At 44.2% G+C, this 514,403-nt stretch overlaps 6 protein-coding genes, 3 long non-coding RNA genes and 1 pseudogene across 24 annotated transcripts; 5 read left to right on the top strand and 5 right to left on the bottom strand.

Annotated features, from left to right (window-relative positions):
- Window positions 1-27,397: 27,397 nt before the first annotated feature.
- Window positions 27,398-54,645, top strand: RBSN (rabenosyn, RAB effector). Of its 4 annotated transcripts, none has more exons than XM_027042715.2 (12): window positions 27,398-27,520; window positions 30,398-30,703; window positions 34,659-34,799; window positions 37,379-37,479; window positions 38,646-38,691; window positions 38,804-38,965; window positions 41,066-41,307; window positions 43,389-43,459; window positions 47,457-47,543; window positions 48,415-48,517; window positions 49,804-49,908; window positions 50,583-54,645. In XM_027042715.2, the coding sequence occupies exons 2-12, from the start codon at window positions 30,556-30,558 to the stop codon at window positions 51,726-51,728; spliced, it is 2,352 nt and encodes a 783-aa protein (XP_026898516.1). In that variant the 5' UTR covers window positions 27,398-27,520; window positions 30,398-30,555; the 3' UTR covers window positions 51,729-54,645. The 4 variants fall into 4 exon arrangements, with proteins under 4 accessions (XP_026898516.1, XP_026898515.1, XP_014931989.2 ...); XM_027042714.2 differs by having other exon boundaries at window positions 27,464-27,594; XM_015076503.3 differs by having other exon boundaries at window positions 27,475-27,678.
- A 4,143-nt stretch (window positions 54,646-58,788) lies between these two features.
- On the top strand, window positions 58,789-71,373 carry MRPS25 (mitochondrial ribosomal protein S25). Its single transcript, XM_015076492.3, has 4 exons — window positions 58,789-59,063; window positions 64,355-64,461; window positions 70,240-70,327; window positions 70,994-71,373. The coding sequence occupies exons 1-4, from the start codon at window positions 58,930-58,932 to the stop codon at window positions 71,184-71,186; spliced, it is 522 nt and encodes a 173-aa protein (XP_014931978.1). The 5' UTR covers window positions 58,789-58,929; the 3' UTR covers window positions 71,187-71,373.
- Window positions 71,374-73,061: 1,688 nt separating this feature from the next.
- On the top strand, window positions 73,062-90,049 carry LOC128314860 (uncharacterized). Its single transcript, XR_008297002.1, has 2 exons — window positions 73,062-73,623; window positions 82,055-90,049. It is a non-coding gene; the product is annotated as an uncharacterized LOC128314860 (long non-coding RNA).
- Window positions 79,387-172,537, bottom strand: NR2C2 (nuclear receptor subfamily 2 group C member 2). 5 transcript variants are annotated; one of them, XR_008296998.1, is made up of 15 exons: window positions 172,201-172,537; window positions 158,645-158,728; window positions 121,050-121,160; window positions 100,336-100,536; window positions 98,082-98,184; window positions 95,304-95,483; window positions 94,031-94,178; window positions 93,167-93,260; window positions 89,519-89,652; window positions 88,400-88,577; window positions 87,157-87,278; window positions 86,210-86,349; window positions 83,580-83,717; window positions 80,348-82,600; window positions 79,387-80,303 (listed from the first exon to the last, which is right to left on the bottom strand). XR_008296998.1 is itself a non-coding variant. In XM_053218905.1 (15 exons), the coding sequence occupies exons 2-15, from the start codon at window positions 158,702-158,704 to the stop codon at window positions 79,450-79,452; spliced, it is 1,890 nt and encodes a 629-aa protein (XP_053074880.1). In that variant the 5' UTR covers window positions 158,705-158,728; window positions 171,025-172,536; the 3' UTR covers window positions 79,387-79,449. The 5 variants fall into 5 exon arrangements, 4 of the variants coding, with proteins under 4 accessions (XP_053074880.1, XP_026898520.1, XP_053074881.1 ...); XM_053218905.1 differs by having other exon boundaries at window positions 79,387-79,624; window positions 82,495-82,600; window positions 171,025-172,536; XM_027042719.2 differs by having other exon boundaries at window positions 79,387-79,624; window positions 82,495-82,600; window positions 172,201-172,536.
- On the top strand, window positions 171,736-202,456 carry LOC113594652 (uncharacterized). Of its 3 annotated transcripts, none has more exons than XR_008296999.1 (5): window positions 171,736-172,368; window positions 194,864-195,048; window positions 196,686-196,808; window positions 197,491-197,686; window positions 201,957-202,456. It is a non-coding gene; the product is annotated as an uncharacterized LOC113594652 (long non-coding RNA). The 3 variants fall into 3 exon arrangements; XR_003415077.2 differs by having other exon boundaries at window positions 171,738-172,093; XR_008297000.1 differs by lacking the exons at window positions 171,736-172,368; window positions 194,864-195,048 and adding an exon at window positions 195,296-196,341.
- On the bottom strand, window positions 185,775-306,751 carry FGD5 (FYVE, RhoGEF and PH domain containing 5). 2 transcript variants are annotated; one of them, XM_027042718.2, is made up of 21 exons: window positions 306,371-306,751; window positions 294,786-297,426; window positions 254,368-254,500; window positions 237,118-237,176; window positions 236,975-237,005; window positions 218,204-218,364; window positions 217,786-217,942; window positions 217,056-217,140; window positions 215,249-215,299; window positions 214,582-214,640; window positions 206,668-206,739; window positions 205,585-205,653; window positions 201,576-201,659; window positions 200,403-200,482; window positions 198,683-198,782; window positions 198,205-198,342; window positions 197,602-197,731; window positions 196,646-196,776; window positions 191,378-191,506; window positions 186,353-186,507; window positions 185,775-185,997 (listed from the first exon to the last, which is right to left on the bottom strand). In XM_027042718.2, the coding sequence occupies exons 1-21, from the start codon at window positions 306,381-306,383 to the stop codon at window positions 185,961-185,963; spliced, it is 4,515 nt and encodes a 1,504-aa protein (XP_026898519.1). In that variant the 5' UTR covers window positions 306,384-306,751; the 3' UTR covers window positions 185,775-185,960. The 2 variants fall into 2 exon arrangements, with proteins under 2 accessions (XP_026898519.1, XP_026898518.1); XM_027042717.2 differs by having other exon boundaries at window positions 217,056-217,143; window positions 306,371-306,749.
- Window positions 306,752-357,426: 50,675 nt separating this feature from the next.
- On the bottom strand, window positions 357,427-455,126 carry CA2H3orf20 (chromosome A2 C3orf20 homolog). Of its 5 annotated transcripts, XM_015076444.3 has the most exons (18): window positions 453,740-453,928; window positions 448,703-448,773; window positions 445,810-445,866; window positions 444,896-445,553; window positions 444,010-444,150; window positions 438,862-438,981; window positions 431,599-431,740; window positions 430,278-430,550; window positions 416,141-416,293; window positions 415,247-415,367; window positions 409,163-409,294; window positions 404,177-404,291; window positions 402,572-402,824; window positions 368,802-369,105; window positions 366,150-366,257; window positions 364,682-364,824; window positions 358,337-358,468; window positions 357,427-357,713 (listed from the first exon to the last, which is right to left on the bottom strand). In XM_015076444.3, exons 4-18 carry the CDS (start codon window positions 445,365-445,367, stop codon window positions 357,617-357,619), a joined length of 2,706 nt encoding a protein of 901 aa, XP_014931930.1. In that variant the 5' UTR covers window positions 445,368-445,553; window positions 445,810-445,866; window positions 448,703-448,773; window positions 453,740-453,928; the 3' UTR covers window positions 357,427-357,616. The 5 variants fall into 5 exon arrangements, with proteins under 5 accessions (XP_014931930.1, XP_053074876.1, XP_053074875.1 ...); XM_053218901.1 differs by lacking the exon at window positions 453,740-453,928 and adding an exon at window positions 455,062-455,126 and having other exon boundaries at window positions 444,896-445,866; XM_053218900.1 differs by having other exon boundaries at window positions 444,896-445,866.
- Window positions 419,444-420,571, top strand: LOC106978786 (pyridoxal phosphate phosphatase PHOSPHO2-like; annotated as a pseudogene).
- CCDC174 (coiled-coil domain containing 174) lies at window positions 447,756-479,907 on the bottom strand. Of its 2 annotated transcripts, XR_008296997.1 has the most exons (13): window positions 479,770-479,907; window positions 476,335-476,439; window positions 475,545-475,645; window positions 471,111-471,169; window positions 468,849-469,026; window positions 465,469-465,564; window positions 464,358-464,500; window positions 463,907-464,001; window positions 460,710-460,842; window positions 458,822-458,968; window positions 455,062-457,735; window positions 448,703-448,773; window positions 447,756-448,584 (listed from the first exon to the last, which is right to left on the bottom strand). XR_008296997.1 is itself a non-coding variant. In XM_015076433.3 (11 exons), the coding sequence occupies exons 1-11, from the start codon at window positions 479,881-479,883 to the stop codon at window positions 457,437-457,439; spliced, it is 1,470 nt and encodes a 489-aa protein (XP_014931919.2). In that variant the 5' UTR covers window positions 479,884-479,907; the 3' UTR covers window positions 454,058-457,436. The 2 variants fall into 2 exon arrangements, 1 of the variants encoding a protein (XP_014931919.2); XM_015076433.3 differs by lacking the exons at window positions 447,756-448,584; window positions 448,703-448,773 and having other exon boundaries at window positions 454,058-457,735.
- A 4,782-nt stretch (window positions 479,908-484,689) lies between these two features.
- Window positions 484,690-488,976, bottom strand: LOC113594664 (uncharacterized). The gene is made up of 3 exons (XR_003415087.2): window positions 488,847-488,976; window positions 488,081-488,214; window positions 484,690-487,590 (listed from the first exon to the last, which is right to left on the bottom strand). It is a non-coding gene; the product is annotated as an uncharacterized LOC113594664 (long non-coding RNA).
- Between the last annotated feature and the right edge of the window lie 25,427 nt (window positions 488,977-514,403).

The raw sequence follows: 514,403 nt of genomic DNA, 5'->3' as shown, positions 1-514,403 counted from the left end.
TACCTCCTGCCAACTACTCCCTGGGGTCACTGCCCAGGTTAGAGAGGAATGTTGGGGACAGCTCCTGTCCTCATCTGGTATAGTTTCCCTACCACTCCTTCCTCCAAAATCATAACCACTCTTGTCAACATTTCCAACCAACATTTCTCCTACCCCTGGCTGTCGCTTGGTGAGCTCCAGGTAGTGACTTCCTTGGCCTTTGCATTATCACCTGTCTGCCCTCCCTACCCCTTCTCTGCCCCTTCTGTGTCTGCGTCCAGCAAGCCAGTCTCTGCAGACTGCCCCACCTGGCTCCCCTCTCCCTCAAGGCTGAGGGAAGGCTGGGGTACTTCTGCTCCCCGCCTTCCTGCTGTTTTGGCCTCGTTCCTACTACAGCCACGCCTCCTGTGGGGCAGCCCTCCCCGACTGCTCCAGCTCTCCGTGGGTTCCGGCGATACCGTCCTCTGCCTTACCCCTGCGGGCCACACCTGGTGGGCGCCGTTTCCCACCTCGGGGTGCTGCACTATCTTCTGTGTTTCTCTTCACCCTGCCTTCCCCGTGATAAGAAATCCCTTCATTTCTCTCTCTCTTTTGCAGTGGGTGGCCATTTCCTGCCAGGGCCTTGATGGACACAGCCTTACTAGCAGTCACAATAATAGTACCATAGTGGAGATAGAAGCCGTTTGGTTTACAGAATCATGGGAGAGTTTAATAACCCCCTTAGGCCCATTGATACCAAATGACAATTATTATTATCATCATTATTTATTTATTTATTTTATTGCAGCAGCTGCATTTACTGAGCACTTACTAAGGGCTGCTCACTGAACTCAGAACTTCGTGTATGTTATCCCATGGAATCCCCACAATGATTTTATCAGGTATATGTTTGCTATTATTCCCATTCTACACATGAGGATACCGAGGTTCGGAGAAGGGTCGACACTTATCTAGGATCACACAGCTAGTGAGTTGCTAAGCCAAGATTACAAATTCTGTATGGCCTCAAAACTCAGGCTTTTAACCACTACACTATAGATTGTGTTGACAGGGTCCAGAATCAAATTTCTGTCTGAGATTTAAATTCTGCCTCCATCTTGCCTTCTCTAATCTCGCTTGGCATTGCTTCTCAGGACAGCCTTCCTCCCCTATAGCATCAGCTTCTGCTCCTATGCGAGCCTCTCAAACCCAAGCCCAGAGCAATCTCTGGGAGGAGACGGGTGTCCTCATCATGGCCCTTCCCCTCCTCTTGTGGCCATAGTTGGAAGAGCCAGATGGAGGGCCTGACTTGCCTTCTCAATGAGGGGTGCATTAATTAACCACAATAATAGTAATAGCTTACATTTATCAATCACTTGCAACACCTAGTGCTTAACACATTGCATCTATTATCTCATTTCATTCTCAGGAACAGCTTCACAATATAGATACTACAACCCTTGAATGACCTATGACTCATGTCTTCCTGATACCATGTGCTTAACTTCTATTCATTTTTTATTTTTCAGAGAGGGAGAAAGAGAGAGAGAAAGAGAGAGAAAGCATGTACACGAATGGGGGAGGGGCAGAAGAGAGAGCGAGAGAGAGAGAGAGAAGAGAGAGAGAATCTTAAGCAGGGTGCTTAACTTCTAAAAGATTCTACCATTGTGGAGACACCGTTTCTTAATGAGTCACAAACGAGGGAGAAGTTCCTAGAGGTACAGTCAGTGAGAATGGGCTGTCTTTCTTTATGTGGGTCATGAGGTCTTGTGGTGTTTGAGGTCCTGTCTATAGGGCTTTGTGGAGAGGGGTCACCAGGCTAATACCAGTATTAATAACTCTCAAGCTCATTGTGAACTATAGTCCGGATGCTTCTCTATACAGAGCTTAGGTATCTGCTTTCCCATGACACGGTAACTCCTGTGGATTCTATATTTTAAATATCTGAGGAGATTTTTGTTTGAAGATAGCTTATTGGTCACACATGGTTAGCTCTTCCATTATTGAATGATCAAGGATGATCTAAATATTTCAAGAAAACTTGCAACCTGAACAAGAGGCTAAGACAAACAAAACAAAACAGAAAAAAATGACCCCAGAGAAAACGGAGATAATTCCGAAAACAGAAAAGGATGTTGAAAAAAAAAAAGAAGAAAAGAAAACCCTCTAATTGGTATCCTCAGAGAGAGATAAGATAAAATACAGCATCCATAAAACTGGTATAAGATGATATAGAAATGGGGGCGCCTGGGTGGCTCAGTTGGTTAAGCGGCCGACTTCGGCTCAGGTCACGATCTTGCACTCTGTGAGTTCGAGCCCCGCGTCGGGCTCTGTGCTGACAGCTCAGAGCCCGGAGCCTGCTTCAGATTCTGTGTCTCCCTCTCTCTGACCCTCCCCCGTTCATGCTCTGTCTCTCCCTGTCTCAAAAATAAATAAACATTAAAAAAAAAATTAAAAAAAAAAAGATGATATAGAAATGGAATAGGTAGGGAACAAGAAAACACTTGGAAATTCTAAGATTGCCAAGCATCTTAGAATTGCATCTTTTCCTAAATCTAGGGCAGCCTTTCTCTTTTCCTTGGTCTATTGCTATTGCTATTTCTTCATTGCTTCTTCTGACTTCTGAATATCTGTCTTTTTGGCCACCAGGGTAAGCTTTTCAAATGTAAACTTCATTACATCTTCTTGCTTAAAAACCCTGATGACTCTTCATTTCCTTCACAAATAAAAGCTTTTTGTGTTCAGAATCTGTCAGACATTGTTAGTTGCCTTTTCAACAGGCATTTCTCCTATTTCTTCCTGGTTTTGTTCTGGTATCATGCAGCCATGCATCTCCTAAGAGTTGAATCTTGATGGATCTAAGCCAATCTTGGAAATTATGTTCTTTTGCCAGTGATCTGTTTAGGGGTGTCTGTGTCACCCAGTGAAATAAGGAATGTCAATGGGGGGAAGATGGGGGCCTTGAGGAAAGTTTCTTTGCTGATAAAACAGAGGCACCATATATTCCCTCTTTTTCTACTTTGTGTCATAATGTTCTCATGTGATATCTGGAACTCTGGCAGCCATTTTGTGACCATGAGGGCATGAGCTCCAGGGCATGAGCTGGAGATGGAAGTCAACCCACTGGAGATGGAAGAGCAGAAAGAGATCTGAGTCATTGACAATGTCATTGATCCATGCAGAATTAACCAACCCTGGAGCCACTCCAACTCTGGACATCTTGCTACGCAGGATAATAAAACCGAATCATTGTTTAAACCACTTCTGGTTGGGGTTTCTGTTACTGGTGGCCAAAGCATTCTAACTGCTATAGAACCTGATGTTACAGCCTCATCATCTGCCACCTCCCAGCTCTCATGCTCCCCACCCTTTGCGGTCACCTCTCTTAGTTGTTCACAGTCCCCAAATATAACACATTACTTCCTGCTTCAACATCTTTGCATCTACCATTCTGTCTGCTAAGAATGTCCTTGCCCACTTATCTTTTAATATCCTGTGACTTGATGACATTACTGCCTTTAGGATGTCCTTCCTAATATCCTTTCATACCACTGATCACCAGGGAGCATGTCTGTCCCCTACTGAACTGTGAGATCACTGGGGTGAATAGAATTATGTCCCTATCACAAAGAGTGTATCTCAGGTCCTTTGTGGGCTTATCATTCCTGAAATTGCCTTCAAAGTTATGCTCACATATATAGGTGGTAGAGTGAGCTTGTTAAAAGCCAGGCTATGGAGTCAAACAGACCTGGGTTTGAGTCTGAGTTCAACCACTAACTTAGCTGTGCAGCCTGCAACAGCTAACAACCTCTCTGTATCTTAATTCCCCCACCTACTAAGTGGAGATGGTGAAACTTAGAGTATCACGAAGGTTAAATGAGATAAAGCATGTAAACCATTTAACTCAGTGCCTGGCACACAGTGAATTATTCATAAATGCCAGCTCTTGGGATTATTACTTCATTAGTTTGCATTTAAGTTTTGTTACGGGAAGAGTTTCAAGCTTCCATCAAATTCTCAAAGGGGTCTGTGATCCAGAAGGGTCAAGAACCAGTGTTTGGGAGTAAAAGGAGCTGGGGTGGGGGAATCATAATAAACGCACACATCTTGCCTTCATAAAGTCTGCCGGCGGAGTACCTTGTAGTTGCTTCTACAAGGTACCCCGTGTGGGGTCGGGGTGGCTGCTGCCTGATCTGGCCAGGTTGAGTTCCCCCTTTGTCATCGCTCCCCCCAAGGCCCTGGGTCCCTGTGACCTCTGGGTTCTCCAAATGCCTCATTAACACCTTCTGAGAGCAGAGCCAGCAAGTGGGGCTGGTGTTGCCAGGGCAGAGAATACTTTTCATTAAAGCAGAGGGTAGTGGCAGCTTGAGGGGGGTGAGGGAAGGAGGAGGCGTGGTGCAGGGGCTACTGCCCCTTTGTGTCTGAGACTGATGACTCAGGGAACAAGACACTTCTGAGGACATCATCGTCAGCACAAAGCAGTGGCTTTGGCCCTGTGGTCTGGCACCGTCCCTCCCACCCACCCTCATGACTCCCTAGCCCCAGACCTTCGCCCTTTTCCTTAGCTGCCATCGTACCACCATTAAACCCATTTTTCACTCATTGTTCCTCCTAGTGGCCAAGAGAGGGTCGATCAGGACATGAGGCGTCCGTGAGCTGCGGGCAGAGCCAGGATTACTGTTCTGCTCTCCCTGCTCCAGACCCCTGCTGGGTGGTGGACAGAAGCACACATTTGGTGCCAGGCAAACCACGGTGAGTCCTGGCTCCACCCCCAGCTTTTGAGCCAGATGTCAGGCAAATCATTTCTACTCTCTGCACCCCCAGCTTCCTCCTCTGGAAGGAGGAGGTAAAGAATTATAGCTGAATCACCACTCCCCTAGTTTGCAGAGACATCAGTTCAAAACTCAGCTCTGGTCTTGTCATTATCTTGCTCACATCCCTTAGCAATGTTCCCTGGCCCTTTGTGATCTGGAAGTGGCCCATTGCTCCTGTCTTGGCTCCCTTCTCCTGCCCCCATCCAGTCACACTTGTACAGATTTTCTTTTCTTAGTCCACACAATACTACTTTGCCTGGAATTCTTCCTGCCTCTCCTTTTGACTTGGAAAATCCCAGTCTCCAACTCAAGTACTTGCTCCTCCAGGAAGCCTTCTGTGACTTCTTTCCACACTGCATCAGGCAACTCCTCTGGGCTCACACCTGCCAGAGCTGCATGGGCCTGGCCCTGGGACCTGGCCCCTGCTCATCTAGAGTGGTCCAGCATCATCTGGAAACTCGTGAGAAATGTAAATTGTCAGGCCCCACCTCCAGAACTACAAAGTCAAAATCTCTGGGAGTGGGGCCCAGCAGTTTCTGTGGTAGAAATCCCTCCGGGGAATGCTGGTGCTCAAGTCTGAAAAACACTCATCTAATCCAGTCTCCTGACACCATGCTAGATTTCTGCATTTTTAAATATATAATGTTTATTTAGTGTTGAGAGAGAGGGAGAGCACAAGCAAGGGAAGGGCAGAGAGAGAGGGAGATGGAAGGATCTGAAGGGGGCTCCATACTGACAGCAGAGAGCCCGATGTGGGGCTTGATCCCACAAATCATGAGACCGTGACCAGCCGATGTCAGACACTTAACTGACTGAGCCACTCCAGGTGTCCCTAGATTTCTGCATTTGAAGCACCTTGCTGCATCAACCACCAGCCACATGGCCCCAGTTCCAGCCCCTGCTGCAGAAGGGGAGAGGCCTGGGCTCAGTGGCCGGCTCCCCTGGGAGCTACCAGCTAATGGAGTTGTTACAGATGAGAATTTTCCCCATCACATCCCCTGCTCTCACTTCCTGGAGACACTTGCCCAATTTCAAATTGTAACTTTCTTTTATTGGCAAAGAAGAAATTTCAGCGCCTGTCTCATTTATTTCTCATCAGCCTCTCTTCCATCCCAATCCTGCCAGGCCGGGGGGCCCGCTGAGCTTGAGGAACAAACCACCGGTCATCTGCCTCTTCACGAATATATTGTAAATTTCATGTGGCTCCTTGCAGATGCACCAAATGTTGCCTGGAAAAATACTTCTTTTTTCTCTTCTCTTGCCCGGCACCCCACTAGGATGTTTCGGAAAGCTTGTGAGGAGGGAGGATCTTAGGAGCCCAAATATTTTCTGGATTAGCGTTTCCTCCCATTAGAAAACTTGTTTCCTTCAATCCTCCTCCCTCTACTTCTAGAATCCGGTAATCTTTCACTCTAGGAAGTTCTTCTTGGTGTGTAACCCAACTCTTTCTTGCTGGCACTGGCCCCAAAGCAGCCTGTGACGTAAAAAGAACAAGTATTTTTACCTCTATTTTACATCTCTGGAAACTAGCTCAGGGCCAGGCACACAGTAGGCACTCAATGAATGGTAGTTTAGAAAATGAGTGAATGGAGAGATTAGTAATGACAAAATTTGGTGACTTTGAGGATTATGTTAAGTGTTTCAAGTATATTCAAACACCTGACAACTTTATGAGCTAGGTAAAGTTTTATTTTATTCCTGTTTTAATTTTTTTTTTCAACGTTTTATGTTTATTTTTGGGACAGAGAGAGACAGAGCATGAACAGGGGAGGGGCAGAGAGAAGAGGGAGACACAGAATCGGAAATAGGCTCCAGGCTCTGAGCCATCAGCCCAGAGCCTGATGCGGGGCTCGAACTCAGGGACCACGAGATCGTGACCTGGCTGAAGTCGGACGCTTAACCGACTGCGCCACCCAGGCGCCCCATATTCCTGTTTTAAACATGAGGAAACTGAGGCTGAAAGAGAGTAAGCAGTTTGCCTAAGATCACACAGCAATTATGTAGCAGAAACAGCGTGTGAACCCAGTGTCTGAACTAATTGTACGACTGGGGGCTCACTTCTTGGATAGTCCCTTGAGTGTTGCTTTTCTGAGTGGGCAGCCGTCATAGAAGCATCCAGCGCCATGAGATTCAGACTGAGTGGGGGCAAGGCACAGGCAGAGACAAATGAGCCCCATAATTGTCCTTTGATGAAAGGCTCCTGAAGACGTCTGGGGAGGGGGAGGAGGAAGCCGGCAGGAGATGAGCGTGGCAGGAGGCACCGGCATCAAAGATGAGTGCCAACACGTCTGTGAGGGAGGGGGCCCCTTCCCCACCACCAGCACCAGGCTGAGGCTTCTCTGCGAAGCTTCAAAACTAATGACAAGGCAGCAAAAGACAGCCTCCCCCAGCTGCCAACACACACAATTGCTGACTGAACGTACCTCCTTTTTCTCCCCTAAGCCTATCATCATTTTTAATATTGTGGATTTACTAAAGTAATAAATGAACACATCATTTAAAGAATCATGTAATATACAAAGATGTTGGCGAGGGTGCGGAGAAAGAGGATCTCTTTTGCACTGCTGGTGGGAATGCAAACTGGGGCCGCCACTCTGGAAGACAGTATGGAGGTTCCTCAAAAAATTAAAAATAGAACTACCCTAGGACCTAGGAATTGCACTACTAGGTATTTATCCAAGGGATATAGGTGTGCTGTTTCGAAGGGGCACATGCACCACCGTGTTTATAGCAGCACTATCAACGATAGCCAAAGTATGGAAAGAGCCCAAATGTCCATCGATGAAAGAAGGGATAAAGAAGATGTGGTATATATATACAATGCAGTATTACTCAGCAATCAAAAAGAATGAAATCTTGCCATCTGCAACTACGTGGATGGAACTAGAGGGTATTATGCTCAGCAAAATTAGTCAGAGAAAGACAAATATTATAATGCTTTACTCATATGATGACTTTAAGATACAAAGCAGATGAACATAAGGAAAGGGAAGCAAAAATAATACAAAAACAGGGATGGGGACAAAACATAAGAGACTCATAAATATGGAGAACAAACAGAGCGTTACTGGAGGGGTTGTGGGAGGGGGGATGGGCTAAATGGGTAAGAGGCATTAAGGAATCTACTCCTGAAATCATTGTTGCGCTATATGCTAACTAACTAAGATGTAAATTAAAAAATAAATACATTTTAAAAAATCATGTAATATACAGATCTGTAGAGAAAAAATCAGAGTCTCCTTTTATAACTCTGCACCTCTCAGCACCCCTCGGAGGGACCATAGCTCACAGTTTGGAGGTGGTTGGCCCAGGGCGTTGCCAGTGATGATGAGGAAGGCAGTACAGGAGGTAATGAGAAGGTGTGATAAGGGCTGCTCGTGGGGTGTGTCCGTTCCACACAGAACCTTCCAGGATGGACTGCACGCCCGGGAGGAGGAATCTGGACATCCAGTGTCCCCCATCCCAGACCTCAAGGGTTGGTGTTTCATGTCTGGAAGTGGGGGAGTGCTTTCAAATGTAGGTTGTGTTATGATTCAGGTATGGTGAGGCTAACAGGTGGAGGGGGGCCGCCCTTGAGAAGCTAGTTTGTCACTCACAGCTCCCAAGAGGAAGTGGCTCGCCAAGCCACATAGGACTGTGTGTAAGGCACCAGAGTCTGTCAGGAGGGAGAAGGAGCAGGGGGAAAATGTGGGCAGGAAACTTTCTGCAGGAAGGAGAGGGGAAGGCAGGGTGAGTGGGTTTGGGACTGGCTGGTTTGAATAATTCCAGCAAACTCTGGTTGTAGGGGCTGTCTTGAGTTGTCTGGTACCCAGGCCTGGGTTGATTAGGGCAGGGGGCTAGTGGCCCAGGGTATAAGAGCCTACAGACAAAGGAGATGGTGGGAGCTGGGCTCTGGATTGGTTAGTCTGCATATGAAAGGTGCCCCCAAGCCAGTCCTTTACTGCCTCTAGGAATTGGCCAATTTGCTGTCAACTAAGCCACAGAGTATGAGAATTACAGAAGAGAAAAGGCATGATTAGCACAGGGAGGAACCAGAAGCTCTGGGTATGAGGCTTGTAGGCAGGCTCAGCCCCACTGATGTGACCACCACCAGGGCTTGTGACATCTGAACCCCTGCAGGGATGCCCACTGCCTGCTGGGAGCCCTCAGACTGAAGCCCCTCCTTTCTCCCTCCCTCACCTCACACGTGCCTCTTTGCTCTTTCTGGGATACACCAGGCACCAGGTACCAGGACTGTAATCTTCTAGATCTTTCTCTCTGCATTTGCACACATTCACATGAGCATACAACTCTCATACCTTGTTTCTTACTGTTTTACATAAACGTCTTGTCCCTCTACTCCTTGTCCCAAGACTCTTTTTATTTTAAACCTAAGGTTTTTAAAAATTGTTTATTTATTTTTGAGAGACAGGGAGAGAGAGAGAGAGAGTGTGAGCAGTGCAGTGGCAGACAGAGAGGGAGACAGAGAATCCCAAGCAGGCTTCGTGCTGTCAGCACAGAGCCTGACCCAGGGCTCGAACTCACAAATCTCGAGATCATGACCTCTGACCTGGGGCTTGAACACACGAACTGTGAGATCATGACCTGAGCTGAAATCTAGAATCAGATGCTTAACCGACTGAGCCACCCAGGCAACCCCCAAGACACTTTTAATACTGCAACATGACAGGATACTCTCCTGGTGGTCATTAGATATTTCCTATTCTTGGGGCAGCTAGGTGGCTCAGTTAAGCATCCGACTTCGGTTCAGGTTATAGGGCTCTGGGCTGACTCTCTCCGCTGCTCACCCCTCCTCCCCCCCCCCCCCCCGCACACGTGCTCTCTCAAAAATAAATAAATATCTTAAAGAGAGATCTTGCTCTTTTTCACTCACTGCAATGGTTGATGTTTATTTTTTTTTTTAACGTTTTTTTAATTTATTTTTGAGACAGGGAGAGACAGAGCATGAACAGGGGAGGGTCAGAGAGAGGGAGACACAGAATCTGAAACAGGCTCCAGGCTCTGAGCTGTCAGCACAGAGCCCAACACGGGGCTCGAACTCACGGGCCGCGAGATCATGACCTGAGCAGAAGTCGGCTGCTTAACTGACTGAGCCACCCAGGTGCCCCTGCAATGGTTGATGTTTAGATGCACCATGATTTATTTTCACATTCCTCTACCAATGGGCACTTAGGTTATTTTCAGTGCTTCCCAACTGTAATCAATGTCATCATGAAGAGTCTTATTCCTGTCTTTGTACAGACATGAGAGTGCCTGTGGGATAGAAGACTGGAGAAATGAATACAGTTTTACACCGTAAGATGGCCAAGGGGACTAAAACAAGCTCTGGTCTCTAGCTTGGAGACCCCTCTTCGGGTTCTTCTTTCCCCGTTTGCCACATGCGTGACAACCCGCCATATGGAAGCTGACAACTATAAATTACCCTTCCCCCCTTCATTCGGGGCTCAGATCTTTGGAGAAATGGTCTCCTCTGAGCCCGCCGGTGTTAAATAAATCTCTGATCCACCAAGATCTCCCAGTGCCGCTTGGTTTTTCCGCCAGTGTTCCAGCCTGGTTCTGTAACAGACTAAAGTCAAGTTGTTAGGACAGAGGGGGTGGCAGTGAAAACCTTTGTAAATACTGCCCATCACTCCACAAAAAGCTGTGCTCAATTTATACTTCTCTCTTACTGCATGAACGTTGAGGGTACTCATTTCCTTATGCCATTTCCACCACTAGATACTATTGATGATGTTTTGGGGAGAAGGTGCGGTGGTCCGCACCAAGAAAGAATTCTTGAAGGTGTCTTTGGTGCAAAAAGGTGATTTTATTAAAGCATGGGGACAGGACCCATGGCCAGGAAGAGCTGCACCGGGGTCCTGATGGCTAACTCATTATATACCCTCAGGTTGGGAGGAGGTCAGGGATAGAGTAAGTGTCTAAGGAATTAAAAAAATTTTTTTACATTTATTTATTTTTGAGAGACAGAGAGAGACAGAGCACAAGTGGAGGAGGGGCAGAGAGAGGAGACAGAATCCAAAGCAGGCTCCAGGCTCCGAGCTGACAGCACAGAGCCCCACATGAGGCTCGAACTCACTCACAGACCGTGAGATCATGACCTGAGCCGAAGTCAGATGCTCAACCGACTGAGCCACCCAGTCGCCCCTCTGAGGAATTTTAGAAGCAAGGTTTCCAGGACCTTGAGGGGCTAGCTGTTTCTAGGAAAACACCATTTATTACCGTTTAATAAAACCTCAGTCATGAGACCCTTCAGATACACATCAGGGACCATAAGCTTGGAGTGTGATTGTCAGCATGTATGTTGGGGCAGTTGAAACACAAGAAGTCGACTTACAGGGTCCTCGAGGTTGGGATCATGTTAAGCTAAGTTTCTCTTTTGCCTCAACAACGTGTCATCCTTGAGGCAACTGAGCTCCTAGAGGGAGGACACCCTGCTGGTCTCAAGGACTTGTCAATGGACTATAGGCAGTAAGGGAATTTAATTTCTCATTTGACTTAATTTCCCACATCACCACGGCAAGCACTTACACCCCTTTCCTTTGTTCTTGGGTAGCTGGGAGTTTCCAGGGAATATCACACAGATCCCACCTGGGGTGGGAGGGGGTGGTGGTGCTAGCTCATGCTCAGCCTGCCTCATGCTCCCTCATCACTATCAGCCTGTAATATTTTTGAAATTGACCTATTTTCAAGATACCTTCTACTTGCATCCAAAGGCAGTTTTTACTCAGAGACATGTGAAGGAAGCATTCTAGAATCATGGTTCAGTTGTGTGTACTCCCGAGTCAGACTACTTAGGTTCAAACCACACCAACAACACTGAAAAGCTTTGAGAACTTGGCAAGTTTCTTAACCTCTCTGTACACTGTTTTCTTTGTAGTAGAATGAGAACAATAAAGTTATGGCATATGGCAGCCATAAAAATGTGCCTCTGAGGTTTCCAAGGATGGAGAGTGTCACTGACTGGCTCAGTGCTATGCTCTAAAGGAAACAGAACCTTGGCACAGAGACCAGATCCCATGGGCAGGCCCTTTCCTATATGACAGGCCTCCTTGTGAGCCTTGTCACGTGTTTCACTTCCTCCTTTGACTTTCTTGCCTCCCTTTCATTGAGGGCCCTTTGATTACACTTAGGGTCCACCCAGCTATCCAGGGTAATCTTCCCATCTCAAGATCCTTAACAGAATCACATCCGCAAAGTTCCCTTTGCCATGTAAGGTAACATTCACAGGTCCTGGGGATTAGGATGTGGGCATTTTGGGGGCCATGATCAGCCTAACACACTATAGACCTGCATCATGGTCTGGTGACTTGATTGCCTCCAGAGGAAATACTGGATGCCCAGTTACATTTACACCTTCTGGCAAACAGTGAATAGTCTTTTATTATTTATTTTCATTTTTATTTTTTTTTAAATTTTTTTCATTGATTTATTTTTGAGAAACAGAGTGAGACAAAGCGTGAGCGGGGGAGGGGCAGAGAGAGAAGGAGACACAGAATCTGAAGCAGGCTCCAGGCTCTGAGCAAGCGGTCAGCACAGAGCCTGATGCGGGGCTCGAACTCACAAACTGTGAGATCATGACCTGAGCCGAAGTCGGATGTTCAAACGACTGAGCCACCCAGGCGCCCCCAGTGAATACTCTTTTAAGTATGCATCAGAAAAATTGCATATGAAATACTTATACTAAAAAAGTATTCATTGTTTATCTGACATTCACATTTAACTAGATGTTCTATATTTTTGTCTACTAAATCTCGTGACCTTATTCTAGCTCCTCCCCCATTTTCCTTCACAGGTATTTCCCCCCCAGAATCTCTTTCATGCCTAATGTCATATGGGTACCTGTTTCTCAAAGAACCCCAACTAATACATGGTGGGAATTACATGAGAGAAAAAAACCAGAAAGATCACAGGAAGTAAACATTTGCTCTTATTACCAGCTGACTCGTGGTCCCAGGCCTAACTCTCTGGTCTGTGCTCCCTCACCCTGCAGCCCCCCTCCCTACACTTAGTACGTGCTCAAAACACATTTCATGAGAGATGTATGCATTTGTCTGCGTGTTTATAGACTAGTTCTGGAGGACACCAAGGATTGGTGGTTGTTCCAGATAGAAGTATGAAAAGGAGATTCACTTTTCACTACATGACCTTGCTGATTATTTTAATTTATACTGATCAAAAAACTAGAACATTTTAAAATTATTTTGACTTGAACTAAATTCGTCGCAGTTTTTATATCTTAGAGGCCCAAACTGGGCAGGAGGCCTGAGTCGCAGGCCACTGTACTGCCTGAGGTCCCACATTGCTCTGAGAGGCACTTGCCAGGGATTCCATCACCTCCTATGTTCCTGAAGGTACTTTTCCAAGGCCGAAGTTCATATCTCAAGGCCAAACGATGACCTTTGATACTGGAAGTCCATGAGGATCTCCCCAGTCATCCTATCACAGTGCTCCTGACCCACCTAGATTCTTCTCTGGGAGGCAAGGAGATTGTCATGGAGGCAGGAGAGTACCTCTTCCCTTCTCTCACATTTTGCCTGCCAACAAAAGAGGAGGCAGGCCTCATATCAGGGAGTTGGAATCCTAGAAGTTCAACATTCAAAGAGATTTAAAAGTCAGAGAATATAGGAAAATACTCCCCAGCCTCCCTGACACATGTTTCTTTAGTCCATGCTTGCATACCTCTAGTGATGGGAACCTCACTTCCTCAAGAACAACTTTCCTAACCAGCACAACTTTGCTGGGAAGAAAGAGTTTGCTCTCTTAACAGACCTGGTAATATGTGACTGCCCCATAATGCACTTGTGGCTCCTTGCCCTGTCCTCTGGGCCCCCAGGCCCTGTGAGCTTGCTGCAGGAGACCCCTCAGGATGCTTCCTCCAGCTCACTGAAACTGGTGCCTTCTTGGCCTCCTACTTGCCCTGGGTACACTCAGCCTAGCTCTCGTGTAGGGCACCTAAGAATAGGATGGAGAGCCTACATGTCTTCAGAGAGCACCTGCTGAGCCAGAACTCAGAGAAAAGGTTGTTTTTTGGGCCTGCCCTGGATGAAGCCTGAGGAAACCCAGGTGTCCTACACAAGGGTAGTGGGTCTCCGGTGACTGGAACGCCAGGTGCCCCCAACCCAACTCTATGCTGCTCCTGCCTGGACAGCACTGGACATTCTCAGCCAAAGTTGGAGTCTGGCACTGGCATCTCTATCTGAGACACTTCCTTCTGTTAACCTTTTCTTTCTCTTAAAAAAAAAAAAAAGATTTAGAGGTGCCTAGGTGGCTCAGTTGGTTGAGCGTCCGACTTCAGGTCATGATCTCGTGGTCTGTGAGTTTCAGCCTGGCCCTGTGCTGATGGCTCGGAGCCTGGAGCCTGTTTCGGATTCTGTGTGTGTGTCTCTCTCTCTGCCTCTCCCCTGCGCTCTCTCTGTCTCTCTCTCTCTCAAGTAAATAAACAAACAAGCAAAAAAAGGATTTATTTTTAAAAGTAAAAAAAAAAAAGAGGTCTAGAAGATACAGAGATAGCTACTTTTACTAGTTTCTTATAGATTCCCCTAGAGATATTCTAAGCATTCTCAGCATACTTGTGCTGTCCTTGACTTGGGAGTTATCCCCTGGCCTTCCTTGATGTGCAACCCTGGAAGGCAGCCTCTGTTCCCTGATCCCACATATCCTTGGGTGGCCCCTCTCTGCTCCCTCTAAGGTGTGGTGAGTGTATCCCTCCCTCTGCACAAAATGATTTTGTGTGGCATATGGGTTTAAGTATTAATAGTTTAGCTCTTATTTAAATGTATATTAAAGAAAACAGACTAGTACATCCAACCCATCATGTCACATCTTCTTAGAATGGGGTTGAAATTAAATTTTTTTAAATGTTTATTTATATTTGAGAGAGGGAGACACAGCATGAGCAGGGGAGAGACAGAGAGAGAGGGAGACACAGAGTCTGAAACCATCAGCACAGAGCCGAAGGTGGGCCTTGAACTAATGAACGGTGAAATCATGACCTGAGCTGAAGCTGGAAGCTTAACTGACTGAGCCACTCAGGTGCCCCAGAATTTATTAAAATTAAAAAATTTATTAAAAAATTTTTTTTATGTTTTATTTTTTGAGAGAGAGAGAGAGAGAGACAGAGTACAAGTGGGGGAGGAGCAGAGAACAAGGGAGACACCTAAACTGAAGCAGGCTCCAGGCTCTGAGCTGTCAGCACAGAGCCTGGAGCAGGGTTCGAACGTGTGATCATGACAGGAGCTGAAGTCAGATGCTTAACCGACTGAGCCACCCAGACAGCCCAAGAATGGCGTTAAAATTTAAAAGTGAGTAGAATTCAAAGTAAATAATAGGCATTTTGTAGATAGTGCACCAGAGGCACATGGACTACTCAGAAGCCTGGAAATGCAGCTGTCATTTATAAAAGGGGCGGGGGTGGGGGTGGGGTGTGGGGAGCCAGGAAAGTGAGACCCCTGCCTAATGCCTGGAAAGAGCGCACCCAGAGGTTGGTAGAGGAAGGAAGAGGCTCTCGCACTATGGTTCTCAATCTTGCTGAACATCAGAATCACGTAGAGAGTGTTAAAAATCCCGGTGCTCAGGCTGCGTTCCAGATCAACGGGAGGATGCTAGACAAGCGTCAGAATTCTTTAAGCACCACCAGGGACAGGTGAGTGATTCCCAAAGCTCCCCAGAGTCTCTCCAGGGCAGAACAATATTGCAGGGCCCCTGCCGGCGGGAGGAGCCAAATGCTCCCATTCTGGTGGGATTTATGGGCCTCAGGGTCTCAGCCAAATGGGGGGAGAGGCTGGTCAGTTTACATAAACTCCGCTCCAGGCTTCAGATTAACAGTTAGCAAGAGGAGACTATTTAAAGCAGGAGGCTGGGAGCACGTGGGAGGCCACGCGTTCTGGCACATGGGCTCAGGACGCAGGCAGAAGGCGATGCCCCAAATTCTGATCCTCAAAGTGCCACCCAGGCTAAACAAAAATAGGAGCGGAAGGCAGCGGCCAGACAGCATGGGGGCGTGGAGGAGGCTCTAATTAAAATGCTTAAGGCGCTTGGTGATATTCTTATTTCTCTCCCATCCCTCTGCACTGGTCTTCTGCTCACAAAATTGAAGGTCATTCATAATTTATTAATTCAGCAAATAATTCCTGGGCCGGGTCCTATTCAGGGTGCTGGGGGACAATAACACAAATAATAGCTCACAGTTATTGAACACTGACTTTGTGCCGGATACTGTTCTATCTACGCACTTTGCATCTAGTAACTCACTGGGTCTCACAGAATTACTGTGAAGGAACTGATGCACAGAGAGGTTAAATAACTTGTTCTCACAAGTATGGTGTGGCTGCTGTGTGATTAAGACAGCTCTCCTTCCTTTGAGAAGCTCACAGTCTAGTGGAGTGACAGACCTGAGAAACATACGTAACTGGGGACTCACAAGAGATGAAGCGCACCTCTGTCTGGGAGGGGTAAGGGAGGACAGCCCCTTGAAATGGGTTCTAAAGGCTGACTAAGAGTTAGCCAGGCTTAGGGGCACCTGGGTGGCTCAGTTGGTTGAGCTTCTGTCTTCGGCTCAGGTCATGATCTTGCGGTTCATGAGTTCGAGTCCCGCATCAGGCTCGCTGATGTCAGCCTGTCAGTGCAGAGTCTGCTTCGGATCCTCTGTCCCCCTCTCTCTGCCCCTCCCCCACTTGCACTCTCCCCCAAATAAATATTAAAAAAAAAAAAAAGGAGCTAGCCAGGCTTAGAAGGGGTAGAAGAGGGAAGGGTACTTCAGGCAGAGGGAATGGTATGTGCAAAGATGAGGAGGCAAGAAAACAGCACAATTTACGCCATAAGTAAAAAGCAGTCTGATACGAGTGTGGGATAGATACTACTCACCGCTTTAAGACTGTGCCTGGAACAGGCCAGGAATGGCATCCTGCAGGAGACTGGGAAGTGTGCCTGAGGTCCTGAATTCAAGGTTCTCAGCTTCATAAAATAGCCAGTGTGCTTTCAGGGCGAGGGAAGGGAGACCTGGGTGTTCTCTGTGTTAGCTCTGTCGGGAGACATAGCCCAGGGAGGAGGGGGCCCCTGGAGGCACCAAACGGTTGGTCTGCCTTGTTTCTCATGTCAGCTTATTCAAGAGGAACCGCTGGTTTTCCAGATGACCTGTGCCCAGCTTGGGCCCTGCCCAGGTACATACTCGGAGTGGGGAAAAGACGATGTGAGTGAGCTTTTTAGCTGGGAGGACCCAGCCTTTTGTGCTGGCTCTATGAGCCACTTACCATCTGGGACCCTCTGCTTCCTGGGGAGCAAAATGGTGACTAACATCCACCTCGCAGGGTCATCATCATACTCAGGATAAAGCTAGGGGTCTGTGCTAGACTGAGTACAAAGATATCCATAATGCACTGCGTTATGGAGCCTCAAAATTCCTATGCTGTAGTTCTAAGTCCCAGGACCTCAGAATGTGACTGTATTTGGAGATAGGGTTTTTAAAGAGGTGATTAAGTTAAAATGAGGTCATCAGAGTGAATCTAATCCAATATAGTGTCTTTATGAGAAAAGGAAATTAGGACACAAATATGCACAGAGGGAAGACCATGTGAAGACACAGAGAAAAGGCGGCCACCTACAAGCCAAGGAGAGGGGTCTCAGAAGAAACCAATCCTGCCAGCACCTGGATCTTGAATCCCAGCCCCCAGAACTGTGAGGAAACAAATTTCTGTTGTTTCAGTCATCCAGTCTGCAGTACTTTGTTATGGCGGCCTACAAACTGACACCTACCTCTTGGTGCTTCCTCCCAGAAAGAGATGGGTCCATTTCTTCATCCTTGGATCTAGGCTGCTCTTGTGACCTGCTTTGGCCAATAGAAGGCTTAAAAGGCAGCGGAAGTGACCATGTTATGGTTCTGAACTTAGGTCTCAAGAGACCTTGCATGCTTCTAATGGCTGTCTTTTTGTGAACAAGCCTAGACTGGTCTGCTAGAAGCTGGCAGACCACGTGGAGCAGAATTCATCGATCCCAGTCAAAGTTGTGCTAAACCATTCAATCCCCAAACATGTGAGAGAGCCCTGCTAAGATCAGCAGGGCTGCCCACCTGGTCCCTGGCTGATTTTGAATGTAAGAGAGGGCCCAACCAAGACCAGAAGAATTGCCCAGCTGGCATGTGGACTGCGGAGCAAAAATAAATGCTCATGTCACTGAGTTTAATGGTTTGTTTGAAGCCACTGAGTTTAGGAGTGTTTGTTACACAGCAATAGCTAACTGGCAGAGCTTCTGTAATGAGGGGAGCTCCCTCTCCAAACCAGCCTCCCAGCACTCAGTCCGTGTGGCCCAGTGCCTGTCCAGAGATGCTTTGCACCACTGATTTTGAGGGGCTTTCCAGGACTGGACACAGCACCTTTAGAGAAGGAAGACTCTAAGGAGGTGAGAGGCCAGTGGGAGTGTGACGGGTTGCTCAGGGGTGGGGCCCAGCTGGCTTTTAAATCTCGCATGAAAATCCTGGACTCAGCACCAAATTCTGTAGCGTGAGATCAAGGAAATTACCTGAACCAGAGACTGAGGCAGGGGAGGGCGATTCTGCCAAGGAATGGAGATGTTACTAGTAGGAAGAGGGTGTATGCCAGCCAAGGAAAGAGCCAGAGATGTCTGCTCAACAGTGATAATGATGATGATGTAGAGAGGGGACAAAGGTGAGGAGCGGGGGAGATTTGGCTATGCAGAGTCAGGTGGAAAGGAGCCTTAAACACGTAGGGGAAGCCCTGGCCTCTCCTAGATTCTTCTCTCTCTCTTTTTTTTCCAACACTTTTGGGGTCTTCTGCTCCTCACAAGTTCACTGTGATTAACCATGCGATTAACCATTAACAACCAGGGTTGTCTGATCTGCGGGGCAGATCAGAGAACTGGCGAGAAGCTCAGACTTAAAGACGGTTGGGACAAGTTGTGTCCTCCTGATTCAGAGAGAGAGAGAGATGTTGAGGCTGAGAGATTTCCACCGCTATCTTTTCCAATCCCCTGGGCTGAGGTACACACGGTTGATACCTGGGGTGGTGTCTCACCAGCCTGGCAAAGTTGGTGACTTGACAGGCTGGCAGAGGTTCAGCCTAAGACTTTCAGGGAGTAGAGACTTTGGGAAACTCTCTGAGGCAGAAACAGCCAGCTGTCCACTAGGGACGTGCACTTCTCTACTGTGGCGTGTAGCTGCTGGGAAGTAGCCGCCCAGCTGGGCCGACAGTCTCCAGCCCTCCTTGCAGCTGGGAGGGACCATGTGACTGGTTCTTGCCAGTGAAGGTACGAGAGAGTCATGTGAGCTGCTTCTGGCTCAGGTGGTTTAGAAGTGGGTGTACTTTCTCCATTCTCTGTTCTGTCATCTCCTGGCTGGACATGAACTCCAAGGTGACCTTGGAAGCCAGACACTGAAGCCAGCATGGCTTTATTGTCTACAGTCTCCAAGGGAATGGATGACTGCCTGGAGAGAGTTCTCCTCTACGTCCTTCTTCCCCCACTGGCCCTACTGACCAGGAAAACCCGCCTTGGCCATTATGTGTTATTATGGCACCAAATTCTGGGGGTGGTTTGTTCCAGCAACTAGTATTACCTTCCCTAGGGGAGGATCCATGGCTTCATGAGAATAACGACAACAGCTGGCCTTTATTGACTGCCTGTTGTACATCAGAAACCACAGGACTTGTGTCAGATGCACAGTCTCTGTCCTCACCACAGCTTGGAGAAGTGTGGGCTCCTGTCATCTCCACTTTACAGACATGGAAATGGTGGCTGAGAGAGATTCACCAACCTGCCCAAGATACACATTGGTTCACTGAGTCCTTCAACACACATTTACCGTGGGCCTGTTATGGGCCAGCACAGTTTGAGGCTGGGGATACCAGTAGTAAATGAGACAAAATTCCTACCCTCCTCCCAGCTGGCATCCCAGGAGCAGGAAGGCAGTCAGTCAACTCCGGCACATGTTTCTAAGAGAGAGAGAAAACAAACACAGGGTAGGGGCACAGAGTAAAGGGGCAATGATGCTGGTGAACAGCCAGGAACAGGGGGAGGCGAGTGAGGCTCCCAGAGTGCAAAAAAGGTGGCCAGTGCTTGCACGGGCCTGGGAGTGAGTGCCCCTTAAATCCTGCAACCTGGATACCTCACTTGCCTCTCCTGGTCCCAGCTTTGGCCTGGGGTGTGCTATTTTGATAGTGCAGTCAGGGAAGAGGTGACATGTGCACAGATGTGAAGGAGAAAGGCAGTTAGGAACCTGGGAGAAGAGTGTTCTGGGCACAGGACCAGCAAGTGCAGATGCCCGGAGGTGGAACATCCTCCGTCTGGGAACAGCAGCCAAGGAGGCCACCTTGCCTGCATACCCGGGGTGGGGGAGGGTGGCAACAGATGAGTCTGAGGGGCACTGGGGTCAGGTCATGCAGGGCCCTGTGGACCATTGTGAGGACTTCGGCGGGAGCCATCGGAGGGTGCTAAGCAGAGGAAGGACATAATCTGACTTTGGTCCAGTAGGAGCCCCCTGTCTGCCTGGGGAGCAGAGGCTGCAGGGATGGATGGGGTAAGAGCAGAGGCAGGGGCTTCAGGGAGGAGGCGAGTCACCCAGGTGAGAGATGCCTGGGTAGTGGCAAGACGGCTGAAAATGGGCCTATTGAAGATCCATTTCAAAGTAAAAGCCAAAAGGATCTGCTGATGAATTAGAACCGAAGTGTGAGAGAGAGGGGTCAAAGATGACCTCAATCAAGGTCTTTGTGGGGAGCACGTGGCTGAACAGAGGCTCTGCTTACTGTAATTAAAGGGCTGTGGAAGGAGCTGGTTTGGGCTGGGGTCCAGGAGAGAAAAGAACCCACGAGCTCTATTGAAGGCCGAAGGCCAGTCCAGAATATGGCTGTGTGTGGTGCCATCTGAGTTCCACACTATCATCAGCTGCTCTGTCGAGCCCCTGCAAGAGGAAGGGGCCTCAAATTCAGCAGTGCAGGAGCTTGGTGGGGGAACTGACACTCCCACCCCACAGGGCTGAGGTCCTCACCCTCCTGTGCGGGACAGCAGGAGGGAGACTCAGAAAACATCCAGCAGGAACTAGCAGAACTAAGTTGACTTTGAAAACCTGGGAAGTCTGCAGTGCTCTCACGTGCTCCTGTGGTGCCCCCTGGTGGCTGGCTCGGCTCATCACAACCCTCGGCTCACCCTACTGCAGAGCCCTCCACCTCCAGCTCCCCATCCCAGGGGCGACAGCTGTTAGAATTTGTGCTTCCTTTCAGAGACACAGCAGGAATCCTTCCAGCCCATACTTGTCGACTCATTGAAGGTTCAGTATGTGCCAAGCACACTAGACATTTTTACCGTCTGAATCTCTTCTCAGTACAGAAGCCAGAGGTCAGATCCTGTCCCTCTCCTACTCCAAACCTTTCCCTGGCACCCATCTCACTCAGAGTAAAGGCCTAAGGTCCCTATGATAGCCATGACCTGCCCTCTCCCCTTGAGTTCTCAGACCAATTCCTTTCTCTCCCTCACCCCCTCTGTTCCAGCCACATTGGCCTCATTACTTTTTTTTTTTATTATTGTGGTAAAATATACATATTTATCATTTTAACCATTCATAAACGTACAATGCAGTGGCATTAAATACATTCACGGTGCAGTGTAGCTAGCACCATTCTCTCTGCCCAAAGCCTTTCATCATCCCCAGTAAAAACTCTGTACCAGAGAAACAGCAACTCCCCTTCTTCCCCTCCCCCCAGTCCCTGGTAACCTCTGTTCAACTTTTTGTCTCTATGAACTTGCTTATTCTAGGGATCTTGTGTAAATGGAACAATATAGTATTTGTCCTTCTGCATCTGCCTTATTTCACTAAGCATAAAGGAAAAGGTCCATCCATGTTGTAGCATATACCAAAATTTCATTCCTTTTTATGGCTACATAATATTCCACTGTATGGGCAGAACATACATTTTGTCTATCCATTCATCTGTTGATGGACACTTGGGTTGTTCCTACCTTTGGGCTCTTGTGAATAGTGCTGCTATGACATGGGTGTTGGCCTCATTACTTTTTCCTCAATCCGCCAGGCATACCCCTGCCTTGAGGACTTTGCACTGGCTGTTCCCTCTGCATGGAATGTTCTTCCCCAAGAGATCCACATGGCTCATTCCTCACAGCCCTCAGGTCTTTGTTCAAATGGTGCCTTCTTCGTGAGACCTGCTCTGTTCACCCTACTAAATACTACAAGCCAGCACTCCCCCTCCTATGTTTTCTTTTCTCTATAGCACTCACTTTCTAACATACTATATAATGTAATTTTTTAGTATATCCATCACGTAGTGTCTAAGTCTCTCCACTAGAATGTCAACTCCCTAACGGCAAGAATTGTTGCCTGTTTGGTTTATCTTAGGCTCCCATGTAGGCAGGTGCTTAATACAGAGTTGGTTGAGCAAACTTAAAATCGCAAGTGTAAGTCAACTGCTAGTTACACATTTTAAACTGGAGTCACGAGCCTAATGTGTTAGACGCTTCACGTGCCAGATTCTCTTAAATGCCCTAAATACTTAACATACCACATATACATGGATTCTTTCAAATCTGGGTTGGAATTGGGATAACCTCTCAACTAGCCAAGCACACATATATCCGGAGATTTAGGTCAGAAGAATGAGATTTGAAGCTGCAGATAAGCAGCCTGATTTTTCTCTTGAAAAATCTGAGACTTCACTCTTGTCCCCGGCCCCGGGACTCCTGTACAGGCTGTGGATAGCACAGTTGAGGGGGGTTGAGAGGGAGCAGAAATCCAGTCCCTGCCCCACTCACCAAGTGCAGGGCTTGAGTCCTGGCACAGGACTCATCTGTTGGGGGGGGGGGGCTCTTTCCCATCCACCAAAGGCCCCTATGGCTGGTGGTGGCTCTGCTTTATCAAAGGAGATGCCAGCCTACAACCTGTAGATGGGTGGCTGTGAAGCTCACGAGCCCCCCAGCCAAGACGTCCATGTGCGTCCCACTTTTCAGGTCTGTGAGGCTGCCACTGCCCACCTCCAGCCTCCCTGGATCAGTGAATGTAGCTACTTGATTCTCTTCTGAGTTCCCACCTGGCAGGGCCGTGACTCTCATGGATGTTTCCATGACACCAGATTGGATCCGCACACTTCCTATGGCACTGACCCAGCTTGACATAATTGCCAAGGCATTGGAACCACACCTCTCCTCCTTTATCTTTAACATTGACAGAGTCCTTCCTATGTGCCCAGCACTTACTGAGCACTTTCCAAATAGTATTTTATTTAATCCTCCGGCCTAGGAGGGAGGTATTATTATCCTAGTTTACTGATGAAGAAACTAAAGCTCAGAGAATTTAAGTCACCTGCCTGGGATCACACCGCTATGGGGCTGGGAAGCCCAGAGTCTGTGCTTATAACCACAATGCTTTGCCATCTCTTAATTTTTTGCTTATCCTTCTTGTCTCTCATTCCCTACTGGTTTCCATCTCTTTCTTCCCCTTTCTTCCCTCTTCCCCTCTCTTCTTTCCTCCATTCTCTGCTTCCTCCCTTACCAAGCCTGAACGGGTGCCACCTGCCCAGCTTGGCTCACCCTCTGCCAATTCTGCAGACCAGGCTCTGTCTCCCACGGCCTAGCCAGTCCTTTCCTCATTACTCTCATCTCCCTGTGCCAGCAGATGGGGTGTGCCAACCTGTACCCCTTCAACCTGCCTGCTCATCACCACAGCAGCAGCTGGCAGAGGCCGGCGGAACTGGGGTCTGGGCCAGCCTGAAGGGAAGCCAGATCTTTGGGGAGTTACATGACATGCTGCACACTTTCTTCTGATGTATGCTTACCACATCATGATTTCCCTTTCATGCTCAGGTTTTTTTTTTTTAAAGTTTATTTTTATTTATTTTGAGAGCAAGAGAGCAACAGGGGAGGGGCAGAGAGAGAGGGAGACAGAACCCCACGAACTGTGAGATCATGACCTGAGCTGAAGTCGAGTCAGATGCTTAACCGACTGAGCCACCCAGGTGCCCTCTGCTCTGGGGTTTTTAATATGATGCCAAGACACCTTGTGCTGCTTGGGATAGACTTAGACAATAAGGGGCCGGAAAGAGAGAGACAGAGCTAGAGAGCGGGAGAACCATAAGGTGGCAAAGAGATCCAGCTTCCACCCTTAGAAGCAGCTCCCTACAGTGTTGGGAACAATGTTCAAAGCATGAATGAACTTTTTTAAGTTTCTCAAAGGACACATGTTCTTACCCATGATTATGTCTTTGCATCTGCTGTTCCCTGGCCTGGAAGGCCTTTCATGATCATTTTTACCAGAGGGCTCTGCTTATGTGTTGCTGCCTTTGGGAAACTTCCCTGAACTCCCATGGGGCATTTCAGCAGCCCCCACTTTGATGCTACAGCATCTGCATACGTGTGCACACTTCCCTCTCTCCCTCTCTCTCTATTTTTAACTAACTGGCTGGTGTATGTATCCTCGGCCAGCTATGGCCTCCTCCAAGACTGAGAGACCATCCTGCCTTATTCTCCTCACATCTTCCATCTCCATGCCCGGTACATGGTTGGTGCCTGAAAAATGCTGAGAGATGCAGTATAGCTCAGAAACCAGGACTTCACAGAGGAAGAAAAAGTGGGGGTTGTGAAAGGCAATAGGACTCTGGGTTTAGTTAGCACTTACCGACTGTGTGACCTTGGGCAAATCGCTGAATCTTCCTGGGCCTCAGATTCCTGACTTGTAAAATGGGGACAGTATTAGTTGGTAGCACATAGTGTTGTATGACAATTAAACAAGTCACAATGTGTAAAGCACATAGAACAGTGACTGGCACGTGTGAATCACTCAGTAAATATTAGTCATTATTATTACTGATGTGGAAATAGTAATAGAGTTACCCAAGGGATTTGAATAATGAAAAATTTTTTTAAATGTTTATTTATTTTTGAGAGAGAGAGAGAGTGAGTGGGGGAGGAGCAGAGAGAGAGAGAGGGAGACACAGAATCCGAAGCAGGCTCCAGGCTTTGAGCTCTCAGCACAGGGTCTGATGCGGGGCTCAAATTTATGGACCATGAGATCATGACCTGAGCTGAATTCGGACGCTTAACCAACTGAGACACCCAGGCACCCCTGAAAATGTTCTTGATAAACTGTAAAGTATACAATAAGTTATTTGCCATCATCACTCTTAAAAACACCAATAGAACAGCAGTGGCCCATCCATCATGATTTCCAGAATTAATTCACAACCTGAAGGCCACATTGCCACTGTGTTTTTTTAGCAAATAAAATGGTGAATGTGACACCTGGCTTTTGTAAATGGTAGAATGACAGGCAAAATCATAATGGTTTAACAAAAGATCCATCGCCTGACTCCAAATATAGTCTTGCCCACAAGAGTGTCCTGTTCTGGGATTTATATGGTCCCAGACACTTAATATGGTGTTTTCATTTCCCAAGTCCTGGCTACCAGGATCCAAGGCAGAGGCCGGCAACAGAGAGGCAAAGCTTGGTCTCTTGTTTTACTTCTGAGAGGTTGGCAAGGTCTCTTTCTCATCTGTGTCACTGTGCAAAGAGAAGTCACTGTCCATTCCAGCTAACCTGTAAAGTTAAAAAAAAAAAATTGGTCATCAGGTTGAAACAAGTAGAAGAGCTTGCAAGTCTTTGGAACTCATTTTATCTGTACAGATGAGAAACCTGAGGCCAAGAGAGGGAAGGGAACTATTCAAAATCACAAAGTAAAGCGTGGCCAGGGTTAGAACCTAGGCCTCTGCATGGCTAGCTCACTGCCCTTTCACTGGCCATTGCCTTTCACTCAGTGATCTCTGTGCTGGGAGCCCTGTGTCCTTAAATGGAAGGTGCTGGAGGCCCAGTGCTAATCACAGAAGCAGTGCTCCTGTCCAAAGCCAGGTGTTAAAGACTTCCACACACACACATACACACACACACACACACACACACACACACACTCACTCCCACATATACATCATCTCACTCAATATTCATAACTTTATAAAGTGGAAACTATTATTTTCATTCCATTTTATAGATGGTGATACCAGGAGGCAAAGGAGTCAAGTACCACTCCTGGAACATGAACTCAAGCCGCCTTCTGACCCCAAAGCCCAGGATCTTCCCATAATGCTCTGCAGCTCTTCTTCTGGAGCCCAGGACATTGCTGAAGGCCAGCCCTTGTGCAGGACACAAAGCAAACAGCTTCCCAGGACTGGGATGAAGTTCTGTCTCTATATACCCTGTATTACCTAGTACAATGCAGGGCACAGAGTAGGTGCTGAGTGATCATCCTTTTTTTTTTTTAAATTCAGGTATAATTGACATATAGATGTCCCTATATATATATTATATACTATTATGTACATTTCACATACAACAAAATGATTTGACTTTGTATATTATGTAAAATGATCATCACAATAAGTGGCACAAACGTTACCATATATAGTTACAAAATAATTTTCTTGTGATGAGAACTTTTAAGATCTACCTGTTTTAGCAACTTTCAAGTACACAATACAAAATTATTAGCTATAGTCACCATGCTGTATATCACATCCCCATCATTTATTTTATAACTGGTGGTTTGTACCTTTTGACTTTCTTCACCCATTTCACCACCATCCCCACCCACCCACCCAAACCTCTGGCAACCACCAATCTGTTCTCTGTATCTATCAGCTTGATTTTTTTTTTTTTAGATTCCATATATAAGTAAGATCATATGGTATTTGTCTTTTTCTGACTTATTTCACTTAGCATAATGCCTTCAAGGTCTAGCCGTGTTGTTGCAAATGGCAAGCTTTTATTCCTTTTTTTTTTTTCATGGCCGAATGATATTCTATATATCCTCTATGTATCCATCAGTTGACACTTAAATTGTTTCCGTATCTTGGCTATTGGAAATAATGCTGCAAAGAACGTAGTGGGAATGGTGATGGTGGTACATATATCTTTTCAAGTTGGTGTTTTCACTTTCTTTGGCTAAACACCCAGAAGTGGAATTGCTGGATGGCAGGGTAGTTGTGTTTTTAATTTGTCAAGGACCCTCCATACTGTTTTCCATTGTGGCTGCATCAATTTCTTACCCACAGTGCACAAGTGTTCACTTCTCTCCGTAACCTCATCAACACTTGTTATTATCTTTAGGATAATAGCTATTCTAACATGTGTCAGGTGATATTCATCAAGGTTTTCATTTGCATGCGAAAACACCACAGGTTTCCCACAGATTTGACTATGCTGTATGCCCTCCAGATAAGATACTCCACCTCATTCCAAATCCCCACTCTCACGTGGTTCTATTCTGGCTTTTTCCGCATTCTCCAGGTCTCCTGAACATTCCTTCTCTCTCTAGCTCTCAGGAATTTTAATTGACTCAGATCAATTCAGAGCCACAGTTGGGAGTGGGGTAGAAAGTGTTAAGCACCCCACCGCCCACCGCCACTTCTTCACTCATCGCACACGTTGGCTAAGAGCTAAAGAATCACGGGCTTTGTTTTTCCACCTCTACAACTGGTGGAGAACCACCGGCTGGCTTCAACGCTTCGCACGTTAAGTGCCTGGGACAGCAAAACCTTGCAAAATTACCAGTCCCCCCCCTGTTGGTTCTTACAGCGCCTGCGCAGAAGCCAGTGCACAAGCTTGGCGCTGTTGAAGCCCACCTCCGCCCTTCTCGCCCTCAGAGATTCGGCGCTCGACAGGCGTCTGTCAGGCTGCCTTCCGGTTTCGGTGCCGCGCAGGCGCGCCTGCCGAGCGTCGAGCAACCGATGGAGATGGCGGCGGCGGCTGGGTGAGGGACCGCAGAGGCCCAGAACCCCGGCGGGAAGAGCCGACGGGCCTGCGTGCCACGGGGAGCGCGGCCGGGTACAGAGGGCCGGGAAGGGTCTGAGTGGCGGAAGCTCGGCTCACCTCAGGAACAGAGACGGGCGGGCCGTGCGGGTGTGGGAGGTATGCGGTTGTGGTGGGTGTGACGTGCTTGGTGGGAGATGTGGCTTTCGGGCCGTGAGTTTCGCCTGCATTGTGCTTGCGACGATTGGGCTCTGTGTGATTGTGTGGTTACGTGGGGGCGTGCACAGTTGTGTTTGGTTATACGGCTGAGGGTGCGTGAGCGGTGGTCTCCCGATTGCTTGCGTTTGGTTCCCTGGTTGTGTGAGGTTGAGGCGTTTGGGTTCTGAGTTCGTGTAGAGTCGTTTGTAGCGTTTGGTGTGGCGTCTGTGCGCCGTGTCAAGTTGTCATGTCCGCTCTGTGGGGTCGAGTCTTTCATGTCGTGTGTGGTTATGCGACCTGTGCATAATCGTGTTGAATTGTGTGGAGGGTGTTGTGCGCGGTCGAGGCCGTGATGAGTGCGACTGTGGGATGTGTAGTCTCTGCGGCATGTAGCCGTGTAGCATTCATGCTGGGCGTATAATTTCAGGATATGTAGGTATAATTTTTATTTTTTACGTGGTGTGGGTTGAGAGGGGCTTGCACATGTTATGGTTGTGGGGTCTGGCTTCGTGGTTTGTAGATTTATTTGGTTGTGGTGTGTGTTTGGTTATGCGATTTTAGAGTTCGGTCAGGCATTTATTCATTCATTCACAAATGAAGCTTTCGTGCGTTTCTTCGTGGTAGGTGCCAGGGAATGTGCTAGACCCTGGGGTAAGGTGGTGGGAAAGGCGCATAGTCTCTGCCCTTACAGAGCTTAGAGCCTTCTGTACTTAGTTATTTTATGTACTCGTGATTATAAGTTGATACGAGCGCTGTCCCACGGGAGAATGCCTCAAGTGAGAGGCATTTCCTTGAGGAAGCAAGGTTGGGTTGAGATGTGAAGGGTGTGTGTGTTTGATTTGTGGTTCTTAGGGTGAGTGCCTGGGAAGGAAAGGAGCTTTTAGAGTCCCCGCATCCGATAACCACTTGCTGGGGAGGAAACTGGAACTGCTATTTCAGTGACCGTCTGGAAAAGGGGCTGAGATCTGGGTGTATATGGTCATGGGGTTTCTTAGAGGGAAAAAACCAGGGGCCCGGTGTTTCATTTGCTTATTTTCTGGGTCATGGCTACCCTTCGGCTTTGAGGACCAGGCATTCCGTCCTCACAGGCCCTCTGAGCAGGCCTATCCGAAGCTGAGAGTCATACATTTCCTCTTACTCTCTACTGCGGTTTGTGACCACAGGTTCTTGGGGAGAAATTTCTCTGCTTTTGTGGAATGGTTTTATCTGGATTCTCCCAAGGCGGGGTGTTTTTCTGAGGTGACATTGGAAGTGACTTTGGCATGGCCCAGTAAAAGTGAAAATGTAACCTGTTAAGCCCTGGATGTCTTAAGCACTAAATCCTTTTATTTTTGAAGCAGTGAGAACATTAGGCTGGCTTTTCAGCTGTCATTTATTGACTTATAAAACCCACTATGTTCACTGTCGAAAAAGTACAAATATAAAACACAAAATAGATTTTTCTTTTTACCACTGGATTAAAAAAAAATTTTTTTTAACATTTATTTATTTTTGAGAGACAGAGAGAGAGAGAGAGAGAGATAGCACAAACAGGGAAGGAGCAGAGAGAGGAGACACAGAATCCGAAGCAGGCTCCAGGCTCCAGGTTGTCAGCACAGAGCCCGACACGGGGCTCGAACTCACAGATCGCGAGATCGTGACCCGAGCTGAAGTCCGCTGCCTAACCAACTGAGCCACCCAGGCACCCCTTACCACTGGATTTTTAATGCTCCTCCTTAGACTAAGGTTGGGATTTTTGTTTGGTGTGGTTTTAGCTTTGCTTTTGTTTTTTAGGGCAAACACTATCTCCTTTTCTCCTTGCATTTTAAAACATTTTTATTTATTAAAAAATTTTTTTAAATGTTTATTTTTGAGAGAGAGACAGAGTGTGAGTGGGGGAGGGGCAGAGAGAGAGGAGGGCAAAGAATCCAAAGCAGGCTCCAGGCTCTGAGCTGTCAGCACAGAGCCCTGTTCGGGGCTCGAACCCACAAACCGTGAGATCACGACCTGAGCCGAAGTCAGATGCTTAAATGACTGAACCACCCAGGCGCCCCACTCTTTGCATTTGTGATGTAAGTGTGAGAGCTTAGTATATGTGGTTGAGTAAATGACCAAGGTAAAGAGTCAAAAATTTCTGTGTGTGGGGGCGCCTGGGTGGGGTAGTCAGTAAAGCCACCGACTCTTGATCTCGGCACAGGTCATGATCTCACTGTTGGTGAGTTTCAGCCGTGTCGGGCTCTGTGCTGATGGCACAGAGCCTGCTTGGGATCCTGTCTCTCCTCTGCCCTTCCCCCAGTTGTGCTCTCTCTTTCTCAAAATAAATAGACTTAAAAACAAATTTCTGTGTGTTGGTAAGTACTTCAGACATTTCCTCAGTGGCTGAAGTGGCATACAAATTATGGAGTTGGACCAATTGAAGTGCATGTTAGAGAACTGCCTGGGTTTTGTGTTTGCTTTTGAAGTTGAATTTTCTTATCTTCAGGAATCTGTGCTTCCTACTTCAGCGAGTTGCCATTGTCCAGTGATGTTCTCAAATCTTTGAAGGTTTTGTATTTCAGTGTAAGGGTTTGAGAAGGCAGTTTGTGTTCTGAAACTTGCAGTGAGCAAACATTAAATAATCTTGTTGAGCGTTGAAAAGAACAAAGAAAATTTTCAGTTGCTGCTAATTTGCCTCTTTTCTGTCCCTTCTTTCCTGTTTCAGAGCTTCTCCTACTCCAGAGAGGAAACCTCATCCAGAGCCATGATACCACTTTCCCGTCACCTGTGTGCCGCTTGGTTAAGCTAATGCTGTGAGAGCACTGGTCCCTTGTGGAGGAATCAGGCTGACTCTTGGCATGAGGGGTTGAGAGGGACACTGCTATGGCTTCTCTGGATGACCCTGGGGAAGTCAGGGAGGGCTTCCTTTGCCCTTTGTGCCTGAAGGACCTGCAGTCTTTCTGTCAGCTTCAGTCACATTATGAGGAAGAGCACTCTGGGGAAGATCGTGATGTCAAAGGGCAAATTAAAAGTAAGAGGCGTGAGTTTTTTGCCTATCCTGTTCTGTCCTTGGGAGCTTTAACTCATGGGATGGTTTTCATTAGCTTCCATGATCCCACCAGAAGGTGATAAACAATAGTAAATTAATAATAATAGTAGTGAACATATATCTAATGCTTACCATGTGCCAGGCATTGTTCAGAGTCTTCCCCATGAATTCACCTCATTTAATCCTCATGATACCTATCGGACTGTGAGACCCCATTTTACTGTCGAGGGTGCTAAGTCACAGAGAAATTAGGTGACTTGCCTGAAGTCACACCGTGAGGCAGGGCGTGGCTTTGAACCTAATAAATGTAATCACTGTGCTCTCTGCTGTCTCGCTAGACTGTTTGAATTATCTAATTGCCAGCCTGTGAGGTATATGGAGTGGAATTTCTTTCCTTAGCTCTGAAAGTGGAGGCCCATTATATATCCATTACCCTGTTACAAATTCAAGCCTTCCTGCCATCCTTCCTCCTTCAACTATACCTTGTCCTCTGCAGCCCAGGAAAAGGACGGTCAGAGTTGAAAAGCAAGGAGAAACAACTTAAAAAGTTAAACTTGGTTTTTGAGCTTCTCAGGCCTCAGGTTGTAGAGAGTCACAGAAAGGATTTTTTCAAAGCAATTTTAACCATACATAGTGTTCATTTCTGGAATTGAGATTCTAACTCCTAAATATGATGCCAGTATTCTGGAACTTACTTTCCTAGTGATTCAGCTAATCTGCTTCTCCTAGCTGGCAGCATTTCTGAAGGCAGTGAGATTACAAAGGCCTGGATGTGTATTCACAATTCTGTGTTGGGTGGGAGAGAAGGGGATGATCATATATTTCTAAATGGACTTTGGCCTCCACATACGCAAGTCACATGCACCCTGTAATGAAATAGTCCCTCTCCATGTCTCACTTTTCAGAAAAAATTGTTGAAAGCTTTATCATTTATTACCTCTTTCTAACCACATGACAAAGTCAAACATTTTCATAATCCTGAGGGCTGTGATAAATGAGGTGTCTGTAGAGGCTGGAGCAGAGCCATAACTGTTAGCAAAAAAAAAAAAAAAGTTTTGTATTTTGTCATTTTCAGAGTTCCTTTATAAACATCGTTATTTCATTTGATTCTTCCAGCAACTCTGCAAGATGGTGGTTGGTTTCATTCTACAGAGAAAAAGTGAGGCTCAGAGATGTTGAGCAACTTATCCAAGGTCACACAGGAATTTATAGAGGTAGACTTTGACCCCAGGTCTTCTGTCACCTCTGAGTCTAGTGCTGCTCTTTCCATTTGGCATCACAGATGATACCAGACCCTGTGTTCCAATCACAGCTTGCCCTGCAGCTAGAATGCAAACAAAAACTGCTCATCTAAGTTTCCTTGGACAGCTGGAGCACCTCTGTGACCTTTAATGAGCATCCAGTCTGAGTGTCAGCTGTCATATACCGTGATGTCACTAAGACTTTGATGCTGGTGGGTTCAGAAGTTAGACAATGTCTTCATTTTCCTGTGGTAACCCATTTATTAGAGGAAAAACATTTAAGGTTATGTAGGGAATAATAGGTGTGAGAATCCACTTAAAGAGTAATAGAGATTTTATGAGTTGTGAAAGAAACTTGAAAGAATTCTCTTGTGTTTTTCTTTGTTTTCCCCCTATCTCTGCCTCAGAAGAGCTAAGAAATTGAGTTAAGCATTTCTTTAGTACTAATGAGCATTTCTTCAGTCAGGAAGGATATCTTGCTTCTGTGGGAGTTTTCTGTGTTTTGGAACCAGGAAAGTAAAGTTTTAAAGATTGACATCAAAGATTTTTGAGAAGTCCTTTGAAAAGCATTTGGTCTTTTGGTTCTTAGACATTTTATGACATTGCTGGTTTTGTCAAGTGAAATATTAAAGCCAAAAGAGCAAACTTTGATACCAGGTTTTGGAGGTGGTTTAAGAAAGAAAATATAAACTTGTCATTAAGTGGTCATTGGATTTGGGCCCCAGCCCTGCTTCAGCTTCAGTTTAGCACATGTACAGTAAGTATAAGAAAAGGTAATTGAAAATTACCTGTGGCTTTTGCTTTGTGTTTTTTTTTTTTTAGTAGTTTTTTTCCCTCTGCTTTGTGCTTTTAAAGATATATGGGATTGTTCTTAATTGGCCTCCTCTTGAAGGGCTATACCTGGGAAGGTGGCCAGTGCGTTCTTCTATCCTCTTCTATCCTAAAGTGGTTAAATTACATGGACTTGCCTGTTTAACTGGACACAGCTTAGTTTTGTTTGCAGAAGTGAATTTGTGTCTGCTAACTCCAATTTCCTGTCTGCTAACCCTTTGTTTACCGTTTTCTGTTTTCTCTCCCCTATTGTTAAGAATATCATCTGGTGGACCTTATTTTTCCAGGTGGAGAAAGCCATCTCAGAGTGACCGATAATCAGGGAATTTGCTTATTATTAGCTTGACTGCCTAACAAAGACATATATATATAAACTTAACACTTTCTCGCTCTGCCTGCCAGCCCCTCCATATCTGCATTTCCCTAGAGTTTTGAAAAGCTTTGGTAGTTTTTTTTTTTTTTTTTAACGTTTATTTATTTTTGAGACAGGGAGAGACAGAGCATGAACGGGGGAGGGTCAGAGAGAGGGAGACACAGAATCTGAAACAGGCTCCCGGCTCTGAGCTGTCAGCACAGAGCCCAACACGGGGCTTGAACTCACGGACCACGAGATCATGACCTGAGCCGAAGTCGGCCGCCTAACCGACTGAGCCACCCAGGCACCCCAAGCTTTGGTAGTTTTTAATGTTCAGGTAACAGCAGTTCAGAAGTCAGGGAATTCCATGAAGTAGTGATCTATTAAATGTAAAAGAAATTACATTTTGTGTTAAACCTGGTATTTTCTACTAGATTCTAGTGGCAGTAAGGGATAGTCATCCAAGACTTAAGAACATTAATGAGAGCAACTTAGGATCAAGAATTCTTTTTTCCCACCAGTTGACTGTTCTCCTTCAACAGCAGGTCCTCTTAGCACAGGGGGCAGAACCCCTGTTCTGTGGAGGCATAGTTTTTGAGTTGTGCTGACTGGGGAGAGCTGGGGTTCTCATTTCAAACAGATGGGGTTTCCACTTCCAGCACTGCTGCCTTATAAGCTCTGTGATCTTGGGTGCAGCAAGTTTCCCCCTCTTTGATGTCACGTCCTCATTTATAAGTAGGGATACCACCTGCCTCATAATGTTGTGAGCATGAATTGGCCTAATGTATTTGAAAGCACTTTTTGCCTGGTACATGCAAGGAATCAATCCAGGAAACATTCATTTTCTCTTGTTACCAAGTCTGGTTCCCTTTGCTTATGTTGTAGGTGTTATATCTGTTTCTTGAAGCTTTTTGTCAGTGTCAGCACACATGCATTCATTAAGTGAGTGGGGGAAGAAGAACTCTATGTACAGATAAGCATTATGGGGAGCACCAGCCCAGGTGTTGGTTTACTTCCATCCTGGAAGTAAATAAGAAGTGTTTCCTTATGAGTCCATAGAGTAAATAAATTAATACTGTAGAATTTAACTTTAAAAACTTTGTTTTAATTGAAATATACTTTACAAATAAGTTTTTAAGTGTGCAATGCAGTAAGATTTGAAAAATGTATATACCCATGTAACCACCTCCCCAATTAAGATCTAGAAAAAAAAATTTCCATTGCCTTGGTCCCCTCATCGAATTTGACTTTAATACTTGTATTTAATTGGACTCTTAAATTTGGCAACAACTAGTAATGTAGCTACATACTGGCTACATAAACCAACTTACTGCTAATACTGACTAGTGAATGGATGCCTCTGGGGGTTTATCATTGCAGTTTATTTGGGATCCAAAAATTTTCAAATGAAGTAAAGTCATTTCATCACTTTTTGTGTTTGAGATTTCCCTTGACTTTGTGCTAGATGTTCTTTGTGGACTCATTTATGGTGTTTGTTTGATTTTTCCAGGTCTTGTCCAGAAGGCTAAGAAAGCCAAGAACAGGCTGTTGAAACGAGAAGGAGATGACCGAGCAGAATCGGGGACACAGGGCTATGAGTCTTTCAGCTATGGAGGGGTTGACCCTTACATGTGGGAACCCCAGGAACTTGGTAAGAAATTCTGTTCCTTCATTCAGCAAATGTTTGAGCATCTTTATGTCCTAGGTGATGTTTTAAGAGTTGAGGAGGCATCAGTAAACGAGAGGCATCAGTAAACCAGAATTGTCTAAACTTCTCACGGTCCTTATGTCCCAGTGGGGGGCGAAAATGGACCAGAATGAGCCCAGCACCTGCTTTGTGTTAGGCACTGCATTAAATGCTTTACACGTGGACTCATTTAATCCCCACTGCACTTGATGGGGACCTTCCCAGAGTCAAACAGCTAAGCAGCTACAGAAATGAGATAGGAATCCAGGTGTTTGACATCAGCTCCGGCATTGACTTAGCTGTCTCCTCTCACGTAGTAGATTACCTGTCTAGCAAGAGGCACTCACTGATTTGTGCAACTTAATTTTCGAAACACATAATTATCATACCATCTACTGACTTTTAAAATAATCATCTTTTGAGGTGATGAAAATGTTCTACACTTTATTTCGGTGATGGTTGGTTGTACAACTCTGAATATACTAAAAACCATGGAATTTGTGTGCTTTAAATGGTGAATTGTATGTCCATGAATAATAACAGAGCTGTTACCAAAACTGCCACGTGATGTTGAACTAGCTAATCTTACATGTCCTTTAACTGTTGAATGATAACAAATTTAATATAACATTTTATGTCCATGCAATAGATACATAATGATTTACTCATGAGGCTCTATTAACTTTCATATTTATTATCTTCAGCACCTTTCACAAAAGCTTTGTGAGCTGTAAAGGGTAGTGATGCTCATTCCCATTTACAGATGAGGAAATAGGCTGTATGAAGGGAACTGATATTTATCCAGGGTCATCTACGGTTTTCTTCTTATAGGGCCACTATGGAATGCTTCTTTTTGGATGAGAAAAATCTTAGAACTGCACTGTCCAATAGGATAGCCACTAATTACATGTGGCTATTTAGATTTAAATAAATTAAAATCAAGTAAAATTTAAAATCACTTCCTTAGGGACGGCTGGGTGGCTCAGTTGGTTAAGTGTCCAACTCTTGATTTCAGTTCAGGTCATGATCTCACGGTTATAGAACTGAGCTCTGAGTTGGGCTCTGTGACAGTGCGGAACCTGCTTGGGATTCTCTCTTCCCTCTCTCTGCCTTTCCCTCAATCGTTGCCTCTCTTTCTTTCTTGCTCTCAAAATAAATAAACTTAAAAAAAAAAGTCATTTCCTCAATCATACATTAGCCACTTTTCAAGTGTCCAATCTGCACCTGTGGCTAGTGGCTGCCAAAGTGGAGAATGGAAACATTTTCATCATGGCAGGAGAAAATGGCTTTAAAAATAATAGTATACAACGTAACACTGTTAATTATACTTACATAAAAAAATAAAATTAAAAATTTCAAATCAATGTGTTGTACACCTAAAACTAATATAGCAGATGTTAATTATACTTCATTTTTAAAAAATAGTAATTATACATATGAGTTAACATGAAAGTATGTAGGAAAATTTGTGGATTCTTATTAGCTTTTCAATAGCCTGTTTTATGATTACCAGTGTTAAATTATCAGAGCAATTTTCTGATTGATTTGCCTGTTTTCAACAACCAACGAAGTCAAAATTGTGGAAGGTCAAGAGAATGGCAGATTTTAGAAGTTCATATTTAGGTCATCCCTAGGAATTTGAAATTAAATTTAACTAGATGTTAGAGAGTATGGTAGGGGAGAAAAGAACGAAGATGATGCAGAGGGTAGCATGTGAGAAGCTCCAGGTAGGGTCCAAGGTATAAATGAACCGGCCATGGTTGAGAAGAGGAGGGGGACTGCGTGCTGGGGGGGTGGGGCCAGGTGCAAGGGGAAGGGTTGGTGTTTTGGAAGAGGGAATATTTCAGATCTGCTGAGACAAGAAGCTACTTGATTCCATTTGTGTGAGAATGTTCATCCTGGGTCTTTGCTGCTGGACTGAGCAAGGTATCAGTTTAACTGGCTCCTCCTGTGGCATCTGTTAGCATTTACATTTTGGGGACTATTTTGAGAAGGACTGTTTTGATTCTGATGAAAAACCATAGTGTACCAACTTTGGAAAGTACAGAAAAGTATGAGAGATTTTTAAAAATTGCCCATAATGTTAGTGTCCTTTTTACTGAACAAAAATTCATGTGCCAGACAGCGCTCTAAGGGCTTTATAAATTTTAACTTTTTAATCCTCCTAATAACTGTGGAGCGAGTACTATTCTTATCCCCATTTTATAGATGAATGCTCCCAAGTTACAGAGATGTTAAGGAACTTGTCTAAGGTCGCACAATGTGTGGCAGAATTGAAACTTGAGCACAGGCTGGCTCCGGTCCAGGCTCTTATCCACTGTACTCCGAGGTCTCTGGTATTGTACTCTGTGGCCTCCAAGGTAACCATGGTTAATTAACATTTTAGCAAATTTGTTTCCATTTGTTTGTCTTTGAATTTTTAGTAAGACTCTAAACTAGAATTTCTACTTGCGTGTAAAAGTCATTGAGGATAAGCAGCAAGGGAGAGGGGCTCTTTCATAGGAATGACAGGTCATTTGTCTCCCCATCTCCTCTCCTTCTAGGTGCTGTGAGAAGCCATCTTTCCGACTTCAAAAAACACCGAGCTGCCAGAATTGACCACTATGTTGTTGAAGTCAATAAATTAATAATCAGGTTAGAGAAGGTAAATTTTGTTGTTTCCAAACCTTTTTTTTCTGCAAGTGTAACTTTTCTGGGAGAAAAGAATTCTATTTCTACAGTGTGTACCATGTATGTTGTATCTATCTGATGCTGGCAGAGAAACGCCCCATCTAGAGCTCACCTAGAGAGGTGCAGAGGACCTGCTTGGGCAGGTCTAGCTTGGGCTGGTTTTATTGAAGGAGACGGCCCCGGTTGACAGACTTGCCACATAGCCAGGCTTTCCTTTTCCTTTCTCTGAAGCCTACTTGGCTGCTGGAAAACCTTTCTGTCTTCAAATTATTTCCTCTTTTGGGTGTCCCAAGTACAAACACGCAATGGGGCATGGTGTGTGATACTTGATAGCAAACTGAGAAACTGGTGACAACGTTTGTGAGGACTACTCAGCCAGGGCCAGTGTTAGTGTGGGAACTTCTTAACTGAGCCTTCTTGTCCTGTAGTACCAGAGTACATCTTCAATACCGCATTTTTTTTTTTTTTAATGTTTATCTATTTATTTTGAGAGAGAAAGAGAGTGCGTGATCAGGGAGGAGCAGAGAGATTGGGAGAGAGAGAGAATCCCAAGCAGGCTCAACACTTTCAGCATGGAGCCCCGATGTGGGGCTCGAACTTAGGAACTGTGAGATCAGGTCCTGAGCCAAGATCAAGAGTCAGACACTTAACCAACTGAGCCATCGAGACACCCTAATACCACAGTCATTCTGTTCTACTCTGACCCTAGAAATGCTTGCTGTGTATGACCTGGATTGTGTCATGGGCATGGTAGCACCTGCAGGTATAGTTCTTGATGTGTACTCTGTAGGACAGAAATATGTGGCCAGTTTCATTGTCCAGGAGGACCGTGGAGAATCAGGAATTCTCCATTGCTTTCAATAGCCACACCCACCACATCTTGGCCTACCCCTGCTTATTGCTTAAATGGGGAGCTGACAATAAAGAGATTGGAATCAGGTCACGGAAAGGGAGCTGCCTTCCAGATGCAAAGCTAATACTCTGTCTCATGCAAAATTGCTTTTGTGGCTTTGTGGGGTTGGTGATGACAAATGAGACTTGAGAAGTGAAGATGTGCAAATTCCTGCTTGATGCCTTTTGCCTGTGGAAAGTGTGTACATCACCTGTTTAACTCTATTTGCACTGTTTTCTCTTTGTCAGCTCACTGCATTCGACAGAACGAATACCGAGTCTGCTAAGATACGAGGTAACTCCAGAATTTTGCTCACATTCATTCTGTTTATCTTTCTTCCTGATCACACCTCTTTTTTAGAAATGGCTTGTCTTTCTGTTTGATTTTTGTTTTGTTCTTCCCAAAGCAATAGAAAAGTCAGTGGTGCCTTGGGTCAACGACCAGGATGTTCCTTTCTGTCCAGACTGTGGGAATAAGTTCAGCATCCGTAACCGCCGCCACCACTGCCGGCTTTGCGGGTCTATTATGTGCAAGAAGTGTATGGAACTCATCAGTCTCCCTTTTGCAAGTAGGTAACGTGGAGGCGGTGCCCTGGACCCTGATCTCCTCTTGTGACTACCTTGTTTGCTGATCACCACTTAGTGATTTTGTGAACATTTTTGTCTGAGTTAATGTTCTATGGGATCTTCATCCATTCACTTACTGATTCCATGAAGCCTGCTATAGGCTAGGCACTGCCAGGGCCGAGGGATACAATGGTGGATAACAAGGGCTGGCAGACTTTTTCTGTAAAAAATCAGATGGTAAATGTTTTAAGCTTTGTGTGCTACAAGCGGTCTCTGTGACATTTCTTTTTCTTTTTTTAAAAAATTTTAATGTTTTTATTTATTTTTGAAGGAGAAAGAGAGAGAGAGCATGAGTGGGGGAGGAGCAGAGAGAGAGGGAGACACAGAATCTGAAGCAGGCTCCAGGCTCTGAGCTGCCAGCGCAGAGCCCGATGTGGGGTTGGAACTCACAAACTGTGAGATCATGACCTGAGCCGAAGTTGGAGGTTTAACCGACTGAGCCACCCAGGTGCCCCTCTTTGTCTTTTTTTAAACAGCCTTTTAAAAACCATACTTAGCTCAAGGGCCATACAAAAGCAGGCTGGTCTTGGTTTGCAGGTCATGTTTGCCTACCTCTGGTCTTTAAGACATCATCCATTCTCCCAAAGGGTCTAGCATCTAGCAGAGGATACAGACTTACAAACAAATAATTGCTTTATAAAGAGGTAAGTACTATGAGAGACATTGTGTCAGACACTCAAGAGAGTTGACTCAATTGTGGTCAGCCCTGCTTGGAAGTGGAGCTTGTAAGAGAAGGTCTTAAAATATGAGTACCAGGCTGTCCTTCCCTTTGAGGTTAAAGTCACAAACCGTTCACTGTCATATAGAACAGACTGTAATGTCATAATATGAGAGGCACTGAGTGCTGGGGAGATCAAGAGCATGGATGTTCAGGTTTGGGAGGTGATGTTCGAGAAGAGCCTTTAAGATAATCAGGATTGCAAAGAGAGCAGGAGGGAACCTGGGTAGAGTGAAGAGCAGGAGCAAAGCTGTGGAAAGGTCCTGGGGAAGGTTAGTAGATGAGCAAGTAGAATAGTTGGGGGAGTGTAGAAGACACATTTGAGAATTATGGGGACGGTGGCTACAAGGTTTGCTTGAACCAGAGGATCAGAACTCTGAGTCTCAGCTAGTTAAAAGTTGTTAAAGATGATCTCCTGGGCTTTGGGCCAGTTCTGGGACATTTAGTGTGGTTTTGCAACCCTGGAGAGTTCTGCTAACTCTGCATGTGCTGTTGGCTACAGAGCATCTGGGCAACATGGGGCAGAAGCAGATGTTTCCTCTGTCCAGTTCTCACAGTCAGCAGGCACACATTACCTTGATACCTTCCCTTTCTCCCTGAGACTGACTTTGTGTCTCACCTGAGACTTCATAAGCTATGTTTTTGGGACACTATTCACCTTTCTTGTCTTGAGCTAATTAATCAACATTTACTGGGCAGCTGCTATGGGGTATCCCTGTTGTATATATCGGGTTACAAGTATGAAAGGGCAGTTCCTACCATCATAGAGTCACAGATTCATAGAACAGCCCTGGGTATACATAGCACTGTCATACTGGGACAAAAGTGGAGAGTGCTCTAAGAGGGATGATATGGTAGGAACTGATAGGAAGGGCAGATTTTTTTTTTTTTTTTTTTTTTTTTTGTCTCAAGGAATATAGGGCTTCCTTTGTCTCAAGGAATATAGGGCTTCCTGAAGGATGTGCCATTCGAGCTGAGCTTTGGAAAGGGTAGGAGTCAGATGTTTGGAGGCGGGGAAGTCTGTCAGGACAGTCTAGGGATTGGACTGGTTGGAGGCAGAGCAAATGGAGGAGGGCAGTTAGGGTCAGGTTAGGAATGGGCCTCAGAGCCTCAAAGAGACCTTCCTAGACTGTGTGGCGCTTTCCTGGCTGGCAGTGAGAGTCTCTGCCACCGCAGAGCCTGACCCCAGGACGGCAGAGGTCTGGTGCTTCTTGCCAATAGACACAGCCTGTATCAGCACCTGTGGCACTCCCCTCTGTTGTGAGCACTAGGGTGATTGGAGTCTGCGGGCTCACTGCTGCCTGTCCTGTGTTGTGCTTTACAGATAAGCTTACCAGTGCCAGCAAGGATTCCCTGAGCACCCACACCAGCCCCAGCCAGTCACCCAACAGTGTCCATGGCTCCCGCCGGGGCAGTATCAGCAGCATGAGCAGTGTAAGCTCTGTCCTGGATGAAAAGGATGACGACCGGATCCGCTGCTGTACACACTGCAAGGACACGCTACTGAAGAGAGAGCAGCAGATTGATGAGAAGGAGCACACCCCTGACATTGTAAAGCTGTATGAGGTGACTCACTGTGTGCAGTCCTGGTCTGATGCAAGATGCAGATTTGGCTGTTAATTATGTACACGCCTGCACATTTTGGAGATGCTTTGGGAAGTTGTTCCTCTGAATCACTTTTAGTCTCTGCCAAAGGGCTATAGTGTGATTTCCTAGCTAGGGCCCTGGGTAATTCACAGAGTCATTGGGGGTGTATTGCAACAACCTCGTTCCCTCTCCCTTCCTTGCCTACTTGAAAGCAGGAAGTTGGAGACTTTGGTGGCCCAGGGGCAAAAGGAAGAAGGATGGTTGCCGTGGGGTGTGGGCAGGATTTGGGGGTGAGGGCAGAAGCTGGAGCAGGTGGTAAACAGTGGGCCAGAGGAGTCCTGGGAAACTCACTTGGAAGCTTCAGGCTTTATGAGTTTGAGTGACTGCCCATGAGCATAGAGCTTCCCCTTTAAAAAAATTTTTTTTATGTTTATTTTTGAGAGAGAGACAGAGTGTGAGTGGGAGAGGGACAAAGAGAGGGAGAGACACAGAATCCGAAGCAGGCTTCAGGCTCTGAGCTGTCAGCACAGAGCCCAATGTGGGGCTCAAACCCATGAACTGCGAGATAGAGCTTCCCCTATTAAGTCCATTCAGTTGCCTCAGCTGTCGTTACCACCAGCAGTCCCAAAACACCATTGGTAGATGCTCACTTTGAGAGGAACGTAGTGTAATGAAAAATGGGATTTAGTGTCAGCCTGGGGGTGAGACTGCCTCAGCCTCCCAGTGGCCAGGGGGACCTGCAGGCCAAGGAGAAATTGCCAAGTGAAGGTTTCGCAGGGAGGTGATAGGAGATGGGGAGGAGATCAGCCTGGGCAGCAGAAGCAGCTCATGCACAACCCTGAGCAGAGGAAGAGTGTATAGGTCTTCTCGACTTACAATGGGGTTACATCCTGATAAACCCAACCAAAGTTGAAAATATCCTAAGTCAAAAATGCATTTAATACATCTCACCTACTGAACATCATAGTTTGGCCTGGCCTTAACCGTGCTGGGAACACTTATATTAGCCTCCGGTTGGGCAAAATCCTCTAACAGAGACCTATCTGATAATGAAATGTTGAGTGTGTCCTATAACTGTTGAATACTGTACCTAGAAGTGAATAACAATGCTTGTAAGGGTATTGGGTGTTGACCCGCGAGATCGCATGGCTGACCTGTAGCTGCTGCCTGCTGCCCAGCTTCGTGGAGGGAGCGTCAGACTGCATGCCACTAGCCCGGGAAGTGATCTAAATTCAAAGTCCCAAGTACAGTTTCTGCTGAATGCCTATCAATGCCTCACACCATTGTAGAGTTGAGAAATCATAAAGTCCAATAACCGTTGTAAGTCGGGGACTGTCTATATATTGTCTGATGATCACTGAATGGTCACTATTAGCAGTTCTGCAGGTTATAATGGCTGTGCTTCTGGAGTCACCATGAAAATACTTAGACTTCTACTAGAAATGGTGTTAATGAAACCCTGTGCTGAGCTGCAGATGTAGCCATTATCCATTCTGTGTATGGAGTTCGTGACCTGATAACTCATTTTTGTAAATAGCCACTGTGCTTTTCCTTCCTTCATCTTTGAAGTGAGCCCTGGCAATGCCTTTTGCTGGTATCTTTCATCACCTGGCAGAGGAAGAATGTAGCAACCAGTTCCTTTCGTCTGCCTTGGTAAACTCATTGGCTTGTGTCCTGGAAGGCCTTGCTCCCTGCAAAAACATCCGGTAAAAAGTTTTGTTGTCACTTTCCTTCCTGCAAGATTTACTGCTTCTAAAGGAGGTCTGTAAATCAGGAAATTGATAACAGTAAAAACAAACAAAAAGCACTCTCTGCATATTTCTATATTATAAAACTGTACGTATTATTTTTTTTTAATTAAAAAAATTTTTTAAAGTAGGCGCCATAGCCAGTATGGGGCTTGAACTCACAACCCTGAGAATAGGAGTTGCATGCTCTTACTCTTACTGACTGAGCCAGCCAGGTGCCCTGAAAACTATAGATTTTAAATGCCTCTCTATTGATAACAGTGTAACTTTTCTGTACCTTGAAAGCACCACTCACTTCTTTTTTGTTCTTAGAAATTACGACTTTGCATGGAGAAAGTTGACCAAAAAGCTCCTGAATACATCAGGATGGCAGCATCATTAAAGTAAGCTATTCCTCTGTTTTTCTAATTCAGTGATGACTGTTTTCTTGCCTTTAGGGCAGCCCCTCGGTAGCTGAAAATGAAAATCTTAACTCTGGCTGTGCTTTTCTTCTGTGAGCAACTGTGGAGAATCTTTGTCATATCTGTATAGTCCCATGTAGCCATGTTCAAGTGACTCCAGTCATTTTTCTTTTTAATTTTTTTTTTAATGTTTGTTTATTTTTGACAGAGACAGAGACAGAATGCGAGTGGGTTGGGGGCAGAGAGAGAGGTCGACACAGAATCCAAAGCAGGCTCCAGGCTCTGAGCTGTCAGCACAGAGCCTGATGCGGGGCTCGAACTCACAAGCTGTGAGATCATGACCTGAGCTGAAGTCGGACACTCAACCGACTGAGCCACCCAGGCGCCCCGTGACCCCAGTCATTCTGATTGATCAGGTTCATAGGCCCCACTGCCGAGTATGGCATCTGGAGGTGAGCAAGGACAGTATTCCTCATGCACCTGCCTAGCTAGATGCTACTTCAGGGTGGCATTGAGGTGTCAGGACTTAGAGCAAGCATTTCCTTTAGAGCAGGGATTGGCACATTTTAGCTAATGGGCCAAATCCAACCTGTCATCTCTTTCTTTTTTTTTAAATTAAGATATAATTCAGACACCAAAAAATGCACCCTTTTAATGTGTACAATTCAGTGGTCTTTAATATATTTACCAAGTTGTACAACCATCATCACTGTCTTAATTCTAAATCATTTTCATCAGTCCAAGAAACCCCATACCCATTAGTAGTCACTGCTCATTTCTCCTCTCCCTGGCAGGCACTAGTCTGCTTTCTGTCTATGGATTTGCCTATTTTGGACATTTCATATAAACGGAATCATAAATATATATGATCTTTCATGTCTGGCTTCTTTCACATAGTGTAATGTTTGCAAGGTTCACTCCTGTGGTAGCACATGTTAGTGTTCCATCCCTTTTGTGTGAATGCATTTGTATGGATAGACCGCATTTTGTTTATCCATTAGTCCGTTGATGAGCATTTGGGTTTTTCCACTTCTGGCTGTGATGAGTAATGCTTCAGTGAATATTCATGTATAAGTATAAGTCTTTTTGTGGACATACAATTTTATTTCTTTTGGGTATATACGTAGGTGTGGGGTTGCTGGGTCATATGGTAACTCTAGGTTTTAAACTTTTTGAGGAACTGCCAGACTGTTTTCTTAAAATGATTGCGCCACTTTATATTTCTACCAGCAGTGTATGAGGTTTCAGTTTCTCCATATTCTTGCCAACGCTTGTTATTGCCACTTGTTTTTATAAGTAAAATTTTATTGCCATGTAGCCATGCCCATTTGTTTGATTATAACTACAAACTACAGCAGCAGAGTTGAACAGTTGTGACAGAGACTATCTGGCAAAGCTAAAAATGTTTATTATCTGGCCCTTTACAGAAGAAATATGCTGACATTTTCTTAGGAGCATTGCCTCTTCTGTAGGTTAGTGATATATGAGCTGGAGTTTGAAGTGCTACCATTAGAATCGGATCCCCACAGTCTTTCCCCAATCTGCAGGGAAGATAATTATGGCATCCAGTGCTTTCGATTTGAGAATTATCTGCCTTTGTTTTTATTTACCCACTTACTGTGGCAATATGTTATAGTGTCCCCACAAGCAAAGCTTGGCTTTTCCTTCATGACGTCAGTGACTACGTTCTAAGTCTATCGTGTGGGTCTCACATGAAAAGAAAGTTAACCTTTTCATTTACAAGGTCCTTAAGGAATTTCTTGACTTATGAGTCTGTAAATGTCTGACTTACAGAATACGAATGGCTAAACCCAGTTGGTTTGTGGCAAAAAATATCCTTTCCCTTGCATGTCTCCCTGCCTCTGCTGTTGCTTCAGGGCTCTTTTTCCAGTCCCTGTTCCCTCCCCCAGTGTTTGCCAGCCCACAGGGAAGGAAAAGAGAGGTGGGAGGGAAACACAAAAGAAAGAAACCATTGCAGACCACCTCCATTTCCCCCAGTCCTAGCACCTGGATGTCTGTAGCCTCTGGCAGAAGACAGTGTCAGGGGAGGAAACCCTTGTTTCTCCAGCCCTCTCAGCCTCCACTGCGCCTTCTCTTCTATTTGCACCTTCTGTACCCCATTCTTCCTCTTTTCATTCCAAGAATGAAGAACGGCAGGAAAGGACATTTTCGTTTCTACCTGCAGTTCACTGAGCAATTTCGATCAGTGGAGCATATATCCTTCCTGTGAGTAGGTTGGGAGAAGCAGCTCAAGTCATTCTGGTATATAGCTCCCCTAAATGGAGACTCGTTGGCTTGGAGCACCTGTCTCATGCTCTCTTCCTCCCTGGAACTTACTGGAATGAACACCTTCCTCCCACCTGTGCCCATTGGTTTGAAATCATGACAGGATTATCTTCTTCCTGGATCCCAGCAGGGAGAGCTGTGTTCCTGGCGGTCTGAGCTGGCACTAAACTTTGTCTCATGATGTTGTTACCCATGGGGCTCCTGTCCCTGAGTCTGTTGTTTTTCTTGCTTTGTGCCTCAGACACGCTTGTGGGTTAATGGGCCTCCCCATCCAGCTGGGGAACTGCCATTGCTCAACGTGTTTCCAGATGTCTAACTCTTACTCCTTCTCCAAAGATTGGTTCTAAAGGGCTTTAGGTGAATTTTACTCCCTCATTCATTCGATGGATATTTATTGAACACTACCTACGTGCCAAGTGCTATTTTGGGTGTTGGGACTGTAGCAATGAACAGCGAAGACCGTGTCCACTGTTATAGAGCTTCATTATCATGGGAGCACAGGCCATAACCAAGTGAAAAAGTCATGAACAAGATAACTCCAGACGTGATAGGTGCTCTGTGGGAAACATGTTGGTTGATGTGACTGAAACCTTGGGAGTGCTTTCAGATTTGGGCCAACCTTGTTATTTTCCACATGACTTGGAGATACCAAGACGAAGTGGATGCATCCTCAATTCTGGTCTGATGTTCTTTTTGCAAACTATGCAGTTTGAGATGATGAAACCACCTTATTGGATCCTCTAGTTACAGCACACACCAAGATTTTTCCAGCTCACACTTTCTCGTAGATGATAAACTAGGTCAGCGCCTCAGTCCTTTCTGTTTATTTCACTTAAATTGCTGCTGCCTCAGAAAGGGGGTTGAATGGCCATTGCTGAGGCTGCATTAATAGCTGCAAGGTCTTCTGAAGTGTTTCTGTTTTCAGTGGACATGGATGAAGCTTGGCCATGTCCTAGTTCCTGAGGATATAAAAATGAAAAGCCATCATTATTGCACTTGGATTTTGGGCCTGATGGGGGTGACAGACTTGTAAATGAACAGTTCTAAGATCACATGATGACTGCTATTGTTCCTTGGAGTTAAGTGGAATTAAGCCACCTCTGGCCTTCTCTGAAGTCGCCTGCTCCACCCTGGGTACTCCTCCCTTCTTAATTTGGAGTCAAAGTGCTTTTCTCATGTAGGGAACAATTGTTCATGAGACCCAGGGGCATGGGGCAATTGATCTAATGCTGTGCTGGGTATCACTAGGTGTTGAACGGTCTCCCTGCGTAGTCTGAGTGAGAAAAGCCAGGTGCTTTTTCCTCTGATGTGGTGTAGCCAACTTATTTAGTAAACTACTTCATATATCTTACTAGGTATAATGAAATTGTTTTGGGAAAGTAGGCTGAAGTAGATTCATTTGCATTTATTTTGGTGACGAGTGTAAGAGCTAGTCCTTAGAGGCCTAGGCACAAATCTGTTCCTGTGGTATCTGCAGACTAAAAGAACAGAAAGCAGCTTCCACGTGATTAGCACTTATATTTAGAAGAGGAATGAGCCCTGCATTATATACAGAAGTCTGAGATAATACCGCTTGGAGAGAATTAGCTGTGTCTACCTTTGTAAGGCCTTAAACCTTTAGAGCCCTTTTACACAATGCTCTCCAGTAAGCGTGATGAAACTTGGATTAAACATTTCTGTGATTTCTTCTTAGTGCTGGGGAGACCACCTACAGTCTGGAACATGCCAGTGACCTTCGAATAGAAGTGCAGAAAGTGTATGAGCTCATAGATGCTTTAAGGTAAGGTGATGTTTGACTCCTGTCTTGAGTGGAGGAGATACGGTTTCAATGAGGGGGGTGGGTGGCTGGCAGGCCTGAGCTCATCCGGAGTCCTGGGGAGTATGTGTGAGGAGCCAGCTGAGGGTAGGCACCAGCTGTGGCTCTCAACACGTCTCAGTAACTTGGTTAAGGCTTCTAATGTTCCTTATTATTAAAGAAATAGGAACTGATTATTGACACCATCTTTGTGCCAACCATTGGTTGTATCCACATCTCATTTATTGGACCAAAGTTACCCGGTGTGGTAAGGATTAATACGCTCATTTTGTAGGTGAGAAAATGCACCACAGCTGGCAAAGTGATGGAGCCAGGATAGGAAGCCAGATTCTTTCTGCTGGTCAACAGCTGCTTTTTAACCATGGACTTGCTGTTGGGGTTAAATCAGCCCTTTGAAGTGTAGAAAGTATAATGATTTAGAGGGAGAACTGAGATGGGGCAGCCTTGTCCATCTGTCTGTGCAGGACTGGCTATGTAATTTGCGCACCTAGTGCAAAATGACAATGCAAGTCCACAGTAGGGATTATTAGGAAGTTTAAGACTGTGACAGCAGAATATTAAACCAGGCCCTGGCTACTCCCTCATGAAGTTGGCCCTACATGTGTGGCCAATCCCTTAATGGGTGAGTGTTGGTTGTTTACCCTGTGCTGTGTTGGGGACCTTGGGTACAACCACAGGGTAAGAAACGGGCTTTGCCTTAAAGGACACTTCGTGAAGTCTTTAACCTGTTTCCTCCACGGATGGTTCTGGCATGAAAGCCTGGCAACTCAGAGATTGCTCCCTTGTTTCTGGGGCTAGCAATGCTTGTTACATTGATATGTTTGTTCCATTTCAGTAAGAAGATCTTAACCTTGGGCCTGAACCAGGACCCTCCACCACATCCAAACACTTTGCGGCTGCAGAGGATGATCAGATACTCAGCTACGCTTTTTGTGCAGGTAAAGCCATCTTGGGGTGATAGGAACGTCTCACTTGCCTTCCCTGCTTTTCTGCCTCTCAGAAGGCAGACCGTGCCAAAGGCTTATTTCCTATTTGTACACTTATTTTTTAAAATTATAAATACAGTCATGTCACACTTAGAGAAAAATCTGGACTACAAAGAAGGACTACAAAGTTTCTACAAAGAAACTTCTTAATTCTATGTCCCCAGGATCATGACACATCATTCTGGCATATTTTCCTTTTTTTTCATTTGTATTTGTTACATAAACACTTACGATTAGTACATATTTGCAAATTTATGTTTTCTCTTTTTAACACTGAATTTTGTATCATAAACACTTTTTATAGTCTTTGTTTAAACAGCTGTCGCTTGAATGGCTACAGAATATGACTTTGCATGCACCATCCTTTACTCACTCTCCTTTTACCGGGTATCTGATAGATTCCCGTGTTTTGCTTGTATGAATACTGCCTGACAGACATACTTATACATGCCATTTCTTCCTCAGGATGAGCTCCTAAGGGACTCTTCCTGGGCCACTGCTTGGGAGGAGACAGCTGATTGTTCACAGACTGACTCACCCTGGGAGGTTAGAGCAGAGTTGTTTCTGCCTCAGCACACCTCTTGGGAGAGCCACAGTGAACCACCTCTGGGGCTGCATGATAGGGTGATCTACTAGAGCCCAGTTGGCTTAGTTTTCCAACACCGTATTGCAGAGAAGTGGGCCCTTTGTCCTTTTTTTTTTTTTTTTTTTAACGTTTATTTATTTTTGAAAGACAGAGACAGAGCGTGAGGAGGGGAGGGGCAGAGAGAGAGAGAGGGAGACACAGAATCCAAAGCAGGCTCCAGGCTCGGAGCTGTCAGCGCAGAGCCCGACAGAGGGCTGAAACTCACAAACCACAAGATCCTGATCTGAGCCGAAGTTGGACATCTAACTGAGCCACCCAGGCGCTCAGGCCCCTTGTCCTTTTGATTAGTGGTGTATTCAGCAGTCATGCGGTGAGTGCCTACTATGTACCAGGCAGTGTTCTAGGTGCTGGGTGTCCTGCCATGAAAAAAGACACTCCTGTTCTTGTAAAATTTACTTTCTAGATGGGGATAGACCAGAAGTAACTAAAATATATAGCTTAGAAGATAGTGAAAAGTGCTGTGGAGAAACATAGAGCAGGGAAGGGGTAGCGGGCGTGCATGGGCTCAGATGGAGGCTTACAAACAGACTTCATTAGGCTGATGTTCTTCCTAAAAGGATTAAAACATAAAATTGTCTGTGGCTTCCTACAGGAAAAGTTGCTTGGTTTGATGTCACTGCCAACCAGAGAACAGTTTGAGGAACTGAAAAAGAAAAGGAAGCAGGAAATGGAGAGGAAGAGGATCCTGGAGAGACAGGCAAGTGAAATGCTGCTGGCAGCCTCTTGGGCACAGAGGCTGCCCCAGGCTCCCAAGGGGTCCTCTGTGAGGTCGTGGTAAACCGCAACTTCTCGTGCTCTCCCGTTTGCATCTCTCTTCTGTTCTTTTCTGGCCTCTCCTCTGTAGATACCAGAATAGTTGTTTTTCTCCCCAGGTCAGTCCTATATTTCTTCAGAGATTCTGCTGATTTTCTCCCATCCAGAATACCATGGAGGCTGCCAGTTCTCCCTGTAGCACAGATCTCAGAGGACCCAGACCTCAGGGAGCTCCTTGTAGAACGCTTTGGAAGATGCAACATTAAACAGAATAATGTGTGCATTTAATATTGGGTGAGATTCTAGTGTAGACGAGTGATACTAGACCTCACAGGTTTAAGACCAGCATGTGGCCAGTGAATAATCTAAGATAGAGAAAATCTTATCCCTTAACTTACTATTATTTATGAATTTATTTTTGAAAGCCAGGCCATGTGCCTCCTCTCCCCTAAAGCGCACAAAGCATGATCTGACTTAGCATTTGGATCCCTGAGTCCTGAGGTGGGCAGTTGGAGTCTCATCAGCACAGGGGCGGTGGGACCGTAGGGGCAGCTGATGGTATGGCTGCTGTCAGCCTGGTGACTGTGTTTCTTCCCTTCGGCTTTGGTGTCTCCCCAGGCTGCCCTGGAATCCCAGCGAAGGCTTAAGGAACGGTGGAGTGACCTGGCGCCTCGTACGGCTAATGGGGAGGTGGCGTCCCTTCGAGGGGGGCCTGCCCCCCTGAGAAAGGCTGAGGGCTGGCTCCCGCTGTCTGGAGGTCAGGGGCAGAGCGAAGACTCAGACCCCCTCCTCCAGCAGATCCACAACATCACATCATTCATCAGGCAGGCCAGGGCCGCTGGGCGGGCGGACGAGGTGCGCACGCTGCAGGAGAATCTGCGGCAGCTGCAGGACGAGTACGACCAGCAGCAGACAGAGAAGGCCATCGAGCTGTCCCGGAGGCAGGCCGAGGAGGAGGACCTGCAGCGCGAACAGCTGCAGATGCTGCGTGAGCGGGAGTGGGAACGAGAGCGGGAGCAGTTCCAGGCCGCATCCCTACACACACGGACTCGGTCCCTGGACTTCCGAGAAATCCGGCCTTTCCAGCTGGAGCCTGGCAGGGAGCCTCGCACCCACCTTGCTTATGCTTTGGATCTAGGCTCTTCCCCAGTTCAGAGCAGTGCAGCTCAGAAGACTCCTTCGCCCGTCTCAGCTCTCGAGCCGGTCAGGGTGTGGTCTGGGCCCCCAGCCGTTGGCCAGGAACCCCTCCCCCAGAGCACCGTGTCACAGCAGAGTGAGCTGGCCTCTCTAAACCCCTTCGAGGAGGAAGACCCCTCCAGCCCCACAGCAGACGGCACTACCAGCCCTCCGGCTGCAGAGCCTGCCTCTGGCCCTTCAGCCTGTGTCCTCAAAGAATACAATCCTTTTGAGGAAGAAGAGGAGGAGGCCGTAGCAGGGAATCCCTTCACTAACCCAGACAGTCCAGCGCCCAACCCCTTCGATGAGGAAGATGAGTATCCCTGCCCGAGGCCCTCAAGCCCTCCTGTTCCTGGCAACCCGTTTGAGGAAGCCACCTGTACCAACCCCTTTGAGATGGACAGTGACAGTGGGCCAGAGGGCGAGGAGCCCATAGAGGAGGAGCTCCTTCTCCAGCAGATTGATAACATCAAGGCGTACATTTTTGATGCCAAGCAGTGTGGCCGCCTGGATGAGGTGGAGTTGCTGACAGAGAACCTGAGGGAGCTGAAGCGCACCCTGGCTAAACAGAAGGGGGGCACTGACTGACCCCACTGACCGTGGGCAGGGCATCTTTGGGCCCAGGGCCTGGCAGGAGCCTGTGGAGCAGAGCAGGGCAGGGCTGGTGGGCTCGGCGGGCGAGAGGGAAGGGGGAAGGGTAACATCTAAGGTGTGCACACAGGTTAGGGCAGGGAATCTGCTGTTTCGTGCTGTGCACTTGGAGGTTTTTCCACTACAGTTGAATATTAGTAAAGTGGGAACCAGAACAGGAAGAATAAGAATTCATATGCTGTATTTCCTGGGTTGGTTTTTTGTTACTTGTTTTTTGAATTGGGTTTTCCCTTTAGAAGGGATTTTAAATTTTCATTACCGACTATAACTAAATGCAGTTCTGCTGGGCAGTCTTCGTGAGTCCATGTGCTCCTGCCTAGTCTTTGGTCCTTATGCAGTATTATAGGGAAGCCTTAAATAGGGCACTTTGCTCAGCCAGGACAGACAAGGTGGATTCATTTAAACCTTTCTTTGGTCAGACAGAAGTCTGTCCCTATTAGGCTTCTTTCACCTGGGGCTTCCTCTGCCCTGCTGGGCACATCCCAACCCATGCAGTAGAAGGGGAGACGTGCTGCATGAAGGCAATAGTTTAGACCCAGGAGAGCCCAGCACCTCTTTTTAAGAGGAGGTGGCAGGGGGTGATGTTTCACCAGGGTGTTTCCATTCAATTTAAGTCCTTGGTTGTCTGTTTCAGGAAGTTAAACCTCCAGTCCTGGCTATCACTGGGTCTGACCGTGGGCTGTTCAGAAGATGGGAGTGGTTAACTTTTTGGTTGATGGAGGCAGTAGTCTTTGGGAGAAGAGTGTCTACCCAAATGTTACTCTGTTGGAACTGAATAACTGATGGTATAATTGTCCCAGAGAAACCTCCCTCTAGAGCTTTGGTGAAATTATTCTGGCCTGGGCTTTTTCAGAGGGCCCAGTCTGTAATTTAGGATTGTAATCAGGAAGCTTTTGTGGGACATTGCCAGGACAGTGGAAACTTCCTTGAGTCAGAAGATAAAATAATTTTCAGGGCAAGTTGATCAGCCTTCTTCCTTTTTGGGTCATCCTGTCCTGATCTGGGCACCAGGGAGGTATTTTCCTACCAATGTTTAGTATTAAGAAGTGGAAATGTTTGAAGAGGCACAGGCCAGGATCATTCTGGTAGCACCACACTACTTGAATTCTTCATCAAGTAAGGGCAAAAAGGGAAATTGTTACTTTAGCTCTGGTGCTTTGGTTTACAGGAATGTAATCCTTACCTGACGTCTGACATCATGATACCCAAGTGTGCTCAGCTATAGGTAGAGTTCCTGCAATTAGGCTTGTTGATTAATGAACAATAACTGACCACTAGTCACTTTATATCCCTTAACTAACTCTGGGTCATACTCTCACTGGTTACAGGTGTGAGAGCTGAGATTCCTTTTGTTACCTTCTGGGAAGACCCCTGCTGGTCTTGAGAATGTTTGAAAAACATTGTGGTTTAAAGCTGATCTGTATTTGTGTTGACACTAGTCGCATTTCTTTAGCATCTGATGGATTTTTGGGCTGAGTGAAAAGATCCTGTATAGGGGTGTGGGAATGGGAAGTGGGTGGAGGGTGTGTGGAGGACACTGTTCTGTTTGCAAACAAAGGAATATGAGTCGATTGCTAATATCAACCAGTTACCAGCCTTGCTGATTGTGGTGGGGGTTGGGAAGTTGGCAACCAGGTCTGTAAGATGTTGCCTGGTACAGGCACCTTTCTTCCTTCTCATGCCCTTCCCGCTGTTATTATGGAGGGTTTCACAGATGGTTGGCATGCTCCCTGCTGCTCAGTCTGTCATTGCTCTCTGATTGAAGAGGAGGATACTCTCTGCACCAAAAAGCAGGTAGTTCCAGAAGCTAAATGCTGCTTTCCGTCATAATTACTTTTCTTATGAAAATATATCTCATAATTAGCTGGTGATTTCAATTCAGACTAGTTTACTGAACATATCCTTTTCCTGAAGTCAACCCAGGTAGCAATCTGTAAGTAACTAAGAGCATTAAGAACCACACACTTAAAAAGTTAAACTTAAAAACAAAACAAAACACTGAATATACTAAACCAAACTAAAACCTTCTGATGTGATTGAATTCTTCCATGGGTATATTCTTCCATTTAATTCTTCTATGGCTATATTCTATATAATCATAGACCTGACAGGAATTAGAATTCTCTATCCCTAACGTTTCCCAGAATTCACACAGCACAAAGTTGGCTTTATAGAGATGAGTTATCATCAGGGTAAAGATGGCCTATGGGTTGCAACCACAGCTTCAAGTTCTTACCTCATGTGAATATTTTACTCTTCCCGCAGTCTTTCAAGGCAAACCACTCCATCTCATGAGAAGATGAGCAAGTTCTTTTTTTTTTTTTTCTTAATTATTCTTTTTAGTAATCTCTACATCCAACGTGGGGCTTGAACTCATGACCCCGAGATCAAGAGTCCCAAGCTCCTCCGACTAAGCCAGCCAGGCACCCCAAAAGTGAGCAAGTTCTTGATGCGGTGTTGGCAGATCTCCTTAGACAAAGATCATGTATGGAAGAGACTTTGGGGATTCAGATATCACATGAAGTTGGCCTTTGTTTTCACACCTTGTTTGTATTTTTCCATGTCTAATACACTAAGGACATTTACTAATACTACTTGCAGCTCAATGTGTCTTTGCTGTTCAGATACTAAAGTGTACTTCTGAGTCATCATGAGCCAGGTGGTAGGTTGGACATTGGCATAATTAGATGATGGTACTCAAAGGGAGAAGCTGGTCTCTTTACCAGGTCACAGAATGTGGTAGCAGATTGTACAGGTCATTTGATGGTGACAGCTTGAGGGTCATTGGTTTGCATGCACTACTCTGGGGCCTTGTATTGGAATCTTTTTTTAAAAAATAAAATAACAGATGTTAGTGGTTGGGTGTATGTGTGTGTATGTCCACATGTGTTGCAAGTAAGAATTACCAGATCTCTGCCCTCACCCCTTTCTAGATGACCATCTGAGTATCAAAAGATACTGGACAGAAGGTCACTGGGCTCTTAACGGGATAAATGTGGGTTCCACTTCTGTCCTTAATCCTGGTTATTCCTGCAGTGTTGATTAAATGAGCTGTTTCATGCAAGAATAGTGCCAGACCCTTTACAATCCATCAACCTCATTTCATGCTAGAAGAAACTGAGGCTCAGAGAGGTTGAGGAGCTTAATGGCTGCCATTCGTGCCATGCAGTTTGCTACCTTTTCACATACCCCTTATTTAGCTCTACCAGCAGCAGGCCTGTGAGGTAGTTCCTCAGATATTCATCTGGCAGAGGAACAGATGAATTAAGAGAGGTTAGCCTGGCAGGGGACCACACAGCCAGTCAGTGGTAGAATGAGGATTTAAAGCTTGGGCTGCCTGACTCACTTTGCCCTAAGTAGCAAGAACAGTTCCATCTGGGTCAGGCACAGTGGGAGTGCCCAAGCAGTGTGGCCTATGTATATGGACACTCCCGTTTCTAGTGTGGGATGGGATACTGCATCCTTGGGGAGTGCCTTCTGTGGACTTTAAGGTCAAGAGCTCTTCTGCCTAAAACTCTTCAGTTTAGCACGGTTTTTAAAATACTTCAGGAAGGGGAAAAAAATACCTTCAGAAAGACTTCTGGTTTCAGCTCAGGCATGCAAGGATTTTGAAAGTTGTCACTCCTGTCCTTACCACAAGAGAAAGCTGGACAAACTGAAAATCAGCGACTCTTTGGACCCACCAGAGAACCGAGTGTGGGGTAAACTGCTGCTTCAAAACCTGGAGAGTCATAGCAGACACCTGCTCACCTGGAGCAGAAGCCACTGGAACCTGGTAGGAACACTGGTGGAATGTGGGAGGCTGAGCACAGACTAGCATGGGAGTGAGGAACTCCTAGGGGCCACAGCTGAAGGGACACCACACACCTTTATGGTTTTATCTCCGGGAATGCCACCTGTGGCCTTAATTGCTGAGAGAGATCCCCTGGTGGCTCTGACGGGAAGGGGATGAGTAATCTTTGTAAAATAAACTCTGAGCATTCCCCAGGGGAAAATACTGTACCAGAGTCTGATCCTACTCTGGGAAGGGCAGGTTTCTCCCACTCCCACGCCCTCTGGCCTTTCCATCTCATCTAAGTGGGGGGGAGGGTAAAAGAAAACTTGTTTATACATTCTGCTACGCACACATGCTAAATGTGTGTTTTTCCCCACACTAACCAGTTCTTGATACCGGCTAGATGTCCTCCAAATTCAATTTTGTTCTGACATAATTCATCTGGAGTTAGCTAAGGGCTTAGCCCCACAAGACTGCCCCCCCCCACTTTATTTTTTTTATTATTATTTTTTTAACATTTATTTTTGAGACAGAGACAGAGCATGAATGGGGGAGGGGCAGAGAGAGAGGGAGACACAGAATCGGAAGCAGGCTCCAGGCTCTGAGCCATCAGCCCAGAGCCCGACGCGGGGCTTGAACTCACGGACCGCGAGATCATGACCTGAGCCGAAGTCAGACGCTCAACCGACTGAGCCACCCAGGCGCCCCATCCCCCCACTTTAGATGCCAATCACAAGTGTAAGCATCTGGTGCTTCTGACTGATGGCCTATAAGTTAGGGTTCCCACAAGCCTCTCGTTGAGTCTGATAATTTGCTATAACGGCTCACTGGATTATTGGCTAATTATAAGAGAATACAATTTAGGAACAACCAGAGAGAAGAGATGCATAGGGCAGGATATGGAATAAGGGGCAGAGAGCTTCCATGACCTCTTTAGGCACACCACTCTCCCTGCACCATCACTGATGCGTTCACCCTCCCAAAAGCTCTCCCAACTCCTTTGGTTAGGGTATGTTTTAATGGAGGCTTCATTACATAGGCATGATTGATTAAAGTTATTGTCATTAGTGATTAACTCAACCTCCAGCCCCTCTCCCAGAGGTTAGAGGTTAGGGGTCTGGGGCTGAAAGTTCCAACTAATTATCTGTGGCAACCAGCCCTCTATCCTTAGGGGCTTTCCAAAAGCTCATGTCATCTGCATAAACTGGTGCAGTTAAAAGGAGCTTGTTACGATAACAAAAGATGCTCCTTTCACCTTTATCTCTCCAGAGCTATTTCAGGAACAGGGACAAAACCCAGATATGACAGAAGATGCACCTATATTATCACTAAGGAAATTACAAGAGTTTCAGGAACTCTAGCCAGGAGTCAGGAACAAAGACCAAGTTTATATATTTCTTATTGTATTATAACATCACAGAGTGGGATTAAGAAACACTTATGAAGGTCACAGCCCGAGGACACAGGCCCACTAAAATACTGAGATTTCATCAAATGATTAATAGAATGCTTCCCTTCTCTCACACCTTACCAACAGGGCTCCAGTGTAACTGTGGACTACAGCTGGAAGAGCTTCAAGACACACACTCTGAGGAGTAACATCTAGGGAATAGCTAAGTCAAGAGGTGGGACAAAAAGACACTAAAGGGTTTTCAAGCCTCTGGACCTACAGGAAACATTAAACACAACTAGCTAGATTAACATAAACCCTCATTCCAGAGGCTCATTTACCTCAGTTCCTACTAGCCAATACAGCCAATGTCATCTGGCCTTCAACAAAAAATTAGAAGCGTGCTAAAGAGTAAGGAAAAAAACACAGTCTGATGAGACACAGTAAGCATCAGAACCAGACAGACTTCTGTGACACAGATGTTGGAGTTATCAGACAGGAAACTTAAAATAACTTAATATGTTAAGTCTAATGGTAAAAATACATAGTATGCAAGACTATATGGGTAATGTAAGCAGAGATAAAACTCTAAGAAATAGTCAATAGCAAATGTTAGAAATCAAAAATGCTAACAAATGAAGAATGCCTTTAATGGGCTCATCAGTGGACTGGACACAATTGTGCAAAGAATCAATGAGCTTGAAGATATGTCAGTAGAAACCACACTAACTGCAATGACAAGAGAAAAAGAAAGAATGAAAAACAAACCCAGAAAAAAATATCCAAAAACAATGTGTCAATTTCAAAAGATATAATATATGTAATTGGAACATCAGAAGAAAAAAAAGAGTGAAGAAGACATATTTGAGGTAATGGCTGAGAACTTCCCCAAATTCATGGCAGATCCAAGAAGTTCAGAGTAGGATAAATATCAAGTAGGATAAATATAAAGTATCTTATGTCTAGGTATATTTTATTCGACTGCATAAACCAAAGAGAAAATCTTGAAAGAAGTAAGAAGAAAAAATTATTTTAAAGAGAAAACAAAGAATTATAGCTGATTACTCCTCAGAAACATGCAAGAAGAGAGTGGAGTGAAATATTTAAAGTCTTGAAAGAAAACCCCACAAACCTAGAATTCTATATCTGACAAAATTATCCTTCTAATGTGAAGGAGAAGTAAAAACTTTATAAGATCAGGAAGTGTACTTGAGAGATGCATCTTGGGGCACCAGGGTGGCTCATTCTGTTAGCATCAGACTCTTGATTTCAGCTCAGGTGGTGATCTCACGGTTGGGAGATTGAGCCTGGAGCTGGGCTCTGTGCTGACAGCATAGAGCCTGCTTGAGATTCTCTCCCTCCCTCCCTCTCTGCCCCTCCCCCACTCGCTGTCTGAAAATAAATAATCTTAAAAAAAAAAAAAGAAAAAAAAAAGAGAAAGAAAATCTGCACTTGGAACACTTCACTTTGAATCCAGAGAAGTTGAGAGAGAAAAACTGACTTATTTGCGGTTGAAGATCAAGGTAGCCCACTGGGCCTCTGAACTCAGCTCTCCTGATATATCACTGTTGTAATTTTGTTGTCTTAAGTTTGAGCCTATTTATTATTTATTTATTTATTTATTTATTTAAAAATATTTTTTAACTGAGTTTGAGCCTTCTTAAAAATATTTTTACTTGCGTGGTGGGGTGGGGAAAGGCTAATATACTGAGTGTGAAAACCAAACTTTGAGCGAGGGTGTTCTTACCGAAAAGGTGCCCCGCCTCTAAGCCTTATTGCCGCCAGAGGGAACTACAAGTTCCGAGCTGCTCTGCGGTGAGCGCGCAGCCTGCCGGGAGGTGTCTCCCGTGCGTCTGCGCGGGAAGTGGAAACCAGCGGTGAGGGGGCAACGCGGTGAGAGGTCCGCCGGGCCGGCGGCGTCTGCAGCAGCGGGACCCTTGCTGCTAGGCCAGCGGCCCGACCTCTCCGCCGCCATGCCCATGAAGGGCCGCTTCCCGATCCGCCGCACCCTGCAGTACCTGGGCCAGGGGGACGTGGTGTTCAAGGACTCAGTGAAGGTCATGACGGTGAACTACAACACGCACGGGGAGCTGGGCGAGGGCGCCAGGTCAGTCGGAACTCTTCGAGGCCGTCCTCAGGCCGCGCGGACCGTACCGTGCTCACCGTAATGACGGGCTAGTAACGCTGAGACCTGGAGCTGCTCTAAGTGCCACTTAATCCTGAGGCTGGCCTCCTGAGCTGGGTGCCATCGGCCCCATTTTACAGACGAGGAGACTGAGGAGCAGCTTGCTCCAGGTTCCACAGCGAGAAGAGGACAGCCGGGCCACGCCGTGCAGGCTGCGGTCGTGACGGAGGTGGGGGAGCGGAGGACAAGGGCCCCCTCCTCCCTCCTGCCTCCCCGGTGGAGGACTAGGCTAACCGGGGAGGCCACAGCCTCCTTTAACTACCTGTGCCTGGCAGGCGAGCCGTGGGGAGCGGCGGCACACGTTCTGCTCTGGATGGAGCTTGGTCCGGCGGCGACAGACCCTGTTTAAGTCGCAGCTTTAACAACTGCTGGCTTGGGGCGAGTTGCTCCTTCTCACTGTCCCAAACCGGGCTGATACCTGTGCCCAGGGTCGCTGTGGGGATGCACTGGAAGAAGTAATAGCTGCTAGCACTTCCTGAGCCCTTCTTATGCATGCACGTGCAGCATATAAGAAGGATGTTTGTCATGCATTATCTTATTTGATGTTTACGGAAGCCCCATGGTTATCCCCATTTTAGGGATGAAGAAACGCCACAGAGATGTTAGTAAGTCAGTTGTTCAAGGTACCAGGCTGGCTGTGCACATGCTTCTCATATGCAGGACTCATCACCCTTGTAATTGATTATGTCAGCTGTGTAGCCTCAGGCTCCATACCCCGACCCCCACCATAGACTCCTTAAGGTGGTTTTTTAATCCTGGAGCAGAGTAGGAACTCCTTAAACGGAAGTTTACAAATGGAGGGTTTGAAGTGAACCTCGAGGCAGTATTGGTGCTTTGGGCTTTTCAGGTATTAAGTATAAATGTACTGATTGCTGAATGCTTGGCTCTGAGCTGGGAGTTCAACAGTTCCTAAGAAAAAAGTTCTGTCTTCCAGAAGCTTTGGGACTGGCTATATGGGGTGGATCAAAATGGGACAGGGGGAGTGCTCCCAGTATGGAATGGTCTCCCATGGTGAGGTGCCTTTGCTGCACAGCTGTTTGGGACAGCCAGAGGCTACCTCCTAGCTGTTTGCTGTCCATAGGTGAAGCAAATAACTTGGACTTGCTTGCATGGGATCAGCTGTGCTGAGGGCTTCTGGAATGGGTATCCAGATACTTCTTTATAACCCACTGTGCATCCCATCCAATGTGTCCATGCTGGCAGTCAGGGCAGAGGCCAGGCAGTACCAGTAAGGAGGGAGGCAGTCTGGATGGGCCCACTAGAACTGGGAACTATGCCCCGTCACAAGAGACCATTTACTACTTGGCTACAGCTTAACTTTGTGGGCCCCGTGGAGAATTTCTGACTTGTCAAGAAGCCAGAAATTTAGATTTGTATATGAATCTGGTTTTTAAATCATCAGCCAATAAAAAATAGGCCTGTAGGCCTTGTACTTGCATGTTCAAGTAGTTTAATACCCTCTAGGTCAACAGAAACCAAACAGCCATTCTGTGCCTCATTATTCCTCATGGCAAAGGCTTGCCTGTCTCACCTGTGTGTGCCCTTGGGGATTTTGTGCCCTTGGGTTTGAGTCTACTTGACTTGGCTCTTTCTCGCACCACAGGCCTTTGAGTGTTCATGTACCCGTAGCATTTCGCTGCTCCTCCCTGGATCGCCTCCATTCCAAGTGCCACAGTGTACACACAGCCCTGGGAGAGCCATAGTCTTGGGTGTCTGCTGGGTGTGTGGGGAGCTGCCTTAGTGTCTGAGGGCTAAATCCCTGCTCACCTCTGCCAGATGTTCTTGCCATTCAGATGCAGTAAGAAAAGTAACAGCTGCTAGCATTTATTGAGTTTTCTTTCCAGGCTGAACCTCAGGATCTAGGTGAATTTGGTAATTTGATAGTGACAGAAGAGTGTGGCTGAAGCCCAGCTGCTCGTAGTCCTAGTTCTTGGACCCCTGGCTGTGTGACCTAGGGCAGTTTACTTGACTTTTCTGACCTGATTTCCTTAGTTATAAAACCCTACCTTGTGGGGTCATTGTGAGGATTCAAGTGTATTAAATTACCTAACAGGTGAGTGCCTGGGTGGCTCGGTCTGTAGGGCATCCGACTCTTGATCTTACAGTTGTGAGTTAGAGCCCCACATTTGGGTGTGGAGCCTACTTAAAAAAAAAAAAAAAGTAAAATAAATAAAATACCCAACAAAGTGTCTGACATATACAGCAGGTGCTCAACTAAAGGTTTCCTACCATTGTCAACTTTCTTCCCAGGCTTCAAGAACCATTTAAACATTCCTGTCGAGATTTTGTCCCAGCAGTTCTAGGTGTCAGCAATTCCTGTATGAATATGCCCTGGTTTCTTGGTATGATGTTGGGATCCTCTGCTGTGGGGTGGGAATTGAGCAGAGGCATCATAAGCCTAGGAAGGTAAATTTAGCTTTGTCATGATCTGCAAGGCCTACAGTAGGACCTTATCTCTGTTGCCTCCCCTAGAGTCAGCAACTTTTTAGTTTTAACCATTTAATTAGTTTCCCCTTCATAGTTGAACACCGTACTTAGAAAGCTAGTTCTTACTTTTCTAGCTTTAGGCATTATCTACTGACTTGCCACTATGGAAGATGAGGATTTAGCTCTCTTTCCCCAACATTGCCATTCCCCAACCGAACCCAACACATTACTCAGCTCTTCATCCTCCCAGTGTAGTCATTTCAGAATTTTGGATAGAATAGTATTCATTGTTTAAATTAATGTGGCTTTGTGAACACTCCACACAGTTGAACCAGAGTGCTATGGTTATTTTTCCTTTTTGTTTTTGCAAAGCTTTTTGTTTTCCCTGGAGTTAATAATTGTCCTTGCTTTTGTTTTAATTGTAGACTGCTCTGGTTATGGAAGTCTCCCCAAGTAAATGGTCACATAGTCACCTTCTGTTGATTCTGTCAATTCCATCTTCTTAAAAATAAATTACAAGCTCTACTATGGACTGGTTGTCCTGCATTGTCATCGTCTTGTAAATATTGAGGCACACAGCCATATGTTGCCCTGGTTCAGACAGCTGAGAAGTGGTAAAGCTGGGAAACTGTTTCTTTCCTGTGTACTACTTGTACCTGTCATCTGATGTATGGGGCAGGGTGGCAGCAGGAAGCAGAGGGCACATTTATTTTATTATTTTTTTAATATATATATTAAGTTTATTTATTTATTTTGAGAGAGAGAGAGAGACAGTGCAAATGGGGGAGGGGCAGAGAGAGAGGGAGAGAGAGAGAATCCCAGGCAGGCTCCACACTATCAGTGCACAGCCCAATATGGGACTCAAACCCACAACCGTGAGATCATGACCTGAGCCAAAATCAAGAGTCAAATGCTTAACGGACTGAGCCACCCAGGCGCCCCAGAGGGCACATTTAAATTAGGATCATTTGGGGAGCCTTTAATTAAGGAACTGTTTACAGAGGTATGGGCAAGGATGGGGAAAAGAAACCACAAGGAACAGTGCAGGACCCCGGGTCTAGGTTGGCAGAAGTGCGAGGGAGAGAACTGCCTAATGAGCCTGGGACTCAGCCAGGAGACAAGTCAGGGAAAGAATACTTTGACTCTGCCCCCTACTTCCGGTCTTGCCGAAGGTCACTGTTGGCCAAACCCAACATGAAGTCAGAGGTCAAGGAAGCCCACCTCCTAGTCCAAGTAGGTTAGCCGTCAAGGATGGAGAGTAGGAGGAGAGGGATTCAGACATGTAGCAGCGTCTTAATTAGTCCTCTCTCAAGGAACATTTGTTGTTTCTGTTCCTTTGCTGTAACAAATAATGTCTTTGCATTCAAGTGTGAACATAAAAAGCAGTGAAATCACTGAGTCAGGATCTAAGCTTTTAAAATTTTGCTAGTTCCAAGGTGACCTCCAAAGAGGTTAAACCAGTTCTTAAGGAGGTATTTGCTGATTTCTATAACTTCTTTTTTTAATCTGTAGCAATCTAACAGGTGTCAATCCTATTTTAATTTACAGGACTCTTGGGAAGGTATTGAGACTCTCAAGATGATAGGCTATTTGGGTTTCTGCCTATTTGTGGCCATTGTTGTTGAACTGTAAATCTTATGGTGTGTAAAACTTTATCAAAGGAATTAGCTTTTTGTTTTATGTCTTACAAACATTTTTCTTTTGGCAAATGTTGATTATGTTTTTGATAAATTTTGCCAAAGTTTAAAGGTGGTCATATTTATCTGTGTTTTTTCTATTTTATTATTTTTTTAATGTTTATTTATTTTGAGAGAGAGCCTGTGAGTGGAGGGACAGAGAAAAACACACACACAGAATCCAAAGCAGGCTCCAGGCTCTGAGCTGTCAGTACAGAGCTCAGTGCAGGGATTGAACCCATGAATAGCCACAGTCGGATGCTTAATCAACTGAGCCACCCAGGTGCCTCTATCTGTGTTTTAAACTTAAGTTTAAAGGTCTCTCCACTCTTAGGTTGTAAAACTATTTTCCATGTTTGCTTTTATTTATTTTTATTTTCTTTTTTTAAAGTTTATTTTAAGAGAGCGTGTATGGGTGTGCAAGTGGGAGAGGGGCAGAGAGAGAGGGACAAAGAATCCCAAGCAGCTCCACTCAGCATGGAGCTTGACATGGGGGTTGATCCCACGACCACAAGATCACTACCTGAGTCGATACTAACAGTTGGATGCTCGGGGCACCTGGGTAGCTCAGTCGGTTAAGTGTCCAACTTTGGCTCAGGTCATAATCTCATGGTTCTTAAGTTCAAATCCCTGTGTTGGGCTCTGTGCTAACAGCTCAGAGCCTGGAGCCGGCTTCAGATTCTGTGTCTCCCTCTCTTTCTGCCCCTGCCCCACTCACACTCTGTCTCTCTCTCTTCCTTGAAAGTAAATAAACATTAAAAAATTAAAAAAAAAAAAAGACCTGGACGCACAACTGACTGAGCCACTGAGGCGACCCAATGCTTTTATTTATTTTTATATTATGGGTTAATTTACATGAAGTGCACACCTGTTAGTATACAGTTTGATGAACTTCTACCTATGAATGAGTACACCTGTCTAACCAGCACCCACTGTTGAGAGAATATACTAATAAATTCCCGACTGCTGCTTTTCTCAGCCTTTTTGTGGGGCAGGGTCCCCTGTGAATCAGATGAAAATTCTGGACTTTCCCTCAAAATATGGAAGTGTACAGCATTTCAAGTTGAAAACTCTGTTTCACATGTTTAATTAATGTCTTTCCTTTTGCAGGAAATTTGTGTTTTTCAACATACCTCAGATCCAGTACAAAAACCCTTGGGTACAGATCATAATGTTTAAGAATATGACGCCGTCCCCCTTCCTGAGGTTTTATCTGGGTGAGTGTGGTCTCTGCTGAGGCCAGGACAGTCTTTCCTCCCGTCCTTTCCTCCTACCTTAGCACTCAGGGGAGATCTGAGGCAAGGGCTCTTGTAAACATCCCTTACTTTCTGTTACTGGCATTGGACCGTGGCACACAGTGGCCACTGAGGTTTGGATCTTCCCCCATCTCTCCAGCCTTGTCTCCTGTTGCCCCCGTGTCTCCTACCTGCCTCACACCATGCAGCAGATTCTTCCAAATTCCCTTGCCACACCCCACCTCGATGCTTTGCTCATGCTGGACCCTCTGCTGGAAATCCCCTTTCTACTTTGCTTATTGATTTATTTTTAAAATCCTTCAGAGACTCCACTTGGGCACCACTTCTTCCAGGAAGCTCTGCCTGCACCCTTACATTGGTCCTCCCCTGTCTCCTAGCTGCCCTCTCAGTGCTGGCCACGTGCTTTTGAGCAGTGTGTGTATCTGTGTGTGTCCTCTTCTGGAGCTCACACTTTCATGAAGCTCTCCTATTCGCATGAGGCACTGAGTGAATATTTGTTTGGTTCTATTGGGTTCAGTGCTTTGAAGTCAGACCTAGATGTTTTGATCCAGCTCTCTACTCAGTCATTCTGACCACGAGAGAGTAATATTCCCATTGATTAATTTCTCAGGTGAAGGTCCAACAACTGGCTTACATGGTTACAAGAACCAACTGAGGTGCAGTTTGGGAAATGCTTCAGGAAGCAATATGATCCTGTTCTTAAATTCATTTAGCAAATATGTATGGAGTGTCCGCTGGGCCCAGGCACACACAGTGCTTGAGGTATTAGGGAGCCATAGAGACAAAAGTCTCTGCCTTTGTAGGGATGGCATCCTAGCAGGAAGAGACAGAATGGACAAGAAACTTCAGATAGTATGTCAGAGGATAAGTGCTATGAAAGAAAAACTAGAGCAAGGTCAAGGGGGTGAAGAGAATGCTGGTGCTAGAGCAGTTTTGTGTATATATTTTGTGTTTGCATTTTAAAAAATAATTTCATTGAGTTATAATTTACCCAGAGTAAAACACACAGATTTTCTGTGTATAAATATTCTTTTGTGTCTGGCTTTTACTTATGTGTTTGAGACTCCTCAGTTACGTGTATCAGTAGTTTATTCGTTTTTAGTGCTGAGTAGGGTTCCACTGAAGGAACATACCACAGTTTATCTATCCGTTCACCTGTTGATCATCATTTGGGTTTTTGTTAGATGCCGAGACAGAGTTAGAAGTAGGTTTATTGGAGATAAAGGGAGGGGGAAGGCAGGGAAAGTCTTCAGGTGGCAGAGCAGGTTGGACATCTCTGGAAGGAAAGGGAGAAGGAAGGAGTCTGGATGTGCCTCAGAAGGTGGCTCGGGCCTGAGCAAGTCTGGGCCAGCCCAGCAGGAAGTTCCAGCTCTGCGCTGGGCAGAACTGGCCAGGTCCTGGACACCTGCGCTGTCACAGGAGGGCCTCTGTGGCTGTTGAGGGCCGTGTCTAGTTTCTGGCTACTAAGAGAAGGTGCGCCTCAGCACCTTCCCGCACGAGTGGATTTTGTGGACACAGGCGCCCTGTTCTCCTGGGCATGTGCCTCAGGATGGGGTTGCTGGACGATGGGATAGGCCATGCCAGATACTGCTGTGAACTGCTTTCTCCAACTAGTGCATTTCACCCTTCAGTCAGCAGGGCGTGGCAGTCGTGGTGGCTCTCCATCCTTACTTGCTGTCATTTGCATTAGGTTTTTTTTTTCCCTGTTAATTACATTGGTTTCCTGTGGTTGCTGTAACAAGTGACTGCAGGCTGGGTGGCTTAACACAAATTTCTTCCATTTCTGTAGAAGTCCAACATGGACAAAAATCAAGGTGTCCTCAGAGCCTTCCTGTCTGGAGGTTTAAGGGCAAATTCATTTATGTGGCTTTTCCAGCTCCTAGAGGCCACCCCCATTCTCTGGCTTGTGGCCCTACCCTCCATCTTCAAGTACAGCAGCATGGCATATATAGCCATTCTTCCACAGTCACATGCCCCTTGGAACACAGTCCAGACAGGTTCTCTGATTTTAAGATCCGCGTGATTAACTTAGGTCGCCCACATTATCCAGAATGGTTTCATCCCCAGGTCCTCGACTCACGTTCTGAGGCACAGCCCCTTTTGTCGCGAAAGGTGACCTACTCACATGTTATGGAGGAGTAGGACAGGGATAGGTTTTGAGGCCATTCTACTTACCACAGTAAATATTTTAAATTTTAGCCTTTCCAGCTTCATTGAAATTTTAATTTACATTTCCCTGTATCTTTTCATGTGCTTATTGGCCACTCATAAGATTTCTTTGTAAAGAGTGTCTCTGAGTCTTTGTCCATTAAAAAAAATCAGGCTCTTTGCTTTCTTATTGAATTCTTTATATATTCTGGATGCAGTTGTTCCCTCAGGTATGTGTATTGTGAGTATTGTCTCTCAGTCTTTGGCTTGCTTTTCATAATGGTGTCTTTGGAAGAGCACACGTTTTAATTTGGATGAACTCTAGCTTGTCGGTTGTTCTTTTTTATGGCTAGTGCTTTTTGTGTCCTGTCCCAGAAATCTGTCTATTGTAAGTTCACAAAGGTTTTCTCTTATATTTCTGTTCAAAGTTTTATAGTTGTAGATTGCATATTTGTTTCTCTGATATATAATCTGAGTTATTTGTGTATTAAGTGGAATAGGGATTGAGGTTCTTTTTTTTTTTTTTTTTTGACATTTATTTATTTTTGAGAGAGAAAGAGACAAAGCATGAGCAGGGGTAGGGGCAGAGAGAGAGAGAGGGAGACACAGAATCCAAAGCAGGCTCCAGGCTCTGAGCTGTCAGCACCGAGCCCAATGCAGGGCTTGAACTCCCGAACCGTGAGATCATGACCTGAGCTGAAGTCAGACGCTTAACCAACTGAGCCACCCAGGCGCTCCTGTTTTTCAGAGTTGGGATACTCAGGTGTTAGAGCACCAAGCGATGAACGACCATCCTTTGCCTTATTTAGTTTCCTTGGCATTTCTGTCAAAACACAGTCAACCGTAGATGGATAAACAAAACTTGGTACATCCATTCAGTGAAATATTACTCAGCCACAAAGAGGTACAAAGTACTGACAGATGCTACAACACAGGCAAAGCTTGAAAACATAAGCCAAATGAGAGAAGGCAGACGCAGAAGGCGACAGATTATATAATTCCGTTTATATAAAATGTACGAACGAATGGGCCAGTTCATAGGGACAGAAAATGGTTGTGCAGGGCTGAGGCTGGTGTCGTGTGAATAGGAAGTGACTGCTTAATAGGTACAGGGTTTCTCTTTGGGGTGATGAGAAAAGTTCTAAAACAAGATAGTGGTGATAGTCACAGTTGTACACCATTGTGAATGGAATAAAAACCATGGAATTACAGGCTTTAAATGGTAATTTTTGTTATGTGTATTTTACCACACACAAAAATCATTTCACCATATATTTCTGACCTCTTCATTCTTTCACTGATCATATGTCTGTTCTTAGTCTCATACCACACTGTCTTGGTTTGTGGCTTTCTAGTAAGTCTTTTAATATCAGGTAGTTAAAAAAAATTTTTTTAACGTTTTTATTTGTTTTTAAGAGAGAGAAAACGAGCAGGGGAGGGGCAGGGGCAGAGAGGGAGACACAGAATCTGAAGCAGGCTCCAGGCTCTGAGCTGTCAACACAGAGCCCATCGTGGGGCTCAAACTTGTGAACTGTGAGATCATGACTTGAGCCAAAGTCAGACACTTAACCAACTGAGCCACCTAGGGGCCCCTAAGATCACGTAGTTTTAAATTCAGACTTGTTCTACCCCCCAACCCCACCAAATCACCTTATATGTATGTTCTTTGCATTTATATATTAACTTTAAAATCTGCTTGTCTGTTTCTTGAAAAGAGCTTGCTGGGATTTTGATTGAAATCATATTACATACCATTTTGAGAATGGACATTTTAACAATGTTGAATATGTTTTGTGACTGTTGTGAAAAGTGTTATTTTTTAATTCATTTCCAGTTGTTTAGTTACACCTTTATAGAAGTCCAATTGATTTTTGTGTGTGGGTCTTGTGTCTTGCATCCTTGCTAATAAATTGACCTCGTATTTCTAGTAGGTTTTATTTTCTAAATTCCTAAGTTCATCTGTAAATAACGACAGTTTTACTTCCTTTCCGATCTTTTTTCCTTTTCTTTTTCTGTGTATTCACTGGCTAAAGTGGCTGTGATATTTTGCATTTTTATGAGCTGTGTAGGAAAGTTCCAGTTACCGGGGTGCCTGAGTGGCTCAGTCAGTTAAGTGTCTGACTTTGGCTCAGGTCATGATCTCATGGTTTGTGAGTTCGAGCCCCGTGTCGGGCTCTGGGGTGAATAGCTCAGAGCCTGGAGCCAGCTTCAGATTCTGTGTCTCCCTCTGTCTGCCCCTCTGCTGCTTGCACTTTATCTCTCACATTGTCTCAAAAATAAATAAACATTAAAAAAAAAAAAAAAAAAGGAAAGTTCCAGTTACTCTGCATCCTCCTTGGTGCTTTTATTACCCATTTAAAAAAAATTTGAGCCACTCCAATCTTGTCCTATGGTCCTTTTAATTTGCATTTTGTTAATAACTGATGATGAAGAGTATCTTTTCATGTGCTTATTGACCGTTGTATTTTTGTTGTTAAATGTTTTACATATTTCGTATTTTTAGTTGGATTGTTTTAAGGAGTTGTGAGAGTTCTTTATAAAGTTGGGATATGAGTGCTTTATCAGATGTATACATTATGAGTATTTTGTCCTAGTCTGTGGCTTTTGGTATCTTTTGAAACGCAAGTTTTAAACTGTCATGAATTTCAGTTTATCAGATTTTTTCTTTAATGGACCATGTTTTTGATGTCATATCTAAAAATCTTTGTGTAGGTAAGGTTATGAAGATTTTCTTTGTTCTCTTCTAAAAGTTTAATAGTGGTTTTAGTTCATACATTTAGGCCTCTGATCCATTTTCAGGTTTTTCTTTTTTTTTTCAATGCTGTGAGGAATTATGTTGGCATTGGCATCTTTGCTGAAAATAGGAGTTGATTTCTGGACCTAGTTCTTTTCCATCAGTCTGTAGTGTGTTCTTATGCTAATACCACACTGTCTTGGTTACTGTAGCTTATAGTAAATTTGAAATTGGAACACGAACATCCTCCCATTGTCTTGTTTGTCTTGGATTTTTTTAACTTTTTTTTAGAGAGCGCAAGTCACGGAGAGGGGCCGAGGGAGAGAAATCTTAAGCAGGCTCCATACTGAGCATGGAGCCTGACGTGGGACTCTATCCCACGACCCTGGGATCATGACCTGAGCTGACCTGAGTTGGACCCTTAATCAACTGAACCACCCAAGCGCCTCCATTTTCTTGTTTTTCAAAATTGTTTTGGCTATTTTGGGTCCTTTGCATGAATTTGAGGCTTGATTTGTCTGTTTCTATGAAAACACCTGCTAGGATTTTGATGGAGGTTGCACTGAATCCATGGTCCAGTGTGGGGAGAATTTCCATCTTAATGATACTGAATATTCTATCCATGAACGTGGAAAGTCGCTTTCCGTTAAAATAGTATGCTTTTGCACGTACCTCAAATTTGTTTCCTCATGTTTAAAGAAATATGGAAAAAGGGTAGCATTATGGGTTATGTAGACACACGTTTATCTTATCGTTAAAATGCTCTGCTAAAAGCAAATCCATCACCACCACTTGAGGCTGCAAAGTGTGCCGCTGAGTCCTCAGTGCTTCTTGTCCCCTTTGCTTCCCATTTCCAGATTCCGGGGAGCAGGTCCTCGTGGATGTGGAGACCAAGAGCAATAAGGAGATCATGGAGCACGTCAAAAAAATCCTGGGGAAGAGCGAGTGAGTTGATGGGGCTGACCTGGAGGGGAACAGGAGCCTCAATGCAGAGCGAGGGAGGAAAGGGGTATCAGGAGGGCACACACCAACCCAAGCGCAGGCTGCAGAGTTCGCTCGGTCTGGCTTTGCTGCTCCCCACGTGTGTGCCTCTGCTGTGAGGTGGGGACAGAGACCTCCCTGTCTCCTGGGCTCGACGGGAAGCTGAGGTGCCGGGGGAGCACTGGCCCTGGGCAGTTGTGGCCAGTTCTCTCCTTGGGAATCTCCCTTTGGAGCTGGTGGGTATATAGCCTCGGCACGTGTTGGGATCCATCTTTTGTACACGGATGGATGGAGCAGAGGGAGGGAAGCCAAGAAAAGTACGTCTTGGAAGAAGCACGCTGAGGCCTTCACAGGCCCCTTCATCCTGACTACGTGCTGAGTCATAGCTGGGGCCGCCTCTAGGCCGCAGGAAAGCTGACCGTTGCTGTGTGGTCAGTGCTGTGTGTGGCCAGTGTGGGACTGGGAGGCCTGTGGGGGAGGACGTTAGGCTTTGGGGGTGAGGAGCAGGTCGAGAGGCACAGGAGAGCCAGGTTTCCCCGGCTGAGGGTGGGATGCACTTGGCCAAGAAGTCCTACAATGCCTAGAGGCTCAGCAGCGCTCCCACACGTCGCCGTCTGTGCTGTTTGGCAGGGAAACCCTGGAGAGAGAGGAGCAGGAGAAAAAGCAGCTTTCTCACCCGGCTCACTTTGGCCCCCGAAAGTACTGCCTACGGGAGTGCATCTGCGAGGTGGAAGGGCAGGTCCCCTGCCCGGGCCTGGTGCCATTACCAAAGGAGATGACGGGGAAGTACAGAGCGATGCTGAAAGCCAGCGCCCAGGACTAGGGCCCCAGGCCACACCCAGGGAAACCCCTGGCTGTCCTCGAAGGGACTTTGACGGTCTCTTTGCCATGAGGGTCCCCTTCACACACCTGTGTGGAAGGACACGGGAGGGTCGGGGGAGTATCTGCCGTCGAACTGCCAGACGAAGATCTTCACTCCATCAGGTCAATAAAATGCTTCCAGATCTCCAGAGGCGTGGTGCGTATCTGTCTGATAGGCACAGGAAGGCCTGCGTAGGGATGGAGAAGGTCTAAGGCCTACCTGCTGACACCCCTGTGTCAGTCCTGCTGGCTTTTCCTAGTCTCTCTTGGCTTCGATTTTTCTTCCAGACCCTGAGATGCTGTGGTTGGATCTGGCTGGAGCCGTCTGGCTGGCAGCGTGAAGCCCCCTTTCAAACTAAAGCCAACCGACCTTCCTCCCAAGAGGCTTGGCTGCAGGCGAGCAGGTGGTGTAGGAGGCGCCCGTGGCGGGCACAGAGCAGCCTCCCTCAGGTGTGTGCCCTGGTGAGGCAGCCACTGCCACTCCCTGGCCCCGTTCACAGGTAGGTTTGCGGACCAGGAGGGCGGACGGGTGAGGTGCTGGCTGGTCGAGACTCCGAGGCCCTGCTCTGGGTGCCTCTCAGCCTGCCTCTTTCTCAGGTTTGCAAGAGGGGGTGAAGGTCCACCTAGTTCTTGCCTCACAGGACATGGATACTGCTGTCACTGAGGGATGCCGGTTTCAACCCTCAGGTGACACCTGAGCCCTCCCGGATTACTTCAAGGCTTACCTGGCTGAGACGCTGCCCTGTGGGAAATGCCTGGGCGGTGGGGCTGAGAGGAAAGGGGAGGCCAGGAACTAATTTGCTGGGGAAATCGTGTGGAACCAGAATGTTTTATAGAAATGCTGGGGGATCAGCCCATTAAATTGGGAGGGATTTGGCTCCTTTTACATTTACACCACCTGATGTTCAGGTGGTGATTTTGTACCAGACTTGTGTTCGGGGAGACGGCTGGTGGGGCTGGGCACGGAGGAGGCATTCTGGGATGGCTGCAGGCTCACCAGGGTTGTGTTGAACTACAGGTCCACAACGCAGTGTGCCTTCTCCCTTTACCATTTGAGGGTGGGCAGAGAATTCTATCCTCCATTCTAACCCTTTCTGTCATGTTTTTTAATAACCCCGCCCAGCTGACTTAGCCTTGGCCTTCACGCCAGCTGCTGAGGCTGTGATTGGGCTGCTGGGGCCGCTGGAGCTTTTCGGAAAGTGAGCCAGGGCTGGGGAAGTAAGCACCTCTTCCCTCCATGGCCCACAGGGGGCCCAGAAAGGTTGCTGACCGGGAGGCAAGGCAAGCCAGTGCCGCCCTTATTACTCTTTACAGAGACTTGGAATAAGCACCACTAGGGGGCATTATCTCTTTGACCCTTTTGTCTCCTGTTTCCTACTTTGTTTAGTAGTGATAAAAGATGGGTTTAAAATGTACAGAAATAGGAAAAAAAGACTGCTGTGATAGTGTCTATTTGCATAGATTTTAGACCTTGTTCTTCTGAAGTGACTGGTTTTCATTTTGAATACTTACCTGGCACAGCCATTTAAAGCTATTTGGCTGCCAGTGGGTTCTGCCAAGAATCTGACTCTGGACCTCCGAATCCTCACCAGTAAAATGAGAGGTCACATGATCCCCCCACGGAGCAAGTTCTTTCCAACTTCTACAACTTTAAGAACACATTTTTGTTCTGGATAGTGAATACCCTTACAGGATGAGCCGGCTGGTTGGAGGCCTGGCTTTTGCGTATCATCTGTGACTGCAGCTTGTGTAGCCTGGCACCTCAGCTGTGCTCCCCTCCAGAACCACCGACCTGGCTTTTGGACTTCCACACCTTCTTTCCCACTAAAGGTATTTGCAAGTCAGGTGGACCATCAAGTAGACTGACGGCTAGGGAAGTACCTGCGGGTACTTCCTGCGGGTGCTCCTGGGGGTCAGGCATTACTGGTGTTACTATTAGAAGAAATGAGCAGATGCACATTAGTCTTTAATTCACTTTTTTAATAGTATAAACCTCATTTAGGTAGTAGTATTAAGCCACAACAATAATGCCACATTGAGACAGCATTTAATAAAATGCATAAAAGCTAATTCATGCACTGCAATACTCTATATACAAACACAACAATGCAAATTCTTCTTCAAGACTGAAGACACTGATTAGATATAAAATTCAGTTTAAAAAGAACATGCTATTTTTTAAATGCCATCACATAAAGCTGATTTCAAGCTCCAGCTTTCAACAGGTTTTAAACCTGGAATTAAAATGTAATGGCATGAACAGTATTTTCTACATTGTGAAGGGCAGAAGTTACAGAAACGGTCCCAAGAAAATCTAACACCCGAATTTTCCTTTAACAGATGTCTTTTAAAAGGGCCGGTAATGCAGCTACATTTTAACGGAGAGGTCCAAACTACAGGTAAAAACTAGGGTTTGTACTATGAAAAATGTGCAGCTTTTCAGTTATAAAACTAGTTGAACACTGGTTTATTATAAGGTAGTTGGGAGAACGGAGGCTGTAGAAAAATATCCCAGCACTTGAGTTGTGTGGCGGCATCGTCTGAGCCCGTGGCCGCTCTGGTCGTTAAAATGGTAATTGAGTACACGTTCCTAAAGAGAAGTCGTTTTTAACATAAAGTTTACTACTTCCAAATGTTATCCAAATATTAAGCTTTCTCACAGTCTGTCAGTTGATAAATGTTGCTGAACATTGATTTTTATAGCATTTTTTCTATGCTGTGTGTATAAATATTGAGACACCAGAATTACTGGCTTCTGAACTGGAAGTATAGCTGGGCCTTAAAAGTATCTCCGACATTCCCCACCCCTAAGATACTCTTTTTAAGCTCAAACTTTAATTACTCTTAGATTGCTGTTAAGATAGCCCCAAATGAAAACTTTTACTTTGAAGATTGAGAGACTGTCAAGCTTCCTCTTGTATTTTAACTGGAAAGCCACCTTCAAGAGTGTGATTGTCATGACAGGCAAGGACAGGGGAAGGTCAGGAAGTACTGTTGGATGAGGCCAGCGAAGTAGGAGCTTCTTTTACATCAAATATAGGGGAAGCTGAAGGCTAAATGACCCACCGTCTCACAAAAGGCACTGAGTACTATAGTCTCAATGAAGTGTTTTCAAACATTTCGGTAGCTTATTTTAAAAAACAACAGAAAACCTATGGGCTATGTGAGTTTTGCCGTTCTCCAGTTCCCTTCAGCGGGCCAGCTTTCGGCCCTCCCGCCAGGCAGGCCCCATTCACCAGCTCTGCAAGCAACTACGCTGGGCTGGGCCCTGGCTCCCGCGTGCCGTGTCTCAGTTTAAAGCCCGATTAAGGGGGAAAATTCATCAGAATAGACCTGGGCGAGGAAAATTAGGTATCTGTAGCTTAAAGGGCACATGTAGCCATATTAAAATCCAATTTTTATCTGACATGTTTAAATCAATTTATAGGAAGGATTTACGTCAGTGGATTTTATTCACATGCTAGAGAAGTAATTTAAGATTTGTAACTTAATATTCCATAATTTAGTCATCATATTCATGTTTATCTTGAAAGACTTCTTGGTAGGTTTTTTTCAACTGGCACTAGAGACATGGGAATCTGTTTACTCACCGGGCAGTGCCCACCGTTTGCTAAATCCGGGTGAGCATAGGAAATCACTACCACACGAGGAGTCAGGCCCCAGAACAAGGACCACTCTGAATCTCTGACTATGATGCCTGTCTCTGGACCACATGACAGAGCGAGTGTCTGGGAAGGCCGACAGCTCCTACTATCAAGTTCCTTCTAGTCAGGCCATAAACAGGTGTGTGGCAGCCAAGTTAAAGGTCCCCACCTAGTTTTGGACATAAGCATGAACGGTCTTCTACCTTTCTGGCCCTTGCCTGAACCTAGAGAATATACGGCGGTGTCCTCCTGTCAGGACCTTTTCTGTCTGGAATCTTCCCTGATACAGAGTGGAGATTCTGTCTTCATGGCCTTTTCCAGCCAGGCTCACCCAAAGGAAAATGGAGTTAAAATATCAGCAAATCCATCCTGCTGAGGGACCTTGGAACACCCACATCCATTTACTTTAGCAACTCTATCATAGACTCTCTTTAAAACATAAGGAAATTTTGGATACATGGCTACATGTCTGTATACATAATATACATCTATGTACACATACACACACTATATACACTGTACATATATAGATATAAACACATGTACATTCATTCAGTCATACAAGCCTATAAATCTGTACACGCACAATGCCGCTGAAGGGACCCCAGGGCTGGACATGCACAAGTGTGCGCTGGCAAGAGGCACACGTGGGGATGTCCAGAACCCTGTGTACAAAAGACCCAAACCCGCTACCTCGATTAGGGCTTGGCTTTACAAATTTACATCAAAGTTAAGACATTTTCAAAGAGCCGTACAATCTAGAGACTGGAAGTGGGATAAAGGAAGCATGTGGGCATCTGCCTGGCCTGCTCCAACCTTCCAGGGTCTAAAGGGCACTGCCTCCCTACCTCCCCCACCCCCCCACCCCCGGGGATAAAAGCGAATGTCAGAAGATGACACTTCATGGCCTACACTTAGAGATGAAATGTCATCTAGCTAGCCCCACTGCACATGAGGCCCTTTCCACCAGCAAGTGGGCAACAAACTTCTGATCAGGTCCTAGAACTTGGATTCATAGCCAAGGGCTGCTTGTCAGGCAGAGAGCAGGCTGGGGGCAAGACTACTGGAAATCACCCCAAAGGATTAGGATGCATTTTCCCCCAGAATAAAAGCACTAGATATAGCCCTTCTAAATCTTAGCCTTCCTGCCACGGCCATCCCCCAAACAAGCAAAACAGCTAAGTAAATATGTACTATGGCTGCAACCATGCGCTCTAGCGATATGTGGCTGCCACGTCAGGGAGCCCAAGAGTAGGTGCATCCATTGCGATCACCATGGATGGTGGCAACTGCCTCAGAACAGAGTTCACATTTAATACTGAGAAGCTAGGAAACCATCCCTCTTGAGGGCATTTACATAACATCTTACAAGTGACTATACCTGCAATGAAATATAAAAACCCAAACAACAAAAGAACCCCAAGAACAGCCTCATGGCAGAAGCTAGACAATAAATAATGGTAACCCCCCAATAGACACACATACAAATTTCAAATCAGAAGGGTGGAATAGCTTGGAAAGTATCATTTGCTTGAGTAATTTTTCTAAGTCTCTGCCTGTCCTGTTTTAGGATTATACGTAATGACCTCCAGAATTTCAACATATAACTGTCTAGCATTATCTGAGATACTGCCGGAAAAGAGCCCATTTCATCAAGAAACAATGGTGTATATCACCACCTCCTTTAGCTGATAGACCTCTCCTCACAAGGGAAGAAGGGCCAGGTTAACAGAAGGGACATGTGCACAGGCTGTGTGACTAAGAACCTGCTCTTGGGCAGAGAGCTGGCATCACTTAACCAAATCTAGAGTTTCACCAACTACCAACGAGGGGTAAAAGCCTTGTGAAAGTTGAGCCTCAGTATTTGCTTGGGATCCCTTTAAAAAAGTCTGGACTTTGGGCTTCTCTTAAGCAATCTGACAAGATGGGATGGACCTGCTGTCCAAGGTGTGAAATGATTTGGGGCAGCAAGAAATCAGCTTGTGTGAACATGATCCTTAGGGAAAAGGCTACTTCAAAGTAAAGCCAAGAGGATCTGGGAAACTAATGAGTGTTCAAAGCCCAAAATGGTCCACTGCCATCAGCCATCACCAGTGAAGGGACTCAAGGGGCAAGACTAGGTCAAAATCAACAACCCTCCAAGCTGAACCGCTTTTTGTCCAGGGCTACCTGGCCAGAGTGCAGCACTCACCCAAATGTTCCCTGTCTTCCTGCTGGTTTATCATCTTCTCTGCCCCAAAACTTTCAAAAGTGCATCGCTGGGACCTCGGTCGAGGTCTTGGCTAAGCCATGCCGTTGTCTAAAGGCAAAGGTATCTACAAGCCGAATGGACACAGGACTTCCAGGGCCCACCCCTGGGAATGAGGGGTGGGCCTTTCCCCTAACATGGAGAACTCAGATCTGGGAGATGTGACACCGGTATTGCCACCGAATGGCTATGTGATCAACAGACGTGCTTATATTAAAAAATCGAACAGAAAACAGGCAACTTGCTGTGAAAGATGCATAAACGTGCTTGAAAATACCCTCTGCTAAAATCCTTCATGAGTAGAAATGAAACAGACCTGCCCTAACTCTACTGTCTTGGCTGTTTTTTTCTTAATTTTGAAATTTAAATCTCTTCAAAGTTACAAACCAAAAATTTAAGCTGGCAAAATTAAATTCTTTCCATCATTTTATAACAGGCACCCCTATTATCTCCAAAATGTGTTTCCAAGTCATGAACTATAAATAATATAATTAAATCCAAACAGGAATTTAGAAGTTGGAGATACCATCCCCACTTAATTCCTACTAATGACTTTCACCAAGTGCTCCTAACACTTCAGAACAGAGAATCCTATTTTGTCAAGAGCCAGTGGCTAGCTGGCTGGGCACCTACATAGCACATGAGGCCCCACCCTGACTAGGGCCCAAGCCAGACCAGAGAGTGCCTGTGAGGCAGGGGAAGTGCACTGGGATCTTTCTGGATACCATCTGGTCAAAAGGTCCTGGGAGATGCAGATTTAACCTAATGCTGTATTTTCTTAATCTGGGCTGTACAAAAAGGAAACGGAGAGTACCTGATCTGGTCTTGGACATGCCACTTTCCCAAGCAGGAAATGCCCACCGTTTACTCACATCCATGGGAATTTATGCTCTTCTCTAGACAGAACTTCCTTATACTGCATTCTGCTCTTGTAAATGATGGTGGCTGTAACTTAGGACAAAGAAGATAACTTTGGGAGTTACGGGTTTTTTATAAGGAGCAGGTAGGCTGCTTCTGCATACATCACCCCAAATGCTCCAGGGTTCTTTGCTGGTACACACCTGGAGGGATCAAAGTGCATGGTGTGCCAGTAGCATTCAAAGATCTGCCAACAGAAATGCAGAGTCTGGAAACACTTTGAAAAACCCTGATATTCAAGGTCAACAGAGAAACCCTTCCATTCAGCCATACCATCACCACTACCCTGGGACAGGGAGCAAAATCCTGCACCCCTCCCCGCTGAATCACCTCACAGTTCTGAGTGAACTGCAGGAATACAGACCCTTCTCAAGGGGGCGTTTGGAATGGAAACCCCTGAGAAGGGGACCTTCCTCCATCTGAACAATGAGCAACCGCCCCAGATTGCATTTAGGAATTACTGTCAGGTTCAAAATGCCCACCTTGCACTTTTTGGTCAGAAGGCTCTGTCTGCCGTGAGTGGTGGAGGTGATTTGGGGATGTTTTCACTTGCTGCAGGAATTGGCAGTTTATGTCTGACTGGTTGCAATCCAATTCTGAGAACCAGTCATCAAGAGAGCCCTAGGTTTGGAGGAGCCTGTAGATGCCAGTCACAGACCAGAACCAGAGGTCAGGGAACCTGACAAGCATCATCAACTCACCAGCTGAGGAAGCTTCCGGTTGGGGTCCCCACCGACTACACTACCACACGCCCACTTACTGCATGATACACATGAGCCACATTCTCAATCGTTCATAGGAATTTAGTTCAACACCACTAATGTGTGCATACAATTAGGAATGATGCCATCTTTTCTTAAACATAAATGATTGTCTCCTGTACCCTATTGCGTTTTCACAGAAATCATTAGCATTTCGGCAAAAGACATACACAGTTTTCCATTTGTCCTGCCCACAGGCAAGATGTTGCTAACATACGCATTGATAAGAAGTGCTTAGAAAGTGCTAATATTATTTACCCTGGTAATTAGTAGCTATTAATTCCAAGGAAAATTTTAATATATATACACACATACTGTTTTCTTAGGTTCGTTTAGTTTTGTTTAATACTAGTCTCTGACATTATAAAACTCTTTGTTTTTTGCCCTTTGAGAATTGCTAAATACAAATTAGGTTAAAAGATTGTTCCAAAATCTGCTTCATCAAAAGGCATTAAAACATTTCTTATGGCAGGAAAGGATCCTACTAGTCTTTTAGTTGCTATTGTTTGGGATTAACAGGTAAGAAGAAACCAGGTAGGAAATGGCTAACATACTGGAAATATTTGCACATACCAAAATACCACTACTTTATTTTCTGTTATCTGAGCGGTCCTGGGAGGATCCTTCTGCTTCTCGGCAGGCGTGCGGTGCACACTATAGACTGGCTCCGGTGATCTGGCCGTTATACTCTGCTGTCTCCATCTTGAGGATGTAGGGGATTATGCTGTCTATTGAAACATTGCCAATGAGACCAGTAAAAAAAAGTTCTTCTGTTATGTTTGAGCTCATCAGCCTGAGTGCTGGCAGGCGAACGAGAATCCGGGCCAATCTGTAAAAGGGAGGCTCATTAGAGAAAGGGAGTTCACTGCCCTTCAGACTTCTCCCTGGACAGGCTCCCAGGGACCCTCTCCGCACTGCTTGGAATTGAAACAAACAAACAGACCCATGACCTACCCCCTGTATTTCAAATTTCAACAGTTCCTCTTGTAGGGATTTATCATGAGAGAAAATCAAAACCAAGTACAAAGATGTATGTACAAATGTTTCCTTCATCTATAACAATTCTCCCCACCTCCACCAAAAGAGAAAAATTTGGAAATCAATAAAGGATGGGTTAAATTATGGTATCTCCATATAAAAGAGCACACTGTATATTCAGCAAAAAGTATAAAAAAGATACATATTCACTGATGTTACGTCTGTGATGTACAGCCAAGTAAAAACCTAAAAGGAGACTGGGAAGCAGCAAGTGTAACACAATCTCATTTGTGTAAATTTATTTGTGTGGCATGTATAAGAAAGTATTTGGAAGGATGTTCACCAAAATGTTCACCAAAACCCTGATCTCTGGGTTTGGGGATCTGGAATGCTTTTACTTATTAAACCTTTGTCTGTATTACTCTAGTGTTCACATAGCATCCTAATTAAAAAATGAAGCAATAAAATTGTTTTCATTTTGAAAACACCCTGGGTGGGAGGACACATCATGACCCCGTTCTGATGGCTCTCTGGACACTGTATCTGAAGCATCCCACATGATTGGCCATTCCACAGACACTGTACAAAGCTACGTGTGCAAGGATGCTCACTGCGTGCCAGCCTAGTCTGGAAACAACCTATATTTTCATTAGCAGGAAAGTTCTAAAGAAATGACAGCATCTCCTCAACCACAGAAAATGCAGAAGTATGCTTGTTGAACATTACATGAAGAAAGGGTTACAAAACCTTACTTTGGATTTTATGATTCCAGTTACACAGACATAAAAAATTTCTGGAAGGAAATGCATAAAACGTTAACTATGGATAGTGCTATTTACAGGAACTGAAAAGCTTCCATTTTACTTTCCAGAATGTTCTCATTTCTTTCCTACAGTGAACACTGTTATTTTTAAAAAGAGAAAATACAGATTATGCAAGCGGCATTCCAACATCATCGTCCATTCGCCCAGCCACCATGAGTCTTGCAGGGCACACAAAGATGTAAGGGGACACCACCACAGACCAGAAGGGGCAGACAGGATGAAGGATCTTGGAAACTCAGCAAGGGTCAATCAAGGAGGACTTCTTGGGGTGTGCGGGGGGACAGGTCAGCTGGGCCTTAGAGGCTGGCTGAGGTTTCTCTCAGCAGAGATATAAACAATGGGGAGGGATAGAAGGGTTATTTCAGGAGGAACAGACAGTATGAGAAAAGGCATAAAATGGGAAAGACTAAAACAATGCAGAAACGGGTGTCAACCGTCCTAGGGCTTTTGGGGGAACTGTCTCTGAGTGAGTTTCTGAGTCCTATCCTATGAGAAAGCCTCCCTTATCTCATTTTTGGTTCCAAATCACTTTTCTTACCATGCCCTTTATCTATCCCTAGGTCCCTCACTAGATTTTTGTAGAAACACCTACTTTCAAAGGCCAGAGAGCTGCTGTTGTCAAGACGGCTCTAGTGTGCTGTGTGGTTCTGTTAGCAGTCCCTACAGGGGCATTTCCAGTCTCTTCTGACCACGGACACTGTGTGGGAGTAGGCCCATGGCTACCTCTGGGGACAGCTTGCCTGCGTACCCGGCTGGGTTGGATGAGCTCTGGGTATGGGTGGCAGAGCTCCCATTGGCAGTCCCATTCTATATGTATTGAGGCTGTAATCACTTGAGACTCATGGTGAGGTTTTCTTAGATTCCAGTCAAAATGGATCCTGCTCTGGCAAAAGCTATGCGTGGGCCATGGAGGTGTGCCTAAAGCAGAGGAGGTTCTCTCCCAGCAGGGCCAGCTACAGGTCTGCCAATCACACCACAGAAATGGGTCCCTGGGGCCTGGCATCCTCATTCTGTGGGGCATCTTTGGATTGAGGTCTGTGAAGGGGACACACATGGAGAGAAGTGGGGCCGTGTATCTTATGGGTCAATTTTGCTCCAGTGTTTATTTTGAGAGGACAGGGCGGGGAAGGGAATATTAAATAGTTTGCCTGACATGACCTCAGTAATTCATGGAGTTTCCAGTGGGTTGGAAGTGGTCATGGGGAAAGAGCTCCTCCACTCCTTGGCTGGAAAGCCTGCCAGGCATCCTGCCCTATTTCAGAACTTTCCTGTTCAGTTTTGCATGACAAAGGCTCACATGTATATCTATGAGTATATGTGTATATACATGTATTTGCTGCCCAATCATTACAAATAATACAAACTAACTTTTTTACCTAAAAAATGGGAGTTCAAAAAAAATCAGTTTATCTGACGGCAAAATTACTATTTTCTATAACCCACTCACTCCTTTGTAGAGGTCGGGGTCGGTTTCTGTCAACAAAAACTTTGCTACCACGTACGCTAGCTTGGCCTCTTCAGTGGACGCAGACCACGGGGGCACAGCTGCTCTTCTGGACAAAGGGAATCTCTGTGAGAACTACCGTCTGTGCACGACGTGAGCCTCGGAGGGAATTACACAGCAACGATTCCAAACCCTCATGTTACAGAAGAACCACCCAAGGTTCCACCTGCAGTTTACCCAGCAAACACTGGAATGGTCCAGTATTCCTGCCCCTCCCACCTAGCACTTTCCACACACTGTTACCATCCATGAAATGCAAGAACTAAAGTGTGATCAAAAGGAGGCTTCACCGGGCTGCCAGACGTGGAAAGGCTGACAATTTATATTTGTGACTACAGATCCAGCTGCACCCCCTCCTGCCCCACAGCAAGAGTGTGTATCTTTGCGCCTCACCGGTACGTGTCTTCCGAATAGGTTTTCTGAACGTAGTCCTGCAATTCCATCTGTGCCTTTTCTTGGAATTTTTCAATCTGGCTTGTGCTGGTCAAACCTGGATGGTCTAAAAAGAGAAAAGTACCCCTGAGTTGCCTTGTGTATTGTGAAAGCCTCGCTTGCAGACTTCTTAGTATTTTTAATTAAGCCTCTGGCAAATTTCTCAAGTACAATGTAGATTGAACTCTGAAGGTGGATCTGGTTTGGATATTACTGTTAAAACATTAGTTTTTGCTCTATGCTCTGCCAAGGCCTGAGGGTTCCCGGGAGAGGGCTGGGCTCCTGAGTGGTCACACCAGCCTCACCAGCCCCACCTGGCTTGGTTTGGACATCTGGCTTGGAACCATCACATGAGATTAGAAATTATCATTTACTTTCTATGTATTTAATACATAATTTCTCCCATTTTTATTAGCTACTTTGTTGTTCATGAGTGGATGGCTGGGGAAGAAGGGAGGGAGTTAGCGGTGTCCAACCCTGCTATCGAGTTCAGCAGTCAGCCTGAGTGACCTCTCTGGAGGCTCCGAGACAACAGCCGAGAGGGGGGCAGCGAGGCCAGCCGGACAGTCCTGCTGCCTCTTCTTTAGCTGCTGCTACTGTCCTCCAGGAACAGGTAAACTTGTGCAGTTTCAGTCTGTACTGGAGGACATATGCTAATATAAACTAAAAATTGGCAAAAAGGAAAGCAAAACAAATCAAAACGAACAAAAAAGGACATTGGACAGTAGTGTACTACTCTGTTTTGTATGCTGAAGTCTTGTTTGGCCAATGGTTTAAATTAGGATACAGAATAGATCTATTCAACATATGAAGTCAAAACATCTGGAAGGCACTATGGCATATGTCTTTGGGACTGTAAAAACAATTTAAAAGAACGTTATGTGTTTATGTTAGCTAGCAAAGCACACCTTTTAGGAGAACATTCTGTCACATACAATCTGGCAGGGCTCTCTGTACATGGCTGACAGCGTGACAACACGTTCATGTTCAGAAATATCAGTAGACATAGGCGGAAAACTGTTGTGAGTCACCACCACATATCTTACCGGGGCTAAAGAGAACTATAGCTTTAAGGTATGCATACTCATAGCCGTCTATATCCAGCTTCGCCATACTGTTACAGAATTCCTGAAGCTTCCAGATGTGCTCCATGACTTGCTTTATCCGGTCTCCAGAAAGTTTATCTACAAATCAACATCACAGATCCTCTGAGAAAGGCTGGTGAGAATAACAACACAAGCTTCTTTGAGGAGCCACAAAGAGAAGAGAAAATGATTTCACTTTTTAATGGAAAACCATTTACCTTCAGATGGTTAACAGCCTCAGTTTCCAGGTGAAGGAGAAGTGACAATAGGTACCCAAATTCCACTCTGCTATGTATGCTGTCTCAGTAATAATCCCCCAGACCAGCGATTCTCCCTGGCCCCACGGTGGGCAGCAACTTTGGCCTATAGGCACAAACTGGTAACTCCTTTTATTCTGTGCTTAAGACCTATAAGTCAATTCTTAACAGTGGTCAGATTTTCTAAGTCTCTGCAGGCATTTAATAAATGTTTACGGATATGACCATTAAATGTCGACATTTTTTAGTTGTGAAACAATTTTGTGTGTTTTCCGATTTAATCTTCATGGTAGTATTTGCTGAAGGTATTAGTATTATTACACTCAGTTAAAAATAAAGGAAACCAATCCTCATTTGTGAACAAATCTAACTTAAAATCAACAAAATGTTACAGGGTTAAAAAAAAAAAAAATCAGCTTTACGTTACTAGTCCAAAGGAGTAACTAGAAAAACAAAGGTGTGACTAGGTAACTCGAATCCCTAGATAATCAAACATCTGGAATGCCTAATGAAAAGTGCAGCTCAACTGCAATTCAGTATCAGCTGTAGATTTTTAGTGTCAGTGCTGAATCCTAGGCGTGCTCCCTCAAGACTATGTCTTTGATACTATGGACTTCCGGCAGGCAGAGGGCTATCTGCACTGGCTATCTCCTGTCCTGACATGGCTGGGATCTGACCACCAAATGTTAGGTAGTTGCCACAAATCTTTCTGGAAGAGAGTCACCTTCGCTCGTGAGCAGCAGCTGGGTATGCAACTGTGTCCTGGACTAGGGGGTCTGCACGACCCTTGTCTGTGCCTGGCTCTTCTGCTTGCCGTTTCACTTGGGGCAATCCAGGGACCTTACTGCGATAATAGTCTCTCTAGGATTGTGAGAATTTGTTATATGGGAAAGGGTAACCTGTTACGAGATAATAAAAAAATCTGTCTGTTGGTCTCTGCCCCCAGTTTCTGGCACAGAGCTCCTGAAACCCTTGTTAATTTCTAAGTGATAAGAGCACTACCACGACATCTTATTCTAATATTTGTCTTTGACCCTGTTCCTGACAAAGAGCTCCTAAAACCCTTGTAAGCTCCTATGTGTTAAGAGCACTAGGATTCATCTTTTGAGGTGAATCTATGGGGCCTGGCCCCTGGAAAGACTAAGGCATGCCAAGAAACTTGGAATTTCCAGCCCCGTCCCTCATCCTCCAGAGTGGGGAGAGGAGCTAGACACGGAGTTAATAATTGATCATGCCCACATGAGGAAGGAAGTCTCCATCATAAAATCCCAATAGTATGGGGTTCAGAGAGCTTCCAAGTTGGTGAACACATGCACACCAGAGGGTGAAGTACCCCAAGTCCACGGGGACAGAAACTCCTGTACTTGAGATTCTCTCAGACCTCACCCTATGTATCTCTTCATCTGGCTGTTCATCTGTATCCTTTATCATATCCTTTTAAAAAGTGGTAAACTTAAGTGTCTCCTCAAGTTCTGTGAGTGACGCTAGTGAATGAATCCAACTTAAGGGCTGCTGCAACCTCTGATCTACAGCAGGTTGGTCAGAAGCACAGGTGATAGCCTGGACTTGTGTGTGTGTTTTGGGGACAGGGTCTTATGGGACTGAGCCCTTAACACCCGTGGGATCTGACGCTATCTCTGGGTAGACAGTGTCAGAATTGGTGTCACAGGGAATTGCCTGTTGTGGGGAAACACCTCCACACATTGGTGACTACAAGTTCCAGAACTGAAGTGCTTGGGGAGTCTGGGTGGATCAGTTGGTAAAGTGTCCAATTTCTGATTTTGGCGCAGGTCATGATCTCATGGTCGTGAGATTGAGCCCTGCATCGGGCTTCTCACTAAGCATGGAGCCTGTTTGAGATTTACTCTTTCCCCCTCTGCCCCTCTCCCCCGTGTTCTCGTGCTCTTTCTCTCTCTCAAAAAAAAAAAAAAAAAAAAAAAAAGTGTTCTGTGTGAGTAGTAAAGGAGACATGCAGGGAAGAGAAGCACAGTAGGGAAAAACTGGGTTTTTCTTTCACCCCACAGGTGAAAAACTAGTTTTTTTCCATGTATGCCTGCCAATCAAGATGGAAATGTAAGATTATGCTGGAAACATCACCAAATGCCTACGTATCAGGAAGTTGGCAATTTCTTCAATTATCTTTTTTTCGCCTTTCATATGCCTTATAAGATGACAGACGGGTGGAAATTTAAATGTTCTCACTGGTAAAGGTCCTAGGACTTAAATGTTAAACTACCTTCAGCCTGAGGATGCTGTGGGACACTGAGGCTGGCCAGTTTGCAAGGAGTCAGCCTGAACCGAGATGCAATCCCCCACAGCCCAGCCCAGCCCTACCTTCCTGGATGCTGTTCTGCAGGTGGTTGACAATGGCCGCCAGGATAGTGGAGAGACTCATGACCTGGGCACACTGGGCGAGGCCGAGGGTGAAGAGCTCGTTCCAGCAGGCCCGCACCAGGCTGGTGTTGCAGTCCTGCCTGGGGACAGAGGTCAGAGTGGGTGTGGGTACATGCTGGCATTCTCCAGGGCCCAGTTTGCCCCAAACAGGTCGATTCAGCAAGTGTTTCTTGAAGGTCTATGGTATGTTCAGGACCATTCTCTGAAAACACCACTGTCTGTGTGAATCTCTTAACTAAAGTCCCTCTGAGGATAAACTATTCTCTTAACAAAGACTCTTTAGACTTCAGTAATGAGAAATCTGAATGGGTATGACTAAACTGGCATCTCCTACAGCCTTCTAAACTCACAGTGGCCCTGACATGGCTGTCAGAAGAGGCTGCAGTGATCCAAGGGCTAAGAGCTAAGGGGGTGGGAGACACACCCTGCAGACAGAGAACAGAGGGTCTGCAAACCCTGCAGGGGAGAAGCCGGCACTGGAGACAGGAAGAGGCCAGCCACGCCAGCCTTCAGCCCTGTCTTGGGTGATTTATACTCAGGACAGCATGGCTACCATGCTGCAAACAGTATGACCCTATCTGAGGAGCTCCTGCTACTTGTCTCAACATTTCAGGATGACTCCTGCCTTTTGCTCCACTCCATCCCTGGCTCCCAGCACCAAGTCCTTGGCATATGGAGAAGACTGATAAAAGTTTGAGTAACACCGAAATAGTGGCAACCATGGACCTCGGCTACCAGTCCACTTAGTATGTTTAATAAGAAAATCAGGGTCACTTGAATGAGATCACAGGAACAAACTAGAATGGCCCTCAGATATCTTCTGGGCCACTCCTAATGAGGGGAGGGCTCTTGCTGAAAGATATGCACAGAGAGAAAAGGCCACTTACCCAAGTGCCTGAAAAGCTGGGATTGACCTGGCCCAGTGCATGGAGAGGAAAAGCAGGCGGGACGCTGACTCGCAGATGTAGTGCACGTTGAGGTACTCTGGCATTGGGCTGGGCATGGTGAGCTGGAGAAGAAGAGGCACACAGCACAGGAGGTGACACAGAGACAGGTCAACATGAATCCCTGTCACGTTTCAACAACTGTGACACTTGAGTTGTGATAATCTCTAATGCTGAAGCTCCTGTGCAGACCCATCCTTATGAAACCTGTGTCCTCTGCAGTGGGGGGCTGGCACCAACACCCTGTGGTCTCTTGCCCAATGAACTCGGGTCTGATGGCCCTCAGAATGTGGTCAATGATGGTGACCTCCCAGCTCAATCACACAAAGACATACTTTTCAACTTTTGCCTCAATTAAATTGCTATTTGTTCTAAAGCAATTCCATTTTGAGCTGGAGGTTAAAATCTAAATTGAATCTGGGAACAGGGATCAACTTCATAGCTAGTGGGCATTTGGTAGGTGGCCTCAGGGTGACAGTGAGTGAGAGCTGAAAAGAAACCCATATGGTGGGAGGACGAGATCCCATCATCAGAATGCTCAGGCCTGGGCTCCAGAGCTCCACTGTCCAGAAGGGGCATTAATGCCTTTGATGCTGGAATCCCACTGGTGACCTATATTCTTGGCACCAGTGGGCAACTATGAGCAGGGACCCAGTCTTCCTAAGTGACTGGTCAGGCCTCTCTAGTCAAGAGCACTCGGGGATAGGAAGACACGGTCTGTAGCCCTAGAAACTGAGGAGTGTCTTTTGGAAGCAAGGCCATGGAGGAGCCTGTGGGGAAGACTAATAGCTCTTCAAAGTTCTGTGGCTAGCGATGGCAAGCGGTCAGGACCAGCGGCTAGGAATGAAGGCTGGCTGCCTGCACGCTGAAGCAGACAAAGGTGCCTGACTGAGCCTGTGCTGGAGCTAGGCCATCCTAGAAAAGGCAGAGCAGTCCATTAAAAACCCTCGAGGGTCAGCACCTGGTCAACCCCTCTTGGCAAGGACAGGCCACACCTGCTTCAGGGCAAGTTACCTTGAAAGCCAAATGAGCAAAACGGAGTGAAAATGCTTTTTAATGAGAATACTGTTCTGGAACACCAGGTCTGGATCAAAAGCCACAACATGAAAATGAGCTTGCTACAAGATTTTGGTTTTACACTGCAGGCTGGGAGGCTGGGGCATGTGGGTAGGCTGAATGCACTCACCTTAAATGTGACATGAGTATCTGAAAGGAGGGGCCCTTCGACCTCGATGATGGGTGTGGACTGGTCTCTGCTGATGACGTGGATGCCGCCTCCTCCACTGGCATCTATGCCGTCTGCTAGGCTCGGAGGTGAGGAGCTGTCTGTGGTATTAAGTGCTTTAGCTAAGGTATCAAATGCCCTGTGAGCAAAAATGAAGCAGTCAGTGGTGTGAATCCACAGCTTTTAGGAGGAACAGAACTCTAGCTGAGACATAATCTAGAAAAACCATGCAATGGGGAAAAGATCATTAAATTCTACCTGCTGGGGGAAGGGATGACAATGAAAGTTTCTGTGTACAGTCCATACATCATCATGGGCACTAAGCTATATATTATTTATTTTAACACATAATTTCTATTTTTCACACTACTCTCTAAGGTAGAACCCTCCCCATTTTATAGATGTGAAAGCTGAGGCCTGGAGATGTTACATAACTCTTCTAAGACCAACCACCCAGTAAATGGTGGAAACAGAATTCTATCCAACTCGAATCCCATCCTCTTTGCTATCAGACTGCAAGAGATCATGAGGCCTGGGGCACTTGTGTGGCCTCCAGCTGTACATCTGCCCAGCCTGGCAAGACAGGCAGGGGTGACCAGTCCCACAGGAAAGGAGCAAACACGAGAGCCTATGGAGAAGAAACTCTCTGCAGCCGGTTACGGATGTCCAGGGCCAGCTAATGCTAGTAGCTAACACTCTGATGGACTTAAGCTTTAGACTACTTGGAAAAATAGGCTAAAACAGAAGTGGGAAAGGGGATGAACTATTAATATTTACTCAAAATAACTAATGCAAGGAACACCTGTCTATTGAAGGGTTTTCCCTGCTTCCACTCAGTCACTCCATTTCCTTTTTCATTGTTTGGAATGAAAAGCAACTTTGATTGTTTTATATCATGTAATATAAACGAATCCTGGTTCCCATAGTTAAAATGTGAAGGAAGACAGATGTGCAGGGACACTGTGACTTTACCATCCTTGATTAAATACAGGGTGGGTGTCAAAATGCTGCCGCCAGCCCTCACAAAACAGCAGTTAAGTGTGCACACTGGGCAGAGCCTCCACCCTCATGGGATCATACCGAGTAATCTCACTTGCGGACTGGTCCTCCGGCTGCATTTCTGAAGCGTCACCATTGTTAAGGGACTCACTCAAGTTGGCAAGGGAGGTTACTACATTTGCCAGTGTGCCCAGAGCTCCCTGGCTTGTTTCTGCCTATTAAACAAAAAACAAGAACATTAAAGATGAACACAAACACACACATAAAAGACTCTCAGGCCAATGAAGGTATAATGGTAGTTTAAAAACAGCATCTATGGGGTGTGAGCTCAGCATGGCAGCAGGAGGGAAAACTTTTTGGTGAGGGGAGAGTCCGGCGTTTTGACTGCGATGGTGGTTACACAAATATACATATAATAAGGTAACAGAAAACAGACAAATTAGACACTGCCAAAATTTAAACTTCTGTGCTTCAAAAGATATTAAGAAAGTAAATGGGGTGCCTAGCTGGCTCAGTTGGTGAAGCATTGGCTCCTGACCTTGGAGTTGTGAGTTCGAGCCCAACGGTGGGTGTACAGATTACTTAAAAATAAAAGCTTAAAAAAAGAAAAAAGTTATTAGGAAAGTAAAAAGAAACCCTGCCCTTCCACACACAAAAGACAACCCAGAGAATGGGAGGAAATATTTGCAAAACACACATCTTACAACGGTTTAGTAACCAGAATATCTAAAGAACTCTTTCAAGTCAAAAATAAAAAGATAAAGCAGTCAGTTAAAAAAAAAAAATGAGCCAAGGATTTAGATATTTCTTAGAAGAGGACACACATGGCCAATAAGCACATGAAAAGATGCTCAACATCACTGGAAATGCAAATCAAAACCACAATGAGATACCACCTCACACCCAACAGGATGTTTATAATAAAAAAGACAGGTAATAACAGGTGCTGGGGAGGATGTGGAGAAACTGGACCCTCATACATTGCTGGTGGGAATGTAAAATGGTGCAGCCACTGTAGAAAAGTCTGGCACTTCCTCACCAAGTTTAAATACAGAGTTACCATATGACCAGCAATTCCACTCCCTAGTTATATACATGAGAAATTAAAACATACGTCCACACACACAAAATTACCCAAACGTTCGTAGCATATTTGTCTATTCATAATAGACAAAAAGTAGGAACAACTCAAATGTTCGTCAGCTGAATGTAATGGATATGTAAAATGTGGTTTAGTCATTCAAGGGCTTATTAATTGGCAATAAAAAGGAACGAAGTGCTTGCTGACACACGCCACAACATGGATGAACCTTGAAAACGTTACGCCAAGAGAAAGAAGCCAGTCTCAGAAGGCAAAATATTGTATGTTTCCATTTATATCAGAAAAGTAGAGTATAGTCAAAGTAGAGTAGCAGTTGGTAGGGTAGGAGGAAGTGACTGCTTAATGGGTGCAGGGTTTCTTTTAGGGTGATGAAAATATTCTGGAATTGGGTAGTGGTGATGGCTATACAACCTTGTGAAAGTACTAGAACCACTGCACTGTAACACTAAAAGGATAAATCTTCAGGTGTGTGAATTTTATCTCGAATAAACAAAAAAAGAAAACCAGACATATCTGAACAAATAAATCAAGGTATGTATAAACAGGGGTGCCTGGGTGCCTCAGTCGGTAAAGCATCCGACTTCCGCTCAGGTCATGATCTCGCGGTTTGAGAGTTCAAGCCCCGCGTCGGGCTCTGTGCTGACAACTCAGAGCCTGGAGCCTGCTTCAGATTCTGTGTCTCCCCCTCTCTCTGCCCCTCCCATGCTCATGTTCTGTCTGTCTCTGTCTCTCAATAATAAATAAATGTTAAAAAAAAAAAAAAAAAGATGTATAAACAAATGTTTGTTGTATCTGGTTAGAAAAGTGAAAAACCAGAACAGCAGAAAAGATCATAAGCAGAGAACTAACAAATCACCGAACAACCATATAACAGAAGGTTGTGCAGCTGTTAAATGATGCAGGTTGTCATGACAGAAAGATGTGTTGAAGAGAAAGAAAGCTTAAGTGAAAAAAGAAAAAGATCACTCCCCACACACTGTACCGGTGCTGCGTCCTGGTTCTGATACCATCTTGCAGTCTTGCCAGATAAACTGCTGGGAGCAACTGAGTAAAGGGTACAGGGGAGCTCTGCAGCATCTTTGTGCTTGCTCAAGGTACGTTATTTTGAATTTTAATCTTTCAAAGTGGAAGGTTTAGAAAACAGATTCTGAAAATAGCTCCCTTTAGGTGCTTTGTATATATTCCGTTATTCATGAAAAACTTCCACACCACAGAGGAAGGAATAGGTAGGAGCACACGTCTGACTCTGCAGCTCTTTCTCTTAACTGCTACTTAAATACCACAGTTTGTGTCCTTTCTCTTCCATCCAATGACCATAACTAGCTCCTCATTTACTGAGTGTCACTGCATGCTGTGTGCTTTATAAAACTAACTCAAGTTTCCCAGCACCCCTGTGTCGGGGGTACTGAAGGAAGCAGAGATGTAGGAAAGAGGGCACATGGCTCCCAAGAGCGGTGCTGGGCTCCCAAGATAGCAGACTCTGGAGTCTCTTGGTTCTTATTCTCAGTCTCTGCATGGATGGCACCATGGAACAGCTGCTGTGAAATCCCTTGGTAATCAGGTTTTAAGGTTATTTGGGCCTTACTTTCCCCCACTATGCATCAATCACTGTCCTGAATGGCTACTGGGTGACAGCAGCAAACTGGGTGTGATTCCCATGTCACATACATCACCAGTGCCCAAAGACAGGAAGCTCAAAGCCTGGCATAAGGGCCAGAGGATGGAAAGCTGCTGTTGGTGCCAGTCAGCAGCTCTCACTGTTGCCTTTTCTTTCTCAAAAAAGGATGTTCCTAACGTGCTGAGTGGGCCCAGCGATGTGCACGTGAATAGATGAGAAGGAAGCCTTGCAGGTAGCGTGGCTCTGGCTCTCAGGGCAGTAGCCATGTCAGCACTGTTACGAAGTCGCTCCTTTTAAAGAAGAAAAACCGGACTTCAGCCATGGCGCGCTGCTACTTCATCATCACTGGGTTATATTTCTCATCTCATAGTTTCTGATGTAATCAGTTTCCTTGCCTGGATAAAACCTTTTTCCTAAGTTATCTTCACAGGGGTTAGCCAGCTCTCTCTCTCCTGGAATGACAAACACCTCTGTTCACAACAAGTTAAATTCCATATGGCTGATTTGCTCTTAGTTTTACAATTGTCAGAATCCTGCCTGAACTTCCTCCTGCAGGTCATCTAATAAAAAGGAAGGGGGTGGGTGTGAATAATTTAACAGTGTGTCAACTTCAACCAAAAAAAAAAAAAAAAGGAACTAGCAGCTTCTGCCAAAGGCCATCTTAGAATAAGCAGCCATTTCCCTAGCATACCAGTAGTTTGCCAATGTGTGTACTGAGGTGGGGGGTGGTGGGGTGGTTAACTCATTTGAGAGCCACTGAATTCTCACCAAACTGAACTCTAGATCCTGACATGTTACAATGACTATAACCAGCCAGTCCTGAGTTTCCAAAAAGTCCTCAACATCCCTAAAATAAATCACAGATGGCTGTATAAGAAGTGAGGTGAGATGCAGAAGGCCATGCTTTCGAGGTTGTCTCGGAAGGCCAAGAAGGTGGGTGCACAATTCCGAGAAGCAGTCTGCACGGCAACAGAAAGATGGAGAGTAAGGCATAAGTAGAGAACATCACCTTGGAATCCGTGGCCAGGAGAACCGTACCATCCTCGCGTATCAAAGGCTGTTGGATGTTCACAAGCATCCCTGGATCAAGAAGACCTGTTTGTCTATTTAAGACATAAAGAAACCCAGAGTAGCTTCCAACATTTAATGCACAGTATGATCATGCTGCATTACTCTGTCCCTTCCACATCTGCAAAGCTGTCTGAAGAGCACAAAAGCTCTAACTGGACTCAGCCACTGAGTGACTAACAACCCCCCTTCTCTCTGCAACGAGATACACACAGAGCTGGGCCTACAGCCTGAAACAGGATGCCACACAGACACATGTCTCCCCGCTCCCACCCCTGCTCCCCCAAGCTTCCATGCTGACCACAGACGGTGACTGCTCTTTTAAATAAAGTTAACTTGATCTTCAGAATATCACCAAGGAATTCTCAACTCTAGTTCTTGCTAGGATAGAGTTTGGATTTCTTATTTTTCTTTTCTGTTCTTTTTCAATTAAGTTCAACAGATTACATGAAAGCAAAAAGACATATAAGTTAACTTGTGGCACTATTTGAGACTACCTGAGAACTTAGGCCTTTTGTCTATACTGCAGAAAAACTCCATCTTGAATTGAAGAGCAACTGTTTTCCTGTATGAATAACTACAGGACATAACCTGAGCCCCTGATGCAGGAGAAATTCTGACCCCATCTTAAATTAGCCATCCTCAGGCCTATCCACAGGTATGACTGGAACAGCTCCAAAAAGGGTAGGGTGGGGCAAGACAAGGCTGAAGGCTGTGGCAGCATGCAGGGAGCCAAGTAAGCACCCTCCAAGGGACAGCTCAAAGGCTGATAGCAGTGTGACCCTTTACCAAAACAGGGACTGACCTTGCTCCATCTTTATCTGCCACAAACGTGGGAGTGGCTATCAGAGGACTTCTCAGGTCCTTCCGGATATAGATTTTCTCAGTTGAAGCAGCACAATTGCTTGGTTTCTCCCGTTGTACATCAAAGGGCTTCCGTTCACTCTGTACAGCTTAAATCACAACATAAATATTCACATTTAGAGGAAAGAGTCAAGTTATTAAAAACTACATCTTTCCAGGCAGCCGGGTGGCTCAGTCGGTTGAGTGTCTGACTTTGACTCAGGTCATGATCTCATGGTTTTTGAGTTCAAGCCCCGTATTAGGCTCTGTGCTGACACAGCTCAGAGCCTGGAGCCTGCTTCGGATTCTGTCTCCCTCTCTCTTTGCCTCTCCCCCACTTTGAACTACATCTTTCAAAGTAAATTTAGGGGTTTTCCTTAGTAAGTTTGTTACTACAGGGATGATAGGTTCTGGTGCTAGACACATCTAACTCCATTTTCACAGTGGACTTTTCAGCCAAAGAGATGAAAAACTCAAAGCCAAACGATACGATGTTAAATCCAAAGGGCTAAAGAGGGTAAGCACTGCCTGCTAAGACAGTTGAGCACGGCATTTGTATGGCCTTGTGGGGGGCCCACCCTGAAGACTCTGGCTTTTCTCTGCCTGCTGCTAACAAAAGGCACTCTCTGGAAGAGAAACACCCATCTTCAAGTTGGTCCTTAACAGAAATCTTGTCTAACGCACGTGTCAGAGAGGAAGCATTCCAATGTCCAACTCAAGCCTGCACAGCTTCTGCAAACTGTTTAATGGGGTGTTAGTTTTCTACAACACTAGCAGTCTCTCCCTTTAGCAATCTGGCCTAAAAGGAGTATACAGGCCAGAAAGAAATGAAGAAAATAAAAACCTTTTTAACAGAAAGAAAGGATGAACCCCAGATCCAATATGTAAGCAAGAGGGTCCCGTTTCACAGATGAGGATCCTGAGGCTGAAAGCAGTGACATGTCTTCCCCAGTCCCCACAGCTCCTAAGTGACAGAGCTGGGGTTTGATACTCCACAGCCTGTGTTTACCCCACTGCCCTGTGCTGCATCCCGATTTATCTGGAGGTTTCCAAATACTCCACGGGAAATGACCAATCCCAGCAGCATCAGTGCTGGAACACCTAGCTGACCCAGAAGGGAAATAAAGTGAAGCCTCGGTGGATATTTTTCTCTTAGAGTATTTTAAAGCCAGGTAGAGAAACTTCACTTTCTCTCAACTTGCTAACTCAGGCGGCTTCTTATTATTGTTACTCACATTCCATTTTCATGCCCATCTCTAAGCATTTTTTCAGCCGGCAAAACTGACAGCGGTTCCGGTGATGTTTATTGATGATGCAGTCTTGGTTGCTCCGGCAGCTGTAGGTCAGGTTTTTCCTTACGCTCCTTTTGAAGAAACCTTTGCAACCTTCACAACTGACAGCCCCATAGTGACGGCCTGAAAGGAGAAAGAGTGTGTGAAGCAATTCACCAAGAGAAGAGGTGATCCGCCACAGGCCCTGTTTCTAAGGTCACCTTCTATCAAGGTGACTGGCACAGTGTCAGATACCGGCAGCCACAGGACAGCCACAGGCCCGAGCATTAAGCATGGCACTTAGGTTCTTCCCATAATTTTCCTATAATCTTTAAAGTAGCCCTGTGAGGTCATGATGGAAAAAGAGGAGCTCAGATAGGTTAAGTGACAGCTGGTAAACGGCATGACCTTAATGCTTTTAGTACACAGAGGACCTAACATGCAGGAGGAGCCCATGGATAACGGCTGAACCACAGTGTCCACTTGGGTGCATGCACCTGGTCCTGGCTCTGCAGACCTGGGCTTGTGACACTACCCAGTGCTCCTATCCTGCTGACAGTGACACACAGCAAACACCTGCATGACTTTTCTAGCACATAGGGTCCTACTCCTCCTCCATTTACTCCCTCTATGTGAGTCTTGTCCTGGGTCCTGGGGAAGCACAGGGGCCGTGACTGCGTAAGCCCAAGGTGAGGGAAGGGTGCATGTCATGTGGCTCACTTGGGTTAGGTATTCAGACCCTTTTGGAAACACAGTTCTAGAAATGCGTTTATTACACATGGTTCTTTTTTTCTAATCTTGTTTACTTTGGGGTTTCTAACTTCTAATGACGAACTTTTTAATGACATTAAGAAGAGCCCCCCATCTCAGTTACCCTTCCAAATTCTCCACGTTTTTCCACACACATCACACCTCATTTGTTCCTAGCTGGGACTGACCATGAAACTCCCCTGGTTTGGTCTTCTGTAACCCAGTATCATAGCTACATTGCTGGAAAGGATCATCACTGATGGCAGCTACTGAGTGAGTGTCCCACAGTCCTAAGCTCTCACATGCAGAGCCATTCCAAGTGTGTCTTTGGAGGGTCTCAATTTTGTGTCTTTAAGAATAGTGCTAGGGGCACCTGGGTGGCTCAGTTGGTTAAGCATCTGACTCTTGGTTTCGGCTCAGGTCATGATCTCACAGTTTTGTGGGTTCAAGCCCTGCATCAGACTCTGTGCTGGCAGGACAGAGCCTACTTGGGATTCTCTCTCCCCGCCCCTCACCCACGCTCTCTGTCTCTCTCAAATAAACAATAACAAAAAAAGAACAGTGCTAAAATTCCTGTGTAGACATCACTTTTCCTTCTTTGCAGTGTATTTCCTTAGCCTCTCTAGACTTTAGAGTGACCTCTAGTATCTGGAGACTGTGGCACTGGAAGCCTGTGACTAGGCCATTCCTTTAAGCCCAGAAAGAGACTGACAAATGGGGAAGCCAAGCAGATTCTGTGGGCCTCTTCATTATGTTCATGCTTCATTCATTTGTTCAAAAGTTTGCAGAATGCCTCTTCCTGCTGAGCAAGGAGACAGGATATAGTGGTCTATACAAAAGGATGATGAAGACAGAAGCAGCACTGGCTTCAGAGAAAGGGAGGGATGGGCTGGGCTTTGCCCTGTTCAAGACAAGGGGTGGAAACAGAGGCAAGGCACCCTGGCAGAGCAAATGATGCCATGAGCTAGGAGTGGAACTGCAGCTTCTGACCTCTGTGGATGCTTGCCTGGGCTGTCTTCCTAAGATGTTTGGTCCATCCTTTTTTAGTTTTAAACAGGATCACAAAGTGCCCAAAGTTCCTAGGAATTCTGTTACCATAGACTAAAGTGGAGCCAATCATAAAACTGAGGCCTATGGCCCTAACACAGCTGAAAGAGTATCTTATTAAATACTTGTCCATCCTTTGATCGTTTTGTCAGCACATTCACTAAATACTTCTCCATCCTTCCTGCTCACCTCACCTTCTACAGCTCACTGGTGTTAGCAGGCTGAATTTTGAACTTTAGGGCCAGACATCTTCTCTAGTCTCCTTGCACTCACATCCTAACCACAGAAGCCCGAGTTCTTCCCCAAAGACACCATGGGTATGGACAGTTAACTCGCTGGGCCCTGGCTCAGGAGTTTACTCCCTGGAATGGAGTAAATTACATCCATTGGTGGGGATGTAAATTCCCAATGGTGGGGAATTACATCCCCACCAGCTGGAATGCTTCTCTTTTACCCAATGCATACACACTCAACCTCCAAGTCTCACAGAATGTGACTGCCGCTGGGGGACCTTGCCTGACCCTGGGGCTCCAGCCAGAATTGCATGCTCCCTCCTCCATTACAGCAGTTACCACACTGGGTTATAGTGAGGGGATGACAGAAGATGATGAAGAAGAAATAGACAAGTAACACATCTTGTGAAAGAGCAAAGCACTGTGCTGATATTACCTAGATTAAAGAAACTGCTTTCTTAGTAGTATATAAATATATAACTAAGATTTACAACTCACAGAAACAGCACCTTGACTTTTTCTTTTGATTCTAATAATCTGACAAGTTGGTTTGCTTATTTATATTACTACCCCACTAAGAAAAGTGGAGTTCATGTTTTGAAACTTACAAACCCTACAGAAAATGTTCTCTCTCTGGTAATTCCCCACCCCCACCCCCAAATGGTTCATGACTTTGGACCATGAAGTGCACCTATAATCTACGATTACTTACCAGAGGCTTTGTCGCCACAGACTACACAGTACTCTACCACCTGGGGCCGCTGGACGTCAGCCTTCCCCAGCAAACGTTCCACACAAGCAGAGTCCGTGACGATCTAAGAAGAATTGGGAAACAAGCAAAGTGCTGATTAAAAATCAGATCGTTAAAGCAAAGTAATGTTTAACTAGAAATTCCTAATCTTGGGTTTCTAAGCAGGAGAACCTTGGGTAGAACTGGGAAAATCCCACTTGACACTTAGCCGGATATCCAGAATGGCTCTGTTGCTCACCTAGACTATGCCCCTTCAGCTGTGGTGGTGGTGGCAGGGGGTGGGGGTGTGTGTGGTTTGTCCAAGGTCAGACATTGATTTTCACTGGTCTATTCTCCTATCTGGCTAGCACAACCACCCAGGATGGGGAGCCCCACGTGGGAAATCACATGCAGATGCCTCAACATGAAGATACTGCAGGTCTTTCTGGCTGCTTCTCCATTCCCATGAAACAGCTTAGAAGTATGCAGAGAGGTATACTGGGCAGTGAAATAATCAAGCTTTATTAATTAAATAAGTAGGTCTCTTCTTGAGGCAGCTGGTGACCTCTGAACATTGTTATTTCTTCTTCACTTGTACATGACTTTCTAGGTGACAGTGTTACTCATCTGGAAGAATACTGTAACTGACATCAATATGAGAAAGTGAAAAATACCTGTTATTAAATAACGTACCAACCGTAACCCTTAACATGATTTCTGTATGGTGGGAATATATACAGCAATTATATAGAATGACTTCTTAAAAAACATGCAACAAAATCAACAGCCACCTTCCCATGAACAAGGAGTAGTCTAAATAAGCAGCGAAGAATTTTGATTTCAGATGATCAGCATGTAGTCTGGGAAAGGAAGAGGTAGTATTTACTAACTGCATTAGGAGGTGTCTCAAAAGCACAGTTCTGAAAGCTGAACATAATTTGTGTCCTGAACCCAGCTCTATCAGAAGAAAAAAAAAATCATTCCCTTTCCTTATTTTTCTCTACAGCAGAAAGTCCCCCTGACCCCCCCCCCCCACTCAAAACATGGATTCTTAGCAGTATTATTCACAAGGGCCAAAAGGTAGAAGCTCCCCAAACATCCAACAACAGATGACTATATAAAAAGTGGTCTATACATACAGTGGAATATTATTTAGCCTTAAAAAGAAAGGCAATTCTGACACAGGCTACAACATGGATGAACCTTGAAGACATTATACTCAGTGAAATAAAATAAGCCACTGCAGAAGAAAAAGTACTGTAGGAATACCACCACTTACATGAGGTCCCCAGAATACCAAAGTCATAAAGACAGAAAGTAGGATAGTGGTTGTCAGGGCTGGGGGAGGAGGAATGGGCAGTTAGTGTTTAATGGGGACAGAGTTTCAATTGGGGAAGATAAAAAGAGTTCTGGAGATGGGTGGTGGGGATGGCTACACAATGTGAATGTACTTAATGCCACTGAACCGGGCACCTAAAAGTCATTAAGATGATAATTTTTGGTTATATTTTACCATAATTTTTAAAAAATTAAAAACAAACAAAAACATAGATCCCATCTTGACTTTCACTAAATCTGCTCCACGCTTGGCCACCATGAGACAGTGGCCTTGAGTTTGCTTCTTTAAGTGTCAGGCTTGGACATTCAGCGCTTCTCAATAACTCTGCTTTCCGTCAAACCCTTGCTCTTTTTGTTTCTCTATCTGCCCCCCTCCCCATCTCACCCTGCCAGCAAAGGGAGAACCATGGCAGAGATGGAGATGGTGACTGAGGGACCCAGAGGCAGCAGTTCACAGGAGCAAGTTAGGACAGAATGAAGAGCTGGGACCAGTCCTGACGACCTGGATGAGGCTGAAGTGAGAGTTAGGAACAAGTCAGTCCTCTCCAGACTGCGGTCAGCCCTAGATGGTGCCCCTAAAATGTCAGGGGCCAAGAACTACTACCGTGCAGTCTTACTTTAGTTAGAACGATTCTTTAGTGGCCTCAGTGTCAGCTTGCCCATGCCAGTCTCCTGTGGGCCACTGACTTTTTCTCGCTCAACTTCCATTCCATCTAAGCACTGCAGCTGGCTGCCTTCTGGGCCTTGCCCCTCACTTGCGGGTTTTTTACTTTAGCCAAAGCATAACTCTGCCATGCCTGCAGGTCCTCAAAGGAACTTCTGGAGATGGATTTGGCTTCCAAGACAGAGGAAGGGTCAGAAATAAGTGCAGAAACAAATGCCTATCAACAGGCCTCACCTGGATCCTGCCAGGGACGAGGTTGTCTGAGGTGGTGAATATGAGCTGCTTGGCACTGGAGGTCTCCGGGGAAGCCAGGATCACCTTCCCAGTTCCAGCTCCATCTGGGCTGGTCAGGATGAACTGCTGCTTGGGGGATCCGGAGGCGTCCACTGCGGTGACTATCTGGATCTTCTGTCCTGTCTGCTGGTCTGTCACAATCTACAAGACACAACATGGAGGCTGCTCTCACGGAGCATCATGCGACTTGTGTACTTGCAGGTGGTGCTCAAAGCGGTGACTGCCCAATGCCGTCCTGGAGTCAATGCTGGTCCAAGATGCAGTTTCACCAGTGCATGGTGAAATGAGAAAAACAAAACACAACCATGAGTTTTTTCAGAAACGAATGATCATAGAGCTAATTTTATTTTGGGATGATATCCTTCCTGTTTTTCATTAAAATGCCCTTTAGGGTGTGTGTGGGGTGGGGACTGGATGAAGAGTGTCAAAAGATACAAACTTCCAGTTGTAAGATAACTAAGTAGTGGGGATGTGATGTACAGCATGGTGACTGTAGCTAACTCTGCCATATGATGTATTTGAAAGTTAAGAAGGTGGATCCTATGAGTTCCCATTACAAGGAATAAACCATATTTTCTTTCTTTTTCTGTATCTGTATGAGACGATGGATGCTAACTAAACTTACAGGGGTCATCAGTTCATAATACATGTAAGGCAAAGCATTATGATGTATACTGTAAACTTACACAGCGCTGTGTGTCCATTATAATCTCAATAAAACTGGAAAAAGAAAAGCCCTTTCTTTTATGAAATGGAGATAATAATAGTAGATTATAGGTTTAACTAAAAAAAAGAAAAAAAAATCCTTGGGGCGTCTGGGTGGCTCAGTCGGTTAAGCATCCGACTTCAGTTCAGGTCATGATCTCATGATTCCTGAGTTCGAGCCCTAAGTCAGGCTCTGTGCTGACAGCTCAGAGCCTGGAGACTGCTTCAGATTCTGTGTTTCCCTCTTTCTCTGCCCCTTCCCTGCTCGCATTCTGTCTCTCTCTTGCTCTCTCAAAAATAAATAAACATTAAAAAAAAAATCCTTGTCCTGGACATAATAAACTCCAGAGAAATCCTGATCCTGATTTCTCCAGAGGCTACTACCATTCAGGGGGCCAGCTGTCAGAGCCTGCCTCTTCCCAGAGCCCCTGCCTTAACTGCATCAGTTACGATAAAAATAGTTGCTACAGCAAGAGTGACTTCTCATTCCTGCTCATGAAATTTTCTGAAGCTGTTCTACTCCCTGTCCTGCCTTCTTCTAGGCCGAGTGCCCAGCTTGGAGCACTGCCCACCTTCTCCTTGGGGACAGCAGGAGGGCCTCACAGCAAACAGGATTCTTGGGGCTGTTGCTGGGCCTTGGACAAGCGGAGATGTACTACATCTCTGACTAGAACTCAGTTCCCTATACCGTATTTATTGCCAGGTCTGGTATCCACATCTTGATAGATGTTGCCTTGTGACACATCATTCCAAGGTTCAGACAGCAAACTTCTACAGAATCTAGCACAACACCTTTATGAAAAATTAGATAAGGTTGGTTGGTTCAAAAGCAAATGACATAGGTAAGAAAAGATCCAATTACCTAATATATGTTTACTAGGTGTTCACTATGTGGCAAGCACTATTCTCGGTACTAGGGATAGGGACACGAATGCTACAGAGCTCCTATCTCGTGGGGTTAACCTTCTAGAAGGGAAACAGACTATGAACACTGATATTGTGGAGCATCAGTCTTGGTAGGTGCCTTGAAGAAAACTAAAAAGCAGAGTAAGTGGACAAATCATGTCAAGGGAAAGGAGGCGGGGGAGCCATGTTAGAAGGAAAGATCTCTCTGATGGAGTGATGTTGAGCAAACACCTGATGAAGCAAGAGAGGAAGCCATACATAAATGTGGCAAAGTATGTTACAGGCTGAGGGCACACAGCAAGTTCAAGACCAGAAAGAAGAGCAGACTGGGAACAGGATACAAGAACAAATCCTTAGCTGATGGCTGGGCATGAATCCTGGCATATCATCATTTCCAACTAACGTGTCAAAAGATCTTTAAGGATAAAGAAGGAAGATTTCAAAGAATGAAAGGAAGTACCTTTCACTGTTACACAGGCAGATTCCTGTGGCATACATACCGAGACTCCCCTGGAAAAGTAAAACATGAGATAGAAAACTTTGTAAGAAGAATTCTTTAAAAAAACAAAACAAAAACCTTTCCTACCCAATGAGGAACTGAAAGACCACAGACAGACTGGTTGACACATACTTCTCTCAGCTGCCACAAAAGGGACTCCTACCTTAGTTAAAAGGTAACAAGCTGGCCTTTGGAAGTCCCTTACAACTTTGAGATCTAGGAGTTAAGTGTTTGACTTCCTTTTCATGTCTATCAAAACTTATCTCCTTCCTAAACTACTTTCCCTGTTACAAAGTCAGATAGTCACGAGGGCGCCTGGGTGGATGTCGGCCGGTTAAGCGTCATGAGCTTAAGATTTGTGGGTTCGAGCCCTGCGTCGGGCTCTGTGCTGATGGCTCAGAACCCGCTTCAAATTCTGTGTCTCCCTCTCTCTCTGCCCCTCCCCCACTCGCACTCTGTCTCTCAAATATAAAAACATTAAAAAAAATTAGAATAAAATAAAAAGAAATGAGAGAGTCATGTGATTGAAAGGATCTTCAATCACCAGCTATAACCAAGGCATGGCTAGTAGAAGTCCTTCACATGTTCAGAGGTGATGCACTCTACATCTGAGTAGACACAGTAATGGGCATGTCACTACCTTTGCTGCTATTCCCAGGCCTCTTGGTTGAGGCATGGCAGGTATGGAGCTAGGGCAGGGGTGGGGCGTAGGAGTGATGGGGTCTAGACAGGGACAGGTGCTCTTGGTGGCTGTATGTAACATATCCTAAAGCTCAAACTATTCTATTTCCCCCCCAAAGGTTCAGGGTCACAGAAGAACCCCAGGGTGACCCTTACACAAATTTTGCTGACAAACACAAGCAGGCAGACTCCTATTTAATGAAACCAAGGAAACACCGAATTGGGAGGATGTAGGGGCACCCATGTGGCTCAGTCGGTTAAGCATCTGATTCTTGATCTTGGTTCAGGTCATGATCTCCTGGTTTGTGAGTTCAAGCCCTGCATCAGGCTCACGGCGCAGAGCCTGTTTGGGATTCTGTCTCTCCTTCTCTCTGCCCTTCCCCACTTGCACTCTCCCTCTCAAAATAAATACATAAACTTAAAAAAATTGAGAGGATGTATGCAGACTTATTAAATCTCCTGTGGAGGGGCGGAGAAGAAGCGTTGTTGGTAGAACCAGTGTCCTCAAAAAGAGATGGTTACGTCCTAACCCCCAGGACCTATGAATGTGATCTTATTTAGAAATAGGACCTTTGCAAGTGTGATCAAGTGAAGATGAGTCCAGACTGGATTAGGGTGGGCCCCAAATCCAATGACTGGTGTCTTTACTACAAAACCATGTGCCCATGGAGGAAGAGACTGGAGTGGTACAGCTGTGAGCAAGGAACTCCAAGGACTGCAGGGAAGGACCAGAAGCTAGGTAGGAAGGCATGGAGGGAAGCTTTTCTAGAATCTTAAAGAGAGCATGGCCCTGGCAAACACCTTGATTTTGGGCTTCTGTGCTCCAGAACTGTGAGAAAATGAATTTCTGTTGTTTTAAGGCACCAAGTTTGTGGTAATTTGTTATGGCAGCCCTAGGAAATGAATATGAGAAGCAAACTTTATTTAATCTCTTCACTTGGAACAAATGTTCCTACTCTCTGCTTGTAAACAATAACGAATGGAGGGTAGGGAGGACTGTAATGAGGGAGGTCTTGTTTCCTGTGTGACTCTTAGGCCCTCCACAACTTGGCTATGCAGTACTGCTACGATGCTTGTTTTGAAAAGCTGTACTTGTTTCAATGTGACAGATGTACTAGGGAATAATCTAGGCACAATGTAAATCTTTTGTCTGTTTATGCATGATTTCTCTGAGAAACAGTGTACACCCAGAAAATGACACCCAAGTGAAGTGAGCTAAGTGGGGAACAGCCAGCTCTGTGCATGTGGTATTGCTGCTTTCCCTAGTTTCAGATCACCCCACTCACAATCATTCAAGAGCTATAATCCTCTCACACCCCCTCCACAAGTAAGCTTCAATATCTTTCAAGGCAAAGTGCCATATTGTATTGTGGTCATTATGTGTTTCTTAACTATTTAACATATATAAAACTACTGTTTACATTAAATTAAGTTCATACCTATTTTTTAGTGTGTCACCAACAGTTTTTAAATGTTATGCCACTAAGCCCATTTCCCCCCACAAGCCCTATGGTTTCTACTGCAAAATTTGGCAGTGTGGGAATCTTTAGGAATGCATATGTCACATTATTAGAGCAGACTACATACTCTACAGGCCCAAGGCCCTCTCTACTTCTACCCTAAAAGGACCTCAATGTGACCTGACTTACTGCCATTCTCCTCCATGTTACCCACTCTCTGTTCCAGCCGAGCTGGGCTCATGATTTATGTTGTAAAGAAAAACCTGCAAATGGGATAGCCTAAAGGTAAAACCAGCCAATGGATAACTTTTGCTTGATCTCCCAGAGTTTAAAATTATTTATTTTTTTAAATTTTTTACTGTTTTTTTAAATTTATTTTTGAGAAAGACAGAGATAGAATACGTGTGGGTTAGGGGCAGAGAGAGGAGGAGACACAGAATCCGAAGCAGGCTCCAGGCTCTGAGCTGTCAGCACAGAGCCTGACGTGGGGCTCAAACTCACGAGCTGTGAGATCATGACCTGTGGCAAAGTCGGCTGCTCAACTGACTGAGCCACCCAGGCGTTCCCCAGAGTTTAAAAATTTTAAAAAACTGGTTGCCAACACCTGAAGATAGAGTATTTACCATAAAAACTGGATTTATAGTTCTTGTGACAAGCTGGAAGCTGAGGCCATCCTGGACCTAAGTTCCCTGTGGTTATCAGCTGGCTGTGTGTGGCTGCCCCTTCAGATGGGTCATGGGCTCTCTGACTGGCCTTAATCTCCAACTTGACCACCTTTTCCACTGCCACCTGGTCCTGTAAACACCAGTTTGTGATCCTGAAATAGGGCTTTGCAGATAGAGCTGTGAATGGAATGCTCACTCTACTGCTTCCCAACTGGGTCACTGTGGAGCAGTTATATGATTCCCAGGAAAGTGAAGCAATACGTGTGTGAAAGCACTTGGTACACGGCCCAGAACATAAGAGGACCCTGATAAAAGTATTTCCTGCTCTAAGCTCTCACGTACTTCTCTCCTCATTGGGAAGCCTTGTCTTATCCCTTTCATTTCATCCAATCTCTCCCACTGACTACAGTCTTTCATTCATTCCTCAAATGCTTACAAAGAGGGTCTACTCTATGCCATGGGCTTTGCTATAGATTATAGGCATTACAGAGATGGCTCTTGCTCTCGCTGAGCTTTTAGTTTAGTGGGAAAGTGGCAAAAAACAAGTAAACAGACCAACCAGTGAACAGTTTAAGTTTATGATAAATGTTATGAGGTTAAAGATCTGGCTGGATGGAGTAGGAGAAAACACAGGCACTTAGCCTTTCAGAAAGAGAGGTCAAGGAAGGTTCCTGTGTTAAGGCGGCATTTAAAACAAGATTCAAGGCTAAGAAGGGAGTCGGATTAAGGTTCAGGGAAAAGTGTGTTCCAAGAACTGGGAAATGTTCTGGCACGTGGAAAGCCCTAAGAGGAAGGAGCTCTTAGAAGTGACATCAGGTCCATGGACAATGAAGGCTCCCCTACAGGGGGAGGTGGGCTGGCCCTGCGTGGAGTCAGGATTTCATTCCACATACAATGGGAGCCACTCAAGGGTTCTGTCCTCCCAAACCAAGTCTTTAGGTTTCTTATTTTATATCTATCTTACATTACACTATTTTTTACACACACATACATTTAAAAATATATAAACTATGTAAAATTTGTTAGACTGTTACAAGTCAGGGTATATTAAACATAGCAGGACAATAGTAAAGATAATTAAATTAAAAGTAAAGGCAAAAACCTGTTAAAAATTTTTTGACCTATGCAAAAAGGTAAATCAATCTTTCACTTAAAAATAAATTTTAAGGGGCGTTCTGGGTGGCTCAGTCGGTTAAGCATCTGACTTCGGCTCAGGTCATGATCTCACAGCTCATGAGTTCAAGCCCCGTGTCAGGGTCTCTGCTGACAGCTTGGAGCCTCCAGGCCTGCTTCGGATTCTGTGTCTCCCTCTCTCTCTGCCTCTCCCCCACATGCATGCTTTCTCTTTCAAAAATAAAAATTTAAAAAAATTAAATAAATTTTAACACATATGAGAAGTTAGTACCGCTCACAGACAAAGATCAAACAACTATATTCTCCATTCAGCCTAATTCAATCTCTAGAAAGTTTAGGCAGGTAAAGTATTTCACAAAGCTTTCCTCCCTGAGTAACACAAAACAGTGTTTTCTAAACACATTCAGGATTTTAAGTGAGGGAATGATGGGCTTTGCATTTTAAACAGATCTTCCTAGATATTGGATGGAAAAAAATATAGGAGAAAAGTAGAAGCTGAGGAACTATTAGGATGTCCCTGGAGAAGCCCAGGTGAGAGCAGAAGGTAGTGGCTGTGGGACTGTGGAGAGCAGAGGACCACTGCGGGATGCAGGCTGGAGGGAGATGCAACAGCATGTGTAGGTGGGAGGAGATATAAGGACTGGAGAATGAACAGCCAGGAATGACTCTTAGGTTTCTAGCCTGAACAATGGCATGATGGAAGGGCAAGGGCTGGTAGGAATTCAGAAGTCTGTTTTTAGCCTGCCAATTAGGAGACGGCGGAGTAGATGTGTCAAGTAAACTACCAGATAGATGAGTTTGGAGCTCACAGTGTATTTCTGGTTTCAACTTCAATATAAACAGCTTAGAAGTCATCATTCCACCTTAACAACAAGACAAAGCAAGACAAAATGAAAATCAATGACTTCCCTTGGGCTTATCAGAAAAGTTGAGGATGCAGGGCAAACTCTATTCCAAAATCTGGAGAGAGGTGGATTCACAAAGTGTGAGATCTGCTTAGCTGGAGCAGATGCCAACCTGGAGGAACACTCAAAACGTAACTGCAATGAGTTGCTGAAGACTCAGCGCAGACTAGCATGCGAGTAAGAAACTCCTGAGTACCACAGGCTTAGGAGGGTCCCTCATACTTTCATGGGTTTTAGCTCCAGAAATCCCACTTGGTTCCCAAGGTGAAAAGATGAGAAAGATTCCCTGGTGGCTCTGGAAGGGAAGGGGAAGAATTTTTATAAAATGAACTCAAGGGTTTCTTCTGTAAAGTAAACAAATGGACTATTCCGCAGGGGAAAAAGGCTTTACACCTGAGTCTATCCCACCTGGGGAGAGGGCATTTCTTCAACTCCAGGCCCCTCAGGCTCCCTTATCTCATCTAAGGAGGTAGGCAGTAGAGGAAATTAGTACACACTTGTCAAGGTCACAGCCTGCAATATGATTTATAAGAAGTATATATTTCGTCATTCAGATGACAAAAGTATATTTTTCAGATATATGTGATCTTCATCCACAGTTCCTGAAAATACTTTAGAGCCATAAAAGTGAAATGAGTGTCTTGTTATTAATGAAGATGACTTTTGGAACCCCTCCCCAGGGCAAGGACTGGTTGCCAGAAGGATCAACCATGGGATGAAAGGGTTAGAACTTTCACTTCCCCCTCCCCTGGAAGTTCTGGGTTGGGGGAGGGGCTGGAGGTTCAATCAGTCAATAGTCAGTGACTTAATCAATCATGTCTCTGTAATGAAGCCTCCATAAAAACCCAAGAAAACAGCTTTTTGGCCCATTTGGGAGCTTCCATGCTTGGGGAACCAGAAGACTTTTGTGTGTCACTAAGCTGTCTGTCCCCAAGTTTCACAAGGACAAAAACTCCTTTGTTTGGCACCTTGCTCTAGGTATCTCTTCATCTGGCTGGTGATTTGTATCCTTTAATAAACTGCACATGAATAAGTGCTTCCCTCCATTCTGTGAAATGCTCTAGCAAATTAATTGAACCTAAGAAGGTCACTGGAACTCTAATCTGTAGCTGGTTAGTCAGAGGTATAGGTAACAACCTGGGACTTGAGAGTGATGTCTGAGGTGGGACTAGGGGGCAGTTCTATCAGGTTGAATTGTTAGTCTGTGGAATCTATGCTATCTTTACATTGATAGTGTCAGAATTGCTTGGTGTTGTATATGTGGGACTCCTCCAAACCTGCCCCCAAGTTAGAACTAGGTCCAGGAACTCTTACAGGTAGTCCAAGGACAAAGGCCCACTAAAATACTGAGATTTCATCATAAGATTGTAGAATGCTTCTGCTCTCCCACCTTACCACCACACCAACAGGGCTCCAGTGTAACAGGATATTACAGCTGGAAGAGCTTTAAGATATAGACACTCTAAAGAAGAGTATCCAAGGAAGCCCAAAGTCAAGAGGAGAGACCAAGACAAAGGCACTAGAGGAATCTGAAGCCTTTGGACCTATAGCCACAGAGAACATCATACATAGCTCAACACGTAGCCAGATCAACATAAATCCCCATACTATAGGCTCATTTATCTCAGCTCCTATTATCTAACATAGACATTACCTGATTTTAAAAAGAAAATGTACAAGACATGCCAAAAGGCAAGAAAAACAATCCAGAGATAAAGCAAGCATCAGAATCAGATTCAGGGCACAAACGTTGGAATGACCAAACAGGAACTTAAAATACAAAGATTAATGTTAAGGTCTCTAGACGAAAAGGACAACATGCAAGAACAGAGGAGAGAAGATGGAAATTCTCAGAAAGGAGGAAATGCTAGAATTCAAAAACACTGTAAAAGTGAAGAATGCCTTGATGGGATCATCTGCAGACTGGACACAACCAAGGAAAGAATCAGTGAGCTTAAAGATAGTGATACGGGAAACAAAGGCAGAAGGAAATGTAGATAAAATTAAATTTCCTTATAACTTGCAGTTCGTTGACAAATACTTGAGTCAGGCAGAGTAAAACATTCCTCCAATAAACTCCCTCTGTCCAGTCTTACTAGAGGGAAAACAACCTTAACTTGACAATAGCAAGGCCTCCCTTTTGCCTTTACCTCCCCCAACTCCATAGCACTGTATATAATCAGTCATTCCTCACAATCGCAGGGCAGCTCTTTCTGCCCATGGGTCCCGCCTCCATGCTTTAATAATATCACCTTTTTTGGGGCACCTGGATGGCTCAGTCGGTTGAGCATCTGACTTCGGATCAGGTCATGAGCTCGAGAGTTAGAGCCCCGCGTCAGGCTCTGTGCTGACAGCTCAGAGCCTGGAGCCTGCTTCTCATTCTGTGTCTCCCTCTCTCTCTGCCCCTCCCCCACTCATGCTCTGTCTCTCTCTGGGAAATAAACATTAAAAAAAATAAAAAATAATATCACTTTTTTTGCATCAAAGACATCTCAAGAATTCTTTCTTGGCCGTCAATTTGGACACCCCCTGCCTCACCCCCCTCCAAAACTGCATCACATAGGTCAACAGAAACATCCCTAACTGAAATGCAAAGGCAAAAAGCAATGAAGGAAAACAAAACAAAACGTACAAACAAAAAACAGAACAGAGTATCCAAGAACTGTGGGACAATGTCAAGATACAGCATATACATAACTGGAATACCAGAAGGAGAATGAAGAAATACTGGAAGTAATAGTGGCTGCTGAGAACTTTCTAAAATTAATGACAAGCAGAATAAATACTAAAATACTATATCTAGACAAATCCTACTTGTAAGGCCAAATACAGATTAAAGACAAGAGGCTTAATTCTGTGAAAAATAAAGGAAGAAATTTCTTTCCCCTTCCTTTTACAACTCATTCTCTGTCCTTTTCATATGTATGTAAATCTTTATAATGGTTAGAGGAGCCTCTTGCCAGTCTCACAACTCAGGAATGTGTTCTCAAGGATCTGGGAGCCACCATTTCGAAATGCAAACTTGAAGATAACTCCCTTACCTCCTAGGCCTCTGGGAGAGTAAGGACCTAGCTTGGTGGGCACCTTGCTATTTGCAAACTACCTCCCATCATAAAGATTTAACAACCTTTCCCCCTTCTTCCTCAATAAAGTGGTTTCCACAATTTCCATGATAAAGTTAGGATCTTAAAAACATGTATGTAATGGGTTGTACACGCTTGGCTTACAAATGAGTAAAATTCGTTTCCATCTTTGCAATTTCTTAGAAGATTGCCTATAACGCACATTACATTCTGATTTAATGTTTACTGAGGAAGAGGAAGAAGAGGAAGAAGAGGAAGAGGAGGAGGAAGAGAAGCAGGAGGAGGAAGAGGAAGAGGAGGAGGAGGAGAAAGGGGCACCTAGCTGGCTCAGTCAGCGGAGCACACAACTCTTGATCTTGGGGTTGGGGGTTCAGGTCTCACACTGGGTACAGAGATTACTTAAAAATAACATCTTTTAAAAAAAAAAAAGAAGGAAAAAAACTCCTGTTTCTCTCTTCTACCTTTATGGAGAGTTTTCTGGATTGGGAGAAGATTTTGTTTCTTTTCACTATATTTCCTCAACATATTCAAACCACAGAAAACCAAAGACAAAGAGAAAATACTGAGAGAAGTCTGGAGTGGTGGGGTAGGGTGGGGAGGTGAAACACCTCACCTATAGAGAAACAATGGATAAACAAATTGTGGTCTATCCATAAATTGGGATGTTATTCAGCCTTAAAAAGTAATGAAGTATAGATTCATGCTACATCATAGATAAATGAACATCATGCTAAGTGAAAGACACTATACACAAAAGGTCACATACTGTGTGATTCCATTTATAGGAAATATCCAAAATTGGTAAGTCCATAGAGATAGAATGTAGACTGGTGGTTGCAAGGGCCTATAAGGGAAAGAGGAACAGGGAGAAACTGCTCAATGGGTAAGGGGTTTTACTCTGGACTGATGAAAATGTTTGGAAACTAGATAGAGGTGGTGGTTGTACAACACTGAGAATGTTTGGAAACTAGATAGAGGTGGTGGTTGTACAACACTGAGAATGTATTAAATGCCACTGACCTGTTCACATTAAAATGATTAAATTTTACGTCCTATGAATTTCACTAAAAATAATTTTTAAAAAACAACAACCAACAAGTCAAGGAGAAATACTTTCTCAAACACAAACTAAGAAAATTCACCACCAGCAAACCTGCCCAATAAATATTAAAAGCTTTTCTTTAGTTAGTAAATGATATAGGTTAGAACTTGGATCTACTTAGAGAATGGAAGAGCACTGTTGTAGGAATGAGTGAAGGTAAAATAAAATCTTATTATTCCTAATTGATCTAAAAAATAATTGTCTAAATTAATAATAATAACAATGTCCTATGTGATTACAGCATGTGGATAAATGAAATGAATGACAGCAATGCCACAAGGGACAGGAAAGAGGAATTGGGAACATGGTTATAAGAAACCTATATTACATGTGAAACAGAATAATGTCATTTGAAGGTAGGCTTATATCAGCTTAAAATAATTACTGTAAACTTCTAGGGCAACAACTAAAAACATCTGTAGAGATGTACATTTGATATATTAAGAGAAGAGATAAAAGGGATCAGCTAAATTGCCCAATCAAGACCAAATAAGGCAGGGGCACCAGGATGGCTCAGTCCCTTAAGCCTCTGACTCTTGGTTTTAGCTCAGGTCATGATCTCAAGGGTTGTTGAGCTCAAGCCCTGCATTGGGCTCTGAGCTGACAGTGCGAAGCCTGCTTGGGATTCTGTCTCCCTCTCTTTCTCTGCCCCTCCCTTGCTCTCTCTCTCTCTCTCTCTTTCAAAAATGAATAAATAGGGGCACCTGAGTTGGTGCCCCTTAACAGTTGGTTAAGTGTCCGACTTCGGCTCAAGTCATGATCTCACAGTTCGAATCCCGCATAAGGATCTGTGCTGACAGCTCAGAGCCTGGAGCCTGCTTCAGATGCTGTGTTTCCCTCTCTCTCTCTCTCTCTCTCTCTGCCCCTCCCCTGCTTGTGCTCTGTCTTTCAAAAATAAACGTTAAAAAAAAAAGTTAAAAAAAATAAACAAACATGATAAAAACCCAGATGAGGCAGAAAAAGATGGCTCTGGCAACAAATAGAAAATAGTTAAACATGGTTGACATTAATGTAAATACAGTATATCCAGAACCACTTTAAATGTGAATGGTCTACACAGACCACTAAAAGACAAAGACTCATTTCGATAGAAAAAGAAGACCCAACTATACATTGTCAACAGGAAACCCTCGACACAGATAGATCAAAAGTAAAGGGATGGAGAAAAGACATCATGCTATCATTAATCAAAAGACAGCTAGAGTAAGTGAATTTAAGTTAAAGACAAAGTAGACCTCAGAACAAGGAAAAAAATCACGCATAAAGAGGGGTATTACATGTTGACAAATGGGTCAGTTCCCCACAAATACATAACAATGTTAAATGTGTATGCACCTAACAAGAGAGCATCAAAAGACAGGAGACAAAAACTTGTAAAACTGCCAAGGAGAAAGAGAGAAATCAACTATTATAGCTGTAGAGATGTCACTGCTTCCCTGTCAGCACCTGGTAGATTAAGCAGGCAGAAAAATCAATAAGGATATAGTTGACTTGGACAGCACTATCAATCAACCTGATATAACTGACATTTATAAAATAATCCATCTAACAACAGCAGGATACACATTCTTCTCAAGCTTGCAAGGAACATCCAATAATATACATCACATTCTGGGCCATAAAATATACCTTAAGAAAAAATAGGAATCATAAAGTATGTTCTAGGTCACTACTAGACTGATTAAACTAGAAATTAATAAAAAGGTTTTGAAATTCCCAAATATTTAGAAATTAACACACTTCTGGATAACACATGGGCCAAAGTAGCAGCAATAAAAATTTAAAATATTTTGAACTAAATGGAGGTTATAGCAGAGGTCTAGGCCATAGACATCCATTTGGGAGTCACTAGCATAAAATGATATTTAAGCCATGGGTTCAGAGAAAATACAGAGGGGGGAAAGTGGGACCAGAATGCAATCCTGACGAACTCCAACATTTAGCAGTCTGGCTACATATTATATTCGGTTTTTATAAATTACTTCCTCTAAGTTTTCTGAATATTAATCCTATTAAACAGATACTTAGCTGATTGATCTTAGATATTTCAGAAAAGTGGTTCTAGAAAAGCCTAATATCTTAATATATGTATCTTTATACTTTATACTTTTATGTATATGTAAAATACTTTAATGTAAAAGATAATGATAATAAAATTAGACATAATTTTCAAGAAACCTATTGGTTGAAAAGTAAATGGAGTAGAGATATGGAGAAAGACGGGTAAAAAAGTAATTTCTTATTTACGATCATATAAAATTTGAGTATCACAACAGTGATAAAAATACAACAGTTTTTATTACATATTTTTAGATGAATAAGTAATAGAAACACAAAACTTATATAGTAGTGATATTTCACCTAGCAAACTAAAAAAGATTAAACAGTATATATAGCATAATATACACTTGAGTGTGTGGGGAAATGGGCACTCTGATATTGGGCTGGTGGGAGTATAAGTTGGCACAACCTCTTTCGAAGGCAGTTTGGCAACAACTGTCAAAATTAGCTGGATACTCAGCTAACATCATACTCAAAGGCAAAAAGCTGAAAGCTTTTCCAATATCAGGAATAAGACTAGGATGCCTACTCTCGCTGCTTTTATTCAACACAGTACTGGAAGTCCTAGCCAGTGCAATTAGCCAAGAAAAATTAGTAAAAGGCATTCAAACTGAAAAGGAAGAGATAAAACCGTCATCACTACTTGCAGATGCCATGACATTATGCACAGAAAATCCTAAAGACTCCACCAAAAAACTGTTAGAACTAATAAACAAATTTGGTAGAGTCGCAAGATACAAAATCAACATATAAAAATCTGTTTTTTTAAAAACTTTTAAATGTTTATTTATATTTGAGAGAGAGAGAGAGAGAGAGAGAGAGAGAGAGAGAGAGAGAGAGAGACGAAGAGACAGAGCATGTGTGTGAGTGGTGGACTGGCAGAGAGAGACAGACACAGAACCTGAAGCAGACTCCAGGCTCCAAGCTGTCAGCACAGAGCCCTACTCGGGGCTCAGACCCACAAACTGTGAGATCATGACCTGAGCTGAAGTGGGATGCTTAACCGACTGAGCCACCCAGGTACCCCTGTCGTGTTTTTTTTTTTAAGTTTATTTTGAGAGAGACAGAGTGCATGTGCAAGTGGGGGAGGGGCAGAGAGAGAGTGGGAGAAAGAGGAATCCCAAGCAGGCTCTGCACGGTCAGCTCAGAGCCCGATGTGGGGCTTGAGCCCACAAACTGTGAGATCATGACCTGAGCTGAACTTGAATGCTTAACCAACTGACTCACCTAGGCGCCCCTGTTGTGTTTCTATACACTGATAACAAGCAATCTAAAAGAGAAATTAAGAAAACAATCATTTACATCAAAAAGAATAAAATAACCTAGAAATAAATTCAACCAAGAAGGTAAAAGATCTGCACACTGAAAACTGTTACAACATTAATGAAAGAAACTAAAGAAAACACAAATAAATAGAAAGATACTTGGCACTCATAAATTGGAAGAGTTAATATTGTTAAAATGTCTACACTACCCAAAGCAATCTATGGATTCAATACAATTCTTTTCAAAATTCCAATGACATTTTTCACAGAAACAGTACAAAGCAATCCTGAAATTTTTACACAATAACAGAAGACCAATAGCCAAAGCAATCTTGAGAAAAGATTGGAGACATCACGTTCTCTGATTTCAAACTATATTATAAAGCTATAATAATCAAAACAGTATGGTACTGGCATAAAAACAGAAATGCAGATGCATGGAATAGAAGACAGCCCAGAAATAAACCCACACATATATGGTCAATTAATTTATGACAAAGGAGCCAAGAATATACCATGGGGAAAGAAAGGACAGCCTCTTCAATAAATGATATTGAGAAAGCTGGATAGGCACATGCAGAAGAATGAAATGGGACCATTATTTTACAATACACAAAGGTCAACTCAAAATCAACTGAAGGCTTGAATGTAAGACCTGTAACCATAAAATTCCTAGAAGAACACATTAAAAAAATAGTAAACTCAACATCAGTTCTGGTGATCATTTTTTGGATTTGACACCAAAAGCAAAAATAAACAAATCAAACCACATGGAACTGAAAAGCTTCTGCACAGCAAAAGAAACCGTCAACAAAATGAAAAGACAAACTACTGAATGGGAGAAAATATCTGTAAATTATGTATCTGTTAAGGGGTTAATATTCAAAATACATAAAGAACTAGGGGGCGCTTAGGTGGCTCAGTCGATTAGGTATCTGACTCTTGATCTTGGCTCGGGTCATGATCTAGCAGTTCGTGGGTTAAAGCCCTGTGTTGGGCTCTGTGCTATCAGTGTGGAACCTCCTTGGGATTCTGTCTCTCTCCCTCTCTCCATGCCTCTTCCCCACATTCTCTTTCTCAAAATAAATAAACTTAAAAAAAAAAAAGAACTCAAATACCTCAACAGCAAAAGCAAACTTTAAAAAATGGGCAGAGGATCTGAATAGTTACTTATTTTCCCAAAGACGACAGAAAGTTGGCCAATAGGTATTGAAACAATGCTCAACATCACTCATCATCAAGAAAATGAAAATCAAACCACAATGAGATAACCCCTCACACCAGTCAGAATAGCCAGTATCAAAAAAAAAAAAAAAAAAAGCAGTAACAATTGTTGGCAAGAATGTGGAGTAAAGGAACCCTCATGCACTGTTGGTGAGAATATAAACTAGTGCAGCCACTGTGGAAAACTGTAAGGAGGTTCCTCAAAAAAATAAAAATGGAAGTATCATATAATCCAGCAATTCCACTTCTGGGTATTTATCCAAGGAAAACAAAAATACTCACTCAAAAAAAGATATATGCACCCCAGGGGCACCTTGGTGGCTCCGTCGGTTAAGTGACTGATTTCGGCTCAGGTCATGATCTTGCAGTTCATGAGTTTGAGCCCCGTGTTGGGCTCTGTGCTGACAGCTCAGAGCCTGGAGCCTGTTTCAGATTCTGTGTCTCCCTCTCTCTCTGCCCCTCCCCTGCTCACACTCTGTCTCTCTCTCTCTCTCTCAAAAAAAGAAGAAACAACATTAAAAAATGCACCCCAAAGTTCACTGCAGCATTATTTACAATAGCCAACATATGGAAACAACCTAAGCATCTGCTGATGGATGAATGGGTAAAGAAAATGTGGTAAATATGTGTGCATGTATGTATGTGTATTTATTTATATACAAATGAATACCTATTCAGCCATAAAAAAGGATGTAATTTTGCCATTTGTGACAACATAGACCCTGAAAGTAGTATGCTAAGTGAAATAACTCAGGCAAAGAAAGACAAATACTGTATGATCTCACTTATGGAATCTTAAAAAACAAAGCAAAACAAAACACACACACACACACACACACACACACACACACACACACACACACGCTCAATGGATACAAAGCACAGACTGGTAGTTGCCCAAAGGGGGCAGGGGTGGGCAACAGAGGTCAAAAGGTACAGATTTCCAGTTACAAAGTAAATCATGAAGATGTAATACACATAATGGTGACTATAGTTTACTGAATTGCACACTAGAAAGTTGCTAAGAAACTAAATCTTAAAAGTTTTCAACACAAGAAAAAAATTTCTAACCATGTATGGTGATCATTTCACAATCTACACAAATATCAAATCATTATGTTGTATACCTGAAGCTAATATGATACTATAGGCCAAAAAAAAAATTACACACGGACATATCCTTTGTCCCAACAATCCTACACTGAGAAACTGATCTGACGGAAATATTCTCGCAAGTGTTAAACTGAACAGGTAAAAAGTTATTCATTGCAGCATCCATAGACATCAAGAGAAAGAAGGAGCGGTTTCTACATGGAACTACCTCCAAAAGATGTTAAGAAAAAAGAATATAGGACAGTCTGGACAGAATGTCTACATGAATGAAAAATATGCTGTACATTATTTACACATGTGCTTTTGGTACAGTGTGTCTGTGAAAGAACAAATAGCAATATGTAACAGTGGTTACCTCATGGGAGAGACCTGGGTGACTTGTGGAAGAGGAAGAAGGAAGGTGTATGGTTTACTCTATACCACACTCTATACTGGTGTGATTTTGTTACAGCAATGAGTACCTGAGAGGGGCCAGGAGAACATCACAGTGAGAAAGGAGATGTCTGATGGCTGTGGACAAAGAAAGGGCAGAGAACAAGTACTGGCGTTCCAGAAGGGATGTGTAGGAATAAAGAGGTGGTAGAAGAGAGAAGTAGGGAAGCGGGTGCTATAAGGGCCCAAGTAAAGATTTCACACTCTAAAAAATATACATGAACAGGCGCACCTGTTTATAAGGAAATTTGCAGAGGCGCCTGGGTGGCTCAGTCAGTTAAGCATCTGACTTTGGCTCAGGTCATGATCTTGAGGTCCGGGAGTTCTAGCCTCGTGTCGGGCTCTGTGCTGACAGCTCAGAACCTAGAGCCTGCTTCAGATACTCTGTCTCCCTCTCTCTCTGTCCCTCACCTGCTCGTGCTCTGTCTCTCTCTCTCTCAAAAATTAACTAAACATTAAAAAAAATCATAAGGAAATTTGCAAACCACTGGCCTGGAAAGACTGCATCATGATGAAAACCTGTGAGATTTACTGAGAAGTCACCTTGCAATTGGATGGGTTCGATTATGCCTCATTCTCAGACAAGTGGGTGCCCTCCTATGGCTTACCTCCTTCTCTCCTTCCACAGTCCCCACCCTAGACCTCTGTATCCTCAAAACAATAGCTTTTAACTCTAGCCACAAGGCTACTGCCCCCACTCTGAGGACTGCCACTCTTCCCACTTGGCCCCAAAGCCCCGTTGCAGCCATTAGGATGACAGGATACTGACAGACACAAGTCTATGTTCCAGATCACCTTCTGCTGGCCTGCATAACTAGGTATGTTGGCCACATTATCATTATTAAAAACAGTAACATAAATCCTGGAATGGGAGAAAACAGTTATAAAGGACTTAACTAAGACAACTGAATGACATTTTAGAATATAAACAATGGATTAGATAATGGTATGTTTCAATAATTAATTCCCTGATTTCGATAGCTGTATTGTGATTATGTAAGAAAATGTCATTGTTCTTAGGAAATACATATTCAGGGCAAAGAGGTGTGTTATTTCTATTCTCGAATGATTCAAAAAAATATACATACATTTACTCAGAATGTTATAGCAAACAATTGGTTAAATTGGGGATATATATACAGGATTTCCATGTACTATTTTCTGTGTTTGGAATTATATAAAAATAAACCTTAAGAAAAATTATAAGTCATTTGCTAACATTGATATTTGCTTCCTATAAGTTTACAAGCATTATCTCACCTAATCCTTTTAAAATCCCATTAAACAGGCACTATTATTGTTGTCATTTTCTAGCTATAGAGGTTACAGAAACTTTCTTCGGAGTCACACAGCTGAGAGGAGATAAAATTTGATCCTAAGTCTGTTCCATTCAGAGCCAAAGATCCTAAATGTGACCTAGGTCTATCACCCTTACTGTATAATTTTTTCCTCTTAACCTTATCACAGAAGCCACCATTTGGGTTCCAAGCATTGTTATTCATGAAAACATCATAGCACTTATTCTCTTCCCAGGCCTCAGGGCACTGGAAATTCATGACTGAAGTCAGGGCTAGAAATGAAAACTTTATCGAAACCATTACCACCAACATCAAGAACCCAGAAATCATTCTATAACCTTAGATTTCCTTAAAACACAAAACAAACAAAAAACAACAACAACAAAACCCTAAACCTTGAAATAGTTCAGTTGCACTTGTCCATTTTATTGACAGTTCATGATGAAAAGATTTTCAAGTATATTTACCATACGTAGAACTCATGCCTAAGAGTTATCCTCCCCAGAGAGACTAAAAGCTCAACACTAAGCATCTATTCTATAGGCCTTCTGTTCAAGGGACCTTGCTACAATCCAGCCAGGACAGCAGTGTCACCACAGGCCAAGGACCAGGGCATGGGCTTAGCCCCTCTGTATGGAATGGGATGGTAGGATAGCCCTTGGGAAGAGATTCTTCTCATACCAATATGGGCGGAAATGTGCACTCTCTCAGTATATACACTAGCTACTGACAGTCTCTTGGGGAACTTTCTGTGTTCTCATCTGCCCTAAGGTGGTTGTGAGCCCATTATGTACAGGCCATGGTTGAATGCAATTAGCTCCTTTCCCAGTTGGGGCAGTTACATAGGCAGAATCCTAATATCTACTGCATAAAACTATACAAGACCCATTTTCAAGTCATAATGAGCAAAACAAAAGAGAAAAAATAATTTGGCTATGAAGTTCCTAATTCTGAGGAACAGTAAAACCTCTAATGTTGGGCCCATTACTTCTGAATTTCCAAACACTCAGATATGTGTTCCTTACTGGTGTGAGGTTAAAATGACTTATATGAGCTTCAGTGTTTATGATAAAATATTATACAATACAGACATAATGGGAATATAATCTTTAACTTCTTTCATTTACTTATTAGAACTCTTCTATGCTTACTTTATAATAGGTAGTCCATAAAATCACTTTTTAGAATGGGTAAACATTATAGAAATTATGTAGTTATGGTATCATATTGTTCACTTATACCAACTTTGGAATAAACTGTAAATTGAAAGCAATCCTTTTACTCATTCACTCAAATTACCTGTATGCCCTGATAGTCTTTCAAATTTGTGTTATGTAACTAATGTTTTTTCTGCCATTCATCTTTGTTCATGTTTTTTGGTTTGGCCTTGTGATTCAGCTTGCTGAGGTAACTATGAGTCTTTAATCTGTGTCATCAATATATTATCTCTTCTTCTTGGCTTGTTGATTAAGATTTCAATACACATATCTTCCCTTTGTTCAATGGGCCAGAGGCAGCTTCAGAGCCCTGGGGAAGACTAAACTTCCCATAAGTGAATATCAATTAGTAACAATAACACTAGTAATAATGGCTATTGTAATAGATAATTAGTACATACTGAACATCAGTATGTGCTAATCACTGTTCTAAGCACTTTACAAGCAATATCCCATTGATTGATTCCTCACAATAACCTTATGAGGTAAGTACTACTATCACATACATTTTCTAAACGAAAAAAGCAAGGCACTGAAAAGTTAACTTTCAAGGTGAAAATAGCTAGAAAGTGGGGCACTGAACTTGACTCCAAGTGGGGGCCCATACACTTAACTACTAGGATATACTGCCTCTCAATGTGGATGCACATAAGTAATAAAATGGTACTACATCCCAAGAATTTGAGACAGTTTAGACTTTTGCATTAAAAGTAGTAAGTTAGTTCAATCAATGTAAACTTTTCTTTTTTTCTTTTATAAGAATAAATGAGGTTGTACTATACTTGAGGCCCAAGAAGCACAACTCCTTAGTGAAATTCAAAGGCAGGTTTGTTCTAGAAAAGATTCAGAAGGCAGGTCTGCCTTTGGGCAGGTGGCTGGAACCAAGTGGGACTGGTGCAAGTACCTGAATGCGCTGAGGTGAGGCTACCGCAGAGTCGGTGGAGATTATCTGGATGCGCGGGGAGGGGCTGGTCATCCCTGGAGATTCCGGCCGAGAGGTCTGTGTCCGTGGTACCTGTGGGCAAGAAATGGGCTGGATCACAAGGGGGCTTACAAAAATGTCCGGTGGTAGCTGAGGACCATGCCTCTTGCTTTCACTGTGGCTTTGAGTAATACACTTGAGTAGTTTTGGTATTTGGACCCAGAATGACAAAGAAGCCAATAAGATACTGCCACAGGATGGCCATAAGAAAATACAATCTTAAAAGAGTTATTTCTAATGTTGAAAATGCAAAAACCAACCAACCAACCCCTCCCCAAATAACCCCCCACAAAAACAAAGGAATTTTCAAATCTGCTCATATAACTTTCATAAAAGAAAGTACCAAAGTAACTTTTTAGAAATGGTATTTGAATGTTTTCACTGTCCCCAAAACCAGCTGTAAAACACTCCTTTAAGATGACAGTTTCCAGAAGAAAGGCTCTCACAAACACCATAGAGGATGGCAAAAAAAACCCCAGCAGTACGCTGAAAACTTCTGGGATCAGTACTTGTGAAAGAGTCCTGGCAATATCCAGCCCCGCTGGGATGGGGCTGGGAAAAGCCCATCAGTTATACAAAGGTCTGGAATTTCGTCAATACCTACCAAAAGGCAAGGTTCAAGGTTCTGAGTGGTCACCTGGGCACCTGAAGTGGGCAGATACTTTTCCTTGAATAAAAGCACATCCTGAACCAATGCTTTACAAACTCTTCCAAAAAACAGAAGAGGGAACACTCCTCAAATTCATTCTATGACCAAAACTAGGCAAAGACATCACAAGAAAAGAGAACTACAGGCCAATATTCCTTATGAGTATAGATGTAACAATCCTGAACAAAACACTAGCAAACTGAATCCAGAGGCATATAAAAAAATCATATACCATCACTAAGTGGGATTTACCCCAAAAATGCATGATCGGTTCACCATATTAATTAAACAATGTAATACACTATATTAACAGAGAACAAAAGCCTCATCATCTCACACAGAAAAACCATCCAACAAAATCCAAAACCAATGCCATTTCATGATAAAAACATTCAACAAACTAGAAACTAGTAAGTTCTCAATCTGATAGAGTATCTATAAAATACTCACAGCTTAACAGAACACTTAATGGTGAAAGACTGACAGCTTTCTTCCTAAGATCAGGAACTAGACAAAGATGTCTGCTTTTGCCACGTGAACTCAACACTGTACTGCAGGTTCTAGCCAGAGCAATTAGGGAAGATAAAGAAAGAAAAGCATCCAGACTTGGAAACAAAGAAGGAATACTATTTCTATTTACAGAGAATATGATCATGACATGACATGATCATAGAGAAAGTCCTAAAAAAAAAACAAAAAACAAAAAACTATTAGAACTAGTAAATGAGTCCCAAGGTTGGAAGATACAAGATCAATATATAAAAATCAACTGTATTTCTATACAAGAGCAAGGAACAACCAGAAAATGAAATTAAGGAAGTATTCCCACCTCCAGAGCATTAAAAACAGGAATAAATACATCAAAAGAAGGGTAACACTTATACATTGAAAACTGTACACATCATTGAAAGAAATTTAAGAAGGCCTAAATAAATGTAAAGACATCTGTGTTCATGGGTCAGAAGATTAATACTGTTAAGCTCTTAATACTACTCAAACCGATCTACAGGTTCAGTATAATTGCTATCAAAACTCTAGCTGCCTTTATTGCATAAATTGACAACCTGATCCTAAAATTTTTATGAAAATCCAAGGCAATCAGAATAGCTCAAACAATCTTGAATGTTTTGGGGTGCCTGGCTGGCTCAATCAGTAGAGCATGCAACTTTCGGTCTTGGGGTTGTAAATCTGAACCCCATGTGGGGTGTAGAGATTAAAGATAAAATCTGTTGGAAAAAAAAAACCCAACAAAACAATCATTAATTGTTCTGAGTTGGAGGACTCACACTTCTTGATATCAAAACTTATCACAAAGCTACAATAACCAAAACAGTATGGCACTGGTATAAGAACAGATATTTAGACCAATAAAAATGAATAAAAAGCTCATAAATAAACCCTCACATATATGGTCAGATGATTTTTCACAAAAGTGCCATGACAACTCAATGGGGAAAAGAGAGTCTTTTCAACAAAAGGTGATGAAGCAACTGGACACAACATACCATATGAATGAAACTGGACCCCTCCCTCATACCATCCAAGCAAATATTAACTCGAGAGAGGAAGGACTCTGGAAAAAGATGGCAGAGTGGGAAGCACCAGGAATTTGTCTCCCCACCAAACCTTAACTGCACAGGTAGAATCTGACTCATGGAACTATTTTGGAACTCTGGAGTCTATTGGATATTGAAGGCTTGCAACTTCCAGGGGAAGGCTTGGACAATAAGTTGTAGTTAGTTTCTCAATTTTGGCTTCTCTTAGCAGCTGGTAGCAGCTGCCCATCTTCCATGTCTACTCTGAAGCCATGGGCACATGTTCCAGAAACAGCTTGCATACAGTTTGTGGGAGCCCAGGTGGACAAAAGGATCTTTGTCCTCCACAAATACGGGGGATGTGTGCTCCAGTCGCTGATTGCTACTTCTAATCACAGAAGTGCAGAAAAAGAAGGGACAGCCATTGTTGCTGTACTTCCCCCTATTGTTGCAAGCCCCTCTGTTTCTAGCTTGAGTGACTTCCAGGGGCCTTAAAGTCTTGGATTATTTCTCCCCACTCCTCTATTTTTCTGTTTTTCCTCTTTTGGGATCCAAACATTAAAGACAAGGACATTCAAGAGCAAATGCATATACAGGAAAAAAATAGACAGTGACTGTACACGCCTAGGGGAAGGCACAGGTCTGAGAAAAGACCTCAGAAGTCCTTAAGTTTATACGTCAGGATGATCCTTAGCACAGAGACAGCCTAAATATTAAAAAACAAAAATAAAAACAGTAACAAAAAACAGCAAATTCTAGGAAGGGGGTAGAATCAGATTCCCAGAGTTACCACATTAATAGATTCAAATATCAAGTTTTCAACAACAAAAAAATCACAAGGCATAAAAAGAAACTGGAAAGTATGGGCTATCTAAAAGAAAAAAATAAATCAACAGAAATGATTGCTGAAAAATCTCTGATGTCAGGTCTACTAGACAAAGACTTTAAAAACAACTATCTGAAAGTTACTCAAAAAAACTAAAGGAAGATGGGCAGTAGCCAGAACCCAAAAGGGATTAAAAAAACAAAAACAAAAACAAAAATCCTAAAGAGAAACCAAAAATAAACTCTGGAGCTGAAAAGTAAAAGAACTGAAGTGAAAAACTCACTAGTGGGATTCAAAATCAGATTTGATCAAGCAGAATAATTAAAAACCTTGAAGACAGAACAATGGAAATTAGAGTCTGAAAAGCAAAACAAAACAACAAAAACATTGAAGACAGCTGACCAGTGTTATGGAGCCTACAGGCCATCAAGTAGACCAACATATGCACTGTGGGAGTCCATGAGGAGGAGAGAGAGAGAAAGGGGCAGAGAGAATATTTGAAGAAATAATGCCAGAAAACTCCCCAAATCTGAAGAAAGACATGAATATAAATACCTAAGCAGTTCAACGAATTCTATATAAGAGGACCTCAAAGACACATTATAATCAAACTTTCAAAAGACAAAGACAAAGAATGCTAAAAGCAGTGAGAGAGAAGTAACTCACATACAAGGGAACAATTATGTTACTTGCGGATTTCTCACTGAAAACTGTGGAGGTTGGGGCACCTAGGTGGCTCAATCGGTTGAGCGTCCGACTTTGGCTCAGGTCATGATCTCACGGTTTGTGAGTTCGAGCCCCGTGTTGGGCTCTGTGCTGACAGCTCTGAGCCTGGAGCCTGCTTTGGATTCTGTGTCTCCCTCTCTCTCTGCCCCTCCCCCACTCATACTCACTCTCACTCTCTCTCTCTCAGAAATAAACATTAAAAAAAAAAAAAACTGTAGAGGTCAGAAGATAGTGGGCTGATATATTCCAAGTGTTCAAAGAAAAAAACTATCAACCAAGAATCTTATACCTGGAAAAACTGTCCTTCAAAAGTGAGGGAGAAATTAAGACATTTCCAGATAAACAAAAGCTGAGAGAGTTCATGATCAGTAGACCCACCCTGCAAGAAATGCTCAAGGGAGTCCTGCACAGTGAAATGAAAGGTCATTAGACACTAATCTGAAGCTACCTGGAGAAATAAAGATCTCAAGAAAGGTAAATACATGGGTAATTATAAAAGCTAGTATTATTGTAACAGTGGCTTATAATGTATTTTTTGTTTCCTACATGATTTAAAAGACTAACATGTTTAAAGAAAAAAAACTGGGGCGCCTGGGTGGCTCAGTCGGTTAAGTGTCCGACTTCGGCTCAGGTCATGATCTCACGGTCCGTGAGTTTGAGCGCCGCGTCGGGCTCTGTGCTGACCGCTCAGAGCCTGGAGCCTGTTTCAGATTCTGTGTCTCCCTCTCTCTCTGATCCTCCCCTGTTCATGCTCTGTCTCTCTCTGTCTCAAAAATAAATAAATGTTAAAAAAATTTAAAAAAAAATAAAGAAAAAAAACTATTAGTGTAAAAGCTTGTATTATTGTAAGTTTGGTTAGGAACTCCAAATCTTGTTTTCTACATAATGCATTTAAAATAATTATTAGTTTATGTTTTGGAACACATAATATACAAAGATGTAATTTTGTGACATGAACCAAAAGGGATAAGAACAGAGCTCAAAGGAGGAAAGTTTTTGTATATCACTGAAGTTAAGCTGGTATAAATTCAAACTAGAGTGAATGGATGTTAAATATAATTACCATGGTAACCACAAAGAAAATAGCTATAAAATATACAAAAGGAAATGAAAAAGGATTTTAAACATCTTACTACACACAAAAAAAATCAACTGAATACAAAAGATAGGAATGTAAGAAACGGGGAACAAAAAAAGCTTTATAAGGCATACAAAAAAACAAATAACAAAATGACATATAAGTCCCTCCTTATCGTAATTCTCTAAATGCAAATACATTAAACTTTCCATTCGAAAGAGAGATTGGCAGAATGTATAGAAACTCATGTTCCAACTATATGCTATCTACAAGAAACTCAAGACAGAAATAGAACCAAATGACACAAATACCTAGAAAATGAAAGGAAGGAGAAAGATATTCCATACAAATAGTAACCAAAAGAACCACAGGTGGCTGTACTAATATCAAACAAAATAAACTAAATTTTAAAAGGTTACAAGAGACAAAGAAGGACACTATACATTAACAAAAGGTTTCAATGTAGCAAGAAGATGTAACAATTACATTTACACATCTAATAACAGACCACAAAAATATGTGAAGAAAAAACTGACAGAATTTAAGGGAGAAATAGTTCTGCAATAATGGCTGGAGACTTTGAGGTACCTTGGGCTTGGTCAGTCAAGTATCTGACTTCAGCTCAGGTCATGGCCAGTTAAGCATCTGACTTCGGCTCAGGTCACAATCTCGTGGTTTGTGAGTTTGAGTCCAGCATTAGGCTTCATGTTGACAGTGCAGAGTCGGCTTAGGATTCTCTCTCTCTCTCTCTCTCTCCTCCTCTCCTTGCCCCTGCCCCACTTGTACTCTTTCTCTCTTAAAATAATAAATAAACTTTATAAAAAAAAAATAGTTGGAGACTTCAATACCCCAATCTGAATAATGCATAGAACAGACAGACATAGTATATGCAAAGAAATAGAGAACTTAATAAAACAAACCAACCACACACTATACAGAACACTTTACCCAGAAACAACAAATACTCAGAAAAATTTCTCAGGTACACACGGGACATTCTCTAGGACAGACCAGGTGAGGTCACAAGTTAAGCTTCAACAGATTTTAAAAGACAGGTAACATACAAGGTATCTTCTCTGACCATAAGGGAATAAAGTTAGAAATCATCAACAGAGTGAACCAAGAAATGTCCCAAACATGAGGAAATTAAACAATACATTCTTGGTGTTGGATCAAAGAGGAAATTATAACGGAAATTAGAAAAAGCTTACAGATGGATGAAAACAAACAAAACATTTATAGGACAATGTGAAAGCAGTGTTAAGGGGTAAATTTATGAACTATAAATGTTTTGATTAAAAAACCAGAAAGATTTCAAGTGAACAATGTAACCTTATAACTTATAGAACTAGAAAAAGAATAAACTGAACCAAAGCTAGCCGGAGACAGGAAATAATAAAGATTATCACAGAGATAAAAGAAATACGGAAAAATAGAGAAAAATCAATTAAAACAAAAGTTGGTTCTTTGAAAAGATCAACAAAATTGACTAATCTGTAGCTAGATGGACTAAAGGAAAAAAAAAGAGAAAAGACTGCGATTACTAAAATCAGAAATGAAAGTGAAGACATTACTATCAATTCTATAGAACCATAAGGATTATAAGAGAATATTAAGAACAGCTCTATGCCAACAAAATTGTTGGCATCAGATGGACAAAGGCCTAGAAACACAAAACCTACCATGACTAAATCATGAAGAAATATAAAATATGAATAGATCTATAACTATGAAGGAGACTGAACCAATTATCAAAAATTTCCCCACAAAGAAAATCCCTGGACCTGATGGCTCACTGGTGATTTCTACCAAACCTTTAAAGAAAAACTAGTATTAAGCCTTCTCAAACTTTCCCCAAACACTGAACAGGAACACTTCCTAACTCCTTCTATGAGGCTAGCATTACCCTGATACCAAAGCCAGACAAAGACACTACAAGAAAACTACAGACCAGTATCTCTTATGAACTGATACAAAAATCCTCAACAAAATACTAGCAAACAGAACTCAGCAGCATACTAAAATGATTAAACACCTTGACATGAAATGGGATTTATTCCTGTAACACAAGGTTCAAAATACAAAATCAATGTGACATACCATGTTAGCAGAATTAAAGCGGGGGTGGGGGAGAATCACACAATCACCTCAATAGCTGGAGAAAAAGCATTTCATGATAAAAACACTCAACAAACTAGGAACACAAGAAAACTATCTCCACATAATAAAACTATATGAAAAACTCACAGTGAATATCATACTCAATGGTGAAAGATATGAAAGTTTTTCCTTAAGATAAGGAACAAAGCAAGGATGCCTGCTTTTACCACTTCCACTCAATCTAGTACTAGAAGTTCTAGCCAGAGCAATTAGGCAAGAAAAGGAAAGAAAAGGCATCCAAATCGTAAATAAGAAGTAAAAAATAATCTGTTTGCAAATGATATGATCAAGCATTCCCCATCAAGAAAAAGTCTGTTAGAAAAAGTCTGTTAGAGTTTTGGTTGAATCTATTGTTACCCTGTGAGTTAATTCTACCAATTTCAGATATATGGAATTCTTAACTGATTGAATAATATGCTAATTTTCTGGTTTAGATACTCACTTTACCTGTAAAACATTGTAAAGCAATCAACATAATATGAGTACCACAGACTATGGAATCAGACAGAGCTGGGCTCTGAAACATGTACTATCACCCTAAGCAAGCCACCTAAACCCTCTAAACTTCAGTTTCCTGAAATTTAACATGGATATATTGTTACTACTTTATGAGACTGATGGGAGGGACAATGAATGTTAAGTATTAATTCCATTCAACACTTAGTAGCTATTAACACTATCACAAACTTCCTGAAAACTTCTCTAAAATCTGAGTTATAGTGTATAAATATTAATGTCACATGTGATAAAGTGTACTAGTAAGCCTCTCCTTGACCAGAAAATTATTTTTGTTCTTCTTATTAAAAAGTATTAAATTCTACCTCATATCATCTACAGAAAAAAATTTTTTTTAATGTTTATTCATTTTTGAGAGACAGAGAGAGACACAGCATGAGTGGGGGAGGGGCAGAGAAAGAGGGAGACACAGAATCCGAAGCAGGCCCCAGGCTCTGAGCTGTCAGCACAGAGCCTGATGTGGGGCTTGAACTCACAGACCACGAGATCATGACCTGAGCTGAAGTTAGACACTTAACTGAGCCACCCAGGTACCCCTACAAAAAAAAATTTTTTTTATAAATTTATTTTAAACATTTATTTATTTTTGAGAGAGAGAGAGAGAGAGAGAGAGAGAGAGAGAGGGAGAGGGAGAGAGAGACCGAGCATGAGTGGGGGAGGGGCAGAGAGAGAGAGGGGGAGACAGAATCTGAAACCGAACCCCAGGCTCTGAGCTGTCGGCACAGAGCCCGATGCGGGGCTTGAACCCATGGACAGCGAGATCACGACCTGAGCCAAATTCGGATGCTCAACCTACTGAGCCACCCAAGCACCCCCCCCCCCCAATTTAATGGGCAAAAGAGTTGAACAGACATTTCTCCAAAGAAAATATTCAAATGGCCAATAAGCCGAAGAAAATTGCTCAACATCATTAACCATTAGGGAAATGTAAATCAAAACCACATTAAGGTATCATTTCCCATGCATTAGGATGGTTATAATCAAAAAGAGGGATGCCTGGGTGGCTCAGTTGGTTAAACATTCAACTCTTGGTTTTGGCTCAGGTCATTCACGATTTGTGGGTTCGAATCCCGCATCAGGTTCTGCGCTGGTAGTGCAGAGCCTGCTTGGGATTCTCTCTCTCCCTCTCTCTCTGCCCCTCCCCTCCTTGCATCCTCTCTCTCTCTCAAAATAAATAAACTCAAAAAAAAAAAAAAAAGGGTAACAGCATTCAAAAAGTATTTCATCGGGTCTCAAAGAAGGTTTCTATGTTAGTAAGCCAAAGAAGCTCTTGTCTGTGCTTCACTTGAACCTGCTATGTGTTAACCCTGTGCCACACGAGAGCTTGCTGCATGCTGTTGTACAATCAAAAGCAGTTCTCCCCTCTAGCATCTGTTGGGCAAGATGGACAGCTACAGTGGAAGAAGCACAAGTTGGGTGCTAAGTCTGCTTTTTGCCAACTTTGGTATGAGCTGCAGTCGATTCCAGTGAGTTTACCTCACCTGTTGAAGGACATGCTTGCAAATTTATGATTCCTTTTGTATGAGAGGCCCAAAGGCCTCTACAAATTTGTCTGAGATGCGGTACAGATCATGTTGGCAATGGTGCCTGGTAGTTCAGTAATAAATTCAGACTGGATGAACAACCAAAATATCCCTCATTTATTAGAGGGATGATTAACTCTGAAAGTGACAGGTTAATGGGAAAGTACTTGGGGTCCCCCACGCCCGAGGCCTTTAGAGAGAAGGTGTGTTCTAGTGGCAGCAGGGGCAGTTTAGATATGATCTGGCTTGAAGGCAAAGTCCTGCCATGATGGGACTGCTCAGAAATTCTTGCAGCTGTGTGAATTTAGAGCCTGACATTATAAACACACATCAAGGTGGGGAATATACTTTTTTTTTCCAGAAGCATATTGTTGAGTATCATTTAGCACAGTTGTAGGAAGTCAATTTGGTAACAGGACATAAAAATATTAGATGTATTTCTGACGAGTGGAAGCATCTCCTTTCCATCCTTTCCTGCTTATCTTTTCAGTGCCCGATGTCAGTCTTGGCCCTCTACCTTAGCCTACTTTCAACTCCCTCGATCTGCTCAAGTTGCAAAGGACAGGATCATTAGTTCATACTGAATGAAAAATATAAATGCCTGGCAATACCCAGGTGTGTGTACCCTGGCCAGAGCACCTGCATTTTGACAGGAAAAATTGGCAGTCCAAAGGACTCAATTAAACCACAAGCAAGCAGGGTGTGAAAGTATGTTTGGACATAGGTGTTCCAGGGCATGGTCTCTTGACTCACATTTAAAAGGGTAAAAACCAGCTCTTCTATTTTGCATCCTTTGTAAAGTGAATTGTGCTTCCCCAGCATACAAATATTTACAGTCTAATGAGTTTAATAAAAGCCCTGCTCCTCAGGCCAGCCTTTTCTGATCCCTCAGGTTGGTATACATGTTCTGTTCTAGGTGCCGAGAGTTCCTGCATCTCAGCACTCTCCACAAGGCACCTACTGTAACTGCTTAAGTCTACCTCAGAGGGCAGTAGGAAACACTCCCTACTTTTCCTTTTTTCCCAAGGCTAGGTTCATTTTAGGGCCACAATGCTTGCTTAATGAATGAACACTTACTAACTTTAGGAATGAGTAAGAAATCTGTTTTATAGTCCTTGGTCCTAAACTGTGCCAAGACCTTTTTCTCTTACTCCACTCTTATGCCTGTCTGCTAATTAGACATCCTGCAGGTACTGCACAACACCTGCCCTGGCAGTTTATTACATAAAGCAAGGCGTACAGGCTTTCACTGACACACCTGGGTTTATGAGGCTGATGGGAAAGTTCATACATTTTCACCCTGGAGTGAGAACCTTCTCTATTCCATTGTAAGAAGGCATTGCTGTAGCAGCACTTTTTAAAGGAATAAATTCTTAGGAAAAATTTCTATGGTGATTACATGCTAAAAGATAGACATTTAGGTTGAAAAGAATGCCCACAGCATTGAGCTAAGGAGCAAATATTAAGAGTTTCTAAATCTATAATTTATTCTGAGTTTTGGCTGCAACATTCCCATGGGTTATTAATAGGGCAACCAAGTTCACACCCTGTGAAAAAAACAGATCATGCAGACCCAATATGTTACGAATCTCAACCACAAACTTCTGACTTCTCAACATTCCCAGTGAAACTATGAACAAAGTAAATGCCTAAGTAGGGTAAAGGGTTTCAGGCACTGACACCTCCAGCCTGAATTGAAATGTATACCACACCCTCCTTTTATTTCAAGGGACCATTAAATAGTAAGTGTAGTGAAGGGTCAATGGGCAAAGAGTTAAGTCCTCTTTGTGCTGCAACTTGCACCAGAGTGCACAGGAGTGTTGATCTTCAAAGTGCTCATTGCTCACCTCATACAAAGGATTAGGACCTTACAATGCCAGTGTGCTGTGTTCCTAAAAAATAAATTATCTTGATGACTGGTAAGTCCCAGGCTCTTCTTTAAACTAAAGTCAATTAAGGATTCAAAACTGAACATTACAAATCAGCCTCACTGATTCATATCAGAGTTGACTGACCAGTTTTTAAATTTTCCAGTTGATAATGTTTAAAAAGATAGAACTATAACCCTAAATTTCTTGGCACAAAAACAAAGATCCACACAGTCAACAACCACTACCCACCCACATTATATAAAAACAATGAGGTGTTAAGAGCAACTCTCTGTTCATAAGCAGGTCAATCTGTTGAAAACAAACAAGGAAGCAGCTTTTGCCCTATTTAATTTAACCAGCATAATCAAATACAAGTTCCTACGAAGACATAACTTGCTGGGTGCTAATAAGCACAGCAACAGACACTAAATGGAATTCCTTCATATACATACCAGGCATTTAAATCCACTGTTCTTTTGCCAACTGCTCTAAAAACAAGTACCTATGAAACATACTGCTTTTCAAGGAGGCTTCCCCCCGAAACACAGAGAATGAGAACAGGCTTCAAAATTGCAGTCTTGTTGTTCTTAGGACCCTTAAAACTTACCATGCCAATGGCTCCCTCCAGCTTTATTTACATTTTTCCTCAGCAACCTCCCAGGCCAGAGAGCCCCACCAAAAGGGTTGGTTGGGGAAGCACAGGCATTTGCTTTCAAACCACCAGTGCAGATTCCATTCACCAAAACCAGACAGAGCTGTTTAAAGATGCCCTCTCTACGACCCTGCTTGCTGAAGGTCAAGTACACTATCACTCCCTGTAACCAAGGAAGCAAAATTGACATGTTCCTGCCGTTTCACCAGCTGCTAAAGCAGTTTGTCTAATAATATGATTAATTGCTTCTAGGGAAGATGTACTTTGCTTTACAAAGTTCTCCCTTCACCTAGGTTGCTGCTTTTGCTAAATGTGCCTGCCCCCCCCCCCTCCACCAGCTTCCCCTTAAAGACCATTTTTCCTGAACTGAGAGCTCCTGAGAGCATGTTACCATGGAATCTAACCCACTCAAAACAGTCCTAAAACTATAAAGAGTGGAGGTAAGATTTGGAGAACTCAGAAATACCACATTCTGCATATAGCATTTTCAACTTCACAGTACATCAAGCCAACATTTTTAAAGACATGGGGTCTTTGCAAATTACTACACCATTCAAAGGGAAGGCAACATAACAATCACAAGAATAATAGCACTGGGCACATTTAACAAATATTTTACTACACCCACCCAATATGTGCCAGGCTTATGAGTACACGTCAGAGTTCTAGCCCCTGTAGCCTCCCATACTCGCAGGAAGGCGAGCACATGTAGTCAGTGCAAATGAGGATGCTGTATGTAGTAACTGGCCACAGAATGGCTCAAGTCTCCGTGTCAGCCCTCCCCCGCAGGCCACAGAGGAAAGAGCTTCTGAGGTCACTGTTAGAGGTGGGGCTGTAACTAATACTCAGATCCTCTGGCTGCTAGACAAGAGCACCTGTCTCTAAGCCAAGCTGTAGCCTTCTGTTTGACATGTAACTTAACTACCTGTTTCAATACCTGGGCAAAGAACTAATATAAAGTGAATGCTGGCCAATCACCAAAAACAGACAAAATAAATGAAAGCCGGGGCGGGGGGGGGGGGGAGTAGGAAGAAAGAAGTTTTAGGGATATTTACTTTTATATAGGATAAGAGGAGGGAACTGATAGAGTAAGGAAATTTTTAATAGTAAGTTCACTGTGTTATAAACAATGAATTTCTACTCCACAGAAGCTTGTATACGTACTAACTTAATACAATCTAAGTTAAAGGAATATGCCACCTATTTTTTAGGTTCTGGCACAAACCTAGGCATCCCAACCTAAAAGGGAAAAATTAATTCAGGAGTAAATAAAGAGAGAGGATTCTCCTTTTTACCTATTTTTTTTACATTAGAGAGACAGCGTGTGTGCTCAAGTGGGGGACAGTGAGAGAGAATCTAAAGCAGAGAGCATGGAGCCTGAGATGCAGGGCTTGATCCCACGACCCTGGGGTCATGACCTGAGCTGAAATCTAGAGTCGGACGTTCAACCAACTGAGCTACCCCGGTGCCCTAAGGATTCTCCTTTTTTAAAAAGGAAACTAAAAGTCCCCCTACCTCAACAACTATTTAAAGTTCTAAGAAACGTAACATTCAGTAAAGCTAGTAAGTGATGTGTAAAATGAAAGATTAATACAAAGAAGCAAAAAGCTCCAAGGCCCAACTGTTCAGGTCAATAGGTCTGTTCTTCTCATCATAAAAATCTGTTCACGCCCTCTGATCTGGTGATTCTACTTCTGGGAATCCACCTTACATAAACTATCCTAAATACAGAAATGGCTTTATCAGTGTGTGCTCCTAAATTATTTTTCTAGGGAATACAGGAATTCCCTCTCTCAGGGGTCTGGATAAAGTAGAGCCCACCTTCAACTGTAGAAGCAGAAAGTGACAGATACTTGCAGGTCTAGCTTACCTTAGTGGGCAGCGGGTTGATCAGATGTTTGTGCTGAGACTACTGGCAGCAGGAACCCCGTGGCCAGCCTAGGCAGTGTTGTGGTGTATAGCCATAGCTTCACCAAACTGGCTCTTTGGTGAGATTTGTTTTCATAGCTGCAAAGCTACATTTCTAGTCCTCCTGTAACTCTGTCAAGTTAATCCAATCCTTCCCCACACATAGTTTAACTCCGTGTTTTTTAAGAATCCTATTTTTTTTTAAATCAGCAACAGCTGGTTTTTCTTCTTTGTTTTGGGCACCCTCAACTGGTAAAGAATGGATGTATTTAACCTAAAGGTCAGAATCAACTTAAATGTCCCAAACTAGGAGATAGGTTAGTAAATTATTCTACGCTCCCTTGATACAATATTATGTAGCTATGAAAAATGTTGGTTATGCAGGCTATGTAGCAACCTGTGGAAAGGATATTTACATTTATTCTGTCAAACAACAATCTATGTGTGCACACTGATTACAGCTGGATGACGTGCATGTGAAAAGAAGACCAAAAAAGAATATGCTTATTCATTCAATAAAGAAATCTTAATATTGAGTGCTTACTATGTTCCAGGCACTCGAAAGTGTTTTAGACACTGGGAAGACAAACAGCAAGTGAAACAAAGTTCCTGCCTTTCTGCAACTTACATTCTATTGTGATAAATAAAAAAGTATATATGTTTTTTATTTTATTATTTTTATTATTTTTTTAATGTTTATTTATTTTTGAGAGAGACATAGTGGGAGCGGGGAAGAGGCAGAGAGAGGGAGACACAGACTCTGAAGCAAGCTCCAGGCTCTGAGAGCTGTAAGCACAGAGCCTGATGCAGGGCTTGAACTCACGAACTGTGAGATCATGACCTGGGCTGAAGTCGGAAGCTTAACCAACTGATCCACCCAGGTGCCCCTATGTTTTTTAGATAATGATAAGCATTTTGGAGAAAAGTAAGATGTAAGAGGGATAAAGGGTGATCGAGGTGGAAATGGTTGTTATTTTATACAAGAAGTGATAAAGTAATAAAATGATAGTGTTAAGATGTGTTCAAATATAGAAATATGGCTTTCTTTTCTCCTCTGCAAATTTTCCAGCATGTTCTACCACTTTCATAATCAATTAAAAAAAATAATTTCCAAAAAAGTTACCTTTTAAAACCAGCAAATATTGCTAGAATTTGGTATTATGAATGATCTTATTTTCTACCCCAAGTCTGATATAATGAGTGTTCTTCATACTTTTCTTCATTTTAAAAAGAAAAACTTTTCTACGCATTCAGGAAAATATATATATATTTTTGTAAGATGAGATTCTACTGTGAAAAAGAATTCTCGGTCTCCTTGTCCTTTGAAGGACTGCTACTGAAGATATTTTAAAACCATGCTATATTTCTGCAACTACAAATCTAAACTGAATCATCCTGGTAGGCAGCTAGTTACAGGGAAACTCATTACACTTAGAACACCAGCTCCTGTCTGGGTGGCTTTGGACAAGTCCCTTAATTGTTCTAAGCCTCTGTTTACTCATTTGTAAAACTGAGGTGGATACCTCTTACTTCACAGAATAATGGGAGGATTAAAATGAGGCAATGAAGTACAATGCATTATATAAATACAGAGCATTCCTACTAAAATTTCCCTGACGAAATCCAATGCACAATGCTAAACCTATCACCCTGAATAAGATGTTATCTCCTATGCAAATGTTCATTTGTTTGTTTATAGACAAGATGGTTTCATTTCTAATCCTCCATTTTCTGTGACCAATAAAAGGCTACAGTCTCCAAAATCTTTTTAAAAGTATGAGGCACTAAAGGTATACATATACCTCAAATGCAGTGAGATTTCAAGAAAGGAGATATTTTCTACGATAGAACGTTACTATTCTCCCCAAGACATACTTATCATAGGAAATTATTTTGGCACAATCCTTCTACATAAGGTATGTCATATCTACAAGGGCATCATGCTTCAACATTTTCTCCTTTTTGACAATTCCACTTATCAACTCTTTTTCCCTCTCCATACTACCAGTAAGTTGTCTTACTTATAACACTAGTTTTATTCTAAGTCCACTGTGTATATTTCATTTACAAAACAGCTTCACCTTACTACTCTTAACTCACAGCTTATGTGTGTGCAACTATCTGAATTTTCCATTACATCTTCTATGATAGCTATGCCCAAGTATTTACATGAAATACATACTACTTTTTAATAACTTGCTTCTTTTACTTCTCTTGAATTTAGTTATTGTACTATACTGATTTTTGGAAATTATTTCTGTATTAATGGATATATTTACTATGAGTATCACTTTGGTATAGTAAAAGAGTCATTAAGAAACACTGCAATAAAAAGGGGGTGCTGGGTCTGAAAGAACAGACAACTCCTTGAAGGAAGGGTCACATGGTATGTACTCAATGAATACTTGCTGAATTAACAACAGAGTTTATCAGTGGCCCAGCTACTTCTTGTATATAAAGCTATATGATTGTTAACTGTCAAAAAAAAAAAAAAAAAAAAAAAAAACACAAAAAAACACAAAAAAACCAAAACCCCACAAAAACTTGGAAGATAACATTCTGCCCAGATAGCTTTTGAATCAGTGATTCTACTTCTGGTCTAGCGAAATACACCCAACATGTGAGCCCAACAAGGCATCATATACAAAGATGTTCGTTGTAGCACTATTCATGTTTGAGAAAATCTGGAAACAACTCAAAAATGTGCTTCTATAGTGGAGTGGCTACATAAATAGAGCTCTAATTTATGTAATACTACATGATAGTAAAAAGAATTATATAGATTTGAGTAATTGGAACTCTTGTACACTACTGGTAGGAATATAAAATGCTACTATTTTGAAAATCAATCATTATATTTGAGACAAAGTAAAAAAGGCAACTTATAGAACATCTTATCTAGTGTGATTCCATTTATGCTAAATTTAAAAATCTATAAACACTAAACCCTTGAAAAACATGGGTTTGAAGTGCATGAGTACCCTTACATGAGGATATTTTACAATAAATGCAGTGTGATACTGTGTATGTGTTTTCCCTTCCTTATGACTTTCTTAATAGCATTCTCTTTCTCTAGTTTACTTTGTTGTAAGACTACAATACATACAACATACAAAACATGTGTTAATCAATTGTTTTATGTTACTGATAAGGCTTCCAGTCAATAGGAGGCTATTAGAAGTTAAGTTTTGGGGGAGTCAAAAATTATACATGGATATTCAACTATGCGGGGTTTGGCATACCATCCTAGCCCCCATGTTCTTTAAGGATCAAATGTACTTCTATAGTTACATATACATGAATATAAATACTTAGGAAAAAACCCTGGAAGGTAACACACCAAAGTAAAACAAATTTCAAGAACTGTTATTATACAGACCAGATTTTCTGATTATATTGAGATTAAGTTTAAAAAGTTACAAAAAAGATAATTATAAATGTAAAACTTAGAACTATAAAACTGCTAGAGAAAACAAGGGGGAAAATCTTTGTGATCTTGTGTTAAATAAAGATTTTTAGTAGGACATCCAAAGTATGATTCATAAAAAAAAAAAAATGATAAATTAGACTTCATCAAAGTAAAAAATTTGTGTTCTTCAAAAGACATGGTTAAGAGAATGAAAGATAAATCACAGACTAGGAGAAAGTATTTGGAAACCATGTACGTGTTAAGGACATGTAATCCAGAATACACAAAGAACTCTCAAATTGAATAATAAGAAAGCAAACAATTTTAAAAAATGGGCATAAGATTTCAACAGATGAAAGATGATATATGCATGGCAAATAAACACATAAAGGATACTCAACATTAGTCATTAGAGAAATGGAAATTAAAACTACCATGAGGAACCAGTACACATCTACGAGAATGCCTGACATTAAACAGACTGACCACACCAAGTATTGGCAGGGTTGTAGAGCAACTAGCACTTTTGTATACTGCTGGAAGGAATACAAAATGGTACAACTACTTTGGAAATCAACTGGGCAGTTTTTACACGAGAAATGAAAGCCTATGTTCTCATGAACACTTGTACAGAAATGTTCATAACAGGGGCACCTGGGTAGCTCAGTCGGTTAAGCGTCTGACTTCGGCTCAGGTCATGATCTCGTTGTTTGTGAGTTCAAGCCCCACATCAGGTTCTGTGCTGGCTGTGTGGAGCCTGGAACCTGCTTCAGATTCTGTCTCCCTCTCTCTCTGCCCCTCCCCTGCTTGAGCTCTGTCTCTCTTGCTTTCAAAAATAAACATTTAAAAAAAAGTTCGTAACATCTTTAGTTGTAATAGGCAAAAAAAAAAAAAAAAAAAAAAAGGGAAACAGCTTAAATGTCTATTCATTTAGGATAAAAGTATTTATCCATTCAGGCTAAAAAAAATTTGCAATACAATGGATACACTTTTATAAAAAATGAACGAAGTACTGATACATATAAAACATGGATGAGTCTGAAAATAATGATGCTGAATGAAAGAAGCCAGATAAGAAAGGGTATATAGTGTATGATTTCTTTCATAGAAAATTCTACAAACTGCAAATCAATCTAAATGATAGGAAGATAACCATTGGCTGCGTGGAAGTGATATGGCTAGAGCTCTACCTAGAAGATAATAGATAGCTGAATTGTTGTATTAGAAAAGAAGAAAGGCTAAGAAATCAATAAGCTAAGATCCATCCTAAGAACTTACAAAAAGAATACCAAAATAAGGGCCAAAAAGCAGAAGAAAATAATAAAAACAGAAACTTATCAGAGATAAAATAACTCTCTGGTGAAACCAATCAAAGGGAAAATAAGAGATACACAAATAATGTAATACTAGGAATAAAAGAGGGCTGTAACTAGAGTTGCCTCAAATGTTAAAATATAAAACAAATATATTCTGAACAGAATGCCAATAAACTTGAAAATTTGACAAAACAAATTCTTAGAAAAAGGTATAACTTATTAAAACTGAGTGAAGTACAAATAAAAAATTTGAATAGTCCTTTAACCATTAAAGAAACTGAATCAGGGGCGCCTGGGTGGCGTAGTCGGTTAAGCGTCCGACTTCAGCCAGATCACGATCTCGCGGTCCGTGAGTTCGAGCCCCGCGTCGGGCTCTGGGCCGATGGCTCAGAGCCTGGAGCCTGCTTCCGATTCTGTGTCTCCCTCTCTCTCTGCCCCTCCTCCGTTCATGCTCTGTCTCTCTCTGTCCCCAAAATAAATAAAAACGTTGAAAACAAAAAAAAAAGAAACTGAATCAATAGTTAAAAATCTTTCCATGCCCTAGTAGTTTTACCGGTGCATTCTGTAAGCATTCAAGAACCAAAAAATTTCCAATTTTACATAAATTATTACAAAAAGTAGAAAAGGAAGAGACTTACTCCCAATTCTCTTTATGAGGCTATGCTAACCTTGATACCGAAACATAAAAAAAAATTTTTTAACATTTATTTATTGTTGAGAGAGTGTGAGCAGGGGAGGGGCAGAGAGAGGGAGACACAGAATCCAAAGCAGGCTCCAGGCTCTGAACTATCAGCACAGCACCTGATGTGGGGCTCGAACCCGCGAACCGCAAGATCATGACCTGAGCCAAAGTCGGACACTTAACCAAATGAGCCACCCAGGTGCCCCCCAAAACATAAGAAAAATTAAAAGTCAATCCTACTCATGAACATGATAGACAATTCCTAAACAGAGTGTTAGCAAACTGAATCCAAAATGTGTGTGTGTGTGTGTGTGTGTGTGTGTGTGTGTGTGTAAATCATGTTTGAGATTAACCCCAGAATCAAGATGGGCTTAAAATTACAAATCAATCTAATTCACTACAGTAGCCAGTCAAGAGAGAAATCATATGATAATTAAGGTGCCAGAGGGGGAAAAAAAAGGTGATAAAATCCAACATTTGCTGAGTATAACAACTTTTCCTCCAACTGGGAACAGAAGAGAATGCCCTGGACTGATAAAGAGAAAAGGTTCATACAAACATCATATCTAATTAATTGTTGAAAGCATTCCTTTCAAGATGAGGAACAAGGCAATGCCACCTGTTCCTTCTATTCAACATTGTACTGGAGATCTAGCTAAGATTGTAAGGCAAGACAAAAACATAAGGATTAGAAAGAAAAAAAAAATCCAAATGAACATATAGCGAAATTATGAGAATAAGAGAAAGGCTGCTCAATTAAAAAAATTATAAACTTGCATTTCTATATACCAGCAAAGTTGGAAAATAAAAAGTTTAATATACTTGTAAACAGCATCACAGAACATAAAGTATGTATTAGGAAGCAAATAAAAAAATGTTATATCTTTATGAAAAAAATAAAACAAGTAAATGGAAAGATCTGCCATGTTTATAGAAGTAAGAGAGTGATATGAAGTAAAGTTATAAGATCATATAGGGTAACAGCTTGATTTGATGCCACATATAAGCCCAAATTGTTGGAGAACACAGAAGCAGAAAATGCTAGTCCTTGGAGAGAGGATATAAATTTGACTCTCAGAACAAAGCAAAGAGGAGTGATCATGTGTCCCCAGAAGGAGTTTGAAAGAGATGTTACTAGACAGCTTTCCGGTTCCATACAGACTGATCGTACGTTCTGTGAATATCCTTCCAACAAATTTTTTTTCACTTAAGCAAGTTTGAGTGTCACTTGTACAAAGCATGCTCCCCCTCTTCCCCGCCTGGAATATACCCCACACCCTGATACTCACCAGGATCACTCTTACTTCATTCAGGTCTCCATTTAAATGTCACCTTCTAACCTTCTAAGAGTCTTCCCTGAATATGCTTAGATATTGTCACTTTCTATCTCTTCCCTTTTCTTTATAGCACTTATCGCTCTTGACATTTTACTTTAGATGTTTGTTTCCTTCCCAACAGAATAGAAACTTCACATGAGCAGAATGTTCATCTTGAAAATCAGAACAATGCCTAGTACACAGCACACTGTAAGCACCCCTTAACTACTTGTTGAATGGATAAATGAACGAGTATTTTTGGAGCACCTATAAGTCCATCAATGAAGAATTTCAATTCCAAGTACTTTTCTTGACTTCCAATTAAATACAGCAAATACATTTCACATGCATTTATCATCTCTATTCCTTTACCAAATTTAAGTATGAATAAAGGATAAAAAAAATGTACAGACCCACAAGGACAAAAAGGATAGTCAAGAAGAAGGCAGTGGATCACAAATACTAACAAACTTCAGGAAGACAGAAAACAGAAGATAGAACGGAAACCAACTCAGTGAGAAGAGAACTTGGTGTGGTGCTGCCATTTCTTCTTTCTGTGCCTTTCACAGAACTTCCAACAGCGCTATGTAGAGACAGAGCATTCAGAGGTTCATGACCTCTGTGGTCCATAGGAACCACTATGAGGGGGACTCAGGAAAAGAACTTGCTATTTTTGGTGGAAAACCAGTGGCAGTTGCTAACTATGATGATTTTGTACTTTGGATCTGGATTTGCTGCACCTTTTTATTATTTTTTTTTAACGTTTATTTATTCTTGAGAGAGAGAGAGAGAGAGAGAGACAGAGAGAGACAGAGAGACAGAGCATGAGCCAGGGAGGGGCAGAGTGAGAGAGGGACACAGAATCGGAAGCAGACTCCAAGTTCTGAGCTGTCAGCATAGAGCCTGACACAGGGCTCGAACTTATGAGCTGTGAGATCGTGACCTGAACCGAAGTCAGATGCTTAACTGACTGAGCCACCCAGGTGCCCCATTGCTGCACCTTTAAAAAAATTTTTTTTTAAGTTTATTTATTTTGAAAGAGACAGAGACAGTGTGAACAGAAGGGCAGAAATAGAGGGGGAGAGAGAGAGAATCCCAAGCAGACTCTGCACCATCAGCACAGAACCTGACATGGGGCTCGAATTCAGGAAAACATTGAGATCATGACCTGAGCTGAAACCGAGAATCAAACGCTTAACTGACTGAACCACCCAGGTGACCCTGTACCTTTTTTTTTTTTTTTTAATAGTAAGACACCAACTGCTTAAGAAATAGATATGCTTTAATTAATCCATTACATAGATGTGAAAAGAAGCGTTTTAATTAAGAGGTGCAATCTCTTTGAAAAACAGATTGAACTCCTGAATTCAACATACTTGTTCTATTTGTAAATAAACCTAGGATATGGATCCTTAATACCTCTTTTCTGAAACATGGGATGTAATAATTGTGCTTTTTTATTTGGGAAATATTCCAGTATTAGTTTGTTTGGTCGAAATAGGTGTGTGGATTTAGCTTCTTTCCTGGTTTTATTTTTTAACTTTTTTAAATGTTTATTTATTTCTGAAAGAGAAAGAGTGCACGAGCAGGGGAGGGCAGAGAGAGAAAGAGAGAGAGAATCTCAAGCAGGCTGCCCACTGTCAGCGCAGAACCCAATGCAGGGCTCAAATTCATGAACCGCGCGACATCATGACCTGAGCCAAAATCAAGAGTCTGATACTTAACTGACTGAGCCACCCAAGCACTCCTGTTTCTTGGTTTTAAACTTTGAGATTTTAATTTTTGATTAATTTGATTTCGAAAATGTGATTAATTTCAAGGCCAACAGAAGGGCTAGAAACAAACTAATTCCCACCTCAGAACCTTGTTAGTAATTTATGTTTATTTAAAAAAATGCAAACTTGACTTCGTTGTTCCACATGAAAAAGAGGAAGAAGTATACTTTTAGTCTTCTTCACTTGGAAGCAGTAAAATTGTTTTTCTTCATGAGTGATAGGTAATCATGAGGAAAACCAATACGGAGTGAAGTCCGAGAGCTTTTCTTTCCCTTCCAGACCTGTGATCTAAAACTAAAATATCTGCCTCGATAGATTTGCTATTGCCCAATACCAGTCTTGTTTAGACTGAATATGGAATATTTGGGATGAAATGCAACAGCACGTAAAACAGAATATAGAAATATTCCAAGTTCATTCTGGAACTTTAGTAGAAATGGACTAAAAGATGGTTCTGATTAGTAACTGTATCAGCGAAACAAATTTATATTATGGACAGTGAAATGCTACTAGCTACTTAAAAGGTAATGACTTAGTTCCTAGGGCTTTGTATCGGGGCAGGAAAAAGGTAGTTGCTGAATGTTTTAATCCTAGTTTGATCACTTTTGGAATTCCACTGGTGTTAGAAGAACGCTGCAGGGCAGAGGCTATAAACTGGTGGTCTGTCTGAGCTCTAGACTTTTGGGTGATTGGGGTGCTATAGTTTTTAAACCAATATTTAAAAACTAGAATAGCCACAAGGAAGTCTCTATTTATGGATTCTTAAAAAATTGCTCTGGGTGGTTCTACATCCCTTCATGGAACAAAACAGCTGCCTAAATTAGTCCTCACCATAACATTAGATTTCCTATGTATCCCTAATGTTAAACTACTGATTTGCTAGAACCTTAAAAAACTTTTTTTCCTCTCAGTTTATGTGATAGGGTGTATCTTTACAGTCTTCACCATGTAACGACTACTTAAATATGGATACAATTAAATCTTTATAACCTTGCCCAGCTTTAAAAAAAAGAAAAAAAGGAAAGGAAAGAAAAGAAACCAACACAGAATGAACAAAGCTGAATTTCAGGGCCTACAAAAGGGCTAGAAACAAACTAATTCCCACCCCAGAACCCTGGAAAGGCTCAGTACTAGAAGCCTAGGTCCCACAAAAAGCTGGGCTGAGAAACAGGCTGAAAACCAGGGGACTAGCTGACTATCTGTGGTGCAGCCAGGAACTCACCACCATAACAAACCACCTCCTCACTCACTACAAAAAAAAAAAAAAAAAAAAAAAAAAGGAAGTGTAGTTTGTGGATAAGTTGAAACAAAGAGGTCCCAGCCCCAGAGACATCAAAAATATCTTCACGGGGCACCTGGGTGGCTCAGTCGGTTGTGAGTCCGACTTCAGCTCAGGTGGTGATCTCACACTCCATGAGTTCAAACCCCGCGTCGGGCTCTGCACTGACAGCTCGGAGCCTGGAGCCTGCTTCAGATTCTGTGTCTCCCTCTATCTCTGCCCCTCCCCTGCTCATGCTCTGTCTCTCTCTGTCTCAAAGATAAATAAAAACATTAAAAATTTAAAAAAATTAAAAAAGAAGAAAAAAATATCTTCATGGCAAAGGAAGGAGTCCTGTCTTCCATTTTCAAAGAGGTAGATTAATAAGTGAAAGTATTGAAAGGTAAACTTCCAACTCCCTTTTCTTGTGCGATAGCTTTAAAACAACAAAAACAAAAGTATTGGCAACAAGGCATATACCCCTCAGACAGAAAACTGAAGAATTCTTGACAAGAAAAGTGAATGGCTTCAGAAAAGAAACCTACCAATAGTGACATCTGGGGTCCCCTCCAAACAAAATGTGTGGGTGTCTATCTAATCACTCCAAAGTAAAGTCAAACCAAACTAGTTGACAAGCCTTACTCATACACACTTTTGTTTTTGCTTTTAGTTGTAAGTGATTCATTCTTAAATGTGAACCAAAAATAAGGTTCACTAACCATTTGAAGAAAGCTTCCATATGAAAGGAACTAAAAGAAAAAGGAACTTGAATAAAACAGCAAATGTAAGAAGCAAAGGAAAATAAAAAGAGCAAAAAACCCTCCAAAAACAAAACCAAACAAAAAACCCTGCAATTAACGCCCTCACAGAAATAGGACAAGCTATTGCATCCATGAGACAATATAAAGTTGCCATACAGTTCCATCCAGTTCTCCCACTGCCGCTCTGGCGGTGCAGCATTGCAAAGGCTCTGTCTGGCTCACCCAGGCCCTGGCACCAATCCCAAAAGAAGGCCAGCTCTGTTGAAGGGCTGGAGTCAGGGGAGCCCAGGAGATCCAGGAGACTGTCAGCTAAACCTGCAGTGGAAATGAAGCTGAAAGGGCAGGAATGCATAAATCTTCACACAACAAAGTGCACAAAGGGAAAGGGTGAGGAAAAGGGAAAATGGTTAACCAAGAAACTAAAGACAGTTTTCTACTAAACAGAGAAACTAAGAATGAAGAAAGTCTGGCCTCTGATGAAGCAGGAGAGAAAGAGGCCAAGTCTGATTAATATCAGATAACCAGTCTTATCAGGGGTCCCTGTCTCCCTTCTTATACAATCCAGAGGAATATTTTTATCAACTATTTTGTAAATGTAAGTGTTTTTAATAGCTCTGGAAATGTCTTTAGGAAAGGAATCCCCCACCTCATCCCATTTTTAAAGCGTAAATGACTTTAAGGTAAAATCATTTGCTTGCTTATTTCTTGGTACAACCAGAAAACAGTGAGATATTAAATGTACAATGCTTTGATTATTTTAAGTGTCTGCTTAACATTCCACAGATGGTAGTTTTTATATCCTTTATACAAAGCACATTAGATGGCAATTTGGAGTCACACTTGTACATTTACTATGCCTTGATCATTAAAAAAAATTTTTTTTTTAATGTTTATTTATTTTTGAGAGAGAGACAGAGTGCAAATGGGGGAGAGGCAGAGAGAGGGAAAACAGAATCTGAAGCAGGCTCCAGGCTCTGAGCTGTCAGCACAGAGTCCCAACCTGGGACTCGAACTCAGACTGTGAGATCATGACCTGAGCTGAAGTTGGACGTTTAACCGACTAAGCCACCTAGCTGCCCCTACTATGCCTTGGCCATTTTAACTCTCTTCCCATGTTGTTTTTAGTAGAATTGTTTTCTATAGAATACTCCTTGATCTTGGCTCTCTTCCTGTCAGAACTGCTTGCACTCTGAAACATCTTTGAGTAGTGCTGGTCCAGTTTTCCTAGTAACTTTATTATGGTGCTGTGAAAGACTGAAAATGTATGGAGTGGGTCTTATGATGTAATAACATCAACATTTGAAGATACTGGCAATCGATATTCTTTTAAGGAAAATTTACCTTCAAATTTTAAGCTTAGAAAATAATCACAACTACCTGGCTCTTTAGATATTCAGTACCAAGATTCAGATCTTAAGAACTGTGTACAAATTGAAATGTCTGAGTACTGATCCTCAAAACAAACACCATAATTTCAATTATGAAAGAACAAGTTGCTATAAAAGAGGGGAGAAGTTCCTAAAAGTAAAAATAAGACAGCAAAAATGAAAAAAAGAGTTGAAGAAACAACACAACAGCAGCAGGAGCCGGGGTATTTACTATTTGCCACAACTGTACTACTTGCTCTGGGCCATGCTTTATATGCATTAACACATTTAATTCTCCCAGTAATCCTCTAAAGTATAAACATTAACCCCATCTGACAAGTGGAAAAACTGGCATAGCAAGATTAAATGATATGCTCAAGCAACTGGTAAGGGCTGAAGACAGATCTAAAAAATTTTTTTTATCATTTATCCATTTCGGAGAGACAGAGCATGAGTGGGGGAACAGCAGAGAGAGAGGGAGACACAGAATCCGAAGCAGGCTCCAGGTTCTGAGCTGTCAGCATAGACCCCGACATGGGACTCAAACCCACAAACTGTGAGATCATGACCTGAGCTGAAGTCGGACACTTAACCGACTGAGCCACCCAGGTGCCCCTGTGAAGACAGATCTAAATCAGGAAATATCCCTGAAAACAGACAAAGTAGACAGAGTTGGAAATAGGAGAAAAGATGAGTAAATGAAAAGGTTAGTTTAAGAGATCCAAATTCCAATTAATTAGTTCTGGAAAGAGACTAGAAAAATAACAAAGGATGGGGCGCCTGGGTGGCTCAGTTGGTTAAGCACCTGACTTCATTCAGCTCAGGTTACGATCTCATGGTTCACGAGTTCAAGCCCCGTGTTGGGCTCTATGCTGACAGCTCAGAGCCTGAAGCCTGCTTCGGATTCTGTGTCTCCCTCTCTCTCAGCCCCTCCCCTGCTCATTCTCTCTCTCACTCTCTCTCTCTCAAAAATAAATAAACATTAAAAAAAAAATAACAAAGAACAAAAGAGAACTGGTATAAAATAATTTCCTAGACTGAAAGGACTTTCTGAGTACCAGTATAACATATGAAAGAATAAGTACATTAAGAGGTAATGTGAAATTTCAGAATGACAGGGATGAAAAAAATCTTAACAGGGGTGGAGGGGAGTGTAAAATCAAGAGAGAATGAAAACGAAAGAAATAATGAGAGAGAAAAGGAGGGGGAAATAGACAGAAGGTCACCAGTAAGGATCAAAAATACATATAGCCTTCTTAAAACCAACACTGAAAGCTGGAAGACAATAAAGTGATGCCTCAAAATCTGAGGTAAAATTATTTTCTAAAAACTCTGATTTCTATTCCTAGTCAAACTATCCATCAAGCATGTGGGGGTAAATAAAGACATGTTTAGATATACAGTTGGCCCTTGAACAATGTAGGAGTTAGGGGTGTCAACTCCCCACGCAGTTGGAAATCCACATATAATTTTGACTTCCCTGAAACTTAACTACTAAAAGCCTACAGCTGACCCAAAACCACCCTGATAACATAAACAGTTGATTAGTACATACTTTGTATGCTATATGTACAACAACAACAACAAAATCATAAGGCAGGGGGCACCCGGCTGGCTCAGTTCAAAGAGCATGTTACTTTTAATCTCAGGGTTATGAGTTTGATCCCCACACTGGGTGTAGAGATTACTTAAAATCTTAAAATAAAATAAAATAAAAATTTTTAAAGTAAAAAAAAAAATCACAAGGAAGAGAAAATACATTTACAGTACTGTGTTTACTAAAAAAAAAAAAAAAATGCACAGATAAGTAGAACTGAGCAGTTCAAATCCATGTTATTCAAGAGTCAATTGTGTAAGATGTAAAAAGAATTCATCTCTGATGCACCCTAGGAAGCTATTGGAGAATTTTTCCTTCCCCCCCCCCTTTTTTTAAAGGAAAAAACATGAATTAAAGGAGACAATCCAAAATAAGAGAGAAGTCAAGGACAACAGCTGTGTAGCAGGTTCAAAAAGCAATCAGTAAGGACTACAGCAAGAGGTCAGAGGGCTTTACAAGGAATGTTTTCATGAAAAAAAAAAAGGAAACTGAAAATTCCTCTGATGTAACTGTACAGAAAACAGGGTTTTAGAATTTATTGGAGATACTAAGAAAAGTATGTGTACCAGTGTCCTAATTGGGTAATAGAACATTAATTAATGCAAAGAGAATACAATTTAATGAGAAGATTAAGGGGGGAAGAAAGATGGGAATGTGAGGTGCCAAATGAAAACTAAAATTTCTTCATCCATAATGGTAAGTCAAAAATATCTAATACCAGAAATGAAAGCTGGAAACATTACTACTGATTTTGCAGAAATAAAATGGATTCTAAGTGAGTACTATGAATAAGTGCATGCCAACAAACTGGGCAACCCGAATGAAATGGGCAAATTTCTAGAGCCATACAACCCTATCAACAATGACTCATGAAGAAGAGAAAATCTGAATAGATCTATAATAAGAATGAAACATTAATCAACACCTCTCTCAAAAAAAAATTTAAAAAAAAAAGGCCCTGGACCAGTCCAGGTGAATTCTAGCAAACATTTAAAGGAGAATTAATGACAATTCTTCTCAAATTCTTCCAAAAAAAATGAAGAGGAAGGAACACTCCCCAATTTATTCTATGAGGTTAGCATTGCCTGACATCTGAGTCAGACACACATTACTACAGCCCAGTATCCCTTATGAATATCAGTGCAAAATTCCTCAACAAAATACTAGCAAATTGATATCAGCAGCTTGTTAAAAATATTATATACCATGACCAAATGGGATTTATTCCTGGAATGCAAGGATAGTTTGACACATAAAAATTAATCAGTTAAATACACCACATTAACAGAATGAAAGGGGGAAAAAAAACCCCAAGATCATTTCAATTAATAGAGAAAAATTATTTCCCAAAACTCAACACTCCATGATAAAAACATTTAGCAAAGCAGGAATAGAAAGAAACTAACTTGGGGCACCTGGGTTGCTCAGTTGGTTAAACATCCCCAACTCTTAATTCTGGCTCAGGTCATGATCTCATGGTTCTTGAGATCGAGCTCTGCACCAGGCTCTGCACTGACAATGAGGAGCCTGCTTGGGATTCTCTTTCCTTCTCTCTGCCCCTTCCCTGCTCATCCGCTCTCACTCTCTCTCTCTCTCTCTCTCAAAATGAAGGAATAAACATTAAAAAAAAAAAAACCAACTATCTTAACATAATAAAGGTCATATATGAAAAAACCCACAACTAGTATCCTATTCTATGACGAAACACTGAAAACTTTTCCTCTAAGATCAGGAAGATAAGGATGCCCTCTTTTACCACTTCTACTAAACACTGTATCAGAAATTCTGGCCAGAGCAGTTAGGCTAGAAAGATAAATACAAGATTACACACACACACACACACACACACACACACACACACACACACAGAAAACTGAATATCCCTTTCTCTCTCACAAACTCTCATAACTAATGAACAATTCATCAAAGTTGCAGGATAAAAAAGAACACATAATAATCAGTTGCATTTCTATACACTAAGAACAATGATAAAAGGAAATTCAGAAAACAATTCCAAAAATAACAAAATGCTTAAAAATAAACTTACCCAAAGGAAGTAAAAGACTTCCTGAAAACTACAGAACAGAGCTGAAAGAAATTAAATACATAAATAAATGGGAGACATACTATGTTTATGTATTGGAAGATTTCAAATTTTTAAGATGCCAATATTACCCAAAGCCATCTAGATTCAATGTAATCCCTAGGGATTCAAATCCCAACAGTGTTTGGGCGCCTGGGTGGCGCAGTCGGTTAAGCGTCCGACTTCAGCCAGGTCACGATCTCGTGGTCCGTGAGTTCGAGCCCCGCGTCGGGCTCTGGGCTGATGGCTCAGAGCCTGGAGCCTGCTTCCGATTCTGTGTCTCCCTCTCTCTCTGCGCCTCCCCCGTTCATGCTCTGTCTCTCTCTGTCCCAAAAATAAATAAACGTTGAAAAAAAAAAATCCCAACAATGTTTTTTATAGAAATGGAAAAATACACCGTAACTTTTATATGGAATGTCAAGGGACCCAAATAGCTAAACCAATCTTGAAAAATTAGAGCAGTGTTCAATGTTTCACACTCCCTAATTTCAAAAGTTACTACAAAGCTACAGTAATCAAATCTGTGTGGTAGTGGGATAAAAACAAACATACAGACCAGTGGAACAGAACAGAGAGCTCAGAACCTTGAAGATATTATGCTAAAACTAAGCCAGACACAAAAAGACAAGTTCTATAAAATTCCATTTACACAAAATAGAAAAAGTAGTCAAATTCATAGAATGGTGGCTGCCAGGGGCTGGGAAGAGGGGGAAGAAGGGGAGTTGCTGCTTCGTGGATACACAGCTTTAGTTTTACAAAAAAAAAAAAAGCTGTGGAGATCCACTGCACAACAATGTGAATAAACTTAACATTACTGTGTATATTTAAAAATGGTTAAGATGGTAAAGAAAAAAGCCCAGAAATAAATCCATGCATATATGTCAAATGATTTTCAAAAAGGATGCCGGATGCTAAGACCACTCAATGGGGCAAGGACAGTTTTTTCAACAAACGGTGCCAAGAAAACTGAATATCCACATGCAAAAGAATGAAGTTGGCCCCTTTTGTTATTCCATAGACAAATGGGTTACAAACCTAAACATAAAAGCCAAAACTATAAAACTCTTAGAAGAAAATATAGGAGAAAAGCATGACATTGGATTTGGCAATTATTTCATGGATATGACACTAAAAGCACAGGTAACAAAAGAAAAAAATGGATAAACTGAACTTTGTCAAAACTAAAAACATTTTTGCATCAAAGGACACTATCAAGAGAGTGAAAACAGGGACGTTGGGGTGGCTCAGTTGGTTAAATGTCTGACCCTTGATTTCAGCTCAGGTCATGATCTAATGGCTGTGAGATTGAGCCCCGTGATGAGATCTGCCCTGTGTATGGAGCCTGCTTAAGATTCTCTCTCTGCCCCTCCCCTGGTAGGGTGCATGTCAAGCTCTCAAAAAATCAAACAAACAACAAAAAAAGGAAGGTAATTCTTTTTTTTTTTTTTTTAAAGTAAGCTCCACACCCAAGGTAGGGCTTGAACTCACGACCCTAAGATTAAGAGTTGCATGCTCTACTGACTCAGTCAGGCACCCCACCCCCCAAAAGGAAGAAAATTCTGATACATACCACAACATGGATGAGCCTTGAGGAGATTATGCTAAATGAAATAAGCCTATTAAAACTTACAGATATTATATGATTCCACTTTATGAGGTACCTAGAGTAGTCAAATTCATAGAGAATATGGTGGTTGCTGGGGGAGAGGGGAGGAGGGAATGGCAGTTAGTGTTTAAGGGGTATAGCTTCAGTTTGGGAAGACGAAAAAGTTCTGGAGATGGATGATGGTGATAGCTGCAGAATAATGTGAATGTGAATTTAGTGTCACAGAACTGGACACTTAAAAATGGTTATAATGGTAAATTTCATATTTTACTACAAAAAAACCCAAAAAACAAAAAACCCTCCTTCCCCAAAAAAGGACGATGTCTAACACTGAGTTAAAAAACAAAAAAACAAAAAACAAACAAAAAAAAAACAGGGTAAGGATATTTTTAGAAATAAGGAGTTAAATAACAGAAAAAAATGAATTTAGAGAGGGAGACTTGGGGATAAGGAGGGGGTAGGGGTGGTTCAGGAGCTTGCGGTTTCCTATTTCAAACCAAACACAGTACTGGTCAACTTTTAAATCTATGTATATGTACTACACTTTGACAAGAAAATTAAAACTGTCCAGTTTTTAAGAGGGCAGAATAACAGAATTTAATGTAATGAGTTGGTCTTTTCAGGACACTGGAAACCTGAAACCTGAGCAATGACTTTGCTTTTTCCCACTTGAGTATGTAGCTCTGCCAATACAGAGAGCTTTGTTCAAGAACTGGGAGAGCCCTATGTTTTTAAACATCCCCTTGCACGGATGTGCTGTTTTCTCCAATGGTGATGCAAGCCCTGATGATAAAAAGAGTAATGGGATCATAAGATTTTAGCTATTTTCTCAGTGGTGACAGGACCTTCCTATACGAAGAGCATCTGATGATTGAGAGGCCCTTAGACAGCCCAGGGCCCAGGAAAAGGCCTTGCCAAGATCTGTGAAGCCACCTCACTTCCGCTGTGTAAACATACACTCAACTTACAGTTTGGGTGCATGAATGGTCTCTTTCTACCAGTAAGTAACTCAAAGTGCTTCAACAAGTTAACTCCTAAATTTCTCTGACTCAAAACATAGAGTTTAAAACTGTCTTTCTTTCATTTAGGCAATATGAAGAAACACTGAGTCTGTGTGTTTTATATTTCCAGCTATAGAGGGAAATCTTTAAAAAAAATTCATTTATTTCATATATGAAAAGCAAAACTAATGCTACTATTAGATATGATTCAATCTTCCACTGCTACAGTTACAATTTTCAACTGTTAACTATCCCTTTTTAAAAAAATTAACCACACTGTTCTTTATCAAGTTTCATAGTCAACTCCACAGCACACAGATTTTGCAGGAGGTTGAATTTTGCCATGCTTCTGACACTGACCATGGGAAAAAAAAATCATAAATTTTGTTGAATTGTTTAAATAAGAGCATTACAATTAAAACTTGGAAAATGGGGGTATAAAGACAATTTTCCATAACCTAGAAAACTAAAAATACTATTAACATTTAAGGTATTTAAAAAAAAATTTTTTTTTTAACATTTATTCGTTTTTGAGAGACAGAGAGAGACAGAGCATGAGCGGGGAAGGGGCAGAGAGAGGGAGACACAAAATCCAAGGCAGGCTCCAGGCTCTGAGCCATCAGCACAGAGACCAACGTGGGGCTCGAACTCACAAACTGCAAGATCATGACCTGAGCTGAAGTCAGTCACTCAACTGACTGAGCCACCCAGGTGCCCCAACATTTAAGGTATTTTAAAAAATGAACTTAATGGATAGTGATTAAAGGCCCGGATTCTGATGTCACTCACATATGAGTTTGAAACCTGACAAAGAAATCCGTCTATTTCTCAGTTTCCTCTTATTTAAATTGGGGAAAATAATACTTTCCTGGTAGTGTTAATGGAAATATTAAATGAAATGATAAACTGAGCATAATACCTGGCACATGGTATTACATAGTACATGCTATATAGCTATAAACATTTAGTATAAATACTTTACAAACTGGAATCAAACTATATATACAATTTTTTTTAAAACATAGTTTACTATACATGTAAATCATGCTTTAGTATTTTGGAAAGTATGTAATTCTAATTAATAAGTGAAAACGATCACAAATTCCTTTAGTTTTTTTTTTTTTTTTTTTTTTTTTTTTTAGCATTTATTTATTTTTGAGAGGAAGAGAGAGAGAGAGAGACAGAGCATGAGAAGGGGAGGGGCAGAAAGAGAGGGGGACACAGAATCTGAAGCAGGTTCCAGGCTCTGGGCTGTCAGCACAGAGGCCGATGTGGAGCTCGAAGTCTTGAGTCCTGAGATCATGACCTGAGCCAATGTCAGATGCTTAACTGACTGAGCCACCCAGGTAGGTGCCCTTTGGTTTTATCTTGCAAAATACTTCCTAATTTTGGCAGTGGCATCTGGTTGCTTATGTACTATTTTTTAAAACAGTTTTACTGAGATATAATTCACCTACCAAATAATCTACACAGGTGAAGTATACAATTAAGCGGTTTTTAGTATATTCGCAGATATATGCAACTATCACCACAATTTTAGAACATTTTATTACCTCAGAAAGAAACCTCTTTAGGTATCACCCCCATAACGCAGCCCTAACCAACCACAAGTCTACTTTCCATCTCTGTAGACTTCCCGTTTCTGGACATATTAATGGAATAATGCAATATGTGGTCTTTTGTGACTGGCTTCTTCACTTAGTATAATGTTGTCAAGGGTCACTCATGTTGTTAGCATATGTCAGTATCTCATTCCTTTTTATGGTTGACTAATATTCTACTATATGTATATACCACATTTTGTTAACCATTTGTCAGTTGATGGACATTGGCTGTTTCTACCTTTTGGCTATTTTAAATAATGCTGCTATAGATGCTTGTGTACAAGTTTTTGTGTGGACATACGTTTTTGTTTCTTTTGGGTATATACTTGACCCTTGAACAACACAGGTTTGAACTACATGGTTCACTGATCACAGATTTTTTTTCCCATAAATTCTTTGGGAAATTTTTTATAAGATTTGTGACAATTTTAAAAAACTCATACATGAGGCACCTGGGTGGCTCACTCAGTTGGTTAAGCATCTGACTCTTGATCTTGGCTCAGGTCATGACCTCACAGTTCAGGAGTTCGAGCCCTGCATCAGGCTTTGCACTGACAGTGCATAACCTGCCTGGGATTCTCTCTCTCTCCTCCCTCTCTGCCCCTTCCCTGCTCACACCCTCTCTCTCTTAAAAAATAAACTTGAAAAAAAACCACAAAAACTTGCACATGAAATGCATAGCCTAGAAATACTGAGAAAAAGAAAAAGCTAGCTACTACTGTAAGAATATAGTATATAACGAATACAACATAAAAAATATATTAATCAATTTTTCATGTTGTTGGTAAGGCTTCTGGCCAACAGTAGGCTGTAGTTTAAATTCTGGGGAGTCAAAGTTATAAACAGATTTTTAGTTGTATGGTGGTTGGCACCCCAACCCCTGTTCAAGGGGTTCAACTATATACCTAGGAATGGAATTTCTGAGTTATATGGTAAGTGTGTTTAACTTTTTGAGGAACTGCCAGACTGTTTTCCAAAATGGCTACACCATTTTACATTCCCACCAGCAATATAGGAGGTTTCCAATTATTCCATATCCTCACCAACACTTGTTATCTGACTTATCCATTCTAGTGGATGCAAAATGTTATCTCTTTAGGGTTTTACTTAGAGTGGAAATTAGTGAAACAGAGAATACACAAACAATTGAGAAAAATCAATAAAACCAAAAGGTGATTCTTTGAAAAGATCAACAAATGAATATTTAGCTAGACTGACCAAGAAAAAGATTAAAATTACTACAATCAGAAATGAAGAGGAATTGCTACTGAACTTACAGAAATAAAAATGATTATAAAGGAATACTGTAAACAATTGTATGCCAACATATTAGATAACTTAGATGAAATGAACAAATTCTCAAAAAGACAAACTATTGAAATGGACTTGAGTAGAAATAGACAGTATGAATAGACCTATAATAAGTGAAAAAGACTGAACTAGTAACCAAAAAACTATCTGCAAAGAAAAGCCCAAGTCCAGATGGCTTCATTGCTGAGTTCTACCAGACATTTAAAAAAGAATTAAAACTAATTCTTCATAGACAATTCCAAAAGACAGAGAAGTCACACAGTCTGCACGTGACAGGGTCAGGATTCAAATCTAGCCATCTGACTCTAGAGTCTACAGTCTTGACAACTATATTACACTGTCTCTCTGAATAACTGAGTAAATTTGAGAACATTATAAGCCATCAAGCTGTTACTTTGTATTCTCCAACTTTCGTAGTTAACCTTGGTATTTGTGACTTATCTGGTCTATAGAGAAAAAGGTGATCTACGGACTTGACATAATCATTTACATGACTGACAATGTTGCTGTATTGCATTTACGGAGCAAAAGCATGGCACCTACTAAAGCTCTTTATACGTTTTTATTTCAATGACTTCTCACAACAATCCCATGAGATAGACAGGTTATTATTATTCCCATTTTCTATTTGAGGAAACTGAGGAACAAGGCAGTCACCCAGAGAGCAAATGGAAAGGCCTGAATTTAAATCCCAGTCTGTCTGGTCCCTGTAGGTCCTCTTTTCTACTATGGAAAGCCTGTCCTTTCCTATGCACTCCTCTAGCATGGTCTGTCTCATGCCTGACCCCCATGACACAGGGCCCTTGTAAGTAGACAACCCCCACTTATTTACTCACCTGTGTGCCCTCTCTGGCCCACAGGCAGAGAAGGGGTGTGCTCCCTCATTGTCTACTGATCGTATAAACAACTATCCAAAAGTGACTGTTAATAACTCAATTTAGATACTTCACTCCCACTCAATTACTACTTAGTACTGAAATGATGGAACTGTAGGCTCTCTTACTGTTTTAGAACATCTAATATTATAGATAGTTATTATATCTAGTTTAAAGTTATTAAGCTCAAAATTTCAAAGAACACAATACACATACTTATCCACTAAACTAACTGCAAAGAAATCTAGGGAATATTTTAAATAAGATTGCTTTTGTGCTCCAAAGGAAGAATGCCTTCTATTATTTTGGAAGTGTCCTAAAAATGCACATTTTTTGCCATGGGAAATAATAGTTGCACTAATATATGAAATTCCATTTCCTTAAGGAAATAAGGTATCTGACAGAAAATTTTAGCTAGCAAAGTTTCTGATCACGTACACTATTGGTTACTATAGATTACTACTGTAAATTCCTATACTAATCTCTTCCCCTAAAGAATTAACGATTCTCCTAGTAATCCATACATCAGTCTCCAAAACAGCTGGAACCTGTATCAAATGCAAAATAACCCTATTTGAAAAACCAACATAATGATTTCCAGGCTAATTATTCCTACTATAAACTAAAGCAACAAATAAACACAGGCATTTTAAACCTAATACTTCCACAGCTCTAATAACCCTTTCAAAAATATAATATTAAAAAATTCATGAAATCTATCTGCTTTCATCTTCAGTGAATATTAATCATTATTTACTGGGGGAATATGGCCCTTAAAGTTAATGGTTGATCCAAAATTTAGAAAATCTGCTCACCATTTTTATTGGTTTAAACTGGAATGTGTGTACTTACTTTTTATCTTTTTAAATTCTTTCTTTAAGTGCTCATTTTTTGGTAAATTTGTATTTTTGCCTTAGAGATATGAATATTGGTTCAAAAGTACAAATCTGAATCCTTCTAATAGTTCCTGGTTACAGTATGATGCATGATTTACTGAAGGAACTCTGGAAGAAGTGAAATAGAACTAGATCAGTGTAGCCTTGGCCAATCGCTTCTGTCGTTGAGCCTTGGTTTCCTCACCTATGAAATGGGAATAATGATCATACCAACTTTAAACGGTTGTTGCATGGACTAAAGCCCTTGCATAGGCCTGGTCCAGAGTGAAAAGATTTGGCCCAACTTTTCTCCTTTACACCTCAAGTTGCCCGAACATACCAGCTATTTCATGTCACTGTCCTGACGTGATACAGGTTTCTGACTTAGGATGCCCTCCCCAGTATCAGCTGCAGAGTTCTTCATCCCACTTCTTTGGGTCTGATAAATGTTTACATGTTATTCAACACCCCCTCCAGGATCACCTTCCTCACATGGAGTTATACTTCTCACCCTGATTTTCAATTACTCCTTCACTAGGCTCTGAGACCGCTATAGGAGGACCAATGGCTCATTTACCTCCAGATTTCTCAGCACTTCCCCAAATCCCTAGCACATGGTAGTTGGTCAATAATGACTGCAAATTGCACTGAACTGGGTTTTCTACCATATCACAGTATTAACAAAGTATCAAGTATGCAAGAAACTAAGACAGAGGCTTGGAGTTAAAACTATAATCACAAGTTTGATTAACTACTGGATTCTTTTTGTTTCTAGTTTAAGGTAAGCTTTTTTTTTTTTTTTTTTAAGTGTATTCATTTATTTTGAGAGAGAAAGAGAGAGACAGCACAAGCAGGGGAAGGGCAGAGAGAAAGAATCCCAAGCAGCTCTGCACTGACAGTGCAGAGCCTGACACAGGGCTTGAATTCACAAACCGCGAGATCATGATCTAAGCCAAAATCAAGAGATGGACACTTAACTGAGTCACCCAGGTGCCTCTTAAGGTAAACTTTTTAAAAGTCACCTTATTGTATGCAGCTAGGCCACCCTCCTCATGTAAAGAAATGTTAGGAGTAAATGTTCTTGTCGTCTTTTTTTTTCTTCCATGGCAGCATCCTGCTTTGGATTTGGACTTCATGCTGACTTCATTGGGACTGTTTTCAAATAACAGAGGACACGGATGTACTTTTCCTTTCAAAAGCAAGGGTGCCAGCTATTGTGCTAGCCCCTGTCACTCACCTCAGCCACCTGCTGGGTCCCCACTCTGTGCTGAACCAGCCCCTCCATATTTGTAGCCATGGTGAAGCAAGATCATTAGAGAACCTGTTTGGAAAGATGCAGCAACTTCTATCAGGTGGGGAGAAACCAGGCTACTTGAAAAATATCAGAAATCAAAACTCATCTTTGGTAGTGTCTTGTGCAGATTCTACCCTCTATAGAAGACACAGTTACTGGCTAAGCATATCTGGATATGCTGCACCAGCTTCTTCAATTACAGGTACCAAAATCAATTAGCAGAAACATTTCAATTTGGAAACAAGACTTCCCCTGGAATTATCAAGACCCTTGGGTTGTAACAGCTTGGTTCACCTCTCAGGGAGGTGGGAATCACACCTTTCTGGATAGCTCCCAGTCACATTATGCTGAAAAAGAAGGTGGCTATCTGAGAAAGGTGTGAGATCAACCTTAGATACAGAGCACTAGATTGCTATCCTCAACTATACTTCTGTTACCAGCGGCAATGTGAGGAGCAAAACCCTGTCCAGGTGCTAACACACCTCACAGGTTGAAAGGCAAACACCAGCACTAGCAAAGAAGTAAGGAGACTACATTACTAAAGTGGGCTAAGAACATGGTACCCATAAATACATCAATTTATGTTTCAAAGTCCTCATTAATTTAGAAAACGAGATATTTCAGCTTTTTATTAATAGAAAAAATAGTGCCCTCATTTGTAAAAATTGAGGAAAAGCATCTATAGACCAAAAAGTGTTCTGGTCTCCTGGGTCAGGATCAATTGAATGCAAAGCACTATTAATGAAACAGCCCCCACCCCCTCCCCCCGCCTGGTGTCTTTAGGTCTAAAGACACAGCTCCCCTAAATAGTCCCTAAACCCCATTCCAATAAGTCTTCCACAAGAATTCAGGATAAAGAGATCCACTTTGGATCTAATTCCTGGACAAATCAGAAAGACTTTATTATTGAATGCACAGGTCTCATGGTGAATAGGAGAAAAAAAGCTCTTGTGTAATTTTTATATAATTTATTTCCAGCAATACATATAAAAACTATATAGAACCACATGAAGTGTGTTATATACACAAATGCATACACAGTCCATTTGCTTGGCCCTCCCTCAATCATAAACTGGACAATGCAATTTTATAAAACACTTTCCAGTAGTTCTTAACTAAAGTATTTCAAGCACTGATCTCTTTGAAACTTTTTTACTCTCTGGTAACTTTCCATATTATTCTATCTACTATTAAATACCCACATCTATTATCATTAATTCTCTTTCAGATTATTTTATTGCCAAAATGGCAATGAGAAAGAAATGGAGGCATGAAACTGTGACTGACAAACATAAAAGAACTGGCCCCTGCCTCCAAAGAGTCAAAATCCTGTGAGAGCACATACTGTACCACCTGCTACAATGATACCAGGTCACCAGTGTCAGTGATTCAGAAGAACGCTCTGGTCTTTTTCCCAGTTATTGTTTGGTTCCAACTAACAGGAAAGGAAGAAAAATGCATCACTTCACGGGTACCAGAAAATCTACTGACTATTATTAAAAACACAATTATTGGGGCACCTGGGTGGCTCAAGAGGTTTAAGCTTTTGACTTCTGCTCAGGTCATGATCTCAGGTTCCTAAGTTGAGCCCTTCATCGGGCTGTTTCCTGTCAGTGTAGATCCTAGAGCCTGCTTTAGATCCTCTGTCCCCCTCCTCTCTCTTTGCCCCTGCCCTGCTTGCGGGCTCTCTCTCCTTCTCAAAAACAAAAACAAACAAAACCCCACAATTATTGCATGTGAAAAGTCTAGAGTTCTAATCTTTCTTCTCAAAACAGTAAATAAGAACTCTCTAAGGAATCAAATGGATAAATAACCAATAGGTATTTTATATTAAGAAATAAAATCCAAACATGCAGATGTAACTATTAATTTAATCACTTTTAGGATTGTTAGAATTTCTGTTGCTGTTATTGATGCAGTTTGATACAAGAAATATATGAATTTGAATATTACAGAACTATTGTTAGGGAAATATTATTGAGTAGTATAGAAATAAAAAATACTAGAAAGGTGTAACTTTCTATTGGGTTTCCCTAAAAGAGGTAGCTTGATCCTTTAAGTTTTGAGCTGAAGTGGATTTTATAGATGACTGCCTGATGGAGACTTTGTAACTCAGAAAACTTTCTGTAATGACTCAACTTTAACATTAAATTTGCAGGACCAATTAGTCTCAGATAAGGCTGGGGGAGAGGGAGCTGTCCCAAGATACTGCTAATGACCAGTGATTATAGATATTAGGTCATAGAGAAGTAGTAGTTAACCTGTTTAGCTTAGAAAAAGTAAATATTCTGGATATTCTAAATATTAAACTAAACATCTACCCTGTGGCACGTTTGTTTACTTTCTTTATGCTGTCTTTTGATGAATGGAAGTTCCTAAATTTAATAAGGTTGAATTTATCAATATTTATTTTACAGGTTGTACTTTTATGTTTTATTTATGAAAATCCTGTCCTACCCTAGGGTCATAAGTATAAGTTTCTGTATTTCTTATAAATGTTTAGGAGTTTTGTCTCTGTCCCTCACATATAAGTCCTCAATCTACGTGAAATGGATTCTTGAGCTTGGTGAGAAGGATCCAATTAATTTTCTTCCTGTGCGGATAGTCAATTTTCCAGCACCATTTTTGAACAATCTTTTTCCCTACTAATCTCTAATGCCACCTCTGCCAGATCTCAGGCTACCCTATACATGTGGCTATAATTCTAAGTTCTCCATTCTGTTCCACTACTGTTCTACTATCTTTCTCCACATGCCACTACCATTATCTTATTACTGCAGCTTTCTGAGAAGTCTTGCTCTCTGTTAGGGCGAGTGTCCCCGACCTTGCCGTCTTCTCCCACACATCAACTTCCTAGATCATCTCAAGCACTCAAAACCAGAGCAGCAACCTTTCTTTACACATTTGGAATTCTTACAATTCTTGATCTCACTGTTGGTTTTCTTCCTCCAAAACAATGTCAGGCATCATCAAATAGCAGCTTTCCAAGCTGCTTAAAAATGAACAAGGACGAAAGTGCACCTTCTGGAAAAACAAGCAGAAACAAAGAGTAGGAGAGAGAAAATGAAAGAGAAACTATGAAAAGCAAGGGCTTTCTTTAAAAAAAAAAATTTTTTTTTAACGTTTATTTATTTTTGAGACAGAGAGAGACAGAGCATGAACGGGAGAGGGTCAGAGAGAGGGAGACACAGAATCTGAAACAGGCTCCAGGCTCTGAGCTGTCAGCACAGAGCCGACGCGGGGCTCGAACTCACGGACTGCAAGATCATGACCTGAGCCGAAGTCGGCCGCTTAACCGACTGAGCCACCCAGGCGCCCCGCAAGGGCTTTCAAAAAAGATTTAAATTCACTAAGAACAGGTAAGTGGAAAGGTTATTTCAGAAAAATATTTTCCATTTCATCATTTTTGAAAATATGTTGTAGCAAACCATAGCCTATCCTCACATATAAGTAAGAAAGATACAGAGGCTTCTTTCTCCAGGATATCACAATGTTAAGAAGTAAAACAAAATCCTCAGGCAATGTCAAGCAGTGAGAGAAAACATTAAATCAGGTGTACCCCAGATAATATCAGGGTAAGACTCTCACCTGAGAGCTTTTCTCACTGCTACCTCAGCCATAGGCAATCCTAGAGACAGAAAGATCACAGTGAGAAGGAAGGGTAGAGAGTTTTGGAAAGGGTACTGGGCAAGGGTCATCAATTAGGGTGTCTCCCTAGAATGAGAAGCTCCAGGAAAACAGTCAGTTGTGTCTACATGTAGTTTGAAAAACCATACTCACTAGCACAATATAAATTTGCATTTGATCTGGAAAAAAAAAAAGAACAATTTATCGTTTTGATACCACAAATCAGACAAAGTATCAACAACCTTCTTGGCTGGTGGAGTGCACAGTAAACATGGTAATACTCATAGTAAGTAACACTTATTGAGTGGTTACTATACTCCAGGCACTGCAATAACCACTGCAGACAAAACACTAAAGTAGCTCTTTGTACAGGAACCTGAGGTCTAAAAAGGGTGGAGCCCAACCCGCTCAAGTCCCTAACCCTTGAAGATTGCCCACATGCACAATAATGCTTCTGAAAAAAGAATCTGATTAGTTGCCAAAAGAGCTATAAGAGCAAGTATCTCTAGTAAAAAAAAAAAAAAAGCTGCTGCAGTAAATTTTTCTATGTTGGTTTTAAATTAATCAAATGCAAGACCATCAACCTTTGAAAGCAACTGCTCTGAAGTGGCAATGGACTAATTGCTGAAGATTAATAATAAGAACAATAAGAAGAATAAGAAGAAAAAGAGGAAGAGGAGGAGGAGGAGCAGTCCTTGCCCCTGAAGAACTTAAGCAGGAAACTGTAATAGCTCTGCAATTTAAATGCTACAATGAATGTCCAAAGGAAAAAGCATCTCCCTCTGCCTATGGGAGCCAATGACAGTTTTAAAGGAGAAGAAGCTAGTTAAACTGGGTCTTGAGTGAAGAATGGAAATTTAGTAAGAAAAGAATGGGGTGACAGGGGGAGAGTTCTAAGCAGAAGGGACGGCTCATACAAACTGGCAGGTATGAAGGAGAATGGCATATTCAAGGAACAGCAGGCAATCTGGTGGGAAACTGCTGGAGAGATCAGGGGAGGCGAAAGGCTGACACTGCAGACAACAGATAACAACCAGAGGTTTGTCAGAGAAATGAAGTGATCACATCTGGATTTTCGAAAGAACAAAAACAAACAAAAAAACCCGAAAAACCTTTGAGCAACAGTGTGGAGAGATGATGGAAAAGGAGAGGCTGTACATGGAAGGGAAGTTAGAAAGTGGTGGCAGCAAGGCCAGGGATGAAGGTAGAGCCTCTTAAACTTAACTTGAACTACAGAGTTTTTCTTGTATAGCACATAAATGACAACAGGGCACAATATATAAAAATTGATACAGACCCCAGAATGATGAAGTAAAACTATTATTGGTTGGTCTTACGTGATGTTAGGTTTTACAACATAAATCGTTTCAAATGCAAGTAGATCAATATAACTTTTAACAATAAAAAAGCAAAGAACACAACAGTGACTTTGAATCAACTATTCTGGCTCACAAAAAGTGTACAGCTGACCAAATTTTGCAACCAGGATTTCTTTAGTCAAGCAGGGCTACAGACCCCAGAGTAGCGAAAGCTGGTCTCTGACTGGGAACACCTGAATCCCCAAGTCAGCCAGTCACCAGGATAGACCAGCTATGCTCCCCACAGGGGAAGCCTTAGGAGTGTCTCAAATAACAATAAACAAGTCCTGGGACAAGGAAATTGTCCTCACTGACAGGAATGAGTGAGTTGCCTTCCCCATTACAATCAACTGATTTATATCATCCATATTTATGTACTGCATGGCCCATAATTATATAACATTCAAAATATCTAGTCTTGGTATCTTCCCACTGAAGCAAATATATCAGGTTTTTGAGGCTCTGACACTAAGCTGATCTCTCTGATACCATACTGCATGAGGTTATTGGGAAGATTGAAGATTAGATCTTACACATGTATGTCAAGAGCCTAACACTGAGGCTGGCATACAGTAAACATGCAATACATGGTGGCTACCATTGCCATAAGGAGATGGTGACGCTTTTACTTTCTCAAAGAAATTTGAAAGCAAAAATTCAAATTGTATAATGCAATATATAACTAGGAACAGGTCTTTCATTTTGACATAAGATCCACATGAAATGTGTATAAATATGTAATGTATACACACACAAATAAAATATGCTCACATAGCATTTGTAATTTATTCTGTTAAATTATACAACTGGGCAAAATGAAAGGCTTGAATTAGGATAAATCTCACAAATATTTAAAAACAAGCTAATAACTATTTGCAAAATACTTCTGGGTATGGAACTTTTTTTTTTAAGTTTATTTATTTTGAGAAAGAGAGAGAGCAAGAGTGTGCACACACACGTGGAGGAGGAACAGAAAGAGAGAGAATCCCAAGCAGGCTCCATGCTGTCAGCGCAGAGTCTGATATGGGCCTAGAACTCATGAACCATGAGATCATGACCTGAGCAGAAATCAAGAGTCAGACGCTTAACCAACTGAGCAACCCAGGTGCCCCTAGAACTTCTTGATAGGTACAAGGTACTCAGTTTAAGTTTATTATGCTGTGATTGTCAGAAGTCTTTTTATACTCATGGGAAAATAAAAATTGAAGAATCTGGATTGCCTGAGAACTAAAAAATAAGAAATACATATCTGAAGACCTGAAATCCTAGATCAAGCCTTACAATCAGGAAATAGAAATCAAGTGGCAAATTGAGCATAATATAAATGTTCATCAACAGAAAAGATGCTCACAGAGATGTCTCGGGTTCAGATATACATCTTTTTATCAGAAACCCTGACATTATTTAGACTCAAAGATTATTTAGCTTTGGGGTCAGATGATTTCCCACCCTCCACAGGAAACCTATTTCTTCCATATTACAGGTCTGGACAATAACAAAGGGGCAGCAATAGTGTGTGTGTGATGGGCCTGGGGAGATGAGGAGAGGAGTGAATGAATAGTGGGGAAGAGTAGTGACTCTAACCTACATGCAGTTCCTATTCTATGGGAGCAGCACTACAATCTTCTATATGGAGACTTGCCCTAAAAAACATGTACCCTAATGGGTGATTGCTTCCCTTACCAAGGGCCCAAGTGTAAGAGTGACACAGACTCTCTTCATTTCTATTAGCATGAAATATGGATGGATGGATGAATGGAAGGAAAGCAGGATAGATTTCCTGAGCATCCACTGTGTCTTACATCAAAGTAGGCATCATTTAATCTTTAACACACCTTCTAGTATGAGTTCCACCAATACTGACAAAAAAAGACTCAGAATTTTAATCAACTTGTTTCAAGTCATCTGGTTAGTGAGAGACAGACCTAGGATTCTAACTCAGGCCTGTCTGTCTCTAAAATCACAACATTCTCTCTATACCACAGTGCCCTTCAAAATAGTTTCCCAGAAAACAGAAGTCGAGAGAAAGGAGTTTTAAAAAGTGACAGAAGACTAGTTTATTATCTAAGGGAACATAAGCTAGACCACTTAATAACTCATTTACACAACCACTAATTCCAAAATATGTAATTTATGTTCAGTATTGCTCACAGAAATTTCTGATCTAGTCCCACCCAATTAGTAACCTGATACTTATTTTTAAAAATTGACTCTTTTCCCTCCTCAGAAAAGAAACATGTATTATAAATTTAAAGTTTTAAAAATCTGTATTGTATCGAATAAGTCAACAAATATATTCTAATTGCCAGTCTTCTCAGCCAGGGGCTGACATACTTTAGAATATGTGCTTTTTTTTTTTTTTAATTTTTTTTTTCAATGTTTATTTATTTTTTGGGACAGAGAGAGACAGAGCATGAACGGGGGAGGGGCAGAGAGAGAGGGAGACACAGAATCGGAAACAGGCTCCAGGCTCTGAGCCATCAGCCCAGAGCCTGACACGGGGCTCGAACTCACGGACCGCGAGATCGTGACCTGGCTGAAGTCGGACGCTTAACCGACTGCGCCACCCAGGCGCCCCTAGAATATGTGCTTTTAACCATGGTGAAAGGTGATTTTTTAAATAATTCCAGGCTATTGGGGTGCCTGGGTGGCTCAGTTGGTTAAGCGTCTGGCTTCAGCTCAGGTCATGGTCTCACAGTCTGTGAGTTCAAGCCCCGCGTCGGGCCCTGGGCTGACAGCTCAGAGTCTGGAGCCTGCTTCAGATTCTGTGTCTCCCTCTCCCCCACTCATGCTCTGTCTCTCTCACTCTCAAAAAATGAATAAATGTTAAAAAAAAAAAAAGTAAAAAAAAAGTAATTCCAGGCCATTCACTTAACCAACCTAGTAAAAAGATGCATTACTGCAGAAGCAATGGAGAAGGGGGAGAGAAAAAGAACGAAGATAGTACAAATGGCATTTCTGAAATGTTTTGCAAATAATAATCAGATTCACTGTTCAATAAATACTACTGGGCAAATGTACCATGAAGCCTGCTGGCATTGTGTAACTTCCCAAAAGCCATCCGATCTCTGTTGTGTATCTTTCTCAGCCACCTAGAGGCAGGCACTTATTGGAGTTTCTTGAGGCTGCAAGTGTGGGCAGCCAGGTAAGATATAAATAAGGTGGTTCCCAGTAAAACCATGAAGGCTTCAAGTTTGAGGCTATTTTTCATTTTCAACCCTCTCATACCTCTGACTACTAGTCCAAACAGGAGAGAAAGCTATCTTTTTTAACACTTGGAATGAAATCTCTCTACAACAATATTAACATTTCCAGGAATTAGAATCTTTGGTTACTATTGATAATTAAGAAATGAAAGGTTTTACCTATAAAGACTTCTCATGAAGGCTTCTTATTATAGTGGAGGAAGTAATTTTTATTGTCCCTAAAAATCACACTTTGTCCCTGAGGTTTGCTTTCATCATTATCGACTAACTACCTGGAGTGTAGCAGTTAAAATCAGAAAGGGCAGTTGAGTGTCTGAGCTAGTCTATTCCTTTCACATCTTAAACAACTCCCCTCCCACCCTTCTACTCTAAGACTCCCAGATGCCAGGGACATGAATCTGTTCATATTGTCCCCCTAACAATGCCCCCATGCCAGTGCCTTGATCTGGGCTTTCACCCTCTGTATGCATACACTCTCCCTCATCATTGTAGCTATACTAGCTGAGCTGGTCCCAGGCAGGCCTGCCTTTTGGCAACAGAGCTCCTGCTGCTTAAAAATCTCTAGCACTCAGGGCACTGAAGAGAGCATGGGAAGCAGGTGGCAGCACTGTGACAAGGGACGTGGAGAAGGAATGGCAGGATGGGAGGGAATTACAAAATGAATCTTGGCCTCTAGGCATGTTATGTTGAAGGCAGGTCAAACTATAACAAATAAAGAACACATTTTTTACAATGAGTGATAGCATGAATGTGTCTATCGGGTTAGAGATGGTATTCATACAGGGAGGGGAAAAGTCAACATTATTTAAGCTCCTCATAACCAGCAACGAAGTAAAAAGGGATGAACTAACTCTGGCTGGGGAGTTTTGCATCAAGGTGTGAGATTGGGCTTGATAAACTCTAATATGGATTCCTTCACCGATTTCCCTAAGTGGCATTGATTAAAGGGGACTGACCAATATCTGCTTTGTGAGGTGCTTTGGGACGAAAGAAGAATTTGACACATAGGTAAGAGAACTCAAAGATAAAATCCCAAAAGAAAACCCTCAATATGTCACACTCAGGCAGCTAGATACATGAGGCCAGTGGTTCAATGCTATGGTTTGAAAGAGGGCTGCTCTACAAAGGCCCACCTGCCTCGTTCTATAAGTCATTTAGATAGTAACTGGCCCCTCCCTACTCCTGACCCCAATCTCAGTGTTGGCTCCTCCCTCCCCATATTTCAAGCGAGGAATGTATAAGCCTCTAAGAGGCTACCCACTCAAGGTTCCAGAGACAGGTGCTACACTGTCACTTGACTCCTTGGAGACAATTCTCAAACCTAATAAGTTATTAACACAGGGTTTTTTCTTTTTTCTATAAAGGCATGTTCAAACAAAATTTCAAGATCACCATCAATACAACTATTGAGGAAATAAATAATTTAATGATTTAAAATAATAAGGAAACTATCAGTTTTTTGCTCACCCTGAGTAATTAGTTCAAGGAATCAAGAGTGCTGAACTGAACAAGTGATACCAAAAAAATCCTTGAACAGGTTAGAAAAGAAACATCCAAAAATAAACAAAGTATTAAATAAAAATGTTACTGTTTTCAAACTACTGTAACATTTTATTTTAAAAATCTGTATTATATAAACAAAATGTTCTATTAACCAGACCTTTCAGTAGAAGCTTGACACATACTGCATAAAAATCTGCTTTTAACCTTGGTAAAGCAATGAAAGGGTGATTTTCAGTAATTCCATTGCATGAATCAATTTCTCTTTGGAAAGATAAATATTTAAAATTAATGGCCACAGAGACTTCAACTCTCAACTCCCTGCAAACCCACTAAAGTCTTCTTTTCTGTTCTCTGATCCCCTGTGATAGAGAAATGACATTATATTTGGGCTATTTACTTATTAATGAGTTTCATATGAGCTCATTAATGTTCATGAGATTTAACTTGTAACTAGTAAATTATCTACTTCTTGTTTTAAAAAGATAAACACAAATCAACACCTAAGTGGGTAAAAAGGGATTAATCTGGGTTATTTTACCCATATTTACATCTCTAGGCAGTGCCGTATCTGTGAGGGACCAATTCCTAAATTCATCCAAATACCACAACAGACATTTTATTGCTGGCACTGCTATCTGAATTGCCAAGCAAGCCCATATAAAAAGGCACCATTTAAGAGCAGCAACTTACTTATCTGTGATATCAAAAGTTATCAACAATTCATTCACTCAACAAATAGTACCAGATACTCTGCTAAGTGCTGGGAATATAAAGGTGAGTAAAATGATTCCTGTTGTCACAAAGTTTACAGTATGGTAAGGGGAACAGACATCAATCAATCATAACAGTGTGTAATTAAAAAGTGAGATACAAGGAAAAAGAACACAGTGTAAAGTAATAGAATCTGATCTAGACAAATAGTGGGCAACAGAGAGGGCTTCCCTGAGGAAGTGATGCTTGAGCTGAGATCTGCAGGGGACTGGAGGATGGGGGATATGTGGAGGAAAGGGCAGGCATGTGAAAGTCTGAAGTGAAGGGAAGAGCACGTGAAATGACCTGGGGTAAAGGTAAGCCACACCGTTAAGGAAGTTGAAAGCAGGCCACCGCGTTTAGTGCACAGGGAGCTAGGGATACAGAGGTAAGAAATAAGTCTTAGAAAGTTCTTAAAATAGGAAGCAGGAAAATGGTGTACCATAACATGGGTTCTAGTGGGGCTTGAACAATGTAAAGCCTGTAAAAGAGATCTGTAAATTGTAAAGCACCCCATACTTTCATTAGTACTATTTAGTTCCTCTACTTTGTTTTCTAAATACACTTTTGGTCTGGATGTCAGGTGACCGCCAAAAGGAAAAGAGCCGAAACTAATTCTAACCCAGTGTTTTGCCCCTATACCACACTGCATAAAAATTTCACTGTTTATATCACTTAACTAGCCTAAGGTCTTTACCCAACAGCTAGTGCTTCATAATGAGAACTCCAATTATCAGTATTTACTATGTGCTAGGCAATTTTCTAAGTTCTTTATTTAGATGGAACTCATTTAATCCTCAATTCTAAAAAGAAGGCTCTATTGCGGTCCAGATGAAAACACTGAGGCTCAAAAAGTTAAGGAAGTTATCCAAAGTCAGACAGCTGGTAAATGTTGACAGTTAACTACAACAGTATTTAGCTCCCGTTTAAAACATTTTATGTGTGTGTGTGTATGTGTGTGCATATATACACGCAGAGGAGAGAACAGAACTCACATGTATAGAAACACATTCACAGAATTGACCCAGATCAGCGTCTTAGTCACCTAGTGCCTGAGGTATTAGTGGCACGTGGCAAATACTTTATGAACTGAAGATGGGTATGAGACACTAACAAAAGATTTGAATCTAGAAGTGATTTTGAAGCCTTCCCCCCACACCCCAGTCACGTATTCATTAGTAATTCATTTGATGGCTGTATTTTGTCTCTTTAAAAAAAAAATTTTTTTTTTTTTTTTTTTTTTTGAGAGAGACAGAGTGAGCAGGGGGAGGGGCGAGAGGTAGAGAATCCGAAGCAGGCTCCACACTGTCAGCCGGGAGCCCAATGCGGGGCTAGAACCCACAAACCGCGGGATCATGACCCCAGCCGAAACCAACAGTCGGACGCTTAACCGAGCCACCCAGGCCCCGTTAAATTGAAGATTTATCTACATTACCTTTGTTATAGTTCACAGACTTTAGCCTGGAGGTCAGTGGGATAATGGGAAGGACAATGAACTAGTTCGAACCACTCTCCAGCCACAACTGGCCTCTTCAATCACACCAGGGACACTTGCCCTCCCGGGCCTTTACGCTTGCTGTTCACTCTCTCTAGAACACTATTTCTCCCTTGGGTTCCTCTGCTCAAACATCACCACCTCATAAAAGACCTTCCCTAATCTAATCTAACTTAAACTAGTCTCATCAGACCTTTAATACATCACTCAGTTTAATTTCATTTCTTTCATGAAATTGACCACTCTTTAATCATCTCTTTAATGTCCACTCACCCCACTCCCCAATTCTAGCAAGGCAAGAGCTTTGTCTAGCTGGTTCTCTGGATGTATCCTCCAGTGAACCAAACTAGGCAAGTAAGTATTTAATTCACGAATTAGAATTACCTCAGATTTACCTCTGTTCTGTCAAGCCCTCAATGCCCTTAAGCTTTTCATTTCCCAATGGCTCTACATCCTACTTTCAACAGGAACACCATTTTTACATTACTTTGCCGTTCACAAAATAGTCTGGACTCCATTTTCTGAGCAGAGACCCTCAACCGATCTTGAGAAGGGAGGTATAGCCTGGCAAAAACCACCATTCTCCCCATTTTACAGTCCTGGAAATTGAGCCTCAAAAGGGATTCAACCGCAGCCATGCCGAAAACACGGGAAGGAGCCCTGAAGGATGTACAGGTTCCGAAAAGCCTTTCCCGCAAGCCAGCGCCGTGGATTCTAGATACTTCATCACCTTTATTACTATTGTTCTACGGTACTCATTCTGGACGCATTCCACGGCTAGGGAACCTGCGCCAAACCCTTCGCCGCGTCCCCGCGCGCCCCAGACTCTTAACCTAGGCCGCGCCCCCGCGCGCCCCGCCCCCGGCCCCGCCCCCACCGCCCCAGCCTCACGCCGCGTCGCGGCCTCTGCTCCCGCCCCGCCAGGGCTCCCGCGCCCCACGGGGACCGCCCCTCCCGTCCTAGCCAATCAGCAGAGCTCGGGGGGCGGGGCCACAGGACCCATCCCTCCTATCTGGGCACCAGTTGGTCGGGCCAGCCATCGCTCATGAAGTCGCGCCCCGCACCCGCCTCCCTCCTTTTCCTCCACCCTCCCTTCAGAAAAAACGGCGGTTGGGCCGCGGCGGTCTCCAACGGCGGGCGGGAAGCGGAGGGGCGAGGAGCCGGGGAACTAGGGAAGGAGGGACTGCAGGGAGGAGGAGGATGAAAGGGAGGAGGAGGGGAGCCCGGCCCAGCCGGAGCCATCTCCATCGAGAACAAAATGGCGGCGCTGGCGGAGGGCCAGCTGTGAGGCGGGGCCGCGGCCATTCCCCCTCCGCCCCCACCCTCGCGCCGGCCGGGCCGGTCAGGGGGAGCCCGCTCGCTTCGCCCGGCCGCGGGCGGGGAGGGGAGGGGAGCGGCCCGGCCCACTATGCAAAGCGTCCGGCGCCGCCGCCGCCGCCGCCCCGTGGCAAAGGTAAAAGGGTCGGGTTCAGCCGCCGTCGCGGCGGCTCCATGTCCGCGCGCCAGGCCCGCCCCCTCTGCCGCTGGCCCGAGCCCGCCCCGGCCCCTTTTCAATTTTACCTCAGGATTTGGCGCCAAAGCGGCCTCGAAGCAGGTCCCGTGTCTGCGGCGGACGGCCCCCGACGCGGAGGGCAGGGCGCGGGGAGGCCGGGCTCCCGGCGTTGGCGGATGGCGGGAGCCCGGGGGCCGCGGGCTCGCGGGGCAGCAGGCGAGAGAAGAGACGCCGAGGTGGGGGCGGGGGCGGGCCCGGGGGCGCCGCCGGGGTCGCGGGGAAGGGGGGGTTTGTTATTGTTTTTGTCAGTGAAAGGTCAGAGTTCGTGACCCCGGTGCCGCCGCCGCCGCCGCCCGCGCGCTGGTAGGAGGAGGGCGAATGTTCTTCTTCCTCTTCCCAGCGCCAGCCTCGCCGCGGCCGCGGGGGGCGGGCGAGCACGCGATTGGCTGAGACGCGCGCGCGCACCGGAACGCCGCGGCCGGCGCTGGTCCATCCGGCCCCTCGGTGGCCCGCGGGCCCGGCGGCGGGCGGGCGCTGGGGTCAGGGCGGTCGGCCTGGGGCCGCCGCCCCGGACTCGGCCGGCGTAGCCGCCAGACGAAATTTAAATGGCGCGGCCGCTTCTGTTTCCAGGGCAAAGGGCCGGTTGGGCTTGTTAAAACCTAGGAGTGCCGGGCACCGTTATTCGGGTGCAGGCCCTCCCCTCCTGGGGGACCGAGAGCTTCGCGAGGCTAGGTGGGGACAGTTTTCTCCCTGTGACATTCTCCATCCTGGCCTCCCGCCGAGCTGAAGTTTCTGTGTTTGTTGATTGAAGAAGCAGTCACAGCAGAGAGCCTATAGGTTAAAAGTGGCTGGTTTATTGGTGGGTATTGGATTGTTTGTGCCCTACACGTTACTGATGGTTTTTACTTAGGTTTTAAAGGTCGCCAGCTTCTGGCAGTATTAGGTATTGAAATCGTCCAAAACCTGTTATTAATGGTCTTTTAGCGAACATGTGACCCAAAGCTTGTTAAGTCTTTTCCTGTCTTCCCGTGATTTGGAACTAGTAAACAGTGATACGTAAGTGTATATAAAACAACGCTTTGCGAAATTGCTTAAATATATAAAGAAAAGTGCTTCTCTTGACCTTGGGAACTTAGGGTTGTGGGTTTTCTTTAGATGTTTCTCTCTTTTTAAGTTGTGGTTTTTGACTTGCTTGAGAAGGTATCCTAGATGCCCTGAACTTTTTTGGCTAGACTCTCCTTGGTTATCATGCTTTGTAGGAGGAAGATCCTCTGGTAATTGATTTTTCTTTTTTTCACTTTTCTTGTTTGTTCCGAATAGGTACTGATCCCAAGATGGAAGGATTAACCTTTTTTCTTAAACATTTGCGCTTTGATCAGGCTGACCCCAACTTTTGAGTATTTTGTCCGTAATTTCTGTTTTATAAGAAATGCTTTAAATGTACTTATTTTTTTCTTCTCCCATGTTCTCAACTCAAAAAGAAGTAAGTGGGGAAGGGAGTTAAGTTTGTAATGTCCTGATGAATCACACAGACCCTGAAACTGGAAGGGGCCTCAGGAACTCAGGAACTGCCAGTCCTCTGGCAGGAAGATTTTACAGGAGAGGCGGGTCAAGTGATGTGGGTATGGTAACATGCTATTTTGATGGTAAATCCTTATAAACATGAACTGCTCTTATAATTGTGTACTTGCAAAAATTGATTTTTTAATGTTGAATAATGCTTTTAGATACTGTGTAAAAATTCACACATCAGTGAGTTTTGGGGTTTTTTGTTTGTTTTTGCAAGCATATTACAGTTGCACTAGTTTTGAGGTAAATACTAAACAATCATTACTGTTTCTATAATGGCCTATAATTTTCTAATTTTCTTCACTTAATACCCAGCAGTACTGTGAACAAGCACAGTTATTTTACTGAGGTGAAGGAACTGAGGCCCAGGTAAGGTAAGCAACCTGCCAGATGTTACCGGTGCAATAAGGGAAGCTAGGACTCTCACCTAGTCCTTTGACCTTAAGGCTTATGCTATAAAACCATGCTGCATCAGTTTGGCCTGTTGGTAATAGCATTCAGTAAATGTTCACTTAAAAGCTAGTTGTTTAGGGGCGCCTGGGTGGCTCAGTCGGTTAAGCACCCGACTTCAGCTCAGGTCATGATCTCACAGCCTGTGTCTCCCTCTTTCTCTGCCCCTCCCCTTGTTCATGCTCTGTCTCTCTCTCTCTCTCTCTCTCAAAAATAAACATTAAAAAAAATTAAAAGCTAGTTGTTTAATATTAAAAGTGTATAGAAAGGGTTCATAATCTCGAGCACCTTTTCTTCCCCTTAAAACAGATGTACACGTGCACAGATTGCAAACAATATATGCAGGTAACAGGCCTCTGCAAGCTGAGGTCAGTGCTACCATAGTGCCATTTTTTTTGCTCCATTGTGTTTTCACTAGAACGCCTTTTAGTGTTTTAAGTGGCTTTAATCACAAAAAATATTCAAGTTGTACTATATTACTTATATGTTATACTATATGTTTTTTTGACTGTCTATTAATAAGTATCCACATTTGCATTAACAGTGATTTTATATTGTTTTATATGCCTTTCAAGGGTTCTTGGCTGGGGGTGTACTTCAGAACTGCCAAGCCCTCAGTGATTGTGAAGCAGTAAGCTTTGGGTGGCACCTGGCATCAGCACTTCTGAGCATCACATAGAATTTTTTTTTTTTTTTTTTTTTTGCATCACATAGAATTCTGTACCTACCGGCCTGAACCACTGATCTAATTCCAAAAATGTGTGGCAAAAATAACAAGACAAAACTTTTTGTTTCACTTTTTGACATGCAGCTTTTTTAAAAATCGATTGATCACGACTGAAGGGGTCTTGACAGGAGTGATGGTCTGTCTGGCAGTACCTAGCTGTTGTGTGTGTAGCATCTTGGCAACTACCCAGACTGTAAGCCCTGTATCAAAATGTGTCTTATCCCTCTTATCTCAGCCCTTAACACAGTACCTAGTAAAGAGTTTGTATGAAGTTGGCATTTACTAAATCAGTGCTTTTCCCAGCAACAGTATATAGTGAACAGTATTCATATTGTCATCTTGCTTTTTGTTTGTTTAAAATTTTTTTAATGCTTATTTATTTTTGAGAGGCAGAGCACGAGCAGGGGAGGGGCAGAGAGAGACGGAGACAGAATCTGAAGCAGGCTCCAGGCTCTGAGCTGTCAGCACAGAGCCCCACGCCTGAACCCATGAACCATGAGATCGTTGCCTGTGGCAAAGTCAGATGCTTAACTGACTGAGCTACCCAGGTGTCCCTGTTATCATCTTGCTTTTAAGATGAACTCAGTGAAAACAAAGTTTGGTGACTTACCTGAGCTGGGATGTGGGCCTGGGACTGTTGGCTCCTTACACAGTGCTGTAAGACCCAGGTATTCCTTCCACTGCCCTCTCTGTACCTCTGAGCAGGTCGTTTTTTCACACCACTTAACTAACTAGTATGTTCTTTAGTCAATCATTACATAACTTGTCCGTGAGCTTCTTGAGAGCAGGAACTATACTATGCAGTTTCGTTTTGTATGTAGCCCAGAGTAAACATTTTTTTGCTAAGCAGGGTTATTTGAGATTTGCATTTAAATGGTAAATGTCAAAGAAAACGAAATTTTGGTTAAACAATCGTAGATGTGCTTAATTTTTCAAGTTACTATTTTTTTTTAAATATATGAAGTTTATTGTCAAATTGGTTTCCATACAATACCCAGTGCTCATCCCTTCAAGTTACTATTAAGCAAAGATTTTTTTTTAACTTGTAAGGATACTGCTATTGTGGTCGTGTAAATGATGATTTTCCTTTTTATTTTAGACTGAGAAGGCTTAATAATCACCTTCATAAGTACTTACATCTTTGTGCCAACTTTTCTGTTAAAGCTTATTCTCTGTTACTGTGTGTACTAATTTATGAAACTTCTGTTTGTTATTTATATAATTATGACATGTTTATAAAATAAACTTTTAAACCTCATAATTCTCATTGGTCTTTTTTAAGAATGTGGAATCTAAACAGATGTAATCAATGAATACCAGATTGCATGTTCCTTATACTCACACATTATCCTGTTTAATCTTCAGAATAACTTTGTGAAGTGAATGGTATTGTCTTGTTTTTATAGCTGAAGAGGCTGAGCCCTTAAAGGGGAGCATGACTTCCCCAAAGTCACATGATGAGCAAGTGGTGGAACATTTATTCATAAGTTATTTCTGCTTATTTCTTCTCTTCTGTCCTTGAGGACTTTGAGAAGAAAACCGTCTTCACCCCACCACCATGATCTGTCAAAGTCAAGCTCTGTCACAATAGAAGGCTACTTGGAGAGGTCTCAGATTCTGTATACAGGGCTCTTGTTTTTTCCCAGAAAGAGAAAAGTGAGTGATCCTGTGGTGGACTGGGGAGACTGGAAAACAGGGACACTGCAAGTGAGTTCCTGAGCCTCTCCAGAACAGCTTTCACTGGGAGTTTTGCCCCTTTACTTTCTATCCTGAGGCTTCCTGGACGTTGAAGAGGTGTTATTTCAAAGTTGTGTTTGGCTCAAATATCTTGGAGCATGACAGAAAATTAGATTATCTTAGGAAAGTGCACTTGCCCTTGGTCCCCTGTTTTAGAATGTGGATTGCTTGGAAGAATGTTTTTTAAGTTTGCCTGATTAGAAACTCTCAATCTTGAGGCTTGGGAGTTCTTTACAAGCCCAGCACCACCACAAGAATTAATCACTTGGGTCTAAGTCTAAACAGTGGCATTCCTTGAGTTTCTTAAAGAAGAGATTATTTTAGGGGCACCTAGGTGGCTCAGTCAGTTAAGCAGCTGAGTTGATTTTGGCTCAGGTCACGGTCTCAACAATTCATGGGTGCGAGTCATGTATCGTGCTCCACCATGACAGTGCAGAGCCTGCTTGGGATTCTCTCCGTCACCCCCCCCCCCCCCCCCCCGCTGAAATAAATAAACTTAGAAAAAGGAGAGAGATTATTTCACCCCTACAGCCTCTTCACTACAGGCCAGAAAATGCAACTCAAAACCAAAAGTCTTGGAAAAGCCGCTCCCTTCTGTGCTTTGCTTTGGATCCTGCCCTTCACCTTGGGGAGAGATAGGATGCTGCTATGAGGTTTCTGGCCTTGGGGAGGCTCTGGGTACATTGTCAAGACGGTATGCATAAATCCTTTTGGTTCTGTCCTCACATTTGGCCCCTCCTCCACTGTTCTCTAGTTTAGGTATTATTTCTGTCCCAGTGTCAGGGTTTCTTAACCTTCCAAACCAGTCTCCAGCTGCCCCCTCCCACCCAGCCTCCCTCTCTTAACTCCCTCCTTTTCTTCCACTGCCTGTTCTGTAACAGCCATTTCTAGTGCTCTTCTATTAATAAAGTTCTTTAATGGCTCTGCATTGCTTAGGGCTGAAGTGAAAACTTCGATGCCTAAAGTGGGGACAGTGGGGGTTGGGTCTGGCAGGTATTCTAAGGGAAGTCAGTAAGCTGAGGTAAACCTCCATTAGTACAGTAAATGGTCATAGTGACACCCGGAGAGCTCACTGGACTTGAAGGGGTGGCCCCTTATCAGCACCTGCAATGCAGCCGAAGATGGGTTTTTTGAGAGAAGCCAGAAATCCAGATTTGTAAATGAAATCTCTTGACTTTCCAATACTGGCAATTTGCAAATTGTTTTTAAACTATGCAAGCCAAGCATCCTCTTTTAAACATGGTTCTGGGTCTCAGAACTAGTTTGGGACCTTTGACCAATCAGATAAAAATCTAAGCTGAGCCAGGGCCACTGAAAGTCCTTCACAGTGAGTCTTTTCAGCCCCTTACAGATTAGAGCATCATTCAAGGGTAGTCTTCCAATAAAAACACCTGAACTCAGAATTTTGATTCCTTCTATTTGTTCAATAGAAGGAATACATTTTAATCTGTCATGGAAAGGGAATTTGGCAGGCAGGAGACAGAAGCCCCTGTCTACAGATCGAATGCAGTGTGGTGTGTGTGTGTGTGTGTGTGTGTGTGTGTGTGTGTGTTGCAGGTGGAGGCATGTTCCTTTTGTAGTTCTCATTTTTCCAGAGCATAAATTTACTGTCTCCTGCCAGGGTGGGGAAGCAGAGTCATTTGTCTCTATTCAGTGGTATTAGGGTATTTGAGGGTCTCATGACTGCTTACAGAGACTTTCAGCTGATGCTCTTGTTACTCCCACTCTAGCCTTCCCAGACACCTGTGCCTTCAAATTCCCAAGCCTCTCCAGAGGGCCAGCCCTTATGTCTCATTGGGGTCCCTTCCTGCAGGCACTTTGGTATTTGTTTTCTCCTCTGCTAAGTCAGCTGCCACTATCCATGCATGTGACTTCCAAAAATGAGTTGACTATTTTGATACTCTCTGCCTTTTCTTGCATTTTCTTTGTCCTTTAGGTTACATCTTTTTACTCATTTACTGTCCTAATAGGTTTTAGAAAGGAGCCAAGAAATGCATGTTTCCTGGTTATCACTGCATAACTAGTCACATCCAAACTCAAGGGCTTAAAAACCACTTTCTTAAATTACTATCTTGCAGTTCTGGGGGGCTCAGATAGGAGGTTCTCTCCTGAGGCCTCTTATAGTTGCAGTCAGAAAGTGGCTGGAGCTAAAGTCATCTGAAAGGCTTCCTAGTCTGTCTAGAGATTGATGCTGGTTGGCAGTGTGAACCCTGACATGTGACCTCTCTATGTGTCCTGGGCTTCCTCATAGCATGGTGGATGCATTCCAGGAGTGCACAAGAGAACAAAGTAGCTTTTTATAGAAGTCACTTCCTCTGCTACTCCTTGAGCCATCACACGGGTCTGCCCAGGTTCAAGGAGAAGGGATGTGCACTCCACTCCTTGATGGGAGGAGTATCAAATCCCATTGTGAGAACATGCAGGAGGGCATCTATTACGGCAGCCATCTTTGACAGAATAGACTCCATCTAACGTGGGAAGACCAGAGTGGTCTTTCTAACACAGCTGTTTCATCCTCCATTTTAAAGCATCTGAAAGACCCCTCTACCCCATCTAGAAACTATAGGATAGGTGCAATGGCTCTGAATGAACTGGTCACAAACAGCCCTTCTTGTTTCATCTGTTTTTGTGATTTCCTCCCGGTATAATTCACTGTATAGTTCTGCACTCTCCCATTTCCTGAATATACCACATGGTATCCTATTCATTCTCACACACGTTACTCATTCTGCTCCCTGCCTCCAGGGGCCTCTCTGACGCCCATCTCTGTGAGGCAAGTCCTCCTTCGTCCATTCACCTCCCCCCTACCTCCCAACTATTTCCTAATCTGCCTCAGGCACAATCCATTCTCTGTTATCCATTCCACCACAGTGTTATCCTTCTCATGCTTCCAGGACAGAGAATTAGAGTTTTTGTAACTGACTTCTCAGGTGGTTAGCTCCTGAAAGTAAATAACCATGTCTCTAGTGCTTAATACTGTGCCCAGTCTGGTGTCACTGTTAAAATAGCACCTGAATATTACAGGGTTCCAAAGTCCCTTAGCATTCTCCTATATGCACAACATTCAGCCCTTGCTCTTCCTCTTCCAGCAGTCAACCAAAAATATCTAGTACCAGGAAACACAACCCCGATTATACTAACCTTTCTTTCCAGCTAATTAATCCTGGAAGTAAATATCATAATGTATTCTTGAGGCTCCAGGTTTGTTGAACAAATTTGATTTGTTCATAGATGTTTTGGTTATGACAGGTAATCAGCATTTCTCTGTATTAGGAAAGTCAATATTTATCAGTCAACTGCGTATCAGAGTTTCAATCAGCGGAGTCAGTTTCCAGGATAACTGACCATCAATCATCTTTCAGCTGAGGAGGAGAGGTGCTGGCAGAGTACGGAGTACCCTGGATGTCTTGGCATGTTCCAGACTTGCCATTAACTGATTGTGGCACTTTAGATGAGATCCAGTTCATGAGTCTGTTGGCTCCTAGGTCAGTTGAGGCCACCCTATCTGCCAGGGTGGGTAAGTGTGGAAGGAAGAATATGGAAGTGCTGTTACAAGTGGTAAACTGAGGCATTCACGAAGACTGCTGAACCTCAAAGCTCAAAACTCTTGTGTGAAGCCCTGAACTAAACACAAGAAACTCGAGATGTTTAATGCAGTATGTTAAATGTATTTAAAATTTTGAGATATGGTATTTAGCAAATGTTCTATCGTGATTTTTCCCCCCAAAGAGAGAACTTGTCAAGAAACACTATGTTGTATTCTCTATTAGAAGTTTTATCCCCATAGCTTCCCTAAATAGGAAAAAGATTATTCTCTTAAAGATTTTTCACAAAGAAAGCTTAATAATGTCAAGGGACGTATCTGGAAAAAGGAAAGCTTTTTAAGAAATGTTGTTTAAAAGGCCATCTTCTTCACGTATTTTTGTCCGGAGGGGATGTTTCTGGTCCTAGGTAGCAAGGGATGGACTCACAGGATGACAGTGATATCTTGATAATTGTAAAAATGAAAGATGTTTATTGAGTAGGTGAAAGGTTGAGATTTAAGAGAAATTAGTCAGATTGCTACTGTGAAAACTAATGGTCATTTTCCACCTTGTCCCATAAAAAAAGATTCAGGGTCACACTGAGTGGTATTATAGCTGTATTTTAAAAAGAGCTGTCTAATTTTATGCCTGTAATAACTTCCATAATTATACATGTTGGAATAATCAAGTCTCATGCTTTGGGGTATAGCCAATTACTGTAGCTATCAAGAGGCAATTTATTTTTTCATGTATGTTCCTCACAGCTGGATGAGTTCCATTACACATTCATGAATTCTAGTGTGGTATTGTTAGGGGTTGTCAAGTACAGGCCACTGGATTTGAAGGGCCACAGATTTACTGGAGATGGCAATTCTTTTAAATTCTCATCTCCTTCTCATATCTGTTACTTAAAAGGAGTTCTTAGGAACATATAGGCTTATTGTGTTATGCTTTACCACAAGACCAGTTTTTGGATACAGCTGTTGGATACAGCTGTTGGTGAACACATTAGAAATATAGCCAAATCCTTCCTTACTTTCCCTGAGTCCACCTTTGGAGAGAATGTGAATTGCACTTTTGAAGGTGAGGTCCTAATTTTGAAAAGAACTTGAGGTCATTTAGGGCAGTTCTCACTTGAGTGGGTAATCTTTACATAATAAACCAAAGTAGTCACTGTTGAAAATAAGCTTTGGGAGCCCCTGACATAAAACATATTGCTATTCTAAAGTTCTATAATATTTGCAACTCTTAGCTGCTGGATAATTATTATAATTTACATATACCAATAACAGGCATGTTACTTTACTTACAGGTATATGGTACCTTAATTGCTACCATATCCATTTCCTGATCAAAACTATTTCTGTAGGTTTACCATGAATTTTATACCTTCCCCCTTCTTGTAATATTTTTGAAGCATTCAAAAACTAAAACTGGCAACGACCTTACATTTGAATATGTGTCTTTTGGTTCATTATATGTCTAACTGCAACTTTGTGCTCCTGACACTTTTAGGCTAGTGGTTTAAAAAAATTGTTGACTGTAATCTGTAAGTATAAATACATTTTACATCAGCAATCAGTAATATGATGTGTATGCACATACATGACTGAAACCACAATGTCATAAAATAGTCTTTAAGGATGATTGGTATGCCCTGTTGTGTTCTCCTGTGCTGTCTTCAGTGTGCCTAGTGGGGGGGGGGGGGCTGGGAGAAGGGAGCTGGGTGTGACCCAATGCCATCGATTTCATAACCCACTCCTACAGTTAAAAAAAACAAGGCCAAAAAACTTGTTCATGGTACTTTTTTTTTTTTTCTCATTCTTTCTTAACACGGATTTTATTTTCTATGAGCCTCTCTTTCACTTTAGTGGAAATGCTGCATTTCTACTCCTGCTCTATTGTAATGGTACCCATGAAAGACCATCAAGAGAATGAGGCCTGTTGTCATTCTGTTGTGTCAACACAGGATGCCCTTTCCTATACAACCACCACCAGATTCTCTGTGTAAGGAAGAGAACTTGCTCCATGGCCCTGCACAGCCTTTGCATTATACTAATCCAAACTACACTCTTCTTTCCAAAAGATGTCATCCAAAGGGTGGACTTTATGGGTGGATCCTCAGCAGCCATCCTCCCCTCAGCCCCCAGCTGACAGGTCTGTCCCTGTAAGTAGCTCAGGAAAGGGCAGGCATAAGTGTGGACCTTGAAAGGCATGGGAGGCCTGCTGGGTTCTTCTAAGAAAAAGCTAGTGCAGGAAGATGAGCCCCGCCTCCCTGGTGCCCATGAACAGGGAAACCTGTAACCCAGCCATCAGTGGCAGTCACTGATCAGTCTCTGGAGAACCAGCCCTGGAATCGGGCTGATACTGGACAACAGATTAGAGAAACCCAAAGAGCTTGGTTCTTAGGGACACTGTCTAATCCTCAAAGTGCCCTGCTTTTGGACTTCCTCTTGTAGAGTTAATTTCCTAGATGTTTAAACCAATTTGATGTTGGTTTCTTCTCACCTGCTGTTGAAAACAGACTTCTTCTTAGTGTGGATACCTCTGTCCTCTCAACTGACAATGTGTGCAAGCACAAAAACTGCCACAATTGTAGAAGTCACAAAGCACAGGCTGAATGAACTAACAGAATGTACAAGCATGTTGTTGACTGTCTTGTAGCCGAACAAACTTGGGCTCCAGCTTGGTCCTACCACTCCTAGCCCAGGTGGCCTCAGTCCCCATTTAGGGCTTCAGTGTTTAGTGATGACATTTACACAGTTGAACAGAAGGCTGAGCTGGATGAGGAAAAAACTCTGACCTTGTTACCCTGCAGTGGTGGTAGCAGGGCTGTCGGTGTCCTTGGCACTGGCCCCGTGGCATACACCCAAAGGCTGCCCTCGGTCCACACCCACACATGGGTCCAGGCTGCATCCAAGGGAGAATGAGTGGTCAGCTGATCTGTCAGCCTGACCACAATTCAAAGCCTACTTCTGATATGTGAAAGAATTATTACCAGGAGCCAGGAACTCAACCAATGTCCCTGGACACTTTGTTTCTAGTGGGCTTTGTATTAGTAATCATGAACAAGAATTCTACCTACTTACTAAGACAAATCCAGGCTGGAAAAACATTGCAGGGAAGGTGGGAAGCTGCTAGAAAGTAAGTGCCTGCTTTCAGTGCAACTCCAGTTTCATAAAATTTGATTCCCAGAAGCAGGCAGAGGCCAACCGTGTAAAGGTCTGTGTGTTTTTTTGACCCATGTATGAAGAATTCAGGGAGAGGTCATTCAAAACAAATGGGGGGGGGTGGTGACCAAAGGGGCCCAGCCTGCCTGTGTCAGGCCCTCCTCAGTCCTGGTTTCTCTTTCTTGCCATTTTCATGGATAAGAAGGAAGGTCATTTTTTGCATATTGCCTTCATCTTGTAGTGTCACAGAGCAGGGCCCATGACTTATTTCACTTTGTACAATGCATGCCCTTTCCCACGGGTTTATGGTTTCCAGTCCGCTTTCTTGAGCGTTTGGTTTGTGCTTTGTCCCTGAACTCTTTGGAAAACTGTAATAGTGTCCGTGTGACTGGTGAAGACACTGAGGCTCGGAGCTACTGAAGCGAGTGAGTTGCCCAAGGCCTGCACGCTCTTATTTCTGGCCCATAGCCTGGCGCAGAACGGCTTCCTCCCTAGAAACACAGCCTTTGCAGGAGGCACACAGCAGAGGGGCTGTTCTGGGAGCAGGGGGCAAAGCACATACCATGGGGGCCTCAGGCAGTGTGGCCATGGCATCAAAGCTGGCCATTTCTCCAGCCTCTGGGCCCAGTGGAAAGGAGGAGGCCCCATGAACCTGTAAAATGGGCTGGACAAAGAAAAAGTCAGGGAAGGAACGACAAGCAAAATAGGCCAGTAGAAATCAGCTGAAATCAAAGAACCATGGGAAAGACAGGTAAAAGCAAGTGGCAGGCAAACCAAGTGGGTCCTTGCCCAGTCACACTGAGCTGTAGAGGAGCTTGGTGGCCCCTGACACTTTCTTTCATAAAACCAATTCAGTAGGTTTTCTGTATAACCCAGATGGTTTTTATTAGGGTAACTACTCACTGAGAAATAAAAGCCCTATTACGTCTTGTTTATAGAGCATCAGAAATAGGATGTCATATGGTACAAGAGGCCTTCGGATGACTTCCAGATGCATAACTCTGCCCGGAGCTCAGACACTGACAATGGCCAGTGACACACAGCAGACTGCGGAAGCTCCCAATACCTGGTGCCGAAGTCTTGCTGTACTTTTCAAAGGCTCAGAGGCTCTAGAAGGCCCACTGAAATATGACGATGAAAATGGTTGCATTGGAATTGATCCCTCAAAAATTAATAAAAAGATCTGTCTAATCACTTAGTTTGAATCATTAATTGGATGTTTAATGCAAACATTTTAAAAGAGAAGTTGCAAACTAGGAAAAAAAATTCCCCTGAAAATATTTAATGTAAATAACTCCGTGAGATGGTACTTTTTACAAAAGGTTTGTCAGCAAATGCCTTTTTGTTTAGGGAACAGGGCAGCAGGAGGATGGGGACAGGACATCAGAAAATGATATGATTGTTTTCTATTTCGATGAGAGTAACAAGGAATCCCACCTGCCCTGCCCCCATTCTGCTTTATGTAGAAATTTGTCCAGCAAAATGAGCAGCGGTCATCAGCAGGAGGTGGCTGAACCCCAGGTGCCCAGAGAGTCTCTTCAAGCCACTACTTCTGTGCTCCCTCACTGTGTCCAGAGCCACCGGTCAAGTCCACTAATTCACCTTGTGACTGTATCTTTTTTCTCTTCCTATCTCTTTCTCTTCGGTAGTACAGTCGAAGGATAGCTGGAGGATAGCCGTGGTGAAAACAAGCACAGGTTCTTATAGACACAACGCTGTCAGCTCATGTTGGGTAGACACAGGAAGGCACACAATAAATTAAAGCAGACCCTATCTCTTCAGAGGCTTGCAGCGACCTACAGGGTGGGGGCTGGTCTGCCAGCAGCCGAGCTTCCAGCACTGGTGTAGTGTGAGGACCACCCCGGGAAGGAGGGGGTCCTTCCTTTATTAAGTCATATCGGTATACAGGTTCATGATCAAATGGAGGAGAAAATCCTTGCCATCTTATTCAGTCCAGTGTGGCCTCCGCAGTGAGGAGGACCCCCTGCCCGGCCACCCGCCCCCACCCAGGCCAAGTGTCGCTCACCAGCCCACTTGGCAAGGTCCAGCCAGGTTTGCACAAATCACTTGTACATACTCTTGTTGAGAACTGGTGGCAAATTAGTCCACAGGGCTCCATCTGCTACTTACTTAAGTAAATCACTTGGAAAACATAAAACTGAAGGTTGTAGCTCAATAAAACAATAAAGTGCTTTCGACGAGGGTAGCTGTTATTCACCAGTTGTTTCTTGTTTCACCTGAGGCACTGATGTCAATGCTATGACAAGTGATCATGTTTACCACCAGTAAAAATTGTAAAAGCTTGTTTCCACTAAAAAGCCTGCATTTCTAAGTACTGCATCGTACTTTTTCTATTGTTTCCATGTCTTCATGTTACTAAACTTGAACTCACTACTGGGTAGGGAAATAGTTTCTGCTGGGTTGGGGTGGAGTCGGGTGGGTGGAAGACACGAGAACAGAAAAGGAGCGGTTCATAAATATTCCTTAAGGGTTCCACTTGTGAAGGTGAGAGAGGGGGTTACAGCAAAAAAGGATTAGGCTCCATGCTGAATCCAGATGTGAGCCCCAATGAGTGGAGACACAGATCGACTTCTAGAAGGGTCCACATATCAACCTAAGAGTTTATTCTGAGTCCACATGCTTGATAACTGCTATAACACACTTGCATCTTCCATGGCCTTGATCCACCTGTAAAACAGAGGAGAGGGAACATTTAGGTGTCATGGCTCTGCGACTCTGGTCACAGAACCTTTATGTGACTAGGTGGACTAGGTGACTATTACCTGAGGTCATATTCATATTTGTTGCCTAGCATTTAGCAAAAGGTCTGGAACACAGTGTACAGGCTTGCTGAATCAATGCACGCTTGTATGAACGAATCATGATAATCTTAAAAAAATCTCATGATCAGGAACAGATAGTTCCACTGCTGTGGCCCAAAGGGATTTGATGGAACAGGATGGCTGGAGCAGAGAGCATCCAAAGCCCTGGGTAGCAACTTGTTTCCTTCCAGAGGGAGAGGCAAGGATAGTTATTTGGGTACCTCTGAGCTGAATTGGTATCCTCTGCTTTGAAGCTATAAAATAGGGTTTTCTTGTGGTAAAGGTGAAAAATAGGTCCTACTTCACTGCTGCCCTCTTCCTTTTCTGGGGCAATGGTGAAACCGAGCAGGGGCATACTCTCCATGGCCACTGTGTCCTGCAGACGGCAAAAGGGAAAACTGATAGTAAACACCACACAACACACAGTCAATTGCTTAGCATTTACCGTTACCTCTGATTTAAGATGCACGATGCGCTCTTCTGTGTAGGGCATGCTTTGGCAACTCTAGACCAGCCACACACATACTCTTTACCCCTGATCCCGCCAGGACCAATTACGAGGAGGGAAAGAAACTTAACATTCTGTGACAGCCTATTAGGGCCCAGGCATTTTTATCTTTACATTATCATGCCGAATCTTTCACAACAATCATAGAAGGTGTCACTCCTGTTCTAAGAGGAAACTGAGGCTCAGAGAAGGTAAATAACTCCCCAAGATTAATTACACAGTTTAGTAAGGGGCTGAGCCAGAACTTGGACTCATGACCACCTTCTAACACTGCGTTCTTCAGGCTGACTCGAATAGTCAGTGACTCTGTTTTCCGTTAGTACTTTCGATAACATACCCTGTACTCATTCCCCCATGCCCTCATTCACAATGCCTCAATATGGAGCACTCAGGGTGTCTGTCCTATCAACTTGCTAAAAATTTCATGACATGTACACAGAGAACATAAATGGATCTTAAAATCACAGTGCTCAGAGGAAAAAGATGTATATATATATAGATATGTTCATACATACATATTTATATAAAAATACGTTCTCATAAAATACTTTATTAAACCATACAAAAACAGATATAATTAGCTAAGCAATTAGTTAAAATATAATTAGCTAAGAAGGCTGTGGGAAGAGAAGGAGGGGGAGCTGAGGTTGTATATAAAAGGGAATCAATTTTCAAAGACTGCTGGACCAGAAAAAGAATCTGACAAAATTCAATATCGATTCATGATTAAAAAAAAAAAAAACCTCCACAAACTAGGATTAGAAGGGGACTTCCTTAATCTGAGGGCATCCATAAAATAACTACAGCTAACATCTTACTTAAGAGTGAAATACTGAATGCTTTTCCTCTAAGATTGGGAATAAGGCAAGAGGGTACTCGCTCCCACCAATTAAATTCAAAATTATAATGGAGTTCCTAGCCATTGCAGTACAGCAAGAAGAAGAAAGACATAAAGATAAGAAAAAGAAGTTAAACGATCTATGCTTGCAAAGGGCTTGTTTGATTATAAAACAACTACTAGAACCAATAATTTAGCAAGGTCACAGCATAATCATTTTTTTTTATATCTGTGTACTAGCAGCAAGTAACTAGCAAATAAATGCCATTCAATATAGCATCCAAAAAGAAAAACAACAAAGTAGCATCTAAAAAATAAAATAGGAATAAAGTTAACAAAAATGCAAGAACAGAAGTATAACATCTCTATACTAAAACTCCAAAACATAAAAGGAAAAATTAAAGAACTACATACATGAAGATTTATACCATGTTCATAGATTTGAAGATTTAATATTGTTAAGATGCCAATTCTCCCCAAGTTGCTTCAACAATCCCCGTCATAATCTTAGGCTTTTTGGTAGAATTGACAAGTTTACATGGAAACACAAAATACCTAGAATACTCCAAACAATCTTTAAAAAGAAAAATGTTGGAGGCTTATGCAACCTGACTTCAAGACTTACTATAAAGTTCTAGTGATTAAGGTAGTAAGGCAGTGGCATAAGAATTCGTAAATATTATCAGTGAAACAGAATAGAAAACCCAGAGATAGGTCCAAATGTATTTAGCCATTTGATATTTAACAAAGGGACCAAATAATCCTATAAGGAAAGGAAAATCTTTTTTAATGAGTTGTGCTCAAATAACTGGATATCCATTTGGGAAAAAAATGAACCTCAACTCCTATCTCACACCACACTCAATAATTAATTTCAGATAGACCTCAGTGTAAAAACTGAAACATTAAAGTTGTCAGAAGCAAATATGGGGTAACAACTTGTGACCTGCAGACAAAAGTTTCTTATGATATGAAAAGCAATGGCCATAAAGGAAAATACTGATAAATTTGGTTAAGTTTAAAACTTCTGTTCATCAAAACAACAGAACAAATTCATTCATTAAGAAAATGCACAGGCAAGCCAAAAACAGGGAGAGAATGTTCACAAAACATTTATCTGACAAAAGACTGGTATCCAAGATATGTAAAGAACTCCTATAACTCAATAAGAAGAAGACAACCTACTTAAAAACTTGTCTAAGAGATCTGAACAGACACTTCTCAAAGGGAAATCCATAAATAGCCAATAAGCACATTAACAATATCATTAGTCATTATGGAAATTTAAACTAAAACCACACTGAGATACTAGTAAATTAAAGACTGACAATACCAAGTGTTGACAAAGATGTGGAACAACCATAAATCTCACATGTAAATGTGAGGGGGATGTAAAATGGTAGATAATTTTGCAAAGGTCTGTAATTTCTGATAAACCAAACATATACCTTCCTATGATCCAGAAATTCCAATTGTAGGTGTCTACCCAAGTGAAATAAAAAAAACCTATTTTCACATAAAAACCTGTATATAAAAGTTTAAAGTGGCTTCATTCATTACAACCCAAAACTGGAAACAACCCAAATGTCCTTCAACTGATGAGTGGGAAAACAAATGGTGATGTGTTCACAACATGGAATACTACTCAGTATAAAATGTAATGACCTATTGCTGTATTCAAAAACACAGGTGAATCTCAAACACATCATGCTGAATGGAAGAAATCACATTTGTATGAGATTCCATTTATATGAAGATCTGAAAGAGATAAAACTAATCTCTGGTGGAAGGGAATGAGGTGGGGATACACAGGTACATGACAGGGGTTCACGGTAGTATAGACAGTGAAAACTGGCTATCCGTTTTATCAAACCTTTTTTCTTTGATGGAATTTGAGAGCTTAGTGCTATCAGTGATATGACCTTACTAAGAAATTGTACAAGTTCCTCTCTACAGAAAAAACTACTTTGGAAGCATACTTAAAATCCATCTATCAACTTAGCAGGGGGAGGGGGGGCGCCTGGGTGGCTCAGTTGGTTAAGCATCTGACTCTTGATTTCAGCTCATGTCATGATCTCGAGGTTTGTGAGATCAAGCCCTGCATCAGGCTCTGTGCTGTCAGTGCAGAGCCTGCTTGGGGTTCTCTCTCTCCCTCTCTTGCTGCCCCTCTCCTACTCCCCCCGCTCTCAAAATCAATAAAGATGAAAAAAATTAAAAAAAACAAACTTAGGGTGTCACTTCCATGACAACTGTTGCTCATGACCTAGAGACTCTGGCTTTTCCATTCTCACACAGGACTCACCTCTATTTGGTGGTTATTTAATCATCACTGGCCTTTGTTCACCTGTCTAAGCCTGCATTTCTTCGCAAAGAGTGTTCCACGGGATGGAATGGTTCCACAAGACGCTCCATGAGGAAGGGCCCATGGTCAGGCCAGCTTGGGAAATCTCCTTATTTCAGAGACCCACAGCTCTCCTTGGTACATTAGAGATTCTGAGAAGTACTCCTGTGAGGCAGTCCCACGAACTGCCTACTCAAGGTTCCCTCAGAACCCACTTTTTAGAGAACTCCTGTGAGCGTCCTGCGCAACACCTACTTTGGAAGATGCTCTGGGCTGCAGGTGGACATCGTATCACATTTCAGTTTGTTCTGGAAAGATCAAAATTCTCCCTAGCTCAAAAATCCTCTGCTCCTCTATGGACATGTCAGTGAGGGCTTGGCTCACACAGCACCTGAGTCACTCAGGCTACAGTGGGTACCCCCTCCGAGCCTGTCTGTGTCCCTCCTAGCCTCTGGGATTCCCTGAGGAAGGAGCAGGCTGCAACCATCACAGTTGCAGGTCTTTTGTGAGAGAAACTTTATGCCCTGAAAAAGGAAGTGCCCTCTGCACACTGGCCAGCATCGGGGAGGGGGGGGGGCAGGGGCAGGGTAGAAAGGCCAGCTTTGTGCTGATGTGAACATCCTCCTGGGGTAAAGCACACACCCTCTGCAGCAAATCACATTCAAGTCCCATTTTCTTTCTTGCTTTTTTTTTTTTTTTAATTATTATTAATTTATTTTTGAGAGAAAGAGAAAGAGAGCAGGGGAGGAGCAGAGAGAAAGGGGGAGAGAGAGAATCCCAAGCAGGCTCTGTGCTGTCAGTGCAGAAATCAAGAGCCGGATGCTTAACAGACTGAGTCACCCAGGTGCCCCTAAGACCAATTTTCAGAGTGGGTTTAGCCCATGGAAGCCACCAGATGGTGAGGCCTGGACATGGAAATCTTCCAAACTATCCTACAGAATCAGCCTGGGTCAAGACCAGACAGCTCCCTGCTGTATAACCATAGCCCACACCTGTCTACTCTGGAAGCAAGCTTCACTCCCAAGGCCCTCTCTCCTACATTTTATAAGACATAAAGGTAAGATGATCTATAAAAACAGAAACTTAAGTTTTATTTGGTACAAGTGTTACCATGAAGCAGTGTAGCTCCCTGATAAAAGAAATGCATGGAGCAAAAGTGTGGTAGCTTTCTCTAAGCTGTTGAGTTCTGTCCCAAACAACCAGGTGGAGAGCAGAAAGCAGCCTGCTCTTATAGAGTGCTTGGCTTGTGCTGGATGCTGGGCCTGTGACATTCAAACCACCTGGGTGCACACACAGGTCTGCACACTGTACTGCCTTATCTCCATGGAGGAACGGTCAATTCTTTAGATCTGGAACCAACACGTGGTTGGGTATCCACAGCAGCACTCAGCACATGGTATTGCTCGATACAGACTTGAATGACATGGGAACAGCATCCCGGCCTCACATGGCCCTGCAGGTGATGGGGTGTTGTGCATGCCCAGATGGACATTCTGAGGCGTGAGCTTAACCTGAGGGCCGTCACAGATGAGAAGAGAGAAAGCAAGAATTGCCACTACCTCACTGGCCATATAGGTGTAGAGCACTTTGCCTTTGATGACGAACCAGAGCTTCTTCCAGTGCCTCTTGCCTTTCTTGCACCGGCTGAGATAGCCACTGATGGCAGAGCCCTCTCCGGAGGCGGCCACCTGACAGAAGGGAAGCAGAGTGGTCAGGACAGCAGGTGGTAGGCATAGTTCAGACAGAGCTAAAGTGACACTGCAAACCAGTTGGCAGAGAGTGTTTATACTGCTTTGAAATCTGAGACTTGGATGAGGTCTCAGGATACATCCAGTACCTCAAAAGCAGCAAAACAGTACCAGGGATTAAGACAGGATTTACTGAATGCACCCAGGAAACACAAGAGTCAAAAACAGCCTTCGGGAGTGCTGTCCCGAGTGGTGTTGCAGATTCTTGGCTCCCTCTCCCCAGTTCCCAAGCCCCCAAAACATGAAACTGCAGATATTTGAGGGAAAGGTTCTTCCCTCTAAAACTGATTCTTATAAAAGTTAATACCTATTCTTGTCAAACTAGTCCAAAAAACAGAAAAGGAAGGAAAATTCCCAAATTCATTTTATGAGGCCAGCATTACCCTGACATCAAAACCAGATAAAGACACCACCAAAAGAGAGAACTACAGGCCAAATATCTCTGGTGAATATAGATGCAAAAATCCTCAACAAAATACTAGCAAACCGAATCCAACAATATATTAAAAAAATCATTCACCACAATCAAGTGGGATTTATTCCTATGTTTTAAGGGTAGTTCAACATTTGCAAATCAATCAACACAATACATCACATTAACAAAATAAAAGAACAAGAACCATATGATTAGTTCAATAGATGTGGAAAAAGCATTTGACAAAGTACATCTTTTCATGATAAAAACCCTCAACACAGTAGGTTTAGAGGAAACATGCCTTGACAAAGGCCACATGAAAAACACACATCTAGTGTCATCCTAAATAGGGTAAATTGAGAGCTTTTCCTTTGTGGTCAGGAACAAGACACGGATGTCCACTCTCACTACTTCTATGCAACATAGTACTAGAAGTCCTAGCCATAGCAATCAGATAACAAAAAGAAATAAAAGGGATCCCAACTGGGGTGCCTGGCTGGTTCAGTCAGTGGACCATGTGACTCAATCTCAGGGTCATGAGTTCAAGATCCATGTTGGGTGTAGAGATTACTTACAAAAAAAAAAAGGTATCCAAATTGGCAAGGAAGAAAAAAAACTTACACTATTTGCAGATGACATGATACTATACATAGAAAACCCAAAAGACTCCACCAAATACCTGCTAGAAATGATAAAATAAATTCAGTAAAATTGCAGGACACAAAATCATTGTATAGAAATCTGTTGCATGAGAAATTAAAGAATCTCATTTACAATTTACTATTGCATCAAAAATAATAAGATACCTAGGAATAAACCTAACAAAAGAGATTAAAGACCTGTACTCTGAAAACTATAGAATAATGATAAAAAAATTGAAGAAGACACAAAGAAATGGAAAGACATTCCATGCTCATGGATTGGAAGAATAAATATTGCTAAAATGTCTATACTACCCAAAGCAATCTACACATTTCATGCAATCCCTATCAAAATATCACAGACTTAGAACAAACAATCCTAAAATTTGTATGGAACCACAAAAGTCCCCAAATAGCCAAAGCAATCTTGAAAAGGAAAAGCAAAGCTGGAGGCATTGCAATTCCAGACTTTGAGTTATATTACAAAGCTGTAGTCATCAAAAAAGTATGGTACCGGCACAAAAACAGACAACATAGATCAATGTAACAGAATAGAAACCCCAGAAATGAGCCCACAACTATATGGTCAATTAATCTTTGACAAAGCAGGAAAGAATATCAAACAGGACAAAGACTGTTTCTGTCAGCAAATAGTGTTGGGAAAACTGGATGGCAACATGCAAAAGACTGAAACTGGATCACTTTCTTACACCACACACAAAAATAAATTCAAAATGGATAAAAGACCTAAATGTGAGACAGGAAACCATCAAAATCCTAGAGGAGAACATAGGCAGTAATTTCTTTGACATTGGCCATAGCAACTTCTTTCTAGGTATGTCTCCTGAGGCAAGGGAAACAACAGCAAAAATAAACTATTGGAGTTATTTCAAAATAAGAAGCTTCTGCACAGCAAAGGAAACAATCAATAAAACTAAAATACAACCTATTGAATGGGAGAAGATATTGTAAATGACACATCCAATAAAGGGTTAGTATTCAAAATATATAAAGAATGTATACAAATCAACACCCAGAAAACAAATAACCCAATTAAAAAATGGGCAGAAAACTTGAACAGACATTTCTCCAAAGAAGACATACAGTGGCCAACAAACATGTGAAAAGATGTTCATTATCACTTACCATCAGGGAAATTCAAAACAAAACCACAATGAGATAACATCACACACCTGTCAGAATGGCTAAAATCAACAACACAAGAAACAACAGGTGTTGGCAAGGATGTGAAGAAAGGGGGACCCTTGTGTACTGTTGGTGGGAATGAAAACTGGTACAGCCACTCTGGAAAACAGAATGGAGGTTCCTCAAAAAGTTAAAAATAGAACTATCCTACCATCTATCAATCACACTAGAGGAATGGATAAAGAAGTGGTATACACATACAATGGAATATTAGCCATGAAAAAGAACGAAATCTTGCCATTTGCAACAACATAGATGGAGCTAGAGAGTATCATCCTAAGTGAAATAAGTCAGAGAAAGACAAATACCGTACGATTTCATTCATATGTGGAATTTAAGAAACAAAACAAATGAGCAAAGTGGGAAACAAGAGACAAACCAAGAAACAGACTCTTAACTACATAGAACAGACTGATGGTTACCGGAGGGGAGATGGGTAGAGGAATAGGGGAGATAGGTGATGGAGATTAGGAGGGCACTGGTCATGAGGAGCCCCAGGTGTTGTATGTAAGTACTGAATCACTATATTGTATACCTGAAACTAATATTACGCTGTAAACTGGAATTTAAAGAAAAACTTTAAAAAACTCCACACATACATGTTCAAAACATTGATTCTTATACTTTTAAGCTTATCTCTTATACTAATAGGATAAGAGGATGGATCTTAAAGATGGATCCTCTTTTTAATGTTTACTTAAAAGGTCTGCCTAATGGGGAATGTTAACTCCTGTTGTTATTAGCAGTACTTGTCTGTTGCACAGTCTTTATGTGGAGGTTCAGAACACAGGTGTAGAGTAATACCAGGCTGGGGCTCCAGTCCAGGTTCTCCCAGTTATTTGATGGGCAATGTGGGCAATTACTTCTTTGAAGTCTCAGTTTCGCTGTTATTAAAACTGGGATTAAATGACACAAGACAGGTGCCTGACAGGTATAGTGCCTGGCCTACAGGAACTGCTCATAAATACCAATCTTACTATTGGAGAAAGAAGGTCAGGTTTGGAAATAATTTAATCTGACTTTCCCATTTTACAGATGGGCCTGGAGGCATGGAGGTATCTACCAAAGGTCAAATCCCTACCTAGCTGAAGAGAAGATAAGAACTTGGATCTCTTGGCAAGTACTCTGAAGGTCGATGAACTTTACTGAAGGGAAAGGAGGCCACCACCAGCCTGGGCTGTTTTGAGAAGTACCAGGAAAGGAGTCTGTCTCCGCCACAGGTTCCAAGACTCCTAGAACCAGACACGAGCTTTCTCTCCTGGCACTTGCCCTGTTGGGGCAGCTCATAGAGTGAGGAAAGGCAGAGGGGACAGAACACATTGGAAGAAACTGATTCTGCAACCTCCCTTTCTGGCAGATGCTCAGGAGGCAGCATTTCTGCAGACTTTCTCATGGGGAGTAGGGCTTGCTGCAGAGATGGTGCTCCTGGGGGAAGGGGACAGGGCAGTGGGGGGTAGGGTGGGGCACATTTCTCCTGGGGCTGCTGCAAATCCCACTAAGTGTAATCTTTGCTGGATAATAAAAAGGTTGTCACTTTAAGCAAAAATTACTAAAGGGCTGGCTGGGGCACCAGCATCAGAGCTGCTCGACTCTGGAAGGCTAAGAGCAGTGGTTCTCAAACTCTGTGCCTGTGGAACACTCGGGTTCTGTGAGCCACCACAGAAGGAGTGAGAGGTGATCTTTCCTAATTACTGGAAAGGGATGACTTACAACCACACGATGTAAAACGTGTGAGATCTGCATGTGTCAGCAAATGTGGAATGATAGTTAAGAGAAATGAAGTGTGAAAATGTACAGAAGATTTAGTACAATTTGTTGTATTTCGGGTAAAAAAAAGAGAGGATCTATGAATGTGCATCTTTATTATGTATATGCATTAAAATTTCTGGAAGGATCCATAAGAAACTTCATGGTTACTTCTGGGGGTGCTGGGACTGGAGGAGTTCAGGGAGGGAGAGAAAAACGTACGTCTCATCAGGTATTCCTTTGTGTTCCGAAAAAAATTTTTTTACCACGTGTTATTCCCAAGATTTTTAATATGCAAAGGTATTAAGTTAATGAATAGAACAGTACCTCTTTAAATATTTCATACCCTAACACTTCTTAAAACCCTTGCCACCAGCTACTCAATAATGAATATTAATGCAAAAACTTGGAAACAGCTGATCATGCTCTTTTGACAGCTTGTATATTCACGGGCACACATTTGTTTGTGGTTGTGATCAGAATATAAACATAGAATCTGGCCCTCCTTACAGAACGGACTTGAGTTTAACCAATGCTGAGGTTTCCTGCACAGAGTCCCACACTCTCCAGGAGGCTCAGCACCTGAGGCCATTTGGGACCCACAGGCTGAGTGGATGGCACAGTTCCAAGGGCCTGCCGGGGAGGGCGAAGTCAGGACTGTAGCTGTTTTAGCCAGAAGAGTACCAGTGATCTGTGCAAGAGCCCCAGTGATCTGTGCACCACTGCTGGGGACCTGACCTGGTCCAGGCTATGTGACAGGAAAGAAAGTAAGGAGAAAAAAAGAAACACTTGGAGGGGAGAAGGGGAGAGAGGAATGGGAAAGGCTTCTAGCACCATCCACAACCATTTGGGGTCCTGCCTTCTGTCACCAATCAGACATGTTCTCAGTCATGCCCAGAAGACAGGCCCTGTTACTGGTGAATTACTCCTTGTAGCTAGAATGTCTCATGTTAGGAATTCTCTTTGTCCTGTAAAGTTCAGTCCGCCTGGGGCAGGTTCTGACCCTGTCCGAGGAAGGCCATGAACCTTCTAAATCCCTTGCCTCCCACACAGGCAGTCTACCTGCCTTACCTCAGTCAGGGCTGAAGGAACTTTCTTCTGCTTCTTGAAGGTTGAGGGGTTGATGCTGTGGAAGACGGACGAGAAGGCACTGCTCGAGAAACGTGGGGAGGACAGGGGAAAGCTCATGCTCACGGGCCGCTCTGTAACCAAGACAAGCCATGGAGGAATGGAGGTGAGTGTCCATGCAGACAGGCATGCATCTTGCTTTGGAATGCCAATTCCTGTAAAATTAGAGCTCCTGGTCCCTCCTGCGATGGAAATCAGCTTCATGATGGGGGTTAGGTGTGACCAGAAGAACAGGCACACTCTATCTACTGACACAAAGGCCACGGGAGCCAAGAAGGAAGGCTTTTTCTGGGTGCTGGCTATCCCTTCTTCATCTGGGCTGTCCTCTGTGATGGCCTCAGGGGGCTCCAGAGAGGAGAAATCTTTGGTTTTAGGTCCAGGATACACTTGCTGTCCCTCTGGCCTGACCCTGCTTGGACAAAGCCTGGACCCTGAGCACAGTCTCTCAAGGGCTAGCACAGCTTCCCCAGGTTCCTTTCTCAATCAAAGAGCCCTCAGCCCTTCCCTGATCCACAACTCCTCTGCTATCCGTCTTACAATCCTTATCCTGAAAAAGTCCCATAGAACACAGGCCTATAGAACATTTTCAAAAAGAGGGCCGCTATGGCAAAGTAACCATGAGTCACCATGCCTACCGTCCCCTTCACAGAGATGCACTGACCCAGCGTTTCCCAAGCTTAGCTGTCTGCAGAACGCTTCCTCTGGCAGTGCCTATTGATTTATTGTGGAACCACTATTTGGGGAAATGGTCCCCCAGGTATGGTTTAAATCCCTCTTTCTTCCTTCAGGACTGCTTTTGTTCTGAGCCTCCCCAGAAAAGTGGTTTCAGGCACCAACCACGGGCCGGCGAGAAGCCACGTGGGCCACCTGGAAGAACGGAGATGGTGTCCCCAGGTTACCTCTCATCATGCCTGGGACATCCCCGCCCCTCTTCTTCAGCTCCCCATAGCAGCCATCACAGACCTTGGCCATCCGGTCCTTGAGGTACTTCAGGGGGTACTTGTTTCTCGAACAATTCCGGCACACGATCTGCAGGCCCAGTTGGGGACACACATTGGAATGGTTCTCACCCTCTGCATGTGCAGAGGGCCAGCATCCCCTCCCCTCTGCCAACCCCCCCCCCCACCTCTCCAGGGACCCCGTGTTCTGAGCACAGAACTGTGTCGGATCGCCCTGCTTTTCCATTGTGAAGGTACAGAGTTTCTGTGCAAGTGTTTTTATCAGTTTTTCTGATGAGTCCTTAACTAGGACGTGATACGTTTTCTCCTGGGACAATAACCATGTGTGCTATGGTTGTCTTTTGGGAGTACGGTGGTATAGTGAAATGGGATTTGGAGCCCTGGTTTGAGACTATCAGTAAAATGGGTATTAACAATCTCTACCTCGCAGGGTTGGTGTGAAAACACCCTTCCCTGGGCCTGACACTCAGTAGCTGCTGGATATCCCTGACAGCCAACCCCACACGACTCTATGTACACACTCACCCAGGTGAGGTGACTCACCTTGCCACAGGCGTGGCAGTGATGACGCCTCAGGGTGAGGGAGAAGTCACAGCCACAGTTCATGCACATCATAACATGTGTGACAGGCACCAGGGTGGGGGGCCTCTCCCCCAAGCTGACCCCCAGCCTCTCCCGTATCTGGAACAAAGGAATCGGGTGAGCAATGTGGTCAGGAGATAGCTAGATGGGTGCCCTCTTTCCTGTGCAGGATGTGTACGTGTAGGGTAGATCCTAATTCTACAACCCCCTCCACCGCACGGTGGCTTCCAGGATCCTAACCTTGGGTCAGAAACAGAGCCAATGGGAAGTGCTGTATTTGGGCTGCACAGTGACTGCCTAGCTATGGGGGAGTGTGGTGGGAAGGGAAGGAGAAGGGGTGTGATGGAAGGAGCTGAGAGCCCTCTTGGGTGTATGGGTGCCCAGGGAAACCCAGGGCTGGGAGACTGGCATCAGGTGGGTCTCAGGGCCCTCCACTCACCTCCACGCTGTGGTGAAAGGCAGCCAGAGCCTGGGCCTTGTAATCCTCAGGGAGGGCTCTACTCAGACAGCTGTGCCATTCATCTCGCTCAGCACAGGAGCTGTGGACACAAGCTGGCGTGAACAAGGCATGCAGGTGTGCACGGCGGCTCTGCCTCTGCTTCTCAGTGTAGATCAAGTCCCCCCACGTTTCCCCTGGCTGTGCCTGTCAGTGTCTGAAATCCCACCGAGCACTGGCCACCTGCCAGATCAGCCTAGGATCATAACTCAGCACCTCCATCTACTAGAAGGGTGGCCAGGGCATGCTAGCTGTCCTCTGGGCCTGCTTCTTTACCTGTAAATGGCACTGTCAACACTATCCCTCTAACTCCCAGTACTGTTGTGGGAAGAAATGACATGTGGGACATGGGTGGACTTTGTTAATGGCAAAGCACCATGCAAAGGCAAGGGGCATTAGGAAGATGTAGAGAGTCCCACACTTGAGGAGGGACAGGGGACAGGGTGCAGAGGGCTGTGTACATGGGGAGGGGATGGCTAGGTGAAGTTGGAAAATATCAACATCCTCGTCTCTCCATCTTCCTCCTCATTTTCCCACATAGCTTCCCAGACACCCCCTCCCCAACAAGATGACTTCCCAAATTCCCACTCCACACCCTGCCCTTCAGGGTTGCCTGAGCTTTGAGCTCTGCCCCAAGAGGCAGAGTGGTGGAAATTCTCCCAGGACCCACTAGGTGTCGCTCCCACCTTGCGTAAGTGTGTGGTCTGCCCCAGGAAAGCCAGGATAAGGCATCCCTTTGGCCTGGGAAGGAGGGACGGGGGTAGGGGGTGGGTAGGGTGGCGATGGGGTCAGAGGAGGTGCCTGAGACAGGGCAGGTGCCCAGTGCATGCTACTCGTGTCATCAACACTTAACTATTACTGCAGTTATGCTCTACGTTGTAATTGGTACACAACTCTCCCGCCCTTAATGTGAGCTTCTCCCTGAGCACATCAAGGTTTAAATCTGTGTCCTCAGCACAGGGCCTGGCACTGAGGAGTGGCTAATAAATGCTAAATGAGCAAATGCATCTGCATGAGAACGTGATGTGCACTACGCCACACAGAGGGCATTGCTGCCTCCTGCCAGGGTCACATTATCAGCTGTGAGGGGAGACACCCATGCCTTGGTGACCCTGTCTCAGCCCCCACAGTGGCCCCAGCAGAAGCCACACCTCCCTGGTTTCTGAGCCTAGAGAGCTGGAGCTTGCCTTGCCCTGAAAGAGGGAGGGGGAAGCTCTTTTGCTGCCCATAGTGAGTGAGGCAGGGTCCCTGGGCAGCCTGAAGGCCTGGAGAAAACACAGACCCTTCTGAGAAAAAGGCCACACCCCCAAACCAGGGAAAGGCAAATGATGAATGCTCACTCATTATGTTTTTCTCTCAATCTCCGGGCATGAAAGCCTAAAAGCTGACCACTTTATGAACAAAGGTGCACAATGCGTTTTTTGCTCACCTTAACTTCTTTACTTGCATTACTGTAAAGACCCAATCAATAATCCATAGACATTTACAAACATGAGATATTGTTATTATTGTATTTAAAAGAAGAGGCTCTAAAAAATAAGTCCTTAGACCCAAAATAATACCAAATAGAAATGACTCATTCAACTTGTTATTCCAAACTTTAACACCTATAAAATCCTGTGTCCCTATCCCCCAGATCCTCCCTCTACCCACTTCCCCATACCTGGCAGATAGAGTCAGGCAGGACTGGGAAGTCTCAATCTTTAGGGCATAGGGCACTTTCTCCATCACAGGGCGGCTGACCTGGAAAATCAAAGCAGCCCCTCAGGGCAGGGGCAGGGAGGGGCAACCATAGACTGGATTCTTCTCTTGGTCCTACCACTGTCCCTCTCTGAGCCTGAGTTTCCTCATCTGCAAAGGGTAAACTTTTGTTTGATGGTACAGGGTGTGTGTGTGTGTGTGTGTGTGTGTGTGTGTGCGCGCGTCTGTGGAGAGGGGAGTGCCGGCTCCAACCGTGTGGTCTGTAGGCACCCATCCACCCCTAAGAAAGTGGGTATGCACCTAAAAGGATTGAAAGCGGGGTCTCAAAGTGATCCCCGTATACCATGTTCATAGCAGCATTATTCACAATAGCCAAAAGGTGGAAGCAACTCAAGTGTCCATCTACGGATGAATGGAAAAACAAAAATGGTCTATATGTACAACGGAATATCATTAAACCATAAAAAAGTAAGGAAATTCTGACACAGGCTGCAACATGAACTCACCTTGAGGACACTGTGCTGAAATGGGCCAGTCACAAAAAGACAAATACTGTTTGATTCTACTCATGTGAATTATCTAGAGCAAATTCCTAGAGACAGAAAGTAGGATGGTGGGTGCCAGGGGTAGGGGGCTGGAGGAATAGGGAGTTAGTGTTCAATGGGGAGAGTTTCATCTAGGGATGATAAAAAAGTTCTAGAAATGAATGGTAGTGACGGTTGCACAACAGTGTGAATGTGCGTAATGCCGCTAAACTGTATGCTTAAAAATGGTTAACAGGTACATTTTATGTTACGTATATTTTATCACAATTTAAAAAACTTTGCCATACCCCCACTTTGTTTCCTCCCTCCAAGGGTTTCCTTATGAATTGCCCTTTTTTTAGGATGCCTTTTCCTCTTCCCCATCTGTCCAAATATTATCTACCATAAGGGACTCAGTGCCCCTCCTCCAGGTAGTCCTCCTACCCTCTCCCCTCTCCTGCTGTAACCCACAATATAACGCTGTTTCCTTGGGGCTGCCTCTTCCCACTGGTCCCACTGGTATGTGGGCTCCTAGAAGCGGGGATGCTATCTCTCCTCCCCTGGGGTCTCCCTCCACCCACCCAACAGGGTGCTTAACACCAAGCATTTACCTTCATGCTGGCCATTGACAATGTGTTCTTCAGCCGGTACTTCCCATCTTTCTGGGGATACGTGTATAGGAGCACATCACTCATCTGGGGAGAAGGAAATCCCATCAGACGTGTCTTGACCCCAGAAGGCAACGTAGGCTGTGTCCTGGAGGATCACTGACCTCTGGGGAGCAGAGGCATCCTGCATTCCCCAGTGACCCCCCACAGGAGAGCATAACCACTCTGAGCTAAAATGTGAGTCCTTTCCCTGAATTCCACTCCTAGGTAGAAACTTAAAGAGGAAATAAATGCAGATGTCCACAAAAAGTCAAGTGCAGGAATGTTCACAGAGGCTTTATTCATAAGAGCCAAATAGTGGAAACGACCCAAATGTCTCAACAGGCGACTGCATCAAAGAACCAGGTAGCACTGTGGAGTACTACGTAGCAACCAAAAGGAACTGATGGTACACACGACAGCATGGGTGAATTTCGAAGACATGCCAAGTGAAAGAAGCCAGACACAGAGGAGGATACACTGCTTCATAACATTTATATGAAGTACCAGATGAGGCAAAGCTAACCTGTAGTGATGGAAATTAGGCCAGTGGTTGCCCGAACAGGGGGTGGAGGAAGTGAGTGCTAAGAGGCACAGGTGAACATTCAAGAAATATTCTGTATCTTGGGGTGCCTGGATGGCTCAGTCGGTTAAGCGCCGACTTTGGCTCGGGTCGTGATCTCACGGTTCGTGGGTTCAAGCCCCACATTGGGCTCTGTGCTGTCAGCTCAGAGCCTGGAGCCTGCTTGGGATTCTGTGTCTCCCTCTCTCTCTGCCCCTCCCCAGCTCACACTCTGTTTCTCTCTCCTTCAAAAATAAATAAACATTAAAAAAAAAAAAAGAAATATTCTGTATCTTGATCCAGAGGGTGGTTACACAATGATACACATTAGTCAACAGGCAGATATATACACTTAAGATTGATGCATTTTACTCTGTAAATGAAGACTCCATAAAGTATAGTCAAAGAAGGAAGAGAGAGAGGGAGGGAGGAAGCTCCTTGAGCATAGAAAGCTGGTGGGTCCTGGTCACTGGTGTACCTCCAGTGACCACAGTAGGAACTCAATTAATATTTGCTAACTGAACAATTGAAGCTCCTTGCCCCCATGCAAGGCAGACCAGAAGGAACATAGTGCAAGTCCCCTCACCTCCTTAGGGGAGAGCGTTTCTGTTTAGCTAAAAGGTTTACAGTTTGAAAAGACACGTCAATCTTCACTCTGCTCTGTAGCAGCTGTGTGACTGTGGACAGGCCATTTCTCTCTCTCTGAGCCCCAGCTTCCTCCCTGCAAAGAAGGGGTCATTGCTGCCCCTACCATATTACAGATGCCGAGACAGAGAATGGCCCCAGTGAGCCCACTGTATGTAGGAGCCAGTGTAAACTAGGGGTGTTGCAAGGACTGAACAGGACAAGGCATCTAAGGGGCTGAAACAGAGCAAGAACTCAGGATTAGCACTTCCTCTCCCTGTAGAGAGTCTGCTGAGGGAGGGAAAAGAATAGATGAGGTTTCCTGCCTCCAGCTCTTAGGATCCCAACATCCCAATATGCCAACAAGAGCAGTGTGGGACACCTGGCTTGGACACAGAGCCGCTGGGTGGACTCAGGCAAACCCTTCCTCTCTCTGGACCTCACTGTCTCTAACCAGAGTTGGGAGTAGACCAGGAGCCAGAAAACTTTTAATAAAGGGCTAGATAGTAAATATTTAAGTCTTTGCAGGTCATACAGTTTCTGTCACAACTATTCAACTCAGTCATTGTAGCCCAAAAGCATTCACAGACAATCCACTAACAGATGCATGAGACTGTGTTCCCATAGACCTTTATTAACAAAAACAGGTGTCAGGCTGACCCCCAGATCAGAGGAACCTTCAAAGACCCTTTCAGCTCTGCCCTTCTAATAATGACAAGAGCTACTGTCCTACTGGACGCTCACTCTGTGCCAGCTCCTGGGCTAAGCACCCTGATCTCAATTCATGCCTCCAACAATCCCATCAGGCAGGCACCATTATTATCATCCTCATTTCACAGACAGCTTAGACTGCTGTCTGTGCCTGCTCACAGGCACAAAGCTTGTAAGTGGCAGAGTCAGGGTCATCAGCAAATGAATGTGCCTCCAGTGTGTTCAGGTGTGGTGTGTGGGGGGTGGCCACGCAGTTGAGTTCTTGCCCCATCTGGGGACAGTGACCAAACCTGGGCACAGAGCCTTGCTCACAAGCCTGCCCACCCTGGGGAACTGGCTTGTGTCACTCATCAGAACAGTCCCTGCCTTTTTGCGGCTGCCCCTCAGGCACCTGCTGCCATGGCAACTGCCATTAGCACCCTGGGGTTTTATGTGTGGTCAGAACCAGGCTGCCTCCTGATTGCCCACAGTTCTCTTCTTCAAAGCAGGTATTTTATAGCTCGATTTGGAGAAAGGGAGAGGAATCCTTCATGGAGGAGTAAAGGGGAATCTCTCACAATAATGAGCCACCAGTGGGGAACCCCACCTATCGCTTCAGGTCATGGTGGGAACCACTCTGTAGCATTACTGAAACCCCTGTGCATTGCATTGGTGGGCAGAGGCCCTGACTTTGTTCTACAGTTACAATTATTTTATGAAACTGGTACCTATGAGAAAGAAAAATTCTTAAGTGTGTTTATCACGGCTCTTCCTGGTTTAGGAACCTGTGTATCCTCCTCCCATCTCTCTCTCTAGGTGATATTTATGAAGGTCCTATGCTAAGACAGAACAAAGAAGGGGACCCAGATTCAGCAGGAGCTATGGCCTAATTATAATGAGGGGATATGAGAGACCCAGGCCCAGCATGGAGATGAGTGAGGGAAAGGCCACGATGAAGCCAACTAGATGCTGGAGGGAACATGAGGGAGGGAAGAGAGACAGAAAAATGGGGAGAAAGGGAGAGGGGAAGGACAGACTTCTTACCCTTCCTTCTGGGCTTAACTAGGTACCATTTCTCCAGGAAACATATACTTAGCACAGTGTGTAGCACCAGTGAACATATAACAAACATCAGTGCTGCTGATGCTATTGTCCATCTTTTTATTCCCTGACTCTCGCTGACCTCCCTCTTTGCTCCCATAGACCTGAGGTTCTGTCCACGTCATGCTCTTAACTCGGTAGTTACATTAGACACCGAAGGTTGACGGCACAGCATGAGACTTTATCTCTTTGTTTCCAGTGCCCAGCACATAGGGCAGTAAATATCTGAAACAGAGTTCTTAGACACTTACAGCCTGTTTATTATTACTTCTCACACAATCCTAACAAAGTATAAGAGGCTCTTAAGGGCAGCCTTGACTGACAGTAACAAAAAATGAAAGTTAAAATCATGAAGAACAGAGAAAATTACACCCAGCAGGTAGAAGAACTTAAAAAGCAAAACAATTTTGGGCCATAGGATTGGGGAAAATTATTGCTTGTAGCTCAACAGCCACAGAGGTTGATGTTACCATGCAACAGGCCTGGACATTCCCTGGTATTCCAGACTGTGGCTGCAAATCATCAGAAATGTTACACTGTACTCTGTCTTGTGCACAGTGGAGAAAGTGCTAGACTGGGGTCACAACCCTGGTTCCCTTCTGGGCCTCTGCCACCAACCTGCTGGGAGATCTGGCCCAGGAAACTCCCCCTTCTAGATCTCAGCTTTCGTGCGTGTTAGATAAGGCAGTTGAACAGCTATCTCCAGTGTAAGAATTTCCCAGTGTTAGGATGTTTGAAATGGGGACACAGGCAATTAAATTTTGGCAACATTCCATTTAAAATCGCTCAAATAATCAATGAGGGAAAGACTGTGGTTGGCAATGGTTAAGCCCTCAGACCTCTGGAAAGCTCAGCTCTGTAGAATGATCTTCAGCCTAAATATTCGGCTCTGTTCTAGGCCCCCCACCCCCAACTCCAGTTGCCTTTGAATAATGACCCAAGAAAATTTCACAAAATTTGACAGTCCTGGGGCTTGGCTGGGCACCAGGTACTTACCAGGAACAGGTGCCGGGGCCGTCTGCTTTTCCCTGTTACTTTCATCAGTGTCCCTTCCTTCAGAAACTCCTGTGGGGACAGAAGCAGACCTGAGAAGTCAGGCTGATGCCCAAGAAGAGTGGGGGGAGGCCCCGAGCAGGAAACTTAAATCTTGGTGCCTCCCAAAGTACCACAGAACAACTAATGGGTGAATTCCCGGCTTTAGCGAGATGCCCATGTTTGCTTCTTAGGAGCAGTCAGTCCGCCTTGACTTCTAGCAAGCCCCAGACACTGTTCTGGTCTCTGAGGGGTCGAGACAGTGACTCTTTCCCTCATTTGCTGCCATGGGGAGCCCTTCAGAACAAAGCCTATGAAGGTTTGCTAAACAGCTGAAGACCCGTGAACGGTTGCTACAGGCTCATTAATTCCGGAGGATGATTAAAATAGATACCTAAAGTTACTTAACATAAAGAAAATATTTAATAAATATTTACCGAACTGGTGAGCCAAGGCCAAACCATTAGGTGTGATTTTATAGACTCTCAGACCAATGAGATCCCTGTTAATTTTGAATAAAATATCCTGAACATAACACCTCTCATGTCTATGTCTCTTGTCCTTCATTGACCATAACAGGTAACAAACATATCTTTGACTATTTTTGAGCTGAGTTTTGTGTTTTCCATTTGGAAGCTTAAAGGTGGGTAAATTTGTCTCTGGAAAAATGTTATTTTTAAGCTGCTTTGTAGGAGCATGGTTTTTGGGAGATGGTTTTCCTGATTTTCTAGCAATGCTGGGCTAAACTAAAAATACTTGGTGTCTCTTCTTCTTAGAGGTGAAAAGAACCACAGGGACATGAACCCAAATGGCACTGTTTCTTTAAAGGTCCGGAAAGTGGAAAACACCAGGGGAAGCAGCCCCTGGGCCTTGTGAGCCCAGCAGAACCCTCCCCCTGCCCTTCCTCCTCCCCCTCCTCGGGTAAACAGCACCTGCAGCCAGGCCTGTCTGGGACCAGCCCAGCTGAACAATGGGTCTTATCAGAGCCTCACCCGCCTGCCTACCAGGCCGCCCTCTGTCCCTGCCCATGGCGGCAGTGGCACTCACCCTTCCTGGCTGGAGGAGATCCCCTTGGCCTCGAACACTGTGCTCAATGTGGACCAGCTTCTGCAGGTTTTCCTGTGGGAGGAAGCAGGGCAATGGGGAGATGGTCAGGACCCCTTTAAGGAGTCTTATCCCTTCTATTAGAAGTGGCATTGCTTCTACCTCAAAGGAGGAAAACAGAGTTCAGGAGGGCCTTGCCCTAAATCTGACCTCCTGTCAGTGGCAGGACTGGGATCTGAGCCTGGCCTTGCAGGGTACCAGACATGTGGACTGCCCATACTCAGGCTAGTCCCTCTGGGCCTGCGATCTGACACCACCATCTTCTGTGTGCCATGGGGACAGTCACTTGCCCTTGTTGTGCTGATACCCATATTTATCGCTAGGCCATGGCTCCTCCTCTCAATCTGTGTCCCCTGAAAGGCCTGGAGCATCTAGCCATCACTAATCCAGAGGGGTCAGATGCCCAAGGCCAGACTCTCTCTGGAATTGCAGCCCGGGGGGGCCTCTGAGGGAAAGTAATCAAGAAAATTTTCCACCTGGGGAAGAAACAGATCTGTGTTCTTTGAAGAAAAATATGTGTGCCTGGGAACTCCTTGTTGGTCCCTCACTGGGCCATCCACAGTATGCAGTGACATACCTACCCTCCCTCTGCACAGTACCCCATTATGCTAGAAATAACAAGCACTTAACCCATGAGGTAGGTGTCCTCTGAACCTTATGCGGGGTCAGGGTCTTAAGTCAACTAATAAGGTGACAACTGTGTGTAGGGAAATTGCAAGGCAACAGTGCCCCCACCTTTTCTCTAATAGTGAGAAAAAGATAACGTACAGAATCACAACTCTTCTCACACCTATTGGAGGCTGAAAAGGCAACCAACTGAACCGAATCCCAAAGACTGACAAGCCCCTTCAGAGACATGAGACACATGAATTGCTGCAACACACAGGAGGAGGAGGTGGCCAGCATAAAGGAGGATGAGAAGAAAGCAGCTAAAATGTTAATGGATTCTGAAAGGTTGGGTGGGGGCTGATGGGATAGTTTAGAATAACAGAGCCCCAGACACAGGAAAAATGCAGTCACTTGCAAGCTCTTCTCTCAAAGCTCCCACCAGGTGCTCACAAGGAACACTAGGGGCAGGGCAGGGAGCCTTGGTGGTGAAGGCATGCAGGTTGCCACTGTGGGGGGGGGGGGGGGGCGGCATAAAACCCTGCCAACTTCCCCAGGCCCCTCTCTGGTGCAAAACCCTCAGTCCCCGGGAGAGGCCGAGTAACCCACTCCCAGAGGACAAGCAAAATGTCACTCACCACTTCTGGGGAAAGGGCAGAAGCAAGAGCTGTCTTTCCCAAGAAGAGGGAAAGTACCCACTGGGCCCAGGATTGTGCAGTAATACTAAGCAGAAACCTGCCCAAGACCTGACATGGCTACAAGGCAGCGTGTGTGGCTACCGTGCAGAGGAGGTGCTGGAAAGCAGAGAAGGCCTGGCTTGCAGGCCCTGCTTGGGACTGAGGTTTGTCCAGGAGAGCAGACACTTATAAGCCAAGCACTGGGTAACAGGAAACAGTGGTCTACCTCTGAGAAGGGACAAGACAATGGAGAGAGGCCTCTTCTGTGGTGCAGGGATTGCTAAAAGCTGAGGGTGGAGACAAGGGCAATGAGAAAAACTCTCCAGTATCTCAGGCCCCACAAACAGTATCAGGTAATAGCAGCCCTCTTCTGGAGGAGTGTGAAGTCTGTGGGGCTCTGAAGGTGACAAAAGCAACAACAAAACCCAAACCCAACTTACCTAGTTGACTGGACTGACTCAGCTCCCACCCCCTACATGAATGGCAAGATCAGAAAAGAGGCACTCCCACTTCTGGGGTAGATACTATTTCCCTCAGTCTCTACAATTCTTCCAACACATAATACCTGGCATCCAATCGAACATTATAAGAAACACAAAACGCAAGGAAGTACCCCAACTCATTTTCAGGAAATAAAGCATTCAACAAAACCACCTCTTATTAGAGGTGACACAAATGTTAGAACCATCAGACAGGGACTTCAGAGTAATTACGATCAATATGTTAAAGGAGCTAGTGGGAAAGGTAGGCAGCATGCATGAACAGATGGAGAATTTCAGCAGGGATGGAGACTATACAAGAGAATCAAATGGAAATGTTAAAAACAAAAAACGTGATTTCAGAAATGAAGAATTCCCTTGACAGGCTTTGCAGCAAACTGATCACAGCTGAGGAAAGACTGAACTTGGAGGTATGAAAGCTGAGATTAACCAAACTGAAACACAAAGAGAAAAAAGAATGCAGGGGGTGGAGGGAAAGAACAGAGCATCTAACACAATTTTCCAAAATTAATGAATGACAACAGATCCAGGAAGCCTGAGAATCACAAGACAAATACCATCCACAGCCCCTTAAAAACACACATACTAAGACATCATAGTCAAACTTCTAAAAGTCAGTTGTAAAGAGAAGATCTTGAAGGCAGCCAGAAAAAAGGGACACACTATGTAAAAGGGATAAATATAAACATTACAGTGGATTCCTTATCAGAAATTATATAGGCTATAAGAGTGGTATCTTTAAAATAGTAAAAAGGAAAAAAAAAAAACTGGTCAATCCAGATATTTTTCCCAGGAAAATAACTTTCAAGAATGAAGGTAAACTGACCAATTAAGTAAATGGGTGATGGATGGTGGGACCCAGGTATCTCACTGCTAGAGTGGAAATTTATAGATAAGCCAAGGGAGGAGACTGGAATGATCCACATAGAAGTGATCAGAATTGGAGCTATCAGGGGCACTTGGGTGGCTCAGTCGGTTGACTGTCTGACTTCAGCTCAGGTCATGATCTTTGCAGTTAGTGAGTTTGAGCTCCAACATCAGGCTTGCTGCTGTCAGCCTATCAGTAAAGAGCCCACTTTGGATCTTCTGTCCCCTTCTTTCTTCCCCTCCCCCACTTGCACTCTCTCAAAAATAAATAAACATTAAAAAAAAAGAATTGGAGCTATCAGTAGGGATACATATTTACCTTAATATAGATACAGATGGTCATGTACAGAAATATCTATAGACATGAGTATACACACAGGTTACTATATACACATATAATTCTTTGCTCTGTAAGTTAAGAGGACCTGAAAGAAATGATAGCCTACTTGGTGACCAGACCTTGGTTTCTAATACCATTAATCCAACTGAAGGAACCAGGACTCCTTGCAGAAATGGCTGATTCTAAGGCTAAGGCAGGAAATACACAAGATGAGTCTGGAGATTTTTATAGTGACAGAAAGTAGGAAAGTGCTAAAAAAAAAAAATAAATAAATAATGAAAGTGCTAAAAAAAAAAATAGGCAAACCAAAATATCCCACCCAAATCCATATTGATGGGGATATGTGGAGAGTATGGAGAAACCAACTGACAGGGCTCCCAATGGCCAAAACTGGAACAATTTGAGAAATAAAAGAAATAAAACGGTATGAGATTATAACCTTAACATAAAATAAATATCTGTGAGCCCTTAATAACATAAATTATTTATTTATAATAAGTAAATACATTAATAAATAAGGGAGAAGAGACAAATCTCCCATGCAGAATTCCACATAATTTAGGTAGGTGCTCTGCCCTCAATGAGAGGAAGCATAACTCCTCATTCCTTAAATGTGGGCCGTGCATAGTGACATTCTTCTAAAGAGCATGGACTAGGAGGGGAGAAGAGGATAACTTTATGGAGTTTAAATAAGGAAATGGAGAAACCTGATAAATGCACCTGCAGCCAGGTGGGCAAGGTCTACAACAACACTCATAAACCATGGTGCTAGTATGCACCTTCGGTATGATGTCATGAAAGTGGTACTTTGCTTCCATGATCTTTCTCCCCAAAATCTATGAACCCAGTCTGTTTATGAGAAAAGTATCAGACAAATTCCAATAGGGGGCATTCTACAATATACCTGGACCAGTATTCTTCAAATTAGTCAAGGTCATCAAAAACAAGGGAAATCTGAGCAACCATCACAGTCAAGAGGAGCCTAAGGGAACACGAAGACTAAAGGTGATATGATATCCTGGATGGGAACTTGGAACAAACATTAGGCAAAGATGAAGGAAACCTGAATGAACTTTAGTTAATAATACTGTATCAATACTGGGTCTTTAATGTACTTGACTAACATAAAGATGCTAGTAATAGGAGAAACTGTGTGTGGGATACATGGGAGCTCTTCGTATTATCTTTCTTAATTTTTTTTCTGTAAGTTTAAAATGTTCTCAACGATAAACTCTGTCCAGAAAGTAGGAAGGTTGGTCACCAGGGGCTGGGAGGAGGGGAAATGAGGGCTTAGCGTTTAATGGGAACAGTTTCAACTGGAGAGAGAGAAAGAGTTCTGAAGGTGGATGGTGGTGATGGTCACAAAACAACGTCAATGTACTTAATGCCGAGGGACTGTGTTAATAATGGTTAAGATGGGGGGCGCCTGGGTGGTGCAGTCGGTTAAGTGTTTGACTTTGGCTCAGGTCATGATCTCACGGTTTGTGGGTTCAAACCCCACGTTGGGCTCTGTGCTGACAGCTCAGAGCCTGGAGTTTGCTTCAGATTCTGTGTCTCCCTTTCTCTGTGTCCCTCCCCCGTTCACACTCTCTCTGTCTCTCTCTCAAAATAAATAAACATTTAAAAAATAAAAAATTAAATAATAATAGTAATGGTTATACTGTACCTCAGTAAGAAATTTTTTTAAGTTCATTAAAAAAAAAACTAGATGGAGCAAATCGGAGACCCCAGACTCGCACATGTCCCCTCACTCTCTTCTGGGGGGAGACAGTTTACTTTCGTGCTGTGGGGAAGAGGACTCTCAACGGCGAATCTGATCAAAAGCCTCGAAAGATGGACCCTGCAAGCAGATGTGAGATTTTCTTCTAGGGAATCCCCTGAGACTTGGTCTGAGTAACTGAAATTAGAACCAAGGTGCATGCACTCTCTGAGGTAACCTGTGACCAATCCTTGAAGGAGTTCCCTGTGCTCACAAACCTGGGAGCCAACTCCAAACCTCCACCCCTACATTTCATGACATTACCATGGCTGAGTTGATACAAACAAAAAAAGAAAAATCCAAATGTGGGAAAGAGAGAAAAACGGTCCATGTGTACATTTATGTGTGTCACGAGAGAGGAGCAGGTGCTGTGTGCATGGGCACCTGGATGCATTTTCATGCACAGATGTGTGTGAAGTTGCAAGTCTGAACCTGTGAGTGATGTGTGCAGGCATGTCCGGCCTGGTAGCCAAGAAAGGCTCGAGTTCAAACCCGGCTCCCGTGCTGAGAGCTGAGTGAAGCCACTTGTCTCTCCAGGCCTCAGCTTCCTTGCTTGTGACACTGGGCTGGTAATAGCTCTCCTGAGGATTAGAGGAGAATGTCGGGCACAATCTTGGGCTAATAGAGGCAGTTGTGATCACTGTGAGTAGGACACTATGTGGGAATCTGCCACAGCCTTTCCTGAAAAGCTGGTGAGGACGACCTTTCCTACTTCCAAGACTTTCCCATCCTTTCACATTTATTCCTTGTCCTCCATCGAAAAGTGATCACAGCAGGGGACGGACTACCTGGGGCTCAGCTCTTAGAGTCATGTTTCCTGATGCTTCTCCCATCACCTGATAGTTTTCTGTAAACAGGCTGCTCAATGGATTTACAGTTACACTTGGCTGTCAGTACAGTATCCTAGTGAGCTTATTGGTGGCATTTCAGACCAGGTGTCAGGTAGATAGATGGGCCCCATTTTGGGGTGGTGGGATCTGGTTCTTTCAAGAAATCATACCTCTAGCTTAGCTACCTTTGTGGGGAGTTGGGGCAATGGTTTGATGGGAGCATAAACCCATGTGAATGTTGCTGCCTGCCTCCAGGAAGCCTTCCCTGGTTCTCATAACCAGTAAGTACTTCCCAGATTCGACCAGAGGCAATGTGAAAACATAGAAGGCTTTGTAAAATGGGGGAATGGCACCATCAGATATATTTTAATAGGATTACTCTGGCTTCCAGATGAAGAATGGAATGGCAGGGTTGGGAGGTGTTGAGGCCTGAGCTGGGGAGTGACCATGGGGAAAGAGAGGCAGAGCCCCAGCCCACCCTTTAGCCACTCAAGCCACTGAGCTCTGCCTTGGGATAGGGTTCATCTAGACCTGCTTGTCCACCACCCAGGCAGGGTCCTAGCCCGATCCCAGCAAGTGTGCAGTAGGGGCTGGTAGTCCAGAGCAGGCCCAGTGTGGTGTCCACAGGCAGCTGGAGAGACAAGGGCCAGCCAGTGCCGGGCACAGCACCCAACCCCAGTCTTAGAGAAAGCCAGGAGGGCATCTGGCTGCTGCTACCGCTAGTTCCCCCTCCTACAGGAGGGTGCCGCAGTGAGCTTGCCCGCAGGAGGGAAGACACAGCCAGCCCTTCCTGACCTAGTTTTTCCTTTTTGGAAGCAGAGGCATCCCTGGCTAAAGTGAAGCGCGGAGAAGCCAGCCCATCTGCTGCTATATCATGACAGGCATGGGACCCCAAAGCACCTCTGTCTTTGGCTACACTGAAGGAGATCTCACTGTACATACAGCATGCCAAAACACACATGAGCAAGTTGCTCACGGACCCTGGAGCGGGAAGGCAGAGGACCCGATGATAACAACATGTCTGACGTACCAATTTTCACAGCCAGCTGGCTTCAGCCTCCACACTCAGCGCACTCTTTGCCCAGACCCTCATCCAATCTCACCTACCCTGTTCCCATCTTCCAGCCATGCTGGGTGGATCTCTGAACTCTACTGTGACCTACACTTCTCCATCTCCATGCCCCTTCCTGGCACATCTTTCCTCCCTCTGCCTTCGAGGTGTGTGTGTCCTCCCCATGGGGGCACCTCCTGTATCATCTTTTGTCACAGCCCTGGCTGGGAGGGATGGCTCCCTTCTCTAAACCATGTGGCATTTTCTCTTTCCCTCACGATGCTTATCATGTCCACATATTTACTGCTCCACTAGCTGTGATTTCCTCCTGGGATTCACGTCTCACCTCTGTATCTCCAACCCCCAACGCAAGTCTGGCACAGAGTAGGTGTCCAATAGCTGCGACTCCCCTCCCCTTCTTCTCCCTGTGGAATCACTATGCGGACGCTCCGTGTACCTGTCCCAGCAGAGCTGGGCAACTGCTCGGTGCACATACCACCATCACTCCCACCTCTGCCCATGGAACCCAGCACTTGATCACCAAACTCTTTTCCCCCCGAGCTAGGACTCAGCCTCAGAATCCTTCTCAACACAAAGCTCAGGCCTACTTAAAGCTTAGTGGAACAGAAAATATGTGGACACAAGTGACCAAGGTAGCCACTTGAACAGAGTTGGGATGTAGGATAAAGTTGGCCTTCCTTGGCAGAAAACTAGTAAATACAGGATCAGTGTCCAACAAATAGTCACTTGCTGGCAGAAACAAGCATGCACTTAGAGCTCACGTATTCTTGTGGGCGAGTGGTTTTCAAACTTTTGTGAGCAAAACGTTTACCTAGAATGCTTGTTAAAAATGCACATCCCTGGACATTACCCCCAGATGTTCTGACTGAGAAGAGCTAAGGTCTATCAGGAATCTGTAGCTTACCAGGCACTCCAGGTGCTGATGCAGGTGGTCTCAGACCACAGTCTGGACATTACTTATCACATTCAGACAAGTCTGTAGCTTCCCCTCACTACCCTAATGGTGAACCACGGACCTGGACAGGAACACACAGTACTTGAGGTCACATAGTAAGTGTCAGGGCCAGAACTCAGGGGCCAAGAACTCTTTGCAAGGTCCCACGACACAGATGGTTGCCTGCAGCACCTCCAAAAGTGGAGTATCATAAGGCAGACCGGGGCAGGTTGGAGGAGGTCCTAGACCTGAACCCCAGGAAACAGACTTACCCCTTGCTCCATGCTGTCATTGGCGCGGTCTGTGACTTTGGAGATGAGGGTCAGTGCACCTGTGGAGGGAAGCAGAGAAGGTAGCCGGGCCATCTGGGGAGGGCCAGTCCAGTAGCACTATCCTCACCTCCTTTCTTCCCCTCTCTCCCCACTGCCCCCCAAGATCACTACAGTTGCAGGGCCTTGTATGTGGGTGGCACCAATTTTTCTCACACCCGGGTCAGGTCATAGGTCCAACCTTAGCTTTGCTACCACTGCCTAAGTGACCTTTACAGTGATTTGACCACTTTGTGCCTTAGTTCCCTTGGCTATAAATTGAATATGTTAAAATAGGGACTGTCCTGGCAGGTCATATGCAGGGACAGTCACATAGAATTGGGAGGAAACAGGGACACTGTGGTGACTTTTTTATACCTGGCACTACCCCCTATCACCAATGCTGATTACCCTCTTCTCCTTTGACTCGATGACAGCCCATCCCAGGGAGCCCTGTGGTTGAGGTGAGCAGGGAATAACCTCAGAATCCCCAGAGGTCTCATGTCCACTGCACATCTAGCTACCAGGGAAGAGAATATGTCCTGGGCCTGAACTGGTGGAGAGTCCAGAGCTAGGGGACAGGGGCCAAAGAGAAATGTGTCCCCATCCTCCAGGTTCATGCTGCACTTACCCTGTGTGTTATCGTACTCAGCTGAGTCCGGACAAAGGTTGTTTAAATAGTCTGCAGGTAGAACAAGAGCCAGGGGTCAGTCTGCCCTAGGGAGACCAGGCCCTCTGTCTGCAGCAGGAGCACCCCCCCCCCCCCCGCCACCGCCGCTTTCCAGACTTGGAAGAAAAGGGCCGGAAGAATGGGGTACGCATCCCCTCACCCTTGCTAGCCTACTACAACACCACACTAGGACAAAATCAGGCCCCTGGGCCATCACCAGCATCACTGCCACCACCGCTAGCCATTCACTCATTCAACAACTATTGAGCACTTGCTGTGTGCCTGGTACTGTGCTATGCCCTCAGCATATAGACACAGACAAGGTGAAACCCTGCCTCTGAGAAGCACACTGTCTATTGGGGGAACATATGTGACCATCAACACAGGGGTGTGTGACGTGTTAAACCTTTAACACATTTATACCCACAGGCTCTATGTGGGCTGGCGTCTCTACAGCTACCTACCAATGTCACTCACTTATTCTGGCAATGCTGGCATTCTTACTCTTTTCTGGAACATGTTAAACCTGTTAATAGCATCAGGGCCTTTGCACTCACTATTCCCTCTACTTGGTAGTCTCTTTTTCCAGATCTTCAGAGGGTTCATGTCCTCACTTTGCTGAGATCTCTGTGCAGTGTTACCTCCTCAGACAGGTCCTTCCTGAGTGCTGTACCTAATTCAGAGCACTTTTACCTCCATCCCCTTAAACCCCTTTATCTTCTTCAGAGCTCTTATCACTGACATATCATATTTTTATTTCCTTGTTAGAGTAAAAACTCCACAGTGTCACAGAGTTTTGGCTGTCTAATGCACTACTATACCTCCACCATCTAGCACGGGGCCTGGGACACAGTAGATGCTTAATAAACATTTGTTGAATCAGATGAACAAATTCTCTGCCCCTTGGCCCTAATGTACTTTCCTTACAGCCCTGGTCCCTACCTGGAATTACATGCATATCTCTACATGTGGGTATCTGTCTCCCCCACTGGAATAGCAGTCCTCCAGGCCCAGGAACTTTGTCCATTTGGGAGGCAGCTGGGCAAGTGAGTCTGGACAGAGGTGTGGTGCTTCCTGGCAGGTAGAGGTAGGGGAGGGGATGATATTCCCCGAGGAGAGTTTGTAATTGTAAAGAGGGAAGGAAGGGAACAGGACCTAGGACTGAGCCCTGAGAAACACTGACATTTATTATGAAACAGTAGAGGAAGGGAGATTGTCAACACAGATGGAGAAGGGTAAGCAGAGAGGTCTGAGGGAGGCACAGAGAGAGTATATCACAGAAGCCTCAGGATGGGAGGGTTTTCGAGAAGCAGGAAGTGACCAGTGGCAAAGCCACAGAGATGGCCACAGTAGGTCCAAGGTGGAAAATGTCCACTGATTTGGCCCCAAGAAGGGCTTTGGTGGTAAGAACAGATTTAGGGAAATGAGACACCCACTGAGGAAATGCAGAACAGGGGAAGGTATGACTTCATGTGTTTTAGGATGGGAGAGGCTGAAGGAAGACACAGAAGGTGGCCACTGAAGCAGGGTTTCCAAGGTGGCAGCAGAGGGTCCAAAGCTTCACTGAAGGGAAGATGGTGGCAGAGTCTAGCTGGTCTGGAGGGTCAGGAGCCAGGAACTGAGAACAATCCCCCCCCCCCCTGCCCATTCCCGGCACAGTGGGAGGGGAGGTTGTGATCACATAGCTTGCCACCATTACCTGCACCCCTCCTCAGGTGCCTTCCCTCCCGCATCACCTCAGTGCACCCTGACCTCCTGTGGGGCCCACCTGTGAGGAGCACTTGGTACTGGAAGAGGCGCTGAACCACCCGCAGCAGCCGGTGCTTCACGTTCTGGCCACCTCCTTGCTGACTCTGCTGCTCCCAAGAGACAGAGAGGACAAAACTCCGTCAGAGACCCCTGCCTCAGGGCACCAAGCTCACGGCATCCCTCATACACTGTCCCATCCACACCTCTTCCTGGCCACACTGAACTTCTCCCCCAGCTCTAAAACCAGGTTCGCTTCCTCCAGGAAGGCCTCCCAGATTAGCACCAGTTCATTCCTTCTGTGACAGTTCATTCCTTCAGGCTCACAGTCAGTGCTATATTCAGTAACATGCAACTCCTAGTCCCTGCTTTGCATCTAGTATTAGTAAAAGAAAAAAACCTCATTTTTCCTGTTCAGTAACTGTATCCCCAGTTAGTGACCATCTGTTGGTCATTCCAATGGGTGTGGCCCCAGCTTGCATTGTGCTTTTCTACTGGGACAGGAGAATGGCCACTAAAACTCCCACCAAGGTGGGGGCTCATGGAGTTGTCATCAATTGCCCAACAGGGTATGTCCTAGGCTCTAAGTGTTCCCTTCTTCTGGGTCACCCTCTCCTCTCCCAGCCAGGGCTTCCCCTCTGACCCTCAGCCTCAGGCCTACCAAGAAGCCTCACTGATTTTCAGTAAGCCCTTCCATGTCCACCCCACCCCTGGATCCTTAGAGCAGGTTCTCAGAGGACCAAGGGACCCACCTCAAACTCACGGACAGCAGCTGCCAGCCGGGGGGAATGCAGGCAGTTCTCACTGAGTAGACTCAGACACCTGTCGAACTGCAGGATGTGAGCAGCATGGTGATCAAACTCCTGCTCCCGGGCCAGGAAGACATCGGCCACCTTCTGCTGGTCCTCCCTGCAGCCGGGTAGGGAGATGGGACAGTGAGAACTCAGCCTCGTGACCAGCACGGTGTTAGTTGGTGAGCGTTGATCATGTCACTGGGTAGTGGTCCCAACTTGACCCTCCCACACTCATTTTACTTTGGGCAAAGGACCCAACATCTGCACCTCGGCTTCTGCATTGGTCGAACAGAGACACAGTTTCACTTGGTGTGGTGTTAACCACCCCATCCCCCAGTGCAACGGAAGTACGGGCAGCAGACCATGGACAGCTCACCAGTGCAATAGCCTCTCCCTCAGCTCCTCCAGGATCCCCTGGTGAAGGTCTCGGATGGCTGGGAGTTCACTCAGGCTGCGCCTCAGCTCCTCCCTGGCCAATGTGTCCTTGCTCTCGTGGTCTATTTCATCCAAGGCCCTCATGACAGCTCCGTGGAAATCCTGAAACCCCAAAGGCCCGTCATCCCACAGTTGATAGGCCTGAGCACAAGTCCCCTGCAGCTTTGAAGCCCTGGCCTACATACAGATAGCACAAGACCTTAGGCCAGCATCTCAGACCCCAGCGTTCTCACCTGTAAAACAGGGGTGGTAACACACACCTGCTGTTCACAGGTAACTGATGCCCAAAGAACACCCACCACAACTCCTGGTGCAGCGGGAGGCTTTCAAGCATGTTCACTCCAGAACTTAGGTTTTGCTCTTCTTCTGAAAAGTTGGGTAATTCCCTCTCTGAAGAAGTACAAAGCTCTGCTCTACCGTTATCTGTCTTTGAAAAGGTTCATGCACTGTGTTGTTTTAAAGCAAAGTCTAAAGAAGTCATAGGCAACCACTCCATGGGGTGTTAAGCAGTCACTGAAAACGATGCAGATGGTGTCTATGTAAACATATTCGTGTCCTAGAGTTAGGACATCAAGAAGGGATACACAGTTGTCTTTCCACCCTGACATGGCTGTCTAAAACAGGAACAAAGGAAAAAGCTGAAAAGAAATGGAGTGAAATGTAAACAGTGGCTGTGTCAGAGGTATAAGATCAGGAATGGTTTTTTTCTTCTCTGTTTTCTTTTCTTTTACAAAAAAATTTTTTTACATTTATTTATTTTTAAGAGAGAGAGACAGAGTACAAGTGGGGAGGGGCAGAGAGGGAGACCCAGAATCAGACGCAGGCTCCAGGCTCTGAGCTGTCAGCACAGAGCCTGACGTGGGGCTGGAACCCACGAACTGTGAGATCATGACCTGAGCTGAAGTCGGACGCTTAACCGACTGAGCCACCCAGGTGCCCCATCTTCTCTGTTTTCTAAAATTTCTGTATTGTGATTCATTACTTTAAAAATTCAACTAAATTTAATGAACATTAAAATTGTAAAGAATGCAAGACATCTTTCTCACAACAAAAAACTATCTTCAAATCTACCTGCTCTTGCATGAGCCCCAGGCCTGAAGTTTTAATTATATGGAATATACTGAAACCACCTTGAATTGTGGAATAATAAACACCAGGAAAACCTCAGTATCAGAGGACATATGGTCCAGCCCCAATCAAGGTCAAATCACCTTTATAACATTCAGGAAGGATGCCCACACTGCCTTGTTTGATTGCCTCTCTGACAGAGAACTCATTACTGAGCTAGACAGTTAATTCCACTGCTGAACAGTTTTTATTGCTAGAATTGTCTCTTTACATTGAGATCTGAAAGGGGAAAATGCCTGAGAGGATGGGCAGTCCCTCCTCCAGGAAGTCCTTCTGGTCTTCTCCAGAAAAGGAGTGCAGGAGAAGGGGAGGACTGGGAAAAAAAGGCAGGGAAGTGGGACAGGGCTAGAGAGAAAGACAAAGGGAGAGATAAAAATGAGAAAACAGAGAGAAGGAGAGGGAGAAAGAGGAGAAAAGATGGAGGGTAGGAAGGAGGGACTGATGGAGAGCAGGACACAGAACCCTCCAATATCTGTAAAGAGGCTGCTGTGCTGTCAGACAGAGGACAGCAGGTGTGGAGGTGACAAAGGTCCCTGCTTCCTGAGCACCTCCTCCAGTCCGGAGCTGACTTCCTGCTGCTGTAACCTGCCCTTCCGGGAATCTGGGCAGAGATGGCGGGGAGGACAAGGAGAGGGCACCCACCCTGGCTTGTGGTCCCACGGAGGGAGAATGAGCTGGTTCCTCCTGAGGCCAGCCCTCATCAGTCCCAGTCTGGTGCAGTTTGAAGGTTTCAGGACACCTCTAGCCCCATCACCAAGGTCAGAAACTCGGGGCTGAGTCTTCAACTAATGAATGGATTCTCTGGCTGAAGGCGTGTGTGTCCTTAAGTGGAGACCACATGCTTGAGCTATAATTAGAAATCAAGAGTGGCTGGGTGGTTCAGGCGGTTGGGTGTCTGACTTCGGCTCAGGTCATGATCTCACAGCTCATGAGTTGGAACCCCGCGTTGGGCTCTGTGCTGACAGCTCAGAGCCTGGAGCTTGCTTTGGATTCTGTGTCTCCCCATCTCTCTGCCCCTCCCCCACTCATGCTCTGTCTCTGTCTCTCAAAAATAAATAAATGTTAAAAAAAAAAAATCAAATCCCATTGTACCTAAGCTATCAGAACCTTTCCTGAAAGCATGTTTCAGAGGGTGAAGAAAGTATGAACTACAAGTGAGAGGGAAAGGAAGGTAATGTTTAATTCTTATTTCTGCCCACAGCTGGCTCTGGGATACTGGGGTCATTCTGAACCTGGAGTGGGGGTTTCTCTGCTGACCCAAGGGCAGGAGGACCCTCCCATTCTTCCTTATGGGTCTCCATGTTTAGGACCCAGGCTCCAGCCCTACAGGGTCTTCTCAGCCCTGGAATCCCAGAGAAAGAAAGAAAACGTCCTGATGAAGAAGGATAATTCCTTTTGCTTGGGCTTGGGCAGCTGATTGACAGACTTTCAACACATTGTTATCGGCTCTGTGCCAGGGTCAAGCCCAGCTACACCAGAAGAAGCTGATGACTGTGGGCAAGCTGTCACTTATCTGAGCCTCATTTTCCTCATCTGTAAAATGGAAATAATGGCACCACTAAGTACAGCATGAGGCTGTTGAGAGGCTCATCCTGATGCTTAAAACTGCTTTATAAACTGTAAAGTGCTATCCCCATTACAGTTGTGATTATATTTTAGCTATGACATCTTCAGAGTAGGGTTACATCTGTTTTGTTTCCTGCTGTGTTTCTAAAGCCCAACAGAGCATGTGACACAGAGGAGTTTTATTATACTTGCTGACTGACAGAAAGACCTTATTTATTTAACAGGAGAGTGAGCCACAGGGGAGCCAAGACTGCAATCTGGTCACCCTGCAGCCCGGACCACCACAGAAAGAGGAAGAGGGACAGAAGGAAGGACAAGCAAAAACAAGACTGATGGTTGCATGTGCATTGTACCCCAGGGAGCTAAAATATTAACTGCTCTGCAAGCTAGTTTCTCATCTGTAATTAATTCTCACTAAATTGACTAAGTCCCAATGGGCAGGATGGCCATCATCGACACGACTCATTTCAAAAACCAGAGCATAATTGGACTCGCCACAAACATCCGTTCTTAAAACTCATGCATCGGCTGGAAGCACTGAGTGCCTGTCGCACCATCCATCACTCCCTGAAAGGTTTCTGCTGTCTTAATAGTTCTGGCCATCACTGCACCTGGGGGCTCTCAGACGGAGGAAGCAGGTAGGAGATACCCAGCTCTCATCCCCTTATTCGTTCAAAGTGAGTGCCTGCTCTGCACCAAGTCCCAAGGAGGGAGTAGGAGCAGGAAATGCTGTTCTGCCCTCAAAGAGTTTGCAATCTTGAGGAAAAGAAAGGAGTAAAAACACAATTTCAACACAGAAGTAGAAGTACTGTGAGTGGGCAAGGCACAGGGGCTGTGGCAGGCCATAAGAGGGAGACCTGACTTAGCTCTGGGAAAGCATCCTATCTCCTCTGAGATAGGAAGGGAGTGTTTCAGGCAGAGGAGGCAACATGTGCAAAGGCCCTGAGGTGGAGGAGGCACTAAGTTAAATGTGTCTTGGGTGCAGTATGCATGTACATGTGAGTGTGCGCACTGTGCAAGTGCACAGGACTGGAATATGATGGCAATGGACGGTCAGACAGACGACCCATCCCACAGGGCCCTGCACGGTTTTAAAGGCAATTGGGTTTCATCCTGGGGTGACAGGGAACCACTGGACCAAATATCTATCTTACAAAATTCACGTTGTTGGGAGAACAAACTGGAGGTGGCCAGAACGAGAGCAAGACCAGTGAGAAGGCCGTCGCAGTCATCCAGGAGAAAGGCCCAGACCCAATGGTGGCCATGGGGACCGAGAGAGGGAATGGACTGGAGATAATAAGGAAGAAGAACTGAGTGGCCACAATGCCTACAGGATCCAATCCAAACGCATTTGGGCACCAGAGGTCTTCTTGATCTGGTTCCCCTTCTCACCATGCCCACTTACCAGCTCTCTGTGGAGCCTCTGCTCCAGCCTTAGAGCCTCTAGACCCCAAGCCAAGGCCTAGAGAACACAAATGAGTCCTTGTCAACCTGGAGAGTTGCAAATGTGTGACCTTGAGCAAGTCACTTCATCTGTATGGACCTCAATTTCCCCCTCTGCTAAATGGGAATACAAATACCTTCTTCACAGTGTTTGTGCATATTGCCTTCTGCTCTGTTTAAGGATTCTTTGTTTCCTGTGCTTCCCTTCTCCCCTAGACTCTGTTTCACTTATCTCTGTCTCCCTAGCACCCTGCACAGGGAAGGTGATCAACACATGACAACTATAGTTTGGCACTATTATTATTTCCATTTTATTTCCAATAAAATAATCAGGTCCAGAAGGATTAAGTAAATTGCCCAACGTCATCAAGATGGCAAGATCTGGGCTCACGTCAGCCTGACTTCAAAGTTGTAGCTCTCTTTCAGATGGCCCAGACGGGGGAGTGACAGATGCAGGTCAAGGAGGGGGACTAGAACGCGGTTCCTGAGTGCTAGCCAGAGCTTCTGGCCCAATCTCAGAGACCCTGGGGCAGCTTGGTGGAGAGGCCCGAGTGTGAGGACTGCCTCTCTGCCTCTGGGGCTCAGACAAGTTTCCTGGAGCTCACAGCATTCTCAGGACCCTGTCCTGGGCTTGTTAAAGTGGAAGCTGGGACTTCACATGCAGAGGCCTGGGCCCTTGGCCCCTTTTTCTCTTCTCCAAACCTGCTACTGAGTTTTCCAGGCAACACAGCACCTCTATTCTCTGAGCTAAACAGTTGGTGGGTGGCCAAGGTCCTCTTTGCAAGTAGTCAAACCACTGATGTTGTCGCCGAAAGTCAAGTGGACTCACTGGGATCCCATCTGGCCAAACGCACACCAACCTCAACCACGACCCACCTGTGTCACAAACATGCATTGGCAGGCCATGAGCTGTCCAGCAGACATGACTTCACCTGGCATGGTCAGCCACTGGAGGGTACTGTGGAACCCTGAAAACAATTCTGTTTTCAGAGGGGCAAAGACTCCTTCAGCTGTATACAAAATGTATGAACCACACAGAAAAATAAATACATTGGACTTCATGTTAACAGATGACTATGGAAAAGGGAATCTGGTTGTGCTATGTACTACTCCTATCCTTGTTACTTTTCTGTAAAACTGAATTTTTTTAAATAGAAGTTTAAAAAATCATTGAAAAAGTAAGATGAAAAGGGGAAAAAATGGTTGGAAATAAATTTAACAAAAGAAGCATAGAACCTACACTCTGAAAACAACAAAACTTCATCGAAAGAAATTAAAGAAGACCTAGGTAAATGGAAAGAGGTCTCGTATACACAACTTAATATTGTTAAGAGGGTAACATTCCCCAAGTTGATATAGAGATTCGTCTTAACCCTCATCAAAATCCCAGTCACCTGTTTGTAGAGAAACTTGACAAGCTGATTCTAAAATTCACATGAAGATACAAGGACCCAGAATAGTCAAAACTATCTTGAGGGGCACCTGGGTGGCTCAGTCAGGGTCTGACTGGCTCAGGTCATGATCTCACAGTTTGTGAGTTCAAGTCCTGCATCGGGCTCTGTGCTGACAGCTCAGAGCCTGGAGCCTGCTTCAGATTCTGTGTCTCCCTCTCTTTCTGCCCCTCCCCTGCTCATGCTCTTTCAAAAATAAATACACATTATATAAAAATTTGAAAAAAGAAAAAACAAAAAACAATCTTGAAAAAGAAGAACAAAGGTGAAAGACTCACGGTTCCTGGTTTCAAAACTTACTATAGGCCTAAAGGAATCAAGATTGTGTGGTATTGGTATAGGACAGACATAAAGATCAATGAAATAGAATTCAGAGTCCAGAGATAAACTCAGAAATAAATGTTTATGGTTAAGTGATTTTTAGCAAGGGTGCCAAGAAAATTCAGTGGGGAAAAAAAGCCTTTTCAACAAATGGTGCTGAGATATTTGGATATCCACATTCAAAAAATGAATTTGGACTCCTTCTTTATATCCTATACAAAAATTAACCCAGAATCAAATACTTAAATGTGAAAGCTAAAACTATAAAACTCTTTAAAGAAAATATGGGAGGGCCGCCTGGGTGGCTCAGTCAGTTAAGCATCCAACTTCAGCTCAGGTCATGATCTCGCGGTTTATGGGTTAGAGCCCCACATTGGGCTCTGTGCTCACGGCTCAGAGCCTGGAGCCTGCCTCAGATTCTGAGCCTCCCCCTCTCTCTCTGCGCCTCCCTGCTCACGCTCTGTCTCTCTCTCTCAAAAATAAATAAACATTAAAAAAATAATAAAGAAAGAAAATACGGGAGTAAATCTTTGTGATCTGGAGCTAGACAAAGCTTTCTTAGATATAACATCAAAAATGCAACCAACAAAAGAAAAAATTAGATTACATTAAAATTAAAAACTTATATGCTTCAAAGGACACCATGGAGACAATGAAAAGACAAGCCACAGAACAGGAGGGATTATTTGCAAATCACATATCTGATAAGGGACTTGCATGTATATAGAACCACAATGAAAAGATAGCCCTTTAAAAAATGGGTAAAGGATTTGAAAAGATAGTTCTCCAAAGAAAATATACAAATGACCAAGAAGTACATGAAAAGATAGATGCCTGACATCGTTAGTCATTAGGGAGATGCAAAATCAAAACCACAGTGAGATCCCACTTTATATCCACCAGGATGGCTATAATAAAAAAGACAGATAATAACAAGTTCTGCAAGGAGAATCTAAAATGGTGCAGCCACTTTGGAAAACAGCTGGTAGTTCCTCAAAAGGTTAAAAAGTTACCATATGGTCCAGAAATTGCACTCTTAGGTATATTCCCAAGAGAATGGAAAATGTATGTTCATACAAGAATTTGCCCATGAATGTTCATGGCAGCATTTTCAAAATAATCAAAAAGTGGAAAGAACTCAAATGTCCACCAACTGATGAATGGATAACAAAACGTGGTCTATCCACACAACGGAATATTAGCCATGAAAGGGGTGAAGTACTGACACATGCTACAATGTGGATGAACCTTGCTGCAATTTACGTGAAATTTCAAAAACAGGAAAACCTATAAGAGACAGAACTAGACAGTGGGTGCCTAGGGCTGAGGCAGGGTGATGGCGAGTGACAGCTTTGGGGTTTGGGGTTTCTTTTTGGGATCATGAGAATGTGCCAAAATGGATTGTCGTGATGATTACACAACTCTGAATGTGCTAAAAACTATCGTATTTTACACTTTAAATGGCTGAATTGTATGGTATAAGATTTATATCTCAATTAAGCTATTAAAAATTGAATACGGAAGCCACAGATTGGGAGAATATTTACAATACATATATCTGAAAATAGACTTGTGTCCAGGATATTTAAAGAATTCCTATAGATCCATAAGGAAAAGAAGACAACCTAATTAAAAAGTAGGCAAAAGAACTTCAAATGAGGATTTTCAAACGGCTAATAAACAGAAAGATACTCAATTTCATCAACCATCAGTTGGTGGTTGCTGCTAAAACAACAATGAGAAACCACTACACAATCACCAGAATGGCCATGAGTAGAAAGATGGGCAATACCAAAACGCTGGGCAGCATGAGGAACGTTATTCCCAAATGTTGGGGGTGGGAGTATATATACTCAACCACTCTGAAAACCTATTCGGCAGTTCCTAATAAAGCTGAATCTATGCTTACTCTATGACCAACAATTCCACTCTAGGTAGATACTGAGGAGAAATGAGTGTTTATGTTCCCTAATGATACGTATATGAACATTCATAGCAGCTTTATAATAGCCCAAGCTGGAAACAGCCCAAATCATCATTAACAGGATAGATACACCAACTGTGGTATATCCACACAAAAGAATAGTAATAGGCATGAAAACTTGGATGAATCTCACATATTATGTTGAGCTAAAGAAGCCAGACACAAAAGAATACATAATTCATGACTCCATTCATATGAAATCCAACAACAGGCTAAACCAATCCAATGTGATGGAAAGCAAAACAGCGGCAACCTCTGGAGGGTGATACGGACTGGGAAGGGGCACAGGACACCTCCTGGGATGATGAAAATGCTCTATGAGTGGCAGTTACAAGCATACGCACACACATATATTAAATATTTAGGCTCTACCTTTGTGCACCTATCTGTAAGTTACAAAACATTTTTTTAAAAAGGAAAGCGGTTCTCTGAGGTCCCTGGGTGAGGAAAGACAAGCAAGCACTGCTTTTCTCCACTGCTTTCATGTCTCCTCCAAGCCCTTTAATTAAAGCTAAACTCCAGGGCCTGGAGTTCATGGTCCTTCATGATCCAGAGCTGATCCAGCCTACCTTTGCAGCAGACTGCTCATTTCTGTATACCCCTGCTTCTCCAAGATAAGCCTGCTTCACAATCGTCTGTGGGACTTATTGAAAACCCAGATCGCTGGGCTCACCTCCAGAGTTTCCATCCAGTAGGCTGTGAATGGGGCTGGGTAATTTTCATTTCTCCCATGTTCCCAGGTGCTGCTGGGCCTTGGGACCACACTTGGAGCACTACTGCTTTATAGGAGTCCTCTTTCCAGCTGCTGTGTCTTTGTTCTGTGCTCCTGACATCTGGTCCATGTCTTGCTCATCTTTTAAAGCTGCTTCAAACCCTACCTCCATCAGGAAGGCCTCCTGGGTCAGTCTAGTGGCCTTTCAAGTATCCTACAGCCTCTGGAACTCTGGGGTTACAACCTGAAGGGAGCCACCTTGGTCTCAGAACGTCTCTGAAGTCTCATGTTTTAGCTTAAGAATTAAGGTGTATTTAACATTATTCTCCAAAATATATCCATGTGTGATTTAATTTACTTAATACATATCTAGGGGCAGCTAGGTGGCTCAGTCAGTTAAGCTCCAACTTCAGCTCAGGTCATGATCTCACAGTTCACGGGTTTGAGTCCCCATCGGGCTCTCTGCTGTCGGCACAGCGCCTGCTTCAGATTCTCTGACCCCCTCTGTCTCTGCCTCTCCCCTGCTTGTGTTCTTTAAATAGACATTAAAAATTTTTTTTAATTAAAAAAATATATGTATCTAAAGCAAAGCAGGAGTGCTTAGAAAATGTGCTCTCTTTATGCTGTGGCCTCAAGTGCTCCTGGACACCTACTGCATACCTCAGAGAGGAATGTATGCATCCCAGCCTGAAAAACAATGGCTTTACAGAATTTTGCATTGTCAGGCTATTTACTTACTCTGTATGTTTCTGTCATCTTCCCTCCAATTATGCAGGGAGCAGACTGTGTCTCATTCACTTTCACCCTTAGATTGACCCAGCTTTGTTCATAACTGTGCTGAGTGGATGTTTTTAAACCATATTTTCTAAAGCTCCTGGGGATCTGTGCACAGCCAGGATTGGGGAACAGTGTTCCAGAGGATGCTTCTCTCGAGGGGGCAGGGAATCACAGAGAACTCATGCCGAGTGGATTTTACAGGATCATGTACCTGTGGGTCTCAAATGTTACTGTCCATCAGCATCACCTGGAAGTTTTGTTAAAATGCAGATGCCCAGACCCTACCCCTAGAGTTTCTGATTTAGCAGTTGTGGGCTGGGGCCCAAGAATATGCATTTCCTATAAGTTCTCAGGTGCCGCTGGTTCAGGGACCACATTCTGAGAACCACTGAAATAGATGACTATTTCTCACACTGTGCTCCATGGAGACCCAGGGATTAGAGAGGTGGAGGCAGAGCCCAAACTTTGGCCCCTCCCACCTTTGAAACAAAGCACCTCTGCTTTTAGCTACTCTTCATACTGAGGGTCTGAGTGAAATTCCACTTGAAGAGAGTTTTCGTGGCTAAAAATGTCTGAGTCCCACCAGCCATCTCAGGGTGAGGGATTAAGGAGGAAGGGACTTTCCAGGGTCACACAGCAAGTTTCTTCCTGAACTGAATGAAAATATACAGGGAAGAGCCACGCACCTGGGATAGGAACCACTTTACTGAGAACTCTCCAACAGCTACTACATTCATACTTCCCAATAAGGACAGCTTACCCCTTCTCCAACAGTTCAGGTAGAAAGAAAAGTACATTTTCTCACATTGAACCAAAATTTGTCTCTCTCTGAGTCCACCAAAGATCAATAAGTTCACTTTGTCCTGGAAGAGAGCCCAGCAAAGACTTAGAAACAGGGCCCTCCCCACTGAATTAAAACTTACTTTTTACTGTCATCTACGGACTGGAGCTACAAAAGTTAAAGTAAGACACTGTATGTTAACTAAAATTTAAATATAAAAAAAAAAATGAATGCAAAATGCTATGGTGGGTGGGATCCAGAACACAAAAAAGACTTCAGTAAAAATGAAGGGTATCTGAATAAATTATGGAATTTAGTTAATACAAATAAATAAATAAAAGTAAGAGACAGACACAAAATCTTCCTATCTCCACACAACTTCCCCAGCATGAGGCTACCTGGGAGCTTGGTCTGGGTTAACCTGTGGGTGCCCTAGCATCATGCCCTCCCACCCAACCCACCAGACCACCCTTCCCCTCCTCCCCCTCCTTCAGGGCATCTGCTCTACTCAGGGCTCCCAAGTTCCTATGCCTCCCTTTTGAAAGGCCTTGGGGCATGGCATTCAGGCTCTCCCTCAAGACCAGCTCTTCAAGCCCCTTCCTGTACACCACACACCCCCAAGCCCTCCACCCTGTGGACTCATTCCTGCTGCTCCTATCCCCTGGAAAGCCTGTCCGTCAATGCCAGCTCAACATCCTCTCTTCTAGGAAGCCTTCCCTTATTTCATTCCTCCTGTGTACACTCATTCTCCCCTCCTTAGGTTCCCTGCCACCTAAATGCACTGTTCCACTTCTGTTTGTTTCCTCCCCTTCTCAGGGCTCTGGGGTCAGATGGTCCTGGTCCTACTTCTTACTGGCTGTGTGACCTTGGGTAATTGGACTCATTCAACCATGTGAGAAATATTTACTGAGCACAGACTATGTGCAATTAAATGACATAATGTATGTAAATTGTCAACCACACAATAGGAGGTCAACAAATGCTCACTGCCACTCCTGCCACCCCCCCTCAGCATCAGCTACACTGGACATTGGCTGTAATGAGAAGCCAGAGCTGGTTGGGTGAGGAAAGAGGGGACCTGGGTGGGGAGTAAACTGATAGCACCCAGCTTACATAAACTCATAAATTTGCTAGTGAGTCCCTCTAGATTCTGTACTTGCCCCAGTCATGTCAGCACCATGGCCACAGTTGAGTTAAACATGTATGCTGTGATAAGGGAGGGCTTCTGAGTAAGTGGCCTTTTCCTCCGAGAAGTCTGAGAAATCTGGCTTGTCCCGGACACTCCTGATGCGCTTCCAGGTGGCTACCACCATTGAGCAAGGCGGGTGTGGGAGGTGATGAGTGGGCTGGATGCAGGGAGGATCTGAGAAGCCTTTCTGCCCTATGGCCCCCTAATACTCCTCCCTAAGTCCCCTGACCCTTTCACAAAAGCCCGCTAGGCCCCTGAGAGCCCTCTCCCCACTCTACACACTCACTTCCTTGGGGAAATCCGGGTCACTGCTGGGGCTTCGGTTGACATCTCCACACTTGATCACTTCTGGTAGACATCCTGTGCCCAGCCCATCACTGGGATGTCCTTCACCCGCCCCTCATGGTTCACAAAACTCACACTAAACTCCTCATCACCCCCATGCCTAGCCTGACCCCCTCCAGCACTTGCTGCTATGGTGAGTCAGCAAGCCAGAAATCTGCTACCTCTCCTGTACCCCACAGCCACTCACCAAGCATGCTGTCCTCCAATCTGCCTGCAGCTCTCCAGTCCAGTGTCACCTCCTGCTGGAATCACTCAATGGCCTCCCCACAGAACTCTAGGGGATCGAACCCAAAGCCCCACTTCTGTGTTGCTCTGCCCCTCACCTATCACCACTCTCTCACACACATGCTCCAGCCACCTGGAATTTCTTTAAGTTTCCAAACACTCCAATCTCTAACTGGCCTCTGGATCTTTGTACATGTGGATCCCCTTGCCGGGTACAAGCCTTCCTCACCTGGCTAACTGATCCCCATCCTGTAGGTCTCAGCTTAGACACACTTCCTCTGGGAGTTCTTCTCCCACACCTAGAAGCCTGGGACATATTCCTTGTCTGAACCTCTCAGGCTCAGTATGCCCCTACCATTGTACTAATATTGCCCCTTTCTGCGCCTGTCTCCTTCCTAGACTGTCGTGTCAGTCCCTGAAGCGCAGGGACCCCGTACCCAGCACATAAGAGGTGCTCAGGAAATATTTCCGATGGAAGAAGTGGTAGGACTGCTATAAGGGCTGACCCCGCCATCACTCATTCATCAGATATTTACTGAGCCCTGATGGTGTACTGGGTCTCACAAGCCATTGGGAATGGGACCGGTCAAGCTCTCTGCCCTCCCGGAGCTCTGAGTTTAGTGAGGGAGAGACACAGTAAACAAGCCTCTAAAACAGCCCCAAAATAAATGAAGCAAAGTGGATGGAATGAAAAGGGAGGGAAAGATAAGTCAACAGTCAGTAACCCCACTCTCAGTAAGGGACAGAAGGATGAGACAGAAAGCCAGCAAGGATGGAGGAGATTCAAAGCACTGTCGATCAGCCTGACCTAAGTGACATCTATAGGATACCCACCAGCTAGAGCAGAAAACACATTCTTTTCAAGCACACACGGAACATTCTCCAGGATATACTATACACCAGGCCACAAAACAAATCTCCATAAATTTAAAACCACACAATGTACATTCTCCAACCACGACAGCATTAAAAGCGAGCAGCGGGAGGAAATTTGGGAAATTCACAAATAGTTGGAAATAGAACAACTTAATTTTAAATAACTCATGGGTCAAAGAAGAAATCACAAAGGGAATTAGAAAGTATTTGGAACTGCATGAAAATGAAAATACAACATAAGTAAACAAATACATGAATTAGATGATTTTTAGATATGAAACATTCTGTAAAGAAAATAAAATGAAGTATGAGCTAGCTGATAAAAAAGAGGAGCTACAGCTGTGGTTCCTGAACTTCCCTTGGCATCCACACCCTTGCCATGGCCTCATCATGGGGAGAGAAGATCCCTGCCCCTTGTCTTTAGTCCAGGCCACGCACTTGCTCTGGCCAATGGGTCATGGGCAGAAGTGATCATGCACCAGTTGTAAGGCTGAATCTCAGAAGCCCTCTGGTGTTTCTTTCTTTTTTTCCTTAAAGTTTACTTATTTATTTTGAGAGAGAGGGTGGGGCAGGGAGAAGGGGAGAAAGAGAGAAGCCCAAGCAGGCCGCATGATGTCAGTACAGAAGCCAGGCGGGGCTCAGTCCCACAAATTGTAAGATCATGACCTGAGCTGACATCAAGAGTTGGATGCTTAACTGACTGAGCCACCCAGGCGCCCCTCCTCTGGTATTTCTGCTTGCTCCCTGCAATCACCACAGGGAGAGCCTTCCCTGGGTGCCTGCTGTCTCTTCAGCCTGGGTCCCAGAATGAATACACAAGAAGCACAGCCACTGAAGTGAACCCAGCTTTGACCGATTCAGGTGACCCAACTTCCCTTGCAACTAATAGTGCCCAGTGAGACAGAGGCAAAAGTGGACAAGTAAACTTTTCAGAAAAAAAAATTTTTTTCAAGGGGCTGGGAACATGACCTTTTAATTTTCCCCTTTTGTCCTTCTTGCCTGGGACATGGATGTGATGGTGAGAACTGCATCAACCATCCTCTGTTCATGAAGAACCTTGGAAATGGATGCGGCAGAAAGATAAATGAAACCTTGGTCCCTGGTACTTTGTGGAGCTGCCAAACTTAACCTCAATCTCTTACTTCTGAACTTATTTCACATGAGAGAATCACCTTTACATTAATTAAGCTATCATAACTGGGTTTTCATTACTAGCAGCTGAAGACAATTTTTAACCAAAAGAGAATTATTAGGAAAGGCTTCTGTAGTAGATTGTATTTTTCCCAAGTGGCCCATAACAATATCTCCTATCTCACAGGATCATTGCACAATGTGAGCTGGATATTTCTCCCATTGATGGTGGAAACCGTACCTCCTCCCCTTGAACTTGGGTAGACCTTTGTGACTGTCTCCACTAACAGTATGGTGGAAGTGGTGCTACGTGACTTAAGGCTAGATCATAAAAATGCCAGGCACTTCCTCCTGGCTCTCTCTTGGGACACTCACTCTTGGAATGCAGCCACCATGCTGTGAGGAAGCCCAAAACTTGCCCAGGCAGACGGATCACATGGAGAGGCCACAAGTAAGTGTTCTGGCCAACAGCCCAAATGAGGTCCCGGATAAGAGCCAGCACTAACCACCAGTTGTGAATGATGACTCTTAGGGTGATTCTAACCCCTGGCCATCAAGTTGCCCTTTGTCTTGAAGTTCTCTCCAGATATCGGGGAGTAGAGACACACTCTCCCCACTTTGCCCTGTCCAAACTGCTGGCCCAGGGAATCTGCAAGCATAATAACATGGTTGTTCTATGCCACTAAGTTTTGGGCACCACTTCTTTGAGTATTGATACTTGAGCTGACACCAGAATGAGAAGGAGAAACTGACATGAGAAGATCGGGGGTAGGACATTGTGGTGGTGGGAAAAGCAAGAGGAAAAGTGATGCAAAGGAAATGCATCTGTAGTATCTGAAGAGCAGCAAGAAGGCCACAGCGTCTGGAGTGAACAACAACGTCTGGAGTGAACAACAACGTAAGTGGTAGGAGGCAGTGCCACAGAGGTGGGCGGGGATCAGAGACCCCTAAGGGTCTCTTAGGGGATGGAGCTTCTCCAAGGGAATCAGTCATAGGGAGCATCTCCTAGGCATGGTGATAACTTCCAGGGTTACCTCTCCCAGTAGGAAGAATGGCTTCTGAAAAGGCCTTCAATGCCTTAACCCAAAGGAAGAACCCATGGTAGGAATCTTCAGCTTTTGGTGGGGAGGGGTTTTTTTTTTTTTTTTAGAGGAGGAAATAGAGGATTGAAGGTGTTAGGGGATATAACTGTTCAACGTCTAAAGCGAATCACTATGTATAAGAAAAAGCATAAACCCCATAGCCTGGCATTTTAGGTACCTGGTTTCCAGACCAATCACTTGACCCCCAATCCCACCTCCAACCTGCCTTTAGAAATTTATCCATGTTCTAACCATGTGTGATGATGCACCATTCTCCAGATATATCATGCACCTTTAGGCCTAGGAGCATTTCCGTGCTGACCACTTGCCTTATGTACCCTCCTCCATCAACATCCTGGCCTGGTGGGCTCCTTCAAATTCCATCTTAGGGGCACCTCTTCTGACAATCTTCTTAGATATCCCAAGGGGGAATAAGTCTCTCCCCCATCCCCCTGCAGATTTTGCACAAAACTGTAATTGTGCAAATTATACTTAGCAGAGTAGCATAACTGACTGTTTACCTGTTACTCTTCCCCATTCCACCCTTTCCCCGCCCCCCCACAAAAAAGGGATACCTATTCAAGGGCAGGTTCTGGGCCTTATTTATCTTTGGGGCTCCAAGGCCCATCCTAGTGCCTATAGCACTGTAAAAATCCTGTGATGTCCCATCCAAAAGGAATAAGCTGGATGGATGGATGGTTAGATGGTTGGATGGAAGGGTGGATGGCAGGATAGGTGGGTGGGTGGATGGATGGATGGTTAGATGAATGGGTTAATGGGTTGATGGGTGGATGGATGGATGAGGAGTTTGACAAATGATTGGATGGGAGGATGGGTGGATGGTTGGAAGGATAGGTGGACCTCTGAACAGTGGATAAACTGAGGGGGGATATCAATGAGTGCATAAATGTGCCATAAGGGGCATACATAGATTAAAGGACAGATGAGTGGGTGAAAAGCTGGCTACATGAGCGGGTGAGAGTTTGATTATACAGATAGATGGGCAGGGGGATGAATGTATTTATGACTGGGTTCCTGGAGGGATGGAAGGGAGTATTTAAACCAGAAGTCAGCAAGCCTTTTCTGTAAAGGGCCACATAATAAATATTTTAGGCTTTGTGGGGCACATACAGTCCTGGCCATGTATTTTTCTTTACCTTTTTTGCCCCCAAACTGTACATTTGACAAGAGTCTAGTATCAAGAATATATGGAAAACTCTTACATCTTTTTTTTGAAGTACAGTTGATGCATCTTCATTGCCTTTTTTCACAAACATTTATTTTTTTAAGTTTATTTATTTATTTTAAGAGAGAGAGGGAGGGAGGGAGAGAGAGAGAGAGAGAGAGAGAGAGAGAGAGAGAGAGAGAGAGAGAATCTTAAGCAGGCTCTTGACATAGGGCTCGAACTCACAAATTGGGAGATTGTGACCTGAACTGAAACCAAGAGTCAGACACTTAACCAACTGAGCCACCCAGGCACCCTTTTTGCAAACATTTAAAACCTATAAAATCCATTCTTAGTTAATAGGCTACAAAAAAACAGGATCTTGGTCATTACGACTCAGGTTTGGGTGACGAGAATTTTTAGTTAGCTCTATCTACCATTTGACAAGCTCAGGGTTGAATCCCAAACACAGAAGGCCAGAGGACACCCCCTCCACCCCCCACTGCCCCAAAAGAGCATAATGGAGCCAGAGACTTTTCTAGCTGGGGAGGTTCAGAATGCACGCTCAGCCCTTCCCCTCACTGCACAGCCTTGGGATTTCAATAGCATCGAACTGTAAGGAGGAATTCTGAGAGAGAACCTGCCAATCTTAGCAATTAGAGATGGATCCAGAGTGGGGAGTGGTGGACAATGTCTCGAAGTTTACGGGCCTCCCTGAGGCTCATGTACCCGGCTAGGACTTGTAGTCACATTGGGGCTTTTCTGCCACTGCCATCCCCACAAGCACTGACATCATCAGTATAGCTCCGGATCACAATTTCCCGCAACTAGCTTTTGAGTTGTGACTTTTATGGGCTCATTTTTTTTTCTTTCTCTCTCCTCAGGATATTATTATGGATTACCAGAGGTTTCAGCATCTTTCCAACTGGCAGGAAGCAGTGCAAACACAGATGGAAGTTTCCCAGTTAAAACCCTCTTAACAAAGTCATAAAACAAAAAGCCCAGCCTTTCTGTCATGCTGCCAGCTCAGAAGCAAGTGAGAGAGAAGAAAACAGGAGAGTGAGTCTTCCTGCCCTTCCTAAGGAGATCTTTTAGGTATAAGAGGGTGGTACATTATGTACCTGAGGACTTTTGGGTTTTATAATGCACACAAAGCTCTCATCCTGAAGAGCAAAAATGAGGGGCTGGGTGCACAGACCAGAGTAGTGCTCTGTCCTGCTTCCAGGAACCTGGGTGCCCTGCTCACATGGCAATAGGACACTAGGGTGATGCCACTGACAGGGGCCTCAGCTGGCTTCAGCAGGAGGCCTGGCTTGGTGCTGGGTGCTCTGCTACAACCAGAGTGGTCTTTGCCACAAAGAACTCCAAAGGCAGTCAGAAATGTGGGATTAACACATGATAGTGCACTAGAAATACAGGGACCTGGGTGTTTATCCTGGCTCAGTCACTCTCTCTGGGCTTCCATATCACCAGGAACAAAATATCAAGTGGACATTCCCAGTTCTGATGTTCTTGGATAGACATGGTGAACAATACAAAACAGCGTGGAATCAGATGCTGAACTACTAGGGGACTGGATATGGCTTAGAGACCTCAGGGAGCAGGTGCCCCGATGTTCACTCACTTCCCATGTCTCTGCTGTACCTTCTTCCCTCAACCCTCCTTATGACTCAGCCCAGAAGTCACATCCTCAGGGAAGCCTGCCTAGATTCCCCCAGGTTGTCAGTTCTTCCCCCATGCTCCAGATGATTATTCATTTACTAATCTGTCTCCTTCACTGGCCAGAGAGCTCCTGGGGAAAGGCCTGAAGGATCTTTCTATTCACCAGCTCTTGTCACACAGCAAGTGTTCAAAAAATATTTGTTGAACTGAAATGAACTGACTGCACAGGGAGACCTTCCAGGCAGTCTTGTGGGTTGTAAAGGGTGGCAGTGCCTGATACCCAGGCAGTCCCCAAGTCTGGCCTCCTTTCTTCTGAAAGTCCAGATGATTTCCTCACCACTGGCTCAAGGGTTATTGCCCCAGGGCTGGGATGACTGAGAAAGCCTCTCTACACCCCAGCTGCTCTGTCATTGTGCAAGCAATCACCTTCTCCATATGGACCTAAACATATGCATGCACCCACACACGCACACGTAGGCACACACATGCATACATGCACACACATACATGCACACGTGTACACACACACCCACACATGCATACTCACATGCACACACAGCAATGATCCAGAACTACATCTGTCCTCCTTCTGCCGTCCTCAATAAGAGGGCTGAGGAAACTGCAAACACCCTTCCAGAACTCTCAGCACATCCCCCATACACCCCCTTCTGGTCAGAGAGGCATACTCATGGAAAGCATGCTGCTATTCACCCCCCGAAGCACAGATGTCCACAAAAAGCCTTGGTGAACATTTGTCTGCTGCCAAGCCTCTGTTCATCGAAATCACCTCTGTCTCCTCACTGCTTTTCTGCCTCTTATATCATAGCCTTGTAAAAGAGCAATTAGTTTTGGACAATTAAAATGATTAACTCACCAGATGTAAGTGCTGAAGCATCTCCACGTATCTGCAGAGGGAAAGAGGGTTGAGTTTGCATTAATTCCCATCCTGTTTAAGCCAGGGAGGGGTGATGTTCTGTTAACAAGCTCAAGGCCACAGGCAGCTGCTTGGGGACTCACGCTTTCTCTGAAGACAGCAGTTCCTGTGCGATGACATGGGCTCTGGACTGTCCTTCTACCTGCAAGAGAGAACAGAGTGATCAGGAGGGACAGCACCAATTCAGATGGGGGAAGGGAGACCCCAAGCACTGGGTTTACAGAAGGACCTCCAAGCTGCCGGAGACAAATTCCACATACTTCTCAGCCCATTCCTGCCACTTACTCTCTGTGAGATCTTACTGTACCTCAGTTTCCTCATCTGTAAATGTGGATATTGGTAGCATCTAACTCAGGAGGCTGTTGAGCTAATAATGCCCAGCACACTGTCCAACACACAGAAAGTGCTCAGCAAGTGGCCACTATCATGACTGCATGACCTGGGCCTCTACCCATAGGCCCAGTAACCTTGAACAACCTGTGGTTCTCTGCGCATAGGGAGCTCTCTTACGTCTTGCTTTTGCACATGCTGTCCCCTTCCCCTTCTCTGCCTGGCTAATTCCCAGTTATACTTTAAGACTCAGCCATGGTATCTATCACCTCCTCCAAGGAGTCTTTTTTGAACCCCTTCGTGAACCAGCTGGGTTTGGTATCCTTTCTGAACATCCTCCTCTCAGGACACCAATTATGTCTCTCCTAGAGGGAAGGAACCATAATGGTTCACTATCACCCCTGCATGACCGGTACCTCACATACAGCAGACTAGCTTTTGTTGACTGAAAGACAAATGAGTAAATGAATGGATGAATGAATGTCCATTCCGCTTTGGAAGCACCAACTCTCCCAGCTGACCTCAGGAGATGAGCCATTTAAACCATCTGAGGCCCAACTTCTGCACCTGTAAGATTTCGGAATAAGTGAGATTATGTCTATGAACAGGAAGGATGGGCGGGGACTGAGGCAGATGCCTGGGCCTTCTGCCACAAGCAGGCCCCTCCTCTGTGGCCCCAAACCTGCCAGATATCAGACACAGCTGCTGGCTGGGATCCAGAAGAGCAAAGACTCTGTGGCTCAGCCTGACAGAACAGATGGCAGACGCCAGGAATGTGCAGGCAAGGCTGAGGTCAGAGTGGCCCACAGTGGAGCAGAGGGCACTTGGATGGGACACCTGGCTTTTGGTTCCAGGTCTATCACTGCCTCCTGGGGCCGCTAAATGTGTGAATGTGTGATAAAGTGACCTCTAAATTCCCTTTTGTGCTGAACCTGTGTGTTACTAAACTCAAGGAGCCACTGGTCAAGCCAGTGGTCTACTCTAATGACTAGAAACTCACTACCTATTAAGAGAGCAACTACAGTGTTATGGTTAAGAACACAGACTCTGGAACTAGGCAATCTGAGTTCAAATCTTTCTGCCTTTTGCTGGTCATGCAGCCTCTCTATACCTCAATTTTCCTATCTGCAAAATGGGCACAACAGGATAAGGATGCCTAACACCTGCATACTGTGAAGATTAAATGAGTGAGTGTATATACAGAAAGATATCTGTCTATCTCTATCTATGTATCTATACACACATCTCTCATTTGGAACAGTGACTGGTGCACGGTAAAAACCACAGAAATAATGGTTATCGTCATCTTTGCGGTTTTTGTTGTTGAGGCAGAAACCAGGGACAGAACCAAGTGCTCAGGGATGGAATAAGAAAAAACAATTTACAGGGTCATGTAGGGGAGAGGTCTCAACTGCAGAATGAAGACTGAACCACTCCTCTGAGAGCGGCAGTTGAAACAGTGAAAGCAAAGGGACGCTGGGATGAACAAGCATCAAGTTCAAATCCTGGTTCCAGCATATTGTGTAATCGTATGACGGCTGGCAAACCATTTCCTCTGAGCCTCAGTTTCTTCATCTGAAATATGGTGGAGAATAATCAACCCGATCTCGTGCACTGGCCTTTTTGATGAGGCATTCCTGACTCAAGGCCGTTGTACTTGCTGCTCCTTCTGCATGCAATGCTCTTCTCCAGATCTTTTCATTCTTACTTTCCGACTTTTTCAGGTCAAAAATCACATCCTCACTGTGGCCAACCATGACCACCCGACCTAAAGATCACCCAAAGTGATTCTCTACCCCAGGGTTCCTCAGCCTTGGCACTACTGACATTTTAGGCCGGGAAGCTTTGGTTGCAAAGGCTGTCCTATGTACTGTAGGCTCATTAACAGCATCCATGGCTTCTACCCACTGGCCGACAGTAGCAGCTCCCACCCCAAGTTGTGACAACCAAAAATGTCTCTAGACATTGTCAAATGTCCTCTGGGGGGAAAATCTCACCCCTGGGTAAGAGCCACTTGTTATAACTTTTTATCTGGGTGTGTTCTTCTTTACAGCAGCCACATTACCTGATGTAACCCTTGCACAGAGGATATGTTCAATCAACATCTGAATAAATACATGAAATGAGATACAGTGCTTAGCACACAGTAGGCATTCGATAAATGAGTTCCCTTCTCCAGCTACTCCATCCCTGACAGTTTCTTGGCTAAGAAGCATAGTGTTTTTAGAGATTTCCTTCTCTCCAAGGCCACCTAAACAGGGCAGAACTTGGGCCCACAGTCAGTCTCCCTCCTGCATCTCACTGCTGTCTCTTGGCGGGCTGTCACAGCATCCATGGAGCAGGAGGGGAAACAGCGAGGCCTCCAGAGGCCTCCAGCCTCACCTGGCCTCCCGCCCTTCCCACAGGCGCCGAATTGTGACTCACTGTCTGCCTTTTGCATCTGAAGGGCTAGTGTGGGGTTCTGTGGACAAAAGCAGCTCACCCCTCCCAAGCAGGGGCTCCTGCAGAGTCCCACATGTGAAAAGTCTTTGCAAACAAAACCCTCGTAATGGAAAATATACCCTGCCAGGACAAGCCTTAATACTAAGAAACTCTGTGGTCAAGCTTCCATCAAGAGAATTAGTTTATAGACAAAGGACAGGGGTCAGAAGTCAAGCTCAGGTTCTTCCCCTATAAAATGAAGACAAGATGACCTCTAATCTTCTAGGGGCCTGTGATTCAATTTTCACTTGTTATCCAGCATGATGCTGAGAGCCCATGGTGCTGTGTCAGAAGGCCTTGGTTCAAATCCCAGGCTCCATCCCTTCCTATGCATATATCCCTGGACAACTGATTCCTCTTCTATGAGCCCCAACTGTAAAACAGTGATGATAATAATACACACTTAATAACAGAACTGCTAGCATTTATTGAACACTTAGCATGTGCTAAGTATGGCTCTAAGCTTTTTACATGTATTCTCACTGCATCCTCTCAACAACCTAGGGGGCAAGGTACAATTATTAGCACCTCCATTTTACAGATGAGGAAACTGAGGCACAAGTAAGTTCTAAGATTTGCCCTAAGTCACTGCTAGTAAGTGGCAGAGCCAAGATTCAAGATCAGGTAGTCTGGCTTCAACAACCAAGCACTTAGCAGTGTGTCTGGCACATAGTAAGCACTCTGTAAATGACATCTCTGCTCATTATAGATGGCAGGTTTTCCAAACTGGGAAACACCTATCCTTTACCTGTCCTCTAAAGGTAGTAGCAGGAGTCTAGCACTCCTGGGGGAGCCCAGGCTAGTCCTCTGAACTCAGTTCTCTCTGATTTCCAACCCTAGGAGCAGTGCCTGCCATGGTACATAGGAAAGAGAACTATGCTGGAAGTCAGGATGCCCGGACCCACATCCCAGGCAGGCTGTGTGACTCAGGACAAGACCCTCTCGGATGCCTCAGTGTCCTCATCTGGAAGATTGGGTCAGCATTCTCACCTGCAAGGGTGAGATGATGAGATGATGGATAGGAGTCATCAGGCCCACCCCAACATCTGGAGTTGTTGTCATTACCATTGTTACATTCTCGAAGCTGTCATTCCCCCAGACTTCTGGTAGGGCTGGGGTACGGGCCATTCTGCACGTCCTTCCCAACCCCTCCTGCCAGACGGGCAGACTCTGGGTGGGACGTATGGGGCCGTCCAGCTTTAGTGCCTCTGCGGATGATGGATGTGTCTTCACCAGCCCGACAAGAAGGGGGCCTGGCAGGCCATGTGCCCGAAGCTCTCCTCAGAAGCTGCTACTGGGCGTTGCCCAACCGGGCCATTTAATATAGATGTTTGTTTAACCAGGAAATGAACTCTGAGGTTGACGGCAGTGTCCAGGGACAGACTTCTGGGAACAGGGTTCCTCCCAGGAACGTGGGGGCTGGGGGCGCCAGGGCCCGCGCTATCGCGTTTCTCAGGCTGTGGGTGTTAATATCAGGCGGCCACTGGCCCCTCTGCCCAAGGCCGAAGCAGCTTATCTTCCCTGTTCCCCAGGGCCGCCCAGTCCTGCACTTCCTCCCCAGGCCCTAGGTGAACCAGCCGGTCAGTGTTGGCTATTCTGAGACCAGGTTGGGAGCGCTAGTCCTCCGTTAGGGACCCTCCTGTTTGCAGTCCCAGAAAGAGCTGGGAGTCCTAGTCCTCTGTCTCCATGCCTCAGTTTCTCCAGCTATGAAATGGTGTGGGGGGGGGGAGGGCTTAGCCTCCTTCTAGAAGAGCAGTTCCCCAAGTGTGGTCTGAGAACCTCTGGGGTTCTGTCTCCCTTTTCCGACTACTTATCTGTGAAGCTGGCCCAAACAACAGTTCTGACAGACTGAACACAGAGGCAGCAGGGCCCAGCTGTCTTCTAGGAAGCCAGACATTATGAGTATTTTCAAAAATGGAAAACTCATGTCACACTCCTCATTAAGTCTTCCTGAAAAGTTACTCTTCATAAAAAAAGCCATTTATGTTAACATGCAGTGGACTTATTATTGTCATCTAAAACAATTTTTTTTAATGTTTATTTTTGAGAGAGAGAGAGAGAGAGAGAGAGAGAGAGCAAGAGAGAGCAGGGGAGGGGCAGAGAGAGAAGGAGACACAGAATCCGAAGCAGGGTCCAGGCTCTGAGCTGTCAGCACAGAGCCTGATGTGGGGCTCAGGGCTTGGACTCACAAACTGTGAGATCATGACCTGAGCCAAAGTCAGATGCTTAACCGACTGAGCCACCCAGGCACCACTTATTATTGTCATTTTTTAAGTGAATTAAAAGATGTTTAGGGGCGCCTGGGTGGCTCAGTCGGTTGAGCATCCGACTTCGGCTCAGGTCACGATCTTGCGGTCCGTGAGTTTGAGCCCCGCGTCGGGCTCTGGGCTGATGGCTCAGAGCCTGGAGCCTACTTCCGATTCTGTGTCTCCCTTTCTCTCTGCCCCTCCCCCCGTTCATGCTCTGTCTCTGTCTCAAAAATAAATAAATGTTAAAAAAAAAAATTAAAAAAAAAAGATGTTTAAAAATTTTTCTCAGTGTTACCTTTTCATGTGGTAAATACTGACTGATAAAACCCATAGAAACAAAAACTCTTTGGGGTCCTCAATCATTTTTAAGAGGAAAGAGAGGTGGGAGACCAAAAGGTTTTGAGAACTACTGTCCTAGAGGTTGTTACAAAGCTCATATAGGATTGTAGATGGAAAAGCTCCTCATTCTCAGCGAAAAATTACGGAGGAGGGAGGCATCGTTATTACTGTGTAATAGTGATAGTAACAATTATTATTATTGTGAGAAGCAGGCCAGTGAACCTCCAGCTTTATGGCCTGGCCCTCAGGATGGCCCCAAGTAGGCCCAGAGGCCACATAGTCCTTCTCCACAATGTTCTACTTTGCAGAAGAGGAAGAAACCACCCCCAAAACTCCTGGTTTCTAACTACCTTCCCTGCTTGCAGGCCTCCTGGGCTCATACATGCTCTGCCTTTTAAAAAAATTATTTATTTATTTAAAAAAATTTAAAATGTTTATTAATTTTTGAGAGAGTGTGAGCAGGGGAGGGGCAAGAAGTGAGGGGGACAGAAGATCCAAAGCAGGCTCTGCACTGACAATAACGAGCCTGATATGGGGCTCGAACTCACAAACTGTGAGATCATGACCTGAGGTGAAGCTGGAGGCTCAACCGACTGAGCCACCCAGGTGCCCCCATACCTGTTCTGCCTTTAAACAGCTGCCTCCTTCTTTCCAAGTTTGTTTTTGCCAGTCCCTGGCCAAGCCCCATGTCCTGGGTCTTAACGCCTGACTCAGTCCTCCCCATCTGTGGGACGGCATTCCATTCTCTCTGCACCACAGCCTCTCAGCTCCTTGACTTTCTTCTCAGATAACTTTTGACCATATTTACATCCGCTTCACCTAGCCTGGGCCTTCTCCACACTCAAAACTGTCCCACCTCTGAAGTGAACTTTCTGGTCCCCATCTTGGACCGGAGTTTCTAGTGTCCCTCCACCCTCAACTGAAATTGTCTCTTAGCTGATTGGGATCTCTAGCCTTTCACCTACTCCCATCCATTCCGGGTCACGGTGGCCACCTTCTGCTGTCACGTGAAGCCTCGAGTGGCTCTCGTGGTTCCCTAGCACTTGCAGGAAAACTTGTCATCCAGAATGATGCTGAAAGCACGGGCTCTGGGGTCACAAGACCTGGGTTCACATGCCAGGCTCTGTCCCTTCATACACCTATGCCCGTGGACAAGTGATTTCTCTTCATCGTGTGAAACAGCAAAGATAATAATAATACCTACTTATTAACAGACAGCTACCGCTACTGAACATTTAGTATGTGCTAAGTATGGCTGTAAACTTTTTATGTGTATTCTCACTGAATCCTCCCAACAACCTATGAGCAAGGTACTATTATTATCACCTCCATTGTACAGAGAAGGAAACTGAGGCACAAATAAGTCCTACCCTTTGCCTGTGACTCAGCCTAGAGACCCTTTTCAGAAACCTCTCCTCTGTTCCTCCATGCCCCCAGGGAACTCAGTTTCACACCTTGTTTTTCCCTACCTCTGGGCCTTTTGGGCTCATGCAGGTCCCTGTGCCGGAACTTCTCTATAATCTCAGCAATGTCTCTAAGTCACACACTAAACCTGAGGTGGGGCCGGGCACCACGGCAGGCATCCCGCTGCTCCATATTTGCCAGCCTCCTTGGCCACACAGCCTGCTGAACGAAAAATCCACGCAGAAGGGAGCAGAGGCTGCCTTCTATGGCTGTTTCAAGCCCTGGGGAAATACTGTTGAGGGTCCCAGTGAAAGGACTTGCTGGCGTGTTCTGAGGCCACATGTGGAGAAAGGAGAGTGCTCAGAACTCGCAGGTGGCACCAGATTCCTGGAGAGTGCTGTCTCCGGAAGTTCCTCCAGGCACTACTATCTCAGACATTGTCCTTCTCCTTGGAATTCAGGTCGGAGTTTCCAGCACAGCCTTCGACGGCCACTGGGAAATTCAGACAGGAGCTTGGGGAGACATGGCTCATTTTTATCCCAGCTGTCACCTGTGCTCCCACAGGAGGCAGAGGAGGGATAAAGATGGTGAAAGAGAGGCAATACCTGCCAGGAGGAGGGCGGGGAAAAGGTGGGACCAGAGGTCTTCTGGCTCCCCCAGCACTGAGTGGCTGCCTCCAGTTCATGATGACGACTGCCTTATTCTAGTTCTTGAAGTCAGGCTGGTGTGAGTCTGGGTCTGGCCTACATGCTTTAAAAAACTTTTAATTTTGGAAGGACTCTGGTTCTGGATGCAGTCTGTAATACATTCATACAAGCAGCATGTTATCTTGGAAGGTGTTGAATGAGAGATCAGGAAACCTGATTTTTATTCCTAACTTTGCCTCTAATCTGCGGAATAACCTCCAGCAAGTGAGGGCCTCTCTAGGAGCTTTAGTTTTCCCTCCTGTAAGACAAAGCAATCTCTTGCATAACTGAGCTGCTATACCCACTGAGTTAGAACTCTCGATTCCCTCGCCCCCAGCCTCTGGCAAGCATCATTCTACTCTCTGCTTTGACTGTATCATAAATGGAACCACACAGCATTTGTCCTTCTGTGACTGGCTCACTTCACTTGGCACGATGTCCTCCAGGGTCATCTGTGCTGTATCATGTGACGGGATTTCCTTCCTTTTTAAGGCCAAATAATATTCCATTGTATGAACAGGCCTCACTTTGTTTATCCATTCATTCATCAATGGACATTAAGAGGGTTGATTTCATGTTGAGTGTTCTTACCACAATAAAAAACAAAACAAAACAAAACAAAAGTGCTATCTAAATGTCCCTGTCAGCTCTCTTACCTTCTAGACTCTAAAGAGAGTGGCCATAACTATGATTGGCAAGTTCTCATTGTCTGAAGAGGCCAGTACATGGCTCATATGAGATTTGGTCCTGTCCTAACCACCTCACTTCAGTTCAAGAAAGGACCTGCCATGACCTCAAGAAGCCAGTCAATGGCTGGATCCCATACTGTTTGTGCCTCCTATGCACCCTCCTTCTCCTTTCTACTTAATTATGTCCTACTCTCCTTTGTGAAGCACTAAGGCCTCACCTCTTCTTGGAAACCTCTTTGATTGCCCTGACTCTTAAGACCTGGGACACTTATGCTGGTTAGAGTTTAGTGCACACAGCTGAGGACACTGGGGCTGCCCCACAACTGTGCTATCTCACAGCCAGCCATTGTTTTTATATCACGAGATATAACATTCACAAAAGAGCATAAAACATAAATGTAAGGTTTCTTATGTCAATAGCTTTCTCATTCCCCAACTTGGCTGTGTGTGCCCCATGGTCAGACACCCCGCTGTCTTCTTTCCTGGCACCTCGAGGGCTGAGGGCCCTGCAGGGGCTCCATACAGAATGGGTGGCTGATGTACACAGGCCAGAGCTCAAACTTCAGTGAGCAGACATACTGCTGGGGATCTGGTAAACATGCAGATCCAGATGTGGTCAGTCCGGCGGGTGTGGGGGGTGGTGCCTGGGTGCTGCAGGTCTGTATGTCCACCTCTGGGCAGCAGGGCTGCATACTAGGTATATGGAGTAGCTGCCATGAAGCCAGGAAGGAGAAAGCGAGGGTGAGTGTGATGGTGGCCCCAATCCCACGCTGGGGCCAGGGGTGTATCTAGGACATGGCAGAGAGGAAAATCAGCCACAGAACAAGCTCTCTTAGGGCCGGGGCACCCTAATGCCTCATACCCAGCCTGCTGGCTCCTCACAGCCCTCAAGGCCTCCAGGACTCTCTGAACAAGGAGCGTGGGACACAGGGCTGCCCTGGCCACCTCCAGACCTCTTAGCCCCTATTCTGAGAGTCTGTCCTTCATCCTCCTCTGCTCACACTGCCTCCAGATGTCTCTTGTGTTACTCTGCTGAACCGCTGCACCCTCTGCATGGTTACCAGGGAGCTGGTGAGAAGCCAGGTTGGCTCCCAGCTTTGCCCCTCACTGTGCGAAGCAAATTATACAGGACCAAACAAGTGTTTTCATTTTTTTAAAGTTCTTAAAAGCTTGTTTATTTTAAGACAGAGAGTGAGAGCGCACATTTTGAGAGTGACAGTGATAAGCGGGAGGAAGGGCAGAGGAGGAGAGAGAATTCCAAGCACGCTCCACACTCTCAGAGCCCAGTGAGGGGCTTGAACTCACAGACCATGAGATCATGACCTCAGCCAAAACCAACCAAGAGTTGGACACTCAACCGACTGAGCCACCCAGGCGCCCCAAGTGTCTTCATTTTACTGTCATGCATCTAAGTTTGTTTTCCTTACTTGACTGCAGAAACTGAGTCAAATCTATTATTTATTTATTAGTTTCACTTGAGAATATTTACTGAGTACTATTTTACATCCCAGGCAGTAAGGACACAAATGTGAATAGGAGAAGTGTGGTCCTGCACTTCTGGAGCTATTCTTACAGGGAAAGGCATATGGCATGCATGTAAACAGAAAAAGAAAGACAATCACAGCTTGAAATAAGTATAAGGAAGGAAGTAGATAGGAATGCTGCAATGGAGCGCTTAAGGATGAGCAGAGGAGGCCTCTTTGAGGAGGTGACATTTAATCTGAAACCCTGAGCCAACTGTGCAAAGGGCAGGAAGAGTGCTTCAGGAGGAGGCAACTGCAAGCACAAAGGCCCTGAGGTGGGTGAAGAACGGACAGAACCTGTTTTGGAATCCTTTATGATGCCCGTCCAAAGACCTTGGAGTTTGTTGAATTTCATCTGATCTGTGATTAACACATGACAATAGAAGATGAAACGCCAGAGATTTCCAAATTTTCAAATCTGGTGCCAACAACCAGAATGGCAAACACAAGAGGAGAAGCTGGCTGAGGGGATGGAAGATGCCGGGTTCAGTTTGGGATGTGCTGAGTTCGAGGTATGGTAGACCCTCCTTATCTTTGGGGGATATGTCTCAAGATTCCTAGTGGATGCCTGACACCACAGATAGTGCTGAACCCCGCACAGGCACATCTTGGAGACACTGTGGGTTTTTCCAGACCATTATAATAAAGCACATACCGCAGTAAAACGAGTCAAATAAATTATTTGCTTTCCCAGTGCATAAAAGTTACATTTCCATTACACTGTATTCTATTAAGTGTGCAACAGCATTACACCTAGAAAACAATGTACATACCTTAATTAAACATACTTTATTGTTGGGGCACCTGGGTGGCTCAGTCAGTTGAGCCTCCGACTTTGGCTCAGGTCATGATCTCACAGTTGGAGAGGTAGAGCCCCACATCTGGCTCTGTGCTGACAACACGGAGCCTGGAGCCTGCTTCCGATTCTGTCACTCCCTCTCTCTCTCTGCCCCTCCCCCACTCATGCTCTCTCTTTGTCTCTCAAAAAAATAAATAAATGTTTAAAAAAAATACTTTATCGCTACAAAATGCTGAGCCATAACCACTGATCATGGATCACCATAATATAATAATGATGAAAAGTTCGACATCGAAACATTGTGAGAATGACCAAAATGTGACACAGAGACACTGAAGGGAGTAAATGCTGTTGGAAACATGGTGTTGAGAGACTTGATCCAGGCAGCGTTGCCACAAACCTTCAATTTGTAAAGAATGTAGTATCTGCAAAGTGCAACCAAGTGCACAATAAAACAAGGTATGCCTGTATATACTGTTTTCTCCTAGACATACATACCTATGATAAAGTTTAATTTATAAATTGGGCACAGTAAGGGATCAACAATAACTAGTAATAAAATAGGACAATTACAACAATACATTGCAAGAAAAATTCTGTGAGGGGCTCCTCGGTGGCTCAGTCGGTTGGGTGTCCGACTTCGGCTCAGGTCATGATCTCACCGCTTGTGAGTTCGAGCCCCAGGTCGGGCTCTGTGCTGACAGCTCAGAGCCTGGAGCCTGCTTCTGATTCTATGTCTCCCTCTCTCTCTCTGCCCCTCTCCTGCTCACACTCTCTTTCTCTCAAAAATAAACAAATGTTAAAAAAAATTTTTAAAAAAAGAAAGAAAAGTTATGTGAATGTGGTCTTCTCTCAAAATACCTTAGAGTACTCTACTCAGCCTGGCTCCTGTGATGATGCGAGATGATAAAATGCACATGTGGTGACATGAAGTGACATACATGATGTCGACACTGTGACGTGTTAGGCTACTAGTGGCCTTCTGCATATGTGTCAGGAGGAGGACCCCTTGCTTCCAGATCACAGTTGATCACGGGTAACTGGAACTATAGGGAGCAAAACCCCAAATAAGGGAGGACGACAGTATCTGTGGGGCTTTCAGAGGCTGGAGTGTGGGCCACGGAGAGAGGTCAGACCAGCAGCTCAGCTCTGGGAATGCCAGCTGAGGAGGGCTGGCCGCTGGCCTGGAATGGGCTGCCTGGGCAGAACACAGATGAGAGACAGGGGTGGAGGAGCTCGGGCCTTGGGAAAGAAAGGTCTCGTGTGGAGGCAGAGACAGAGTTGGACAGTGGAAAGCAAGGGAAGAGGGAGCTCCCAAGGTGAGAGACCACCAGAGCTGAGGCTCAGGGTCTGGGTGGACAGCGTGGAGGCCTGGCTCATGGAGGCGGGGAGGGCAGTGCAGGGCGGATGACAGCAGTAAAGGAGGTAGGGGAGTGGGGAAGACTGAATACGTCTGTGGGCTGAGGGAAATCCTTAAGAATGTCTGCAGCCCATCTCCCTCTCCTATGCTCCTGTCTACTGACCTAGTCTTCTAGCCCTCGAGGCTCAGTCCCGCTTTTCTGCCTCTGCACTGCTGTCTTCCACTCAGAACGCTCTGTCCCTGGACCCTCCCATTTCTTGCTGGCTCACTCTATTCAGCTCCCTGGTTTCTTCCTCATCCTAAAGACCTCTAAGAAACCAGAACTCTCCTGCACTGCTGGTGGGAATGTAAAATGGGACAGCCATGGTGGAAAATGGGATGGCAATTCCTCAAAAAATTAGAGACATGATTCTCGTATGATCTAACAACTCTCCTTCTGGGGACACGCGGGAAAGAACTGGAAGCAACGTCTCAAAGAGACATCTGTACATCATGTTCATAGTAGTATTATTCACAATAGTCAAAAAGTGGAAGCAGCCCAAACACCCACTGATGGATGAACTGACAAGCTGTGATATGTACATACAAGTGGAATGTTATTCGGCCTTAAAAAAGGAAGGAGAAGGGGGAGGAAAAAAGAAAAAAAAAAAAAAAAAAGAGGTTAGAGTGGGAGAGAGCCAAAGCATAAGAGACTGTTAAAAACTGAGAACAAACTGAGGGTTGATGGGGGGTGGGAGGGAGGAGAGGGTGGGTGATGGGTATTGAGGAGGGCACCTTTTGGGATGAGCACTGGGTGTTGTATGGAAACCAATTTGACAATAAATTTCATATATTAAAAAAATAATAATAATAAAAAAAATTAAAAAAATAAAAAAAAATAAAAAAATAAATAAAAAAATTAAAAAAAAGGAAGGAGACTGGAACACAGGCTACAACATGGATGTACCTTGAGGACATGGTGCTCAGTGAAATTAGTCACAAAAGGACAAATACTGTATGATCCCACTTACATGAGGTCCCCGGAATAGTCAAAATCAGAGAAGCAGAGAGCAGCATGGTAGGTGCCAGGGGTTGAGGAAGGGGCTGGGGAGTTAGCATTTAATGGGGACAAAGTTCCAGTTTGGGGAGATGAAGAGCTCTGTGGATTGATGGTGGGGATGGTTGTACAATAGTGTGAACGTACTTAATGCCACCAGACTGTACATGTAAAATGGTTAAGATGGTGAATTTTATGTTATGCCTATTTTAACACAATTTTTTTAATTGGAAAAAAAAAGCTTTCTCTGGCCTCACTGCCTCAATTTCCCCCCTCACCCCGCCCTTGGCACCCAGCTCCCACCTGCCAGGTTTGTTGTGTTTCTTTGATGGCACAGCGCTTTCACTGCCTAAACCCACCGCAGGGGCCTTCTGATTGTTCATCTCCTTCTCTAGGGGAGCTTCTATTCTAGAAGCCAGGCAGGGAGGCACCCAGTCTGTCTTGTGGCTGCTGTATCTTCAGCCGTTGGAAGGATGCCTGGCACATAGCAGGTGCTCAGTAAGTACTCAGTAAATACATTTCTGCTGAAGAGGAGGGACAAGGAGAAATGGAGTGAGGATACAGAGACAAGAGATGGAGACGGGAGGTAGTTCATGCTTGCGATGAGATGAGGATGTTTTCTGGGAAGGAGAGCAGGCTGCAGCCTGAGGAAGCTGCTGCAGGATTAGGAGGGCTTCCTGGGGACTAGAAGGAGTGAGAACAGACCATGGAGCCAAGGTGCGGGGCTGCACAATGAGTTGACAAGACTCTGGCACGGAGAAAGCACATGGCAGAATTTAACCCAGGTGGGGACTGGCCCAGTGGAAATAACCAAAGTTCGAGGAGATGATCAGATAGAGGTGACAGGTGAGAGGCCTGGGGGCACGAGGCCAGCAAGGAGGCCCAGGCCAGGCCACATGGACCGTGGGCACAGCCAGGGAGGGTGTCACAGCAGGGCAGGCCTGTTCCAGAGGACAGGGCAAACTTCTGCCTGGGCTCGGGGGTGGACCTGTCAGGGAAACACAGGGACAACAGGACTCAGGCGAGGGAGGAGGAGGTGGAGGGAGGAGGTGGCTCAGAGAGGCCACCAACTCCTGGGCTCACCTCTGGGGAGCTGGTATTTCGCTTGAAAAGTCTCGGTTAGTCTGAAAATCAGGCTTGCTGTCAGGGAGGAGTGATATGCCAGGTTGCCTTTGTCTCCTTTCACATTAGATCTATTTTTATGTCCTTCTTGCTTTCCCTTTTCTGCCCCCTCTTCCCTTCAACCCATACCCCTTGAATGTCCGTGAGTGGGAGAGAGGGCAAAGTCAGACAGGGGGGTGGACGGCTGGGCTCGGCCTCCTTTCCTGCTCCAGAAGGCTCTCCACTCCTGATGTGGCCACCTCAAAGCATCTGGAAGAGTGGAGCTCACCCCCTTTTGTTTATTTTTACATAACCCATATCAAACTCTAGGAAGGGTGGGGCTCACCCCAAACATACCTCCTGTGGCCCCAGGGAAGCAATTCCCGGGGCGGGGGTGGGGTTCACTCACACCTTCCCTAGGTCTGCTCCTCTGAGGTGGCTGGAGATGGTAAATCTGTCTCTTTTTCCCCCCTTGATGTGATGGAGGCCTTTGCCTTTTGGGGAAGTAGAACTTTCAGTGGAAGACAAAAAGATGACAGCAAATGCTGCCTCTCTCCACCCCTCCCTCCCCCCACCAAAACCAGGAAAGATTGCACCCTCCAGAAATGTCCCTTCACATCCACTGAGGGCTGCCGGGAGGGTGAGCACTGCAACAGCCTCCTAGGGGTCACTATGGCTGCAGGTACAAAGATTGAAAATGTCCCCCTGTGACCTACCAATCTCTTTCTGGGATCTATGCTAGAGAAAAGCACGTACACAAGGAGGTGTGTGAACAAGTGCACTGCAAAGCTGTCAGTAGAGCATAAAAATTAGAAACACTATAAACGTCCCTCAGCAGCGGGATGGCCAAATAAAGGATAGCATATCCATAAATGGGAATACCATGCAGCAGTAAAATAAATAAATAAATAAATAAATAAATAAATAAATAAATAAATAAATAAATAAAATGCTGTAGCAATGTGTGAAAATCTTATAAGATAGGTGTGTGTGAATGCAACCAAGTTAGGCCAGGTTTCTTACAGTTTGACATGACTCAACCTATCAGAACAACTCCACAAACAATACCATCCACTTTCCACTCATAACAAACAACGTATGTAAGGGAATACAAGGGAGAGGTTCTGGAAAGACACACACCAAAGTGTGCACCACAACTGGAGGAGGAGATGCAGGTAGTCCCAGAGGAACATTTAACAGAGAATTGGGGGACTGTGGGGGGAACCATCACTAGGTGGGGGGGCCCCCTGAGGTACAGAAAGTTGCACAGGGGGTGCCCTACTGCTTTGTCAGCCCTTCAACTCTTCCTGGCCTGGTACCCAGACCCAAATCCCAGTGTCAGAGTGGGGACCAAATCCCAAAGAACAACCATTTTTCTGCTTCCAGGTTCCACAACCCCTGATCCGGATGCTCAGAAAAGCGCAGAAAAGCCATAATCATCTCTAAATAGCACTACTGGGGCACCTGGCTGGCTTAGTCATTAGGCATCTGACTTTGGCTCAGGTCATGATCTCACTGTTCATGAGTTCCAGTCAAGTCCTGCTTCAGGTGAGCCCTGCTTCTCTCTTTCTCTTTCTCTCTGCACCCCCTTGCTCCCCACCCCTCCTGGGATTCTCTCTCTCTGCCCTTCACTCACTCTCTCGCATAAATAGATAGATAGATATCTAGATATTTAGATAGATAGATGATAGATAGATAGATAGATAGATAGATAGGTAGGTAGATAGCTCCACTAACTTAAAGCTCCCTCCCTTGCCCTCAAGGAGCCAACAGTTCCTTCTGGGGAGAAGGGAAGAAGTGGAGAGGTAAGAGAAGGCTTTCAGGGCTGTAGGGGAAACAAACAAACAAACAAACACTGGGCTTGTAACTTTTAAATCCAACCCCTTCAATCGCTGGCAGAGTAGCCTTGGGCAAGTTACTTAATCTTTGTGTCCTCTGTTACACAGGGGGGGTGATGGCACTGACAGTGAATTTGTAGAAAGGAGTGAAAGAAGCCTGGAGTGCAGCAGACAGTGTACTCTACCCAGAGAGGGGGAGGAAGGGTCAGAAGCCAAAGCAGGAAGGACTGAGGAAGAGCCAGGTGGGAAAACCCCCTTCAACACTCCCACAGCCCTGGGAAGGTAACTTGATGAAAACCCTGCGCAGAGAGATAAATGAGGTGTTAGAAGAAATCAACGAGATGAAAACAAAATGAAGTCATGACCATTTATACACAAGGCTTGGTAAGTGCCAGGCACTCTGGGGGGCACTTCCACGGGAGCAGTCTTTAGTCAACGTGATACACCTACCCTGGCTGTGGGAGGAGAGGTTGACAAAGACAGGGACACAGGCACGGGGCAAGGTGTCTGAAGGAGGCTTGTGAGGCAGGACGTGGTGCTCCTCAGCCTCCCCAGCTACGCCTCTGCAGACAAGCGGGGCCCGGGGGATGCAGTGGGGGAAATGTCAAGCTGGCCTCAACCTTCCTCGCCTGTCTCCCTGCAGCTGGGTGGGTGTCTCTCTTGGTCTGAATTCCCAGCCCCCAGCACCGTGTGGTACTTCCTGGATGGCATGGAATAACAGCCGTGTGACCCTGGACAAGTTCTTCCCGTCTCTGTTTCTGCAAATAAAAAACACGGGAAGCAAACCCTAGCTCCCAGAAGCGCTGTGTGGAAGGACTGACATCATGCCAGCGAATGGAAGTGAAGCACAGGACCCGAGCACCCTGTGGCGAGCACATATAATTACCACCAGCCACCAATGCCCAATGCCCACTAAGAGGTCTGGACCTCCACTCTGACTTGGTTCTTGTCCCAGGCAGGGCCTCAACTCACCGTCTGTGTCCAGACAAGCAAGAGCCCTTCTCTCAGGCCCATCCCCTCAAAGCACCACTGCAGAGTACGGGAAACCAGCTTTCAGTCCAAAACTGTCTTCAGTTAAGGAAACTCACACACTTCCCTTAACTCATCCTCAAGATTCCCACTTCACAGCGAGGAAACTGAGGCCCAGAGGCCTGAGGTCATTAGAATCCAGGTCTGTCTTGATTCCAATCATGCAGCTCTATTTCACTTCATTCACAAGGGCTCTTGGAACCCCAAAATTCCTCAGACCCAAGAAGCCCATAGGAGCTGTCACCCTGGCATCACCAATGCAGAACCCCATGTCTGCCACGTGTCTTAAAGCTGCAGCCCCAGCTGCGCAGTGACTCTTCCTCTGTATCCAACTTGGGGCCAGCGACTTGCAAACAGCTCCCTTCTCACCAAGAGGGGCTGCAGTGTATGCTTCACCGTACTTTCTCAGCCTTCACATCTCTGATCCCCCAAAACCCATCTGCCCCTCATCCAGGGCAGGGCGCCCTACCTTGTGGGTGAGGCTGGGGTCTCTTGGAGCACTGTCCTCCTCCTCTGAGCTTCCCTGCTCTTCATCCGATGAGAGGTCCTCTTTGGGGGCCGCTGCCGAGATGGGACAGACCTTATAGGGCTCTGTGTAGGCGCTGGGGTCAGAGCACAGAAGAGAGAGGGTTAGAGCTCCCTGTCCAGCACAGGCAAAGTGAACACACCCGAGGCCCTATTAATGTCACAAGCCATTAACAAGTGCTCTGGGTGCAAAGCTCCATGCCTGCCCTCCATGGGGACCCAGAACTGAATAAGACACAGGCACAAACCTCTCTACCTGCTCCCACTCCAGCCATCCTGGCTGGATTGGGACTGTATTGTGGACTCTGGTCCCTGTGTTGCCATCAGCTAGATCATGAACAGCACACAAGTCAGTTTCCACCTAGGGGGATAATGATTCCTATTTCATTTTCTTGGCTGATGCTATGAGGATCAATGCTTAGAAAACTTACACTGGTGAGATTAACAATCTCATATATACGTAACTATGACTATTACATAAGCATTGCCATTGATTAAATACATTTATTCAATAAATGTTTTTGATTGCCTGCTTTATGCCAGGCACAGAGCTAGGCAGTGAGTAAAACAGTGGTAAATAAAGCAGATATGGTCTCTGTCTCAAAAAAGGAACAATGAATATATGATCATAAATTATAAGTGAAGGGAGAAGAAGGAGGTGCTTTCATAGGGAGTAACAAGGGGGAACTGTTTAGATATGTCAGGGAGGGCTGCTCTGAGTCTGTAAGAGAAAAAGGAGCTCTGTGAGAGCACAGGGAAGTTTCCAGGAGAAGCAGCATGTGTAAAGGCACTGAGGCATCAAAGAGCTTGGCCTGTCACAAACCAACCTGGAGTAGAAGAACCCTCCTTTCTCTGACTTTGAAACTATCTCCACAGAGGAGGCTCTAACTCCATTACAACCACCTCCTTGCTCTGCTCCCTGCTCTGGGCCTCCCTCTCCACCCAGCAGAGTGAATGCTGTACAACATTGGGCCATGTCCATCTCCTACTTGAAAACTTTCAATGGCTCTTTCCTGCCACTGGCAATGAGGTCCCAGAAAACTTCTCAAGAATTTTCTCCTCATACTCAAAATCCAGGTATTTGGTCTTGTTAAATTCTTATCAAATCTTTATTTCCGCTCTCTGGGAATGCCACAATGAGGTGCTAGAATGATCAATGGATGGATGGATGAATGAATTGGGAGAGAAGAGGAAGCATCCACTTGCTGGAGTGGCTGGGCCAAGGCTAGCCCATGCTTCATGTGGTCAGGGACACTGTTCCTACCTCTCGTCCAGGCAGGGAGAAGCATGGCCAGGGTAGGGGACACCAGGACAAGAGAAACTGAGCCTTAGGCTACGGTACAACTAGGGGCCATCTTTGGAGCTCTTTCTCCACTACTGCAGGAACCAGAACCAGGTATACCTGGAGCCTAAGCAACAAGGGGCTCTGTCAAGAGCAAGATAGGCATCCCTTGGTCCACACTGGAGCCATGAAGCCAGATAGATCAGAGACAAGGTGGCCTGTTCCTGCCTGGGCTTTTGCTGACATAATGTGTGTGTGGCACCATCTGTAGCTGTGTCCTTGTGTACAGATGCACAAACTAAGTCCTGACTGGGGCTGAGTCATAACTTACTCTACTGTCCCCCTGGCTACCCTTATGGTCAGACCTCTTTCTTCTTTTTTCAGAATTGACTTTGTTGTCCTCTTCTTTCAAACTAATGGAGCAAACAATGGATTTTGCAACAAGTCCTAGTCCGCCAAGGTGTAAAAAGGCACGTGAGCACCTCCCTTCCTAAGACCACCCTACACCTTCTTCACTGCCCCTTCCCACACCACCAGAGGCCACCGGGAGTCAGAGGAACACCACACTTGCTTTAGAGACCACAGAACCTCCTTCAGGAAAGTGACTGCATGGGCCAGTCTCCTAGAGCCCTGGCTCCCTTTCCCTGACCCCAGAGCCTCCTGTGTCAATTTGCACCCTCAGACAAGGAATGGAGCCTTGCACCCCTATAAGAGGATAGCCACATTAGGCCCCAGCAGGAGCCCATTATGCTCTGTGGAGGATAACCAGTAGTGATGAGGGATGGAGCAGTTACCCAGTTAAATGTGTCCCTGAACCGTACTTCCTCATGCACTGTGAAGGAGGAAAGGATTCTCAGCCACGCCTCCCACAGATGAAGGGTGCCATCATGGTCCCAGGCAGCAAGCTGGAAATCTCAGCATCTCCTCACATAGCCAGCCACTAGTTGAACACGACACCTCTCCTGGAATTTACCTTTAGTCTTCCCCTACTCCACATAGCTCTGTGGACCAAGCATCTCCTGCCTGGACGCCAGTGACCACTGCTTTCCTACCCTCTCCCATTCCACCCTGGCTGGCTTCAATCTTCCCTACCCAGCAGCCAGAGGGACCTCCTCAAAACCCAATCTGATCATGTTACCCTCTCGCTCGAATTGTTCAGGCTGTCGGGCAAGGCTCTGCTCAATTTGGGATGTAAAAAAAGTGGGTGTCCTTGGGGCTTAATGCTGCCATGAAGTCTTCCCAACACTGGATACTACCTCAGGCCAAGCAGAGGGTTGGATTCCACAGGACAGAGCCATGAGTGACGCTGGGGAGACAGCCATGCAAGTCAAACCCCCAGAGAGAGGGAGAGACTGACTCAAGGTCACATGGCAAATCTAGGCCAATACACATTGCCTCCGAGGATGCCTGTCCCTACGCTTGATCCCATTTTAGAGATGTGACAACAGAGGCCTAGTTGGGTTTCCATAGTGCACTGATGTACGGAGCTGGGCCTCAGATTATCAGGGTGAAAGGGGGCTTTGTTTTTGTTGTCTGTGCTATTCTTTTATTTTCTGTTTGAGAGGTGGTAGCATGCAGAGATTAGAACTCATACTCTTGAGTCAGACTGCCTGTGTTCAAATTCCATCTTGGCCCCGTAGTGGCTGTTGTATAACTTCACCAAGCCTCAGGGTTGCCTAATTCACTGAGCTGCCTGGAGGATTCAATGAGTTACATAATGTAAAACAATTAGAACCATGCCCAACACATAATAACTTACTAAACGGGAGCTCTCTCCATTACCAGCTCAGCTCTAGCTGCATACAGTTATTCTATGATTTACCTACTGTTGTCTTTAAGTCAACTCATTTTTAACATTTGCTAACACTCTGACCTCATCTCAAGTGATAACACCCATGAAATGACAGTGTGCATTCCTCTAATCTTTTCTTTTCTTCTTTTTTTTTAATGTTGATTTACTTTTGAGAGAAAGAGAGACAGAGTGTAAGCGGGAGAGGGACAGAGAGAGAGACACAGAATCCGAAGCAGACTCCAGGCTCTGAGGTGTCAGCACAAAGCCTGATGCAGGGCTCGAACCCACGAACTGTGAGATCATGACCTGAGCTGAAGCTGAATGCTTAACTTAACTGACTGAGCCACCCATGCACCCCTCCTCTTTTTCCTAAAAAAAAAAAAAAAATTTTTTTAAAGAGAGAGAGCATGCACATGGGTAGGGGCAGAGGGAGAGAAAATCCCAGCAGGCTCCAAGCCCAGGGCGGAGCCTGACACAGGGGGCTCCATCCCATGATCCCGGGATCATGACCTGAGCTGAAATGAACTGAAATCAAGAGTAGGACACTCAGCTGACTGAGCCACCTCTAACTTTAAAATAAACCATACAATTATTAATCTATAACAGTTTGATTAACATTATGTTGCTCACCATCAGAGACCCACAGGCCTCACATTGATAAACACAGTTACCTTTGACCCATCAACCATCCAACTGCAACCAACCTCAAGCTTTGGATGGAAATGTGGCCCATGATCTTTTATTCTACTTCTTCTTCTGACTTCTGTTTTCAAGAAAGATCTAGAACAGAAGTCAGGAGACAAAGGTTTGGGTTCTATAATGGTATTTCTGGCTTGTTTATTTCGCTGTCTCATTTAGGGATTATGAGCGCAATGAATGGAGATGAACTGCCATTAAAAATATACTTTCACAACATAAAAGAACAAGTATAATCCAATGCCTTTGCAGATTTAATGAAAGTTGTAGTGACAGACCTGATCTTGGACAGAAGTCATTCATTTAATAAGCAAATAAAAATATTCTAAGACCACAAGTGTCAACACAGCTGCCCCTACGGACCCTTCATATTTGCTACCAGGCTGATCTTCAAATACAGGGAAGAAAACAGCTCTGAGAAATGTTTCGACAACTTACACTCAAATGCTCCACCAGGCTCTAGCAGAACTTGTGTCCTGTGTGAGTAACCACTTCTTTCCTTGGGGAAACAGATTGGGAACCCTGACACATCTCATTCATTTCCCCGGTCTGTCAACATAAACTTCTGAGATGGGTCCTTTGCATAGAAGGGAACACTGCAAGGCTCTGTATTTTTAGTTGCATGGTTCCTGTCTGTTTGGTTTTTCAGTCATTCAAAAAAAATCTATTAAGAATCCTCTGTGTTTCAGACTCTGAACTGTAGGTACTGGTAGGATAGTGGTGAACAGACATTGCCTTTGTTCTATGGAAAATGTCCATTATAACTAGATGTTGTCTCCAAATAGCTTATTTGACCATAACAATATATTACATAGGAGAAAGCCTTCTAACCCACCACCCACTCATCTATATACTTTTTCATCTACTCACCCATTCACCTATCCATCCCTCCACCCACCCATCCATCTATCCAACTACCTACCCACTTTAGCCATCCATCCATGTGTCCATTTGTCCACCCGCCCATCTGGCCATCCTTCTATCCAGCTATCCAATCATCCCTTACTCACTTACTCAACATACAGGGATTAGCATGTACTTCAAGGAGCTAACACAGGGAGGACTCAAGATGACTAAAGTACTATCTCTGGCCTATATCTAGTTAAGAGGGTGAGCTCAGAAGTCAGGCTGCTTGGTTTAAATCCCAGCTCTATCACTTCAAACAAGCTACTTAACCTTTCCATGCCTCAGCTTTTTGCGTGTTTGTTTTTAAATCTGTAAATCAAGGGAGATGACACATGCCCGGAAAAATCAGCAAAAGGGCCAGGCAGTCAGGACTGTAAGTTTAGAGACCAAGTGGCCTGGAACTTTGGCATCAGATAAGAGGAGAGTCACTGTGTGACTTTAGGCAAGTCACCCAATCTCTCTGTTTCCCATCTGTGATGTGGGGATGAGTATGTAGGTTCATGTGGAATGAAATGAGAACATAATGGAGAAAGTGGTCACTGCCTGGCACGCAGTAGGTCCTTTCTGGCCAGCCTGCAAAAGGGCCAAGTTCTAAACCCCCAGACTAGTCTCCACAGAGCTGTGTCCTCCCTCTGAGTCGACTTGTGTTTTAAAGGGAACATAAATTAAAGCTGCCCAGAGCTCATTACCTTAAATGACCCTCCAAATGAGCACAGTCCTTTCCAGCAGCCTAGAGTCGTAAAAGGACATGTGCATCCACGTGGGGGGACGAACAGTTTGTAACCCAGCCCAGGGCTGCCCATTAAATCCCATTCTATGTGACAGTCGCCGGGAACCATAACCCTAAGCACAGCCAAAATGGCCTAATAACTCATAAAAAAGGAACGCTGGCCTCACTGGGAATCGGTCAGTGGGCACTCTGGCCCCAAACTCCATCTTTGTTGGTGCAATGATATGTGTGAAGGAGGCCAGACTGCAGACGTAACAGCCTTTGGCTCCTGTGACATAGGCTGGGACCTTTCTGAAGTTCGCCAGCTCAGCCAGGAGGGGCAGGGGGCTTCAGGGTTGCTCTCTGGGAGCTGGAAAGCTGGAGACGGAGGAGACAGGATGACTACCCTAATTAGCGGAGCAGCTGGAATAGCTTCGAAGTGGAGGGAGAGGAGGGCTGGCTGCACAACCAGGGATTTCCAAACCCTCAGACATTCAATCCTGCCCCCTGCCTACTCTCTACACCCTCTCACCCCCAGGCACCTTCACAGTTCATTCAAACAATCCCTCTAGACCTTCCCCAGGTGCTACTTTCTGCTCTGAGACTTCCTTGTCACTCAGAACTGACCCCTCCCATGTCCCCCTTCCTCAAAGGAACACTGAGACTTCCACAGACACAGGCATCATCTGCGCTATAACTGGGAACCTTCGACTGAATATGGTGGAAATGGCTTAAGATGGGGGTCAGAGCCCCAGGGGTCCTGGATTCACCACTAACCCAATGCATGATCTGGGCTACACGACTGTCAAGGTGGGCCTCAGTTTTCACACCTGTAAAATGGAGGTGGAGAACAAAACACCCAGGCATGTGAAGTGTGCTGAGACCAGACCGTGTGCACCCCACAGCCTGAAAGCAGCTGCCTGCCTGTCTCCTCACCCCTGGAGTGAATCTCTGCTTTGTTCCCTCTTGGAGGGAATGCATCTTACACCCAGGGTCAGCCAAGGGATAGCGCTTGTAATGGTTCCCAGAAACATGATTGAAGGAGAGGCTTTTTAAAAAATTCAATTTCCATTTTTCACTAAGTAAAAACAGAAGTACATCCTTGCTCTCTGTCCTATGACATCCCCACCCCTCTTCTTGAAACACAGCATCAATGGTTTTATAGGAATTTGTTTTCTTGTTGTAATAACTTTATTGAGATATAATTCACATATCATAAAATTTACCCTTTTGAGTAAGTGTATAATTCAGTGCTTTTTAGTGTATCCACAGAGTCTTGCAACCATCATCACTACTTAATTTTAGAACATTTTCATCAACCTCAAAAGAAACCTTGTACCACTAGGACTGCCCCCTAATTCTAGGCAACCACTAAATTTACTTTTTGTTTCTATGGATTTACCTTTTTCTGGACATTTCATATAAATGGAATCCTACAATATTTGTCCTTTTGTTTATGGCTCCTTTAGTACAATGTTTTCGAGGTTCATCCGTGCTTTAGCATGTATCAGTATTTCATTCCTTTTTATGGCCAAGTAATATTCCACTGTAAGTCTATACCATGTTCTGTTTATCCCCTCACCTGTGGATACACATTTAGATTGCTTCCACTTTTGGGCTATTATGAATAGTGCCTCTGTGAACACTCTGGTAAAAGTTTTTTGTGTGGAAGTATGTTTTCATTTCTCTTGAAAAAAGAAAAAAAAAATATATATATTTATATGAGTAGAACGGCTAGGTCATATGGTAACTCTGTGTTTAAGATTTTGAGGGACCGCTGGACTGTTTTTGGCCACACCATTTCACATTTCCACTGCAATGATGAGGGTTCCAATTTCTCAACATCCTCATCAATATTTGTTATTGTCTGTCTTTTTAATTGGGTTTGAAGCAGTTTTATAGGGATTTTCAAAAAATTTTGTTCTTGATTCTAGTTCACCTCCTCCTGCTCCAAACAAACATCTCTTTTTCCCCCTAGGCAAAGGGGAACATAGCCATACCTATGAAGGCGCTCTTTTTAGATAACCCACGGGGTTCAGAAGTCCAGGGGAGCAACATTAATACTTGTGGAAGACACGCAGAAGCCTCATAAAATGATAGACTAATATAAAGAGGTAACATATGAGAGAAAAATCATAAGCCAGAGCCCCAAACTCACCAGAGCAATTGTCTCTCAGGTTCTCGTTTTGGGAAACAATCACTAACCCTCCTTCAACTTGGGGTGCCAGTCAAGACAGCAGAGGAAGAGTCCTGGCCCATAGCAGCAGCCACACGGCTGGGCCACAGGCTGGGCCTCGCTCTGACCACTGACCCTCGCATGTCAGCCACCTTTGGGGCCCCAGCAAAGGACAATGTTAAAGGACACATTTCACCTCCTGAGGGCAGTTCTGCTACTTGTCAGCCCAATGACCCCAGGCCAGTCACTTAACCTGGCCAGCTCCCTCCTTTGTAAAATGAAGATGGTAACAGCCCTCACCTTCCCAGAGTCTAGAAGATGATGTCTGTGAATGAGGTGGGTGAACTGCTCAGAGCAGTGCCTTTGCTACAATCAGTCTGAGCTAAAGGCCAGGGTTGAATTAATCAGGCAGAGCTCTTCAATGTGGTACAGACCTGAGTTCCAGCCCCACCTCTGCCACCAGCTTGCTGTGTGACCCTGGGTGGGCCCTTTCCTCTCTGGGCCTCAGCTTCCTCATCTGTAGAATAAGGGAGTCAGAGAACCTCTGAAGGCCCTTCCCAACTTGGAGCTCTGTGACTCTACGTCCAAAGGGGCCCCCCTACGAAGCCAAGGAACTCTGTCCTCGTGATTCCTGCACATCTCGGCCCTCATCAGCCTTCGCATGCAGCCAAAGCACTGACTCACTGGCCCACGCACACTTCTGCACTTTCCCATCACTGTGCCTCCTCCAAGGCTATTCCAGAATTCCTGCCCACCCCCTTCCTCCACTTGCCCCCCAAGGGCTACACACGTGCCAGCTCTTGTAGGAAGCCTTCTGCATCTCTCCTGCTGGAAGGGGCTCCCATCACAGTTTACATTTTGTGACTGCAGTTATTTATGTTCCTGTATTAGGTCCCCTATTAGACACAAGTTCTTTGAGGGAGGGGATCATTTGCTTGCTATGCACTTCTGTGTGTTTCATGAATGGTGCACAGTAGGTGCACAACAAACATGCACTGAACGACTGTCCTACCCCAGCTAATTTATCTGACTTCCCCTTAGCCTATCAGTGAAGGCCTCCCTATTCCTGTATGTACTTGGCCCACAGCAGGTGCTCAACACCTTTGGTAAAAATGGTACCAGCAGGTGCTGCCATGAGAATGCTGTGGCTAGCTGAGTCTTAATGGATAAATGGGCTTTCCTTCCTTCCTTCCTTCCTTCCTTCCTTCCTTCTTTCCTTCCTTCCTTCCTTCCTTCCTCCCTCCCTCCCTCCTTCCTTCCTTTTTACTAATTAGACCATTATTTGATATTACTTCGAAAATGGCTGTGGGTGGGGGTTGGGAGAGTCACCCTGTGGGGTGCATCTGGTTCAGCCATAGGCTCAGTGGATGCTGAAAGACTGGTGACTGGGATTGCCTCAGCTTCCTCATCTGTGAGATAAGCTCCACAGCTGTCAGTCCTAAGTACCCAGCCCAGAGCAGGAGGAAACTTGGACCCATCTTTCTCCTGTCCTGACTGCTCTGAGATTCAGAGTAAGCAAGACCACAGGGGAGGTGGAAGGGAGGGGGGCCGTTGATGCCACCTCAGGCAGCGGGAGAGGATGTGGTGGCTGGAGATTCATGAAGAACACTGTAATTTTGTAACTGTACACCACATCTGAAGCTGCCAGGAGCTGGGAGAAGGGTCATTTGTGGTTTCTTTGTGTGGTGGTCTGAAAAGCAGTCCCCTTTTCCCACCCCTCCCTTCCACAAGGACACAGCTAGCCAATAACAACAGGAGCAGCCGCAATAGTAGAAGTAGAGCCAGTGATCTGGGGTGCTTACTACATGCCAGGTACTTTACGAATGTTTCCCAGCCACTGTATCCTGTAGGTGTTACCATGCCCATTTCACAGATGGGGAAACAAGTGCTGACAGGGTAAGTACAGAGCTGGGAACGGAACACAGGGAATCTGGCTTCAGAGTCTGTTCTTTGGGCGACTAATCTATGCTGCTTCTATACAGCAGCGGCAGTAGCAGCTAACTGCTGTGAGTGGTGAGCTGAACACGTCTCATCCGTTACCCCACTAGATCCTTTCAACTACTTGGTGAGGCAAGCACTGTTATCATCCTCGCTTTTCACCTGGGGAAACTGAGGCTCTGTGGGGCTAAACGACTTTCCCAAGGCCTACTGTGCTATTCCTCTTCCACCAACTTCTCCTGGACAGAACCACAAACAGACGACCCTCAGCTGGGCCCACTCATGAGACACATTCATTCCTCTGGTTCACTGCTGCCTCGTCTGTGCTGGGAGACAGGCATGAGAATGTACAAGAGGTGCCAGGACACAGGGCAGGGTCTACAGTGCAACCACACGAGAAGGGCAGAGGGCAAGGGCCTTCCAGACCCACATCAACACACGAGTCGCGTGTGGCCAGAGTGGGACATCTGGATGGGGGACACAGAGGGAATCAATCATACAGAGGCAGACAGAAATAAACACACTAAGGCTCAGACCCAGCAGGGAAGGTGACAAAGGCAAGGGAAACACCCCTGGACCCAGACACACACACACACACACACACACACACACACACACATTCTTGTCACATGACCCATCTTGTGGTCTTGCTGAACTACATCTGCCTCTTTTGTTCCCAATAGGGACGAAGCATTTTCAGAGAAATGCTACCCTTTGCCAAAAGCCTTTAAGATCCCATAAATCCACCTTGTTTCTCGAGGGCAGGGACTGCCTGCCAAGAACAGATGCCTGGGAAGCATCTGCTGACCTGACTCCCTCATACTGGTCAGGACCTAGGGTACATGGCTGATAGATTCTCCTCTCTGGACCCAGGTCCAACGTCACCTCCTACTCCAGGAAGCCTTCCCCAAGGAGGCAGGGCTACAGAGAAGCTAATGAGGCTTATGCTTTGGGCCCCACACCTGCATGGGTTCCTTTCAAGTCTCTGTAAGTTATTTAGTATTCTTCATTGTATATTCTTTTTTCTTAAAGAGACACCACAGATTGCATAAGCTTAACAACCTGCCCCTGTGTGGCCACACCTACTTACAGAAGAGGCCCTGATCCCCTCTATGTGCCCTTGTACCCACAGAGGGTACCCTGTACCCTCACCTGGCTATGGTCTTGCTTTTTACATGTTTTCTCTCCCTCACCAAACTGTGAGCTCCTTCTTGCCAGCCAAGAGTATTCAATGCTGCATATAACAGGTGCTCAACTAACACCTGCTGTCTTTAATTGGTTCATGGGGATGGGAGAGAGCACCTCCAGCCAGGTCCCTCCTGGCATCCCTGAACTGGTGTGGACTTGGAACACTTCAAGATCAGAGCTGCCCTACCCAGCACAGGCACAGCCATGCATATGGATGGAGCACCCATTCAATCTGCATATATTGACGGTCTAACCCATGCCTGGCACTGGGGACACAGAGGTGAAAGGGATCCCCCTTATATGCCCTTGGCACACTCATAGCCTAGTGGGAAAACCAACAGACCGACAGGAGAGGAGGTAGTGTGTGCTATGAGGAAGCAGCACAGTAAAGTACCCCTAAACCTGTGTGGGTGTGTGTGGTGAGGAGGGAATCACAGAAGGGTTCCAGCCCAGGGTAAGGCCTGACTGAGCTGAGTCTGAAGGTTGAGCAGGAGACAAAGAAAAGACAATGGTAGGGGAGAACATTCCAGGGAAGTTCATGCAAAGGCACTGCGGAGAGAAATGTTGGGGCCCATGTGCAGGGAACCAGAAACATATACTGCTCCACAAGGAGGGCTGGGAGAAGAGGTTGGCAAGGCACCTGGCATCTCAAATGCAGGGCTAAGGCACCTGAACTGTATATCCCAGGGGTAATGGGTAGCCAGAGGAAGGCTTTTAGCCAGGGGAAGAACCTGCCTAGTTGTGCTCCCTGGAGAGTTTTTCCCTCCGGCCACTTGTGAACAGCAGTGGGAGACATGCTAAAGGCTGGGAACCCAGAGAAGGCTGGGAAGGGCCTGGGAGGGGGCTGGTGAGGCACGGGCTCAAGGAAGCCTATGGGACACAACACACAAGTATCCTCATTTCACAGATGAGAAAATGGAGGCTCCAAGGTATTGGGAGATTTGCTCAGGGAGACCCAGCCAGAAAGTGGCAGTTCCAAGATTAAATTCAGGTCTCCTATTCCCAAATATAACCTTTGTTTCTTAAAGTGTGAAATCAGGTGCATAAAAGCAGTAAAGACAGTGCCTGGACACCTGTATGGACTCAATGAACATTAGTTCCCTTTCCTATTCTTTCCCCTCCTTTCCAGTTCTTATCCAGGCCTTAAAAATTAGCCTGCATCCCAGAATAATCAGTACAGGGCCTGTTTTTACAAAATTTCAATTTACACACACTTCTCAAGGAACACTTCTGTGGCATAAGTGAAACTGTGGCATAAGGAATCTATGTTCCCTGTGTGACACGGCCGAAGGCAGTTGGCATGTTCTGTCCCCGTCGTGCTGCTCACAGCTGGGCTGTGGGCTACATGGGGGCAGTGAGCTTGCTGTATGTATGTTAGGGCTGCAGCAAGTGCCCATCTAACAGGTGGAGAAATCGAGTTTCAGGGTGGGAAGGAGTAAAGGCAGATCTCCTGTTACCCAGCTCCATGCTCTTTCCACTGCTCCCAGGAGCCTCCCTCAGGAGCAGGGGTCAGCTGCCTTGGCGTTTTGGAGGCAGGCTGGGTGTGGTAGTCTTGGAGGGAAGAGGCAAGGGGAGGGGAAGCGCTGCCTGGGAAGCGGGACCTTTCCCTTGACAACAACAAAAAGTCTGTCCTTGGGGTGGGAAGAGGGGCACCCGCCCTTAGCCCTCCCACCAGCGCCCAGACACATCTTCTGGGCTCCCAAAGGCTGTGCCCCTCCTCCACCCACCTCCCAGGCCTTGTCCTGCATTTCCTGTAAATACCGACACTTCCTCCCCCGGGAGGGCCTGGCAGTGCTGGGGCCACACCCGGCTGGCCTGCTAGCCCAGCACACAATGGCTGGGCCACTCTGCACCCCAGGCCATCCCCAGGACCCAGAGAAATGCCACCCTTTGCTTGAGCTGCCCCAATCCAATGCTCCCATGGCAAAAGTGGGCAAAGTAAGGCCTGGGTGGGGTGGGGAGAAGTTTGACCCAGGCTGCACAGCAAGTCTGCCGCACAATGTGAGGTCACACCTCACTCATCTCTATACCCCTGCCACATGTAGAGTCTAGGAAGTGAAGATGCTACTTAGGAGCAGACTCTGGAGCCAGCCACCTGGCTTTCCAAAACCTGGTTCTCTGCTGCTCACCAGCTATGCAACCTTAGGCAAGTTTTCTGTGCCTCGTTTTCCTCATCTGTAAAATGGGGAAAATAATATACCAATCTCACTGGGTTTTTGTGTCAGTTGCCATACATAGAAAGTATCTAGGGTAATGGCTGTAACACTGTTACCATGTTACTGTTGCAGTTTTTAATCTTTAATATTTATTTATTTATTTATTTATTTATTTATTTATTTATTTAATTTTTTTAGAGAGATTGAGAAAGCACAAGCAGGGGGAGAGGGGCAGAGAGAGAGGGAGAGAGAGAGACAGACAGACAGAGAATCTCAAGCAGGTCCACATTGAACACAGAGCACAATGTGGGGCTCAATCCCATGACCCCTGGATCATGCCCTAAGCCAAAATTAAGAGTCAGATGCTCTACTGAATGAGCCACCCAGGCGCCCCATCGCACTTTTTTTTTTTAATTTTTTTTTTCAACGTTTATTTATTTTTGGGACAGAGAGAGACAGAGCATGAATGGGGGAGGGGCAGAGAGAGAGGGAGACACAGAATCGGAAACAGGCTCCAGGCTCTGAGCCATCAGCCCAGAGCCTGACGCAGGGCTCGAACTCACGGACCGCGAGATTGTGACCTGGCTGAAGTCAGACGCTTAACCGACTGCGCCACCCAGGCGCCCCCCTATCGCACTTTTTAAATGTCCACTGAAAACTCTATCCAGTACAGACCGAGGTCTCCAGGCTACAGCCCACCAGGGATGCATCTGGGGGTTGGATTTCCAACCTCAAAATAGTTCAGAGTTAGAAGGGCTGTACTGGGAGTCAGGAGACTTTTGTTCTGCCAGTGACTCACCCTGTGACCTTGAGCAAAATCACTTCCCTCCTCTGTCTGTGCCTCAGTGTCCTCAGCTATTAAACAGGGTTCAAAATCCCTGCTCTGCCTACCTCATGAGTTGTTGGGAGATCATATGAGTATTTAAGGTTGGAGCCAACATTCCCAAATAAATCATCACAAACCTAAGTCTCTAACAATAAACTCTGAAAGTCTTTCTTGGTATAGTGTTAATTTCATGGCTACACTGAGTGCTTCCTGTGTACTTGCCCCTAGGTAAGCACCTATCTGCAATGTCTCATTTACTCCTTGAGACAGGTACACAGTGGCATATTATCGTCCCATGTCACAGATGATGAAACAGGCCGCAGTATGAATTGGAACAGATCTCTCTGCCTCCAAAGAGACTACGTATGCTGCCTCTAGGGGAGTGGTTCCTTCAGTGCAATACCCTAGGCTCTAAGAGTGGGCTGTACAGGCTTTTCTTACCCACTCCCCCATCCCCTCACCCCTTGGCTAAGATCTGCACCACACTCTACAGTCTACAAATATACCTGCATATTCCATCTCAGTTGATTTTGCCCACAAACCTGTAAGGCAGGCACTAGTACCTGGAGAGGCAGAGCAGCCTGCCCAGGGGCCCACAGTGAGAGAGCAGAAATAGAGGGCCAGAACCTGGGTGTGCAGCCCCATGCTTAGAACTCTCCCCTTTGCAGGAAAACACCTCTTTGTTTCCTGCACGGACCTCAGAGCATGCTGGATGGTGGTTCCCTGACTCCAGAGCTGGCATGGGGGCATGTCAGGACCTGGGAGCTATGAGCATTTGGAGGGGTCGGGTATCTGGAAGTGTTTAGGAGCTGTGCAGGAAAGCCTGGATTTTTTTTTTTTTTTTTTTTTTGGCCAGTAATTGCTTTGAAATATGGGTTCAGAGGGCTGGGCTGCAGCGCCAGCTGGCACAGCCTTCTTTCCACACGCCCAGGACAGAGACTACAACAATGGAAGCCTGGAAAACTGCACACCATTCTGTAAGCATTTCCAATTCCATTTCTGAAAGAAAGTGCTGGAAAAGAGGCAGTGAACTGGAAACAGAACCCTTGAGGACAGTGTGGCAGCCTCCTCAACTCCGCCCTCACAAATCCCATCCTTCAACTCCCCGACCCTGTGCCTTCAGGAAGGAGCCCCTGAGCCCTTAAACTGGCCGGGGCATTTTCCTCCACCTGAAGATCAGACTGTATACCCAGGTTCAATTTAAATGAGTCTGTCCCCAGTTAGTGATTCAGGAGAAGAGTCTTATGGGAAGCAAGCTGGAAGGAAGGATATCAACTAGGTAAGCATTTCCTAAGAGCACATCATCTTTACAGAAATAAACCACAGGGCCAGCTGGGTCAAGCTCTTGCCTCTGTACTGACACCCAGCTCCAAATCCAGCCTCCGAGCCGCCCAGCTCCTCATCCCTTCAGCCTTCCCCTCTTACCCCTGGACCACCAGGACCCCAACTTCAGTCTTAGCCCCTCTCCACATTCTGGGAATGCCACTAGTTGGAGGGTGGGGGAACCTTGCTCAGTTCTGCAGGATCAGAGCACAAAGTGTATTAAGGCAGTTCTCCAACTGTGAAGTCTAACAAGACAAAGCATGCTGGGTGCTCACAGCTCCAGAGCTCACCTGGACTATGCTGTTTCTGATATAAAGCCACCTTGTAACCCTGCTCCAGGGCTGGGTTCCTATCCTGATAAACTCTCTCACATCCAGCTACATTTATCCTACCTGTATCACCTGCTCATCCAGAGAAACTTCCCAAACCTCCCAGAGCAGAAAGAAAACTAACAGATAAGACTGAAATAATGTCATAGCTTTCCCGAGGGAGATGAGACCCTCATCCCTAGAGGTGCTCAGGCTCCGGCTTGTTGAGAACGGAAGTGTCCAGTGGGGAACTGGGTGTCCCCATCTCAAAAGTCCTTTCCAAACCCAAACTGACTACCCTCATTAGCTGTAATTCAAACTTCCCAGAGTAAAATAAGTTATGAGTTGATGAGGCCAGCAAGTTGAGGATGACTTCAGAGTGCAGCTAGGGGAAACCTTTCCTGCAGTTCACCTCAACCCACAAGATACAGGAAGAGAGTCCCCACCTGCCTTTAGAAACCCTGCAGAGGAGATCACCTGGGGTGGGGTGGCACAAAGGATTTTTCGACAGGGCTTACAGAAAAGAGAAAAACCAAGACCAACCAACTAACCAAACAACAAAATCTAGAAGCTCTCCCTAGAGTAAGCTAGGCAGAATTTCTGAGTAAGCTAAGGCAGAACTTCTCAAAACTCTCAAATTCCAGGAGGCACAGAAGTTGGCACCTGAGATGCCAGGAGGCACCTGAGATGCTCAGGAGGCACCTGAGATGACGTAGACACCTGTCCGAAACCCAGGGTAGCGACTTCCTTGAGCACCTTAGAAGGTAATGAGACACCAGTCATGGGCTATTGCTATAACTAAATACCAGAAGTATTTAGTTAAGAGGGGAGATAAGGGAAAGACTTTCCAGGAAGGAAGAACAGTATGAACAAAGCCATGAAGACAGGTATGTGTGTGGCCTATTTCAGAGAAACTGGGGTTTCTTTTTTATTCAAGCATGACACTATGTCAGCTCTTTATATGCACTAGGATAGGATTCACTAGCTGCATTTCACAGATGACAAAATCGAGGCACAGAGATATGACACAACTAAGCCCAAACCACACAGCTGTTAAACCAGGGTTTAAAAATGAGCCTGTCTGACTGAAAAGCAAAATGCTTTTATATCTACCTGTCTAAAGGGACCCTTTCCACATCTCTTCCTCTACACAAATACAGGAGCATCTGCAAGGTCCCAAGACTGCCTCCCCTCTGCAATGGACGGGATCCAGAGGGAGGTGGTTCCCCATGCAGCTAGTTACGAAGAAGCCACATGGTTAGGGGATTGTTCCTCTAAGGGTTGACTGGGGATTCCTGGGGAAGTCTGTTACAAATGCACATTTCTGGGCCATATCCCAGACCCTGTGGATCAGAATCTCTGGGTGCAGGGCCTGGAAACCTGCATCTTTAACAGTTTTTTTTTTTAAGGCATATTAAGATTTGAGAAACACAGTAGCTGAGAGTCAGAAGATCTGGATCCAAATCCCAGCTCCCCTAGCTGTGCAACTCTGAGCAAGCTACTTCTTTTTCCCAAACCTCAGTTTCTCCATCTGTCAGGTGAGAATTCTTTCCCTCCAACTGTCAGAGTTGCTATGAGGATCAAATGAAGTTAGAAAATATCTTTTCAAATTAATGTTTTTATTTTCTTTGGGTAAATACCCAGTAGTGGAATTACTGAACCACATGGTATTTCTAGTTTTAATTTTTTGAGGAGTCTCCATGTTGTTTTCCACAGTGACCATACCTATTTAGTCAAGATACGGAAGCAACGTAAGTGTCCATTAACAGATGAATAGATAAAGCAAATGTGGTGTATACACACACAATGGAATATTACACAGGCATAAAAAGGATGAGATGCTGTTATTCGTGGCAACATAGATGAACCTTATTTCACGCTAAGTGAAATAAGTCAGACTGAGAAAGATAAATGCCATATGATTTCACTCACATGTGGAATATAAAAAATAAAACAAATGAATAAACAAACAAAAAGCAGAATCAGACCTATTGATACAGAGAACAAACGGATGGCTACCATAGGGAAAGGGATAGGGGATGGGCAAACTGGGTGAAGGGGAGTGGGAAGTACAAGCTTCCAGTTATGGAATGAATAAGTCACAGCAATAAAAGGCACAGCACAGAAAATATAGTCAACAATATTGTGATAATGTTGCGTGGTGACAGATGGCAGCTACGTTTGTGGTGAGCATAGCATAATACAGAAACACTGAATCACTATGCTGTATACCTGAAACTAAGGTAACATTGTGTGTCAACTATACTTAAAACATTTTTTTTAAGGAAGTTAGAAAATCTCCCTGGGCATGCACAGGTGTAGACCCCAGACTCCAAATGTTCTAAGTTCCTTCCAGCCATGAGACTGGTACTTTGTCCATGGAAACAGCTCCCTGATAGGGAGTGGCTGGCTATGACTTCTTCAACAACAGGGAGTGGGATGGGGAGGGGGGCAGGGGGGACTCCCCACAGTCCTCCTCAAGACAGGGTGAGCTGCATGGCATCCAGATGGCGCTCTGCACGAGACTTAGTACAGAGCCCTGGGGCGGAGGACTGTCTGCAACCAGGTCTGACTCAGTGTCGGCCCCCAAGAGAGTGTCTACAGAGGGAAGGGGGAGTCCCATCCCAGATTTCAAGGCTAGAAGGAAAAGACCACAGCAGGGAGGACATCTGGCACAGCGCATCAGCCCCAGTCTGCATCCAAGCTAAAGACTCATTTTTAGCACACAGAGCGAACAGTCCCCAAGCATACAGAGACCCCAAGGGTTCCCAGGCTGTTGAGCACAGTGCAGTTCAGCTCAGCATTTACAGAGACCCTGTGGTGTGCCAGGTACTATGCTAAGTTCAGGATAAGGACCCTTCCTTTCATGGAGAGCCAGAGTCTAAAAAGGAAAAAAATAAATCAAGCAAAATGTCACACACAAAGAGAAGGAACTCAATTTAGATTCTCTTTCTCTTGAAGAAATATCAAGTATTCAACTCTCAGGATTTTTAACGTAAGAACAAGAAACGTATGACTTCACTCGAGAAATGTAACAAACACTTAAACATACAATTCTGTTTTCTATTTTAATATCGGGGAAGAGGACAGTAGGGAGGAAGCGCAGCACCGAGGTGTCACTGGGGCAGTCTGTCTTGGGCAAGATGACACCACAGAAAATGGGACCAGCGTCTGACACCCACCCTCCTGTCCGACTACCTACCCATCTGTCTGCCCACCCACCAGCCATCCATCTTCAAATCCACACACAGTACTGAAAATGCAAGACTCCGGCTAGACACTGAAGGAGAAGGGTTCAGAAGTGTCTGCTCACTTGGGGTTTGTGGTCTTGTGAGTAATAACAACACAGTGACACACACACAGCCACAAAACAGGGAAGGCAGAAGACCCAGGAGCCGTAGGGATCAACTGTGAGGGAAGTTCAGATGACAACAGAGATACCATTAATTACCGAAAGATACAACAGAGGCTTCACGGAGAAGGTGGTACTTAAAAGGGGCCAACCTGTACCTCTGGAAGGATCTGAACCTGCAGAGAGTGAGAGAGCAGCTGGGCAGAAAGCACCACATGGGCAAAGGCTCGGAAGTCAGACCACTCAGGATGTGTAAGAGGACAAGACAGAATTCCACTCGAGGGATGGAGAGGGGGGCAAGAGAGATGCTAGGGTCCCGACAAGTGTGTGAGGCTAGAAGGGGGCTCTGGGGCCCTGTGAGGGAGAGCCAGGGTGCAGGAAAGGGAAGGAGGGCTTCACAAGCCTCCCAGCCACGTGGGCGTGCTGTGGGCTGGCCTCTGTGACCTGCGTACCTGCTCTGGTAATCAGGGAGGAGTCCACTCCTAGAGGTGCTATTTCCAGCCCCCAGGCAGCAGCCGGTCCCAAGCGCTGACTGACTGGGAAAGGGATGGCTGTGGTCCTGAGGTCTGAGGTTGATGGAGAAGCTCCCCTCACACTCCTTGTAGGGAAATGGTGGAGGGGCCTGGCTGGGAACACCGCTAGTTGGTTTGAGGACAACTTGGCATTTTCAACATGGGGACGTGTAGTTCTATTTCTCCGAGTCCCAGAAAACTGCAGTTGCCCAAGCCGGGATGCCTTTCCAGGAAAAAAGCACACCCAACTTAACTGTCAGGCTGAGCACTGTGCCAGGCAGAAATGAAAGCCAAACGCCTGATTTTAGCAACTGCCTGAGTCCTCTTTGGGGGAAAATCACTGCAGAAAGCCAGGGTCTGGAACGCTGACACACTGTAGGGGTATGTGCGTGGGGGGAGTGCCTCTAAAGCCCCAGAACAGGCACTCTCAAGTGACTGGGAACTGTGGGGGGCAGGCAGGTTTGGGGGGCAGCTACCCTTCAACCATACCAGTAAGGTCAGCACTGCCTGGTGACTGTGCCTTCTTCTGTCCCCAGATCCATGGGAGATGGCTTGGGACCCCCCCCCCCACCTGTGTCCCCTCTAGATAAGGAAGAAAGGACAATTGTCAGTTATACCCATGCCCTCTGGTGTCTGACTTTTCCTGTATCTTTTCTGAAATCTTATCCTTAAAAAAAACTCTTCTCCTTAACTAAGCCTATTCATCTCCTTCCTGCCTCCAGTAATCCTTTTTGTGCCTGAGATTCCTGAATTATTCACACCGACCCATCTCCGCTAGTCAGTCCTCCATAATTTGATACCAACCAGGACAGAGCAGTGTTTAACCCAGGGGGCTCCGGGGCTCTGCAAGTGTATGCACACCCTCGCCCGAAGAGAGGCAGCGTGCACCCTGCATATGGCGGTGCTTTGCCACGGTGACTCCCACTGTCTGTGCTTTTACCAGCAACCTCCGCAATTATTCCTCACTGTCCCTTCGCCATACCACAGCTCCCATCTTAATGGGACCCACCGAGCAGGCACAACCCTCTGGAGAGCCCGTTGGCAACACAGCACCCCCTTTTCCCATGCCACTCTCTTATGGAAGTAAACCCAAATGCTGCAAATGCTTTAATTGCAAGTACGTTCACCTGAGCATTCTTTACAATGCAGCACAATGTTAGAAACACCCTTAGTACATAAGGCAAGGGAATGGGTACATTAATTTGGGGCACAATCACTCAAATGGAATATGCAATCACTTGGTACTGCTGTATCTGTAGAGTCTGGCAGACTGTCTCATAGTAATTTTTATTACTTTAGTAAATTATTTAATAATATAGACAAATGCAACATGCCGTTAAATAAAATAAGCAAAATAAGAGATGTTATGCACAATATGATTATATCCACGTTTAACACACCCTAGGTACATTCACACAAGACAAGAACAAATATAACTAATACTAACAGTGATTATGTTAACATGGCGGGATTGTCTTTTTTTCACCTTCGGATACGTTCATAAATGTCTGCAAATGTGTACACAAGTTGTTCACTGTAGCATTTTCAGAGGAGCGTAACACTGGAAACAACCTAGATACCATCAATAGGTGACTAGATATTGGAGTTCCTTGCAGTCATTAAAGAGAGTGGTGCAGATCTATATGCCTTGATAGGGAACAATGTCTGAAGTGACAAGAGCAAGGTCCAGAAGAGTGTATTCAATATGCTTCCATTTCTGTTTAGAAAAAGTCAAGGGTCAGGGGACGAGTGTGTGTGTGTGTGTGTGTGTGTGTGCATGTCCTTGCACGTTCGCACACATATAAAACATCTGGTGGGGGGCTGGAGAAGAGAAATTCAGGGCGTAAGATTTGATTTTTCACTGCAGATATGAATTTCTGGAGTGCATGTTATGTTTTACAAAACATTTAAAAAAGGGGTTTTGAACCAAAATGGACTGGTTAATTCTTACCTACTAGACATCATTTCCTCCCAACAGCATGATTTCCTCCTCTGTGGCCAGAATTCTGGCCACTGTAGTGACCTCTGTGATCCTGCGTCTCTTGTCCTCTAAACACTTGTCAGCTAATCAGATTAGCATGCGGGGGGAGGGGGGTTATCCCAAAGGAGGAGGCGAAGGTACCATGGCAGTCAAACCTCCTGGGACCTCCCCAGGTGGGCACAGCAGAGCTCAGATCACAGACACAGTCAGTCACTGCCTGCAAAGGTGAGGAGGGGACTGAGGGGCTGGGTTTGGTCTGTTTTTCCCCACGGTTTTGGGAGACGGGTATGAGGGCGCCCAAATGTCATCTGGTTCTGTTTTCCTTTTTCTCCCTGTTTGAACCCGAACACCTGTAACCAGTTCCATCATTGTATTTTGGGGGCAGATAACTTGTTTCTTTAGCTTCGCAGGTTCACAGATGGAGACGAACTATACCCTAGGATGGAGCTGCTTAGATAATTCAGATGCTGGGACCTGGGACTCCTGAGCTGATGAGATCCCCATGAAACTTGTTGAGCTGATGCTATCACAAGATGAGATCTTTGGGGACCTTGGGATGCAGTGAATTCTCATTTGGGATGAACATGAATCTTTGGGTGTCAAAGAGGGGGCAGAATAATGGCCCTCAAAAATGTCCATACCCTGGGTTGCCTAGGTGGCTCAGTCGGTTAGGCGTCTGACTTCGTCTCAGGTCATGATCTCACTGTTCGTGGGTTCAAGCCCCGCGTCGGGCTCTGGGCTGACAGCTCAGAGCCTGGAGCCTGCTTCAGATTCTGTGTCTCCTTCTCTCTCTGCTCCTCCCCCGCTCACACTCCGTGTCTCTCTCAAAAATAAATAAAAATATTAAAACAAAAAAAAATTTTTTTTAAAGAAATACTTCAGAGGTGCCTAGGTGGCTCAGTCGGTTAAGCATCTGACTTCAGGTCATGATCTTGAGGTTTGTGAGATCAAGCCCCGTGTCAGGCTCTGTGCTGATAGCTCAGAGCCTGGAGCCTGCTTCGGATTCTGTGTCTCCCTCTCTCTCTGTCCTTCCTCTGCTCATACTGTCTCTGTCTCTCAAAAAATGAATATATGTTAAAAGAAAATTTAAAAAATGTCCATACCCTAATCCTGAGACCTATGGATATTTTGCATTATATGGCAAAAGAGACTGCAGATGTATTTAAAATTAACAGATGTTATAATCCAGAGATTATCAGGATTATCTGGGTGAGTCAATCTAATCACAGTGGTCCTTAAAAAAGAAAGCTTTCTCTGCCTGGAGTCAGAAATGCAAAGTGTGAGAAAGATTCTTTCTTTTTCTTTATTGCTGCAGGGGGGTCCATGGAAAGCATGAGAAAGAATGCAGGCAGCCTCTAGATGCAAAAACCAGTCCCCCAGCAGGGAAACAGAGATACATCCCCTATCCTATTATATGAGTCCTACACGGAACTGAACTCAGCCAACAACCTGAATGCATTTGGAAGTGTATCCTCCCCCTCAGCCTCCAAATAAAAGCCCAGGCCAGAGGATACCGTGGCTCTGGCCTTGTGTGACCCTAAGCAGAGTACAGCCCACTGGACTTGTGACCTACGGAACTGTCAGATAGGAAAAAAAGGATGTTGTTTTATTAAGTGCGTGGTATACTGCTATGGCAGCAATAGAAAACTAATATGTCATCTCAGAAATCACTTCCCTGGACCCTGCATTTTGCAAATGGGGAAAGCAAGGCTCAGAAAGTAGAACACCACAAAAAGATCACAAATCAAGAGACACAGAGCCAAAGAGCCCAGATGTTCTGGGCCAGACCTTGCTCTCAGAGGGAGACTCAGAGCTCTAAGCCCAAAACCAAACTGTGGAACACAATGAACACCTTTGTGAATGACCACAACCAATCACTTTAGACACGGTGAGTTATAGAATGCTCCTCAGTAGTTTTCAGCCTGCTTCCGCCTCTGTGGGTGGACAGTCTACCCAGCGTGGACTTTATTTATATAAAACCCAGCTACTCCTTGGGCCAAAGAGACAGGGATGGGATGGGGCGGATGACAACTCAGAGACCAGGATTCTGAAAAGCCACATCTAGAGAAGCCTAGGCCTAGAGCTAAGGCCACCTAAATACATTTCCCCCAGTGATTAGCTCTAATTGGCCTATTCAAAGGAAATTAATTTATGCCTGTCACCAGGGCACCATCGATTAGAAGCAACTTGAGAATGAAGCCCCTGTGAGCTGAGTAGTTGCCTCTCCAGGGATAATTGGGACTCAGACCAGTCCCTGGCCTCAAAGACATTGTTACATTCACACTTCCCCCTTCTCCAGCTGGGGGAGGGGAGTCTCATATAATCCCAGACAATTTTGATGGAGGCTGAAAAAGACAGGGAGAAGGGTCCACTGAAGGCAGCAAGGACAGGCAGAGCCCCAGCCTGGGAGTCTCCATCCGACCGCAGACCTGCACTCTTAGCCACTATATTTCAGAATCTCAAGCTGGTGGCTCAAAACTCTCACCTTTGGTCACTCCCTGCCACATATAGTCTGGCCACCATGCACCTGTCCACAGTCTTTGTACACTGTGTGGCTTTGTGTATGCCATCCCTTCTGTTTGGATGCCCTCCTCACACGTGTTCACTTTGCAAACTTCTACCCACCCTTCAGTTCAAATGTCCAATATGAGCCCTGCAAACTTCTCAGGAAAGCCTTCTCTTCAATGGATTTGGCCACTCCTTCTCTGCTACCAGAATATTGTTAATTTTCCTATTGTACTTGTAATTGTACCCATTCAGCTGCTTATGGATCTGCCTTCCCCCAAAACCTGAAGTCTGAGCTGCATTTGTGGTCCCTGGCTCCTGATCTATAGGGGCTGGCATTGGGAGATGCCCACTGAACGATCCTTAAATTGATTAGCATATTTCCTTCTTGATGTGAGGCTCATAAATGTTTCCCAAGGTCAGAACTGAATGTAGTAAAATTCCAGACTGTCAGGAGCCTGAGAAAGTCTGTTGCCTGACCCCCTCATTGTAGAGCCAAGGACAGAGAGGCCTGGGTAACATGTGATACCAAAACAGATGAAATGCAGAGTGAGTGAGGGAAGGAAGGAACTGGGAATGGGGGAGCCCCCAGGTATGGGGAGGGAGTCAAACAGTGAGTGTGTGGAGTCCAGCCTTCCCAGTGGGAAGTAAGGGCTTTGGCCCAATACACTGTGAGGTCACCATGGCCAGCTTGGGCTTCCTGCCTCATCCAGGGCAGGGCCAGTAGAAGAGGTATGGGCTCTGGAGACTTGAATGCAAATCCCAGCTTCTCCTCTTGATACTTGTGTGGCCTCAGACAAGTCACATACCTGCTCTGAGCCCTGGTTTCCTCATCTGGAAAGATGACTGTGCTTTTCCCACAGGGTCCTTCCTGACCCTCCCCATCTATCCAGTTGACTCCTCGTCGTATTTCAGGACTGAGTGGGAGTCCCATTTTCTTAGAGGTCTTTTCCAGCCACAGATAGGTCAGAGCACCTGTTAGAAGCTCTGCACTTCTTTAGAGCACTCACACAGTTGGATTTAAATAACTGACCATGCAATTAGGCATTTCATGTCAACCTGCCTTGTCTGTCCTGTTGTCCCAGGACCCAGAGCACTGATGGGGCTTGGGGAGAATCTGTGCAAAGTCCTATTTGGTTGGGGTGTGCCCCTGAGATAACACATTGTCTTTCAGCCTCCAGAATACATCCACTTGTTTAACAAACTTTTGTTAAGGGGCACCTGGGTGGCTCAGTCGGTTAAACGTCTGACTTTGGCTCAGGTCAAGATCTCACAGTTCCTGAGTCCCCATGAGTCCCCAGAGTCTGCAAGTTGGGCTCTGTGCTGTCAGCTCAGAGCTGGAGCCTGCTTCGGATTCTGTGTCTCCCTCTCTCTGACCCTCCCCCCATTCGCACTCTGTTTCTCTCTCTCTCTCTCTCATTCTCAAAAATAAATAAACATAAATTTTTTAAAAAAAACCAAACAAACTTCTGTTTGGCATCACCTGGGAATCAGGCCCTGTGCCAAGTGCCAGGGACACATGGATGAGCTGTAGGTGTGCAGCCCTGGAGGGGTTCACAGTGGGGTAAGGGAGACAGTTACACAAATAACACAGGTGAGCAGATTCTACACAGAGGTACAAAGGAGAAAGTGGTCAATTGTGGGGTGAGGAGGTCAGCAAGGTAATGCTTACCTGCTGGGGTCTGAAGAACACAAAGGAAACTTTCTCTTCCAGAATACTTTTCCAAACATTTAACACAGTATCTAAACTTCCATCAATGGCATTCCCTTCCTCCTTTGCCCTCAATGTCCTCCCTATTCACCATTTCCCTATGCATTTATGAGGGTGGCAGCTTAGGTAGTGGAAAGAGGAAATGAGGAACCAAGTCCCCTGTCTGGGTCCAGTTTTCTCCTCTGAAAGGTGATAGGCTCAGGGGTGTCTTGAACCTCCCTCCTCAACACTGGTACAGGGCGGGGTCAAAGAAAGACCAGAAGTTGGGACAAAGGCTATAGCACACAAACATGCCTTCACTACAGTGCTGCTAGCTGGCCTTGGATGGAGACCTCAGGGCCTCCCAGAGTTTGAGGCTGGGTTTGGGAAGAGGGAAGGTGGGAAGGGAGTAGGAAGGTGAAAGGGGAAGGGCCTCCTCATCCCAGAGGTTGAGCAGCACCCTAAACCGTGGACCCTTCTAAGCCACAGACTCACTCCATGGCTCTGAACCTCGCCTTGACCTCTGACCTCAGGCCAGCAAGGCAACTTGGGTTTGAACCAGGGACCTCCCTGAAAACCAGATGCAGCATCTACAAGGGGCGTCCTGGAAGGGGAGGAAGGGCACAGAACAATCCCTAGCTGCATGACATCACCCCAAGAGCAGCTCCAGGTGTGGACTGGAACCTGCCACATCCTGACTCCAGGTCACTCCTGGGACCCAGGTTTGCTCACCTCAATTCCTCACGGAACACATACCTCTGTAGCGGATACCCCGCTAGCTGGCTATGTGAGCTTGGACAAAACCTGGAGCCTCCAGTTCCTGTTTTGCTCTTTATCACCCCTTCCTTGGTATTTTCCAAACCCTCAGTCTTAGAGGGAGCCTGTCCTCCTGTCCTTCCTCAGATCCCCTCTTCATAGCAGGTACAATCATAATAATATCTACAATTACATCCATTAAGAACCTCCTTCATGCCAAGCCCCGCACCAAGCACTTGGCATGGGTTACTCTTACCCATTAGACACCCGTCACAATCTTATGCCCATTTTACAGTTGAGGACACTGAGACACACCCAAGGAGAACAGCTTACCCAGGGCATCACAAAGAAAGTAACTCTGCCTGGCTACCTATAGGTCTTTGCTTGCCTACTCCACACGGTGGTTGTTGGGAGAATCAATGGAGCTAACAGGCATGGAAAAGCTTTGTAAACTGTAAAGTGCAGTGAACAGTTACGCGGTGGCCACATCAAGGTTTCATAACTTTCTGGGTTTTCTATCCCAGCTTCTGGCCCACAAAAGGAATCTCCAGGACAGCTTCTCTGACGGGGGCTCGGCCAGCCCCTTTGCACCTTCGCATGGCAGGGTGACTCCCTGCCTCCAAAGGTGGGGCAACTCCTGCCAGGACCAGGCACTGCTCAGTGGGGCTGGGACCTGCCTCCTTGTGCCCCACCGTGGGTCCTGACTCTGTACTCTAGGTTCTCGGACCCTGTCTGTGTCCTCTGCCACATGATGTCTTGGAGCCTCAGTTTTCTCACCTGTAAAATAGGGCTGATAATAAACGAGCTAACACATATAAAGTAGTGGGGTGCACATATGCATATGAAATATTTGTAGACCGTGGAATCTGCAGTGTTGCTTCTTTTCCCCATTCATATCTTTAATTTCACTTCCATTCTTATACACAGAATGTGAGGTTACTATAATCCAAGAATTTAAGATACACTAGTTATGTATCTCTAAACTACTGCTTTTTTAAAAATATTTATTTTATGTATTTTGAGAGAGTGCAAGAGAGAACACGTGTGTGTGCAGGGGAGGGGGAGAGAGAGAGAGAGAGAGAGAGAGAGAGAGAGGCAGAGAAAGTGAGAGATCCCAAGCAGGCTCCACACTGTCAGCACAGAGCCAGATGTGGGGCTCAGGGCTCACATCTCAAGAACCAGGAGATCATGACCTGAACCGAAATCAAGAGTTGGATGCTTAACACTGACTGAGCCACCCAGGTGCCCTACCCTAAACTACTTCTTAACCTGCCACACCTTCTCCCCCTCAACCGAACAAAAGGCCTGTTTTTGAAAGATGGGCAGAAACCATTTTTCCACCTCCCCTAATATGTCTGGCACAGGGTTCTGTAAACCACCGACTACATTATTGGTGAAAAAGACTTATAAATATGTATACCCAACAGATCACACTTATTAAAAGAAGACTGCTCAGATCATATGAGATGAGGTGGGGTTTCAAAGCGTTCCTTAGAAATCCTGGACTCCTGTGGGCAAGGATTCACAAAAGTTTGCTTCCCATTTCATGGATACAGATATTGCTACAGTGTTAACAACAACAGCTAAAAGTGTTTTGAGCACCTAAAAGACACCCAGGCCCCGGCTACATTCCTTGCAAGTATTAACTCATTCAAACCTCACAACAATTTCTTATAGTAGGTAGTGTCATCTTCCCTGTTTTCACAGATAAGGTGGGTAAAGCACAGAATGATTAAGTAATCAGTCTAAGGACACACAGCTAGAAACTGGCAGAGCTGAGATCTGAACCCAACCATCTGCTCTAGAACACAGGCTCTCAACCCCTATGATACACGCCTTTGTATAATCATCACCCCTCATTAGTCTGTAAGAGCAACACTGCAATCCATAACTCCCAACTTCCAAGTTGGAAGATGTCCCTTCCATCATGATGTCCATGAAGACGTTTCTTTATCATGATGATCTCGTTAACTAGCTTCATATGAAGTATTGAAAATTTGAACTTATGAAAGAGAATTATAATAACAAACTCTTGCCTTCTTTGTTGGAGTTCCAACTAAGATTTCATCTGAAAAAGGATACTGCTACAACACAGAGTTTGAAAACCACTGAGATTAAATGTGTCAGGGAACCCCCAAGAAGCACCGAATAACCAACCTTCCCATCCGCTTCACTACAGCTGGGCCCTTGGCTCCAGGGAGAAGGACTTCTGCCCTCTCCCGAGGCAGGCCAGAGCCCAGGAGCTACTGCATCTCCCCGTGCCACCTTTCGGCAGGTGAGCCCTTCAGTACCTCAGAGGATTCAGATGTGGTGGGAAAGGGGCATGAAAAGCATGTTTCCTTGTACCAGGAGACCGCTTCTGGAATTGGTTCCAGAGCTGATATTGAGTCTTCTATAGTATTCTGGGGCCTCTCCAAACTGGGGACCTGGATACTTTTCAGAGGCTACTTAGACAGTCCCTATAGCAGCCCACCTGCTTCCTTAGAACTCTAATCTGCCCAACCAAAAACAATCCCAAGAGTTCAGATTTCCCGGCCTGTACGAATTACAACAACCTCATGACAGATTCTGTTATCCTTTCCACTTGTGCTAATTACAGATGATGATGGAGAGCTCACTACCTCACAGGAACCCCCACTGCACATATCTCTCAGTGTAAGAAAGTGTCATCATAACAAGAGAACAGAATTTAAGATCTCCGTAAGGCAGGATTTGTATCTGTGTGTGTGTGTGTGTGTGTGTGTGTGTGTGTGTGTGTGTGTCTTATTTTCTTAATTAAAATCATGCAAGCGAGCCTGAAATTTCAAGTTCTTGGGTCATGCCTTGACCTGGAGAAACTTCTCTTGGACTCCAGACCAAACTCAAGCACAAAGAGAATGGGTCTGTTTACATAGAGACCAGCCACATCATCCCCAAAAACAATCTCAACACTGAGACATTCATCTTGCAGGAAAACAGCCAAAGACACAGGCTTCTCCAAGACAGGGAAACACTACAATTCTCAGGGGCAAGTTCAGAATTCTCCAGCACACAGCTCAGCGGCTGCCTTCACCTCTTGGAGGCTGGACAATCCTGGGGCAGTCTCAAGGAGCCAGATGAAATGCATTAATTCATCACTCAGAAATTATTATGAGATTTTTGTCCTGTTGACCTGGAGTACCGTGAACACAGATGATAAATGCCCCAAGGGCCCTCCTGAGCTCTGCCAGGCGATCTAAGGAAGCGTTAACCTCCTGCATAATATCATCCCTTTGATTATTACTATAATAGTGTGTGCTGTTCTCTCTCTATATAGTTTTTACATCATCCCCTGGCCATGTGTCTCTAAGCAAGTGGACAGTCATCATAAGCTGCCCAGTTTGAATGCCTATAATAAGGACATTTCCGTTCTGAAGATTCATATTCCATTGTGTGTCCTTACCTTTGACAGATGGAGGGCCAACTCCAGTTGGGAAATTCTCAATGGGGGTGAACCAGAAAGAGGGAAGAAGCATACCTAGAGCTACCTTCCTTCCCGTCCTAGCTCTGTCACTTAATTGGCTTACTCATCATGTCACCACCCTGAACCTCAGTTTCCTTTTCTACTAAAAAAAGTAAACCTGGGTAACTCCTGACAAAGGGACATTCAGCAAATTAAATGAAGTGATGCACATAAAGTGAGAAAGCACCTCACAGAAGACGTGACAGTGTGGGGGTTGCAAACTGCCTAGGTTAAAATTCTGGCTCTGCTGTGACCTTGGGCACTTGACTTACTATACATTAGATGTCTCATCTGCTGAGTATATATTTTTTAAAGTACCTGTGTGGCAGGGTGGTGTTTGGGATTAACTGAGTTGATGTACATAAGGGTCTAAGACAGTGCCTGGCATAGAGTGAACATGCAGAAAAGTCCCATGTGCTGTGGGCACAGCAGCGTATGTCCACTCCAGCTCCCAGCAGCAAAGCACAAGACTGACAGCGTCCTTTTTTAGTACCTGACAACGCCCTTGTACATGCACCAGCCCTAACGCCACAGGATAACTCAGAGAGGAAGGGACCATCATACCACATGAACAGGTGAAGAAACTGAGGCTCAGATCAGATGACAAGGTAAGGGACAGAGGCAGACCGGAACTCATTCTGTCTTCCTGACAAGCCACGCTGCCTTTGTGGTTCTGTCATCTGTGCTGCCTGACTGCCATCAACCACCCTGAGAAACCCTGTGCTGGGGAGTTCCAGAGCAGTGGAAGCGCTGGTTTATCTTTCGCTCAGTGACTGCAGTAGCTGTACTTAGAGGCCTTCACACTACAGAGGCTGAAGAAGCTAGGTCCCTCTGCCATGCCTCAATCTCTTGACCCTGAGATACTTTACTGTGGTGGCTTCTTTTCCTCTGTTCTACCCCACACATCTGACAATCACTGTGCTAGAGCAACAGTTAATCAAGTCACTCTCTTGCTCTAAAACCTTCAATAGCTCTGTATGGCTCACACATTATATATTCACTTAGGAAGGACAAGTCCAAATGCAGCACATTCATTTTTAAGAACCGCCTCCCCCAGCCTTATCACCTGTACCCTTCCTCTAGTGTGGCTGGGCCAGTCCCCTCTCAGCTCCCTGGGCCACCACAGTCTTCTGTAAAGAACACTCAGATGGGGAACTCAGAACTGCTAGTTCCAAGCAGTTTCAGAGCAGTCACAGGTGGGAGAGACATCTGAGACACAGATGCTCAAAATTCACATAGCCAGGGGCAGAGCCGGGACCTAAATTCAAACCTGTGTTATACTTTCAGAACCATCCTGAACAGCAAATACTCTTTGCTATAATTTTCAAATTATTTAGTGATCTGACCCTAAATGTCCAAATCCTATGAAATGGTCTGAAGAGTTCAGATAATTCAAACATTTTTAGATCTTAACATTTCTCTCCACTGGTGTCTCATTAAAGTAAAATCTAAGTCTTTTACAAAGGCCCCTGCCTACCCCACCCCCAACACTCCCCCTGTTTTGTTATGCAATCCAGACATGCTGGCCTCCCCACAAACCCTACAAGGGTCTTCCAGCCTCAAGGCCATTGTCCCTTCTGTTTCCTCTGCCTGGAATGCCCTTCCCCCATGGTGGTTTGACCATCATTCAGGTTTCACTCAAATATCACCTCCTCAGAGAGGCCTTCTTTGACCATCCTAAAACATCCCTTCCACCAGTCACTTTCTGTCACATTGCTGTTCCCCCCCGCCCCCCCCCAACACACACAAAATCTCATCAGGAAAGAATGATGTAGTTATCTATGATTATCTTGTTTACTTCTCAGTCTGTTCACTGTCTGCCTCTCCCTAATAGAAGACCAAGTCTGCCAGAGCAGGGACCTTATCTGTCTGCTCCCTACTCTATCTAAATAGAGCACAGCCTAGCACGTAGTAGGCACTTGATTTCTTCACTTACTGAGGAGCTGCATGAAACACAGAAATAATTTTCTTCTTCCGCTGCATCCAATGCGTGATAAGCTCATCCCCCAACCACGGTGGGGGTGGGGTGGGGTGGGGAGAATAAGGTCTAACATCTCAAGCACCACCCAAACTCAGGCTGGAACAAAGACTCCCCTCCTCTTCTGGGGCTCAGCTGGTCAAGAAGACCGGCTGCTGACATGTCACCAAAGAACTTGTGCCACGAGACTGTCTTCTATTAGTGAGAATTATTTTCACGCCTCCCACAGGGGGAAACCCTGATTTTATGAAGGTAAAACCACATTGTGATTAACACTTAATCAAGATTTCCTCTGTATTATAGCTCTGCAAGGGAAAAAAAAAATGGTTGGGGGCCTTAATATCATGCTAGCAAATGTTACAATAAGTGTGTTTCTGACACGATTTTCTTATTAGGGTCCTTACCCGTAAATTTTATTGCATTTAATTAAAAATTATTGCTAAAAGAAACAGCTGCAGATGGTCTCATTTTAAGTCAGAAAATTAAAAACTGAATATTCTCATCATTCAATTTCAACAAGAAGCACAGCCGCATGCATTCGGAATGTGATGGTTTTGAGATTATAATAATTTTTATGGCATTTCCAGGTCCTTTCAATGAAACTTAATGAAAGCTCTGCATGAGTTCATTTGTCAAAAACATAATAATAATAGGAAGGCTCCCAGCTTACAGGCAGATATAAAGATACCCACGAACCATGGCTGGGATGTGCCAAAAACCCAGGCATGCAGCCCTCAGCACCAATGGAATTAGTCAGCGGGAGGTTTAGATGCAGTTCTGCAGTGCACCCACCCGAGGATTTACAGTTGAGTCTGTAAATCACCTTTGTATCACAATGACGCGTGTATTTGCTGCTGCAGCACTGTCTATGGTTGTGAAAAATAAAAAGTCAGGTTTCACTCTCTCAGGGAATCACTTCTGCAAAATATTTACTGCATTCTAAGGATGGTGAACAGGCACTGGGAGCCGGGGAGGAGAGAGGGAGGGCTCTCATGCTAGATTTTGTGCTGGGTTTCAGCGTTCTGGCTGCAGTCGCTGTCCTTGGTCTGGACTGCCTGTACCATTACCTCTCCCGGCTTTATTACTCCGCTTGTATCCTTTAACTTTTAAGGACTGAATTCTTACTGCTTCTTGCTTGCCTTTTGCAGGAAATATTTAATTTATTTGGGCCCAGACAGGCTGTAACAACCAAATAAAAGGATGAGGAAAGCCAAGGCAGCCCCAAGCTAGCCCTGGAGTTGGTCAGCACCGGACAAGCGGGTGGCTGTGTTCACTGTGGAACCCCACTCCCTGCTTTTCTGATGCTACGGCTCTGGCCTGGTCTTCATGTTCTCTGGAGGGCACCGCTGCAATGGCCTCTTGACTAGTCTCCCTGCTTCCGTTTTCTTCATCTCCTCTACTTCACCGTGCCAACAGAGCGTCTGTGCCAATGCGGCATCTCCACTGTGGCCCTGCCCTGCCGAAAACCTGCCACGGTTGCCCTACTGCCCATGGGTAATGCGCTCACTCATCAAGTTGATATTCAAAGGACTTTTTCACTAGGTCACAACTGCCTCCCCAACTGTATCACAAAGCTGTGTACACTGAGGTCCATCTGAGCACTTCATGGTCCTTTCTAACCCCCAGGCTCATGCACATGCTTGTGTTCCTCCTGGACTATTTGTCTCCATCACAAACTCCTATTCCTCTGCCAATACCCACTTCAAGTTTGTCCCAAATGGTACAGGCTTCCTACATCCCTCCTCCAGAACAGGATGGGCTTCCAGCAAAACCTTTATCACATGGTTTCTAATGGCCTCTATCAGTCTCTCTCCAGGTGGTGGTGGGAACCTCTAGTACCTAAAACAGTAGCGGACATTTAGTAGATGCTGAACGAATGTTAGCAGAGGGACTGATCAACAGGCCAAGCTGGGGGCAACATTCTACTACAAGAACCAGAAATCAGAAAAACACAGTGTTCGAGCTTCATCCTTAGTCTTTCAACCCAATCTCCTCCATATATTATTCCCCATGCCTACAGATGATGTGAGCTGTTTTCCAGAATAAAGAGATCAAAGCACTCCTAAACCAAGATTAAACCATGTTCATTGCAGCTTTACCTGCTAAAACCACAGGCCTGTGTTTCTCCACATGTCCTCACATCTCTCTCCTATCTCCATGTGTCAAGACCCTACCTTTCCATCAGTGTCCATGAAGCCATCCTGCCCTCCCCTGGACTTCTACCCTTTGGATCCTGAGCATTTTCTACCTTGCACTCCAGGGACTTGGGTGTAAGTCCTCTTGCTACCCTTCACTGTAAGTCCACTGAGGCCAGTGATGGTACCTGGTCCATCTCTGTCCATATTTCACTTGGCACAGTTCCTCAAGAATCACTCATTTCTCAAATGGTCACCATCAGCCAAAATACTGAATTACCTGGATGCTCCCACTCCTTATCCCCACACAAATGTTGTATAATATGGCTGACCCACAAACCCTTGAACATGCAATTCAAGCTACATTCCAACAATGAACAGCTCTGTAAGGACCCCCAGGCTGGGAGAAGAGAGCCCTGAAAGTCTGGACCTTAGACCTTCCAGAACTCTCCCTAGAAGGCATGAGCACTCATGAGCTGCTGCTCCCAGGTGGGCCGAATCATCTGAAGCCCCCCTAACAACCCGTACAACCCAAACAGATGGCCTGCTCCACACCCAGAGTTCCTGGTTGCTCTAGGGGCACAGTGAGCTACACAAGGGCAAGCGTCTCCCACTATGGCCCTGAGGGAGGGCAAGATGTCTGAATAGCTCATTAGCAAGTTCCAGGAAAGCTTGTAAGCCTTCTTGATGAGCTCCCAACAGAGCAGCAAACTCACCACCCATCAGAAAATAAAGGAACGTGTCATTCCACTTTTCCTCGAGCCCTCTAGACCAATAAACAAAGCCAACATTTTGGTGGTGGCTGTGCTAGCTTGTCTTCTGCAAAGGAGACACTACAGCTGTCAGATAAAGACAACTAGAAAACGTGGCATTTTTTCACTACAGGAAACAAGAGGTAGTGGAAAGAGTACTGGATTCAGAAAGATATGGGCGCCTGGGTGGCTCAGTTGGTTAAACGTCCGACTTAGGCTCAGGTCATGATCTCGCAGTTTGTGGGTTTGAGCCCTGTGTCATGCTCTGTGCTGACAGCTCAGAGCCTGGAATCTGCTTGGGATTCTGTGTCTCCCTCTCTCTCTGCCCCTCTGTCTCTCAAAAATAAATATACATCAAAAAAATTAAAAAAAGAGACTTGGGGGGCACCTGGGTGGCTCAGTCGGTTGAGCGTCCGACTTCGGCTCAGGTCATGATCTCACGGTTTGTGAGTTCAAGCCCCGCGTCGGGCTCTGTGCTGACAGCTCAGAGCCTGGAGCCTGCTTCGGATTCTGTGTCTCCCTGTCTCTCTGCCCCTCCCATGCTCATGCTCTGTCTCTCTCTGTCTCTCAATAATAAATAAACATTAAATTAAAAAAAAAAAAAAGAGAGAGACTTGGGTTCAGATTTTAGTTTGGCCACTTACTACCTGTGCAACAGGGGATAGTTTATAGCACTTCAGTGGGCCTCAGTTTTCTCACCTGGAGATGAATGTACCTAACTAATTGTGAATTACAAGTGAAATAACAGCTACGTCAGAGTCACAGAGATAGGCATTTCTACTATGAGCACGGAATTATAAAAATTCTGGTCCTGCCGTCCTTGGTGTAAGAGGCTGCTAATGACTCCAAACCATTATCGCTTGGGCTGTTGTCTGTAGCCCTGACCCCAGCCCAAGAGGAAGTCAGAGGTAATGCTGACACCATACCCCACAGCTGAAGCTCACAAGTGGTGTCCTGAACACTGAGTCAAACTCATGCAGAAAAACCTCCATATGGGAGACAGGGACAGAGACATCCCCACAGTGAAAGGGACCGGATTCGCTACCCACACCTCTAGAATCAAATTCAAATCCTGCATCCACCACTATGTGACCCTGACCATGTCACTGAGTAACAGCTAATATTTACTTATCATTTCACTATGTACAACATTAACTCATTCAGGTTTAACAATGATATAAGGCAGGGACTATTCTCATTGCCTATTACAGACAAACCAAGGTGCAGAGAGGTGAGTACCTTGTCCCAGGTCACACAGACAGTAAGGGGTGGAGTACTGACTGAAACTCCAGGCAGCCTGCCTAAAGTCCACATGCTTAGCCACTGTGCTCTCCCTGGGGTCCAGGGTCGTCATCTGTAAACATAAAAAGCCACCATAAATGCATCAAGAACAATATGTGGACTGATCACAACAGCTAGAGAGAACAGAGAAAGAAAAAGATGAGAAAAAGCCAGTGTGGCAACACATTAATGGTAAATCTAGGTGGTGGGAAAACAAACATTCACTGTAAAAACTCTTTCAATTCTTCTGTAAGTTTGAAAATGTTAATAATGAAATGGGAAAAAGGAGCATCAGGGATCCATGTTGATGTATAGTGCTGAATGATTAAAATAGATTCATCATCATGCAAAAAACAAATATACAATTATGGGAATTTAAATGAGACACTAAGGGGGCGCCTGGGTGGCTCAGTTGGCTGAGCATCCGACTTCGGCTCAGGTCATGATCTCACGGTCTGTGAGTTCGAGCCCCGCTTCGGGCTCTGTGCTGACAGCTCAGAGCCTGGAGCCTGCTTCAGATTCTGTGTCTCCCTCTCTCTCTGCCCCTCCCCCACTCATGTTTCTCTCTCTCTCTCTCTCTCTCTCTCTCTCTCTCTGTCTCAAAAATAAGTAAACATTAAAAAATAAAAAAAAAAAACAAATGAGACACTTAGGGGGTGCCTGAGTGGCTCAGAGGTGACACGTCCGACTCCTGATTTCAGCTCAGGTCATGATTCCAGAGCTGTGGGATTGAGCCCTGCGTCAAGCTCTGCCTTGGGCATGGAGCCTGCTCAAGATTCTATCTCTCTCTCCCTCTGCCCCTCTCCCTCAGCTCACACTTGCACTCTCTCTAAAATAAAATAAAATAAAATAAAATAAAATAAAATAAAATAAAATAAAATAAAAGTGAGGCACTTAGGACAAACCAGTCTATGTAGTATTTTGCACCAAATGGGTATTTATTAAGTGTATACAAAGCACTTAGCACTGTGTTGCTGAAGATAGGTGCTTAATAAATGATAATTCTTTGATCCTTGTGAAGCTCAAAATCACCAACTCGCATGGAATTATAAAACCCCTCATCATCAACATACATTTACTTATTTTGTTTGTTTGGTTTTTTTAAACATGCATTTATTAAGCTCCTAGCATAGAACCAACGTACTGAGGGACCATGGAATACTCAGAAGTAAAGACGAGGCTCCCCCATCAAAGAGCACTGACTGAAGACATAGAACAGCCTATTTGGAAAGTAGGACTTTTCTGGACTAGATCTCTGGTCCATTTTTTCTTTTTCACAAGGGTCAATTTGGGTGGGGGGGGGACAAAAAAAAGAATGTTCTGGGGATACACTTTAAACTAAAAGATGATGGAAATGTTGTATACCATGGGGAAAATGTACATAAGTAACAATGTATACAGTTTTATTTTACAAGACAGAAAACTGCTAATAAGATTATTGTGGCTCCTAAAACCTTATTATCTGGGTATATAAATCTCAGTGGAAGTTACCACATAGAAGAAACTTTACAATCATCCATTAGACCCTGAGCTGCTACTCTGGTTTAGGGTTCTCTAAGGGCCTTCTGAATTCTATTATATACTCTACATGTTTCTTGAAGGGAGGTACTTTTAGCGGAAAAAGGACTTGGATTTAAATAACAGTGAATCACACCATGAGAGAGACAGAGTTATTCCCTTTTCAGTCCTTCTGAATCCTTCTGACTATGCCAAGGAGAAAGTCTCTGTGTGGTGCCAGGATGTCTTTAACACCTCTCCCTGTTTAACAAAGGGACCAGGCTTCCAGCTCCAGCCTTGGCAAGTAACAACCTCAAGCTACAATTTACCCGTTAATTTCCTTTCCTTAGTATCTTATTTGTACAATTGCCTTCTATTTATGGCAGCCAATAGTGTTTTTCCATTTCCCAACCGTGACATAAAATTTCCTTTCTAAATATTTTAAAGTAAAAAAGACTGATTGGAAGAAAAACAGTAAGTGATAGCATAGGTGGTGTAACAGAAATAGAAGTGGCACAGGAAAGGCAAACACTTGAGAAACACAGACCTGCTCCAGTCTTACCATTTTACAGATGAGCAAACTGTGGCCCAGCCTTCTCCAAGACCCCACAGCAAGTCAGTGACCGAGCAGGCTTTGAACTCACATCTCCCAACGGACTGCCCTGCACCCTTTCAGGGCTGTTGATATTTATTTTGGCTTCTCCCCCTGATCCTTGCACTGGAAGCAAGGTGTGGGGCAAGACAAGGAGCGGAAGGAGGAGGAACTGCCTCCCCACCTTCTCACCCTTCCTGTCCTGCTCCACCTGAAGCACACCCCTGGGCACGCTTCTCAGATAGCAACACTCCAGCCACTCAATTCTCAAAGCCCCTATTCAGGCAAAGACGCACTAGGACCCCACCCCCATGGCAGTCCCCCGTGCCTCTCGACTTGAGGTGTCTGAAACATCCCTTGCCCAGACCTGTTCCAGCTCAAAGCGAGGATTTTTCTCCCCCTTGCTTCTATATGTTTCGTGAAGGAAAACAGAAGAAAGCTTTGCTCACTGACTGATGTCCAAGAGGATGTGGTTCCTGCATGGGAGATTTATCCTGGTCAGTTTGGCCTTCAGTGAAATAGCATCAGAAGATAAGGTAGCACTGACATTTTCTTGGGTATTTTTCCCTTATTGTCGTGTAAACTTGGGTGAAGGGACCTTTTTTGGTTTCTGGACAAAGTACAGATCAAGGCAACAGGGACTCTGCATATGGCCAAGCAAACTGTGCACTGGGCAACCCTGGGGGAGTAGGATGTGAATGTGGCCCTGGAGCTGTGCAGTGCACAGCCTGCACAATCACATCTGGCATCCCTTAGTTGTAATTCACTAAGAATGCCCGAACCAGGTGTCAGGACATCTGAGTCCTAGCACTGATTTTTCCACTAAATTGCTGAGCTATCTTATCTTAGGTAAATCCCTTTCCCTCTCTGTGCCTCAGTTTCTTCCTCTGTTAACAGGACCAAATGTTGTCTGAAGTTCCCTCCCAGCTGTAAAATTCAGTGATTCTACAGAAGCAGATTTCGATTTCTGAAGGGATGTCATACAAAAGAGGAAATGAACTCACTTGCCTAGCTTGAGAGGGGAGAGCCAGCATGAGTGGGGTAGGGATATTAGGAGACAGCTTTTGCCTCAGTCAGAAAGGAAAATTTAATCAGGATACCTAGCAACAGATGAGGCAACCCTGGGTGGTGAGTTTCCTGTGGCTTGAGGAATTCAAGTACAGACTGGGTCAGAGCAAGGCCTGCTAGAGTGGGAGCCTTGACCATCTGCCCTTTGAGGTCCTTTCTAGCAGGGAGATTTTGGTTTCAGAGCTTGGTTCTATTTTCATTAACGCTAGGAGGCACTCAGCTAGGTCTGGATCTTCTCAAACCCTGCTGATAACTATTAATGCAATGAACTGGTCGGCTGTGTAGCTCTCACCCTCTTAGAGTTTGCACACGTCCACACTCTCCAAATTAAACTCAGTCCCTCCAGCAGTGTTAGTGTTTACCCTTACCCCAGCAAACAAACCTTTTCATTCTGGAAAGAACTAATTAACAGCCTCACCCAGACTTGGGGGAGAGAGAAGATGGAGCCAGGGTGGGGGAACCATGTAAAAAACTCAGGAGAATAAACCATACAAACACTGCTAGCATCTACACTCCAGCGACAGCTCAGGCTAATTGCAAATCATCTTATCTATTCATTACTGCAGGCGCCCTGGGAACTCCTAGCAGCAGCAGCAGCAGCTGTGTGGGACTGGGTGAAGTCACTGCACACGAGGGGTCAGAATCAGGATGTCCTTTAAAATCACCGCCATTTTCGCTTTTATTAATTCCGATCAGGCACTCCCAAAGAGAGTAAATGGTTGAAGCTGAATTGCATTGCCTTTAAGTTGCGTCCACAAGGTACATGGAACAGCAAGATTTGGCAGTTATCCACGTGGGATGTTCAATAAGGGCATTCAGTCAGTCTTGGAAAGGTGGGGTCAGAAAATCCCCACTGTTGTCAATAATTTCAGTGTTTCACTTTTACTTCCAAGGTGAATGAGTCCAAAAAAAAAAAAAAAATCAGCTTGGATATACCTCTTAAAAGGCTTCTATTCAGAAATTTAGCTCAGGGCGCCCTTAGCTCTTTAAACAATTTAAATAGATTATCTTTTCTAGTTCCCTTGAATAGAGTGTATATTTACACAGTAAAAGGGTATCAATCTCAATTCAGGGTATTTTCCTGATGGTGAAAGATATTTAGTTTGGCAAGATTCCAGAACCTTCTCTCTTGGTGACTTTCCTGGAGGGGACCAGCAAACCCATCATTCCCATCTACATGAGAAATGTCTCTCAAATAATGTTAACACAAATGCTGACATTTACACTGTATTTGGCATTTTAGACAATACTTTCACACAGATGATCAACTCTGAGCCTCTCAAACACTCTGCCGCAAGGTAGCATGAACCCCATTTCTCAGCCAGTTAACTGAGGCTCAGAGAGGTAAAGCCACTCACCCCAATTCACACGGCTAGAAATAAATAGAGCCTGAGGCTAAAAAGCAAGTCCATCCCGTCCCCTAAACCTAAGCGCCTGCCTCCTGGCTCACCCAACAACAAAGAAAATGTAACTTCACAGTACCTTTCGGCATCTTGGTCTGCACTCTGCTGTTTGCTCTCAAAGGCGTTGAAGCTGCTCATGTCCACGTAGCCGTCGTTTTCATTTGCTGTGGACAGGGCTCTGCTCTGATCTTCAAACAGCTTCGTAAATGTCCCAGCCCTCGCAGGCCTCCGGGGCGGAATCTGGATATTTTCATAGTCCGAGTTCATGGCTGGAATGTTCTCATAGTCTGAAGTGTCGGCGTTAGGGAACGAGATGGACCGCGGCTTGGTCAGGGGCAAGGGCAGAAAGGGGGGCCGAGAGCGGTCTTCGAAGGACTCCACTCTCGACACGGTCCTGCTGAAGGGGACACCTTTCCTCTTGCCATCCCTGTAGAAGATGAGGGAGGAGGGCGATTCGGAAGCCCGGAGCTTGCCAGTCCGAGCCTTAAGCTGCGGGGAGTTGCTGAGGCTCCTGCGGTCGATTTCCAGAAGCCTGGCAGGCCCATGGTAGCTGGATTCTGAAGAGGACCTGGAAGACGACACATTGACATCCACGTGCACTTTGTTCTCGGACTTCTTTTTAAACGTAAGCGCCAGGAACCGCTTGAAGGATGACTTCTTCTTCTTGGTATACTTGTCTGGGGGCTCACTCTCGATCAGCAGGGAGGGAGAGCTCTTTGTGATGGGCTTTTTGGTGATGCAGGCCAGGTCGAAAGGGGGCGGGATGTCAACCACAGAAGAGGGTGTTGAGGTGCCACTGGATGGGAGATGGTTCCTCTGGGAGAAGCTCCCAGAGGAGCCGATCACACAGGGCAGAGAAAGGTTGTCATCTTTCCTTTTGATCCTATGGTCGTCCAAGCCAGATGCCTCCGACTCCCGGTACAAGGAGACCGGAATCTCTCGGCCTTCCACGGAGAACGATCGGGGGTACAAAGTGAAGGCTCTGGGCTTTGCTGGCAAGGCCCTGCTGGCTTCCAGCGGTTTCCCCTCCAATGACAGAACTGTCTTTCTCGCCTCCTTGGTGGCACCTCTAATGCCAATGGCTGATGAGCCAGCTTCTGGTCCGGTTTCTTCTGGGACGGTTTCTGGGACATAGCCGGCCACCTTCCCAGAGTGGGGCCTGGCCCTCGTGATGATGTTCTTCCTGTCGAGGGGGACCAGGCCTCCCTCAGCATCGGAGTTCATTTCTTCTTTCATGCCATAACCACTCAGCGTGTCACATGCAGCCTGTGTCTCCGGCTTCTCTCCTTCCCCAGGGTCAGCCTCATGCTCCAGGTCAACTCCCATCTCATAGGGGTTGGTGAGTGCATCGTCCCCGGCGTCCTCATCCTCTGGCATAACCACTACCTCAGGGACAGAGGGGCCCTCCCCAGAGACACAGGAAGCTCCAACAACAGGGCCCTGCTCTGCACATTCTCCTGACTGTGGTTCCTGCTTGGACTCTAAGCCTTTTGCTGACTTGGAAAAAGAAGAGCAGCTCTCACTACAGAAAGAGGTGCTCTCGGTCGGAAAGAACTCGTAGGGACTTCCCGAGAGTGACGTGACAAAGTCATCCACACTGTCACTCTCGAAAGGAATGATCTGGCAGCTCTCCTCGGCAGGTTCGTCCTGCACCAGGTCCCTGCCTTCTCGGGGGTCTTCTCCCACCTCCTGGGTGACGGCTGCCATTTCTTCTTGGCCAGTTTTCTCATTTTGGTCCTGTGGTTCATCCTGGTCATCATGGTCATCTTCACACTCACACTCCTCAGAGATTTCAGGGCTATCAGTGGTTGTCTCCGCCTCCTGGACACCCACGGCCAAGTCCTCATTCTCTGTGGGTTCCTTGCTGGCATCGTCAGCATCCCCGTCAGAGGGCCTGTCGGAATCCACACATTCTTCTGGAGCCCCAGGTTCTGTGTTGGTGGAGCCTTCCCCACCACCCTCCTCTGCCTCCCTGGGTGTCCCAGGGGGCCCAGGCTCCTCGCTGGGAGTTTCCGGACCCTCTAAATCAACGTGAGTGAGAATGACGTCATCGCTTGGGAGGACTGCCTCTCCATCCCAAGGTCCCCTGTCCTCCAGGTTGTATACGTTGTGCTCTTCCACTCGCTTCTCTTCCTCCTCACTTGTCAATGTCTGCTCCTCTGCCCCAGGGTCACAGGCACCATCCTCTGCCTCCACGTTCTCAGGAGTGGGGGCCCCGCCTCCGTCAGCCTCTCTACTCAGCACCACTTCAGCTGGAGCAGCTCCCAGCCCCTCTGGGTCACTCTCCTCACCTTCCTCCCTGCACTCCTCTTCCCCCGTGGCATCTGGAGGCGCCATGGCAGCACTCTCTGCAGAGCAGCTGCTGTCCCTGGGTTCGTCCTCTTTCGGCGGAGCCCTGGGGACCACAATGTAATCCTCGTCAGCCTCAGACTCCGAGCACTCCAAGTTGGACTGGCGCTCTTCGTAAGGTCCCCTGTCAACACAGAGCACCTTCCCGTTGCTGCATTTGTTCAAGCTGTTGATCACGTACACGCTGGCTCTCCACTCACTGGGGGTCGCCAGCCTGGGCTTAGGGGCAATGGGGGGTTTCGGCCCCCTAGACATGGAGTTGGGACTGGGAAGGCTATCGGGCCGGGGTGATGAAGGGAATTTGGGTGCTGTCACTGGTGTGAGGGGACTGGCAGTCTTTGGCTTGGGAGCAACTGGTGGTTTTGGTGAATCTAAAGGATAAAAATAGAGAAAAGAAGGAGAAAAAGTACAGTTAACCCTTATTTCCATTCAGAGTCTCCAACTTACCATTTTGAAGAGAACACTGAAGATAGTTTCCCAACCTATGTGAACCCAATCTGCTATATTCTGTGTTAGGTTTATGCCCTCCACCATCATCTTTAAGACCCCTTGACCTCCACTGATAATTCATTCTGTAAACAAAGTAAATAGATCTTTCTTCTATATATAGTCCAGCTACTCAATGAACTCAATGAAATACTCCTCAAATACAGGTATCCAGATCATTGTAATCATTCATCCAACAACTACATATTACAAGCTTTCTAGGGGCGTCTGGGTGGCTCAGTCATTTGAGCATCCAACTTCAGCTCAGGTCAGGATCTCAGAGTTTGTGACTGTGAGCCCTGCATTGGGCTCTCTGCTGTCAGCACGGAGCCCACTTTGGATCCTCTGTCCCTGTCTCTGCCCCTCCCTTACTCGCACTCTCTCTCTCTCTCTCAAAAATAAACAAACATTAAAAAAAATTCTTTCTAGGTGCCAGGCACTCATGAGACAATGCTGAACTTGACGGTCATCATCTCTGCCACCCACATGGAGCCTACATTCACCCTACACTTAATTCATTGGATACCTACTATCTATACGCATAGCACCATACATAGGAAGGTCTTCTAGAATCAAGACGAAAAGAATTCCTCTGCTGAGTACTTGCCATTGAGTCAGGGAGACAAAACGAACAGAACAACTGGAGGACAGAGCTGCAGACCTTTGGAATATTATGACTGAATAGCCATTATCTCATTCCTTCAAGAATGATACACCAAAGGTCTGTGACAGTGATGCATGATTCCTCCTCTAAGGGTCACCTCTGAATTCTACATGCTTCAAGACTGGTGTCTAGCTAACTGCCCTGTGTCTAAATTTCATGGGCATCCAAACTTCACGGGAGAAGCTACATGATATTTTCCAACATGTATGTCTGCAAAAACTCTCTTCCCTTGTGGATTTGGGGGATCTATCTGACCATGTCAGAATAAAGGATGTGGGTACAAACTGTACATCCAACAGGAGTCAGAGAAGCAAGAGTTACCATGATGAAGGAAGACCCTCCCGCGGTAGGTGAAATTTAAGTTGTATTTTGCAGAATGAGAGAGGCCTGGACAAATGCAAAGGTCAAGGGTGTAGCTGCCCACTTCCAAGTTCATCCGTCCTGCCACAAGACTGCTTCAATGCCTCCAAGCCCCTGGCCGCACTGTGGGCAGAGTGAGGAATGAAGATTTCCAGGAAGGCAACTCCATCCTGACATCTCAGCTTCAAACACACTGCCTGGCTCCCCACTGCCCATAGATGAAGACACACAAGTCTCCCTTCAAGCCTCGCCCCGCCGCCCAGTGCCATCCCCACTAAGGCCTGGGTTTGATGCAGAGCAACTTCAGAATGCCAGCCTGGCTCATGACAGAAGGGAGATGAAGCAGAGCTCCTAAAGGTCTGTCAGCAAACTCTTCTCCCCATGCATTTGACTTCCAGTTAAACCCTTGCAGCACCGTTACCCTGTCATCTGTAGTCCAGGGGTAGCTGGCAGAGATGCAACATGAGCCACGTTTATCATCACATATGTAATTTTTATTTTTCTCACAGCCACATTAAAAAGTAAAAATGAGGGGGCACCTGGGTGGCTCAGTTAAGCATCCAACTCTTTTTTTTTAAGTTTATTTTATTTTATTTTTTTGAGAAAGAGATAGAAAGCAAGCAGGAAAGGGGAAGAAGGAGGGAGGGAGAGAGAGAGAGGGAGAGGGAGAGAGAGAGAGAGAGAGAGAGAGAGAGAGAGAAAGGAATACAGAGAATCCCATGCAGGCTCCACACTGTCAGCACAGAGCCCCATGTGGGGCTCATACTCATGAACCATGAGATCATGACCTGAACTGAGACCAAGAGTTGGATGCTTAACAGACTGAGCCATCCAGTCGCCCCAACTTCCAAGTCTTGATTTCAGCTCAGGTCTTGATCTCAGGGTAGTGAGAGCACAGTGGGCTCTGTGCTGGACATGAAGCCTACTTAAAAAAAAAAAAAGAGAGAGAGAGAGAGATCTGGGACACCTGGGTGGCTCAGTAAGTTTTGTGTCCTACTCAATTTGGGGTCAGGTTACAATCTCACGGTTGTGGGATGGAGCCCCACGTTAGCTCTGCATTGGGTGTGGAGCCTGGTTAAGATTTTCTCTCTCCCTCTCCCTCTGTCTTGCATGCATGCACACTTTGATATCCTTAAAAAAAGTAAAAAAGAAATGGTGAAATTAATTTTAACAATACTTTTTCAACTCAATATATTTGATGTATTATCATTTTGGATATCATCAATAAGTCATATTTGGATCATGTCATCAATATACAAAATTTATTAAGGAAATATTTGACATTCTTTTTTGTACTAAGTCCTTGAAATCAAATGTGTATTTTACACTTTTCAGCACATCACAATTCACATTAGCTACATTTCAACTGCTCAGTAGCAACATGTGGGTGGTGGCTATGGTGCTGGCCAGCACAGCACTAGCTCGTTGTAACCCATCTCCATGGGACTGTTCCATTGGCACCTCAAGCCAAAGTCAGTATCTCCCCTAAACTCACAGAACCATGTAAAATTTAACTGAGGAGGCCCCAAAGGAAATTAAAAAGGCCTGGGGCAGCAAGAATATAGGTGCCCAGGAACCGTGCTCCTGAAAGGGCCTGATTTCAGTCTCTTTAGTTGTACTTTGCACATAAATCTAAGGAACTCAGTGGTCTGGTCTCCCAGTGTACAGCTAATTAGGAGGGGAAGGGACTGGCAGTTAGAACAGGAACCCTGCCAGGTGTAAGATGTGGCAGCTGCCAGCAAGAAAGGGAGAGAAGAGACTCAGCTGTCGAGACCCTAAAGGCTAAAGCACCCACTACACCAACGCCCTAACCCACACCTATATTCATCCACATCAACACCGAGGCTAGACACAGGCATCCAGATAATAACCCAGAGTGTTCAAGACATAAGTGGCCCTCCAACTCCTTGTTGCCATAAGCAAATACGTCCTAATTTAGAAAATTATCTGTCCAAATTAGTTAAAACACACACACACACACACACACACACACACACCACCGCTGCCACCACCACCACCACCACAACCACCAACAAAACCCACCCAACTATGTGGATTTTAAACAGCTAAGCTTTAGCTAACCTGTAACTGTGAAGTAATAGCCTTTGGAGCCTGGCTCATCTGGATTCAAATCCTGGCTTTGCCACTTACAACCTATAAAAGTGAGCTTCAGTTTCCTCATCTGTAAAATGGGTTCAACAGTAACACCTACTCTCAAGAGGTTATGAATATTAAAATATATATAATTTATTAAAAGTGCCCAGCAGTAGGCCTTCAAGTAGGACTAGCCAATAAATAGTAGCAATTGTTATTCTAACAATGTCAGTCTTTGTCTACCACACATCTTCCCCTGGTATAAGCCTTGCTCTACACTGATGTATAATACTAGCTTCAAGTTCCCAACATCAGGTGTCAGGCATTGGCATGAAATTACTCTTTGGGGGTGGGGACTCTCATTTCTCATCCTTAACAGGTGGTATTTCACATGAGCACCGTGAGACTTGACAGAGGGACAAATGGGCCATGAAAAACGACCATCACCTTGGTTGCATCGCCCCCACCCCCACGCCATCCTTCATCCAATCAAGCTATTGATCTGTGGGCGCCGTCTCCTCGAGAAAGGTCACAGTGGGTGTCTGAGGCGTGATCCTGCAAGAAAATGCCTTCCCCACAGGATCCCCTAGGAATGACAAGTATCTAGTGTTCATGTTCTGCTTCCAGTTCTGAGGTTCAAGGTGTTTCACCTGAACCCCCTCTGAAATCAAAGGATGCCAGAATCAGAAAGGCTTTGTCTGACCCCTCAGTAAAAGATAGGGTAACTGAGGCACACAGAGGTGACGCATACTGTTCTCAGCAAGCCCGGAGCAGGGCCCAGGGAGAATGTGGGTTTCCTGCCTCCTGGTCCAGTCGCTAGAACCTCTGCCTTCACCCTTTTGCTACTGAGCTTTCTTCTACAGTGGAGACTCAGGGCTCCCAGCTTCTAGTGAGGCAGAGAAAGGTAAAATTCAGAAAACCTGAGGCCAGAGAGACCAGAGACAACTAACCAGGTATGAACTTTACAAAAGGCTGAGTTCAGAACTCAGAAGTACTGACTGGTCACAAGGTTTGTTCTCATCCAATTTCCATTAATCCAATTCCATTGAACAGATATTTATTGACCACCTACTATGTGCTGGGCACCCATCTAGAATCTTTGGACACATCAATAAACAAAACAAAGACCCTGTCCTTCATGAACCTTTATATTCTAGTGGAGGAGATAAGGAATAAAAAGGAGATGTATATGGCCTTATTGTATATTAGATGATCATAAACTCTATAGACAAAGATTAGGAGTTAGGTGGGGTTCTGTTTGTTTGTTTTTTCAATTTTAAAGAGTTACTGGGGTAGGCCTTATGGAAAGGACGCTAGAGCAAAGATTAGAGAGATGTGAGGGAAGCCAGGACTCGGTTGGTATGTTCAAGGAGGGCCAGAGTGGCCAGAAGGGAGGGATGAGCGAGCAAGCAACGGGGAGAAGCAGGAGATGAGGTCAGAGGGGTCACAGGAAGGGTACAGATTATGCAGGCCCCCCAAGCAGAAGAGGGACGTGCATACTCTGGTTAATGTGCTCAAATAAGCAGAAGTGGTGATGACGGATCCAGGGACATCCAGGCAGGAGATGAGACGGTGGAGGCTTGGACCAGGTTGGCAGCAGTGGGAGTAGTAAAGAGTCAGATTCCAAATATGAAGGTAGAGCTGGCAGGATTTGCTGACAGGTTGGATACGGGGTGTAAGGGAAGGAGCAAGGTCAAGGACAACACCGAGGTTTTGAGTCGGAGGAACTGGAAAAACGAAGTTGCCACCAACTGAATTGGGGGAGGCTGTACGTGCTAGGGAGGGAAAGCCAGAATGTTAGTTTGCATGTGTTAAATCTGAGTTACCTAGCACACACACCTAGGTGGAGACAGACATCAAGTGGACTCCTAGATAGACTAGTCTGGGTTCCAGGGAGAGGTCTGGCTGGAGGTATCCATCACAGGGATGGGATTTAAGGCATGGGCCTGGTGAGATCACCAAGAGAATGAGTGTGAACAAAGAAAAGAGCAGGGCCAAGGAGGGAGCCCTGGCATGAGGAGGAGCCTGGGAAAGACACTGGGGAAGAAGGAAAGAAAATGAAGGCTGTGTGAGAGCTTTAGCTCGGCTCCCTTCCCTCCTTCCTCACACAAAGGAACCTGATAGAGTGCCTACCCTCTGTACAAGGTTATCTGGGTCCTAGACCAATCCTGCCTAGAGAAGACCCGCAGAAGAGGCAGCATTGGGCCGCATGTGGAAGGACAGGCAGGATTTTCTTAATCAAAGGAGACGCTGGGTATGCCAGGCAGAGGGAACAGAATATGCAGAGGCCCAGAGGTGGTTAGACGCAAGCCCTCTGGGAGTATGGTCAAGAGTCCAGTCTGGCAGGGATGCAGAATTACAGGATAAATCAGACCTGGGGGTTCCTCCTCCAGGTTAAGTTTCTCTTTCTAACCAGAACCCAGCATGGGTGCGGCTGGTGTGGACCCTCTGCTGCCTCATGAGGCCCTGTGGCTGCTGTGTGAACCTTCCCTTTCTCAGTATCACAAAGCCCAGGGTAATACCCTCTCTGCCCAGGACCTCTTGGCAATTTGCTATGCATGAGCATAACTCAAATGCAGAACAGCCTTTGAGCCAAGATGCCAAGAGTTAAACTGACGGTGGGGAACCACAGTGACAGGAAGAGGAGATTTTTAACAGTTTCTGGTGATAGAAATCATCCCTAGCCAGCCCCCATTACTAGTTTGTATTTTCTCTCTCTATTTTAATTAAATATCTGTCACTCACACATTCATGCTGCTGCTCCCATGTCAGCTATATAGAGGTTAAATGAGAGGGGGTATTGGGAGGAGCACTGGACTAGGAGTCAGGAGCTCTAATCTCCACTCCTGGCTCTGCCATTAACTGGAGGTGTGACCTTGGGTAAGTCCCTTCCCCTCGCTGGGCCTCAGTTTCTCCATCTGTAGAGTAAGAGTACTGCACCAGTTAGGAAAGTGCCTTCTGCTCTGTCCAACTACAGAGTATTAAATGCGTGGCTCTTCTTCTGATGTCTCCTGATATCCCCTTCTTCAATCCCTGAGTCTGTTTCAACAGCAGTTCACTACATTCCCCCTGGAACTCTCATAGCCATATGTTCCAAGAGTAATTATCTTCCAATTTCACCTCCCAATCGCATCTTAATTTAACTTTCATTCCTGGGTGCCTGCTGGAATGTCCAAGCCAAGCTTGACGATTTCTAATTAGGCTGCTGTTATGCTAGTCCAGTGATCCACAACAGGGCACATACTGGGCAGACTGCATGGGACGAAGTTGGAAAAGCATGGGCCCCAGGCTCAGACAGACCTGGGCTCCAATCCCAGCACTGGTACATATCAACTGTGCCATCTTGGGCATGTCACTTTGCCTCCCTGAACCTGAGTTTCTTTCTTGGCAAAATGAAATAAATACCTCCTTTTTCTCTAAGGCTGTTGAGAAGTTCGAAAGAAATAATAGAAGACACCTCAATTAGAGGCCAACAGAAACTCAATTGGCCATCATTTCTTGTGCATCTACTATGTGTTCAGCACTGCATAAAAAAGTAGGCTCTCAAGCTGGACAGTCTGTATTTCAATCCTATCTTGGCTCAGTGACCATAAAATCCCTGCAGCTCAGTTTTCCAACCTATAAAATGGGGATAGCAAGAGTACTCACCTCATAAGTTACTGTGAAAACTGAACTGATACAAGTAAAACACTTAAAAGCCAACCTAGTTCATAATAAGTGACCAATAAATGTTAACCAGTATTCATTAGTGGCTTATGACAGACACTGTTCCAGATACCTTATGAGCTTTATTTAATCGAACTCGATGACAAAGATCATACCATCTCCATTTTTCAGATGAGGAAACTGAGGCACCGAGGTTAAGTAACCTCCTCAAGGTCACCTAAGTATATGGTGGTTCTGAAATTCATTCCCACGGAGTCTGTGGACCACTATGTTACATGATCAGGAAATTCCGAGCATGGCACACAGAAATCATTATGTGAGGTTTCCATCATTGCTATTACACTGAAAAAGTAACCAGGTTTATGCTGGAGGCAAGTTCTAGGACCGCTAAACCCAAGAGCAGCAACTGCTAAGATTTCCTGGGTCCAAGCCTGCCTCCAAGTTTATTCCTGCTCACTTCATCCCCCATATTCTCAGGGAGGGGAGGGCTTGCCCAAGCCTCAAGCAGGGAAACGTGGGAAAACTGGAACTGCTCTCACCATTGTTTTAAAGTGGGTTTTATTAGGAGTGTAGGAAAAAGCTAGCCTGCCCGGCTCTGTTCAGGCTGTGCCAGAAACAGGCTGGAGGCCACCTTCTTCCTCCAAGGAGTGGCTAACTGAACACTGGGACCCCGCTCCAGCCTCTTCCACTCCCAAAGTGGCACCCCTACTCCCACCCCACCCCCATTCTGACCCACTCCCTCACTGTCCAGGCATCCACATGCCCAGCAACAACAGTGCCTGGCTACATGAAGGCAGCTACCACACTCCCAAGTCCCCGAGTGTCTCCTTTGTCAAATCAGTCCAGCCAAATGTCTCCCTTCTGTACCTCCTAAGACAATGACTTTTTTCATTAAAAAGTCTTTAAAAAGAAAAAGCCACAACACACACATACAAGGCAGCAGGATATGGTTCTAAGACAGCCAAAATGGTGGCTTCCTGTTTCTTTAGGGATGTGTGTTTTGGAGTATGGCTTCGGACAAGGGTGTTGGTCAAAGAGAGGGCTGCCTTCTGCTAAATTTTAAGAGAAAAAGAAAAAAAAGAGTGACTATCCCTCCTTGGCAGGGAAATGAAGTTAGCTGAGATTGCTGGCTTGCAAGCTCGCCTCTTCAGGGAACTTTCTGCCCTCCGGGTGGATGGAGTCAGGAATCCTGAGACCGGTTCCAGGCATCGCCCATGGGAGTCTCAGTTACTAAATCTGTTAAATGGCACTCCTCGGAAGGGATTGCTAATATTTACTATCAAACGCATTCTGGATTTCCCGGAATCCCTGAACTGGCAGAGTCGGACTCGAGGGACGGAGGGAAACGTCTGGAGTGCGGCTCAGCCTCAGCGGCGTCCCCTTGGCATGTGGTCCCCTGGGGGAGGCACAAAGAAGGCCCCGGGCCAGGGCGCGGCGAGGGAAGGGTACGCTGTGGGGGACAATAATTTAGAGCTTTCTAGTCTGATCCCCAGAGTGAGCTCTAAGTCTCGGGGTCTAAGAGAGGGGAGAAAACAGGAATCGTCTTAAGAGTGCGCCGCCAGGTACTGACGGACCAGGAATAGACCCCGGGGTGGCGAAGAGCTGCGGGAGGATCCCGGGCCCTGGAGGGACCTCCGAGGGGCCAGCGAGGATCTGGCAGGGACCCAGAGGGGCCGGAGCGAGGATTCAGGGGCGCGATCAAGTCGCCTTCGCGAAGGGAGCCTTCCTCGCTTGCCAAGCGGTCCCCCACGCCGGGGTGGCCGTGGGAGCGGGATGACGGAGTACACCGCCAGGGTGCGGCCTCGCGGAGACGGAGGGAGCGTCCCTGAGGCGGGGCGTCTCGGACGGGGGCCCCCGATGATCCTCAGCCTCCTCGGCGAGGGGACTCCGGACCCGCCCATATCTCAGCGGCGGCCGAGCAGGGCGGGAAGGTCGGGGGATTTTCGGCGGCTCGCTCCCGGCGCCCCGTGGGCTCCAACTTGGAGCGCCTGGCGCGGTCCCCTCGCGCGCGTCCCTCGGCGCCCGAGGTCGAGCGGGCCTCCTACCTGCTCTGTTCATCTTCCAGCACGCGCAGCCCGGGGCCGCCCGTCGGTCAGTCAGTCGGTCAGTCCCAGCGCGAGTCCGCGCGCCGCCTCACTCCATGGCCGCCCCGCGGGGCCCGCACTCCCAGGCGCCCGCCCCGCCCCCCCTTCCCCCCCGGCGCGCGCCGGACTCCGCGCGGCGCGCAGGGCAAGTGGGGGCGCGGGGCGCGAGCCTCCGGGCTGGGCGGGGCGGACACGGGCGGAGGGGGGAGGAGAGGGGGCACGAGCACGGGGCGCGCGGGGCGGCGGCCGGGACGGCGCGCGGCGTCGCGTTCACTCGAGATTCCGCGCGGAGCGCAGGGCAAGTGGGGGCGCGGGGCGCGAGCCTCCGGGGGCGGGGCCGCGCTGGCAGGGGGTGGGAGAGAGGAGGGGGCGCGAGTGCGCCGCGCATGGGGCGGCGGCCGGGGCAGCGCGCGGCGTCGCGTCCGCTCCGGGTCCGGCTCCGCACCCGGCGCGCTGCGCTCTGGCCGCCGCGCCTCTGCCGCCGCCGCGCCTCCGCCCCCTCCTAGACGTTTCCTCCCGCTCTCCAAGAGGAAGGCTTTTTTTTTTTTTTTCCTCCCCTTTCTGCTCTGTCAGGGATCGAAGGAGACGAGGGGCGAGGCGTCCCCGCGCACATTTAAAGGGGCAGTGGCGACTCGGGGAGCTGCGCGAGGTTCAAGGGACGAGGATCAGTTGCGGTGGGGTGGGGGAGCCGGCGAGTGCGGTTCTTGGGATCCCCTAGTCCTCTCGTCCAACGGACCATCCATCTCTTTCTTTTCAACCTCGGGTATGCATTCAGTCCTGTGTCAAGTGCTATGCTGAGATCAAACAAGACAGCTCCCAGTTCTTACCCTCGTGGAGCTTAGATGGGAGGACAGTGGAGACACAAGACAAATGAGCAATAAATATCGTTTCAGAGAGTGATAACTGCCTAGAGGGAGATAAACCAGGGTAATGGGGCAGAGCACTGACTCTCAAAAGTGTGTGGGTCAGCTTCGGAATTGTTAGAAAGGCAAATTCTCAGGACCGCCCCCCCCCCCCCACCTCCGCTCCCGGAGCTTACTGAATCAGAAATCCTGTGTTTAATAAACGCTTCAGGTTTTTCTGATGCAACCTGAAGTTTGAGAACCACTTGTGTAGAGTACGGGTGATGAAGAGAAGCCTCCCTGAGTTGCTGACATTGAAAGAAAGACCTGGTTGCGATGAACCTTTCTGTGTTCACTTAGCGCACACCTGCCAGCACCTCCCTGGCACCGATGGATGACTTGTACCAAGCCTTCGCCCTTGAGGTCCTGGTCTGACTGGTCATGCAAACATAAGCAGATAGCTCTGCTTCCCAGCACAAATGCTAGGATATGACAGGAGCACACAGGGCTTGTGGGAACTCAAGAGGTATCCCTGGGAGTGGAGAGGGTTCAAGCAAAGGAAAGGCCTTTCAGGTAGAGGAAATGGCTTGAGCAAAGACTTCGAGGTGTAAAAAGGCATGCCCTGTTGGAGGAGCCAACAGGGGTCGGCTTGGCAGGAAAATAGATGGTGTAGATGTGTCCCAGGGGCACCTGGGTGGCTCAGGTCATGATCTCCCTGTTCATGGGTTTGAGCCCAACACAGAGCCCCCTTCCGATCTTCTGTCCCCCTCTCCCTTCTGCCTCTCCCCTACTGGTTTTCTTTCTCTCAAAATAAATAAATAAACTTAAAAAAAATTCTCTCTCTTTAAAAAAAGGAAAAAAAAAAAAAAGTGTCCCAATAGGAGGTACAGAAAGGCCAAAGTAAGAGGTGCCTTCTTTTTTTTTTTTTTTTAAGGTAATCTCTATGCACAACATGGGGCTGGAACTCATGTCCCTGAGATCAGGAGTCACATACTCCACTGACTGAGCCAGCCAGGTGCCCCAGAAGTGCTTGAAAACCATACTAAGGGCTTCATTACATCAGCCATTGAAAGCTGAGGGCAAGGAACATGGCTTCCATATATAACTGGCTGTTTACATTTATGGAGCACCTACTGTAGGCCTGGCATAGTGCTACGCTCTGTACATGCATGTTTACTCATTTAAGCTTCATTGCAACCTTGTGAAGCCGGTATCAAAATTCTTCCCATGGGGCACCTGCGTGGCTCAGTTGGTTAAGTGTCCAACTTTGGCTCAGGTCATGATCTCACTGTGAGTTTGAGCCTTGCGTTGGGCTCTGTGCTGACAGCTCAGAGCCTGGAACCTGCTTCAGATTCTGTGTCTCCCTCCGTCCCTGTCCCTCCCCCCTCCTCAAAAATAAACATTAAAAAAATTCAAAATTCTTCCCATTTTACGTTTGAAGAAACAGTAAATTGCTAAAATGAGATTTCCTGCCTCTGTTCTTGCCCTTGCTGTTCCTCATCTGCATCTCCAGAACCCCCGCCTCAAAGTGTGGCTTGGTCATTTAATAGTTTGGTTGTGAATCTACTACTATGTGAGTCTACTAAGCCCAGGGTGTGGGCCCCCAGCAATTCCAGTGTCCTTTGGGAAGGGCAGCAGGAGGCGTATGTGCTGGGGGAGGGGGGAGTGTGTGTCTCAATTCATTTCGGCAATTGAGCCAAAGTATCTACTATGTGGAAATTGGAGGAGGAACATGGAACGTACCCCTTTCCCATTAGTACCATCATTCCTTCCTGTCCATCAAATAGGAGAGAAAGGCCCAGACATGACCCCTTGCCAGGATGATGGCTCCAGGGCAGGGATGTGCTCACCTGTTCACCACTGCAACCCTGACATCTAACATAGAGCCCACCACTTAGTAGGTCTTCAAAAAAATATCTACTGTCCACAAGAATAGGGCCCAAGACAGAGGTTCCTACTGTTGTTCAGGATCAGTTTGGTTTTCTGGGATCAAAGATGGCGGAGGCTAGAATTTTTGTGATTTTGGCCAGCTGTGTTGGGACCTTGCAAGGAGGCAGAATTCCAAATGGACACAAGGCCTTTTACAACTTTGGCTTTGTCTCCCTGAACCTGGATACCTGCGGTCCAGCCTTTGGTCCAGGAGTCCCAGGTAACTGGATCTTTTTATTGCATAGATGAAACACCTTACTGCTATAAGCATGGTCCGTGGAGCAGCACTCGGGTGCTTTGTAAAAAGGCAGAGCCTCAGGTTCCACCCCAGACCTCCTGAACCAGAATCTACATTTTAACAAGATCTCCAGATGATCCATACACACAGTATAGTTGGAGAAACGTTGACGTAGATAACCCACCCCATTTCTTTTTGGCCAGATGTGCTTCCGGGGCCCACGGAGTAGAGAAAAGACATCACGGTTTCCCCAGGTTCTCACTGGGATGAGAACTTAATCCCCTGACCTCTGTCTCCTTATTAATACGTTATTGGAAAGTTGGTAGGCTTCCGTATATCTAGGGGTCTGCACCCAGTAGAACTCCCAGTGCTCACTCAAAATATATTAAAACTATATGAGCGAAGGTCTGATTTAAATTGTTATCTGACCCAGATGGTGCCTGGCACACAGAAGGTGTTTGGTGCACACAGACCAAAGACAGGAATGAATGAATTTCAGTGAGGTAATGTGGAAAGGCTCTGAAGAGGTTAAACTCTTTTTTTTTTCCTATCATTATGAAAAATCTTATATAGTGTCTTCTCACTCACCAAGAACTTTCATACACTTAACCAGGTTTGCTGATTTTGTTTCAGTTTATTTGTATCGTCTAAACGCCACAATATAGAATTCGATTATGCACACATTTAGGCAAGGGCGTAAGGTGTACCTCAGTTTTTCTAAATTGGGAATGGAATTTGATCCTTTAGAGGACCTTTTCTTCTCTGAACTGCCACCAGAGTCCTCAAGCCTCCAGCCTTTTGTAGAGAAGCACTTGTGCCTCTGGAGTAGAAAATCTACCGCGGAATTTGTGTTCTCTGGACAAGCTCTTAATAAACTTTATGGATCCCTGCAAGGAAGGGGAGGAGAAGGTGATGGACGGTGGAGGTGGGAGAGGTGATATTGGAGGCAAAGGAGGTGAAGGTGGTGAGGTGACAGAAGTAGCTGTGAAAGTGATGGTGAAAACGGAAGATGTGGTGCAGTTGGCAATGGCGGAGGAGATAGAGGTAGTGAAACTGACAGATGCGGAGGTGAAGACTTGGAGGAGGTAATGGGGGTAGTGGTGGAGTTGGTCAAGGTGATGGACATGGTGGAGCAGATAAAGAGATGTGTTTAAAAGTTGAGGTTGTTTCTGGGACTTTGCAATACAACCCAAATAACCTAAGACCTCAGGGTAGGAGCAGGAGAGGGAGGCTCAGAGAATTCAGTCAACAGCCAACCTCACCCCTCGCTGTAGGGCCTGTGAAAAGAAGGGAAGGCAGGAAGAGACCTCCTGCTTTGCTAAGCCCTTTCTACGACTGTTGAATTTACGATTTGAGGCTAAGCCAAGTCTACTTAAAAAGATCATAGCACCAGTGACAGTTGGGAAAAAGCACAGGTCTAAACTCGTTTAGCTGAAGCCACTTGTTGGTGTGGAGTGATGGACTATGAAGTGGAAATGCTTGTTCCTGTGTTTGCTTTTCCTAATAAGAGAAGATGGATGTGAAAGACCATAAGGCTTTACAAACATCCGGCGCTCATACTGGTGGTTGGACTTGCTTAGTCCTAATGGAGCTGAGCCATAACCACACACTGAGCTCGGGGGCTGGCTGCAAACACCCACAAAGGGCATGGCCATGTGGGGTAATGAGCCCTTCACTCATGGATTCTTCCCAAGAATCCTATAAAGGGATTATTATATCCCCATTTCACAAAGGGAAAACTGAGGCCCAGATGGAAGTGCCCTGTCCTATAGCCCAGGCAAGACTCAACCGTTCACTCCAAGAACATAGTCCGAGCACTTCACCACCAGCCTACACTGTTCTCTCTCTGATGGGCAGGAAGTCTGCCTAGATTTCCACGTTTTCCAAATCATGACTACTGTCTCAATCCCCCTCAGCAGACCGTGAGCCACCCAGGGTAGGTATTACACCCACATGACAGACTGGGTAACTGAAGCCCAGAGGGGGAAATTGTTGGCCTTGGATCATACAGCAAGCAGGGGGGAGCAGCCAGGGCTGGAATCCACACGTCCCATCATCCAGGCCCAGGCCAGAACCACATGAAGCCTGAAACCACACACCTCTTCCTCCAGTGCTGTTGCAGTCGCTGCCTTTGCCTTTTGAGGACAGGAGCCAGACAGGACAGGGGCGTCACATGCTTGACCCATGGCAGCAGTCAGGCCTCCCTGGCCAGGCCTGCCTTCTCTGTCCTTTATTCTCCTTCTCCTGTCTTTCTGTCTGTTGTGGATGGTCCGAATGGCCAGCAGCTCCCAGCTCCACAGCAATGGCCCAGCCCATATCTGCAGGAGTGTTGGGAGGGGTGTTCCAGGGAACCAACACTGTGATTCTGATACGTCCAAGGAACAGCTAGGTGGGAGCCTCAGAGCCTGAGCACCTGAGGGTGAAAGGGACGTGGCCGGCTGTTGCCAGACGAGGAGGCTGTGGCAATGAGAACAAGCAGTAGTAACAATGAGGGCGAATAGCTAACGTCTACGGAGCACTTTCTCTTTACGTGCTTCTTGTGATCATGTGGAGTGATTCTATCATTATCTCCAAATTACAGTTAAGAAAACTGAAGGTCAGGGAGGTAAGAGGCTTACTCAAGTCTCAGAGCTAGTGGTCGAGTTGGGACTAGACCTAGGTCTTTCTGTCCTCAAGGCCGGGGCTGTCACATTATATCATGTTTGTCTAACACCATGGTGGCAGAATCAGAAACAGAATGACTGGTGGCCAGCCAGCCTTCCTTCCTTCCTTTCTTCCTTCCTTCCCTCCACAAAAGTGCACTGAGTACCTACTCTGTGCCAGGCACTGAGCAGGGTACTGGATAAACAGGCCAGACTCCCTTTATGCCTTTTGGAGCCCCCAGACCAGTCAAGGAAGCAGGACACCAGTGGCAAATTATCTGCCAGTTTGATAGGAGCACTGATGGGGAAGACAGTGACCTCCTGAGTCCCCTCAGATGCCTTTAGACCCTGGTGGGGGCTGACCAGTTACCCAGGGCTTCTGAAATTAAAGTCACCCCTCAATGGACCTTTTAAGGCCCCTGGGTCCCTCCCCACTGAAGCTTCCTCCTTCACATGTCACACACACACACACACACACACACACACACACACACACACACACGACACAGCATGAAAGATCAGGATCCTCCAAGTAAGCAAATGCCTCCTGTCTTTTTTTTTAAATCCTTGAACCATCCAGGGTGAATAACCTACCTGTGCACAGCTTAGGTAATTTCAGATCAAAACCACTGAAATCCAGGTCCCTGTTCCCGCCTGCCCAGAGCCCCTGCAAAGTGCACAGCCAGCACCAAAACTAGATGTGGCCTCATTCTCAGACAAAGAGTGCCCCGACCCTGTGAGCTTATGCTGAGACGGCCATGGCCCAGCCTCCCAGACAGGCAGTAACCATACTGACCTGCGGGCAAGTCCGGGCCTCCGTTTCCCCATTGGTAAATCATAATAATTAGTATTTGCTGAGTGCTTATCGCGTGTACTCTGTAAATGTTCTGCACATATTATTAACTCATTTAATCCTCTCAACAAACCTATAAAGTAGGCAATATAATTAGTCCTGTGTCACAGATGAGGCTACCATGGCACAGAGAGGCTGAGGCACTTGCCCAGGGATGCTCAGCTAGTAAGTGATAGGGATCCTACCCTGGCTCTGGAGCTGGCTTTATGACCCCCTTCAGCACACAGCACCCCCCCTCCCACCCCCAGTGGATGTGATAATAGTGTCTGTTCATTAAATGAGACAGTTCATCTAAATAAATGGTCATTATCATTTAAATGTCTAGTAAACGGGGCGCCTTGGTGATTCCCTTGGTTAGTTGGTTAAGCGCTGACTCTCGATTTGATTTCAGCTCATGATCTCACGGTTCAGTTCATGAGTTCCAGCCCCACGTCTGGCTCTGTGATGACAGTGTGGAGCCTGCTTGGGATTCTGTCTCTCCCTCTCTCTCCCTCTTCTTTCTCCCTCTTCTTCTGCCCCTTTCTCGCTCGTGCGTGCATATGCACACGTTCTCTCTCTCTCGAAATAAATAAACTTAAAAAAATAAATGTCTAGTACATAGTTGATGTTTAATCCATGTTTATAAAGTATACCAGGAAGTGGGCATGAAAAACCCACAATCAGAGCAGAAGAGACAGGTGAGGGCATTTATTGAACAGCCACTATATTGGGATTGGTGAGAGGGGGCAACGGAGGCATGTGGAGGCAGCCTGGGTTCTGCTTCCTGCACCAGGCCAGAGAGGGTGACAACCAGGGTTTTGTTCCCATAAAGCTGGGACCCATGCTGGACACCTTCTCCTCCCCCTTCTATGGAGGTCCCTCCTGGGTTTCCCATTTTCTACCAGCAGCAGGTTTGCCTTTGTCTACAGGGACAAAGTGCACGCTATTCAAATGGAAATGACCCTAGCCCTGCAGCCTCCCCAGGTGTTGGCCCCCAGGTCCCTGCAGCTTTGGACTGCTCCCCCACTGCCACAGCTGCAACATCATCAGCTTCTAAGGCTTATCTTCCCCTGGAAAGGCATTGAGTTGCCTTCCTGGCTCCAGGGGCGGCAATCTGAGCCAGACACCTGCCGGGGTGGATGGGTTTTAGCAAGACCATCCTTCCCTTCCCTTCCCGTGCCCCAAAGATTGGTGGGGGGGCGGGTGGGAATACGGCAGATAAATTTGGTTCAGGCATCTCCCACCCCTGCCCTCACTGCACACACCCAGGCCAGGCATGAGGAGAGAGAGGAGCCTGGGGCCTGAAGACCCCTTGCTCTACCAGTTACTGGCTTTGTGGCCTCAGGCAAGACATCTCACCTCTCAGCACCTCAATCTTCTCCTCTGTAAAAGGGGAATGAGACTTTTCTCTTGAGCCAGTGTGAGGATTAAAGGAATGTTGGTTCCCCCCTCTCTCCACTTTACTGTCCTTGATGAGCTCAGAATTCAGTTCAAGGGAAGGGTGTGGGAGTCAGCTAACTGTGACACAGTGGAACTGGGGGTGAGAGCAGGGGATTGAGTCCAGCTGAGGGGCTAGAGGAGAGGAGGCAACATGGGGCTGAACTGTAAAGGTCAAGTTGCATTTTCCAGGTTGAAAAATAGGGTTCCATTCCAGGTAGGGAAACAGCCTGAGCAAATGTCTGTGGGGACGGAAGAGGAAGGCGAGGTTGGGGCAAGGTAGGAAGTGGTCACAGCACAGGATGGTGCTGGGGTGGGGGCGGGGAAGCTCTCCGATGGCAGGCCAAAGAGATTGGACTTTCCCCTCTGTAGGGGATAGAGAGCCACAAAGTGTTTCTAGGGGAGGGAGGGACATGGTCAGACTTGGGTGGTAGAAAAGCTGGTAGCCAGAGTGCTAAAGGAGTCAGAGGGTCAAGCCTGGAGGTGGGATGACCCAAGGAAGCTGGGACAGGGGCCCCAAGAGAGATTAGGCCTGAAGTCATGAATGTTCCTGACCCACAGTTGTGAGGGCTCAAATGCATGCTGGCAAGACTTCCAGACAGAAGGAGGACAGCTTTGCTCTGCACCCTGAAGGAGTCATACAAGCAAAAGGGAGCAAGACAGGGCAGAACGTGGCAGGCAGAAGCTGGAGGTGAGAAGTGGGGGCCAGTAGCTCAGTTAGGCTGAAGCATGTAGCATATAGGGTAGGGAGTGCCTTTAGGTGACAGGGACAGGTAGGGGCCCCAAAAGCCATTGTCCAGCAGACCTTCAGCTCCCCAAGGAAAGGCGGAGCTCTGGGGGAGGGGAGTCTGGGGCTGGGCAGGGCCAGCTTGCAGTTTTTATCACCACTGGGTGGGATCCAAGGTCTGTGGAGGAAGTGACCACCCTCTTCCGGCCAACCATTTTTTTTTCCTTCTGCTGGCCTGTTTGGCTTTTTCCCCGAGGCTGCATTTCCACAAGGGCCCCTCCTGGCTGGCTGGGCGTGGGTATGGCTCGACCACACACCCATCAGCAGGGGCGGCCAGGCCCTAGGCTTCCTGCCCCTCTTTGGGCAGGCTGATTGGAGGAAAACAGCCCTCAAGCCTTCTTCAAAACAGGAAACTGCTCTCCCTGCTTCCTGAAGGACAGGAACTGTCCCCATGGCAACCATGGGACAAAGAGGCTATGTTAACCCTTCCGAGGGCAGGCCATAGTTAAAAGCCCCTTCTTAACCAATCCCTTGTGGGTGTGGCACTATACAGGTGACAGGGAGGGTCTGCTTTGGTGACACCCTCAAAGTCTCAGCACTAGCCCGAAGAAACAGCAGGGCTGGGATTTTATACCCATTAGATGGATGACAATGTCGAGGCTCACAGGATGAAGGCCTGGCCATACAGTAAGTCAGGTGCAGCGGGGCACAGGTGTGGGGTCTGAAGTCAGTCTGCCTCCATCATGGCTCCTTGCTAGCTGTGTCCCTTGAGTAAGCAGCTTAACCTTCTCCAGCCTCATTTTCCCTACCTGTGAAATGTAACAATTAGAGCACCTGCCCCATGGGACTGTTGTAGGCATCCCCTGAGGTCATTCATTCATCCAACACATATTCACTCGTGGTGTGCCAGCTGCCACAGGCCCCCTGGATACAGCAGTGACAGCACTCATGGAGCATGAGTATCCTGCCTCATGGGGTGAGTATCATAGTTAGGGATGCAGTAAGGAAGCCCACAAGCCAGTGCAAATGGGAGACTTTCAGAGAGTGACCAGTGCTCTGAGCAATGAGAGGGGAGTGGAGTGTGGAGAGGTCTCTTGCTGGTCCAGGAAAGGCCGGGACGTGGGGAGAGGGAGACACGCCTGTTGTCCCAGCGCTTGGGGGGACAGCATTCAGACAGAGGGAAGGCCCAGAGGAGGGAAGGCCTGTGCCATCCGAGGAATAGTGAGTTGGAGGGAAGGGAGAAGGGAGGAGATGCTGGCCATCACGGCCCTTGGGCTGTGTTCTCAGAGCAAGGCAGCGTGGCTGAGGGGCAAGGCAGGCAGGAGCATGCTCTGAGTTGCATTTGTACAATTCCCTCTGGTTCTTGGTGCCCATGGGATGCAGCTGAGAGACAGGGACTTGGGACTCTGAAAGGCGTATTTTCTAGGGGACCTTGTGCTGTGACCCTTGAGAACCCTGAGTCCTGGGGAGAGGCAGTAGTCCGTTGTTGTTTGCGGGGCCGGGACAGGGCGGGGACCCCGTGGCCTGTGTCCAGGAACCTGGCCTTTTCCTTGACCGCGCACCAGGACACATCCCTCCCCCGCTCTCTCTGGATGCCCAAGGGCCACTGTGAGGAGGCCATGGAAGTAGCCCCCAGCATAGTGGCTCATGCAGCAGCTGCTCTGGGAGTGAGTAATATAGGCTCTCTTTACCATGGCCTCCAATACTTAGCACTTCCCCAGCTCAGCATGCTGCCTCATCTCCCACCACCCTCCCCTTTAGCCTCAGCTCCAGTCAAGCTGGCCTTCCTCTCCATCCCTGACCCTGCAAGTGCCCCGCAGCCCCAGGGACTTTGCACCTGCCATTTCTGCTCACTAGAATACTCCTTCCCAAATTTTCAGAATTCTCTCTTTATCTTTGTTTATTTTGCCAGTTTCACTATGATATGTCACGCAGAAGATTGATTCAAGTTATGTCTGAAGGTAGTTCTCTGTGCCACCTGGATTTCAATGTCCGTTTCCTTCCCCAGATCGGGGAAGTTCTCAGCTATGATTTGTTCAAGTACACCTTCAGCCCCTTTCTCTCTCTCTTCTTCTGGAACTCCTATGATACAGATATTATTACGTTTCATTGAATCACTTAGTTCTCTAATTCTCCCCTCATGGTCTAGAACTTTTTTAACTCTCGTTTTCTCAGTTTCATCTTTTTCCATAATTTTATCTTCTATGTCACTTATTCTCCCCTCTGCCTCTTCAACCCTAGCTGTCACAGCATCTAGTTTATTTTGCACCTCATTTACAACATTTCTCAATTCGTCATGTCTATTTTTTAGTTCCTTGATCTCTGCAGCAATAGATTCTCTGCTGTCTTCTACGCTTTTTTCAAGCCCAGCAATTAATCTTATGACTATTATTCTAAATTCTTGATCAGATATATTGTTTATATCTGTTTTGAGCAATTCTTTAGCTGTCATTTCTTCCTGGGATTTCTTTTGTCATTTTGGCTAGTTTTCTGTCCCTTATGTGTTTTAAAAGCTTGGTATGCGTTCTGCACCTGCGAGCACTACTGTATTAAAGAGGGGTCATACACTGCCCAGGGCCTGGCCCTTCAGGAGGTGTTTTTTGGAGAGTGTTACGTACTCTCTCTTGTTGTGACTCTGGTTGCTTTATCTCTCTACTTGCAGGGATGTTTGGGACCCTCCACCAGGTGTGCTTTGATTTGTTCACTGAAGTAGCCCTATGGCCTGCCAGGTTGGCCCCATGGGCCCCTAGAGACATCTCTGTCATTCTGCAGCCTGGACTCTTGGAATTCAAAGTCCTCTGGCCTCAAGGCTGCTGTGTTTGAGGGACGAGGGAACTTCGGGTCCCTGACTTCTCCACCATGTTGGATTTCTGTCTCCTTCCCAAATTTTCACATGGCAGGACTTGCTTCCCTCATCAGTTGGGCTGCAAGTGTCACCTCTTCTCAGGGGTGCCCTGACCACTGCCCACCCCAGTCCCTCATCATCCCAACACTCAGCGTGTCTTCTTCACTTGCACTTACCCATATCTGAGATCCTCCCATTTGTCTGCGTACCTGGGTGGTGTCTGTCTCCCCACCTAGAAGGCCAGCTCTTGGAGGGCATGGCTGAGTCTCTCCTGCTGGCTGCTCTCTCCCCGGCACCTGGAACAGAGCCTGGCACGCAGTGAGCGCTCACTGTAGTATCTGCCACACACTGAATGCACGCATAGCAACAGGGGCCCCCGTTCCTGGGCATAGCAACAAACTTCCATTCACCTGCACAGTCTGAAGGGACTGGCAGTCTTTCTTCCAGGAAGATGGCGCTCAAGAGGAGTCAGCGGGAGATGAGGGAGCAAGGATGAAATGCTTGCCCTATGGAGGAACTAACATTTGTTCACCAGGAACTGTGTTGGGCATTAGCACTGGCAGGTATGCATCATTATCTCCATTTTTCAGATGAGGACACTAGGGCTTGGAGAAGGAAAGCCTGGTGCCCAGGACCACACAGCTGGGAAGTGGTGGGGTTGAGGGGAAACAGGAATGACTTCTCAGAGCCTGTGCTCTCTCCTTACCCTCCCACCAAGCCCAAAGGGGCCGTGTACACAGACAATGAGAAAAGGTGATTGGCTTTCTGAAAAACATACAAACAAACAAAAAAAAACTCCTCCAAAGGTTTGTCAAGGCCAGTGCCACCAGCCACGTCTTTGGATTGACACAGGGGAACCCCAGCCTCTTGATCTGAAGAATCTTCTGGGCTGGTTAAAATATGAACTCTGAAGTCCCATCACAGGCCCCATGAGTTAAGACTCCCAGGGGTTGGATTGAGATTCCTCATTTTGGCTAACATGAGTTTACGGCTTTGGAGGCCCCATTATTATTATTATTATTATTATTATTATTATTATTATTTCTTTAGATAGCTTTTAAATGTTTATTTTTGAGAGAGAGACAGAGCACTAGTGGGGGAGGGGCAGGGAGAGAGGGAGACACAGAATCTGAAGCAGGCTCCAGGCTCTGAGCTGTCAGCACAGAGCCCGATGCAGGGCTCAAACTCACAAACCGCGAGATCATGACCTGAGCCGAAGCTGGACGCTCAACCGACTGAGCCACCCAGGTGCCCCATAGGCCCCATTCGATGGCCTGTGGGAAGAGCACAAGGACAACTTTCTACTAAAGCTCCTGAGGTTTTAAATGGATCATCAGACAAGAACCTGACCATGTGTGTAGTAATGTGCAAAGGGGCAAGAACATGTTCATCCCGTTGTGCAGAGGTGGGAAGTAGGGCAGTCCCAGGAAGGCCCTGCCAAGCAATTGAGTCCAACTTCCTACCTTTGACAGCCACCTGTGCTTGAGTTCCCCCAGGGACAGGGAGCTCATACCCTCACAAGGCCATCGTTCCCTTGTGGGATACTTTGCGGAATGGGTGTCCCCGATGTACCAGGAATGGTGGCGATTTACAAAGAGGCATTTTGATGAGCTGCAAGGCCCGACTCCTGATTTATTTTCCCCATGGAGCTCTAGAGTGGAGACTGCATTTCTCTGCCAGCTCTGGCAGAGGGTGAGGGAGATAGCGGCTCTGGAAAGACCACATTAATTAGCTTAATAAGCATGCGTGCACCCTTGTGATTGTGCTCAGAGAGGGCCCTGGGAGGCAATGTGACCCCCTGTCATGGACACCATCAATTGCTGGGATGAGCCTCCCCCCACCTGAAACCCAGACACTTAGGAAAAATTAATCAGACCCAGTTCAGGAACACCATTAAAGTGCAGGGTTCCTGCAGGAGCTGCTCCCAGGCTGCCTTCCAGCAGCGGGGCTGCAGGCTGGAGTTTGACCCTCTCCAGCTTGGGGGGAGTCCCTAGTGAGGGGACAGAACAGCATGAGAAGGGAGAAGGACAGCACCTCCTAAGAGCTGCCTGCGGGAGCCATGCGTGAATCCTTCTGATGATCTCACAGCGAGCTGGGGACGGAGCTTTGACAGCTCAGAGTTTGGGATGAGGGTGTGGACATCACGCTGTGGTTTGAGCCCCAGCCCCACCGCTTCCGAGCCCTGAGCCCCCGGCAAGTCCCTGTCTCTTTTGGGGGTAGCTCTCCTCATCTGAAAAATGGGGTATTTCTAGCACTGACTGCACATGCCCGTTAGGAAGACAGTAGTGCTTTGCTGGGTACCTGACACCTAGTAACTGCCCAGTAAATGTTAGACATCATTATTAAGTATTAACGAAGTAGCTGGTGCATAGTAGGCAATCAAATAGATCTGATGCCTTTTAGCGGGTAGACATTTGCTAGGGTTTTGTGAAGGTCTAATCCACATGTCATTTCTCACTGACCTGATAGTTTGGTTACCTAATTTTTAACTATTCATAAATACAGTTTGCTTGCCTTTCACTTATGCACAGGCTGCAGCACCTGGCTGTTGCTCTCCAGGGACAGTGTCCCCTGGTCTAGCCAAACTCTTTATTTTAAAGCCTGAGAACGGTTTGCCTCTCAATGTAAATACCCGCTTCGGGATCCCAATCCCTGCCACCTCTGTAGATGTGGGCTTTGCACCTCCTCCAACGAGTAGAGCTATGGTGCTTTAAGCATTATCTGTTTAACCTCCACAAGCACTCTATATGTCATGTGTGACATTTACAGATGACGACACTGAGGCGCAGAGACTTGCCCAGAGATCTAGAGCCAGCAAGGATGGGGAAGGTTGTGACCCCAGGGCTGCCGTAACCACACAGCTAGTACCCTTCCTACTGCACTCAACCAAAACAGAGGTAATTCTCTCTGAAACAGTGGCAGTTATAGCACCTACGAGGACTCGAGGGGGCTCCTGTGTCAAGGGCACACGGGGGGCAGACAGTAGCACAGTATCCGTAACTGCTGGCTTCTGCTCTCACGTCCATTTCAACCCCACTATTGGCCCCCTTCTTTGTGCCAAGTCTTGGAGTGAACCCAGAGGGGTCACACAGACCCCATGAGCAATCAAAAAGCATCACTGATTCTTGCCTCATACCCAGGACCAGCTACATAATTTGTGGGGCCCAGTGCAAAATGAGAATACAGTGCCTGTTGTTCAAAAATGGGGCATTTCAAGACGGTGACAGCAGAACATGGAGGTTTAACCCAAGCACTGGACCCTTCCGAGTGTGTGGTCCCTGGGTGACCACACTGTTGGCACAGCTGTGAAGCTGGCCCTGTGCACACCAGTGCTAGGAAAGCAGCAAGCATCTTGGGGTGCCTAGCCCCCAGGTCATAGCCTGGCACAGAATAGGGGCTAAATACACATTTATTAAGTGAAATGGCACATTCACCCCCAGGTCTGTGAGATGGGCACAGGATTGTGAATTTGCAGGTGGGTAAACTGAGCCTCAGGAAGGCTTTGCCTCACCCAGTCTCACCCAAAGCCCAGGTCCCTGCCTTTGGCCTGGCATGCTTGCCCTCTGTTCCCGCTGACCCCAATCCTGGCCTTTGTTTTCCTGCTTCCAGAAAGAAGGGGTAATGTTTACCACCGGCTGAAGTTTACTTTATTTTTGTGTTTTCCAATAATTTCTTCCAACGGTTCCTACAGACGTCCTGCCGAAGGAAAACATGTTTTGCTCACTCAACCTTCCACTTCCTCATGGCGCCACAGTGGTGGGGGCCCACGGCCACGAGGAAAGCGTGGGGTGACTTTTCCCTTGGTTATTTTCTTTTTTTCCACCTCGCTGTCAGGGGACAACAAAACATGTTTTCCTTTTTCTCCAGAGGAAATCGGAACTTTCTTATTGACTACTTGTTGCCTAAAAGTCATCTTCCTTCTCCTGTGATTATCTTGGATTGTGTGCATTGTGTGACTGCACTCCAAAATAAAGGAATGTCTTTCATTTCACTGAAAGGACAATCACCAAACCAAAACTTCCATTCACGCGAAGGCTTCGACACCACTGAAATTCACCTTGGCTTCCTCGCCAGAGTCCGTGCCTGTGTTCGAAGTGGACTTAACACAAGTTCGCCTTTTTTAAAGCACAGGACGAGGTAAACAGACACATAGCCAATGTTTTGCTCAAGGCGAATGGCTACCTAGAGTTCACTGAAACAGATATGGGTGTGTGGTGGGGGTCAGATATGTGAGGTGGGGGTCAAGACTCTTTCCTCCCCCACGTGCATATCCACCAATCCACCGGCCCTGACCTAAAGCATCATCTTTCTCTACTGTGCTGCAACATCTCCATTGTCATTAATCTGGTGATTCTACACGTGTTGGTCTAGTTCTGGACTTTCTATCCTATTCCCTTCGTCTGTCTGTCCGTCTTTGTGCCAAGACCACCAGTCTTTTTTTTTATATTTTTTTTAATGTTTATTTATTTTTTGAGAGAGAGAGAGACAGAGCGCAAGCAGGGGAGGGGCAGAGAGAGAGGGAGACCCAGAATCCAAAGCAGGCTCCAGGCTCTGAGCTCTCAGCACAGAGCCCGACATGGGGCTCGAACCCATGAACCATGAGATCATGACCCGAGCGAAGTCGGATGCTTAACCGACTGAGCCACCCAGGCGCCCCAAGACCACCTGTCTTAATTACTGTTGTGTCCACTGAAATCGATAAATCATGGTCGTTTAATAACTCCCCTACTGCTGAACATTCGGGTTGTTTCCAATGTTTTATTATTATGACTTGCATTGTACTGAGTCAGAGTAATAAAACAAGCAATAATAGCTGAGACGATATGCCAGGCTCTGCTGTGAGTGCTTTCCATATATTAACTCTTTTGATCTTCATAACAACCCCTGGAGGAGGTGCTGTTGAGATCTCTCCTCTTTGAGAGATGAGGAACTCAGGGCACAGAAGGGGTAAGTCGCTTACCTTTGGTCCCCCAGCTTCTGCGTTGGTGGAGCTGGGGCCCGGACCCAGGCAGGGTGGCATCAGGACCTGCGCTCTCATTCGCTCTCCCCTGTAAGCGTGGAGAAGAGGGGAGTGTGTAAAGCAATGAATCAGATGGAGGTGATGATGCCTTCCTTATCTTCTTGAATTACCCAAGTGGCTCAGCGGCCGTGGAGCCTGAGAGCCCCGGGACCCTGCCCCGGCTCCACCACTCGCTGGCTGTGGGACTGCACAAGTCAGTGCTCCACTTTAAGCCTCGGTTTCCTTGTCTGTAAAATGGAAAGAACAGGCCTGTTTGACAGGGTTGTTGCGGGGCTTCAGAGACCAGTACAGTGCCTGCTGGCTCGGGAGGCTCCCTGTCCTGGCTTAACCATCTGAACTGATGGCCCAGGGGCCTCGGTGTCCTCAGAGCACTCCTCCCAAAGGAGTTATTGCTTTGCAAACATTCTCAGCTTCCTGCTGAGGCTGGAGGGAACTTCTCACAGGGGGAAACTGAGGCCTGGAGCAGTTGAGGGCAGGGGTGATGGGACCCCAGAACCTGCTGCTCATGGCCTCTCTCTGCATTTGTAGATCTGAAGGTCAGGGCTTCTTTCCTGATCGGCTCACCAGGGTGGGAGCTCTGCCCAACCTCCCCAGCCCCCGCCCCCATTCACTGGACAGCAACTTTGCCCTCAGGGACAGCCTCCACCTCACCACCCAGGACGGCTCTCCTGACTTCTTGCAGGCCCAAGCAAACATCTGATGATACTGCCTGCCTCCTGTGAACTCTGTGAGGATGGGACCCTGTCATGGCTCCACTGACAGAGCCTGGCACTGAGAGACCCCGGGAGGTATTTGATGAATGAATGAATGAATGAATGAATGAAGCCTGTCAGCAGTTACCTCCAATGACCAACAGTCCTGCTTTGCCCAGGACTGAGGGGTTTCCTGGGATGCAGGACCTTCAGTGCTATAGCCACGAATGTCTTGGGCAAATCAGGACAAGTTGGCAGCCTTAAGTCACTGCTGTGTGTGGCAGGTGTGGGGTTCAGCCTTTATGGTCACTGTCTGATCTAATCCTCGTCTCAAGTTGGGGACCCCTTGCAGCAGAGCCTGAGTCAGGGGTCCAAGTGCACGTGGATTATATCAAAGACACACTCTCAGCAGGAAGTGAGGGATGCAAGGAGCGCAGGAGCAAAGCACCAGGCAAGGCCAGAAACTATGGTCCCTGCTGGAGACTGGCCTTCACCTGGCCCCACCACGACACCAGAGAGCCCTGGCTTGCAAAGGACACCACAGACTTGGCCCCCGTCAGAGGCCAGGGGGCCCACGCTGGAGAAGAGTGGTAGCCAAGGGCAATGCTCAGGAGAAGGGGATAGCTGTTGGCCATTAGCAGCCAACTTCACTGCACCTGGGGGACAGGGAGCACTGTCCCATAATGCAGAGCAGAGCGGGGACCCCAGTGTCCACTACAGTTCATAATAACGATGGAGGGAGGTCAAGTATGGTTATGTTCCTAATGACCGTTTCAACCTAAAACCATCGAGCAGCTCCCCACTGCACCAAGAACAAAAGCTGAAGTTCTTAAAAAGACGGCTGACCCCCCATTTCTCTCTTCCCTCATCTCACTTAACTCAGCCGCCCTGGCTCCTCTCTGGTTGCCCTGCAGCCAAGCTTTGCTGGGAATCACGATCTTCCTTTGTCCTTAGTATTTGCTCCCTCCGCCTGGACTCCCCTTGGCCCAGGTCTCCTCCTGTTGGCCTCTCCCCATAATTCAGGTCTTAGTTCAAAAGCCACATTCTTGGAGAGGCCATTCCTGAGCACCCCCAGTAATACCCCCCAATGCCCCTAGTCCCTCTCTTCCACGCGACTCAGGATTATTTTCTTCATTGCACTCACCGCCATCTGAAATTACACTATTTTTTTCAGTTGCCTTATGTCTGTCTCTATTTCCAGAATTCCATGAGGGCAGGGAGCTTTTCTGTTCTTTACTGTAGGTGCTCAGTATATATTTGTCGAATGAATGTGTCCCCATTTTATAGATGACAAAATGCAGTCTCTGAGAGTCACAGGGTTTATACACAAGGGCACCCGCTGAGTGGCAGAACCTGAAATCAAACCAGGCAGACCCTGAAGCTATGCTCCTCCCCACCGATCTGCCCCACATCCCTCACCTCGTGGCCACCCCCTGGACGATGGAGACGGTGTCTGTGCACCTGGGGGTCCCCTGCTCTTGGTTCAAGCGTTGGCCCAGAACAGAGGCTGACAGATAAGTGGGAAGTGGATGAGTGACAGGGCCATGGATGAGACACCCTTCTTGCCCTCTTGGAAGGGGCAGCTGGGGCCATCTGTGCCCTGCCTGCATTCCCTGGGGATTCTTGATGTGCGAGTGCCTTCAGCCCACTCGCCATCCTGCGATCTGAATGCACTGGCTGGCTCCAAGGGGGTGGGGTGGTGGGTGCTGTCTGCGAGGTGATCAATGTGAATAATAAACGTTTAGAGTTAATAAGCTGGAGTTAACTTCTCTCGCTTGGGTGACTAATGGGCTTCCCAGAGCCCATAACTCACACTGTCGGAGAGCCTCCCTTCCCTCCACGGCCGCCCTAGAGCCAGCCTGCTGTGAGATGTGGCCCAGGGAGGAGGAGGAGCCTGGCTGACCGAGGCCTTATTTATGGCAGTGAACACAGCGCCTTGGAACAGCAGGGTTTTTCTGGCTGTTTTCTGGCTCCAGAGAAGAGATGGTTGGGGATGAGGGAGGTTGGTGATGGATCTGTCATCCAGGTAGACCTCTGCCACCAGCAGCTGGGGGTCTGAGGGCCAGTCTTTTCCCCTCGGACCTCCAGCTCCTCATCTGTCAAGGAAGAGAATAAGAACTTGGGCTGCTCCAAGAACCAAACGCTGTGATGGGTATAGAAAGTGCTGGATGGTGGGGAGGGGCTGATCAGTTCTGTCTGTAAGTATGTGACACATGGATGGAGAACAGAGATAGAGGTGAATGGAGACCTCAAATATCTCTGCCCCATGCTTCTCAAAGGGTGGTCTTCAGACCCACAGCATGGACATCCCCTGGCAGCCTGCTGGAAATGCAGAATTTTCATCCCTGCCCCAGACTTCTGGGACCTGAATTTGCCTGTTAATCAGATACCTGGTAATTTGGGAGCATATTTCAGACTGGGAATCACTGGCCCAGACCAAGCATGGCTGTTCAGTAACTGTGGTGGCTCCCAGTCCGCAGCCCCTCACTGAGAGCAGACATCCCTAACCAATCATTACACTCTCACCCATGGAGCCTAGAAATGGCCCCCGATTCCCTTTCTGCATAGCAGCCTCTGCCACTGGTCAGAGCTGGCATGCAAGATGGAGACTATGCCTTGGGCCTAGACTCTGTATCCCTCAAATCATTGACCAAGGTTGAGAAACAGCTCAGTCCCTTCTGCACGGTCTCTGGAATCAGTGCCACTCACAGGACAGGGAAGGTAAGATGAGGTACAAGAGAAGCAGAGAAGGGAAACTGAGGCTGGGGAGACCGTGAGGCTCAGTAAGCAATGGGGTTGCTGCTGGTCCGAGGGTGAGAGGGGAAGTAGGTGCTTGAATACCCTTTGGAAGGCCTGAGAAGGGGGCCCACAGTGAGCCAGAACCACATCCCCAAGCTCAGCAGGGAGATGACACCCTACTGCCCTTTGTTCATGACAATGACATGACAGGTCCTCCGTTAAGGACCACTTAGAAATGACTTTTGAGAAAACATGTTTGCTGGGGCGCCCGGACAGCTCAGTTGGTTAAGTGTCCAACTCTCGATTTTGACTCGGGTCATGATCTTGAGGTCCATGAGTTGGAGCCCCACTCTGGGCTTTGTGCTGACAGTGTGGAGCCTGCTTCGGATTCTCTCTCTCTCTCTCTCTCTCTCTCTCTCTCTCCCTCTCTCTCTCTCTCTGCCCCTCCTCCACTTGCACACACCCTCTCTCTCTCTCTCAATATAAATAAACTTTAAAAGAAGAAAAGGTATTTGCTGCTTAAATTATTAGAGCCATGAAAACTTACTGTTAAAGTCAAACAATACAGAAGTGACATAAAAAATATAATTATCTTGCCCCTAGCGATCCTCTTGCCTTATGGTAACTGATATTAGCAGTTTGGTGAATATTTCTTTCTGGCATACTTCTTCAGACATATAACTGATTTTGCAAATTTTTTTTTTCTTTATGCTGTCAGTGCAGAGCCTGACACAGGGCTCGATCCCATGAACCGTGAAATTATGACCTGAACCAAAATCAAGAGTCTGATGCTTAGCAGCCGACTGAGCCACCCAGGCACCTTGTGGTTTTTGCCGAATAATCTATCCTAAACACACTTCTGGTCCATCCACATCTATGTACATACATACAGATCTGATTATTTTTATCAGCTGCCTAATATTTTATAGAATGAATGTCCCAGAACTCATTCAATCATTGTCCTAAGTGATCAACACTTTTTCTTCTTTTTTTCTCTTACTGCGACAAACACCCTTGTATGTATTGCCTTATGTGTCTATACGGCTTTGCAGGATAAATTCTCCACAGTGGATTTGCTGGATCAAAGGGCGTACACATTTTAAACTTTAATAGGCACTGCAGATCATTGTCCCAAAAGACTGTGGCAGTGCACACTCCCACCAGCAGTGTCAAAACTACGTGACTGCCCTCCTCCTTGCTGGCACTGGATGTCATCAATATTTAATTTTTTTCTTCCAATCTGATGAGAGAAAAATAGCATCTCCTTGTTCTTGTAACTTGTATTTCCATAACTGCCTGAGAGGCTGTACATCTTTTCATTTGTTTACTGGCTGTTTGCATTTCTGTCGTGAATTGCCTGATCACATTCTTTGTCTGTGTTTCTTTATTTTTGTTGTGTGTTTTCCTTAGAGACTCTTAGGCACTTTTTGGATGATGATATTAACGCTTTGTCTGTCTCCTATGTGGTCCATTGCTGTGTCAGGAAGATCTCTGCAAGCTGCCTGGACAGAATTCCGTAAGATGCAACAGTGGGAATAAATAAATAAATAAGAATTCTTGTTCCTGGGTCTGCAAGCCCACACTACTCTTAGAAGGGGGGAGAGGCAGGGCTGGTGACCACCGAGGGTGTGGAGGTCAGTGAGCCCAGCAGGAGGTGACTGGGCCACAGCTGCTAAAACAGCTAATTTGGGACCCTTGGTGCTCTCATAGAGACAGAGGGTTTAAGATGTTCTGTCTACTTCTGGGAAAGGCATTCAGCTCTGAGCTGCTGGAGATGTGTGAGGATGGGGCTGGGGCCCCTTTCCCAAGTAGCTTGCGCTACTCAGCCTGGAACAGAGCAGGGCTATTCCAGGACAGAGGGAGCAGACTGGCTATGGGCCCTGTAGATAGAGCAGGGGCCTATGAGAGATCCCAGGAAGCTGGGTCCTGGCTGAGAGTGAAGAGAAGTTTTTCCCTTAACTCCTTATTTTTAGAATTGTATCCCAACCACCTCCTACTCTTTTTCCTGCTTTATCTTCTCAATAGTGCTTACAACTTCTAACATGCTATAAATGTTACTAATTTTGTGCACCGTCTGGGTCTCCCTACCAGAATGTCAGCTCCGTGAGCACAGGAGATTTTGATTTGGTCACTAATTTGTCCCTCTCAGAGGCATTGTTATTGTTTTTCCTAGTCCGAGCTGTACAGAAAGGGGGTGGGCTGAGCAATAGGTAGTGAGGTCCCCACTGGGAGAGGTGAGGAAGCAGAATCTGCCTGGCCACCAAGCAGACTTTCTGTGCGGTGAATCCCAATGTTCATTTGCAGTCCTCTCATCAAGGTGAGGTCCGGAAGGGCCTTTGAATCAACAGGAGACCCCCTGGGCTTCAAGGGGCCTGTGAGTCAGCCAGCTGGGACACGAGAGTGCTCCAACTGGGTCAGCTTCTGTTTATGTCCTGTCCTGGCCCATCCTGAGCCCCAGCCCCACCCCCCGGTCAGCCCTGTCCAACCTCAGGTCTCCCCCCAGCATGAGGTCCTCATGTTTTGGAAAATCGGCCAGCATCACACCAGACTGAAAATATCTCAAAGTATCACTTGCAACTTCCTCCCGCTCCCTGAGGCCCCCTGCCTGGGCGGGCAGCAACCTTTTTCTTGCTGTTGATTTTCAAGAAGGGCTCTTCCATTGCTGGGACACAGGGAATTTCCAGTATTTTTCTTCCTCTGCTTTTTTTTTTTTTTTTTTGGCCTTCAGACACCCGCATTGTGTTGTCCTGACGCAGCTCCAGGCAATGTTTGGCCCCAAAGGCCTGGGCTGGGTCAGTGAGGCCTGGACCAGCAGCAGCCCCTGGCTCCTTGGGTGCAGGAACAATGCCTCCATAATTCATTGAAAACTCCCCTCGGATGACTTTTTCCTGTTGCTGATTGTCTCTGCGTTCCAGGCCTGCACAAACTGCTTTTTCCTGCAGCTAAATTTAAAAGGGCCAGACCCTGGAAACCGTGCACTGGGCTGGCCTCACCATGAGGGCAAAGGTGGGGAGGCTGGGTGTTAGCAGAGCCCTGAAACCACCCCTTCCCACCAGCCCTGACGCACACACACACACACACACACACACAGGTGGCTGTAGTTCTGTCTTCACTTTAATTTCCCAACCCCCCCTTAAAGCCCCTTGGGCCCACAGTCACAGACTCTGAAGTTCAGAAAAGCCTACTGGGTCCGTAGGGGTCAGAGAGGCTCTGGGGCTGTCCCAAAGCAGGGGGAAGAGGCAGGTCTGGGGATCCACAGGGCAGTATCAGACCCCACCGAGTGCTGGATTCACAGGGTGAGGAACAGCAGGTTTCTCTCAGGCAGAACGGAACAGGAAGGACACAGGCGGCCGGGAAGGAGTGAGCCCCTCGTGACCGGGGGTGTACAAGCAGAGATGGCATGGCCACATACTAGGGAAGCTGTTGAGGGCTGACCTGTTGAGTGGGAGGTAGGTTCCAAGGGCCCTTCCAGCCTTCTGTGGCTCTGGCCGCTACCCAGGCCAGCAAGGAGGGGCTGGGTCCACTGCACCAGCAGGCAGGCTTGGAGGCTCAGTATGAACAGACACCACAGCCTCGCCCCCTCTGCTCACTTTTGACAAGTGTGGGACCAAATTCTCCGGGCCGGACTTCCGGCTCTGCCACTGACCTGCTGTGTGAACTTCCATGGGCCTTCTTCATGGCTCTGTGCCTCAGTGTCCCCATGTGCACAACAGGAATCATAAAAGCACTGGTATCATAGGGCTTTTCAGGGAAGGAAGCAAGTTAATACCTGTAAAGTGTTCCGAGAGAATAAATAAGATAAATGTTATTATGATTACTGTTATTATTGAAGGTCTCCGAATGTCACCTTTCATATGTCAGAAATGGCAGCCTTTGGGGGTAAGCACAGCTCTCACTGGTGGTCAGATTTCAGCCTCTCTAAGGGAGTCATAAATTCCCAGTGTCTGGGGGTCCTGGCTTGGTCGCTAGCAGGCTGGATGAGTGGCAGGACAGCCACTGGCCTCTGGCTGAGCTCATGTGTAAGGAAGAGGTGCTGTGCTAAGGCCCCTCCCCCATTCACTCCTTCAGGGAGCACGGTGGGAGGGGGATAGCCCAACAGCCACTACCATGCGTCATCCTGGATCAGCGGCTTGTCCTGAAGGTGGTCTCACTAGCCTCACCACCTCTTGGGGTTGGTACTCCTGTCACAGGGCTGCTGGGAGGTCGGGAGTAGGGGAGATGGTGCGCAGAGAACAGGACGTGATGTGGGAAGCCCTGGCAGACAGAAAGCGAAACTTGGTGCTGGTCCTGGGCCCTGAGGACTCAGGGTGGAAGGTGTGAGGTCAGCGCATCCAAACAGCGCAAGTGTGGGCAGATCTGGCCAGTGTGGGGACGCCCCCCAGTGGACTGGGGACCCACAGGGACGCTGACCTGGAAGAGGTTCTCAGACATTCCAGAGCCCGGGCAGGGTGGGTGGGGCAAAGGTTGGATCCCACCCCACCCGGTCCTGTTTCCTAGAGGAAAAGGCCAGGGGACAAGAAAGAAGAGGGGAGCAAGTATCAAAGAGGGGCGACAAACACAGCAGATGCAAGCCCAACCTCACTGCAATCCTACAAACATGTTTCTTAAGGGAGTGCTTCCCAAATGCTGGTATGTGGGTGTTTATGCATCACCTCCATGATGTTTGCCATTTTCATTTATGGAATACCTTTCATTAAATGTGATTTCACGAAATCACATCTTCAACTTAGATATATTTAAAAGAAATTTCTACCGTTGTCATGATTTGCTCTTATATGAAAGTTTACTGGGAAACAGCTAGATGGGACATAAAGCTACTTTGTTAAATTCAAGCCAAACACGGTTGTTTGCAGGGGCCCTGAGCTTGAGAACCGCTGGCTCCTCTGTGGGGTAAGGGAGATTAGTGAGGGTCAAAGAGGGGTTCGGTATGGGGTAGCACCCACCTGAGACTCTCCTTGAGGTAGAGGGAGGATGACAGGAGACTGGGAGGGAACTACCTTTCTTACTCTGTGTTCTGTCTGCTTCCACCTAAAAGAAGTTGCTCACAGCCAGTGTCACCAAAGAAATAAATAAGAGAAATAATTTGATTAAAAACTTCTGCTCCGTGAAAGGCACAGTCAAGAGAATGAGAAGCCACAGAGTGGGAAACAACATTTGTAAAAGACACATCTGATAAAATGCAGCAATGAAATGAACAAGCCCGTTAAAAATTGGGCGAAAGACGTGAACAGATACCTGAGCAAGAGGATATACAGATGGCAAATATGCATGTGAAAAAAGATGCTCAAAATCGCATGCCATTATGAAAGTGTAAATTGAAACAAAAATGAGGTAACACCACACACAGAGCAGAATGACCAAAATCTAAAACACTGACAATGCAGAATGCTGGCAAGGATATGGAGCAATAGGAAGTTCCACTCATTGCAGGTAGGAATGCAAAATGATACAGTCGCTTTGTGAGACAGCTTGGTGGCTTCTTGCAAAAATAAACATACTTTTACCATATGATCCCGCAAGCAAGCTCCTTGGTATTTACACAAAGGAATTGAAAACTTATGTCTATACTAAATCTGCACATGGATATTTAGAGCAGCTTTATTCATAACTGCCAAAACTTGGAAGCAACCAAGATGTCCTTCAGTAGGTCCAAAGGGGTATTGGGGAGAGAAGGATGAGTAGAAGGAGCACAGAGGATTTTTAGGGCAGTGAGACTACTCCGTATAACACTATAATGGTGGATACACGGCGTTATACATTTGTCCAAACCCACAGAATGTACATCACCAAGAGTGAACCCTAATGTGAACTTTGGATTTGGGTGACAATGATGTGTCAGTGGAGGTTCATGAATGATAACAAATATATCACTCTGGTGGGAGACGTAGACAGTGAGGAAAGCTATGCTTCCCTGGGTGTCTGCGGTAGGGGGCAGGCAGTATATGGGAACCTTCTACACTTTCTGCTCAGTTTTGCTATAAACCTAAAACTGCTCTAAAAAATAAAGTCTATTTTTAAAAAATTGGAGAGAAGGAAAGTCTCCTCCTCCTGGGGCTAATATCAGGGCCGAACAAGAGCATACGAGGACAGCTCTTAGTGAAGAGTCTGGAAGAAGAGTTCATTAATTTGGAAACCAAAGGTAACACAGGGCAGGGCCTTCTGACAGGTCAAAGTCATCCTAACAATATGGCACATTTGCCTACTCTGCAGGTTTAAGAAGGAGGAGTCATTAGAGACTCTTCCCTTCCCTTTGCCTCTGATATCTTTTTTAAATAGATGAGGAAGCCCCCCCCCCCCCAGCTTGCTTCTGCAGTGAAAGGGGGGATTGCTGCCAGCATCAGTCTCAGGGAAGGATTCTGATTGGCTATTCCTTGGCCCTATCACTGTTGCTACAGAGATAAAGAATTGTGATTGGCCAGGCTGGGCCACATGTCCACCACCATGTGGGGGAATCAGAGTTTGTTACCAAGAGAAAGAGAATGGGAAAACTTGCTGGAAAGAGAAACACAATAGTTGCCACGGTCTCCTGCCTGTGCTATGTGGCTTGTGGACATCACCCAGCTCACTTTTGGTCCCAGGAGGTGAGGAGATCTGTGGGATCTTCCCAGGTCCCTAGCAAGCTGACTGCTCTCCCCAGCCATGGAGACCTTTCTGCTTTTGGAAGTGGAGGGACTTGGGGTGGGATGGGGGTAGCTTGTCTACAAGGAATTTCTGTCCTAGAAGAGACAAGAGGGAGGGAGCTAAAAAGGAAATGCAGAGAAAGCGAGAGACAGAGATAGAGAGGACTCTCAGTCCATGTCCATGTTCTTCAACCCCTCCCTCCCTCTCAGCTCAGCGCCCCCCCCCCACTGCCCCCATGTGGAGGGGGGATGCCCCTGGAAGGAGCCCCTGAAGGCTCCATCCTCCCCCATGTTGGCCCCTCACCAGCTCCCCAGCCATACCTGGGACATGGTTCCTGCCAAGCTGGGTATTTGTCTCTGCCTTTTGCCTTTGAGGCCCTGGCCTCAGTTTCCCCATCTCTGGAAGGGAGAGCTAATAGCATTTATTATAAGGATTAAAGAAGGGGGCACCTAGGCCTCAGTCGGTTAAGTGTCCATCTCAGGTCATGATCTCATGGTCTGTGAGTTTGAGCCCCACTTTGGGCTCTGTGCTGACAGCTCAGAGCCTGGAACCTGCTACGGATTCTGGGTCTCCCTCTCTGTCTGCCCCTCCCCTGCTCGTGCTCGGTCTCTCTCTGCCTCTCAAAAATAAATTAAAAACATTACTTTTTTTTTTTTTAATTTAAAAGAAGGAAGTGGCTGTAAATATGTCTGCTCTGGGTCCCAGAGCTTCATAGGTGTGTTCAGGATGAGCTGGCCCAGGGATGCTGAGACTGCTTCTCCTTCCTTCCTCCTTCCCACTCTAAGAAAAGCTATTTGGCCCATCTGGTCTGAGAATTCACTTCGAGGCTTTGCCCACTGCCCGGCGCACCTCTTATTTTACCTCTGCCCTGTGTCCTGTTGCCTCCTGCTTCGTTAGTGTAACTGGCCATTCCCGTGACACCCACAGACTGAAAACCAAGGCACGGCTTTATTTCTTTTCTCCTGTTTCTTTTTAACAAGTCTTGTTTCCTGGGGTGGGGAGGGGAGCATTTAGAACCAAAGAATCAGAACCCGCCCAATTCAGAACCACTACATCTTGGAGAGAAGGAATTGGGGATCGACCCCCCATCTCAGCTCACCTCCATTCTTGGAGTAAAGCCAAAGCCCAAGGGCTGCCAGGCTGTGGACGGGTGCTTGCCAGCTCTGAGCCTCCATTTCCCCACATGGAAAGGAAGTGCCAGTTTCCATGGCCCCTTCATGCACTTGGCAGGAGGTAGCTGGAAGGCATAGGAACAGCAATGGTTTGTCTGTCAGCTGGGAGGATTCGCATCCAAGCCTCGCTGTCAGCTGGCCTCGGGGAAGTTGCTGGAGCCTCCCTGACCCTGTTCCCCCATCTGACAGATGGGGGTGATCAAATGGGCTAATCTCAGAGGAAGAACTTTGCTCGGTGCCTGATGAGGCAGGTGTCTGTCTAATAAATAGTGGTTCTTCATATTGGGTCGTTACAGATTACAAGGGCATATATTCTAGGGGTTCTAATATTTGTCCACGTAGCAGACATAAAAGTAGCTAAGAACATGGCTCTGTCACCTGAAGCCAATGTAACAGTGTGGGTCAACTATATTCAAATAAAACAGTGGCAACAAGAGCCTGGGCTCTGGGGCCGACTGCCTGTCTTCGAATCTCAGCCTTGCCACTGTATGATTTTGGGCAGCTTGATTTACCTCTCTGTGCCCAATTCAGTTGTCTGTAAAACGCTACTAAAGAGAGAATGTACCTCGTGGGGTTATTTTAACACGGCACATAATATCCACCCACGTAAAGTGTATGGGTCGGTGGTTATCAGTGTACCCACAGCATCAATTTCAGAACGTTTTCATCACCCCCAAAAGAAACCCTGTACTTATGAGCAGTCATGCTCCATGCCCCCCCCACCCCCCAGCCCCTGGCAACCACTCAGCCACCCTCTGTCCCTATGGGTTTGCTTATCTGGCCGTTTCATATAGATGGAATCGTACGGTGTGTGGCCTTTTGTGTCTGGCTTCTTTTACTACACACGTTCTCAAGGTTCGCCCATGTTGTACGTGAGTTATCAACTCTTCCCTCCTTTTCGTGGCTGAGTATTATTCCACCGTATGAATACATCACGTTTTGTTTACCCATTCATCAGTTGGTGTGCATTTGACTTACGCTTTTTGACTATTTTCCATTCTTAGGAACAGAGCTGCTCTGAACATTCGTGTTCAGCTTTTCATGTGGACAGATGCTTTCATTTCCCTAGGAGGGGAGTGGCTGGGTCACATGGTAACTCCCTGTGTCACTGTTTGAGGAACCACTAGGCCGTCTTCCAGAGTCGGCAGCACTGTTTTACGCTCCCCCCAGCCACTCAGATTTCTCCACATCCCCACCAACACTCGTTATTGTCTGTCTTTTTTATTAGAGCCATCCTAGTGGGTGTGGAATGGTATCTCATTGTGGTTTTGATTTGTGTTTCCCTATGGCTAATGATATTGAGCACCTTTTCATGTGGTTAGTGGCCACTCATATCTTCTTTGCAGAGATGTATATTCAGCCCCTTTGCCCATTTGAGTTATTTGTGGTGTGCACTTTTATTTTTATTATTTTTTAAATGTTTATTTATTTTTTGAGGGAGAGAGAAAGAGACACAATGCGGGCAAGGGAGGAGCAGAGAGAAAGGGAGACACAGAATCCGAAGCAGGCTCCAGGCTCTGAGCTGTCAGCACAGAGCCCAAGGCAGGGCTTGAACTCACGCATGACCTGAACCGAAGTCAGACGCTTCACCGACTGAGCCACCCAGGCGCCCCTGTGGTGTGCCCTTTTATTACACCACCAACCACGCAATATGCACCTACAATGTGCCCAACATCACACCATTGTCACACTGCACCCTTGCCAATATGCTGAGAGGTAGGTGCTAGTATCCCATTTGACAGAGGAGGAAACAGAGGGTGAAAGAAAAGAAGTGACTTACCCGAAGTGACCTGCATTGTAGGAATTGAACTAGAACCTGAACCCCGCATTCATGAACGGGCATCCCCATCAGGGAGATAGATAATACACAGCTGAATACAAACCAGGTAGTAATGGGCACCACGAGGGAAATAAAACAGATGATGTGCTGGCAAGGCCCTGGGCGGTGGGGACGGAGGACAATGTGGGCTGGGAGGGCAGGAGCCTCTCCTGAGGCTCTCAGTTGAGACTGACCTTAGTAAGTTGCCGAGCACCTGAAGATCCAGGGAATGATGAGCCTTCCGGGAAGAGGGAATGGCCGTGCAAAAGCCCTGAGGTGAGACAGGTAGTGGCATGCTTGAGGGACAGAGAAGAGGGGAACCACAGTGGCGAGAGAAGAGCGAGGGTGTGGAGTGGAGGAGGGAGCAAGGTGGGCTCTCATATGCTCGGCTGGACAGAGAGCAGCCTGGGCTTCGCCAGCTCAGGGAGGATTTCTAAGGGCAGTGGGACAGTCGCCAGGGCATGCAGCCCTGGATCCGATCCTGCTCCACCACAGACTGGCTGTGGGGTCACCAGCCAGGCCCTATCCCACTCCCAGCTTTCAACCTCCCAATTGGAAATGGGGAGATGAGTGTGGGAGGCACTGAGGTGGGCATCAAATGAGCTAACGTAGGTAAGTGCAGCACCTGACATGCAGCAGGACAGACAAGAACAGATTACTTCCTCCTTTGTAAGTTCAGTGACCGCCAGTCCTGCCTGTCCTGTCACCATTAAATTGCCAAGGTGTGGCACGTAGTAGCTGCTCATTAAAAATCAGTTGAATGGCTGATCAGGAGGGGGTTCTTAACACTTACCACCCAGGATTCCTGTGAAGATCCACTGTGTACATGAGGCCATGGAGCCCGGTGCTTACACCCACGGGATCTGGAGCCTGAGTTCTGGTGCCGCCTTGGCCTCTGAGCCTCTGCTTACCCACCGGAAAAACGGACATGACAGACCTGTGTGCAGGATTAGATGCACAGATGCAGATCAAGCACAGGGCCCATCACAGCCACTCAAGAGTGTCATCGCTGGGATCCCGGGACAAGCTCAGCCCCACGAGGGTCCCCTCCTCCCTGCCCTGTCATCCTGACCACACCAGAGGCCTGGTTAGTGCAATTTCTGAGATATCACTGCTCCTGGTAAAGGCCAGTGCTAGCTGAAATGTAGGACCCCTGGTGCGCTGGCAGACTTGCTGGAGAATGGAATGTGCTGGGAAATTAGGGGAATTTCTATCATTTCCATAACCCCTGTTATGGGCTGGGCTTGAGTGGTCAGTGCTGTCCAGTATCCACAGTCAGGCCTGCAGCCACCAGTCTCCACGCGAAGAATGCTCTCCACCCTGAGCCTCTACTCTCATCTGCAAAATGGGCATAATGATCCCATCGGCCATAGCAACTTGTCCACTGTGGGGCAAGGGAGGCCAGCAGGTGGTATAAACTGTGGAGGGCTGTGTACACACAGACTGGCCTCTGAGGCTGGTTTTTCCTTTTTCAACTCAGGCTTCTCTTTTCTGTTTTGCTAAGAGCAGAAACACCCTCGTCAAGACTGCACCTCGAATTCCCACCGTAAGCAGGTCCTGAACCCAGTCCTCAAATCCAGCGGCTTTCCCTGAGGCTTTTGTGACTACACTCCCAGGGAGGAAATCCCTGTTTCCCAGCGAGGACAAGAAAAAAGCCAGCACTCACAGACATTCCCTGTATCACTCCTTCGGTCCTCACAATAACCCATCAGGTGGGTGCTGATCTTTTCCCCAGGGACAGATAAGGAAACTGAGGCCTGGAAGGTTAAATAATATGTCTGAGGTCACATGCTGGGCAGGTGGGCTCCAGGGTCTGTGTTTTTTAGCCACTATCCTCACGGTAGGGAAACAAAGCTTGTAAATTTATTATATGCAATGCACTCTATTTTCTATTCCTGTTCTCTTTTTTAAGATGCAGATCACAACCCACTAAATGGATTCCACAGCTCACTAATGGGTCATAATGTGCAGACCCACGGCAGGATGGATTGGTTCTCTGAGACCCAGGGTGCCTGGCCACAGCAGCTGGGTACTCCCCAAACTCTCGGCACCCCCCAGCTCCAGGACTCTGTGCCAACACGCCCCCGCCCCCATTTCTCTTTCCTGCACCCCACAGGGCCAGGAGCTGGAGTGACAATCTCTCTCCTCCATATGAGCTAACAGCTCCGGGGTCCCTGTAGCTCCAAGATCCAGGGGAGCAAGGCAGAGCTTGGAGGGGGAAGAGCCCACCCCCATCTCTGCCCAGGGGAAAGTCATTATGATGCAGCCAGCGGAGGAGTTTCAGCCTAGAGGGGCTTTCATTTCCGAAGGGCTGAGCTGGAGGAGGGGGCGGGGAGGAGATTGCTCTCAGATAGGGAGAAGCTGCTGGGGCTGGTGCTTCATTCCTGTTTCTAGGCAAGCAGCCAAACTCCTTAACCCTTAATGGAACTGGGGGCTGGGAGGCAGCCAGCACGCTGGCCTTGCTGGGGGGTTTGGAGGTGGGGGGGGTGCTCTTTAATTGCTTTATTAATAATTACTTATTCTCACTCATGTTTACCAAGTACCAGCTAAGTCCTTCCTCTGCATTATCACATTTAATCCACCCATATCCCTGGAGGTTCTTACTGTGATCATTCCCACTTTACAGATGAGGAAGTAGAGACCCAGAGACCGAAGTTGCTTGCCCACAGTCTCAAGGCATGAGCCAGAGGGGAACACCGGAGAAGCAAGCTTTGATTTTTGAAGGGGGAGATACTTGAGGGTTCTGGGTGAGGGGCGTAGCAGGTCAGCAACCACAGGCCTCAAGTTTATTCTGTCATCTTCCTGGCCTTACAGAGCTCCAGGCTATCAGCAGAGGATTACCATCCTCTCTGGGGCAGGCACTCTTGCTTTCTCCTGCCTCAGCTCACCCCTGGCACTAATGTCACTTGTACAGATTTCATTCTGTTTCTCATCCACTTGTGCTGTGTGTTTAAGACCCTCAAGCTGCTGGCCAACTGCTTCTCACCGTGAGAAACTGACTGCATGCGTTAGTCTTGTGTCCAGCGCCTCAGTGAATCCGTATTAGTTTTAACAGTTTGTCTATTGATTCTTGGGTGGCTTCTCAATGTAAATGATTAATCCACCTGCAAATAGTGACGTTATAATTTCCTTTCACATCCTTCTAGCTCTTTGATGTGGACTGAACATTTGTGCGTTTGCTCCCTGCACTGCCCCGTCCCCCACTAAACTTATAGTCAAAATCTTAAGCCCCAGTGGAATGGTACTTAGAGGTGGGGCCTTTGGGAGGCAATCAGGTTTAGGTGGGGTCCTGAGTGTGGGGCACCCATGATGGGACTGGTGTCCTTATAAGAAGAGGCAAAGACAGGAGATCACTCTCTGTGAGCACACTCCAAGAAAGGCCAGGCCCGGGAAGAGGGCCCTCACCAAGAACCTGGCCATGCTGGCCCCTGGCCTTCTGCTTCCAGGCTCCAGACGGTGAGAAATGAATGCTTGCTGCTTAAGCCACCCAGGCTCTGGTATTTTGTAAGAGCAGCTGGAACTACTTCTATTTCTTTCCATACGGTGTTCAGAATTTCCAATATTTTGTAGACAGTGGTGTTGACAGTAGTACCCTTGTCTTGTTTCTAATTTTACAGAGAATGCATTTGAAGTGTCTCCATTAAGAAAACTATTTGCTGGGGTGCCTGGGTGGCTCAGTTGGTTAAGCGTCCGACTCTTGGTTTCAGCTCAGGCCTTGACCTCGCTGTTCGTGAGTTCCAGCTCCGCATCGGGTTCTGTGCTGCCAGTGTGCAGCCTGCTAGTGATTCATTCTCTCTCTCTCTCTCTCTTTGCTCCTCCACCTCTCTCTCTCTCTCTCAAAATAAATAAATACACTTAAAAATTTGTTTAATAAAAAGAAGAAAGAAAAATGTTTGCTGCAGGGTTTTAAAACATTTCTTAAAGCTAAAATACAAATAAGATTTGCTCTCTTAAGCATTTTCAAGTATCCAATTCAGTGGTATTAAATCTACTCACACTGCTGTGCGACCACCACCACCACCCATTCCTGTAACTCTTTTCATCTTGTAAGATTAAAACTCTTACCCATTAAACAGTAACTCCCGTTCTCCATTCCTTCCAGCCTGTGGCAACCATCACTCTACTTTCTGTCTCTAAGATTTTAACTTCTCTAGGGATCTCACACAAAACTGGAATCGTACAGTATTTGTCTTTTTGTCACTGGCTTATTTCACTCAGCTTGATGTCCTCAAGGTTTACCCATGCTGCAGTGTATTGCAGAATTTTCTTCCTTTTTAAGGCTGAATAATATTCCAGGGTATGCATAGACCAGATTTTGATGGTCCATTCATCTGTCGATGGATACTTGGGACTGCTCTCATATGTTAGCTATTGCTAATAGCACTGCTATGAACATGGGTGTACAAGTGTTTTCAGAGACCCTGCTTTTAATCCTTTTGGGTAGATTCCTAGAAGTGAAATTGCTGGGTCATAGAGCAATTCAATTTTTAATTTTTTGAGGAACCACCATACTGCTTTCCATAGTAGCTGTACCATTTTACATTCCCACCATGAGTATACAGGGGGTCCGAATTTTTCCACATCCTCACCACACTTGCTGCTTTCTAGGTTGTTTTGTTTTGTTGATAGTAGCCATCCTAATGGGAGCGAGGTGGTATCTAATTATAGTCTTGATTTGCATTTCCCTGATGACGAGTGATGTTGAGTATCTTTTCATGTGTGTATGGTCCATTTGTATATCTTCTTTTGAAAAATGACTATTTAAATCTTTTGTCCAATTCTGAATCAAGTTTAGATGCTTTCTGTATATTCTGGATATTAACCCCTTATCAGATATATGATCTTCAAGTATTTTTCTCCCATTCTGTGGGTTGCCTTTTTACTCGTCTTTTGATGCACAAATTTTTAAAATTTTCGAAGTCCAGTCTGTCTGCTTTTTCTTTTGTTGCTGTGCCTTTGGTGTCATATCCAAGAAATCATTGCCAAATCGAATGTTGTCATGATTTTCTCCTATGTTTTCTTCTAAGACTTTTATTGTAGCTCTTACCTTTAGGTCCTTCATCCATTTTGAGTTAATTTTTGTATAAGGTATTAGATAGGGATCCAAGTTCATTCTTTTCCATGTGGATATCCAGTTTTCAGCACAATTTGTTGGAAACACTGTCTTTCTCCATGGAATGGTCTTGGCAACCCTTGTCAAAGCTCACTTGATCATATATGCAAACATTATTTCTGGGATCTCTATTCTATTCCATTGATCTGTATATCTGTCCTTATGCCAAGAGCACATTGCTTTGATTACTGTGGATGTGTAGTAAGTTTTGAAATCAAGATGTGTGAATCCTCCAATGCTGTTCTTTTTCAAGATTGTTTTGGCTATTCAGCGGTCCCTTGAGATTCCATATGAATTTTGGGATGGACTTTTCTATTTTTGAAAAAAAAAAGTGATTGGGATTTTGATAGGGATTACATTTGAATCTTAGATCACTTTGGGTAGTATTGACAACTTAGCAATATTAAATCTTCCAGTCCATAAATGTGAAATGTATTTTCATGTATCTATATCTTTAATTTCTTTCAGCAATGTTTTGTAGTTTTCCTTGTACAACCCCCTTGGTTAATTCCTAAGTATTTTACTCTTTTTGCTGTATTGTAAATGCAATTGTTTTTATAATTTCCTTTTCAGATCGCTCATTGTGTATGGAAATGCAACTGATTTTTGTGTGTTGACTGTATCCTGATACTTTGATGAAATCATTTATTAATTCTAAAAGCTTCGTGTGGCATCTTTAGGGTTTTCTACATATAAGATCATATCATCTGCGAAGAGAGACAATTTTACCTCCTCCTTTCCAATTTAGATGCTTTTTTTTCTTGCCTAATTACTCTGGCTACAACTTCCAGTACTATGTTGAATAGAAGTGGTGAGAGCAGACATCCTTTCCTTGTTCCTTGATTTTTCTGCCCTAGTTGAGATGATCATAGGGTTTTTTTTTCCCCCTCTTCATTCTGTGGTGTATTACATTGAGTTTTGTATGTTGAGCCATCTTGCTTTCCAGGAATAAATCCCACTTGATGTCAAGATATATAATGTTTATATATGCTGCTGAATTCTGTTTTCTAGTATTTTGTTGATGACAGGTGTCAATGTTCATAAGGAATATTAGTCTGCAGTTTTCTTGTAGTATCTTCCTCCGGCTTTGGTCTTAGGGTCATGCTGGCCTTATAGAATGAGTTAGAAGGTTTGAGAAAGATTGGCATTAGTTATTTAAATGATAGAATCCACCACTGAAGCCATCAGGTCCAGGCGGGGAGACAGATTAATGGTGCTTCCTACTCTGCCTTCTTCCTCCTGTTGTCTTGATTCTTATCCTTATCAATATCTACTCTAGCTTGTTAGAAGCTAAATATCTTACCACAGTGTCATGTCCCTTTAGTTTCTCTACCCCCACACTGACAGTACTTTACCTTCAATTCTTAAAAAAGATTACTTCAGGGGTGCCCGGGTGGCTTAGTTGGTTAAGTGTCCGACTTCGGCTCAGGTCATGATCTCGCGGTTTGTGAGTTTGAGCCCCGCGTCGGGCTCTGTGCTAACAGCTCGGAGCCTGGAGCCTGCTTCAGATTCTGTGTCTCCTCCTCTCTCTGCCCCTTCCGTGGTCATGCTCTGTCTCTCTCTGTCTCTCAATAATAAAATAAGCGTTAAAAAAATTTTTTTTTAAAGATTACTTCCTTCTTCTTGCATCTGGTGTTGCTGTGAAAAATCTGATGTTATTCTAATCCTTACTCCTCTGTAGGTGGTCTGCTCTATCTGGTCTCTTAGAATTTTCTGTTTGATTTTTTCAAACTTCACTCTGTGTGTGGGTTTTTCCTTATCTCTCCTGTTTGGCACTCTGATTTATTTCATTCTTAAAGTTTTTCATCTTTCTTAATTATGGCACATTCATCTTTATTATTTCTTCAGGTAGTTCCCTCTCTCCACTTTTATTTCCTGTCCTTCCTGGGACTCTTACAGTCTGGGTTTTGTTGTATTTCTTTCCTTCCTCCACATCTTTCACTGTTTCTTATCTATTTTATGTACTGTCAGTCTTTTCTGATATTTTCTTGGAGAGCTCCACACTCTGATCTTCCAATCCATTAAATGGTTCTTCAGGTTTTATCTCATGTGTGGTGTTTTTTATTTTAACTATTTCTTGTCTCCTTAAGTATATTGATTGCGCTTGTTTTTTCTGATCTTACCAATGGTACTGCTTCTTTTTCAGGTTCTCTTGTTTTTTTCAGTAAATGATTCTTCCTATATTTAGTTATTGTGGCCTCTGAGCTCATATTTTCTTGATCATGTCAGCTACTAATTCTCCAGGGTTGATTTACAAGGAAGTAGCCAGTAGTCCAGTAGTCCGTGCCAGTTTGCCATGTTGGCAGAAACCAGAATTACTCTCAATGGGTGTTTCCATCTTATGGAGCAGATACCTTGCTGGAGCTAGCTCTGGCCACACTGGCCTTTAAACAAAGTAGTCCATGTGAAGTTTCTTTTTTTTTTAATGTTTATTTATTTTTGAGAGAAAGAGAGAATGCGTGTGTGTGCGCACATGAGTGGAGGAGGGGGAGAGGAGAGGACCAATGTGGGGCTCGATCCCATAAATCACGAGATCACAACCTGAGCCAAAGTCAGATGCTTAACCAACTGAGCCACCCAGGAGAACCCTGTGGAGATTTCTTACTATGGTTTTGGGGTTTCAGCATAAGAAACTTCTTCTTATAATGAAAAGACGCTGACACCTGTCTATAACTTCTCTTTTACATACAGTCTCAAGCCCTGGGATAGTCCTGCAGAGATGGGGACAGTGACTGAGACTCCTTGAGGCTTTGGGTTTAAGTTAAACCATCCCAGTCTCTCTAAACACTCCTCACAGAATAGGGTTTTCCCGCTCCTCAACCTGGCTCCTTCTTCTGGTCATATAATAACTGACTTTATGAGAGATCTCTAAAGTGTCTTCCAAAGTACTTGTACCATTTTACATTCCCACTAGCAATGTATCAGAGTTCTAGTTGCTCCATGTACTTCTTAGTAGCTGGTATTTTCAGTTAAAAATTTTTTTTTAGCTATTCTGACAGGTGTCTACTAGTATCTCATTTGTGGTTTAATTTGCCTTCTTAATTAATGATATTAGACATCTTGCCATGTGGGGTTTTTCTTGCCATTTATATATCTTCTTTTGCAAAATGTCTATTCCAATATTTTGCTTAGGTAGAAAGAATAGAGTTGTTTGTCTTCTCATTGAGTTGTAAGGGTCCTTTAGCTATTCCAGAAATTTGTATTTTTCTCCCAGTTTGTGGTGCACCATTTCTTTTCATAAGGTACTTTGTTTTTGTTTTGAAGAGCAACGATTTTTAACTTAGGTGAAGTCCAGCCCATTGTTTTTCTTCTCATTACTTTTTCTTATTGTTGTAGGAAGTCTTTGTCTGCCTTAAAATCACAAATATTTTCTCCTAGAAGTTTTATAATTTTAGCTCTTAAGATCTATGATTGACTTTTTTAACTTGTGTTTTTTTTTCATTTAAATTCAAGTTAGTTATCATACAGTGTAGTCTTGGTTTCAGGAGTAGAACCCAGTGATTCATCTCTTACATATGACACCCAGTGCCATCCCTAAAAGTGCCATCCTGGTGCCCATAATCCATTTAACCCATCCCCCCACCCCAACCCATCCAGCAACCCTCAATTTGTTCTTTGTATTTATGAGTCTCTGATGGTTTGCCTCTCTCTCTGTTTTTATCTTATTTTTCCTTCCTTTCCCCTATACTTATCCATTGTGTTTCTAAATTCCGTATATGAATGAAATCATATAATATTTGTCTTTCTCTGACTGGGTTATTTCATTTAGCATAATACACTTTAGTTCCATCCATGTAGTTGCAAATGGCAATATTTCATTCTTTTTGATTGCTGAATAGTATTCCATTCTGTGTGTGTGTGTGTGTGTGTGTGTGTGTGTATGTGTAAGAAGATGTGTATATGTATATATGTGTATATGTATGTATACACACACACACAGACACACACATCTTCTTTATCCATTCATCAGTCGATGGATACTTGGGCTCTTTCCATAATTTGGCTATTGTTGATAGTGCTGTTATAAACACTGGGGTGTGTGTGTGCCCCTTTAAATCAGCATTTTTGCATCCTTTGGATAAATATGTAGCAATGCAGTTGCTGGGTTGTAGGGTAGTTCTATTTTTCATTTTTTGAGGAATCTTCATACTGTTTTCCAGAGTGGCTGCACCAGTCTGCATTCCCACCAATGGTGTAAAAGGGTTCCTCTTTCTCTGCATCCTTGGTAACATCTGCTGTTTGCTGACCTATTCATTTTAGCCATTCTGACAGATGTGAGGTGGTATCTCATTTCCCTGATAATGAGCGATGTTGAGCATCTTTTCATGTGTCTGTTAGTCATCTATATGTCTTCTTTGGAAAAGTGTCTATTCATGTCTTTTGCCCATTTCTTCACTGGATTATTTGGTTTTTCGGTGTTGAGTTGGATAAGTTCTTTATAGATTTTGGATACTAACCCTTTATCTGATATATCATTTGCAAACATCTTCTCCCATTTTATCGGTTGCCTTTTAATTTTGTTGATCATTTCTTTTGCTGTGCAGAAGTTTTATCTTGATGAGGTCCCAACAGTTCACTTTTGCTTTCATTTCCCTTACCTCTGGAGACATATCAAGAAAGAAGTTGCTGCACCAAGGTCAAAGAGGTTGCTGCCTGTTTTCTCCTCTAGGATTTTTATGGTTTCCTGTCTCACATTTAGGTCCTTCATCCATTTTGAGTTTATTTTGTGTATGGTGTAAGAAAGTGGTCCAGGTTCATTCTTCTGCATGTCGCTGTCCAGCTTTCCCAGCACCACTTGCTGAAGAGACTGTCTTGATTCCATTGGATATTCTTTCCTGCTTTGTCAAAGATTAGTTGCCCATATATTTGTGGGTCCATTTCTGGGTTCTCTATTCTATTCCATTGATCTATGTGTCTGTTTTTGTGCCCATACCATACTGTCTTGATGGATACAGCTTGAAGTCTGGAATTGTGATGCCTCCAGCTTTGGTTTTCTTTTTCAACAATACTTTGGCTATTCAGGGTCTTTTCTGATTCCATACAAATTTTAGGATTGTTTGTTCTAGCTCTCTGAGGAATGCTGGTGTTATTTTGATAAGGATTGCATTAAATGTATAGACTGATCTAGGTAGTATCAACATTTTAACAATATTTGTTCTTCCAATCCATGAGCATGGAATGTTTTTCCATTTCTCTGTATCTTCTTCAATTTCTTTCATAAGCTGTCTATAGTTTTCAGCATACAGATCATTTACCTCTTTGGTTAGGTTTATTCCTAAGTATCTTATGGTTTTGGATGCAATTGTAAATGGGATCAATTCCTTGATATCTCTTTCTGCTGCTTCATTATTGGTGTATAGAAATGCAACCAATTTCTGTACATTGGTTTTATATCCTGCAACTTTGTTGAATTCATGTATCAGGTTTAGCAGTTTTTTGGTTGACTATTTTGGGTTTTTGATGTACAGTATCCTGTCATCTGAGAAGAGTGAAAGTTTGATTCTTCCTTACCAATTTGTTTGCCTTTTATTTCTTTTTGTTGTCTGTTTGCTGAGGTAAGACTTCCAGAACTATGTTGAACAACAGTGGTGAGAGTGGACATCCCTGTTATGTTCCTGAGCTTAGGAAAGCTCTTTGTTTTTCCCCATTGAGGATGACATTATTTGTGGTACGTTTATATATGGCTTTTAAGATATTGAGGTAAGTTTCTTCTATCCTTACTTTCTTGAGGTTTTTTTTTTATCAAGAAAAGATGCTGTATTTTGTCAAATGTGTTTTCTGCATCTATTGAAAGGATCATATGGTTATTATCCTTTCTTTTGTTAACGTGGTGTATAACATTGATTTGCAGGCTGATTCCTACAGCCCAGGAATAAACCCCACTTGATCATGGTGAATAATTCTTTTGATGTACTGTTGAATTCTATTTGCTAGTATCTTGTTGAGAATATGTGCATCCAGGTTCATCAGGGATATTGGCCTGTAATTCTCCTTTTTAGTAGGGTTTTTGTCTGGTTTCAGAATCAAGGGAATGCTGGCTTCATACAATGAGTTTGGAAGCTTTCCTTCCATTTCTATTTTTTGGAATACTTTGAGAATAGGTATTAACTCTTCTTTAAATGTTTGGTAGAATTCCCCTGGGAAGCCATCTGGCCCAGGACACTTATTTTTTGGGAGATTTTTTTTAAGTCTATTTATTTGGGGATGAGGAGAGAGAAAGAGAGAGGGAGAGGGAGAGAGAGAAAATGAACAAGTGGGGGAAGGGCAGAAAGAGAGGGAGAGGGAGAGAAATAATCCCCAGCAGGCTTGTCAGCATGGAGTCCAATGTGGGGGCTCAATCCCATGAACCATGACACGATGATCTGAGCCGAAAATAAGAGTTAGTCAGTTAACTAAGCCACCCAGGTTCCCCTTTTGGGAGATTTTTGATAACCAATTCAATTTCTTTGCCGGTTATGGGCCTATTCAAATTTTCCATTTTTTCTTGAGTTTTGTCCAGTTTGTTGGCATATACTTTTTCATAGTATTCTCTTATAATTGTTTCTACTTCTGTCGTGTTGGCTGTGATCTCTCCTCTTTCATTCATGATTTTATCTATTTGGGTCCACTCTCTTTTGAGAAGTCTGGCTAGGGGCTTATCAGTTTTGTTTATTCTTTCCAAAAAACAGCTCCTGGTTTCATTGATCTGTCTTACTGTGTGTTTTTTTATTTTGATAGCATTGATTTCTGCTCTAATCTTTATTATTTCCCTTCTTCTTCTGGCTTTGGGCTTTATTTGCTGCTCCTTTCCTACCTCCTTTAGGTGTAAGGTTAGGTTGTATATTTGGGACCTTTCTTGCTTCTTGAGATAGGCCTGAATTGCAATGTATCTTCCTCTTAGGACTGCCTTTGTTGCATCCCAAAGGGTTTGGACGGTTGTGTTTTCATTTTTATTTGCTTCCATGCATTTTTAATTTCTTCTTTAATTTCCTGGTTAACCCATTCATTCTTTAGTAGGATTTTCTTTAACCTCCATGTATTTGAGGGCTTTCCAAATTTTTTCTTGTGGTTGATTTCAAGTTTCATAGTGTTGTGATCTGAAAATATGCAAGGTATGATCTTGATCTTTTTGTATTTGTTGAGGGCTGATTTGTGACCCACCATGCGATCTATTCTGGAGAATGTTCCATATCCACTTGAGAAGAATGTGTATTCTGCTGCTTTAGGATGAAGTGTTCTGAATATATCTGTCAAGTCCATCTGGTCTGGTGTGTTATTCAGAGCTGTTGTTTCCTTGTCGGTTTTCTGCTTAGATGATCTGTCCATTGCGGTAAGTGGAGTATTAGTGTCTCCTACATTAATGGTAATATTATCAATAAGTTTATGTTTGTGACTAATTAATTTACATATTTGGGTGTTTCAAGTCAGGGGCATAAATATATACAAAATGTTAGCTCTTCTTGATGGATAGACTCCTCAATAATGACATAATGCCTTTCTTCATCTCCTGTTACCATCTTTGCTTTAAAATCTAGTTTATCTGATTTAAGTATGGCTAGTCGTGCACCTTCAAAACCTCAGAATTTCAGCCCAAAGGCTGTTTGCAAAAAAGAACTGGCAGAACTGGCACACTCTGTACTTCTTGTTCTGCCCAGTCCATGGTCCAGAGAGGTTTTCCTGTTGTGCTAACTCGATGCTGCACTTTCACAACCCCTCTCCCTTACTCCTCCTTTTGTCTGTCACAGAAAGGGTTCCCTCCCCTCCGTGGCTTTGCCATTTTATCTCCCTCAATTCACATCCATGCACCTTACTCCTGCCAAGGTGTCCCCATCCAACTGTGGATATCCTTCTGCTGCTCCGCAGATCAATTCCCTGGGTGTTCCAAGTAACCTGACTTCTATACACCTGTGTTCGAGGGATGAGGAAAGCCCAGGGTCCCCCTACTTCTCTACCATCTTAACTCCTCCCTTTCTGATCCATTTTTAATTACTTATTGTGAATGATGAGAAGTAAAGATCAATTCTAACTTTTTTCCCATATGGACATTCAGTTGTTCCAGCACCATTTGTTGAAAAGACTACTCTTCCCCACCCATTGAATTATCTTGTCCTTTGTTGAATATCTGTTGGGCCATATGCACATGGTTCTGAATATTAATCTATTCTATTCAATTTATCTATATGTCTATTCTTCTGCCAATACCACACTGTTTTAATTCCTGTAAATTTACAGTGGATCTTGAAATCTATAGTATAAATTCTCTAACATTGTTCTCCTTTTTCAAAAAAATTTTGGCTACTTTAGGTCTTTTGCATTTCTATATAAATTAAGACTTCTAATACATGAAATGGTATATCTAAATCTTTTTTCCAGAAATGGTTTATGGATTTTAAAAAACTGAGATAAAATTAACAAATTTAAACATTTTAAGGTATACAATTCAGTATGTTTCAGTGTACTCATAATAATATGCAATATCACTATCTAATTCCAGAACACTCTCATCACCCCAAAAAAAGAAGTCTCATACCCTTTAAGCCATCATTCTCCACTCCATTCCCTGGAAGCCACTAATCTACATTCTGTCTCCAGAGATTTGTGTGTTGTGGACATTTAATATATTTTCAGTCATACAATATATGGCTTTATGTGTCTGGTTTCTTTCACTAAACATAATGTTTTCAAGGTTCATCCACATTGTAGTATATATTAGTGTTTTATCCCTTTTTATGGCCAAGTCATATTCTGCTGTATGGCTAAACCACATTTTGTTTATCCATTCATATGTTGACAGGCATTTGGATAATACTATGAACATTTGTTTACAAGTTTTTGTATGTGAGAGTCTCTATTTTTTGATTGGTGAGTTTAACCCATTCACATTTACTTTTTTTCCCCTACTTTCATTATTGAAGGATATTTTTACTGGATATAAAATTTGTAAGTTGACTTTTTTAAAAAAAATTAGTACTTGCATTATTTTAAATGAGAAATCAGCATTCATTTTTTCTTCAGTATATAATGAGTCTTTGTGATTCTTCTTAAGATTTTCTCTTTAACATCAACTTTCACCAATTTGATCATGAGGTACCTGGATGATGTTTCCTTTGTGTTTATCCCGCTTGAGATTCATTGTGATTCTTTTTTTTTAATGTTTATTAGGTTTTAAGAGGGAGGGAGGGAGGGAGGGAGAGAGAGAGCGAGCGAGCACAGGCAGAGGAAGGGCAGAGAGAGGGAGACACAGAATCCGAAGCAGGCTCCAGGCTCTGAGCTGCCAGCACAGAGCCCTATGTGGGGCTTGAACTCATGAACCGTGAGATCATGACCTGAGCCAAAGTCAGATGCTTAACTGACTGAACCACCCAGGTGCCCCTCATTGTGATTCTTTTTATCACGTATGGCAAATTTTTGGTCAGGGTTGCTTCAAATATTTTTTCTTTCCCCCTTTACCTTTTGGAATTCCAATTATACATATACTAGATCACTTAATGTTGTCTCACTGGTTACTAGGGTTCTGTTTATTTTTTCAGACTTTTTCTCCCTCTGAACTTTGACTATTTTGCATTGCCTTGTCTTTAAGCTTACTGATCTTTTCTATAGAATCTAATCCACGGTTACTGTTACCCAGTATATTTTTCATCCAGTTCTTTTTATAGGTTTAATGTCTCTTATTGTGTTCATTTAAATCATCTGAAGTATTTATAATAGCTGTTATAAAGGCCTTGCCTGCAACCTTTATCACTCCTATCTTTTCTATGTCTGTTTCTATTGACTGATTTTTTTTTTTTGTCATGGCTTACATTTTCTTGCTTCTTCACATATCCAGAGATTTTTTTTAATTGCAAGCCAGACATTATGAATGTTATATTATGCTATGTTGTGTTACGTTGAATGTTGTGTCTGTACTATATTGTTTTCCTTTTAAGAGGATTGACTTTTTTCCAGGCAGTTCAATTTACTTGAAGATCAGATTGATTCTTTCAAGGCTTCTTATAATTCTTAAATTGAGGTGTAATTGACATATAGTAAAATCTAGTCTTTTAGGGGTACAGTTCTGTGAGTTTTGCCAAATGTTTACAGTTAAGTATCCACTGCCATAATCAAGACATAAAATAATCCCATTTACACTCCTACCTCTGTCAAATTCCCTCGTACCCTTTGTAGTCATTCCCATCTCAGTCAATCCCTCATCTATTTTATTCTGTCCCTATAGCTTTGCCAAGAATTACTTTTAAATTTTATTAGGGAGGGTCTAGATTAGCCTTTAGTTTATCCCTACTCATATGGCCTGGATTTTCTGGGATCTTCACTGAAATGCCCAGTCTCTACTTCTATTTTTTTTCTTTTTAAAATTTTAATTCCAATTAGTTAACACACTGTATTACATTAGTTTCAGGTATACAATAGTGATTCAATAATTCCATACATTACCCAGTGTTCATCATGACAAATGCACTCTTTAATTCCCATCACCTATTTAACACATCCTCTCACCCACCTTCCCTCTGGTAACCATCAGTTTGTTCTCTATAATTAAAAGTCTGTTTCTTGATTTGTCTCTCTCTCTCTTTTCCTCCCTTTGCTCATTTGTTTTCTTAAATTCCACATATGGGGGCGCCTGGGTGGCGCAGTCGGTTAAGCGTCCGACTTCAGCCAGGTCACGATCTCGCGGTCCGTGAGTTCGAGCCCCGCGTCGGGCTCTGGGCTGATGGCTCGGAGCCTGGAGCCTGTTTCCGATTCTGTGTCTCCCTCTCTCTCTGCTCCTCCCCCGTTCATGCTCTGTCTCTCTCTGTCCCAAAAATAAATAAAAAACGTTGAAAAAAAATTAAAAAAAATTCCACATGAGTGAAATCATATGGTATCTTTATTTCTCTGATTTATTTTGCTTAGCATTACACTCTCTAGCTCCATCCATGTCATTGCAAATGGCAAGATTACATTATTTTTTATTGCTGAATACTATTCTGTTGTATATCTATACCATATCTTCTTTTTCCATTCATCAATCAATGGACACTTGGGCTGCTTCCATTTCTTGGCTATTGTAAATAATGCTTCTATAAACATAGGGGTGAATGTTCCCCTTTGAATTATGCTCTTGTATTCTTTTGGTAAATGTAAAGTAATAAGATTGCTGAATCATAAGGGAGTTCTGTTTTTAACTTCTTGAGGAACCTCCATACTGTTTTCCACAGTGGCTGTGCCATTTTGTATTCCCACCAGCAATGCAAGAGGGTTCCTTTTTGTCCCCATCCTCACCAACATCTGTTTCTTGTGTTGTTGATTTGGCCATTCTGACAGGTGTGAGGTGTCATCTCATTGTGGTTTTGATTTGCATTTCCCTGATGGTAAGTGATGATAAACATCTTTTCACGTGTCTGTTGCCTGACTATGTCTTTGGAGAAATGCCTGTTCATGTCTTCTGCCGATTTTCATTAGATTATTGTTTTTGGGTGTTGTGTTTTATAAGTTCTTTATATATTTTGGATACTAATACTTTATTGGATATGTCTTTCAAATGCCTTTTCCCATTCTGTAGGTTACCTTTTAGTTTTGTTGATTGTTTTCCTTTGCTGTGCAGAAGCTTTTTATTTAGATGTAGCCCTAATAGTTTATTTTTGCTTCTGTTTTCCTTGCCTCGAGAGACATATTTAGAAAGAAGCTGCTACAGCTAATGTCAAAGAAGTTACTGGCCCATGAGTCTGTTTCTGATTGGTTGGAACTTGAATGTCTCCCCAGTTCACAGCTCCCGTGTAGCTCTTTACTGGGCTTCATGAAGCCACACTCAAACCATGTGCAGTTTAGTATTCAGCTGAAAGTCTCAACGAGATCACTGTGCAGATATCTAGAGTTCTCTCTGCATAACTCCCTCTTCTCTGAGGCCCTGTTCCACAAATTTCGGTCACTGCTATCTCCCCTAATTCTGATCTTTCTCCTCAGTTCAGCAACACTATCATACTCGGCTTGAATTCTCCTTCCATGTACCATAATTCAGAAAGCATGATCTCTGGCCAAAGCTGGGCGGGGGTGGGGGTGGGGTTGTAGAACTCATTTTCTTTCTCTCACCTTGGTTGTTTTCCAATAGATCCACTCCAGTACCATTTACTCTAACATGTTTGGAAGCAAATTTCAGGCCACCTCTTTTTTGTTTAGTTATATCTTCTTGTTTGCTTATGTTTTCAGTTCCTTCTTTTGCTTATTTAAACATTAAAAACACATTCATTTTATATTGTCTGCCAAGTTCAATATCCAAAATCTTGGATGTCTAATTTAATGTTTGATGTTTATTTTTATTCACTTTGGCTTATACTTTTAAATTTTGGATTGTGAGCTCATATTCAACTGGATTATCTCTGTGGGAATCCTATGAAGTCTAGGTTGAGACTGAACATTTTCAGACAGGATTTGTTTGCTTCCACGAAACATCTTCAGGGTTTCTAGATCTCATAGACAGCACACATAAACATGTAAACCCAAAATCTCCATGAAGGCAGATATGGGTTATACATTCATAGAAGGATCCTTAACCAAAACATTTTTTTCTCTGAGGCTGAGACATTAAAATTCCCTTGTAATTTTGTGTATATCAAGGGTCCCAGATTTGTCTTTGGGAGTCTTATTTAAAGCTTGATGTCTTCAGACTTCAAGCTGTATTACAAAGCTATAATCATCAAGACAGTATGGTACTGGCACAAAAACAGACACTCAGATCAGTGGAACACAATAGAGATCCCAGAAATGGGCCCACAAACGTATGGCCAACTAATCTTCGACAAAACAGGAAAAATATCCAATGAAATAAAGACAGTCTCTTTAGCAAGTAGTGCTGGGAAAACTGGACAGCGACATGCAGAAGAATGAACCTGGACTACTTTCTTACACCATACACAAAAATAAACTCAAAATGGATGAAAGACCTCAATGTAAGACAGGAAGCCATCAAAATCCTCGAGGAGAAAGCAGGCAAAAACCTCTTTGACCTTGGCCGCAGCAACTTCTTACTCAACACGTCTCTGGAGGCAAGGGAAACAAAAGTAAAAATGAACTATTGGGACCTCATCAAAATAAAAAGCTTCTGCATAGTGAAGGAAACAATCAGCAAAACTAAAAGGCAACTGACAGAATGGGAGAAGATATTTGCTAACGACATATCAGATAAAGGGTTAGTATCCAAAATCTGTAAAGAACTTATCCAACTCAACACTCAAAAAGCAAATAATCCAGTGAAGAAATGGGCAAAAGACAGGAATAGACTCTTCTTCAAAGAAGACATCCAGATGGCCAACCAATACATGAAAAAATGCTCAACCTCACTCATCATCGGGGAAATACAAATCAAAACCACAATGAGATACCACTTCACCCCTGTCAGAATGGTAACATTAACAACTCAGGCAACAACAGATGTTGGCAAGGATGTGGAGAAAGAGGATCTCTTTTGCACTGCTGGTGGGAATGCAAACTGGTGCAGCCACTCTGGAAAACAGTATGGAGGGTCCTCAAAAAAAAAAAAAAAAAAAGAACTACCCTACAACCCAGCAATTGCACTAATAGGTATTTATCCAAAGGATAAAGGGATGCTGCTTGGAAGGGGCACATACATCCCAATGTTTATAGCAGCACTAACAACCATAGCCAAAGTATGGAAAGAGCCCAAATGTCCATTGACGGATGAATGGATAAAGAAGATGTGGTATATATATACAATGGAGTATTACTTGGCAATCAAAAAGAATGAAATCTTGCCATTTGCAACTACGTGGATGGAACTGGAGGGTATTATGCTAAGTGAAATTAGTCAGTCAGAGAAAGATAAATATCATATGACTTCACTCATATGAGGACTTTACGAGACAAAACAGATGAACACAGGGGAAGGGAAGCAAAAAGAGTACAAAAACAGGGAGGAAGACAAAACATAAGAGACTCTTAAATATAGAGAACAAACACAGGGTTGCTGGAGGGGTTGTGAGAGGGAGGATGGGCCAAATGGGTAAGGGGCACTAAGGAATCTATTCCTGAAATCACTGTCACACTATATGCTAACTAACTTGGATGTAAAATAAAAAAATAAAGTAAAAACAAACAAACAAAAACTTGGTATCTTGTTCAGGCCCAAGGCTTTGTCTCGTGTGTCCCTACAACCATTAAAGCTCTGGTTCTGGGTCATTGGGATTAACAAAACAGCCTCAGGACAGCTGTGGTTTTAGTGCTTGCTTACCACTTGTTTCCTGAGTCCTCTTTTCAGCACCTATGGATTGTCCTTACTATCTCGTGAGCTCCAATATGCAATTAAAAGGGTTTATGTTATTCAACCTATTTTGCAGTGTGACTTTTTACAGGCCATTTAATCCATACTATTGTTGGAAATGGAAGTCTGATCTTTGTCTTCCTGCCCTCCTGGTTCCTTCTTCCTGGAAGAAGGAGGTGCCCTGGGTCCACCTCCATGGAAAGTGGTGGGATAGAGGAGAAAGAATGGATTCAGTGCCAAGGACTCTGCCTACCTACCCTAGGCTCTGGCTCGTATTCCACTTCTACTTCCCCCAAGAAGTCTTTCTAAAAGCTGAGGCCCTGGTAGAGGACAGAAGTCCACAGAAGGCAAATATGGGGAGTTGGTTGGTAGTGGCTGCCTGGACTTTTGTGCTGAAGATGGATTCTGAAACATCACTTGAGTTCAAAGTGTTGTGATTAATTAATGATGCCTGCAAAGACCTGGGGTAAACAGCAGTAACATGTATGTCATATGTTTGTCATCTCTGGAGTATCCACCTGAGTCATTTAGAGCTTTTTTTGCTTTAAAAAGCCTTGGACCTCACTAATCCAAGGAAAAAGATCACAGGAGGGAACTTGAAGGAAAAGTCTAGCTATTCGAGTCAGACAAGAGTTTGACTCTCTCAGATAATGTCACACCTTCCCATCACACCTGGTTTTTTGGAGGCATTGTTGGTGGAACCTGATCCCCCTCTCCTGGTATTTCTATGGTGAAGGGACATTCTATGTCCTCAAGGGACAGTTTGATTTTGTAGCACTGGACATTCCACTGGGCCCTATTCCACCAGTGGGAAATGTTGCTGCTCAAGTCTGCTCATTTTGAGCCCCTTTTCAGTGTGGCGAGCATCCTGAGTTGGGCTGGGGCCTGTCCTTTAGGGACAGTTCTGTGCTCACCTGTGCATGCAGCTGGTGAAGTGTCCAACTTAGCATGCAGGCCCAAAGGTCCAATTCCGGGAGGAAGGTAGGAGGGTCGGTGTCTGCATTCTCACCTTTACCAGAATCCTGCCTGAGGGGATAAGGGTGCCTGCAAGCCAGGACAGAGGTGGAACTTGCCTCCCCTTGCCTTCCAATCCTTGCGTGCCCTTGTGCTTGAGTGGGGGGGACAGAGGGGAGAAGAGTTATGTGCCCAAGACACCTAGCAATATCAGGCCCTTAGGTATCAAAAGATGCAGACTTAAGAACACAGCATGCCATTTCAAATCCATTTCTAGGGGAATAAATGTATCATTCAAAATAAGACTTTGCATGATACAAAGGATAAACATTAACCTTCAAAAACTTCAGCTTAAAAAAGCATCTATTAAAAAGGGGCACAAGTAGCTAAGTGTAGAGCACATCACCAAACACTGCCCACAGATCAGGGTCTGAAGTCTTTTCTGAGTTTGGAGAAGCAGGCAGACCCTCTGGGGTCTATGCCCTGCTCCAGGAAGTGGCTCTCAGGAGCCTCAGACAAACAGGCCTAGAGCTGGGAACCATGACCCAGGAGTAGTCAGCACATGAGATGGGGAGACAGGGCTGCTATCTCTGGGCCGGTGATGCTGGCAAGGATTCTTCAGGCCTATCAGCCAGGGAAGGGGTGTCTAATCCATCAAAGAGCACTGAGGCTAGGCTAAATGGGGACATTAACACACGAGGGGCGGGGCACAGGGTCTCTGGCTGTCTGGGACAAATAGATATCACTATCTTTTCCATCCCATTCCATCCCCCTTTCCCTCTCATTCCACCTGCCCCCTTATTCTCCCTCTTCCCTAGTTTCCTCCTCCCTCGTTCCTCTTCCTGCCCCTTCTCAGCGGCTCTCCATCTCTCCCCCTGCCTTTCCTCCCATCTGTTGCTTCTCTTCTCTGTCTTTCTCCTCCCTCTTTCTCTCTCACCCTCTTTTCCATCTGGGCTAGAAACAGAGTCCTTTTCCACCTAGTGAAGGGTAGGTAGGAGGGCACAATTCAGTCCCATCCAAGACCTCCCCAGGGTTAATATATCCTTTGGCTTGGCCCCCTTAGAGTGAGATACCTGTTTCCTTGGGAATGGGAGATTCTCTGGCTGGTTTAACTGGTTACAGAGGAAGCTCTGGGTCAGAGGAACCACATTTCCAAGGACTCAGCTTGGAACAGGTCTGTGGGGGGCCTCGTAGGAGCCAGCCTATCCCACGGCCTCACCCAGATGCTGGAGGCACGCTTATTTATTATGCAGGGGCTTAGAGAAAGGGGGTGGGAGGCTTGGGAGGCAGGACTGGGGTGGATGTGAGAGGAGCTGTGTCCAGGCTTGGAGCTCTGGGTAGCTGTGGGGGCAGCATCATTTCTTGGAGGGCTGTTTTTTCCAGATGGCCGACTTCTTACTGCCTCTCTTGGCTTTGCTGAGAGTATGCAGAAACACTTCAGGCTGTTTCATTCTAAAAACCAAAATAGAGAGAAGCAAATGCTGGGAAATGGGTGGAGAGAGGTTGTGTGAATGGGGCCCAGAGCCCTGGCCCTCTGCTTTGCACTGTTGAGGCTCTCTGGGTGTTGCTGCAAACTGGGGGGTCCCAGTGGCACCTGTAACCTTTCTAACAAAAACTGTAACAGTTTTGTTTTTCCATCTTCATAAGAAATGTGTGATTTTTCACGCTCTTGCAGAATACATAATTCATTTCAGTTAACATGGCCAAGTTAAGGTCTAGGAAGTTTCTCGCAGGGAGACAGTGGGCAGTCTCCACTCATCTCAGACTGATGATGGCCTGGACTGTAGGATTTCACTACAAAAGGCCTCAATGGCCACCACCCAGACCACTGCCAGCAGCTCCGGGGAGCTGAGCAATGCCCAACTGGACATTGTGTTGATTAAATGGGCTAGCTGTCAGGGATGGTTAGAGATGACCCAGGCCCAGGGGGAAGTGACTTGCCCAAGGCCACTTAGCCCCACATGGACTCTGTGGCCTGCAGCAGAGCCAGGGGCTCTGCTATGAGCCACACCCATTCTGTTTACCACAGGAGGGCCCCTCAGCCCTGGGCCGGGGCGGGGTGGGGGGGCACCTACTTCTCAGCTTCAGGGGAGGACTCCTCCATCTGGTCCGCCATGGTCAGAGAGGAGAAGCTTCCTTGGATGTCTTCTGGTATTGTTTTCTTGACTGAGTCAGGGTCTTCCAGGCCCGGGATGTAGGTTGAAATGCTGCAGGGGAGGCAGGGAAGGAAGGGCAACGCTCAGCAGAGCCACAGCCTGAGGGGGCCCTGAGTAAGCAGCCCTCACCTAGCGCTGCCATTTAATGTTCCGGTTCCGAGAGAGAAAAGGACACAGGGCTGCCCCTCACCAGGGTGGGTAAAGGGAGAGTCTGACCCCTGGGGACACAGAGACTCACCGGAGGTCAGCTTCTCTGGCTTCTGTTTAGGGCTGGAGTCACCCTAACTCTGTGCGAGCGACACCTGTGCACCCAGCACTGACCATCGGAAAGGTGTGCAATGGGGCAGGAGGGCTCCATAAAGTGAGCAAGGGAGGGAGGGAGCACAGGATACCCAAGAAATAAGTCCTTGTGTACAGTGTTAGGGGCTGTGTCCCCCTCCCCAAATTCACATGTAGGGGGAGTCCAAATTCCTGGTACTTCAGATTGTGGCTTTGCTTGTAAATAGGGTCACTGCAGAGGCAATGAGTTAAGATGAAGTCATACCAGAGTAGGGTGGACTTTTAACTCCAAATACCTGGTGTCCTTATAAAAAGGGGGCAGTGTGGACACAAGCACACACACAGGGAGAACGCCATGCGAAGTCTGGAGTAACAATGCTGCCTCAAGCTAAGGAATTACCAGAAGCGAGGAGACCAGCCTGAGCGAGTCCTTCCCTAGCGCCCATGGAAGGAGCATGGCCTGCCCACACCGCCATCTCTGGCCTCCAGAACCATGAGATAATACATTCCAGTTTAAGCCACTCAGTGTGTGAAGCACTGTTACAGCAGTCTTGGGAAACTAATGAGGACAGAGACGGAACAGGCCTCATTTCTTCATATTAATTGAGCCCCTGCTATGTGACTTGCTTGAGGGCAGGGTGTTTCGCGACAAGAGATGAGCAGGGGAGGGGAGACAAGGGCCTCTTCTGTCATTCTGAGAATCCCAGAAAAATAAAAAAGGAAGGTGTGGACCTGGCTGTCTCCCCAGTCCCCTTTGGTCCCGGCTGCAGAGGTGGCAAGAAAGCAGATTCTGGGAGTGGGTCTCCTGAGGCTTCCTGAGCCCTTGTCCAGCACCCGACCCACCCCTGTCCCCCAGGGTGGGTCATGGCTCAGCACTTGTTAGGAACTCAAAACATAGGTAAATGGAGCAATGGGAGTCCAGCCCAGTGGGGCACCGGAAAAGGACTCCTACGTGACAGCTGCCAATAGCAGGTTACATGGCGAGAGAGTCAGGGTGACCAGGATGGCGGGAGCATCAGCGGCGGGAGCATCAGCGGCGTCCCTAAGTGAGACCCTCCACCAGGCCTGGGGCCGTGTTGGCAAATGACACGTACTGACACCTGGGGAGTCCGTCTCCTCCATCTGGCCCCAGGCTGATGGAGAATGGACCTGGTTACCAGAGCAGGCGGGGTGGGCTTTGGAGACCAAAGCAGCCTTCGCCCTGGGAGCTCATTAACTGGGGAAAATAGCCCCTTTTTCTCCCTGCCCCCTCAGCTGCAAAGCACCCACAGAGCATTTCCCCCCACCCCCCACTTTTAAACTGTGGTTAAAAGTACATAACATAAACTTTATCCATTTTTTTGTATACACTTTAGTGGCATTAAGTACATTCACACTGTTGTGCAGCCGTCCCCACCATCCATCTCCAGAACCTTTTCGTCGTCCCAAACTGGAACTCTGTCCCCATTAAACGCAAACTCCCCACTGTCCCTCCCTCAGCCCTGGCACCCACCCTCCGACTTTCTGTCTGCTCTGGGGACCTCATGTAAGTGGGATCACGTGGTATTTGTCCTTTTGTGCCTGGTTTATTTCACTGAGGATAATGCCCTCAACGTTCATCCGTGTTGTAGCGTGTCGGAATTTCCTTCCTTTTCCGTTACATGCACAGAGCACATTTTCTTTCTCCATCCGTCCACGGATGGGCACTTGGGTTGCTTCTGCTTCTTGGATATTACCAACAGTGCCACTATGGACTTTGAAAGCCCACCTTCAATTCTTTTAGGTGCCTACCCAGAAGTGAAGCTGCTACACCATAATTCTATTTCTAACTTTCTGAGGACGCCCTCCGTACTGTTTTCCAAAGCCGCCGTGCCAGTTTGCATTCCCACCGGCAGTGCACGTGGCCTCGGGCTCCTCCACATCCTCCCCAAAGCTTGCTATTTTTGGTGCTCCGACAGCAGCCATCCTGACGGGTGTGAAGCCGTGTGTCACTGTGGTTTTGACTTGTGTCCTCTGATGATTAGTGCCCTTTGTTCTTTTTCTTCAGTTTCTGCATCTTTGGAACAGCCAAGCTAAAGCAGGTTGAGGTCTCATTCACTTCCAAATCCCCAGTGCCGAGCACAAGGCCGGGCATGCAGGCGTTGCTCAGAAATGGAAGGAATGGCAGGACTGCCAGGTTAAAAGCGGGAGCTGCTTCTGGAGAGAGGAGCCTCCCACCACTGGAGGTATATGAGGGCAGCAGGATGGCCTTGAGGGCCGGTTATCAGTGGACACTCTGTCAACCGGCCCTTCCTCAGTCTGACCTGCCCTCTGCTTCCCTGGGATAAAATCAGCTCTAGGTCTTCAATCAGTGAACGCTTCCCAAGGGGGTTCAATGTGCCAGGCTGTGAGCATGAGCAAAGGACACAGACAGAAGGGAGGTGGGCCATGTGATACAGGACACCCAGTCCTCTGGGCTGGCACAGCTGAACACAGCGCTTCCCAACACACTGCCTTCTCCTCCGGGCAGAGTGGTCTCTCCAGCCCTGCATGAATCTCCCCCCACCCCACCAGTTGTCCTTGGCCTGGCCTGGCCCCCACCCTCCTGCTCCTTCACAACCAGTCTACTCACTAGCAGGGGCCCCACCCCACTCTCCGCTGGGGCTTGGAAGGCCTCAGTGGGGGGCCCCACCTCCCTGGGCAGCCCAGCTCCCCTCCTTGCTCACAGCCCTTGCTTCTCCACGGTGGCCTCACAGACCCCAAGCCCAGATGGATGGCCGTCTCTGTGGCTGGCTCCTCTGAGTGCCGGGTAAGCAGCCCAGCCCTTCCGGATCTGTACTCCGGCTCTGCCCACCCTACTGCATTTACTCTGCCCACCTGTATTTTCTCCCTCCCACCTCCGCACTTCGAATCCTCCCATGGCAGCTGCATAAAACCAAGCAGCTGAAAGTCTACTCTGGCAAGGAAGAAATGACTCCCACCAAGGGACAGGGAGGACCCCCCCCCCCCGCCAGAGCTCTGCTAGCGTCCCTCTTGGAACAGAGGACCCAGAAATGAAAACGCTAACACTCCAGGACCTATGGCTCCCTTGGGCTGCACCGATAGCTCTGACTTCTAAGTTAGTTTTTTCAGCATAACGGACTATCACGCTGGGGCTTCCAACATCCACTGACCATAAACCTTCCACGACTAAAAGTAAACATTTGTTCATTTTCCTCCCAAACCCCTGCTTGGTGGCTGAGCCTACTGCAAACTCCCACTCTGTCATCTCTCCCCATCTAGGGCACAAATGATCAGTCAGGCTTCCATGAACACATCTAAGTTGCATATTTAGGGAAAAAGTGGACAGGCCAAACACAGAGGTCTGCCCTTTAGGCCCACCACCACTTACTGGGTGTGGCCGAGCAAGCAGCTCCCTGAGCCCCGTCTATCCATCTAGTTCACGAGGACATCAAGAGATCTCACCCAGTGTCTTCCTTGAAGTTAGGTATTCTAGGCCGACAGCGTGTCTCACTACTATTCTAGTTACCCTGCTGGAAGAGGAATCGGGTCAGCAGGTGGCTTTAGAACGTGTCCCAAATTTCTTTGACATTCCTCCCATCAAGAGGTGTAGTGTCATTTCCCTCCTGTGAATGTGGGCTGGCCCTAGGGACTCACATGGAGTGGACGGTGATGACATACATGACTTATGAGGCCAAGCCATATAAGGCAACCCAGTCCCCACCTGGCTGTGTCTCAGGATGCTCGCTTTTGGAACCCAGCTGCCATATCTGAGGAGGCCCGGGCCACATGGAGAAGCCATGTGTAATTGTCGCGGCTGAAAGCCTCCACGGACCACCTGACTTGAGTGAGCAAGACTTTGGGATGACTCCAGCCCGTCAACTTCTGATGGCAACCACATGAGAGACCCTAAGCAAGCACTACCTAGCTGAACCCGGTTGGCCCCCAAACTGCCAGAGATGGTAATAAACAACGGTTGTGTGGTTTTACACCACTAAACTTGAGGTGGTTTGTTCCACAGATAGAGATAAAGGAACTGTTGTTATGGCAACATTTTCTTGTAGAATTCCACTCTTTTTTCTCTAAGTGCTTTCAAACTGCCAACCTAATAGGCCATTCTGGAATTAAGAGGAGTTCTACCGGTTTATAGTCTCCGGAATCCTCCCCTTTCCACTTCCAAAAACCTAGACTCTGTGTGTGTGTGTGTGTGTGTGTGTGTGTGTGTGTGTGTGTATGTGTGTGTGTGTGTGTGTGTGTGTGGTTTGCTGATTCTTTCTCCATCATTCCTCAAAAAATTATTGAAAACCATTGTAAGTATTAAGTCCTTTTAGAACCTGTGCATATAACAAATTAAGAACCTGGAATTCATTTTAGTAATAATAATGACAGCACTAACAGCTATAATTTGTAATCTCTCAATAAATGTTAGTGATGTACCAGAACTTCACACACACTGGCTCATCTAATTCTCACAACCCCATACAGTGGAAACTATGCTTGTTCTTGCTTTGCAGGCAAAGAAGCTGAGGCAGAGAGAAAGTAAGTGGTCCTTTGAGGGACAGTGGAAGTCAAATAAGAGCTACATCTTTTTGTAACTAGTTTTTGGCATCCCCATCTACCATACCCTTAAGCACCCCATCTGTTAAATGTTTCTGAAAATGCCTTTGCTTGCTGTCTCTGGCACCTTCCAGTGGTCTCAGTTCATCTTCAGTGTGGGCCTTCTGGATAGCGTCCTCCCCAACCCCCTTCTGTCTTTGGTGTATTTCTTTCTTGAGCCCAAGCAGACCCAGAGCCTCCGTTTCCCTTTCTCCCTGGAACTGTCATTGAGCTGGTCTTGAATAACCTCCAAGCCCTCCTTGAGTCTCAGGCCTTGAGGTCTCAGTGACTTTCCTCTCTGCACCTGCCAGCATCTGCCTTCCTGATGTCCACAGGCTCCTCAGGCCTTCTCTACTAAGCTGTCCAGGATGCTGGGGTCAGGGCCTGACCTCTACCAGATCCTCCTAGAGGAACCTCTATAGGGTCAGGCAGACACTCTGACATGGCCCCAACTCAGTGCACTGGGGAGAAATTGGCGTTAGGACTCCTAGAAAGCGGAGAGGCCTGGTGGGAGCGGGGTGGGGTTGCTGTCCCGACTCCATGCGGTAGGGGCACAAAGGCAAGCCCACGTGCTAGGCAGGCGGATGCTTTTTATGTGTGTTTGCTCATCACTTTCTGGTTTATATGGCACTTCAGCAAACACGCCTTCATTACATCCTCACAACAACCCCAGGAGGTGGGAATTATCACCCTCATTTTAAAGGTGAGGATAATGAGGATTAGGGAGGCTAATGGTTCCCCAGCTTATAAAGAGCAGAATTGAGGCTTTCTCTTCCTCTTGGAACTCCTGACCCAGTAAATTTTTCACTGCATTTTCACAGGCATTCCAGAACCCAGTGCCAGCTCTTAACACAGCCTCCAGCAATGTCATAAACCCCATGCTCCTTCCCTGGACCAGGCTGCATGCTTCTGGAACCAAGAGACCTACGTAAGCTCATCTCACCCTAGCTGGGCCTAGGAGTCATTCCATAGATGGATGTCACCTGGTTGAAAAGCCTACGCTCAGTGGCCAAGAGGCAGCCTTAAGCCAGCACCACCCCATTCCCTTTACAAGGGACTGAACTCACCTCATGAGGGACCCTTGACTACATGGCCCTGCTGGTAAACAGAGAAGCAGGACTGGGATCGCACTGAGGATGGGGTAGGGTGTCGTAGGGCAAAAGGCAGGGATGTCACTAGGACCCCCACCCAAACCTGTCTCCATTATTTTCCCCCACAGAAATTGGCACTGTGCAAATCATCCTGTGTCCCTCTTTCTCCAAGAGGGCACTTTCCCCTGGCCTGTGTCCCAACAGCACGGCCTCATTCCTCCTTGCCACCTGTGAAGTCTTCCGTCTTGCTGCCAGCTTCTGTCCCTGATAGTGTCTCTTCCATAGCAAGGTCTCCTCCCACCCCGTCCTTGCCCTGCACCCCAAGTTTTTCCTGTTTTACCTAAATTTGTAGTTGTCTGGCAGGAAGTAGCCCATCTTGCAGTCTTGCCGAGCCTGGAAGATCTGTTTCAGCAGATTCTGCCTGCTATAGCCATATCCATTCAAAATGCAGCCTCCAAAAAGGAGTTTTCCCCCAGCAAACATCTGTCAACACATAGGAAGGAAACAGCAGGAGGGCACTGAATCTCAGGATGGTGCCATGGGCCTCAGAGCCTGTGCCAGAATTCAGGCCTTTCTTTGATGGTTTCGGGCAAAGGGTATTACCCTCCCCAAGTCGCCCAGTGAGGTGTGGCTGAGCCTATTCCCCATCAGGGTCTCCCAAGTCAGAGGGCAGCCCCACCATCCCAGCCTTTGCCCTCTGCTGGCCCACCTGCTCAGAGGTCACCTCACACACAAGGGCTCCAGAGCCCTGGGGCCTGAAGGGTTTCTTCCTGCTCAGAGGGACCCACTCCACCCTCCTACAGCTGGCTGGCCCACTTATCCATATGCATTGATCAGCTGGCCCCATGGGATGGGAGCTCTTGAGGGTAGGGATCTTGTCCTATGGCTCTCTGAACCCCCACTCTCTACATGTCAGTCTCCAGCAAATAGACACCTGTCCAAAGATTTCTGTGCAAGGATATCCATTAGAGTGCTATTTGTCATGGCCCACTGCCCAAACAAAAAGGAGATAATGTAAATGTCCAACAAAAGGATCACAAGTAGAGAAATCAAATGACCGATTCTCATGCAGTGATTAAAAAATTACAATTAAAAAAGCAAGACTCCAAAGGCACCTGGCTGGCTCAGTCAGTTAAGCATTGGGCTCTTGATTTCAATTCAGGTTATGATCTCACAGTTCATGAGATCGAGCCCTGCATCAGGCTCTATGCTGGCAGTGAGGAGCCTGCTTGGGATTCTCTCTCTCCCTCTCTCTCTGCCCCACCCCACTTGTTCTCTCTCCCTCTTCAAAATAAAAAATTTAAAAAAACATTTAAAAAAAGCAGGACCCCCAAATCAGAAAAATCCAGGGGCCAAAATGTTAGCATAGGCATGCCCCAGGGCTTCCAATAGTGCTGGATCCAGCAGCTGCCCAGTACATCCTCATTGTGTGAACAAATGAGACAATCTGGGTAATACGGGGAAGCAATTATTTTCTAAATTTTTTCAATAAATATACATATATTTTTACAATGCCCTGCTTTTAGTAAAAAGTTATTTAAAAACGAAGAGAATTTGGTTCTCCAGGTTAGGTGTCCCTCGCTCCGTTGAGTCTTCTGGGATGAGGGATGCATGGGGTCAGGCTGCAAACGGGAGACTGGGCTGCAGCCCTGGCTCTATGTGATGGGTGACTCTCAGTCAGGCCTTCTGCCTCAGAGCCCACAGACCCTCTCTCCTTTCCCCTCCCATATCTGTGATTCCACAAGGGTAGGGGCTATGGGGGACTAGGTTGGCAGTGGTGGTGAATCCCCCGCTGGGCCCCAGCTCACCAGAACCATCCCCTGCACCACAGCATACTTCTTCACCAGCAGGGGTGGGTTCTTCTGCAGGGCGCTGTCCAGGTCATACCGTAGCAGGCGGTAGGGGTCATGCCGGCACTTCCAACAGAGAAATAAGTGCCCATCAATCCTATGCCAAGAGGACGCACTCCGATTCCAGAATTCTTAGCCAGGCCAAGTTCCCATGGAATCCTGGAGCCCCTCAACATCCCCTCCCAACTCCTGTTCAACAGGCTGTTCAGCCTCCACAAGCACACCTACCATGACTATTGCCAAAGGATGCCATCTAGGCATCTGGGTTCATCTAGGGCCTTCTGCCTGTGAGAGCTGTCATGGAGATGACTGTGCCCCACCACTTGACAGCCACTAGCCCCACACTCTAGGGTCGGCAGGACTTGACTGTTCCCTTTGCTTGGGAGAAGCCCTGTGGGAGATTTGGAGGTATACTGTGTTCCTGGGTGTACCTATTTTCAGGATTCCTCCACCCTCTGCCCCCTGCCCCTCTGGACAACCCCTGTCAGTGCCAGGACCTGAATCAAACCTACATCTCAAGGTGGGACCTGGGCAATCCAAAGGAAAGCTGGTCTCTTTCCCCTCCTTTCTGGATGCTACAAATCCATTAATACAGCTAATGTATGATGTTTTCTGGTTTGATCTGCCTTTTATTCCAGGTGCCTCTAACTGTCCTACATGACATTTCAATTTATTTTTTTCTGGAGAGAGAGGGGAAGTAAGTGTGCACAAGCAGGGGAGGAGCAGAGAGAGAGAGGAAGAGAGAGAATCTCAAGCAGGCTCCACGGCCAGCATAGAGCCTGATGCAGGGCTCAATCTTAGGACTGTGAGACCATGACCTGAGCTGAAATCAAGAGACAGACACTTAACTGACTGAGCCCCCCAGGCACCCCTGATGTTTCTACTTAAAATTTGAAACCCAGGGGTGCTTGGGTGGCTCAGTTGGTTGGGCATCTGACTCCAGCTCAGCTTATGGTCTCACGGTTCGTGACTTTGAGCCCTGCTTCAGGGTCTCCACTCTCAGGACAGTGCCTGCTTCAGATCCTCTGTCCACCCCCCTCTCTTTGCCCCTCCCCTGCTCACTCTTGCTCTCTGTTTCAAAAATAAATAAACATAAAAAAAAGTGAAACCCAGAACTGTATCTGGTATTTTAGCTTTCAGAGCAAGACGTTAGGGAACATTTCTACCTTAACCAAACACACCGGAATGGTGGAATCAGAGTCACTGTGACATCTGACACCTCCTTCCAGAATTGTCCTCTGCACCCCTCAAAACCCACTATCCACTCCTCCATTGGCCTCAACCACCTCAGGTCAGGCCCAGTCCCCATTCGCACTTCTCGCAGCTGGGCTGGACCGCCATGCATCCTACATTTACGAATAATTATTAATAAACAATTAATAGCCCCAAGGTAAATAAGCATCACCTCTAAGGTCCTATGGGGGCAGGGATCATATCTGTCTATGCACGGATCAGTGCAGGGCAGGAACTCAGTAAGTTTTCACTAAATCTATGTAAATTGGGGTTGACTCCAGAAAACATACATGGCTTTGATGTATGTAACTAGTAAAAAGCCTTCTGGTGTCTGATCAGACTAGTTCCAATGCCAAGCTCCTGGCACTAGCTGGGTAGGCTCATGGGGTCAGGAGGCTGCACCCCTGGGAGCAAAGCTGGAGAAGGTATCCCCAGGGCAAACACAAAAACTTAGACTTTGTGTCTGCAGTAAAGGGAGAAAGGGCAGACAGTGGACCAGAGAGGGCATGGGGCCAAGAGGATTTGAAGGAAGTCACTAGATGAACATGAAGCTCATGTGCTCACATGACATCCTCTGCTCCAGTCAGGGTGGGGATGGGGCCACCCTTGAACTGTGCTAACCCTGCCAGAGATGGCTACGGACTGAGGATGATGATGAGACTCAGGAAGGACCCTGCAGCCAGGATGGGGAGAAGGTGGTTCCATGTACCCCTGACTGACAGACCCTTGAACAGGGACCTCAAGCACCCCTTTCCCTGCTTCTTCCGGGAACACTCACCCACCTGCCCAAACCGTCTCATCCTGAGAGACTCTCCCTGATCTCTGGAGGTGACAGGACCTGCTCCCAGCTCCTGCAAATTGGAACTGGCCTTTCATGGCCCTGCTCAGGAGTGCTATATGTGCTCCCCACCATGCTGGGAGCCTCCCTGGGGCATGGCACAGGGCCCGTGCACAGTAGGTACTTGGCTACAGTCTGAATATTCTTGAGCCCTGGGTACCCAGTGGTGAGCCCATCTCTGTTCTAAGTACTTACATACCAATATATAACCACAGCTATGGTCAGTGCCCTGGATGAAAATGGCAGGAAAAATCTTGAATGCAGAGAAAGCACCCACATAAATGTGGTGACTTTCATCTCAGGACAGGAGGATGAGTCAAAGAGAGAGCAGAGGGGGCAAAATGTGGCAGACAGTGTGTGGAAGAGGGTGTACAAAGGCCTAGAAGAGAAAAGGAAGTAAAAGAAGGCCTATGTGCTGAGGTCGAAGGACAGCCTCTCAGCCAGATGCTCAGCCAGTCCTAGCCTCCCTGTGGGAGGTCCTCCCCCCAGGTTCCTGATGCCTGGACCCTGGGGCCTCCTCAGCTGGGCCCAAGACCAACCTGGATGCAGGGTGAGGCACGGCCCTGCTGCCGGTGGCTGTAGAGTATGTCCAGCATCCACTGGAGCTGTGCGGTACTGGTGGGGTTCTGGCTTGAGACTATCCCGAACACCAGTACCTGGCTGGGGTCGCGGGGCGCAGACAGAAAGCGCTCCAGCTCCACATCGGTTACCAGGGGTGCCTTCACCAGGCACTTGCAGCCAGCCCTAATGTCTTCTTTGCGAATGAGCTTCCGCAGCACCAGCGGGCAGTCAAAGGGCGAGGCTGCCCACCTGGTGGGGCTGCGCACCTCTTGGGCCTTCCCCCTACAATGAGAAGCAAGTGGGCCTGTGCTCAGTGGGCAGGGCTCAGGTCCTTGCCCCACTAGCACCTGCTGGTGCAGCACCACCTTGGATGGTGTGTGTGTCCCTAACCTCTGTGTTCCTCAGTTTCCTCAGGGGCAAAGCTTGTGACTCCTTCACCCATCCAACAAAAACTTTGGAGTCATCCTGAACCCTCTTCTTTCTCTGACACCCACACCCCATCCAACCCATCAGTAAGCCTGTCTGCTCTACATTCAAGAACGATCTAGAATCCATCCGCTTTCCTGCCCTCCTACTCCTACTGACACGGCACAAGCTGCCATCATTTCTTGCCTGGATGACTGCAAGGGCCTCCTAATGGTGCTCTGCCTTCTCCCCTGACCCCTCTTCAATCTATTCTGCACACACCAGACTGGGGGATCCTGGCTCCTGTTAGAACCTAAGTCATGTTATGTCACTACTTTCTGAAATCCTCCAGTGGAGGAAAGTGGAATATATAGAAACTGCTATATTTTGATAAGAGAGTATTGTGGTGTTTTAACTTACTCATTTACTATCCCCCACTCCCCAGCTTGGTGGCATTCATGGGGATGGTAGCCCATGTTCCTGGTGTGGTTTGCTGATACCAGAGATGGTAATATGAACTTTGCTCTCAAGGAACTGTGGTTGTGTGGTTTGATGTGTCTGGAGGTTCCCTGAAGGATTGGCTAATGGCTTGCCTTTGTATTTCCCACCTTGGAATTTTCTCCTGGGCAGCATCTCTCAAAGTATTTAGAAGGAAATATATCAGATACAACCTCCTGGTGCAAGGTATAACACACAGGCACATAGTACACAAACCAAAAAGCTTGGGAATAAGAGGCTGGGGAAAAATTCATGAGGGAATAAAGACTTTGGAAGGTTCCACATACACTAGGGAATCTAAAGGGACACATGCATGCCCAGGATTGGAACCATGTTTAGAAAAAGCCTGAGAACATCCTAGATTTTCACCCCTGGCAGATCTTTGGGCTCCACACAAGTGGGAAGTGAAGGACAAAGTAGAGATGTAAAGAGCCTGGCTAAAAGCACTAAAGGATGTACATCAACATAGTTAATCTGCAATGATAGGAGGATTGTTGTCGCTGTTTTTGTTGTTGTTGTTGTTGTTGTCGTCGTTGTTGTTTTGGCTCTAGGTATTTAAGGAAGTTTGTCAATTTTTTCTAGCTGACTACTAAGCTAACCAGAGACCTTATGATCACACATGACGAAGAATATAGTCTTTATAAAAGTAGTCTAGAAAAGTCTCTAAACAAACAACTACAAACTATGAGTAGCAAAAACAAACCATGGAAAGGGAAGAATTTTGATTTCTAGAATTACCACAGTATAATACTAAAAATATTCAGTTTTGAACAATTTATGAACAAGTTATGAAGCACTAAAGAGAAGCAAGAAAATATGTCTCATTCACATGAAAAAAGAAATAAAGAAAAACTATCCCTGAGGAAATCCAGCTATTGGACTTACTAGGCAAAGATTTTTAATTAACTGTCCTAATTATGCTCAAAGTACTAAGGAAAGCAGGAATGAAGAACTAAAGGAAACCAGGACAACAACGTCCACCAAACAGAAAATATCAATGTAGAAATGGAAAGTATAAAAGAAATCAATTGAAACTTAGAGTTGAAAAGTGCAATAAATGAAATGAAAAATTCAACAGTGGATCTGAACAGGCCAAAAAAAAAAAAAAAAAAGAATCGGCAAACTTGAAGACAGGCCAAGTGACATTATCCAGTCTGAGGAATAGAAAGAAAAAAAATGAAGAAAAATTAATAGAGCCTCAGTTACACGTGAGACACCATTGAGAATACCAATATATACACAATGTGAATTCCAGAAGGATAAGAAAGAAAGGAGCAGAAAGAGTATTTGAAGGAATAATTGCCAAGAGAGTCTTCAACTTTGACAGATCTCTAACAAGGTCAACAAATCTCTAGGTAAGATAAATTCAAAGAGATCCACAGTGAGACACATTATAATTGTTGAAAGACAAAGGCAAAGAGTATCTTGAAAGCAACAGAAGTATTTCATCACATAGAAGGATCCTCAGTAAGATTAACAGCCAATTTCTCATCAAAAATAATGGAGGCCAGAAGGCAGTGGAATTACATATTTAAAATGCTAAAAGAAAAAAAAACTTTCCAATAAAGAATTCTATATTAAGCGAGTTTTCCTTCAAAAATAAAAGAGAAATCAAGACATTCCAAGATAAACAAAAGTTGAGGAAGTTTGTCACCAGTAGGCCTGCTGCAAAAGAAATGCTAAAGTATCCTTTAGATTGAAATGAAGAATACTAGGCTGTAATTTCAAACTATATAAAGAAATAAAAAACACTGTAAAGGTAACTACATTAAGTAAATATAAACCCACATTATTATATTTTCAATTTGTAACTCCTGTTTTTTTCTATATGATTTAAAAGACAAATACATAAAACAATAATTATAAAACTATGTTAATTGGGCACACTATGCATAAAGATGTCATTTTTGACAACAACCATGTGGCAGGGGGTATGGATCTGTATAGAAGAGATTTTGTTACTTTTGAAGCTAAGTTGGTATTAATTCAAGCTAGATTGTTATTGTAATTCCCAGACTAACCACTAAAAAATAACTAAAAACTACACAGAAAAGGAAGTAAGAAGGAAATAAAACTGTGTGTATTATTTAGGGCTCTCCAGAGAAACAAAACCAATAGGATATATGTAGATATATATCATAGAAAAGTTATTACAGGAGTTGGTTCATGTGATTATAGATCACAAGAAGTCCCACAGTCTGGTGTCTACAAGCTGGAGATCCAGAAAATATAGTATTAAAATTTAATCTGAGTCCAAAAACCCAAGAAACAGGGAGCCAATAGTGAAATTCCTAGTCCAAGGGCAAAGGCGGAAAAAGTAAGTCTTCTGTGTAAGTCCTAGAGTCCAAAGGCCCAAAAACCAGGAGCTCTGATGTCTGAGGGCAGGAAGAAATAGACTTTTCAGCTCAAGAAAATAAAGAAGGAATTCACCTTTGCTTTTTTGTTTTATTCAGGCCCTCAGTGGATTGGATGATGTCCACCCACATTGGTAAAGATGGATCTCTTTACCAGTCTACTAAATCAAATGCTAATCTCTTCCAGGAACACCTTCACAGACACACCCCAAAATAATATTTTCCCCTTAGCCTAGTCAAGTTGAAACAAAATTAAGCATCACAGCATATACCAACATACATAAAAATAAGAAACAAAAACAAAAGTCAACAATGGAGGCATTGAGGAACAAAAACTATAAGATTTTAGAAAACCAATTAACAAAATGGAAGAAGTAAGTCATTAATTGTAATTACTTTTAAATGTAAATGGATGAAAATCTTCAACAAAACTCAAAGACTGACAGAATGGAAAAGAAAACAAAAAACCAAAAAAACCCTATGACCCAATAATATGGTCTCTACAGGAGACCCATTTTAGAATCAAAGATACAACTGGGTTGCAAGTAAAAGGATGGAAATAAACTCCAAGCAAATAGTAACCATAAATGAACAGGAGTAGCTAAACTGATAAGAGACAAAAATAATACTTTAAGTAAAAAATGATTTCAGGAGACAAATGAGGTATTAGACATTAAGAACAGGGTCACTCTCACTAGAAATATAACAATTGTGAAATATATATGCAGTATGACAACACAGTCTAAATATATGAAGCAAAAACTGACAGAACTGAAGGGAGAAACAGAAAATTCTACTCTAATAATTGGGTATTTCAACACCCTATTTTCAATAATTGACAGAACAACTAAAAAAAGACAAAAAAGAAAATAGACAACTTAAAGAACACTGTAAACCAACTAATCAAAGAGACATATGTAGATCATTTACCTTAACTACAGAAGAATATATATTCTTCTCAAGTGCACAAGGAACATTTTCCAGGGTAAACTATATATATTCACCCATCAAAAAGTCCCAATAAGTTTAAAAAAATGAAATCATAGAAGATATTTTCTCCAATAAGAATGGAATGAAATTAGAAATCAGTAACAGAAGGAAATTTGGAAAAATCATAAATATGTGGAAATTAAGCAACACATTAAACAATCAATGGATCAAAGAAGGAATCACAAGAAAAATGAGAAAATACTTTGACATTAAGGAAAACAAAACAATCCAAAATACTAAAACTTATGGGATACATTGAGAAGAGTACTCAGAGATGTATAGCATTAAAAGAGAAGAAAGAGCTCAAATCAATAACCTAACTGGAATTTACATTAGAAAAACAAGAGCAATCTAAACTCAAAGCTAGTAGGAGGAAAGAAATAATTCTCAGTAGGTAAAGAAAATAGAAAATAGAAAGCAATATAGAGAAACAACTAAAAAATGTTTGTTTCTCTGAAAAGATCAACAGAATTCATTAATCTTAGTTAGATGTAGGAAAAGTAGAGAAGACTGAAATTGCTAAAATAAAATATGAAAGTGGAACATTATTACTGATCTTAAAGAACTAAAAAGGAGTATAAGAAGTCACTGTGAACTGTACACCGACAAATTAGATAACCTAAATGAGGGGCAACAGGGTAGCTCAGTCAGTTGAGTGTCTGACTCTTGATTTAGGCTCAGGTCATGATCCCAGGGTTGTGGGATCGAGTTCCATGCTAAATGTGAAACCTGCTTGGGATTATCTCTCTCTTCCCCTCTGCCCCTTTCCCCCACTGATGCTCTTTCCCCTAGACTACTTTCTTACACCATTCACAAAAATAAACTCAAAATGGATAAAGGACCTGAATGGGAGACAGGAAACCATCAAAACCCTAGAGGAGAAAGCAGGAAAAGACCTCTCTGACTTCAGTCGTAGCAATTTCTTACTTGACACATCCCCAAAGGCAAGGGAATTAAAAGCAAAAATGAACTACTGAGTCCTTATGAAGATAAAAAGCTTCTGCACAGCAAAGGAAACAACCAACAAAACTAAAAGGCAACCAACGGAATGGGAAAAGATATTTGCAAATGACATATCGGACAAAGGACTAGTATCCAAAATCTATAAAAAGCTCACCAAACTCCACACCCGAAAAACAAATAACCCAGTGAAGAAATGGGCAGAAAACATGAATAGACACTTCTCTAAAGAAGACATCCGGATGGCCAACAGGCACATGAAAAGATGCTCAACATCGCTCCTCATCAGGGAAATACAAATCAAAACCACACTCAGATATCACCTCACGCCAGTCAGAGTGGCCAAAATGAACAAATCAGGAGACTATAGATGCTGGAGAGGATGTGGAGAAATGGGAACCCTCTTGCACTGTTGGTGGGAATGCAAATTAGTGCAGCCACTCTGGAAAACAGTGTGGAGGTTCCTCAAAAAATTAAAAATAGACCTACCCTATGACCCAGCAATAGCACTGCTAGGAATTTACCCAAGGGATACAGGAATACTGATGCATAGGGGCACTTGTACCCCAATGTTTATAGCAGCACTCTCAACAGTAGCCAAATTATGGAAAGAGCCTAAATGTCCACCAACTGATGAATGTATAAAGAAATTGTGGTTTATATACACAATGGAGTACTACGTGGCAATGAGAAAGAATGAAATATGGCCCTTTGTAGCAATGTGGATGGAACTGGAGAGTGTGATGCTAGGTGAAATAAGCCATACAGAGAAAGACAGATACCATATGTTTTCACTCTTATGTGGATCCTGAGAAACTTAACAGAAACCCATGGGGGAGGGGAAGGAAAAAAAAAAAGAGGTTAGAGTGGGAGAGAGCCAAAGCATAAGAGACTCTTAAAAACCGAGAACAAACTGAGGGTTGATGGGGGGGTGGGAGGGAGGGAAGGGTGGGTGATGGGTAGTGAGGAGGGTACCTTTTGGGATGAGCACTGGGTGTTGTATGGAAACCAATTTGAAAATAAATTTCATATATTGAAAAAAAAAAGAATCATGAACATGAAACAAAATATATATATTAAAAAATATATAAATATATTATACATTAAAATATATAACATATTAATATATTATATATTAATAATATATTATTAATACATCTTAATATATTAAAATATATAATGTGCAATATATATTAATATATTATAATATTAATATAATATATAATATAAATATATAATATGATATGTACTATATATAATATAAAATATATGTTAATATATAATTATATTATTATATATAATACATATTAATATATAATATATATTATATATATGTTAATTAGAAAAACTAAACGAAATGGATAAATTCCTAGAAACACACAAACTGCCAAAAATTACTGAAGAAGAAATATAAAATCTGAATAAGCCTCTAACAAGTAAAAAGATTGAATTAGTAATAAAAAAACTTTCCGACAAAGAAAAGCCCAGGACCAGATGGTTTCACTTTTGATTTCTACCAAACACTTGGGTAACTAACACCAATTGCTTTCAAATTCATCTAAAAAATAGATCAGGAAAGAACACTTCATAACTCATTCTATGAGGCTAACATTACCCTGATACCTGAGCCAAAGACAATATAAGAAAAGAAAAATATAGATGGATATTCATTATGAATATAGATGCAAAAATTCTCAATAAAATAAATCCTAGTGAACCAAATCCAGCAGCATATTAAAAGGATTATACACCATGACTAAGAGAGATTTTCCCAAGGAACATAAGGGTGGTTCAACTTACGAAAATCAACCAGGGTAATACATATCCTTAATAAAAAATGGAGATTAAAAAAAATGCAACATCTTCTCAGTTTATGGAGGAAAAAAACATTTGACAATCGCAACACCCTTTCATGAGTGTTGATAAAAGCACTCAACAAGCTAGGATTAGAAGGGAACTTCCTCAATATGATAAAAGGCATTTACAAAATACTCACCACTAACATCATACCCAATGGTAAAAGACTGAAAGCCTTACCTCTTAGAGATCAGGAGTAAGACAAGGATGCCCACTTTCACCGTTTTTAAAAATGTTTATTTATTTGAGAGAGAGAGAGAGAGAGAGCAAGCAGAGGAGTGGCAGAGAGAGAGTGAAACAGAGGATCCAAAGAGAGCTACATGCTGAGAGCAGAGAGCCCAATACGGGGCTCAACCCCATAAACTGTGAGATCATGACCTGAGCCAAAGTTGGCTGTTTTAACCGACTAAGCCACCCAGGTGCCTCAACCATTTATATTCAACACTGTACTAGATGTTCTCTAGCTAGAGCAATTAGGCAAGAAAAATAAATAAAAGCCATCTAAATTGGAAAGAAGGAGTAAAACTATTTCTATTCACAGATAATATGAATTGTATTTGGAACATCCTAAAGAACACACACACACAACACACACACACACACACACACACACACACACAAGGAGTTAATAAATTCAGCAAATTTCAGGATAAAAGATTAACAGGCAGAAATCAGTTATATTTCTATACACTAGCAAATAACAATCTGAAAAGGAAATTTAGAAAATATTTTCATTTATAATAGAACCAAAAAGGAGAAAATACTAAGAAATAAACGTAACCAAGAAAGTAAAAGACTTTCACAGTGAATATTACAAAACATTGAAAGAAATTTTAAAGGATGTAAATAAATGGAAGATATCACATGTTCCTGTGTTGGAAGAATTAAAATTGTTAAACTGGCAATACTACTCCAAATGAGCTGAAGATTTGATGTGCTTCCTATCAAAATTTCAACCGCCTTTCTTGCAGAAATGGAAGTGCCAACCCTGAAATTCATATGGAATTGTTGAGGGGCCATGAATAGCTGCAACTACTTTGAAGAAGAAGAACAAAGTTGGAGGACTCACAAATCTTGATTTCAAAACTTACTACAAAGCTACAGTAATCAAACCAGTGTGATATAATGACAGACATATAGACCATTAGAATAGAATACAGAGCACAGAAATAAACCCTTACATATATGGTCAAATGATTTTTTAATAAGGGTGTCAAGACCATTCAATAGGGAAAAGACATTTTCTTTTCAACAGATGGTGCTGGCAAAGCTGGATTTCCACATGCAAAAGATGAATTTGGACCCTTACCTAACACTTCATACAAAAATTAACTAAAAATGGATCAAGAACCTAAAATAATATAATTCGTAGAAAAAACACTGGAGAAAAGCTTTACAACATTGGGTTTGGCAATGATTTCAAGGATATGACAACAAAGCCACAGGTAACATTAGAAAAAATACACAAATTGCACTTCAGGAAAACAAAAAATTTGTGCATCAAAAGATACTATACATAGAGTAAAAAAACAACCCACAGAATGGGAAAATATTTGCAAATTATATAACTGATAAGAGATTAATACCCAGAATATTTAAAGAACTAAAATCAAAATAACAAACACCTGATTAAAAATGGGGAAAGAACTTGAAGAGCCATTTCTTAAAAGAAAGATATGCAAATGGCCACCAAGCACATGAAAAAATGCTCAACATCACTCATCATCAGGGAAATACAAATAAAAAGCACAATGAGATACCACCTCACACCTGTCAGAATGGCTAACATCAACAATTCAGGCAACAACAGATGTTGGCAAGGATGTGGAGAAAGAGGTTCTCTCTTGCACTGCTGGTGGGAATGCAAACTGGGGCAGCCACTCTGAAAACAGTATGGAGATTCCTCAAAAAATGAAAAATAGAACTACCTTACAACCCAGCAATTGGACTACTAGCCATTTATCCACGGGATACAGGTGTGCTGTTTTGAAGGGACACATGCACCCCAATGTTTATAGCAGCACTATCGACAATAGCCAAAGTATGGAAAGAACCCAAATGTCCATCAATGGATGAATGGATAAAGAAGAGGTGGTACATATACACAAAGGAGTATTACCCAGCCATCAAAAAGAATGAAATCTTGCCATTTGCAACTATGTGGGTGGAACTAGAAGGTATTACGCTAAGTGAAACTAGTCAGTCAGAGAAAGATAAATATCATATGACTTCACTCATATGAAGACTTTAAGACACAGAACAGATGAACACAAGGGAAGGGAAGCAAAAAAAATATAAAAACAGGGAGGGGGACAAAACATAAGAGACTCTTAAATATGGAGAACAAACAGGGTTACTGGAGGGGTTGTGGGAGGAGGGATGGCTAAACGGGTAAGGGGCATTAAGGAATCTACTCCTGAAATCATTGTTGCATTATATGTTAACTAACTTGGATGTAAATTAAAAAAAAAATAAAAATAAATAATAAATAAAATAAATAAAACACACCCAGGGCAAGCTAAATGTAGACTATCTTGACATAGATATTTGAAATAACTAAGTAAATTTGAGGTGTCTTTCATTACAAAAGTATGAACAATTAATCCTTGCTTCCCAATGATGTCAGTAATGTATAGTTCTATAACAACTCTTGTTAACTGTTTTTATTTTTTTTCTTGTTAACTATTTTTAAAACTGCATGATTATACATAGCATTAGCGCTTATATAAAGTAATTAATAAATTTGTACTAAACACCTACCTCCCCCCCCAAAAAATCTATGAGACATCACCTCACACTTAGGATAGCTACTATCAAAAAAAAGAGAAAACAGCAAGTGTTGGCAAGGATGTGGAGAAATTGGAACCTTTGTGTGCTGTTGGTATGAATGTAAAGTGGTACAGCCACTGTGGGAAACTATATGGTGTTTCCTCAAAAACAAGAGACAACTTCAGGGTGCATGGGTGGCTCTGTCAGTTAAGCATCCAACTTCGGCTCAGGTCATGATCTCAGCTGACAGCTGATAGCTCAGAGCCTGGAGGCTGCTTCAGATTCTGTGTCTCCCTCTCTCTCTGCCTTTCCCCCACGTACACTCTTTCTCTCAAAACTAAATAAACATTAAAAAATTTTTAAAAAAGAGATAATTTCCATATAATCCAGCAAATGCATTATGGGTATTCACCCAAAAGAATGTAAAACAGTTCTCAAAGAAATATTTGTATACCCATCTTCATAGCAGCATTACTCACAATAGCTAATACGTGGAAGTAACCCACGTGTCTATCAACAGATAAATGAATAAACAAAATGTGGTCTATATATACAATGGAATACTATTCAACCCTTAAAAGGAACAAAATTGTGACACACACTACAACATGGATAAACCTGGAAGACATTATGCTAAGTAAAATGAGTACTCACAAAAAGACAAATACTGTATGATTCTACTTATTTAAGGGACTTAGAGTAATCGAAGTCATAAAAACAAAGTAGAATGGTGGTTGCCAGGGGCTGAGGGAGAGGAAATGGGTGGTCAGTGTTTAATGGGGACAGAGTTTCAGTTTTACAAGATGAAAAGAGTTCTGGATATGGACAGTGGTGATGGTCTCATAACATGAATGTATTTAATACCACTGAAATATACACTTAAATATGACCAGGATGATAAATTTTATGTTATGTGTATTTTACCACAATATAAAAGTTGAAAAAGAAATTATAAAATTATGCTTGACTTCACTGACAATAAAATAAGTATGGAAGATGTAGAGTAGGAGGACCCTAAGTTCACCCGTCTCATAAATACAATTAGGTTAACACCTATATCAGTGTAAATGTCCCAGAAAACAACCCAAAACCTGGCAGAATAGACTCTCTACAGCTAAATATAAAGAAGAGGCCACATCAAAGAGGATAGGAAGAGTGAAAACACAGTCAGGAACTAAATGGACCTGGAGGATTGTGCTGGAAGGGAGGGATACTGCAGGGGAGGAGAGGGGAAAGAAATAGACCCTCACATCAGGCACCCCAGTCATGCGGAAACTGCACAGGGAAGACAAATCCCCATAATGTTTGGCTTTGAAAACCAGAGGGGCCAAATTTTGTGAGTTCTTACGATCAGAGGGCTTAACATCTGGAACTTTAAAAATCAGTGGGATTTTTCAAAACTCTGAGAGGGCAATAGGAAATTGGGTCCCTGCCCTTAAACAGCACAAACAGCCCCATGGAGATACAGCATAGAAGCAGCAGTTTGAAAACCTCCTGAGGTATACAGGAGGAAGATCTGTTTACTAATCTCAGAGCATGTGCTGAAGGGGCAGGGATCATTGGGAGACTTCTCTAGGAACCAAGGAGCTTGCAGGTGCCATTTCCCTCCCCTACACCCTAGCCTAGACACGTAGATACAACGAGTGCAGTGCTAACATTCGCTACTTACTTGCTAACAGGGCACCCTATCCCCACACACTTCTGTGGATCCACCCCCTCCAACCTGGCAGGCCATGTCTTCCAGAAGCTGTAGGTCCCTTCCCACAGCAAATCTTCTTAGACCCTGTTAACACCACCTGCCCTGCTTCTGTACTCTCCTTCAGACACCACCCCCCACCCCCATATGCCCTTAGATGGAGCCCATCCAGAGTGATGCCACAAGCCTGGCAGCTTGCAAGCTGCTCCAACAGGGACCAGTACCACTCCAAAGAGACACCTGCCCCAGGGAATGGGGAGGATAACCACTGACACCAGTCCAACTGTGGCCCAGCAGAGGCCTGGGAGCAGACATCTGGTCTGACTATGTAGGCTCTGCCCACCAACAAAACTTCTCGGGGAAGAACACAGGGAAAGCACTCTGTATATCGGTGCTACTGCATCTCTGGAAAATGCCTGGCCTGACTCAACTCAAACCTCAAACTGGAGGCCTCAGACTAACCCATTAACAACACAGGAAACAAGCCCTGCCCACAACAGGTAGAGAGAGCCATTGCTGATAACTGAAGGCAAAAGTGACTCAGCCACAATGGCAGGGTACACAGAACACACATAGGAGACACCCCTGAAGCACCAGTTCTAGGGAACAGGGGACACTGCACGGCAGGGCACTACAGGACCTCTTCTTCATAAGGCCACTACTTTCAAGAGCAGGTGACATAGCTGAATTCCTAACACATGTAACAGACACAGAGTCAGGCAAAGCAAAGAGATGGAGGAATATGTCCCAAATGAAAAAACAGGACAAAATCACAGCAAGAGACCTAAATGAAATGGAGATGAGTAATATACCTGATAAAAAACTTAAAGTAATCACCTACAAGATACTAATTTCAGACCTAAAGACACATACAGATTAAAAGTGAAGGGATGGAGAAGAATTTATCATACAAAAGGAAATGAAAAGAAAGATAGGGTAGCAATACTTATATCAGACAAGGTAGACTTTAAAACAAAGACTGTAACAAAAGACCAAGAAGGACACTATCTAATTAATCCTAAAAGGAACACTCCAACAAGAATATATCACTGTAAATATTTATTCACCCACATGGGAGCACCCAAATACATAAAGCAACTAATAACAAATATACAAAAAGTAATCAATAGTAATACAGTAATAGTAGGGGATGACTTTAACACCCCGTTTACATCAATGAACAGATCATCCAAATGGAAAATCAAGAAGGAAATAGCGGCTTTGAGTGACACACTAGACCAGACGGATCTAACAGATATATTCAGAACATTTCACCCTAAAATGGCAGACTACATATTCTTTTCAAGTGTACATGGAACATTCTCCAGAATAGATTACATATTAGGTCACAAAACAAGTCTCAACAAATAAAAAATATTGAAACCATACCATGTATCTCTTCTGACCACAACACTGTAAAACTAGAAATCAACCACAAGAAAAAATCTGGAAAGGCCACAAATATGTGAAGGTTAAATAACATGCATTAAACAATGAATGGGCCAACTGAGAAATCAAAGAGGAAATTAAAATATGTGGAAACAAATGAAAATGAAAACACAATGGTACAAAATCTGGGATGCAGCAAAAGCAGCTCTAAGAAGAAAGTATATAGCAATACAAGCCTACCTTGAGAAGCAAGAAAAATCTCAAATAACCTAAACTTACACCTAAAGGAGTAGTAAAAGAAGAACAAAGAAAACCCAAACCAGTAGAAGGAAAGAAATTATAAAGATTAGAGTGAAATAAACAAAACAGAAACTAAAAAAACAATACAACAGATCAATGAAAGCAGAAGCTGGGCTCTTTGAAAAGATTAACTTGATAAACCTTCAGCCAGACTCATCAAAACAAAACAGAACAAAAAACAGAGAAAGACAAGACTCAAATAGACAAAATCAGAAATGAAAGAGGAAAGAATAACAACCAGCACCACAGCAATACAAAGGATTAAAAGAGAATATTATGAAAAACTATATGCCAACCAATTGGACAACCTAGAAGAAATGGACAAATTCCTAGAAACATATAGCCTCCCAAAACTGAATCAGAAAGAAATAGAAAATTTGAACAGATCACTTATGGAAAAAAATTGAATCAGTAATCAAAAAGCTCCCAGCAGGGGCACCTGGGTGGCTCAGTCAGTTAAATCTACTGTTGATTTCAGCTCAGGTCATGATCTCATGGTTCTTGGGATTGAGCCCTGTATCGGGCTATGCACTGACAGTCTAGAGCCTGCTTAGGATTCTTCCTCTCTTTCTCTCTCTCACTCTCTCTCTCTCTGCCCCTCTTCTACACACGTGTACAAGTTCATGCTCTCTCTCTCTCTCAAAGTAAATAAACGTTAAAAATAAAAAAGCTCCCCGCAAACAAAAGTCCAGGACCAGATGGCTTCACAGGTGAATTCTGCCAAACATTAAAAGAAGAAAAAATAGAGATGAAGGAAAGATGTTCCAAATTTATTCTATGAGGTCAGCATAACCTTGATACCAAAACCAGATAAAGACACTACAAAACACACACACACACACACACACACACACAACTACAGGCCACTATCTCTGATAAACATAGATACAAAATCCTCAACAAAACATTAGCAAACTGAATCCAACAATATATTAAAAAATCATTCACCACAATAAAGTCGTATTGTGGGATGCAAGGGTGGCTCAATATTCACAAATCAATCAACATGATATAGCACATCAACAAGACAAAGGATAAAAACCATATGATCATTTCAATAGATGCAGAAAAAACATTTGACAAAGTACAACATCCATCCATGATAAAAAGAAAATCTTCAACAAAGTAGATTTACAGAAGCATACCTCAACATAATAAAGATCACATAATGAAAAACCCACTGCAAACACCATACTCACTGGGGAAAAACTGAGAACTTTTCCTGTAAGGTCAGGAACAAGATGAGCTTGTCCAATCTCACCACTTCTATTCAACACAGTACTCGAAGACAACAAAAAGAAATAAAAGGCATACAAGTTGGTAAGAAAGAAGTAAAACTTCCACTATTTGCAGATGGCATGATGCTATTATACAGAAAAACCTAAAGACTCCACCAAAAAAGCAACTAGAATTGATGCATGAATTCAGTAAGGTCTCAGGATACAAAGTTAACATACAGATATTCATTGCATTTCTATACACTAATAATGAAATAGGAGAGAGAGAAATTAAGAAAACAATCCCATTTACAATTGCACCAAAAATAATAAAAAACCTAATAATTAATTTAACCAACAAACACTTGTACTCTGAAAACTATAAAACACTGATGAAAGAAATGGAAGCTAATACAAAAAAAAGGGAAAGATATTCCATGCTCATGGACTGCAAGAACAAATATTGTTAAAATGTCCATACCACTCAAAGCAATCTACATATTTAATGCAATCCCTATCAAAATGTCAATGGCATTTTCACAGAACTAGAATAGATAATCCTAAAATTTGTATGGAACCACAAAAGACCCCGAATAGCCAAAGTAATCTTTAAAACAACAACAACAACAAAACAAACAACCGGAGGTATCACAATTCCAGACTTCAAAATATATTACAAAGCTGCAATAATCAAAACAGTATGGTACTGGCACAAAAACAGACACATAGATCAATGGAACATATTAGAGAGCCCAGAAATAAAACCACAATTATATGGTCAATTGATCTTCAACAAAAGAGGCAAGAATATGCAACGGGAAAAAGACAGTCTCTTCAAAAAATGATGTTGGGAAAACTGGACAGCTACATGCAAAGGAATGAAACTGGACCACTTCTTACACCATACACAAAATAAACTCAAAGTGGATTCAGGATCTAAATATGATACCTGAGACCATAAAAATCCTAGAAGGGAGCACAGGCAGTAAATTCTCTGACACTGGCCGTAAAAACGATTTTCTAGACATGTCTCCCAAGGCCAAGGGAAAGGAAAGCAAAAATAAACTATTGGGATTACATCAAAATAAAAAAAGCTTTTGCGAAGCCAAGGGAACAATCAAAACTAAAAGACAACCTACTGAATGGGAGAAGATATTTGCAAATGGCATATCCAATAAAGGTTTAATGTCCAAAATCTATAAAGAATGTATCAAACTCAACACCCCAAAACCAAACAATTCAATTAAAAAATGGGTAGAAGATGAGAACAGACATTTTTCCAAAGAAGACATGCAGATGGCCAACAGACACATGAAAAGATGCTCAACATCACTCATCATCAGAGAAATGCAAATCAAAACTACAATGAAATATCACCTCACACCTATCAGAATGGCTAAAATAAAAAATACAAGGAACAACAAATGTTGGCAAGAGTGTGGAGAAAAAGGAATGCTTGTGCACTGTTGTGGGAATACAAACTGGTGTAGCCACAGTGGAAAATAGTATGGAGGGTCCTCAAAAAATTAAAAAAGAACTACCATATGATCCAATAACTCTACTACTGGGTATTTACCCAAAGAATACAAAAGCATTTTTTTCCTGCAGCTTATTTACAATAGCCAAATTATGAAAGCAGCCCAAGTGTCCCTCAAAAGATGAATGGATAAAGATGTGGTATATATACAATGGAATATTAAACCTCCATAAAAAGAATGAAATCTTGCCATTTACAACAATGTGGATGGACCTAGAGAATATAACGCTAAGTGAAATAAGTCAGTCAGAGAAGGACAAATACCATATGATTTCACTCATATGTGCAATTTAGAAACAAAACAAAAGAACAAAGTAAAAAAGAGACCAACCAAAAAACAGACTCCTAACTATAGAGAACAAATGGATGGTCACCAGAAGGGAGGTGGGTAGGGGATGGGTGAAATAAGTGATGGGGATTAAGAGTACACTTATCATGAAGAGCACTGAGTGATTTACAGAATTGTTGAATCAATGGGTGTCAGGGTAGCTCAGTTAAGCATCCAACTCTTGATTTCAACTTGGGTCATGCTCATGGTCATGGAATTGAGTCCCCTGCGTAGGGCTCCTCGCTGACAGCAGGGAGCCTGCTTGGGATTCTTTCTGCCCCTCCTCCCGCTTGCATGTGCGCCTCTCTCTTAAACTAAATAAACATTTTTTTAAAAAGAATTGTTGAATCACTATATTGTACACCTGAAAGTAATATAAGACTGTATGTTAACTATACTGGGATTTTAAAAAAATTTTAAAGAAAAATATGAATTAAAACTATACTAAGGCAACATATTCTCCTGATGAGAATATAAATTGGTATTACCCTTATGGAGATTAATTTGGACTATCTCTTAAACTTTTAAATGCACGTGACCCTTGGCCCAGCAATTTCATCTTTAGCAATTTATTTACAGCTATATTTGTATAAATGTGAAATGATGAATATATGTGGTCGTTGCTTTCCCCATGGGTCAGAATAGGAATACAGAATTGGGCAAATCAAACATGGAACATCTATATAATGGATATTATGTAGCCAAAAGAAAAAGGAATTTATAGGACAATTTCTAAGATATAGTGTTAAGTGAAAAAGGCAAAGTTTCAGAACAGCATTTTTAATATCATGCTTTTGAAGAAGAAAGAAGAGAAAAGAAAGACAAAAGAAAAGTGGAAGCAGAAGCAGCAGCAACAGAAGAAGTAAAATATATTTGCATTTGCTTAAACAGGCTTTAAGAAATTCTGGTTGGGTTTTGCCAGTGGGAGCACCAGCAGGAGATCAGAAGTAAAGAGGACCATACAGTTAGATATTTACTTCTCCAGTTCCTTCCCTGTGGGGTCACATTCCTCTCAGCCACAGGTCAGTGTTCCCATGAGAAGGTCCTCCCCATTGCTCTCTCTGTCCAGGTTTTAGTCATTTGCCCTGAAAGTCAAATCCAAACTCTGCAGCCTGGTCTCATCAACTGTTCCCCTTCCCACTCTAATTTGACTTTACTCTTCAGATAGGCCCACACATTTGGAACAGTCCTCATCTTCCACCTGCCAGCTCTGGCCTCTGCAATGCTGAAAGCCTGGCACTTAAGTTCCCATGCCTAGCAGTCCATCCCTTCAGTTCCTGTCCAGAGTTGGGCTGCCTGTTTTTAAAGATAGAACAGTTGTTGGAGTAACTGGAAACTGCCTCTCCTGCTCAGTGCTCTGCTGTTCAGCATTCTGTTTATGGCTCCTGAGACTGGAAGGTTAGGAAAAGAGGCTTTTACAGGTTCTGCTCACCTTTGCTCACTGTTGTCTCTGGAGAGGGAATCCTGTCTTCCAGCTCCCCACATAAACACTGCTCCCCCCCTTGGTGCCTTATTGCCTGTTGCCTAAGGAAAACCTAATCCAGGTATATGGTAGGGCAGGACTGGTTCACTAAACAGATTTGTTAGTTCCTTCCTCACTTCCCACAATGTTTCTGAGGTATCTGAAAATACAGAAGCACACTATTTTAAGTTATTACAGCACTTACAGCTTAAATAGCACTTCTGCAAATCTAATAGACATTGCCCTTCCCAGGAACTTAGAAGAGCATACAGGGAGAGGGTAGACAGGGCAGGGGTTATTAGACCCATTTGACAAATAAGGAAACTGAGGTTTTGAGAGTTAGAGTTACTTGGACCAGAAGGTCCTAGAGTTGTATAAACTTGGTTAATTCCTGTAACTCCAGGGTTTTAGGGATGTGTTCTACCACATGAGGAGAGTGAGTTTTAAGATCAAAGGAGAAATGGACTCAGGGGTCCACTGAATAACAGTGGCTCTGAATAAGTCCTGAGTTTTCTCCATCTGGGTCAGGATCCTTGCTCACATAGATACAAATGCATACTGAAAGGAGTATATTTGTAATTTGCACATTTATTCTCACCTAAACCTACTTTGCCCTCACTCTTCCCTATCCAAAGTAATGACACCATCCTCATTCAGTTATTTAAGACAACTACCTCAAAGTCATCCATAATACTTTTTTTTCTCTTATTCCACATCTATCAGTTAGTTATTTCTGTTAACAAATATGTTATTACATATTTTGTTTATTACAAATATGTCTAATTTTCTCCTTATTTCTACTACTACCCCTGACAGCACAATATCACTGTCACCTGGATTACTAAAATATTCTCCTAACTACTGTGATTCCACTCTTTCCACCCTAAAATAATTTTCCCACAAAGCAATCAGAAACGTTCCCACTTCCAACAATGGCTGACTAGGGGGGTTTACACAAACCCTCCTTCTGAGAAAAAATTAACAAAAATATGTTTGCATTTCATAAGTGAGAACTTGAAAGGTCAGGATATGGAAAAAGAGAGAAAACAAGAAAGGTAAGTATGACATATAGGACAGCTTTACCCCTCAAGGAAAATTCTGATCCTGAAAGTGAAACCTAGGGATGACAGGCTGAGAAGGTGAGGAGACTCCTGGCATGTTCATTGGTTGTAGGGGGGTGAAATGGAAGCTCAGGCCCACCAAAGAAGATGTCCCTGAAAAAAGTCCTGGCTTTTAGTTGAGGACCTGAAGAACTATACCTAAAGAGTAAAAGTGAAACAGAAATAGACAAGCCCTCACAAAGACTGAAACACAGCTTCAATTCCTGTCTGGATGAGGGTGATATGGACCCAGCCAGGTTGATGGCTGAAAGCAAAGGTAAGTCCTCTCTGAAGGAACATTGCATTATCCAAAGTCTCAAATTCTCTCTATATTTTTTCATACACAATGTCTGGCATACACAAAAAATCAGACATATAAAGAATCAAGGTTTAACTGAAAACTATGAGAAACAGACCCACAGGAATATTGCACATATCTGACAAAGGTGTTAAAGTAGCCATGATTAATACATGTAAGAAAATAGGAGACAAGATGAAAAATTTCATCAGAGAAAAAGCTCTAAAAGAATCAGTTGGAAATCCTAGAACTTAAAAATAGAATAAATGAAATCAAGAACTCAAGAGATAAGTTTTATCAGCAGCCTAGATACATTTAAAGAGAGAATTACTAAATTGGAATGCAGGTCAGTAGGCCAGATGGCTTTCCAGGGGAATTCTACCAAACATTTAAAGAAGAGTTAATACCTATTATTTTAAAGTTGTTACAAAAAATATAAATGGAAGGAAAACTTCCAAACTCTTTCTATGAAGCCAGCATTACATTGATTTCAAAACCAGACAAAGACCCCACTGAAAAGAACTACAGACCAATTTCCCTGATGAACATGGATGCAAAAATTTTCAACAAGAAACTAGCAAACTGAATCCAACAATACATTAAAAGAATTATTCACCATGATCAAGTGGGGTTTATTCCTGGACTGTGGGGCTGGTTCAATAGCTGCAAATCAATCACATTAATAAAAGAAAGGATAATAACCACATGATTGATCCTTTTAATAGATGCAGAAAATGCATTTGACAAAATACGGCATCCTTTCTTGATAAAAACCCTCAAGAAAGTAGGGATAGAGGAAACATACCTTAATATCATAAAGGCCATTACAGAAGACTCATAGCTAGTATCACCCTCAATGGGGAAAAACTGAGAGCTTTCCCCCTAAGGTCAGGAACACAACAGGGATGTCCACTGTCACCACTGTGGTTCAACATAGTTCAGGAAGTCCTAGCGTCAGCAACCAGAAAACAAAAACAAACAAAAGGCATCCAAATTGGCAAGGAAGAAGTCAATTTTCACTCTTCACAGATGACATGATACTCTAAGTGGAAAACCTGAAAGACTTCACCAAAAAAACCCTGCTAGTACTGATACATGAATTCAGCAAAGTTGCAGGATATAAAATCAATTCACAGAAATAAGTTGCATTCCTATACACCAATAATGAAACAACAGAAAGAGGAATCAAGGAATTGATCCCATTTAAATTGCATTAAATCCATAAAGTACCTGGTAATAAACCCAACCAAACAAGTTAAAAGACTTGTATGGTGAAACTATAGAAAGCTTATGAAAGAAACTGAAGAAGATACAAAGAAATGGAAAAAGATTCCATGCTCCTGGATAGGAAGAACAAATATTGTTAAAATGTCAATACTACCCAAATCAATCTACACATTCAATGCAATCCTTATCAAAATAACACCAGCAGAGCTCGAACAAACAATTCTAAAATTTGCATGGAACCACAAAAGACCCCCAATAGCCAAAGTAATGTTGAAAAAGAAAACCAAAGCTGAAGAGATCACAATTCTGGACTTCAAAGCTGTAATCATCAAGACAGCAGGGTACTGGCACAGAAACAGACACATAGATCAATGGAACAGGATAGAGAACCCAGAAATGGACCCTCAAATGTATGGCCAACTAATATTTGACAAAGCAGGAAAGAATATCCAATGGAAAAAAGATGCTCCTCAGCAAGTGGTTCTGGGAAAACTGGACAGCAACATGTGGAAGAATGAACCTAGATCACTTTCTTATGCCATACACAAAAGTAAACTCAAAATGGATGAAAGACCTAAATGTGAGACAAGAAACTATCAAAATCCTAGAGGAGAAAACAGGCAGCAACCTCTCTGACCTGGGCTGCAGCAACATCTTACTAGACATTTCTCCAAAGGCAAGGGAAACAAAGCAAAAATGAACTACTGGGACCTCATAAAGATAAAAGGGTTCTGCACAGCAAAGGAAACAATCAATAAAACCAGAAGGCAACTGACGGAATGGAAGAAGTTATTGCAAATCAGATAAAGGGTTAGTATCAAAAATCTATAAATAACTTATCCAACTCAACACCCAAAAACAAATAATCCACTGAAGAAATGGGCAAAAGACATGGACAGACACTTTTCCAAAGAATACATCCAGACGGTTAACAGACACATGAAAAGATTCTCAATATCATTCATTATCAGGGAAATACAAATCAAAACCACAATGAGATATCACCTCATATCTGTCAGAATGGCTAAAATGAATAAATCAGGAAACAACAGATGCTGGTGAGAGTGCAGAGAAAGGGAAACACTTTTGCACCGCTGGTGGGAATGTAAATTCGTGCAGCCACTCTGGAAAACAGTACAGAGAGTCCTCAAAAAGTTAAAAATATAACTACCAATGACCCAGCAATTGCTCTACTAGGTATTTATCCAAAGGATGCAAAAATGCTGATTTGAAGTGGCATATGCACCCCAATGTTTATAGCAGCACTATCAACAATAGCCTAATTATGGAAAGAGCTGAAATGTCTATAGACTGATTAATGGATAAAGAAGATGTGGTATATATACACAATGGAATATTACTCAGCAATCAAAAAGAATGAAATCTTGCCATTTGCGACAATGTGGATGGAACTAAAGTTTATTATGTTAGGTGAAATAAGTCAGGCAGAGAAAGATACATTTATGACTTCACTCATGTGGAATTTAAGAAACAAAACAAACAGAAGGGAAGGAAAAATAATATAAAAACAGATAGGGAAGCAAACCATAAGAGACCCTTAAATACAGAGAACAAACTGAGGGTTGCTGAAGGGGAGGTGGGTGGGAGAATGGGTTAAATGGGTGATGGGCACGAGGGAGGGTACTTGTTGGGATGAGCACTGAGTGCTATATGTAAGTGATGAATCACTCAATTCTACTCCTGAAACCATTACTACACTATATGTTAACTAGGTTGGATTTAAATAAAGTTAAAGAAGTATAAGAAAAGAAAATATCTAGACATAAGTATAGAAGGAAGAAAAAGATTTAAAATACAGCATAGAAAAAAAAATGCATGGAACCTAGTGAAAAGGTGTAACATGGATATACCTGGAGTCCCACGCTGAGAGGAGAGGGAAAAGAAGAGGAGGAGGGAGGAAGAAGGAAGGGAGAGAGAGAGAAAAGGAAATAATGGCTGAGAATTTTCCAAAACCATTGAAAGCCACAGGTCAAGAAGCACTACACACAAGATGAATATAATAAAAGTTGCATTTTGGCACGTCATGGAAAACGTGCTAAAAGAGGCCACTAACTAAAGGTGGAGAGAAAAAAAAAAGTCAGAGAATAAAAGGCTCATTACTTTCAACAATAAGCAACAATAAGACTGGGAGCTGACTTATTAATAGAAATGATGAAAATTATAAAACAACAGAGAGACATCTTTAAAGTGCTGAAAGAAAATAATTGCCAATCACAAGAGTATGATTCAAAATGGAAAGTGAAATAACACATATTAAGGCAAAAAACAAAAACAAAAAACAAAAAATTAGGCAAGAGCAGACATACTAAAGGAATTCTAAAGGTGGTTCTTTAGGCAGAAGGAAAATCATCCTAAGTGAATATATGAAGAAAAAAGAAAAAAGGCACACATAAATGTAAAAGGAGGTATCACTATATATTCTACAGTCATTTAAAACATCACAAGAAGATATTTTGAATAACTTTGTTGCAATATATTTAAACATTTAAATGAAATGGGTAAATTCCTAGGAAAATCGAACTTACCAAAATAAACACACACACACACACACACACACACACACACACACACACACACGCACGCACTGAGAGAGAGAGAGAGAGAGAGAGAGAGAGAGAGAGAGAATCTGAATACTCCTATATCTATTAAAAATAAAAGTTTTACTTGAAACTTCCACTGAAAGAAAATTCCAGGGCAGATGACTTTATTGGTAAGCTCTATCAAATATTTAAGGAAGAAATAACTCAAGTGTACAAATAGCAGATAATAGAAAAATGAGAAATTCTTCCCAGGTTATTTTAAGAAGCCAGACTGACCAGAACATGACAAGAAAGGAAAAAAATATTGGCCAATATTTCTCATAAACACAAGTACCAAAATCCTAGATAAAAACATTAGCAAGCCACTCATCATCAGGGAAATACAAATCAAAACCACAATGAGATGCCACCTCACCCCTGTCAGAATGGCTAACATCAACAACTCAAGCAACAACAGATGTTGGCGAGGATGCAGAGAAAGAGGATCTCTTTGGCACTGCTGGTGGGAATGCAAACTGGGGCAGCCACTGTGGAAAACAGTATGGAAGTTCCTCAAAAAATGAAAAATAGAACTACCCTACGACCCAGCAATTGCACTACTAGGTATTTATCCAAGGGATACAGGTATGCTATTTCAAAGGGGCACATGCACCCCCAATGTTTATAGCAGCACTATCAACAAGAGCCAAAGTGTGGAAAGAGCCCAAATATCCATCGATAGATGAATGGATAAAGAAGATGTGGTATGTGTGTGTATACACACACACATACCCCCCCCACACACACAATGGAGTATTACTCAGCAATCAAAAAGAATGAAATCTTGCCATTTGCAACTATGTGGATGGAACTATAGGGTATTATGCTAAGTGAAATTAGTCAACCAGAGAAAGACAAATATCATATGACTTCATTCATATGAGGACTTTAAGAGACAAAAGAGATGAACATAAGGGAATGAAAGCAAAAATAATATAAAAACAGGGAGGGGGATAAAACAAGAGACTCTTAAATATGGAGAACAAACAGAGTGTTACTGGAGGGGCTGTGGGAGGGGGGATAGGCTAAATGGGTAAGGGGCATTAAGGAATCTACTCCTGAAATCATTGTTGCACTATATGCTAACTAACTTGGGTGTAAATTTTAAAAAATAAAGAAAAATAAATAAATAAATAAATTAATTAATTAGCAAGCCAAATGTAGCAATATGCATAAAGGGGATATAGTATATAAAAACCAAGTTAGATTTATGTTGGAATACAATATTAGTTGAACACTTGAAATGCAATCAATAAAATTTACCACAATAATAGAATAAAGGGAAAAAGCACATGCTAAATTTCAACAGATGCAGAAAAGGTATTTGATAAAATTTAATATTGACTCAGGATAAAAAAAAATTCTTAGTAAACTAGAACTAAAAGGATAAATTTTTAATCTAATAAAGGGTTTCTATAAAAAATCTACAGCATAATAGAAAAAATACTGAAAAACTTTCCTCTAAGATGAGAATGAACCAAAATGCCTATCATTACCACTTCCTTTTTTTAAAATATAATTTATTGTCAAGTTGGCTAACATACAGTGTATACAGTGTGCTCTTGGTTTGGGGGATAGATTCCCATGATTCATCGCTTGCACACACCCAGGGCTCATTCCAACAAGTGCCCTCCTCAATGCCCATCACCCATTTTCCCCCCTCGCCCCTCCCCATCAGCCCTCAGTTTTTTCTCTGTATTTAAGAGTCTCTTATGGTTTGCCTCCCTCCTTCTCTGTTTGTAACTATTTTTGAAAATTGTCTTAGAAGATCTAACCAGTGCAGTTAGGCAATAAAAGAAATAAAAACGTATAATGTTTAGAAAAGAAGAATTTACTCTTGTAGATAACAAGTCTATGTATGTTGGAGATCCAAAATAATCAACTGATAAAACTATTATTAAGTGAACTGAGCAGGATCAATGGGTAAAAAGTCAATATGCAGAATTCAATTGTGGCTGCCAGTTTTTACTCAGATGGAGTAAGCACACTGTAGTTTCTTTCTCCCATTGACTACAATTCTAGAAAGAATATTTTAAAACTACCTGGTGCCTTTGAAAGATAAATAATAGCAGGTAGATTGTGAGAGGAGGGAGCAAGGAGTCAAAACTTAAGGAACAATCAGTGTGTAGTGGTGAGTTTCCTGGTCTTTCTCTTTCTTATATATCCCTGCTTGGACTTGAGGGTGAACTGAATCTGGAGAAGTGAACAATGGAACTGGTTAATAAAATCCTTGAGGAGAAACCTTCTTTCTAGCCAAAGAAAGAAGAAAATAGATCCCCGTAATTCTGGGAGTGTGAAGAGAATCATCTTTTTATGTCTTCTTTTTCCTCTCCTGGTTCTTCCACAAGGCCAGTTTCAGCAGCAGAATTGCACTCATATGGCAGTGGCAGCAATCGCACGGGCACAGTACATATGGAGGAACAACAATTTAAATGACTATGGGTTTCTCATCAGAAACTATAGAGATTATGAAACAGGAGAACAACATCTTTAAGGTACTGAAAGAAGAACATTATAAATATCTGAGTAAATATAATTCAAATACTATTGACCCAGAATTTTTTATCCAGTGAAAGTGTCCTTCAGGAATTAAGGCAAAATGAGGACATGATCAAGTGAGGGAAAATAAAAAAGATTTATCACCAACAGACTTGCTCTAAAAGAAATGCTAGAAGAAATTCATCAGGCTGAAAGGGAATGATCTCAGAGGGAAACTCAGAACTTCAGAAATTAAAGAAAGGCAGCAGAAATTATAAATATCTGAGTAAATATAATAAAGCATATATTTTTCTTGAGTTCTTCAGAATTTATGACCAATGAAAGCAAAGATTATAACATTGTTGAAGTGTTTCCATATACATAGACATAATACACCAACAACTATAGTATAAAGGGGGAAGAATAAAAAGACTTCTATAGTTGTAAAATTATTACATTTCCCTCAAAATGGCAATATTAAATCTAGATAGACTGTTTAGGGTGAAGCATGTAGAATGTAAATCCTAAGGCAAATACTAAAAAAGAAAAATTAAACCATAAAGACATACACTAAAAAGCCAATACACAAATTAAAAGGGAATACTAAAAATATTCAAGTAATTCAAAATAAGGCAGGAGAAGAGAGAGGAACAAAAACAAAAACAAAACAAAAACAGGATATAAACAGAAAAATAAAATAGTAGGCATAAATCTAACTATATCAATAATTAATTAAATGTAAAAGGTCTAAATACACCATATTGATAAAAATACAAGACCTAACTATACACTGTTTACAAGAAACATAGTTTAAATATAAAGATACAGATAGATTGAAAGTAACAGAATGGAGGGGTGCATGGCTGGCAGAGTCAGAAGACCATGTGACTCTTGATCTTGGGGTTGTGATTTTGAGTCCCATGTTGGGTCTAGAGTTTACTTCAACAAACAAAAGATAAAAAATAAAAATAAAACTAACAATGGAAGAGTTATACCAGACACTAATTGAAAGAAATCTGAAGTGGGATTATTATTATTATTATTATTATTGTTATTATTATTATTATTTATTCAAAGTAGAATTCAGAACAAAAAAAATTATTAGGTCTGAAGAGGACATTACATAATGTTAAAAGAATCAAATGTGCTATACCTAACAACATGGGTCCAAGATTTATGAAACAAAAATATGATAAAATTTGAAGATATTGAAAACATAGATTGAAACACCCCAAAAATGTTATAACTTTTGCTTTCAACAGTTATACATATTTTAAGGAATTTAGGCAAAAAAATCCACAATCATGCTCAGAGACATAAACATTCCTTTCTCAGTAACCAGCAGAGTAAGAAGACAGAAAATCAGCAAGGATAAGAAGAGCTAAACAACTCTATGACTGTACCTCATTGACATTTGTAAATGATCCTCTATTGAAAGATTTGCTGAAGACTCCACCCATCTAGAGCAGAATGCAATTCTTTTCAAGTGCACATGTAGCATTTACCAAGATAGACCATATTCAGGGATCATAAAACAAACCTTAGCAAATCAAAAGAAAAGAAATCATACAAAATATGTTCTCTGCACCAGAAACAAACTAAAATCAATAACAAAAAGATATCTAGAAAATTCTCAAAGATTTGGAAATTAGAGATTGGATTTCTACATAACCCATGCACCAAAGATGAAATCACAGGGAAATTAGGAAATATTTCAAACAAAATGAAAATTAAAATTAAAATCCATCATTGCAAAATTTATGGAATGTAGGCAAAACAGTGTTTAGAAGGAAGTTTGCAGAATTAAATACTTACATGTTAGAAAATAAGGCCTCAAACCAATAATCCAAGCTTACAATTTAGAAACTGTAAAAAACAAATTAAACACAAAACAAGCAGAAGGAAGATAAAAAATAAATGCCATAAATAATGGAATTGAGAACAGAATAACAATGGAGAAAAATCAATGAAATTAAAAGCTGATTCTTTGAAAAGATTATAAAATTAACAAAACTACAGCCAAACTGACTAAGATAAAAAAGTGAAGATCCAAATAACCATCAGAAATCATAGAGGGGCTCTCACTAAAGACATTACAGACATCAAAAAGATGATAAGGGAATATTAATGAACAATTCTATGCATATAAATTCAATAAATTAGATGAAATGGGTCAATTCCTTTAAGGACACAAACTATCAAAATTCACTCAAGAGAAACAGATGACCAGAATAGTCCTGTATTTATTTAAGTAATTAAGTGTGTTTTAAAGATTTTTCTAATGAAGAAAATGACAGGCAACATGGTTTCACTGGTAAATTAGAAAAAAAAAAAAACCAATTCAACACAAAATAGAAGAGGTAGGAAAACTTCCCAACCCATTTTATTAGGCCAGCATTACCCTGACAAACCAGACAGAAACATTACAAGAAAACTACAGACCAATAACCTCATGACTATAGATGTAAAACTTCTCCCCCAAATATTAGTAAATTGAATCCAGCAAAAGAGAAAAATAATAGTACCTCATGACAAAGTGGAGTTTATCCCAGGAATGCAAGGCTGGCTCAACATTTGAAATCAACATAATTCACCATATTAAGAAAATAAAAAGAAACCCACACATATATGGCCAATTGATTTTTTACACAAGTACCAAGGCAACATAGCAGAGAAGAGGACATTGTCTCAAAAAATGGCACTGGAACAACTGGATATCCATATGCAAAATAGATAAACTTCAACCTGCACTTTATACCTTAAACAAACATTAGTTCAAAGTAGATCATAGGCCTAAATACAAAACATAAAACTATAAAACTTTGAAGGAGAACTTTGTGACTTTGGGTTAGACCAGGTTTTCTCAGTCAGCACTACTGACATTTTGGACTACTTAATTCTTTCTTGTGTGTGGTGGTGCAGGTCGTTTTGTGCATCGTAGGATGTTTAGCAGCATCCCTGACCCCTACTCAGTAGATAGCAGTAGCAATCCCTCTCACATTGTAACGATTTAAAAAATGTCTCCAGGGTGTTTGAGTGACTCAACCACTTAAGAATCTCACTCTTGATTTCAGCTCAGGTCATGATCTCACAGCTGGTAGGATAGAAACCATGTCAAGCTCTGCACTGTCAATGCAGGATTCTCTTTCTCTCTCTCTATCTCCCCTGCTCACTCATGTGTATGCACACGCATGTGTATGCACGCTGTCTCTCAAAATAAAGAAATAAACTTAAAAAAACAACTCTCAAAATATGGCCAAATGTCCTCTGGGGATCAGAATTGTCTCTGGTTGAGAACCACTGGCTTAGGCAAAGAGTTTTTATTTTTATTTTTTTTTAATTTTTTTTTCAACGTTTTTATTTTTATTTTTGGGACAGAGAGAGACAGAGCATGAACGGGGGAGGGGCAGAGAGAGAGGGAGACACAGAATCGGAAACAGGCTCCAGGCTCTGAGCCATCAGCCCAGAGCCTGACGCGGGGCTCGAACTCACGGACCGCGAGATCGTGACCTGGCTGAAGTCGGACGCTTAACCGACTGCGCCACCCAGGCGCCCTGGCAAAGAGTTTTTAGACATGACACCAAAATCACAATCCAGAAAAGAAAAAAAAATACATTAGACTACATCAAAATAAATTTGCTCAAACAAAACAAAACAAGCCAGACTGGGAAAAATATTTCAAGTCAAGTTTCTGATAAAGGACTTATATCCAGAATAAGGAACTCTCTCGAAACTTGACAGTACAAATAGCCCAATTTGAAAATGTGCAAAAGATCTGAACAGACATTTTACCAAATGATGGTAAGTAAGCCCATGGAAAGATGCCCAACATCATTAGTTATTAGAGAAATGCAAATTAAAATGATAATGGGATATCACTGCACATCTATTAGAATGGGTAAAATATATAATTTTTAATGTTTATTTATTTTTGACAGAGAGACAGAGTGTGAGCAGGGAAGGATCAGAGAGAGGGAGATACAGAATCCAAAGCAGGCTCCAGGCTCCAAGCTGTCAGCACAGATCTCGACTCAGGGCTCGAATTCATGGACCATGAGATCATGACCTGAGCTGAAGTCAGACGCTTAACCAACTGAGCCACCCAGGTGCCCCTAGAATGCGTAAAATATTTTTTTTTAAGTTGAGGATGCCAATTACTGACAAAGATTTGAAGCAACTGGAACCCTCATACATTGCTGAGAGTAATGTATAACAGTACAGCTACTTGAACAGTTTGGCAATTTCTTATAAAGTTAAACATAGATTTACAATCTAAGAGCCAGCAATCTAGCTCTTAAGTATTTGCTTAAGTAAATTGAAAGCCCATGATCACATAAAGTTCTTGGGTATTTACAGCAATTTTATTCATAATCACCAAAAACTGAAAATATTCCAAATGTCTTTTAATAGATGAATGGATAAATTATCTTTTTATCCATCCAGGCCATGCAATACATGCACAAAAGAGTTAACATAGAAGGCTACTATCTTTAGAAGGACCTGCTTACAAGGTTGGCCCTTTGCCGATGTCTAGAAACCTGGCACTTGAACCATTTCCTATGCTATGCCCACACTGTGTAAACAATGTGATTTATGTCGAACACCTGCTTTCCTTCTAGCAGTCTGGAATTTTGATATTTGCTAGGCAGAGAGTGTCTATGTGACTATCACTCAATAAAAACCTTGGGTTCTGAGTCTTTAATGGGCATGATTGGGCAGAGATATTGCATACATTACTACATTTTCACATTTTTCACTGCTAGAGAAAGGAGCTTGCTTGGTGCATCCCCTCACAGGAGGGAGAGAGCATAAAGAAGTCTGTGTATGGATTTATCCAGATTCGATCTGTGTCTTTTACCCTTGCTGATCCTATCATGTATCCTTTCACTATAATACCTTATACATGAATGCTTCCATATGCTGAATCCCATGAGTTCTGGTAAATCTCTGAATGTGGGAGTAGTGCAGGGGCCCCCTGAAATAGAATACTACTCAGCAACAAAAAGAAATGAACTGTTGATACATGCAACAACATGAATAAATCTTCCATGCATTATGCTAAGTGAAAGAAGCTAAACTCAAAAGGCCATACACAGTGTAATTCCTTTCATATGACATTTTAGAAAATACAAAACTATAGCTACAAAGAACAGGTCAGTGGTTGTTAGGGATTAAGGGTGAGTGAAGAGTTTGACTACAGAGGGGCAGCATGAGGGAATTTGTGCGTGTCAAGGGTAGGAGGTGATAAAACTGTTCTGTTGTTCTATGTCTTGGCTATGGTGGTGGTTATACAACTCCATCCATTTGTCAAAACTCATAGACTTATACACCAAAAAGAGTAAAGCTTACTGTAAGTAAATTAAAAATAAATTTAAATTGTAATATAATTAACTTCCTTTCTATATAACCAGCAACAAATTAAAAAATTAAATTAAAAACATAATTTATAATAGCAACAAAAACTACTAAAAACTTTAAAATAAACCTAATGAAAGACACATAACTCTGTGTTGAAAACTACAAACCAGAGAGAGATTAGAGAAGACATAAATAAATAAAATGCTATACTACTCACAGATTGAAATACTATGATATTACAAAGACATTAACAATCCAGTTGAAATGCCAAGATACATTTTTTACCAGCAAAGTGATTCTAAACCTATATGGAAATATAAACTACAAGGGACAGCAAAACAATTTAGAACAACAAAGTATTAGTACGTACTCTGCTGTATATCAATGCTTGTTATAAAGCTATAATAATTAATTGGACAGCCTGGTATTTGTAAAAGACTGGAAAAAGAGGAAACAAAATAAGGAGTCCAGAAAACGTCCTCTAATTTATACACATAGAGCCCCTTAATTTGTGACAAACTTTGCACCAAAAAGCTTAGGGAAGTTACAATCTTTTCAAAAGGGGATGCTGGATCAGTAAGACAGATATAGATAACTATAGATAGATAGATATAGATATAGATATAGATATAGATATAGATATAGATATAGATATAGATGGAAAAGATTAAAAGTTGGCTCCTATTTCACATCACTACAGAAATCTCCAAGTGGAGGACAGATGTAATGTAAAAGTTAAAACAAAAAAGTTAACTAGGAAAGTTACTTTGTTGAATATTGTCATGTTCTCTGAATAGGAAAGTTCTTGAATAGGATATAAAAAGCTAATTATAAAGAAAAATATTGAAAATCGGACACTAAAATTTTCCAACTTCTGTTCCTCAATAGACACCATTACCAGAGTAAACGTAAGATCGTTTGCAACGTGTATAATGGACAAAAGTCTTGTACCCACAACATACGAAGAACTCCAAAATATAAATCAAGAAAAGGTGAATGACTAGTACAAAAACGGACAAGGGAGCTAAACAGGCACCTTATAAAAGAGAATATACAAAATGGTCAATGCACAATCAAAACGGTGCTCAACCTCGACAGTCACCAGGGAAACACAATGAAAATCCATATTGTAATTAAAATGACTGGCAATGTCAAGCATTAGTGAGGATGGGGAGCCACTGGAACTGGTGGGAGTGACACTCAATACCACCACTCTAGAATATGGGCAGTCCCACAAGAAGTGGGACATGTACCTACCACCCTAGGACAGCAATATCACATCCAGGCATATACCAACAATAATTAAGGACACATGCTAACACTAGTGCAGTTTGCCATTACCAAAACTGTAAGCAACCCAGATATCCATTAACATTAGAATGCATAATTTGTAGTGTATTCAAAAATAGGTTATCATACAGCAATGAAAATGAGCAAAACACTGCTACACACAACTCATAATTATAATGTTGAGCAAAAGAGGCTAGATGCCAGTTACATACTGAATACTGTAGTTCCATTTCAATAAAGTTAAAAAGAACACAAACACTAATCTACAAAGCTAGAACTCTTCCCTTTGGGGAGGAAGCTGTGGGAGGGGACAAGAGGGTATTTCTAAGGAGCTGGTAATGTTCTATTTCTTGATTTGATTATAGGGTATGTTCACTTTGTGATATGCACTAAGCTATATACACTCAGGATTTGTTCATTTTTATGTATTTATATATATATAGAAAATATATATTAACTGATAGTATATAAAATTAAAATAGAAAAATAGAAAAGACATGTATTTTATCTATTTTTTAAAGTTTAAAAACCCATAAATCTGATGGTGTCACTTGCTGTCTTAAAGTTATGGAATGATTTCCTATAACACTAACAAGGTCACCTGATGTGGCTCTTGGCTACCTCTCTGTCCTCAATTTACAGCCATCTCCCCTCTTTATCAACATGCTCTTCACTGGCCTTCTTACTTTCCCTAGCACATACCTAACTTGTTCTTGTCACAGGTCTCTATACTTGCTCTATCCTCTGCCTGCTAACCCTTCCCTGTCCTTCTCTGTGCCTACCTATTTCTCGTCATGGTTCCTCATTTATTTTCTTTAAGGTAATATAGTAAAAATTATTCTTTTTTTTCTAAATTTCTTGTCAAGTTAGCTTCTAAATTTCTTGTCAAGTATGCACATGCAGTGCATACAGTGTGCTCTTGGTTTCGGGAGTGGATTCCCATGATTCATGGCTCATATACAACACCCAGTGCTCATCCCCACAGGTGCCCTCCACAATGCCCATCGTGGGTCCCCATTTAAATATCACCTCCTCAGAACTGCCTTCACTATCTAATTTAGCACCTTCCCCAGACTTCCCAGTCACTCTCCACCCCTGGCATTAGTCAAAATTTTCCATAAAGGGCCAGATAGTAAATATTCTAGTCTTTGCAGGCCAGATGGTCTTAGTCATAATTACTCAACATTTCTGTCTTAGGGAAAGTAACTACAGGCAATATGTAAATAAGTGGGTGTGGCTATTCCAACAAAACCTTACTTATGGACCCTGATATTTAAACTTCATATCATTTCATATGTCATAAAATACTCTTCTTTTGATCTTTCCCCCCTAAGCATCTAAAAGCTAAAAACTCTTTTTCACTTATAAAAAGGTAGGCGGTGGGGCTAGATTTGGTGAATGGCCCTACGTTGCCAACCTCTGCTTTAAGGTGACTCTGATTTACTTTCTTCCTAGCCTATATCACTACCTAAAATGACTTCAACTCTTCTTGTATTTATTGTCTATCTTCTCACACCCCTAAAATTTCTGCTCCAAGAGGGAAGGGCCTCATCTGTTTCGTTCTTCATGGTGTGCCCACCGCCCATCACCATGTCTGACACATGGAGGCCAGAAGCAATGAAGGCCCAAGCCTACCTGGATGTGATCATGGCTTTGGCTTGGGTCTTGATGGTCTTCCTCCGAGTGGGGCTCACGGAAACGGACCCATGCTCTTCCCTCGAAGACTCTCCAACTGAGGATTCAGGTCGGGCTGACCGAGATCGTAATAAAAGGACTTCTCCTGAGTATAAACTTGGCTTGGGGCCTCGCTCGACATAGGTACCCGATTTTACCTTGGTTCGATTGCTTTGTGCCTCTTCCTTAACCGGGTATTCTATGGTGAATAGGCCTGTTAACAGAAGACATGGCTGTCACTCTCCCTCATGGCCCGGCCTTCCCCGCCCTGCTATGAGGCTCTGCACATGAGCAGCCCTTCAGCTCATCTTCCTCTCCACTCCTCCACTCTCACACACTCACAAGCCAGGTCGCCTCTCTTCTGCTGTCTGGCATAGAACTCCACCCCAGTACAGTTAGTAGATTGGTAAATACTGGCTGAAATGTAAGAACAAATCAATCTTATTTCTACTCATTTGTCAAGACCCAGCTGAGATCCCTCTTCTGCCAAGGAGCCTGCATTTCATTCAGTTCTGTGTCCTCCACAGCACTCATAGAGGCTGGGTATACAATGCATCCATGCTGTTCTCTTCCCTGAGAATGCTGTTCCCTATATCTCCAGATTTAAGTAGTTTCCATCTACTTTCTTTGTTGTGTTTATTTGTATTCTTGTTTTGCTTCTCCTACTAGACTTGAAAACTTCTGAGGCCCAGGACCTTTCATTCCTTCATTCACTTACCAGATGTTTATTGGATGCTAGACATATAGAGATGACCCAAAACAGGGTTCCCTACCTCTGAGAACTCCTAGCAGGGATACAGGGGGGATGGACAAGCAAAGAACTATTCATAATGCTAGGTAGTAAGATTTATAATTAGAGCACATTTTACATATGCTGTGGGAACCCAAAGGAGCATATGACTCATTCAGCTTAGGGAACCAGGGAAGGCTTTCTGGAGGAGGAGTACAGTTGAACTGAGTCTTTAGGGATGAGGAAAAACTCCTGGGAACACAGCCCCCTGGTGCTCAGCCAGGGTGGCATGGAATGGAAGTCACTGTTCCTCTGTCCCCAGGCCCATCAGCAGGAAGAAAGTCTAGATGTGGGAGCAGTTTTGAGGTCACCAGTCTGGCCCCAGGGGGAACCCTGTAGCCTAACAAGGACAGACTGATGAGCTGGCTGCTTTTTTCCCTTATACTGAGATTGTCCGCAAGGAGAGGAACAGGGTCTACAAATGGATGACGGGCAATATGCGAGAGCTGAAAGGTGAACCAGATGGGGACAGAGAGAGTTATAGAACAATAATGGGAGGTCCAGGAAAATAAGACAACCACAGGAGACACTGAGGACACATGGGACCATGCTCAGAAAACTGAAGGTGGCAAAGGCCACCACTACTTGAGACACGGCCCTGAGCAAGTACCCTTGCTTCGGGAGCCTGAGCCTTGTTACCCCATCTACTGATGAGGAGGTCGCCCTGCCCACCCACCTCCCCAGGTGGTAAAAAGCTGTCCTCAGAGATGCCTTGCAGGTGACCCAGGATTTAGGAAGTTATCTGACAGGCATCACTCTACTTTTCTGCTCCTTACCTGCTGCCAACAAGACAGAATTCATAAACTGTGACACTGTCTTTTGAAACCGCTTCTTGATCCCCACTAGGGCTCGGCTCATCTTAGACATCTTGTCGTCCATGCGGGTCAGCAGCTGGGGAGAGGCCAAGGGGGAGACCATTGTTGCCTCCCCGCCAGGAGCCCAGGAGCCACTGGCTCAGCCCACCAACAACTAGGCCTTGCTCCAGCTTGGAGGATGTGCTGTCCCCTCTGCCTGGGACAGAGCCCTCTCCCCCTGCACTCAGGGAATTCCTGCACATCAGCCCAACCTGACTCAAATGTCCCCTTGTGGGAGGGCTTCCCTCCAGGAAGCAAAACTGTTCCTTGCTCTCTATGCAGCCTGAAGTCAAAAGTTAGCCCTTTATGAAGTAACCGGATGCATATGAGGCTGTCTCCCCCACTGGACTGTAAGCTCTTCAAGGGCAGGGACCGGATCTTGGTCTCTTTGGTGTCTGAGTGCCTGTCATGCAGAAGGTGCCCAATTAATGCTTGTTGCATTATGAATAACTAGATAGACAAGGGCCTCTTTGGAGTCCTTGCTGCCAGTCCCCCTCTATGTGCATTCCCCAGAGTCCCTTTGTCCCCTACAGCTGCCAGGACATCTCAGATGAGAAACTGTGATCAAGCTTACGTAGATTGGTTCCTGTAGGGCACAAAGGCCCAGGCCTCTTGCCTCAGTTCGGGACTACCCTGAAAGGCCATTCTGGCTCTGAGGCCCTCTGTAGGACAGCGAGGCCTTTGCTGGGGCTGCCCCACCGTTCAACCTCTACCTCTGCTACAGCATTTCAGAGGCATGTGGAATTAGGCTCAGATCTCGGAGTTCATGACAGTCGGGGTCTGACCTTTTCTCCAGGAAGCCTTTGTTGACTTCCTCAGCCAGGGGAAGTGCTCTCCATGCTAAACCAGCATAAGGGCCCATTGCTGTCCTTTCCACCCTGGGCCTGGCCATTTTGTACTTTCTTTATCTCTCAATGTGACTGGCCCCTCCAAGGCAGGATCTTTGCTTTCTATATCTCCTGCTTAATACAGAGCAGTTGCAGAAAAAATTTTCTTCAGTGGAATTGAAGCCTCAAGTAGAGAGAATGGGATGGATGGGGGACAGATTTTCTGAAGTGTGACGAAGTCAGTCTATAGATTCTTCTTTGCCCTGCAGTCAGGACTTCTGTAAAGGATGCCCCAATTAATAGCAAAGCTTCAACCATCCTTCTGGTTGTTGGCCCCAGCTGCTGCTTCTGGGCTAATTTTATTTATTTGTAATTTATACTCAGCCTGCTTCCAATAAGGTTTTGAGGTGGCACTCTGGGCTAATAAAACATTTAAATTGAGGTGTTGCCTCACTTCCAAAGTGCTGCCTTGATAGAAATATTTAGTGAGAAGCCTGGCTGCAGGGCTGTAAAAGCTAGGACTGCCATCCTGCCTGTCACTCTGATAGGTGGCTCCTTCCAAGGTGATGGGTGTCTGGGGAAGCCATTTAACAAGCTTCTCAGTGACGGGAACTTTGTGGGAGGAGGGCACCCTAATCCCCACCCTCAGCTTTTCTAGACTGCCATGGATTTTGCTGATGAGTCATAACTAGCCCCAAACACACAGACCTAGAAAAGGTTGAATGGATTGTAAAAGTCCCAGGATGGGAGTGTGTGGAAGCCAGGCAGGCCCTTACATGTCACTATAAAGATGGGGACACTGAGTCCCAGAAAGGGAAGGGACTAGCCCAAGGCTCTATGGCCCCTTCCTAGCCTAGGCCAGCCCGCACAATCAGCAAGTATTCTCAGGGGCCCCTTGCAGCTCTGATGGTCCAAGAATCTACGATGAACCAATTTTCTGGACCTTAGGATTTCATGTAAAAATATTCCAAGATGCTTAACTTGGCAGCTAAAGTCAACATTTGAGAATTGTGTTACCTATAATAAAGTTTATATTTCCTCATTTATTGGAGTTTGTCTAGTCAGAAATCTGTGTTCTCAAACAGAAGGGGTTATTACCTTGTCACTTTTATGGCAAGTCAGTCTTCTTGGTCAATATCAATGACTATACACTAGAACACAGCACTGTTTTCAGAAGCTGTTTTAATGTATTGGTCTGCTTATCCCTATGCTAAATGTCCCCAAGACAATTGTGCTTTTTGAGTTATGATGTCCTTTTAAATAGCTTTCCAGGTTTCTACCACACTGTCAAACTGCCTCTGTGAGCTTCCCTTATGAAGATGCCACCTTCTAGACCACATGGTCCAGCACAAATAAAATACAAGCTACACATGTGGTTGTAAACATTCCTGTAGCCACATAAAAAAGCTCTTAAAGGTGAAATTAATCCTAATAACTATTTTATCTAACCCAATATATCAAAAAATGATGGTTTTAACATAAAATCAAACTATTCATGAGAAATTTTTACATTTTCTTTCCATGCCAAGTCTTTGAAATGCAGCATGCATTTTCACTTATGGCCCATCTCCATCTGGGCTTGTCACATTGCAAGTGTTCAGTAACCATCTGTGGCTTGTGGCTACCATATTAGACAGGACTCTGTCGTGGACTTCTGGATTTCTAGGTCTAGCTTCTAAGATTGCGTTTAGGTAAGACAAAATAAGACTTGAATTACTAAGGGGCTTTCCTAGTCCCAGAGGGCATGTTTGGTATTTGGACATAGAGTGACCTCTCTTGGCTTGGCTGTTCATGGGGTTCTTTAATTGCTTACATCCTGGTTCTCAGCTATGATCCAGGCTGCAGCAATTGCCAGACAAGAGGTTGCCAGGAAAATGAAGCATTATTGCAACTTTATGGGAAAGAACAATTCTCTAATACCCGTTGCCTTTGGTAAGAAAAGTAAGCTCACGTTTTTTTTTTACACAGCTGAAAAAGCTTTTTAAGAAATATAGACATATGACCTCATATATCGTGTGTACTTAGTCACATAACAGCAACTTTTAGAGTAATAGCATGGAACCAAATGGGCAGGGTGGACTCATCAATAAGCATGATCATCATCTTAGCCCAGATGGAGTCAGAACCCTGGGGTTCTTTTGCTCTTTGAAGTAATGAGTGCAGCCTGAAGTCACAGGCATCTGAGTTTCCTCGGTGCTCCTATGAGGCCCCTTTAAGTGACACACTCTCTCCTGGTACCCCAGTGACTCCCACAGTGCCCCCTCCCTAGCACACTGCACCAATCCAGCTGGATTACAGCAGGTTGTTAAAGCTTTTGCCCCCTTCCATTAGACCAAAGATACCTTAGAGACTAGAGGGAGTGAGATTTCTTCCATTTCTACATCCCTGCAGCCAACTTGGCACACTGCAAGTGCTAATAAATGTTTACTGAATTACTTAATGAATTAATGAAGTTGAAATCCTGCTGAAATGAAAAGGCAGTGAAAAACAGGTGCAATGCTCTCTTCCAAGAAAAACACAGGTGTTCTGTGCCTTATTCAAATAGCATGGGCCCCTAGCAAATGCCTGCCTCCATGTCTGCATGTAAAGTGAGAACTTTGGGCTGGCTTCTCCTCATGGGCTCTGGCAGCTTTGTGAGTCTATGAGCCTTGGTGGCAAATGCCCCTGCGGCACAAGAGCCTTGCTCAGCTCCAGAGAGGAACATGGGGAGGGTGAACTGCCCTCTGGATGGTCATATAACTGATCACGCAAACCTGGACACTATTGAGAGTGAAAGGGGATGCTATTAACAATTCCTCCGGGCTGGCAGGTATAAACTGGGACTGGCCCTGGGGAAACTGGGAGGTGTGGTCCTCCTGCTACTGTTCCAAGGAGGCTTCCCCAGTGGAATCCCAGCAAAGCGCTCTGTGCAATGCAAGTGGCCTGCTCCATTAATGAGCCCTTGGTTATCCCAGTCTCAAGGTAGTCAACTGTTCCCTACTAGACTGTAAACCCCTCAGGGATCAGGGACTGTGTCCTCTCTATCCTCTCCAATCTTGCTCCACAATGTTGACTAGGGACCAGGTACACATAAAGATCCATGAAGACACAGCAAATGGAAGAAGTGAGCTTCTAGTCTCCACTGTTTGCTCACCCACCAACAAATACTTAGTAAGTACTTAATTTGAAGCAGTCCTTGTGCTGGGGCTCTGGTGAAACAGACATCAGTAGGAACCACAGGAAATTCCCAATCTGGTAGGCTTATAAATAAAGGAGTGCTAGAATAGAGATGAGTCATGACTGGGAGGGCCAAGCAGAGGGAGAGGTAGACTCTCCTTGGGATGGGAAAGGGGGTGGTGGAGAGGGTCATCATCACACGTTGGTAGTAATTCATTCCAGTATCATCTCTCTCTCTTCTGGTAACAGCGCCATGATGTTCCTGCCTCATCCATCATGCAGGTGGTATACCTGGGGCTGATCATGCCCTGGCTCTCAGGATGGACATGACACTTAAGCCTAGCCTGCGAGAGCAACATGCGCTCCTGGCCATGGGGGCCATTTTAAGCAGAGGCAGCAATGTTGGTGCTTCTACTGAAGCACTTAGGAAAGAGAAGCCCTCTTTATCCTAGGAAGAACAAAGCTCATAGAATACCAAGCCCAGAGATGCCCATGACAATCTTGTTACCATAAGGAGAGAAACTCTCTGAGAACGAAACCAACAAAATGGAAAGCAGAGCCAAGAGATGGGAAGATCTGATGGAATCATTTGAGATCCTGGATTCACCCGTGCCTAAAGCTGCTTACTGATAGACTTTTCAGTTTACTGAGCCAATACAGTCTGTCTTTATGTTTAAGCCAATCTGCATTGGATACAATCACAATTGAAAGACTTCTAACAGGTAGAAGTTTCACGGAGAAGATGGTACTAACATCAGGTAGTGAATGATGATGAGTAGGAGTCCATTAGTCAGAGAAAGAGGTAGGGCCCTGCCTAGGGCAGGGGTGGAGGAAGAGGAGGAGCATAGGCATTGAAATATGGGGTGGCAATTCACATTGAGATACCCTGGGGTCAGGCCTGGGGACCTGGTCTGCTTTGGCTTACCCGTTTATCCTGCGCTACTCCATGAGGACAATTGTTGGCTGAAACAGAGAGTGTTATTGTCTCATTTAGGGAGGTGAAGGTGACTATGATGGAGTCCTGGCTCAGAACCGTCAGCTTAATTTGTTCATTCACCTGAAGATGAAGAAACCAATACTTAGTGGATCTCTGCTTCTATTATCCATACCCCACTCCTTACTCTCCACAAAGCATAAAATCCCTCCTGGCTTGGGACTGAGATAGCTGTAAGATCTTTCCAGTTCTTATGTTGGAATTTAACTTTCATGGAGAAGAAAGAATGCCAGTCTTTCTTTGGGGGATTGGCAGAAAAAGTAACTGATGCCTTCCTACCCCTGCCCCTTCACTTTCCAGCCCAAGCTTGGAACCAACTGTGAAAGAGACATAGGAGTCTACAGGCGAATCAGCTTTGGTTCTAGTAGAGTTGGGTGGAAATGCAGCTTGGGTCATAAGCCTACACTATATCTGAATCAGACAACGTGTCCACCCAGACACCAATTCTGACTATGAACCTTGGTCTAGAGCATGCAGAGCTGCCTCGGGAAGCTGACAACATGGCAGGAGGCATCAGAATGCACCCCTCCACGGGTGGGTGGGCAGATGACAAAAGGGAACCCAGCAGGGGCTGAGCCACACATACTCAGTCTTCTCCCCTCAATCACCACATATGTCACTACTCTTCCCCTGAAGAGGAGCCAAAGGAACCTACCCACCCCCGCCCCTTTTTAAAATCACTTCCCAAAGGGTGGGATTTTCTATGTAGCAACCCCAGATAGGAACAGGGAGAGGATGAGCTGCCTTTATAGCAACTCACTCCTTTCTGAGAATTTTGTGTTCTAGAAGTAAGTCTGAGTTCTGCCTCTGTTAGCAAACTACTGACCTTCTCTGAAGCTCAAATTCCTCAACAGGAAATAGGTGAAAGGCTAATATTAGGTTCAAATGAGATAAAGATTATGGAAGTGACAATGACCCATCACACACAAGAGCAGATACTGTCAGGATGTGTCAGCACAACTCCAGTGTGAGGTCCCTGGATGGTTCATGTGTACAGAGAGTTATGTATACACAGTGGCCCTACCTATGTAGGTACCTGTGTGGTGACATGTTCTTCCATTTTCAAAGTCCCTGACCTACATGTACCCAAGGACTCCTCTGAACTAAGCAAATACTCTTCATTTTGCTTCTTCCATTTACTTCTACTATCCCACTTGTTGGCCCCAAGGTCTACACTCAATTTCCTCACCACTGAATCCCTTCCTTATACTCCGCAGTCTGAATGCTAGTACTCTCCAGCACCTAGAAAATATTTACTCCATGGCTGTCTTCTTGCCAAGCCTTTTGACATCTTCAAATTTGTTGATCACTTCCACTTAAGAAAAAACCCTACCCTCTCCTGTTCTCCTTCTAGAGACTGTAGTAGAGAGCTGTGGTTGACAGCTTAAGTGCTACAGCTGGACAGGGTTCAAATCCCAGTGTAGCTACTTACCAGAGGAGCAATTTTAGGCAAATTGGTTGGCTTCTCCGAGCCTGGGGACAGTAACAGAAGCTTTATCCTAGGGGACTGAGCAGATTTCCTGGGGTAAAACATGCACAAGTCTTAGCACAGTACAACTGTTATTTATTATCCCTGCTTCCTGGATGATTTCTCTACAAGCTCATTCACTGCTCATCTTCTTGGGAGTTCATGAGCCAGTCTATCACATATATCTGTCCTCTCTAATCTCTCACCCTTAGCAAGGATTAGGTCACAAAAGGCACTGAGCCAAATCAGCACATCTAAAACTATATTGATGTCCAATCCTTCAGAAATTTCTGTTTCCACCCAAGCACATACTCCACTGTGGAGTCATCTATACTTCTCTTTCCTCTCATTTATCCCTATAGCCTGTGCCTGAATGTCACTGGATCCTTCTATTGAAATGGCTCCTTTAAAATATATTGCTGCTGCCCTTCATCGTGTCAGACCTGGCTAGTAACTCCATAACCAGTCTTTGTACTATCCCATCCACTGATCTTTCCCTTACTAGTCAGCTTTCCACACAAATGCTGGACAAACCATGCCAGCCATCAACTTAGAAACTAACCGGCTGGTTATACTATACTTCCAGTATAGCTGAGTCAGCTCCTAACAGGCTGACCCTCCCACAGAACTTGAAAAAAAATACAAAAAAAAACCCCAATGACCCAAAGGCTCTGATGAATAAACAAAAGCAGGCAAATTTTGAAGAATCAAAACTTAAAAGAAAGGGCTAGCATGGGATGAATTTCCACTCTACAGTTTTAGCCTGAAGGCAAACTGTAGTCATGGCCAAAACACTACCATCTTTCTGGCCCAGAGAACCAAAGGACTAAACCTGTGGAAATTATAATCACAAAAAAGTAAGGAAAAAATTCCAGAAGGGACAGTGCCAAAGAAATAGATGCCCAAATCCTATGAATAAACCATCCATATCCCTGGCTAATCACTGAACCATGCATGAGTAGTGAAGACTCAAGACAGCTAACTGCTAGGGAATCAGAAAAGCTGAACTGAGATGTGAGCTCCTGCCCACTGTGGTAAGACAAAGTTTGGGACGTGAGTCTAACCAAGTTCACTGCCTGCTAAAACAAAACTGTTAACACTCTTCAGAGAAATACATCAGAATTCAGACTCCACAATCCATAGATCCTCAGATAACCTATATAATGTCAGTGATCCAAAAGTACTCAACATGTAAAGAACTAGTAAAGTGTGAGCTATTCTCAAAATAACAGATAACCAATCCTGTCTGGTATGTCCCAGATGTTGAAATTATTAGACAAGAACTTTAAGGCAGCTAATTTAACTGTACTCAATGAAGCCAAGGAAATTATATTTGTAATAATGGAAAAAATAGGAAATCTCAGCACAGAAATAGACAATATAAAAAAAACCTCAATGGAAATTCTAGACTGGAAAATACATATTTGAAATAAAAAAATTCACAGGATTAGATTAACATAATAGCAGAATGAAGATGTCAGAATAAAAATCAATGAACTTGGGAGATAGATCTATAGAAATTATTCAATCTGAGAAGAGAAGAAAATAGGACAAGAAGAAAGAAGGAGTATATTGAGACAATATTAAAAGCTATTAAAAAAAAACATAATTGGAGTCTGGGGGAAAAGGAGAGAGATTGAGCACATTTTCCCCTAAAATAATGACAGAAGATTTCCCAAATTGGGTGAAAGACACGAATTTACAAATTCAAGTAAACCTCCAACAGAACAAAGGCAACCACACCCGGACACATCATAGTCAAACTTAGAAAATCAAATTAAAGAAGAAATCTTGAAAGCAGCTAGAGAAAATGAACGACGATTTGAGTAACTACAGACTTCTCATCATAAACTTTAGAGGATATACACAGTGGAACAGCATCTTTAAAATGCTGGAAGGAAAAAAAATTCTGTTAACCCAGAATTCCACACCCAGCAAAGATATCCTTTCATAAAGATATTTTTTCACATTAAAGCAAACAGAATTTGTTGCCAGCAGATCTGCACACTTCAATAAATACTAAGGGAACTTATTCAGGCTGAAGAGAAATTATACTATGGGGAAACTTGGATTTTTAGAGGAATGCAAAACCCTGGAAATGGTAAATATCTGGGTGAAAACAAACTGTCCAATGCAGTCTGCAAGAGAATAAGCAAATTCCTCAGCCTAACATCCAATACCTCTTACCTCCACCCCACAGAAGATACACCTCCTGCTCCCTCTGTCTTTTACAAGAAGCACCTGTGAACTTTTTATTTTATTAAAAAAATTTTTTAATGTTTATTTTTGAGAAAGAGAGAGAGACAGACAGACAGGACATGAGTGGGGGAGGGGCAGAGAGAAAGAGGGAGACGCAGAATCTGAAGCAGGCTCCAAGGCTCTGAGCTGTCAGCACAGAGCCCAACGTGGGACTCAAACTCACAAACTGCGAGGTCATGACCTGAGCCGAAGTCATATGCTTAACTGACAGAGCCACCCAGGTGCCCTAAGAAGCACCTGTGATGCCATACAGAGTCCCAACTCCAAGTCTTTACAGATGCTATTCCTTCTACTCAGAATACTCTCCTTTCCTTCTATCTACATGAATCATATGCACACATGTTCACATTACAATTCAAGGGACACCTCATCTTTCAGACCACTCCTGACTGCACTAGCCCTTGTTATGCATTTCTAGATGCAGCTCCAGGGGACAGAACAATGAACTGAACTACACTGCCAAAACACTTTAGTGTTGTCAAAGCAACTTCCCCGCCATTATTTTATTTAGTTCTCACAAAAGCACTTTGTATTGATGAGGCAACCAATACTCAGGAGCTGAGTGATTTTCACAAAGCTTCACAGCCAGAGTCGGCAAGGCTGGCACTACACATGGCTTCTTAGACTCTCATTCCAGCTCTCTGTCCACTTGGTCACACTGATACATAAAACATGGTGCCTGTCTGCCACCAATTTATAATCTTTATGGATTATAAACTTTTCATAGAGCTGGAAAAAGTTTAATATTAAGGCAACAATTCAATATACCCCTAGATTGACAATCTCAGACCTGGCCAAGCATCAGAAGTACTTGTGACAACTACAGAAATCTAGCATTCTTGACAGACCACCTGAATCAGAATCTCTCTGAGGCTATGCCTGGGGATCTGCATTTTTTAAAGTTCCATAGGTGGTTCTGATAAGCAACCAGAGCTGAGGACCTCTTCACTGCATGACTAATTATCAAATAACTAACCCAGACTGTGAGTACTATGAGAAGAGACAAATGGATGTGGGCTGCAGTGCCATGATGGAGGGGAAGTATGAGCAGGGCTGTGAAGGAGGGGAAATTTGGATTGGTAGAGAGAGGAGGGAGAACACTTCAGGCCTATTCCCTAATAGGAAAGATGAGATATATTTAAGAGATTGAATGTTTCTGAGCAGAGGTGTGATCTATGGGAATTAGGATACAAGGATGAGAATCCAGTGGCCAATTTAGAGGATGAACAGAAAGGGCACAAGACAGACAATTAGGGGTAGGGTGCCTGAGCCCCACCGCATACTCCTAGAGTACTTCTGTCCATAATCCTTATCTTGAGGCTCTAAATATCAGGCCACCTTGAGTATATTCTATGTTCTGTGATCTTTCTCTGAATTCCAACCCTATGAGCTTGTTTCTTCTCTCTCACAGCCCTTATTCTTCTCTATCCTGTGTTCTTATTACTCTCCTGGACTTTGGGATTCCTTGGGGGGCTTTGCTGATCTTTCTACCCCCAGATCAGTGATTCTCAATCAATAACAACTTTCTCCTCCAGGGGACATGTGGCAATGTGTGGAGATATTTTTGGTTGTCACAGTTTGGGGAGTGGGTAGTACTGGCATCTGATGGAATGCTGATAAATATCCTACAATGCATAGTTATAACAAAGACTTATCTATCCCAAAATGTCAGTTCTGCCAAGGATGAGAAAGTCTGCTCTAGATAAAGTAACAAGCACATTTAGTTGCTTTATTAATAAATTAGATTTATCATTATTATTTCGTATTAGTAATTCCACACTAATTTATTATTTAATGAATCTTTGATGAGTGGCTGTCTGAGTAATCAAATGAATAATAAAGAAGGGCTTGTGTTTGTCAGCCACCTTTGACTTTCATGACATAGTAACATTATAAAAACAGAAGCTGAGAAGACCAACATAGAATTGCTAACTTTTCTTATTGCCATGTATAGGCATCAAAAATAAAGACAGCAACTACTATAACAGTTATTTCATAAAGTGAAGGGCATTTAACCATCAAAATGTAGTAATATTAAAAATAATAAAAATAAAAAAGGAGGGATATTACTAAGAAAGTCAGTATGGCAGCCAACAGTTACTGTAGACTGGTGAAAAGTTTACCCCAGCCAGCTCCCAACCACTGTTCATCAACTGGGGAAACTCTGAATGAGACCATAAGCTCCTTAAGGGAAAAGCATCTGTCTTACAGGTAGCCCTATGACTCTTAATGCTGGGCAGTCTGAGGAAGACTGCCAAAGCCACCCCACTTGTGCTGTCCATGCCCACCTGATATTCCAGGGAGAGCAAAGTCTCTGTCTTGGAAGTCCAGCTCCACTTGTGGACTACGTAGCCCTTGTAGTCATTGGTGGTCCCACCTTCCTCATCCAAGACCAAGACAAATGGGCAACTAGGAGAAATTCAGAGGTGAGAAGTTGATGCCAGGCCCCGGAAGGAAGCCCTCATCACTATAGGCTACAGGAAGGCAGGGCTCTGAGACACTGTCTTGGGCTGAAGGAACCATGAAGTCCAGCAGGCAGCCTCACTTCCTCTGCCTAATGTGGTCTTAGGCCCTTTCACCTGTTGATGCTACTGGAATGTCTGTCAGAAAGGGCAGGTCTGAGAGATGATGGAGGTTCAGGCCACATCCAACAGGGGAAGAAATAGAATGTGTGTCCTGTTGCTCAAAAGCTGGAGCATACAGGTGACAAAATGGGAAATGGAACATCTATAATGCAAGAGTCATTCCTTCTGAGAACAGTTCCTCATGAAAGGCCAAAATAAAATCAGCTTTTGGCTGACAAGAATATGTGCCTCTCTTAAAAGACCCCACGGAAGTGGTACCCATGGCCTCTCCTTCACTTACTCCTGGTATAAAAAAAATTTCTCTACTAAGTAATTCTTCTAGGAATTCCATCCAAGTCAACAATCAAGATCTTAGTGCCCTGGGGGTATAAGTGAGGAGTAGGACTTTGGGAATTGCCCCTCTCTTTTGCTATGACATGGATCCAGCAAGCAAAGGTCAGGCATCAAAATACCTACCCCCTGCAGGCCCTACTTTAACCCTGTCTCACTGCCCTCCTAGACCTCTGGACATTGATGGCCCCTCCTTTTCCCATGGTGCCTCCCTTTGTCACCATCAAAGATACTTCTATGGGGCCAGGATTCCCCCAACCAACTCACCGGGCCTTCAGGTTGTAGTGAACACAGCCCTGGCCTTCAGCATTGAACAGAGCCAGAAAGGAGAAGCTGGGTGTGTCATTAAAGAGGCAGGTGATGGTTCTCCCTCTGCAGCACGTGGGGATCTGACACATGGCAATATTTCCAGAAGGATAGCTGGCAGAAATGGTCAAGGAGAACTAGCAGAAAACTCTCCGGGTTCTGCTTTCAGGTGCTCCATGGAAAGTAAGTCTACATGTCAAAATGATAGCTATTTGGTGCCTCATTCCCAGTCTTCAAAGACCCTCCCTGCACTTTGCATAAGTAACAACTAAATGACTATGGAACCCAACCATGCCCCAGGTGTCTTCTTGTATCTTCTTTCTATTCCTCACAACCTACCTATGGTAGGTAGTATTATCTCCATCTCAGAGATGAGTAGGGTCTCTCTGTGTCTGGGGGTGCGGGTGGGGGGTGGTTCCTGGGATGTGGGACTTTCAGTGCTAAAACCAGGAAAGTCCCAGGCAAACCAGGACAAGTTGGCCACCCTACAGATGAGAAATCCAAGGACCAGAGAAATGATCTTCCCCACGTGACACCACAAGGAAGTGGCAGAACCAGGACCTGAATTCTAAAGCCAGTGATATTTTTAATGCTGTCAGGCTGCCTTCCCTTACGATCAGTCTAGAAGAGCAGGCAATGTTTCCCTGCTCATTTCCTACTAAGGTGACTCCAAGAAGCACTGGTCTCAGCTAAATGAGAACATGGTGTGGGCAGCTACTGTAGGAATTTCAGTAGTGCCCAGACAGAAGACTTTCAGTGGTTATCACTGTGGTTCAACCTCTTACGGGTTTCCCATTAATGGGGGAAAAAGAGATAAACAGATAGGAATCATAAGTAGTAACCAAATAGAAATTCTGGAGCTGAATAGTACAATAACTAGAATGAAAAGTCACTAGCTGGGTTTAGCAGCAGATTGAAGCAGAAGAATCAGTGAACTTGAGGATAGATCAATTGGGTTTATCCAGTGTGAGAAGCACAAATTAAAAAGAATGAAGAAAATTTAACAGAACCTAAGAGACCTATGGCAGACCATCAAACATATCAACATATCCATAACAGGAGTTCCAGAAGTACAGGAGAGAGAAGAGAAGAAAGAATACTAGAAGAAATAATGACTGAAAGTTCCACAAATTTGATGAAATACATGAATCTACACAATCAAGAAACTCAACAAATTCCAAGGAGAATAATTCAAAGAGTGTCACACTGAGACACATTATTATCAAACTGCCAAAAGACAAAGAGAGAATCTTGAAATCAGCAAGAGAAAAGAGACTCATCATATACATGGGATCTTTAATAAGGTTAAGGGCAATTTCTTATCAGAAAACATGGAGGCCAGGAGGCACTGGGATAGAATATTTAAAGAGCTGAAAGAAAAACTGCCAACCAAGAATTCTATATTGAAAAAAACTATCCCTCAAAAATTAAGAAGAAATTAAGGCTTTCCAGATAGATAAAAGCTGAGGGAGTTCACCACTAGTAGACCTACCCTACAAGAAATGGTAGTTCTTCAGGCTGAAGTGAAAGGATACTAGACAGCAACTTAAAGCCATACAAAGAAAAAAAGAACACCAGTAAAGGTGTTTATATAAGTAAATATAAAACCAGTATTATTATATTTTGATTTATAATTCCTCTTTTTTCCTGTATAAGTTGAAAGACAAATGCACAAAACAGTAATTGTACATCTATGTTAATGGCACTCAATGCACAGATAAAGATGTAACTTCTGATAACAACATAAACGAGGAAGGATGAGCTGTATAGGAGCAGAGTTTTATATATTATTAAGCCTAAGTTGGTATTAATTCAAACTAGTTTCTTGTCAATTATAATACTCAAGTGTATTAGTTTCTTGGGGCTGCTATAACATCCAGGTCAAACCTGATAACCTGAACAACAGAAATTTATTCTCTCACAGTTTTGGAGGTTAGAAGTCTAAAATCAAGGTGCTGACAGGACCATGATCTTGGGGGCTCTGGAGAAGAATCCTTCCTTGCCTCTCTGTAGTTTCTGGTGGTTGCCAAGAATCTTCAGCATTCGTTGGTTTATAGATGCATAATTCTAATCTCTGCCTCAGTCATCACATGGTCTTCTTCCCTCTTTGTGGTCCCTGCTTTCTCTTCTTAAGGGAACAAGTCATTGGATTGGAAGCCAATAATGACTTCATCTTAATTTATCTTCAAAGACCCTATTTCCAAATATGATCACATTCTGAGGTTCTAGTGAACATAAATTTTTAGGAGACACTATTAAAGTCCATTATACAAGAGTAACCACTAAAAAATAACTAAAAAATATGGGGCAAAGAAAATGAGAAAAGAATAAAAATGGAATGCTACAAAAAAATCAGTTAAACACAAAAGAAGGTAATAATAGAGGAGCTGAGGGGCAAAAAAATGACATATATAAAACGAATAGTAAAATGGTGGAATTAAGTCCTTTCATATCAGCAATTACATTAAATACAAATGGATTAAATTCTGCAACCAAAGAGCAGGGATTGTCAGAATGAATTTAAAAAAATCCAACTATATGCTGTCTATAAGAGGTTTACTTGAAATCCAAAGATACAATTATGTTGAAAGTCAAATGATGGGAAAAAATATATTCCATGCAAATAGTAACCAAAATAGAGCAGAGGTGGCTATACTGGTATCAGAGAAAACATATTTTAAAAATTTCTATAAGAGACAAAGAAGGACATTATGTATTGAGAAAAGGGTCAATACCTAGAGAAGATACAATTATAGACATATATACACCTAACAACAGAGCCCCAAAATATATAAAGCAAAAATTTACAGGATTAAAAATAGAAAAAGTTTTAAGTTGGAGACTTAAAAAGTTAAAAGTTGGAGACTTCACTACCTCACTACCTTACACAGAAGGTCAATAAAGAAAACAGAATTTGAACAACACTATAAACTAACTAGACCTAACAGAACACTCCACCCAACAGCAGCAGAATGCACATTCTTCTCAAGTGCATAGGACCATTCTCTGATAGAGACAATATGTTAGGACACAAAACAAGTCTCAATAAATTTTAAAAGACTGGAACCTTAGAAAGTATCTTCTCGGACAACAGAATGAAACTAGAAATCAATGGCAGAAGGATATTTGGAAATTTCTCAGGTGCAAATTAAACAATACACATTTTAAACAACCAATGGATAGAGAAGAAATCACAAGGAAAATTAGAAAGATGTGTGAAAACAAAAATACAACACATCAAAACTTACAGGATAAGACACGGGAATGAGGTTGGAGGACAGAGTCCATGGGAATGGCACAGAGGCCAGGAATGCTGCCAACACCTGGCCCAGGTCAGTGAGAAGCCCTGGGGACCCAGCCGAGCCTGCTGCTCCTGTTCTCCAACATGCACCTCACAGGGAATGACCCCCAACTAGGTGCCTACTCCTACATTCAAGGTGACCTGATAGGTTTTCTGTCAGATGTTCCACTGTAATAATGCTGGAGTTATGAAGTCTCTGTTTCTTTGCTCCAAAACAAGACATTCTTCCCTGCATATAGAATAGGAGTAATGTTGGTCAGAATCTGGCTGGTGTTTAAAACTGAAGATTGTCATGACTGCTTAATGTAAGCTCTATTCTGAAGTAAAATTGTCTTAGAAATACTAAGTCAGTTTAATTCGTAGTGCTCAAAGAATCATCCACACAGGAACACAGTAATACTGGTGACCCAAATTTGCTTTTGGAACCATGAAACTTTGCTCGTTTTTGACTTTGACAATATAATCACAGATGACAATAGCGATGCATGGATTGTACAGTGTGCTCCAGAGAAAAAGTTTCCTATGGAACTACAAGATTCTTATGAAAAAGGATTTTGGACAGAATTTATGGGCAGAGTCTTTAAGTATTTGGGAGATGAAGGTATAAGAAAAGATGAAAAGAGCAGTGACATCAATGCCTTGGTGAACTTTACCTTATAAAAAGGATAAATTTGGCTGTATCATTATTTCAGATTCAAATTCAGTCTTCATGGATGGGGTTTTAGAAGCTACCAGTTTCATGATGTGTCAGACAATATGTTTATAAATCCAGCATCTTTTGATAGCAATCGTCATCTCTCTGTGAAAATTATCATGCTCATTCTTGCAATAGGTTCCAAAAAAAATATTTGCAAAATGTAGTTTTGGTAGACAAACGGTTACAAGAGGGAGTGAATTATACATGAATGGTTTATGTAGGTGATGGTGAAAATGATGCCTTTCCAGTAACTTTTTTAAAGAATGATGATGCCATGCCACAGAAAGGATATACTTTACAGAAAACTCTTTCCAGAATGTCTTAAAATCTTGAACCTATGGAATATTCTGTTGTAGTTTGGTCTTCAGGTGTTGAAATAATTTCTCATTAACAATTTATTTATTTTTTTTATTTTAGAGAGAGTCCATGAGTGGGTGAGAGGGGCAAAGGGAGAGAGAGAAAAACCCAAGCAGGCTCCACAGTGTAGAGCCTGATGCAGGGCTCAATCCCATGACTCTGGGATCACAACCGGAGTCAAAATCAAGAATTGGATGCTCAACCAGGTGAACCACCCAGGTGTCACCACAGTTTCTAATAAAGGAATAATATACCAACAACAATGAAAAACTTATGGGATAAAGTGAGAACAGCGGTCAAGGAGAAATTTATAGCTGTAAATACCCACACTGAAAGAAGAGGGGCGCCTGGGTGGCTCAGTTGGTTAAGCGTCCACTCTTGATTTCAGCTCACATCATTATCTTATGGTTCGTGAGTTCGAGACCCACATCCAGCTCTGCGGTGACAGTGTGAAACCTGCTTGGGATTCACACTCTCTCCCTCTCTCTTTGCCCCTCCCCTGCTCACTCTCTATCTCTCAAAAGAAATAAATAAGCTTTTTAAAAAAGGGAGAGAAGAAAGATCTCAAATAAATAACCATAATTACCACTTTAGATACTAGAAAAAGAAGAGCAAATTAAAGTTAAAGCTAGCAGAAGGGAAGAAATAATAAAGATTAGCAGAAACAGAAACAAAATAGAGAACAGAAAAGCAACAGAAAGAACCAACAAAACCAAAAGTTGGTTCTTTGAAAAGATCGACAAAATTGAGAAAACTGTACTAGACTGCCAAAAAAAAAAAAAAAGGAAAATTCAAATTTCTAAAATCAGAAATGAAAGTGGAGACATATAAGAGAAGTATATGAACCATTTTACATCTACAGGTTAGATAGCCTACTTGGAAAAAAAATTCCTAGAAACATGCAAAGGGAAGTTGCAGGATAAAAGATCAACACCCAGAAATCAGTTACCCCTCATGAACATGGGTTGTCTTTCCATTTATCTCATTCTTCTTTAATTTATCTTAACAGTATTTTGTAGTTTTTAGTGTACAAGTCTGACACTTCCTTGGTTAAATTTATTCCAAAATATCTTCTTTTTAAAATTTAATTTATTTAAAGTTAATTAATATACAGTGTAGTATTGGTTTCAGAAGTAGACCCCAATTATTCATCACTTACAGATAACACCCCATGCTCATTCCAAAAAGTGTCCTCCTTAATGCTTGTCACCCATTTAGCCCATCCCCCCACCCATATCCCCTCCAGCAGCCCTCAGTTTGTTCAATGTATTTAAGAGTCTCTTACAGTTTGCCTTCCCTTCCCTATTTTCATCTGTTTTGTTTCTTAAATTCCACGAGTGAAATATGATATTTGTCTCTGACTTATTTAGCTTAGCATAATACACTCTAGTTCCACCCACCTTGTTGCAAATGGCAATATTCCATTCTTTTTGATCACTGGGTAATAATACATTGTGTATGTATGTATGTGCATGTATATACACATACATGTGTATATATACATACACATACATACACACACATACATACACACACATACATGCCACATCTTCCTTATCCATTCATCAGCCAAAGGACATTTGGGTTCTGTCCATAATTTGGCTATTGTTGGCAGTGCTGCTATAAACAGTGGGATGCATGTACCCCCTCAAATCAGCATTTTTACATCCTTTGGATAAATTCCTAGTAGTGCAATTGCTAGGTTGTAGGGTAGTTCTATTTTTAATTTTTTGAGGAAACTCCACTAGGTTTTCCAGAGTGGCTGTACCAATTTGCATTCCCAACAGCAGTGCAAAAGGGTTCCTTTTTCTCTGTATCTTTGCCAATATCTGTTGTTGCCTGAGTTGTTAATGTTAGCCATTCTGACAGATGTGAGGTGGTATCTCACTGTGGTTTTGATTTGTATTTCCCTGATGATGAGTGACACTGAGTACCTTTTCATGTGTCTGTTAGCCATCTGGATGTCTTCTTTGGAAAAGTGTCTATTCATATCTTCTGCCCATTTCTTCACTGGACTTTTTGGCTTTTTGAGCTTGATAAGTTGTTTATAGATTTTGGATACTAACCCTTTATCTGATATGTCATTTGCAAATATCTTCTCCCATTATTTCCATTGACTTTTAATTTTGTTAATTGTTTCCTTTGCTGTGCAGAAGCTTTTTATCTTGATGAGGTCCCAATAGTTTATTTTTGCTTTTAATTCCCTTGCCTCTGGAAATATGTCTAGTAAAAAGTTGCTATGGCCAAGGTCAAAGAGGTTGCTGCCTGTTTTCTCCTCTAGGATTTTGATGGTTTCCTATCTCACATTTAGGTCTTTCATATATGTTGAATTTATTTTTGTGTATGGTGTAAGAAAATGGTCCAGGTTCATTCTTCTGCATGTCGCTGTCCAGTTTTTCCAGCACCATTTGCTGAAGACACTGTCTTTTTTCCATTGGATATTCTTTCCTGTTTTGTCAAATATTAGTTGGCCATATATTTGTAGGTCCATTTCTGGGTTAGAGAACCCAGAACCATACTGTCTTGATGATTACAGCTTTGTAATATAGCTTGATGCCTGGAGTTATATGCCTTCAGCTTTAGTTTGCTTTTTCAACAATACTTTGGCTATAAAGGGTCTTTTCTGGTTCCATACAAATTTTAGAATTGTTTATTCTAGCTCTGTGAAGAATGTTGGCTTGAGTTTCCCAAACAAACAAAAACTAAAGGAGTTTGTGACCACTAAACCACTCCTGCAAGAAATTTTAAGGGGGAAGACTCTGAGTGGAGAAAAAAAGAAGACCAAAGCAACAAAGACTACCAAGGGCCAGAGGACATCGCCAGAAACACCAACTCTATAGGTAACACAATGGCACTAGATTCATATCTCTCAACAATTACTCTGAATGTAAATAGACTAAATGCTCCAATAAAATGACATAGGGCATCAAAACGGATAAAAAACAAGATTCATCTATATGCTGCCTACAAGAGACTCATTTAAGATCTAAGGACACCTGCAGATTGAAAGTGAGGGGATGGAGAACCATCTATCATGCTAATGGACATCAAAAGAAAGCTGGAGTAGCCATACTTCAACAAACTAGATTTTAATTTTTTTTTTCAACGTTTATTTATTTTTGGGACAGAGAGAGACAGAGCATGAACGGGGGAGGGGCAGAGAGAGAGGGGGACACAGAATCGGAAACAGGCTCCAGGCTCTGAGCCATCAGCCCAGAGCCCGACGCGGGGCTCGAACTCACGGACCGCGAGATCGTGACCTGGTTGAAGTCGGACGCTTAACTGACTGCGCCACCCAGGCGCCCCAACAAACTAGATTTTAAAACAAAGACTGTAACAAGAGATGAATAAGTGCATTATATCATAATTAAGGGGTCTATCCATCAAGAAAATATAACAATTGTAAATATTTAGGCCCCCAACTTGCAAGACTCAAACATATAAATCAATTAATCACAAACATAAACTCATTGATAATAATGCCATAATAGTAGGAGACTTTAATACCCCACTTACCACAATGGACAGATCATCTAAGCAGAAAATCAGCAGGGAAACAATGGCTATGAATGACACACTGGACAAGATGAACTTAAAAGATATATTCCGAACATTTCATCCTAAAGCAACAGAATGCACATTCTTCTCGACTGCACATGGAACATTCTCCAGAAAAGATTACATACTGAGTCACAAATCAGCCCTCAACAAGTACAAAAAGATCAGGATCATACCATGCATATTTTCATATCACAACACTATGACACTTGAAATCAACCACAAGAAAAAATTTGGAAAGCCCTCAAACATTGAGGTTAAATAAAATCCTACTAAAGAAATGAATGGGGGGGCACCTGGGTGGCTCAGTCAGTTATGCGTCCAACTTCGGCTCAGGTCATGATTTCACTGTTCATGAGTTCGAGCCTCACGTCAGGCTCTGTGCTGACAGCTCAGAGGCTGGAGCCTGCTTCGGATTCTGTGTCTTCCTCTCTCTCTGTCCTTTCCCCACTCATACTGTCTCTCTGCCTCTCAAAAAATGAATAAATGCTAAAAAAAAAAAAATCTTAAAAACATAAAAGAAATGAATGGGTTAACCAGGAAATTAAAGAAGCACTTTTAAAAAGTACATGCAAGCAAATGAAAATGAAAACATGACAGTCCAAACCCTTTGGGATGCAGCAAAGGCAGTCCTAAGAGGAAAATACATTGCAATTCAGGCCTATCACAAGAAGCAAGAAAGGTCCCAAATACACACATCCTAACCTTACACCTAAAGGAGCTAGAAAAGGAGCAGCAAATAAAGCCTAAAGCTGGCAGAAGAAAGGAAGCAATAAGATTAGAGCAGAAATAAGATGTAGAAACCAAAACCCCAGTAGAACAGATCAATGAAATTAAAGGCTGGTTTTTTTTTTTTTTGAAGGAAATCTAGCCAGACTTATCAAAAAGAAAAGAGAGAGAACTTAAATAGATAAAATCACGAATTAAAGAGGAGAGATCACAACCAACACCACAGAAATACAAAAAAATTTAAGGGAATACTATGAAAAATTATATGCCAACAAACTGGACAATTTGGAAGAAATGGACAAACTCCTAGAAACTCACACACTACCAAAACTGAAACAGGAAGGAACAGAACATTTGAAGAGGCCCATAATCAGCAAAGAAATTGAATCAGTTATCCAAAACCTTCCAACAAACAAGAGTCCTGGGCCAGATAGCTTCCCAGGGGAATTATACCAAACAGTTGAAGAAGGATTGATGCCTATTCTCCTAAAAGTGTTCTAAAAAATAGAAATGGAAGGAAGCTTCCAGACTCATTCTCTGAAGACAGCATTACCTTGATTCTAAATCCAGACAAAGACCCCACTAAAAAGTAGAATTACAAGCCAATATCCCTGATGAAATTGGATATTAAAATCCTCAACAAGATACTAACAAATTGAATTCACAGTACATTAAAAGAATTATTCACCATCATCAAGTGGTATTTTCCCAGGCTGCAGGGCTGGTTCAATATTCACAAAGCAGTCAACGTGATACACCACATTAATAAAAGAAAAGATAAGTACCACATGATCCTCTCAATAGATGCAGAAAAAGCATGTGACAAAATATAGCATCCTTTCTTGATAAAAACCCTCAAGAATGTGGGGATAGAGGGAACAAATCTCAACATCATAAAGGCTACATATGACAGACCCACAGCTAATATCATTCTCAATGGGGAAAAACAGAGCTTCCTCCCTAAGGTCAGGAACATGACAGGGAGGTCCACTCTCACCCCTGTTATTCAACAGGGTACTGGAAGTCCTAGCCTCGGCAATTAGACAACAAAAAGAAATAAAAGGCATACAAATTGGCAAAGAAGAAGTCAAACCTTTACTCTTTGCAGTGACAAGATACTCTAAATGGAAAACCCAAAAGACTCCACAAAAAACTGCTAGAACTGATATATGAATTCAGCAAAGTCACAGGATATAAAATAAATGTACAGGAGTTGGTTGATTTCTATACACCAATAATGGAGCAGCAGAAAGAGTAATCAAGGAGTCAATCTCACTTACAACTGCACCAAAAACCATAAAATACGTAGGAATAAACCTAATCAAAGAGGTAAAAGATTTGTATAGTGAAAACTATAGAAAGCTTATGAAAGAAACTAAAAAAGACACAAAGAACTGGAAAAACATTCCATGCACATGGATTGGAAGAACAAATATTGTTAAAATATCAATACTACCCAAAGCAATACACATATTCAGTGCAATCCTTATCAAAATACTCTTTTTGACACTATTGTAAATGGCATCATTTCCTTTTGTTCATTTCCTTTTTATTGTTATAGTTGTTCATACAGCATTTCATATCATTTGTGGCTAGTATTTATGAATTGGAAGACTTCATCTTATTCATGGCAATATGCCCCACAGTAAACCACAGATTCAATTCAATCCATATCAAAATTTCATCAATCTTTTTTGCAAAAAATGGAAAAACTTATTTTAAAATTCATATGGACTTGCACTGGACCCCACATAACCAAAAAAATATTGAAAAAAGAACAAAGTTGAAGGACTCAAACTTCCTGATTTCAACACATTACTATAAAGCTACAATAATCAAAACACTGTGGCACGAGCACAATAAGACATACAGATCAATGGAATAGAATTAAGACTACAAAAATAAACTCATACATCTATGGTTAATGATCTTCAGCAAGGGTGCCAAGAACATTCAATGGTGAAAGAATAGTTTACTCAAGAAATAGAGGTGGAACTGGGAATCACATGTGAAAGAATGGAGTTGGAGCCTTCTATCACCATATGCACCATATGCAAAAATCAACTCAAAATGGATCAAAGACCTAAATGTAAGAGCTATAAGTATGAAACTCTTAGAAGACAACACAGGCATGAGAATGGTTTCTTAAATATGAAACCCAAAGCACAAGGAATAAAAAAAAGAAAAACTGGACTTCATAAAAATTAAAAACTTCCACATACCAAAGAGGGTGAGCAAGAGTGAAAAAACTTCCCACAGTATAGGAAAAAAAATTTGCAAATCATATGTCTGATAAGGATCTAGTATCTACAATATATAAAGGAACACTTACAACTCAGCAAGTAAATGACAATAAAAAAATGTGCAAAAGACTTGAATACACATTTTTACAAGAAGATACACAAAGAAGGTATATGAATATACTTGAAATTGTTAGTTATTAGAAAAATTCTATTCAAAACCACAATGAGATATGACTTTACATCCACTAGAATAGCTGGAATTTAAAAATTGAAATGTATCAAGTGTAGTCAAGAATGTAGAGAACCTGGAACCCTCATACATGTGGGTGGGGATATAAAATAGCACAGTCACTGTGGAAAACTTTTTGGAGGTTCCTCAGTAAGTTAAACATAGAATTACCGTATAACCCAGGAATTCTACTCCTAGGTATAGACCCACAAGAATTGAAAACAGGTGTGCAAAAACTTCTATAAGAATGTTCATAGCCAAATGGTGGGGAAAGTCTAATGTCCATAAACAAATGAATGAATTAGAAAAAAGTGGAATATCCATATAACAAAATTTTATACACACACACACGTTATAATATAAATAACAGAAATTCTGAGACATGCTGCAATATGTATGAACCTTGAAAACATTATGCTAAGTGAAGGAGGCCAGACACAAAAGGTCACATGTGGTAGGATTCCATTTACATGAGGTGACCAGAATAGGCAAATCAAAAGAAATAGAAAACAGATTGGTGGTTGCCAGGGCTAGGGTAGGGGAAAACAGAAAGTAACAGAAAACTGCTTAATGGGTATAGGGTTTTCTTTTGGGGTGATGAAATGGTTGTGGAACTTGATAGCAGTGATGGTAGCACAACGCTATAAATGCACTAAATGCCACTAAATTGTATATATTAAAATATTTTATTTTATGCTATGTAAATGTCAATTAAAAAAGAGGCAGTGATATATATTAAAATGTGGATGAACCTTGAAAACATTAATGTGAGTGAAAGAAGCCAGATACAAAAGGCCACATATTGCATGATCCTATTTATATGAAGTATCTGAAACAGGCAAATGCATAGAGGCAAAAAGCAGATTAGTGGTCCCCAGGATCTACAGGGGAGGGGAAATGGGGAGCGACTGCTTAACAGACACATGGGATTTGCTTTCAGGGTGATGAAAACACCCTGAAACTAGATAGTGGTGATGACTGCACAGCATTGTGAATGTACTTAATGCCGTTGAGTGATACACTTTAAAATGGTTAAAACGATAAATTTTATGTTATGTATATTTTACCATATTTAAAAAAAACACAGAGTGGTTCTGAGCGCTCCACCAACCCTTAAGGGCACAGGGCTGAGCACAGCACTGTGCACTGTGGTTAGGGTTTGTTTCTAATGTGATGATCTGTCTGTGCATATGAAAAAAGGTTTTGAGGGAAGTTTGAGGGGAGAATGGGCAGCTGAGCCAAGACATCCAGGAGGTGCTGACAGTGGAATGAATGAAACCCAAATGAAAAGAATACTGGGATGGTTTCTGGGGTCTGGTGTTGACAAAGAGCAAACCAATCAGGGCTGGGAGCTCTTTGGCATACCAAGGGCAGATGAACCATTTCTACCTGAGAGCTTTGTCCAGCAATCTCCATGGGACCAGAATTAATCGTTGAGCCCAGAAAATGTCTTCCAAACATTTTCTCTACTTCCAAGGGATCCAACAGCTGCATGGGTGCTTTGGCCATTTGAACGCAGTAACACAGAATTTCTCTATCAAGATCACTGGGTCCAACTTCCTCAGCTTCAAATGAAGGGAAGTGAGGCCCAGAGAGATGAAGTGACCTGTGCAGGGTCACCAAGAAGAACTGGGCCTAGAACCCAGGCTCTTGGGACTCCCAAAGAGGAAATGCGTTGATGGCCAGGATGTGGTTATTTCTGGCATATGAGTCAAGCATGCCAGCAGCATGGCCTGCAGGTTTGGGGTGGTCTCACCCAGGGGGACCTCAGCATTCTGGAACAGGGAAGAGAACAGACTGTGCTCTAGCCCACCTACTCTGGTCCTGCTGATAGCAACAGAATTCACAGACATAGCTTTTCCAGGGGCTCAGGAAGACGATCCTACTCAAGGCAGTGGAAGAATAGGAAAGGGGGAAAGGAGAGCCCTTGACCCACAGCAAGCAGCATCTACCCTGGAAGGAGTTTGCCATGTACAGTATGACAAGGCTCACTGGAAGCAAGGCTGAGCAGAGTGTGATGAATGGATTCATTTACAGTCAGAGAAACAATAGGACTCCTTTGACAGGGTGCTTAAATTCTGAATTCCCAGTTCAGTCGGAGAGGAGGCCAAAGGAAGTGAGGGGGGACTGCTGCTGGGCAGCCTGAGAGTTCAGAGAGCTCCCTCTCCTCCAAAGGTATGGGCCACTAAGTACCTAGAGGTTTTATTATTAAATGAGGCTCCCTTCCATCCCCCATCTCCTACTCTCTGCTGGAGGAAACAATCCTAGAAGGCATAAAAATGGTGCCAGAAAGAGGGCCCTAAATGGAGGTGAAGTGGCCCTGAACCCGGGCCTGGCTTTGCCACCAAATTCCTTTTGTGACATTAAATTGAGTCACACCATCTGTTCCTACAAAGAAGGGACAAGAATGTCTGGCTTAGCGTCTCCTCTCTTTGACGTATCATCCAACTCAGAGTGCAGAACCTGGAATAAGTGCTTTGCCCTCTCTGGCTTCACAGCCTTGCTGCCAAATGAGTTGGGCATCTGGTCCAGCCCCACTGCCTACTGGGGAGTGAATGACAGGACCGGGGCTGCAAGGTGACTTCTTCTTTTCTAAGTTTATTCATTTATTTTTGAGAGACAAAGAGAGAGGCAGATAGAGAATCCCAAGCAGGCTCCACTCTGTTAGTGCAGAGCCCAACACAAGGCTCAATCTCACAAACATGAGATCATGACCTGAGTCAAAATCAACAGCCAGATGCTCAACTCACGGAGCCACCCAGGCGCCCCTCCAAGGTGACTTCTTGATGCACTGTTTCCCACCCAGACATCCTCCAAAGAGAGCCTTCTCTGACCTGGACAGATGCTTAATGTCCTGAAGAACCTGTGACCAGGCTTCTCTGGTCAGGTGAAAAGCCAAAGTAAATAATCAGCCCTGTTCAAACCCAGAAATTTTCTGGGGCTGAGTTGTTGGGGAGAAGGGGCAGCAGCAAATAAAAGGATACTACACGAAGGAGGACCCATCACAGAAGGTGTAATGCAACTTGATGACCTTCTTGGATGTCTTAGACTCCTGAGAATGTTGGCTGAAGTGAGGCTGTTGGTGGGCAGGAGGCTGGTGAGGGGTGGGAGTGGAAGTCTGAGCACCTGGAGGGTGAGGGGTCTGAACGTCCCCTTTCGGGGCTGACATTAGATGAGAGGGCATCTTTGCCCTGTAGTTGCGAAAGATCATGGGGTAGGAGAAATTCCTCCCTTTCCACGAGGCCCTTTCAGCTTCTCTGCAGGGAAGGAGACCAACATATCTTCTAGCCACTTGGCTTTTACTCACCAGGAACACTCTCTCTATAGCCCCTGCCCAGCTCCCAAGACTCTTATCCCATTTCTCTGTCCCCAAAGTACCTGTGCCCACCCCACTCCCCCTCATCCTAAAGGCAGTACTTAGGAAGAACTGGGAAGGCCCTGGTACCCCTCTGAAACCATTCCTTGCCTGATTTCCACTGTAAGCAATGGGATGAGGACCCATGGAGTGGGACTGAGTACAGAAGGGGAGTCTGGAGGGCAGGGTCTGGGGACTCTGCTCACTCCCCACTCCTGAGGTTACAAAGAAAGAGCTTCCATCCAGAATGTTACAGTAAAGGGCAAACTGGGTAGCTTCCCTCCTCCCATGTTCTGTAGCTGCAATGATGGCCCATGGGAGCCCAAGACATATGCCTTAGATGGGGCTAGGTTTTAAATCCTTTATGGCCCATGGTCTGAGCCTTTGGAGAAATGTAGACTAACTTACTAGGACTTGTGGGACCCCAAATCATAGATATCATTAATCACCCAGGTCAATGTTTTTTGTTTGCTCTGAGAGGATTTTTGCTGCTGCTGCTGCTGCTGCTGTTGTAGGAAAACATCTGACAAATTGTGTTAAGAAATAAACATTCAAGGCACAAAGCCTAAAAAGTGTAAGGAGCCCTGCAAAAGGTGAGGAGGCTAAGATCAATGACCTGGTGTCAGGTCCACCAAATTGTGGGACCTCCGGCAATAGCTTATTGGCTTGCTCTGGCTACTGGTTTCCTCATCCGCAAAATGGGCATACCCCTTCTTCCTCATCAGGTTATAGTGAGGGCTGAAAAGGACTGTGAGTGGTGAGAGCGTAGGGACATGAATGCATATGAGGGATGGCCATCACCCCATCACTGGTCACTGTCGTTGGGGGCACTGGGCAGCTGGCACTTCCTGGCCCTGCTCAGACACTTCCGTGAATTCCCCGTCATGCACACAGGTAGCTGGCGGCCATACCCAATGCTTGCGTCTGCCCCCAACCACCCAGGCGCTCACATAAGGCGACACATCTCCTGCAGCTTCTCTCGGGCCTCAGGGCAGGGGTCGCTGAACTCCATACTGTTAGAGGCAGAGTTTCCGAGTCCTCGTTGGAGGGGTGACATGCTTATGTCTTCGAAGTTTTTTGATCTGCCTGTGGCTGGAGAGGAAGAAGTTAGAGAGGGGTTCTAGAGGATGGTTTCTTAAGACGTCATGTTCACATGGGGGTGAGGTGGCAGGCAGAGGATAGCAACTTCTCCTGATACTTAAAATAATCGGGGGGCATCATTCATGCTTCCCGGGGATGGGAATCCCTGGCATGTCACTATAACACAGAGACACTGCTCTGTGAGTCAACTAAGAATGTATTAGGAACAGGTACGTGCAGAGTGGCGTACCCAGCTATGTTTCCCCAGGACAGCCTGGGCCTGGGGCTGCCATGCATGCTGAAGTGATTCCCTTTTGACACTTCTGATTAAAGACAGAAAATCTCAGTTCCAACTCAATTGGCTGCAACACTTCTCCGACGCTGGCTAATCTTGGGCCTTCTGCAGAGGGCAGTGTGTATTGACAGACTAAGACTGCATTTTTTTTTTTTTTTTTTTTTTTTACATATTGTGGTAAAATACATGTAACAAAAATTTACCATCCTAACCATTTTTACATGTACAGTTCAGTGATATTAAATACATTCACACTGCTGTGCAACAATCACTATCATCTACCTCTATAACTCTTTCTCGTTTTGTAAATTAAAGCTCTTACCCATTAAATAGTAACAACTCCCCATTCTCCACTCCCCCCAGCCTCTAGTAACCATCACCTTACTTTCTGTTTGTCTGAGTCTGACTATTCTAAATACCTCATATAGGTAGAGCCATATAGTACTTATCTTTTTGTGATTAGCTTATTTCACTTAGCGTAATGTCCTCAAGCTTCTTCCACATTATAGCATGTGTCAGAATTTCCTCCCTTTTAAAGGCTGAGCAATATTCCGATGTGTATGTATAGACCACATTTTATCCACTCATCCATTGATGGACACTTGGGTTGCTTCCATGTTTTAGCTATTGAGAATAATGTTGCTAGGAACATGGATGGATATATATATATATATATATATATATATATATATATATATATATATATATATCATGTGTATGTTTCCATGATACATGGAAACATACATATTTGGATATGTTTCCAAATTGTATGTTTCCAATTTGAACGTCTTTTATTCCTTTTCTTCTCAATCTTGCTTTGGCTAGAACTTCCAGTTCTAAGTTGAATATAAGGGGTGAACTTGGGTACCTTTTCCTTGTTCCTGATCTTAGAAGAAGAGCTTTCCATCTTTCATCACTGAATATGATGCTTGTTCTATGTTTTTCACATATGACTTTTACCACGTGAAGGTAGTTTACTTCTATTCCTAGTTTGTTGAGTGTTTTTTAATCATGAAAGGGTGTTGAATTGTCAAATGCTTTTTCTGCACTGAGATGATCATGTGGTTTTTTTCCCCTTCACTCTGCGATTGAGTTTTGTTATTGAACCATGTTTGCATTCCAGGAATAAATCCTTCTTGGTGTCATGTTGTATAATCCCTAATGTACTATTGAATTCCATTTGCTAGTATATTGTGGAAGATTTTTGCATCAATGTTCATAAAGGACATTGTCTGTGGTTTTCTTTTGTTGTAGTGTCCTAGTCTGGTTCTGGTATCAGGGTAATGCTGGCCTCACAGAAGGAGTTGAGAAGTGTTCCCTCTTATTTTTTTGTTAAACTTTGAGAATGAAGAATAATTGTAATTAGTTCTTTAAAATGTTTGGTAGAATTCACCACTGAAGCCATCAGGTCTAGGGTTTTTCTTTGTTGGTAGGTTTTTGATTACTGATTTAATCTCCATAGTATTTATAGATCTATCAACATTTTTCTACTTCTTCCTGAGTCTTGGTAGGTTTTGTGTTTCTAGGAATCTATCCATTCCATGCAAGTTATCTAATTTGTTGGTGTATGATTGTTCATTTTCTCTGTTCTAATCTGTATTTTTTACCTTGTCTAGCTTTGGTTTTAGTTTCTTCTTCTTTTTCTAGGTCCTTAACTTGTGAAGTTAGGTTATTTGATGTCTTTCTTATCTTTTAATGTAAGCACTTAAAACTGTAAATTACCCCCTTAGTACTACTTCTGCTGCATCCTGTAAGTTTTGGTATATTGTATTCTAATTTTTATTCATCTCTGTTTTCTAATTTCTCTTGCAATTTCTTCTTTAATCTGTTGGTTGTTTAAGAATGTGTTATTTACTTTCCACAATTTTGTGGTTTTTTTCTAGTTTTCCTTCTGTTATTGATTTCTAACTTCATCCCACGGTGGTCCAAAAAGATACTTTGTATATCCTTTTTAATTGATTGAGACTTAAAATCTGTGGCCTAACATATGGCCTATCCTGAAAAATCTCCCATGTGCACTTGAAAAGAATGTGTATTGTTTTGTTGTTTGTGCTCTAATTGGTTTATTTCCTCTCTTTCCTTACTTATCTTTTGCCTGGTTGTTTTTCCATTATGGTGAGTAGGGTATTGAAATTTTCAACCACTATTGTAGAACTGTCTTTATTCTGTCAGTTTTTGCTTCAGCTATATATATTTTTTTGCATCAGATATTTTTATGGTCTGTCATTAGGTGCATAAACATTTATAATTATTATATCTTCTTGTTGTATTGAAACTTTTATTAATACCAGTGTCCTTTTTCTCTTATAAACTTTTGAGAGAGAGAGAGAGAGAGAGAGACAGAGAGAGAAAGAACATGCATGCTCAAGCAGGGGAAGGGGAGAGGGAGAGAGAGAATCTCAAGCAGGCTCCACGCCTAGCACAGAGCTCGACATGGGGCTTGATCTCAACAATTGTGAGATCATGACCTGAGCCAAAATCAAGAGTCGGATGGTCAACCGACTGAGCCACCCAGGTGCCCCTCTTGTAATCTTTTTTGATTTAAAGTCTATTTTGTCTGATACTAGTATTGCTACCCCTGTTCTCTTTGGTTAATATTTGCATAGAATATCTTTTCTCCATCCTTTTACTTTCAACCTGTTTGTGTCCTTGGATCTCAAGTGAATCTCTTATAGATAGTACATCATTGGATCATGTGCTCTAATCCATTCTGCCAATCTCTGTCTTTTGATTGGGGAGTTTAATCCATTCATATTTAAAGTAATTACTGACAAGGGATTTCTGTCATTGTACTTTTTGTTTACTAAATGCCTTATGGCTTTGGTCCCTCAGGTCCTACAATACTGTTTTGTGTTGATTGTGTGATAAGATATTTAAATTCCTTTCTCATTTGCTTTTTTGTATATTGTATAGCTATTTTCTTTGTGGTTACAATGAGGGAAACAGTGGGGATTACATTTAACATCCCAAAGTTCTAACACTCTAATTTGAATTTTTATCAGCTTAATTTACAAAAACTCTCCTTTAACAGATTCATTCCCACCTCTTTCAGTTGTTACAAGATTATATCTTTATAATTTTTTAAATGTGTATTTATTTTTAAGAGAGAGAAAGGGTGAGAAAAGAGAAGTGTGAACAGGGTAGTGGAAGAGACAGAAAGGGAGACACAGAATCTGAAGCAGGCTCCAGGCTCTGAGCTGTCAGCACAGAGCCCAACACAGGGCTCGAACCACGAGACCATGACCTGAGCTGGTCAGACACTTAACTGACTGACACCCAGGTGCCCCAACAAGATTACATCTTTATTTAGTATATGCACCAAAACATAAACTAACGATTTTTTTAAATGTATTAGTATTTTGAATTATGTAGAAAACAAAATTTGTAGTTAACCAAAGTTACAGTAATACTAGCTTTTAAACTAATAATTTTTTCTTTAAATGTATAAGTCTTTTAAATCCTTTTGAAAAACAGAGGCACCTGGGGGGCTCAGTTGGTTTAGCATCCGACTTTGGATTAGGTCATGATCTCACAATCTGTGACTTCGAGCCCCACGTCGAGTTCTGTGCTGACACCTCAGAGCCTGGAGCCTGCTTCAGATTCTGTGTCTCCCTCTCTCTCTGCTCCTCCCCTACTTGTGCTCTGTCTCTCTGTCTCTGTCTCTCTCAAAAATAAAAGGAAAACACTTAAAAAATTAAGATAAATAAATGAATCATGTAAAAAACAAAAAGTACAGTTATGAACCAATTACAATAATACTAGCTTTTATAATTGCTCATGTATTTTCTTTTATTGATATCCTTATTTCTCCATACAGCTTCAAGGTGCCTAGTGACCTTTCATTTCACCTTGCAGGACGCCCTTGAGCTTTTCTTGAAGGGTAGGTCTAGTGTCATGAACTTCCTTGGGTTTTGCCAATCTGGGAATGTTTTAGTATCTCCCTCACTTTTGAAGGACAGTTTAGCTGAATATAGGATTTTTGGTTGACAGTTTTTTTTTTTTCTTTTATCACTCTGAATATACAGCCTTGGTACCTTGTGGCCCCCAAAGTTTCTGATGAGAAACCTGCTGATAATCTTATTGAGAATTCCTTGCATATAATGATTTGCTTTTCTCTTGCTGCCTTCCAGATTCACTGTCATTGTCTTCTGAAAGTTTGATTATAATGTATCTTGGTGTGGGTCTCTTTGAGTTCATGTTACTTGGAGTCTGTCAAACTTCTTTGGTGTTTATACTCATGTCTTTCATCAAACTTGGGACTTTTCATTTCCTCAAATATTCTTGCTATCCCTTTCCCTCTTCTCCTTCTGAGACTTCCACAATGTGTATGTTATTCTCCTTGATGGTGTCCCACAGGTCCCTTAGGCTCTGTTTACTTTTTAAAAATCTGTTCTTCAGATTTAATAATTTCAATTGTTCTATCTTCAAATTTGCTTATTCTTTCTTCTGCCTGCTCAACTCTGGGTGGCAATGTTTTGTGCTTATTGCACTTATTTTCACAGTTATAACCCTGTGGCAGGTGTCAGCTGGTATAAGGATTTGGTGACATGAACTTGTGGAGATAGTCCTCCATGACTAAAATTCCAGAGGCATCATTTCAGGTCCACATGTTTCTGAGCCTCTGCTGCCCACCCAACTGGAGCCACATGCTCTCTCTTAATATATGTAGGCTCAACTTCATCCTGGTTTCAAGAATGAAAATGAGTTTCAAGCCAGGGCCACTGCTCAGGCTCCAGCTGGGTCCTGAGTGCCTCAAAATTAAGTCTTCTTCACTGTCAGCCAACTCTTCGGCTTTCTGGCTGGTACTTGGATACCATCTCTGGTATCTGCCATTATGAGTGGTTTCTGGTCCCTTTTGCCACTCCTCCTGCCACCCAAGACCAGAGACTTGGCCCTGAGTCCCAGCTAGCAGCTGGATGACCTCCTGAAACATCTTCTAGTCTGACCATTCATGTCTGGCTTGGCCCTAGTTGCCTTGGATCCTTGAGGGTGATATCTTCTCACTCCAACCAGGAACCATTTTTTGACAGACTTCTCTCAGTTCTCCTTCTGTAAAGTTGGGCTACTTTCCAAAAATAGCTGCTGTTCCCTCAGGGAGTAGACTCAACTCCTGAAGCCTGTCTACTCCAAGTCTGCTTGGTCCTAGAACTGCAAAGGGGGCAGTTGGTAAGGTGTGATAGCACATGTGCATGAACAGAGAGCAGAGGTCCAAAATTCAAAGTGGCCTAAAACCAGAATAACTGTACAACATATACAAACTGGGAAAGTTTTTAGAGTGAAAGCGGGCATCATTAAATGTTATGTCAGAACAATAAGCATAAACTGGGACATTCCTGGGCAAAACAGGTCTACATGGTCACTTACAAACTATTAGAGAAAGTTAATTATCCATTCTGGCATGCATGTATGAGACTAATTTCTAAACATATCAAGAACCTATAACAGATGCAACACCACGAAAATACATCTAGTCAGAATGATGCACATCATGACAAATCACATTTTGGTGGGGTAGCAGAGGAAAACAGCCGGACAGACAAAGAGGCCAACAGAAGGCATCACCTGCAAGATCATTAGGAGGAAAAATCATGAAATCACAGTTTATCTTGAAGATACTTTGTCTTCTCTCAAAGGGATTCTGTTGATTTAGGGCCAGCTCAGGAGTGGATATAATAAAACCAGGAGCACATAAATTGGGATGCTGGAAATGATGCTGTGGGTTATTGAACCACAGTGACAGAAAGCACATCAACAGAGGTAAAGGAGCTTGGGAAACGAGAGGGGGCAGCTGGATCTACTCCAAACAAGGAAGCTGAAGATGTCAGTTCCATTTGGGAAGGTGTTCTTTGTCTTAGAGTCCTCATGTATACCCCCAGGATTTAGAACAGTGAATGATAACTAGCAATTGTTCACTAAACATTTGTTCACTAACTGAAGACACAGGAGGAGCTTGATATGGAGAATGAGGCCTGGAGGAAGGCAAATCACATAGTCAGCAAGAGGCAGGGTCAGAAATAAAATGCAAACTTCTCAACTTCCAGCCTTACCTCCAGTGTCTGTGGGACACTGGACAACTGGACAATCTTTGAGCATTCCTACCTTTTGCTGATCCTTCCACCACCTACTTTGCAAGTACAGTCCTCCCTGCCTACCCCATTCCACCATCTGCCATCACAGCTGGTTGGGGAGAAGGTAACTGGAAATTCCATGAGACTTTGCCTTGCCATTTCCACTCCCAACTTATTTCTCTGAGGTTCTGGCTGCATAGTTGCTGCTATACTATCTGGTCTACTGCCACCTGTTCTTTGTCTTAAGCCTTTTTTTCTGTTGTGTGTCCTCCTCCGTGGGATAGCAGGTCCCTCTATGTCTTTCTCTTCTTTCTGCATGAATCAGCCCAGTTTGGGACATGCTGTTAGGTCTGGTATCCAAATACGTCTCTTCAGATACTCGTTCCCCCACTGGCTGTGTGAGTAGGAGCAACATAGATCTCTCTCTTGGTAGAAGGGGTGAGTTTGGGATACTGAGGGGGATGGAAGATGTAGGTTTGATAGGGATGTTGTACTGTGTGAAGGGAACCACATCACCAGGAACAGAGGGCACGTAAAAACAATCAAATGATGAGACTGCACTGTGGAGTGACTGGGTTGAGATGTGTCAACTTTTGTGGGAAAGAATCTGTGTCAATAGCTTCTGCCAACAGGCAGGACAGCCATGTACCCTTCCTATCAGAAAACTAAATCAAAGCATCTCATTAAACTGCACTGGGAATCCTTTATGCCCTCCCCCACCCCCTCCCCCAAAGATGGGCTAAGAGCTCTTTGCTGGAATCCTCTGTTACCTGTTTTTTTCTTGACTTCCCTTCCAGTTGAGAGGGAAAAGCTCAGACAGCCAGTAGATGACTCGTAGACAAGCTGGTAAGGTGAGTTCACACCCATGGTTGGAGTACTCACAGAGGAATCTGGAGTGGAAGATGGAGGAACTCTTTTTTCAACTTTTCAATTTTTCTTGTAACCAAAAATTTAGTATTACATTTTTTGTTCTGACAGTATGGTAGAGTAGATATTCTAAAGTGCCCTGATTGCTACAAAACAACCACATCTTGGAAGAAAAAGACTTTTTAATGCATGAGCAGGCTCAGAGTAATTAAGGGGAATCTTTAAGATTCCTTTCTGACAGTACCCCTCACCCCACTATAGTATCCCTCAAGAGAGTAATGACACCAGCACAGGGAGCCGGGAGCAGCAAGCACAGAAGGTGATGGTATTATTGTGAGGGCAAATGCAGGTATAAGTGCGGCGCTAGGTGGAGGGAATAAACATTGGACCAATTATTCTCTATCCAGGACACTGAAATCAGATGCTTCTTCAACAACAAATCAGGCTCTTGCAGAATCACACTGTTTCACATAGAATCATTTGATATCCGACCACTTGAGAATTAAAATTTAGCACCCCCATCACTGGCGGAAAATCGTGATCATACTTACATAAACTTCATCAAATCATTGACTCATTCTTTACCCAAATATGGTCATTTCGCTGGTTAGGCATGAAATTGTTAGGAAATGTTAAGCAACTTATCATGGTTCATTCAAATTCTGAAAGAAAATGGCAGACCTGACCTAAATAGATAAAGACTATAACCAGAGACTGCACACGTGCAAATAATAACCTTCACTAGTGATACAAAAGTTAAGATCAGGATAACTTTCAGTACCTTCTAAGTTAGCAGAAATGGACTGACAACAGCCAATGCTGGTAAAGATGGGATAAAACCAGTCAACCATGCTGGTATAGGCAAAATCCATCTAGAAAATAGTATTTGGTAAGAGCTGTACACATATTGAAACTTTCTGCCCCAATAATCCCTCTTAATCAATCTTAACCAATAGAAACTGAAGTTGCATATTGTGATGCATATTATACTAATAGTAGGAAACTAAAAACCTAAGCATTTGGTTAATCATAGAACCTGAACATTAAAAGTCTACAATGAATTAAAGCGACAATTATTAAAATATATAGCTATGTTGGCAAACATTTGTCTCTCAGTTAAGGAAACTGAGAGGCAGGAAAATTGTAGTATTAATATATATATATATATATATATAGAGAGAGAGAGAGAGAGAGAAACCAAAAAGGAGATTACACAAATGAAAAATAGGAATTATGTAAATAAAGATGGCAAGATTATTTGCTTTCCTTTTTTGTATATGTTTTACTTAGTAATATTGCCAACAACTGAAAATCAAGGAGCAGTCCAGTTTTCTTTCATGACAAGGCAGACTAGTATGTACTGGAAAGGAGAAAAGGCAGGAAGTAGGCTTATCACTAAGGAAATGCTTCCTTAAGCAAGGGGTATATTCTGGCTGTAGCTTTAAGGGAAGACTACTCCAGACCCAGTTACAGCTTTGGTCTACCTCATGCAGTAAGATGGTCCAGAAAAGCAAAAGTCATGTAAAATACGTCAACAGCATTTGGATCTACTTTTTAATGCCCTGTAAGAGCTAATTCAAGTCCTTCTAGGATTAATGCTTTTCCAAAAAGAACAGATCAGTCCTTCATTTATATTTTGTTGGTTAGGTTTTTTTTTTTTTCCCCCAAGCTCTAGGCTTGTTTAAAGGGGAGCATCTGGAACAGACATGCCAGCAAGTGAGAGATTTCTTAGGGAGTGTGGTGGAACACTCTTGCTAATGTAGCAGGATGCAGAAATCATCAAAGCCTCTCCAGAGTTCAGCTCAGTTCTCTGCAAATTCTCTTCCACCATATTAACCACAACCCAGAAGGGAGGCAGGAAGCCACTGAATCACGGGTGAACGTCTGTGACCCTGCAAGAATGCTCAAACACCTTATGGGGTGGAATACTAATGGTGACAACCATTTCCTTTTCAAGGTAAGGGAACGCTACATTCAGGTAGGGGAGCATCTTGGGCAGGTCTGAGGGTGAGCCGCTGGGCCAGGTGGGACTTTCCTACCCATGCAATAGACCAGCAGGCAGTGTCCCCCACAAATGAGATGGATCTCTAAGCTCCACACAGAATGCAAGGTGCAGGACTCCATGCATGCTGGTAACCATCTGTGTATATAGTTACAGCATAGTTAGAGGGCCAGTGTTTTCATGGCATAGCTGATCCTGAGCAGCATGCGCAAAGAGTAAATTCCCTTAAAACAAAGACCTCCAGGTCATGGTAAATAGTGCGGAGGTGGGGGTGGGGGAGTCCAATTGGAATTTTATTTTAGAAAATGAAAACAAACTTGAAAACCAAAAAATAAATAATCCAATTAAAAAATGGGCAGAAAACATGACCAGACATTTCTCCAAAGACAACTAGATGGTCAAGAGACACATGAAAAGACAAATAAGCAGAGGGAAAAAAGAGAGATAGACAGACAAACAAAGAAACAGACTCTTAAGTACAGAGAACATGCTGATGGTTACAGAGGGGAGATAGGTGGGGGAGGGGTGAAGAAGAGCTCTGAACAAGGCATAGGATTGCTGACTCACTATATTGTACACCTGAAACTAACACAACACTGTATGTTAAATATACTGTAATTAAAATTAAAAACTTCATAAAATTTAATAAAAGAAAAAAATAAAGCATACTTGGATTGAGGCTTAGAAAAAAACCCCAAAATTTATCAAAATAACTTTCTTTCACCTTGTATTTAACGAAAGTTTGTTGATTTTGTAAGCACACGCTAATTCTCATAAGCAATAAAAATGACTGTGTCATTTTTTTTTTTTTACTTTTTGAGGTGGGGTGATTTTCTTTTTTCCTGAATGGTTGTAGGATAGCAATAAAACATGAGTACCTTCCTGTTTTTCTTTGCAAAAATACCCAAGGGCTTTATCAGTTTTTATTTTTAACTGACCCCCAAATCATCCTTTCTGCAAGGAGTCGCTGCCCCAGATGATTTTCCTGTCTCCAGTAGCTGATTGGTTTTGCCTCACTGTGCCATCGTCAGTGGCTTCGCATGGGGACTGAGCAGCTTTCCAACATCGCTTCCACTGACTCCATGAAATCCCACATTTTTCCTGCAAGGCTGGCAATTTTATTATGCAATTTATTTGTACTGTACATGTATACTATCAGATGTTTAAGCTCTGACCTCCAAGGAAAGGTTTGTCCAAGATGGACAAACATCCAGTGGACGGGGAGAGATGATATTTTACAGGGAGGGATGGATTTTACAGGTGAGGGTCAATGGTTATGAGATTTAAATTTTTTTTACGCTTCCCTATGAAACCTAACAGGCAGGATGACTTTCAGGCATCCAAAATGAATACAGGTGACCTTTGAACAACATGGGTTTGAACTGTGAGGGTCCATTTATATGTGAATTTCTTTCAATAACTATAGTACAGTCCTGTAAATATATTTTCTCTTCCTTAGGATTTAAAAAAAATTTTTTTAATGTTTATTTTTGAGAGACACACAGAGAGAGAGAGAGCGTGAGCAGGGGAGAGGCAAAGAGAGAGGGAGAGGGAGACACAGAAAACGAAGCAGGCTCCAGGCTCTGAGCTGTCAGCACAGAGCCCAACACAGGGCTCGAACTCACAAGCCGTGAAATCATGATCTGAGTTGAAGTTGGATGCTTAACTGACTGAGCCACCCAGGCGCCCCATCTTCCTTAGGATTTTGTTAACAAATTTTCTTTTCGCTACCTTATTTTATTGTAAGAACACAGTATATAATACATATAACACACAAAGTATGTGTTAACTGTTTATGTTAACGGTAAGAATTTTGATCTATATTAGGCTATTAGTAGTTAAGTTTTGAGGGACTCAAAAGTTACATCTGGATTTTTTACTGCTTGGGGGGTCAGCACAAGGGTCAGTTGTACTTGTATATCCACCATGCTTAAGAGATACATTAGATACAACTGATTCACTGTGTCTCCCAGATCCTATTCCCCTCCACCCCTCTCTAGTGCTCACTTCCTCCAACTTAGCATCCAGCATTCCCCTCCACGCTTTTATACTGTACCCAAAGCAATATTGCTTGTATTCTTTCAAATTTTGTTTAAATAGTATCATACCAAATGTATCCTTCTCAAACTTGCTTTCTTTTATTTGCTTAACACTGTGTTTTGAGATTTTATCTGTACTGATATGTGCATTTTAATGCTTATTTCATTTTGTATTATTTTTTCTTTTTAATTGAAGTATAGTTGACATACAATATTATATTACTTTCAGGTGTACAATATTGTGATTCAATATTTATGCACATTACAAACTGCTCATCACAGTAAGTGTGGTCGCCTCTGTCACATCTGACACATCTGTCACTATAGTATTATTGACTACAGTCCCTATGCTGTATAAGTGCTTGATTTTTACTTCTCACTACGTTCCATTGTTTAAATAGACTATCAATTGTTTTCCTCCTATTGATGGACACTTATGTTGTTTTCAATTTTATTTTCTTTTGCCATTCCAAACAGTACTGCAATAAACATTCTGGTACAACTTCTTGCACACGTGTGCCAAGTGTGACTAGCCAAGTGTGGCTAGTGGACTGATGAGAATCCACACCAGCCCATGGCCAGATGAGCACAAAAATTAAGAGTAAACATTTAGAAACCTCTGTGTCAATTTTACATTGCTGTCACATCACATTTTTGAAAACGTCAGTCCACGAGAGATAGAGATTGGCAATTTTACAAGTTGGTCCTTTACCACAGACAGTTTGAAAAGCACAGCCCTAGGGAATGACCTAGAAGAGAAGTTGCCGAGTTGTCACATGCTAGAGCATCGACCACCTTGCAGATACCATCAAACTGCTCTCCATGGGAACTGCACCAATTTCTATACTCACCTGCAGCATTTAAGAATCTCTGTTGCTCCAGAATCTCTCTGTTTGAGAATCCACCTCAACTCTTGCAGATGTCAAATGTTTAAACTGGGGATTTGACCTTTCTATTGCATTCTTAGTAGCACTATTCGAACTTCTAAGGGCCGAAGCTTGGGTACCCACCTTTCCCTGTCTGTCCGGCACCATAGCTACTTTTTCCAATTGTGCTGATCAGGTAGTCAAGAGCCATCTCCTTGGCATTGACGTGGAGGAGCAGGCTGGCCTCCACGAAGCGTCTTGTGATGTCCAGAGGATTGGCACCTACTAAAGGAATCATTGAAGCAACTCATTTTCCTCCCAGCACAGGGTTAATGCTTCCAGGAAAAGACTTCTGTAAATGGCCCAGGAAATAAGGGTAGAGGGAAGCTCTATTCCTAGGGTAAGCAAGTGAGGGTCTTTTAATAGAAGGGTCTCCTTAATGGAAGGGTCTCGATTTCCCAAGACCTGTCAGGTGGCATTTTGCTCTCTACCCCCCTTACCCTTCTCTCTTCCTACCCACAGGCCAGGGTCCTGGTGCCATTAGTATTTAAAATAACATCTAGAAAGTTCTAGAAGCATCTAGAAGGCTCAATTACTGATATGGCTCTATCTTCCCTCCTTGATCTTGGGGTTACACCCTTACCATGGATGGTCTTGCTAAACACCAATCAGCCCTCTCAATTCACCCCCTCTTCCTGGGTGCTGCCTCTCTCCACCCTTCATTTCTACAAACTCCACCCTTCAGTGCCTCTGGCCTCACACTGTTCTCCATAGCCTACCTTCCAGTCTGAGCTCAGCAATACTGGGGGAATGGGAGAAAAAAGTAAAGAACAGTTTGGGGGGAGAGGATGACTCTTGAGGGGGGTTGTGGGACAGGGTTCGATTCCTATGGCTGCCACTTATCCCTAGCATATTCTTATACACCTGGCTGGGGGGGCTATGGTGGCTGTGGTGGACACACACACATCGGTCTGAGTAGATCCTTCTGGGCTCAGAAAAAATGGAGAAGAATCTGGTGAGCCAGCCTTACCAGATACAGACTCCACCATGGCCTTCATCTTCAGGGTGAGCAGCTCTGTCAGCAGGTGGATGGACCGCCGCTGGAATTTCTGCAGGATTTCCCGGCTAGAGTGCACCAGATGGCCATGGGTGGGAGAGCGGGTGAAGCTGGCGGGCCCAGTGGGTGTGGGCAGTGACGGAGGTGGTAGTACTGGTGGGGGTGCCTTCTTCTGGACAGGGGCCTGCATGGAGGTTGACTCCATAAGCACCACAGGTGGGGATCCAATGCTGATCTCCAGGCCCAGGATGTCAGATGCAGTAGGTACCATGGGGTCGGCAGTGAGTTCCTCCCAAGTGAACTCAAAGATGTTCCTGATGCCCTTAGGTACAGAAATGCCTGCATTCCGGCAAATGATGAGCAGTTTGGAGATGCGGGCCAGCAGCCTGGGGGCCAAGGCTGTGTATTGCCGATACAGTTCTCTGTTGCTCTTGATGTCGTTCATGTTGCTAGAGTATGCATGCTGCTAGGTAATACTGTCCATCTCAGATAAGATGGACCTTCAGCTGTAAAAAGTCAGAGCCCCCTGAGAGGTGAATGAGAGCGAAAAGTTCTTACCTAAGGTGAAGCCTTGGAGACAAACAGAATGGAAGTGCTGAAATGGCCTTTACAGGTCATTGAGCCAGTTGTCCTATCCAGGGAGGATAAGGAAGTAACTGGTCACTCCTCACACAGTAGGGCAAAGGGATGCCCCTCTTCCCTTTTCTTCCCAGAGACAGCAACAGATAAACCCACATTGATGAGTCGCTTTGGGAAGGGCCTTTGGGGATGACCAGATTCCAGAAATGGTTCCAGGGACAGTCATACAAACCAAGTACCTCTTGGGAGGGACCCTGCGGGGCTGGAGGAGTGGAAAGGATGGGGAAGGGCGAAAGGTTCCACCGTACCTTTTATAGTTAGAGACCTGACAGCGAGAGATCTTCTTGTAATTTAGTAATAAAAATCTGCAAAGAACAAAAAGATGCTTTATTGGCTGTGTGGAGGGGGTGATGTGGAAGTTCCTGGTGGTGATGCAAGGGTGGGCATGCAATTATTCAACATGTACATCCAAGGGCAGACAGAGAATACATTTTCTCAATTCAATGACTAATATTGGCCACATTTCATCAAAGCAAGGTTTTAAGCAATTGATTGTAAGATGCACCATTGTACAAGAAAGAAAAAAAAATCAATGTAAGATGCCACTGACTATAAGACATATCACAATTTAAGAGATGTTAAAATGGGGGAAATGCCTATCTTAAAATCAATGAACTATAATAAATATTTCCCCACTTTAATAGAATTTCTTGAGGGCTCTGCATGCTCATCAAGTAGACATGTGTGGGGTAGCAAAGAAGCATATTTGTGTCTGGGTCATCTGAACACCATTAGGTGCTATGGTGGTTGTTACCCTTACTTCTAAATTGTGTTTTATTCGTATTTTCTCAATATATATCAAAAATAGATCACTGGTTGGAGTGCCTGGCTGGCTCAGTCAGAAGAGCATGTGACTCTTGATCTTGAGGTCATGAGTTCAAGCTCATTGAGTATAGAGATTACTAAGAAAAAAAATCAACTTAAAAAAATAGAACACCAATTGAAGAGAGGGAGTGTGAAGAACAGTTTGATAAACACAAAAATAGCTGGGAAAATCCACAGATAGACTTTGAGGGTTTTGTAATCAGATCTGAAAGTTTCATTTATCTAATCAAAATGAACCCCATAAGGACATTCTTTAGTAGCATATCAGTCTAAAATACATTGACAAAAAATGTAAAGTCCACTTCTTAATCTTGCGCTACACAAAAAGGATGATTTATTTCTTTTTAATTCCAGAGGGGCTTTGTGAGAATATGAGCCTCTGCAAAAGATGCTGAAGAATCCAGAACACGTCACAAAAGCTGACCTAAGGGAAGCTTAGAGCAGACGGGGTAGGGTCCTCCCCCACCACCTTTGCCAGCATTTTCCATGCCATGCAGGCCAGCTGCCCTGTGGTCTGACTTCAGTGGCCCCCAACCAGCACACCAGTAACACCGGCTGAGGAAGGACTACTGGCCAGTGCCTTCTGGCAATCCTTGTCACCACAGCCTTCCAATCATCACTTCTACCTTCCATCCTGACAACCACTCCCTCACGATGTCCAAGGTGTCTCTTCTCTTGCCAATCTTCCCTCTTTCATTTCTCAAACCATGCCCCCTGGAGCCACCCCAAAGTCACCCGTGGGGTATACAACCGGCATATACCAGAGCACGCTCAGGGCCACGATCTGGTGCGACCACCCTGGGGTGAGATTATTCACTTTCCCAATTCACTGATAAGGAATCAGAGGCTTAGGGAGACAGAGCTCCTAATCAGGCAGGAGTTGCCTATATGCAAAGTCTTGGCACAGAAGCTGTCCAAGCACACTGTGATTTCCCCACGGCCTTCGAGCTGCCTCTGCCCATCTATCAGCAACAAAATCCCCAAGGAACAAGAGCTCCATAGAGCAAACCCTTATGACATCCTGGTTTACAGAGAAGTGGCTTCCTATGTCTATTTGCTGACCCCCTGGCATCTCTATTCCTCAGCTTTGGAGACTCAGAAAAAAATAGTTCATTTTTTAAATGAGAAGTCTGCAGAACAAAGAAACCACTCAGAATCTCCATCATCTGGGCAACCAGCCAGATGGATCTGACCCTGACCAAGCAAGGCAGATTTTTTTTTTTTTTTTTTAAGCTAAGACTCAAATGAAGAGAAGACAAATACAGTCCTTGAAATGTTAACTGGTTTGGGGAACTTCTCCCCACCCTCCCTACCAGTTCATTTCTTTTGAAGTTAACTTTGAAGATAAGTCTTACAAACAGATAAAAGCTGGTTTTTAAAGCGACTTTATTGAGGTATAATTCACACGCCATACAATTCACCCTTTTAAAAGTGTACGGTGGTTTTTAGTATATTCAAAGTTGTGCAATGAACACCACTATCTAATTTTAGAACATTTTCATCATCCCCAAGAGACATTCATTAGCAATCGCTCCCCATTCCCCCTCACTCCTAGGCAACCACTAATCTAGTTTCTGTCTATAGATTTGCCTGTTCTTGGCATTCCACATAAATGGAATCATACACTATGTTGTCTTTTGTGACTGTCTTCTTTCAGTCAGCATGTTTTCAAGGTTCATCCATGTCACAGAATGTGTCAGTACGTCATTCATTTTTATGGCAGAATAATATCCCATTATATGGATAGACCACAATTTGTTGATCCACTCATTATTTGACGGACATTTTGGTTGCTTCTACTTTGGGCTATCATGAATAGTAATACTATGAACACTCATGTACAAGTTTTTGCGTGGATGGATGTCTTCACTCTCCTGGGTGTATATCTAGAAGTGAAATTGCCAGGTCATATGGCAACTCAATGTTTAACATTTTAGACCATCAGACTGGTTTCCAAAGTGGCTACCCCACTTTACAGTCCCACCAGCAATGTAGGAGGATTGTAATTAATCCAGGTCCTTGTGAACACTTGTTACTATGTCTTTTTGATTCTAGAGCCATTCTAGAGGGTGTGAAGTGGCATCTCATTGTGATTCTGATTAGCATTTTCCTAATGCCTAATGATGGTGAGCATCTTTTTGTGTGTTTATTGACCAATTTATATCTTTTTTATAGAAGAGTCCATTTGCACCTAAAAGCTGTTTTTTAAAAGAAAAATGTCATTTAAAATTTGCTATTACCATACACTTACTTTATTTACATTATATTTAAGTATGATAATATAACATAAATATTATATTTATAATTTCTACTTACCTGTATTTATTGCCATATATTTATCTCTTCAAAATTCAGCTAGACGTACCCATGTGACTAAATTCTGGCCTCTGAAATGAAAGCAGAGCTTCTGGGTAGGACCCTGAGACATGTTTTTACAGGAAGCTACCTTCATGGACTTGCTCTTTCCTCACAGCCCTTCTCTTTCCTCCTCTCTGTAGCTCAAGCAACCATGAGGTTACCTTGCAGAGGGAAGCCACACATTAAAGGGGGCTGAGCGGAGTGCCGGAGCCTGGGCTCCTGATGACACAGCGACACCCCCACACCAACAATCGGCCACCGACCTCTAAACTGGTTTCACAGGGCAGAATGAACCACTTTATTCAGATCTCTACCCTTGCAGTCAAGTGTGATTCCTGACTGACAACCAGCCATGTTGGAACACCATCCCACCCTCCTTTCTCTGTAAACACTTTTTATGATTTGGTCATTCATTTTTCCATTACTGAGACATGGGCCTTGCCCTCAACTAGCTCAACGTTTAACAGGCAGGTCGGACTTAGAAAATTGACTCATAGACTATAGGATAAGGGTCACACTACAGAAAAATATACACAGGCCATGAAAACCCAAAGAAAAGGATCTAATGGAAGCAGCACTGAAGATGGTTATAAAAGATGAGCGGAGGTTGCTATGCAGATGGGAAGGAGAAGGCATTCTAGGCAAAAGGAACAATATGTACATGGGAACAGAAGCATCGAAAGTATGGTGGGCTCAGAGCACTGCAAAACACATCAGCATGATTGGGGTCTGTGGGAGAATAGTAGACAAAGTTGGAAAAGTGGTCTCGCATCAGATCACCAAAGGCCTTGCCAAAGAAGGTCATGCCAAAGAATTTGCATGTTATGCAATCAAATATTCAAATGTATTGTCTTTAATCACTAATTGTGTCCCATGTGGCAAATCTCATCTCTGCAAATGAAGAGCAGGGGCCGTGTCTTCTCTCTCTTTCATAGTGTCCATATTATTAACTACAGTGCTGCTATAAGCAACTGAAAACTATTTGTGGCATCGAAGTCCCATGAATAGCCTGAAAGACCCATGCGGGTGGCCATAAGCAAAGTTTCAAGAAACACCTCCCACAAAGAAATGAAAGGATCATGTAATAAGTTTATAAAGCATATAGAAGATGACCACAGGCCCAGGGGCTTCTTCATTCCATTTACTTACTGTCTGGCTGCTCTGTCCCAGAGGATAGATCTGAGGGGAGAAGCATGCACACAAAGCTACAATGACAAGTCAGAGTGCTCTCTGCAAGGGAGAACGGAAGCCCAGAGAAGACAGTTACCACTGGGTAGTGAAGAGCTTAGGCTAGGTGACCTTGAACCCAGCACTTGGATCTGTGTGATATTCTCAAGGGCACTAGTCCCCACCTCCCAGGACTGTGAGGAGTAAGTGCGGTGATGCACGTACAGGGTTGGCGCAACTCCTAGCACACAGTTAAGTGCTCCACGAATGTTAAATAGCAAACGGAAATTATTTGGAGCGGTCCAAAAAGGTTGCACAATGGAAATGACAGAAACTGCTCCGGAGACAAGCTGACTAGGAAACAAGGTGAGGAAGAGCATTCCAGGTGATGGGAACGGCACTTGCTCAGGGCAGAGGCTCTAAACTGCCTGGCAAGTTTGGGGAACTGGAAGTAAGTAGAGCGGGGGATGGGTTAGTGTCGAGTGGGGAGGGGCCGTGCGTGGGAGGGGCAGAAAGGGGCCAGCTGTAAAATGATGAGCCTGGACTTCATCTTGCAGGTGACGGGAAACCATGGAAGGACTGCCAGCAGAGGTGGCGTCTGTATTTTAGGGTACTCCTCCCAGGGGCTGGCAGTGTGGTGGGAAGGAGTGTAAGAAGCCCAGCTGCTGTAGAGATTAGCCAAGGAGAGGAACCAAATCACAGCACCCTGATTTCTGCCTACAGGACAAAGGGATTTCTAGTCCTTGGTGCACCCGGAAGGGTACTTGAAAAATACAGACACAGCAAGCTGAGCACAAGCAGAACACGGGTGAAAAGTGGGAAAGTTCTGAACAGGCTTTGGGAAAAGCAAGTGCATGTAATCAGAAGGAAGCTGGGCGGGGGGTGAGGAATCGGGTGTAGGTTTAGAAGAAAAACGGGCATCCTTCCTTCCCATTATTGGCACTGACCCAAGAATATATCTTTTAGAAGTTTATACAGCTGTATACTTAAAAACAAAAAGCTGTAAACTTAGCCCTCTCAGGTCACCTGGTCCTGGCTTTCTTTGCTATTTTCTCTAGTTTCTGGCTCTCTGTAGTTTCAATCAGAAATGCTTTGATAAAGACAGAAAGCAGTGCAGATGTAACTGCGTGCCTGCAATCAGTGAGCAAGCCCAGCTTTAGGCTAGGACAGGCATGAGAATGAGCCCTCACTCAGTGCACAAAAGAGGTGGAGATGGGACTAGGAAAATTAACAGACACTGTCCTCTCTGCTATTCAATATAGAAAGCATGTTCTGGACAGATGCTTGAATTCTCTAGGCAGATGAGAAGAAGAAAGGGCTGAGCTGGAGAGAGAAGTGATCTGAGAGGAAGCAGAGTGGGGGCCAGCGCACATGATCAAGCTTAACCACCTGCCACTGAGGAAGGTTTACACAGGAGACTGAAACCTTATGGTTACTGCTTATCCTAGAGCAGAATGCACTTGCAAACCACCTGCATCCTCCACCAGGGAGATTTATCACAACATCAAGGGCCCTTATTAAGATGGTCTCCCGGCAAGACCCATCAAGGAACATAAAAATGATCGTCCCTTTGACCCAGTAATCTCACTTCTGAAAATAATGCCCAAAGGGATGATTTAAAAGGAGAGAAGCTACTGGAATAAAGACCATTGCTGGCTGAGCCAAACAAAAAAGATGCCTATAGCCACTTCATTCCTAATACTGAAATAATGCACCCAGCCAACAACTGAGGAAGGGTGTAACAATGATGCAGATGAATCTGATGAACTATCAGGTACCAATTAAAAATATCTGAGCAGCTCAGTTTCAAACATGTTAAAAAAATTGTTTTAATGTTATATTTACATTGGTTACGTATACCTTAAAACTTATGCAGGTCTTTGGAAGCAGGGACAAAAAGCCTTTCCTAAGGTAAAGATCTTTGCAAATTATGAAAAAATGCTCAACATCAGGGAAATGCAAATCAAAACCACAATGGGGTATATCACATCACACCTGTCAGAATAACTATTATCAAAAGGACAAAAAATAACAGGTGTTGGGGAGAATTTGAAAAAACTGGAACCTTGGTACACAGTGGGAATGTAAACCGGTGCAGCCACTATGGAAAACAATATGGAGGCTCCTCAAAAAATTAAAAATCGAACTACCATATGATCCAGGAATTCCACTTCTGGGTATTTATCCAAAGAAAACAAAAACACTAACTGGAAAAGATATACGCAGTCATGTGTTAACTGCAGCATTATTTACAATAGCCAAGATATGGAAGCAACCTAAGTGTCCATCGATGGATGAACGGAGAAAGAAGATTTATATACACAGTGGAGTATTATTCAGCCACAAAAATAAGGAAATCTTGCCATATGCCACAACGCGGGTGGGCTCTGAGAGCATTACGCTAAGTGAAAGAAGTCAGAGAGGCAAGTACCCTATGATCTCTTACATGTGGAATCTAAAACAAATACAAAAACCAAGCTCACAGGGACAGAGAATAGATTGGTGGTTGCCACAGGCAGAGGATGGAATGGACGAAACGGATAAAGGGAGTCAAAAACTGCCAAGTTCCAGTTATCAAATAAGGAAGCCATGGGGATGTAATGTACAGGATGGTGACTACAGTTAACACTGGATTACATATTTGAAAGTTGCTAAGACAGTAGACTTCAGAAGTTCTCATCACAAGAAAAAGAATTCTGCAACTAGGTGTGGTGATGGATGATACCTAGACTTGTTATGGTGATCACTTCACGATACATACAAATATTAAACCATTATGGTGTACAATGAAACTAATATGTTGTATATAAATTATACCTTGATTAAAAAAAATGTATTGGTTACTGAAGACAGTAAATCTTGGGTCTCCTACAAAAACAGCAGTGCCATTCTCAGACATGTTTGTGACCTGGGAGAACTGGCTATGAGCAGAACCTATTTTTGTGTTTGTTTTTCATAAACAACCCTGAACAACATGTGCAGAGAGGTGTGGGGCAGGGAAGGGGCGATGAGGGGTCGAGTATCTAAAACTACTCCTCATATTCAAGTTCAAGGAAGCTTAATTGCTGATAACTCTCAGAAACAGAAACAGAGGGGCGGGTGCCTGAGTAGCTCAGACAATTAAGCATCCCACTTCAGCTTAGGTCGTGATTTCGTGGTTCCTGAGATGGAGCCCTACATCGGGCTCTGCACGGACAGTGTGGAGCCTGCTTGGGATTCTCTCTCTCCCTCTCTCTCTCTGCCCTTCCCCTACTTGCACACACATATACTCTCTCTCCCAAAATAAAAAAAAAACTAAAAAAAAAAAAAAAAAAAAAGAAACAGGAACAGAATACAATGTACCCCAAGGAAAATGCTTATCACCAGGCAAAACTGCCACCAAACAGGTGAGCTTTCAGAATTAGGAAGAACGTGGTAGTTAGAAATATGGAGAAAGAAATTTTTTAAATTAAGGATGAAAAAGAAGTAGTATTTCTGACCAATCCCGTCACTGAACAAACATACATTTACCATGCATGAATATATAAATGGAGCCCAGGATTTAAGAAACAGGGTAACAGATCAATATTGGGCCTGAATGACAGGTTTTCACTAAAACACCTTGCTTCATGCCATGAATTTTCCAGTTTTCCTAGACAATGATCTACACCCATCACATCAGTCTCTTCCCCACCAACCCCAAACTATAAACGTTAAGCTAGACGTTCACAACCTACACTAGCAAAATGCCTCACCAAGGCAAAGACCGTGCGGGAGGGCTGGGGGAGTTTCATTCTCTCTCCCAGTTTTCAGTGGGTCAACAAATTCTTTTCAATCATTATCACTTACCTTAGCCATGTTGTTTTTTACAGGAACTGCTTGGCATATAACTGACTTAGTTCAATTTACAGGCTAAAAAAGAAACTACACGCATACGGCGTGGCTAATCTATTTTGGGTTAACTGTAAAGACCAGTACCCACCCCTGCTCCAAATTCTAAATTCTACCGCCTCGTCTCTATGTCACAACAAGGTTAGCTGAAAACCATCCTGCAGGCTGCACTATGGCTTTAAGAAGAAATAAATGATCCCACAAGTCTTTGGCAAATGTATGGCTAAACATAGCAGAAATCTCATGTATATGGATTTAAAGTTTCTCCTTTGGGAATTTTGCAAGCAAACAAAATGATTTATTTAGCCAATTCAAATGAACTGTATCAAAACACACAAAAGCCTGGAGGAAAGATTACAATGAAAACAAGTAATTCAAAGCAATTTCTGATCCAAAACATTCCGCTTAGCTCTACAAAGATATGAATAAGGTGTGGTCATGTTTTCTGACAGATTTCACTGCTCCTTGCCTTCAAGTGAAACACTGCCATAATATCTTGAATGCTTAATGTATGCCTGGAAGAAATGTTTATCAGTCCTTTAGCTGCTAATGGGAGGAGTAGGTGTGGTCAGACCATAAAGTGTATATAAACAGATCATGTAGAGTTGTACTGTGCTGGACAGACAGTAGCCCTAGACATGTGTCTTTTGAGCATCTGAAATGTGGCTAGTATGACTAAGAACTAAAATTGTATTATGACTTAATATTGGATTCAGTTACTGGCAAACTTAAAAATGTTTGTCTTTTTGCAACAATGTGGATGTGTGAGTCTACTTTTTCCTGTATGTTTTATGACATATAAATACAGATCAAGTACTCCTGATGAAAACTTAGCATCCGAATTGAGATGTACCATGGGAGGATTTGCAGTTGATTTTGAACACTTGGTGTGAAAACAAATGTAAAATATTTCAGTATTTTTTTAATATGGAGTGTTGAAATATTTTGGATATACTAAATAAAGTATACAATAAAATTAATTACACTTTTGTAATGTGGGTCCCAGAAAACTGAAAATGACAGAGGGCTCTCATCCTATTTCTATGGGGCAGTGCTGTTCTAGACTGATGTGAAGTCTTGAGGACTTGAACGCCATCTGCTGGATACATGTGTACAAAATAGGCCCACAAGAACTGGTAAAACTAATTGTGTTAACACTTCAGCTCTGGGTCTGAAAAGGAAGAGGATGTTAACTGGGCTCATGAAACAACTACATGTATGCTAAGAGAGGATTAGAAATGTTTATATAGTCTTGAAATCCTAGAGGACATCCGACTTACAGTTATTAGTCGACAGTGACCATAAGCCAAAGGGCAGACTGCTTCGCCATCCACCCTAGGTTGGGCCATCCTGGGCAACGATGAAAGGTTATTTGGGGATCCTGCTCATGATGGCTACTCCCACAGGCCTGGGCTTACTGCTGTCTGGCTGGCCTTCCCGCCTGTTCTCCACAATCATCTCTCAAGCCCTTCTGCTCTACCTCATAAACACGTTCTTTCCATTGTTCTCATTTGTCTATTGTTTTTGTTCTTCCCTTCCATTTTTTTGTTTTCTTAGGATTCCAGTAAACTATTATTTCTATTTTTTCTCTCTAGTATTCCAATTTTCCTTTTTTGTCCCTCTCCCTTTGTACTACAAGCTGTTTCAGTTGGTTTTGTAGCTTTAGTTCCTATGTTTAGGTCTTTGATCCATTTTGACAATGAGTTGGTTTTGTTTATGGTCTGAGTTGTGGGTCCAAATTCATTCTTTTGCATGCAGATAGTTGTCCCAAAATCATCTGAAGAAACTATCCTTTACCTCATTGGATGGCCTTGGCACCACTGTCAAAACTCAACTGACCACAGAAATAAGGATTTATTTTTGGACTCAACGCTAGTCCATGGATCTAGGTCAGTACCGCACTGCTTTGATTCCTGTAGTTTGTAGTAAGTCTTGAAATGAGGAAGTGCGAGTCCTCCAACTTTGTTCTTTTTCAAGATTGTTTTGGATACTCTGCGTCTCTTCAATTCCATACCAATTTTAGCATCAGCTTATCAGGTTTTGCAAAAAATGTTACTGGGTCAGTTGATATTAATGTATATTTTTTAAAAAGAAGTATTTGCCTGGGACGCCTGGGTGGCTCAGTTGGTTAAGTGTCTGACTTCAGCTCAGGTCCTGATCTCATGGTTCACGAGTTCAAGCCCTGCATGGGGCTCTGTACTGAGAGCTCAGAGCCTGGAGCCTGCTTCAGAGTCTGTGTCTCCCTCTCTCTCTGCCCCTCCCCCACTCACGCTGTTTCTCAAAAAATAAACATTAAAAAAATTTTTTTTGAAGAGGTATTTGCCTGATCAGGCTGACAGAATGACCCCTAGTAGGGCAGGCAACTTTGCCTTTGACATGGAGTTCAGAAGTTAAGTTTGCAAGAATATGGGATTTTCATCTAATACTATTTGATAACTGGGACAAGACTGAGAGCAGATGGCACTGGAGAAAGTGAGGCTAGAGCAAACATGAGCCTAAATAAACTGCCCTGAAGTCCCAGAGCTGCCATACGGATGCTACATGACCTTGGACAAGTCATTGACCTTCTCTGCACTGCAGTTTGCAATCTGTAATGAGAAGGGGGCATTCCCATCAATACCACTGAGACTATGTGCATCAGAGCCCCAAGAGTGCAGGCTCCTTCTGGTACCTGAAAGACCTGCTCTAGCACATTCTTACAGGGAGTCCTATGGGCCAACTCCCACTGCTTGTCTGCAGCTGTAAAGACACGGAGGTGCAGCGGGCACAGGAAATGCTTCTGGAGTTCTGCTCATTGTTAGTAAAGACAAAGGGACCTCCCTCCTCTTACTCCAGCTCAGGTCTATTCCAATCAGACTTCTGAGGTGACTTGGCTCCTGAGAGTGATGAGGGCCTACAGTGGACGCAACAGAGAGGCAGGCCCAGCTGAAAAACTAACCCTTAAGCTAAGAAGCATCTCACTCTCTGACCAGGCTGAGCAGCCTCCACATGTGCCCCAGGGACTCTACACACACTTACCGAATGCCCACTAGGCATGTGTGGTGACAACCATCATTTAGGATGGGATGACAAGATAAGTGACTTCACCCTCTACCTTTCTGGATTATGAAGTTCTCCTCTCTGGTCTTATTTCAAATGTTATTACTTAATAGTCCACCAGCTTCATGGTCCTCTTGGAGACTAGATCACTTTGCCCCACAGTGTCCCCTCATTTGCCACTTTGACAGCCTAACACACCTCCCGACAGATACGGAATTGATATGGAAGCTGAATCCTTGGAACAAAGAAAGCTGCACTCTAGTATCTGCAAAAGGAAAGGAACGGAACCCTTAAATCTAGGTAAGCCAAGGAAGTGGTTATGAAACAGGGTTATGAGCTCTTCGGGGTCGTACATGACAGCTTACACATAAATCCAGAAGGACAGGGCTCCATATCAATTAGAAAAAAATGAACAGCCAAGTGGCCACAGAATTCCCATGGTACCATTCACTTTCTTCCTTGCTGACAGACAAATCCAACCTGAAGTCTGTGTCTTCCAGGGAAAGGATGGGAGGAAACAGGTACAATTCAGTCCCTAAAATTAAATTATCTTCCCCGATTTAGGAGAAGAAGGCACTATCCACAGTAGAGACCCAAATCAGAACGGTTTGGAAGTTCATGTCACTTGTTTGTAATATGATATCATATCGTCCAGAGTTTCAAAAGTGACTGTCGGGGCTCGTGGTGGGCTGCTGGGGGCAGGAGTGGATGGTGGATGTGAACAGCCAGTGTCACGACTCTGGCCAGAGCACGGTCCCGGGTCGCTCGGTGCAGCTGCAGGTCTGCTCCACGTCTCGCTACTGAGGGAAGCAGTTCTCTTTTGACCCACAAAGTAATCCGATGGTGGGGCAAACTCAGGATCTCTCTCAGCCCGGAGATCTGACTGCCTCTTCGACCAGAACCCAAAGGAAAACTCTAATAAAAATAAGAAAGAGTATTATTAGAAGTAAAGACCAAATCAGTTGAATTTTTATTGTTATTACTTTTCGATTATTACATATACTTCTTAAATGCCAACTCCCATTCTCTGGAGGAGATAGCAAGGAAAGCAATAATATAATACAAGGTATACGTAAGGCCTACAAAAATATAAGGAAGCAGCAGGCTAAGCAAAGGGAGTGACTACTTCCAGATGGGGAAGATTCAAGGAAGGCTCTGGCGGAGAAGGCTGGTAGCTTCTGGAAGTATTGCCAAAAAGGCACTAAAATTACATCTGAGAGAGAAATACAGAAAAACCAAACACTCAAATCATTTGCTAGACATAACGTAGGTACTTCACAACAAAATACAAATTTTGGCCTTTACTGAGTTTTAGAAGACAAGAAAGTCCAAATCTCATTTGGCATTTCATCTCTATTTCTAACTAGCACTAACCAAATGCACTGGCCTATTTGCCTTTGAGTCTTGGATCTCATCAGCTCAAACAGGGTGAGCTAATGCACTACTGTAACAATCTTGTTCAAAGAGGCATAAATCCTGGTCTCCCCCAACAAGAAGCTGCTGTGGGCATCATGGTAGATTTACAGAAATAATTTACGGAAAAATCTGCATGACCCAACAGAACCATACGTGAATCCAGGTGAATCCTGTGGCATGCAGACTATTTTCAACTAAACGTAAAGGAGGCTGCTAAAAACACAGAGGACGTTGAAATACCAAACCTTGTAAGATTTTTAAAAGTGGCTCCTGAGAAAGGGCATTCCAAAGCTGTAAAGCCACATGAGGGTAGCACAAATTTTTAAAAACTTCCCTCAGTGCTTCTAAAACAAATTGTCCTTTTGAAATGACCTGTTGTAGACCCTGGTCTTTTATAATCACACTTTCTAGTGTCCCTGTTTACAAACAGCTAGGGTCTGGGTACTGAGAAGAAACAGTTCAAAGATCTGGAGAGTTCCGTGAGCCTCAAAAGCCTCTACACTAAGACTCATGAGAATCACACTCTGAGATGAACTGGAAAAGTCTGTGCAAGGCCTGTTTAGAACCCGCCCCCCCACCCCTTACCTTTTCCTCTGTCCCACTCTCGGACATGCGGCACTCCCGGGCGGGTATCCTTCCTCTCCTGAACGATGACTTCCACTTTGCTACTCTGGGCAGCAGTACGTGGGGTTGGCACAGCCTCTGGTTCTGGTGGCAAAGGCCCAATAACATCTATTTTTTTGCAAGAGAATAAGACATCACTATAATAAAACTTAAAGCTATTATTAAAATAAACATTAAATAGAACATGCTCATCTTGAGAGTAAAAGTAACAGCCAGTATTTAATGAGCACCTATTTTGGCCCAGGGAGTGAACTAAGTACCTTGTGTACAATAGTTTGTGTAATTCTTATAATAACCGTCATAAAGTCAGGGTTAGTATTCCTATTTTATAAATGAGGAAAATTAAGCTCAGAAATGCTACACAGGTAGAAGGTGACAAGAGCCAGGATCCGAACCCAGGTGGGATGGATTTCAAAGTCTCTGTGCTTCCCACTATGCCACCCTGCTTCCCCAGACCGACAACTGAAGGACCAGAAACCCCCAGCTACTCCACTAAAATAAGAGTCTCAGACAAAGCAAGAGAACTTGGAGTGACAAAGAGCTGGGGTGTGGCAGTGGGCTGTAGGCTCTTCACCTTTGGCTAGATTTTAAAAGAAAGTGGATTTTTCAAAAAACACTGTGTGGCGCTCCACATCTTGTAGAGATGACAGATGTTCAGGAGTAGAGCAAAAAATAGAGAAACAATATGCAGAGCTTAACATGTTACAGGAACACAGCATTTATACAAAACTAAACAGATGATCTTCCAATTCCTAAATGTTTCTTGTCTCCTTTCAAAGCTAAACTGAAGCTGTGTTCAGAATAGAAAATGGCCGATGGCTTAGCACAAGGCTTCCATGTGAGCAGGAGAGGCTTGTATAACATGCTCCTGATACCCACACTCACCTTTTTCGTTTTGGGAATGGAACGCCCTGCCCCCAGTTTCAGTAAGAGATGTGGCCACCTCGCTAGATAGGCCATTCCCCAGGGGCCCCTGCAGCTGCATTCAGGCCAGTGGGTTGTAAATGCATGGTTGTGTGGGCCTTCCAATTCACATTCCTAAAGAAGCAACAGGTTCCTCTCCCCTCTTTCCCGCTTCCCTAGGGCTGGACCATGAACAGGTGGTAGGGAGCAAGCTTCCACCCTGCAGGTAGAGCATCACTCTAGGAACGGCAGAAGCAGGAAAACAGGAGGAAGCTGGGGACTGGGTGACCACGTGGGGCAGAGCTACTACCTGCCTAGACACCCACCACCTCCAAAGGATTAAAACCAAAAATAGACTTCCAGCTCGTTGGAGCCAGTCCATGCAGGAGTCTCAGGAATGGCAGTGAAGCCCAGACTAGGGTAGCTCATGCAGCAAGCAGAAGCCTTCAGGGACACAACATGCCATGTGGTGTTTCCACGTGTTGTGACAGTCCTTTCAGAAGCTGTCTATACTCGTAAATTCTTTCCTTTCTTACGTGACTTTGTGAATATATTTCTCCTTTAAAATAAATTAATGCACAATAACCAAAAAAACTTATAGCCATAGCAAAAGAAACCAAGTCTAAAATGTGTGTGTACAACAAAATTCTATCTTAAAACATCTTTGCTCTAAGTGAAGTCTCGTTTACTAAGCCAGGCCCTTCTATGAAGTAACACAATGTCCTGTTCGTTAATATTCTTGTCTCTATAAAAAGATTCTTTCGCGTGTCATTCTGCACCACGTGTATTATAAAAAACTGCTCCTGGCAGTATCCCAAAGGTACCCTGCTTGCTTAGAGAATAAAACTAAATGGCTCATTTCCAGATTGTCAGTCCTGTTCACTGAGACATCAGTGGAACTAAAGATTTTCCTTTTGAAGTTCAGACACAATGAGCCACGATATACCTTTGTTTTCTTCCTCTGCTCCATCTTCTTTTGACTTTTTCATCTTTTTTTGTCGGAGTTTAGCAAGCCTTGCTTCTAACATAGCCTTTCGCTTTTCCTTTATGTTCTCTCGTTTTGTTCTCTGATCTGTTGTCTGAATATAACAGAAAATTAGAAATTTACTGTAAATCAAATTCACAATATTTCTTCTCAAATTAAAATTATTAAAAGTGAATTTAAAGGATTAAATATTAATTTTATCTTAAAAAACAGACTAATTAATTGATTTCAGGCCACCACTAGGCAGCTAGCCTTGAGCTCTTCAAAACAGAGACCTAGGAGGCCCTCTTATACAAGTCCTCTGGCATGTTTTCTAAGTTTAGCGAGTGTTCACAGAGCGCCCTGGAATGCTTCACGTTCAAGGAAACCAACCAATTCTGTTCTACTCCTTAATCCCTTAAATAAATCCCTTAAATAACTCTCTATTTTCTTACCCAGGCCACTCTAAAAGTACCATATTTAAAACCAAATTTAAAACATCAAAGTTATATAAGTTAGTTCTAAGCAGCTATAATTTTAAAGTCTGGAACACCAAAATAGAATAGCAATTACATTCATAAAACTATAATAGCATTCTGATACTGATAAATGCTTATTGATAAAACTGTCACTATTTGCAGAAGACGGGATGTTATATATAGAAACCCTAAAGACACCAACCAAAAAACTGTTGGAACTAATAAATGAATTCAGTGAAGTTGCAAGATACAAAAGCAATATACAAAAATCTGTTATGTTTCTATACGCTAGTAACAAACTATCAGAAAAAGAATTAAGAAGACATTCCCATTTATAATTACATCAAAAAGAATAAAATGCTTAGGAATAAATTTAACCTAGGAGGTAAAAGACTTGTACTCTGAAAACTATAAAGCAACAATGAAAGAAACTGAAGAAGACACAAAGAAATGGAAAAATATAGCATGCTCATAGACTGGAAGAATGAATATTAATAAAACATCCATATTATCCAAAGCAATCTACGATTCAATGCAATCTCTATCAAAATTGCAACAAGTATTTTTCACAATAGAACAAACAATGCTAAAATTTGTATGGAAACACTAAAGACCATGAATAAGCATTCTTGAGAAAGAAAAAAAAAAACTGGAAGCCTCAGACTTCCTGATTTCAAACTATATTACAAAGCTATAGTAATCAAAGCAGTTAGGCACTGGCATAGAAACAGACACAAAGATCAGTGGAACAGAAAAGAGAACCCAGAAATAAAGCCAAGCATACACAGTCAATTGATTTATGACGAAGGAGCCAATAATATGCAATGGGGAAAAGACAATCTCTTTAATAAATCATGTGAGAAAAAAGGAACAGGCAGGTGCAAAGAGTGAAACTGGACAGCTATCTTACACCATATACAAAAATTAACCCAAAATGGACTAAAGACTTGAACACAAGACTCCAAACTATAAAACGTCTTGAAGAAAATATAGGCCATAAGCTCCTTAACATCAGTCTTGGCAATGACTTTTTGGATCTGACACTAAAAGCAAAGGCAAGAAAAGCAAAAACAAACAAGTGGGACTATATCTAACTAAAAACTTCTGCACAGCAAAGGAACCCATCAACAAAATGAAAGACAACCTACTGGATGGGAGATATATTTGCAAATCATATTATCGGATAAGGGATTAATATATACATTAAAACAGTCCGATTAAAAAACAGGCAGGTAATTTGAACAGACATTTTTCCAAAAATACATACAGATGGCTAACAGACACATGAACAGATGCTAAATATCACTGATCATCAGGGAAATGCAAACCTAAAACCATAATGAGCTTTCATCTCGTACCTATTAGAATGACTATTATCAAAAAGACTAGAAACAACAAATGTTGGCAAGGATGTAAAGAAAGGGGAACACTTGTGCATTGTTGGTAGGCACGTAAATAGGTGCAGGCACTATGGAAAACAGTATAGAGGTTCCTCAAAAAATTAACCATATGATCCAGTGATTCCAGTTCCGCTTATTTATCTGAAGAAAATGAAAATGCTAACTCAAAAAGATATCTGCATCCCCATGTTCACTGCAGAATTATGTACAACAGCCAAGACATGGAAACAACCTAAGTGTGTATCAATGGATGAATGGATACAGAAGGGGTGGGAGGAATGGAATATTACTCAGCCATAAAAAAGAAGTATATTTTGTCATTTGAACCAGATGGATGGACCTTGAGAACATTATACTAAATGAGATAAGTCAGACAGGAAAAGACAAATACTGCATGATCTCACTTATATGTGGAATCTAACCCCCTTCCCTAAGGAAAAAAAAAAACAAAGACAAATATAAGCTTATAGATACAGAGAACAGATTGGTGGTTAAAAGAAGTGAGGGTAGGGGGTGGACAAAATGGGTGACAGGAATCGAAAGGTATTTAAACTTCCACTTATAAAATAAGTCAGTCATGGGGATGTAATGTAAAACATGGCAATCACAGTTAATAATACTGTAATGCATATTTGAACGTTGCTAAGACAGTACATCTTAAAAGTTCTCATCACAAAAAAAAAAATTTTTAACTATGTATAGTGACAGATAGTAACTAAACTTAATGTGACAATCAATTTGCTATATACACAAATACTGAATAAGTATATTGTATACCTGAAACTAACATAATGTTATGTGTTAATTATACATCAATTAAAAAGTAATAATACAGTATCTGGTTTATGGCCACAATATTTACTAATTATCAGAAATATTAATCTTTAATAAAATGGAAAGTTTATTTAATGTACTTTTATCCATCACTGCTCTGAATATTAACTATTAAATAAATATTTTTTAAAAAAGGCCAGGGCGCCTGGGTGGTTCAGTCGGTTAAGTGTCCGACTTTGGCTCAGGTCATAATCTCATGATCTGTGAGTTCGAGCCCTGCGTCGGGCTCTGTTCTGACAGCTCAGAGCCTGGAGCCTGTTTCAGATTCTGCGTCTCTCTCTCTCTCTGACCCTCCCCCATTCATGCTCTGTCTCTGTCTCAAAAATAAATAAATGTTACAAAAAAAATTTTTTTTAAAAGGCCATTTTGAGTATCAATTTAAAAAATAGACCATTTCCATAATATGGTCCAACAAGAAACAAACCGCTCTCAAATACTTAACATCAATTCTGAATTTAATTTTTACCTGTTCACGTAGCATCTCTAATGTTTTCATCTGCTTGTTTCTCAACTCTTTATCTCGGGCAAAGGCAAAATATCCAACACCAAGTTGCCGGGCCTCTGAAATAAGTCACAATTTTTCAGAAGATTAGAGTTCCCTGATTAACAAATTAGAGTCAGGCTAAATTTCCAATGAAGGCAAAAAGAAACACAGTAATATTTGACACAAGTTTAAAAAAAAAGGCAGTTAAGCCAAAAAGATCTCCTGCTTATGATTAGCAGGCCCTCTGTTAGAAAGATATTCCCAACAAGAGTATTTTTTAGGCTATAAAGCAAACAAAGGGGATATTTTCAATTCCAAATCAGAATCTTTTATTTCTATGTAAGAGCTACAGCTTTATGAATATTTCCCTTTATGCTTGCCATTAGTCCAAAAAAAAAAAAAAAAGATTTAAAAAGCTGCAAGATGATTATACCATTTTCACGAATGTCTTCATAATGTATGGGCCCCATCGGCCTTTTCAAGGCCTCTCTTTCTTCTTCCTCCCATTGCTGGCGCTGAAGTTCTTTTCTCATATCTTCAGATAATAAGGTTTTCTCATTAGCAGGACTAACGAAACTAGTAGGGGGACAGAGCAAAGCTATATTTAGGTAAGAGCTGTGAGACAGCAATACTTCAGTTCAGTAAGCTGGATCATGGACAAGTAATTCTAGCTGATAAGGTAATTCCTTACAGAATTTTCTGACCCACAATACCACTGGGAAACTGCAAAAACTGTTTTCATCTTTCTTTAATTAAGCAGCTGACTTGTTACATTAGTGCAACAGAATCTTGCCTCAGCACTTGAGACAAACCACTTTCCTTCCCATCCCCTTCTGGGCTAAAGGGGAAGAAGAAGCCAGGGCCTTGGCTGCATGGTCAGCTGCGTAACACTGCAGCCAGGCAGTGTCTCCTGTCCCGTGTCAGGCGGCTCAGGGCTCCTGCACTTCCTTCCTTGTGCTGAGCCCAGGCCGATCTGAACCTGAAGGACTTGGACAAGGTGGACTTTCCACATCAAAACTGCCCTTGGTGAGGGGAATTTTATTCCCTGGAGTGTACTAGCAAGTTATCTCTTAGATGTCTCTGGCCCTAAAGGAAAAAATCCAGCAATAAGGCCCTTGCTTCAAAATAAAAATCAGTATAAAGTTAATAAGCTAACCACCTCCGTGCTCTCACTTGCTATGGGATAACCAAGTACATATTCCTAAATATCTTTCTCCACAAAGGTTTGTTTATTGGTTTGGGCTCATTCTATATTTTTAACTCTGATAATCAGACACCCTTCCAAGTAAACAGATATAGCTTCCAACTCATCCCTTTCAGTAGCTACACAATACGGATGATCAACTATTCAGGTTGTTCCCTGAGTGTGGATTATGTGTGTGTGCTAACCATAGAAGAGTTCTTCAGCAAATATTCTTACGCATCAAGAAAAAAACCTTCTTACTGGACCATCAAGACAATGAGCTAAAAGCAGCCTCACCCATAAAACAATCCCTATGTCTGCATTTCAGACCTGGGCAGAGGTTTGCATATCACATACTTACAGCCTCCCCTGAAGATTTTTATCCATCTCCAGCAGATCTGGCAAATCCTTTTTCATACAGCGGCGAGATCGCCCTAAAGAATCCACATAATCCACCCTAAAATAAAAGTGAAAACATGTGAAGAAGGCTTTGTACATGACATATGGTTCCTTAAGTTACAGACTAGGTGCACAGTAAAAAAGTAATGTAAGCTTCACTACCAAGAAACACTCTCAACCCTGAGAGACCATAACCACGGATAAGAACATGTTTTTTTTTAAGTTGACACACAATAAGCTCATTGTGCCCTCTGTTAAACCTTAGTTTTAGAAAATGCAGAAAATGATTGATCATATATGTCTGTGATTTAATACAAGGGTGCCTGGTGGCTTAGTCGGTCAAGCGTCCGACTTTGGCTCAGGTCATGATCTCACAGTTCATGAGTTGGAGGCCCACATCGGGCTCTGCACTGACAGCTCAGGGCCTGGAGCCTGCTTCGGATTCTGTGTCTCCCTCTCTCTCTCTCTGCCCCTCCCCTGCTTGTGTGCATGTTCTCTTGCTCTCTCCCAAAAATAAACATTTAAAAAAATAAATAAAATAAAAACACCCCACACAGACCCTTGCCGCAATACCTCAGAACTTCCTTCAGTCTGGTTTAGACAATTCCACATATTTTACCAGCATAACTTTGCTCTGTACCATGCTCAACCTGCTCATTTTCTCAGTCTTTGCAAACCTGACTTTTTATTCTTTCTTTTACTTCTTCTAATTGGTACAGCTCCTTCCAATTAGAAATTTCTCAAGTCAGGATTACTATGAGGACTCATTAATTAGGAGGAAGCCAAGCAACACACATTTTGTACTGCAAAAGCAGCTCAGTGGTGGGCCAGTCTATTATCTTTTACTTTTAGTTCCGCTTTCTTTAGCTTTGCCCAAACCAGACAGAAGTTACAGTCAGGGGAACCAGGCAGACATCAAGGCAAAACGAAATACTCCTACTTCCAACAGGAAATATGGACGGATTTTCATGGAAAACATTTCAACTGCATTATGATGCAACAGATTTATTGTTTAATTATGGGCAAGGAATTGCCTATAGCCTTTAGCAGGGGGCTAAAAACACAGAAAGGGGTCAGTACTGCTGGTGCAACTCAAGATCAGAGTCTCATGTATGTGGCTCTGCCTTTGTTGGCAATTTCTTTCCTCTTACACGTGCTGATTCCAATTGTTAGCCCATGACTTGAAAACTGAATGTCTGGGAATCTATTACTATAGTCCTGACGCTGATTGCTGTGAGAAATAAAACCTCCAACTGCAGAAGGCAGTTTCTTTCTTCCTCCCTCCCCCCTCTGCTTTTTTTAATGAATAGAGAAATAAAATCATCTAGCCAGATGGTCTGAGTAATTATTTACAGTATTTTTGCGGAAAGATTTTCCACCACCTGGAACTTAACTACCAAAAGGATTTTACAAGTAGCTACAATTCTGGAGCTTAATTTAAAAACAAAAAAAGTGTCAGAACTGCTTGCGGTGCGTCTTCCTTCACCATATGGTGGCATGTGACACCTTCAATTGCCCTCCAAACTCTTCAAATCACTGACAAATTGCTAGTAATCATACAAGCATTAGGAAGAAAAAAAAAGACATTAAACCTTTCAAAGGAGATGAGATTTCTGCTATGAAAAGCAATCATAGGCTATTCTGTTTCTGGAGAAGGTCTCTAAAATGTACAGATCCCCTCAAAACAGAAGTGGCAAGACAGTAGTCAGCAAGTGCTCTATGTAATCAGCAATCACTGAACAAGCTCCAGGAAAACAATTACTTGAGGTACAAGAGTAATATGGCAGGGCTCAGAGTCATGGCATCTTCAAAGCGCTCTCAGGGAGAGTTAAGGCCCGTGCCCATGAAACGCTTCCTAACATCAGCAGGGAGGATATAAGAAGTACCAAAGTTTTGCCTCGAATTTTTTTTCTAGTAACGAGGCCAGTTGTGTGTCAATAATAAAGAGAAGCTAAGACCCAAAGGAGTCGGAAGCATATCTAAGTGCTACCAGATTTCGGGTGAGGGAGAAATCGCTCATACTGGAAACGATGAGGAAAAGCATCAGTAGAAGAGACTACGTCGTATGTGCTTCTCTTTGGGTTGCTTTTAACAAGTATGCAGCCAGAAAACCTAGCCCAAATGTAAATTTTTAGAAAGCAGATAACATCTGTTCTATCCCAATGTCATGTTATTTCCAGACAACGTGGACACCCTCGGTAGTATGAAGATGTGAGGTCCCTGCAATCCTCAGTAGCCGGACCTGCTCTCTTAAGCTCACCGATGACTCCTACCGACGGGGCCAAGAGCTGACAAAAGGTCAGCAAGTGCTGCAAACTATCCTGAGCGGTTCCCAACAAAGATCCCAATAATGAGGATATTTGAGCCTGGAAGAGAAGGTGGGTAGGCTCTGCACTGGCAAGAGGGTGGGCAGGCGGGGTTATTCTCAGTTTTACACCATCAGTGCAGCTCTATGCAATTTTAACCACGTCTGAACAAGTTTGCAAACACAGTCTTCAGTAGAGAAAATCCTTAGAAGGGACTTTTCATTCTGGTCTCTTTACTTATTGACATATTGGTCTCATAGGGAAAAGACTAGTTTGCTTCCCCATCATTCACGTACACGTAGGTAAAACTTAGAATAATTTCAATAAAAGCTTACAACATGTGTGCTTCTACTCCACAGAGCAGTTTCTTGGGTAGCTTAACATACTCTTACTTCCTGAAGGGAGTTTAAGGCAAACAATAAGGAAAACCAGGCTTCGTTGTTTTACAGGTGAGGAAACTGAGCCTCAGTGAGGATGGAACTTGATCAAGGTCATACTGCCAGTGAAAGACCTGCTATGCAGGTCCGAGGTCCACAATGCCTACACGACACTGCCAGAAATGCCCCAGCCAGAGTCCTGCCTGCCTTTTTCTGTGGAAATGAAGATCACCACCAGCTGGACAGTGACTCTCCACAATGCCTGAATAATGACCTGGGCAGCAGCCCAGGTAAGAAAGGAATACGCTTCTGTCTAAACAACACTTCCACATCAGTCAAACAGGTGTACTAATGCCTTTTGCACCTGACTCGGTCTTGTTAATTATTTCTTCTTTGGAGCCACTGTTTCTGTAAATCCAATCTTAAAGGAAAGAGAGGAAGACTGAAGAGAAATGGTTTGATAGCATCCAAACAAAATCACTTTCAGAAAGTAAACACGAGTCAGGGCTCCTGACCGGCTGTCGGTGGAATATGTAACTTTTGGTCTCAGGGTCATGAGTTCAAGCCCCATGTTGGGTGCAGAGTTTACTTAAAAAAAAAAAAAAGTAAACACAAGTCTGAGAATGTTAACATGACCAATTAATGTCATTATCACCAACCATTCTTCACTGGGGTCCTGGGGAGGAGGTATATCTTTTTCAGAAAGATCTTCTTCATCATCGTCTCTTTCTCCTGCCTTCCTACAATCTCTGTTGGCACCAAACACCTCCATCTCTTTGTGTTTGTCTATGATCTTCTGTGTGAAATCCACAAGGTACATATCCTCCGCTTCTTCATCTAAGACATAAAAATCAATATTCAGATTTTTGACATTCTTTTCAAAGATGTAAACCACATATGGAATTGATATGAAGCAGTCACATTCACCACTGGGCGGCTACACTCCCCCTGGACGGCTCACTAGTCGATGCATCCGCCACCCCCACCACCCCCCGAAAGTTTACAAAGACACAGAGCCACTGCGGGATCTAACCGTGGAGCTGCAAATGTGCCATCAGAAACACATACCACACTAAAAAAATCTTAAGAGTCTAAAGTCTTCTGTTGCCTCGTCAATACAATGAGTGAGCAATATGGTCTCAGAATGTAACTTTAAGATAAAACCACGTGATTTCAAAGACACTCATTCACCCAATGACATAATATAGAAGCAGGACTGCATTTCTCATGTCGCCAAACAAAAGCAACAGACCTGTGTTACTACATGTAGCTCCCCAATCAAGGGGCTATATTATTACCAACCCTAATTATACTGTTGTGGTATGGTGTTTTAAGGGTCATAATATAGGGAAAAGAAGTCATCTGAATTCTTTTCAATGCAATTAACACCACTTTCAGGCAAGGCATGGTGCCAGGATCTGTAGTGCATACAGAGACGGGTAAGACCTATAGCTTATAATATGCTTGAGCTAAAACATATACGCTGAAAGTTAAATAGCAACCCGTGACTTTAATTCAATTTAACCCAAGACAGTTGAAATACTCACAAATAACATTTACATTAAGTTTCACTATGCTGAATTTTCTCTGAGGTTTTTGAGTACAGGATTAAGCTCTATGGAACAGGTATTAGGTTCCCTGTTACCAGGTACCGGTGTTAACCCCCAAGGTACAGTGGAGAATAACTGAGGCTCCAAAACTTAACTTGCCCAAATATCCAATATGCCTATCAGGCCTATCAGGTCCCACCATCCTGGACAGAACCAAATCCCCAGGTCCACAGGCACACTCCTTTGACCTGATTTCTATATTAACGATACAAGTAAAGTCTGAATTAAAAAAAAAAAAAAAAAAAAAAAAAAAAAGACTAATTTTTTTTTTTAAGCCACAAAATAACTCACATGGGAAAGAGATGTACTTTCTCAGAGCGGAGTTCTAAGACCACATAACAGTGAGGCCTCCTGGTTAATAGACACCCTGCTGCTTCATCAAAAGGAAGACACAGCCTCTCCCCATGTCCCCTAGCTTTGAGAGTGCCTACCTCTCCCACGCTGGGCTCCCTGCCAGGCAGGGAACATGCCTCTGCTGCCTGGAAAGAGGGAGTTTGGCTGTGTGGGCAGCCAATGACCAAGGTTCCGGCCCTGCCTCTTCTCCTGCTGCCCCACTGCCCCCTTTCCCAGCCCATCAGGCCCAGCCATACTAGTCTGTCTGCCAACACTAGCCCTCTCCTCTCTCTGCTGATCTTCTCTCACCACTCTACCCTGCAGAATCCCTTTCTCCAGCTCTCCAAAGCCTTTGAGATCCTATTAGAGCCTACCTTCTCCCTAAAGACTTCCTCACATGCCTTTTGGCAATGAAAAATGCAGTGCCTTGTAAAATCTCTTCTACTGCTATCTAATAGTAAGGCTGGGTGTTCCTTCTCTGGGGGGGAGGGGGTATGGGGAAAGGGGGAGCTTCTTATTATTTTAGAAGCGATTACAGGCACATCACAGAAAAAAATAGAAAATAGGGACAAGGAAACCTAACTCCAACACCCTGATATACCTATAATTCCCCTCAGTCATTTTTTAATATAGGTAGAATCGTTTCTAATTGTAGCCTATTTAGACCTCATTTCCTAACTTTGCTTTGTTCTGCGTGCCATTGTCCTCCACTGATGACAATCCCCTTGAGGACCGAGAAGAGAATCTGGCTCATGCTACCCTTGTTTGTCCCCTCATAGCACCTAACATGTGGTGCACACTGGACAATCAGAGATTACTGTGGATGTATTTTCTCGTCCCTGTGCTGGCTCAGAAGGTAATGCATGTTATTTCTTAAATCTCTCCCCGTACTTAAGGTTATTTTAATAAATAATGAAATACCACAGGGCTATATGAGTTACAGAAAATAAAGAAGTATAAATAAACTATTGCATTTACCTATAAAGTCTCCTTTAGTCATTTTTTCATATAATTTGGCTTTTTCTTCTAATTTCTCCCTAGGAGAAAAAAAAGACAAGTATTAGAAATGGTCTTACGCCTGCTACTCGTGTGAAGGCTGCCTGACTGCTGCAATCTGCCAGGAGGCCCAGTCTGGCGATGAGGCTGAGCTGACCACCCCACCCTAAGGGGACCCTCAGACCCAGCCACTCCTGATTGCCAACTTCATGTAAGTTCCATGAGGACAAGCCCCATCTTTCTCTTATTAATGACTATATCCCAGTGCCTAGAACAATACCTGGTATATAGTAAATTCTCAATCAGTATCTGAAAATAAATAATGAATTAAGATTCCAAATGCAAACTAAGTTAAATACCAAAAAAAGAAAGAGGTGTCTAAATAAAAACATTTTCTATGTCCAACCTTCTAAAGGGATCACCATGTTCAATGCACACCCTTTGCATTACTGTTTTAAGGCACGAGTCCCTGATCATCTGTGGCTCATTAGGCTTCTCTAAGGGAGCTAAAGATCAACTTCTTAGAAGTCTGTTAAAATATGATGCATGAATACATCATACATGTATTACACAGAGCATGAGTAATTTATTCATGACACAGCTAATAAAAAACAAACATCAACCCTGGTATTTCAATAAAGCAGCCTCACTGGTCACGTTAATTCTGGTGACATTTACTTTTTAGTGGACACAGACTTAGTAAGATGGCTAGCAATTCCTTATTTTAGAAATACTTAATGATGGTAAAGAGAAGTCCCAAAGAAGTCATGTGAGCTTTTGCTTGCGAAGAATCAATCACACTTAATCATAAAGGAAAATTTCACTTCTAATGGCATCCCGAGACAATAAAGTCCCTTGGTCACATGGCTGTGTGCTCTGGAACAAATTACTTCACCTCTCTTGTACCCCACCCCACCCCCAGTTCCTAAATCTGTAACAGATGAAAAAAACAGCACTGCCTCTTAGGGTTGTCATGGAGAGTAACTAGATCGCACACGGAAAGCATGCCATCAGGTACGTCATCTGCATCTTCGTCATCTAGGTCAGAAAGATTCCTCTCCCATTTTATGCATTCCTTCAACAAGTACTTCCTCCAGGCCTCCTCTATGCCAAGCACTGTTTCCGTAACAAGGACTCTATTTCAGAGGGGGCTTAACGTAGTAAGCTGTGTCATCAGAGAATGTCTTAATGAAAATAAAACCTAAAAAATTTTTAAAAAACAAACCACAAAAAAACAGGTGTGAGGATAGAGTAACCAGGAGGACACTAGGCTAGAAAGGGTAGCCAGGGGAAACCTCTCTGAAGGTGACATTTGAGCTAAGGCTTACAGAGCAAGAAGCCAACCATGAGAGGATCTTGGGGAGAAAGCAAGTGAGACAGAGGAAGGAGGAAGTAGGAATGAGCTTGATATGTTCAAGCAGAGATCACAATGGTGGAGGATGCTGAGCAAAGGAGAGGGGGGCACAAAATAAGGACAGAAAGAGGCAGGTACAAGAACGTGTGGGAGGGGCACCTGGGGGACTCAGTTACGTGTGCAACTCTTGATTTCAGCTTAGGTTGTGATCTCACAATTCATGGGATTGAGCCCTGTGTAGGGCTCTGCACTGGAAGCACTGAGCCTTCTCAGTGGGATTCTCTCTCTCTCCTTTCTCTCTGCCCATCCCCCACTCCCCCAGCACACACGGGCACTCTCTTTCTCAAAAAATAAATAAATACACTTAAAAAACAAACAAACATGGGAAAGCGTAAGAAGCCTGGTTGCAGTGTAACAGAAAGATGGCAGGAAGAGTCTCCAGATGAATAACGGAGATCAAGGAAGATGTCAGAGAAATGGCCACCACTGGATTTAGTAGATGAGGAAGTCATTAGAGACTTTAAAGAACAATTTCTTCAGTCAAGTAAGAAAGATGGAATTCAGAGGGCAAGAGTATGGGACACTTATCTGGAACAACTATGTGCCAAACACTATGTATCTCCTTTAATGAATTCCCTACAAAGCTCCATGAGCTGAGTATTAACCACCTCACTTCATAGATAAGGAACATCTCAATGGAGAAGTAACTTGCCTAAGGTCTTACATCCTCAAAGGACTGTCCCTGCCCATCTTGAGCTCTGGGGAGACTCAGAAGTCCTGTAGACCAAGGACAGACTTGACTCTTCATAAGCACAAATAAGCCAAAGTATTATGTAATAGGTTACTGGATAAAAAAAAATCACAGCAAAGTACCCAGGAAAACTCTTGTTATATACAGTAAATAACAAAGGATTATGGCACCTTTCAACAAATTAGAATTCTGAGAATATTCCAGTAGGGTGAGAAAGATGTCTCAAAAATTAACATACGCTATGTCTGCTGGGAACAGGTCAAACACTAAGAAAAACAATTCCCCAAATGCGCTAATATTCTGCCTCTTTTTTTCAAACCCAGAAGAGCTGAGTAATCTTAGCAACTACTGTTTCCAAGTGCAGAGTTTTTATTACGCAATAGATCCAAAAGCACATGAGTCATGACAGACATTCAAACTTGGGATTCCCTCTGAGTCTAGGGTGACACTGTAAATAACAAAGAGTTCTTCTTTACAGAAGAATACCAGCTAACAAATGGAATGAAAAAATAAAAATGGAACGAATGAATTAGAAAATCATCACTTTGAAATCACCAGTCTAACAACTGAGAAGTCACAAGGTTCCACTGGGTGGAAATATGTTGGTGAACAAGATATTCATAGTCTCAGAGTTGCCCTCCTTAGATTATTATTAGTTACAAATGGGAAAGAGACTTTACGGTGAAAAAATCTATCTTAACCAAGTGATCAAAGTTCATCACCAATAATAACTCAAACTGACATTGTGAACCTCCTGCTGTGATCCAATGGGAAGGACACACCGCCGCCTACATCTTATTCTTACCAAAAGCAGTTAATGAGACTCTAATCAGATTGTGGGACACTGCAGACAGAAGCCTGGACTCACCAAGAACAGTAATGGCACAACAGATGACAAAAAGGCATGGGAATTATTCTAGACTAAAAGAGACTAAAGAAATAGGACAACTGGGGTGCCTGGCGGGATCAGTTGGTAGAGCATGCGACTCTTGATCTCAGTCGTGAGTCTGAGCTCCATGTTGGGTGTAGAGATTACTAAAAAAATAATTTTAATAAAAGGAAGAAAAAAGAAAGTCATTCTATATACAAAATCTCTCCCTCTTTAAAAAAAAAAGAGGGGTGCCTGGATGGCTCAGTCAGTTGAGCACCTGACTCTTGATTTCAGCTCAGGTCATGATCCCAGGGTCATGGGATCAAGCCCTGCATCAGGCTCCCTGCTGAGCATGGAGCCTGCTTAAAATTCTCTCTCTCTCTCTCTCTCTCTCTCTCTCTCTCTCTTTCTCCCCTTTGCCCTCTCCCCTGCTTACACCCTCTCTCAGAAAGAAAGAAAGAAAGAAAGAAAGAAAGAAAGAAAGAAAGAAAGAAAGAAAAGAAAATGACAGACTAAATGGAATGTGTGATCTTTGAATTCTGAATTAAAACATAACAAACTATAAAGGATTTAACTGTGCCAGGATAACTGGTAAACTCGGACTATAGATCATATCGTATATAATACTATTTTATCAGTGTTAAATTTCTTGGGTATGATAGCACTATTGTGGTTATGTAGGAGAATATCCTGTTCTTAGGAGATACATGCTGAAATATTTTGAGGCAAAGTATCATGATGTTTAACAAAGTTTCTCTGCCACACACACACACACACACCAGAGACAGAAAGGAGCCAAAGCAAATGTGGAAAGACATTAATTGGTAAACCCAGGTACTGTATTCTTTTTTTTTTTTAAATATGTATTTATTTTTGAGAGAGAGAGACACAGAGTGTGAGTGGGGAAGGGGCAGAGAGGGAGGGAGATACAGGATCTGAAGCAGGCTCCAGGCTCTGAGCTGTCAGCACAAAGCCAAACACAGGGCATGAACTCACAGACCACAAGATCACGACCTGAGCTGAAGTCAGATGCTTAACCGATTGAGCCACCCAGGCATCCTTTCAATTAGCCTGTTGCTTTGAAGTTTTTCAAAATAAAAAGTTAAAGGGAAAATTCAGTTTCGAAATGCTAACATCATAACACCTAGTAGCCCAGAGCCACACCTTCCTAGGGACATTTCTTCAACACTTGTTGATAATCTTAGTGCCTAACAAAAGCTCAAAGTTGGATTCTGTTTCATGTTCCAAATGGAGGTTATGTCTTATCTTCTTATACGATTACAAATGATATTATTTTTAGAGGCTATTTTATATTTTTGTAGTATTCGACTGAAAAGATGACAAAATTAAACCTATAAATTCAAAAGTGTGAAGTGGAACTCTCACTTCTTTGCTTGGGTAACACCAAAGGCAACTACATTTATCAGAGTTTAACTCTACCTTGCTTTGTCTAAAGTCTTCTGTTCCTCAATCTTCTGTTCTGCATCCTTCTCAGCTCTATTTGTAACTCCTACATTCTGTTTGCTCCAGATACTTGGTTTCTGCAGCATATTAATTTAAAAAGACAAAACAGAAATACCAAATGATTGCAAAAAATCTCTACTTTTATACATCAGAAGAAAAAAACAGATTAGATCTTATGGATCAATGGAGAAAACTAGATCTTCTGACAGCCAACCTATGTCAGGCAAATAAACTATACAAGGAAAAGCTGGAGGTGGAAAAAAAAAAAAAGCCCTAAATTATTTAAAGAATTCCTTTTACGCGACTGCACATTTATCTTTTATCTCCTGAATGACTGCAACTTAACTCAAGAGAATCAGTAATACAAATAATAAGTACCATTACCTGTAAAATCGGAAAACCATTCACAACTCTTAAAGATCTTGGTATTTTCTGCTATATTACTGTATTATCTAATTGTTTCTCTCTGTTTGGATTTATAATACCTATGTAGCTGATCTTCCATGAACAGGTACAAAACCACTTATTAGAGCATGCACTTTTCCAAAAGAAGTGCTAAAGAATTACATACAACATTATAATAGGCTTTTAAATGCTCTAATTTCTATTTTAATATAATATATTTTATGTGGATGTTCAGCTACAAGATAGGGATTTTCCCTGAAATTTTATATGTAGCAGAGACCAGGAGACTTTCAAAAAATCTAATTATGGCATAATTCCCTCATGTTTGGAATCAATGGAGATAACTAGATCTTATTTTTACCTTATTAGTTGTTTTTGGTTTTCCCAAAACTCCAGAATCTTTTAGAAGTTTTTCTTGTTTGAATTCTTCTTGTTTTCGGAAGAGTTCAGCCTTAAGGTCTACCAACTAGAATAAAACCAATAAGCAAACAAAAACGATGGGTTAGTTCTAATGAGTGACCAGATTTCCAAGTTACTGTAATTCTCAAAGCAAGATTTAAAGTTCCTATAAACAGACAAAAATGAATACAAAATTAAATATAGAATCCAGTGCAAACTAAGTCAAGTCATAATGCATTCCAGCTCTGTTGGAGACGTATTTCTACTCTAACCTTCAACACTGGGCAAGGGGCGGGTAATTACTCAAAAGTAAATGAAGTTTGCATCTATTAGATTCAGACTGAATTAACAACACTAAACACCTTCTCTCTGACTGATACTGTAATCCCATATAATCATCACAACAATTTATTATTTCTGCAGAGAAATGTCTTCAGCAACTATCCGAGTACTGAAGAGCAGGATATAAACATGAAATAGAAACACTTCTGCCTCAGTTACAATCTAATAAAAAAGGCAACTTATAATACCAGTAAGATGTAATAAATGACTTTAAAAGTGGAAGAAGGGGTGCCCGGGTAGCTCAGTCCATTAAGGTTAAGCATTAAGGTTAACTGTCTGACTCCTGATTCGGCTGAGGTCATGATTTCAGGATTGTGAGATAGAGGCGTGACCGAGCCCCAAGTCAGGCTCTGTACTAAGTGTGCAGCTTACTTAAGACTCCCTCTCTCTTTAAATGTTTATTTATTTTTGAGAGAGTGTGAGGGGGGGGGAAGGGGGAGAGGGAGGGAGGGAGGGAGGGGGAGGGAGAGGGGGGAGAGGGGGGAGGAGGGGGGAGAGGGGGGAGAGGAGGGAGACAGGGAGAGGGGAGAGGGGGAGAGAGGAGAGAGAGGGAGAGAGAGAGAGAGAGAGAGAGAGAGAGAGAGAATCCCAAGAGGGCTCTGTGCTGATAACAAAGAGCCTGATATGGGGCTTGAACTCCGGAACTGTATGATCATGACCTGAGCCAAAGACTGATACTTAACTAAGCCCACCCAGGTACCTCCCCCCTCTCTCTCTCTCAAAAAAAAAAAAAAAAAAAAAAAGAATGGAAGAAAACAGGGGCACCTGGCCAGCTCAGTCGGAACATATGACTCTTGATCTCAAGGTTGTAAGTTCAAGCCCCACGTTGTGTATAGATTACTTAAAAAGTCTTTAAGAAGAAAAAAAAAGTGGAAGAAAATAGCATAAAATTTGAGCTGCAGGAGCATTTCCTGCTGTCCAGAGTGGTCAGAGACAGCTTTGAGTTGAGCCTTAAAAGACAGGAAAGGGGCGCCTGGCTGGCCCAGTCAGAGGGGTGTGCAACTTTTGATCTCAGTCAGGGTCATGAATTCAAGCCCTACACTGGATGTAGAGATTACTTAAAATAAATAAGGGGCACCTGGGTGCCTCAGTTAGTTAAGCATCTGACTTTGGCTTAGGTCATGATCTTGGGGTTCATGAGTTCAAACCCTGTGTCAGGCTCTGTGCTTACAGCTTGGAGCCTGAAGCCTGCTTCGGATTCTGTGTCTCCCTCTCTCTCTGCCCCTCTCCCCCCCAAAAAATAAACATTAAAAAAATTTTTTTAAATAATAAATAAAATTTAAAAAAAAGATATGCAAGATGTCAACAGCTGGAAATAAAGTGGACTGAGTGAATGAAAAGAGCTCCAAGCTTATGTATGTTTTAGAAACTGCAAGTTTAGCTCAATCACAGGGTTCAAGAACAGGAAAGGCCAGGGCAAAGGGAACAGGGCAGTTGGTGAATATCCATGCCTATCTCTCACTGTACCAATCACTAGTGTCTACTTTGCAAAGAAAGATATAACGACAGTTTCCATTTTAAAGGTCCAGATACAGCTCCCTATACACATGGGCATTTTTTTTAATGCTTAGAGAAAGCATGCACGTGCGCATGAGAGCAAGGGGGAGCAGAGAGAGAGGGGGGAACAGAGAGAATCCCAAGCAGGCTCCATACTTGGGGCAGAGCCCCACGCGGGGCTCACTCTCAGGACTGTGAGATCATGACCTAAACTGAAAATCAAGAGTCAGAAGCTTAACCGAATGAGCCACCCAGGTGCTTCCACGTGGGCATTTATCAACAGGATACTTATAAAGCATCACAGATTGACTTTTAAGGGGAATCAAAATGAGTTCAAGGATTTCTATTTTGGAAGACATCAGTTTAAAAGCAGCCTTGGCAGGGATTTAATGCTAAAGGAAGTGTCATCCCAGAACCTAATAATCTAAGCTTTTAAACACAAAAACTTTACAGCCTCTTCTTCTAAGCCTTCTTAACCACCTCCATTTTCTAGCCATACATTTTCCTATTCTGTGACTACTTTTGAATTTTAAAAAGAAGATGCTCTGAAAACTGTCCATCCCAGAGAACATTCCTATTATGGTTACTGCTAATTTTAACCTGTCAGGATAGAATAACTTTATTATTTATACTTTTTTTGCTCTTTTTGCTCAAACATACTAACTAGCACTAAAGTTCAATATCAGACAAGGAAAAAAGACTCAAATATTGGCACACATAGAAGTTTTCCTTTGCACTTCCTTTGCATCCTAATACTCTGCAGTAAATTGAAGATTAAATCAAATATTAGGCAATTTGCTCTGATGTAACAGAAAAGGCAACAGCTTTGGAGACAACCAGATTGAGTGAGCCAATTCTATCACTAAGAATTCTGTATGTAAACTGGGGAAAGCCACTTTGCCTTAAATGGGCCTCAAAGTTATCAGCTATAAAACTGGGATATTAATAGCACCTACTTTCTAAGGCAGCTGGGTGAATTCAACGAGATAGTGCACAGAAACGTCAGAGCAGGTTTTCTTCTTAGAAGTAGCTAGTTTAACAAAACTGCTTACGTCCTGTTAGAGCTTACAACTCGCAAGCACCGCAACCTACGGGTGCATTAACAACTGTTTAGTTCCTGGTCAGGGGACGCTGGGCGCTCTCGGATCCAGGGGAATAAGTCACATTCTCTCATGTTCTGGGAGGACCTTGCTGGTCTCTGGACTGGAAAAGAAAGGAGGAAGGGGAATGTGTCTGCACAGCAAGCACTGGCCGGGGTTCCTCTCCGACCACGGAGGGAGACACGACTGGCAACGAGGCCTGGCCCGGTTGTCGCAGAAGGGCAAGGACGTTCTTAAAGGGGAAAAGATATCAGGTTCAGGTCCGTATCGAAGGAGGGAATCCCGGTCTGGGTGTACGTCCGAGGGGAGAACCCAGTAAGAAAGTTGGGCCGGGTCCCCAACTGAAACAAGCCAGGTTCGGGTTCCTGTTTGCGGGAAAGCCACACAAGGTCGAGATTCTTGTCTAGCGGAGGTGAGGAGAACTTGGAGCCCCGGAGCATCACCGTGCCCGCACTCACCGAAGAGGCAGTAACGTCCAAAGGCTTTTTCCTCCGGTCCATTCTGGCGCCAGAGGCTCCCAGCGCAAAGCGGACAAGCACCGACACCCTCCCGCAGGCCTCTAACGCCTGCATCCGGCGCAACCGGAAGTGCTGTTATAATACAGAGGAAAGTTTGCGACGCCGGCGCCATCTTGGAAGGGTCAGATGCTGTGCATGGTGTGCCTGCCACCATTTTGAGAGGGTCAAAGAAGCCCACTGTTAAGCTAAGGCCATCTTGAAGAGAGAGGAAGGTAACAAGGGCTAGTGTTGGCGCCATCTTGAGAAGGACGGAATGTGGCCTTCAGAATGATGGACGCCATCTTGAATGGGGCGGATTGGGTGCTGGGATGGCGCCATCTTGGGGAGGGCACAGTGAGCACAAATGTTCTTCCTTTTGGAAAGAAAGGTGGGCTGGGTAAGGACTGGAAAGATCTAAATGAAGACCTGCTGTACGACTGGCACTGTTTGGTGCTTCTTACACTTTAACTTATTTCTCACAAAAGCCATATGTGATACGGATTATTATATTAATCTTGGTAGAAATGACAATAATAGCTAACATTAATACAGTGCTTATTATATACCACTTTACGTATTTCAGCTGTTTTGGGTCACCTGGATGGCTCAGTAGGTTTAGCGTCCGACTCTTAATTTCACCTCAGATCATGATCTCAGGGTCGTGGGATCCAGCCCCACGATGGACTCCAAGCCAAGCATGTTTAAGATTCTCTCTCCCCACTCCCTTCTCCATACCCCTCTCCCCTGTTCCTGTGCTCTCTCACTAAAATACCAAAAAAAAAAAAAAAAAAAAAAAAAAAAAAAATGCTGTACACATATTTCTGCTAGTAAGAACATGAACTCCAGAGGCCAGTTTCCTGGCTTCCAATCACACTTACTGGCTATGTAACTTTGGAACTTTGGAAAAGTTACTTAACTTCTTCTGTGTCAGTTTTCAAATGGGAAGAAAATAGTATGTACTTCATGGGATTTAACGAGGATTATATAAGTTAAATGAGCTAAGTTTGATAAAAATATTAATGATTGTGGAGTGCCTGGGTGGCTCAGTCAGTTGAGCATCTGACTCTCGGTTTTGGCTTAGGTCATGATTTCACGATTCCGTTTGAACCCTGCATTGGGCTCTGCTGTTGACAGCACAGAACCTGCTTGTCTGTCTCCCTTGCTCACTCTCTCTCAAAAATAAATAAATAAACTTAAAAAAAACATATTAATGATAACAATAGACTAATGACCTCCCCTGCCAAAGATGTCCATCTTTTAATCTGCAGGAACTGTTCATATGTTTCCTTATATAGCAAAAGGGAATTTGCAGATGTGATTAAATTAAAGATCTTGATATGGGGAGATTATCTGGGTGGACCCAACGTAATCAAAATGTCCTTATAAGGGAGGCAGAAGGATCAAAGACCATGTGGCAAGGAATGCAGGCAGCCTTTAGAAGGAAAAGACAAATCCTCCACTAGAGCCTCTAGAAGGAATGCAGCACCACTGACACTAGACTTTAGCCTTATAGTGATTCTGCATGGCCTACAGTTCAACTCACTCTGACCTTATGTAACTGGAGATAGCCTCATATTCCACAAGATAAGGGCTGCATCCTGTAAGACTGCCCCCACTTCAGACGCCAATTCCAAGTCCAGTCTATCACCTATGCTTCTAAATTGGAGGTTCCAATCACCCCTTCCTTGGGTTTGATCAATTTACTAGAGCAGCTTACAGGCTCAGAGAACATGTTACTTATCAGATTACCAGTTTATATCATAAAAGGGTATAACTCCAGAACAGCCGGTGGGAGGTGGGGTGGGGGGCTGGGGGGCGGGGAGGAGATGCATAAGGCCAAGTTATGTGGGAAGGGAGATGGAGATCCCATGCTCACTCTGAGTGATCGGTTCAAATGGAACCATGAAATCATGACCTGAGCCAAAACCAAGGGTCGGACCCTCAACTGAGTCACCCAGGTACCCCACAACCATTAATATTTTTATTAATCTCCACAAATCTCTTCATGTTCACCAATCTAGAAGCTTTCCGAATCCTGTCTTTTTTAGAGGATTTTATGGAAGCTTCATTACATAGGCATGATTGAATCGTTGGCCACTAGTGATTAAAGTCAATCTCCAGTTCCTATCCCCTCCCTGGAGGTCAGAGGGTGAGACTGAAAGGTTCTGCTTCTAGCAACCAGCTCCTACCCTTAGGTGCTTTCCAAAAGTCACTCACCAACAGAACAAAGGACACCTTTACTGTTGTCTTCCCTTAGGAAATTCCAAGCGTTTTAGGAGCTCAGTGCCAGGAACTGGGATGAAGACCAAATATATATTTATTACAAATCACAATATCACACCTTGTAAGGCTTATTTCAGACTTCTGACCTTCAGAACCATAGGAGAATTTGTATTGTTTTAAGCCCAACAATTCGTTATGAAATGGCTTAAAAGCACAAAGTTGAGGGTTGCCTGGGTGGCTCAGTCGGTTAAGCGTCTGACTTCGACTCAGGTCATTATCTTGTGGTTCATGAGTTTGAGCCCCACAGCAGGCTCTGTGCTGACAGCTTGGAGCCTGGAGCCTGCTTCGGATTCTGTGTCTCCCTCCTTCTCTGACCCTCCCCCACTTACACTCTGTCTCTCTCACTATCTCTATATATACAATAAAGAAACTTTAAAAAAAAAATAATAAAAGCACAAAGTTGAAAAATCAAAATGGCTGTACTAATGGCCCAGCGAGGCTCGATTTCATACTAAGTAACCCTTTTCCTCTCTTCCTCAAACCTCCCCTCCTCCCTTCTTAGCCTTTTCTTTCAGGAACCCTGTACCACCCTGACAACTGAGCTGGCAGTGCATACACAGTCCTGGCAAAACCAGCTAGATCCTGATGTCCCTCTAAAACACCCCAGCCCCCAACTTTGGGTGGGCTTGCAGTTTTGCAGCCTCTTTTGCTCTGCAAAGCAATAAAGCTAATGTTCCTCTTTACCCCAAACACTGTCTTCGAGTTATGTTTGCACTCTGAAGCACAGAGATTGATTTTTGATGACACTTACAATAGGAAACTGATAGAAAAGATTTTAGCAACAGCCCTACTGGATGTCGGCGATGTGTGATGATACTCTTTTCATGGGTTATCTGGTTTAATGCTTGAAATAATCCCAGAGGTGGGAGCTACTTATCTCCATTTTACAGAGGAAAAAAACGAGGTGCAAGAGGTTAAGTGACACCCCAGAGGGCCTTTGCCAGCTAGCAAGTGCTGGAGCCTTGAGTCAAAGAATAACTCAACGACATTGAGCTCATTATTTGCACTCTACTTACTTGTAAAGAGGGGAACCATCTAAAAATGGCTAGAAGAGGACTTCTATGAAAGAAAGAGGGGGAGAAGGAGAAGCCAAAGACGGAATGGAAACCATGAATTTTAGTTTCCTTGCCCAGTTGACCACTGGCAATGATGCCATTCAAAGGGTTCTGATCTTGGGCAGCTAGAAAGAAAGTAACTTTAGTTGTTTCCATAAACAGAAGACCTTGAGAGTTGAATTTACTCTTTGTAATGCCTTCCCTGGTCCTTTGCTGTCATCTCCATGCTCATTAGGCAAGTTTATGCCATCATCTTTATGAGAAGTTCTCACTAGAGGGGCATCCAGCTGATTTTAATTACCTCCCAAGCCGTTGAAATTACTAAGAAAAAGCCAGGGAGTCTCCTTGATTCCCCCCCAGCCTCACACACTTCAAGGTCAGAGAAGCAGGGAAAGCTTAATCTTGGATGGACTGGAATGCCCTCTGAGGACACCAGTGATTTTTCACATGTCCTGTTTCTTCAAATTCTTCCTTTGATGCTTTCCAAACGTTTGGGTCATCTAGAGTGGCCTTCAGCTACCTAATACAAAAATTGAGGCCACAGCCCTTATGTTCTTTACCGGGCTGTTCATCTTCACCCGGATCCCAGCCCATGGACCTGGGTTCATTCTGGAAGAAAGAGGCAGACAGGGTGCTCTAGCCTGATGAGAGAGAGCCCAGGGCTTCCTCCAAAGAGCCTAGGACTTGGCCCCAACCACACCCCCTCAGCTACCTCGAGAACATCGCCTCACCCCTCTGTGCCTCAACACTCTTACCCAGTTGGGCACACAGGATGTTTGAGATCTAGAGCTCAGAAATGATTTGCAAGCTGACAGGTGCTGTGCACACATCACTTACAGGATACAGAAGTTTTGTTCAGTGCCAGTTTTCTCACAGCAGAAGGCACACGCTTGAAGACAGTCTGTGTTATGACGCTGCATATTTTGCAGTGTTCTGAGGTCCATTTTGTCCCCCTGCTGGGTCCCAAGGGGGGTGGGACTAGGTGGGAGACCAATTATCTTCTTCCTTCTCATCTCTTAGTAGGTTTTAATTGTCAAATCTCCTAGGTGCTTTAAGTAAGGGGGAGAGAGGAGACCTTCCAAAACATACAGAAGCTATTTCCCTGTGGACATGGCCACCAAACCATGCTCTTATTTTTAAAGGGGGCCCTGAAGTCATTTTCCAACACAAGGTCTCATAGAAGCTTGGTTGCAGGCTGTAGCCTGTGCTGCTCCTGCAATGTTTTAATTGGCAGTTAAGTCAAGAGGTTTAATTTCATCCAGTCCCGGCTTTGGCATGTGTACAATTTTTCTATATATCCTGTTTCCTCAAACTAAAAATGTGTCTCTCCCCCATGCATTCAGCCCATAGCATCTTAACCTTTGTTCTGTCTCCAGAACACCGTCTGTGATAATAAATTACTCAGCAGTGGATGAATTAGCCAAACCCAATGTGTGAAAGAAGATTAGGAAATTAGGTTCTAAGCACAGGCACAGGATGGGGCCAAAAGATACCGAGACTTGTATCCCAGTTAACAAAGAAACTAACCTTTATTGGCATCAGGCACAAAATCTGCTGTTGGCAATATTTCATTGAATCCCCACAACAACCTCAAGAGTAAGTGCTGTTGTTATCTTTATTTTGTAGATGAGGAAACTGAGACACAGAGAAAGTAACTTGACCAAGGTCACCCAGCTATTCTTGGTCTCAGGATTTGAACCCAAGCAGCCTAGTTCCACAACCTCACACTGTCCTCCCTCGGTGGATTTGGGACTGCATTAGCTTTGCGTTGATTCATTTATTCATTCATCCGTTTAAGTCTGTGGAGGAAGGGAGGAATTTTTACAAGAGCTGACCCCAGAATATTTCTGCAGGAGGCACCTGTCATTAGGTTATTGCAGGCAGAAGAGGCTGACCAGGTTAATGTCAGGAGGCCTGAAGGTGCACCCTGGGGTTGGACAAGGATCATGGTGGCCTGGAGAGCCCACCTGAGCTTTCAAATCTGGAATAACAGGACAGTGAATGGAACTTTTCCTGCTGCCTGGGAAATTGGTGGTGAGTCCACAGCTGAAAACACGAGGTACTAAGAATTCTATAGCCTGGAGAAAACCACCTATCACTGGGTCCTGACAGTTGCCCCCAGCCTCAACCCAGTGGCTTTGAGGAGGAAAGGCAGAAGATGCCTTACTATGTTCAACTCACCACCGCCTCCCCCACTCCTCGCCGCCAGACCCACTGCTGAGAGTAGGCAGGGGAGCCTGAAGCCAAGTGAGGGAGGGGCTCCAGGGATGGAGCACAGAGGGCAATGTTTGAGTGGGATATCCCTCAGGATGTTGAAGGCCATGAAGTAGGGAAAAGCAGACCCTTCCTTTTGGCCCTGTGTTAGTTTCCCAGGCCCAAACCTGGTAGTTGGAAAATAATAGACATTGTCTCACATTTCTGGGGGCTGGAAGTCTAAGATAAAGGTGCCAGCAGGGCCACACTCCCTCTGTAGTCTGTTGGAGAATCCTTCCTTGCCTCTTCTCAGCTTCTGGTGGTTTGCTGGCAATCTTTGGCATCCCTTGGCTTGTAGATGCATCACTCCCATCCTCCATCTTTGCTTGGCATTCTCCCTGTGTCTCTGTCTTCACACGGCTGTCTTACAAGGATGCTGGGCATATTGGATGAGGGGCCCGGCTTTCTCAGTATGACCTCATCATAACTAATTACATCTGTTAACGACCCTACTTCCAAAAAAGGTCACATTTTGAGATGCTGGGGTTAAGACTTCAATATATCATTTGATGGTGGGGACCCATTTCAACCCCCAACGGGCTCCACTGCCGGTCTCGAAAAAGGACAACTTGTGGATCCACAGTGCCATCTGGGAGGAGGGAATCTGAGGCCTCCCTCCACTCCAGAGAGCCTGGGGTTACAAACTGCCTGAGGCATCATTAAGAAGTGCCAAAGAAAGGTGGCCAGATAGCCTGGCTGCAGAGATGGGACAAAAGGAAGTTGGTCGGTACGGTACATTTGCCCCCATCCGGGTCAGGCTGCTGGGAGGCCAGCTAGGGAAGACTGTCAATGATGCTGCTGAAATCACTCATCACCTGGCCTAAGGCCCAATTTGCAGGATTCTCTACCAGTAAAGCATCTTTAACCCTTTGGAAGCAAGTCACTGGCCAGCCCACTGTCCAGTGGTGCTGTACAAGTTTTAACTCATCAGATTTTTACACTAACCTAACGTCGTGGGGCCTGCCGCCACCTCATCTTACAGCTGAGGGAAACAAGGCTCAGGGACACACTGAGGCTGTGCAGGAGCTCCCAACCTCACACTCCTGCCTCTCCTATAAGATGGAGCTCCTGCACCTGTTTCTCCCCTAGGTCACCACCTTCTCTATGTCCTGCCTGCCATCCCTGCTCTTCATGCATCCAGAGGTAGAAACAACCCGAGTTCCTTTATGGCCCCAAATCTGCTATGAGACTGTACTTGAAAGAAAGAGGCCCCTCATCACGTTCCATTTTACAGACATCACAGGGCATCACAGAGATCCTTATTGCAAACGCCCTGCTGCCCAGTTTCATTTCCTGCGTAGTCTAGATGGACACAGATAGAGGCAGGGGGTGGGAGGCATGTGTGTGTGGGGGGGCTGTGAATCTCACAAGAGGGACCCTCATGATGGCTGCATCACATCTCTCCTGGATCCTGCAAGGGAGAGGCAGGGCGCAGGGAAGCCAGGCACCAACTTGGGTCCTGTGACATTGGCAGGAGGGACCTAGGGTCACGGTCTTAAAGGAGAAGGCAGGGTACAGAATAGGATCATTGAGGGAAGCTGCCTGGATGAACCAGGCTCCGGCACCCCAGCTCCATCTTCCTTCCCAGTGGTCACCCTCAAGATGACAGCACACAGGGAAGGGTGTTTATCCCTGCATTTGATATTCAATGCATGCCTTACAGGTGCCTGTTCTGTGCTGGGAATCATGATGGCGCTCTGCATATACTGTCGTCCTTCATCCTCCCCCAGCCCAGGAGATGGGATTCTTGTGTTCATTTTACAGACGAGCAGATGGGGGTTTGGAGAGTGAAGCTGACTCACAGCTGGTGGTGGAGCCAGAATTCAATCCAGCAGTGTCTGACTGCAAACACCCTGCTCCTTCTTCCCATCCCTCACCTACTCCTTCATCCAACACGTCTATTTTTCACCTTTGCACATGTGCCAGCTATTGCGCCAGGTGCTGGAGAGACAGAAATACATGACGCAGCCATGGTGCTTGTCCTCATGTCCTCAGGTTCCAGGGGGAAGTCAGATCCCTCCCTTCCCAAGTAACCAGCACATTACCACGTTATAGATCGGGCTCGTCGCCGTGATCACCAGTAATGGTGATGTGGTGTGGTAACGGAGAATCACGAGGTGGTGGAAGGGGATCTAATACACACTGTGTGATCAGGGAAGGTGTCTCTGAGCAGGTGACATTTAAGTTGTGCCTGGATAATTAGAAGAGCAGGGGGCAATACTTTTAAGGAAGAAGGAACAGCAAGTGCAAAGGCCCTGAGGTCTAAAAGAGGCCAGATGAAGGCAAGGGTGATTGGTACCGAGTGAGGGAAGGGGAGAGGATAGGATGTGAGGTAGGAGAGGTGGGCAGGATCCCGGGCCTGCAGGGCCTTGTAGATCAAAGGGTGGGGTGGGGGGTGTCCAGGATTTATCCTGGGGCAATGACAAATCTTTTCTCTCAAGATGCTCACATTTTAGAGTGGGATTTTTTAACCTTGGTGCTGTTGACATTTTGGGCCAAGTGATTCTTTGTTTGGGGGGCTGCCCTGGGCACTGTAGGATGTTTAGCAGCATTTCTGACCTCTACCCATTAGATACCAATGGCATTTCCTCACCCCACCCCACCCCACCTGTCATTGGGACAACCACAATGTCCCAGATACTATCAAATGCCCCACTTTGAGAACCATTGACTTACAGTACCTAAGGTTTGCTGTTACAAAGTCCAGTGTGCCTGGTCCAGTTGATCTCTTGGGTGGCCTGCCTCCAAACGGTAACTGAGGGATCGGAGCTTATTCAGCAGGTGGCTCCAGTATCTCAGAGCCCTTTGCTTCCACCTAATAGGGAAGAGAGAAGCATGGAAGGTGGCCAGGCCTGGACATGAATATGTATGTCATTCCCGTCCACAGTCCATTGGTCAGAACTCAGTCTGAGGTCCCAATCTACCTGCAGGGAATGTTCTTCTCTCATGCATCCAGGAGATGAAAGTGACCCTGGTGGCATAAGGAACCGTCTCCACACAATGAGCTAAGCATTTACTTATGTGACCCGTTGATTGCTCACGACACCCCGCGGGTACTGTTCATTCCATTTTCCCATCACTTATCTGAATCGTGGGCCAGTGGTCAGAGCAGGAACACTGGGACCCCAGGGAGAACAATGAGAAGGCTCAACGCTGGGTTCCTTGGACCACAGCTTTAGGCTGACATACGCAGTAGACGGCCGCAGTTTGTCTTGTCAGCATCCCACCCTCCTTTGCTAGCAAGAACCCTCAATTTTTGTTTGAGGAGGCAGTTTCGTACACTCTTGATCCAAGTGAGTCGCCCTGCCCAGTGCCAGCCAGTGACCCAGGTCCGTGCCAGTGAGTGTGCTGCATTCCTTGGGCCACTGTACCTGTGCCTGGTTCTCCTCACTCTGCTCGATGAAAGTAAGTCTCAAGATTTTGCTAAGAATGCTGGGACAGAGTCACCTTTTTTAGGTTGGATGTGAATTGGTGTTCCTGGCAACCATCTTGTGGCCATGAGGAAAATCCTCAGAATGGAGCTGACCTGGAGAAAGTGGAGAAGACACATAGAGTCAAATCAAGTGCAGGTGGCCTGTTTGTACTTTGTGTCTAATCTCAGGAAGTCAGACCCTTGAACTTTCTAATTACATGAATTAGTAAGTTCCCATTTTCTGTCACTTTGCGATCAGAAAAGTACTGAGCAACATAATACATTTTCCCCCTCAAGGCCAGGGAGACCTGGGGACTGAGGAGGGGCAGGATCTGCAGGAGCCACCCCCAGGATGCACAGGAATGCCAGAGTTGGGGACAGGAAGCTGAGAACCAGAGGCAACTAGAAAATGGTCATAATATCTCTAATATTAGGACAAAGTTGCCCTGACATGCCATCCTGAACTTAGAAGCTCAAATAAAGAAAATAGTATCCAACATTGGTTCCACCTTATGAATCACTAATCTAACGGGTCCTGACCACAACCCTGAGAAGTAAATAACTTTAATCTATCCATTTTACAGGTGAGAAGACTCAGAGAGGCTAGGCAACTGGCCCAAGGTCACCCAGCAAGTTAAACGGTAGAGTTGGGACTCAAAATCAGGTTTCTGATTTTGAGGGACTCCACCGCCCATGTGTTATTTGTTTTTGTTTTTGTTTTTTGTTTTTTGTTTTTTTGGTATATGATTAACATCTTCCTGAGCTTGTTTTAAAAAATCAAGCCAGGATAGCCTTTTGTTTTTTATCCAAGCCTGGGATTTCACAGGCTATCCACCCAGATCACCCAGACATAGACTTGGGGAAACCAGAGCAATGCCCTCCCCCCGCCACCAACTCCTCCTTCCTCGGGTCCTGTGTTTGGGTAACAAACGCCTTCGCTAGAATACATATTTAAGCGTTCCAGGGCACACAACATCTGCTGCAAACATGCTCACAGTTCCCTTCTGCAGGTGCATGGTTCAGTGTGGGCGAGACGGAGTGCAGAGAAGACAGCTAGAAATGTCAGACGATATTCACACCCCACCGTCTAAGAATTAACAAGCCTTTGCAGAATGGCTTCTGTCAGCAGCCCCAGGCGTGGGGGGACACACACCCTACTTCAAGCATGGTGCATTTGTGCCCCTGGCAGGTGTGTGTGTGTGTGTGTGCCCATGGTTCGTGGGTGTGCACTCACAGTGTTGCACACACAGCTCCTAACCAGAACTGAGTGGCAGTGCCTCCTGGAACCGAGCAAGTGAGTCAGCCACCCAGGAAAGGGAGGCATGATGATGATGGTTCTTCCAGACGGAATGATGCTTCCTAGCCCTTAAAGAAAAAAAAAAAAAGGTCTTCCTGGTAATTTAGAAGAAACAAAAAACCGAATCAAACCCCAACTCTTACAGGCTCTAGGGAGACTCATTAGTGTGAGAGGTACTTTATCATAAAGATATTGGGTTTCTCTTCATGTAAGCAAATCAATGCAGAAGACTGTGTATTTTTCAGAACCAATTCTGAACGAGCCAAAGTGAGTTGTATGCAAGCTTTTGTTTCTTCTTCCTCTGGACCAATAGGAGGGCCAACTCTTCACTCCTGCTGACTGCCCTCCCCTGGGGCACCTTGCCAGTGACACATGATCCTAGCTGGCCAGTCCTGACTGGTAGAATGTCATGATTGATTAATAATGTCTGCCTTGGGTGAGGCATGGTGAGCAGACATTCATATGTCAGATACTTCCCATTTCTGCTTCAGAGTTTGAGATACTTGAACGTGTCTCATGACTAATATTCTTTTTTTTAATGTTTTATTTATTCTTGAGAGAGAGAGAGAGAGAGAGAGAGAGAGAGAGAGATAGTGTGAGTAGGGGAGGGGCAGAGAGAGAGGGAGACACAGAATCCAAAGCAGGTTCCAGGCTCTGAGCTGTCAGCACGGAGCTGGACATGGGACTTGAACCCACAAACGGCAAGGTCATGACCTGAGCCAAAGCCGGACACTTAACCAACTGAGCCACCCCAGGGTGCCTCATGACTAATATTCTTAAAGCAATGAGAATATTACTTATCAATCCATGCATAAATATTTATTGAGCCCACACACATGCCCAGTCCTGTGCTAGGTGCCATAACATGAGAAGGGGGAGCAGAATTAGCAGTTAAGCATCTTCTATATGCTGGCTGTTTTCTGTGCATTTTCTCAAATTTCATTTCCCCCTCAAAACACCAGGTCTGAAAGGTTTTATTTTCTCTACTTTCTGGATGTTGAACTGAGGATCAGGGCTAGTCAGGGGCACATCCTGGACTCCAGTGCAAGCCTTAGACCTCTAGCCTGAGCCTCTTTCTACCACGCCACTCACTCATTCTGTATACATCGATTCTGGTTAATAGCAAGATGGCCACACCAAGAACAGCGGCTAACACTTACATGGTCTTTACTATGCATCAGGCAAGGCTCTAAGAAATTTGCATACTTAATTCACTTTCTGTTTCCTCTGTTAAATAGAAGGGCAGAAAAACAGATGAATGAAATTGTGTTTCCTGACCACAAGGAGCTCGTGGTTCAGCCAATGAGACAAAGGGTAATTAATAATTTCATGTTCAGGTGCACACTCTCAACCTAATGAATGTCAAGACATCATCTCCTCCAGGATGCCTCCCCTGAAAGCCCCCAGCCTCTAGGCTCTGGGGAGCCCATCTGATCCATCTCTGACATCTGGTTCCCAGCACAAGACCTTTCTGAGGGTATGTGCTGCAGAGTATTTGCTTCATGTATGTACCCATGGAAGTCTCTGGGGATGGATGGATGGGGCAAGGAGATGCTACCTCTCCTGGGTCAACAGGAAAGTAAATCTCTGGGGCCTCTCAGAGCCAAGAGACCCTGGGCCACTTCCATGTTTGGGGGTGCCTGATAGACCAAATAACGAAGAAATGGTGTCACAAAGTGGTATATTTTACAAGGTACAAGTCAACAAACGAATGCTTTGAGCAACACAACCCATAAAACACAATGAGAAGTATGTGAAAGAAGTGTTCCTGAAGACCCTGCATAATTCAAAACTCTCATAATTCAAGACCAACAAGGATAAGACGGAGGCAGCTTCTGTTTATGGCTGGCGTGGCGCCATCGTGTGGCACCAGTCATGAAGTACAACTTAGAATTCTTTTTTTGGCTGGCCCTCTCTGAAAATGTTGGACTCTTGAATTTCCTTCCACTAACTGGTGTGTGTGCGTGTGTGTGTGTGAAAGAGAGAGAGAGGAGGGGGAGATATTTTTACTGTTTCCAGTTTTGCATTTGAAATTAGACTTCATTAATATTTTTACAAAGCACTGCCTAAAATTCACACAGAAAGTGACTTCCCCAGAATGTCTCAAATCTGAATGTGTGAGGCCCTGTGTAAATGTGAGGATGGGACGAATTACCACTCCCCAACCTGTGACAGGTCCCGCGAGTCAACATGTTCACTTGTTCACACCCTTCTCTCATTGGGTCCGGGCCCTGGGACATGGAGGCAGGAAGCCAGGGGGATGTGTTTGCCCACTCAAGCAGGGTGCCCCACAACAGCAGGGGATACTCTCTACACTGTAGCAGTGAATTCCTACAGCGAATTCCTGTCTGCCATGATGGTGCGGAGAGCTCCCTGCTGTCACTGTCCAGCCGGCTGCTTTCCCACGAGAACCCCTTCCTGACATGCTCCGCCTTACATCGGACACTCCTACAGCCCATTTGGGCAGTATTAAGGCAGTTCTAGGTCTTGTACTTTCTTGGGGGTGAAGAGAATTCATTTAATGTTGAACAATATTGCAAGAGCACCTTCTGGGGTGCTTGGATGGCTCAGTCAGTTAAGCATCTGACTTGATTTTGGCTCCGTCATGATCTCATGGTTCATGCGATTGAGCCCCACATCAGGCTCTGCACTGACAATGCAGAGCTTGCTTGGGAATCTCTCTCTCTCTCTCCCTCTCCCTCTGCTCCTCCCCTGTGCTTGCTCTCTCTCTCTCTCTCTCTCAAAGTAAATGAATAAACTTAAAAAAAATAAACAACATAAATATGTAAAATACACCATATTTCACTGATTCTATGATGTGGGTTTATTTCTCACATTTAATATGTCTGAAATCAGGGTGTATCCTATACTCGATGGTGTCTCAGCATTGTTCTACAGTTTACTTGGTGTTATTTTTTCCTTCTTGGTGGTACAAACTAATGGCTCATCTTGCTGTTGATGTTGTGCGAATCTGATGAACTGTGGAGTAAATTATACAGTGCTAATAAGGACAAAAATCAAGCAGGGAACTGGATGAGAAGTGCAGCAGAGTGGGGGCTGCGTTCTCTAGGCAGATCTGGCAGATAGGGAGAAGGTGAGTTTCAACAAAGACATGAAGGAGGTGAGGGAGAGAGGCATGTGGCTGCTTGGGGGAGAGCACTGCTGGTAGAGGGAACTGCATATGCAAAAGCCCTGAGGAAGTAGCCTGCTGGGAAGAGCAAGGAGGCCCAAGTAGCTGTAGGAAAATGAGCGGGGGGGGGGGGGGGGGGGGGGGGGGGGGGGGGGGGCGGTCGGCTGGGGAGGGACTGAATAGTGGATAAGTTCAGAGAGGGAGCATCGGCCAGATTATCCAAACTTTACGATCTTTGCAAGAACTTTGATTTTTACTCTGAGCGAACTTTGAAAGCAGTCTTGGTCATCCGATGCCCATTTTGCAGATGAGAAAGTTGAGTGTCAGTGAGGTTTTTAAAATGTCCCAAAGCAACCCAGGAGAGCAGTGAAGCCCGGATTCAGAGCCAAATCTGACTCCCAGGGCAGCTGTCAACTCGAAGGAGGCAGGCAAGTGACTAGCGTGGAGAGATGAGATGGGACAATTGAGTGCCCAGCCAGGCCAAGGCAGAAGTTGGTGGGGGAGCTAGCATGGAGGAGGTTCTGGAGTCCCGAGGGTGCTCAGCAAGATCGGAGGGAAACCTCCTCTAACTCCCTCTGCTGGAGCCCCCTAAAGCTCAGGCACCCAGATTCACAAAAGGAACATCCCTTTAACATACAAGAACAAGAACATAATTCTTGAAAGAGGGATTAAGATTAAATGAGCATGATTATCACGGCAGCGATGAAACCACACAGATTTCATGTGTGCATCTTGTTGCTCAAAGACTTGAATAAATATGTTTAACAATTAGTTGTTAGTTAATGAATCAGTAATGCCCTATAAACTAACTTATTGAACTGTGTCAGAGATTCACTAAGTATTAGGAGCTCCAAGTTGGATGCCTGGAACATGCATTGCCAGAGCGAATCCCTCCCAGCCCTTTGGCTGTTGGCTAGGATGAGGAGGGAGCCCAGTATTGCCAAGCCCAGTCCTCTCTTCCTTCTTTCCTATTTCCCTCCCTTCCTTCATGGAGCAAGGTTGAACCTGCCAATTTGGAGACCCACACACTCAGCTATGGGTAGTGGCAGTTGAGATAGGGTGACCATTCCAGAATGCTTCCTTTTTGCAGTAGACTCATTGTATGAATGGCCTCACTGTACTCACATCACTTTGCAACGTGACTTTGCAGCCCCTCTCATTGAAAGATGATTCTATTTCTCCAACTCTTGAAACTGAGCTGAACTCATGACTTGCTCTGGTCAGTAGAATGTGACAGAAGTGATGGTGTGTCAGTTGGGAGTACCTGCACGCTTCCTCTCTCTCATACCCCATGAACAAACCTTGTCTAGTCTGCTGGAGGATGTAAAGAGGCTTGGAGGAAAGCCCAGGTGTCCCAGCTTACATTGTGGACCAGCTTACGGACACCTGACCCCAAAACTATGAGAGCCCAGAGCAGATCAGAACGTTCCCTACATGACTCTCAGCAGACCTCAGACACAGGAGGGAGCCTAGCTGAGACCAGAAGTATCACCCAGCTGGCCTGTAGTCTCATGAGCAATAATGTTCATTGTTTCAACCCATTGAGATTGTAATGTTTGTTATACAGCAGTAGCTAACTGACACCCCTCTGCTCTGACGTTGTTCCTGATGGGGCTGGGTTGTGTGACTTAGAATGTAACATCTTCTTGCCTTTTTTTCTTGGCAGGCAGGAGAAAATAGAAATCGAGGGATTTCCGAAGGAATGTCAGGATATTTTGGGTATTATAGTAATGGGATAAAAAACTACCATGACAGGAAAAAACACGTAACCAGATAAAAATGTGTCAAGGGACCATATCCACTGACACGGAGTTCATGTACACGTTCCCCAAGCACTCCCCACACACTCCCTCCTCCCCCCAAGCAATGAGGACACCTGTGTAAGCAAACAAATGAACATTCCCACTGGAACACACTCATGCTCGCTCCTGAGCTAACCTGCACGACTCCTCCTGGGATACCGGGAAGTGTGTATCCTTGTATCTGATTGCTGACAAGACTTGAGAAACGGCCAGCCTTGCCTTTGCTCGTTTTTCACTAAGAACTCTATTGTGCTAGAAACATCAGAGTGAAGATTGCAGCCATTGAAAGAAGGAAAAGGATGGAGATTTTTCAGGCTTATCAAGAAATGCGGTGAAACATTTTGCCAAAAAAAAAAAAAAAAAAAAAAAAAAAGCACGGACCACCTGTGTTCACCCATCAGCTCACAGGTCTCTTCATTTTCTCCCTAAGGTCGGTACTGGCATGATCCCCATTTCAAAGATAAAGAAACTGAGGCTCAACGAAGTGACTGTGCAAGACCACAGCTGGGAAGGGCAGAGTGGAGGCCAGAAGTTCGGGCTCCTGTCTCCACATCTCTGGCAGGATGGTCGTTCTGAAAGATGGAATCCGCATGGAATGGCCCAGTTCTGAAGCTTGGGGTCATGGGTGTTTGCTGTTACTGTCCCCCTACTTTGTATGTCTGAAATGCTTTATCATAATTTTCTTAGAAGAAATGAGACCGATGCTTAACCGATGGAGCCACTCAGGTGCTCCAGGAAGTCTGTTTGAAAATACGTATCAGATCTAAGTCATTGGCTATAATCTTTGGGTTTACCGAACCCCTGCACTTAGATCCCCGGATGCTCTCTTCAGAACCACCTTTGTGCAACACTAGTTAACACATAAGGTAAACAGCAAGAAAGGTGAAGGGAGAGCAGGAAGAAGAAACTGCCTCCCCCTCAGGCCCCCCAAAGGCTCTGTGCCTTATGTGCTCCACCATTAAAGGTCTGGAATGACCCTGATTTCAAATATTTTGGCCTGTTTTTCTGTTGAAGAACAGTGCTTCCGAGCTTGGGAGGACAGGGGTCGCAGCGGCCTCTGTCAGTGCCCTGCGTGAGGCCCCGGACCCCATCCATCTGGCGGTGCCTGAGGCCTTTTCCTAGCTGTTGGACATGCTGGCTAAGGATTGCCCCCTGGGAGCAGCCCCAACCAATGGCTGAAGAGAGTCAGGGTGAAAACATGCCAGATCCCTTGCCCCTTAGGGGGGACCACCGTGAGCTCCATCCTTCCCTGACCCTCAGCGAGTCTCCACAGCATTCCGCTCCAGTTGCCCACAGCAGTATCCATGTCCGAAGCTGGCTTGGTTGGCAGCCTTCCCCGCTCCGTCTTACTTGGACACGCTCTCACCAGTGCACCCTGGGTCCCCTCCCAAGTCAAACGCATGCACTTGAAGCCTTGTCTCAAGGGTTTGGCTCTAAGGGAAACCAAACTGAGGGGGAAATATTTTCAAACAGGCCCAAAGGTGCTTCCGAGATCCCTCTCTCTCTGTCCCCCTGAACTGAGAACCCCTTCAGCAAAGTCCTGGAAAGGCAGCCCCGCACAGCATTAACTCCCTCCCAGCGACTCCACCGGCCAACTGTGTTACCTCAGATAATCTACTTAAGGCTTTTGGGCCTCTCCGTTTTCTCACCTGTCAAGGAGGGAGCCCTCCCTTCTTCAGCATTGTGGATTCCACGAGAGAACCCTGGACTCACCCTGTATGGACACAGGCACTGAGCAAAAGTCAATCTATGATTTAAAAAAATGTCAGGAAGCATTACCTTAATACACATGTCACAAAACTTTTTGTCAGATTCTGTTCTCATTTACTTGCTATATAGGTCACATAGCAAGGAAATGCCTAAAATGTACAATTTAATGGCCACTTATTAAGCTCCTTTTCCCTTAGGCTAGAATGATGTTCTGGAATCATAGATTAGAAAGACCCTTGTTCCCTACTAGCTGGAAGAGAGACATATAAACAAATACTACAGTGTGAAAAGTTCTCTAAGGTGGGGACGTGGGGGTTTCGGCTGCTGGGCCCATACTTGGTTGGCCTCTGGTTCCAGACCCCTGGTGTCCCTTCAGAAGCTGCCCTTCCCCATTCTAGACCCTCCGGCTCCAGGTGTTGTGGCCATGTGACTCAGGCTGGGCCAGTCAGAGCTGTTGTTCCCCTGGCCGCGGTGATTGGTTCAAGGATCAGCACGTGACCAAGCCAGACCAATGAGACTCAATTTTTTGTCTCAGGTGTGTCTGAAGCCACAACTCTACCACCTGCTCTTTTCCATTACACAAATCAATGAATCCTCTCCCTTGTTTTTTTTCCTAAGCCACCTGCTACCAAGAGTCATGCCCTTTGTGTCAGGTCCGTGCAACACACAAAGGAGGCTTGGGGCAGGAGGTCAGCCCCTGCATGAAAGGGTCTGGAAGGCTTCCGAAGAAGGAGACGTATGATTTACGTTTTGAGGGATAAATTGAAGTTTGTTCTTCAAGGATCAAGGCGGGGAAGGGCATTTGAGGCAGAGGAAGTGACACGGCAGTGGCACGCAAGTGGGGCCTGGGAGGCTTCAGTGTGGCTGGAATGTGGGACATAAGAAAATGAGGTGGGGCGGCGGGAGGGGGGGCGCGCCCGGGTGGCTCAGTCAGTTCAGTGTCCGACTTCAGCTCAGGTCATGATCTCACGGTTTGTGAGCTCGAGCCCCGCTTCGGGCTCCACGCTGACAGCATGGAGCCTGTGTGGGATTCTCTCTTTCTCCCTCAATCTCTGCCCCTCACTCACTTGCACTATGTCTCAAAAATAAACAAATTAGGGGCGCCTGAGTGGCGCAGTCGGTTAAGCGTCCGACTTCAGCCAGGTCACGATCTCACGGTCCGTGAGTTCGAGCCCCGCGTCAGGCTCTGGGCTGATGGCTCGGAGCCTGGAGCCTGTTTCCGATTCTGTGTCTCCCTCTCTCTCTGCCCCTCCCCCGTTCATGCTCTGTCTCTCTCTGTCCCAAAAATAAAATAAACGTTGAAAAAAAAATTAAAAAAAAATTAATTAAAAAAATACATTTAAAATAAATTACAAAAAAAAAAAAAGGAAAATGAGGCGGGGAAGTTAGATGAGGTCAGATTATAGACTATTGAGTGCCAGTCTTGCGGGGAGGGGAGTGGGGGGGGGCGGGAGAGGGGGGAGGGACATTTCTCCTGTGTGTGGTAGGCAGAAAGGAGAGTGGATCAGGCCTCACTAGAGCTGTGGAGGCTTAATGCGTGTCTCTTGTCGAAAGTGCCCCCCCCTCCCAAGCAGATATCTTAAGCGTTTAATATGCTAAGATTTTAGCTGGGAACATACTCAGTGAGCAGGGGCAAGGCTGAGATCTGAAATACCTTGGAGAAGCTAATCATCTGTCCCACCTGGGCAGCGAAGATTAATAAAATGCGGGTTTAGCATTCAGGAGGTAGAGGGGTGGACAGGGTAGGAGGAAGGGGAATGGGAGATGTGGGTGGCAGCTTAAGTGTCTGCTCCACACCTCGAGCACTTCCATTCTGCCCTGGGAAGACAGAGGCCAGAAGTTACTAGGCCACCCTCCTTGGAAGGTACCATGGCCTACCTTCCTTGGTGCCTCCCACTGAAGCAGACTTCTCAGAAACCTCACCCCTACCTCAGTGGCTTCTCAAACACACATAGTCCTCCCAATGACATTTTAGCAGTGCTTAGACATGGGTGCCTCCCGTCTCCTACTGTCAATGGGAGACCCCTAAGAACCAGGACTTGGGATCTGGAGCAAAAAGTCTGAGTGGGTTGCCTAAGGCCACACAGCCCGGAGTTGACTTCAACTCCGTGTGACTCGGTGCATGATCCAGGACCAGCAGCGATATCATCGGTGAGCTTATTAGAAATCCCTGGTCCTGGCTCTGACCTACTGAGTCAGAATCTATATTTTAACAAATCCCTAGGTGATCAAAGTTTGAAAAGCACTAGGCTGCACACTGCACAGAACTAGCCAAACAAAAAGAAGAAAAACACAACAAAAACAAAAAACAAAAAACAAACTAACTTTGGTTGGATTGAAAAGAGGGAATAATAAAGAGTTGGGTTTTTTTCTCTTCCACATCTCCCAAAATGTGGTTATATTACTTTCATAATGAAAAAAACAAACACTTAAAAATTAAGAAAATCTGAAACACAAAACCACACACTGTTACAAAACTAGTAAATTAAGAAATGGTTATTTGCATTTAAAAATAGGCCCCATTTTCGGTCTGTTATTACTTTTGGTTTAATTCCTCCCTCCCTTTAAAAAAATATACGTCTGCCTCCAAAGCCAGAAGCAGAGGTGCTTCAACGGCAGGCTTGGGGCGGGGGGGGAGGGTCTGGGTGGCTTAGGTCATGATCTCATGGTTCGTGGGTTCGAGCCCCACGTCAGGCTCCGTGCTGACAGCTCAGAGCCTGGAGCCTGCTTCAGACTGTGTGTGTGTGTGTGTGTGTGTGTGTGTGTGTGTGTGTGTGTGTGTTCCTCCCACCCCCTCTCAAAAATAAATAAAGCTTAAAAAAAAAAAAAAAGGGCAAGCTTGGGCCTTGCCCTCTTGGGAATGGCCAGTGTAGGGAAGGACATCTTTCTGTCTGCAAAAGGAGCTCATTGTTATGATGTAGGTCTTATCACAAGTGAATAGAGATGAGCTTGTCTGGCTCAAATGATATGAAAGACCATGAGTGATAGAAGCCTTAGGTGTGAATTGTGATTTACCTTTTCCCCGTGATGATCTCCCTTCATGAATGCCTTTTCTGAACACAGGATGAGGACCCTCCCCTTTCCTGAACTTCTCAAGGTTTTCAAAAGCCCCCAAACTGCTGACTTTACACTTGGCCTCTTTGCCTAGTTTCCTCTTACTCGTCCTTCAGCACTCAGCATGAATGTCACTTCTCAGGGAAGGCTTCCAAGACCCTTTGGTCCTGTACTAGGCAAAGCTCTTGATTTTAAGTGGTGGAAAAATAAAATTAAACTGACTTAAGCCAAAAACAGTGACTGTTGGTTCAGATAACAGAAAAGTCCAAGGGTAATGGCTTCCGATAGAGCTGGACTCATCCCCAGGAAGCTGCCTAACGACAGATCTCTCAACTTTCTTCTGTGGGGCTCCAGGCTCAGGTAGGCTGTCCTGGGAGGCACCTCCATGTCAGACCCAGATTTTCTACTTTTCCAGTTTAGAAACCCCAGTGCAGAGAGAACTTGCTTTCCCTAAGTGTCCTCACAAAAGTCCCAGAGTTGAATCTCATTGGCCAGATTTAGGTCATATGCAGATCTTTGACCAATCATTGAAGTGGTCAGGAAGTGGAATGCTCTGATTGGCCAGGATCATATCCCTACCCTCAGCTCATCCTCACCTGAATCACATGGGCTGATGAAAGAGAAATATGTTGGGGCACCTGGGTGGCTCAGTCGGTTAAGTGCCCAACTCTTGATTTCAGCTCAGGTCATAATCCCATGGTTCATGGGATCAAGCCCTGCATGGAGCTCTGCACTGGCAATGTTGAGCCTGCTTGGGATTCTCTCTCTCCCTCCATCTCTGCCCCTAACCTGCTCTCTCTCTCTCAAAATAAATAAATAAGCATTAAAAAAAAAAAGAAAGAGGGGGCGCCTGGATGGCTCAGTCGGTTAAGTGTCCGACTTTGGCTCAGATCATGATCTCATGGTTCGTGAGTTTGAGCCCCATGTCAGGCTCTGTGCCGACAGCTCAGAGCCTGGAGCCTGTTTCAGATTCTGTGTCTCCCTCTCTCTCTGACCCTCCCCCGTTCATGCTCTGTCTCTCTCTGTCTCAAAAATAAAAAAAAATAATAAACATTAAAAAAAAAAAAAAAAAAAAAAAGAAAGAGAAACATGGGCCCCAAATGAAAAGTGAGAAAATGAGGGTATGATGCTGGGTGGGCAATAACAACAGCAGGTTACAACAGACCTCCTGTTACAAATTTTCATAATACCCTGCCATTTGCCTTTATAACATTTGCTGGATTTAAAAAACTATTTGAGTTAGTTACTTGATTAATGTCTGTCTCCCTAACTATTGTGAAACACTACGGGCAAGGATTATGTGTGCTCACAGAAAATGGTATTCACAATGCCTGACATGTGGTAGGTGTTCATCAAATATTTATTGAATGAATGGACTCTCTCTAACTGCCTTAACAACAGCGAGGTTTACTTACATTCGCCAGAGGTGATTCTGGAATGCTGGTAATCAGGCTCCCCATTTTAAATCAGATTTGGCTATTGACACAGCCGAACCTCTGTTCTAGCTGTGCCCCAGGATTATCTGTGCCGTGGAAATGCTGCTCTGCAGAACTGGGGGACATCTGCCATGTGGCCACTGGCAACTAGAGACTCTTGCTAGATAGTACAGCCCTGGGCGGGGGGTGTTGGCAGCAGACAGGATGGGGATAGAGGAGGAAGATTTTAAATTCTGCTGCATTTGCACCTGACATCTGAAAGTGGACTATCTCAAGCCTCACAGCCTCCTTGTATGGTAATATAATTACATCCGCTTATTTCAAGGGAGAGATTGAGGTTTAGAATAGCCCACAAGGTCTGCCGGCTCATACCCAACACACTAGCACTTAAATCTGAGTCTTCCAGACATCAGCTATGCTACTGGTTTTCTGCATGACCTTCAGCAAGTCTCTTTACCTCTGGGAGTCTCAGTTTCCTCACCTGTAAAATGCACGAGTATCCTCCAGTGAAGAGACTGATGTGAGATGATATGAATTCTTATGTGCAGAGATCATATGAATACAGTGTGCAGAAGTCTTGGGCAAATGGCGGACATTGTCTTCCCCTCCCTTTAGATGTTGCTCTAGCTAAGTTGAATATTCCAAGTGCTTACCTAGCTGTAACTGAAGCAGAGACATGAGCTAATGGGGGAGGGCAGTAGGGGGAGGGGCCTTCTTTGCATTCATCTAGGTAATGAAATTCACACCTGACCATAGCACATGCTTGTCACTCAGGACACAGTCCAAGAAATAGCCTGCCTAAGGGTAGCACCAGGACTTTCTTATCCTTAGGAGTCCCCATAGCAGTCCAAGAGCTAGTCATGTTTGGTCCTCAGGTGATGACTTAAGTCCAGGAAATACTATCTACATGGGGCAGGTGTGAGCTTCAAGACTCATGTCACACTAGCCAGTGTCTCTTGTAATAACAGCTCCATATACAAAGCTTCCAGGGTGCCTGCAAAGGACACACCCAGTTTCAGGGGTCTTTGTACGTGGGAAAGCTCAACATTATGGCTTCCCCTCAGGCACATTCACGGTCCTTCTAGTCTGGATGCAATTCACTGGCCAAGAGCCATTTTTGACATAAGCAATGTTGCCTGGCAACACAGCCAACATTCTACCTTTTTTCTGGTTTCTAGGGTTAACAGAGCTAGTAAGTTAACCCAAGGTCAAATCTGTTAAGAGAAGGAAAGAGGGGCACCTGGGTGGCTCAGTTGGTTAAGTGTCTCACTCTTGATTTTGGCTCAGGTCATGATCTCACAGTTTGTGAGTATGAGCCCCTCGTCAGGGTCTGTGCTGACAACGTGGAGCCTGTTTGGGATCCTTTCTCTCCGTCTCTTTTTGGCCCTCCCCTGTGCTCTCCCTCAAAATAAATAAAATAAACATTAAGAAAAAGAGAAGGAAAGAGTTTTGTTAACCTTTTATTCACAAATATTTACTGATATTTCCCCCATACATGTGAACACACGCGTGTGCACGCGCACACACACACACACACACACCTGCCCTATCCCTGAATTCTTTGCTCTCTCCCCATCTTCCAGTGCCATTCATTTAGTTTTAAAATTCTAAACTTTGGGGTTTCAAGTGCCAAGAATTTCAGAAGCTAAGATATTTTAGTTTGAAAAGTTAAGACTTTTGAGTTTTAGGAGTGCCTGCCTGGATGCCTCAGTCGGTTAAGTGTCTGGCTTCGGCTCAGGTCGTGATCTCATGGTTCATGAGTCCAAGCCCCGTGTCGGGCTCTGTGCTGCCAGCTCAGAACCTGGAGCCTGCTTCGGATTCTGTGTCTCCCTCTCTCTCTGCCCCTCCCCCACTCTCACTCTGTCTCTTTCTCAAAAATAAATAAACATTAAAAAAAAAAAAGACCTTTGAGTTTCAAATCCCAGGAACTTTAAATTCCAAGGCCACGGTTGATGAGTTTCAAATGCCATTTTGATTTTTCTGAGTGTGGCCTTTTGGGTTTCAAACATTGAAACCCTGAGTCAGAGCATAGGTTCATGTTCTAATTAATAGATTTGGGAAAAACAGATGAAGAGCCAGGTGACTCGGGCCTCAGAATATTGAACAGTTTTCTGAATTGAGGAAGAGGGGAGGAGAGGCCATGATGAGGGATGAGATTAGCAGGGTCCACACAAGGGGCCCAATGCTGAAGGGTCTGGCTGTCCTCATCGGTACCCTGTGAGGACCATTGTTTGAAAGAGCAGCAGGAAGGACGCTGTGCCCTGAGGCATCTCTTGGCTCTATCTGACTTACCTATATGCACAGCCCCCTACTTGCCCTCACCATCTGCTGTGGTGACAGTGCCTGGAGCCTAGCAAGCCACTGGTGGCCTGGAGGGAGGCCTGTGACCCTGCACTTGGGTGGTTCTGAGAAGAGCCCACCTGTGGTCTCCCTGCTGGGTGAAGCAGGGGGGAAACCCAGCCCCACCATCCTGGAAGTCCACACCCCACAAAGATGAAGCCTTAGTTGTTGTGTGTATGAGGGAGGCAGATGGGACGTCCTAGTGAGGAACATAGTTTTTCGGTGCGACAGGGGCAAGGTCATTGATTCATTCAACAAATCGTCTTACCGCTCTGAGCACAGGTTCTGGGGCCCAACTGCCTGGGACTGCCAGTTCCGCTGCTTCCTGGGCAAGTTATTTCATTTCTTCATGCTCAGTTTCCTCACCTATAAAATGGGGACAAAACAATACCCGCTTCCTGAGGTGATTTTGAAGTCTAGAAGAATTTGTATATCTAAAGAACTTACCAACGTGCCATGCAGCTAGTAACCACCCCACCAACGTTAACTACTATTATTACTGCGCAACAGAGATTTCTCGACGCACCAGGGGTACAGGAGAGAACAAACAAAGGATCAGCCACACGGAGCTTATGTTCTAGTGAGGAGAAAGAGGATAACCCACGCAAAACCAAAATCTTTCTTTGAAAGAAAGATAAATCTAAGACTCCTCTTTTTCTCGCTGAGCTCTGGCCCCTCTGGGATACATCATGATACAACAGCAGGTGCCCCAGCACAGGCACCCAGTCGGTGCTCACTAAAAGGGGCTCCCCTCTCCGACTTGCCAGCTCTCCTCGCTGCTGCCCCAGTGCCTGGCCATGAGCTGCCCCTTCCCCGTTGGAGAACCCTGGAGCACGAATCACAGATACAAAGGAAATTCCCAGAAGCACCGTTCCCACCAACCAGATGTCCCCATGCCTTTCTCAAACAGATTAGTGTCCTAGCAACTGGAAGAGGGGGGATATGGTCTGTTTCTCTCTGGAAACAGAATGGACAAAAGACATTTGTTTAAGTTCAACCTTCAGGGAAAGTCCCGCAGCAGGAAAGGCATTTGGTGAAGAGAACTTTGGGTTCAGGCCACCCCCTTCGTCACCATCACCAGGTCACTGTCCTGCTTGGAGAGCCCTAAATGACTCCCTGTTGTTATCAGAGCAAATAGAATGGGACTTTTGATCTTCTCCACTAGGCTTGTTCTCTTTCTAGCCTCCCAGCCCTTCTCTTCCTCCTTTAGATTTAGGGTACCCTGTGCACCTAGAAACCTGGAGGCCCTCCTTGACCTCTCCTCCACCCTCATTCTCATATGCAAACCATCAGCATATTCTGCTGGCTCTGCCTCCAGTGTACTCTCCAATCTGTTTACTTTTGTATCAGTTACCTAGCATAACGATACCGCTGTGTAACAAACAGCCACGGACCTTAGTGCCTACAACAATAAACATGTTGTATCTAGGATAAGCTAGAGGTAGGCTAGGCAGTTCTGCCAAGCTTAGCTGGGCTCACTCATACGTCTGGGGATTGTTGGCTGGCTTGGGGGTCGGGGGGTGCATCTAAGTTGGCCATGGCCTGGGACGACTCCACACGTCTCTCATCCTCCACCAGGCCATCCCAGTGGGTGGCAGTGGCAGAGGCACAGGGCTAGCACAAGCTCCTGCCTGTTTTAGCCTCTGCTGATGCCACGTCTGCTGACATCCCATCAATCAGAGCAAGTCATGCAGCCAAGCTCAGAGTGCAGGCGCCAGGTGCTGCAATGGGTGAGGCTACAAGAGGGGTGAAGTACTAGGACTGAATGGTGCTGACTGCCCACCTTCTCTGCATCCTTGCTGGCACTGCTTTGTCTCAGGCCACTAGATCATTTCTAGACCCCTACCCAGCCTCCAACTGCCACCCCACTTTCATCCCTCTTGAAGTCCACTCCCTTGCAGAATGGACCTCACCCAGAATCCCAAAGAATCTTCTAGAAATATAAATCTGATCATGTCTCTCCCCTGCCTAAAACCTCTCTATGGCTTCCTGTTACCCTTAGGGTGAAATCCAAATGCCTTATGGGGACCTCCAGAGCCCTTGGGATAAGGCTTTGCCATTTTTTTTAGCCTCGTTGCCAACCACCAGCTCTTGCCTCCTAATCTTCCAGCTGTCAGGGCCCTCACTCAGTGCCTCATGTGTCTCATGATGGCCTTCTCCTTGTCAGTCAAATCTCAGCCTAAATGTCAGCTCTGCTGAGAGGCCTGGCCTCATCATCCTCCTGATTTGTTTTTTCCTCACCACTCATTGTATCTCATATGTATTTTGACTTTTCTCCCATTTTCTTCTCCCCTTCCCATTAGAATTTAAGCTCCTGAAGGGCAGGGTCTGTGTCGCTCTTGTTGACCTTTTATGCCCTGAGGCAGTGCATAGTTGATAGTGGCTATGGACTGAATTATGTCCCCTCCACAAAATTCTTTTTTTTTAATGTTTATTTATAATTTTTGAGGGGGGGGGAGAGAGAGAACAGCAGGGGAGGGGCAGAGAGAGAGAGAGAGTGACAGAGGACCCAAAGCGGGCTCTGTGCTGACAGCAATGAGCCTGATGTTGGGCTCAAACTCATGAACCTCAAGATCATGACCTGAGCCGAGGTTGGATGCTCAACTCACTGAGCCACCCAGATGGCCCTCCCTCTACAAAATTCTTACTTCAAGCCCTAACCCCAATGTGATGGTATTTGGAGGTGGGGGCTTCAGGAGGTAATTAGGGTTGGATGAGGTCATGAGGGTGAGTCTTCATGACAGATTAGTGCCCTTATGAGACGAGGTAGAAACACCAGAGCTCTCTTTCTCCATGGAAGCCATTAAAGATGGCCATTAAGGGGAGAGGCCATTAAGGATGCAGTGAGAAGGTAGCCATCTCCACCCCAGGGAGAGAGCCCTCACCAGACACTGATTCCAGTGGCACCTTGATCTTGGGTTTCCAGTCTCCAGACTGTGAGAAAATAAATCTTGGTGGTTTAAGCCACCTAGACTCTGGCATTTTGTTGTGGCAGCCCTCGCTGACAAAGACAATAATCACAGTGGATGGAGGTCTAACATTAGCATTTTTTATTCCAGCACTCAAGGCTCTTAATATCCTGTTCCTGCAAAGACATGAGGGAGAGGGTGGGAGGGGGGTGGAGAGCAGCTGGGGTCTGGCATTAGGCCTATCCACTGGGGTGGGAGCCACAGAGAGGATGGCAGCTCCGGGGTCTGTATAGACACATTCCCCAGCCTCAACATCCAGCTTAGCCAGGATGGATAAGTGACCAGTAATTTCTGAGCCCAAACCCAGCCCCAGGGACATCCATTCCACAGATTTCTCTTGATCAGCTTACTCTATGCCAGGGACCAAGCTAGGCCTTGGGGACCTCTTCTTCTTCATTTAGCAAATACCCACCATCTGTTCTGCACGAGCATGCGGCCAAGTGCAGGGAACACTCTTGAGGCATTTCTCTGCTAGTCTTGTCTTGTGGTGACCCATTTACCTAGCTGTCTGTGTCCCTCACTGGCCTCCCAAGGTGCTGGGTCCGTGTCTGAGAGATTCTGGCACTTGCGGGCCTGGCATACAGGAGCTGGAGAAAGGAGAACTGACTGAAAGTGAAATGGACCCAAATTTGCCCTCCAAAGGCCCTCCAGAGGCAGTGAGAGTCTGATCACTAACATACAGTATGACAATGCTATCCTGGGGACAAAGCGAGCTCAGACGTGGGGACAGTGCTTATCTCACAGTAGGTATCAAATTAATATTTTGAAGTCCCCACTCTTATCTCTCATGGCCCTGCTCTGGCCAGATCTCCATCACCAAAGTGGTGCACTCCACGCACCCCCCCCCCCCCCCCGGCTTCTGTGAGTGCTAGCTGCTGACAGCTCTCAGCTGTACCTTTCCACTGAGAATGGCTTTCAGCCAACAGGAGCCTCCCTGGGGAATTTCTGGGAAGTTACATTCTTCCCATGGGATGGTGGGACGACCCCCCCTGTAGCGCTCATGCTCCAGAGCAACTTGTGGGATCAGGCTGAGGCTAGACTTTTCCTGAAACCACATCCTTGAGTGATTTCTTTCCTGCCTCCTCCTGCTTCCCTCCCCCACCCCTTTCTGATTACAATTGAGCTCTCCCTAGATAAACACATGTACAAGAGTCTGGCTAAGGCTTTGCCTCAATGAAACCTAACCTAAGATAATGCATTTTCTTTCCCTCAATATACACTTTATGTGATGTAAGCCTCTTTCAGGCCTGGACTCCAAAGCCCTCTTAAACATTCCTGCCTCCTGTTTCCTTTTCCCCCAGCTCAATGTATACGACCATGTGGGGATGGTGGGGTCACTACATGGAAGAAAGTTGATCTTCGAATCACTGCTGGGAGGAGGTGGTTTTGAACTTCAAGTAAGTGAGAAATAAACTTAGATAGTGGAGCCATTATGCACTTGGGTGTCTGTCTGATACGGTGGGAAATGTTACCATAACTAATACATTTGGGTTTCAGTCATTTGTATGCCCTGGCTGATGAGGTGGAGGGAATGTGAGTTTTGGAGTTGGACAAAGTTTGGGTTCCAGCTCTGCCACACTTTACCTCTCTGAGACTCAGTTCCCTCATCTCTAAAGGAAAAAAATGCAAACCCTCATCTGAGGATGATTATAAGCATTAAATAAGATCATGCTTTAGCCCGGGTACAAACTTGCAGGGATTGATAAATGCTAGTTTTTTCCCCAAAAGGTTCACGATCTCATCACCCTGAGTTCTAGGGGATGCGTTCACACTGTGTGTCCTAAGCCTAGGCCTGGGTCTCTCCCTGATCAGGCTAGGCAGAAGGGCCCATGGCTAACATGGCATGATGGCTAATTTCATACGTCGACATGACTGGCTGTAATGTGTCCACACATTTAATCAAACATCATTCCAGGTGTGTCTGTGAGGGTGTTTCTAAATGAGATTAACATTTGAATTAGTAGACTGAGTAAAGTAGGTTGCTCTCCCCAAGGTGGGCAGGTCTCATCTAACCTGTTGAAGGTCTAAATAGAATACTAGGCTGAGTAAGAAAGAATTCTTTTCCTCTGCCTGTCTTTGAGGTAGAACGTAGGTCTTCTCTTGCCTTTGGAGTCAGACAGGAATTCACATCATTGGCTTGCCTTGGTCTGGACTTCTCAGCCTCCCCTGCCCATGCTCATAAATTCTTATGAGCCAATTTCTTAAATATGCATATAAGTATAAATATAAGAAATTGGCTCATAAGAATAAAATCTTCACATATATACACACACACACACACACATCCTATTGGTTCTGTTTCTCTGGAGAACCCCAACTCATTCGTATGAGGTTTTTCAACCAGCCTTCATTGCTGGCACACACATCACACACTGTCACCCATATGTGCCTCCTCCCTTTCAGTTATCTTTGTGGTCACTTCCCCAGGACAGTCCTCCTTATATTCATTTGGACCATCTCAAAAAACCCTCACTGGTCTCCCTGTTTCTGATCTTGCCTCTCCAATCTATCCTCTCCCCAAACCACAAGAATGATGTTTCTAAAGCCCACATCAGTCCATGTTATGCTTGTACTAAAAAAGTTTCTCTTTGGGGCGCCTGGGTGGCTCAGTCGGTTAAGCGGCCGACTTCGGCTCAGGTCATGATCTCACGGTCCGTGAGTTCAAGCCCCGTGTCGGGCTCTGTGCTTACAGCTTAGAGCCTGGAGCCTGTTTCGGATTCTGTGTCTCCCTCTCTCTGACCCTCCCCCATTCATGCTCTGTCTCTCTCTGTCTCAAAAATAAATAAACGTTGAAAAAAAAAAGTTTCTCTTTGCTCACAGCTCCCAATTTTCTCATCTGTAAAATGGGAGGGTTGAGAAGATGAACTCTATGACTCCCAGATATTTGTTTTCATGATTTGGAAGTGTGGTCCTCACCCTTTGGGCTGGCAGCAAAGGCACGCTCCTCATCTGGTCTAATAGGGCTCTATTATTTTTCTCCTGTGACTCGTGTATGCAAATATTCTGCTCCATTCAAACTGTTGGGCTCTCCTGACTGTCACTGGCCATTTGGCCATGTTGCTCATGTCCTTGTAGCAGGCCAGCTCCACCTCCTGTGGAAATCTAATTCTTTACTTTTTTAATTTATTTTTATTTTTATAAATGTTTTTAATGTTTATTTTTGAGACACACAGAGAGAGACAGAATGTGAGTTGGGGAGGGGCAGAGAAAGAGAGGGAGACACAGAATCTGAAACAGGTTCCAGGCTCTGAGCTGTCAGCACAGAGCCCGACATGGGGCTCGAACTCAGGAACGGTGAGATCATAACCTATGCTGAAGTTGGACACTTAACCAACTGAGCCTCCCAGGCTCCCCTTTTTAAATTTATTTTTTTAAAAAAATTATGTATTTATTTATTTTGAGAGAGAGAGAGCATGGGCAGGGGAGGGCCAGAGAGAGGGAGAGAGAGAGAATCCCAAGCAGGCTCTGACATGGGGCTCGATCTCATGAACTGTGAGATCATGATCTGAGCCCATAACAAGAGTCAGACACTTAACTGACTGAACCACCCAGGAGCCCCAAAAGCTTTCCCATTCTTAAGGGCCCAGCTCAAATGCTACCTCCCTCATGAAGCCTCACCTGAATTTCAACAGGATGTGACAGGATTTCTCCCACTCTTTCAAATACCTACTAAATTATATGGTGGAAGTCACAGTGACTCAATTAGCTGTGTTTTGTGCATTAGGCACAGCACCTGTACTTAGTAAGTACTTTAAAAATATCTATTGAGGTCAGAGGAGCCAACATGGCAGAACAGCATGGAAGTTTTTTTTTGTCTCGGGTCCATGAAATACAGCCAGATAAACACTAAACCATCCTGCACACCTAGAAAACTGATTTGAGGATTAACACAACAATATGCACAGCCTAAACCACAGAACTCAGCAGGTACGCTGCATGGAGAGGTGAACTGGGGAAGAGAGAAGCCGTGGAGGGCAGGTAGCTGTTTTTGTGTGTGGAGAGAGGATGGAGCTGGGGCGGGGGGGATGTATGGGAAAAGCAACCCCCCCCCCCAAGCAGCTGGAGAGAAAATGGAAAAGTGGAAATAGCTGCAGGGACTGAACTAAAAATGGAGAAAGGAGAAAGGAGAGGGTTTAAATTCCATTAAGACTCTATAAACAGGGGAGCACAGAGGCTGAAACTCTGCAGCTCGATACCTGGTGGTGCTCTGGTGGGAAGGGCAAATCCCCAGCAGCAGAGTGGGGCCCGGGGGACTCTTCGGGCCACAGGGGAGAGGAGGTTCCCCTGCTGGGAGGACATCTGGTAGAGGCGGTGTGGCCCCCACACAGGCAAAGGTACCAGCAGACCCCGGAGAACAACCACATTCACCGGTGCTGGAACAAGGTTGTCAAGGGTGAAGCCTGGTGCCAGATGTGTGTTGTGATTTTCCATAATCCCTGAAATGCTGCTGCTACCCGATCATGTGAACTTTTTCTGGGGCGGGCTGGCACCAGCTGCAGTCTCTGGGCACCAGCAGCAGCACGGTCCTGTAAACGTTCCTGGGTGCGGCTGGCACCTGGCCATTGCTCAGTGAGACCCTCCCACAGAAGGTCTCAGCGGGTCAAAGCCACAGACCCTCAGAAGTGAGGGGTCAGGAAACACTGCTGCATCTGAGATAAAACTCAGGAGGGAGGTGCCGCCTAGCAACCTGACGGCTTGGTCACGGACAGTGTAAAAGCAGGCACTGAACGGAAGCTGGAGACAAAGGACAGGTGCGAGACTGCTGGTCGGGGAGAGCAGAGGTCTGATACTAGAGACCGGGTAGCTGGGGTTGCCATTTTCACCCCTCCCCGTGCATGTGCATACACACCTACAAACACCACAACAATCCACCCCAGTAAGCTAAGCAGCTCCATCTAGTGGAGAATGGAGCTGTTACACTAAGCCCTGCCAAACTGGGCCAACCTCGCTCTTCATGAACACCACAAGTCTCTCCACCTGCTTAGCTTCATAGTTTGACTTCTACACGAAAAAGATGTAATTTCAATCGTATTTCAGTATGTTCACTGGTCCATCTATTAAATTTTCTTTTTTTTTCTTTTTTGTTTCTTTTCTTCTTCTTGAATACAGAAAGAGAAAAAATTTATTTTTATTTTCTATTTTTATTAAAAATATTTTTCTTTAATTTTTTTCTACTATATTTTTTATTTTTTGTAAAATTTTCAAATTCTATTTTACTTCCATCATTTTATTTTATTCTATCTCATTGTATTCATTTTTTCCAAACATTTTCCTTTTTTTCTTTTTCTTTTCTTTAAATTTTTTCTCTTTTTTTCCCTCATCTATCAAGCTCCTTTCAACAACCAGACCAAAACACACCTAGGATCTAGCACCATTTATTTGATTCGTATGTGTGTGTGTGTGTGTGTTGTTTTCAATTTTTTAATTATAATTTTTTTACCTTATTAATTCCTTTTCTTCCTTCAAAATGATGAAATGAAGGAATTCACCCCAAAAGAAAAAGCAGGAAGAAACGACAGCAAGGCACTTAATCAACACAGATACAACCAAGATGTCTGAACCAGAATTTAGAATCATGATAATAAGTATACTAGCTGGGGTTGAAAACAGATTAGAATCCCTTTCTGTGGTGATGAAAGTAGTAAAAGCTAGTCAGAATGAAATAAGAAATGCTATAACTGAGCTGCAATCTAGAAAGGATGCCACGGTGGCAAGGATGGGTGAGGCAGAGCAGTGAATCAGCAATATAGAGGACAAACTTACGGAGAATAATGAAGCCCCCTCAAAAAAAGAGGAAGACTAAGGCAAAAGAGCACGATTTAAGAATGAGAGAAATCAGTGACTCATTATAAAGGAAAAACATCAGAATCATAAGGGTCCCAGAAGATGAAGAGAGAGAAAAAGGGGTAGAAGGGTTATGTGAGCAAATCATAGCAGAAAACTTTCCTAACTGGGGAAAGACACAGATATCAAAATCCAGGAAGCACAGAGGACTCCCATTAGATTCAACCCAAATCGACTATCAATAAGGCATATCATAGTCAAATTCACAAAATACTCAGGCAAGGAAAGAATCGTGAAGGCAGCAAGGGAAAAGCAGTCCTTAAGCTACAAGGGAAGACAGATCAGGTTTGCAGCAGACCTATCCCCAGAAACTTGGCAGGCCAGAGAGGAGTGACAGGATACATTCAATGTGCTGAAAAGGAAAAATATGCAGCCAAGAAATTCTTTATCCAGCAAGGCTATCATTCAAAATAGAAGGAGAGAGGAAAAGTTTCCCAGACAAACAAAAAATTAAAGGAGTTCATGACCCCTAAACCAGCCCTGAAAGAAATTTTAAGGGGGACATTCTGAGGGAACAAATGATGGGAAAAAAATAAAGACCAAAAGCAACAAAGACTAGAAAGGACCAGAGAATACCACCAGAAACTCCAACTCTACAAGAAACATAACGGCAATAAATTCATATCTTTCAGTACTCACTTTAAACATCAATGGACTAAATGCTCCAATCAAAAGACACAGGGTAACAGAACGGATAAGAAGACAAGATCCATCTACATGCTGTTTACAAGAGACCCACTTTAGACCTAAAGACACCTTCAGATTGAAAGTAAGGGGATGGAGAACCATCTATCATGCTAATGGCTGACAAAAGAAAGCTGGAGTAGCCATACTTATATCAGACAATCTAGATTTAAATTTTTTTTCAATGTTTATTTATTGTTGAGAGACAGAGAGACAGAGCATGAGTGGTGAAGGGGCAGAGAGAGAGGGAGACACAGAATCCGAAGCAGGCACCAGGCTCTGAGCCACCAGCACAGAGCTTGATGTGGGGCTTGAATTCATGAACAGCAAGATCAAGACCTGAGCCGAAGGTGGACACTCAACCAACTGAGCCACCCAGGTGCCCCCAGACAATCTAGATTTTAAAATAAAGACTGTAACAAGAGATGAAGAAGGGTATTATATCATAATTTAGGGGTCTGTCCACCAAGAAGACCTAAAAATTGTAAACACTTGTGCTCCAAATGTGGAGCACCCAAATATATAACTCAGTTAATAACACACATAAAGAAACTCATTGATAATAATACCATAATAGTAGGGGACTTCAACACCCCCACTTACAGCAATAGACATATCATCTAAACAGAAAATCAATAAGGAAACGATGGCTTTGAATGACACACTGGTCTAGATGGACTTAACAGATATATTCAGAACATTTTAATCCTAAAGCAGCAGAATATACATTCTTCTCCAGTGCAAATGGAACATTCTCCAGAATAGCTCACATACTGGGACACAAATCATCCATCAACAAATACAAAAACTTGAGATCATACCATGCATAGTTTCAGACCACAATTCTATGAAACTCGAAATCAACCACAAGAAAAATTTGGAAAGATAACAGATACTTGGAGACTAAAGAACATCTTACTAAAGAATGAATGGGCTAACCAAGAAGTTAAAGAGGAAATTAAAAAGTACATGCAAACCAATGAAAATGATTACACGACAGCCCAAAACCTCTGGGACACTGCAAAGGTGGTCATAAGAGGGAAGGATATAGCAATCCAGGCTTTCCTAAAGAAGGAAGAAGGGTCTCAGATACACAACCTAACCTTATACCTTAACGAGCTGGAAAAAGAACAGCAAATAAAGTCCCAAACCAGCAGAAGACAGGAAATAATAAAGATTAGAGCAGAAATCAATGCTATTGAAACCAAAATAACCAGTAGAACAGATCAATGAAACCAGAAGCTGGTTCTTTGAAAGAATTAACAAAATTGATAAACCACTAGCCAGTTTTTATCAAGAAGAAAAAGGAAAGGACCCAGATAAATA

Source organism: Acinonyx jubatus, chromosome A2 (genome assembly GCF_027475565.1).
Source record: "Acinonyx jubatus isolate Ajub_Pintada_27869175 chromosome A2, VMU_Ajub_asm_v1.0, whole genome shotgun sequence".
In the NCBI taxonomy this organism is placed as follows: Eukaryota; Metazoa; Chordata; class Mammalia; order Carnivora; family Felidae; genus Acinonyx; species Acinonyx jubatus.
This window is presented reverse-complemented; position numbering and strand designations above follow the sequence as displayed.

What these genes read in the sequence shown, in the direction of transcription:
- RBSN (XM_027042715.2), top strand. Translation starts at nt 30,556, where the DNA reads ATGGCTTCTCTGGATGACCCTGGGGAAGTCAGGGAGGGCTTCCTTTGC. An exon ending in GTGGGAACCCCAGGAACTTG is followed by an intron (nt 34,800 to 37,378) that starts GTAAGAAATTCT and finishes CTCTCCTTCTAG; the next exon opens with GTGCTGTGAGAAGCCATCTT. An exon ending in CAGCTACGCTTTTTGTGCAG is followed by an intron (nt 48,518 to 49,803) that starts GTAAAGCCATCT and finishes GGCTTCCTACAG; the next exon opens with GAAAAGTTGCTTGGTTTGAT.
- MRPS25 (XM_015076492.3), top strand. Translation starts at nt 58,930, where the DNA reads ATGCCCATGAAGGGCCGCTTCCCGATCCGCCGCACCCTGCAGTACCTG. An exon ending in GAGCTGGGCGAGGGCGCCAG is followed by an intron (nt 59,064 to 64,354) that starts GTCAGTCGGAAC and finishes TTCCTTTTGCAG; the next exon opens with GAAATTTGTGTTTTTCAACA. An exon ending in AAAATCCTGGGGAAGAGCGA is followed by an intron (nt 70,328 to 70,993) that starts GTGAGTTGATGG and finishes GCTGTTTGGCAG; the next exon opens with GGAAACCCTGGAGAGAGAGG.
- NR2C2 (XM_053218905.1), bottom strand. Translation starts at nt 158,704, where the DNA reads ATGGCTACAAATATGGAGGGGCTGGTTCAGCACAGAGTGGGGACCCAG. An exon ending in GGACCCAGCAGGTGGCTGAG is followed by an intron (nt 121,161 to 158,644) that starts GTGAGTGACAGG and finishes TCTTGCCCACAG; the next exon opens with GTACCACGGACACAGACCTC. An exon ending in CTGTGGCGACAAAGCCTCTG is followed by an intron (nt 95,484 to 98,081) that starts GTAAGTAATCGT and finishes TTCTCCTTTCAG; the next exon opens with GCCGTCACTATGGGGCTGTC.
- FGD5 (XM_027042717.2), bottom strand. An exon ending in ACCCCAGCCTCACCCACAAG is followed by an intron (nt 237,177 to 254,367) that starts GTAGGGCGCCCT and finishes TCTCTCTTGCAG; the next exon opens with GTAGAAGGACAGTCCAGAGC. An exon ending in AGGGAGAGGCTATTGCACTG is followed by an intron (nt 217,943 to 218,203) that starts GTGAGCTGTCCA and finishes ACCCGGCTGCAG; the next exon opens with GGAGGACCAGCAGAAGGTGG.
- CA2H3orf20 (XM_053218901.1), bottom strand. Translation starts at nt 445,367, where the DNA reads ATGAACGACATCAAGAGCAACAGAGAACTGTATCGGCAATACACAGCC. An exon ending in CATGGTGGAGTCTGTATCTG is followed by an intron (nt 444,151 to 444,895) that starts GTAAGGCTGGCT and finishes TGATTCCTTTAG; the next exon opens with TAGGTGCCAATCCTCTGGAC. An exon ending in TTCTGTCTTGTTGGCAGCAG is followed by an intron (nt 402,825 to 404,176) that starts GTAAGGAGCAGA and finishes TTCTGTTAACAG; the next exon opens with GCCTATTCACCATAGAATAC.
- CCDC174 (XM_015076433.3), bottom strand. Translation starts at nt 479,883, where the DNA reads ATGCAGGCGTTAGAGGCCTGCGGGAGGGTGTCGGTGCTTGTCCGCTTT. An exon ending in AACCAAAAACAACTAATAAG is followed by an intron (nt 475,646 to 476,334) that starts GTAAAAATAAGA and finishes AATATGCTGCAG; the next exon opens with AAACCAAGTATCTGGAGCAA. An exon ending in TGAAGACATTCGTGAAAATG is followed by an intron (nt 464,002 to 464,357) that starts GTATAATCATCT and finishes GACTTATTTCAG; the next exon opens with AGGCCCGGCAACTTGGTGTT.